Source organism: Crocodylus siamensis, chromosome 5 (assembly GCF_052110815.1).
Source record: "Crocodylus siamensis isolate JL-2025a chromosome 5, ASM5211081v1, whole genome shotgun sequence".
Taxonomy (NCBI): domain Eukaryota; kingdom Metazoa; phylum Chordata; order Crocodylia; family Crocodylidae; genus Crocodylus; species Crocodylus siamensis.
In genome coordinates, this window is record NC_143399.1 from 78,522,451 (window position 1) to 79,099,166 (window position 576,716).

General features: G+C 45.6%; 5 protein-coding genes and 1 pseudogene across 5 annotated transcripts; 2 read left to right on the forward strand and 4 right to left on the reverse strand.

The window, feature by feature from the left end:
- Positions 1 to 450: 450 nt before the first annotated feature.
- On the forward strand, positions 451 to 119,381 carry RECK (reversion inducing cysteine rich protein with kazal motifs). The gene is made up of 21 exons (XM_090049344.1): positions 451 to 751; positions 14,182 to 14,240; positions 17,050 to 17,124; positions 23,090 to 23,126; positions 38,683 to 38,768; positions 49,676 to 49,723; positions 67,414 to 67,447; positions 69,464 to 69,661; positions 70,211 to 70,478; positions 71,669 to 71,848; positions 73,601 to 73,813; positions 75,065 to 75,201; positions 81,595 to 81,735; positions 85,347 to 85,535; positions 96,520 to 96,642; positions 97,399 to 97,570; positions 103,732 to 103,924; positions 108,363 to 108,573; positions 109,474 to 109,547; positions 114,161 to 114,316; positions 118,965 to 119,381. Exons 1-21 carry the CDS (start codon positions 457 to 459, stop codon positions 119,178 to 119,180), a joined length of 3,105 nt encoding a protein of 1,034 aa, XP_089905470.1. The 5' UTR covers positions 451 to 456; the 3' UTR covers positions 119,181 to 119,381.
- LOC149864326 (uncharacterized) lies at positions 7,861 to 8,929 on the reverse strand (annotated as a pseudogene).
- A 4,507-nt stretch (positions 119,382 to 123,888) lies between the features above and the next one.
- On the reverse strand, positions 123,889 to 217,559 carry LOC149864327 (uncharacterized). Its single transcript, XM_090049431.1, has 10 exons — positions 217,002 to 217,559; positions 187,729 to 187,908; positions 187,240 to 187,365; positions 182,958 to 182,995; positions 178,592 to 178,735; positions 163,089 to 163,307; positions 156,895 to 156,968; positions 147,847 to 148,012; positions 139,526 to 139,598; positions 123,889 to 125,059 (listed from the first exon to the last, which is right to left on the reverse strand). The coding sequence occupies exons 1-5, from the start codon at positions 217,075 to 217,077 to the stop codon at positions 178,715 to 178,717; spliced, it is 441 nt and encodes a 146-aa protein (XP_089905557.1). The 5' UTR covers positions 217,078 to 217,559; the 3' UTR covers positions 123,889 to 125,059; positions 139,526 to 139,598; positions 147,847 to 148,012; positions 156,895 to 156,968; positions 163,089 to 163,307; positions 178,592 to 178,714.
- Positions 217,560 to 226,506: 8,947 nt separating this feature from the next.
- GLIPR2 (GLI pathogenesis related 2) lies at positions 226,507 to 260,808 on the forward strand. The gene is made up of 5 exons (XM_090049350.1): positions 226,507 to 226,663; positions 236,111 to 236,219; positions 243,170 to 243,273; positions 258,340 to 258,417; positions 259,002 to 260,808. Exons 1-5 carry the CDS (start codon positions 226,651 to 226,653, stop codon positions 259,160 to 259,162), a joined length of 465 nt encoding a protein of 154 aa, XP_089905476.1. The 5' UTR covers positions 226,507 to 226,650; the 3' UTR covers positions 259,163 to 260,808.
- Positions 260,809 to 327,543: 66,735 nt separating this feature from the next.
- Positions 327,544 to 337,638, reverse strand: LOC149864329 (uncharacterized). The gene is made up of 3 exons (XM_090048848.1): positions 337,414 to 337,638; positions 333,910 to 334,056; positions 327,544 to 327,744 (listed from the first exon to the last, which is right to left on the reverse strand). Exons 1-3 carry the CDS (start codon positions 337,559 to 337,561, stop codon positions 327,716 to 327,718), a joined length of 324 nt encoding a protein of 107 aa, XP_089904974.1. The 5' UTR covers positions 337,562 to 337,638; the 3' UTR covers positions 327,544 to 327,715.
- Positions 337,639 to 428,842: 91,204 nt separating this feature from the next.
- On the reverse strand, positions 428,843 to 431,589 carry ALG2 (ALG2 alpha-1,3/1,6-mannosyltransferase). The gene is made up of 2 exons (XM_090049352.1): positions 431,084 to 431,589; positions 428,843 to 430,675 (listed from the first exon to the last, which is right to left on the reverse strand). Exons 1-2 carry the CDS (start codon positions 431,444 to 431,446, stop codon positions 429,773 to 429,775), a joined length of 1,266 nt encoding a protein of 421 aa, XP_089905478.1. The 5' UTR covers positions 431,447 to 431,589; the 3' UTR covers positions 428,843 to 429,772.
- Positions 431,590 to 576,716: the final 145,127 nt, after the last annotated feature.

The window sequence follows — 576,716 nt, forward strand, 5'->3', positions numbered from 1 at the left end:
TGACCCATGGCATAGGTGTGCCTCCCCTGGGTGTTTCCCCTAGTAGGTAAGTATCTGGATCTTTTTTTAAATTTGTATCTGAGGCCAAATTAGCCAAAACTAATTCCAAATCCAAGAGTCCAGAACCACAAGTGGCCCTACTACCGGCAAACATCCTTCACCCTCACCAGGGGCTTCAGATGTTTCCAAATCCTTTGGTGGGCATCCTCCATGCGGGGCCAACCCTGGAGGCTTGGGGTTCAGATGCTCCCGAGTTTTGCTTGCCCTCAGCCATAATAACCTCAAACCAACAGGTGGGCCGCGGAGGTTTGGCAGCATGCTGGAGGGCAGCAGCAGGGGGGCCCCAGGAAGAAAAGGGCTGGAAGCCCCTGGTCTGGAGGAGACGCCCCTAGCTTCAGCAGGGGGAGCCAGGCCCTTCACAGCATCTGAGGCAGTGGCTGCTGCTCCAGACAGCGGATGCAGAGAAGGAGCAAAACCTGCTGCGACCACGAACCGGGACCAGGCCCTCCCCCTGGCCTCCCTCGGACTGGGCCGGGCCGGGAGGAAGCGGGGCGGAGCCTGCACAGAGACCCGGAGGAGCTGCGCGCGGGGCCCCGCCCGCCGCGGGGGAGTGCGACCCTACCCCGGCCGCACTGCCCCACTCCGACGCCGGGCTCTTGCGCAGCGATGGCGAGCGCGGGCCCCGGGCGGCCCCGGGCCCGGCTGTGGCTGACGGCGGCCACGCTGCTGCTGCTGCTCCCGGGGGCGGCGGGTGAGTGCCGGGGCCGGAGCGGGGGGCGGCGCTGCGAATCCGGCGGGTCTTTTCACCAACATGGCGCGGGGGCCGGGCCGGGAGCTCCGTGCGCGGGGTCCGCGCGCCGGGCTCGGGGAGAGCGGCCCCCGCGCTGTGCGGGCTGCAGAGGTGCCGCTCCGCTGCTCTCTGTGCTGGGGCTGCAGCCGCTTCTCCCCAGCTCGGGGCCCAGCGGGGTCGGCAGCCCCGAGGGAGGTGCTGGGGGCAGCGGCAGCAAAGCTCCGTTTCCCGCACAGCCCCCCCTGGGAGCTCTGCTTTGGCCCCCCCGGGGAGCCGGGGTGCGGGTAGGTGCCTCCCTGTGGGTGCCTCACGGTTCCTCACTGCCATGCACATGGGCAGGCGCAAAGGCTACCGGGTCCGTGGCCTAGATGCTTGAAGTCAATCTAGGTACTGTTCACCTATATCCGAAGTGGATTCAGTTTTGGGGACCCCAACCCCATAGCACGGGTTTGTGAATCCTGAGCTGCTTGTTGAGAGTCTACAGGCCTGTCTTTCACTCCTGTTTTTATCTATCTCTGTCCCTGTCCCCATGGCCTGGTTTGGTTCAGCCTCTGGGGAGTGTGAATGACCCCTGGGAACTTTCCTACCCAGCTTCAAAAACAGCAGCTGAATGTGCCTCATCATATAACACCAGCCTCTATTTCTGAATGTTTCTGGGCACTTCGAGTCAAATTGCCATGTTCTGCATGTGAAAAAACATGAGTTCCTGAGCAAAGTTCAAATTGTCTGAAGCGAAATTTTCCCCCGGTACCTTTGTGCTTTTCTTCCCTGTAGGACTTAAGTTGTTTTTAGTTATATATTGATCTGCCTTGAATGATGATTTCCAAAACAAAATAATTCATGGTGTGAGTGGTAGAAACTGCTTGTGTTTCCTGATTTGAAAAAAAAGCTACTTGGACATTATTGAGGTGATATAACTATTTTCTAGGATCCCATATGTGATGTTAGTTAAAAGGGACCCACTTAAGAAACTATGCTTGTGTAGCCTGGGTATAATTGAGTGTGTACTTTCCTCTCCAATAGTAGGGAAGTGTCAGCAAAGCACAGGTGCTGGAGATGGACATTGGCTACTGCTTTCCACCTCTGCCCCTATGGAGTCATGCCAGGACAATGGTAACTTAACTGTATACAAATTTATTAATACATACAAGTTAGTAACGGGTAAATATAGTGTGTGTGTGTGTGTGTGTGTAATATGCATGCAGGTATATAGTTTTGATGAGCTGTCATGGGCTGGGTCACCAGCCCCTACCCCATCCACCACAACAACTCACTAAAACTCCCTATAGGTCTGCAGGCAGGTGAGGAGCAGTGTTCAGGGGTGGGAGGGGTGAGTGAGGCTGAGATCACTGGTCTGGGATGTGGGGTGGTGATAGCTCTTGCCCCAGACTAGCTCCCTACATGGCGTTGCTGTTTGGGGGTGAGCAGGTGGGTGTAGGGGTGTGTGTGCATGGAGGGTGCTGTCTGGGCACTAGGTCCTGGGAGTCTGCTGTGGTTGAGGGGAGAGGAGGTGGCAGGGGGTGCTTGCAGCAGAGCTTGGCTAGGTAGTGCAGCCTGTGTTATCTCTGTGGTGGTCCACATGGGTCTGAGCCTTGCTCACTTGTGCCAGGACAGATGGTGCCTGTAGCGTGCCCTGGCTGGGTGCTGTTCTGCTCCTCCTGCCTATTGTGGTGGCTCCTGCTCCTGATCTTGCCCCTGTCATGCCATGCTGGGTGGGCAGGTAGTTTAAGCTGGCCAGAAGCTGCTCCTGTGTGCGGGGCTCTGCTTCAGCTCCTGGGAAGATGACTGGGAGCTGAAGCCAGAGCCCTGCATGCTGGGACAGGAGCGGCCCAGCTGAAGTTGCCTGTGCACCTGCCCAGAACAGAGCTTCTAGTGGGCTGTTCCCAGTGTGGCTGCAGCTGGCCAGGTACTGCTCTATGTCCCTTGCCTCCAGCAGCAGTTCCTCCTTCTACTTCTGCCCCTGCTGCACTGCTCCCGGCAGGTGGGTGGGTGGGCAGCTTCAGCTGGGCGGCTCCTACCCCAGTGCACAGGGCTCTTGCTCTAGCTCCAGCTCCCAGGAAGGTGCCCTGGAGCTGAAGCTGGGTCCCCATGCATTGGGGCAAGAACTGCCTGGCTGAAGCTGCTTCCCTTGAGTGGCATGTTGCAGTGCAGCAGCAGCAAGATCAAGAGCAGGAGCTGCTTCAGGAGGCAGGGGGAGGAGAGCAGCACCTGGCTACAGCTGCACCTGCACTGGGAACAGCTTGTGGGAAGCTGTGTACACTGGCTGGGGCTGGGTTGTGGGCGCTGGTGGGAGCCTGGTGCTGGCTGCCCTGGTGTGAGTTGGTGGGGCTTGGCTCTATGTCTAGCACCACAGGGGCAGCTGTGGGCTGGGTCCAGTCACCGCGCAGGCTGGATTCAGCCCACAGGCTGTATCTTGCCCACCCCTGTGGTAGGGAGTCTGGCAAGCCTGAACAGTATGTGGCACCTGTGGTACTGATGAGATATGTGGCCTCCTGCCCCTTTGAAGTTGTGGATCCCTGTTTTAAACTATTGCTAAATTTCAGGTTGCCCTTAGAATTAATCTTTTGCCAAAAGGTCTAGGTGCCAGAGCATACTAACTACAGGCAATCCCCGCTTATTGCTCTTAATTGGTTCTGGAAAAAATGAGTGTTAGGCGAAACCATGTTAAGCAAAACCCGTATCCCCATAGGAATTAATGGAAATAAATATATTTGGTTACCAGGGTGCCGTTGCTGCCCGCCCAGGCCTGGGCTGCAGAGGCAGTGCTGTTGGTCCCCTCCGTGTTGGCTGGCGGGGCGGTCACGGCAACAGTCACGGTCACTCCAGGCTGGCTCTGCCTTCTCCATGCTGGTGCACCCAGCCTGGCTCCATAAAGCCCCTGCCAGCCCAGGCTCCATGCTCCTGCCCCCCTGCCAGGGCACTGCCCTCAGCCCCGCACTCATTCCTGTCCACCCACTTGCTGCCACTCGCCTCTCTGCCTGTTACCGCCATTTCCCTGATTTCACACTGGCCGCTGCCTCTTCTCCTCACCCCTTCGTTCGCCCACTCAGTGTTATAACAAAACTTTCTGAGCTCTAAGTGGAATAAGGTATGTATATAAAATAAGCGCTGTAGCAAAATAGCACCAAGCAAAACCGCCTTAAGTGGGGGATGCCTATATTCACAGAGATGACACTCCTAGTATGGAGAAACTTTCTTCTAGATGCTCAAAAGGAGGGTGGGAGCCTGTTGTTCAGGAGTGCAGTAGCTGTTTTACTTTGTTACATCTGCATGACCCCGTGTTGACATGAGTAAGTTAAATTACTCCAGCTTTGACCCTGGAAAAATGCTTGGTAAAGTTGGAGTGATTTTGCTGTATATGCTACAGGTATTTATTTGTCCATGCCCAGAGTGTCTTCAGGGTTAAGGAATTTCATGAAAAACCTAATTCACATATTGGAAATGTAAAATATAAAGTGACACCCATCTAACAAAAAAACAGAACCAAAAAGGTCACACTGAAGCATTGTTTTCCTATAGCCACTTTCAGGATTTTCTTTCTGTTTTTTTCTTATTTTTGTCCCCAAAAGGAGGCCTCAATAGAACCCAGAGCTTGAAGAATGCGTTGTGATTTGAGGCTCAGGGCCGTAGCTTTGATGCTACTATTATGTTTTGGTTTTTATTTGTAAAATATCATACAAGTTGGTGAAAGACATTTCATTTTTATTGTCTTCACCTCACACTGTTTTTAAATAATTTCTGTGAAAAAAGTTCTCTTCTATGGTTCAGAAAACTTTTCAAGCTTGAAGTCAGATGGCTTTGTAACTTGAAAGAAGGCGTCAGCTTGCTTCTTTCAAAATCTCATTCTGAACTGAATAATTATACTCAAATTGTGTCTGTTTTTTTTAAACTGCTACATGTAGTCTTTAATAGTACATTAAACTGAGCCTTGAAAAATTGAGAGAACTTTTAGATAACACACTTAGAATAGTAGGACTGGAATGGACCTGTAAGATCAAGTCCAGTCCCCTGCCATGGACAGGAGGTAGTTGGGCCCAACCAGGCTCAGCAAGGTGCTTGTCCAGCCTCCTCTTGAACACCTCCAGGGATGGTGACTGCACCACCTCTGCTGGGAGTGTGTTTCAAATTCTAGATATGTATACAGAAAATAAGTTTTTCCTTATGTCCAGCCTAATATTTTCCTCAACTAGCTTGTGCCCACTGGACCTTGTCCTTCCAAGGGGTACCTTCCTGAAGAGTTTCTCCCCTAGTTCTTGATGCTCCCCCTTGATGTACTCGTAGGAGGCGATCAAGTCACCTCTCAGTCTTCTCTTACTTAGACTGAACAAACTGATAGGGCCTATCCTCCAGGCCCCTGATCATATGGGTAGCCCTTCTCTTTACCCTTTCACACTTATCCACATCCTTCTTGAAGTGCGGTGCCCAGAGCTGGATATAGTACTCCAGCTGTGGCCTCACCAACACCAAATAGAGAGGAAGGAGCAGCTCTTGGCAACACGTTGGCTGATGCACACCAGAGCTATGGTTGCCCTGCTGGTGACTTCATCGTGCTGATGGCTTATATTCATTCTGTTTGTCTTCAGCACTTCTAGACACATGAGTTAATACTAAAATAAGGAGGGGGGGGCTATATTGATTTAAATTCCCATCCCTGAAAAAAATCGATTTAAAATCCAATTAGAAGTTTAATTAAAAAACAATTAAAAGTTTCCTAAAGAAAAGTTTACAAGTGAATTATTTAAAAATCGATTTAAATTCCCATCCCTGAAAAAATTGAGGCTGTGTTGATTTAAATTGCATAACAAGCAGGGAACCTTGATTTTAATAATTCAGTTGTAAACTTTTCTTTAAGAAACTTTTAATTGGTTAGTAACATTAACACATTCATAAATTATTTTAATTCAAAATTTGCTGCTACTTTTTGCTGATGTATACACACTTTTTATGTAAGCACTTAGGTATCTTAACACATTTCATCTTAATAGTTACATTTCTATTATGTTAGAAAATTATGAAAAAAGTATTTTACAAGGGTTTTTTTTTTTTTACTCAAGATTTGTGTTAAGATCTGCATGGAAATTAAAACTCCGTTGATAAATTGTTTTTATTAAAATTGCCTTAATGTTCCACATGCATAAAAAGGTGAGGTTGTTTACAGCACAAAATACATTAAGGTAGATTTATTAAACAAAGGAAGTATTATCCATAGCAAAGGAATTGTAGAGATTCATTTTTCTTGTCATATACTTGTATTGTTTAGATGAGCAGGGCCGCATGAAGGCTGAATCCAAACCTTACCTTAAAGCAGGGGTAGGCAATTATTTGGGCCTGCAGGCCACATGGGCAGTTCTGGGGAGCTGTTGTGGGCCATTCGGCAACCTGTGCATGCTCTGGACCACCTGCCCATGCTGAGCAGCAGCAGTGCCTGGGCAGAAGCTAGGTATGGGGGGGGGAAAAGCAGCTGCCTCCCCCTTGCTGTTGCTGGGCCCTTCTTGCTGTAGCCGCCTGTAGCCTATGTCCAGGCTGCCCTGCGACTCTTCTCTACTGCTGCCACCACTCCTCTGCGCAGAGCAGAGGCAGCAGTGACAGTGGCAGAGAGAAGCCGCAAGGAAACCTGGGCATGGGCTGTTGACAGCTGTAGCAAGAAAGGCCTGGCAGTGGCAAGGGGGAGGTGGTCACTTTTCCACTACTTGGCAGTAGCTTCTGCCTGGGCACTGCCACTGCTTAGCATTGGCGGGTGGCCCAGAGCAGGATCAGGGTTATGTGCTCGGGTTCCAGCTGGTGGGGAGCTGGTCCGCTCCAGCTGGGGCAAATCTGGAGCAGGGTGAGCTAGGGTCTGGTCCCTGCCAGTACCATAGGGCTGGAGCCAGGGGTGGTGGCAGCTGGAAGGAGTTGCTACCACCTGGGCTGCCTAAAAATGCAGCCCAGCTGCAGACAAGTTTCTTTATGTGAATCTGATATCTTTTATTAGATCAACTTAAATAAGTTGGAAAACAATTATTAAGCAAGCTTTTGGGTTCAAACACCCTTAGTCAGGCTAAGGAAGTTTCAGCAGTTGGTGTGTGCTCTTCCTGGATGGAATGAAAGTAAACATGCCAGAGGCTGGTCTGGTATGCATACAAGTCAAGTAGTCAGTGGAAATGTAGACTGAGGAGTCAATGGGTGAGAGACAGGTGGGGGGGCGGCAGGGAAGAGAGAAGTGGGATGAATAGTGGAGCGATACCTAGGGAGTCAGATGTCAGGCAGGTTATATAATGTGTCATAAATCCAATATCTATATTTAGTCCATGATTTTTAGTGTCCAGGAGGCTGATAAAGTGGAGTTCATAGGCTCGTCTCTGGGAAGTGTTTTGTAAGTTTCCTTTGAGGATCGGGACTGAGAGATTGGAGAGAGTGGTTTTTTTGTGAGAAATGTGCCCCCACAGGTAATTGGGTATTCCTGTCTTTGATAGATTTCTGGTGTGCATTCATTCTGGCGCGCAGTTTTTGTTTGGTCTCTCCTACATATTTTCCATCAGGGCATTTGGTGCAGTGAATGAGATGTATTACATTTCTGGAGGTGCAGCTGTAAGATCCAGGAATGCTGATGGCTCTGTTGTGGGGTGTAGTAATTGTGGGGTGGTGGAGATGTGTTGGCAGGTTTTGTATTTGTTGTCATGGCATGCATGGTCTGGATCCTTTTGGTGTGTTCTGGGTTTGAGGAAGTTTGCTTCTGGTGATGAGGTCCGCAAGGTTTGGTGCTTGTTTGAAGGCTAGGATGGGTGGCTCTAAGAAGATAGTTTTAAGAGTAGGGTCTCTTTCTAGTGTAGGTTGCAATTGTTTGAGGATTTTCCATACAGGTTCGAGGGAGGGGTGATATGTCATAACCAACGGTGTGTGATTTGTGGAGGGTTTTCTTCTGTACTGCAGCAGTTCTTCACGCAGTATCCGGGTGGCTCTTTCAAACGTGCAATCTCTCTCTCTGGAGGTGTGTCCTTGTTGGGTGAAAGCCTTTTTAAGATTGGTGAGGTGGCAATCTCGGGTGTTGTCTTCAGTGCAAATTCGATGGTATCTGGGGGCTCGGCTGTATATCACAGCCTTTTTGGTGTGTTTAGGGTGATTGGTGGTTTTGTGTGCAGATATGTATGTTGGTCTGTGGGTTTCTTGTATAAAGTGGTCTGTATTTCATCATTCTGGATGCTGATCATTGTATCTAAAAAGGAGATGTTGGTGCTGGAGTATTCTAGAGAGAGTTGGATGGAGGGATTATGATTGTTGAATTTCTGATGGAACTCAATCAGAGATTGCAGGTTTTCAGTCCAAATGATGAAGGTGTCATCGATATATCTTAAGTACAACAAGGGTTTGATGGTGCAGTTCTTGAGGAAGTCTTCTTCCAGGTGGTTCATAAAAAGGTTGGCATACTGTGGGGCCATTTTGGTGCCCATAGCTGTTCCCATCATCTGGAGGAAGTGTTGATTATTAAAAGTGAAATTGTTGTGTGTGGGGATGAAGTGTATAAGGTCAGTAACATCTTTGGGTCTGTATTCGGAGTTGAAATCTTGTTCCTGTGGATAAGTAAGGCAGGCTTGGATGCTGTCCTGGTGTGGCATGTTGGTATATAGACTGGTAATGTTCATGGTAGCTAGGAGGGTGTTGCTGGGAAGGTGGTTTATGTTTTTAAGTTTCCGTAAAAAGTCTGTAGTGTCTTGTACAAAACTTGCTCTGCGAGTTACGAGCGGTTTTAGGATTGATTCAACACAACCTGATAGTTCCTCAGTTAGGGTCCTGTGGTTGGATAAGATAGGTCTGCCAGGGTTCCCTTGTTTGTGGATTTTAGGGAGCATGTAAAAAGTCCCTGGGTTAGGTAGTGGAGGGATCAAGGTCTGCAGTTTTTCTTGTAGTCTTGCTGGAAATGATTTGATGGTATTGTTGAGTTTCTTGGTGAGTTTCTTGTAGTTCTTTGTAGTAAGTGGTGTCAGAGAGCTGTCCGTTGGCTTCCTTTATGTAGTCTTCATGGTTTAGGATGCCTATGGCTCCTCCTTTATCTGCTGGTTTAATTACTATTTGGTAGTTAGACCTTAGAGATTCTATGGCCTTTTTCTTTGGTAGAGAGAGGTTATTATGATGGCGTGTGTTGCTGATTATTTCATTGTTCATTCTTTCCCTGAAGGAGTCAATGTAGTGGAGGAGTCAAATATTCTGCCTAAAGGAATATTTCCACGACCAAACTGAACCCACTCCCAACAACAACTCATTCTCTGACAACATTCAGGAAAAGATCAATGCCAAAATACCCCAAAAAACATCAGATTGGACACCTCACAGTGGATGAAACCCTAACCTTGACCACTACATTGACTCTGACTCCCTAGGTATCGCTCCACTATTCATCCCCCTTCTCTCTTTCCCCCCAGCCCCAGTCTCTCACCCATTGACTCCTCAATCTATATTTTCACTGACTACCTGTCTTGTATGTGTACCGGACCAACCTCTGACTACTTTACTTTTCATTCCATCCAGGAAGAGCACCCGCCAACTGCTGAAACTTCCTTAGCTTGGCAAAGGGTTTTTGAACCTGAAAGCTTGCTTAATAATTGTTTTCCAACTTTTTAAGTTGGTCCAATAAAAGATGTCAGATTCATGCAAAGAACCTTGTTTGCCTATGTCCTTAGACCAACACGGCTACAACCTACACCCCCATCCAGCTGCAGAACCTTCACCAGCCCTTCTGTGTTCCTGTAGGTGGTAGGACAGGGCCAGCTAGGACCGAGGGTCCCTCCATGGGCTGTATTTTGCCCACCCCGCCCTAAAGATTCCATTTGATTCAAATTGTGGTTAGTGGGTACCTAGTCATTGTGGAGCTTCTCACTTACGCTTGTCCGGAGAAGAGATTTCAGTAGGGTTTGTTTTTTTTCCTTTCAGGTTTCTGAATCCTAGAGTTTCTTGGTTGCTGCAAAGTAGCATCTTCAGTATTCTGCCTAACTTCCAGATTTTTTTACCCAGGTCCAGAAGTATTTTGGTACATACCACTGCTCCTTTCTCAGGAAGCAACCGTGTCAAATTTATGTCATTCTGATAACCTTTGTTGCCCAGGACTTGGAATAGCCGGTGTGAAGCTGAACAGAATCTTGTTCATTTCAAGGTGGTACTATGTGGGGAACCTAAGGAAGGGTGTGTGTGTGTGGGGGGGGGGGGGGGGGGGGGGGGGGCCGGTTATTAGGTCTGAAAGCTCAAGACAACATTCCAGTGACTTACATTTTTGAGATAATTTATGATATAGTTTGGGAATTAATCATTGCCAGAAATTGATAAAATCTTATAGGATAGTTCTGGACAAGCTCAGCAAATGGGCAGACGAGAACCTGATGGTGTTTAACACCGAAAAATGCAAGGTTCTCCACCTTGGGAGGAAAAACCTGCAGCATCCTTATAGGCTTGGCAGTGCTACGTTGGATAGCACTACAGAAGAAAGAGAGTTGGGGGTCATCATTGACCACAAGATGAACATGAGCCTGCAATGCGATGCTGTGGCTAGTAAAGCGACCAAAACGCTGGCTTGCATCCATAGATGCTTCTCGAGCAAATCCCGGGACGTCGTTCTCCCCTTGTACTCGGCCTCGGTGAGGCCGCAGCTGGAGTACTGCGTCCAGTTTTGGGCTCCACAATTCAAAAAGGATGTGGAGAAGCTTGAGAGAGTCCAGAGGAGAGCCATGCGCATGATCAGAGGTCAGGGAAACAGATCTTACGATGACAGGCTGAGAGCCATGGGACTCTTTAGCCTGGAAAAGCGCAGGCTCAGGGGTGATCTGATGGCCACCTATAAGTTTTTCAGGGGTGACCACCAGGATCTGGGGGAACGTTTGTTCACCAGAGCGCTCCAAGGGATGACGAGGTTGAACAGTCACAAACTCCTGCAAGACCATTTCAGGTTGGACATAAGGAAGAATTTCTTTACTGTCCGAGCCCCCAAGGTCTGGAACAGTCTGCCAGCAGAGGTGGTTCAAGCACCTACATTGAACACCTGCAAGAGTAAATTGGATGCTTATCTTGCTGGGATCCTATGACCCCAGCTGACTTCCTGCCCTTTGGGCAGGGGGCTGGACTCAATGATCTCCCGAGGTCCCTTCCAGCCCTGATGTCTATGAAAGTATGACAATGATCTGTTGGTCAACTTGTATGAATTCAGGAGCCAAAATGCCATCTTATGTCAGGAATCCATGTTGCTAAAGTGGAAAAAGAGATTGAAAGACACAAGTCTGAAGAAGTCCCTTTCCTTACAGAGGAAAAAATAGAATAAAAATAATAGACTACTATCGTTTACATGAAATCCTCATGACTGCACTCAAAAAATCTTTTATAAATTCAGGGTCCTGGCTTTCTCTGTTCAAAAATTGCAGATTCTCTGATAAATAAAATCCAAAATATATAGATATCAATTGAACACAATATTTTATTGGTTATATTTACAATTTGCCTGCCTCAATCATTATAATAAATTCTAAATACCTATATATTTTGGCATTACATTTTTTTCTGTTGTAGAAAATCAGAGCTCCCCCTGTACCCTTTGTTCACCAGGATTTGGATCCAGCCATGGAAGTTCCCTCTGGCTGCTTTGTGGTGCTCAACAGCCCTGATATGCCGCAGCACTGCCATTGCCCATGCTGTTGCCCCTCACTCCCAAGCCACAGCCCCCTGGCCCTGCCAGTTCCCCTCACTTTCCACCCACAGCTTCCCATCCCCCAGGCCTGCTGGTGCCTGTCACTCCCAACTTGCAGCCCTTGCCCTCCCCTCCCCAATCCTGCCAGAGCCTGCAGCCCCCTGCCTACCTGCTCCCTTCCCCCTGCAGCAGTGCTTGGGCCCTGGCTGCTGCATGCAGGTGGCAGCAGGTGCTGTGACTGAAGCAGGGTGTGGAACTCGAGTCCTGCCGTCCTGTTTCTTCCCCCGAGGTGCGGGCTGCATGACCAGAGCGAAGTCCATGGGGGAGTAGGGGGAGGATGCTGGCTGTGGGCTTCGGGCTCTCCCCATTCCATTGCCCTTTCCTTGGGGGGCCTCTGCAACCCAGTGAGCGGGACTTGGCATGGGCAGGTGGGAAGGCTGGGCCATGCTGCTGTCACTGGCAGCCCTGTGCCAGCTAAGCTGCCATGGCGAGGTGCCCCCTGCCCACCCAGCAGCAGCAGTGGAGCAGAGTTGTGCCCCTTGCTGCTGCCAGGTGGGTGGGGGGGGTGCCTCGCCATGGATATGCAACTGGCAGAGGGCTCCTGGCAGCAGCACCAAGTGTTCCCACCCCACTCTGCTGTGCCTGGTCTCACCTGTTGGGTTGTGGAGGCCCCAAGGGGAAGGCAGCAGGCAGCACCTCAGGTTGCTTGTGGCGTGTGCAGGCTCAGGTGCCTTGTGTTGAACAGTTGTAGCTAGTTCCAGGAGCTGCACATGGCAGCAAGGAGTGGAGCCAGGCCAGGCTGCTTGTATTGCATGGGGCTCGTGCCACACAGTGGAGCCATGCCTTTCCTGTTCCCTGCTGCCACATGCAGCTTCTGGATTCCACTGCACGTGGCTGCAGAGAACAGGAAGGGCTGCTAGTTCCATTGCGTGGGGCTTGCCCACTGTGGTGCTCAAGTCCTAGGAGCTGCATGTGAACCCCACATGATTGAAGTGGCCCAGCTTGGCTCTGCTCCTTACTGCCACATGCAGCTCCTGCTCCTGGCTATTGCTGCATGCTACTAGGCAGCTGCACCTGCGCAGGCCACGAGCATCCTGAGGGCTCTCCACCTGCTTCTGCTGCTACTGGCAGCATGGGCTCTGTGCCATGGGAAGGGCATGTGGGGGGGGCGTCCTCAACCCTCCCCCCCTTCACAAACCCACACCTTGCCCACATCTCCCCAACAACCCTCCCATCTATACACCCCCCACAGCCCTCCAGCATACCCTGCACCCCAGCCCATACATGTAGCCACATGCCCTCACAAACCCCATACCCCCACACAATATACGAGTGTAAGACTATTTTTGAGCTATTATGCAATCACCTCTCTGCACATTACACAAATTCACACAAATTGGGACAAAAATATTTTTTTGAAATAAAATACGTTATAGTAGATGTTTGATTTACACTGTATGATTTTTTTCCCAGTTCCAGGATGGCAAATGCCCAAAGGATTACCTCTGGGTGCAAGGGGAGGGACATCCAGTGGCAAAATGCTGGGGTGGAGGGGAGTGGGAAAGTGGGGGACAGTGGTCCCAAGATGGCAACCAGGGGTGGGGGACATGTTAAGGGGTGGAGCTACCATTGTGGGCCTTGACAGCTCACCAAAACTCACTAAGCGGCCATCCAGCTAAATAATTGCTGTTACCCGGATGTGTATACGTATGCACATTAAATATCTTGAATCTGGTTTAATGGATGATGGTGTATATTTTTATCTTAGTTTAGTAAACTAAACTCTAATGATCTTCTTAGTAAGTGTATTGGGTTATATTAGGATCATTACTTGAAAGTCGAGGGTTGCGATTATTTCATGTTGTTCAGCACTGGTGAGGTGTCACCTGATGTAGTGTCCAAATCTGGGCACAGTACACTTCAAAAAAGATATGGACAAATTGGAAGGGACCAATGGCAAGCAGGAGAAATGAATAGAAGTCTAGGAAATTTGACTTATGAGAAAAGCGTGGAAGAACTGGACTTGGTCTGGTGAGGGGGAATTTGATAACTTGAATACCTGAAGAATGGTTATAAAGAATGGTAATCAACTATTGTCTGTGGCCACAGAGAATAGGACAAGGAGTAACAGTCTTTAATTGCAACTATGGAAATTTAGGTTGGATATTAGGAAGGACTATGTAAGTATGAAGGTGGTTAAGCATTGGAATAGCTTAGTTGGAAAGGCTGTGGAATATTTATCCTTGGTAGTTTTTAAGAGCGGGTTAGACAAACACCTCCCTGAAACAGGGATGATCTTGCCTTGAGCAAGGGGCTGGATTAGATAACCTACCGAGTTTCCATGAGTTTCCATTTGTGATCTAAGCCAAATAGATTTGAGCCACTTAATTATCTACTCTTTACAGTTTTGCATACTTTTTATTGTAAATGAATACACTAGTTAATTTTTAGTACTGGTGAAAGCTGTTGGGTTATAAACCGTGGTTTATGAAGTCTTTTGTACATAATACAAGCAGTTGCAGCACCAACTTAAATACAGACCTATATAGACTGGCTTAGGGTTAGTTAGTCTCAATGCTTCTGCAAGATACACCACCACTCTTTACCTGCAAGGAACCTGGGTAAGTTGTAGAATGAATCAACATAAATAACAAAACATCCAAACTTTGGTGGAGAATACACAAAGTTGTAGTTAAACACTTAGATGCTTACATTTTTAAATGAAAAAGAATTCTATTTTTTCCTGTAGGTATGTCATGTTGTTACCATGCGAAGGATAATTTAATGTGCCGTGATGTTTGTGAGCAGGTAAGCTTGCTTGAAACTGGTAAGAAGCAAGAAATTTGATTTATTTCTGAATTTGTGTATTCGAGATTTCACTAATGAGAACAATCAAGTTTGGGTCCATAGAGACATGATTGTTTTGCAGCACACACAAATGCGGGTGTTATAAAGTTCCTTCATAGTTTCTAATGTTTTAGTTGTTTAAATGAACACATTTTAATGTTTAAGATGCTACTCTTCTACCTGCACAGACTCTTTTCATCGGGGCTGTGGAGCACATACAGATACTCTCTTGGTATCAGGTCCCTGGATGTTAGAGGAGATGAACTTCTGTATCAGTGTATAGCTACTAAAGATTGTAGAGAGAGCTTTCAAGGCCTTTCTTTGCGTCATTTGAGATTGGCACATCTACATCATAATAGATAATACCACTGCTTTACATCAGTGGATAAAAGTGGTGTCTTGTCTCCCTATCTGTGTGAGGAATCTGCTTGTTTATGCCACTGGTATATAAGCAGAGATCCTGGTTTTCTCTGACTTAAAAAAAATAATAAATTCTCTGATAAACTTGCAAAATTTTGATAACACCTGCCCTCCCTCCCCCCGCCCCAGCCACCCAAATCTGTGATTAAAATGAAAGACCTCTCGCTACTGCCCCACAGCCCCCCAGCCCTGCTCATGCCCCTCATTTCCTCCCTCACAGCCCTGCTGGTGCCCCCTACCCACAGTCCCCTGCCCCCCACCCCAACACTACTGGAGGGGGTGCCCCCAGGTGCCAGGGCTGCAGTGGAGCGGAGCCTGGCTCCCAGATCCTTATCCCCTCCCCTTTCACTGCTTGCCTGTTGTGGGCTCAGGTGAGAGGGAGGCTGGCTACTTGGGGTTGCATGCACTCCCAGGGGAGGTAAGGGGGAACCTATGCTCCTAGATCTGTGCATGGGGCAGGGATGGGTACAGGCTGTCTGCTGTGGGTTAAGGCTCCCGCCCTATTGCCCTCCCCTGGGGCTGCCTCAGCACAGTGGGTGCAACCTGGCACTGCAGGGCACAGAGGGGCCATGCGGGGAAGCTGCTAGAAGCTCTGAGCTCCATGGTGCCCTGGTGAGGTGTCCCCTGCCTGCACAGCAGCAGCAAGGGGCACAACCCCAAGCTGCCACCCTGCTGTTGTTGCGCATGCAGGGGATGTATTGCTAAGGCAACATCAAGCTTGCAGCAGCAAGCAGCTTCCCTGCTGTGCCCTGCAGTGCTAGGTTGTACCTAGCACTGGGCTGTGGAGGCCCTAGGGAGGGCAACAGGGTGGAAGCCCCAGCCCATGCCTGCCCCTGCCCTGCACACAGATCTGGGGGACATGGGTCCCCCCTGCTTCCTGGGAATGCACACAGCAGCAGGGAGCCAATCCTTCTCGTCCCACAATGAGTTGCCTGCAGCTCCATCCCACTCCTTGCCGGGGTCCTGCGGCTGTGCATTGCGGCCCCAGGCTCCAAGCCTCACATACTGCCCCAGCCCTGCCCAACTCCCCCCTTCCCTTCCTCCCCATAGGGGCCTCAATCCACCCCCCCCCCCCACTTACCTACAGGAACTGCTCTTCAGGCTGTGTGGTGGCCATATGCATATACAAGCACATGGCAAACTTGCCTGACCAGCCTCCTGCTTCTTCCCACCCCACTATATGCCAAAACTGCCAGCCTGCAGAGGTCTTTGCAAAACTGCAAGTTTCATGGGTTTCTCTGCTAAAATGAGAAATCCATGTTTTCCTCAGATAAAGGGGAAAACTGTGTTTTTTCTCTGTTTTTCTGTGGGAAACGGATCCCTGTTCATAAGCTAGCAGATACACTATCTGCTATGTGATTCCTTGGTCTCCAAAACACTACAGCCAGCTATCATTGCAAGGTCATTTTTCTACATCTTGGGTGGAAAATCAGATACAGGTTATATTTGCAGATTGTGGACAACTAGTCATAAACCTCTTTGTGAAACATGTTAACTGAAAGTGCTAGTCCTTTTTCTATGGGTGGGGCCACATTAGTGGCTCTTTCAGATGCAGGGTTGGGTAGTGGGGCTAGAACCCACATTTTCTGGCTTCCTGGGTAAGTGTCATAACCACTTGGGTAATGAGGGCAGAAACAGGAGGGCCCTTTTATATTTTGTTGCTGGTGTGTATGTCTTCTCAGCATGTGTGTGTAGGCATCTATGCATATACACTTAGACATCCAGGAGTAAATTCTGAGCATTCAGTCTGCTTTGTTTAACTTGGGATATCCTTAATAGACACTCAATCTGTTGGTCCTTACCTAAGAGGATGTAGGTGAGAAGGGCCTGCTTTTGATTTCCTTCCCCCCTCTCAACTTTTATCTTCCGGATAACTTTTTATCAGATCTAAACAGGCTTTTCAGTTACTGTTTCACTGGCTCTGGTTCAACTCTTGAGATCCGGGCTCATTTTCCAGAGACCTGGACCTTTTTATACTGATACTGACTCCGGAGTTAAGTCCTTCAAAGGGTTGTTTGAAAAGATTAGGAAAAACACCGTTTCTAATGTGAGCACAGGCTTAAGTCATCCTCCCTTGGATTTACAAAGGGAAGAAAGAGAGACAAAATCTACCTCCACATCTCAGAAAAGTATGGCATTTTTGAGAGATTGTCCCAATACCTCAAGTTTCAAATAAACTTTCACATGTTATATAAGAAGGCATTATGTGCACACAAAACTAAATCCAGAAAGTTAGGAGACAGTAAAATTAAAAAATATACAGAGTCTTGAAGTTTAAAGAACTTAGAAGTGTATGTATTTTTATGATATATTAAAAATATATTTCTGTCTTCTGATCTTTCCGTAACAGATATTGTCTTCTAAGAGTGATTCCCGTTTGAAGCACTTACTGCAGCGGGCACCTGAATATTGCCCAGAATCAATGGTAAACTTTAACATTTTTTAAGTAAAACTTGTGAAATCACTGTTGACTTAGCAAGTTCTCCAAATCTGTAAGGTCTCAAAATCATGAAACTTTGCTTAAAATTACAAAATTTCAAGATAAATTTTGAGTTAATTGTGTTTACTTTCTGGGTCTTTATCTTAGGCCACTGACAGATGTGGAAAAAACCCCAAGCAAACAACAAACCAGCGCTTTACTGGAAGACAAAGCACGTTAGTTTGATGTGGTGCCCTAACATCTGTATAGATCGGGCACTTCAGCTGGGCTTTTTGGTGCTTTTTCTAATAGCTGATTGAATTCTATTAGAGAAAAATGCCAAAAAGCTCTGCTGAAGTGCCAGATTTATACAGATATTGGGCAAGGTGGGTCAGGCTAATGCAGTGCCTCTTCTGGGTATCATGAAAGAATGTTTTCAGGAGGTACTGTAGAGCTAAGATAAGGAGTAGCGTGGATATATAGGGGACAAGAAAAGGAAATTATCTACTAGTTCTCCTTTGTCTAGTGGTGAATGAAATATACTTTAAAATCAGTGATGAAGAATGTGTGTGCACTGCTTAACCATGTATTTTTATATCCGGAAATGATGATTTGTTAATGATAAAAAGGATGTCTTGTTAAAGCTTACATGTTCTGTTATCTCTTACTGAGCCATCTGTATAGTTGGGAGAAATGGTGGGCAAGCTTTTGGGGACAAAATGCCCTTCTGGTCACCTTTAGTTAGATCACCTGAAGAAGGGCACTTTGTGCCCAGAAGTTTGTCCAATACCTTGCTCAACTATACAGTTGGTTGAATAAAAGATATTGCAAAAATCCATCTTGCCTTCTGCATGCTATCTGGACTATCATGTTTGCAACACTCAGCATTTGAAATTATGTGGTAGAAAAGGCATTCTTGCCACAGATTGGAGCAGGCAAAGTACAGATATTATCAGAGTGGGAGGCCATGGAGAATAACTTGGAATTATATTTAGTACAGTAATCAAAAGCAGAGTGAACTGTCCTGTGGGAAAGAAGGAAAGTGCTTTTCAGCAGTAGAATGGGACCAGTAGCATCTTCTTCATGACGGCATTCTCACCTTCTTCTGGCTTCTGGGCTGGTCTAGTCTGGCATGGCAAGTTGATGGACGGTTGGAAGAGATGCATAAAATGAAAATAAATTTGAATTCCTGTTTGAAGAGAAATACAGCCAGCGTTCCTTCACTTCTTGCCATTTAATACTTTTGTCTCTGGCCTGTGAACCTCTTCACTTCTACTTCAGCTATGGAATTTTCTTTTGATTCTGTCATGTTGAACTGATATGATGCTTCAGGGGTGTCAAACTCGTCTCGCCCTGTGGTCTGGACTGGCTAGACCAGGTGCCATTCAGGTCCTGAATCAGCCAGGAGCAGATGCTGTGTACAACGTGTGGCTTACCTTTGTCAGACAGTGTTGTATGTGGCATCCATTCTGGGATCTGCACCACACAGTGTACCCCCCCCCCACCCGACTAGTCCAAGGCTGTGCCTGTGCATGTAATATGTGTCCTGGACTTGTTGGAACTGGTGCTATGTGCAGCATGGATCCCAGGCCAGCCAGGATGGGCACCATGTGTGGTGCAAATCCTGTGCCTTGCCCACAGGGCAAGGCTGGGGTGCACTGTGGGGGGTACCCAAGGACAGCACTGGGCAATGGGACCCCACAGGTCATATCTTTGACGCTCTTGTGATACAACATGGAATAGTTAATATTCTCCCAGTACTTGCTCAAAAGCAATAGATAGGGATGTACTGTAATTGTGATTTTTTGCAGAAAATGCAAAATCCAGCATTGCCTGTGAAATATACAAAGAAAAAACAAAACTTACCGAAAATAAAATGCTGGCTTCCCAGAGGGAGCCAGCAGTTCTCACAGTGATGCAACTGGGCGGTGCGGCCCACTGAGGGAGAAGAGAGGAGGTGGGGCTGCTGGCGCATAGGAACCCACGTTGGCTGTTGTCCCTGCCCCTCGCTGCTGGCTGACTGAAAGGGCTGCCTGTCATTGGGCCCTACCCCTCTTCAACAATTGGCAGTGAGGGACAGGGCTCTATGATGGGGTGCCTTTGCAGCCAATTGGTGGTGGTGGTGGACGGTGGGCAGCCACAATAAACCCTTGAAAATGGCAGCTGGCCCTGTGATCAGCCCACAAAATTAGGTGGCCGCCTGCTTGAGTTGCGTAGACCCCTACTAATAGATGCAGTGACTTTGCATTAAACTGCAAATTAAGTCCTTTAAGAGGAGTTTTTATGTACGGAGTTGTTGTATCCATACTGTGATATTTTTTTTTAAAGATACCAGATTCATAGGACTTAAACCAGGGGCAGGCAATTATTTAGGGTGGGGGGCTGCTTACTGAGTTCTGGCAAGCTGTTGATGGTCGCATGGGTAGCCCTGCCCCTTGACAGGTGCCTTGCTCCCTGGTCGCCATCTTGTGACCATAAGTCCCTCCCCTTGACCCCAGAAGTACTCCTTTCATTAGGGGGTTTTGCCATCTCAGAACCAGAAAAATACCAAATTATATTCTAAAAAGCGAACATCTACAACATTCAGTAATATTTTTGTCCTGATTTATGAGTTTGTGTAGTATACATAGACATGATTTCACACTAGCCTAAAATGTAGTCTTACTCTTGTATATTGTTGGGGGGGGGGTGAGGGCTTGGGGGTTGGGTATAAGTTTGTGGGGGGCTGTAGTTGTGTGGGTATGTGGAGTGTGAGGGAGGATGTGGGTGTTTGTGTGGGGGTTTTATGGGGTATGGCGGTTGTGGGGGTGTGTGTGGATATGTGGGGTGTGGGTTTGTGGGAGGGAGGGTGTAGGGGTCTGCATGTATGGCAGTGCAAGGGTGGGTGTGGGTGCATGTGTATGGTGGGGTGTGCGATTCGCATTATGAACGCACACACACACTCTGTCTCTATTCCTCCGTCCCAGACCCTGTGGTCCGGTGATGCAGCTAGGAGCCATGTGGTGCTGGAGTGGCTGGCAGCAGGCAGGAAAGCAGGGAAATATCAGCTACAGTCAGGGGCAAGTGGCAGTGAGTGGGCACAGCAACAGCTGAACAGGAGTGCGGGGCCTGCACCCAGTGGTAATGTGTAGGGAGTGCACATGCACCCCCCCGAAGAGCACTGATACACCCCCTGAAAGGCAGCATTCCTCGCTTAGACGACGGGTGGTGGGGACAGGTAGGAGTGCTGGTGCCCCCTCTGAGAGTGCTGGCCAGGGAGCGGGGTGCCAGGAGAAGCACCGCTGGCACTTTGGGGCACGTCCCTGGCACTTCTGGGTTGGTGTGATTGGCTGTGGGGGCCCTCCCCCCCAGCTACTGACTGGCTGCTGCGGGGGGCAAGTGCCCATCTAACTCTGGAGGCACCAGTTGCCCATGTCTGCACCAGTGTCCTGGAGCCAGTGCCAGTGGGTCCTACAGTGGGGTGGCAGGAGTGCAGGATCCCTGTGCTGTCTCCAGCACAGCTGGTGCCAGACCCCACACTCCTGCCTCCTTGCTCTGGGCCGCACTGGTGCTGGCCCTGGGACACCAGCGTGGGCCCTGCGTTCCTGCCCAGCTGTCTTTGCATTCCTGCGTGCCCGCTGTCTGCCACTCCTGTGCCTATACCTGCCATTTCCCCACTTTCTTGCCCACCGTCAGTCACTACAGCACCAGGTGGCTCCTGGCTGCATTGCTGGACCATGGGACTCAGCAGGAGCTGGCCCAGCCTGGCCCCAATGACTGAGGAGATTGCCCATGGTCCTCTCCTGCCTCCCCCCCACTCTGTGCCTCATATCTGAATTCCTCTCTCCGTCAGAGGGAGGCACGAACAGCCCCAAGGTCCCACGCCAAAAGCCTCTGCTAGGTAGAGGCTTCCAGTTCAGTGGGGCAGGGCTGGGCAGGCTTTGCTGCTGGGCTGCTTGGGTCCTGCTGCTGGCTTCCCCTGGGTCCTACTGCACCAGTCTCTTTTCATCTTTGACAGGAAACCAGGAACGGATTAATATTAATTTTCTAAATTTTTTAGGGGCCCTGCAGCCTGGGTAGAATGGCCTGGTGGGCCAGATGTGGCCCGCGGGCCGTATTTTGCCCACCCCTTACTTAAACTCTGTGGGCTTGAGTGCATAGTATGGAGAAACTGATAGTTTTACATTTTGACCTTCTAAAGTAGTGGTTGGTGCACTGCATATAATTTTAGTTTGAATGGTTAATTTCTTTAATGTAGCTATGTATCAGAGACTCATAACCTTTACTGAGTCATTCTCTGTGGCCTCAGTTGGTCCTTTCTTCAGCACATCTGTACCTTTCGTTGTACTTTATATTTCAAAACATAATAGTTCAAGTACTGCAGATATTTGTAGCATATATCATTGTTCAATCTGAGCACTCTTTAGCACCATCATTCTCAGTTTAAACAATCCCTTCAAGTCTTCTGGATTTTTATAACCAAAATGGAACTACGTAGTGTGCAGTATTGGGGTGCATCCTTTTATCGTGCTTAACAAGCTAAAAGTTTTCTTACGACATCTTTCCATCCACTTGCTGAGACTTGTAATTCTCCTTCATTGGTTGATTCAGGGTGGCATTCTGTTTCCTGTTGCTTGTCTAAGTGGGAGTTATGGAAGTGGCAGTTCTGTCACTTATGCACAAGTAGGAATTCTATTCCTGGATGCATAATCTTAGGCAGGTAAAGGCTATGTTGGTGCATACCTGGGTGCAACTCCTGGAAACAACAAAATGGTGGAGGATGCTTTCATTTTTTAACCCCCGTAGTTGAGGGATTAGGTTAGTCAACTGACAAATGAGACTCAGGTTCTAGGGCAGCCTTGCCCAGAGCGGGTTTGAACTTGAGTTTTTCTGACTTCTTAGTTCAGTGCTCTAACTTCTATGGTACAAGATAGGTATCATCCAAAATCTTGGGCAGCATTCCTTTTGAAACTGAGCCATAGCACCTTGCATTTTAAGTCATTGGGGAAAAATTGGTGGATGCCAGTGCAGACATTTTTACCTTAATAGAAGCAAGGCTCCAGGCTAGAAGACAACACACCCTAAAGGCAGTAGCTGTCTTGCTGAGCCACCCACCTGGCTTCCTTACTTCCTTCTTGTCTCATGACTCTCCCCTTCTTGGCAGCCCAGGGGCAAGTTTCACAGGGAGCACCAGTAAGCAGCCTGGTTAGTGCCTATCCTGTGTCATGGTGGTTAGAACACTGTCCTGAGAGATTCATGTTCAGACCCCATATGGGGATGGAAGGGGGCTTAGATGTGAGGTGCGCAAAACTGAGCACAGCACTCTAGATGAGGTCTCACCAGTGCTGAACAGAACAGAAGAATCACTTCTCATGATTTGCAGGTGATCAGCATGTTAATGCAAACCAGTGTGCTAATTAGTTTTTTTTGCAACAGGAGCACACTGTTAGACCATAAGCTAAATATGAGACACTATAACCCCCAGCTCCTTTTCTGCAGTACTGCAGCCTAGTCCTTTTTCCCAGTCTGTATGTGTGCATACAGTTGTTCTGTCCCAAGGATTTCACGTTTGTCCTTACTGAATTTCTTTGATTAATTTCAGACAGTTTCTCCAATTTATTAAGGTCATTTTGAATCCTGTCCCTACCCTCTAGAGTCTCTGCACCTTCACCCAACTTGGTTTTTAGAGAAAACAAGTGTAGAGGTCTTATATTTAAACCTTCTTGATGAATTTATCTTTTAGGATCTTTCTTCCATCTGTCTTTTTATACAGTTACCCATCTTCATGCTACCTGAGCAAAATTCTGTGTCTTTGTGGTTGGAAGCTCCTTCCCAGCTCCTTAGAAGTTTGTCTAAATGCCTTGAAATTTGCACCATTGGTACATTAGTCATTCTGCTGTTCTATTCTGAACTTGAGTATGAATGTAGTAAAATGTCATGGTCTGTCACCGATTAAAAATTTACTTTTGTTTAATTGCATTTTACTTTTCAGGGAGAAGTTTGGGGTTGTATAAATTCTTCTTTGCCAGGTAAGAGACATCAAAATATTATGATTTATATTTTGCCTGATTTTAAAAAAAAGGTTTGCTTCAATAACAAATGCCTCTAATTTCCAGATTGCACGAATAGAAAATAGTTAAACTTTGATATGTTTCTGCATAAGATGTAGTTTTTTGTTTGCCTGTTTTGCACTGTGGTGCTTTAACCCATAGCAAAAATGGAAGGCAAATGTGGTCTTTTCCTCATTTAGAAAATATTCTGTATGGGAAGTATATTATATTCACATTTGCTTAAATAACTTAGCCATTTCTTTGGGTATGGCATAGAAAAGGATGGTCATATTTGTCCTTCAAAAGTAGGTAAAAGCCTTGATTGAGTGCACCTTTGCCTTTTTAAAAGATAATTGAGCATGGCATCCTTGTCCTAGGCCCAGCACTAGATGCCCTATTATTGTCCAATATTTTCAAGAACTGTTGTCCCTTCTGACCTGCATCTTTTGTTTTCTTAATAAATGAAACTAAGTAAAACTCTTATTTGGATTGCAGCGTCATGTAGATTTAAAACATTAGTGAAACAGAATAGCAGTAATTAGGTATGGTGCTTTATTTATAAGTTCCATTTTATTTCTCCTGGACGATCAGATCTTATTCTGCCTTGTTACCAAATAGTCCCAGTAACCTTTTCTTGTTCATTTTGGCTGCTTACAAACATTAAAAAAACAAATCAACCAAAAATGCTTTACAAGAAGCAGCAGCGTATTAGTTGGACCCAGCTCTGCAGCATCTGTGAAGATTGGGCACTTCAGCAGGGGTTTATTGGCACTTTTAGCTGAAGCTGATTTGATCAACTATTAGATAAAAGCGCCCAAAAAGGCCCCACTAAAGTGCCTGATCTTTACGGATGTCAAACGAGCAGAGTCCAGCTGAGATGCTGCCTCTTCTAGGCATGCATGGGGTTCCTTGTGTGAACAGGGCAAGTTTAAAGTCAAGTGCCATTTATTTATTTATTTATTTTTAATGTTTACAATCAGCCTTTGTGTCCAAGAAACTTGGACTAAAATTAGCATATGCTAGCTGAAAAATGGAAGGATGTTTTACAGGCTGTCTGGTCACTAGTGATTGATTTTTGTAATGAGGTTTTCTTGTTCTTGGGTGTCAGTTTGAGTAGACTTGGATGCACCCTTTTTTTCACTTGGTCTATCCACTGATTTAGTGGTTGGTATACAAAACCTGAGGTCTAAGAAATCTTGTAAATCCTACTCCCTTGCCTGCTGCTGATTTACTGTGTAGCCTTGCTTTATACTACTAATTTTTGGTGTCAACTTTCCACACCAGAGAGACCCAGAAAATGGGATCCGCTGAGGTTTTCCTGCCTTAGTTTTCCCTCCTAAGATTCCTCAATTTCATTATGTCTAACAAAACTGCTTTGTTGCTGAAGCACCCCCTTTTGGCATGTACAATACTGCAGAACGCCCATATTTCTTTTCCCTTCCTCAGCCCCAAAATCCGTGTTTTTTTTTCCCCCACAATTAAAATGAAGTGCCACTATATATCTATATCTGTGTGTGCACGCACTCACACACAGAGGCAATGTTTATTGATATATTTACAATTTCAAAACAATTTGGAAGCCTGCCAGTGCCTCAATCACTATAATAAAATAAATGCTAAATACCTATAAATGTTGGTGTTTGATTTTGGGGTTTTTCTCATGTAAATCCAGAGCTCTCCCTGCCCCCTTCCTTTGCTTACCAGGACATGGATCCAGCTGTGGCTGTCCCCTTCCACTGCTTTGTGGTGCTGAGCAGCCCTGATTATACCAGTGTCCTGCTGGTGCCCCTCACTTCTCGCCCCCTCCAGCCGCCACAGCTATGGGGCCAGGGGCCTGGGTCCACAGCTCCCTGCCCTCCACTACAGCAGTGCCTGAGCCCTGGCTGCTGCACATGGGAGGCAGTGGCTGCCGTGGCAAAGCTCGGCTTCCCCTCCCCCATGGGCAGCACAGATGGAGCAAATTCTGGGGGAGGTGTGGACTGTCCTCTGTGGGCTCAGGCTGCCTACCCTGCTGTCCTCTCCCCAGGCCCTCCACAGCCCAGCAGGCGGGACCTGGCACAGCAGACTGAGGTGGGGAGGCTCGTTGCTGCTGCTGGGAGCTCTGTGCAGCCATGGTGAGGTGCTCCCTGCCCACCTGGCAGCAGCAGGGGGCACAACTCTGCACCACCACCCCTAGTGCTGCCGGTGGGCAGGGGGTGCTTTGACGTGGCAGCATGGGGCTCCAGGCAGTAGCATCCAGCTTCCCTGTCTGGTCCCACCCACTGGTTTGTGGAGGCCCTGCGGGGAGGGCAGCAGGGTGGGGAATCTGAACATACAGAAGGCAGCCCATCTCCACCCCGTGCACAGATATGGGGGCATGTGCCCCACATGGCCCCCCAGCAGTGCGCAGGGAGCCAGCCCCCTGCCCCCCAGATGAGCTCCCGCAGCTCCATTCCGCTCCCTGCCCAGGCTCTGTGGCCACACCACTCTGGGTGGGCAGCATCCCCAGCTTCTGCCCTACCCAACTCCATCCTTCACTATGGGGACCTCAATCCCCTGCCCTCTGCCCCGACTTACCTGCAGGAAGCTGTGGGACCAGCTCTCCAGGCTGCCTGGGGGCCATGTGCATGTGTACGTATGCATGTGCACATGGCATCTCTTGCCTGACTGCCCTCCTTCTGCTCCCCCCAGCCCCTTGTGAGCTGGAACTCTGCCAGCCTGCAAGGGGAAACCTGCCTTTTTCTGCATGTTTCTCTTTAAAATGAGAAAACCTGGGTTTTACTGCATTTTTCCATGCCAAATAGAAAATCCGGATCCCTGATCATTACACAGTGGAAGTGCTTACAATTGCAACACATTTTTCCATTTATTCCACTTAATGTACACACTCCTTAAAAGTCCTGCACAAGGTATATTGACACGCATACCCCAGTTCTGGTGTCTCCCACCTCTCCCAGGGCTGCCCTTCCATCCTCTTTGTGAAACCGCTGCACCAGCTCAGGCTCAGAATTCCTTCTTCAGCAGAGGCAGGGGCATCCTTTTTTGTTGGGCCGGTCAGTCAGTCGGCCAGACTCTCTGCCCTCTTGCCTCTCAGCCATCTCCAGTTTGGAAAATTCATTGCGTTTCCGCCATCCCACATTATTTCCCTGGCCCTCAAATCCTTTCTGGAACAGGGGAAGTCAGCAAGTGAATCCTTCTGCTGTTCTCTTGCTTTTCCAGCTGTTCGGGTTTGGTTTGGTGACATGGGGAATGCAAGTCCCTCTGCTGCCTTGTTGGCTTTAAGCCTTTTGGCTCAGTAAGGTCTGTAGGCAGTTCTTTCAGCTGCATCCTTAGCTTTCTCCAAGGAACACATACAGCTCTGGGAATTTCCCATTGATCACACCTATCTCCCTTTTTCTCTAGTTGTCCTGGATGCTTTCTTTGTCTCTTAAGTCTATCTGGGAAGCCCCAGGCCTGCCACAGAGGAACAGAACCTACTGTATTCAAAGGTGTTAATCTTCTGGGGCCATGAGGATTTTTTTTTTGTAGTTTAATGTTTGAGTGTAATGCATGGGTAGAACATGATTAAATCAGGAAGCACAACACTGCCATTGGTACACTATAACCCTGAGCTGCTAAATTCCTGGTTTAATGCTTTGTCTATGATATTGACATTCACCTTTGCAGAGTACCTTAAGTTATTTGAATGAAATAAAACTATTTCATACCCAGTCCAGAAGCCATGGTCAACTTTTAAATTTAACTTTCTTGAAACTCGAGTAGTACGTGGTCGGTGGCAGATGTTACTCTCAATTTTAGCTACAGAATGATTGCAGAACACTTACATTCTTACATTCAAGAAAAGAATGCATGCTGCATTAGAAGTTGTATTAATATAGTAAAGTGCCATAGTTTGAAGTCTCTTAATGTGGAAACCCGGGCTAAACAAATGCTGCTAAATTGTCTGACTTCACATGTGAAACCTTGGGAAGTCTCCGTTGTATTCAAGCCTCCTCTTTTTTGAAGGCTTGGAAAAATCTCATTGCATCTGTATATTGTGGATAGCCTGGGCTGCAAAACATCTTTTCAGAGGAGTGAAGTGTTTTGTTTTTTTTCTCTAGTATCCCAAACTTGGTGTCTAGACAGAAAATTTCTCTACAACAGAAATTTGAATTGTTTTCCTGTAACATATGGCACTGTTTTGTGGGATTTGGGGCAGCTGCTTTAAGAATATCTAAGTGACTCAGTTGCCTTGGATATTTCACGGAAGTTATAGCTGACCTTTTCTCCTCGGTTCCCTTACCTTCACAAGCTGATTGGTAAAATCCAGATAGAATCAATGCTGTAGTGTTTTCTTTGCTTTGTTTTAGAGGGTCTCTCTCTCTCTTAGAAGTGTAAAACAGTCTGTAGATATTTGTGTTTTTCCTAAATATTGCTATCCAAGAAGGATAGTTGAAGGGTATCCTTCTTCCTTAATGTACTGGCACTGACAACCTAATACATTAACTAATTTGAGATGTATAGCATAAACTTTCATAAACAGAAGGCTTCTGCTTATGAAAACTTATGTGTACAAAGTGCAAATCTACCCATTTTTCTGCCTGGCTTGAAGCTAATACAGCTATATCTACCTCTTTCTAACCTAAAACATGACAGGTTAACTCGGGGGTCTAAAGTAACTGATACTATTCTCCAGTCTGATGTTCACTTGGTAGTCTTGTCATGTCTTATAACAGATTGGAGGTGGGGGAGAGTAATTCTTAAATGTATGAACTCTTAATATTTATAATTTCAGTGTTCTTTAATTTAGACTTGACAAGTAAATCTTTATCTTTTAACATTAAATTATTTATTATTTGGTCTGGTTAGGTATAATACTTCCCATGGGAACTTTGAAAACCTCCCTTTCAACCTGTGACCTCTAAGGCCACTGAAAGACATTTATTTAAAGGCATGGTGGGATCTGATCCATGATCCCAACAGTTGCACCACTTTCCATGCTGCACTTGTGCCGCAGGACATGCGATTTTGGGATTGGGTATTAGATCTCATCCACGCCTTACTTTGTGACTTAATAATCATGATCCTAAGCTTGCCCTGCAAGAGCAAGTTGAGTGTCAGATGCCCACTATCAGCTGATTGTCACTTGGGCTAGGGACCAAACTGGGGTCTCAAACCAGCCCCAGCGTAGTCCCTGACTCAAGTTGACAATCAGTTAATTGTGAAAATCCCAGCTGAGCAGCACATACAGTTTTTATTCATCTGAGTGCTGCAGCCTAAGCCTGGGATCCTCACGTGCTACGATGAGAGTGTAGCCCAACTGGGTGGCACAGGTAGGATTTACAGGCCCTGGCACACAAGGACCCTGAGATTTGGGAGCCTCTCTGTGATTGTGGGGCCCAGTTATGTTGGGGTCTTTACAAAATGTGCGTGGAGCTGGGCTGCATCCATATTTGCTTCTCAAGCAAATCCCAGGATGTCATTCTTCCGTTGTACTTGGTGAGGCCACAGCTGGAGTACTGCGTCTGGTTTTGGGCTCCACAATTCAAAAAGGAGGTGGAAAAGCTTGAGAGAGTCCAGAGAAGAGCCACGAGTGTGATCGGAGGTCAGGAAAACAGACCTTACGATGACAGGCTGAGATCTATGGGGCTCTTTAGCCTGGAAAAGTGCAGGCTCAGAGGTGATCTGATGACCACCTATAAGTTTATCAGGGGTGACCACCAAGATCTGGGGGAACGATTGTTCACTGGAGTGCCCCAGGGGATGACAAGGTCGAATGGTTATAAATTCCTCCTTGACAGTTTCAGGCTGGACATAAAGAAGAATTTCTTCATTGTCTGAGCCTCTGAGGTCTGGAATAGCCTGCCACCGGAAGTGGTTCAAGCACCTACATTGATTGCCTTCAAAAGAAATTTGGATGCTTATCTTGCTGCCTCTCGGGCAGGGGGCTGGACTCAATGATCTTCTAAGGTTCCTTCCAGCCCTAATATCTATGAAATCTATGAAAGCTCCCAGACTACTGCACCAGGCAGCACAGTTTGTGGGGGAGGTGAGCAGCTAACAGTGGCAAAAGAACAGGTTGGGGACTATTTGGAAAATCTGGATGTATACATGTCCATGGGGCTGGATGTGATACACCTGAGAGTGCTGAGGGAGTTGGCTTACGTGATTGCAGAGCTGCTGCCCATTATCTTTGAAAACTCATGGTGTTTGGGAGAGGTCCTGGATGATTGGAAAAGGGCAAATATAGTGCCCATCTTTAAGAAAGGGAAGAAGGAGGATCTGGGGAACTAGAAACCAGTCATCCTCACCTCTGTCCCTGGAAAAATCAGGGAGCCAGGTCCTCAAGGAATCCATTTCTAAGCACCTGGAGGAGAAGGTGATTAGGAATAGTCATCATGCATTCACTAAGGGCATGTTGTGTCTGACCAACCTGATCTGATGAGATGACTGGCTCTGTGGATGTGATATGCCTTGAATTCAGCAAGGCCTTTGATACAGTCTCCCACAACATTCTCACAGGCAAGCTAAGGAAGTATGGGCTGGATGAATGGACTATAAAGTGGATATAAAACTGGCTGGATCGTTGGGCTTTGAGGATAGTAATAAATGGCTCAATATTTAGTTGGCCTCAAGTGGATTGCCCTAGGGGTCTGTCCTGAGGCTGGTTTTGTTCTGTATTTCTATCAGTGAGTTGGAAGATGGGATGGAGTGCACCTTCAGGAAGCTTGCAAATGGCACCAGGCTGGGGGAAGTAGTAGGTACACTGGAGGGTAGAGCTAGGATTCAGAGAGACCTAGAGAAATTGGAGGATTGGACCAAAAGAAATATCATGAGGTTCAATAAGGACAAGTACAAAGCTCTGCACTTAGGATGGAACAATCCGATGCACTGGTACAGTCAGAGGACCAACTGGCTGGGCAGCAGCCGTACAGAAAAGGACCTGAGGGCTACAGTGGACAAGAAGCTGAATATAAGCCAACAGTGTGTCCCTGTTAGGAAGAAGACTAACAGCATACTGGACTGCATTAGTGCATGGTTGCCAGCAGGCCAAGAGAAATGATTATTCCCCTCTGTTCAGCACTCTGTTCGGTAAGGCCAATATCTGGAGTACTCTACCCAGTTTTGGGTCCTGCACTATAGAAAGGATGTGGACAAATTGAAGAAGGTTTAGTGGAAGGCAACAGAAATGGTTAGGGGGCTAGGGCAGATGACTTATAAGGAGAGATCCTAGTTTTCTCTGCTTTTAAAAATCGCAATTTCTCTGATGGGGGGGGAAAAAACCACCCACCCCTCTTTAAATCCCCCAAATCTGTGTTTTCCTGCAATTAAAATGAACACACCCACCCACCCAGCTCCCTACCCTGCTGCCCTCCCCCTGGGGGCTTCTGCAGCCCAGCAGGCGAGACCTGGCACAGGGGAGTGGAGACCTGGCACAGGGGAGTGGAGCGGGTCATTGTTGCTGCTGGAAGCCCCATGCCACCTGTGCTGCCATGGAGAGGTGCTCCCTTACCCTTTCAGCAGCAGTACGGCTGTGGCGTGGAGTTGTGCCCTCTGCTGCTTCCAGGCAGATGGGAATGCCTTGCTGTGGTGGCATGACTGGTGTGGGGCTTCCAGTGGTGAAGCCGCTCCACACTCTCCCACTGGCTCCCACCTACTGTGCCATCGAGGCCCCTTGGGGAGGGCAGTAGGGCATGGAGCCCCAATCCTTCCCTACCCTGCACACAAATCTGGGGGTGCATGTGTTCCCTCATTTCCCCCCTCCCCAAGAGTGTGTGCAGCAGCGAGGAGCTAGCCCCTTCCCTCCCCCCCCCCCGGGTGAGCTGCCTGTGGCTCCCTCTTGCTCCTTCAGCTTGGCCATGCATTCCTACCCAGGTCCCGTGCACCTCTCTGGCTGGGCAGTAGCCCCTGCCCTACTCCCTCACCATGGGGGCCTCTATCAGGTCCCCCCCACCCCCCCCCCCACAGTTTTACCTGCAGGCAGCTGGGGGAGCTGCTCTATACCGCTGCCTAGTTTTATTGCCTGCCATGTGCATGTGTGCATACACACACATGTACCTGGAACCTCCTGTGTCCCTCTCTGCCCAGCCCTAAGTGGCCCTTGCAGGCTGGAACTCTGCCAGCTTGCAAGGAGAAACTCGTGGTTTCCCACACGTTTCTCCTTTCAAGGAGAAAATTGACGTTTTTCCCATGGCAAATAGAAAATCTGGATCTCTGCTTATGAGGGGAGGCTGGAGGAACTGGGTTCATTTACTAGGGAGAATAGAAGACTGAGGGGGGATTTAATAGCAGCCTTCAACTACCTGAAAGGGGGTTCCAAAGAGTATGGAACTAGACTGTTCTTACTGGTGGCAGATGACAGAACAAGCAATAATGGTTTCCAAGTTGCAGCAGGGGAAATTTAGGTTAGATATAAGGAAAAAACTTGTTTAGTAGGAGGGTAGTAAAGTGCTGGAACAGGTTACCCAGAGAGGTTGTGGACTTCTCTATCTTTGGAAGTTTTTGAGAGCTGGATAGACAATGCCTTGTTTGGGATGATCTAGGTGGGGATGGTCCTGCTATGAGCAGGAGGTTGGACTAAATAACCTCCTGAGGTCCCTTCCAACCCTAATTTTCTATGATTCTGGGGCCTCTGGGCACTGGGGATGTGAAAAAACTACGCAGGCAGCCCAGCTGAACATACGGTTTCTAAAAGTCTGGGATGTAATGAGCTGAAGACTAGGGACATGCTCCTTGATGTTGGCCTTACTTGCCCCTTCCCATCTGCCTTGGAATCAGGTGGAGGCCCAGGGTACAGGAACCCTTTCTGCCCCAGCCCAATTGACTTATGTCCCTGGGGCTCCCATGCTGGATCCTGACACTCAGCTGAGCCTTGGGATCTGTTGTGGACCAGTCCCAACCTGCTACACATTCTGTTGAAGGAAAATGAGCCACAAAGTTGTTATACATGACATGTGGAATAACTTAGTAGGTCATTTACTGTATCATTGTGCCACAAATTGACTTCAATGTGTGACCAGGTTACTAGTTAAGGTATGAGTAACCGTTTAATTGCCTCTATAATATAATGTGTCAGGGCCCCTCTATATGTGCTGGTAAAAGCATGATGGGATCTAGTGCATAATCCACACAATCACACCCGCCATACCGAATGTGGGATTGCATATTAGATCCCATGGTGCTTTATTGTCTTGCAGGGGGAGTCCGATTCTGCTCTCCTCCTGTATCAGCAAGAAGCAGGTTTTGGCATTCTCAGCAGTGCCCCATGGCTGCTGGGATGAGAGGAGTACCTGAGTCTTCCTGGGAGCGGGATATAAATCTAAATAATAATAGCAATAATAAGATTGCATAGTATCCTGGAAGAATGTTTAGTGAGTTGACTGTATTAAGGTACCCTTTTCTCCTCCTTTTTTTTTTCTTTTATTGTTCCATTTATTTCTTCAGCCTACTTTCGATTCCACCTTAACGAAGAATTAATTTGATTTAACTTTTATCCTGCCTCTTCAAAAAAGAGCAAATGCCTCTGATTTGTGTCTGACATTAACTTCTCTGTCAAATACATATTAGAGGTGCTTGCTGTTATTTCTAGAAGCCAAAACTGGAAAGACAAACAATTCTTGTTTTTTACCTCTGAATGCTAGAAACTGCAATGAGAGAGGAGCAGAGGGGAAGACTCTGGAAATGCCCTGTTTCCCCTCATCTCTTCAGCAGCCACACCCTGCCACTGTGTGTGAGAGAGGATGCTGGGCTAGATGGACCAAATAAATGACATTTCTTATGTTCTCTCTTGGGGAGATTAACTAGCCAGCCCTTCTCTTGCCTCTGTAGAGGGCTAGTTAGGGGGATTTGAGCCCCATTGTCTTTTTAGTTACACAGCTTGGTCAGTTGACCTATAGAAACGTGGTGCCTGACTGATCTCTGCAAGTGTCCACCTCAGTGTTTACATGCAAGAGATTTTCAAACAGTATAATTAGCACCATAGCTCCGATTATGTAATTCTTTAATGTATCCTAAATTTTCACATTTGTGCAGAACACTTTTATTTCTATCCCGGTCCAGTAAAATCTCCATAGCAATTACAGTAATTGCTTCTAATAGAAAATGAATAATATGACAATATTTGTGGTTTTTAGCTGTCTTTTAAATGTAACATACATTAGAACTTGGATAGTTTTTATTTGGGTGGTTGGTTCATAACTTGCTTAGTTTGCAACAGGTTGCCAAATTAAAGATGAGCCACTCAGCTGTTTGCTGTGGCTTTTGCTTCAAAGGGTGCTGCTTCTCCACACAGCTGGAGCTAGTCAGCACTCCTGCATAACTCACCAGAAAAGCAGTGGCTTTTGAAATATAAGCTGCAATAAATAGCCAGAGCACCCATGATTGCCTACACAGCTGTTTGCTCTGGCTGTATACCCCTGGCTAGTTTGCAAACCCTTTTTTTCACAGGAGGATAGGGACCCTAATCCATAAACTATCAAGGTTCTACTGTAGCAGCTGCAAACAAGAAAGAACCAGCCAGCAGCTGTAACCAGCTAATCCCCTGTAGATGACTGATTCAGAAACCATGGTTTAGGTGCATATTTCAGCACGTTTCATATAATTTACCCTAGTAAAAGGCTTAGAAATTGTCTGACTGATGTGTCTGGAAATACCAAATCAATTTGTGTGCCGTTGTAACCATAACACCACAATGCTGTATGGAGACGGGCAGGAGATTTTCTTTAGAAAATCACCTGCCAGTTTGCTGCAACACAATTTTTAGCCCTCAGAATTTTTTCCTGATTGATCAACAGCTATTTCCCTGTTTTGCTGCTTAAATTGAACTCATTTCCTTCTCTGCCTTACTAAAATTGTTTATATTTTTAAATACATACTTCTGATGATCTTCTCAAACATCTAGTGAAACTGATCATTTGCTGCTGCAAGCATTCTGCATAAGCAATTGTCCTATGAAATTTATGATGAATATAGCATGTAGCTAATCCTGTGAATAACTGTAGATGGATGTTTAGCTCATTTGAGCATTCATTTATACAAGCAAGTAGTGGAGAAACATCTGCTATATTTACTCTTTCAACATAAATGTTATACTTTATTGATAAAATATTTTGTGTATATGAGTATAATACATCTTTTATTATATTTAGACATTCATTACAAGTTGTTAGTATATAGTTGACACCATTTTATAGCCATTTATTGATGGCTCTTAATCATCAAAGAACAAACAAAATCCCTGCTCCCATTGTGTGAAATAGAGTGAGGGAAGTAACTGAGGGTGGAAAATGAAGTGGCATGCAGAGGTGATGGAGAAGAAAGAAGAGTGTGTTTAAACTACTCTTTTCCCAAATGCTAACCTATCTTTTCTGCAGCACTTTCTGCAGCACTTTGTGGCCCTTGAAACATCTCTTAATTAACTGCTAAGAATTGACTATGTCAACCAAGATTGAACAGGAGGAGCAATCCAAAGGGCCTTCGAAAAGATGCATTAATTTACAAGGGTTTTTATAAATACTATATCTTCTCTTATTTCTGGTAATTGGTAATTTAGTTCCTACAGGGAAGCTATAGTTTGTAAAAATCTTACTGGTTTAATTCTTTTCTTAAGAAAAAGAATATAACAATATGTCGCAGGGCACTTTCGCGCCCTGCTCCTAAGGAGGCTCAACCCTGGGAGGGGGAGATGTGTAGCAGGGCACTAGGGTGCCTACTACTGGCATTGATAATAGGGCTTGGCTGCCAATCAGCAGGGCAGCACAGCTGAAGGTTCCTTAGGCAACAGATTAGGTCAGCTGACTGAAAGGGGGCAGGGCCTGGCCGTTATAAGCAGCCAGGCTGAGGCCAGAAGGCAGTTCCCCTCTGACAGGATGAGAGGCAGGAGCTCTGCTGCGGAGCAGCGCAAGGCAGAGCTGCCTGAGCACTTGAGCACCCGCGTGCTGATGAGATGGAGAGGCCTCTGACAGGGAGGCTCGATGGAGAGCCAGGGTGGCACGGAACATTATAGCTGGTAGGCTGATTTTGGGTTACCGCCGGTTGGCATGGCTTTGAGTTTGGTTTTGATGGTGATTGTGTAACATCGGAGGATCGGGTGAGGCTGTAGGGGAAGGAGGAGGCCTCAGGGGAGCACCCCAGCAGAATGGGGGCAGTTCCTGGTGGTGCAGAGGGTGCTGTGTTTCAGGGTGTGCCCAGGGAAGGCACAGCGATTGGTGCCAGAGCTGGCACTGTGGATGAGGCACGGCGTTTTGGGGTGTCCTGACCCCAGCCCCAGTGGGGTGACCGCAGGAGGAATTAGAGGGGTGTCCTGACCCCAGCCCAGTGGGGGGGGCACTATCGGAAGTAAAGCCCAGTGGGGTATACGACCCAGAAGAAGGGTCAGAGGGCCAGGCATGGCTACGGGCCACCTGAGGCCCAAGCGTGGGAAGCTTGTGAGTGGGGTCCGGGGGGCGGGGGTGAGAGCGCGAAGGCCCGGTGGGGGGGGGCAAGAGCGCGAAGGCCCAGAGCGGCTGTGAATACGGGAATAGGGAGCCCAGGTAGGGCAGAGGTTCAAAGGCCCCGGAGAAGGGCGGGCGCACGATTAGAAGCCCAGAGGGGGCACGTATATTGGGAAGGCCCCAGAGGGGGGGCACGCACATCAGAGAGGCCCCAGAGAGGGCACCGGAGAGGCCCTGGAAAGGGCAAGCATAAGATTAGAGCGTCTGGTGAAGACGAGGATACGGGAGAGGCCCCAGACAAGGGTGAATCGAGTGGGAATCCCCTGGAAGGGGCGAGGGCGAGGGCAAGGGTAAAGAGCCTAGAAGGGCAGGGCGCGCGAGCAAGAACCTGGAGAGGGCAGGGCGCACGGGTAAAGGCCTGGAGAGGGCACGTATATCAGAGAGGCCCCGGAGAGGGTATGTATACCGGAGAGGCCCTGGGGAGTACACTTACATAGAGACACACGAACATCCGGAACACCGGCGAGGCATGGTATTGGGGGCGGAAGAAGCCATGCGACGCCCTAGGGTGGGTGCACCAAGAGATATCCGTATAGGGCAAGAGCACCGGGTCCGAGAAGCCCAGGAAAGGCAGCCTCCCATTAATATTACATAAACAGCAAAGACGTGGCGGGCGAGACAAGGGTGCTGGAAGGGCAACGTGGCATGGTAGGGACGCAGGAGAGGTCACAGCCATTCCTGAGCCTGGCCCCGTGGCACAATATAATACATTTTAGACTTCGTAAAGGTGCATGGCTGTTCAACCAATGTGTCTGTAGACCTTTACAGTTTCTGAAGTAGCTACAGCTAAGTTATTCTTTTGTAATGATGTCTTCTTTGCAAATCTTCATGAATGAAAATCTTCATAAATCTTCAGATTGAGGGAAGTAATTATTTCCCTCTGTTCTGCACTGGTGAGGCCACATCTGGAGTACTGTGTCAGTTTTGGGCCCCCACACTATAGAAAGAATATGGATAAATTGGAGGGAGTCCAGCGGAGGGCAACAAAGATGGGTAGGGGGCTGGGTCACATGACTTCTGCAGAGAGGTGGAGTGAACTGGGCTTATTTAGTCTGCAGAAGAAAAGACTGAGGCAGGATTTGATAGCTGTCTTTAACTACCTGCAGGCTGGTTGCATAGAGGGATGGAGGTAATCTGTTCTCAGTGGTGACAGAAGACAGAACAAGGAGCAATAGTGTCAAGTTGCAGCAAGAGAGGTTTAGGTTGGATGTTAGGAAAAACTTTCTCACTATGAAGGTGGTGAAGCACTGGACCAGGTTACCTGGAGAGATGGTAGAATCTTCATCCTTGGAGGTTTTTAAGGCCTGGCTTGACAGAACCCTGACTGGAATGATTTAATTGGGGATGGTCCTGCTTTGAACAGGGGGTTGGATGAGATGACCTCCTGAGGTTCCTCCCAACCCATATTTTCTACGATTTTAGAGAGGCTGATTGCAGGAGAGAGGAGAAGAGATTGTGGAATAAATTAGAAAAGAGAATTGTTTTGTTAAGATATTCCATTTCTTTTTCTCATTTCTTTCTATAAAATAAGTGAGGCATAGAAGCCAATATTGGCAGGGGTGTGGGAAGGAGGGGTTGGAGCAACGAAAGGAAAAGATCAGACTTTCTGAAATCAATTCAGAGAAAGATGCATTAACCTTATAGGGAGGAAGGAGGAGTGGAATGAAGAGCAAGAGAGTTATTATTGATAGAGGTGCACTGATACATTGGTCCCATATCACATCGGCACTGATATTAGGAAAATTGATAGTATTGGCAATTGTTTTTTTTTTTTTGGTTGATGGTAGCCGATAATGTCGCCAATAAATGCCTTGTGTATGTGTGTAGCTGCAGCACAGCACACAGGCTGCCAGGAGTGCACCTTGGCAGTGTGGAGAGCAGCTGGTAAGTCTGTTGTGAGGGAAGGGGTGTGGGGAGTGGGGGGTGAGTGAGACCCCAGCAGTGAGGGAGGGAGTGGGGCTGGGACAGGGGCAGCCACTGCACAGCCAAGGTGGGACATGGAATGGAGTTGCAAGTGGCTCATCCAGGGGGTGTGGGGAGCGGGTGGTGGCTCCTGTTGCTGCACACACCCTGGGAGGGCAGGGGGGCACATACCCCCATATCTCATGGCAGGCTGCTGCTGCGGACTGGGGCGGTGCTGAGTTCTTCCCAACATGGGGCTGGCCCGGATTGCACTCGGGGTGGGCAGCAGTGGTGCTGAGAGGGGGGGTAAGTTTTGGGGTGGTTGCAGCTGCTCCCCCCACCATAGGACCCTTCCCAATACTGCTGCTGCCCACCCTGAGTGCAGCCCAGCCCCCCCGCCGGGAATAGCTCAGCCCCGGCCCGCAGCAGCAGCCTGTCCTCACCTCACATACAGATCCGAAGGCACATGCCCTTCCGGGGTGCACGTTGCCCCTCCCATGGTCCTCAGATGAGCTGCAGCTCCATCCCATGCTCTGCCCTGTCTATACAGCCTCTGCCCCAGCCCCACTGGTTCCCCGCAACAGACTTACCAGCCCGATACTGCTCTCCAAGCTGCTCACCTGCATATCAGCAAGCAGATCGGTTTTGGACGATGTGGCTCATTAAAAATCAGCCATTGGTATTGGCTCAAAAAATCTCTATTGGTGTACCCCTCATAATTGACAGAATTCTTTTAAACTTTATTAACTGAAATATGACCCTATTAATGCCCCAAATAATGTCCATCTTAAAAGAAGACAAGATCTTTGAAAAGATAGGTGTATTTATTTTTAATTACCTTCCTTCCCGGCTATTAAGGCTCAGTCCTTCTGTCAGCTGAATAACTTTTTGAGTCCTGATAATACTTTTCACAAGGGTATTGCTTGGCTTAATTCACTGTAAATATTGTATAGGTGTTTGAAGAGCAATGTAATTGTAAATTAGCATGCTTATTAAGCCTTTGTCCTCTTGTGGTCCTTCACGTTCCAAAAAGTTTGACTTGTAATTTAGAAAGATATCATTGGCACATAGCTGTGGGTATTTGCTTTATCATGTCTGAGAAGCAACTTAATTGTGGGTGTGTGGGGGGGTTATAGTATGGATACTTTTATTACCATAATACATGGTGTAATTTTATTTTAAAGGTGTTTTGAAAAAGTCTGATGGTTGGGTTGGCTTAGGTTGCTGTGAACTAGCCATTGCTGTGGAATGTCGACAGGCATGTAAACAGGTAAGGCTTTCTAATTTTCTTCCATCTTTAATATGTATGTTATTGAACAATATAGCATGTAAAAAGCAAAAGTAAAAATAAATTAACTTAATTATTTTAAGACTTATTTAATTTTGAGGAAATATTGCAAAAATCCTTTTTAAAAATGCTAACTAGATCAAGAATTAATCTGCGTACCCAACTGTCATGTTTTGGTCATTGAAGCTTTTCTTTTTAAAAAGTGAGATCTTGCACTGTACCACATGAAGAAATATGCAACAGCTTTTAGTTCTGTTTTTGGAAATGTAAGTAACAGGTTAGAGGTTAGAGAGATGTAGCTTGAATCACTTATTAATTGGAATTGCCGATTTGAAATAACTGAAAAAGCATCCTGTAGCTAGGTGCTAGTGATGCTGACCCCACGGTTAAGGAGTCTGTTGACAAATAGGAGGTTAAATAGCTCAGGCAGTAGAGATGGAGTGGTAGTGATGCAAAAAAATGCACAAAACAACAAGAAGCAATTGGAGTTTTGCATGCTCTCTTCAAGCCTACCCTTCTTGCTCTGGGTCTGATTACTGACACTGAGGAGAAAGGCAGGCTAGAGGTTTGACCCGCTTTGGACCCTGAAGGTCATAACTGCTCCTGACTACTGTTTTGGACTCAAAATTCATGCTTCCTACCTAAGTTTCATAGATTTCATGGACATTAGGGCTGGAAGGGACCTCGGGAGATCATCGAGTCCAGCCCCCTGCCCAAAGGGCAGGAAGTCAGCTGGGGTCGTAGGATCCCAGCAAGATAAGCATCCAATTTACTCTTGAAGGTGTTCAATGTAGGCACTTGAACCACCTCCGCTGGCAGACTGTTCCAGACCTTGGGGGCTCGGACAGTAAAGAAATTCTTCCTTATGTCCAACCTGAAACGGTCTTGCAGGAGTTTGTGACCGTTCGACCTCGTCATCCCTTGGGGCGCTCTGGTGAACAGATGTTCCCCCAGATCCTGGTGTTCACCCCTGATAAACTTATAGGTTGCCATCAGATCCCCCCTGAGCCTGCGCTTTTCCAGGCTAAAGAGTCCCATGGCTCTCAGCCTGTCATCGTAAGATCTGTTTTCCTGACCTCTGATCATGCGCATGGCTCTCCTCTGGACTCTCTCAAGCTTCTCCACATCCTTTTTGAATTGTGGAGCCCAAAACTGGACGCAGTACTCCAGCTGCGGCCTCACCGAGGCCGAGTACAAGGGGGAGAACGACGTCCCGGGATTTGCTCGAGAAGCATCTATGGATGCACGCCGGCGTTTTGGTCGCTTTACTAGCCGTAGCATCGCATTGCAGGCTCATGTTCATCTTGTGGTCAATGATGACCCCCAAGTCTTTTTCTTCTGTAGTGCTAACCAACGTAGCACTGCCGAGCCTATAAGGGTGCTGCAGGTTTTTCCTCCCAAGGTGGAGAACCTTGCATTTATCGGTGTTAAACACCATCAGGTTCTCGTCTGCCCATTTGCTGAGCTTGTCCAGGTCAGCCAGGATCACCCGCCTATCTTTGGCGTGGATGCTTTGCCCCAAAGTTTGGTGTCATCTGCGAACTTGGCCAGTCCACTTCTGACTCCAGTGTCCATATCGTTAATGAAGATGTTGAACAGTATGGGTCCAAGGACAGAGCCTTGAGGGACCCCACTGGTCACAGGGCACCACGATGAGTGACTGCCATCAATTACAACCCTCTGGGTCCGACCACAAAGCCAATTTCCCAGCCAGCGGATCGTGGTGGAGCCAAGGCCACAACTGGGCAGTTTGGCCAAGAGGTGATCATGGGATACCAGATCAAAAGCTTTTTTGAAGTCAAGATATATGACATCAATCTCTTCTCCCTTGTCCAGGTGATAGGTCACCTGGTCATAGAAGGAAATGAGATTGGTCAAACAAGACCTACCCGCAACAAACCCATGCTGGGTGTCCCTTAGGATGTTAGCCTGGGCCAGTCCCTCAAGGATGGCCTCCTTAATAAACTTTTCCAAGATCTTCCCCAGGATAGAAGTCAGGCTAATGGGCCTGTAGTTAGCCGGATCCACTCTCCTCCCTTTCTTGAAGATCAGCACCACATTGGCCTTCTTCCAGTCTTCAGGCACTACACCAGAGCGCCAGGAGTTTTCAAAGATCTGTGCCAGGGGCTGGGCTATGACGCTCGCCAGCTCCTTGAGTACCCTGGGGTGCAGATAGTCAGGGCCAGTTGACTTGAAGGTATCCAGCTTCTCAAGGTGTTCCTTCACAAGGTCAGCATTGATGGAGGGTAGGGGATCCCCCTCACCCAGATTTCCAGTTATGTTGGCAGTGTTGTGGTCACTTGTGAAAAGTATGCCTGTTCACACATTTTTAATTAAGGTAGAAGCCTGAGCTGCTGGTTTAAAAAAGAAATTGGGGAGAAAAATGTAATGAATATCCAGAAAGCAACATTAGTGTCCTTTTGCTTCCATGGTATTTAATTTTGCTTAGTATCATTTCTTGCATTACTATAATTATATTTTCAGAATTGAAGGAAATATTTCCCTATTTAAAGAAAATAAAATCAAACTTGAGGGATTCTGCCTTTAGGCTTCTGTCATAGCCATTCCTCCCCCCCCCCACCACCACCAGTGCTTATAGATTCATAGATTCATAGATGCTAGGGTCGGAAGGGACCTCAATAGATCATCGAGTCCGACCCCCTGCATAAGCAGGAAAGAGTGCTGGGCCTACATTACCCCAGCTAGATACACATCCAACCTTCTCTTGAATACCCCCAGGGTAGGGGAGAGCACCACCTCCCTTGGGAGCCCGTTCCAGAGCTTGGCCACTCGAACTGTGAAGAAGTTCCTCCTAATATCTAATCTAAATCTGCTCTCCTCCAGCTTGTGGCCATTATTTCTTGTAACCCCCGGGGGCGCCTTGGTGAATAAATACTCACCAATTCCCTTCTGTGCCCCCCTGACAAACTTATAGGCAGCCACCAGGTCGCCTCTCAACCTTCTCTTGCGGAGGCTGAAAAGGTCCAGTTTCTCTAATCTCTCCTCATAGGGCTTGGCCTGCAGGCCCTTAACCATACGAGTGGCCCTTCTCTGGACCCTCTCCAGGTTATCCGCATCTTTCTTGAAGTGCGGCGCCCAGAATTGCACGCAGTACTCCAGCTGCGGTCTGACCAGCGCCCGATAGAGGGGAAGTATCACCTCCTTGGACTTATTTGTCATGCATCTGCTGATGCACGATAAAGTGCCATTGGCTTTTCTGATGGTTTCATCACACTGCCGACTCATGTTCATCTTGGAGTCTACTAGGACTCCAAGATCCCTTTCCACTTCCGTGCCACCCAGCAGGTCATTTCCTAGGCTGTAGGTGTGCTGGACATTTTTCCTCCCTAGATGCAGCACTTTGCATTTCTCCTTGTTGAACTGCATTCTGTTGTTTTCTGCCCACTTGTCTAACCTGTCCAGGTCTGCTTGCAGCTGTTCCCTGCCCTCCGGCGTGTCCACTTCGCCCCATAGCTTAGTGTCATCTGCAAACTTGGACAGAGTACATTTCACCCCCTCGTCCAAGTCGCTGATGAAGACATTCAAGAGTATCGGTCCAAGCACCGAGCCCTGCGGGACCCCACTGCCCACACTCTTCCAGGTCGAAACCGACCCATCCACCACAACTCTCTGGGTGCGACCCTCCAGCCAATTCTCCACCCACCGGACTGTGCAGTCATCCAAGTCACAGCCCCTTAACTTGTTCACCAGTATGGGGTGGGATACCGTGTCAAAGGCCTTCCTGAAGTCCAAGTATACGACATCCACCCCTCCTCCTGCGTCGAGGCGTTTTGTGACCTGGTCATAAAAAGAGACTAGATTGGTCAGGCACGATCTACCTGCCACGAACCCGTGCTGGTTTCCCCTCAGCATAATTTGTCCTGCCAGGCTCTCACAAATGTGAGCCTTGATGATTGTTTGAAGATTTCCTTTTTCTCTGCGTAGTAAATAATAGTGCTTTCTGTGTGTACAGTTATAGCATCATATTGCCTATCCTTTTTGTTTTGATTAATTTGTTTGATACATTTTTCAGAGTTTGCATTGAACTGGAATGCTAACAGGTTTGACAGGCTTTACTGAAGGGGTGGGCAATTATTTCTGTTGGTTGGCCACTTAAGAAGTTTTGAACTGTCACGGGTCACATACACAGTCTTTTGGAAGCTACTATTTTAAAAAATTATAGATAAAAACCAAATCATATGCTAAAAATCAAACATCTACTATAACATGTTTTACTTCTTTTTTAAAAAAATAGGTTTTTTTGTCTGGATTTATGTTTTTTGAGCAGTATATATAGAGGTGATTTGCATAATATCTCAAAATACTCTTACTCTTGTATACCATGTGTGGGGAGAGGTGGGGAGTGTGTGGGAAAGTGCTGGCTGGGGGGAGGAAGGGGAGTCAGGGGGGCACATACAGTAGAGCTCACCTGGGCAGTGCGGGTGTGGGTTCAGGTGCATGCTGCACCCCCTTCCACCCAATTGAATTGAAAGGATTTGCAATCTTTCAAACAAAAGAGACACAGCACAGAGACCACCTAATAGGGGAGAAGAAGGACATCCTTGATTATCACGTCCCTCTTTAATTTTGTTTTTACTGAACTGAAACATACCTAATTTTTTCAGTCTTTCTTTGTATATGTGACAGGGGGCCGTCCTGGGTCTGGTCATAATATTGGCCTGCCCACCTCTCTAGGACAGTCTGTCCTCCTGCCATGCCTTCGTTGTAATTAAATTGTTTATAGGCAGGAGGCTGCCCATTTTGTACCCTGATGTCAAGGGCATAATACACAGCTCTGACCTCCCTTTTACTGTGTACTCCCATGTCTCTCAGATGGCATCCAAAATCATTTCCACTGTTACTCCCTTGGCCCCATTGCTGGGCTGCACTCGGCCTTAGGCCTAAACTTGGCCTCAGGTGCCCGTAGTCCTGCTTTGGCCACATGCCCCCTCACTGGGGCCTGTACCATAGGTGGCAGAAGGGAGGGGGCTAATGGGGCTTAGCCCTCCCCAAAATGTGGGGCAGTGGTAGGGCTACAAGGCAGCCTGGCTGCAGGCTTCTGGCATCTGCAGCAGGGGTGAGGAAGGGTGTGGGGCTGGGGCAGGCACTGCAGAGCCGGCAGGGCATGGGACGGAGCTGCAAGCAGCTTGTCTGGGGGACGTGACTCTTGCCACTGTGCTCACCTTGGAAAGGCACAGGGTGGAATGAGTGCCCCTGGCTCTGCGTGGGGTGGGCTGTGGCCAGGGTTACTCTGGGCTCTTCCGGGGGGGGAAGGGGGGCACTGGGCTGGGCTGCTCTCAGGGCAGGCAGCACTTGGGGGGGCGGGGGGGAGGTGTGCTGCAGCCAACCCAAAATTCACTGTAACCTCCACCAGCCCCTCTTGGCGCTGCTGCCGCCACCCACCCAGAATGCAGCATGGCCCAACCCCTTCCTTCCCCCCCCCCCGGAACAGCACAGCCCCAGCCCACAGCTGCATCCTGCCCTGTCCTGCACACAGATCTGCCACAAGCAGCCCCACAACACCATCCTCCCCAGGATGGGTGTAGTTTTAAGTCATTCCCCAGGACCACTGCAAGCCTACCTGCCCTTGTCTTTCGCTCCCTCACTGGGCTCCCAGATGTTCTCCCTGGGCTACTCAATCCTGGGCATTCTGTTGCAGCCTTCATCTCATCACAGACCCTCAGTCACTAGAGTGCTGGCCGGCTGACCGCCTATCCTCTCTTTGGCAGTGATGTGTCCCCCCATCAAAGGGACCTTCAGCCTCTTTTAGGCTCTGGCCCTGCCTCCAGGCTAGTCAGGGTGCCAGTAGCTCTTCGCAGCTTTGGCTTGCCTTTTGCGGTGGGCTTACTCGCCCTTCAGCCCTCCAGTCGAGATTCCCTGGCCTCAGTCTCGCAGCAGCTGACCGTCATACTCAGCAGGAGTACCCCCTGGGCCCCACCATTAAGTCATCAACTCTCCAGGCTTGCCTAGAGCCCCAGAGATCTTATGCCTGGCAGCCCTTTACGCCATCTGAGCCCTTATGCCATCTGAGCCCCTGGCCTCAGTCCCAGCCAGTTCTAATCAGGGGCTTGCCTAGCCCCTCAGTAGGCCCACAGTCTAAGCTCCTTTCCTAGGCTGGCCTCACTCTTCCCTAGGTTCATAGCCATTTCCTTAGGGCTTGGGACCGCTCCACTGGGTCCATAGGAACCTTCTCCTTCCCCATAGTTTCTAGCCTTGACCTCCAGAGTGTTTCTGGGAGCAGCAGTACTCCCGCTGGGAGATGTTAGTCCTTCAGCTCCCCAATTGCAACTGCTGGCTCTGCTCCTCAGAGCCTGTTCTTATTCGGAGACTACTTCACCCTGCTCCAATCAGGTGGCCTCCTGGCTATCATGTGACAACCTGATTGGCTTTGTAGTCACATGCTGGCTGCCTCACAGCCTGCTCAGGCCTTTAAAGTGGCAAGCACCCAAAGGTGCACCACCATGGTATAGTTTGCGTTTCCTTCCATTCTGACCAGTTTCTTCATATCCCCAGTTGTGGGGCCCAGAACTAACTTTAGTTGAGTATGGTTAAAATGGTGCTGTGGTGGTCATAGTTCAGGAAATGTATGTTAAAAAAAAATTATTTATTGACCAACAGCATAGTTGTGAGAGATATCGAACAAGCTTTTGGGCACAAACTGCCATTCTCTGTTCCATATCTATCCCAATTATACAGGTGGTCCAATAGAAGATATCAAAAAACAAACAAACCCTTGACTCTAGCTGAAGCCTTACTGATACTTAGCAGAATGGTATTGTCACTTCCCGTGTCTTACTATACATACCATATGTCTTTTGATACAGCTTAAAATTGCTTTGTTTTTTCTTAGCAGCTGCATCACAACACTGACTCATGTTGAGTCTGGGATTCACCAAAACTTCCAGATCCTTCTCAGCAATACCCAGCTGTATTTGTGCATTTGCTTATTCTTCCCTAAGGTGTAGCACCTTGTGTCTGTGTGTGTGAAATTCCATTCTGTCGTTTAGCTTGGACAACTCGGCACCATCATGGCCATTTTGAATCTAATCCTACCAAGTGTTCAGAAGCCCACCCTGTTTCATGTCATCTGCAGACTTGATCAGGAAGTTCTGTCTTCCTGTGTCCAAGTTTTATTACTAAAAGTGTTAAACAGCACCAGACCCAAAACAGGTGTCTGTGGGACCCTCCTGCCATTCTGCTATTGAGCCATTTACGATTACTCTTTTTTTCTAGTTAGTCCACCAGTTGTGTATCCACGTAACAGTAATTCTGTCTAGGCCGCATATCTCTCATTTACTTGCAAGAGTGTCTGTATTAAAAGCCATGCTAAGGTTTGAGTATATTATGTCCACTGCTTCCTCTCATCCATCAAATTACCCTGTCAAATTCCTGTCAAAGACTGAAATCAAATTGCTTTGTTATGATTTTTTTTTAACAAATGTATGTTATTGTATTTATCCACATCCAAGATGACCCTGAACTTAAAATGATCCCCCCAGTCCCATACACAAAATTACAGTCTATGTATGGAAAATTTCTAAATTTGTTATAATTTTCTATGTATAAACCCTAATTATTGGAGGGCCATCTTAAATTTGTCTCTCCCCTCCCCCCCTGCAGTGAGGCAAACAGTTGTAGGGGGAGACAGTAGTGGAGCTGTTACCAGATTTGTCCATCACTTTGGGGTGTGCTCATTTATTAGGGATACGTTTCTCTGGTCTTGGTAATTCTATCAATGTGTTGCTTGTGTGTACTGGTGTTTCTGTACGGAGCTGTATAACTCCCTTCTGCAAATCCTCACTCCCAATGGAGCTATCTTGCAGGACTCAGTTTCAATGGGGCTGGGTTCCTCCAGTCACCAAATCAGTCATACACACATTAATGTGACATGCCTGACCCAGCCGGGTTGATCAGTATGGACAGGTTGACACCCTCATATGCCAAGAATCAGTTCATCAGAGCAACAATAAACTGCAGTCAGACACAAGCACACAGTTAAACAGAATACCTCTGAATCTGGCTGGGTGTCCAGATGATACCCTCATGGGCCAGCATTCAGTTCGTTAGGGCATGTCTGAGCCAAACTGGGTCAGTCAGCCTGTACAAGCTTTATGTGTTTCAAACTCGGCACGTCCCAATCTTTTAGCCTCTTGATGAGCAGACCCCACAGTATTTTTGGGCTTCACGGGGATCTTTAGCTTAGGTAAAAGAAGCGTTGCTGCAGAGCAAGTGGGGAAGGAGAAGTAGTGAAGGAAAAATACACTCAGTTACCACCAGTTTGACTACAAGAGTTATTTATTGCTAAGTATATGAAATATGTAATAGCACTAGTAGTAATAGACATACACAGGAAAAACAAACGCAACAATCACAGTATTATCCTGGTTTCACTAAGTATTTGGGGAAACTTTGCTCAAGCTTAACTAATACAGTTCAAGTTCAGAAATTTAGGCCTAGAGAGAAAAGAGAGAGAGCTGGGATTTCACCAGTCCAAGGCACTCAGGTAGCAAAGCTGACAGGTTAAAGTTCTCAGCACAGCCCTTGAAGGGAGATGATCTGCCTCCTTCAGCCTCTCAAGAAGAAGGTGGGTGGTGTCAGAGACTTCTCTTGAAGTACACACACACATACTTTTGCTGCTTCTTTTACAGATTTTTATACCCTCAGTTCAGCTTCTTTCAAGCATTCTCAATAGTGTAACTCAAATTGTCTCTTCTATTGACAAGGGGTTATCTGGTTTGGAACATCTCAGGAAACTGATTGATAATCAAGAAACATAAGGTTAGGGAGTAACCAGATACTTAGGAGCCAGCTTGGAATTCCTATGGATAGCAGATATACTGATGAGAAATCTCCTGGCTTCTTCAGAAACAGTAGATAGCTTGCAGCATCAAGGTTTTGGATTTTTACTTGTGAACAAGCCTCAGCTTAGCCTGACTTTTCCAGATCTTACTATAGTCTTTTAACAGACTTGAGGCAATTATTGGAGTGTTCATAACCTTTGGGAGAGGAGGACTTCCACCAGTCATCGTGGGAAAAGTATGACAGCACTTGTGGTCAGGGCTCCAACGGGCTGGATGCTGTGGTGAACACTTTACCATTGTTCAAATGTTGCCCATACCCCCTCTGACTCGGTGTCTTTGCCTCAGCTTTCCCTAACCCAGCAAACGAGTTTTAGCCAATTAAGATTAAATAGGCCTCCCGTAGTGGGACCGGGGAATGTATGGCCCAAGATGCCTATTAAACTTACTTCTGCTTAGAGGGGGGTGTGTGTGTGTGTGAGGGGGAAGTCCTTTGTAAATCCAAATTAGAACTGGTCTGATAAATGCTGAGCTGGGTGTGAGTTGATTAGCATTTGGAGCACAGCTTCCCCATCATGCAGTGCTCCTCTGATTCCAGAATTCACTGCAGTCTCTGCCTCAGGCTTTCTGGTCTCCATCTCTCAAGTAAATGAATGGTCATCTGGTTCCATCTCAGATGCAAATGAGACCTAGGGCAGTTGTTTCACTCTTATCACCCCTATCTGGAGGGTTTTAGGTGCGTCTCCCACAGCATTTTAATCAGTTTCTGTTTAGGTAGAGGAGGGGAGGGGGGGATTTTTTGCGAGTCAGACAGTCTGCGTCCTGTGTCGGGGTTCCCCAAGAATTTGAGCTGAGAGGTAACAGAGCAGATGTTATGGGGGGCATTTGGGGGGGAAGTGGGGGAGACCTGTGGGGTGTAAGCAGCTTGACTCCCTGCCCCTTGCTCCCCAACACCTTGCCCCCTTGCCACCTATCCCCCCACTGCTTGCACCCCTGTGCCTGTCCCCTCCCCTGCAGCCTTGGGTCTCCCTTCCGTCATCTTCCCCCACCCCCGTAGCCTCTCTCCCCTCCCTTCTCTTATGCTTGCTCCAGCTTCAGCAGGATTCACCCCTGCTCCAGTATGGAGCATGTTTGTTCCAGCCCTGTAGCAGCAGCAGCAGTATAGTAGCTTCATCCCCTGAACCAGAGCATGGCCTGAGCTGCCATCTTGCATGTGGTGGTGCTACGCTACTACTGCTTGATTGGGCTAGGGCTGGGCCAAGCATATGATTTGTGCCCTAGGTTGGAGCGGGGCCAGGGCCTGTCAGAGCTTGAGAAAAGGTAAGCAGCAGAAGGGTCGGGGGAAGCAACTGGGGGAGTAAAGGCTGCAGGTTGGGGGAAGAAATAGAATTATTTTTGCCAGAGCCCCCGCAAAGATTAACATGGCAAATCGTCCAGTGTGGTATCAAGTGAACTTTAATAGTATCCCCTAGGCAATATTACAGGTTTTCTTCCCATAGTACGACCTGACAGGTGGTTCCTTGGACATTAAACCAGTGACCTTTGCGGATACCAGGCCTCGGGTCCTGCATTGGGTGTGTGGGATTTTAGTTTGTGGCTCCCCACTGTTCGAGCAGGGACCCAGCAGCTGCATCTCTCCTCCCAGGGTCACATCATGCTAACACACATGTTCCTTTGTTTGTCCATCACTTTTATAACTTTTCTCATCCCAAATTGTCCGGTTCCCTGGTACTGTGCCAAGTGTTTCATATATGGTGCACCAGTCTGCTGGCACTGTGCCAGGCACATTCTTTATAAGGATACTGTTGTGCCTTGCTCACTTAGCGCCTAATCACAGCACTCGCGTCTCCTGGTGCCACGGAAGGCGCTCTGTTCAATTTTGTTGCTTGGTTCTGGGAAGGCCTGGACTATGGCTAAAAAGTCTTAGCATAACTCAGTTTGCCTGCTACAAGACTGTGGGGGAGTAGAGGTGGGGGTGTTTGAGGCTGTGGGAAGGGGAAGGTGAGGGACAGATGTCAAATCTTTGCTACGTGATTTTCTTGTTAATTAGCTTATGCTGTACATTAACATAAGCAATTTAACTGATTTCAGGCTTCTTCGAAGAATGACATCCTGAAAATTTGCAGAAAAGAATATGAGGTAAACATACTTTAAATTACAACATTCATGTGTTCTATATAATCATGCTTATTACCATAAGAATCTGTTGTCTTTATGTATTTTTATATGTACTGTTATTGTTCAGTGGTACAAGGGTGTTTCAGAAACAAACAGCAAAACAGCTGCCCATGCTGCATATCTGCAAGAAAGTGGGAAACTACACAGCAGTGGGGAGCATTGGTGGGTGCATTTGACAATGCTGCCATCCCTTTAGGCTGAACCTGCATGTGATGCTAGTGAGCACATTGACAGCTGCATGGCCACATTGTCTGTGTGTACAAAAGAAGAACAGTGTTCTGACATTTGATTTCTGTGTGCCAAAGATCTGCTGTCTGGTGAAATTCACCATTGGATTGTGGCACAATATAGTGAGAACTGTATGGCTCAATGGAAGGTGTATAAGTGGGTGGAGAAGTTCAGAAACAGCTGCATGTCCATACTGGATGAACCCCAGGTGGCATGCCACAGCATAGCCACAGGGGAGGAAAACGTTGCCGAGGTTGACAGCGCAATGCATGTAAGCAGACAAGTAGTATTCCTGAGCTAGTGGGGGCAACAGGTAAATGCTTTCAGGATCCATGCCATTTTGTATGGTCACTTGAATTACCTGGAAGTATGTGCCCATTGGGTGCCAAAGCAACTGTTGCATGTGCATCAAAAAAGACAGTGTGTGGAAATGTATCCCCAGCCTCTGCAAGATGTATGGGATGAAGGTGAGGGGTTCCTCTTGTGCATCATTACCAGGAACGATGCCTGGGTCTACCATTACAATCCTGAGCAAAAAGCAGAGCACACAGTGAAAATGCACATCATTGCCACCACCCATTGGACAGTGGTAACCAACCTTTTTATGGTGAAGATTACTTTTCGGCACTCCAGGATCTACCACCCCCCCCGCCCCTCCGCCTCCCGGACAAGCTGCCCAGGTTTTGACCCCACTCGCTGAGTGCAGCCTGGGTGGCTGGGGGCATAGGTCAGCCCAGCCATGTGCGTCCTGCTGCTCCCAATTGTGGAGCCTCTGACAGGCTGAGATCGACTGTCAGAGGCTTCGCAATTGACCAGTTGATCAAGTGACCACTGACATAGGACCACTCCTTGTCCACTTCATGGAGGTCACAGTCAATAGCAACACCCACTGCCACAACTGCCCTACAGTCCCGACCTTGCACTAAGTGATTATCACTTGCTTGGGCTATGAAGGAGGCTCTTTGTGGGTGCATATTTGCCAGTGGTGCAACTTCTGATGCCAGAGTCACAGCAACCAAAAAGCTTATTTGAGGACAGTATCAAGAAATTTCTAACTCGCTGGAATAGTTGTATTACAAAGCAAAACAACTACGTAAAGGAGTGATGTGGTTCAGAAAACTATTTTTGCACACAAAATGGTTTTATTTAGAAATTGCTGCTAGTTTCTGAAACATCCTCTTAAATTACCTTTTCTGTGTAATTATTCCATTCTTAGAAACTGGACCATGGCTATTCTCTTTGGCTCAAAAAACCCTTCTTTAATGGAGATGAAAGTTTAATGGCATATCTGTTCTGCTGAGAGTAAACAAATACTCATTTTCCTAAAAGTATTTTAACACACGTTGTTAGATGCTCCACTTTAATATAGGGTTTGCCTGGGGGAAAAAAAAAAGTTGTTTTGCACTAATCACTTAAGTGGTTTTTCTAGAATTTGTTTCTGAATGACTTGGGTAACTGCAATGTTGCTGTAGACATCAGGAGTAATTTTAAATTCTTTTTAATGTGTACAGTTATGTTTAGAAGGTAAAATGTGATGGTAGTTTTATAATTCTGCCTCCAGAATTTGTTCATTTCCATACATGAAAATTAAAAGGCTATTCTTTATATCTATATATGTTCTACTTTTGAAAGAAAAGGGATTATCTGAGACTGTCTTTCTTTTCTTTTCTTTTCTTTTCCAAATTGAAGCCCAAGATGTTTTTTCTTCCAGAATTTAGCAGGCCTACATAAATTACCTTCTTATCATTATTTTGGCAATCAACAATACAAAATCTTATTCTTTTGAATAGGGAGCAAATAGGACATTTATTTTACATAGTCTCCAGAAAACATTGTTTCGACTAAATACAACACTGCTCTTTTTTTTTTTTTTTTTTTTATTTGAGGAAAAAAAAACTTTGCAAATCATCAGTGCTGGAATTATCATAGTTTGAGTTCTCTTATGAATTAACCTTTAAGTAGCTCTTTCTCTTTCACTGCTATTTTATACTATGCTGTCCACATCTGTAACCTTTTCCTCTGTTACGCTGGTATGTTTCCTTCTCTTTTTCTGGGTTTCTGCATTGCTGTAGGAAGTTGACCAATTTGTGTTGAAGGAGAGCAGGAGAGGAAAGGTAAGACATTTAAAAATGACAACAAAGTGGTGAAATAACCCCTCCCCTCATTACTAAGAATAGTTTATTTATTTCTTATTTTCCCATGTTTGGCTTGAATTACATAACACGGTTTCCTCACCGATATCTTTGTAGTTGGACAGAAAATATTCTATTTGTTCAAGTTCACAACATTTTTATAGAGGAAAAAGTGGGGAGTTCTGGAAGGGAAGGAATCAGCAAAGGTCAGACAAGATGGAAAAAAAAGCAAGTAAGCCTATATTAACAATGAACTGTGCATTTAAATGAAGAATCTGGTATGACAGTTCTGCAGTAATTACAAATTTTGTCACCAATCTATATCTGAATTCAGCCCTACCAGAATCGGTGGTAAGATTTATTTTTTGATGCTGGAGAGGTAAAATGTTTTGCTTTTTTTGTTTTTGTGGTACCTTTTATTGGAGAAATGTTATAGTTGGGGGAGAGGTTTGGTAAGCTTTTAGGCACATACTACTCTTGTCCCTAGGTTATACAAGACACAAGCATGCTTCACAAAAGTGGGACTGAGATGTTCTATAAACTGCTTGTTCTCCTCAGGTAGTACGTGCTATCTCCTATCTTTGAGGCATTGTCTGTTTTCTTTTTAAAATTTTCCTTGATGCTCTGCTAACGTACTATTCCTATTTAGCTTTCTAAGGGGCTGTTGGACTTGTTCCTACTTTAACATTGATTTTTATACCAGAAATCAGTTGCAGGAGGAACAGAACACTTGAGAAAATAGTGCCTAAATAAAATCCAAATCTCTGATTAATTTTATAAACATGAGATTTGTAACAGTTCATGCTACACAAGACAAATACTTCATGTGCTATATGCATCGCTGCATCTGTTTTTACATGTGATGTATTGATAACGTTTCTTGTACTGCAAAGAAAGTTCAGAATTAAATTGTAACATATTTCAGTGCTGATTCTCTTTTCATCAGATCTGCTCTCAGATTTTATTGTGGTTTCATGTATGTGAGGTTTGTAGACTTAAGTAAATTAATTAAATAAAGCTGAGGAACTTAAGTACAGGAGGATAAAATTATAATTAATACCCTCTCTTCAGATTTCCATCAATTATTACATGATATCAGTATATAATGTAATCACCAGCTACCTTTTAGGTACAATTAGATACTTTATGTACCAAAGGTACTAACCACTAGTGTTTTCAGCAACCAGCAGAAGTTTGGGGTTAAGGAGCTAGAGTTTCCTGTCATTTTCCCACTCAGACAAGTAGTTGTGAAGAATGAGGTTAGACTGCAAGGATAGAACACAGTATTTGGGGGAGAAAACAGCAGAGGGGTCACGTAAGATGAAGATGCCTTAAATCATTTTTTGTGAGTTGGTGTCAAAGCAGATTCACTTAGCCCCAGTGACACGTTTTTATGCGACTTACTGGAGATACTCCATAAATGCCCCAGATCAGCTTACCCTGAAAAATATATGAAGCATATGTAGATCTTGTTTTGGATTTGGACATCCTTTTTGTGAATTTGTTGTGTGGATTCATAAAGTTTTTTTCCCATTGCTTTCAAAATTAAAGTACTACTGTAACGATCAAATATTTTTCTGTTTAAAAAGTCTTGCATAGTATTTTGTAAAGTTTAAAATTGCTATCTGAATATTTATAAAAAAAAAAAATGTGAATGAGGTACACATTTACCAACTTTTTTCCATTAGTGTTTTCTTTCTTTTCCGTTATCTTCCTTTTTAACTCCTTTTTATGAATTTTTATCATCCTCTTTCTTGCTGTTGTGTGTCTGAGCTCTTTTTCTCCTCCATAGTTTCATAGTTGGTAGGGTCAGAAGGGACATGAGCAGATCATCAAGTCCGACCCCCTGCCATGGGCAGGAAAGAATGCTGGGGTCAAATGAGCCTGGCTAAGTGTCTATCTAGCTTCCTTTTGAAGACCCCCAGGGTAGGAGCGAGCACCACTTCCCTTGGAAGTTGGTTCCAGATCCTTGCTGCCCTGACTCTAAAGTAGTGCCTCCTGATGTCTAGCCTGAATCTACTCTCAGTCAACTTATGGTCGTTATGCCTTGTTACTCCTGGTAGTGCTCGGGGGAACAGGGACTCTCCCATTGCCTACTGGTCCCCCTTGGCCAGTTTGCAGATGGCCACCAGATCCCCTCTCGGCCTTCTGTTGTGGAGGCTGAACAGGTTCAGGTCCCATAGCCTCTGCTGGTAGGGCCTGCCCTGCTGCCTCCTGATCATGTGAGTGGCCCTTCTCTGGAGCCTCTCCATGTTGTCCACATCCCACCTGAAGCGCGGTGCCAAGAACTGGATGCAGAACTCCAACTGCGGCCTGACCAGCGTCACATAGAGGGGGAGGATCCCTCCTTGGATCTGCTTGTGATGCATCTGTGGATGCATGACAAGCTGCGGTTAGCCTTCCTGACTGCACCCCCACATTGGCAGCCCATGTTCATTTTGGAATCAATGATGACTCTAAGATCCTTTTCTGTCTCTGTGCTGACAAGAAGGGAGTTCCCCAGCCTGTAGGTATGCTGCTGGTTCTTCCTCCCCAGGTGCATCATCTTGCACTTGTCAGTATTGAAACCCATCCTGTTTTCATCTGCCCACCCCTGTAACCTGTCCAGATCTAGTTGCAGCCTGTTCCTGTCCTCCAGCATGCCCACTTCTCCCCACATCTTAGCGTCATCCGTGAATTTGAACAGGGTGCTTTTCACCCCCTCATTTCCCCCCCACCATTGTCCCCTCGTTCCCCCTCATCCAAGTGGCTGCTGAAGATGTTGAACAGTGCGGGCCTGAGGACGGAGCCCTGGGGGACCCCACTGCCCACATCCCTTCAAGTTGAAAAAGACCCATCCACCACCACTCTCTGGGTGCGGCCCTCCAGCCAATTTGCAACCCATCTCACTGTGTAGGCATCAACGGCACAGTCACCTAATTTTTTAATGAGAATGGGGTGAGAGACAGCGTCAAAGGCCTTCCTAAAGTCCAGAAGGACTACATCCACCATGACACTTGCATCCAAGGTTTTTGTGACTTGGTCATAGGAGTTCACCAGGTTGGTCTGACTGGACCTGCCTCGAATGAACCCATGTTGGTTGCCCTAAGCATGATCTCCCCTGCTGGTCGCTCGCAGATGTGGTTCAAGTAGGAACCTTCAGTGTGCCACTTCTTAAGAGGAGTCTTATGGATCTAAATCTGTTTTCCCATTACTCCATTTCATTCTTTCTCTGAAGGAGGCTTTTACTTTCAAATGTAAGAACCCAGATTCACACACATGTAGACCACTGTAACTGACCTTTACAGTAAGTAGCTTCTCTGACATTTTTGCTGAAGGTGGTTATTGGATCCCGCTAAGGCCAGTTGATTTTCCTTTTGGTTTCCTGTGGCATTACAGCACATTAAGGGAAGCTGAAGTAACTAATTTTAGAGGGTAAGAGGAATTTAGGTGTTATTTTTATGTAAAGAACCCCTTTATTTTCTGACATTGTTCATAGTTGTTCAGAATACGCAAAAAATGAATTGTTTTGTATTGGGGCTGGCAAGCTATGTAATTTATTGGTCAATTGACCACCTGTTATTTGGCTGCAAAAAAGTCAAATATTCCATGAAGGTGAGAGTGCCATTGTACTGTTTTTATTGCCGACCCTTTTTATTGCATTATATTGTCATCTGTTAAGGAAGGGCAGGAATGAAGGCTTCTTGCCCCCTTAATACTATAGGAGTCAGCCCCTTCTCTTCCTCCCCACACAGGCCTGCCCTGCTTTTCTCCAGCCTCCTACCCCTTTCCATTGTGTGTGGATGCGGAAACTCCTCTCTGCTGAGGAAAGAACTAAACCCAGCAGCATAGAAAAGCTTCTCCAAGTTGCCATCTGCTGTGACTGCAGACATCTCCAAATGGAAATGCAAACACCAGTATTCTTGAAGAGTTGGCCTGCTACCTACATAGCATAACCACATTTTTTTTAAATGGGCTCTTGTCTTTTGTAGTTGTTACTTGAGTTTTATTTCTGTGGGGTTTGGTGGGGGTTTTTAAAAAAATTTTATAGCTGTTTGGCCTGACCTTGGGTTTTGGGGGTAAAAGCCATGGAAAAGAAGAACTGTTGAGTCTTGAATATCATTTATGATTACATTTACCTAATATTGGTAGGTATAAAAATTTCTTGCAATCTTTTAGAATTTAATTTTATTATTTCACAATAAGTTATTTGTTTAATTGGCAAAAACAGCTAACCTACTGAAGATTAGAGCCTTTCTCTTCATTTGTTTTAATAAGAGAGTGCTCAAAATATATGATCATTATTTGACAATATTTTATTATATTTTTTTGATCAGTCAAATACCCAAACCTATTCTTAATTGGTTAGGTTCTACATACAAAATTTTTGCAATCTGGCTGAAGGCCCCATGTCAGAAATGCAGAAAGCTTGTATTTTACAAGCTAAAAGACAGCTTTTCTATGGCTTGCTTATGTAAGTAACTATACCAACTTAAAGTAAATGTAACATAGATACAAGAGATGCACCAATATATTGGTTGCATATTGAATTAGCACCGATAAAAGGAACATTAACATTATTGGCAATCTGCTGTTTCTTGGGCGGTGTAGCCAGTAATGTCACTGATAAGTGTTGCACGTATGTGCACAGATGCTGCGTACATGTGGCCAGGAATGCAGCCCAGCAGTTTAGAGAACAGTGTCTGGTCAGTAAGTCTGTGGGAGGGAAGGGATGTCGGGGGGGACAGATTGAGGCCCTCATGGTGAGTGAGGTGAGGTAGGGCTCTGCCCATCCAGGGCAGTGAATGCGACCCCAGGGCTGGAAGCAAGATGGACCTGTAGGCGGCTTGTCCAGGGGGTGTGGGAGGGTGGAGAAGGGGCACGGCAAGGGCTGGGTGGCTCCTTGTCACTGTGTGCACCCCCAGGGGAGGCATGGGGGGGGCATGTGTCCCCCCAGATTTGTGCACAGTGTGAAGACAGGCTGCCTGATGTGGGCTTGGGGCCAGGGTCTGTGCCAACCTCTTCCTGGTGGGGGGGACTGGGCTGGGGCTGCGCTCGAGGCAGGTGGGGGTGGGCAGTAGTGGCACTGGGAGGGGTGGCTATGGGGAATTTTGGGGTGGCCGTAGCCTACCTTGTAGCCACCCTTCCCAGTGCTGCCGCTGGCTGCCCCACTCAAAACCCATTCCTCCCGTTGGGAAGAGGTTGGTGCAACCATAGCCTGCAGCGGGCAGATCACCCTTGCCACATGCACAAATCCATGGGGCACATGCCCCCCAGGCTTCCCCTGGGGGTATGTGCAGCAGTGGGCGGCTGTCCGCCTTCACTCCCCCCCTCACCCCCCATACCTTCAGGCGAGCCATCCGCAGGTCTGTCCTGATTCTGGCCCCTGGTCATGTTCACTGCTGTGAATTGGCAGTGCCTGCTCTAGCCCTGGTCCTTGCCTCCCTCTATCACTGTGAAGGGCCTTGATCTGCCCCTCCATGCCACTTCACCCACACAGACTTACCGGTCAGATGCCGCTCTTCAAGTTGCAAGGCTGCATTGGATGATATGGCTTGTTAATGATAAACACCCATTGGTATTGGCCAAGGAAATCTTTATTGGTGCACCTGTAGTAGACACCATGATAGTGATCAGTAGGGATACAGGTTTTCTCTGATTTAAAAAAATCCTCAGTTTTCAGAAAAACAAAAACAAAAAAACACCCAAATCCACATTTTCCCATGATTTAAATGAAATGCCACTTGTGTGTATGTGTGTAGTAGTGTTTCATTTTAATCATGGACAAATGTGGATTTGAGGTTACTTTTTTTTAACTGTAACTTGGGGATTTTTTTTAAATCAGAGAAAACCAGGATCTTACCTGTGAGTTTCAATACTAGAGTACAGAAGTGATTCTGTTAAAAAGGTAACTGTAGCAGGCTACATGCCTCAGGGGTTGTAGCCCAGCCACAGGTGTTAAGAAGATTATTGCAGAGGTTTAGGGTAGCTGATGAGAATAATTGACTGCTGCAGAGGAAGTTAAAATCTCCCAGGGAAGAGAGCTAGGGGGGGAGAGAAAAGACTGCGTGGCTAGAGGCTGCAGTGTCAAGCCAGGATACTCTTTCAGGGCTCGGAAAAAAATGCAGGGTGCCAGTTAACCCTTAATTGTTTATGTATTTATTTGGTTGCTGATTGATGGTTTATGTTGTATCGTCTGGGGCAAGTATGCCTACTGTAATAAAGATTGTTATATGAACTGACAACCTGCTACAGAAACTCTTTTACCTACTGTTTTGAATTTAAGACACATATGACAACAGTCTTGAAGGGAAAACGTGTTCATTATGTAAAAGTCTTCTAATACAAATGAATCCTTTCTTTTTTTTTGTTTTTTTTGTTTTTTTAAATGTTGACCATGACAACTTTACTAAGCCGTTACCTGCAGCTGATGAGCTCCAAAAAGAGCGAAACCAGTTAGGTCCTGCAGTACTGGCCAAAAAAAAGATTTAAAGAGTTTCTGATAGTACATGGAGAGATTTGGTAGGGCACGATAGGGGAAATAAGGCACTTTCTCTGCAGAATAAAACTTACTTATATTTGTAATTGTTTAGCTCAGCTGTTTTTATCAATAGAGACCTTTTTATGAAACAAAAGGAGTATCTTTGGCTGCTTACAGACATAGATTCAGAGAAGTTTAAGGCTGGAAGGGACCACATGAGATCAGTGGGTCCAGGCTTCCTGCTGTGGGCAGGAAAGACTGCTGGGGCCAAATAACCCCAGTAAGTTGTGCGTCCAGTCTTCTTTAAAAGATCTCCAGGGTGGGTGCCTGCATCCCCCTCCACCCCCGGGAGTCTATCCCAGAGTCTGGTCACATGAACTGTGAAGAAGTTTTTCCTTATATCCAGTCTGAAACCTTCTTCTAGGAGTTTAACTGTTGCTCCTGGTTTTCCCCTGGGGTGCTTTGGTGAATAGTTATTTGCCTAGCCCCTGATGCTCACCCCTGATATATTTATAAACTGCCACCAAATCCCCCCAAAGTCTTCTCTTTTCTAGGCTAAACAGTCCCTTACCTGTCAGCCTTTCCTTGTACAGCTTGCCTTTTTAGGCGTCTAATCATACAAGTGGCTTTTATCTGGACTCGCATCCTTTTTGGAGTGTGGCACCCAGAACTGGACACAGTACTCCAGTTGTGGCCTCACCAATGCCGAGTAGAGCGGGAGAATAATTTTCTTAGTTTTGCTTGACATGCACCAGTTGATACATACCAGCATATTGTTTGTTCTGCTAACTGTAGCATCAAACTGGTGGCTCCTATTCATTTTATGACCCCCAGGTTTCTTTTGGATGTGGTGCTAGCTAGCATAGCCCCAGTGAGCCTGTAAGTTTGTTGCAGATTTTTCCTCACCAGATGGAGCACATTTTTCCTTGCCAGATGGAGCACTTCTCAGTGTTGAACATAAAGCCTAAGTATAGACAGTCGGAAAGCCCGAGGCTGAATTCATTCAGTCTTTGCAGGTTAGTCTAAATTGCGGAGATTAAATTAAGAAACAACTGGACATGCATTCAATTTTGATTTAGGAAATGCTGCCACATGCCTGCAGTTGCTCTGGCCAGAAGCTGGGGGGGTGGTGCCAGAACACAGCACTCTGGCACATAGCCAGCATGGGCTGTGTGTTCGCTTTTTCTTCCTGCTGCCCCTGAGCTCTCCAGGGTTTGCAGTCCAGAATCACAGCAGCAGAACTCTGCAGGGTTGCTCATCACTTCCTCTTCCTGTTTCCAGATGCCTCTGGGATTTGTAGTCCACAGTCACAGCCAGCAGTAACTTTCAGTAAGTTTAGCAGGGCAAGGCAGCTCTAAACTTGGGGGGAAGGGAGGTTAACCCCCCTCCCTGGCCCCAGACCCCAGTTGAGGTTTGCAGGGGGGGGGGCAGTCCCTGCTTCCTTCCCCCCTCAACCCTTCTCTGCTGGAAAGCATGCTGGGGGACTCTGCTTTAACTTGAAACCAGGAAGGGGTGGGACAGAAGTTTCATAAATTAGTTTGATCCAAATCTGTTAAGTCTGATACTACATTCGACCAAGTTTATCTTAAACCAGTTTCAGCCATTTTGTAACTGGTTAATTTGCACTGAACTTTTGTTCTGTTACAGGTTTAAACCAGTTGCTAATGACTTAACCAGTTTACACGCAACTTCTATCCCTATCCAAAAACAAAATGGCACTTGACTTCAAACTCCATGTGCCTCTACACTGAGCCCCAGTGCATGCTAAGAAGATGCATTGCATTATTTGGACCTGGCTCGCCCAACACCTCTATATATTGGGCACTTCAATGGGGCTTTTTGGGCCCTTTTCATAGATTTCATAGATGTTAGGTCTGGAAGGGACCTTAAAGATCAAGTCCAGCCCCCTGCTTGGCCAGAAAGTCGGCTATGGTCAAAGGATCCCAGCAAGATGAGCATCCAAATGGTTCTTGAATAAGTCCAGAGTAGGTGCCTGCGCCATTTCTGGAGGGAGTCTATTCCAGGCCTTGGGGGCTCAGACAGTAAAGAAATTTTTCCTTATGTCCAGTCTAAAACGGTCTTGGAGGAGTTTAGGACCATTAGTCCTTGTTATCTGTTGGGGTACTCTGGTGAACAGACATTCCTCCAGATCCTGATGCACCCCACTTATGTACTTTTATCTAATAGCTGATTGAATCAGCTATTAGATAAAGTTCCAAAAAGCCCCACTAAAATGCTCGAACTATACAGATGCATCAGAGCTAGGTCAAACTAATGCACTGCTGCTTCCGGTAAAATGCTTTTTTGGTTTTTTTCCCCGCCCTCCCGACACCTGTCAGCAGCCATTGTTACTGATCTTGTATGCTTTTGGTGAATCTTAGTCCTCCCATCGGATGTTGTTATGCTATGTTGATGGAAAGTATTGCAGTTTCATTTTTATGCCCTTAAAGGAAAAATGTAGAAAAACTGAAATGGAAGCATAATTTTTTTTTTCAAACTGAATATATATTTTTCATTTTTTCAAATTGAGGTTTTCCAGTCTAGGCATTTATACATATGCTGGCTGGTGGGGGGGGGTGGGGTATGCTTTAATTAGAGTGGCTCTGAGAGCCACTTTAATTAAAGTGCCCAGAGCATCACATGCATCAGAATCCCCGTGCTGAAAAATGGCAGTGGGGGCACTTTAACTAAAGCTATCAAATGAGCTCCGGCTGCCATTTTTCAGTGTGGGAATGCTGAAGTTGATTAATTAACTCTGACTATTAATTTCAGTATAGATTAATCGAGTCTGTTCCCTGACACTGTAATTACAGCACATCGGAGTATCTTCGCTACACATGGATGGGGCGCCCTCTGTAACTATTTCATATGTTCTCCGTAAATTGAAAATGGAGACTCAATTTTCTTTGTATACTTTCTCATTTTCCTGATCAGATCAGGGGATTTAGTTCATCCTAAATGAGGTACTTCCTATTAGGTTTTTATGCTCCTTCTTCTTGTGTCATCTTTTTTTCTTTTCTTTTTCCATCTACAGTAAAAGTTCTGTTAACCAGCATCTTACAAGACAGGATGCTCAATTAACTGGCATGCTGGCTTGTAAGATAAAGTGAAACCATAAGTGCTCACCGTGGCACTTCCGGTTTGTCAAGCCCCTGTGGCCCGGGGCAAAGCAGCCTGCACTGCTGAGCCCCCATGACCTGGGGACATAACAGACTGTGCAGGGCTGTGTGGGGCCTGCCTCCCTGCGGGCCGCGCAGAAGGGGTGGCGATGCCGCAGGAGGAACGGTGGGATGCCCCAGACGCAGCGGGAGAAGTGGTGGCTCGGGTCACTCAGTTAACCAGCATATTTTGTTATCCAGCATCCCCCATTCCAGGGGGGTGCTGGATAACAGAGCTTTTACTGTATGTCTGTATGCTATGCTTTCCTTTGCCTTCAAACATTTCCCTCTAAGACTTTGCTGTTATCATCAAACTTTAATAGTGTTTATATGATACATGGGGATTAGGAAGGATGGCTGTGATGTCAGAAAAGTTGTCTGATTGCAACTGAAGTATTATTTGCGATTGCTGATGGTGAGCTTGTTTCTAATCAGTTACTACAAAATCCATGCTTAATAGCTCTTCTAAACCAAGTGACAATGGTTGGAACATGGTCAGCTTAATTTAAAAATAATGCAGTTCAGCTTGTAACCATGTGGCAACTTCTATGACATCATAAATGTATTTCTACATCTGTTCCTTCCATGTGGATTAATTGCTTGTATAAGTGCTTTTCTGGGAAACTGGATGTTCAACTCCCAGCTGCAGACAGAGCAATTCCATTGCTTCATGGGGCAATATACTTTGTGACGCTCTTGTTTCCCAGAATGTGGGAAGGAAGGAGAATTATCCCACCTGGTTACATGGACAAGGTGTTTTGTGTGTCTTGTGAGGGGAAAAAAAAGGGTGCTTACCTAGTTATATGAAGTCAACCATACACTAGTATAGGTCTTTTGCAGGGAAAAAATATGAGCAGCTGCCATGGTTATCAAAAAGAATTCTGCTATCTTGTGTATGAGCCAACCGTGAGTCTAAATTATTACAAATAATGAAAATTTATTGTGTGGATGGAATCTAAAAGTTCTAAAGGACCTATTCTCCTGACAATTTTATTACCTTATTGTAACCTATTTGTAAGAGTGTTGGTTTGTGTGAATGACGTTCCCTAGCCAAGGCTACCTGATTAGTTTGCAGTGCCCACTTAAGGGTAGTTCCAGAGTGCTGCACCTCGGTGCCCTGGGTATGGAGCAACGTATGAGATCCATTGGTCTTTCTGCACTCACAATAAGCGTAAAGAAGTTTCAAATACACAATGACAGTCTTGACACTTCAGTAGCAACCACTGCTCTGCTTTCACTTTGTATCTATAGGATGATGATTCAACCTACATGCACCCCCTTACAAGTTCTGTGCTTCGTTAGCTCCCTTGCTTGGTTTTGTGAAGGACATAAAGATGCAGGATTTGAACTGAAACGGATGTAAAATTTGCCATTCACAAGGCTGAAATGAAGAGTGATGGTACAGCATTAGTTTGTAGGGAATTTTGTATCAGCAGTGATGAAAAGGAAACCTATGGAGGCAGTAGGAGCTGCTCCAGTGTACTTGGGACTGAATATTAAAACTAACAATAGTTAAACTTTTGGGCTAGGGACATAAATTACATACAAACCAGTATAAGGGATCAGAAACTGGTTCAGATCTGTAACACAACAGAAGTTCAGTGCACATAAACCACTTTCAAAGTGGCCAAAACCTGTTTAAGATCAACTTGGATGGATGTAGTATCAGACTTAATTGATTTAGGTTAAATCGGTTTATTGAACTGCAAAGATTGAATTGATTCAGCCTCAGGCTTTTTTGACTCTCTGTACTTAGTTTAGGAATGGAGAGTGAAATTAAAACTTGGATGGTATCAGTCATTTTTATGTTGCTATAATATTCAGTAAAACTGACAGGCTTTTGAATTTTTATATAGTTTACATATATTGCTTTGAATAGATCTCTTTGGTAACTTATGGGGCTTGTTTGGATTGTTGATAAATTTCTTATCTAGTAGTTATCAAGAATTCATGAAGTTAATTTATGATGACCATTTTGAGGTAAGAATTGTGCTTCTCTTGGTGATACTGTAAAATAACTGCATCATCTAGTTTTATTTACACAATAAATGTATTTCTGACCATGGGGAGAAGAAACAGACTTTTGCCACTATAAAGTAAAATATAAGAACTGTCTTCCAAGTCAAAGTCCAGCCTCTGACTGTTAATTTCAACATTGAGGAATAAATGTCAGAATTGAACTGTTCTGCTAGGTTGTAGAAAATACAATGGGAAAAAATGTTTGGACTTGCAGCTCAGGCCTCAGCATGAAATAACATTGTTAAGGAAGATTTATATAGAAACCATAATGCTTGATCTTGGAAATCATAGTAAGTAAATATCAGGTTTCTGGACCTCTCAGTTCAGTTTGTAACTTGTTTTGTTCATGATCCTAGTGGAACAATCCAGATATACGTACTTCCTGCTGGTAGTTAGCAGGGATCTCTGATTCCCCCTCCCCCCCCCATATGCCCCCTCCCCTGCACAGACTTACCTGAAGGGCTCTGCTTTCTATGCTGCTAGGCTGTGCTCTTGTAAATCAGTTAATGTATTCAATCAGCCGATACACCTGGTGAATAATTGGCTATTGGTATCGGCCAAGAAAATCTTTATTGATGCACCCCTACTGTATTCCATTTTTCTAAATTTGAGAAATAAGCTCTTGTTCAGCCAGTTTGAAAAGAGAATCCTGCATCTTCCCAGGACGTTGCATGTCAGCTTAACAAGGTAAGGATCTAGAGACTAGATGGCTGTACTGTAATGTGGATACATAAGTGATTGGATCATCATGCTTAATGAGTAGTCATCAATGGCTAAATGTCTAGCTGGGAGGAGGCATCGAGTGGGGTTCCACAGGGGTCTGTTCTGGGTCTGCTACTGTTTAATATCTTCATTAGTGATTTGGATGGTGGGATTGATTTGTGCATGACACCATCTTTGGTGGAGTCGCAGACACTCTGGAGGTTAGGGCTAGGTTCCAGAATGACCTGGATAGACTGGAAGAATGGTCCCTGATCAACCAGATGAGATTCAGCAAGGACAAATGCAAAGACTTGCACTTACGACTGAATACTTGCATGTACAAATACAGACTGGGGGATGATTGGCTGGGCTCCACTGCTGCAGGGAAAGACCTGGGGTTAGAGTGGACCAGAATATGAGCCAACATGGACCAGAATATGAGCCAACAGTGTACTCTCGCGCAAAAAAAAAAAAAAAAAAAAAGCCAAGTGCATACTGCGTTGCATTAACAGGAGTGTCACTTTCAAATCAAGAGAAGTGATTCTTCTGCTCTGTTCAGCACTGATGAGATTTCACCTGGAGCACTGTGTCCTGTTTTGGGCCCCATGCTTCAAGAAGGATATGGACAGATTGGAGAGAATCAGCACAGAGTGATAAGAGTGATTAGGGGCCTGGGAAGCAAGACTTATAAGGAAAGGCTGAACGACCAAGGACAATTTAGTTTGGAGAAGAGAAGACTGAGGGGGGATTTGATAATCACCTTTCAGGTATTTGAAAACTGTTAGGGTGAAGATGGTCTTTTCTCTGTGGCCGTAGGGAACAGGACTAGGAACAATGGCCTTGAGCCACAGCAGAGGCAACTAGGTTGGTATATTAGGAGGAACTTTCTAATTATGAGGGCAGTCAAGCATTGGAACAAATTACCTAGGGAAACTGTGGAATATCTATTCTTGAAAATTTTCAAGGAGCAGGTTGGACAGATCCTTGGCTGGAAAATCCTGCCTTGAGCGGAAGACTGGATTAAATGACTCTCTGAGGTCTCTCCTAGCCCTACTTTTCTATGATCCTGTGATGAATGGTGTTAGTATGATGGTCAGGGAGGAGATAATAGACGCGCATTCTTATATTAAGTCCATAATTTTTTCAGAATCAGTGTAGTTTACAAATTTCATAAAATGAGCAGCAGCAAACCACCACAGAAAGCCATTGGTTCAGAAAGGATGCCTCCTTTTGCAGGTCCAACTTTCAGAAAAGCTGTAAATTCCTTCTTATGCCATTTTCTCTTTGCTTAGATAGAGTATGTTCAGTGAGCCTTCTTTGTGTTGTAAAAGATTCATACTTTAATTAGAACAGTTTTACCAGAGACTGAATTCCAAGCGGTCTGAATTGTGCAATTTGCGGGATCCTTCATTTTTATCTTGTAAGGTTGCAACAATTCTTGTTGTTGGGATATACTGTGCAGGGATTTTAATCATATGGTTTAACGCTTGCAGAGCAGAAATTCTGCAAAAAGGGATTGGAGAAATTTTTAGATGAAAGGGGCACCAATAAATATTGAGCCACAGGAATTAGGGGTACAGTCATTGAACCAGAACTTATTGGATCTTAAATGCTGGAAGCTGCAGGTGAGAGAGGAACAGTGTGGGGAAAACCTCTGGTCATACCTAGTTCACTTTCCCTTTCAGCATCCACTCTGCCACTGTGTGATACAGGATACTGGGCAAGATGGACCTATGGTCTGATTCAATAAATGGCAATTCTTATGTTTCTCTACTTTTTTGTCTAAATCATTTTATGTATAACCATGCAGAACTTCATTTTACAATGTTCTTCAGGAAAAAAAGTGAACTTTGTAATAAATTGACGTCATAGTGAATGATATTGGGACCCAGTGAGGGAGTGGGCCCTTTCCTATGCTTGTGTTTTAATATGTTCATATTTGAATGAACAATGCAGAGTGAAGAAATCAGTGTCTTGACAAGTTATTTCTTTTGCTGGCTTCATTTGCATCCCTTCAGTTCCAAGTACTTGATATTTGTCATCAACATCAAGGTTTTTTTTTGCCTGATAACTTTATTTTGTAATTAGTAAAATTAATACATCATGTGGTTTTCATTAAGGAGTTCTGGTGTTCAGTCAGTTTAAGAATTCAAGGTCTGTAGAAGCAGCAGATGAATAGATGGATAGAATTAAGCATCTTCTGTGTTTTTTCTAATTTTTCCACTGTGGTGGAATTGATTTTTGCTGGGCTTCCAATATTCTTGGACCCCTTTATCCTCCAATCTATCTACCCATGTCTGTTTCTCAGAGTTGGTTAAAATCTGCCCTTCTTGAGGTCTTTTATTCTTGTTTTGCTAGACTCATCCCTTCCCTTTCTTAGAATCTTGATCATAGCATGTTATGATCACTTCTTCCCAAGTTTCTTATCACATTCACATTTACAACCAATTCTTTCTTATTGGTCATATATACCTGTGTCTTTTTTTCATTTGGTGAAAATCTCCAGCTTTTTGTACTTCCTTTTGCCTTCCAGGGTTATGATTTGCTAAGGGCCATATACAAGTTGAACTCCCACTGATTTCTAATGGAATCTCAACTGTAACCATTAACGCTTTATGTTTGTACATCTTCATTTTATCTTTGCAGTAGTTCATAAAGATCTCTCTAGCTACTTGATTAAGTTCATGAGAAATATATATATATATATATATATATATATATATAAAAATAAATAAATAAATAAATAAATAAAAGAATTTGTGGTGATAAATGGTCTTTTACACATCCTCTTTCATTTATGGAAAATGAAAACTTGTTTTCATTTGTTTATTAGATAGAATTTAAGAGTATTTTTTTTACTATTTTTAACAAAGTGGTATTCATAAAATGTTAATAAATTGCCAAATTTAAATTTGTTTTCACTAATTATTTTATATTTTGTTTTGTTTTCAGAATGCACTTTTTAGTTGTATTAATAGAAATGAAAGTAAGTATATTTTTTACGGTTGTATTTATTAATATTTATATTTTTCTCCATTTTTATTTTCTTTGTCTGTGTGTCTTCCTCTCCTCTTCTCCCACATGAGAAGTTAGCATAAGCATGTATTTATAATCCATGAGTAGTTCCTCAGAAATTATATGGACTATTCATGTAACTAAAATAAAATCTTAAGGGTTTGCAGGATTATGTTATCCTCCGGCCCCATTCGTGTGTGTCGCCCCCCCACCCCCCCATGTTCCTCTCCACCCCCTGCGGCTGGCCTCATGGGTCCCTTCCCCCACTGCTCCCAGTGCGGCCCCGTACATCCCCCCCCGCCCCGTCAATCCACCCCATTTTGCCAGCAGCTTCCAGGAAGAGGGGGAAGGGGAGCTTGCACGCAGTAGCAGCCACCAACACCTGGCAGCACATAACTTGCATTCCTCCCTCCCTCCCTGCCTGCTGCCTTCCCCTCTCTGCTGGCTGTTGCAGGGGGGAGATGCGGCAGCAGTAGGGGGGCACTGTCATAAGAAACCCCTCCTTCCCATTCCCTCTCCCCTCCTTCCCTCCCTTCCTCCCCTCTTCTCTGCCACTGCTGCCTCCCCCTCCCTGCCAGCTGCTGTTGGGGGTGGTGGTGGCTCCCTCGCCCCCTCTCTCTGCAGTGCTCTGGGCCCTCGCAGCCAATTGGTGCACACCCTCTCAGCGGTGCATGCACATTTGGTCCAGAGCATTATGGATAGAGACACAGATGGACACACTAAGGCTTTTATTATGTTAAAATTTAGATACATATGTGTATATCTCTTTTATTGTCTCTGATTTATTTTGAGGTACCTATGAATGCTTGCTTAGAAGTTAATTGTTTACTTTATTTCTTCCTGTTTTATTTAAAGTAAAAAAAAAAAACAATTAAACAACAAGCAGTGGTGAAACTGATCAACCAAAATATTTTCATGTTGCAGATGTCTTGATAGAAAAATTTATGCAGCAGGAAAAGGATTTCATAGATTTCATAGACATTAGGGCTGGAAGGGACCTCGGGAGATCGAGTCCAGCCCCCTGCCCAAAGGGCAGGAAGTCAGCTGGGGTCATAGGATCCCAGCAAGATAAGCATCCAATTTACTCTTGAAGGTGTTCAATGTAGGTGCTTGAACCACCTCCGCTGGCAGACTGTTCCAGACCTTGGGGGCTCGGACAGTAAAGAAATTCTTCCTTATGTCCAGCCTGAAACGGTCTTGCAGGAGTTTGTGACCGTTCGACCTCGTCATCCCTTGGGGCGCTCTGGTGAACAAACGTTCCCCCAGATCCTGGTGTTCACCCCTGATAAACTTATAGGTGGCCATCAGATCACCCCTGAGCCTGCGCTTTTCCAGGCTAAAGAGTCCCATGGCTCTCAGCCTGTCATCGTAAGATCTGTTTTCCTGACCTCTGATCATGCGCATGGCTCTCCTCTGGACTCTCTCAAGCTTCTCCACATCCTTTTTGAATTGTGGAGGGGAAGAATAAATGTCACATAAAAATTACACAATAATTTTCAGGAAGTGTCTGTATTTAATTATGTGAATTTTATTCCTTTGCTTTTGAATTAGAGGTCAGGTGCTATTTTGAGTATTTTTATTTTATAAACATAAAATTTATAAATTATAACTTTCATTTATGTTGTATTTAAGTTATACCATGGGGCACATATGACTGTATTCAAGATTTTATATATATATATATACATACACACATACATTTCATGAAAGCACTTTTGCATTCAGGTCTGGCTGCAGAGGTTGCTAAGCAAAACAGAAAATATTGGCCTCATTTGCCTGCTGTAAGGACACGCATTCTTACAGTTGCAATGTTTTTAGTGTTGCTGATAAGAAGTTGTTTTTTTCTTTCTAATACTGGCTTTCCAATATTAGCTTGGCTATCGGTCAAGTCTATAAGTGAATTGTGCTATAAAATATATATGGTCTGTGTTTCTATGTTCAGGATACATAATTCTGTTTTTCCTTTTTCTTTTTTTCTGTTTTTTAGTGGGATCAGTTTGCTGCAGTTATGCAGGTCATCATACAAACTGCCGAGAATATTGTCAAGCAATTTTCCGGACAGATTCCTCCCCTGGTCCTTCACAAATTAAAGCAGTTGAAAATTACTGTGCTGCTATTAGCCCTCAGTTAATACACTGTGTGAATAACTACACACAATCATATCCAATGAGAAATCCTACAGATAGTAAGTAAAGAAGCTTAAGTTTTCCATAAACTTCATAATCAGAGAAGTAATGCATCGAAAATGTTTTGTATAGAATCTAATATACAATGATAATTTTTGGGAGGTTTTTATTGATAGTTATGATATATTTATTAATACCCTAACCCAGGGACAGGCAATTATTTCAGGAGGAGGGCCACTTACTGAGTTTTGGCAAGCCATCGGGGCCGCATGACAGGCAGCCGGGGCAGATAAATATAAATTTTCTAAATTTTTTAGGGGCCTCACAGGCCAGACAGGATGGTCTGGTGGGCCGCATCTAGCCCGTGAGCCGCATTTTGCCTGCCCCTGCCATAACCACTTCTTTTTTTCCTTTGACAGTTCTATCAGTTAGCATTTAAAATGAAAAAAATGTTTGTCATTGCTCTTGATTTTATTATAGAAGTTGAAGTATATTATTATTTTTTATAGAAGTGTTATTATATTTTAATGGAAAGCAAAACTGTGGTGTATTTTGTTGCCATTATGCCGGTCAATAGTAGATCATTTTTACTTTTGTTTGGATATTAGGTTTGTACTGCTGTGACAGAGCAGAAGATTATGTCTGCCAGACTGCTTGTAAAAGGATTCTAATGTCAATGAAAACAGAACTTGAAATTGTTGATGGACTTATAGAAGGCTGCAAAACGATGCCTCTGCCTCAGGATCCCCTCTGGCAATGTTTTCTTGAGAGTTCAAGGTCTGTTCACCCTGGAGTCACTGTGCATCCTCCTCCTTCAACAGGCCTTGATGGGGCTAAATTGCATTGCTGTTCTAAAGCAAATACTTCCACTTGTAGGTCAGTATCTTTATGGTTTTCATCAGTGAAATACAGCTGTTCAGTGGTTTATGACAGGGATGCAGAACCCCTGGCCTGTGGGCCACATCCAGCCTGTGAAGCCATGGCATCTGGCCTGTAGGGCTCCCCTTAAGTTGGGAAATTTGCCAGAGGAGGGGCAGTGGCAATTAATAGCTCCACTCCTCCTCTGCTGCCAAATTCCTAAAACCTGCATGGCTGAATCAGGGCCACATTGCACCTCCACCCCCAAGACTGCACTCCTCCCTCCCTCCCCCACCCCAATCCCCCAAGCTCTTCTGCACCATGTGGCTGGATCCAGTCCAGTGGCTGGATCCAGTCCAGTGGCTGGACCAGACACTGCCCATCCAGCTAATGGGGTGAAAAGGTTGGGCACCATTGTTTTATGGTATATAAATCACTAAAAATGCATAATCAGTTGTAATGTTTCAAGTGTGTACTGTGCTTGATAGCTAAATCATCGAATGAGAGAAAATATACTTTGTAACCTTAAAATCTATCAAATACTGAGCAGGCTGTGAATTCCATCTTCAAATTTACAGTTGGCAATTATCCAAGCTAAAAACTGTTTTGTAAATATTTGTCATAATCAAGGCAGTTAAGTATATAGAAAGTAACATGATTACAAGCAGTCGAGCTAAAATTCATTTTGGAAGTCTGGAAGGGTCTTCCTGGGCCATCAGGTCCAGTCCCCTGCATTCACAGGTGCTTGTTAACCAAAGGAATCCCCAAAAGCAGCTGTTCAAACCCTCACCTACAAGTACAAGGAACAAAATCTGAAACAGTACATCTTGGGTAAAATCAGAGGTGACAAGGAACCTACCATCCATCCATAAAAGTGGGTAGGGGAATGCTAGCCTTAAATTTAATGTTTAGCTTCTTGCAAAGTTTGGCAGAATTATTTTGCATTGGATGTACCTGTTTCAAATTTTTAATTTTCCTTCATGACCATCTAGAGATTTACTCATTTCTTTGTGACTGATGGCTGAGGTTCTAGAGAACAGCTTGGGGGTCTGTCTTCATTCTCATATTGGTTCCAGGCCTTCAGCGGGTCCAAAATGCAAAACTTCCATTAATTTATACTTTTATGATTAAAGCCAGCTGTTTTTTGGTGTAAAACTTCTGAATGATTGCTTTTCTTTTCATTTGATTGACTTTGTTTGTTTGTTCAGGGAACTATGCACTAAATTGTATAGCACAAGCTGGGGCAATTCACAGAGTTGGCAAGAATTTGATCGCTTTTGTGAGTATAACCCAGTTGAAGTTTCCATGTTGACCTGTTTAGCAGATGTACGAGAACCTTGTCAGCTGGGCTGTAGAAATCTAACTTACTGCACTAATTTTAATAACAGGTAGGAGAGATGCACTAAATATTTTATAAAGGAATTCCTGTACTTTGAGTAAAAATGTTTTTTCCAGACTTATAATCTACATATAGTCTTTTTCCCATAAGTAGTTTTGTAATACAAGGGTGATTTTTTTAACATACTTTTCTTATGAACTTTTTTTAAAAACACGTTAAATTTTAATAACTTAAAAAAATACAAAAGCATATTTCCAAGAGACATGTTAAATATTATTATAATGAGACTGACTGAAATAAAAATTCACATTTATTGGAAAAGCTTGCCATTCGGTAGAGTATTTTTGTTTCTTTATCATGCAGGATGATAAAAAAATAATTGCTGCCTCAACAAACTTGTAATTGATTTAGTTATATATCTACTTCTGGGAATACAGTTGCCAAAACTGTCTTTAAAATTAATTGCAGCTCCACTTGTGCTAAAGGAAAACCTAGAATTTTACAGTTCTGGTTTTGATTTTTTTTTTTAAGTTGGTATGGGATGTTGTGTATTTTGAAATACTATTTAAACCAGTTTGACGCTTATAGATGGTTGTTGGAATGTTGTGTTGTGAAATCAGGGGGACAGGTTCCACACCCCTTCTTAATAATATGAGCCTGAAATGCATATTTGCTGCTTCCTGGGCAAGTCAGGTATTAGATGTATAAAAAGGAGATTGTTCAGCTCTGGTTGCTAATACCTCCTGGTAATGGATATTTGTCCAGCTGCAGTGTTTTTTAAATTGGGTATATATGTAACCACATACCTGCCCAATCGGTGCATAGTGTACTACACATGCTCAGTATACATGCATGCTTCTGCATAGATCTAGGTTGTAGGGCTGTGCAAAGCTTCAGTCCCAAATTTGATTTGGTGGAGATTTGGCCTGATTTGGTGGCTGAATCTCCGAATCAAAATTGAATCAGGGGACCCTTTAGTCTCTCTGAATCGAATTGTAGCTATCCGAATCGGTTGAGATATTCGGAAAGATTTGGCGATTTGGACATAGACACAGCTTTAAATGTTTTTTGTACACATTACTAGGTAGCAGGTGGCTCATGAATGCTGGGGTGCATGGAGTACCTTACAGAAGTGCAGGGCCCCCCCCAGCGCACTCCCCGGCAGACCCAGAAGCGGACCAGAAGTACTTCCAGTCCACTTCCGAGTTTGCTGCCAAGCACGTGAAGGGCCCCCCCACACTCCTGTGGGACGCTCCATGTGCCCCAGCATCGCAGCTTTCACAAGCTGGGCTGGTACCTTGAGGTATGTAGAAAAAACATTTAAAGCCGTGTCTGTTTCCAAATCGCTGATTCTTTGAATAAGCATCCAATGTTCAGATTCTGATTCGGCTGAAATGAATCGGGGACAGTGATCCGAATCAACTAATCGAATCGCTGTCCCTGATTCGGGCTGAATCTGAATCAAATAGGGCCCGCTTTTGCACACCTCTACTACACTGCCTTAGTAATAGTAAGTAATAGAAATGCCAGCTATATGCAAATACCAAGAAGCCCACTTCAGTGGCTGGAAAACCACCATTCAGATGTACAAAGGGTAATAAAATTCTACTCTTAATGCTCTTATTTTATTAGATTTTTCAAATCATTTAAAACTTTTCCTGTGGAAGGCTTGTGTGTGATTTGTCTTTGTTATGTATCTTTAGTAATATAAATCAAAATTGTAGAGCATATATTGCATACAGTAAATCTTAACTTCTTGGTATATAAATTAACATGCTACATATCCATTGATTTCTTTAAGACCAACAGAACTTTTTAGAAGCTGCAATACTCAGTCAGACCAAGGAGCTATGAATGACATGAAGCTTTGGGAGAAAGGAAGTATTAAGATGCCATTTATAAATATTCCTGTTCTTGATATTAAAAAATGCCAGCCGGAAATGTGGAAGGCAATTGCTTGCTCACTGCAGATTAAACCTTGTCATAGCAAATCTAGAGGAAGTATTATCTGCAAGTAAGTACATTTAAAAGTCATTTTCATAGATGCTGTTTATGGTTTACTTGTGAACTAAAAAGTACTTTGTAAGATTTTGGTAAGACAAATACAGACACACAAAAAATATGATCTTGCACATTTGATATTCCTTACAATGAAGTTAGTACAAGTTCCCCATAAATGGAGAAATCTTATTGTAAAGTCTTTTTTCAGGGTGTGTACCCTGCTTTACATATGTAAATAGACAAGACAGGAAAAAAGCTGGAAAGTGAGTAGAGGAATTTGTTCAAGGTCCTTCCTACAGCTGGAATAATATCTAGATCTGACTCAAGTTTCCTGTAAACTAAAATATTCTGGCCCTCTTTTCTTGACCTATTTTTTTGCATTATTCCTGAAGAGCTAACAATTTTATTGATGTCCGTGGTGCTTGAAAAGGGTAAAAAAATTGTTCCTCATACCTAAATTTAATTTATCAAATATGTATTCTATTTTTCATTTTCACTCTTGCAGCAGGAATTGCAATCAGATACAGAAAAAGTAATTAACCTTTTCTTTTTTTTTTCTCTTTCCGTTTGTTCATGTGATTTTTAGATGCTCATCTTTTTTCTCTGAAATATATGGTACTCTTTTTTTTTTCCTCTTCTTTTCCTCTTTATTTTCTTTCCTGCTTCTAGTTTTCCTCTCGTCAGCATTGGCTGTCCCCATCCATTTTCTCCTTCACAATAAATTCCTTTACATTTAGATTTCTCACTCCTTTTTCCTGGTTTTTCTCATATTACATGTATTAATTGCTCTTTAGTTTTGCTCATTTTCTTTGAGAGAGCACAGTTTATACCTGCTGTACAAAGAATATGGTGGTATCATTTAGTACCATGCCCAGTCAAAATGCTGTTATCTTGAGTCTTCCTATTTTCATCCTTTTATGCGACACCTCTAGACTATAGGAATGGAGTTGAGGGTGGACCTCACTAACAGTGAAGAGGAAAGCCTCTTTTTTCTGATATGACGGCTCAGAGTCCCACATCCTTGGTTTTATTTTTTGGGTTTTTTTAATGGTACATTTGTGAAACAACCATGTTCAGAATTGATGTTTCAGCACTAAGTTCCTGTAAAACCTAGATTTGTACTGTAAACATGGTTGCCTGTGCACTTGTATGTGGTTACCTGTTTAAAGAATTGAGGGGAAATATGTGTTTCTTTTAAAATAAATAACTTTCTTATGTTTGCCTCAAGTAGTATGCATGTGATATGTATTTATTATTTCTGAAGATCAGATTGTGTGGAAATTCTCAAGAAATGTGGAGATCAAAGTAAATTTCCTGAAGGCCACACGGCTGAAAGCATTTGTGAACTCTTATCTCCAATGGATGACTTGGAGAGCTGTATTCCTTTAGACACATACCTGAGTAAGTACTGAAATATCTGAGTATTACAGAACCTAGACACTTTGCAGGCTTAGGTTTACCTTCCTACGAAGATGAGGTTTTGTGAATTTTAACCTCTTTGGGCACTTACACATGTGGGGAGCCTGCTCCAATGCACTGGAAATCCAGTGTGTTGGAGCAGACTCGATTAATCAAGTTTGCTGGAGCGTGCAAGTATGTGTGCTCTGGCAGCCTCGCGCATGGTGTGCATCAGCAGCGCAATGTGCCTCTGCCCTGAGAAAATGGCGGCGGTGCTCTTTGAAATGAAACAAATTTGATGTGCTTTAGTTCAAAGTGCACGACCACAGTTTCCCAGCACGGAGGTGTGCTGCACCACTCATGCATGTGGCACACGGGTGCTTTTAATTAGCACGGAACGCTAATTAAAAGTGCCTGGCGCTGCATTGGGAATGCATATACAAATGTCCTAAGATGCTCCTGTTGTTTGCTGCAGCTTTTATTTCAGAGGCCATGAAGAGAACTACTGATGAGCTTTAACTGATTAGAGAAGCAGCACCTTGCAAAGTGAAAGCCTTGGCAAACAGTTAGTGACAAGTTTTTAATTTGGTAACCTGCTTCAAACTAAGCAGATTGCTGAATTAAGTGAACTGTCTGCATGTAAATGATCAGGGTTCTACTGTAATAGATTAGAAAGTAGAATGCCTTTGAACTGAAAGCTGGAATTTCATTAAAGAAAAAATTGCTATCAGATGGAATTGTCGTGCTGAAAATATTTATCTAATATTTTTCAACCAAAATCTCCATGTGGTGTGAATTTTCATGACTCCACTGGGTTCCTGCTTCTCCTTGTATTATACTGTTGTATAAGTGGAACCACTTTGATTTATCCCAGCTGAGTTCTGGGCCATCAAATATTAATGTTTATGTTTTAAAAGTAATAATTTTGTTTTGTTTGAAGAAGGTGATTTATGTATCAGAATAGCTTGCCTCCCAACCAAAAATACCAAGAAACAAGAAAACATCGTATGTAACCTCAATTTTTTCCTTGCAGAGTAAAAGATTGATAGAACTTTCCTTGGAAGAATAGATCACAAATAAGTGTCTGATTTTTGTATAAAACTGTAAAATAGAGCACAGCTTTTTAACTTGCAAAATCACTCTTGTCTAATATATAAAGTAATCTTGTGTTTTAATGTACATAGTTATAGTAACAAAAAAATTAAAGCTACCTATTTAATGTTGACTAAGATCTTTATTGGATTTTAAAATAATGGCACAATTGGCATCTGTGGAATTTTATGATCCATGCCAGACATGCATGGCAGGACATACACTGTGTAGGATGGGTCATAAAATTCCTCAGATCCCAGTTGTGTGACTGTTGCAACCCAGGGCTGCCCCAGCCAGATCCCCAGAGATTATATAAGGGGTGGCTGTGTCCCAGACCTGCCCTGTTTCCAATCCCATTGCTTAGCTGAGCATCAGGGTCAGGCACAGGGCAGTTCTGTGTTCCCTTTTGGGACCCAGAAATCTCTTTAGCCTGATCCCTGGGGATCCATTTGGGGGTAGCCCTGTCCCAAGCCAATGGCAACTTTCAGCTGATTGGAGCAGCCCCAGGTCTGGGATATACAATGCGAAGATCTTTTGAATTATGGATCTTCTGAATTATGGATGTGTCTACGTGTCGCCCTGTGGTGATGTAGTGATCACATTGGTCTACTCATGATAGGCAGCTTCATTACTGTAGCAGCACACTCCCCTGTTTTAGCATGCCGCTATGGTGATGTAGCGGCAAAATCTACCTTCTAACTTTCTGGAAGTACTAAACCATGGCACCGTACTAACATTGCTGTATGACAAGGTATAGACACGCCCTATATGTGGAACGCTCTTGTGGTGCTCTATGTCAAGGAGCAATACATATCCTCTGCCAGCAGAATGGGGTCAGAGGAGGGGCAAGCTGAAGTGCTCTGGGTCAAGATACAAGGGGGGCTCTGGGTCAAGATACAAGAGGGATTTAACGGTGGGGTCTATTACAGACCCCCCAACCAAGGGGAGGAGCTGGATTGGGAAGTTTTGGGCCAGCTTGCAGAGGCACTTAAGGCAAGGAATGTAGTTGTCGTGGGTGACTTCAGTTACCCAGACATCTGCTGGGAGGAACAGTCAGCCAGGTCGGACCGTTCCAGGAGGTTCCTGGCCGAGATACAGGACCTCCACTTAATTCAGGAGGTGCACAGCCCCACCAGAGGAAATGCCCTGTTGGACCTGGTCCTGGCCACAGGCAACGACCTAGTAAGGGGCCTCCAGGTCCTTGACCACCTGGGTGACAATGATCATCGCTTGTTGGAATTCACCATCCAGCGCAGGGTGTCAAGGGCCAGCAGCAAGGCAGTAGCCCTAGACTTCAAGAGGGCCAGCTTCAATGAGTTGATGAGATTAGTGGGAGAGGCACTGGGGTTCTCGAGGGATGGGGAACTCAGTGCCCAAGATGAGTGGTCATTCCTTAAGGAGATGATACTCAGGGCCCAAGGGGTGACCATCCCAACAAGAAGCAAGGGGAGCAGGAGTGCCCGAAAGCCCCCCTGGCTCACCAAGGGTGTCCAGGAATGCCTGATTGCCAGAAAAGCGGCGTACACCTGGTGGAAGGGGGGTGCTATCTCCAAAGAGGAGTATACCTCCTCTGCTCAGGCCTGTAGGGGGGCTGTCAGGAAAGCTAAGGCGGACATAGAGCTAGGACTTGCATCCAAAATCAAAGATAATAAAAAGTCATTTTTCAAATATATAGGGAGGATGAAGAAAGCACCGGGAAATGCGGGGCCCCTGCAAGATCCTCTGAGCAATCTGGTGGTTACACCAGAGGAGAAAGCAGACCTCTTTAACAGATTCTTCACCTGTGTGTTCTTGAGCAGGGACCGGGACTTCCCCACTGTGAAGCAAGATGGACTCGAGGGGAACACGTCCAGACCTCAGGTTGGGGAGGACTGGGTTAGAGAGCTTCTGGAGGGGCTGGACGTGTTCAAGTCAGCGAGTCCAGATGCTCTCCACCCCAGGGTGTTGAGGGAGCTAGCAGGGGTTATTCCAGGGCCCTTGGCATGGCTTTACGAGTGCTTGTGGTGCTTGGGCCAGGTGTCAGATGATTGGAAGGTAGCCAATACGGTCCCCATCTTTAAAAAAGGGAGGAGGGAGGACCCGGGCAACTATAGGCCCATCAGTCTTACCTCAATCCTAGGGAACCTCTTTGAGAAGATCATCATGGAGCACATCTGCAATGGGCCATCTTCAGGGATGATGCTCAAGGGCAACCAGCACGGTTTCATTAGGGTCACGTCATGTCAGACCAACCTGATTGCCTTTTATGATCAGGTCACAAAAGCCTTGGATGCAGGTGTTGCCGTAGATGTAGTCTTTCTGGACTTCAGCAAGGCCTTTGACACTGTCTCCCACCCCATCCTCATTAAAAAAATTGGGTGACTGTGGCATTGATGTCTACACAGTCAGATGGATTGCAGATTGGCTGAAGGGTTGCACTCGCTGGGTGGTGGTGGATAGGTTATATTCAACCTGGGGAGAAGTGGGCAGCGGAGTCCCCCAGGGCTCAGTCCTCGGGCCTGCACTGTTTAATCTCTTTATCAGCGATTTGGACGAAGGGGTGAAAAGCACCCTGTTTAAATTTGCTGATGATACCAAAATCTGGGGGGAGCTGAGCATGCTAGTAGGGAGGGAAAGACAGCAGCAAGACCTGGATAGGTTACAGGGGTGGGCTAACAAAAACAGGATGCGTTTCAATACTGACAAGTGCAGGGTGCTGCACTTGGGCAGTAGTAACCAGCAGCACACTTATAAGATTGGAAACTCCCTTCTTGAGAGCACGGAGGCAGAAAGGGATCTTGAAGTTATTATTGACTCCAAGATGAACATGGGCCGACAATGCGAGGTCACGGTTGGAAGGGCTAACTGGATCTTGTCGTGCATCCACAGGTGCACCTCAAGTAGAGCCAAGGAAGTGATCCTCCCCCTCTATGCAACACTGCTCAGGCCACAGCTGGAGTACTGTGTCCAGTTCTGTGCGCCCCACTTCAGGAGGGATGTGGACAACATGGAGAGGGTCCAGAGGAGGGCCACCCGCATGATCCGGGGACTACAGGGCAGACTCTACAATGAGAGACTGTGGGACTTAAACCTGTTCAGCCTTCACAAGAGAAGGCTGAGGGGGGACCTGGTGACAGTCTATAAACTCACTAGGGGTGACCAGAAGGGTTTGGGAGAGACCTTGTTTCCCGTAGTGCCCCCTGGGATAACAAGGAATAACGGCCATAAGTTATTGGAGAGTTTAGATTAGACGTCCATAAGAACTACGTCACAGTCAGGGCGGCTGGGATCTGGAACCAGCTTCCAAGGGAAGTGGTGCTGGCTCCTACCCTGGGGGTCTTTAAGAGGAGGCTTGTTGCCTACCTAGCTGGGATCATTTGAGCCCAGTCTTTTTCTCCTGCCCTGGCAGAGGGTCGGACTTGAAGATCTATAAGGTCCCTTCCAACCCTACTTCTATGATTCTATGGTTTGCCATTTTATGGCACTGTAAATTACCTGAATAAGAAGTACCCTACTGAAGTACCATTTAGCTGAGTATCCTGTCCCTGACAGTGGCAGAAGTGGATGCTGTACAGAGAGACCATTGAAACAGATATTTCTAATATGATCTATCCCTTATTCAGTACGTTCCCTGGCACCCACTATTTATTGGGTTAGAAATGACAGAAGAAACATCTTTAACCATTCTGTTCAATAGTCATTAATAGATCGATGATCAATGAATTTATCCAGTCTCTTTTTAAACCTGGATATGCTGTCTGCCTCCACCACCTTCTGTAGTAATGAATTCAACAAATGTATTATGTTGTGTAAAAAAACCAAAACAAACAAAAAACCCTTTCTCTGGTTAATTTTAAACTTGCTACCTACTGATTTCAGTAAGTTTTTCCTTGTTCTAGTTTTCTGGGATGTGATGAACACTACTTTTCTGTTCACTTGGGCCCCACCCTTCATGACTTTATAGATCTCTAACACATTCTTCCTTCAGCCTTGTCCTTTCCACACTGAAGAGTCCTATCTTTTTTAATCTTTTCTGGTATGGTAGCTATTCCAGGCCCCTGATCATTTTGATTGCCCTTCTCTGTACCTTTTCTAATTCTACTGCAACATTTTTGAGATGTGGGAACCAGAACTGCACCCAGTATTCAAGATGTGGGCCCAAATTTATGGCACAATTAATCAATATATTATTTGCACCATAAATGTAATCCAGAGCCCTACTGGTTACACTTAATAGATTTGTAATGTCTGCAGGAATCATCTACACTTGTGTGGCCACACAGTGGGTTCTGGCTGGGCTCTGGAGCCCCAGCTTGGCTTAGTGACTATGGTGGCAGCTGCAAATGCTCCTTGGGGCAAATGGTGGGGGAGGGGCCAGGGTTGCGCTGCCCTGGACCCTTCTTGGCTGTATGCTCTGATGCATGTGTGCAGCTGCCAACACCATGGAGCCCAGCTGTGTCTCTGGAGCCCAGTGCAGCTTTTTGTAGCCTCCCAGCAGGTGGTGGGCAGCCTGCAGACAGCTGCACTGGGGTCTGGAGCAGTAGCACTGGCTCCACCCCACTCTTGGCAGGGTCACATTCACTGCCCTGACTGGGCAGTTCCTGTCCCTGCCCTACTCCCTTCCTCGCTATGGAGGCTTTCAGTCTGCTGCCTCCCCCCCCCCCCGGCTTAATGGCTGGATGCTGCTCTTTAGGCTGCATTCCTGTAAATCAGCTGTCAGATCATCATTGGCCAATATGACTGATTTTTGGCCACTGGTATCAGCCAAAAAAAATCTTTATCGGTGCACCCCTAGTCAAGATGGGTAATGCTGCTAATGGACCTTGTTATTACTGTATTTTCTAACATAGAATACACCCTTCTCCCAAAACTTGGAGTGCTTATATTAATCAGGAAAGCTGATTTTCTTCCCCAGGTAAAAGCACCCTGCTTCGATTCCTGCTCTACAGGGCAGCAGCTGTGGCATAGTACTATTTTGCTAGCTGTTTCTGCTCGCGCGTGCTCGCTCTGTCTCTCTCTCTTCCCTCCCCCCCCCCAACCTATTGCAGTCCTGGGGACTTTAGTTCTCAGAATTATACATCCACCCCATGAAGACCAGTCTTTAGAAGCAGATGGGGTTTTAGCTTTAGTAAAGCAGGAAAGAGTGGGTGAGTCAACTGAAGATTAGGCTCTGTCCCTGCTTTATGCAATCATAAATCTGGAACAGCTTTTTTTCCTTCATTTTGCTTTTCAAAAACAAGGTGTATGTTATATTCTGGAGTATATTGTGTATGAGAAAATAAGAGTATTCAAATCACTGTACCTAATCTGTAATTACATTTTCAGGCCCAAGTTCTTTGGGTAACATTGTAGAAGATGTGACTCATCCATGTAACCCAAATCCTTGTGCTGCCAATCAACTTTGTGAAGTAAATAGAAAAGGATGTCAGTCTGGAGAACCTTGTCTTCCCTATTTGTGTGTTCCAGGTAAGGGGTTTGGATATCTATTTATATGTTTGTTGCTGTTAAATTTGAATTGTAGAGAATTTTTCAAATGTGCTGGTAATATTTCAGAAGAAAAAACATTTTAGGATTGTCTCTGTTGCAGGGTTTTCCTAAAGATGAGGGTTGTCTTCTGTAATGTTTTCATTACATTATGAAATTGTCTTCTGAAATGTGTCCAAGAGTCTCCCATTTTTCTTTCTCTTTCTCTTCACTTTTATGATGCATGTATTTAGTAGGCCTGTGCAAATAGGGAAGTATTCGATTCAGATTCAGCTGATTTGAGGGACAGTGATTCAATTTGGATCACTGTCCTGAATTAATACTGTTGAATCAGCTTAGTACTGATTTAGAGAGATTCAGTGATTCGGATAGACTGGGAAGAAGCAGGCACAGCTGGGCAGCTGCAGGTTCTCCCACGGCTCCTACAACTGTGCATGCCTCTCTTTGGGTTGGGGGAGCCATGGGAGAAGCCCCCATGGCTGCCCTACCTCGTCCCATTACCTGCCCAGTCCCAGCCTAGTCCTGGCACTCACCAAAAGCAGCAGTAGTGATTGGGGCCTTTGGGTGCTCATGGCAGAGCCCTCCCATGAAGTGGGGGGCAGCGGGGATCGCATCCTCCCCCGCTTGGCACCTATGCTGCAGCTGCCCCAAGGCGCAGATGCAGCATGGCTTGGCAGGGTGCAGCACGCTACCTGAGAGCTGAGGCTGAGTGCTGCTGGGCTCTGGGTGACTGCTGGAGCCCCCCAGCTCCCAGGCAGTGCATAGCACCCTGCCAAGCCATGCTGCATCTGCACAATGCGACAGCTGCCACGTGGGTGTCAAGCAGGGGGGCAATCCTTGCTGCCCCCTGCTGCACAGGGGGGCTCTGCCATGAGTGGCCAGAGACCCCAATCACTGCTCTGGCAGCTAGTGAGTGGGGGGCTTTTTTTTCCTTTTTTTTTTTAGTGCTGGGAGGCTGGGCTGGGTGGGGGATGGGTACAGGCAGGGTAGCCATGGGGGCTTCTCCTGTGGCTATGCTTGCCTCTGCCCCAGCTGAGGGAGCCACAGGGGCTCTGCCTGCTGCCGCTTACCCAGCCGGCACGCGGGGGGGCACGTGATGCAGGTGTGGCTTGCTCTGGGTGGCAGCAGGGCATACATAGCCCCTGCTCCCAGTGCTGCCATGCCTGTATCAGCCCTGGGAGCAGGGGCCCTGCCCTGCCACCACTTGCCAGGCAGTGGGGAGGGCATGAGATAGTGGTGTGGCAGCACTGGGAGTGGGGGTTATGCCCTGCTGCTACTTCCCCTTACTGCCTGGAATGAGCTGTGTCCGCATCCTGCCCCTCCCCGCCCCAGCTAGGTAAGTGGCAGCAGGGCAGAGCCCCTGCTCCGAGTGCTGCTGCACCTACATTCCCTCCCCCCAGCCCTGGCTGGGCAGCGTGTCCCAGCCCCAATCCCTCCCCCAACCCTATGAAACTTACCAGCTGGAGGCAGCTATCAGCTGCCTATTTAGTTTATGGCCAAATTGCCAAATCTTTTCCAAATTGATTTGGATGCCTCAAATCAATTCGGAGCTTTTCGGCCCAAATCGGGCCTAATCTCTGAATTGAATCGGCTACCAAAGGTTCGCACAGCCCTAGTATTTAGCTATTCTGTATGTGTTTAGGAAACCAGAAGCCTGGCTTTACTTTGGTTTAGAGTAAATAAAAGTATTCTTTTACAGGTTCTCTGAATTCTGTCAATTATTTAGAATGGGAAAGACAGCATACTATAAATGTTTCTTAATCAAACATCAGGATGTAACCAAATATAAGCATCTCTATACACTCATCTGTACCACCTTCTTACACCTGAAACGGATAGACCTGGGAAAATACCCTAGGTGTCCCAAATAAAGGCTTTTTCAGGCCTGGAGTGAAAGGACACCGTGACAGCCCAAGGAGTATATTCTCAACAACTGCTTGACCAGTTGTCTCATCTGTCATATTGTGGGCATTCTAGCATTCTTGTTTTCATTGACTGTGCAAGAAAGTTTGTCCGAGCATGCATGGGGCTCTGTGTGTGAAAACCAACATTATCAAATCTGATTAGAGTTGCACATGTCACCAGTACAGGTCCTCGAGCTTAGGACTCCCATGCTATCTATAAAAATATCCAATTCATCCTGCAGATTTGTCTTCTGCATCATTTCCAAATTCTGAATTGATTTGACATGCACCCTTAATATCGGCAAAGAAATGGATGAATGATAGTGAGAGTTTAATTTGAAAGATAAGGCTGCACTCATAGGTGATAAAATACCTAATTACACAGTAGGATGATTCTCAGCTAGACTCTTTAATTTAAAGTTGCAGGAGCCAGTGACCATTGAACCTTTTCAATCCTAAGACCATATATAATCATTGCTATTTCTTTATAATCATCTCTGTTCCTTTACTGCTGCAGCTATTCTGCAGCTCCCCCAAATACCATCTGTTCCATCATAAAGGAGAAGAGAGGTAATAGATGGTAGCTTTCTGGCTCTTTCCTGCATCTGTGCTGGAAAGAACATGTGTTGGTTCTCAATTGGTTCTTCCTGAGCCTATGGAAATAGTACAAATTTTGTGAATCTGTGCTTGTTTTGAAATAATGTTTGTTCTACAGGCTAAAAAGTTACATATCACTACATTTAAGATGGCGTCACCCTGAGTTTTCTTGTAAGAGGTGGATTCAAAATATCTGATCCAGAAACATACTCATAGCAAATGAAGACAGAAATTGTGTTTCAGAGAATTCTCTAAAGTTTGAAATGTGACTTAATACCGGTCTTTGACACTTATTTTTATTTTTAAAATACTTATTAATAATCATAATCGCTTTAAATATATTTAGAGGCGGAAATGCACAACTTTAATTTCCTGTTCTTTTCACTCTGTCTTCCTCCTACTTATTAATCCTTCCTCTGTTTTTTTATCACTTCTTTTTTTTCCTCCATGTAAGTACTGATTTTCCTTCTCTTCCTCTTCCCCTTAACTTCTGTTTCTTTTTTTTATTTTTTACAATATTCACATAATGAATTCCTCAGTCTCCCCAATATGCATACAAATAAGGAAGTGCGGGCAAGGGAAAAGAAAGACTTGAACATTGCTGCCAGTCTTGAATAAAATATAGGTGCTTGCCCAACTGAAATGTCATGATTATGTATTCTGCCAGAGGATCATGGGAAATTAGAAGAGCGGATTTGAGAGGTATGGAGTTATCAATTTTCTTTTTGGTGTTTTCATACAAAAATAGTATTTATGCATAGACATCAGAATTTTTATTGGGCAAATTCTTGACATTTCTGCTATGTATGATTGATTTTGGAAATAAAAATGGCTAATTCTAACCTAAAGGTAAGATTATGGATTTGACCCATGTTTTTACTGACAGAGAACCACTTTGTGATGGTAAAATGATACTCCACTGCTTCCAAAATCTACCTTTCATTTTTGTAAAAATGTAGAGGTACATATTGTTTGCATAAATTTAGAGGTAATTTTTTTCTTCAACATCAACAATTACTTATGCATCTTTATTATGCCTAAACATGTATGAAACTCCCTTTTATTGAGTCAGATTCCCTTTTGTGTGTATAGGTTGCAAGTTGGGAGAAGCTTCAGATTTTATTGTACGTCAGGGTACACTTATTCAGGTTCCATCATCAGCGGTAGATGTTGGCTGCTACAAAATTTGTATGTGTGGACATAGTGGACTCCTAGAAAACTGTATGGAAATGCATTGTGTTGATCTCCAAAAATCATGCATTGTTGGAGGAGAAAGGAAAAGTAAGTACTGGACTATAAATGACTGTATACCCATTGTTACATATTGTGGGGATTTATGGTGACCGAGGTCGTCTGGAAGGAGACATGGTGCCCTCAGCACTGCACTGTTTTATATTTTAGCCATTTCAAGTTCTTGGGCAGCATGGATTTGAAGGAATGATACTGCCCAGGACTCCATTCAGTCAATGCACTTGGAATGCATCCAAGTGAGTGCATGTATAGTGCAATGCACAAGAGCATAAATGACTGCCTCAGTTAATCCTGACTTAGATCTAAGTTTTCCCTACAGAATTGGTGGAGTTGCACTGTGCACAATGAAATTATATCCCTGGTACCATCTCTGTAATACAGTGTTGTGTTTGAACAATATATTCTTCATTAAGTGTTTTCATAGGATTTCTGTAAAGAAAATGCCCTCTGCACATTTAGCTAGGATACTCTAATATGTAATAAATGGCATTTTTAATTTCAGTGCTGTATCTATATGCACTGCATTTCAATAGATTTCATTATTTCATTGATGCTTACAAATGGGTGAACTTAATTCAGCAGTGTACCTCTATATGTTTTGTTGGTTTGATAGAATCAAAAAGATGGTAAATCAAATTAGTGGTAAAATATACTTGTACAGCATTTGCCATGCTTTTACATAATATGACAATTTAAGTTTTCTTTCTTAAAAGGGCAGAAAACCTTATTCTTCATGTTTAATTTGTTTTTTATCATGCATTTTTATATGGAACTCACAAGAGGTTACTCATGATAGTAAAGATTATGCTCTGTAGTAAGTATTTGCTGGATGAGGGCCAGTAAAAGGATGCAGCTTGAGATGCATTTAATATTGTAAAACTATAAGTTATTGAAAGGTTGCAAACAAGTAAACAAATTGGGAAAGGCAGAAATTAAGGCTCATTCGTCTCTCTCTCTCTCTCAGAGCTTTCGTTCAAGCGCCCCCACTGCCATTTTTAAGGGCCAGGACACTGATCCCCTGGACGAGCTGCCTGTGGCTTCATCTTGCTCACCACCCTGGCCCCAGGGTCCCACTTGCCACCCTGCCCCAGCCCCTGCACCACTCCCTCCCTTATTGTGGAAGCCTCAATCTGGCCTCTCCCCAACACCCTTCCCCTCCACAGACTTGCCTGTAGGGCGTTGCTCTCCATGCTGCCTTGCTGCACTCCTGGCCACATGCGTGCTGCGGCTCGCACTTGCACATGGCGTCTAAGGGTCCTGGCCAGAAGGCATATTATACTTATCACTACGTTATTGGCTACACTGGCCAAAAAAAAGCTGATAGCTGCTAATGTTAATTTTCCTTATATCAGTGCTGATTGGATATGGCACCAATATAGTGGTGCACCTCTAGTATGTGTGTGTCTAGGGGGTCTCATCTACAAAGAACTTTAATTAGTATTTAAACTGATTTTGAATAGGTATAAACACCCATGTAGATGCTCTTTCTGTTAGTAGCTTATTTCGGTCACTTGGTCACACGTTATATCCTGTATATTAGTGTAGTCATTTTTTAACATGTACTCTGGTTTGGATTCTCTGTTTGAGTGGTAAAAATTGTAGAAGTAAGCTCTGGGGAGTAAAAGAAAAAACAGAACGCTAGCGCTGGTTATGGCTCAGGAAAGCCTTACTTGAAGAGAGCCCTAAATTATACAAACTAATACATTTTTGAAGAAACCAGACTTGAGAGCTGTGCACACACATGGCAATCTCCCTTCTGTTATGCATGGTCATTATAAAGTGCCATGCACTATTAGATCAGGTGTCCTGACTGATAGGGATCCAATTCAAGATGGTTCAATATAGTGTCATTTCTGTAGCATAATGATGTCTTTTGAGTCTTTCCTCCAAGAAACAGAATGTTTATACCATGTTTTATATTTGAAACTTAGTTTTATAAAAACATTTGTCATGTTACCTGAATTAGCGGTGAATAAACACGTAATTGATATGTTTTCTTGTATCCACTGAAAACTTCAAAGACTTGTTTCTAAAAACTATGTTTGTACACCTAGCTCTTGCAACCTCTTTATGGTATTACATGGTTTTTCATGTAGGCTACTAAACGAACAGGGTTCAAGATCATTTAGTAGGTAGGGGCAAATTAAGGACCTAGAGGGAAGTAGGGCAAGGCTAGGGACAGATCAAGGAGAAGGCCAGGTAGAAAGAAGAGGTATGTCTAGGTAGACAGGAGCTAGAAATTGAGAGGGAACTTTGAGGGTGGTTGGGCCCTAAGGTCCTAAGAGACGTAGTTGAGGCAGCAAGTATGGACATCACAACATCCCTATGTTCACATTAAAAAGTGAAAGAAATATGGACTAGATGGAAGTACTGTAAGGCGTGTGCATAACTAATTGAATCATCACACTGAATGAGTGGACATCAATGGCTCAATGTATAGTTGGGTAGAGGTATCAAGTCGTGTTCCCCGGGGGCCTGTCCTGGGTCCAGTATTATTCTGCATGTTCGTTAATGATTTGGATAATGAGATTGAGAGCATGCTTAGTAAATTTACAGATGCCACCAAGATGAGTGCAGTTGCAGACACCGTGGAGGGTAGGGCTAGGATCTAGAATCGCCTGGATAAACTGGAGAAATGGTTTGCAGTTAACCAGATGAAATTGAACATGGACAAGTGCAAAGTCCCGCACTTGAGACAGAATAATTGCATGCATAAATTCAGACTGGGGAATACTCGACTAGGCTGCAGTACTGCAGAGAAGGACCTGAGGATTATAGTGGACCATAATTTGTTAAGAACCAATACATGCTGGGCAGGGGTGGGGGAGGGCTTACTTGGTTGTCTAACAGAAGTGTGTCTTGCAAATCGAAGGAAATTCTTCTTCTTCTCTCTCTTCAGCATTGGTGAGACCTCATTAAGAGTACTGTGTCAAGTTTTGATCTCTACACTTCAAGAAAGATGTAGACAGATTGGAAAGTCCAGTGGAGGAGAACAAAATTATTAGAGGCAGAATTTGAGGCAGGGCTGAAAGAACTAGGATTATTTTGTCTGAAGAAGACAAGTCTGAGGGGAATTTGATTAGAGTCTTTAAATACCTGAAGGGAATTATAATGAGGATGGTGATCGACTTCTTCCTGTGGCTTTAAGGACTGTGACTACTGGGAACAATGATCTCAGACTGTAGCAGAGGAAATTTAGGTTTGGGATTAGGAAGAACTTTCTGGCCAGGGGGGTGGTCAAACTTCACAACAGGTTACTTGGAGAAGTTGTGGACTCTACAGCCTTGGAAATTTTCAAGAGCAAGTTAGGTGGACTTTTGTCTCTGACTAAACCATTGTCCCAGACAATTGTGCCTTGAGCAGGGGGCTGGAGTAGGTGACCTTGTGATGTCCCTTTCAGTGTTAGTTTCCTATGATCCTTTGGAATGGTTCAAGTTAGGTCAGGTTTGCCTGCTTCCATTATTTATAGTAGATGGTACTACTATATTTACTTGAATCTAAGACTAAGGAGATCCCCCCACTAATTAGATTCTATACTGTACATGGAAAGTTTATTAGGGGTACACTGATAGAGATTTTTGGGGCCAATACCAATAGCTGATATTTAAGGAGGCATATCGGCCAATACTGATCTAATTTCCAATACAGCTGCCTCCAGCTGGTAAGTCTGGTGTGGTAGGAGGGGAGTGGGAAGGGAGGGGGCATTTGGGGGGGCGCAGATCAATGACCCCCACAGTGAGGGCAGGGGTAGGTGCTCCCCAGGCAGGATGGGGGGGAGTGGCTTCTGCCACTGCTTGCACCCCAGGGGGGCACAGGGGACACTGGGAGGATGCTGCTTCCACCCCAAATTTTGCTGCCGCTCTGCTCCCAGCACCGCTGCCACCAGCCGGCCAGTGCAGCCCCCGTTCTTCGTGGCGCCTGGGTGGAGGTGGAGTGTTAAGCCAGGAATACAGCCAGTTTTTTTATATTGGTACTGATTCTATATTGGACCGCTATATTGGTGCACCTCTAAAATTTATACATTTGTTATAATTTTCCATGTCTAGAATCTAATTGGAGGGTCATCCTTAATTCGTGTCTCCCACCACTGCAGGGAGGCAGCTGGTGGGGGAGGGGAGGTCAAAAAGATTGCCTCCTGCTTATGCCTGCCACCTCTGCCTTCTGCCTGCCCCCCACAGTCTCAGGAGGCCTGGCCTCTTTCCCCCAGCCTATGCTCTTCACTACCCTTCCACCACTCCCCCATCTGCTCCCCCTTTCCTTTGCTCCATGCCAGCAGGCTCCCTCCCCATAGCAGCTGTGCAGGATGCACATTGCTGCCACGGGGCTGGGCTGGGGGTGTGCTCAGTGCTCCAGGCTAAGGTGTGCATGGAGTCTGTCAGCTTGGAGCAAGGGTAAGGGGAGGAGGGAGAGGGGCAGGTAGAAGAGTAGAGGCTATATGAGGAGGGGAGATGGTGGGGAAGAAGCTTCAGGTGGGAGGTGGCAGGGTACATGGGCTCTGGGGTGAGGGGTGGGGGGAAGCAGGCTACAGCCTACAGCCAGACCCCAGGCAAGGGCTCGGGTCTGAACCATGCCAACTGTCTACCCTCCCATCACCCTCAGAAATGATTCTAAGACAAGGGCCTTTCTCCCCCATGTTAAGTGAGGGGGAATCTCATCTTAGAATTGAGTAAATATGGTACTTGCAACTGTTAATGCTGAGTGCTAGGTGGTAGTTAAATAACCTGGCAACCTCTAGGGTGCCAATAGCTTTGGGAAGAGGACTGCCTTAGAGGGAGGTATTACTCTTACCCTTGGTGGAGGAAATGTTGCCAAAAGGTTGTGGTACTTAAGTCCATTCCACGACTGGGTAGTCTGGCCTCTTTAACTGTGGTTGGTAGCTGGTGTAGGAGTAGAGCCCTGATAGACAGACAAATGGATGAACTTTGCTCTGGCAGCTCCTGCAGCCAAGCTAGTTCCAAGCATATTGTGGTCTGCCTTTCCTTTGAATTAAACCAGCAAGGCCAAGAGGGGGATACTGACTTATGGGCAACCCGCTGTCTCCACATAGATTGTCCAGGCCTTTGAGCCCTGGAGTGGTCAGTCCAGCTTCACTTTACTTTTCAAGCAGGGATTCAACACAGGAGGAAGCAGTTATGAGTTTTAAGTCCAGCTTGTTTAGTGAAGAGAAGAACACTACAGGTTGCTTGTGCCTGTGGGAGAGAGTACTGTATCTCATGGATCAGCTATTGCCTGCCTAAAGGTTGGCAACCTCCAACTAGCTAGGTGCTGATCCATCATGGTTTGCCTACTTCAGTATATGCTTGGAGCTAAGAGCAAACTCAAAAAACAGATTGCATCATTGCACCAAACAAAAAGAAAAAGAGCAAATCAATACTTCACATTTTAAGATGGAATGTTAGGACCATGCGTGCTAGACTGACTGACAATCTTGTAAATATCTGTGATGCTTGTAAGACAGCAGAGATGCATATAGTTGAACACTGATGTTGCAATACTGCAAGAGACACACCTGGCCTTGGATGGCTCCTTAAGAGAAACATACTACACATGTTTCTGGCAAAGGAAAGCTCCTGAAGATGCATGTAAACATGGTGTAGGCTTTGCTGTTAGAAATCTCAAAATGATCAAGAATCCATATAATGGTTCTGAAAGGAGTCTTACACTTTGTCTTTATACTTCAGAAGGCAAAGTCACTTCAGTGGGTAACTATGCTCCAACACTTTACTCTTAAAGATCATGAATACCTGGCCAATTTGCCTGAGCTCACATAACACAGAATGTATGGATGTTAAGGGGCAAAAGCTGTTGGAATTCTGCTCTTACCATAACTATCATGGTGACAGGACTGGCCCTGAAGATGGCTCCATTACCCCTAGTAGCGAATAGGGCTGTGTGAAGCTTCGGTCCCTGATTCGATTCGGCCTGATTTGGTGGCTGAATCCAAATCCAGTCAGAGGATTCTTTAATCTCTACGAATCAAATCGGAACCCTCCGAATCAATTTGGAAAGATTCAGAGATTCGGACCTAGACACAGCTTTAAATGTTTTTCTACATACCTCTGGGTAGCAGGTGGCTCATGAATGCTACGATGCTGGGGTGCATGGAGCACCCCACAGAAGCATGGGGGGTTCCCCAGCGTGCTTGGCAGCAGACCCAGAAGTGGACCAGAAGTGCTTCTGGTCCAGTTCCGGATCTGCCAGGAAGCGCACTGCCTGCCCCCTCCGGATCTCCCCAGTTTGGCGACTGGTGCCTTCTGAGTCTGGGGGAGGGGGCATCCAGGGTACCCCCATGGCCAGTCGCCGGGGTGAGGGGGGCCCCCTGAGCATGCTCTCCAGCAGACCTGGAAGTGGACCAGAAGTACTTCCACTCTACTTCTGGGTTTGCTGCTGAGCATGTGGGCTGCCCCCCCTCCCCCCCAACTCCTGTGGGACACTCCATCCGCCCCAGCATCACAGCGTTCACAAGCTGCACTGGTACCTTGAGGTATGTAGAAAAAACTTTTAAAGCTGTTATGTCTGAATCGCTGATCCTCCAAATCAGCATCGAATCTTCAGATTTGGATTAGGCCAAATCGAATTGGGGACAGTGATCTGAATCAACTAGTCAAATCACTGTCCCCTATTTGGGCTAAATCCAAATTTGGATTGAATAGGGTCCACTTTGCACACCCCTAGTAGCAAATTAATCCTGCCCCTAACTCCAGTTCTTCAGTTTTTGTTGCATCTCCTGCCACTCCTTGATACAAGTGTTATAGCACATAGGAAGGCTGTGTCCAGAGTCTTAGAGTGGTCCTCATGGTGCTGTCCATAGTCTCACTTCACTTACTCAGTTTGGCCTCCAGTTACGATCACCAACTCATTCTTTCAAACAAAGCTGTGCCATAAGGTATCCCAGAGGCCCCCAAGATCTGACCACTGGCATCAATTGAACCTCTTCATCACTAGGCAGTCCAATCTCAGTAATATCCTCTTCACTTGTAGCTACCATAATGCTGATTGTGACACTGATCACTCATTTGTGATCACCTAAAATCAAACTGAAACCAAAGAAAAGCTTCTGCTCTAAGTATCAGTGTTTGCTGTGTATTAACATCACCAATTTATCTGATCATAAGAAAACCTTGCAGTTTATGGATGCTCTGGAGGATGCTGTCAGAGCTGCCTTTGTGTGAAACTACAGAAGAGAAATGGGGAAGCCTTGAAAAAAATGATTTATGTCACTGCTGACTGTATTTGGCAAACAGGTCAGAAGAAACTGGGATTGGTTTGAACTGCATTCACATGAATTGATTCCATTTATCAAGGTCAAACAAACTACTATGTTAACTCACAAGAAGAATGCCTCAGATGGAACTTCAAGGGAACTGAGGAACGCAAAGAATGTCCAGCATGTCTCAAGATGCTGCACCAATGATAATTGGCTGTAATTGAAAAAAATCAATCTGTACTTGACACTGGAAGCGTGAGGCAATCAGGAAGGGGATAGGTCCAACTGCAAAGGAGTCAGTTCTGTTAAAGACGGCATCAGGAGACGTTATAACAGACTGAAAACAACAGATGGGCAGACGGGTAGAACATTAGCTTGAATTTTATTCAAGGGAAAGTGTCAGTAATGCATCCTGTAATTCTGTTGAGGATCTATCTGTCTTTGAAGAACTCGATGATATTTCTTCTGTTGAAGATTTGAGTCGGGCCATGGACAATCTGGCCAGTGGTAAGACCCTAGGAAAAGATAGCATTCCCGTGGAAGTGATCAGGTGTGGAAAACCTATGCTGCTTTCCCATCTATATGATCTTCTTGCTCACTGCTGGACAATGGGGATAGTGCCATTTAAATATATGAGATGCCAGTATAGTCACTTTGTGCAAGAATAAAGGCAACCACAACAACTCTAGTAACTATCCCTGTATTTCAGTATTAAGTACTGTTGGAAAGATCATCACTTAGTAATGGTCAGAAGACTTCAGATCCTTGCTGACCTGTATTTATCTGGAGTCACAGTGCAGCTTCAGATCTAGTACATCCACCATCTTATGATCTTCTCATTCTGACAAATACAAGAAAAATGTAGGGAACAAAGGAGATTTCTCTATGCCTCCATCATTGACCTGACCAAGACCTATGACCCTCTCAGCAGAAAAGCTCTCCATGTTATTGGAAAAGATTGGCTGTCCACCAGAACTCCTCAATATAATCTGCTCTTTCCATGATGGAATGCAGGGCGTGGTCAGTTATGATGGATCAGTGTCTGAGGCTTTTGAAATTTGAAGCAGAGTCAAGCAGTGCAATTGTCCTTGCCCCAACCCTGTTTGGGATTTTCTTCTGGTTTCTTCTGGCATACACTTCTGGGTCTGCTGCTGAAGAAATCAATTTCTCATCTGGGCATGCATGTAAATAATTCAACCTCACATGCTTTAAAGCAAAGGCTAAAGGTAGAAAGTTTTGTTTCTTGAGCTGTTGTTTGCCTATGATGTTGCACTGATATCCCACGAAGAGTGACTTTCAAAGTCTCATCAGTTGCGTTGCTCATACCTACCAAGAGTGTGATCTTACAGTCAGCATCAAAAAGGCCAGGGTTATGGGCCAGAACATTGATTCACTGCCAGTGATTACAATAGGTTAACATGCACTGGATGCAAGTAAATGCCTTGTTATCAAGAATGTGTCACTTGAGGTTGAACTTGAATACCTATATTGGCACACCGTCAGGTATCATGAGCATGCTAGGCAAGCAAGTGTGGAACAACAACAAACTGACTGTTAAGACCAAGGTCACAGTATATCATGCTTGTGTCGATGCTCTTTTATACAGCAGTGAATGCCTACCAAGACATACTGTATTCAAGAGAAACTCTTCAACAGCTTTCATGTACATTCTTTACTGTATTTTAGGAATTTCCTGGTGGGACAAAGTTGCCTACGCTGAGGTCTTGGAATGTGCCAACATTCTGAGCATCCACTCTCTTCTTAGTCACTGTTGATTTCAGTGGCTTGGTCATATGCGGGGGATGGACAATAGCCATACACCCAAGGATCTTTTATGTGGAAAATCCAGCAGGCACTGTGTGCTGCATGGTCCTGGCGTGGCCAGAGCAGGCATCTGTTCTGGGCACTCTGAGGCACATGCTGGATCCAGCATGGAGCAGATGCATGCCGGGGTAGGCACCGTGTGCAGTACTGTAGGAAGGAAATGCTTGTGCCTGGGGCAAGCCTGCGGCAGCAGCCCATCCTTGCCCCACACAGATCTGGGGGTCACATGCCGCTCCATGCTTGCCTGAGAGTGCACACAGCAGTGGGAGCTACTCTTCTCCCCACCTCCACCCCCTATAAATGATCCACTTGCAGCTCTGTCCTGCGCCCTGCCTTGGCTGGGCAGCACCTGTTGGTGCTTCTTTGGCGCCTGGGGCAGTCGCCCTGCTCGGCATCCCCTTGCTATGGTGCTGGCTGTGTGCACTGCATTCCTCAGTGGCTGGTCTGGGATATGTGCTGCATGTGGCTCCCCCTCCAGCCACTCCAGGGCACATGCTGGATCTGGCATGCGGAGGCTGGTTTGAGTCCAATCTAGCCTGTGGACTGGCTAGATGAATTTGACACTCCTGTATTCCAAGTTACAAAGAAAAGAAACAGCAGGGCAAGTGAAGTGTACATGATAATGGTTTTAAGAAGCAGCATTCGAAGTTTACCATAGCCATAAAAACTTACAGTATTTTCTGGTTTTATTCATTGCTAATTCAGTTAATATGGCAAACATTTGGTTTAAAAAAAACCAAACAAACTAGCCCTAGTTTTAAATGATTGACCCTTATCTGTAAATTCAATTTAAATTCATATCTGAGATCATCATATTGTAGCAATATGGTCATGCCTGTATCATTTTGAACCGACTCCAAATCTTAAATAATTCAGAACATGAAGGTCCCTTGTCATGCCATGTTTTGTACTTTTAACGAGGCCCACAATTCTGTTCCCTATATCCTGCTGTATTTGGCTAGCAGCTCATTTCTTTGGGAATCCCAAGTGGAAGTGAACATTCATGCTAATTTTTGCAAAGAGATCTAAAACCATCACTCATTATTTTAATAGGGTTTTCCAAAAAGCTGAGTATTCCCTCTCTTGCACACAGCTTTTTCTCCAAATCATGGATGCTCACTGCCCTCTTCACCCAGCTTCCTTCTTCCTTGTCTACAGTTAAAAAGGGACCTATCTACTAGGAGAGCATGTATGTTTGTTTCTCTTTCCTATCTAAGTTTAATTTTTCTCTTTGGAGTTGCACCTGAGGCTTTTAGATGTTACTTACACCATGAGGCTACAATCTACCGTAGTTATATGGCAGAAGAGTTCTTTCTGTTGACTTGGCTATGCCACTGTCCTAATGATGGATGATGTTGAATCATCAGTTGGGATCTTGTTCAGGATGCACTGGGTCTGTTTCTTCACACTTTTTGAAAAAAACCTTTTAATGGCATTTGTAAAGCAACATAAATATAAATTAAAAAAACGGGTATGTTTCAAAGATGCTTAGTAAGTACAATTCAAGTGAAAAATATATAATTATACACATTGTTAATGCATTAAAAAATTGGGATGGTCCGCTAAACTTCTATAGAAATATTTTTGTGTGAGCCTTGTGACCGTTTAACATTTTTATTTCCCAAGTAATTCTTATTGTAACCTTAATGCTGTTTTAGAATGTGGTTCATTTATAAAGATTTTAATGAAGCAGAGACAACAAAGACACTGTCTTTTCAGTATTTTCCCTTCTTGTGTATTACTAAAAAAGATAGCAAGTGGCCTTTCCTGAAAATTAAAAAAACAAATAAAACAAGCATTTGAAAAAAATAGGCATTTCTGTTCCACAGAAAAATACTTCAGAACGTTTTATGAATATGAGAGAAAACGGAAACAATTTGTCATTTGAATTCTACAATGTTAACCATTGAAAGCATCTAGTCTTAAGCAATGTTTTTTGGCATGTGTGCACATATGTACTTACTTAACTTCTTTTATTTTAAGGTCATGGAACATCCTTTAATATAGATTGTAATGTCTGTTCTTGTTTTGCTGGGAGCTTGATATGTTCCACTCGTCAGTGTCTAAACGAACATAGTTCAGACGACGAACGTCGCATATTTACAGGTAACTCTCTCCAAAATACAGAAGGGTTAATTTCATTATTCATTTGTGCTTTAAGGGCACATCACAAACAAGCACACACATGCAGACATTCACCATACTACTAATTTGCATCACAGTGGGTTATTTTGCCATCAGAGATCCTGGTGTCAAAAAAACCTGTGCTAGAAAAGAGTGGGGTTGTGCACGTGGTGGTAGCATGCACCACCAGAAACTGGAGCCTGGCTGTCCAGAGCCATGCTCTGGCTGCTGGCTAGGCTCCATGCACCCAGATTGCCAGCCCCAGAAGGCCCCCAGGATCTGAGGTAAGGCTGCTGGGGCCAGCCCAGGTGCTGGCCTCTGTCTTCCCTGTCCCAGCTGGGGCAATTTGTCACATGCCAGGGTGCATGTGGAGGGGGTGTTCCCCGGGGATGAGTAGCTGTGGCACAACTGTGTGCTGCTGCTGTTTGTCCCTGGGGAAATGCAGGTGTGCACTCATCTGGATGTGCCCTAAAAGTAACATAAAAAGACTAGTTTCTCTTCTTTTTGCAGCTTGCTCAGAAACACACTTTTGCCCTGTTTTTACTATATTTTTGTACTCAGTTGATGACAAAGATCATTAACTGACTTGCTTACAATCAGATGATATACAGTTTGCCCTGGACCACTAAATCCCAATTACTGCTCCAACTCCTCAACACAGGGGCCTTCATAATTTGAACATTTTCTGCCAGTTAAAGTAAGCAAGCTATATTCCTAATCTGTATATTATATTTACAGGTCTGCCATGTAACTGTGCTGATCAGTTTGTTCCTGTATGTGGCCAAAATGGACGTACATACCCAAGTGCATGCATAGCTCGATGTGTTGGGCTTCAGGATTATCAATTTGAGTTTGGAACATGCATTTCCAAGGATCCTTGTAACCCTAACCCTTGTACCAAAAATCAGAGGTAAAACATTTAATTTACAAGCTCCTTTTTGGAATTTTCAATTAATAAATGAGGTTATGCTTGCTTCTGTGGTAACTATCTCATATAATGATAACAGCGTTTCATTCTTGGCTAGATTATAAGTAACAGTGTGGGAATATATGAGACATTAAATCTACAAAAGGAATACATAGTTGAAATCAGAATGGCACTTGATGGCTTATGGGATTCAAAATAAATGTTGGACATTCACCTCTTTGTTCAAAACACAATGTGATATCTGTACCTTTTAGTTTTTAGAGAAAGTGAGAGAGTCAGGACATTTGTATGCAGTTACAGTTCTACCACTTCTTCCTTGAATAATTTCTGTGTTTCTTTATTTGTAAAGTAAGACCACTGACAGATGTTCATTTAAAGCAGGGACAGGCGAAGTCCAGCCTGCATACCAGATCAGGCCTGCGGCGGACTCTGTTTCTCAGCAGCCCCTCCCCACATCACTGTGACTGGTTTCCATGGAGACCCTAAGAGCTACAGGGCTGTGACAGCCCGGGGCCAGGATTTCCATGGAGGCTGGCCCGAGCAGCACTGGCAAGGGGGTATGGCTGGGTGGGGAGCTGCTCCAGGGTTGATGCCATAGAGTTGCGTGCAGGGGTGCCTGTGGAAATAGGAAAGGATGAGTTAATCAATATTCAATAGAGAAGCCAGGGCAGGCAGCACTCTGATGTGTGCTAAATGGACAGTCTGATGGAAAATGGTCTCATGCTCCAAGTAATTGCTGGTCTAAGGAATACTGTTGCTAAAATTGTAATAGAAAAGGACATATCCACAGAGTACGCCATGCTAAGAGCAATAAAGAAGAGCGTTCAGTAAGGGATACGAAAGGGAATAACAAGGTATATTTAATAGATAGGGACAGTAGTGATACAGGTAGTAACAATGGAATCTGGGACTATCTCGTATAAACAGGAGTGAAAAATCAGCCATCTGGCTGATGCCCTGGGTTGTTTGGAAAAGCCCTTAAAATGGATAGATAGAGGCCGTACAGTGTCTGGTATCTCGCATTCTGAAAATAAAAAAACATTAAGTGTGGAATTAAAGGAGACCCCAGTGTTGTTAAAAATGCATGGGAGAGAAAATTGTGCCAAAGGGAGTGATATTAGTCCCTGTCGAATATAATGATAAGTAATGCCTCTTAGACACATACATAGGAACCTACCAAAATCACGGTGGAAGTACATTGCACGATGGCTCCCTTAGTTTCTCCTGTGTGCTCCCTGCTGCTGGTTGGTGGAGGGGCCCTGCTGCTCGCCACTTCTGATCTGCGGGGAGGCAAAAACCACCATTTAAAATAAGCTGTAGTTTTTGCCTCCTGGCTGATCAGCAACAAGCAGCAGGGCTACGGGGACCCTTTGGTCAATCAGCAGCAGGAGGCAAAAACTGCACCATATTTAAAACTGGTTTTCACCTCCCCACGAATCAGGGGTGAACGGCAGGGGAAAGTGGGGAATGCGTTGGGAAAACTACAAGATTAAAGGAGCCACTGTGCAGTGTACTTCTGCCACAATTTTGGTAGGTCCGTATGTATATGACATTGCAAAAGGGGGACCTGCTGTCTGGGGTTGGGAATGGTTAAAAGAGTTTCCTCTCAAATTGTGTTAAGATGCTGTAGACCTTTTCAAAGGATCCTGCAGAAACTAACACGAATTAGACGGGATATTGAACCTGGTTTCTGAAGTGTTCAGAAAAGGCATAGGAACCTTACAACACATTAAAACTAAGATAATGATAGATAAAAATGCCTAGGCCAAGTTTAAAAAAAAAATGGCCAGTTCCTTATAGCCTGTGGGCCAAGGTAGGTACAGAATTGGGCCCTTTTAAAGAGAAGGCATACTTTCAAAAGTAGCCTGGACTGAGTGTTTCAAGCCTGTAGTGGTCAAGTGGGTGGGGGGAGTGGTGCGGTAAGGGTATTTGGAAACTATAACTATAAGGTTACTATAAACCCTGCTCTGAAGGTCGATAAATATCCTCAAATTGAAGGTTTGGGTATTTTTGCCATATTAGTAGGGGGGCAGAGATTTAACAAAACCAATTTAGCACAAGTTTACTGACAGATAGAAGTAGAAGAAGATTCAAAGGGGTGTCATACCATAAATAAAAATCATGGTGGTGATATCCATAATATACAAAAAGGGTTAATCATAGACTCTTCTGCTGTGGGGGAAAGGAGTGTCATGGGTGCTGCTTGGCTCAGCTTCTCTTGGGTATGTTTGTAATGACATACGTAAGGAGCCTCCTGATGTGCATCTCCACTCTTTCCATTTTATGCCTACCTATCAGGCTTATCCCACCAGACATCAGGACAACAGCAACAAACAAAATAGAATGAGCTTCACAGACCAAAAATAAGAGGCACCCACTGCATTGCTACATTGTGGCTCCTAATAGTCTAAAATTATGGGAATGTGTCTTTTTTACAACACAACTACTGGATGAAATACCAACAGCCAGATGAACAAAGATGTGGCAGTCACAACTAGAGATGACTTAGGCAGGAGTTAGGAAAAATAACAAAACTGCCAAACATCTTCCTGTAGGCACAGAGATTGATTGGCTAACATGGAGAAGCTTGCACTGCCTCTGGAAAAGGGTTGGCAAGACTAAAGTTAACTTGGAACTGTGGGGATACTCTTAACATTGCAATCACCATGTGTGACAGTGGAGGAAACTTTCAGACTGTGGAACATGTACTGGTCTGCCCATGGAAGGGGGAACCATTTGCTACCAAGGACTTCACTAAGGCTACAGATCAAGCAATAGTTTCTGCCCATTTTTGGACTCAAATTTGAGCATGGGGACAAGATACGAGAAGAAGATCTCACTGCCTGGGTGCTGGATGGCTCTTGCAAAAGTGAGAGTGTTCAACCCAGGTCAGATTCTCATTCAAAGCAAAAAATGCTCTACCAGTGGTACTTGGCAAAATGGACATATTTTTTTCATCCTTATGCAGGGAGAGGAATATTGACCTCGTTAAGTCTCCCATTCCAGAGATCTTAGGTTATAATGATTTGTCCCCCAGCTCAGGTATGGTCCATTTGGCAGTAGTCTCAGCTTCCAACCCACCAATCAAGGGATGACATGCATTGTCTCACCCAACACTCCTTGTGACTTGAGTCTAGTCTTCACAGTCCTGATAAGAGCGCCACTTGAATCCATGTTAATGAACTCTTTCCTGCACCTTTCCTTAAAAATAGTGTTCTTGCTAGCAATCACATTGGCAAGTTGAGTGGGTGAGATCCAGGTAGTCAGGACAAATCTCACCCATGTTGTCTTCTGTCAAGGAAAAAATAATTCTGAGTCCTCAGGCCTAGTTCTTAATGGACCTTCACTGCATTTTTTGGATGTGAAGGGGACACTGGCCCATTACCAGAACAAAACTATTAAAAATATATATATTCGCTTTAGCTGTCTGTATTCATACCTGAGAGATCCCAAGCACAGCAACGTCAGACAAGAGATTATCCAAATGGATCTCAGCCTGTACGAAATTTGTTATGAGATTGCTAAAGTGAACCCTTTATTGGTAATAAGGGCACATTTATATCTGAGACCATGCTACTCCCATAGCATGTCTGGGTGGTGTTGCCATATCTGATATCTGCAGGACTGCTGCTACCTAGAGCTCTGTTCGTACCTTTACAAAGTGTTACGCTATTGGAAGCTTCTGTGGCAGGTGCCATACTTGGTAGATGGTCATTCAGTTGCTGTTCGCCTTAGGGAGTGTGGTGCCCACTTCAGTTTGTTGGGTCTGTTTTGCCATCACCCACCAGTGAGAATGACTAACTGTCCACACACAGACAAAAGAGAAAGCAAAAATTCCTTATCAGCAACTGGAGATCTCTGAGATGTGTTGTTCTCACACAGTTTGAATTCTGCTATCCATCTGTTCTTCCTTGGAATGATAAATAATAGAAGACTCTGTTGTTGAGAGAAAACTGAGGAGGAGGAAGTGTACCTCTCCCTTTATCCCAAAGGTGGGCAAAATACAGCCAGCAGGCCGGATCGAGCCCACAGCAGATCTTTATCCAGACTGCGGTGGGTTTCTCGGTCCCACTTGGCCCAAGCACTGTCCAGCTGTGGTCTGTCCTGCCACCTCCGGGGCACATGGTAGGGTTGGGGCGGCTTCATAGCTGGACTGCCTTTTTCTGGCTGCCACTGCTGCTGGCCCCAGCCCCACGGTACTGGCAGGGACCCACACTGTACAGCTCTGACCCTGCACGCCCCATGCCTGCTTCAGGCTCGCCCACCCAGACTCAGCAGCAGCAACGCGGGACAGAAGCTGCTGCTCAGTGTTGGGTAAAAGCAACCCGTTCCCCTTACCATTCCAGCACTTCTTTGTCTAGCCATCTAGAGCCCATGCCAGGCTGGGCTGCCCTGCATCTGCTCTGTGCTGTTACCACTGCCCCACCGGGCATCCCAGAGGCAGTGGTGATGGCAGCAGAGACACAGGGCAACCTGGCACAGGCTCCAGGTGGCTGTACAAGGAAGCACTGGGTGGGCGAGAGGCCACTTTTACCCAGCGCTGAGCAGTAGCTTCGGTCCTGTACTGCCACTGCTGAGCCTGGGTGGGTAAGCCCAGAGCAGGCTCAGGGTGCGTGGGGTTGGGCCTGTGAAATGCAGGTCCCTGCCAGTACCGTGGAGCTGGGGCCGGCAGCGGCAGCAACTGGAAAAAGCTGCCACCTCCTAAGCTGCCTAGAAAGGCAGTTCCATTGCAGAGCTGCCCCAGCCCCTCTGCATGCCCAGGGAGTGGCAGGATGCGCCACGGGCAGGCAGTGCATAGTGGACCAGGTCCAGGCTGTGCCCGGGTTCTAGTTGATCCACTCCGATGGGGGTGAGTCTGGAGCAGGCATGGGGCACATTGAGGCTGCATGCTTTTGGTAGTGGTGGGGAGGTGCTCCAGTGCACACAGGCTCTGGGCTGTTGCAGGGTGGGAGTGGGGCTGAACAGGTCAGGGGGACATGTGAGGGAAACTCCCATGCACACCCCATCATACCTGCAAACTCCACAATCACACCCTCCCCTACATGAGATCATACCCCCCACAAACCCTGTACCCACCCATACCTTCACCCATACACGCAACCACATATCTCCGGGGGGAGCACTGTGCACTGGTACACTTGCACACTGCACCACACACGCATGCACCCATGCCCCCCCACACATACTTCCTGTGGACACCCCCAGCCCCCCTTGACACACCCCACAGCCCCCACAAATGCAGTCCCCCACAAGCCCTCCATACCCATTCATCCACATCCACACACCCCCACCCTCTCCCATGCTTCACATCTACACACACCTACAACCCCCCACCATATACAAGAGTAAGACTTCATTTTGAGCTATTTTGCAATCACCTTTATATACACAACAAAACACACGCAAATTAGGACAAATATATATATTTAAAATAAAATTAAAATATGCTATTGTCAATGTTTGATTTTTAGTATATAGTTTGGTGTTTTTTCTGGTTCCAAGATGGCAAACCCCTTCCCCAGTACTTCTGGGGGCAAGGGGAGGGACTTCCAATGGTAGTGGTCAGGGGTTAGGGGATGGGACTTCTGGTTCCAAGATGGCAGCTGGTGGGGGGAGGGGGCACCTGTCAGGTGGTAGGGCTACCCTTGCTCGCCAAAACTCATTAAGTGGCCTTCCAGCCAAAATAAATTGTGCACTCTGCTTTATCCCCTCAGTACAAGGGTATGAGCAAGGTGGGGCTAGCCCCCACTCTGCAGATACTGGTAAGGCAAAAAACAAGTTTGTGGTCAAAGCCCTGAGTATGAAACACCCACAAATGACAACATATATAGGGGCGATAGGTTCAGTTGCTGGTAAGTAATTTCATTTTTTAGCAAAGTTTTGTCAGAAACCCACCTCGGAACGTTTGGAGGGAAGTCAATTTTTGTCTGAAGCTCAACTCAGGATCATACAATGTAACAAAATTTTATGCATTCCTGTACTGATTCCAAGTTTCCAATGAAACCTCAAACTAGGCCACCTAAAACATTTGTAGCTCTGTGTCTAGCTCTAAAGCATAAGAAAGATTGCCAAAAGATTATATTTCTGATATTGTTTTAAGTTAATAGATATGTGTAATGTGAAAAACTTGTTGATTTGTACAGATGCATACCAAAGAAGCAGGTTTGTTTGACTAGTTTTGAGAAGTTTGGATGTAGCCAGTATGAATGTGTGCCAAGGCAATTCAACTGTGACCAGCTGCGAGATCCTGTTTGTGATACAGACAATGTGGAATATAATAATCTGTGTACATTGTACCAAAAAGGAAAGAATATATCATATAAGGGTCCATGCCAGGTATGAAATAATTACTGCAATATTTATCAAATGTTCACCATTTTCTAATGTTTTATTTTTAGTTGTTGTATTTGACCACAGTTTGTTTTCCAGTTTGCCAAGATGCCGCATGAAAATTGAAGCTTTCTGAGACCTGGGTCTAAATCCTGTTTTACTTTATGTACCTACATGATACATACACTGCTGCATACCATCAGGTTTCAGCACTTACAGGCTGGGAGACCTGAGTTCTAAACCCTCCTAGCCCAGAGGGGATTTGAACTTGCACCTCCTGCTTCTCAGCAAAGTGCTATAACCACCAGCCCTAGGCTTAAAGAGCGAATGTAGAGAATGTGCATTCTTGTCCTCCTTCTCCTCTGTCCCATTCCTCCTCTGTGTTTTTTTTCTGAAATTAATATTCTGGGATTTATCTGGCCTTACATGTATGTGCCTAGGCAATTCTATTTTGCCCCACAGTTGCCAGGATGGAGCACAGCCCTACATGCACTGCGCAGAGTTGTCCGTGCAGAGCTGAGTAACAAACTCTGCATAAATCAGAGGCAGGCAAAATACGGCCTGTGGGCGACATCTGGCCTGCTGGGCCATTCTATCCGGCCCGCAAGGCCCCTAAAAAATTTACTAAATGAATATTTATTCACTCCCAGCTGCCTGTCAAAGCTGATGGGATCGGGGGCAGTAGGACCCAGAGGGAGCCCACAGCAGGCTTGAGCAACACAACCCTGCCCCACCCCCAGCCAGTTCCCTGCTTTCTGCCCCTGCCCTGCTCTAGCACCTGTGGCTCCCAGCTGCATCACCGGACTGGAGCATGGAACTGCACTGGTACGGGGTGGGGGGGGCAGGGGTGGGTGTGTGCAGACTTGGAGGCAGAGCGTGTGTGTATAGGCTCAGGGGTAGTGGGTGTGTGTGGGTCGGTGTTCATAGGGCGAGTCCCACAAGCGTTTCCCACCGTATACATGCACCCCCCCCTTGCACTGCCATATACAAACCCCAACTACCCTCACCCCACACACGGCCCCCCCACAGACCCCATACGCACCCATACCCCACATATCCACACACACCCACATGCTGCCTCACTCCATGTACCCACACACCCACAGCCCCCCCACAAACGTATACCCCCCACAATATACAAGAGTAAGACTTCATGTTAAGCTATTGTACAGTCACCTCTATGTACATTACACAAGCGCATGTAAATCAAGACACAAATATTTTTAAAATAAAATTAATGTTGTAGATGTTCACTTTTTAGAATATAACTTAGTATTTTTCTGGTTCTGAGATGGCAAAACTTCTTGCTGAAAGGAGTACTTCTGGGGGCAAAGGTCAGGGGCTAGGGGGCAGGACTTCTGGTCACAAGATGGTGACAACGGAGCAAGGCACCTGTCAAGGGGTGGAGCTACCGAGGCAGCCCTCAATAGCTTGTGAAAACTTGGTGAGCGGCCCTCTGCCTGAAATAATTGCCCACCCCTGTTCTATAGCATCAGATCTTGCAGTACTTTTTCGTTTACTAAAAGTTACATAAAGTAAGACTGCAGCAATTAGTTACAGTACCTTGGATAGTTGAATGTAATTTCAGTAGTTTAAGAAAGTATCATATATCAAACAGAGATTGAGGTCTGATCAGTTATTCCTTTGCTTTGACATAATTTTTCCAGCTATGTTTGAAAGTTATCATTAATGAATGTAGCAGAACAATTTTTAACTGACATAAGTCTGACAGATGCCGTTATCTATGTAATGCAGGACACAAAACTGGACACTGGAATTCATATAAAATGTTAAGACTTCACTCAGTATAAGTCTTGAATATTGTAGGTCAGAAATGTTACCCAGTTAAATAACTTGATGTTCTCTGTTTTTTTGCATTTTGCTGCATATTAGCAGCAGTAGCACCAGCATTAATAGTCATAAAGCATCAGTAGCAGAGTTTCAGACACTCAGCAACTGCTGTGAAAGGTCTGCAATTAATTTTATTTCACCTTTTTCCTCTTAGCAGCAAGGCACATCACAAACAAATTACTTCGAACTGCTCTAGCGTTCAAAAAGATAATAACTTTTGAGTCCTTAGCTGAGCAGTAGAACTTCCTGGCTCTAAGACAGGGGCGGGCAATTATTTTGGGCACAGGGCCACTTACTGAGTTTTGGCAAGCCATCAAGGGCCGCATGACAGGCAGCCAGGGACAGATAAATATTAATTTTCTAAAATTTTTAGGGGCCCTGCAGGCTGGTTAGAATGGCCTGGGCCACGGGCTGCATTTTGCCCATCCCTGCTCTAAGAGTTGTGAATTCCTCACCTGGTGAGAAGCGCCACATTCTCTCTTCATTCTTATTCTGAACAGAAAATAGCAAAAGGCCCCTTTTGCTTATATTGGAATAATATTGGAAATATTGGAATCACTTCTGAAGAGCACAGGGTAGTCCTACCTGTCTTCATACTCTAAAATACCTAGCCCTGCATGCAGATCCCACAGTCTACCGCCATGGGGTTAAGTTTTCTCAGGCTTACTCTTCCCTTAGCATGGTGCTAGTGGATGTCAGACACCCTTACTATAACATGTACTTCTGACATTGGACATATATCTTCACCTGCAGTTCAGTTCTTGGCTTCCTAAGGAAAGGAGTAGTTTTGCCACTCCCCATACCCAATGCACCATGAAGTAAAACTACTGCCTGTGACATTCATTCCTGCTGAATGACACCCAGTAAAGAAAATGATACTTAATGTGGTACAAACAGCTTCCTTATGTGTGGGTTCAAAGGTGAACAACCTCAGCCTCCTGTTGATCAGCTGGAGATCAGTAGTCAAAACTATATTGTTTGTTTGTTTGTTTGTTTATTTGATCTATATTTGTCTGTTTGATTTATATTGTGCCCTTCCCAAAACAGGCTCAGGGCAGCTTACAATAAAAGTTAATTTTTTATTCAGTTTTTATAATTACTTTAAGATAATATAACAAAACAGCCCCCCCAAATACTCCAAAATTCAAAATAAAATACCCCACCCACTCTTGCTCCCCTGCTTCTCACTGAGTATCCTCATTTGCCATCCCACATTCACTGCCTACATAAAAGATACACATTTTCTTCCCATGTTTCCTCCCACTGCCCTTCCAGCTCCCCGAGGGGGTGGTCCTTTCCAGCCCCATATCTGCCTCTTTCAGAGAGAGGCCATAGCTGTCCCACCCCCATGCCTCTCAGGGGGGGTCCCCTCCCCACTCCTTTAATGTTCCACCAATCCCATACTGCCCTCTCTCACAAGGAGGGCCATGGCTACCCTGAAAGCCCATTCACTCCCCCATTCCCCCAGCTAGTTACTTGACCTGATCGCAGAAACTTGACTGATTGACACCATAGAGTTGATTCTTAACCTGATCCCTTTGGGATACTTTTCACCATACACTGAGAACCAAGGTGTTCAGTATGAAAGAGCAGTCCACGCTATTCTTTTTCATGTTCAAATGCAGGAAAAGACCACTCAAACTTTTCATGTGTGACCACCTAGTTTGAGAAGCCAGAGATACAAAATTTGTTTGATATCTTACTAATTTGTGGTTCCAGACACCAAAGCTGTCCAAGGGGAGCAGTGAAAATGGTACTGGGAGGCTTCAGCTGCCACATAAAATGCCCAGAAGACATTATTCACATTATTCCATCCATTCTGTCTACCTTAGCTGTATAAAATACTCACTGATATGTATGTTCATTAACTTCAGTTTCTGGAGTTGTTACTCTTTTGAAAATTGTGTTTCTTACCCCTTTTTTGCTATAGAAAATATTGTTCTAAATGGCTGATTCATGAATCGGCTAGTTTTATCAACTAGTTACCTATCTGTTGGTTTTGAACAATTTCAATAGAAACACCAACCATAGAAAAAACCTTCAAAAGAAAAGATGAAAAGTAGACTGTTGTGAATCCTTGTCTCCTAGCATTGCATGAAAACTACCACACTGGGTCAGACCAGTGGTCCATCCAGACCTGTGTCTTATCTCTGATAGTGGCAGGAGTGTTTGCTTCAGAGCAGTGTTCTCAACCTTTTTGGATTCAAGTCACCCTCCAAAACTTTTCAAAATTTAGTGCCACCCTATTAAAAAAAAAAGTAATTCAGATGGCATATTCATATGATAACCATTATAATTCTGTCATTATGTTAGAAACTGAACTCTATAATTTTATTCTGTTCACTTCACTGCCACCATAGTCAAGTGGAACTGACGCGTGTACTTCCTGTGGAACCAGATAGGGAAGCAGCTGTTGCAGGCATATGTGCTTTTGCCACAGCCCTTCTTAGTCTTACTTTGCACAGTAGGTCCCGGAAATGGGTGCATGGGGCAGATGAAACTGTCTCATGTGCCTCTTTTCAGGTTCCACATTGGAGCCAAACTGAGAAGCAGCTGCAACGTCTTATTTTTTCATTTTCTTCCCTTTCTTTAGCCCTTCTGCAAATCAACAGAGCCAGTGTGCGGACATAATGGTGAAACCTATGGAAGTGTATGTGCAGCCTATTCTGACCGTGTGGCTATAGACTACTATGGACAGTGTCAGGCTGTTGGAGTGCTCTTAGAGTATGGCTTTCATACAGAATGTGCTTCTGTTAACTGTCCTTCCCTTTCTTCTACTGGATGCAAACCAGTTATTGCACCAGGTAACTGTATTGATTGTTGTTGAGGTTTATTTAGAGTTTGAGAGTATCTGAAGGCTAGCCATACAAACACATTTATCCTTGGACTGAAAGTGACTTCTTTTAAATGTATTCTATTTTTTGTGTGTTTCTGAGATTAAGGTGGAAAATTAAATTCACAACTTTTTGAAGGCTGAATTGGGGCAACAGAGACAGGATGAGGAAAGCTAGTTGAAAGAACTGGAGGAGTGGCATTTAGTGCAGGGATTGAAGATATGGTAAATTTAAAAAAACATGGGAATATCTTCATGTGAAATCTTAAAATTCTGCCTCATGAGCAGTCTCACCTCTAGATAACAAGATCTTAAATCCTAACATGTCATAAACAAGTTAAAAAAAAATTGTTATCCCTGGTTACCTAACAACCTTTTGATTACACGTGTGCCATTTGTAATAAAGAACTTCTTTATCTGAGTCCGCAGCAGTCTGAGCAAGCTGGTCTCTCTCTCTCTCTCTCTCTCTCTCTCTCATCTAACTCCCCATCCTCTAGAATTCAGCTAATGATAGATTTAAGGGTATACCCTTCCTCAAGCTGTACATATATCTTGCCTTATAACTTAGCTTGTAATAGCAAAACTTTTTAGCTTCACAGGAATTTGTTATCATATATAAGTGGCTAAAAATGATCCCATAACTCTACATTAGAATGGATCATTTTTGAGTTTCAAATATGGCAAACCTAAATGCTCAGAAACCATTTAATTCAACTGTTGAATGGGCAGGTCTATTCTCATAAGTGGAATCTTGGCTTTCTTTTAGGACTTTTGTTACTATATTTTCCATATACTGGAATTTTTATCTTCCACTTTAAATGATCATATTAAATCTAGGAAGTAAAACTTGTATTTTGTGCATGTCTTGCAGGAGCCTGCTGCCCCCTGTGTGCTGGAATGCTCAGAGTCTTATATGATAAAGACAAGCTGGATACTTTTGCCCAGGTAAAGAAATGTAGTCATTTCCCATGTAGAATGGTGCAAATATTTAGAAGGCTAGCATGCATTTAAAATAGTCTGCTCTTCATAACATAATGTGTTCCCTGGATTATGCCCTGCACACCCAGATCCTGCCTTATGCTACCCAGATCGGGCCCCACACACCTGGATATTGTCTTGTTCATGCCCTGGACAAATCCTGCAGGAGAGATGGAGGACATGGAGGGGAAGATAGGTGCTATTAAGCATTGGAGAGGCAAGAGTTCTGAGTGAAGGGTTGGCGGGGGCAGGAGTTTTATATTGGAGATTCAAAACACTCCTCTGTCACTGCCAATGTTGCCACAGCATGGTCTTAACTGCCCCTGCTGTTGCTCTTATATCAGCAACATAATGTCTGTGCACCTGGCTGTTGCTGCAAGGGCAGTGCCATGGGGTTGTTCTTGCTGCTGGGACACATACTCTCCCTATTCCATATACCCTCTTAAGTTGGTGCCCAGGTCTAGTGCCCTTCTCCCTCACACCAAGGTATGCCACTGCCTGCAGTGTGTGGGGAAACCTCCAATAGTGAATGTCTAGAACTGGATATGATATTTGGATTCTGCCTCCCCAGTGTATTTCGCAGAAGAGCAACATTTACTTCACCAACCCACAGTGTGATGCTTCAACTATAGAGCTTGTCACATGCATGTCTGCTGGAGCACCCAAATTTCTCCCCACTGTGTTGCTACTTACCCCAAAGAATAGAAAAGTTGCCCCAGGAGAGTTGCCTATCCCAGCATCTCAGACCTTTTGCTTGCTTCTGCAAATATAGGGAGGGGTCTATGCTGGTGTTAAGTGGCCCACATTTTTGGATTATGAAGGAAGAAATTATAGGTCCCCCTCTCTGGGGAGAGGGTCAGCCTAGAATATCGTTTGCCCAGAAGTCGCTACTTCTAAAGGCAGCCAGTAAGGAGAGAAACAACAAAATTTGTTATAAAAATAAAACAAGCGTAAGAAACCAGTTACCAAATGTTGAGATACAGACAGAGATTTAAGAATAGACACACAAGATAAAATACCAGAACACTGACCTGTTTTTACCCTGCACCTTAAATCCAAAGATGCAGTCCTTAGCTAATTTCAAGGGCCTAAATGCAGTCGTAGCCCTGACCCTGCCCATCAGAGCATCCTGCATTCCCCTGTCAGCTTTGTTTTCTCAGCCTCCTTTCCTGGGATCCAGCCCCTCCCTTGTACCTGGTAAGACTGAAGACAAAGCCATGCTCTCTAGCCAGGCTTAAGTACTTTTGCCAGTTCAGCTATTGACATATTTCATCCTTTTGTTTCTAAGGAGAGGGAAGCGGGGGGAGTTACTCTGTGTCAGTAACCTTCTAGCCCAGGGGCAGGTACAATATGGCCCACAGCCCAGATCTGTCCCACCAGGCCATTCTATCCAGCCCACAGGGCCCCTAAAAAATTTAGAAAATTAATATTTGCTCCTGTCTGCCTGTCAAAGATGACAGGAGCAAGGGGCAGTATGACCCAGAGGGAGCCCACAACAGGACTGAGCAGACCAACCCCACCTCACCCCACCCACAGTTATTTCCCTGCCTTCCTGCTCCTACACTTCTCTGGCACCATGTGGCTCCTGGCTGCATCACCAGACTAGGAGCATGGGACTGCACAGGTACCCTGGGCCAGGACTGGGAGGAAGGGCGTGTGTGTGTTCATAGGATGAGTCCCACAGGTACACCCAATCATACACATGCACCCACACCCACCCACCCTGCCACCCTCCCTGACACACACAGCACCCACAAACCCCATACCCACACACACCCTGCATATCCACACACACTTCCACATGCTTCCTCACCCTACACCCATACCTAACCACCCCAAGACATTCATACACACACACTCGTAGCCCCACACAAACGTATACCCACCCACATACCTCTAGCCCCCCACAATATACAAGAGTAAGACTTCATTTTAAGCTATTGTGCAGTCACCTTTGTGTATACTACATAAATGCATGTAAATCTGGACAAAAATAGTTTTTGAAATTACATTAATATGTTCTTTTTAGAATATAATTTGGTATTTTTCTGGTTCCCAGATGGCAAAACCCCTTGCTGAAAGGAGTACTTCTGGGGGCAAGGGGAGGGACTTCTGGTGGTAAAGGTCAGGGGTTAGGGACATGAGATCCGGTTCCAAGATGGCAGCCGGGGGCAGGGCACCTGACAAGGGGTGTGGCTTCCCATGCAGCCTTCAACAACTTGCCAAAACTTGATAAGCATCCCTCCAGCCAAAATAATTGCCTGCCCCTGTCCTAGCCCCCAAGGTGCACCTTTACCAGACTACAGTCTTATATGTTTTTTAGATGTGTAGATTCATTACTCTGATATGCTGTTGTTTCTGTATGATAGTTTGACTGGCTAGATATCAGGCTCTTTTCAAATGTAAACATATCGTTGTCTGACCAGGCTTCCCCTTGTCTCTTGGCACATCTGTATGGAGGAGCAATACACTAACCAAGTCAAATGGTCATTCTCAATCAGTGACTCTTCTGATTGTGAACAGTTGTGGGCTGTTCAAATTAATCGCTACCTTACTAACACAGCCTTAGCTGACATAAAAAGATACATCAATATTACACTGGATCAAATATATAACGTATACAAACACAAGAACAATAAAACCGAACACGGCTTTGCACTAGCTATAGAGACCAAACACCTCAATAATAAACATAGCTTGGGGGACTATCCATGCATGATACATGGTGAACCCCCAAAATAACTTTGTCTTGTAGTACTTTTGTGATGAACCTCATTGGGTTTTTTGGTGCAGTGTCTTTTTTATGATGATATCTGGTCATAACATTTTTGTTTTTGCCAACCCTATGATTTTAGCTCCTAAAAAATGGGGCTGGAGTGTTTGCAGCTGTGACAGTCAAGGAAATGTGTGAGAAGCAAGGGTTTTTTTGTTTGGTTGGTTTCTTTTCAGGGGGTAATATCTTTTATTCTAGGGTTGCCATATTTCCAGGATCAAAAAAGAGGACAACTGGGGTGGGGGGGAGGAGAAGTATATGATTGTGGGAGGGGTTATTGATATGCCTGTGCCCTGCCTCTGGCCCTTACTCCTAAGTCCCTGCCCCCCAGCCTTGCCAGTGCCCCTCACTCCTGGCCTGCAGCCCCCTGCTCCCCCCAGCACTGCCAGTTCCCCTCACTCCTGGCCTGCAGCCCCCTGCTCCCCCCAGCACTGCCAGTTCCCCATACTCCCAACCTGCAGCCCCCTGCCCACCGCAGCACTGCCGGTGCCCCTTGCTCCCAACCTGCACCCCTCTGCCCTCCCCCCCCAGGTCTGCTGGTGCCCCTCACTCCCAACCTGCAGCCCCCTGCCCCCCAGTGCTCCTGCCGATGCAGCTCCTTCATGTACCCTGAAGCAGCTTGCTGGGGCCTGGGTGCAGAGCACGTGACCCCTGGCAGCCAATCACCTTGCCCGCTACTCGCAGTGCCAAGCCTCCAAGCTGCTAGTGTCTGGGAAAAGTGGAGGCCCAGCAAAAACCCAGACATACACTTGCATTGTAAAAATCCGCCCAGTCACAAGGACAAGGGACCAAAAAAGAGGATGTGTCCAGGAAAACCCAGATGTATGGTAACACTAATTGGGACTCCTGTATAGTTGGGAGAGATGTTAGACAAAGTTTTGGGCACAATGTGCACAGTTCCAATAAAATGTATCCTCCCCCCTCCCTCAAGAATCCTTCCTTCTTGCATTATTTCCAGAAATACAGTTAGTTAGAAACTGCTAATTATTGCCAAGTATGCAGTTTTGTATGAGTGTTCACATACAGGGTACAGTTGCACTGTGCTGTCAAGCGCATTTCTGTGAACACTGTGCTTTTTTCTGAAGGCCAGAGATGCCTGCCTAAAATTATTTTCTTCTGAGGTATTTTGTGAAAGCTTCCAATGACACTGAGAAAAGTCTTATAGCCAGGGCTCAGTCCTATCTGCATTTCCTTTAAACCCTAATGTATTGTGATTTTTACCCTGATCTCCAGGATTGAAACATACTATAGACCTCACCAATCAATTGTGGTCTGGATGTCAACTACTCCAAAAGCAGAAAGGAGCCAAGATTTATATCTTTTCTTTGAAGTTCCTCAGAGTCTCTGGGCATATCTACACATGCAGTTAATACTATTTGGATTTACTGTGCAGGCATTTACTACCTGTACATGTACAGGGTTTACTACGCATATGCAGGTAGTAAATTTACTGCACAGTAGACTAATTTACTGTGCAGTAAGCACCTGCACATGTAGATGGTGACACTTTACTGTGCAGTAGATTGCAAACCTTGCTGGCTAAAAGATTCTGATTTGAAGCATGTGAGACACAGTTTACATCAAGTGAGGAAGGTATCTCAAAGAACAACAGTTATTTTAAAATAAATAATCATTCTTTTTACTTAGCTTTAGAAAATTGTTCATTGCTTTTGTAGATCAAATTTGAACATTTTCCATCTTAAATGAATTATCAAACAAGTTTCCTAACATGATACCACATCCGTAGAGGAGAAGTGTAATTTCATGTAATATCACATGAACAGTAAAATTCTCATTTTTCTTCCAGGTTACAAATAAAAAACCAATAACTGTTCTTGAAATACTTCAAAAAATCCGTCTACATGTTTCAGTGCCGCAATGTGATGTGTTTGGATACTTAAGTATAGAATCTGAAATTGTGATACTTATCATCCCAGTTGACCAAAACCCCAAACCATTGCAGGTAGAATATATTATTAAATTTCTATTTATAGCAGTATGTGTTATAGAATCGTAGATGTTATGTTTCAACTCTATACTATGAACATTTCTTTGTTAATTTAACCTTTTAAAACTAGTGTAATGAAATGTGGTAAGAACAAAACAGCTGGGTGGTATTGTTGTGCACTACATGATGGATGTGCTGGGACTACTTTGGTGGTTGGTAGGGCTGTGAGAAGCCTCGGGTGCAGATTCAATTCGGAGGAGATTTGGCCTGATTCGGCAGCCGAATCTCTGAATCAAATCAGGAGACCAATAAAAAGGTCTGAATCAATTTGAAGCTCTCTGAATTGGTTTGAAAAGATTTGGGGAGATTTGGGCAGTCCCCACTTGCCACCACTGGGAGCTGGACCTGGACTCCATGCCAGTAAGTAGAGGGGGGATGGGGACCACAGGGGGACCCCAACCAGGCCTCGTCCCCTGCCTGCTCCCCCAGCCCTCCTGAGTGCCCTCTGGCCTGTGCCTACTCTCCCATCCCTGTCAATAGCTCCCCTACCCGACACCAGCATCCTGACTTTAAAAAAAAAAAAGAAAAAAAGAAAAAACGACTGCACTCACCAGCTCCTGCCAGGTGGGGGGGCAGTCCCCACTGCCCCCCACTGCCCTGAGCTGCATGAGAGGCTCTGCCACAAGCCCTCAGCCCCATCAATGGCTGCCCCACCAGGCCTCCGTGTCCTGGCTCTTTTTTTAAAAGAGCCCCACACTCACTAGCTGCTACAGAGGCCATGGGGACTTCTGGGGGCTCACGACAGAGCCCCCCACACAGCATGGGGCAGTGGGGGGGGAGCAAGGATTGCCCCCCCCCCGCCTGGCAGGAGCTGGTGAATGTGGGGCATTTATTTATTTATTTATTTATTTATTTTTAAGAGCTGGTACACTGGGGCCAGGAGGGGCAGTCATTGACAGGGCTGAGGGCTTGTGAGGCAGCCATGGTGGGGAGGGGCTGGGAGGTAGATGGGACCTATTTAATTCAGCCGATTCGGTTGTGGCTGAATCTCTGAATCAGATTCTGCCAAATTGATTTGGGACAGTGATTAGAATCGCGGAATCGAATTGCTGTCCCCTGAATTGGCCGAATCTGAATCCAATGCAAATACTAGCCGCTTTGCACAGTGGTTGTATCTAACAGTTTCAGCTCAAACAGAAGAGAAAGTGGATGCATTTGACATGCCTACTGTTTTTGTAAGAGGCTTTGAATGAAAGGTGGCTGTCAGTGCAGGACCAGGATGCAAAAGAAAAGAAAATGCTACAAATTAGGTACCTTTTCATTAAAGTCAGATATTTTTAAATTTAAAAATACAATAAAATAATTCCAAATGTTATGAACTACCTACTGTGAACTGTTTCTCACAACAGGAAAATAAAATGAATAAAGAAAAGATCTTTATTAACTTTTGAATGAAAAAGGTTCCAGAAGGTTACCAGCTATATTCATTTCCCTAGCCCCCACACCTGCCTCTCACCCATTGACCACCTCAATTTACATTCTAACCGACCGGCTTTCTTGCATACATACTGGCCTCTGGCTGCTTTACTACTCCATCCAGGAAGAGCACAGACCATCTGCAGGCACTTCCTCTGCCTGATGACGGGTAATTTCAAGCCTTTGGGTACAAAGAAGAATTTTTCCAACTATTTGAGTTGGTCTAATAAAGATATCGGGTTTACTCCCCCCAGAAATATTCCAGAAGATGCTTCACAGTGATTGTCACGCACTTAATAAATGAGGTTTTAAATCTGAATTTATAGTATTGGGCCATTAGTCAGATGCTGAAATATTTGCTAATGGGTAAAATTTTATTTGGCTTTGGTCATCTAAGTGGCAGTTTTCACATCTGCGTGTGGGTAGCAACTCTGCATCCTGGCAGTGTAGATATGTGAATAGTGTGTGCACCCACTGTGTCATGGGTGTCAAGCATACGGCCTGTAGGCTGGTTGTGGCTTGTAGAGCCCTATGATCCAGTCCATGAGTCTCAAACCAACTCTGCATACAGTGTGCTATACAGAGCTGGTCTGGCACAGGGGCCTGGACCCAGTGGTGCGAATGTGGCACAGGAGGTTGGTCTGGGGAATGTGTTACATGCAGCACCTGTGCTGGATTGGCCCTGTGCTTTGGCTCTGGGGCAGGCCTGGTCTGGGTAAAATTGCACCAGAGCCAGAGTGCAGAGCCAGTCCAGCCAGATGCTGTGTGCAGTATTAGGGATGCTAATACACGAGGTGCCGGACTCCAGCAGACTCGATTAATTGAGTCTGCTCTAATTACAGTGTGTTGGAGCAGCCTCGCTGCTCATGTATACACATCCATAGTGTTTTGAATGCTGTTAGGAAAGCAGTGAAATACTGATTCAAACCCTTTCTGGATAGGAGGCTGTAGGACCTGGGTCTCTGGAATCATAAGCAAGTGCCCTAAGCACTCAGCTTTTGTAGTTAAAACATGGGAGAACCTTATCCCCCCTTCTTTCTGGGACTTGTACTCAGGTATGCAGATATGTAGTTGTCTATGTGTGCAGATTTACCCTTCCAGGGAGCAGAATCGCAATTCAAATAATTGGCACTTAAACTGGCAAAGGGAAACAGGATTTCACCCTAAATACACAGAGTGCATTGCACATCTTGATGCTAAATATAGATGTGGATTTGGTTGACAACCAGCCAGTTTTCAGATGTTTGTACATTACCATAATCTACTGATTCACAGAGCTATGACAGCTCTCACCTGCTGAGAACCACTTCTGTACTTCTCTCTCTTTCTTACTGCCCTCATTATCAGGGTGCTCCGAGGTTCCCAAAGACCTTTTGGGATCTGTAGGTCCATACGGCACAAGGCGCTGCCTAGCATGTGGTGGTATTGCTCGTTTGTGCTAGTGAACAAACACTCAGGGTTGACAATACTAAGCGCTGTATGCAGATCACTAAACCAAGACCAAAGCCTTTACACTGTTTTTGCCGGGAGCAGCTTGGACCAGCCGCAATAACAAGCTTCAAATAAGTAGTGCACGTCTTTCCTTGGAGCAGTTGTTTCATTCTCACATTTTGCTGATTAGAGCCCTGCAGGTCCAGAGCAAAATATCAGGTTTTGTTTTTTAAAAATGTCCTTAGCTTTTTGCTAGTACTTCTGATAGATTTTGCACGCTCTGGTAAGAGCACATAATTATGATGAGGTTGTGTTGACATGCATTTCTTAAGAAAATAAAGGCTTAGCTTAAAAAGGAGGTGAAAAGTGGACTGTAATTTGTTTCCTGCTCCTTCTGCAATACAGATATTACCCAGGCAATTCCTTTTCCCCAGACTGCAGTATATTTAAAAATTTCTGTTTCCTTTTTTTCTTCATAAATGAATTTTGTATGTTCATTTCCTGGATGGGCAAGTAAAGTCTAGTGGCAGTGCCTGGAATTCAGTTGACTTGACTGGGATTGCATTGGCTTACATTGTAGCAGAAATTAGCTTTATGGCAAAACCATGTTGTTTTTAGTTTGCCTTGAATGTTGTATGCCTGGAAGCCTCTAGTTAATACTGTGGGGTTGTTGAATTTATTTGGTTGTAGTCAAGACTGCAGCTGAATATCCAATATAAGCCTAATTTTGCCTCCCATCTCCATTAATATAAACTCTAGAAAAAAAATAAAATTGTCTTCAAGAAGGTTTGGCTGAGGACTGAAACAGACATTAAATCATTCTATAATATTTTAAATGAATCAGACAAAGAGTTCCTAAAATTATGACGCTGAACACGGGTGTGTATACCAGTGGCCAGAAATCTAGCCTGTTTTGCTACTTTGTAGAAAATAGAATGTAGTTGATTGTTCTAACTAAGGCCTGGTGAACTGCACTAAAATCTACTTGATTTAATCCCAGAAACAAGTAATTTATAAGATACCACCTATGCTTGAGAGATCGTATCTCCTCTGACTGTGCAGAATGGTTGCTATCCTTTGGGACTGGGTAGATCAAAAAGCACTAGACGTACACAAGAGAGGCCAAGGAGAGGTATTCATGGCCAAAGGGAGCCAGTGGGAGAACAGGTTACTAGGCCCAGACTCTGTTACACCTATTAGGTGTGTAAGCAGATTTAGGCGCCAAGGTGCAATCCTCTTCCACCCCATTTGACTCCAAGAAAAATTGTTAATACAAAAGATGGGTGGGCACTCTTCCTCCTCTCTCTTTGTGATTGAATTTTAAGGGTCAGATGATGGAACATTAGACAAATAGATGCATTAAGGGTGGTGTTTTAATCTTTTTTGGTCATTGGGTTATTCAGATTTGGTCATCTGCGTAGCATTTCTGGTCACTTAAATCCCTAAAAAATCACTTACAGCTTGGCTTTTTGTTCCTGGGTGTGTGGATGTATGATTATATTTCTTGTCCCCATAGGATTTCAGTGGTGGTATTTATGAATTTAAGGTGCTTGGCAGTGGGAGGACAGAGTGTAGTCTCAGGATGGTTTTTTAAAAACTTTCTAACAGTGATCATGGGAACATGAATTGGACTAACTTTGAATAATTCAGTTAGAGCTTTCTCATCCTATACTTTGTTTGCTGATCAGACATTTTATATCAGGCTTCTGTAAGTTCAGAAGAGAATTACTAACTTTTTAATTTATTTTTTTCCTAGATTGAAGCCTGCAATAAAGAAGCAGAAAAGATAGAATCGCTGATAAATTCTGACAGCCCAACTTTAGCATCCCATGTGCCATTATCAGCACTTATTGCATCCCAAGTGCAAGTTTCATTAAGTATATCTTCTCCCTGTATAAAAGCCATGCCTGTGCTTTACACCCTATTCTTGAGCATCATACTCACCTTGGTGGCAGTTGTATACAATACATAACTGCTTAGAAAATGTGCAAAATAAGCATTGTATTTTTTTTCTATACTGCGAAGGACATTCAGAATTGCTATCTTGTTGGTGAACAAGAAATTTTAATCAGAAGGAAAGAATCAGTTCAGTCCAACAAAATACAAGAAAAAATGTTAACATATATACCTTTTTGTTAAAAATTAAGAATATTTGAAATAATCCAAAGGACAACTCACCTTTTAACCACTAGTCATAATTTTCCAAGCATAATTGTTTTCTTTAAAATACTTGGTTCCCATAAAAATGCTGTACCAGATTCTAACTTTTGTGGTTATGGGGTTGTTATACAGTTACTTTCAGCTGCAAGCAAATACCGTATTAAGATTGTTCAAAAGTGTTATTTTTATATGATCCAATTGTGTATCACTGAGAATAAGCATGTGCCTATTTTAACCATCAATTTTTGAAAGAAATGAATTGCTGCTACTTAATTTACCAAAAACTGTTGAGTCATTTTCCATGTAAATACATATATTTTCATATTTTATTATGAAGGAAATGAAGTAGCCATGGGCCTATTCCAGGAAACTTACACGTGTAAGTAAATATTCTTATGTGTGTCTAAGTATTTGGAGGATATTGGGCCCCATTTTTGTAAAATGACAATCATGTGCTAAGCCAGTACCTTACTTAAATGAAGAAATGTGTTCATTTTTACAACTTTGTACATAACAGATTTTCTTATTGGATGCAAAATTATAAATAATTTCAATCTATATTTATAAGTCCCATTTGAAATATTGCAGTATTTGCATGTTATCTAATTAAATTTATACTTTAAATATGTTTAAATGTTTTATAGAGAACTTACATTTTATTACTTATTGCGTTTTATGCACCTGAACCTAGTCTACATGAAGTTTTGTGTATCAGTATTATAGTACCCAACTTTTGAAGCATATACAGGAAAAACTAATTTTTGCCAAAATTTTGAACTTTATAAGAAGGCACTGAAAACTTTTGGAACATCTGTATGTAACTGTAGCACGTTTGTAGAAATTATTTTCTGTTAAATCTTTGCAATGCAAATGTATCAAAGCCTTTTTTATTTTAATAAAAAAGAACTTTTATTTTCTCATGTGTACTTAGGAACACATACTTAACTTTATAAAATTCTCCATGCATTTTAGAGAGTGTTTTAAGTCCAGGTATGCATCAAAGTACATTCAAAGTTACTGTTTTTGCAGTAGCTTTGTATCACTTCACATGTATACTGGAAGCAGCACATTTGTTTTGTGGAGAAAACTGAGCTATTGTATATCTTTTCATAATTTGCCAGGTGAGCAAAATTATGGTCAAACATAATCTTTAATCCACAGAAGAATCCCCTCTGTCAGTAGGAGTGCACACAGAGCAGTGGTAGAATTATGATCCCAGTTGTAACCAAACATTTAGGGCCAAAACAAATTAACTCGGTCAATCAATATTATTGCATAATGCCATTTTCACATACTAGCACTTGTATTCATCTGCCTCAAAGTTTCCGTCAAATGTCACTGGGAAGATTAAGGCATATCAGGGGCTGGTGGAGGAGAAAGGGGCATTTTTTTATGCAAATACTTGTTGAAGCCATTCTTTCAGAATATGTTAATCCACCTGTTTCTGGGAATCTTCCACTGTGTTTATGTCTTTAAGTATATAAAGTTTTTAAACTGAACGGTCTTGGCCCTTTGGACCTGCTGAAAAGTTGCAAGCATATGAGATTTATTCAGTGCTTTAGTTCTTAACAAATAATAATCATCCTTTTAAGATCTAACATGTTCAATCTTGCTTCAGCTGGTAGATCATGATATCTATAGGAAGAAAATGATAATTAAATAACTTTGTCATAAGCCACTTTATAAAAAGAATTTGAATGAAATGTTAAACCACCTTTTCCTTGTTGAATACACTGTATATTAATAATTGTATTATTTTGTGCCAATGGCAATATCATCTTCAGTAAGAAAGAGTACAGAAAATATACTAACCTCTTATTCAAGTGAATCATAAATTTTATAAGAGCACAATCCAAATCTTTGGACATTTGTGAATTCACAAACAAATGGAAAATAGGTGTATGCTCGGTAAGAAAATAATGAGGAAGGTCCAAGATGTATTGATCAGTCTATGTTAAGTATAGATGATTCCCAATTCTTGAGGAACATCCAAGAAACTGCAAAAGTTTTAGGCTCTTCTTCTAACTTACTGGACCAACAAGCAAATATTTTTTTTAAAAGTGCATTATTACTTTGGGGAAGGAAATGGTAAAACCATTCTGATTCTTTTGACTCCCACAAAAAGCTTATTGCATAGAAACTCTGAATGAGAGAAACACTAGGACAAGAGATTCAAGAACCAAAGAGGGAATCAAGTTGTACTTCCAAGCTATGAAATCTGGGCCTAATAAGAGAAAACGGATAAAGGTTTCAGATGAGTTTTACAAATTTGTTTAGGGGCAGAAGTTGCATAGAAAGTGGTATAAGTGATCGGAAGCTGGTTTAAACCTGTAATGGAACAGGAGTTCAGCACGTGTAAATTGGTTACAAAGTGATCGAACCTGGTTTAAGATAAACCTGGGTGGATGTAGTAGCAGATCTAACTGGTTTATATTAAACTGGTCTATGAAACTTCTGTCCGAGATCACCTCCTGACTCAAGTTTTATGTCCCAGTCCCCCAGCATCCCATAAAGCTAATTTCTGCTATAACGTGTGCTGGGTGGCAGGGCCTGATCCCACTCTCCCACCCTTGCCACCTGGCACAAGTCCTCCCCCCACCCCTCCCTCCAGGCTGCCTGGTGCATCCTGCTGGAGCTGAGCACAAGCAGCAGCCAGCAAGGTATGCCGGGTGGCCTGGGAAGCTTGCACCAGGCAGCAGGAATGGGAGGTCTGCATAGAAAGTAGGACTGGACCCTGCTGCCCAGCACAAACTCCCTGGGCTGCCTGGTGTGTCTTGCTGGCTGCGACTGGTGCCAGGCTGTGATGCGACATGCTGGGCAACATGACAGGGAAGAACCCATCTCACAGGCTTGAGACCAGGGTGGAGGGCTTCATCCCCTCCCAGCCCTCCCCTTCCATAGGCAATGGAAGGCTGGGGCTAAAGGGGCTCAGCCCTCTCAAACATGGGCTCTGGGAAGCTGCAATAGGGGGGAGGGTGAGCACACAGCTAGGATCGCAGCCCAGCATGAAGGGGAAGGGGCTGGGCGGGGGACGACACAGATCAAGGCCCCCACATTGAGGAAAGGAGTGGAGCACAGGTAGCGGCAGTGGCTCCAGTGAATGCGGCCCTGGCTGGGCTGGGTGGTGGGACTATCGGAGCCTTGTCCAGGGGCGCAGGGGGCTCCTGCCACTGCAGGCACCCTGACGGAGGCCCGGGGAGCACATGCCCCCCACCCCCCCAATCTACATGTGGGGTGGAGGCAGCTACTGCTGCAGGCTGTGCTTTGTGCGCTGCTGCAGTTACCCTGGGAGTGGCATGACGCCACGTGCCTGCTGCCACTGGGCTGTGCCAAGGGCTTTGCCTGTGCAACTCCAGAGGGCAGCAGCACACCAAGCGCAGTGCACAGCAACAGCCATCTCTGCCCTGCATGCAGATCAGGGGGGACATGCCCCCCTGGGCCTCTGCCAGGGTGCGTGCAGCTCCCAGCGCTCCTGGACAAGCTGTCCGGCCTCCAGTTGTCCCACCAGTCAGCCCAGCTGGGGCCTCACTCACCCCTGCCTGTGCCCCACTCCCTCCCTCACTGGGGGCCATGATCTGCCCCCACGTGGCCCTTTCCTCTCCCCCCTGCCCCTTCCATCACAGACTTACCTGCTCGGGGGGGGGAGGGGCGGGGAAGGAAGGCGTGGCGGAGCATGCATGCATACAGCCTCCCCAAATATTTTTTTTTTCTGCCTATGCCCCTTTCTGTTGTGCATTAGTGACTCATACTTACCCAGCCATGCAGGGTGAATCACACCCCTGCCTTCTGGCCTGGGTCAGTGCAGGTCTGCCTGCCTTCCCCAGTTAAACTGAACTGGCATTCAGGTTTTTATCGGTTCAATCTACACAGCTCAGAAAAACCTGCAAAGATTGAATCGATTCTGCCTTGGGCTTTTTGACTGTCTATTTTACCTTAGAGTCTACTGTTACAGACTGAGCAGACATCTATCTAGATCCAAGAAAAAATTGGAAAATGCTCAGAAAAACAATGGAGCCTTTCCATTGCTTAGTCAACATGACTCAGTTGACACATTCATAAATTGTTTTTGTTTTGTTTTGGAGTTGGAGATACTGGACATGGAGGCATGCCCAAAGTTGTCCTCTGGCATTATGAGGTTGTCAGTTACATCCTACATTGTACGGATAGTTCCTGAAGGAAAAAAAAACAAAGGTTGTTTAGAGGTTAATGGGGTTTCCCAGATGTATTGTCTATATTGGGCAGTAACACTTATGATTTAGTTCTTGCAATTATCTTAGAGTTCATGGTTTTATTAATCCTCACAAACTGCTCTTCTAGGATTCTTGGAAAGGACTGGGGCTGTTTATATGAACAACGATACTTGTATTGCTAGACACTTTGCAGAATTGGGGCCTATGTATTCAAAACTTGATTTCAGTTGCATAGCAGATGTTGTGCAATATATTGAGCTACTAGAGTAATTTTTAAAGAATATTAAATGAGTGGATGTTAATAAGTATATACTCATAGGATTTCTGTCACTAATTTTATTTTCAAAACCTTTTCTTTTCTTACACAAATTGACAGATGGAAACAGAGATTTCTTATCATTTTTATGTATTTTAGACATTAGTGCCACCTGAAGTTGCAATGATTTTTCATTCAGATGATCAGTTTTGAACAGGAATAATAATTCACGGTTCTAAATTTCTCTAAATTTACTCTGAGCCTAAGACGCATTGCAAAGCATTTAAAGCAACATTCAAATGCTAGATACTCAATTTTATGTGATTTTTATTAACTTACAAACGTACAACATCTTGTCAAATTATCAGGTTGTGTATAACCGGAATTTAACTTTTACTTTGGTTCTATAATGTTGTTAGACAGTAAGAAATTACATCTGTTAGTCCATTATCTTTAAATTCCTGGACATTTACAAACATGTAAATATATTTTAAACCAGAAAACTTGTGGAAAGTTACATATGCTGAAAAGTCCCTTTCCTTCATAAATATCTTTCAGTAGGAATGTACTCAAAGTAGTCCTCAAAAATTGGTTAGCCACTTTTTCAGAAGAAGTTTTTCAAGCACTAACATGCTTAACAGATGATGGTGATCATTACAAGAAACTTTTCTTTCTGAAATTTTTTTGCAGGAAATCCCACTATAAGACATTGCAGATTATAAAAAAGTGAGGATCCCTAAGATCATGAACCTAAGGACACTGCTTCAACACCTTTTACAGAAAAGGTCCCTAATGCTGTATTTTACAACATATGATCACAACTGTTCTTACATTTCACTGTGTAGTACATGGAAAAATTAAGATGCTTTGTGGCTCAGTATCTTAGCCAACATCTGCCGATTAGGAGGCAGTCCTTTTGGAACACGGTGCCTTTCTTCAAAGCTTGTTTCTACTTCACTTGGCCATGTGCGGTCAGGAGAAGGATTTGAAGCAGCAGGTGTTGATGTCTCTGTCATTCCATCATTACTTAACAATCCTGTAGACTCTTCATGTAAAAACCCAGCTTTATATTTGGGTAGATTCTTTTTTACATGCTTGCCTGAATTTCTCAGTTTACTTCTTTGCTTCTCAATTTCTGCATCATTTGCAATATTTGCAAAGGTTTTCAGTCTGTGTTTAAGTTCAGGTTCTGTTTCCTTTATAAACTGAGCTGCTAATGTTCTTCTACAGCACTTCTGTATGATTCTGGGAAGGGAGTTAAACATTTTTAGTCAGGGCATAACACTCCAGGGCAGAACAGATTCCTGTTGCACAATATGTCTCTACATTTATGACAAGTAGGTAAGGCCTCTCACCTGTGCAATTCAGATGTAGCCTAATCTTGCTGGTGGTTCTAGAACTAAGGCTTGACCTTAAGGTCAGTCTGCCAAATTTCTGTCTTGGATAGTGAAAAAAGTTGTTGCTCCAGGGTAGAGTTCTGCTGCCCTTTGTGCACCTACCTACATGACAGTTTTCCAGCTACATAAATGGTCTTTTGGCATTCACACACAGGATGTAATTCTAGTACCTGGGTAGTGTATATACTGAGTATGTTTAGTAGACTATGCCAGTGATTCTCATCCAGGGTGCCATGGCACCCTGGGTTGTCCCTAGATCCTTTGAAGGATGCCACAAGGTATGAGGAGATAAACAAGAAAGTGTGGGCTCAGGCTTGTCTCTGCCTGGATGATCCTCTACCCCCACTGTTTTGCCACTCTGCAAGGAGCACTGTAAAACTTTTGAAATAGGGTGTTGTTCAATTCACAAGCGTTCTGGTGGGGAACCTCAAATCCAGTGAGGGGTGTCTTGAGTCCCGGTTGAGAATCACTGGGCATGCACTGGCTGGGCACCTCTTCGGCTTTGTACACATACATAATGCAAATGCATAAAGGCTGTCCAATGGGTGGCCCACAGGCTGCATGTGGCCTGTGAAGAGTCAGTTTGCAGCCTTCAGTCTCCTGCCCAGCTACCACTCCCACCGCAGCAGCCAGAATCTCCAGGCTCAGATTCCCTTCTTGTTTTTACATTCTGCCCTGCTACCTGAGTGATGTGGAGCTGTGCAGCCTACAATCTGGGGAGCTTGGGAGGGAGCTGAAGGACATACATGTGGCACTGTGCAGGGAGTGGGGTGGGGGGAGGTGCAGTGCAGCGAGGGAGGTGGAGGAAGCCTCTGCATATGGTGTGATATATTACAGTGGGGGGATAGGAGACGAAATGTCTATAATGGCAGGGGAGGGGTACTGTGTATGTACAACATGATGGAGCATAAGGGAGGGGAAGAGGGAGTGGGAGCGGGAGCATCTGTGTGCTGCATGGATTGAGTTAGCAGAAGGGGGAACAGTGCCTGTGTATATAGCTTCAACTGCCACAGCCCCTAGCTGCTTAAATGTTAGACATCCCTGGCCTAAGTCATGAAGATTCAGCCAGACAAAAACCTGGGATTGGTGGGGGTGGGGCAGTTTGAGCAGCCAGAGTGAGAAATGGGGGGGGGGGGGACAATGAAACCAAGTGTGTGTGGCTCAATAAAATGGCCACGGCCTGGGAAGAATGCTGCCTGGGTTCTAGCTCACACCTTTATCCCCAGTAGGTCAGAAACTTCCCTAGTCTACTGCCCTCCATCCTCTTTCAAATGACTATTAGATGCAAGGAGCAGTAGTCTCCTTGTCTATCTCACTGCAAGACTGAGCCACATCCCTTTCCTGGCAGGCAGGCAGGATGGAGCTGGGTCATGCCCCTGTCTGCCCCACATGGCCAGGCCATGCTCCCTCCCTCTGAGGGGCTAAACTGGGGCCAAGTAATGTTCCCTTCCCCACCCCTACTTCCTGCAGGTCTGGGCCAAGCCCCCTTACCCTGCATGGCTGGATTGGGGCTGGGCTGCCTCCCCACCCACTCGGTGCTGCCAGATGGGACCTGTAGTGTCCACCCTGGATTGGGATACTGGATTGGATCCACTGGCTGGATCCAGTTCACAGAGGGACCTGGGCACTGCCCATCCAGCTTGCTGGCAAGAAAGGTTGAGCACCACTGACCTAGAGTACAAATATTCCTAGGGGGAACAGACTGCCTTCACAGCCTACCAGAGAAAGGGACTTCAGAGTGGTAAGGAGTTTCTCTCACTACTTTGTTCTTGCTCAGCAGGCTGGCCCCACATATTGGTGTAAAAAGTATTTCATGTATTCAGTGAGTTTGTCAAAGGCGCCAGAGGGTTCCATGTCCCACCCCACTACACCATTGTGGGATTATAGAGAGAAATAATAAAAAATGTCCCATGTTTAAAATGGTGCCTGACTTTGTGAGTAAAGCTACAGAATGGTAGTGCTAGGTCCCTCCTCCAGTACTTACCTGAGTAGTGACCAGTATGGAGAATTAGTCAGCATCCTTTTAAACCTCAGGGCTATCTTAGGAGCTACTCCTCAGTCGTGGTCTATGTTCCATTACTCCTTTCAGGTGGACGGTCCCCAAGTTGGAATGAAAAGCAGGCATGTCTGCCTCTGCCTCTTGTAAATAGTCATAGGTAGTACACCCACATGCACACGCACTCAGCAGTGGCAGATTTACTGTGAAACAAACCGTGTGGTGGCACAGGGCCCCCGATGACAGGGGGCCCTACCGCTGCTACTGCCACTGCATGGGGGTGGGGGCTGGCTCCCAGTCAGAGAGGTCGGGGCATCTCCCACATTTTGCATGTGCCCTCCCTCCTGCCCAGCAGGTTGTGGGCTTCTTCAGCCGTTCCATCTGGAAATTCCAGCCACCGCCTCTCCCCTGCGGCTGGTGTGTCGTGCTAATTCACATAGGGCCACACTATCCATAAATCCGCTACTGGCACTCACGAAAAAACTCACATGACTCCTAGAAGAAGAAGTCAGCATCTTGCAAGCAGCTAAGTTTTGTTAGTAAACATCTTTTTTTTAAGCACTAGGAGACATACACACACACATTGTTTTCTGCTCGCTTGAGGACATCATAATTTCCAAATGCTAAACTAAACTACTGCATAGCTCAGTGCATGTCGGCTTGCACGTGGAGCAGACTTAATTAATCTAGTCTGCTCCAACCTGCTAGATCCCAGCTCATTGCAGGACAAAAAGGTACATGTATAAATGCCTCTAGGTCCTGAAGCCTGAGCATGGCTGAAGTTCTTATTACCCTGTGGTGTTCAGCATTAGGTAAGATAAGAGCAGGCATGAGAGGTGCATTTGTACGACGGTCCCCAGGGAAAGATATAATGCTCCTCCTTGGGCCTCTGATATACATTACATTTAAGACACAATCAACAAGCTAATCACACCTTACTTAGTAACCTGGCCTCATGTGTAAATCAATTTAAGGCATAATAATACAGTAAATGAGCCACAAAGTAATTCTGCACATTATATGTAATAGATTTGTGGCTCATTTTTTATCATGCCTTAAAGTGAATAAATGGCCAGTTGGTGCTGGCCCATGGCAGATACCAACATTGGGATGGGTTTCAACACAGACAAGTGCAAGATGATGCACCTCGGGAGGAACAACCGGCACCATACCTACAGGTTGGGGAACTCCCCTCTTGTCAGCACGGAGGCGGAAAAGGATCTGGGGGTCATCATTGACTCCAAGATGAACATGGGCTGGCAGTGTGGGGAGGCAGCCAGGAAGGCCAACCGCACCTTGTCATGCATCCACAGATGCATCTCGAGTAGGTCCAAAGAGGTGATCCTTCCCCTCGATGCGGCACTGGTCAGGCCACAGCTGGAGTACTGCATCCAGTTCTGGGCACCACACTTCAAGAGGGATGTCGACAGCATGGAGAGGGTCCAGAGGCGGGCCACTCATATAATCAGGGGGTAGCAGGGCAGACCCTACGAGGAGAGGCTAGGGGACCTGAACCTGTTCAGCCTCCAAAAGAGAAGGCTGAGGGGGGATCTTGTGGCCTGTTATAAACTAGTCAGGGGGGATCAGCAGGCATTGAGGGAGTCCCTATTCCCCCGAGCACCGCCAGGAGTGACCAGGAATAACAGTCACAAGCTGGCAGAGGTAAGTTTAGGTTAGATATCAGGAGGCGCTACTTCACAGTCAGGGCGGCTAGGGTCTGGAACCAACTTCCAAGAGAAGTGGTGCAGGCTTCTACCCTGGGGGTGTGTAAGAGGAGGTTAGATGCACATCTTGCTGGGGTCATTTGACTCCAGTAGTCTTTCCTGCCATGGCAGGGGTCAGACTAGATGATCTACTCAGGTCCCTTCCGACCTGAGAAACTATAAACACAAAAGGAAACCTCATACGTTGGGGGAACCTAAGGTTGGTACAGAAGCAGTTATATCACTCAAATTCCATTCCCTGAAAGAATGAGGCCACTCTATCCAGACAGTTAAAATTCTTCTATAATCCTTCAGGCCAAAAGTATTTCCATTCTTTGGTAAAGAAAACACCAATGGAAGTAGTGCATCATCTAGGAATATGGTTATTTTAAGTGCAGTTCACAGAGAACAGCCCATAATATGCTCTTGAGATGCCAATCTCTGCTGTCTGTCCCCTACTTGCACATGCTGAAACAAGAAGCACAGTACTGAGGCCTGGGCATGCTGTATATATAGTGTATCTGGACTTCAGTAAGGCAGTCCAGCATGACTTTCTCTTAAACAAATTAGAAAAGTGTGGGCTAGATAAAGTGGCTATAAGGTAGAGAGGTGACTGGTTCAATAGCCACAAGCAAAGGGTGATTGTTAATGGGTCCATGTCAGAATGGCAGGAGGTTTTGAGTGGAATCTAACAGGAGTCTCCCTGGCCCAGTTCTGTTCAACGTGTTTATTAATGATTTGGATGCTGGCATAGAAAGCTTCTTGAGCAAGTCTGTGGATGACATGAAACTGGGAAGGATTGTGAACATATTGGAGGATGCAAGCACAATTCAGAAAGATCTTGAGATTGAACTTCATCCTGTTAACTCTAGTCCAACTTTCCAATGTGGACCAATGCAAAGTCGAATTGGTCTGGAGGAATAATCAAAAATACAAATATAAAGTGGGTGACACCTGGCTGAATAGCAGCTGTATGGAAGAGGATTGGGGAGTTTTGGTAGATCACAGACTCAATCTGAGTCTTCAGTGTGGTGCTGCCACACAAAAGATTTTGGGATGCAGCCATAGAAACATTAGGAGGGGAGGTGTTAGTGCCTCTCTACTCGGCACTGGTTAGGCTTCATCTGGAGTACTGCATGCAGTTCTGGACTACACATTTTTAAAAGGACGTGGAGAAGGTAGAGGGTCCAGAGTCGGGCAACAAAGATGATCAAGCACTTAGAAGGCAAGTCATATGAGGAGAGGGTGAAGGTGCTAGGCATGTTCAGCTTTAGAGAAGGTGTTTAACAGAGGACATGATAGCAGTCTTCAAAAACTTAAAGGACTACCATAAAAAAGAGGGAAAACATTTTGTCTCTTGCTATAGATAGGAGAACACAGATTTATAGCTTGGAGCTGCATAGTACCATATTTACTCAAATATGACAAGATTTTTTTCCCCAGTCAAACTAGGGGGAAATCCCCTCATCATACTTTGAAATATGAGGAAACCTCATTAAATACATTTCCTATTACTAAACTACTGCCAAAAGCAGGATACGTTCAGTAATGGAAACCAACTATGATGTTGATTAAATGCAGCCAATACTGAGCGTGACTATGAAACATGTGGCCCATATGGAGCAAACACTACAAATAGAAGCATGGAGCCACTGCTTAACCACTCAGGACAGTTGGTTACCAACACTCAGGAGAAAACTGAATTCCTGAGTGACTACTTTGCTTTGGTATTTCAGCAGACTAAGAGGAAAATCATACCAGATGAGGTTCAGAATGAGCATGGTGGGAATGACCGCCTTCCTACTGTTGATGTTGTGTTGGTACATGATCAGTTAGAAAAGTTAAGACATAAGTCAGCAGGACTGGATGAACTTCATCCGAGACTGCTGAAGGAGCCGGCCGAAGTCATCGCGGGACCTCTGGCGAAACTCTTCCAAAACTTGTGGCATTCAGGGGAGGTTCCTGAAGACTGAAAGATGGCCAATGTTGTGCCCATCTTCAAGAAGGGGAGGAAGAGAGGACCTGGGCAATTATAGGCCAATTAACCTAACATCTATCCTAAGGAAAATCCTGGAAAAAATCATCAAGGAGTCTATGTGTGATATGCATGCAGAAGGTAGGATTCTGAATGATGGCCAGCATGGCTACATTGTGGGCAGGTCTTTCTTAACTATCTCATCTCCTTCTTCAACCAGGTAACTCGCCACCTGGATAAGAGAGAGGAGGTCAACACTGTATATCTAGACTTCCAAAAGGCCTTTGATCTATTATCCCATGATGTTCTCCAGGGAAATTGCAGGATTGCAGACTTAACTGCTCAACTGTTAGGTGGGTAGGACCCACTGGTTGTGGGGTAGGACCCAGAGAGTTATAACGAACAGAACTGTGTTATCCTGGTGAGAAGTGCCAGTGATGTCCCTTGGAGGTCTGCGCTTGGTCCAGTGCTTTTCAACATCTTTTCAGTGATTTGGGGGGCGGGGAGTGAAAAGTTCACTGGCCAATTTGATGGACAACACCCAAGTTATGGGGTAGCATGGTCACGCTTGAAAATAGGCTGCAGATATAGGCAGAACTAGACAGGCTAGCAAGTTGAGCAGATTGGAACCAGAGGAAGTTTAACCTTGAGAAATGTAAAGTGCTCCATCTGGGGATGAATAATCCCCAACATACTCACAGGCTTGGTGGCACCAAACTGACTAGCCCCACGACTGAAAGGGACCTAGGGGTAATAATAGACCATAGTATGAATATGAGCCAACAGTGCGATGCTGTAGCCAGCAGGGCAAATAGTACTCTGTCATGCATGAACTGATGCATCTCAAACAAAACCAAGGAAGTGATTCTTCCATTTTACTCAGCATTGGTGAGACTGCAGCTGGAGTACTGTATCCAGTTCTGGGCACCACACTTCAACAAGGACGTGGAAAAGCTTGAGAGAGTCCAGAGAAGAGCCACCCGTATGATCAGAGACTTGTGTGGTAAACCATACAAGGAAAGGCTGAGGGACTTGGGCCTCTTCAGCCTCAAAAAGAGAAGACTGAGAGGGGACTTGGTAGGAGCTTACCACTATATCAGGGGAATACATCAAGGGCTCAGTGAACAACTGTTCATCAGGGCACCCTTGGAGAAAACCAGGAGTAATGGCCACAAACTCCTGGAAGACCATTTCAGGCTTAACACTAGGAAAAACTTCTTCAAAGTTATGGTGTCCAGACTGTGCAATACACTCCCTCCGGAAATGGTGCAATCACCTACCCTGAAAATCTTCAAGAGGAGACTGGATGGTCACGTCACTGGGGTCACCTGACCCCAGTTGTCTTTCCTGCCTAGTACAAGGGGACTGGACCCGATGATCTTGCAAGGTCCCTTCCAGTCCCTTACAATTTATGAATATATAGTGGGCCAGTGGCTGCCGCACCCATGGCTTTTTCTGTTCTCCCCCATACATGTCCCATCTTCTTAATGGTCTTTCTGCCAGGTAACAGCAGAAACATGCAGTTTTCCCTGCTCCATTGTCTTTTACAGAACATACTTGGAAAGTAAATATACACAAAGCTTTCCAAAGCTGGCATCCCCTAACTTCCTATGTCCCTAGCTTTGTACAGCTCTGTTTTGGCTACCTTTTTTCTTTTTCTTTCCCCACAAAAAAAACACATATCTTCCTCTGTACCCTCTTTATCTGTTGCCATAATGGTGGATACACCACTCCCATGTAAAGGATGATTGGCAAGAGCACCGTTTTCACTTTAGCCACTTTAGCCCTGAAAGATAATGTTTTACCACTCCATGATCCCAAGATGTGTCTCACTTTTATCTCTAACTTCTCCCAAGCCTTTATTCCTTTCTCTTCAGCATCCATGGGATTTCCCAAGATTGTGATTACACCCTCTACCACACACAGCCTGAACTTCCGTAAATTCTCCCAATTCCCTACACCTATCAACATACTTTTCATCTTATTTAATTTTGCCCCTGACACTTTTAAATTTTACTTTTTAATTTTGCCCCAGGGTGGATGCTATAAGGCCTAGTTCCTCTCCAGCCTGGCATCTTCCCAGTGAATGACAACAAGATGAGGAAGGGTTGATGCTATCCTCCAGCCACTTTCTGGTGTTGTTTTCTTGCCCATCGCAATTTGGATCTTTCATTTTAGATAGGGATCTGGTTCTGCTGAGTGATGGGTCTTGGCCTGTTGGAGGAATCTCTTTGTGGGGCTCTACTTTCCCTACACTTGACCCTTACCATTTCCTAGATGTTAACTCCATTCAGATATTCACTTGATTTTCTTCTTCTGGGGACCCAACTATAGGCCTTTCCTGGGTGGCTGGGGTCTGGGTCAGACCCTCCAAACTGATCCTTTGGGAGGCAGTGGGTCAATCAGTGGGCCAGGTCTTTCCCACACCACCATTCACATACAACTTGTGTATTTTCTTTAATGGACTAGTAGTCTCTGGGTAAGGAGACCCAAGTCAGTCTACCTAATTTGTCCATTGTATCACCAAGATTCCCTGGCCACTGTCCATTTTCCCATTCAGAGTTTGCTACCCCATATCAATTCCTTAGCCAATTCAAGTTCATTCCACTCTGCCTTTTTATCCAGGGGATGACACCTCCCCACCTCTTCCCCTCCCCCCACCCCCCACACTGCAGCGGCACTTTGACGGTCCAAAAACTGAACCAGAAAAGGAAAAAAAAAAAAAAGAACTTAACTTCATTCAGGTGGGGTTAATCCTTTTCCCCTTTTTATTAATTCCTTCTTGGGAAGCAACTGAGGCAAAAAATCAATTCAAGCCTCTTCCTGTCTTCTAGTCAGGGATGATTCCTCCTCATCAGTTTACACTATCAGTCCCTTCCCTGGCTGAATCAATAGCTGTGGGAAGAAGCTGGCTTGGGTTGTCACATTCCTGGGAGGCTGGGATACCAAGCCACACACCTCCCCGAGTCCTCAGGTCTTGTCCGTGGTCTTTCCTTCTGTACCCGGCAAGCTAGCCTCACAGCCTGTTGAGGATTTCAGTGTTTCTGGATGGTCCACAGACCACCCATGCCTATTGGCATGTGCCCTTCTCCTACAGTTAGCTGCCAGCAGCCACTGACCAGAGAGTCCTCCCCCATCTTTGCTTTGCAGATGCTTTTGTCTCTCTCCAGCTGCCCTTCTCCGGCACAGGAAGTCTTGTCCTGCTGTCCCCAGCCACCAATCCGGTAGAGCATTCACTCCAGAAGTGTGGTGTGGTGCTCTGGGCTCCAGCTGTGCTCCTTCTACCTCTTGGGGTAAGTGAAGGGTTATTATTATCCTTGGGGTTCTCTTTGCCCCTCAGCCTTTCCTTACACTCAGTATTCTTCAATACCCTCTCAACTGATACATTGTCCTGAGCCAGTATGTTCACATCATCCATGTATAATGTACATTTAACTTCTCCTTCTGGTATTTTCATACCACTTATCAACTTATCATAATTAATTCTCTGTCCAACTATTCCCTTTTTCACAAACAGCCTCTTTTCTACCTTGCATTTTATCACTGTTGTCTCCCTCTGAACTTTGTTTTTTTTCCCTCTTTCCCCCTGCTCTCTTCCCCCTTCCCTCCCCTGTTTTTCCTTTTGTCTTCCTTATCTCTACCCATTTACATTCTCACTGACATCCTACCACACTTTTAGTTTCTCTCATTCCTTGGAGTCTCAGACCAGCAGAGACTCCCTAAGCCTGACAAAGGGTGACTGTGCCCAAAAGCTTGCTAAGAACTTTTTTCCAGCTACTCAGTTGATCTAATAAAAGATATCACATCTATCCAAAAAACCTTGCCTGCCTGTGTCCTTAGACCAACAAAGGCTACAACCAAAATCTCTCAAACTAGACTTTCATTCATGCATAGGGACACCCTTTGTAAGAATATGCCACAGGATTGGTTCCATTAATTATTTACACTTCAGATCTTTTGCTTTATGTAGGGCTACTTCTATTTCCTATTTTTCTTTTGTAATAACAAAATCTGCTTTATCCTTCCTTCCATTTTGGTGAATCACTTCACCACTTCTGTTTGCTAATGAATGCGGAAAGATGCTGTGCAGTAGAATTAAAAACAGATGTGGGGTGGAAAATTTTTCTGCAGAAACTTGTCTGCCCCTCATCTCTGCCTTTATCGAAAGAGAATGTGGTTCAAGTAGTCCTGAATCAGGTTTGCCTCAGTCTGACTCTGAAATGGAACTAATGAGTTCCATTAGTAATGAGTGCAAGTGATCCTACGGATAGTGACAGTGAAACTGGAGGTACTGCAATGATCTCAGTGGAAGAGAGTTACACTCTGTTGAAGTAGATGACTGGACAACCATGGCATATCACGTGCAGTTCTTTGGGTGTGCTAAAATGAGTGTGCCAACAGTTTTCAGTACCTTCATTTTTTTTCTTAAATTTAAACAAACAATGTCAGGGAAGTACGTGCTATTGTATATTGTCTTTACATTTTTACAAGTATTCCAGTAAAAATAATTTCATTCCAAATAAAGCTTTGAATTTCTTTGAATATAACATTTAGACCACCATTAAGTAAGCTGTATTTAATTTTTCCCTAATATTTCAGTTCAAATACTTGTGGCTAGTGGGACATAAAATTAACATGGTAGTACTTTTTGAGCTTTATTTGACTTATATTTAGTAAACAAACATGCTAAATCAGATCACGCTCTATTTAGGGCATTGGAACTTTTTCCAGAAAATTTTCCAATTCAGAATTTTCTGGAAAACCCACATCTTTGATTAAAAATTCACACAATGGTTTTCTTTCTTTTAGCAGCTACTCTCTTCAGTCAGCCCACTGATGCAGCCAGCTAAATGGCTGAAATATGGTTTGGAAAACATTGAGATTTTTTTTCTCTAATGAGATTTAAACAGAGATTTGCCCCAATGTTTGTTAATATAATTTCTAAAAATAGCTTGTCAAATTTCTGTTGCCTTGGAAGAACTCTGCTGCTGGCCTGAGCTTAAAGGGCAGAGCTGAGTCTTCTAGCAACAACCCTGGACTGTCTCCAAATTAATCAGAGAAGTGGACCCCATTTGTGATGAATGAAGAAAGAAGCAAATAATAAAAGATTATCAGGTGAGAAATTCTCATTCAGAGCAAAGCAAGTTATCCCACTGCAGCATGGAAATCTCAATAAAAATGAAATAAGTAGTAATTTTTTGTTTAAATTTTTTTTTAAATCATCAAATCAGGGATATGAATTCCAGTGCAGCTGGAAGACTGAACAGCCTGCAGCCACTTTCATTCCAATCAAGATTTCTGGTGAACTTTAATCAGTACAGCTTTAATCTCAACTCCTGCCAAAAGTAATAACTAGCACATAGTAATCTACTGAAAAAGGTAGGTAAAAATTAAACATGGTTCTCTGAATGTAATTTTAAATGGTTCTCATCCCTCTGCATTACCTGTGGCAGGTTAGGCCATTTTTGGGCAACAGACCCTACAGCTGTGCAACAGGGTTGTTTGTGTAATTCGGGAATAGCTTAGACAAGCGCTTATATGAGATGGTTTGAATAGGCATGATCCTGTCTTGACCGGGGGTTGGACTAGATCAGTGTTTTTCAACCAAGGTGCTCTGTTTCACAAGATAAACTCAGAGATTTCAAATAGGAATCCATAGTGTCAAAAAGCTTTCTGACCTGTTGTGGTTTTTCTGACTACTTTGCAACAAGGAAGTGCCCTATCATTTTTCTGTAGTCAAAAAACAAGTGAAAACTAAGAGCTGGCATTTTCTAAGGGGTGCCTTGAGTCTAATAAGGGGTGCCTTGAATCTAAAAAGGTTAAGAACCACTGGATTAGATTATGCCCTGAGGTCCCTTCTACCCCTACTTTTCTTTGATTCTATGTAAATTGTATTAAGGAGACATGAACCCCTGACTCCTAGCAAGCTGAAAAGTGTCAGTTTTTCCTGCCATATTTTGAGTACCCTGAGGCTGCAGACAGATGTTCATTTAAAGGTGCAATGGGCTCTGATCCCAACAATTGTGCCTCCTACCATATGTGCATGAGAAGACGTGATTTTGGGATCAGGGATCAGATCTCAATCATGCCCTACTTGAGCGTGCAGGTGGAGCTCAGGATCACAATCATGGGCTCCCCTGCAACAGCAAATTGAAAGCTGGACACCTAGACAATCAGCTGATTGTCAAGTGGCTCTGGCACGACATTAGGGTTTCAGTTGGCCCCAGTGCAAACCCTGGAGCTAGCCAGTGATCAGCTGATGATCAGCTGGCTCTGGCGACTGCACTGGGTCCAGTTTGAGCCCCAGTGTGGTCCCAGAGAGAGCCAACTATCAGCTGATTGTTGGCTGGGGCCAGTTGGAGACCCCAGTGCAGTCTTAACCTTGCCAAATATTCAACTTAAGGCACAATGGAAAGGAACAATAAAAATATTACATGTTTTTGTGTACAATTTTTGTGCCTGGTTTCTTTTTTTCTGGCACCACTAATTCCCTGAATGTCTGGCCACGTTACTATCTAAAATGTGATTAACAGATTAATCACATTTTAAGTATAAGTTTCCACAGCATTCTTCCATTTGCCACACAAAAGAACTGCAGTTCCAATCAGTTGGCTGACTGCAACCTCCTCAGTATCAGGAGCATTTTCTCAAAAGTTCCTGGCCTTTGTGGGCAGTTGTCCAATTATGTTTGATTACTGTAGTCTACGGACATGGGTAGACAGTTATTTGCAGGCCACATAGGGAGTTTTGCTGAGCAGTTGCAGGGCAGGTTAGCACCTCTGCCCCTGCACAACAACTCACCAGAACTCCTTATGCGGGATGGGGCCATGGGTGGGTAGGGAATGGCATTCCAGAGCAGGATGGGTGGGTGAGAGCAGAATCAGGGGGCAAGGTTCAGTGACAGCACTGGGCTGGGGCTGGGCTGAGCCAGAGTTATGATCTGTTGCCTGCACACCCCTGAGATGGGCATTGGTTTCGTGGGCATGACCATGCAGGGAGCAGATTGCAGCTGTGCCCTGGGCCCCAGCCCTGCAATGTCATCACCTCAAGATCCTGGCCCCGGCTCTGGACACAGCTCCCCACCCGCCCAGGGCCTCATCCCATCTGCCTTGTCATGTGTCCTGCCTGCATGGCTCCTGGCTGGTCTTCATGGAGACCCTGGGATCACAGGGTGGTGACAGCTCAGGGCTGGGGCCAAGCAGTGATCCACCGCTTGTGCTCACGCACACTTGTTCGCAGAACTGGTGCCGGTTGCAGGGGTGGGCAGGCAGTGGATCATGGCTGTGCCCTGGTCCTACCCTGTGCTGTCACCACTCTAAGATCCCTGCCTTGGATGCAGCTCCCTGCCTATCTGTGGCCCCATGCACCCTGCCTGTGTGGTTCCTGGCTGGTTTCTGTGGAGACCCTGGCATCACGGAGAGGTGACAGCACAGGACTGGGGCAAAGCTGCAATCTGTTGCTCACATGCCACTGCCTGCAGAACCGGCACCCCAGCCCTACCACCGCTCCAAGATCTGGGGGTCTCCATGGAGACTGGCCAGGAACTGCATGGGCAGGGCACTTGGCCAAACAGCATGGGGCTGCAGGTGGGCAGGGAGCTGCATCCAGGGTCAGGGCTGGGATCTTGGGGAGATGACAGCAGAGGTCTGGGGCCCAGGGCACAACTGCAATCCATTCCCTGCATGGCCCTGCCCATGAAACAAGAGCCCATCTCTGGGGCATTCAGACAGAAGCTCATAGCTTTGTCTCAGCCCAGCACAGGGCTAGGCCAGAGCCGTGATCCATTCCTCATGTGCTTCTGCAAATGGAACCCATACCCATCACAGGTGTGTGTGGGCAGTGGGTTGCAGCTGCCCTGGCCCCACACTGTCACTGCCCCAAGATCCCAGGGTCTCCCTGACTCCACCAGCCCATCTTGCTCCCAGACATTGTTTCCCACTTGCCCATGGCCCCATCCCAGCTGCCCAGCCAAGTGCCTCTGCGGGTCCTGCCCCTGGTGGTGGGTGCAGGACAAACAGGCCAGAGTACTTGGGCAGCAGGGCTAGGGCTGGTGGCAGTGGCTGCCGGGATGCTGGGAAGTAGAGTATGGCTTCCATGCTGCCCCAACCCCATAGTACACCTGGGGATAGCAGAACTTGCTGCATATGCCACAGGCTGGGTTGACACGCTGGTGCCTGGGCTGGGTGTGACTAAGGGATTGCTGTGGGCTGGACAAAATCCCTTAGTGGGCTGGATATGGCCTATGGGCTGCATTTTTCCCACCCCTGCTCCAGCAGCATTTCATTTCCAAGCTGTTCTGGAAATGCCCTTCAAGAGGAGACAGGAGATGATAATTCCTTAATATGGAAGAGAAAAATGAATGTGAACTGCCTGCTGCAACTTGTACTTGTTGACATGTGCTGCTTTGGGTGGGGAGGGTCTAGGGAAGGTTGGCCAAGGCCCTTACCAAATCCAGCTCCAATGTTTACAGTCAGGGGGACTGAAGAGAAAGCTTGTCACTTCTGCGCTCCAAGTTAAAATCTATCTTCATGGTTTACATCTAGTTTTTCTAAGTGAAGAGACACTTTAAAAGTATAAGTGAGGGGTCCTATCATGTAGCATGAAAGCATCATAGAAATTAAATTTCATAAAAGTTCTTACATCCAGGATATCACTAAGATAAGGGTGGTTCCTATGCAGGAAATTAGGAAAACAATCCAGATTTGCAGAATTCCTGAAAAAATGAAAAAAACAAACAAACCCATTAATAATAGAAAAGAGCACGTAAATATGCTTCTTATTCCCTCTTGTCTAAGTGTGCAGACAGATACGATGTTTGAAAGGTTTCAAAGTCTATCAGGTTTTAAGTGTTTAAAAAAATGAAGCCACTGGACAGTCACGCAGCTCCCCTCAGACCCCCACAGCTCCAGCACTTTAAAATCAATGCAGTTGCATTCAGTGATGTGCTCTACAAGGGAGCAGGAGAGTGGAGCCAATGTCAGTAAATCTCTCATGTTTGCTCTGCCTCTGCTCTCCCAGAATATCCATCAGCTGGAACTGGAAGACTGGAGACCCTGTGTTTCCTCAGCTGGAACTTGGAGACCCTAAGCCCCTCTGCCAGAACTGGGAGACCAGATGGGGAAAGGTACATGGAGACAGGGGGCTGGAGACAAGGAATCCCAGTTACAGTGGGGGTAATGCAGGGTGTCCAGTCTGGTTTTCATGTTGGGGTGGACACAGGGCCTTCCAGTTCCAGAAGGGGGATACAAGGGGCTCCTGGATCCAGTGGTGCTCTGAGTACCCAGAGTGCTGGGAGTACACAGTGCTCTGAGTGCCAAGAAAGCCATGAACCTGTGGAACACCTGCAGACGACAGAGTGCCAGGAGCAGTAGCACCCTGAGTTTCCAGAGTGCTTGAACTGGTGGTACCTGCAGTAACCAAAGTGCTGGGATGCCCACAGTGACCAAAATGTCACAAGCCACAACACCCTGAGTGTCCAGAGCACCCTGAGCTCTGTAGCAGTGGCACCTTAAGTGACCAGAGAGCTAGGATCCCACAAAATGAAATGCCCACAGCAGCCAGAGTGCCGGGAGCCTCTGGGATGTCAGCAGCAGTCAAGGTACAGGGAGGAAGGAGAGGAGGAGCACTGCATTGTGGGCTGTCTAAAGGACTAACCTAACATACAACGTGTTCCCCAAGGAAAGAGTGAAAAATAACACCCACTCCTTCCAGAAATGTTTTTGTCCTGCTTTGGAGCTTTTTATCCCACAAGCTATTCCACATGTACTTTGTACTCTAGCCACCTGAAATGTTTCAAATGTTGTATGTCTGTCCCTAGCATATGGACCTAGATGCTGTACTGGCACAACCAAAAGAATAACTTCTAAGGATTCATCCAGAATGGGGAGTGGTAGAAGGCTACACTACAACATTCACCCAATGTTTGTTAGTTCATAAAAATAAACAAAACTATCAATGTTTCATTTGAACGCATTTCAACAAGCCATAAGGATTCGCTCTTATGTTGTGCTTTCTTCCCATCAGTGCTACAGCATAGACCAGGTAATTGCAAGACAAGTCTCTTTTGCCTCTGCTCTTTACAATCATCTCCACTAGTCCAAAGTGAGTACAAATCATTTCCTTTCTCATGGACCTCATCTACACAAGATGTTTACTGTGCAATAGGCTAATTAGCTGTGCAGTAAATGACTTGGCGTCTAGATGTGTGCCCCTATTAGGCTAAAGTAAACTAATTTAGCCTGCAGCAGCACATGTATAGACACTGCACTGACTGGCTGGGGCAACAGGGTGTTTCAGTGTGGGGGCTGCCTGCTGGCTAGCCCCACACTGAAGTATCCTCAGCACACTGAGCCAGGGGCAGTAGCCCTGGGCTGGCAGGCTGACCCCCTGGGCCCCTGCCTGCCAGGGCTGCTCTGACTTGGCTCAGTATGCTGCGGTCCTGCGTGCACATGCAAACAGTATGCCTGGGAGCAATACATTCCAGAGTTTATTTGCTTTGCATTAATAGCACATGTAGATGTACCCATGCAATTTCATTTTACACCCTCTTTGCACTTGGTTGGGAGCAAGTATCCTGTTATGCCCCCATATCCCTTACATGAACCTGTAGGCAGTGATATTGGGTGACACCACTTAAGTCTGGTGAGGAGGAGAGATTTCTGAGGTCTCATTCTCATGATAAAAAACATACAAAAATTAAGAGACCAGCAGTTCCATTCTGCTTTTAACCATTTATGTCAGTGACAATCTAGCTAATGATTTCTTTTATAGACATGAACTTACTGTGACACTCTCTTTCAGTTTTGGCTCCTCTTCTATCACTGGTCTGTTTTCTTGGACAGTTTTTGCATGCAGTCTGCCCATATTGTTTATTATAGGAGCCAGATGCACAGAGTATACATATGGTATCATAATTTGCACTAAATCTACCAGGAGGGCATGTTACTGTTAAAAGGGGGGAAAAAATGGGAGATGGGGGGAAAGAAAGGTAAAATAAAATGCATGCAGTAGTTTGGTTTTTTTTAAATAGTTATTATTATTGGCCTGATTTAAATGTTACTTTTACTGACGTAGCTCTGTTTACTTCTGTGTAATACCCCTGATATAAGATGAAGAAAATGAGGGCAGAATCAATCCCTTTACATTACATGAAAACAATAACATTTGCTTGTTTGTGCATTTGGAGCCAAGTCAGGAGGTTTTCATTCCTATTTTACTCAGTTTTCACTTAGACAAAAAATCATGCAGTAGAAATGCAGCCTGCAGGAGTAAGAATGGAGTGAGAACCTTCCACAGTCTGACTCTTAGGCTGTAAACAGACATTGCATTTGAGGCACATCTGAGGATGGTCAGGCATTAGCACACACCATAGGCGGTGAAAGGCAAGGGCTAAGGGGGATTAGCCCCCTCAAATGCAAGCAGTCCAGGCACGGGCTCCAGGCAGCTGCAGCAGGGGGAGGCAGGGAGGGACGCACACAGACAAAGACAAGCAGCTGGAGCTTGCAGGTGGCCAGGAGCTCAGCTTGTCTCAGCTATGGGTGGAGCAGTGCCCAGCTGAGTGGGGAAATGTGTGGACAGAAAGGGGTGCAGGGGATAGGAGTGTGGGGGGGGCAGATCAAGGCCCCTATGGTGGGGGGAGGTGAATGGGGCCCTGAGGAGGGTTGTGGGACACTCGCTGCCCGGGAGGCTCATCCGGGGGCAGGTCCTGTCACTGCCTGCCCCACTGGGGCAGGCACAGAAAATACGTTCCCCCTCCCACAATCTGTGCTGTGTGTGGGGCAGAGATGGCTGCTGCTGAGAGCTGAGCTCAGTGCCTTGGGAGCTGCGCAATACCATGTACCTCCCATTGCTGGCCAGATGGCACAGCCAGCATGCAGGAGGCACGTGGCGTTGCGTGGCTGCTGGGGCACCGTTAGCGGGGTGCAGAGTTCAGCCTTCAGTGGCAGCTGCTTCCACCCCACACACAGATTGGAGGGGCACCTGTCCACCTGTGCCTGCCTTGGGGGTGCACACAGTGGCAGGAATCCCCGCCCCCCACAGCTTTCAATGAGCCACCCAAGCAGCGAGCGTCCCACAACCTGTCCCAGCCCTGGGGCCCATTCACCCCAGCCCCTGCCCCTGTCTCTGCCCCACTCCCTCCCACTCCCTCCCTCACTGAAGGGGCCTCAATCTGCACCCCACACCTTTTCCCCACAACAGACTTACTTGCTGGGGGGGGAGGGTGGAGCCAGCACTCAAGCCCCCCAAATCAGTTTTTTTCCTTTGCCTATAGCATACACTGTCTAGAGAAGCTGTGGGATCTCTGTCCCTGGAAATTTTCAAGAGCACTTTAGACAGACACCTGGCTAGGATGGTTTAGTCATGGATTATCTTGTCTTGAGCAGGAGGCTAGACTCAATGAACTCATGAGGTCCCTTTCAGCTTTACTTTTCTATGTTCCAATGATTATCCCAGGGTTTGACCTAGATTAAAACAGGTGTGGCTTAGTCATTTAGGGCCCTGGCACATATTACATATATGGCACAAATACAATGTTAATTGCACCATAAATGGCAATGGTGTTACACATTCACACAACTGAAGTCACCATAAAATGACAAACCAGCCATAAACATGTTCCACGTGTAATGGAGTTGGTCAACAGCTACTTTGCTTTGGTCTTCACAAAAAAATTAGATGCAAGCAGATGGCTAAAAAGGATTATGTGGACAAGGAAGGGGTGAGGATGATGGACATGGGCCGGCAATGCGGACAGGCAGTAAGGAAGGCCAACCTCACCATGGCATGCATCCACAGATGCATCTCGAGCAGGTCCAAGGAGGTGATCCTTCCCCTCGATGCGGCACTGGTCAGGCCGCAGCTGGAGTATTGTGTCCAATTCTGGGCACCGCACTTCAAGAGGGATGTCGACAGCATGGAGAGGGTCCAGAGGAGGGCCACTCGTATGATCAGGGGACAACAGGGCAGGCCCTATGAGGAGAGGCTGCAGGACCTGAACCTGTTCAGCCTCCAAAAGAGAAGGCTGAGGGGGGATTTTGTGGCCTGTTATAAACTAGTCAGGGGGGATCAGCAGGCATTGGGGGAGTCCCTGTTCCCCCGAGCACCGCCAGGAGTGACCAGGAATAACGGTCACAAGCTGGCAGAGGGTAGGTTTAGGTTAGATATCAGGAGCCGCTACTTCACAGTCAGGGCGGCTAGGGTCTGGAACCAGCTTCCAAGAGAAATGGTGCAGGCTCCTACCCTGGGGTTGTGTAAGAGGAGGTTAGATGAACATCTTGCTGGGGTCATTTGACCCCAGTATTCTTTCCTGCCATGGCAGGGGGTCGGACTAGATGATCTGCTCAGGTCCCTTCCGACCCTACAAACTATGAAACTATGACATGATAATGAAAGAAACATCCAGAGAGCTTTTGATCAATTTGAATGAATTAAAGTCAGCAGAGTTGATTAACTTCATCCCAGGGTACTGAAGTATCTGACAGAATGCCCTAGGTCAGGGGTGGGCAAAATGATAGATCCAACTGGTGACTAGACTCCATTTCCCAGCAGCCCCAGCTTGTGTCACTGTGGCTGTTTTTCACGAAGACCCCAGTCGCAGTGGCGCGGTGACAAGATGGGGTCAGGGTTTCCATGGATACCAAGCCCAGCAGTGTTAGCAGGGCACGTGTCTGGGAAGAGAACTGCTCCTGGCTGGGGCTTAGATCTTGCAGTAGTGACAGCGTGGTCTGGAGCCAGGGCAGAGCTGTGATCTGCTGCCTGCACACCCCCAGCACCCCTTTTCCCCCTCCCAGATCTCAGGGGTGTGGGCAATGGATCGCAGCTCTGCCCTCACTCCAGACCATGCTGTCATTGCTGCAAGATCCCACCCTGGAGCAGGTCCCCATCCAGCCACACGTCCTGCCAGTGCTGCTGGAGCTGGTCTCCAGGGAAACCCTGGTCCTGTGTTGTCACAGCACCACTGTTACTTGGGTCTTGATGGAAAGCAGCTGTAGTGATGTGGGCAGGGGCTGCTGGGAAATGGAGTCCACCGTGGGCCTAATCTGGTCTGTGGGCTGGACTTTGCCTGCCCCTGCCCTAAGCTATTATATTTACTATGTGGTGGGGAAAGAGTGAGGTATCAGAGGACTGGAAAAGGAGGAATATATAGTTTCTTTAAAAAGGCAAAAAGAGGGACCTGGAGAATTATAGATTGGGTAGCCTGTCTTCAATACTTGGGAAGTTCCTGGAGCAAATTATAAACAAGTTCATTTGTAAGCATCTGTAGAAGGAAAAGCTGATCATAAACAGCCAGCATGATTTTGCTAAGAATCAATCATGTCAAACAAATGTGATTTCTTTCTTTGACAAACTAAATAGTTAAGTGGTTGAAGGAAATGCGGTGGATATAGTGTACTTGGATTTCAGTACAGCTCTTGACAAAGTCCCATATGGTCTTCTCAAAAAAACTGGAGAAATGGGACTTGAGAAAACTACAAGGTAAATAGACAATTATCTTAATAGCAAAGTGTTATTATAAATGGATCCATGTCAGAATGGCAGGAGGTTTCAAGTGGAGTCCCACAGGGCTCTATCTTGGGTCTGGTGCTATCCAATGTTTTTATTATTTTTTTGAATGTGAGAATAGAAAGCCCCCTGTGCAAATCTGCAGAAATGAAACTGGGAAAGACTGCTGTGAAAGACCAGAATAGGATTCAAAAGGATCTTGATAGCTAGCGACAACAGGATGAAGTTCAATTCTGACAATGCAAAGTGCTACACCTAGGGAAGAATAATTAAAAGCACAAGTACAGAACAGGTAATAAGTTATAACTGATCAGATAGCAGTACTTGGGGTCTTGGTGGATCATAGACTCAACATGAGATAACTATGTGATGCAGCTGTGAAAAAAGTAAATGAGATTTCAGGCTGCATCCACAGGAGTGATTAGGTTCAAGTCACAAGAGGTGATAGTGCCACTCTGCGCTGGGTAGGCATTCTAAAGGATTGTGTCCAGTTCTGTGCTCCATGTTTTAAAAAGGGCAGGTGATGTTAGAGGAGGTTCAAAAGCAGGCATCAAAATGGTAAAGGACTTGGAAAGGAAGCCACAAAAGGACAGGTTGAGAGAAATAAACGTATTCTAGAAAAGACACTTAAGAGGGAACTTGATCGCAATCTTCAAATATTTAAAGAGCTGCCATAAAGATGATGGAAACCAGCTGTTCTCTCATGCTGCTGACAGGTCAAGCAGGAAACACTTGAAATTGCAGCGAAGTAACTCTAGCTTCAATATCAGGAAAAAAGTCTTCACTGTTAGATCAGTGAGGCAATGGAACCGACTGCTTAGGGAAATTGTGGTATCTACTCCCTTGGAGGTTTTTAAAAAAAGTAGCAGATGTCTGGAACAGGTTATGAAGAGCTTAGAGATCATGAGAAGAATTATGCAGTCCAAAGCAAGTGGCAATTGGAAGACTGTGATCACTCAGCAACAGGAGAATAAGGAAGAGCTCCACAACCAGCTTGGTTATGAAACAGAATTTAAGAGTTGGGGCCCATTTACAGAGAGAACAATGTCAGAAACGGGTGTTCTGGCTCTCAGGGGGTGTGGTATGCAGAGCTGTGTTTCTGGTTCCCAGGTTGCAATGTAGAGTGGAGGCGTTTGTGTTTCCTGTGCTTCTGGGCTTTGTTGTTTGGCCCATGGGACTGGGAATCCCCACCCCACTCTCCTGTTCTTGAGGGGTTGGGTTGTAGCCTTCCGCAGAAGCATTAGGTGTTCTCTGCAGCCAAGCCAGGGGATTTTGACTGGGGTGTACTGATACTTCTGCTGGGACTTAGAAAGCTGGTGGTTCCTGGCTAGAGGATCTTGGTCCCCTGCATAGTCGCACCAATTGCCACATTTGGGATCAGGAAGGAATTTTACCCTGTGGTCAAACTGGCATGGATTGTGCAGGTTTTTGCATTCCTTGTTGTGGAACAGTCCTCTTCTTTGGATCTCTCAAGCGTGTTTTAACAAACTACTCCTGTCCTTGCAGTGGCAGGATATTGGCAGTGCTTTCATTCTCCTCCTCCACCTGTGGTAAGTTATAGGGTGTTTCTGACATTTTGGGTATTATGTAGTTATATGTGAGTGCAGTTTCTGAAAAGAAATAATGGTTTAGGTAGGAATTATCCTGGCTTGAGCAGGGAGTTAGACTAGATGACATCTTGAGGTTCCTTCCAGCCTTACTTTTCTCTGTTTCTAAAACTCAGGTGAGTGCTGTACTAAGAACCATGAGATATATCCTCAGATATCCAGTCACCTCTCACAACTGAGCTCAGCATCAATATGGATTCTAGACTGGACTGTAGGGTGATTGCTCCCACAAAAGTGCTGATGTACTCTTGAAGTAGCTTTTCAAAACAGCTTATTCAAGGGTCCCTATACAAAGTTTCCAACATACATAATCTGCTCTGTTTCATGTTCTGTCTATTTAAAAACAAAACAAATCCATTCCTTTCTTTAACAAGTTTAATGACTGTAGAAAAATTCAGATTTGTAATCTCCACCTTTTTTCCACACAAGGCTAAAAATGTATTTTTAATGTGCATTTGTCAATGCATTTTAAAATCCTAGTAGAAACAGGGCAATTTCTATTTTAATGTGTTCTTTTTGATTATGTAGAGGATGAGTTTCTCTGCAGGATTCACCTTGACAAGCTAACATGGGTCAAAGTACAAATTGTCCTATTATGTAAAAACATGATAGATAAAATATGCTGTGTAATGCAATTAAAAAGATTTTTTTCCTCCAGTGGCAGACAAGCCTCAGAGACTGAAGATCTCTGTTCACATCACTGTCTTGCAGTCTGGTATACAGAAACATAATGCCAGTTATCAAGATATTTACATTTGTAGATGATGGGAGAGAGGGTAAGAACAAAACTATTACAGTTTTTTTGAGACAAGTACTTACGTATTTGTTTACAAACAAATCCTGCACACTTACCACAGCATCCTGGACACATTGTACTATTGTTTATATTTTTACCAAATCCTGGTTTGCAGTGGTCCATCTTTATACCACTAAGGGAGCCAGAAATATAATGTATCTGTTGACTGTGGTGTTGTACAATATTTTGGGATTCAAAGAACTGTTTAATCCTGGCATATGCCTAAAAATAAAGAACCAGCAAGAAGAATTCAGTTTCCAAATTTCAAACAATGGACCATAGAATGAGAAAGCATAGGTGGCAGCACTATTTCAAGCTTGTTTCTGAGGACCCAGTTCTAGGCTGGGAATATACTGTATTTACTTGGATATAAGATAACCCTGACTATATGATGACCCCCAATAATTAGATTCTATGTATGGAAAATGTATAAATTTGATATAATTTTCCAGGTATAGAATCTAATTGTTGGAAGTTTATCTTGAATTTGTCCCCCTCCCATTGCTACAACAGGGAAAATAAATCTGGGAGGGTCAGATAGCCCCTTTGCCCTCAGCCCGCCTCAACTTCTTCCTCCTGTAGCTCCCCCACCATTGCTGTCAGACCTTGCTTTCCCTGAACACATGGAAGTGACAAATAAATTTGGAAAACCTGACCTTGAAATAAACATTGCTGCAGCTATTTGCATATAGTACCCATAGACTTAGTTCACCCAGAAATGATGCATTTTACTTTGTTTGAAACTGCTTCAAGTTTTACCACAGGTACTCCATAAACACACTTTTAAACAGCACTTTAACACCTGCTTAGGGAGGGTATAAACTTTTTTTTTTAAAAACAAAAATACCCAAATCCCATTTAGCTCTTTCTTCCTTTGCCCTCCCCTTGTCCTTTAAAAACATAGTTAAGTATGTATCCTGTTCCTGGAAACAAGCTCTTCTCTGACTTCCCCTCTCATTTTTTAGGTATTTCATTTTACATCTTTTCGGGACATGAACCCTTCCCCCCTTGAGTATTTTTTCTACAAATGTCGGGATCCATTTACATTTTCACCTGGCGTAGGTCTAGCTTTAAGTGTTGTTTGACAGACCACTCTTTATATAGACCAGCAAGTTTCTTACTGTCCACAATAAATTTTTTAAACTTATTACCAGTGGCAACGCATAGAGGGTGCACGGGGGTGTATGTGCACTCCCTGAGAGCACTGGTACACCCCTGACAGGCTGCGCTCCCTGCTTAAGTGATAGGCGGGGGGGCAGGCAGGAGTGCTGGTGCCCCTTCTGCCAACCAGGGAGTGGGAGCACCTGATGTAGTGCCGTGGCTGCTTCCGGGAGCGCCGCAACTGCCTCCTGGTCAGTGAGTTTTGCCGCAGGGGGAATCCCTCCCCCACGGTCAGCGGGATTGGCTGTGGGGACCCCCCCGCCCATCATTGCTGACTGGTCACTGCAGGACATGTTCCCCCCCCAACTAAGGTGGCACCAGTTGCTCATGATTATTATCACCTTCTGTCCTCTGCATGTTCCATTTTATTCCACTTCTGATGTCTGCACCACAGCATTTCAGCTGTCACCTGTTATTAGCTGGTATAGTTGCTTTATCCTTCCCCGTACCCTTTGTGCAAAGGCACATTCCCAAACCAAGTGTTTTTGCATTTCTTCCCTGGTACACATATCGTTTGAACACTTCACAGTCCAGGAGAGCTGCCAGTGATGTTGCATCTCACAAACTGGCAGTATTCAGTGTGCCAGCATCCAGCTTAGCTCTTGGTGCTCTTTTAGAAAGTCTTTTTCACACATCTCCTTCCAGATAGTGTCTGCTTTCTCTGCAGAGAGTTCCCAATCAAAGCTGTTCTATTTTGTGCACGCATCTTTTGTTGGATCTTGCAATGGTCTTTCATTTCCTCTGGCAATATCTGCTGTAAATTAAATTGGCTCTGGAAAGCTTCTACTGCCAGATACCATTTAGGTAGCTGCCGTACCCATGGCTGTGTGAATGGGCAGTCTTGTATTCCCCATTTCCTCCATAGTCATCCTCCAAAGTATCTGACAAAGCATGCTGCTTTGGGCTCCCCTCCCACCACTAAATTACAATACAGGCTTAAGTACTTGGCCATTATGAACAAAAACACATCTGGGAAGTCTCCCCCTCCATATTTATTCTGTCTGTATAATATGTCCCATGCCAGTCTCTCCTGTTGTGACCCCCAGAAGTACACACACACATGCTCCTCTGCATTGCATAAGCTGTACTCCATGTTGGGGGGAACAGCAATCCTGTATGTAAAATCATGGGCAAGATCATGGCTTTTAGCAGCCTCACCTTTCCCTCTAGGTTTATCTTCTGCTCACTCCAGAATCCCAGCTTTTGCTTTACCCTCACAGTAGTTTTCTGTCACACCTCCCTCCCTCTAAGCTCTGAACTGAAATATACTCCCGGTACCTGTATCCCTTTTTTTACCATCTTGACCCCATTCCTGACAGATGCCCCATCTCCTGCATACCATACTCTTTGCAATGTTGAGTTTTACCCTTGCCACTTCCTTGTAAAGCTGAGAATGCTTTGTCACTTTCCTGGTGGACCTTTGGTCCCTACATAGCATGTTTATATCATAGAATCATTGAAAATTAAGGTTGGAAAGGACCTCAGGAGGCATCTAGTCCACCCCCCTGCTCAAAGCAGGACCAGCCCCAACTAGATCATCCCAACCAAAGCTCTGTCTAGTGGGGTCTTAGACATTTCCCAGAATAGAGTTTCCACAATCTCTCTGGGTAACCTGTTCCAATGTTTTACTACTCCTAGTGAGAAAACTCTTCTTTATATCTAACCTAAACTTCCCTTGCTGCAACTTGAGACTGTTGCTCCTTGTTCTATCATCTGCCACCATTGTGAACAGTTTAGGTCCATCCTCTTTTGAACCCCGCTTCAGGTAGTTGAAGGTTGCTATTAAATCTCCCGTCAGTCTTCTGTTCTCTAGACTAAATAAGCCCAGTTCCCTCAGCCTGTCCTCACAAGTCATGTGCCCCAGCCCCCTCACTATTTTTGTTGCCCTTTGCTGGACTCTCTAATTTGCCCACATCCTTGCTGTAGTTGGGGGCCCAAAACTGAACACAGTATTCCAGGTGTGGCCTCACCAGTGCTGAATAGAGGGGAATAATCACTTCCCTTGACCTAATGGCAATGCACCTACCAATGCAGCCCAGTATGTCATTAGCATTCTTAGCAAGAAGGGCACACTGCTGGCTCATACTGAGCTTATTGTCCATTACAACCCCCAGGTCCTTTTCTGCAGAGCTGCTACCCAGCCAGTCAGCCTCCAGCCTGTACTGGTGCATGGGGTTGTTCTGTTCTAAGTGAAGGACTTCACACTTGTCCTTGTTGAACTTCATGACGTTCCTTTTGGCCCAATCCTCCAATTTGTCTAGATCACTCTGAATGCTAGCCCTACCCTCCAGTATACCTACTACTCCCCCCAGTTTGATGTCATCTTGGTGTCAAGTGCATTGTGTATATGTCATCCATGTACAGGATGTGCTTCCTTTTCTTCCTGATATTTGGACTCCTACCACACTGGAATAATTCTGTGTTCATTCTGCTAGTGGTTCTATTACACAGATGAAGAGTAGTGGAGACAGGGGGCACCGCTGCCTCACTCCTGATGTCACTTCTTCAGCCAGTCAAGAAATCCTTCAGGGATCCTCAGTTTTCCCAGCATCAGCATAGGAATTAATGGTTGACACTATCAAAGACTTTCACCAGGTCTGTGTTTAATACTGCCAGGTTTAGGATCCTTTTTTGGCAGTTTCTCCAATTACTTTTTTTAGTCTGTTCACTATCACTTTGGCTAGGAGTTTGTAGTCAAAGTTTAACAAAGTTATTACAAAGTTATTGGTTTCCAGTTCTTTATCTGGGTTTTGTCCCTGTCACGGATGGCCCCGCGAGCGGCCGTGAGCTCGCGAGCGCCCCTTTGCCGTGCCAATTAGGGTGATCTGACACCCTCTACTCGCCCGCCACGTCTTAGATCTTATTGGTTCAGTATGGGAGGCTGCCTACTCGCACCTAACGGCGCCGCAATGGTATCACTACCGCTCCAAAGTGGGGTCCTCTCCCCCAGCCTTATGGGCAAATGCGTGCCTCCAAAACCTCCCCTTTAGCACGCCCCAAGCCTCGCAGCTGTCCCGGGGGACGTTGTCTGGTCCCCTTCCTGTTCTGCGCCCTCTCCGGGGCCTCGCCCTCTCCGGGGCCTGTACCGCGCTCACCGCGCCGCGCCCTCTGCGGGCCTCGCCCTCTCTGGGGCCTGTGTACCGCGCTCTCCGCGCCGCGCCCTCTGCGGGCCTCGCCCTCTCTGGGGCCTGTGTACCGCGCTCTCCGCGCCGCGCCCTCTGCGGGCCTCGCCCTCTCTGGGGCCGGTGTACCGCGCTCCCCGCGCCGCGCCCTCTGCGGGCCTCGCCCTCTCTGGGGCCTGTACCGCGCTCTCCGCACTTGGGGCTCAGGTGGCCGTAGCCGTGCCTGGCCCCCTTGACCCTTTCTTGGGTCTTTTGCCCCACTGGGCAAAGTGCACCGTGCTCACCGCACTGCGCCCTCTCCGGGCCTCGCCCTCTCTGGGGCCTGTACCGCGCTCTCCGCGCTGCGCGCCTCCCGCGCTTGGGGCTCAGGTGGCCGTAGCCGTGCCTGGCCCCCTTGACCCTTTCCTTGGGTCCTTTCTCGTCACCCTTCCGGGCCGGGGTCCAACCCCGTGCTCTGTGCCACTCCGGCACCACCGTTGTGCCCCCCTGGCACCGTGCCCCTACTGGGCACCCGGAGCCCCCAAACTGCTGGGGAGCCCCGCTGAGGCCTCCTCACTCCCCTACAGCCTCACCCGGTCCTCCCGGTGTAAACTGTAACTCAAAGTTAAGCCCTCTGGCTCCAACCTAAACCGAGGCTCCACACGCCTAACGATACCTCCAAGCCCTGCCAGGGCTCTCAGTCCTACCTGCAGTCAGGGTGATCTTGTTCCCTGCATCATCGCAGCCTGTTAGTGGGGTAAGGCTGCCCCCCTAGCCTCAGGCTGCTCAGCTCAGCCGCAGAGCTCCTGCTCCTGCGGCAGCCAGAAGGGAACTGCTCCCTAGGCTTTGGCCTAGCTGTTTATAAGGGCCTGGCCCTGCCCCTCTCTGGGCCACATGACCTGCCTGGTTGCCCTAGCAACCCCCATCTGTGTTGCTTCAGGCCTCTCCTCTTCCTGGTCTCTCCTTAGGAGCGGGGCGCGGGAGTGCCCCGCGACAGTCCCCTTTCTTGAATATCAGGGTTACTATTCCTTCTTTCATGCTTTTCAGGAGTGTTCATTCTCTTCTCTCATTGCAGTCTTCAGTCAGGTCTGTTCCCAGTCGACCCCAGAAAGTTGCATAGAATTCTTTCGGCAGTCCATCTTTTCTTAGTGTTTTCCCATTTTTAAAACTTTTCAGGGTGTCCCAGACTTCCTGCACCTTCAATCTTCTTCCTTCTGCCTCCTTCCTGTTGTCGGCCTTCTGTTAGCTTCTTTTGCAGTTATTCCAGGCAGATCTGTCTGGCCTCTTGCTCTACCTCTCTCTCTCTCTCTCTCTCTCTCTGTATAGTTCCTGGTAAAAATCTTTCACTATTCACAGTATGGTTTTGTTAAAAGAAGACCCCAGCCAGAGGTATGACCTAGTGGCAGCCTTCAGAAGCTTTACCAGGCCAACTGCCCCAAGGCAACATGAGAGATTCTGGAGGGACCTTCAGCATTCTGCCAAATACCCCAGGGGACACCTACCTTAAAGGCATTTCCTACCTTAGACATTGCCTATTTTAAAGGCATTTCCAACCCCCAGGTGGAAGTCATCACCTTGTCAGACCCCTGACACCTGCCAATAACACAGTGGGGCTCAAAGCGAACTTCATATGGAAGGAACTAGAGGCCTGCCTGAGTAGGACAAGGGACACTGCACCCAGCAAAGATGGCATCAGACACAGCCTACTGAAGAAACAAGACCCTGGCTTTCACCTCCTGAGGCTGATCTTCAACTAGTGCAGAAAGTTCTGCTGCATACCCAGATCCTGGAAGAAAGTGATGAGGGTCCTGATTCACAGAAAGGGTGAGCCAGATGACCCCAGCAACTGGAGGTCCATCACCCTGTGCTCCACTATCTACAAGCCATACACCAGTTGCATAGCAGTCCAGATCACTGACTGGATGGTGAGCAGAAAGGCCATCAGCCTAAGCCAGAAGAGCTATCTCTGCGATGAAGGGTGGTATGAGCACAACTTTGTGCATCAGATAGCACTGGATGACACCTGGAGGGTGAGAAAACAGTGCACAGTGACATAGCTGGACATCTCCAATACCTTGTTGGAAGGCAAGACACATGACATCCCTATCTGAACTGGACACAAGAAAGGATGCCTGCTCAGACCTATCACCTTCGATGTGGCCATGGAACCACTCCTTTAAAGCAGTGGTGGAGGACCCTGGAGGGCTCAGCCTCTACAGACAGAAGCTGAGCATCTTGGCCTATACTGACAACCTCATCCTCCTCACAAGCAAGCCCAATTACTGCAAAAGATGCTGGACATCAGCTCTGAGTCAGCCAAGTAGATTGGATTCCACTTCATCGCCAAGTGCATCTCCCTACATGTTGACTGCAGGAAGAAAAGCACCATCTTGAACTCCACTGTTACAATTTAGGGCAAGCAGATGAGGCACCTGAAGGACAACAAAAACTACCTCCACCTGGGAATGCCCACCAGTCGCTGGACAAAGCAGATGCCAGAGAAAGCCATCTGTGGGATTGTGCAGGATGCCCACAAGCTGGACTCATCTGTGCTGGTCCCCTGGCAGATCACTGTGGTAAACATATTCCTCATCCCGCACTTCTTGTTCATTCTGAGAAGTTCAGTAGTCCCCAAGACTCCTCTCAAAAAAAGGTGGATGATGAGCTGATGTGGCTGCTACAGAAGTACCTGCTCCTCCCACTCAGGGCCAGCAACAAGATTTTGCATATCCCCTGCTGATAGGGAGGTTCCCCACACGGGCAACCTCTGCAACATCACAATTGTCACCCACACTTTCTGCCTCCTGATCTGTCTAGATGAGATAGTGAGCAGTGTTTTTCCCAGCACCCTGAGACAGACAGCCTGCAAGAGGATTTCCAAACAACCCACTGGCAAAGACCTGGCCACTTTCTTGAAAGGCTCACTAGAGGGTGAATTCAGCTGAAATGGTGGGATCTTTGCCTTTCTGTGGAGCTGAGCCCGCAATGCCATATGCTGCCTTGGGAAGCACATTGGCTTCACCTGGACATGTCCGAGAACTGGCAGGAGTTGGGAGCCTCACTGCTCACAGCCCCCATGCCAGATGCATTACTGTGACCCCCTGCCTGATGACCTCCCTGGAGAGGTTCCTAAAATACGCTGTCCAAGCCAAATATGGCAGAAAACTAAGGGGAAAACCTGACCAGGGTAAGGCCTTTGAGCTCAGCTCGAAGTGGTATGCAAGCAATGAATTCATGCCCAGTGGGAGCTTCATACATTTTGCAGACTGACACTTCATCCATCATGCCCAGGAAGTACCAAAGATGCAACTATGAATCAGAGACTCTCCCCTACATGCTATGTGCCTGCAAGTCCCATGCCAGAGTGCAGCAGCTCCACCACAACACCATCCAGAATTGGCTGGTGAAGGCCATCCTGGCCTCAGTTGGGACCATGTCTGTCAGCTATGCCACCCCAGGCTGAGAGCCAGTTGTGCCTGGAAATCATCATGGTGGATGAGGAGAACAAACGCATCATGATGGTCAATGTCACCATCCAGCTAGAGAACCAGTGGCAAGCCTTCATGGAAGCCATGAATAGAAGCTGGAGAAGTACCAGTCACTGGCAGACACCTTGAGAAGCTGGGGGATACAAGGTGACAGTTGAGGTGCTGATCATCAGGGTGTTCAGACCATGGGACCCTAGAAACGAGTGTCCTGTGCACCTGCCAAATATTCTGCCACTACACCAAGCTGATGATGTCTCTCAGCCTTTCCTCATATGGCCTGTTCTCTTGACCTCTGATCATGCGTGTGGCTTTCCTTTGGACTCTCTTGAGGTTCTCCATGTCCTTTTTAAAGTGTGGAGCCCAGAATTGGTTTCAGTACTCAAGCTGCAGCCTTACCAAAGCCAAATAAAATGGGAGAATGACATCTTGGGTCTTGTTTGAGATGCATCAGTAGATGCATGCCAGGATTTTATTTGCTTTGCTGGCTGTGGCATCGCATTGGTGGCTCATATTCATTTTGCGGTCAATCATGAGCCTGGCCCCAAGTCTCGGATGTACATAGTGCTAGTGAGTGAAGCACTGCCAAGACTGATGGGGGGTTTTCCTCCCGAGGTGGAGCACCTTGCATTTCTCTTTGTTGAAGGTCATCAGGTTTGTATCTGTACACCTTGTGAGCCTATCCAGGTCGGCCTGAATCCCCAGCCTATCCTCAAGTGTGTCTGGGCCTCCTCACAGTTTGGTGTCATCTGAGAACTTAACCAGTTCATTTCTGACACCCAAATCCAGGTCATTAATGAATATATTAAAGAGTACTGGTCTGAGTATTGATCCCTGAGGAATGCCACTGGTCACCATACACCATGCTGACTCAGCATCAACAGTCACTTAAGGAAGTAGATGAAGAGTTAAAAACGTATTTAGGGGTTTAACATATGTAGTTGCTTTTGATATGTAGTTGTTTTGGTTATGAAGTCTTGGTAAAACAAGGATGCTCAATATATGAAGCTTTGTAAGTATAGGGTGCTAAGTGTTTTTTAATAAAATTTGTGTAAAAAAAATAAATAGTCCCAATCAGTATAGTTGCCACATATGGGCCATGTACTTTATAATTGTGCTCAATGTTGGGTGTATTTAATCAACTTCATAGTTGGTTTTCATTACTGAGCACATGCTGCTTTTAGCAACAGTTCAGAGATAGGCAATGTATTTATGTGATCTCCTTGTATGCAAATGTAAGATAAGAGGCTTTTCCCCCCATGTTGATTGAGGGGAAAAACCCTTCTCTTATATTTAAGTAAATATGGCAGTTCAAAATTGTAATTTCATAAGTATTTTCTTAATGAAGCAATTGTACCTTTTTTATGGAGTTGAAGTTTTCACATTCGGAACTTCTACAAGGATCTGCAAATGCCAGTGTTAAAGGAAAAACTGCAGATTAAGACAAAGAGAAAAAGCATTCTGCTTAGTATTTTAATATTCATAGTTTAAGTTAATATGGTTTTTAAATAAATAGAAAATTTTGTTTCTTCCTGAACATTTTCCAAAGCTGACTGTAGTAATAATGCAGACCATGCATGAGAAGGCGTACCATCAGCATATATGAAAACAATTATATTTGTAAAAAAAATAGTTCTGTCCTACTTTATGTGTTTGGAAGCATATAAATTATGTAAATAATACATTTTACATTATAAATTCTGTACTTAGTTTAAAAATGTAATGGATCTAAGAACAACATAGGTATAGATGAAAAAGTGTAATACAGGCAGATATATTAAGTTCTTAGTTTCCATTTAAAAATAATTGAGGGTGAAAAGAAATCAATCCTCAAGAGAAACCATTGCAGTTTTCATCTTAATAGAGTACAGAACTAAGAAAATAATTCCTTGCTCCACAATCTGCAGAATGGAGCTTTACCTAAATGACTAAGCTCAAGTACTAATGATTTGATTTTATTCTGAAGCACCATCTCCTGGCCATTTCCAGACAAGTTTACTAGACTGGACAGCACTGTGTCCTCTGGTATGGCATAATGTGTAAACCAGCTCTTATTTGGGAATTCCTTGTCTAATTTACATTATGTGAATACATTGTGAGAGCAGCCCTGAGTCCCTTCCCTCTATATTTGTTATTATCTGTTCCCCAAATAAGTGTCAGTAATATAAACAGCTCAGGTCTATACGCAGATACACAATCATTTAGCACAGGGGTGCAAACTCATGTGACCCTGCAGGGCAAATCCAGACCACAGAGCCTCCCATGGGCCAGATGACTCTCAAGCAGCAGCAGCAGAGTTAATCTCTGTGGCTGCCAGAACTGCTGTTTCGAGCATGGCTCCAGAAACCAGGGAGTTAATGCCACTGTCTTTTGTCCGTTCCCCGCCCCCCATAGCCAATCTTAATTGCAGTGGGCAACTAACTAAAAACCAGGATTTGGGCAGCAGGAAAGGGGAGACGGGAAGCAAGCAGCATTAACTGTGGAGTTATGCTGGAACAACAGCTGTGGATGTTAACACCTGCACTGCAGGGGCTCTTACAGCCGCAGTGATGAGCTCTGTGAGCTGGATTCGGCTTGTGGAGCTGAGTGGTCCAACCTGCAAGAAGCCCTGCAGGAGAATGATCCATCTCCATGGGGCTGGAACCAGTGAACAGGTTGAATATTTGACCCCCCTGATTTAATATATTTGAAATAGCAGACAGTCTTTGGTCACTGTGTGCTTTGTTAAATATAAACTTGCTCTCATTGAGCATTTATACACATGGAAGTGCAGCAGCACAGAGTGCTTTGAAAAGCGCTCAGCACTCTGTCGCTTGCAGTTGCATAAGTGACAAAATGCATGTCAGCTCTGGCCAGGTGTCTACATGTGCAGTCATTTGGGAGCAGATTTGCTGCTTATAGCGCTAGCCTGTTCTAGACCTCCTTCAACCCTGCTCGGGCCACCCTCCACTCTCCCCATCTCGCGGTATTCAGGGGAGCTGGAGGCTCCAGACACAGCTGCCTAGAGCTAGGACCACTCTTTAAAAGGCAGTCCCGTGCAGTGCTCCTACATTTCTGGCCCAGAGCAGTGTGCAGCATAGCCAGTGTGCTGGCATAGCCTTCTGCAACTCTGTTGCCAGAGCCTGTGCCCACTGTGCGATGGCTGCTCCCCAGGCCCCAGGACCAATGACTCACGACCCGGGCTCCTGCTTGCCACACTGCTCACCTCACTTCACAGTTGCAGCGAACACTGCCAGGCCCTGGACAGTCTCAGCCCTGTCTGCTCTGCCTTGCTGCATGGCCATGTGGCCAGGCTGACAGCTACATTTGAGGCCCCCTACCCCATTCTGACATCAACCACCCTCTGTCCTGTCACCCGGACCCCAACAACACACACATGGATGCAGCCACCAGTGCCTGAGCAGATGCCTACAGCATAGGGGCATGGCACATGACAGGCAGGCAGGTGGTGAGGCTGGCCCAGGGGCAGTCCTGGGGTCTGTGTAGGCTGCAAGTGGCACAGGATCCCATGTCAGCAGAGTTTTAAAGGCCAGGCTGGGGCAGGCAAAGAGCCATCCCAGCCCCAGGACTGGAGAAGCTCCCAGCCACATGGCTCTGGGGCTAGGTCAAGGGTAGCCCCATGGTGGTGAAGCTGACTGAAAGAAAATTTGCTCCAGGTCGGTGTTTACACATGCCCTACTGCACAATAACTATGATGCGGTTAATTTGTCACCTGCATTTGCAAGTAGCAAATTAATTGTGCAGTCGACTAACTTACTGCTCAGCAAGCACCTCTATGTGTAGATGGCGATGCTTTACCACACAGTAAATTAGTCTACTGTATGGCAATGCCTCTTGTGTAGATGTGCCCAGCATGTCTAACATTACACAATTCTTAAATACATTAAACGTCATTTCAAACATATCCAATTATTTTTTTCAGTAAAAACAATGGACAAAATATTATACACACATGCATACACAATGAACCAACTTAAGTGTTTATAAATATTTTATACAAACACACACACACACACACACACAGATCCTAGATTCAATATATATTCAGTTTGTGATGCTTGGTAATAATGAAAAGCACTAATATTTCAATTGCAATTAATATTAAAATACTACCGGTGAGTATTCAAATAAGAAAATGCAATATTGTTTTATATTGTTATTACAGGAACTATATTTCTGGAGTGAAATCTTTTCCATAAGAATGTAATTTCAACCTGTAGCACGTGCAAAGAACTCCCCACCCCCTTTCCTGTGGTTCAGCGTTGATTTACTTAGTTCTCTTTTGGGCTAATGCTATCAGAAATATCAAAAAACTTGAGTGAAAAACAGTCTGGATCTTAAGTGGGGTTGTCTGAATCTTTTTAAACTGTTATTTAATATAGTTGCGTGAATTGTACTGATTTGCATATCCATTCTTTTTTTTTATACCAAGTAATTTGTTAGAAAGAATGAACAAAATTCAGGATAGATCTTTATTATGCTCTTAGCACATGGAGTAAAAATTGAGTAAACAGAAATAAATTTCTTTTTTAAATAATAAAAACTTATAAGTTAAAACAAATTGTCTAAACCTCTGTAGGGTGAAATATTTCTGAAGAATTAATTACCTGTTAAAATATACAATAAATTTCAAACCAAAGACCAGAGTTACAGGATTAATAGCTTGATCACATTCTTTCATATTCCTTTGAAGTCACAGGAGTATTGCCGTTGATTATAGGGGGAATAGACCCAAAGGAAATAAAAAAGATGTGACTATCTTGCAACCCAGATAGTTTGCACATACCTAAGGCTACACTGGAAAAAACTGGCTTACTTGGGTTAGAACAGCAGAGAAGCAAGATATTAATGTTTGCCAGTGTCACATTCAGCAAAATTCAAACCAAGAAATACCCAGTTAGGGAATATTATAGTGATATAATCTCAACTCGGCTTCCCAGAAGCTGGAAGTACCAATGACAACTAATTGCACACTCTCCACCTGCATGTGTTGACTAGTGGAGAGATTATTTGGATCAGCATGGGCATGGCTGTGATTGTGATGAGGCAGTTTAGGGCTAAAAGCCAGAGACATAGCAAACTCCTTCAAGGCCTGGGGCAGGGAGTATGCTGAGCACTGCAGGGGGGGAGGAGGGAAGGGAAGAAAAGGGGGGGCAAAGTCTTACCAGCTGCTGCTCTCCAGACTGAAGGCTGCTGCTACAGTGTTGGCTCAGGCAGCAGTAGCTCCTAGCTCCGTAAGAGCTGTCCCTTGGGCCCTGCTCATTCCCCTCGGGGTAGGGATGCATCTGCTGTGGCAAAGACTCCCTTGGGGGTAAGGGGAAGCACCATTCTGTTTGCCCCCTGCCCCCAGACATACATCTGGGTATGGGCTCCAGTTGTGGGCAAGTGCAAGCTATTGCAAAAAGTCCCATGGTTGGTAACACCCACCTTATAGTCAATAGTGTTCCTCTTGCCCTGTCCTGGCTACACTACTGCTAAAAACAAACATTGGAGTTCTCCAGGAACAAGACCCTTATTAAGACTTTGCCTTGGGATAACAGCATAACAAATTGTAACAAACTGTAACATGATGGGTAATCATGGAAAGCTTATGGACTATAGAGAATATTGATGTCCCTCTCCCCTTCCAGGTCTCAGTATCCTCCATAACATATAGATCATTGCCACCAATTCCAGCTCACCCTCCTTTCCTGTCCCAACAGCACTTAAAAGCTAGAGCTCCGCTTCCTTGGTTGCGTAACTCAAACTGAACAGCAAACCAGGATCTGTGGCCAGTAGCATAACCAGGGGAGGGCAAGTGGGGTATCAGCCCCAGACACTGATTTAGAGGTGCCAGAATGGTAGTCCCTGACATAAACATAGTGAAGAAAGGAGGTTCATATGTTTCCTCTATCTTGGCACACACATGGCAAAAGAAAATATCAATCTGACATATTCTGCTGATTCTAATATTCTCCTACTCACCCTGCCACCTGCACTCAGTCATCTTCTTGTTTTCCATCCCTTGCCTCCCACTTCTCTAGCCTGAGCCCCTAACATATTTCCTCTTCTCTACTGCCTATACCTATGATTTTTCTCCCATGTCATAGTCCCAAACCCCTCACTCTTCTACCACAGCAAGCACTCTCATGTATAATTTATTTTTCTTTCTCAATGCTGTGCGAGTCCCTTTTGAATTTGCCACTGTACTCAAATTACAGTTCCATAAAATAAAATAAAATAAATTAAAATAAAAACTTTTAAAATAAAAAATCTGAGAGAGGTAGATTATATCAAAATATCTATATTTTCTTTTGGTTTCTGTCAAGGATCAGCACAATAGTTGGGTATACATATATATGGTTACTGTTTTCCCCTTTTCCCACCCGCCTTATGTAAAAACTGGCCAGCTAGTCTGTATGGCTGCAGATGGAAGTGACAGTTTTCAACCAATCTGGCCCCTGAAACCACCCTACAGCCATGACCAAATAGTAGTGCACAGCTGCAGAATGCTTTAAAGGGTCCCAATCCCATGAAAATCAGGTTCAGATGAAGAAGCTCCAAAATAGAGCAGCTTCAGTAACTTCTGTCTGTGCCACTGCTCAGCCATCATGCTGCTTTCAAAATGGGAAGGGGGAAAAGGGAATGGAAGAGTTTGGCTGGTGTTTTTTCAGCCAGTGCTGGAGGGTGGGGCAGGTGTATTGGAGCCTCCCACCAGTGTTGGAGGGTGGGAGGGTTCTAATTCACACACCACACCCTCCAATGCCGGCTGGGAAATCCCTCAGAAGGAGCTCCCTCCACTCCCTTTTCCCCTTCCTGTTCTAAAAACCTTGCCAAGGCTGGGAAGGAGGAGGGGAATTAATTACTAGGGGAAACCAGCTGCAGGCAAGAAGCCAGCAGCTGGGTTCCCCAATCCCCCAGACTCAACAGCGTACTTCGGTTGGGTCTGGTGGATTGCTGTAACTCATGATGCTTCTTGTGAAATGCGATGAGTTACAAGCGGGAGCTGCACTTCTGTCTGCGCCCTATGTGTAGCATAATGTGTTTGGGTTGTGAGTACTAAGCTTGAGCCAATCAGGAGAACTTTTGAATTCTGTTTTCAATTTTGCTTCTCTGAAGGGGAAATGTGGCTAGAGTAATTGTCAAATGATTGAGAGACCCTTTGATGTCCAGTCAGAGTCACAATTGAATTTCTGAAGGAGAACTTTAAAGATCAACTTTTCTTAAGGTTGATAGGTTTTACAAAAAACAGGAATAAGTTCACAACCTTAACTATAGCTGAGCTCTGCTTTAATACCCAATTAAACTTCCTTTCATTGCTCCTTTAATCTCACTTAGCAAACCTAGGTTAGTCAACCTGAGTTAAAAACGTTCTTTTATGCAATGCAGACATACCCAAAGTACATGGGTCTATAGTTTTTAATTTGAGTACATAGATACAAATCAGTTTATTTTATCATATATCACACATTTTTTACTTGCAGGAATAAAAAAAAAGAAAACCAATACTGCCTAATGTGAGTCACTTGAAAGTAATGGACTATTCAATTGATAAACAAATATTTATCTTACCTACAAACTGAAATATAAGTTTGTGTGTTAGCATTGCCACTGTATCTGTGGCTGCATGGCACTGTGTATTCCACTGCTGAATTTCACATTGCAGATTACGCATTAGTTTCTCCAAATGTTCTAAGAGTTGCTTTTCAAATGGAACTACTGCACTGGTTTCACAGGTTTCTGTTTTAAATTCAGATGACAGATGTATACTTTTCCCTGGCTTGTGATATACTGTAAAAAAGAAAAAAAAAGTAAACTCTTTCCTATCTACTATTTACTTCCATCTAATTAACTATGCAAATTTAGGTAAGTTTTAGTGTAGAGTTTCTTGTAGCATAACAGACGTAATGGATGTAATCATTTAAAACCAAACCATAACAGGAACAGCTTCAGCTACCTCACATATCTCACACAGGTGCCAGTGATACCAAACCAGCAAACAGGGGAGTTGAAGTGAGACTCCTGCTTAGGAGATGAGCAGGAAGCCATGGTTGCCTGAGGTGCAGGTACATAATGCTAGGGAGTGGGAAGGCCTGCCTGTTTTGGGCTTGGTGATGTAGCTTCAGTTTGAGAGCCATTTTGCAGGGCTGCTTACAGGAGTGAGCAGAGAGGAGGCTTGAACATGAGGATGTTATCAATTTGATGCACAAGACAAACTCAGGCATCATGGAAGAGGAACAGCCAGTGAGGTCACTGAAAGACCTGAAGACAGGTTCTCTGGGAGGTGGAAGCTAGCAGCCTGTCACCTCTGGCAACATACAGCACCTTTTTTCCAGGCCTACAGCTCTCCAGCTGGAGAGCAGGTATGAAGCCCTGGCATCAGATGTAAAAGTCTACCACTGTGGCAGGAGAGGTCAAGCCATGCACCCCCTGATGCCAAGAGAAAGCAACAGGTGGTGGTGATGAACAACTCCCTCCTGTAGGGCATGGAGGCATCTGTTTGTCAGTCTGACCTTTTGGTTTGGGAAGTCTGCTGTCTATTAGCAAAGGTTGCCAGGACTCATCTGGGTCTCTGACTACTACCCCATGCTACTCATCTAAGTGGACACTAATGATATTGCCAGGGCCAACTTTGAGTGGATTAAGAGTGACTACATAGCTTTGGGTTCAAAGATGAAGAGAATGAAGGACCAGGTATTGTTTTCATAGATCCTTCCAGTCAAAGATAAAATCCCAGCTAGGAAGAGACACATCTTGGAGATCAGTGTTTGGCTGTGTAGATGGTGTTCTCATCATGGCTTTGGTTGTTTCAACCATGGGGCGGTGTTCCAAGAAGAATGACTGCTGGGAAGAGACAGGGTCCATCTGATGAAGACAGGGAAGACTGTCTTTACATACAGCCTTTTCAACCTAGTGAGGAGAGCTTTAAACCAAGTTCATCAGGGGATGGAGACAAAAGACCACAAGTAAATGAAGAGGCAGGAGACCTGGATAAAAACTTAGTAAGAGGAAACAACAGCAGAAGTCCTAGCAATGTTCTCAGGGAGAAGATAGGAAAATCAGTTAGATACCTGAAATGTTTATATACTAATGCAAGAAGCACAGAGAATAAACATGAAAAATTGGTGGTCCTAGTACAACTGAGGAATTACAATGTAATTAGGATTGTAGAGACATGGTGGGATGGCTGCTATGGACCACTGGAATATGGTCATGCATGGTGTGACAGGCTTGGCCAACCTGCTGTAGTCCAAGGTCCCCTAGTGGCTGAACCAGCCCGCTCACAACACCTAGTCCCTATCCTGCCTCCAATTTCTCTCCTGTCATGACTGATCTTTTAAAGAGTTTTCTTATCGAGGGAGGCTGTTGGCAGGGCTCAGATACGCTCTTTGCAGGTGTCTGCACTTGATGTGCTATCCTGCAAGCTTCTCAGCCCTTGGCTCCATGGGGTGGGTCTCCCCTTTCCTGGCAATCCCCCAATTAAGCCTTAAAGAAAATAATTATGACTTCCAGCCACTCCCATAGACATACCCATACCTCTCAGATTTTATCAGCTCTTGCTTTCAGTTCTGTGTATTGAGGCTGGACACTGCCTCAATATACAAGTCTTGCCTATTCCAGCCTCTAAATGCCCATCAGCTTAGACCTACTGCATCCAGGCTTGGTTTATAAGCTCCAGGTCACTCATATTCTGGGTCCCTGACCCTGATTTCACCCCTTGGGCCAGGACCCCTGGCCCTCTTGGTCTGTGGCCCTGCCCTGGTGGGATACTAAGCCCCACCAGCATGTGTGGACTCTGCACATGCACCTACAGCCATACTCAGTCCACTGGAATAACTTCAACATAAAAGTAAGATTTTGCTTTTAATGAAAAACGTCTTCCCTCTGTTAAAAAGTGCTACTGCTTTAACAACAGTCTTCTTACTCTGAGTAAATGATCTTCACAGGAGGGGGTAAGCCATCCTGGCATGTGGCTCTTCGCCAACTCTCCACATCTAAGCTATAGGGTGTTCTGGTGCCTGTAACACAGGAGCTGCCATGTCTCTGTCCTTTTCTGGAGGGCACCTTCTTTCCCCACTGGCAAGGCTTCCCACTCTCTCCTTCCCCCTCGCCCCCCAATGGTTCATTCCAGATTCCAGTAGTGCTTATGTGTCCACGAGCCCTTCCCACACCCCATGCCGCTTCTGCTCTTTGCTAATTGCTTGTCTCCTCTTATACCTGGTCAGGAATTCATGCTCTTTTAATTAAAGGGATGCCTCTGTTCCTGCTGCTCTGTTCTCTTAAACAGGTAAGATCTTGGTTCCCTAACATGAGCCCTTTCCTACATGACTGACTGCCCCAAACCCTGTTTCTATCTTGCTATTTCCCACTCAACTGAGTAACAGGGTTAGGGGCCCCTGTTACAGATGGGTATAACTTTGTCAGGAAAGACAGGCAGGTGAACAAAGGAGGAAGTGTTGCTCTATATGTAAAAGAAGATGTATATGTGTTCTTGAGGTACAGTACAACATGGAAGATAGGCCTGTTGAAACCTTCTGAGTCAAAGTCAGAGGAAAGAGCAGCAGGGATAATGTAATGGTGGGCATATACTATGGGTTGCCAAACTAGGAGAAAGAAATGAATGAGGCCATCTTTAAACAAGTGACTGAAGTTTCCAGATTGCAGGACCTGGTTCTCATGGGGAATTTTAATGATCAGGATAGCTGCTGAGAGAGAAACACAGCAGTGCATAAGCAGTCCAACAAATTCTTGGGGTGTGTCAAGGATAACTTTTTGATACCGATGGTAGAGAGGCCAAGTAGGGGAAGCTCTTCTTGACATATTGCTTGTGAACAAGCAGGTATTTGTTGAGAATATGAGGAAGGAAGGTAACTTAGGTGACTGGCCGCACCTACACAAGATGCTGACTGAACAGTTGTTACTGCGCAGTGATTTAGTACTTGCATACACAAGTACTAAATGACTGTGCAGTAACTGGAATTACTGCGCAGTAGCATTCCCCAATTGTACAGCAGTGTCACATTACACTTCATGCCAAGCAATGCAACTGTGCAGTAGTAATAAGCTACTGCACATTCAGCATCTCGTGTAGACATGGCGAGTGACCACAAAACACTAAGAGTTCAAAATCATAAAGGGAAGAAGGAAAGAAAACAGCAGAATAAAGACATGGGACTTCAGAAAAGCAGACTTAGCAAACTCAGGGAACTGTTGGGTAGGATCCCCTGAAAGGCAAATCTGAAGAGAAAAGGATTCCGGGAGAACTGGCTATACTTTAAGGAGGCCCCTTAAGGGCTTAAGAGCAAGCTATTCTGATTTGATGAAGAACAGGAAGTGCAATAGAAGAGCAGCCTATTTAGAAGCAATCTCTTCCATGAGTTGAAACTTGAAAAGGAATCATATAAAAAGTAGAAGCTTGGTCATAGTACTATGGAAGAGAGTCTCTTGGGTGCACAGGTAGAACACTAGGGAGGTAAAGGCACAGATTTGGGATGCAACTGGATAGGGACATAAAAGGCAATAAGGGATTCTACATTTATACTGAAAGTAAGAGGAAGACCAAAGAAACCATAAGTCCCTTACAGAGTGCAGAAGGTAATCTAATTATGGATGATAGAGAAGGATGAAGTATTCAATGCCTTTTATAGTTCAATCTTCATAAATAGTAAGCTATCAGATGATGAAAACATGGTTGGCAGCAAGGATAGGGAAGGAATTAAACTGCCTAGAGTAGTAGAAGAACAGGTTAGAAATTAATCAGAGAAGCTAAATGCTTCCAGGTCAGCAGGCCAGGATGTGATGCACCCTGGAGTACTGAAGGAATTGGCTGAGATAAATTTCAGAGCCATTACATATCCTCTTTGAGAACTCATGGATATCAGGTGAAGTCTTGGATGGCTGGGAAAGGGCAAATATAGTGCCTGTCTTTCAGAAAGCAAAGAAGGAGGATCTAGGAAATTATAGACCAGTCAGCCTGACCTCAATATCTGGAAAGATCATGAGTTATATTCTCAAGGAATCTACTGCAAAACACCAAGAGGAGGACAGTGGTGATCAAGGATTCTGCCTAGCCAACCAGATTTCCTTCTATAAGGTGCCAGGCTCTGTGGATGGGGGAGAGCAATGGATGTGATATACTTTAGCAAGACCTGTGATACTGTCTCCCATGACATTCTCATTAACAAACTAGGGAAATATAAATTAGAGGAAAGTACAGTAAGGTGGATGCATAATGCATTGGATCATTTTTCTGACTGAGTCCTCAATGGCTCAGTGTCTAGTTGGGAGGAGGTATCAAGTGTGGTTCCCCAGGGTGTCTGGCCTGGGTCCAGTATTGTTTAATATCTCCAGTAATGATGTGGGTAATAAAACTGAGTGGTGCTTAGCAAATTTGTGGATAACACTGATGGCCAGAAAATAATATTTAGAGGCTGCTTATAAGAATTGGCTTGAAGGTAAAGTAGATTACATTAGAACAATGGTCTATGGGAATGGCAAGGGTTAATTGGTTTTAAAAAGCCTGTTTGTGACAAAGTTTCATGTTCTCAGGTTTCAAGGCCCACTGTGTCTGAAGCCAGCAGACAAACAGGCTGGGAAATTGAAAAATGTTGCAGGCACTCTGGAGGGTAGGACTAGGTTCCAGAATTATCTGGGGAGACTGGAAAAATGGCCCACAATCAACCAGATTAAATTCAACAAGGACAAATGCTAAGTCCTGCACTGTTCTCTAAAAATCTATAACAAAAGATAGGATTGCTGTGTTGGTGCCAGGTCACAGTGCCAAGCTGCAAAACCCCTGGGATTTCCAGGTTCAGTGGACAGATCCAAAATAAGACACCAGTAAATGACCAAACTGAGATATATGCATGTGATGTGATGTGTTTGTTAGAACAAAGGAATATGTTGATAGAATAGAATGTGGTCAGTATAACGATCACAGGAAAACCAATTAATGGTACCCAGAAATGAAAAGTCATCACAGGAAAAGGAATACAAAAGGAGGAATTTCAGAGCAGAAAAAGGTCCCTGAGGGGGAAACCAAAGGCCTCCACACACAAAGGGCACGTGGCCAGCCCGTCTCACCCACTCTATTGGGGTTGGGGGTGGGCCTCAGCTCTCAATCTCCAAGACTGCTGATATTCAAGAAAGAATCACAGGGTAAAGCTCGTATACCATCCACATGTACCTTCCCTCTGTGAACCCTGAAACTGGTAGATATAGAATTGGGGGGGAGGGGGGTATTATGTTTGCCTTGCCTGCATTACTTTTATCTGCTATCACTGTGTGTGGCAGGACACCTTTGGTGCCTGCCACTTTAAGGGGTAGAATAAACAACAGAGCAGCCTGCAGGTGGCTGCACACCCAATCAGGAGTCACGTGGTCAGCAGGAGGCCACCTGACTGGGAAGTTGGACCAGTTGCTATATATAAGAGCAGGCTTTGAGCAGTAGGGCCAGCAGTTTACTGCAAGCAGCTGGAGCAGAACATCACCTGGCTGGAGCTGCTGCTCACCTAGCATCTTGGAGATATGGGGATGGCAGGAGGTTCCTGGTCCTGAGGAATAACCTAAAACTACACCCTGCTAGGGTAGGATGGTGCGGGGCTGCCTGTGGTGGGGTGTTGCCCAGGAAATGACACACCAGTTGCCTCCCTAGTGAAATGCAAGTATGGGGCACCTTACAGCCTCAGCCCCCACAACCTGGTAGGTAACCTGGCAAGGAAGTTGGCAGAACCAAAGGTATCCAGAGTGGGGTAAGGAGCTCAGAATAAATGAGGGTCAAGGAGCCCAGAGTCTGGAAGGGGCATGGAGCCTAGTGAGTGGCAAGGAGCCCAGTGGCTAGGATCCCGAGTGTATGTGAGGGGCAAGTATGAGTGAAGGGCATGGGGCCCAATAAGTTAGGCTGAAGTTAGGGGCCAGGATGGTAATCTGGATGCCATCTGCGAGGCATGGGACATAGTGTAGGGAAAGTCGGAGCTGTGTATAATGCCCTTGGCATCTGGGCATAAAATGGGCAGCCTCCTGCATTATTACATCTTCTTTTATACATTAAGTCATGGCAGGAAAGACATGGCAGACTGCCTTAGGCAGGTGGGCAGGCCAGCTTTGTGCTCGTCCTTGGGACTTCCCCCTGTCACACTGTGTATCAATAACGTTTATCAAATGGAAGTCTGAGGGTTTGGGTCTGCCTGCAATAAGGCATCTGGGTCATTAATCCAGTGCCAACTGGCAACTCCATCAGAATCAGACCCAGTACCAACAGTTGGTGACTCCACTGGGACCAGGACCCTGTGACACTGGGACTAGGTCCAGTGCCAACTGACACCAAGCTGAGTAGAATTGCAGGCACTCTGGAGGGTAGGACTAGGCTCCAGAATTACCTGGGGAGACTGGAAAAATGGTCCGCAATCAACCCGATTAAATTCAACAAGGACAAATGCTAAGTCCTGCACTTGAATTGGAATAATTGTATGCACAAATAGGGAAATAACTGGCTAGGCTGCAGTACTGCAGAGAAGGACCTTGGTGTACTATAAGATGAATGTAAGCCAACAGTGTGCTCTTGTTGCAAAGAAAGGCTAACTGTGTACTGCACTGTATTTATGGGAGTGTCTCTTGCAAATCAAGTAAAGTGATTTTTTGACTATTCAGCACTTGGAGTACTGTGTCCAGTTGCAGGCCTCATTCTTCCAGAAGGATGTGGACAGATTGGAAAGAATCTAATGGAGAACAACAAAAATGGGTTAGCAATCCAGGATACGCAACTTGTAAGGAAAGGCTGAAAGAGCTAGGGTTATTTAGTCTCAAGAAGAGAAGATGACTATTATTAAATCCCCCCTCAGTCAGTAAAATACTTGAAGGGTGATTATGGGAATGGGTTGGCCTTTTTCTGTGGCCATAAGGGACAGGACTAGAAGCAGTGGCTTCAAGCTGTAGCAGAGGAAATTTAGGTTGGAGGTTAGGAGGAACTTTGTAATTATGAGGGTGGTCAAGCATTGGAATGGGCTACCTAGAGAAGTTGTGGAATCTCCATCTCTGGAAGTCTTCAAGAGCAGATTAAGCTGACACTTGACTGGGATGGTTAAGTCTGGGATAATCCTGCTTTGAGCAGGGGACTGGACAAGATGACCTTGTGAGATCCCTTCTCACCCTATTTTCCTATGATATTTGTAGCCACTGTTCATCTTTAAAGATGTTATTAATGTCCCTTTCCCAACTCAATAGGGACCATTTCTGGTCTAATGATAATAAACAGTATTTATTAATCCTACAGATCCACTTTTTCCATCCTGTGTTCTCCAAGGATACATCAATAAACTTTGTTAGTTAATAAAGTGTAGTATAATACATAAGTAGCAACAACATTATACTATAGTTCCTGATAATTTCGCTAGCTCCTCTCTTATTTTGTTTGCAATAAATACAAACAAACAAATAAATAAAACCGTAATCTCCAGCACAGAAAGCTTTTGTTCATTCAACACTTTTGCTTTGCCATCCTGCAAACTTACTCCCCAGACAATGTTTTGCCTAGTTCAAGCTTGTCCACTAACTTCATTTCTTTGTGTGTCAGACCAAGAAGTGCATTGTAAGGTTCTGTGTCACATACTGTATTTTAAATAACATCAGAGGAATTTTTCACTTGGTCCTTTGGGCACACAAAGCCTGTTCAGCAGCTAGATGCCAGATCTAGCATGAACTCATTGATATACTGCAAAAGATTCAAGCTGATTATCTCAGTAGCAATATTTAAGTTGACAGTGTAGCTAATTATCTTTCACCAGAGCTAGTGCTCAGCATTTAGCAGCTCCTATTGACTAAGTGGAAACAGCTAAGTGTGCAGCACTTCTGAAAAATCAAAACATTTGTTTGGTAATAATAATACCTCAAACAAACACCCACAGGAATGTTTGGAAAGGTTTAGTCTGATATGTTAATGGGCACTGAATTCTCTGTAGTTTTGAAGTAGAACTGCAATATAAAAGTGCAAATACAGTAGTGTGCATGGTTGTGATCCTTTCATAAATCCACTAGATGGTGCTGTAGTATAATTTTAATTATTATTTGACCTGGTTTGAATTTTGAAGGAATAGGATCATTTTCATTGTAGTAAAAAACTACTTTTCCTTTTCAACCAGGTGATCCATATCTTCTTTTATTTTATTGCCAGATACAGTTATCATGGAGACTTTTCCAGCCTTAAATCAAGTGTCTCTCTATGGGGTATTTGTTGCACTGTATAGCAGAAGCATAACTAGGGTGGGATAAGAAGGGCACCATCTCCAGATTTTGACTTAAAGGGATCATTGGTCTGCCCTTCTTCCCCTCAGGAGTCTTTTCATGATATGCAGAGCACTATTATAGCACAGCCATAGGGAGCCAGGTAGGTGTAGATGGGCAGAGGCAATACCATGCTCAGCACTGTATCTAGCAATGGGAGAGGGGTGAAATGACATCCTTTTCTCCTCTCTCAGAGTTTTGCCATGGGATGATCAGCCTGCCCCCAGGGGTGGGGGCATGAACAGGGAACTGCACTCAGCGGTACCAACCCAGTCCATGCTGTTAAAGCAGCAGCAGTAGCAACTGCCCTTCAAATGAGGAGGTCCCGGGCAAGTAAGACTTCTCTCCCTGCTCTCCAGTAGTTGATATTATTCCTCATGCCCCCTCCCCCACCCCAGGTGCTTAAAAAGTTTGCGATGCCTCTCCTGTGTAGACATACTCTACAACTGACTTTGTTTCCTTCCTGATCGTCCAAGTCAGTGGAAGCCAACCCTTTTGGCAGGCATGGCACAAATTAGCCCCACACCTTCCAAGTACCACATTGATCCTTTTCCCCATACTTAATCTACTGCTCTGCTTTCTGTTTCCTTCCCTGTGCTCCCTGCCTCATCTGATGCTTTGCGTTCTGCTCCCTGCTGTATCTGCACAATGCTGCCTGTCCCTTCCCCAATCTGCCACATGCCATACACAGAGGCTATCCATGCCATTTGTGCCACAGGTTGGCCATTACTGATCTGATTTTTACTTTACAGGCTCTGGAATGGGCTCCCAAGTGAGGTGGTGCTCTCTCCTACCTTGGGGGTCTTCAGGAGGAGGCTGGACAGATATTTGGCTGGGGTGATATGACCCCAGCACCCGTTCCTGCCCGGGGCAGGGGGTCGGACCTGATGATGTTTAGGTCCCTTCCAACTCTAAGTACTATGATACTAAATGTCCAGATCTGGTCATCTACACCAGTGGTTCTCAACCTTTTGTGCCCTACGTCCCACCAATCATTGGTCTCCAAAACCCTGGTTCCTACCATGATAAATGACGAGCGAGCGGAGTGGGGGTGGGGGGTCCCCTGGCAGCCAATCGATGAGGTCCTGCTTCCCTCCCCTGGGGTTCCTGCCACCCGATGGGCACAACTTGGCATGGCTGGCAGCAGTGGGGATCTTGCCCCACTGCCCTGGCGACACGGGGCAGTGCAGGGTGAGCGGTGCTGAGACGGTCCCGAGAAGATCCCCGCGTGACTCCTCCACTCCCTGCACCACCTCAGAGAACAGCACCGCAGACAACTCCCTTGTAGGGAACAGCTGCTTCCCAGCCTCCCTCCCCTGTGACCTGGTGCTGCAGGGAGCGGAGGAACCTCGAGGGAACTTCTCACTGCCGCTCGCCCCGTGCTGCCCTGGTGAAGTGCCTCCTGTGCCCAGGGCTGCATGGCTGTGAGTGGGGCTGTGCCCCTCAGAGAGCGGCAGGGCAAGCACCCACTGTTCCCTGATACTCTGCTTCCCTCCCTTGGGTGCCTCTGCAGCCCAGCAGCCGCGACTGGGCACAGCTGGGAAGAGCAGGGCTGCAACAGATCTGAACCTATCTTTCTAGTTTCTTTGCACAGAACTCTAACCACCAAATCTTAGATCGAGTACTAGTCAAGACCTTTTGCAGCATTTCTTTTGAAATGGAGTCACTGCTCCTTGCATTTAATATAGTCATTAGAAAAAAAAAAGGGTCGGAGGACAGTGCAGGGGGAAGCTTCTACCTTGCTGGGAGCACAGGCCCTAACTAGAACTCAAGGGCCCCTCTTTTCCAGGCCTGCAGTCACTTCATTGAAACACATACCTTTTGTTACTCTTGGCCTCATATATTTTCTACATACCTTTCTATCATTGTTGTCCAGGATGACAACTCCAACAGGAGAGCCATATAATGGCCTAAAAGAAGGCTGTTCAACTGGTGGCCCATGGGCTGCATGTAACCCACAAGGGTTTGCCCAGCTCCTGCCCAGCTGGGTCTCCTCCTATCGCTCTGGCTGTAACAGAAGACAGAGTCTCCAGGTTCGCCCTGTGGTGGGGCAGTGCAGTGTGGTATGGCTGGGGGAGCTGAGCATGCGCCTGAGCACACAGTACAGTAACAGACAGGGAGTAAATTGGGGACCACATGGTGTAGTGGTGGGATGAGGGGGAGAAGGGGTATCGCTTTCCATATGCAGTGCAGCTCAAGAGCTTGCCTGAGGGTATGCATCCCCTGCTGGTGTGGCCCATAGGGCATTAAGGCCCAACCCACTTAAAAGTTGGGCGGCCCTAGCCTAGAAAATGGGTGGTTAGAGGAGTGTGTTAGGAAGTCAGAAGAACTCAGGTTCAAGCTCCCTCTGGGTGAAGAGAGTTTAGAATACAGGTGTTCTACCTTCTAAGAATGCTCTAGTCCTTTGGTGCTCAACCCTTTTGCCCGGTGGACCAGATGGGCAGTGCCCAGTCTGTCAGTAGCCTGGATTGGGCCTGATCCAGCATCCACAGCAGGTGGAACAGGCCCCTTCTGGCTGCACGGAGGAGGGGGGTGGCTACGTGGTCCCAACCTGACCCTGCATAGGTGGGGGGAGGCAGTGTGGCCTGGATCTGATAAAGCTGTGGGGATGGGGAGGAGAAGGGGACATGGCCTGGCCCTGATCCAGCTGTGGGGAGGGGACATGGCCTGGTCCTGATCCAGCTGCAGGAAGTAGGTGGGAGGGTCAGCAGCGGGGCTCCAACTCACCATGTGGGACTTGGAGTTTTGGAATTTGGCAGGGGGAAGGGTGGTCAACTAGTGGGGTAATCCTTTAGGCCAGATACGATGGCTCTGTAGGCTGGAAGTTGAGCACCACTCTTCTAGTTACTCAGCTATTGGAGGAAAAGCTAGGAAGTCTCTCTCTTGGCCACTCTCCTTTCCTGATTTTAACTTTGGTTGTCATGGGTTTTAGTCAACTACATTTTTAGGTGTCTAAGGCCACTGCATGTCCAGAAAGGACATGCCTATGTGTCACATGTAGGCTGGTCATGTGCAGATGACTATGCATACAGATTATGCAGCCAGGAACAGAAATTAGATGTAGGTGTAAGTGACATCTTTGGCAATGACATGGCCAGAACTACCACACAGGCTGCATACAACCCTCCATAAAATTTTTGTGGAGGCAGAAAATGTGAGCAAACAGACATCTCTTCTCCTTTTTGTGCCCCAAGTGCTCCCAAATGGTGACACAATGATTCCCAGTAACAGTCTCTGCCACCTTTTCATGGTGGAGATCTATTTATTTATGGTGTGATAATACAGGCAGCCCAGGGCTGACCATGCTCTCCAGGTACTCTGGGAAGAAGCACGGTCAGCCCTGGGCTGCCTGTATTATCACACCATAAATAAATAGATCTCCACCATGAAAAGGTGGCAGAGACTGTTACTGGGAATCATTGTATCACCATTTGGGAGCACTTGGGGCACAAAAAGGAGAAGAGATGTCTGTTTGCTCACATTTTCTGCCTCCACAAAAATTTTATGGAGGGCTGTATGCAGCCTGTGTGGTAGTTCTGGCCATGTCATTGCCAAAGATGTCACTTACACCTACATCTGATTTCTGTTCCTGGCTGCATAATCTGTATGCATAGTCATCTGCACATGACCAGCCTACATGTGGCACAATCTTGCAAAACAAGGCCCCACGTGCCTGGTACCAACCTGGGGGTGTCCTGGAGAATGCCATGTTTCCCACTTGACACTTGGAGACTCACACCACACAAATTTTCTTGTAGGTTATGCATTTCATGCTGCAGAGCAGACGAACGCCATGGGGCTTGGCACAGCTGATAGGACTGATTGACAGAGGCAGATGCTGCCCAGCGCCGATGTCCTGGGAGTAGAGGGGCATGATCCTGAAGGACAATGGCCCCAGACAATGTCTGTCTCCAGCAATTAAGTGGATCAGCTGTGCTGGGACACATGCAGTGCTAGCACAGCTGATCGTGCCACAAAAAGCTATGTCTATTTGTAGCCATAGATGACCCAATTTGGATACTGGATGGCCAGGAAGAGAACAGAATGCCACCCTAAGTAACCAACAGATGACAGCCCCCACCATGGCAGCTTGTATAAATTTTCTTAGTTTATTTTTTTTCTATTGATCCTTACCAGGAAACATTCAATATCATTAATGATGACATAATGAATTAGTAAACATTCCTGGCCTAAGACAATATAATGAACATTTCTTGCAGGTCTGTCATCACTTCATGGTACGAAACTTTTCAGAGTTCAATGGAATAATCAATCTTAAAGGAAATAGGAGAATATTTCTTTTTCCTGGAAACTTATCTGAGACTTTAGAATGCCCTTCTCAAGAAAGTAGGAGGAACTTCTGAGGTCATTGCTAAAGTCAGTCTTTAGCTTTGTTTGCTAAAACACTTAGGAAAAAAAAGAAAGAAAGCTCACATGCACACCCAAATGGAAAAAAAAAACACCCAGTAAAAAACCTAAATTCTAGGAACCTTTTGTGAAGATGGGGAAATCTAGGTTACTTGTTGGACTCGTATTGGTCTGTCTACACTTTTTCTCACCAGTTCAATTTAAATTTAATGAGTTCAGAGATTTATTTCAGTCCAGCAGATTCTGAATGCATATAAAATGGGCAACACTTTTACTTCGTATGCCTAAATGGCAGTTTTCCAGCCAAATAATAGCTGTTTTTGGCACTTACAGGTTATGATTAGGTTTGGCAGAATTCAATTTTATTTTTTTTTATAATTTCCACAGCTAAAGTCAATGCTTCTATTTAACCCTTTCTTTAGACTTTTATCTATTTAAATTTCAGGACTGCATGAAATTAGGGGTGTAGGGGGCAGATAGTTTAATAATAACAGTATACTGTTAAAAACTTTATAAAATCACATTAAAATATATAAAAATAAATATTCAGAAATCAGTACAGCATAACCATTTTAAATCATTCTGTTCATTCACCAGGAAGGAGCTGGGCAGGTAGGGACCAGAAGAAGAGGGCAATGGCACTCTGGAGCTCTGGGAATACAGGGAGAGGCAGCAGTTTCCCAGCCTAGGATGGGAAGTAGCTCCCTGCTCCTGCTTACGGGATAAGAGCCCCCAGGTGGGCACCAGCAAGGGGTGGCCCAGCCCCTTAATGGCCATGGCCTCCTGTCCCTCCATGCAGCACAGGGGTATTGACTGGGTCCCAGGGGCACCGCTATGCGCCCTGCCCTGAGCACACAGAGGCTAGGCTAGGCAGGAGCTCTGGGAACACAGGGAGAGGCAGCATAATCAGAGCAGGGTGTGCAGGGGTGCCCCGGGACCCAGCTGCTGCCCCCATGCTGCAAGGAGGGGTGGAAGTCCACAGCCATCAAGGAAACAGGTCACCCCTGTGCTGGTGCCCGCCAGGCAGGGCTTGCCCTCTAAGGGGTTGTAGGGAGTGGGGATCTGTTTCCCACCCCAGGCTGGGAGGCCACTGCCTCTCTTCGTGTTCCCAGCGCTGCTCCCCAGCCTGGTTCCTGTGTGATCAGGGCAGGGGCAAAACTCCCAGCAAGACCCAATCACACAGGGGGCTGTCCTGGACTCACTGGGAGTCTGGTGTCCAATCCCCGGCTGGGATCTGGGCAGGGTGAGCAGCCAGCAGCACCAGGCTCCCACCTGCCAACAGCCCTGCCCCTCCAGTCCTCCATCCCAGCACAGCCCCCAGCTCCTTCAGTGGCTGCTTGAGCTGCTGCTGAAGGAGCAGTGTGCAAATTACACAGCTGGGGCTCCCCCCACCACACTTCAAGTAGCTGCTATGCACATGCAGATGTATGTGTGCGTGCAACAGAAATATTTTTTTGTCTGTCTGTGAGTGACAGGTGAAGTGGATGTTTAGCGATAGAAATTGATTCATGTCAAGCCTAGTTATAATTCTACTACACTGTGGATCCTAAACATGTGCATACACAAACTTAATGTGCTCAACACATTACACCTTGGCTGGGCAGATATATAGATTTGTATGCATGCCCACTGGGGAGTTATAAGTGCATGTAGGTCACAGATATGGAATTGGACAAAAGCCCATTGCTAACAGGTATTAGTTGTCAGAAGAACATGGTCCTTCCATGTTATAGCTAAAATAGTTGGAGCATTCACCCAGGGGGAAGGAGCTCTAGCTTCCAGGTCCCACTTACCTACATGTGGTTTGAACTTTTGTCACTCTATCTTCCCATCTCAGTGCTCTAAGCACCACACCACAGATTAGACACTATTCATAGCCCTCTCCAGCAGTTCTCCTGAAGCTAAGCCACTGCACCCTGCACTTAATCATCAGTTAAAATGGACAGAAAGCAGGGTCTGTGCTGGGGAAGTTTCTGCCTGACTGGGGACAAGGGTCCAGGCTAGAGCCCAGTGTTGGCTCCCAAGAACCATCTCACTGAGCTAGACACCCTCCAGTATGTTCTCTTCCTCCTGACCCCTCTCTTGGTTGCTCAGGGCAGAAAGACAACTTCAAAAGGAGCATTTATGGGTGCTGACAGAAGTGGAACCTGCCCCTGCCCCCCCACCAATCAGCACTTTACTGGCCAGCTTCTTTTATAATCATTCTTTTTTCTTAAACGATGATAGCAAGAATCAAACACATATACGCAATTTTACAATGTTTTATCTGAGCACTTTCTTTAAAGTGTATTTCCGTGAAGTCTTATATTGAGAATTTCTTATAGCTTTGAGACACCAGGTTATTATAATGCCAAACCTCAAATGAATACTATGGAAACATAGCCTGTAACTAAAAATTTTAGAAACAAAATCAATTAAACTTCACTTACCATAGACCATAAAACTGAATTCTGTTATCACATGTCTATCATTATGCATATAGATAACGCTGCAGGTGTAACTCCCAGAGTCACTTGCATGAATGTTATAGACCTCCAAGTTGCCTTCATCAGTTAAAAGAAATCTTTGCGATTCTGGAAATAAGTGTTAAACACATCATTTTAAACTATTATTTTTATCCAATTATAAATGTATTAACAATCCTAGAAGTAGGGATCAGAACCTTGGGCACGACCATTCCCAAATGAAAACTCTACCCTCAAGGCTACCAAGTCAAGTGACACCTTGCTTCAGAGGTGGAGAAAATACAGCGCATGAGTCATATCTGGCCCACCAATTGATCCTATCCAGCCCACTAGGTGCTGTCTTCAGAGGGCTGTGCTTCATGCCACTCTGCCACAGCTGGGTCTGAGCCAGGCAGCACCCCCCCCCCCTCCATGTGACCCATCCATCCCCACATCCATCCCTCTGCTCAGCTTCCTGTTGGCACTGTGACTGCATAGTCCTGGCACCACAGCCACCAGCAGCCAGGACCACATGGGACAGGGTGCAATGCAGTGCAGTTAGTAGCTGTCCCACTCACCCATTCACCTTCCACGAGAAGACACTACCACTGCAGGGCCACTAGGAGGTGAATCTGAGCTGATTGCAGTTGGGGGTTTGCCTGGGGCAGCCACTGCTGACTTGCCTGGTGCAGCGCGGCGACAGTGGCTCATCACAATGGGCAGGACAGCTACTCAGGCACCCCAGGTGGCACCCCATCCTAATGCAGGCCCAGGTGCTGGTAGCTATGGTGCCAAGATTGTGCAGCACCAACAGGAAGCCAGGCAGGGAGGAAAGGGGGGATGGATGTAGGGGAATGGGGGAATCTGCACTCTGCTCAGCCTGGCCCTCATTGCAGCACAGTGGAGTGGCATGGGGTGTAGTCCTCCCTCCTCAGGCTCCCAGCTGGCAGGCCAGATAGGATCAGCTGGCATCTCCCCACCCCCTTCAGCCCTGAACAGCTCACCAAAACTCACTAAGTGGCCCTCCAGCCCAAATAACTGATAAAAAGGAAAATTAACATTATCAGCTATTGGCTTTTTTGGCTGGTGTAGCCAATAATATATCAATAAATATAATACACCTTCTGGCTGGGGCCCCTGGATGCTGCATGCATGTACTCAGTCACATGCATGCTCTGATCACGAATGCAGTCAGGCAGCGTGGAGAGCAGCACCCTGCAGATAAGTCTGTGGAGTGAAAGAGGCGTGGAGGAGGAAAGGGGCATGGGGAGCAGGCGTAGGTCAAGGCCCCTAGGATGAGGGAGGGAGTGGGGCAGGGGTTGGGGCTGGGGCAGGGCGGTGAATGGGACCCAGAGGCCAGGGCAGGGAACGGGACCGAGCTGTGGGCAGTTTGTCCAAGGAATCAGTGTCCCAGAGCTTAAAAATGATGGTGGGGCCACTCAAACTAAAGCTCATTGAATGAACTTTCACTGAAGTGCCACTGACACCATTTTTAAGCACCAGGACACTTGTAACTGGAGCAGAGCTGAGAAGAGTGAGGGTGGAGGCAGGCTGCCCACTGTGGGTTCAGAGCTCTTTGCCCTGCTGCCTTTGCCCTGGGAGCTGTGGGATGGCTGTGCTACTTCCACTCCCCATCCAGCAGTGGAAGACACAACTCACCGCTGCCACTGCTGCTAGATGGCCAGGGGAAGCAGCACAGCCATGGCTCCCAGGGCAAAGGCAGCAGGATGAAGAGTCCCAAGCCCAGCGGCCAGCCTGTCTCTGCCCTCGCCCTGCTCAGCTCCACTCCAGTTAATAGTGTCCCAGCACTTAAAAATGGTGGCAGCAGCACTTTCATAGATTCATAGGTTGTAAGGCCGGAATGGACCTTGGAAGATCATCAAGTCCAGCCCCCTGCCCCAAGCAGAAAGATAACCGGGGGGTCAGGTGACCCCAGCAAGGTGACTGTCTAGTCTCCTTTTGAAGACTTCCAGGGTAGGTGATTCCACCACCTCTGGAGGGAGCTTACTCCACAGTCTGGACACCCTGACTGTGAAGTTGTTTTTTCCTAATGTTGAGCCTGAATTGATTTTCCAGGAGTTTGTGGCCATTACTCCTGTTTTTCCCCTCCGGTGCCCTAGTGAACGGTTGCTCACCAAGCCCTTGATGTACTCCCCTAGTGTGGCAGTAAGCTGCTACCAGGTCCCCTATCAGCCTTTTTTTCCTCAGGCTGAAGAGTCTCAGATCCTTCAGCCTTTCCTCGTATGGCTTGTTTTAAGACTCTGATCTTACGAGTGGCTCTTCTTTGGACTCTCAAGCTTGTCCATGTCATTGTTAAAGTGCGGTGCCCAGAACTGGATGCAGTACTCCAGCTGTGGTCTCACCAGCGCTGAGTAGAGCGGAAGAATCACCTCCTTGGTTTTGCTGGAGATGCATCGATTGTTGCATGCCAGAGTATTATTTGCCCTACTGGCTACAGCATCACACTGTCAGCTCATATTCATACTGTGGTCTATTATTACCCCCAGGTCCCTTTCATTCGTGGTGCTAGTCAGTTTGGTGCCGCCAAGCCTGTAGGTGTGTTGGGGGTTGCTTGTCCTGAGGTGGAGCACACTACATTTTTCGACGTTGAACTACATTAGATTCCAATCCACCCAACTTGTTAGCCTGTCTAGGTCTGCCTGTATCTGTTGCTTATCTTCAAGTGTGACCATGCTCCCCCATAACTTGGTGTCATCCATGAACTTGGCCAGTGAGCTCTTCACCCCCACCTCCAAATTGTTAATAAAGATGTTGAAAAGTACTGGTCCAAGCACAGAGTCCCTGCAGGACACCACTGCCCACTTGTCAGGATGAGAGAGATCAATTCACTATGACTCTCTGGGTCCTATCCTGCAGCCAGTTTCTCAGCCACTTGAGTGTCTTGGAGTTAAGCCCACAATCCTCCAATTTTCTCACAAGGTCATTGTGGGATACTAGATCAAAGGCCTTTTGGAAGTCTAGGTATACAATATCAACCTGCTCTCTTGTGTCCAGGTGGCAAGTTATCTGGTCATAGAAGGAGATGAGGTTGGTAAGGCAAGACCTGTCTGCAACAAAGCCATGCTGGCTGTCATTCAGAATCTTACCTTCTTCAAGCTTATCGCAGATAGACTCCTGGATGAACTTTTCTACAATTTTCCCTAAGATAGAAGTTAGGCTGATTGGCCTATAACTACCTGGGTCCTCCCTCCTGCCCTTGTGGATGGACAAACATTGGCCCTCTTCCAGTCCTCAGGGACTTCTCCAGAGCACCATGAGTTGTGGAAGAGGTTTGCTAGGGGTTCCGCAATGACTTCAGCCAGCTCCTTCAGCTCTCTCAGATGATGATCATCCAGTCCCGCTGATTTGTATACATCCAATTTTATTAATTGTTCATACAACAATTCTATGGCAATAGTAGGAAGGTGATTATTCCTACCATGTTTATCCCCTATTCTACCTGGCATGGTTTTCCCCTTGGTCTGGTGAAAGACTGAGGCGAAGTAGTCATTCAGGAGTTCAGCTTTTTCTTGGGTACTGGTAACCTGCTCTCCTGAGTTGTTGAGTAATGGCCCCAGACTCCCATTTGTTTTCTGTCTGTTCCCTATGAACCTAAAGAAGGACTTCTTGTTGTTCTTGATTCCCATTGCTAATCTAAGTTTAGTCGCTGCCTAAACCTGTCTTATCTGTTCCCTGCAAATGCAGGCCATCATGGAATAGTCCCCCTTGGGACCTGCCCTAAGCTTCCATTGTTTGTAAGCCTCTTTCTTCTTTCTTAAGAGAACCGTGATTTCTCTGTTTAGCCAAGAGGGCTTCCCAGCCCTTCTGTTACCTTTTCTCCACTTGGGAATGGACATGCTTCATGCTTCAAGGATCACGTCCTTAAGGAACAACAATTCTTTGTGCACACTGTTTGCCTTTGGTCCCTGGTCCCACAGCACTTGTGCTACTAGTGACCTAAGGTTATTGAAATTTGCATTTTTGAAATCCAAGACTTCAATCCTGCTATCTGATTTGTCTGCCTTATGTCAGACAGTGAACATGATGGTTTCATGATCACTGTTGTCCAGACTTTCCTCTATATTTAAGTTGGTCACAAGGTCACCTTCTTTGGCAAAGACCAAGTCTAGCAGAGCATCACCTCTGGCTGGCCCACGTACCTCCTGTGTCAGGAAAAGCTCCTTGACACAGATCATTTTAATGAGCACTCCTGCTGCCATTTTTAAGCACCAGAATGCTGATCCCTGAACGAGTCACCTGTGACTCCATCCCGCTACCCTGCCCCTCTCCTTCCCTTGCCCTAGGGGCCTCGATCTACCCCCCACATGCCCCTTCCCCTACACAGACTTACCTTCAGGGTGCTGCTCTCCGTGTTGCTCAGCTGCATTCCTGTAAATTGGTTATCAGATTGGTATTAGTCATTTACTCACCTGGCATATTGGCTAGTGGTATCGGCCAAGAAAATCTTTATCTGTGCACCCCTAGCTATGACCAAAGGTAGTCACAGTTTGTGATGCCTTTAAAGGGGAGGATACCTCTTTGCATGCCTTGGGAATTCCTCTGCAGGGGATTACTGAAGTGTGCATATCTCACTATCACACCCCATCTCATGCAAACCCCCATGGGAAGATGCCCTGCTTCAGATGTGTACCCCCCTGGGGCCATTGTCCTGCAGGACTGGGCCCCTGAAGCCCCAGAAGTGGCAGGGGCTTGACCCTGCAGGACAACAGCCCTATGTGACACCTGTAAACACAAGTGAAGCAGATCAGCTGTGCCAGGACACAAGGAAGACTTTTAGCTTTGAGAGGTCCCTAAAGCCCTTCCTCATGTTTTATCCCAGGACTACAAATATTGTAGCTTAAATCCTTTACCATCCCTCTATAATGGAGAAGATTCTTAGCCTTTGGCAGGCCCAAAGCCTACCTATCCTAGATTTAGGGTTAGAATAGAAGGTCCTCTCACACCTGTGGGCTGACTAGCTATCGTACACAGTTCTGTTATGGTCCATGTCACACAGGAAGAAGGCAATCTTTTCAGTTGTTTTTGTTTTCTTGTCATTCTCTTGTTTTTAAGTTTGTTGTTTGTTTGTTTTTAATTGTAAGCAGCCCCGAATCTTTTCTAGGATGTGTGGCACATAAATCAAATTGGATAAATAATCTACCCAATGCTTTACAAGCTTCTAGCTATGATTGTTCATTGCCTTCTTGTCTTGTCTCCCAGTTCCTGAATGTCTGTCTTGTCTCTAGTTCCTGACTTTGGAGATTCTGTCTCCAACTTGTGAACTAGGCAGTATCCATATCACATTTTCCTTGCACACTGCCTTCTGATAAGCTAGCTCAGAAGTTATCCATGTGTTCTCACCATCATTAAGCAGATCAATCCATTCACTTTAAAACTGGGTTCACCACAGCATATGAAAATACACTCAGTGTTCTGTATGTCCCTTTCAAAGCCCTATGACACCAACTAATGTCTTGGCCATTTGATGCTACTGCCATCCTGCCTGTTATCCATGACCATGAGGAATTCCAGGTGCAAGAAGTCCTGGACACTAAGGGCTTACCTATAACATGGCAGCAGCATATCTTAGAATGGGGAGAAACTGGGGTGTAACAGGAAGCCAGAAGGCTCCTGTTTCTTTAGGAGGAAAGAGAACCAGGCTGAGCTGAATTAGGCAGGACTGGCAGCTAAGAAACAAGGTTTCTACTAACGAAATGTCTGCTGGCAGCTATCCCAGAGTGCAAGGCACAGGGACAAGACAACTATGGGAAGGTAACTGACCCTGGGCAGAGCAATTTAAGGCAACAAGGGCAGGAAGGGAGTCAGTCTAGAAACAAGGGGCTCCAGACCTCAGCTCTAGCAGGGAAAGCAAGCATGTAATCAGGCACAGAAAGGGAAACTTCTGTGAGTACCTAGAGAATCACATGACTGTATGGGGTGGGGCTTGCAAGACTCTTAAAGCCTGTGCCTGAGAGCAAGCAGGCAGTCTGACTCAGTAAGCCCCAGAGTTAAGAGCTCCTGCCCTGGAAAGCTGAAGGGGGAGACTTTGCTGATCCCTGGAATACCTGACAATGTCAGTAAGATACTAAACGTTTGCTGCAGTGGGGGAAGGACCCAAGGCAAGGGAAAGCTGAGCAAACAGAGGGTTGGCTGGGAGTTTTGATTGAGCTAGCTGGCTTATGTGCTTATGTTTGAGTTGAACCAGTGGTTTGAGTGGGATTGTGAGGGGTGGTTTTGGAAGTCCCACTAGAGCCTAAGAGGAGTCAGGCTCAAGACACAGCTAGAGGCCTGGGATCAAGGTCAGAGCCCAGAGAAGGGCAGAGCTTGGGGCCTGGGGCCCAGCACTTGAGAAGGCAGAGCTTGGGGTTAGGGGGCCCAGAGCTCATAGCAGGGTAGAGATAGGGTCAGGGGGCTCAGAATCAAGGTAATCAAGAGCTGGGCTAGAAAGCCCAGATAGAGAAAAGGGATGGAGTCTGAGAAGACCAAGGGCCCAACAAGGGAATGGTGGTACAGTAACATCTGTGAGGCATTGGCGTGGTGTAAAGGGTGATTGGAGCCATGTAACTAGCCCTTCAGGCTACAGGTGCCCTGGAGCATGGACAGGCCAAGGAGGCCCATCTTGCTTGAGGATGGTATTTGGAGGCTAGCAGGTTTCAGAAAGGGGATCTGCTAGCAGACTGTAGGGTCTTACTTTAGGACTGTTAGGCAGCTACCCTTTTAAAAAAACCAATCAACTACATCAAGGCATGGCAGAAAATGTTCAAGGGAGGGTACCTTAGAGCCAGAGCTGGGCAGTTGCCATTTGGCCACCAAGAGATGTCAGGGTGCCCTATGGTCCAATCCTGTTACATAGGGGCATGGGAAAACAAGGGGTACTAAACTATTCTTGCTCTGATTCCACGATAGGGATAGATATAGGGCCTAGTCCAAGGTAACAGAGCAAGTCCACATAAAAGTTTGAACTATCATTCAGGCGTCTAGATTTTCAATCCATTATACTATCCATTGGACCTCTGATCTGGAAGAATGTGCCTAGTAAGTTAACAGAGCAAGAATTTCTAATGCTTTTAAATCTACTACAGTTTTGAGTATTGCAACATTTATTCAAAGTTTAAGAAAATTAGACCTAAGTTAAAGCAAGAGGTTAAAACAAAAAGTGAAAAAAAATGTTGAGTTTTTTGGATCTCCCCAAAATTTTTCTTCTGTCAGTCCTAGTTATCTTGGTATTTGATCAAGTAACTGAATCTTCAAATACAAGCAGAATACATTAATAATCTTTCTCAACAAAGCTTGCAAATAGCTTGTACAGTGCAAATCTTTGAATTTTCAGGAGTAAAATTTGATGTAATTTCTAAATTTTATTAGTTTGTTTATAGCATTGATTTTCACATATAACACACATATATATTTTTTAAAGCCTGGGGAAGATTATTATTTAATCTGAGTGAAGGGAAGAACAACATTTTTAGTTTTTTGTCCAAAAGCTTATATAACATCTTTCCCAGCTATACAGTTGGTCCAGTAAAAGGTATCGCCAAACAAAACTTGCTTTCTGCAAAGCTGATAAATGACATTGCCTTCTATCCACAGCAGACCTTTCACTTCACTCAGAGTTCTGAAGGGAGAACAGTTCCAGATACTCCTTATCCCTTCCCCTGCTGGGAAAAACACTTCTCAAGGTTCCCTTCACAGATATTTTCACAAATTTATTGGTGGATTAAAAGAGTTGGGCATTTTATTGCCCAAACCTTTCTTTCTTCTTGAATTCAACAATAATCCTCATGGCTCTCTCTAAAAGGTAGATTTCCCAGTAGAAAGTGGCTTTGTGCAAAAAGCTACAGTCTTGAGTTACTTGAAGGTTTAGGTCAAACTTATTGTCACATAAGGACAAGAGATCATCCATTTTCCCTGGCTTAATTCACAAACAAAACAGGGACTCTCTGAAAAGGGCTAAAATAATACAAGAGGCATTGCATAAATGGGGAGATGCATAGTGTATACTCAGTTCTGAATGAGATGACTATCTCTAATATTTTAGGGGTATGTTTTCTGCTACTCTGGATTTACCCTGGCATAAGAGATCTAAATCTGATCTGCAGTAAATTTATCTGTTGAATTTATCACTCCCTGAGAGAGAATGGTACACAGCATTTAGGATCTGTATAATTTCCTTCTATACATCCTCTTCCTCTTCTCTGCTTATCTTTCCTTTCATCTCTCTCTTTCCTTATTCCTCTCCTTTCTTTCCCTTTACCCACATCAATTTTTCATTATTTCATTTTGTTTTCTCTTTCACTTGTTCTTTTATGTCCTTCTTTTTCCTACCTTTGAATATAAGACAACTTACCAGTAATTCGATTCTATATGGGGAAAATTTATAAATTTGTCTTATCAAATAATTCAACCTTAGAACCGTAGCAGATATGCAGCTCAAACTGCTTATATTGCTCAGTACTTAAATTATTATTCTTCTGAATGTATTATATTCATTATAATCCATTTATGCTTCCCTGCAAATGCAGTGAACTTATTCACACTACCCTTTCCCTTCTGCCTACTTTATTATCGTTTAACTCAATGCAAAAGTCAAGCTACAATGTGTAATTAGCTGCCCATAATAAAAATATCATTACCTTTGGTTATCAATCCCATGGGACCAATCCACTGATACTTTGGATCAATGATTCTCTGCATTAACAACTTTTTTGTCAAACATTTGAGAATCAAGTCTTTGGAATTAATAAGAACATAGACTGAAACTGAACCAGAAAAAAATATATAATTAGATACAAGAATATATACATTGTCATCAAAATGAATATAGAGACAAGGACTGGCCCTACTGTCTAGTGGTGAAGAAATCAGTACTTTGGCAGGTGCCTAGATGCCAGCCCTATTACATTTTGGATATGAACAAAGAGGACTTTGATTTATAATGCCATTCTGGCACACAATAGAGGCAAATTTCATTATTAAGAAAATAAGTAGCATAATCATCTTGTGCTAATAAATAAGAATTTTGGGGGATGAGAAAGAAACAAGTCTAATTAATTAATAATAATTACGAAGTGTTAGAACAGTTACGAATGTTAGGAAAGTTTGTCAAGGTATAGTTAGCTTACCAGTTGACCCTTCTAGTCCAAGTACTTCAACGGATGTTTTTGGAGTATCTGGAATAGATGCAACATCCCCAGTTTCAGAGAAGGCCTGATCGTCATGCATTCGTTGTGAATTTTCTTGCAGCAAATGTGCAACTCCTTCCTCCCCATGTGGAGTCTTATCAAAAAAGTGAGGCCTTTTTGCTAGATCAGTATAAAAGAAATGCATGTGTTTCAATACAGGAAATAAATTATTTAAATGACAGTTTAATCAATTAAAAATAATTAAAAGCAGTTCTACTCTAAAATACTGAATGGTCTGTTACAGGGGTTTTCATCCTTTTTTAACAAGTGTACCCCTTTTCTCTCAAAGTTCCAGGTCATGTACACCACCTTTATTTTTATTTTTTTGTTTTTAAGGGGGCAAATCGAGACCCCCGCAGTGAGGGAGGGAGTGGGGTTGGAGCTGTACAGCCGGGGCAGAGCATGGCATGGAGCTGCAAGTGGCTCATCTGGGGGGTGCGGGGAGGAGGGGTGGCAGCTTCTGCCGGTGCACACACCCCAGGAGAGCTGTGTGCCCATGGATCTGCGCATAGGGCGAGGGTGGGCTGGCCCAGTGGTGGGGCAGGGAGTAGGGCACGGGCAGGGCACAGAACTGAGCCATGCGGGGGAGCAACTCCTGCAGCTACGGGCACCCCTGGGAGGGCAAGGGGATATGTGCCCCCAGATCTGCACAGGGGAAGGCGGACTGCAGCTGCGGGCTGGGGCCAGTGGCAGGCTGTTCCTTGCAGGGCCTGGGCCAGGTTGCGCTGGGGGTAGGTGGTGGCAGCACTGAGAAGAGACTATCGGGGGGGCTATAACAAATTTTTGGGTGGCTACAGCCTCTCCTGTAGCCCCTCCCAGCGCTGCCACTGCCTGCTGAGAGCACAGCATAGTCTCAGTCCCAATCCCAGCCCGCAGTGGCATCCCACCCTGCCCCACGCAGATCTGGGGGCACACACCCCCTATGCCCTCTTGGGGTGCTCACAGAGGCGGAAGCTGCCCCCACACAGCTCAGTCCTGCACCTGCCCTGGCTGGGCAGCCCCTGCCCCAGTCTCAGCACCAAGCCTCAATCCGCCCCTACCTCAGCCCCTTCCCTCACAACACACTTACCAGCTGGACCTGGCTACTCTCCTGGCCTTCTGTGTGCTGCATTGCATCTGTGTGCACGTATGCAGTGTGTATCAGCCACATTAGTTCTGCGTACCCCCTAGGACCTTGTTAAGTACCCCTAGGGGTATGCATACCCCCAGTTGATAACCTCTGGTCTATTACATTGAAATAGTATAATTTTATTTTTATACTGTATCTTATATTCAATTTTTTCCTTTACTATAAAACTAAAACTCAATTCAGTCTAAAGCTGGAAGCCAGAAGGAAGGATGGCAGCATAGTAAGATGGATCAGTCAGGGGTGTATTTTGCAAAACGAACGTAAGTAGTAACAAATTACAGAAAGAAGTGTGTGGCGGTGCGTGTTTGGGTGTGTGCCACTTTAAGGGCCTGAGCAGGCTATATGGCAGCCTGCAGATGACTGCAGAGCCAATCAGGTGGTCACATGACAACCAGGAGGCCACCTGATTGGAGCAGGGCTGAGCAACTGCAGTATAAGAGCAGGCACTGAGAAACAGAGCCAGAAATTGCTGCAGGGATGCTGCTGATTTAACACCACCCAACTCAAGATCTGCTGCTCCCAGAACATCTGAAAGTCAGGGTAGAACTATGGGGATGGAGGAGGTTCCTTAGGACCCAGGGGGCCTCAAGACCTGACGAAAAGGCTATGGGCCTAGGGAGAGGAAGGCCAGCCTAGGAAGGGGCTTACAGTGTGTGGGCCTACTGAGGGGCTAGGCAAGCCCCTGATTAGAACTGGTGGAACTGAGGCCAGGGGCTCAGATGAGCCCAGTAGAGTAAAGGGCTGCTGGGCATAAGATTTCTGGGGCTCTGGGCAAGCTAGATGGGAGTTGATGGCTTTATGGTGGAGCCCAAGGGGGGACTCCTGCTGAGTAAGGAGATCAGCTGCTCCTCAGACTCTTGACTGGTCAATGCAAGGGGGCCAGGGCCAATAGGGCAAGGGGCAGACCAGGGCTTTGGTGAGCTACTGGCACCCTGACTGACCTAGAGGTGGGGCCAGAGCCTAGAAGAGGCTGAAGGTCCCCTCAATAGGGGAGACATCACTACTGGAAGAGGTTAGGGGTCAGCCACCATGCAGACTGTTGATGAAGGAGACTGCAGCTCAGCCTCTTAATGGGAGGCATCCTATAAGGGGGTCTGAGAGAGAGAGGCCAGTAACTGGGTGCAGGTTATCAGACGGAGGCTGCAATAGAGTGCCGAGGAAGGACATCCAGGAGCCTGGAGGGGTGAAGTAAGACCAGGGCAGGTAGGCCTGCAGTTGATCCTGGGGAATGACTTAAAACTACACCCTGCTGGGGAGGATGGAGTGCTGGGGCTGCTGGTGGCATGGCAGTCCTCAGGAAATGCCACACCAGTGCTTCCCTAGCAAAAGGTGAGTATGGGGCTCTGTAAAGCCTCAGCCCCTGCTGCCTTATGGGTGACCATGTGGAGGGGAAAGGCCAGGGGAGCACACCCTAAGAGAAAAGCAACAGGCTTGGGCAACAACATGGAGGCCAGGAGGGCCCAAGGCCTAAAGCCTGACAGTGAAGCTTGGGAAACAATGTGGGGCCAGAAGAAGTGATAGTGGATAGTTTGGGCTACTGGCCTACTGTGGCCCAGCCATGGGGCTGGGGGAGTAATAGTGTTAGAAATGGAATATTGCTAGAAATGGAGTATTGTTAGAAATGCACAGCTTGCATCTTGCGCCTGATGAGAAAGAAACACTGCCAAGGACTTTTTTCCTTGCCCAGCCTTGCCACAGCTCTTCTTATACTAAATCGTAGACTCTCCCCCAGCTTCTCCCTAGCCTTTCTCATGCAGATTACAGAAGCTGGAATTCAACTGACTGTGTCCTTGAAAGGGGGGGGTTTAAACTCTTGGTGACCTATAGTACCCTCTGAGCATGCTTAATTAGCTGATGCATATTTACCTCTCTGCCCTGCATACTTAAGTAGTTAATTATAATATACATGCGATGGATTTAGTGATGTAACCACATGTATGCTTGTATGAAACGGAAATGAGCTGTAAGAGTTCCTGTTTCTGCACACGTGCCCAGGAGGAAAACGATAAATACAGCCTGCAAAATTCCTTGGTGGGTTCAGAGTAATCTGAGTTTTTGACTCTGCTCTGACCCTATTTGCAAATACACCTTTTGTGCCATCTAATGTATGTGTGTCTGTGATACTTTGCGAGCCTCCAAGAAACAGACCGCTTGCATCAAATCTGGTGAGCCAGCCAGGAGTTTTCTTGGACTACCCCGGAATTCAGTGACAATATCGTCTCTGCCACCACGGGGAGTGCACACCGAGCCGCCTTTTCGGGCTCGCCCAGGGGGCTTAAGACGTGAGTCGGGATATCTGGGAAGTTAAAGGCTCCTGTGCAAAATTCTTGGTTTCTGAGGATGCCAGACACACATTCCGGCATTCTGATTGAGATCTCTGGGGTATCTGAGTGAGTATATGAATTCCCTTGCCAAATTTGGTCTGGATCCGGGAACAAAGACGCGTTCGATTTGGTTTAATACTGGGAAATTTTCAGCCTGGTATATGCGAACCGTCTGTAACTAGGATCTTTTGGTATTTGGTGTGCGTTGGATGCACTTTTGTGGGCATATGGGTGCGGGTCGCTCCCGTGTAGACAACCCGGATACGCCTTTAAGTTATATATTACAAAACTTCAGTAAATTTGGAAAGCAGGCAGATTATGGAGTGCAGATGAAAAAGGGTGATTTAATTACGTTTTGTCAACTCGAGTGGCCAACATTTGGGGTCCACTAGACCCCGAAAGGATCCTTTGTAGTAAAAGAAGTGATAGCTATCCATGAAATAGTTATGCAGAACGGATATTGGAATCAATTTCCTTATATCGATTGTTGGTTGTGGGTGGTTCAAAATCAGCCACCTTGGATTAAGAAATGCTTAGTAAAGTCTCATGTGATGGTTGTTAAAGGAAAGACTCGAGGAGGACCGCCTGTACTCCCTGAGTCTAATGAGGGGGGGAATTCTGAATTGGCTGAGTATCAGACCCGCTCTCCGGTCACCCTGTCAGGTAGCGAGGATGAATCAGACACCTCCTCGGGATCCAGTCCCTCTGCACCACCGCTCCCTCCCTTAGGGAAACCACCACCGGCGTATCAAAGCATACCTAATGATTCAGAGCGTGAGCCTCAGCCAAGTGCCCCATCTGAATCAGGGAATAAGGGCTATTATTTGCGCAAGACTGTAGAATCACAGCCAGTGCTGAATTGCCTGATGTGAGAGGTTAACGGAGAGGGGGGCAATGCAACTTTTGTCTACACCCCATTTAGTACTTCAGATTTATTTAACTGGAAGAATCAGAGCCCCTCTTTTCGTGAAGACCCTGAAAAGATGAGAGACCTGTTTCGATCTATTGGGCAAACACATCGACCCACTTGGGCTGATGTCCAGATGATGCTTCAAACCCTCCTGACCCCGGAGGAGAGGAGATTAGTGTTGGGGACGGCAGAGCGCATTGCAGCAGCCAGGGTAGAAGCGGAGGGAGCTGCTGGTTGTACCTTCCGTGATACCTGCCCTGTTGAGGAACCGAGATGGGATAATCATACTGCAGAAGGAAGAGAGCTGAGTGCAAGGTATCTGGGGATTATAGTGGAAGCAATGGGGAAAGCAGTGCCTCGGGTTACTAATCTGTCTAAATTGTATGAAGTGAGACAGGGAAGAGAAGAGGATCCCTCAGCTTTCCTCGGGAGTCTGTATGAGGCGTTCCGCAGGTTTTTGGACCTAGATCCAGAAGCCCCAGATAATCAACGCATGGTAAATCTTATGTTTATTGGTCAATCCGCTGCTGATATTCGTAAGAAGTTACAGAAAACTGAGGGAAGTGCTGGGAAACCGATTTCAGAGCTGGTGGAAATTGCATATAAGGTATATGGGAATCGTGAGCATATGCAGGAGCGCAAGGAGGATAAAAAGGCTCAGCGACAGATGGCAGCGCTGGCAGCTGCTATAACTGGAGGTAACCCTGGAAAGGCTGGGATGCAGAAAGGGAAAGGAGAAAGAGTGGGAGCAGACGTTTGTGCTTACTGCAGGGAGAAAGGACACTGGAAGAGGGAATGCCCAAAGTTAAAGGAGAAGAGAGAGGGTGAACCAAGAGGTCACCTCATGCAGGCAGAGGAAAAGGGTGAGGACACAGAATGAAGGGGACGGGGATCTAAGACCACTACCCTTCGGGTTGGAGCCCGAGAAGATCCCATGGTAACCATTAGGGTTGGTGGCAAAAACTTTGAAGCCTTGGTGGATACTGGGGCTACATTTTCAATGATTCCGGAAACCCCCCCTGTGCAGGAACTAGTGAACAGCATGTACTTGTGGAAGGGATTGAGGGAACGCAATCCCGACTCCCCGTTTGTAAGCCACTCCTCACCAAAGTGGGGGACCATTTGCTTGAGCACTCCTTTGTATATTCTCCAAGTTGCCCGGTTGCCCTACTTGGGCGGGACCTACTCACAAAATTGCAAGCTGAGATATTTTTCAGAGATGACCAGATGGTGGTCCAGCTACCTGTCAAGCAGAGCTCGAACTATCAGATAGCTCTCCTGGAGGACCGACACCCTGTAGTAAGTTCTGAAGATCACATAACAGGAGTAGAACCTTCGGTATGGGCTGATGGAACCCCTGCACGAGCTAAGTCGGTCTCCCCGGTAAGGATCATACTCAAGGATGGGCAGGGGCCTGTTCGGGTAAAGCAGTATCCACTCAGCCGAGCGGCCAGAGCTGGACTCAAGCCGTTAATAGAGAAATACAAGAGGTGCGGATGGCTAGTGGAAGGGTCCTCACCATATAATACCCCCATTCTTGGAGTGCCAAAGGCAGATGGGGTCTCATACAGACTGGTCCAAGACCTGCGAGCAGTAAATAAGAAGGTCCTTTCAGACCATCCTGTAGTCCCGAACCCACACACGATTTTGACACAAGTACCGGGGGAAGCTGAAATATTTTCAGTGCTAGATTTGAAAGATGCTTTCTTCTCCATTCCCCTTCACCGAGAGAGTCAAAAATTATTTGCTTTTGAATGGGAGGATCCAGATACTTTCCATAAAGCCCAACTCATGTGGACAGTTCTTCCACAAGGATTCATAGCAGCCCCCCATATTGTTGGACTTGCCCTTCAGAAGGACTTGGAGGAGTGGAAGGGATCACACCCCGCAGTGACTCTCCTCCAGTATGTGGATGACCTGCTAGTTGCAAGCCCAAATTTGCAGCTCTGCGAGGAAGCCACCAGGTCACCGTTAAACACTCTAGGGGAAAAAAGATATAAAGTCTCTAGAGAGAAAGCCCAAATATGTCAGCCTCAAGTTACATTTTTGGGATATAAGCTCTCAAAAGGAGTCAGAGCCCTGAGTGCAGATCGCATACAGGCAATCCAAGGTCTAACCTCACCTAAATCACCCAAGGAGCTGCGGGCATTCCTAGGGCTAACTGGGTTCTGTCGACTATGGATACCAGATTATGGTGGAAAGGCTAGACCACTGTATGACTCACAGACTAAGGAGAGTCTCACTAAATGGAAATGGACTAAAGAAATGCAGCATGCCTTTGATCTGCTTAAGGCAGCATTAACCCAGCCCCCTGCCCTGGCCATCCCAAATAGTAAAAAGCCATATCGACTGTATGTTCATGAGAATCGAGGGGTCGCATCAGGGGTGCTGACACAGCCATCAGGCCCGACCTGGAGACCCGTGGGATATTACTCAAAGGTTCTAGATCCATTTGCACTCGGGTGGCCATCCTGTCTTCGGGCTGTGGCAGCCACAGCAGTGGTTGTTGAAGAAGCCCAGAAGATAGTCATGGGTGCGGATATGGAAATACACACCCCACATGGAGTTCCCCAGATTCTAGGGACTGAGGGAGGAAAGTTTCTTAACCCCTCCAGACAATCACGGTATGAAATATTTTTGCTCTCTAATCCAGGACTTACTTTCAAACATACTACAGCCTTGAACCCTGCAACCTTCCTGCCGGAGCCAGGGAAACAGACGCATGACTGCCTTGAGGTCCTGAATCAAACCACACAGGTGCGGCCTGATCTTGCTGAGGACCCAATTGAAGACCCAGATGCTGAATACTTCGTAGATGGCTCCAGCTCTGTCTTCGATGGAAAGAGACGAACAGGATGTGCAGTGGTAACCTTGGATAAGGTAATATGGAGGGAGTCATTGCTGAGCTCATGGTCGGCACAGGCCACGGAACTCACTGCGCTCACCCGAGCATTACAGCTGGGGACAGACCAGCGGGTTAATGTATACACTGATTCTCGCTATGCTTTTTCTACGGTCCATGCGCACGGACTATTGTGAAAAGAAAGGGGTTTCATTACGGCTTCTGAGAATAAAATTGCTAACGGCCCTCAGATTATCAAGCTACTAAAGGCACTCCACCAGCCTAAAGAGGTAGCAGTCATTCATGTGCGGGCCCATGGGAAGGCTGCTGAGGAAAAGCATTAGCTTGGAAACACAAAGGCTGATGCGGCAGCAAAGGAAGCCGCATTTATTGGTGGAGAAGCGGAGGAAGTATCCAGGCAGGCCTTGTCCCATGCCATATGGCCATACGTCCGGGATTTAGTCCCGCAGTATTCCCCTGAAGAACGTAAATTTGCACAAAGAGCTTGTGCAAAAAAGAACTCCCAGGGGTGGTGGATAGTACCGGGAGGAAAGGTCATGATACCCAGGCCATTGCTTCGGGAGGTGCTGCAACAGCTCCATGCAAGAACCCATATGGGAGGCTTGGCTATGGGTGATCTAGTGATCCGCCAAGCAGTAGCCCCAGGGCTATATGTAGAAGCTCAGCGTATTGCTACCAGGTGCATCACATGCCAGAAAATAAACCCTCAAAGGAAACCCCCTGTGCCAATGGGAGGTAGACCCTGGGCAGCGTACCCTGGACAAGCATGGCAGATTGATTTTGCCGAGCTCCCACGGTCCGGACATCATGGGTTTTTACTTGTCATGGTAGACCAGCTCTCTGGTTGGGTCGAGGCATGGCCCACCAGGACTGCCACTGCGGCTACAGTAGTGAAGTATTTGTTGCAGGAGATCATTCCCCGGTATTCTCTGCCTGAATCCATCGAGTCGGATCAAGGACAACACTTTGTGGGAAAGGTAGTTCAAGAAGTCGCACAAGCTCTCAAGATCACTTGGAAACTACACACACCATGGAGACCACAGAGTTCAGGACAAGTGGAATGCATGAATAGGACCTTAAAGACTCTACTCACCAAAATCTGTATTGAAGCACGCCTTAAGTGGCCTCAAGCATTGCTGCTAGCTCTTACTTGCATTCGAAACACTCCCCGATGGGGCATTAAATTAACCCCATATGAAATTATGTTTGGCAAACCCCCTCGAGTCTTACCCCCTGGGATGAGAGAAAATGTAACTTTTGAATTAGGTAATAGCGAGCTTCATATGTACGTTATTGCTTTGCAGTCTGTCTTGTCTTCTCTTTACAGGTATGCAGCCTCCTTTCAGCGTCTGCCTTTAGACGTACTGGTACATGACTTCTGCCCAGGAGACTGGGTCTTGGTGCAGTGGTGGAAAAAGGAAACTTTGACTGAGAGGTGGAGTGGCCCTTTCCAGGTACTTCTAACAACCCACACCGCTGTAAAGATTGCTGGCCATGACCGTTGGATACACCATACCCGTGTGAAACGACATCCACGAGCGTCAGAGGACACCAACTCCCAGGACGAACTCACTCCGGAAGCTGAGTCGTCCTTGGAACAAGAAGCCAGCAAGTGGACCTGTGAACCCACTGGTGATCTCCAAGTGCGCCTGAGACGGCTTAATCAAAGTTCAGAAAATTAGACAAGAAAGTAAAAAGAAAAAGTTTAGGCTGTATTTGATCTCAAGAAAGGGAGAATATGGTGGGAATCTTAATATGCTTTGTTGTTATCTATGTAGTAAGAGAAGCAGGATTGAGCAGCCCTAGCCGCCAACCTATATCCCCGCTTCCCCCAATTGCTCCCCCAGGGACAAATTTGTATGTTGACATGATGGAAAGAATTGCAGGTACCTTCAATCTTACCAACTGCTGGGCCTGTGGGGGACTCTGAGAGGCCGGAGAACAGTGGCCTTGGAGGGCTTTTCCTTTGGCCCCAAAATGGTTGGTAAGTGATAAGGCAGATGTTAAGAGTACTGGTCAAGAATGGGATGAGAACCGCAGCTGGGATCTTTCCCAAGTGGCATTAGGAGAGTACTGTATTAGCAACAATGGTACAGGGAGGAGTTTGGGACATAGCCAGTGTACATGGACATTGAAATGGGTCCGAACATGCACTACCTGTTATGCCCTTAATTGCAGCAAGTATGCAGGTCAATGGAATTCTACTGCTGTTAAGCTCCCAAACTCCACGTGGATGAAATGTAACCCATCCACTCCACAATCATCCCCATATGATGAAGACACCTGCTTCAAAAAGATTGATAACCACCACAGTTGAAGGGATGCAAGTTGCAGCAGTCCCCCTCAAAGCGCAGACTGTAGCAAACGTCATGGTACTCAGAAAAATTCCTCGTAATTATCTTGATCTGCCTAAATGAAAATGGGGAGCAGAAAGCATCTTGAGGGGGGAATATTGTTAGAAATGGAATATTGCTAGAAATGGAGTATTGTTAGAAATGCACAGCTTGCATCTTGCACCTGATGAGAAAGAAACACTGCCAAGGACTTTTTTCCTTGCCCAGCCTTGCCACAGCTCTTTTTATACTAAATCGTAGACTCTCCCCCAGCTTCTCCCTAGCCTTTCTCATGCAGATTACAGAAGCTGGAATTCAACTGACTGTGTCCTTGAAAGGGGGGCGGTTTAAACTCTTGGTGACCTATAGTACCCTCTGAGCATGCTTAATTAGCTGATGCATATTTACCTCTCTGCCCTGCATACTTAAGTAGTTAATTATAATATACATGCGATGGATGTAGTGATGTAACCACATGTATGCTTGTATGAAATGGAAATGAGCTGTAAGAGTTCCTGTTTCTGCACATGTGCCCAGGAGGAAAAAGATAAATACAGCCTGCAAAATTCCTTGGTGGGTTCAGAGTAATCTGAGTTTTTGACTCTGCTCTGACCCTATTTGCAAATACACCTTTTGTGCCATCTAATGTATGTGTGTCTGTGATACTTTGCTAGCCTCCAAGAAACAGACCGCAATTTTTTGCATCAATAGTGTAAGTGATCTTTGGATGCCATCTGTGAGGCATGGGGCATGGTAAAGGGAAGGTTGGAACCATGTATAATGCCCTTAACATCAAGGCATTAAGTGGGCAGCCTCCTGCATTTTTACATCCAGTTCAGATACATTAAGATGTAGCAAGCGAATCAGGGCAGACTGCCCCAGACAGGTGGGCAGGCTGATAGTGTTACTGGCCCTGGGGATGGCCCCCGTCACAAAGTGCTACATACAAATATTTGGAAAGCTGTTTGTTACAAGTACGTGACTGAAGTTTGGCATTTATGATGTGCATTATTTTACAACTATAGGTGTTAAACCCTGACTCCATGCAGTGCCCAACAACTAGGGAGACGATGGTCCAATTGCTCATGAGTCCTGTTACTCATTGGCCAGAGCAGGCAGGGAGCAAACAACAGCACACATTGCTCGCAACAGCTTTATTCAAAATGGAGACAGCTTCGGGAGAGCTCTCTCACAGACACCAAATCTATGAACATGGGGAGCAGCCCTGAACATTAGTTCTTTTCCACATTTATACATTTTGGTTCAGGTTCATTACCATTCATTCCACCTTCATCCCTCCCCCTGTTCCACCCATTTCTACTCTTGTCTTAAGCTCCGCCTCAGGTTTCTATTTGCCTCATTAGCATAGAATTTTCTATGCATTTCCTTCATTTACGTTCCTCTTTGCTCAGAGTGCGTGTGTAAGACCATGAACCCGGTCTTACTCTCAGTCAACTATTGGTTCCTTCTAGTTTTCTGCTGACTTCAGCAACCTCTCCAAGGTCTGGCTTCTGCCTTATCTCCTAACGATAGGTGGTTTGCATCCTGTTTCCTTTTGCCCAGTGATTTATTTTATCCTGCATACTGTTCCCTTTGTTAAAGAAACTACTTGCCTAAGCATCTGCAAGGTTATTTTAATGTACCATTTTGCCTTGTGGTCAGCAGCTTTTCTCTGAGACACAGGTTAAAGCCTTGTTCCAGCTGCAGATCCAATGCTCCCTGGTTAATCTGAATTATTGTCACCCTAACAATAGGAAACTGAATAAAAATATGTCTTGGGGCCTAATTTTAAAAAGGGGCATTTTAAAAGGTTTACTCTGCCAAAGCTGCTAATTCTTTTAGGAAAAAAAGACCTAAACAAAATTTGACTGCCTTAAAAATGTGGGTATTTAAAGTATGAAGACTAAATAAATCCCTTTGCATGTGAAATACAGGGATTTATTTATTAGACAACAATATCTCAATATAACTTCAACTGCAGAACTGCTGTCAGTTGGAATAATTTGTATATCTCTAAGCACTATAAACTTTTCTAGTGACACTAAAACTCACCTCTGCTAGTGAACAATACTGCTTTATTTAGCAGGACAGTTAATAAAAGCTTCTTAAACAGGACAGTTAATAAAAGCTCTTGATTCAAAAGAATTCAGATTTCCTTTTTATTTGTAATAAAATTAAGTGTATGGCACTGAAAATGAGGGAAAGATATCTATTTATACGATGTGATAGTTCTTCAAGTACATAATGAGAGGATTCTTTACACTTTGCCAGTTGTCTTTAAGTAACAAAAATATGTCCCTTATTCAAGACAGATCCTGAAATAGATATTGGAACATATAAAAGTGCACTGCAGATGCTGAGTAACCATTTATCTGGTTTAAGCTCATGCCTCTGCAAAGACAGACTCACTCAGGGAAGGAAGAAGAAGAGGGCAGGCTCCTAGAAATACTATGGTTGTGCCTATCAGAATCAGTTCATCCCTTGATGATGTCAAACTCATTGCTGTAGCTGTCTATGACTTGAGGATGCAAAATGGCTCTAAGGCACTTTTTCACCTCTCTTAATCCTCTTAGTTTGTAATGCCTTACCATTTAGTACTTTCTATGAATTTCAAGAACATATAATTTAGGAAATTTATCACTAATTTCATAGGGAGGGGAATCAGTCACTTAACAAACCTAAGAGACTCCCTAATTCACTACATGCTGCAGTTTATTATTAACAATGCTACTGAATGTTTCTAAAATTTCTGAAATTTACAAACACTATTTTTTATTCATCAAGCCTCTGTGGGTTAGTAGAATTTTATTTTCTTTTTTGCTATGCTTTTCCTATCCCTGTACATTTTTACCTGACTGAAACATGAATATACATTAGTGTATCTTCCTTTAAATTAAAAAACTCCACCATGGATAAGCAATTCTACCCATTCAATGCTGGTTCCAAGCCTGGACAAAGGAGGAGGGGTTAGTGTTAGGAAGGGTATGCAGCTGCAAAAACCTCTGCAAATCATCATGATGTGGATCCAAGAAACAAACTTAGGTAGGACATACCCCATAGACGATGCACAGGGTGGGACATCAATTTGACTCCCCAGTGGTTACCACAAACCTGGAAATCATCTTTCTTCTTGAATATTGGCACCAACACACTACCTCTCCATTCATTTGGCATTTTCTCTGTTACAAATATAACTTTAAACACCTTCCATAGTAAATTGATTCCTTCTTCCCCCAAGATTTTCCAAACTTCCCCTGCTCAATTATCAGGTTCTGCTGCATTCCCATTCTTCATTTTGTTCATTTCTCTTTTCACCTCCATATTGATGATGTCAGTCACCATGCCTTGGTTTTTTGTGGCACTTGCTCACAAAATTCTTGGGTTCTCTTTGCTCATCACATCTTGAAAATAGTTCTTCCAGCTGTCCTTAATCTATTCTTTGTTAGTCAGCAGTCTCTCAGAAATGTCTTTGATCATTCTCACATGCATCACCCTTGTCAATCTTTCTCTTCTTGTAGCTATCCTGTACACTTCCTTCTGTTCCTCTTTTGTTTTTAGCCTTTGGTACAAATTATCCATTGCAGTATTTTTGGCCTTAGCAATAGTTCTCTGTGCACTCTTTCTCTCCACTTTGTATGTTTTAAAGTCCAGAGGGTCCCCTGTATCTTTCCATTTCTCTTTCTCCCTTACTGCTTCCTGGACCTCCTCATTTCACCACCATGTTTCCTTCTAGATGGGCATCTTTCCACATGAAGCTCCACACATTTCTTTTCCCACTTTCCTGACCTTATCAACTGCCTCTTGCCAGCAACTTTCAAGGTCTTCTATTTCTTCAACCTGCACTTCTTTCAACGCATGCTCTGAGGGCCTCTCTTGCTTCATTGTCCTGTCACAACCTCTACCACTTAATTTTCTAAACTCCTTGATATTTAGTATGCCTCATTCCTTTCACCCTCATGTCCATGACTACCATTCTATGTTACATGGTAACTTCCTCCACTGGGATCACCATGCAGTCTTTCACCTCTTTCCAATCCCATTTCCTCACTAGCAAATAATCTATTTGAGTTTCTCTACCTCCATTCTTGTACATGATTAGAACATAGAATCGAAGGACTGGAAGGGACCTGCAAGATCATCAAGTTTGGTCCCCTGCCATGGGCAGGAAGTTGTTGGGCTCAGATGAGTTCAACAAAGTGCCTGTTGAGCCTCATGTTGAACACTTTCACCATCCAGTGCAAGGTGGCAAAGGGCTGCAACAAGGCAGAAGCCCTAGATTTCAGAAGGGCAGATATCAATGAGATAAGAAGAATAGTCAGGGAGACGCTGACGTCCTGGAGGGGAGGGGAGTCAGGTGTCCAAGGAGAAGGTCGCTCCTTAAGGAGACAGTCCTCCAAGCACAAAGGGAGGTAATCCCAACATGGATCAAAGGGGACAGGAGGGCGCAAAAGCCCCCATGGCTCACCAAAAGCATCCAGGAATATCTCCTAACAGGGAGGCGTACACCCAATGGAAGGGAGGGGTTATCACCAGGGAGAACTATACTGCGGTTGCTTGAGGCTGCAGGGGGGTGGTCAGGAAGGTCAAGGCAGAGATGGAACTGGGACTAGCTACCTGGATCAAGGACAACAAGAAGTCCTTTTTTAAAAACGTAGGGGGTAAAAAGAAGGTACCGAGTAACGTGGGGCCCCTGCAAGACAAGCTAGGAAATCTGGTCATCACACCAGACAACAAAGCTAACCTATTTAACAACTTCTTTGCCTCCATTTTCCTGAGCACGGACCAAATAAGCCCCAGCACTAGGACCACCTCAGGCCCCAGGGAAGGTGCACCTAGGCCAAGGGTCAGTGAGGATCTAGTCAGGGAACTTCTGGAGGGACTGGACGTATTTAAATCAGCTGGTCCTGATGATCTCCACCCTAGAGTAAAAAAAAAACTGGGGGACCGTGGTGTCGGGACCTACACAGCCAAATGGGTCGCCAACTGGTTGGAGGGCCGCACCCAGAGAGTGGTGGTGGATGGGTCATTTTAGACATGGAGGGATGTGGGCAGTGGGGTTCCGCAGGGCTCAGTCCTCAGGCCCGCACTGTTCAACATCTTCATCAGCGACTTGGACGAGGGGGTAAAAAGCATCCTATTCAAATTTGCTGATGACACCAAGATGTGGGGGGATGTGGGCACACTAGAAGGGAGGAATAGGCTGCAATCAGACTTAGACAGGTTACAGGGTGGGCAGATGAGAACAGGATGGGTTTCAACACTGACAAGTGCAAGGTGCTGCACCTGGGGAAGAAGAACCAGCAGCATACCTACAGGCTGGGGAACTCCCTTCTCATCAGTGCAGAGGCAGAAAAGGATCTTGGAATCATCATTGATGCCAAGATGAACATGGGCCGGCAGTGTGGGGATGCAGTCAGGAAGGCCAACCATACCTTGTTATGCATCCACAGATGCATCTCAAGCAGGTCCAAGGAGTTGATACTCTCCCTCTATGCAACACTGGTCAGGCCGCAGTTGGAGTACTGCATCCAGTTCTGGGTGCCGCACTTCAAGAGGGATGTGGACAACTTGGAAAGGGTCCAGAGGAGGGCCACGCGCTTGATCGGGGCAGCAGGGCAGGCCCTACGAGGAGAGGCTCAAGAACCTGAACCTGTTCAGCCTCTACAAGAGAAGGCTGAGGGGGGATCTAGTGGCCTGTTACAAACTAGTCAGAGGGGACCAGCAGGCTTTGGGGGAATCCCTGTTCCCCCAAGCACTACCAGGAGTGACTAGAAATAACGGTCACAAGCTGACAGAGGGTAGATTCAGACTAGACATCAGGAGGCACTACTTCACAGTCAGGGCGGCTAGGATCTGGAATCAACTTCCAAGCGAAGTGGTGCTGGCTTCTACCCTGGGGGTCTTTAAGAGGAGGCTACACAATCACCTTGCTGAGGTCGTTTGACCCCAGTACTTTTTCCTGTCAAGGCAGGGGGTCGGACTTGATGATCTGCTCAGGTCCCTTCCAACCCTACAAACTATGAAACTACGAAACTTCCAAGAATGGCGACTCCACCACCTCAGCTGGGAGTGTGTTTCCTTACAGCGAATTTTTTTTCTCATGTCTAGCCTGAATTTACCCTCTACTATCTTGTACCCATTGGTCCTCGTCCACCCCGAGGTTCCTTCCTGAAGAGTTGCTTCCCTAGATCTTGATGCTCACCCCGATCTACTTGTAGGTAGCTATCAAATCACCTGTCGGCCTTCTCTTACTGAGACTGAACAGGCCCAGTTCCCAAAGTCTCTCCTCATAGGCCCTATCCTCCATGCCCCCAATCATACGGGTGCCCCATCTTCGTACCCCCTGAAGCTTACCCACATCCGTCTTGAAGTGCAGTGCCCAGAACTGGACATAGTACTCCAGCTGTGGCCTCACCAATGCCAAATAGAAAGGGACGAGGACCTCCCTGGATCTATTGATGACACATTGGCTGATGCATGCCAGAGTTCTATTTGGTCTTCTGGCAACTTCATCGCATTGTTGACTCATGTTCATCTTCCAGTTGACTGTGATCCCCAGGTCCCATTCAGATGCAGTGCCAGCGAGTGGATCACCACCCATTGTGTAGTTATGGTGAAGGTTCTTCCTACCCAGAAGAACCCTGCACATTTCTCCCTGTTAAACCTTTTGACAGCTGAAAAATATGTCTGTGTGATAAAGATGCTTGCTGAAGGCTGTATGAAAATTAGACCAAGTGTTTTTCTGTTAATTTGTTCAGATATTAAGCTATATGTTGTTGCTAAGAGCCTAATTAAAGTCTAAGGTGTAGTAAGGCCTTGTGTGAAATAAGGCCTAGTAAATTTAGCAAAGCCTTATAGAAGTGATGGTAGGCTCTGTGGCATAGTAAAAATTAACCTTATCAGAAGAATGCAAGCCTTGTACTGCTATTGGTCAGTCTAAGGACAGTTGAAGTAAAAATAATCTGAATGGCTGTAAGTTATCAGCATAGCTCAGTAGTTATAAATTGGCTGGCACATCCAGAAATCATTTAGAAGGAGGATACAACTCTGTGAAAGGAACTAAAGATTAGCTGTTGGCCTGGATTCAGTGGGCCCGTGGATCTCAAGGAGCCCAAGGACTGAATACCAGGGTCCTTCCCGGTACCCCTCGGACAGCGCTGATCAGGGACACCTGACTTTGCTGAGCTTTGTGGAAAAAGGAACTTGTCATACATCAGGCATTAGAGGGGACTGCTGATAAGTTGCCAACATTAATTATTATCATCTGTCCTTGTTTGTCTTGTTACTACACATAGTCATGTTTTTGTTAAGTCAATAAACCTTTCTTACCTTTCTACCCCCAACCACACTCTCAATCCTGAACCCTCCACAGGCAGCTGGGACAAACCTCATCTGATTCAGTTCTATCCATAAACCAGTTTGTCAAAGTCATCCTGGATCTTTACCCTATCCTATGATGTGCTCACATTTCCCTACAGTTTAGTATCATCTGTGAACTTAATCATTGAGCTTTCTACTCCCTCATCCAAGTCAATCTGTTAAAGAGCATGGGTCCAAGCACAGATCCCTAGGGGACACCACTGGAGACAGCCCTCCAGGATGAGCCCATCCTATTGATTATCCTCCCAGTCTCGGGCTATGGGCTGAGGAGGGAGAGGAGGATCCACGCAGTGAACCAAAGACTGCGGAGCTGGTGTCATTGGGAAGGCTTTGGCTTCCATGACCACAGCCTGCTCTTTGGTGAGAGAGGCAGCGAGCTGCTGGGAAGAGATGGCCTCCACCTCTCTCCTCTGGGGAGGAGGCTCTTCTCAGCCAGGCTGGCTGACCTGCTCCACCGGGCTTTAAACTAAGCCTGCTGGGGGATGGGGGGACTACTCCCACTGCTGGCCCACTGAGCGACCCTTGCAAAGCCAGCAGACCAAGGCACTTAAGGGAGCCCACCCCTGCCCCAGCCCTGGCTCAATCTGTGGGCAAGGCAGGAGCCCCCAAGGGGACACTTACCTGCCTGTACACTAATGCCAGGAGCCTGGGTAACAAGCAGGAGGAGCTCGTCCTCCTGCTCAGTGCAAAGAATTATGACGTCATTGCGATAACGGAGACCTGGTGGGACTCCACCCATGACTGGACCACGGGTATAGAGGGCTATACCGTGTACAGGGGGGATTGTGTTGACAAAAGGGGAGGGGGTGTAGCTCTCTATGTGAAGGAAAGATACATGTCCCTGCAAGCTGATGTTGGCAACCAGCATGGACAGCTAGAGACCCTCTGGGTAAAAATTCGTGGGGAATATGGCACAAGGGGCACAATGGTGGGAGTCTACTACAGACCTCCCACTCAAAGTCCTGAGCTTGACCAGGAGTTCACCCGGGAACTGACTGAGGCCGCTTGCTCCAGGACCTTGGTTGTCATGGGTGACTTCAATTACCCGGACATCTCCTGGGAATATCACTCAGCAAAATCCGAGCGGTCGCAAAGCTTTCTCTCATGTGTGGATGACTTCTACCTGACTCAAGAAGTCTCTGGGCCAACGAGAGGCAAAGCGCTGCTCGACCTGGTACTGGCTACAGGGGATGACCTAATCGGCGACCTAGTGATCGATGGGAAGCTGGGTGACAGCGACCACGAGCTGATCACCTTCACCATCTGCAGTAAAGCTGGCAAGTCAGTCAGCAACACAGAAGACTCTGACTTCAGAAAAGCCAACTTTGATAAGCTCAAGAGGCTAGTCGGTCAGGCCCTCAGGGACCGTGACGCCAGGGAGATGGGAGTTCAAGAAGGTGGTTGCTTCTCAAGGAAGCGATCCTCAATGCACAAGCTAAATCTATTCCAACACGGAGGAAAGGCAGCAAGAAGGCACAGCTGCCCTCCTGGCTCTCCAGGGACCTAGCGGACCTCCTGCGGCTAAAAAGGAAAGGCTACAAAGGATGGAGGACGGGATTCACCTCCAAGGAGGATTATTCTCCCCTGGTCCGGTCCTGCAGGGACCAAACCAGGAAAGCCAAGGCTGCAACTGAACTCCAACTAGCTTCAAGCATCAAGGACAACAAAAAGTTCTTTTTCAGATATGTGGGGAGCCAGAGGAAAAGCAAGGGCAATGTTGGACCCCTGCTAAACCAGATGGGGCAACTGACAACTGACGCCCAGGAAAAAGCCAACCTATTAAATAGGTACTTTGCGACAGTCTTTCATCAGTCCCATGGGACGCCCATGCCTGCTATGGGACAGGGAGATCCGGGTGATGGGGATCCCCTACCCTCCATAAATGCTGACCTCATGAAGGAACACCTTGAGAAGCTGGATACCTTCAAGTCAACCGGCCCTGACAATCTGCACCCCAGGTACTCAAGGAGCTGGCGAGCGTCATAGCCCAGCCCCTGGCATGGATCTTTGAAAACTCCTGGCGCTCTGGTGTAGTGCCGGAAGACTGGAAGAAGGCCAATGTGGTATCGATCTTCAAGAAAGGGAGGAGAGTGGATCCGGCTAACTACAGGCCCATTAGCCTGACTTCTATCCTGGGGAAGATCTTAGAAAAGTTTATTAAGGAGGCCATCCTTGATGGACTGGCCCAGGCTAACATTCTAAGGGATAGCCAGCACGGGTTTGTTGCGGGTAGGTCTTGTTTGACCAATCTCATTTCCTTCTATGACCAGGTGACCTATTACCTGGACAAGGGAGAAGAGGTTGATGTCATATATCTTGACTTCAAAAAAGCTTTTGATCTGGTATCCCATGATCACCTCTTGGCCAAACTGCCCAGTTGTGGCCTTGGCTCCACCACGATCCGCTGGCTGGGAAACTGGCTCCATGGTCGGACCCAGAGGGTTGTAATTGATGGCAGTCACTCATCGTGGTGCCCTGTGACCAGTGGGGTCCCTCAAGGCTCTGTCCTTGGACCCATACTGTTCAACATCTTCATTAATGATGTGGAAATTGGAGTCAGGAGTGGACTGGCCAAGTTCGCCGATGACACCAAACTTTGGGGCAAAGCATCCACGCCAGAAGATAGGTGGGTGATCCAGGCTGACCTGGACAAGCTCAGCAAATGGGCAGACGAGAACCTGATGGTGTTTAACACCGAAAAATGCAAGGTTCTCCACCTTGGGAGGAAAAACCTGCAGCTTCCTTATAGGTTCGGCAGTGCTACGCTGACTAGCACTACAGAAGAAAGAGATTTGGGGGTCATCATTGACCACAAGATGAACATGAGCCTGCAATGCGATGCTGTGGCTAGTAAAGCGACCAAAACGCCGGCGTGCATCCATAGATGCTTCTCGAGCAAATCCCGGGACGTCATTCTCCATTTGTACTCAGCCTCGGTGAGGCCGCAGCTGGAGTACTGCATCCAGTTTTGGGCTCCACAATTCAAAAAGGATGTGGAGAAGCTTGAGAGAGTCCAGAGGAGAGCCATGCGAATGATCAGAGGTCAGGAAAACAGATCTTACGACGACAGGCTGAGAGCCATGGGACTCTTTAGCCTGGAAAAGCGTAGGCTCAGGGGGGATCTGATGGCCACCTATAAGTTTATCAGGGGTGACCACCAGGATCTGGGGGAACGTTTGTTCACCAGAGCGCCCCAAGGGATGACGAGGTCGAACGGTCACAAACTCCTGCAAGACTATTTCAGGCTGGACATAAGGAAGAATTTCTTTACTGTCCAAGCCCCCAAGGTCTGGAACAGTCTGCCAGCGGAGGTGGTTCAAGCACCTACATTGAACACCTTGAAGAGTAAATTGGATGCTTATCTTGCTGGGATCCTATGACCCCAGCTGACTTCCTGCCCTTTGGGCAGGGGGCTGGACTCGATGATCTTCCGAGGTCCCTTCCAGCCCTAATGTCTATGAAATCTATGAAACTCTCTGGGATCAGCCTCTAAGCCAACTGTTCACCCACCTCACTGTAGACTGGTCCAGCCCAGTACCCTCCAGTTTGGTTGTGAAACAGACTTCAGTAAAGCCTTTGATTATAAGTAAATGATATTAACCTCATGTCCCTGGTCCAGTTGGTTAGTTATCTGGTTACAGAAGGACACCAGGTTTTTCAGGCATGACCTACCCTCAACAAAGCTATGTTGGTTGCTTCTTAATACCCCCTCAGTTACCAGCTTGTAATTGATGACCTCCATAACAAGTTTTTTGAAATTTTACACCCAGGAATGAAGTCAGACTGACTGGTCTGTAGTTTGCAGGGTCATCCCTCTTCCCTTTCTTAAAGATAGGGACCATGTTGGCCCTCTTCCTGTCATCTGGGACCACCCCTGAGTTCCACAACCGTTCAAACAATTTTGCCAGTGGTGTTGCCATAATCCCAGCCAGTTCTTTCAGGGCTTTCAGATGCAAGTTATCTGGCCCAGAAGACTTGAAAACTTCTGGGTGTTCTAGGAGATCCCTCACCTGTTCAGCACTGATTTCATATAGTCTAGATGTTCTCATTTCTGGAAGAATGTATTTGAAATTGTGAGATTGTAAGATATCACAAAGTCTACTACCCTTCCCCTCTCTGGATTAAGATTTCCAAATCCATGTCCCCCACGGATTCTTTCGTAGTCATCTCTACTTTACCCAATGTGTCCATTGAGGTCTCCCTCCATAATGACTACTTCATTGTCCAGCACCCATTATGTCATCACCTCATTCACCTTTTCCCAGAAGTTCTTCTCCTCTTCTGGACTCCCTACTTGTGGAGCATAAATGCATTGCTCATCGTGCTCATCAATTGGCCTTCATTGTCTAGTTTCAGTCTTGTGACCCTGTCATTCTTCCTTTCAACTTCCAAAACTCTGTCCTTCAATTGTTTGCACAGCCTGATCCTGACTCTGTTTCATTTTCTGTCTTCACCAGTGTAGAAGAGTTGAAATCCTCCTGCAATCTCTCTCACCTAGTTTCCTTTTCACTTTGTTTCCTGTACACACACAATATGTACTTTCCTCCTTTCCAAAATTTCTCCAGATTGAGTGTTGCTTTGAGTCATACTCCCCACATTGAGTGTTGCAACTCTCATATCCTTTGTCTGGACTCGCTTCTTTGGCTGTACCTGTCCTTGGTGTGGTATCCCTTGCCCATTTCCCATGGAAGTTGGATTGACCAATCTTCATTCCTCTTCTCTCTAGCATGTCTTGCCATTGGTTCAATCCAGCTAGCACTTTCTCTAGACTCTCCTTGCAAGTGACCCTATCACCCTCATATTTCTAAAGCATGGGAAAGAGTGCTGGAGAACTGGTTAAAGACTGAAGTGGTCATTGAAGAAGACCAGTATGGATTTATGCCAGGGAAAGGTACCATGGATCTGCTTTTCCCAATAAAACAGATGATGGGGAAATATAGGGAAGGCTGTATATCCATGTTATTTTTATTGACCTGGAGAAAGCCTACAATTGTGTACTCAGGGAGGAAATATAGGAGTGCCTGAGATCTAAGGAGGTGCTGGAGAGATATGTCAGTACCATCAAGGACATGTATTGGAAATGTACAATGAAAGTGAGGAGCAATTCAGGAGAGACAGTTTTGAGGTAAAGGTGGGCATACATCAGGTTCAACTTTGAGTCTGTACCTGTTGCAGTCATGATGGATGGGTTTACTGAACAAGAGAGACCACCCTGGAATATTATGTTTGCAGATGATGGGGTCACTTGCAAGGAGAGTCTAGAGGAAGTGCTAGCTGGATTGAACCAATGGCTAGACATGCTAGAGAGAAGAGGAATCAAGTTTAGTCAGTCCAAAACAGAATATATGTACTATGACTTCTCTGAGGTACCTGATGTTGGAAATGTGTTAATCAATGAAAAACATGTTCGTAAAGTTGACAAGTTCAACCGTTCAGCAGAATGTAGAGTTAGATGAAGAGCTGAACCAATGAATAACAGCAGGGTGGACAAACTGGGAACTGGTGACAGGAGTATTATATGACAGGAAAGTATTAGTGAAGCTGAAGGGGAAAATCTACTAAACGTGTACGTCCAGCACTATTGTATGGAGTGAAGGCATGGCCCTGAAGAATGAATGTGATAGAGATGAGAACACTCTGATGGATGTGTGGAGTGATGAAGATGGATCAAGCAAGGAATACTTACATCAGAGGATCAGTGAAGGTAGTGGAGGCAACTAAGAAATTACAAGAGAGAAGACTGGCATGGTATGGGCATGTTCAAAAGAGTCCAGAAGAATAAATGGGAAAAGAAGTTACCAGAATGGCATTTTGCCAGGGAGAAGGGGAAGAGAAAGAACGAAGATGAGCTGGAGAGATATAGTGGAGAGGGACATGAGAGAGGAGTTGGAAGAAGAAGATACATCTCACCAAAGCCAGTGGAGAACCAGGATCCACAACAGTGACCCCATTTAGATGGGACAAGCAAGCAAATAAGACCCACCTTTAAACCAAAGCAGAAGTTTGTTTTTAAGCCTGGAATCTCTGTGCACCTTGCACCTTCATAAACAACCAGTGTGACTTGATTTGTTGCATAATTTTTACATAGGAATTGGTAATTATTTTGCCTAATACTAGCATAACTTGCTCAGTGTTCTTTCTCTTCTAGTGGATTTTCATACTCTCTAGCATCACTGCTTAAAGAGGTCCAAATCATCCTCACTGGTCCAAGTTATTGCCTGCGCTCTCACTGTACTTGGTGCTCATAATTTTTCCCTTTTTTTGCTGGCTTTGCTGCCTTTTAGCCGACTGTATTTTACCACTACTATTTTCATAGTTAAGCTGTAGCTGACCATTACTGTAAACAAGCCTTAGATATCCAACTCAAATTTTGGAACAAATCCAGGAAGTACCATATTTTTTCAGTATTGTTTCATTCTTTCCTCTAGGATTTACATCCCATTACATCTCTTTAAATAGAGCTGTAACTAAATCAGAACATTCTACTATTCCTGAGTCTGGTCTTGCTCACACTGGTATAAACCAAGAGTAACTCTACTGAAATTGAGTTCTTCAGTACAAGAAAGGTTGGGACAAGTTCACTAATATTAGACTGATGATCCGACTGCTTTTACAAAAATTCTGACTGAAAAACTCTTGTAACAGAACACACAAACATTTAACCAGCTCTATTATCAAGTCAGATTGCCAGGCCCGGGAAATGGAATAATGTAAACTATGAATGAGCTAATAGATAGTTCTTGTCATCTTTTTATAATAGATGAGACATTAAGTTTTTAAAACTCTTACTTTTATAGTTAATTGCATAAATTTGTGTATAGACTATAACAAATACAATTTAGATCAGATTCTGATATAAAGTAGCGCAACTAATTCTACACAGGGAGACTTCTGTTTATTGTGAGAAGGTTTCATTACAAAACAACTCCACTCGCAAGAGAATCAAGGTTAAGTGCACGACATATAAAACTTCCTGTTTTACAAAGCGCTTGAACAAAAACTTAAGGTATTGGGGGAGCTAAAGTGTCTTTATACCAATGCTAGGAGCATGGGAAACAAGCAGGAGGAACTCACACTCCTGCTTGCACACACAGGCTTCGAACTGGTTGGATTAACTGAAACCTGGTAGCACCCTACCCATGATTGGTCAGTGGGCATTGAGGGCTACAGGCTGTATAGACAAGATGGAGGTGGGGGGGGCATTGCTCTCTGTTAAGGAGCAATACACATCTTCTTTGATCAAGATGGCAGTCCTCAGACTTGAGGTAGACAAATTGAGGTACAGGCAGTCCTCAGACTTACGACACACAATTGGTTCCTGAAAACCGTGCCTTAAGTTGAAATGTCATAACTCTGAACCAATTTCCCCACCCCCCAGGAACAACATTATAAACCTGAACCAAGGCCCAATACCCTATTTTCACCAAAAATAACCCAGAATTTTGTACTCAGTCAATTATAGATGAGTAATATAGATACATTAATGTATTTATATTGTAAATAGCAATCATACTGATTTGGAAGGACTTCCCTGAGGTGACTTTGCTGGACTTTTTGAAGGGCTCTTGGCTGGAGTCTGCTCAGGAGTCTTGGCTGCAGGTTTTTGTGGAGTTTTGTCTGCTTTCTTAAAGAAAGTGTCGAGGAAGTTTGACAGATGTTCTCCAGGGAGATGGGTGACACAGCAAACTTGTTTGCTGGCGTGGAGTGGTGTCGGATCAACCGTTGTAAAGTCGAAACTGATGTCAAAGTCAAAACAGGGTGTCAATTTATAAATGTCATGTCATTCGTTGCAACTCGAAATGTCTTAAATACTACCTGTACTGTGGATCAGAATACAAGGGAGTCAGGCGAAAAGAGACTTGGTAGTGGGGGTCTATTATAGACCGCCACACCAGAAGGAAGAGAGACCTGAAATTCTCAAGGCAACTCTGAGCAAGTACGCTCAAGGGACATGGTTGTTATGAGTGACTTAAACTACACTGACAACTGTTGGCAGGGGCAATCAGCTGACCTTTCACATAGGTTCTTAACCTGCATACAGGACCTTCACCTAACGCAGGAGGTATATGGTCCCACTAGGGGAGATGCCTTACTGAACTTGGTATTTGCTACAGGGAATGATCTGGTGGGAGATCTGCAGATAGAGGAGAACCTAGGGCAGAGGTTCTCAAACTGTGGTCCATGGACCACCACTGATCCGTGAACTCCGTTCAGGTGGTCCGCAGAAAGGTTGCGGAACAATCAAGAATGTCTGTACTTGTAAGCTAAGACTACTAATATTAAAATATGAGATGTGTGCTTTAATTTGTAGAACAAAAGAAAGTTCATTAAGTGGTCCACTGAGACCCTCAGCAATTTTCAAGTGGTCTGCAAAAATAAAAGAAGTCTAAGAACCACTGACCTAGGGGATAGTGACCACCAATTGTTAGAATTCACTATCCAGTGAAGGGTGGGAAAGATAACCAGTAGGGCAGAAGTGCTAGATTTCAGAAAGGCCAATTTCAATGAGCTCAGGAGGTTAGTAAGCAAGGTACTGAGGAACAGGAGTATTGGTGACATAGGAGTACAGGAAGGGTGATTGTTTCTCAAGGAAACAATCCTTAGAGCACAGAAGAGGACTATCCCATTGCACATCAAGGTGGGGTAAAGGGACCAAGAAACCCTCTTGGCTGAACAGGGAAATCTGAGAAAGCCTAAGGGTGAAAAAAGAGGCATGCAAACTGTGGAAGCAGGGGGTAGTCACCAAAGAGGAATATACCTACTTGGCTCATACTTGCAGGTAGTCAGTTAGAAAGGCCAAAGCAACAATGGAACTCAGGCTGACAACAAAAATTAAGGACAACAAAAAGTCCTTCTTTTGGTATATAGGAAGCAAACAGAAGGTGCATGGCAACATAGGACAGACTATGGCAATTGGTGACAGATAAGACGAACAAAGCAGAGGTATTCAATGAGTTTTTTGTAGCTGTATTCCTGAACACAGATAAGGACATATCTCCTATTTGGACTATAGATGGGCACAAGAGGGACATCAGCCCATCAACAGTTAGCGCTGACCTAGTGAAGGGGCATTTGAAAGGGCTGGATGTGTTCAGATCAGCAGGCCCAGATAATTTTCATCCAAGGGTGCCAAAGGAATTGGCCAGTATCACAGCTGAACCACTGGCACAACTGTTTGAGCATTCATGGCACTCAGGACAGATCCCAGAGGACTGGAAAAGGACCAATGTGGTTCCTATTTTCAAAAAGGGGAGAAAAGAGGATCTGGGTAACTATATACCAGTTAGTCTCACCTCTATCTTTGAGAAAACCTTTGAAAAAATTATTAAGGACCTGGGAGTCCAGTAGGAAAAATAATGCTGAAGGGCAACCAGCACGGGTTCATAGCAGGTAGATACTGCCTGACTAACCTTGTTTCTTTTTATGATCAGGTCACCAAATCTTAGATGAAGGAATCAAAGTAGATGTTGTTTACTTGGATTTCAAAAAGGCCTTTGATAGTGTCTCATCCCATTCTTATAAATAAACTAAGCAGCTGCGTTGTAGATGATTACACAGTCAAGTGTATGGCAAACTGGCTTATGGGACGCACCCAGAGAGTGGTGGCAGATGGGTTGGTATTGACTTGGAAAGATGTGGGCAATGGAGTCCCCCATGGTTCAGTCGTTGGACCAGTGCTGGTCAATATCTTCATTAGTGATTTGGAGGGCGTGGAGAGCACTCTATCAAAATTCGTAGATAACACCAAATTATGGGGCAAAGTAAACACACTAGGGAGCTGGGAACAGATTCAGGAGGATTTGGACAGGCTGGGAAAGTGGACAGAAAAGAATAGGATACAGTTTAACAAGGATAAGTGCAAAGTGCTGCACCAAGTGAGAAGAATCAACAACACACTTAGAAACTGGGGGATGACTTTCTAAGCAGCACAGCAGCGGAAAGGGATCTTGGAGTCATTGTTGACTCCAAGATGATGAACATGAGTTGTCAATGTGACGAAGTGATAGGTAACGCTAACTGCACTCTGTCAGATTTAGATTAGACATCAGGAAGAACTTTACAGTAAGGGTGACCAGAATCTGGAATGGGCTTCCAAGGTAGGTGGTGCTCTCCCCTACCTTGGAGGGCTTTTGAGAGGAGAAAGGACAAGCACCTGGCTGGGGTCATCTGACCCCAGTGCTCTTTCCTGCCCAGGTCAGGGTGTCAGACTCGATGACCTACTGAGTCCCTTCTGACCCTAAAAAATCTATGAAATCTCAGGTCTTTTTTAAACTATTCATTTATAGCCATTTGTCTATAAATAGACAAATAGATAAATAGACACTATAGAATTTGACTATATGATAATACCTGTTTTGAAGAGGCAAATTAAGACAGAAGCTAACAATTAGATTATCTTGACCTATAGGTTTGTTTGTTTTTAAGAGTGGGCTCTGCTGCTGTTGATGTTATGACTAATCAGTATGTCTAAAGACAGAAAAACAGACATTCTGTCTCAAGTTCCTGTTTTATGACAGGATCTAAAGGAAAGATGCACACTGCCAAAATAAACAGAAATAAAAGGGCCTTTGTGTATTATCCTTTCAGATAAAATCATCTGTGATTACAGGATGAATTAGAAATATACCAGAACCCCAGTTCATTATTTTTGTAGACTATACCCATAGTAGTTTTACTAGCAATGCTAATCTAAGATCCTGTAATAAATCTTAAACCTCTGCCATGAAAGATTATTTTCTGTTACTAAGATCAATGCTAGTGAAGTTACGTTATCCTCATGATACTGGAGCACCTTTCAGAGTAAAAAAAAATGTAGGAGATGACCTCAGTCCACATCTGTGGGAGGTGCTTTACTTATCATAGCCATATACAATTTTAAAAAATGTTAGGGATTCCTTTATGGAAAAGAAAAATAGCAGAATATTTGGTCACACATGATTTTATTGTACTAAGAAATCCCAGTTGCCTAGATGCACAAACCTCACTGTGAGAGACAGTAGTTCCAGCTATCGGGGCTAGATCCAGAGCAATCAAGGGCATTCAGGGTCTTGGAGGATGATGTGGACATAGAAGATTTTGAAAAAAAGAACAAAGATAAAAACCTGGCCCTGCTGAAGTTAATGAGAGTCTTGTTATCAACTTCATTTTAATGTCCTTCAGGGTTTCCAAATTTCCTTGCTTGAAAATGCACACCCACAAACTCTTTCATGGTAATCTTTTTCTGTGATTTTTTTAAGTGTGTTGTTAGCATTTTGAAAGTATTTCAAATTGTACTTTAACCAAAGCAATGTTAAAGAATAAAAGGAAGCAATTGAAAATGTTGGATAGCACTGGCCTGGGATAGTGAGTCATGCTAACAACATATTTATTGCCCTCCTAACTACAGGCCTGTTGTAAAGTTATTTAAGTTCTTAGTAAGGTGGTGATGTATTTTAACATGTTCAATACCATCAGCCACATAGCATAACTAATAATAACATGCCAGTAACATAACAAGACATGGTAGTGAAAGCTTTCAATGAGTCCCATAGTTAAGATCGTTAAGCAAAGATATAAAGGGGGGAAAAAAGGTATAGTATCAAACCTAAAGACTGTGTTTCACTAGCTGAACTTCACAGGGTACTGTTCACCTTACTATTGATTTCAACTATTTATTCGATTTATGTACCATCCTTCCCAGTTAAAGGTGCTGGGTAACTTACAACAAGATAACAGAATAAGATATAAAGCAGGAGACCAAAAATACATGGTAAAGGTGACTGTGACAGCAGCATGAAGCAGAATCAAACAACAAATGTCTACACCACAGAGGAGTAGCACCAAAAACTGGCGGGGGGGGCCCTCCACCACCAGCGTTAAGCCCTGCACTGGACGAAGTACATGAAAGCCCGAGGACCAGGGCAGAGAGCTGCAGACCTGTCACGACTTTTTTGTCCCCCCGGCTACAGAAGACCCGCTAGGCTCCCCCGCTTCCCGCACAGGTCCCCGGGGCCCCCGTGGGTGTGCGGGGCAGGAGCGCGCCTCTCGGGGGGGACGGTCTCCGCCCGTGGCGGTTGGGCCGGAAGGCTGAGAGCGGGGGCTGGGGCCGGCGGCAGGGCCCGGACTGCGTGGCTGCACCCGGGGCCGCCCCGGGAGGGCGCCGTTTCAGCGAGCCCCTTTGCGCCCGGCCGTTATGTCCGTTGGCACGCCGACTGAGGGGAGGCGGGGCCGAGCTGGTGCAGGGGCGGAGCCGAGCCCTCCCTCTCCCCACCCCTCCCCTTCCCCAGTTACTTACCCGCCGCCCCCGGGAGCAGCAGCAGCGCAGCCGCCGCCAGCCACAGCCGGGGCCGCTGGGGGGCCGCGCGTGCCATCGTGCCGCCAAGCCCGGCCGCGGCCCCTCTGCCCTGTCTCGCGCGGTGGTGGCACGCGCTGACACGAGCGTTTCTTCTTGACCGGAGAGACCTGCTCCCCAACACCTCCCGGCGCCGGCGTAGCCCCCCGGGCCAGGGCTGCCACTCGCAGCGGCTTCCAGCTGGCAGCGGACGCAGCTGCCTGGAGCAGAGCGGGGGGGGCGGCGCGGCCCGCGCTGCGAGACGCTCGGAAGCCCCTTGCTGGGAGTGGGAGTGGGATTGGGAGTGGGGGAAGCCCAGTGCGGGGCTCAGCTTCCCCCGCCGCACTCGAGGAGAGATCGAAAAATCACGGCGTAAAAGGAAAAGTGCTCTTCAGCCACGTGTTGGGCAGCAGCCAGCGCAGGCTTTGGACAGCTAGATGCTCCTCACCATGAACCCCATGGGGCCTGGCGGGGCACGGCGAGCTCCCGCAGGCGGCCACGGCGCTGTTGGCGAGCGCTGACCAGCGGTTGGTGACCACCCACAGACGCCACCAGCAGCGGCGGCGGCAGCCAGCGGTGATCGTGGACCGCCCGCAGACGCTGCCAGCAGTCGGCAGCGCGGGGGGGGGGGGATGGCGGCGCCTTTTCACATGGGGTGCAGCGCCACAGGGTGCACCCGCTATGCCTCGCCAGTGCTCCTCACATTGAGGACCAGGCACTCTGCTGCAGCAGGGTACAGTGGTACCCACAAGCTTGTCTTTGCTCCTCTTAGCTATGCAGCTGGTTCACTTTTTTTCCTGCACTGTTAAGGGCTACAACATCCCCTCCCCCCAGTTCGACCACATCTTTTTTATATTACTGGTATATTAGTTACACTACTGGGCCTATAGTACCAAGCATATTCACATGCTTCATCTTAACAAGGACTTAACCAATTACAGAAGGGCTCTAGCTAGTGCCCTTTTGCACCAGAATCTTAAAACAATGTTTTCACAATGTCCATAACTCTTCTGCTGTCAAACCCTTGAAACTCATTACATTTGGTCCCCACACTTATTTTGCTAAGTGGTATGTTCACCCTTATCACCTACAAGCAAAGGCCCAGCCTACAGATCTGCCTGTACTCCAGACTAGTGTAGCATAAAGATACCTAAGTCAGCTCTACATGAGATAGCATGGGCATTGGAGGAGCCCAAGCATGAGAGTACAGAACAGCAGGGGCCCAGAAACCTGCTCAGAGCAGCATTGTGATATAATAAAAGACTTCATCTGTCTGTCTGTCTGCAATGCTCTGGGCCAACTGCACATGTGGAAAGGGCGGGCGGTGATTGGCTAGCCTGGATAGCTGCGGGCACAACTTTGCATCAGGGCTTAGGGAAGGAGGCAGAGGATGTTGGGGGCGAGGGAGCTGTGACACCATGCTGTCCCCCACCATACAACAGCTGTCAGGGATGGGAGGAGAATGGGGATCAGCAGCCCGCTACCCCACTGCCACTGCTGGGGGAAGAGCCGTGGAGGGGTGATAGTAGGGCTGGGGCTCGGGGTGGGGCTACACCAGGCTGCGCTCAGGCTGGCCTGGGTCATGGGGCAATCGGAGCCTGGTGGCTCCACCAGGGGCATGGGCGGGCAGCTCCCACCGCTCCGCGCACCATGGAGGACCTGGGGGAGGGCAGGCATGTTCACCCCACTTGGCTCCCCAGCACTGCACCCTGGATGACCAGCTGGGCTCTGATTGCCCCATGCCCTGGCTCGGCCTGGCCGGGGCGTGAATGGGGCCCCAGCCGGGCTGGGCTGTGGGAGAAAGGGTGGACTGTAGTCTCTGCTTTCTGCCTTGCTGCTGTTGGTTTGATAGCCATGTACCCTACTGCCCAGCAGCAGGACTCACATGTGCTGTGTTGCCCACCCCCAGCTTCTAGAAAGTTTTCTTTTTTGCTCCCCACCACCTCCTACAAAGAGCCAGAGTTCTCAGGAAAGATCCATTAAAGCCTCATCCAGAGGGTAGAGTACAGGGAGCCAAATGACATCCAGCCCCTCTGCAATCCAGCCATGAACCCTTTCCCCACCAAACCAAAACCCATCCAAGAAAACACTTTCAGCAGGGAACAACAAAACAAACCATGCAACAACATAATCATCATATACTGCAATAAAGAGAGATACTAACTGAAATTGATAGGAAATTACAGAAATAGACTAAAATTGGAAAAAATGCAAATAATGCATCCAGGAGGAACATCTGAAACAAAGCTAGTCAATGGCAAAAAGATTACAAGAAGAGTAGTAATATAAAGGACATCTGGGATGAGTTATAGAAAATGGAAAATTATGAGTTTGCATTCTTTGCATTCAGTATGGCAGGAAACACGAACACAAAGGCCCAAGAGGCCTCTTCCAGTTTGTGTATTACTAAGTGTCTAGTAAAATTATGAACTCCTTGCATAAACTAAAGGTCATAGTCCTGAACTTGGGCAGACTGTATCTGGAGCTTAGTTCTGAGCATCTAATATATCTATATTATAAAAAAAATAACATGTTCTTTATAACATAGATCAGAATTTGGAAAAGAAAAAAATAAGTTAAATTATAGAGGGGCTGATCTGGGAGGAAGTTTGGTCTGGAAGTTTGATTAATAGATTTAATAGATTTCTAGGGTTGGAAAGCACCTATTAGATCATCGAGTCTGACCCCCTGCTCTGGGCAGGAAAAAGCGCTGGGGTCAAGTAACCCCAGCCAGGTGCTTGTCTAATCTCCTTTCAAACACCTCCAAGGCAGGGGGAAAGCACCACCTCCCTTGGAAGCCCATTCCATATTTTGGCAACCCTCACTGTAAAGAATTTCTTCCTTATGTCTAATCTAAATCTGTTCTCCTTCAGTGTGTGGCTATTATTTTTGGTAAACCCGAGAGGTGCCCTGGTAAACAGAGTTTCCTATTGCCTGCTGGGCCCCCAGTGAGTTTGTAGACAACCACAAGATTGCCTGCCAGTATTCTCATGAGGAGGCTGAAGAGATTCAGGTCCCTCAGTCTGTCTTAGTTTCATAGTTTGTAGGGTCAGAAGGGACCTGAGCAGATCATCAAGTCCGACCCCCTGCCATGGCAGAAAAGAGTATTGGGGTCAAACGACCCCAGCAAGGTGTACATCTAGCCTCCTCTTAAAGACCCCCCAGGGTAGGAGCCAGCACCACTTTGCTTGGAAGTTGGTTCCAGATCCTAGCCGTCCTGGCAGTGAAGTAGCCCCTCCAGATATCTAGCCTGAATCTACTCTCTGCCAGCTTGTGTCCATTATTTCTAGTCACTCCTGGTAGTGCTTGGGGGAACAGGGACTACCCCAGTGCCTGCTGGTCCCCCCTGACTAGTTTGTAACAGGCCACTAGATCCCCCCTCAGCCTTCTCTTGTGGAGGCTGAACAGGTTCAGGTCCCGTAGCCTGTCCTTGTAGGGCCTGCCCTGCTGCCCCCGACCATGTGAGTGGCCCTCCTCTGGACCCCCTCCATGTTTTCCACAGCCCTCTTGAAGTGCGGCGCCCAGAGCTGGACGCAGTACTCCCACTGTGGACCAGTGCTGCATAGAGAGGGAGGATCACCTCCTTGGACCTACGTGAGATGCATCTGTGGATGCATGACAAGGTGTGGTTGGCCTTCCTGACTGCGTCCCCACACTGCTGGCCCATGCTCATCTTGGTATCAATGATGACTCCATGATCCTTTTCTGCCTCTGTACTGACAAGACGGGAGTTCCCCAGCCTGTAGGTATGGTGCTGGTTCTTCTTCCCCAGGTGCAGCACCTTGCACTTGTTAGTGTTGAATCCCATCCTATTCTCATCCGCCCACCCCTGTAACCTGTCTAGGTCTAATTGTAGCCTATTCCTTCCTTTTAGCGTGCCCACGTCCCCCCACATCTTAGTGTCATCAGCAAATTTGAACAGTCAGTCTTTGCATCCATGTTTTGGGGGTCCCAGAGGATAGGTGACCTGTGGATGGGGGCATTTTCACTTTTCTGCTTTTCTTTCTCTCCTAAATATGAATTCAGTAAACTTCAGTACCCTGCACTTGACCAATATATGCAGTGTGTTTGCCTGATTTAGGGTGATATGCGGTGGTGGGGGGTACTTTTGGGTTTGCAAGGGTTGCAGGGGGCATGATAAGGGGACACAGTTGAACAGGGAATGAGGAAACAGCTGGTTGTTAGATAGCTTTTACTGAACAAGCAGTGAAAGGGAGCTTACTGTACTGATAAAAGTGTCAACAAAAGGGAAAAAAGGTGGGGACAGTAGACCTCTGGCTGTGTACTAGAGCAGCTAGTTGCAGTAGTGGAGAAGTAGGGAGGGCAGAAAAGAATGATGTAGTGCGGGATGTCTGGAGGACTGACCAGACCCAGGCCATGGAACATTTGGTTATATGTGAACCAGTTTAACATAACAGTTTAACGTAACAGTGAACCAATTTAAAATAATACTTAATTTCCCAGGTATACTTTTGAACTGTTCCAAGCAGCTTTGACCCACCATACATGTACAGGTTTCCCTTGCTTCATGCTGTACATGTGTTTCTGAAAAATGGTGCATAACTCGAATTCGCATGAAAGGATCCCACTTTACAAAGGTAACAAATAGGGATTTTTTCCAAGACCTTGACTGTAGTGATCCCCAGGCCCATTTCTACCATTTTTACAAAATATTTTGGTACTCACCAAGAGCAGACAGTACACACATGCACAGGGTGGTGGTGAATGGGGATGGTAACTACAGAAACATGTGTCGCAGACAACGAGCGAGTAGCATAGATCCACGCGGGATACTATATTTTAGTATGCATCACTCCCACAATCCACCACAGAAAGCAGCTGACTGCAGGCTTCCACCACACCTATTGAATAAAAATGAATTTACCTCACATGTAATGAATTTTTGGTATGAAAAGGGTCATCGCATAAAAGTGAATTGGCAAATACAGAACTCACATAAAGCAAGGGAAACCTGTAGGTCTGTCTGCTTCAGGTTTAAACCTCATTTAAACCAAATGTTATGTGTTGTCCATGCCCTCCGCAAAACACCTATCACCATGGGTTCTTAGGTGTAATTGTTTGTTTTATAAAAATGCATTGGATCCTTAATGAGGCCAACGTGGTCCCTATTTTCAAGAAGGGGAGGAAGGAGGACCCAGGTAATTATAGTCCAGTTAGCCTCACCTCTGTTCTCCTCAAGACTTTAGAAAAAGTCATAAAGGTTCACATTTGCAGGGGGCCAGTGAGTCACACTATGGTAAGGGGCAACCAGCATGGGTTTATAGCAGGCAGATCTTGCCTGACTAACCTGGTCTCTTTTATGACCAGGTCACAAAGTGCTTAGACGCAGGAGTGGAAGTAGATATTATTTACCTGGATTTTTAAAAAAGCTTTTGACACGGTACACAGCCAGAGGTCTACTGTCCCCACCTTTTTTCCCTTTTGTTGACACTTTTATCAGTACAGTAAGCTCCCTTTCACTGCTTGTTCAGTAAAAGCTATCTAACAACCAGCTGTTTCCTCATTCCCTGTTCAACTGTGTCCCCTTATCATGCCCCTTGCAACCCTTGCAAACCCAAAAGTACCCCCCACCACCGCATATCACCCTAAATCAGGCAAACACACTGCAGATATTGGTCAAGTGCAGGGTACTGAAGTTTACTGAACTCATATTTAGGAGAGAAAGAAAAGCAGAAAAGTGAAAATGCCCCCATCCACAGGTCACCCATCCTTTGGGACCCCCAAAACATGAGTGCAAAGACTGCTTCCCGTTTATCCACTGAGGCATTCTGGTCTAGATGCTCATATCCATCCCTGGTGTCAGAGTCATACTTCACACAATTATGAATCTGATCCCAACCAGTGACATTTAGGAATGGTTATATTGTTATGTGTGTCTGCATCCTGTGTACCCACAACGATTTTGAACCTGTTCCTAATCAATGACATCATAAAATAGTTGTTATGTGTTTCTGCACCCTTAAAAGTTAATTTTACACAGAAGTATTTCTGGGCATAGACACACACAGTATTTAAAATGATTTAAATGACATTTAAACCTGAAGCAGGTAGGTGTATGTCTGTTAAACTGGTTTAAATTTGCCTGGGACAGGTCAAAAGTGAACCTGGAAAATCAGTTTATTTTGAACTGGTTCACTGTGAATGGGTTCAGTGTTATGTGTATATACCAGACATTGTGATATAGGTCTAGTCAGTCCTCCAGGCATCACACTACACATCATTTCTGATCAGCATACTAATGGCACCTCACTCTAAGTCTCTCCCAGATCTCACCCAGCACCTTCAGATACACACTTGGGCGTACCTACATGAGCACCCCATTGCAAAGTATCTGCCAGTACTGTGCAGTTCTGGCAGTGTACAGGTTGTAATGACCTTACTGTGCAGTAGCAACGAACTACTGCACAGTAGTTCATTGCTACTGTGCAGTAGTGGTGGGATCACGGTTAGTGTCCACTGATGTTGCTGTAGCTCGTTACTTTGGTGATATAGCATCCCGTGTAGACGTGCCCACTGAAGAGGAGGGAGACAAAATGGAACCTTGAGACCCCACAGGAAAGTTCTTGAGGGGACAACTAGCATTCACGCATCAAAACCCTCTGGGACCTTCCCTGCTACGAAAGAGTGTAACTAATTGAGAGTGGCCCTGTGAATAAATGCCAGGTCATTTAAATGGCCAAAGTATCAAAGGCCACTGAAATATATAATAGGGTCAACAGGGTACAGCTTACCTGATAGCAGTTTTCAAAGGGTGCATCTACATGTGTAATTAATGCGCCTGAATTTTCTCTTCAGGATTATTAAAGCGCTCCCACGCACACATCTACATGTGCGCCTGCATTGGGAGCAAATTGCGCCTGACAAAAGCAACCCGGTCCAGGGCTTCTCCTGCCCTGCTCTGTCTCCTCCCCACCACCTGCAGCAGCCAGCAGCTCCAGGCTCCCCTGGGTTCTAGCCCCTAGGGGCAGCCCTGTTTTGTGCAGGGCAGGAGGGCGGGGCGGGGGGGACCTATCCCAGCTCAGCAGGCATTTCCTTGCCAGTTGCAGGGAGATGAGGGTGGGCCCTGAACTATCAGGGGCTGGGGCCCGGAGCTGTGCCAACCCTGTGCAGATCAGGACCCATCCTGATCTTCATGGGGCAAGGACAGCTGTCCTGGCTGCATGTGGTTGGGAGACAGCATCCTGCTGAGCTGGGATAGCTCTCCCTTCCCCCTGTGGCCCCCCTGCTACCTAGGCTGACAGGAAACAATTTGCAATTTTGTTATGTGAAGCGTATACACATGCACTTCAGCACCTTCATATAATGCCCTGATTTCTAGTACCTTGTAACAGGGAACCCTAGCTCTGTTACCAAGAGAGAGGGTGTCCCTTTAAATCTAGAACCTTCTAGTCATGCCGGTCAAGTAGGGGTTAAGGCTCAAGCCCTGCCAGCCGGTCAGGTGACCGGAAGGGGAAGGCCAGAACCCTATAAATGGGGAGTGGAGAGGGTCAGAGAAGCAGCAGAGAGGGGGACTCCTAATTATCATGGTGCTGTGGCTGCAACCTCTTTCAGAAGACTATGCCATGCTGTGAGCCAGAAGCATGATCATCTAAAGTAAGCAGGCCTGTTGCCTCTCTTACTTCTTTATTATTATTTTCCCATTATATGGCCATAGAAGCCTATGGTTTGTGTTGGATGTTAATAACCGGAGGATCAGGCTGAGGCTATTTAGGGAAGGAGGAGGCCTCATTGGGGGCCCACTGCAGTGTAGGGATCCCAGCGCCAGAGAGGGCACAGTAGTTTGGGGCGGGGGGCGGAGCAGGGTTCATGGTAGGCTTGTGTAGAGTTTAGATTACAGTTTGTTTAGGTGGTTTTGATATGGATGATCCTGCCTCCAGCAGGGAGCTGGACTAGATGACCTCTGGACATCCCTTTCTGCCTTATTTCTCTATGACTCTAAGACTTCTGAAGTTAAAAATTTGGCAAAATATTATGTTCAGATCAAGGCAGGCAAGGGTCTTTGGGTAAATCCGATATCTTTTATTAGATGTTTAGATTAAGTTACTCAAGTATTGTATATTGCTCAGATGACTTTGAGGAATAAACTCCCTCCAGAGGTAGTGCAGTCACCTACCCTGGAAATCTTTAAGAGGAGACTGGACGGTCACCTCAAGGGTACTGCACCTAAGGTGGAAGAACCAGCACCATACCTACAGGTTGGGGAACTCCCTTCTCATCAGCACAGAGGCAGAAAAGGATCTTGAAGTTGTTATAGACTCCAAGATGAACATGGGCTGCCAATGTGGGGATGCAGTCAGGAAGGCTAATCACACCTTGTCATGCATCCACAGATGCATCATGAGCAGGTCCAGGAGATGATCCTCCCCCTCTGTGCAACACTGGTCAGACCGCAGCTGGAGTACCGCGTCCAGTTCTGGGCATCACACTTCAGAAGGGATATGGACAACACTGAGAGGGTCCAGAGGAGGGCCACTTGCATGATCAGGGGTCAGCAGAGCAGGCTCTACGAGGAGAGGCTACGGGACCTGAACCTGTTCAGCCTCCACAAGAGAAGGCTGAGGGAAGATTTCGTGGCCGTCTATAAACTGGCTAAGGGAGACCAGCAGGTAATGGGAGAGTCCCTATTCCCCCAAGCACTACCAGGAGTAACAAGGCATAACGACCATAAGTTGACTGAGAGTAGATTCAAGCTAGACATCAGGAGGCACTACTTCACAGTCAGGATGGCTAGGATCTGGAACCATCTTCTAAGGGAAGTGGTGCTCACTCTTACCCTGGGGTCTTCAAAAGGAGGCTAGATAATCACCTAGCCAGGCTCATTTGACCCCAGTACTCTTTTCTGCCATGGCAGGGGGTCAGACTTGATCTGCTCAGGTCTCTTCTGACCCTACTAACTATGAAACCTCGCTGGGGTTGCCTGACCCCAGTTGTCTTTCCTGCCTGGTGCAGGGGGCTGGTCCCACATTTTTCTTGACTAATCCTATCCATTTGTGTAGCTCCCTACTATCATATAGCTGTATAGATTTGTTGTGCCAGTCCACGTGTTTTCTAGTATTTTATCCACACTAAATGTTATTTTTATGCATGTGTAAAATCTGTATTTTTACTTAAAATACAAATAAGCATTCAAGAGAATGTTTTCAACTCGATCAACAACACAATTTTGCATCTTAACTAACTTCCCTGTTGTGCCAGGACATATGCTGTGTAGCATTTTGTTTGTCACTTGGTGATACTTTCCCAGCTCGCTGCATCAGAAGTCTTCCCCATTACTAAGCTGAACTGGTATGTGAAACCATATGGTGTTTTTCAGCTGCTTGGTTGCTGCGCAGGATAAATAATCCTGACCTGAAAACAGAAACTTTTTAAGTGGTGGGGGAGGAAAAAAAGTTGCTTTATTCCTTATAAGGCACGGGCAGGCTATTTGAATGATAGGAAGGGGCGGTTGCATTTTCATGCTGCTCTGAGCGAGCACCGGGCTGGCAGACAGCCGGGCAGGCTCGAATGCAGCAAGGAAAGGGGCTGGCAGCTGGATTTTTAGGAGTGAAACAGGGCGCAGGGGCAATTTAGAGCCAGCATCAAGAACGTGGTCATGGGAAAGTCAGGTTGGTGAATGCTTTTTTTTTTTTGGTTGGGGGTGGGGGGACTTGTTAGCCATGCTGGGGATGCACGGGGGCTGTGCTAAGCCGGCGATTGAGAGGGCTGGCAGGCGCATTTCTCCTCTCTGCCGGCCCAGGACATGCTCTTGCCCCCTGCCTCTGCAGCCGCAGCGCAGCCCGGCTGGAGCTCGTCTCGTTCCCGGGGCAGGAGCAGGGAGTGGGAGGGAAGGAGGGTAGCGCTCCCCTTCCCTGAGGCTTAGACGGGGCTCCCTGCCCTGGTAGGGGGCAGCGCAGCCCTCCCCTGCACCCGCACCCCTTTACCAAACCCTGGATCCACCCCTGGCTGCCACGGGCCACGCTTGTGGAAGGCTTAGTGGCAACATGAGCAACGTCATCCTGTGTGACCTGCTTGCTTTTATGCAGGCTAGTCTCTAGGAGGAGCTTTCTTATAGTACCGTGAAACGGGCCAGTTATTTCTGTTTGATTTATTTTACAGTGCACACTTATTTGCAAGGAAAGAAATTTGCATATTTTATGTTGTGCCTGGTTTTCATGCTGCGCTTTGATCAATGCAGTTGAAGAATGGGTCTAAGTGCTGTAGCTTTTGAAACTGGTGGTGGGGAAGGAGAATGGCCATGAAAGCGCTTGTGTAATGGAGTTATTTGTCTTGTCCAGATAACCTTAGGTAGCAAGTTATACACTGATATATGTAGACAAGGTTCTTTGGGTGAATCTGATATCTAGGTTTCAGAGAGATGAAGGCTGCCCTCACTTCATCCCAAGGCTCTTGGGTGATCTTTGCAGGGCACTGGGGGGGAGGAAGGTGGTTTTCAGCTCGTCTCAGATCCCTTGATTTCTTTGGGTGTTTAGTTTAGTTACCTGACATCTCCCTCTCCCTTCTGGTGGAGCAAGGTGCATCTGCCATCCCTTAAATCCAAGGGCTGAATCTGTCCAGGGGTGGGTGATGTGCCTGCCCAACCACATCCAGGAGGGCTGTACAGTGATAGAGCTGGGAAATGCTCCTCCAGTCCCATTGCTAGCACTTCCCAGGTTTACTTCTTTCTGGGGATAGAAGGCTTGTTGGCTATGGGAACTGCATGGACTACATGTGCAACAGCAGACATATCAAGGACAAAAAACTGGATTACTGCAACTGGATGGTGGATGTACAGTATCTGGCTGACAGTGACAGCAGATCTGTCTGACAGCAGATTTTTGCCCCCAAGCTCTCGTCTATCAGTATGCCATTTCTGAGTAAGCGTACGTATAGGTCTGAATGAATCTATGAATGAATGAATTTACCACCAGCAACAACCCCCTCCCACTTTTCTCTTACCCTGCTGCTGCTACAATAGCATATGTCGAGTAGTAACTATGTTCAACTCAGTCTGAAGAAATGCAGAAACTAGCAGTTGTGTTGGCAGAAAGCAATTTACTTGTCTTAACATTTTTCATCTAACCTTTCTTTCCGCTTTATCAGCTTGTTGCAAGTAAGTGATTTACAGAGAAACACAATGTATTTATTTTCCAGGGTGCTTTTTTTCCCCACAAGAACCTGGATCAGTAAATTGAATACTGCAGATTAGCAGTCTCTTTAGACTCTTTTGGAGTTCTCTGATGTATTTGATCATAGTATTTTAATAGCTTTGAACACGCATGGTCTGCAGTTATCCTTCAGTTGGAAAGCAGAATTAGAGTTAACAGTCTAATACCAAAAATGACAGACCAGTGTTGCAAAAGGTAAAGTTCTGTGAAAGTTAGGACCAAATTCTGCACTCCATGTGCAGTTTCTTTGATTTTCAATTATGATACGCATGTCCGAATTTGACCAAAATTACTGTTTACCAGATAAAAATTACAATGCAAAATTTCTCATATAGCATCCTTTGTCTGATTAATTAAAGGCCTGTCTATCCAATGACTAAATGGGTGTGTTTTTAATTGAGTGAATTAACTTGATTTTAAAAAGCACCTTTTTCCTTATTCAGTTCTTTTTTCAGACAGACAGTAGACAGGAAGATATGTTAACACCAAGGCAGTTGCAGATCTTACTGTTACTGAATGCGAACATTCTGTTGCTAACAATAAAGACTAATTCATCATCCTCTTTCTATCCCCTCAGGTCCTGTAAAACAGGCAAACACAGAAAGCATGTTGTCATTTTCATAGCCTGCATGTGTCAGGTTTCTCTGAGAATGAACAGATGGTGTCTCTAGTGAACTTGTGATACTTTTTGTTAAGGCAGTTGTACAAGGCAGTCATAACAAGTTTCCAAAGAGTAAAAGCTCCATAGAATATTGCCTTGAATTTCCTTTCACTTTAAGATTTAGTTAACTGTATGCACAGCTATTAAACTTTTAAAATAAGTATATTCAGAAGTTGTGTTTTTCACAAATCTCCAAATGATAAAAATGGCATTGGCTTTTTTAGGTTGTAACTGCAAAAATAACCTATATTAGATTTGATTTTTTTTTTCCCTCCTCTAATCATTGCAATTTGGTTGGAGTGTTGTAGTTGTGATGGATATGCAAGAAACAAGGATTTTTGGGTAATATCTTTTTATTGGACCGACTGTATTGTTGGAAGACATGTTACACAAGCTTTCAGGCACAAAATATGCTTCCTCGGGTCTGAAGAGAAGCAGATGTGGATTTTTTTAATCCACATTTCATTATGTTAATGGATAAGTTCATTTAAAAAAAGTGGAAGAGGGATGTAAAACTACAGATCAAAGATAAGTTATAAGAAATGAATATGAAGACAATAAAGGGAAGTAGAAATAGATAAATCTAATTATATAAAAGACCATTCAAAAAGGAAGATAGTTTCTTTTGTACTGGTTCCTTTGATACAAGCTAGAATAGCTCTGTCACTTCTAACACTTCATTTGACTTCTGACTCATTTACAGGAAAGCATCTTAAATGCTATGTACTCATGACTCATTCCTTATTATCTACTATTTTTCTTACCAACAAGATAACTAGATAATTTCAAAAGACAATGAGTGACAAATCCTCTGGTAATTATCTTTGTTTAGAGCTGACCTATTGCAGCATGGACACTGGGACAGGAGAGGGGAAGATGTTTTTATTGCATTCTTTCACTCCTTCCCCACTGACCTTCCAAGCCTGTTTGTGGAAAGGATTACACTCCTTAGAGTTTAGGAGTGGAGCTGGCAACTGGCTGTTGTCTGAAACATTTTGATTAGCTGGCTTTAGGAGTTAATGCAATCTGTAGGAGTTAATGCAATCATGGGATGAACAGCAGCAGGGCTGCACAGAGTATCCAGATCTCTATGTGGTCATTCCCAGCCAACAAGTATTTTAAAAATTCATTTTGCTTGGCTCTGGCATGCATCATGCTGGGAGGCCCCACCATGACCTCCTCCAGTGGACAGAATGACTTTTTGGAAACCCTGAAGTAGAATCAGTCCTTCTGTGGGGTATTTCCATGGAAGAAGATGTTCTAAACCTGATGGGGGAGTATCAATCTCATGTTTAATACAATGTTCTAAAATCACAGTGCAAAAAGGCAGCCAGGCATTAACTTTGCAGAAGCTCAACTTTCACAGGTATGAAACTAAACAAACAAATAGAAAACAAATACAACCACCAAGCAAGCAAATTTAAAAAAAGAACCACTGTAGGTTTTATAGGGTTGAACCAACTGCAAACATTGTGACATGAACATGTTCTCTGCCTGAGCCCATTGAATATTAAGTATGCCCTTGTTGCCAAGAAGGCTAACAGCAAACTGGGCTGTCTTGGTAAGTGTGTTCCCAGTAGGTCAAGGGAAGTAATTATTCCCCTGTATTCAGCACTGGTGAGGCCACATCTGGAGCCCTGTGTTCAATTTTGGGCCTCCCACTACAGAAAGGATGCGGACAAATTGGAGAGAGTCCAGAAAGGGGCAACAAAAATGGTGAGGGGCCTGAGGCACATGACTTATGAGGAAAGACTGGGGAAACTGGGCTTCTTTAGTTTAGAGAAGAAGAGACGGGAGTTAATAGCAGCCTTCAACTACCCGAAGGGGTGTTCGAGAGAGGATGGAACTAGACTGTTCTCAGTGGTGGCAGATGATAGAACAAGGAGCAACGGTCTCAAGTTGCAACAAGGGAAGTTTAATGTCAGATATTAGGAAGAATTTTCTCACTAGGAGGGTAGTAAAACACTGGAACAGGTTAAGAGAGGTGGTGGAATCACCATCCTTGGAAGTGTCTAACACCCCACTAGACAAAGCTTTGCCTGGGATGATCTCATTGGGGCTGGTCCTGCTTTGAGCAGGGGGTTGAACTAGACGACCTCCTGAGGTCCCTTCCAACCTTAAGTTTCTATGATTCTCTGATAAGCTCTTCCAGATTATCACTGTTAAAATACAACCCATATGCATAGCATACACACAGCCCATATACACAGCAAAATAAAAAAATTGTTAAGCAGATTATAATTAACTAGCTGAAACTTGCAAAACATTTGTGATTAAATGTTTATTGCACAAGTATTTATTTAAATACAGGATTTTTAGTTATCCTTTGACCGAATATTTTAACTAGGGTTACCATATTTCCAGGTCCAAAAAAGAGGACATCTGTCACAGGAGGGGAGAGGAAGGGGCCAGGGGGAATATGGGGGGGGGGCACTGGTGCCTGCCCCTGCCCATTCTGTTGCCCCTCACTGACAAGCCACATGCCCCCCCACTCCCCGCCCTGCTTCTGCTCTTCACTCTGGACCCACGGAGCCCAGCCCTGCCTATGCCCTTCACTCCCAACCAGCAGTACCCTGCCCACCCCTCTTGCTGGTGCCCCTCACTCCCGACCTGCAGCCACCTGGCACTGCCAGTGCCTGCACACCCAACCCACAGTTACCCATCTCATCCCCCATGCCCCACTCCTGATCCACATTCCCCAGCCCTGCCGGTGCCCCTCACTCCTGACCTGCAGCCCCCTCCTCTGCCCCTCAGCCCTGCTTGTGCCCCACACTCCTGAACCACAGCCCCTGCTGGTGCCCCTTACTCCTGACCTGCAGATCCCTGCTCTCCCCAGCCCTGCTGCTTACTCTCTCTCTCACTGGCTTGCCTGAGCCAGTGCAGGGAGCACATGACCCTTGCCAACCAAGCATCTGGCCCACTGCTCCAAGCCTGAAGCAGCTGTCTGGGACAGCAGAAAACCTGGACATTCGCTTTTTTTCAGAAACCTGCCCAGACGCAGGACAGGGGGCCAAAAAAAGAGAGGGTGTTACATTTCTTCTAGGCCAATAGTGCCCCAAGTGGAATTCAGCCTAAGGAAATTCCTAAACTATGATTGTTGCAGTGGTCCCCCTGTATTAGTCATGATGCAGGTAGAGCACCATGTGCTGTCTTGTGGGATGCCACATCACTGTCCCTTTCATAGATTTCATAAACATTAGGGCTGGAAGGGACCTCGGAAGATCATCGAGTCTAGCCGGCTTGTCCCAGGGGCAGGAAGTCAGCTAGGGTCAAAGGATCCCAGCAAGATAAGTGTCCAAATGTTTCTTAAAAGAGCCCAGAGCACCACTTTGTGGGGAGGGGGGGAAGAGGGGAGTCTGTTTCAGTCCTTCGGGGCTCAGACAGTAAAGAAGTTTTTCCTTATGTCCAGCCTAAAACAGTCTTGGAGGAGTTTGTGACCCTTGGCCCTTGTCATCCCTTGGGGCACTTTGGTGAACAGACATTTCCCCCAGATCCTGATGTACACCCCTTATATACTTATAGGCTGCCACCAGGTCACCCCTGAGCCTGCGCATTTGCAGACTGAGTAGTCCCATGGCTCTCAGCCTCTCTTCGTAAGGCCTATTCTCTTGCCCTCTGAGCATGTGTGTGGCTCTCCTCTAGACCCTCTCAAGCTTCTCCACATCCTTTTTGAATTGCGGAGCCCAGAATTGGATGCAGTACTCCAGCTGTGGCCTCACCAAGGCCAAGTACAGCAGCCGAATACTTCTTCTCCATGGCCGAGTACTAAGGCTGAATACACCAAGGCTGAGTGGTTCTTCTCTCCCTTTCCCCCAACACACTCACACAGTAGTTCTATACAACTTGAGTTTAAGGACAATTTTATGTCTGTGGAAGTAGTACAAAGAGACTGGAGCTAAGGTAGTGAAGAATCTGGAGGTCTGTACTGAGTCCTCATCACCTTTCTCTCCTTATCTGAGTCAGAATGGAGCAGAAATAGGAGGGGAGTATGGAGATGAATGCGGGCGATCCTAGACAGAGATAGATTTCACATGAGAAGAGGCTGAACAGATTGATACTATTTAGTTCAGAGAAGAGTGGAGAAAACAGAAGTATTCCAAACAATATTTATTACGAAGGTCAATTACATGCCTCTGTTTACTTTTTTCCATAGATATGAACAAGAAGCCAGACAATGAAATTGAAAGGCAGCAAACAAAAAGAGCAAATACTATCTTTCAAAGCACGTGAACCTGTGGAACAAGTGTTCAGTAAGGTTCAAAAAAAGGATTATAAGTATGAGTAATGAGAACATTAATTGTTGCATTTCATAAAACTACTTTTTTTTTTTGATTGGAATGTGTAAAGTTTCATAATGTAAAGCTTCCTGTGAGTAGAGAGTAAATTTTTCTGTCATCCTATGCCACTTAAACACACACAAGAGCCAGTATCAAAAGCCTTTTGGGAAGTCATATCCAGTTGGTTAAGAGCACGGAAATTTCTACTAATGCTCCCACTAATACTCACTTTCAGTGCCCGGCACAGTGCGTGGCATATCATTGATATGGAAAACACAAACTTCCTGCCCAAGAAACTGAAAAAGAAGTTTGGCAGCTTGAAGTCCCTGCCTACACATCAAAACACTCAAAAGAACGTGGTGGGGGGAAGGAACAAGAGCATATTACATAGTCTGGATATAATGGTAGATACTTGCTAATTTACACAGTCATCTTATAGCAGCTACTTTTGTTGGTGCAGTGGAAACAGAGAGAAGAGATATCATTGGTAGTCAGGATGGATAAAAATCAACAATTTAAAAATAAAAATGGATTTAAAAAAAAATTTAAATCCATTTTTTAAAATCATATTTTACATTTTTTTTGTTAAGATGCTTTTACAAAAATTAAGTTTTAATTTAAGGAATGTTAACACTCAAAGATATAATCATGGAATAGGGATTGTAACTTCTAATTATATGCTGTTTGAGAGTATATTTATGTAACTTTTTAAGAAAAGTTTTATAAATAGGTCACAACAGGCCATAGACTGTATTAGGGGCCCAATCTTACGGGGTTCCCAGAGGCTCCTCTACAGACTAGTAAAGATTAAAGAAAATAGGACTCTGCCCAATGGGACTTGGTATTCAGTCTAGAAGATCCCATTAAGCATCTCTCTGATGCTTAGTTTCAGTTCTCAAAGTGTGGATTGGTGTCTCCAGAGATAACATCCTTGTTAACAGCAGTGTATGGAGATGAGAGAGAACCATGGATTTGAATTTTCCATTTCCCACGGAAAAAGGGAGTAAACCACAGATTTTACCTTTTACTGGAGGCAAATGCTGATTTCTCATTTTACCAGAGAAACCCATGGATTTTGCAGTTTTGCAATGAGCCCTCTGCAGGCTGGCAGAGTTCCAGCCTACAGGGGGCTGCGAGGGAGTGGAAGGAGGGTGGTCAGGCAGGGTGCACCATATGTGGATATGCACTTGGCCTCAGCCAGCCTGGAGAGCAGCTCCTGCAGGTTAGTGTGGTGGGGGGATTGAGGCGTCTGTAGGGACAGAGGGCAGGAGTTGAGTAGGGCTGGGGCTGGGGCTGCTGTCCAGCTGGGCAGTGGGCTTGGGGCCGCAATGTGTGGCCGCAGAGCCCCAGAGGGGAGTGGAACGGGGCTGCGGGTCCTTGCCTGGGGCATGGGGGGCAGCTTCCCACCACTGCACGCAGTCTTAGGGGGACAGGGGACCCACGTCCCCCAGATCTGTACACAGGGTGGGAGTGGGTGGGCTGCTTGCTGTGGGCTTGGGCAGGGTAGGGGCTGCTCCCTGCTGCTGCATGCACTCTGGAGGGGTAGGGGGGACCTGCGCCCCCCCCAGATCTCATGCTTGGCTCCTGAGGGTCACATACCTTTGCACTTTCACCGTTTGTCTTAAATATTTTTATAATAAATATTTATTATATATTATTTAATATAATAAATATTTAAAAAATTAAAGGTTCTTTCTCTCTCTCTCTCTTCTGGCGGCAGAATGTTGCGGTGTAGCCTTGCCCCTTCTGCGCTACCTGAAAACCCCAAGCTCACCAGGATTCAAACAATAATTTTTCTGAAGCACTTAAGAAATAAAATCAAATTTATATTCAGAGCAAAACAAACAAAATATCTCCAGTAAATTCCCATCTTGCCTCTCACTTTGTGGTTTCTTTTTCAGTCTTTAATATTGTTCAGCTTCCTTTTCAGGTCCACAAATTTTCCTAGTATTGGTTAATAGAGTTGAGGCAAGTGACCTTTTACATTTAATATTTTGCAATATTAACGTATGTTGGCATCAAGCCATTTGACTGTTATGTGGAAATGGGTTCTTGAAGTAGATTAAATGTTACTGAATAAAAAGATTAACTTCATTTTCTTTGAGCATCATATTACAATACAATACAGAGTATTTCAAATAACCTGATTATTTTTGTTTATATTGAGGCCCCCTCATAGTGTGTACAGTGTTAAATGGAGTATAATGGGAGTAAAGTATACTTTAAAAAGGAGCCCCACAAAAGAGTGGGGGCAAAAAGCAAAGCTGTGTGTAAAAGTAAAAAGTTTTTCTCCCTCCCACCCTGAGCAGGGGTCAGGCTGGCTGCTGCCCCTGCTGCTGGGTGCTGATTGGGTGAGAAGGCTGCCCACATGCAGCCTCTCATCCCTGCAAGGTCCAGCCCTGTTATTTTTCCCCCCAACCCCTGACAGCTTACAGCTGTCCAGCCGGCCTGGGCCCATCCCATGGCAAGTGGGTGCTGCAGAAAGTGGGAGATGGAGCAGAGCTGGGCCAGGGTTTGGAGGAGGCAGTGGGGCCTGGCCAGGGAAGTGTGGGGCAGCAGTAACCAGTCCCCACATCTACTTGGTGTTGGGCAGGAGATGAGGGTATGCTTATTTTGCCCTCCATGCAGGTCAGGGCAGGGAGCAGGGCTAGGCCAAGGCAGTGGGGAAGTGGCAGCCCACGTGTCTGCTGGCTGCCTTCACCATTCAGAGGCTCTGGGGGAGCGGCTGTGATCTGCCCATGAAACTGAAGCCCAGGGCTGTGCTGAATCCTTGAAATTTGGCCCCAGGCTCTGTGATTTGAGTACATCCCTACTGATAGGTATTTAAAATAATATAGGATGCCTTATAGAATTGTTAGATCTAAAGCCCTTGATATAGTTATGACTGTATGTTATTAATAATATATGTGACTATAGTTATTAAATCTGTATTTGATAGAATGCTTGAATATTTATTTTATATTATTTCAGCTTCCAAACAATTTGCTGAAGAGGTCTTAAAAACCCACAATGACTACAGAAAAAAGCATGGAGTTCCCCCACTAAAGATTTGTAAGGCGTTAAATGGTGGAGCACAACAGTGAGTTTAGTCCTTTCTTTCTTAAAGTGAGATTTTAAATCACATTTGTGGTTTGGTGTACAATATTCTATCAGCTAACATTTGGCTCTGATTATTCATATTGCAACAATTGTGCATGTTTGTATGATAACACCCACTAGTGGAAGTGTTGCCTTTCTTCTACAATACATCTATAAATGATGATTCTGTATAGATGAGTCTCTCTCATGGTGGTGTGGAGAGAGACAATAATTTCAAAGTTATCAACATAAGTTTATGATAGATAAATATCTCGTGGTAATGTTATTTTGTGCTCTGGAGTAAAAAAAAAAAATCATAGTTTAGGAACATGGAAAGTTACCATACTGAATCAGATACCGTACACTCCTCATAGTTTAGGACTTGGTACTTAATATCAAATGCCATAAATAAAGATACATGAAATTCCAGAATATAAATTCCATAGATTTCATAGACATTAGGGCTGGAAGGGACCTTGCAAGATCATTGGGTCCAGCTCCCTGACCAAGGGGCAGGAAGTCAGCTGGGGGTAGATGACCCCAGCAAGGTAAGCATCCAAACGCAACTTGAATGTGTCCAGAGTAGGTGCTTACACCACTTCTGTGGGGAGTCTATTTCAGACTCTGGAGATTCAGACAGTAAAGATGTTTTTCCTCATGTCCAGTCTAAAATGGTCTTCCAAGTAGTTTGTGATCATTGGAGCTAGTCTTCCCTAGGAGAGCCCTGGTGAACAAATGTTCTCCTAGGTCCTGATGTATACCCCTGATGTATTTGTAGGCTCCCACCAAGTCCCCTCTGAGCCTACACTTCACCAAGCTGAGGAGTCCTGTGTCTCTCAGCCTCTCCTCATGAGGCCTGCTTTCTTGACCTCTGATCATGTGTGTGTCTCTCTCCTGTCTCCTCTGGACTCTTCCAGCCTATGGCTTCCAATGGCTGGCTTAGCTGCCTGTACATTAACGCCAAGAGCATGAGGAACAAACAGGAGGAACTGGCCCTCCTGTTAAGCAATAACAAACATGATCACATAGCGATAATGGAGACCTGGTGGGACTCCACCTATGACTGGACTACAGGTATAGATGGCTATATCTTGTACAGGAGGGACTGAGCTGAGAGGAAGGGTCAGGGTATAGCTCTCTCTGTCAAGATGCAGTACACCTCTCTACTAGCTGACATTTGCACCCAAGAAGGGCAACTCAAAACTCTCTGGGGTCAACGTGGAGAACATAGTGAAGGGGATATAACCATAGGAGTCAATCGCAAACCTCCTAACCAGGAGGAAGAGCTTGACCACCCATTCTCTAGAAAACTAGCTGAGGCTGCATGCTTTCGGTGCATGGTTGTCATGGGTGATTTCAACCACCTTGACATCTCATGGGAGGAACATTCAGCCAGATCTGATTGGTTACATAGCTTCCTTGCATTGATGAGCTCTATTTGACTCAAGAAGTCCATGGGTCAACAAGAGGCGAGGCTCTGCTAGATCCAATTCTGGCCGAAGGGGATGATCTAGTGAGCAACCTGAGGATCGAAGGGAACAGTGATCACAAGTCGATCCTTATCCATCGCAAAGCTGGCAAATCAGTCAGCAATGCAGAAATCCTTGACTTCAGGCAAGCTGACTTCCAAAAGCTCAGAAGGTTGGCTGTTGAGATCCTGAAAGATCATGATCCGACAGGGAAGGGAGTCCAAGATGAGTGGTCGCTCCTTAAGGATACAATCCTAATAGCTCAAGGAAAGACCATTCTGGCCTGCAAGAAAGGGAGTAAAAAAAAGGGCTGGGAAACCTCCTTGGCTAAATGGGGATCTCATGGACCTGCTTAATCTTAAAAGAGAATCCTATAAGTGTTGGAAGCCAGGTAGTACCTCTAAAGGAGGATTATGTATCACTGGCCCGCACGTGTACAGAACAGACCAGAAAAAAGCCAAGGCTGAAACTGAACTCAGGTTGGCTATGGGAATCAAGGGCAATAAAAAGTCCCTTTTCAGATGCATAGGAAGTCATAAGAAAAATAAGGACAACATTGGACCCCTGCTGAGTCAAATGGGGCAGCTGACAACCGCCTCCCAGGAAAAAGCTAATCTCCTTAATGATTACTATGCGTAAGTTTTTCACCAGCCCAAGGGGATCACCCTGCCTGACAGGACACAGGACTATGAGGCTACAGGTGACCATACGCCTACATTTGGTGAAGACACTGTGAAGGAGCACCTTGAGAGGCTGGACATCTGTAAGTCAGCAGGCCCTGATGAAATGCACCCAAGAGTGCCAAAAGACGTGGCTGACATCTTAGCTTGGCCATTGGTGTGGATATTCGAAAATTCTTGGCACTTGGGTGAGGTTTCTGAAGACTTGAAGAGGGCCAATGTGGTGCCTATCTTCAAGAATGGAAAGAAGGAAGATCCAGGGAACTACAGGCTAATCAGTTTGATCTCAACCCTTGTAAAGATCTTTAAGAAAATTATCAAAGAATCCATCAATAACAGGCTGACAGAAGGTGCCATCCTTTTTTTACTTGGATTTAAAAAGCCTTTGACTTGGTCTTCCACAATGTCTTTATGGCAAACTGGGGAAAAAGTGACATAACTGGTCCATAAAATTCACAATCTTAAATTCATTGTTTTAAATTGAACTCCTAGATAAAATGTAGAAAAGATTGATAGACAAAAGAAACCAGAATTGCAAACTTGAAAGAAAAGCAAAAAAAACCCAACCCAAATAAACCCTTATATTAAAAAAACCCACACACACAACAAACAAACACAAAAAATCAGAAAGGCAGAACCAGGTCCCCTTCTTCCCCTCCCTTCCCCAAAAGCTAAAATGTAGATAGAAGAACACTACTGCTGGATTTTTATCAACAGGAGTCCTTCTCGTTCTATATTCTGGGCCAAAATGACAGGCAGAATTGCATAGTATGTAGGTGTAGGTAGGAGGGGCTTAGTTTATGAGAAACCTTTTTGGGATGGGCATGTCTGTGTAAGAAGGATGAGCTCCATCTGAACCAAAATTAAATCAGACTGCTGGTGCTTAAAGAGGTTAGAGAAGAGTTTTAAACTATGAGCTAAGGCGGGGAGTGAGCAGTTATTTTTGCTGGTGGGCTACTTAATGAATTTTGGTCTGTTCTCAAGGGCCACACTTTCTCTTTTTCTCCCCTCTCTGCCCCTGGGAGCTGTAGCATCCCCACCCTGACCCGAATGCCCCCTGACATGGTAGAAGCAGCCCTGGGTGGGTCCTGGCAGCGTTTAAGGACCGTGCTGCTGACATCAGCTGTAGAATCTAGCAGCAGGTTCCAGCCAGGGATTGGGGCATCCACCCCATTCCACAGCTGACTGCACTGTGTCAGCGCTGGGTGAAAGCAGTCCTGCCTGCCTGGCATGGCAGAAACAACCCCACCTGCCTGCCTGGCACCCAGCAGTGCCAGGAACCATGGGCTGTATTTTGCCCATCCTTGCATTGGTGGGGAAAGCCAGCAGGGGTGGAAGAGCATGCAATTGGATTATAATATCCCTAAGGGGAGATGTCTACCCTCGTTAATAGGAAATAGTTTTCATGACAAGTGAAAAATGCATATATAGAAGATAGCAAAGAAAAGTCAGAACAAATGGAACTTATTAGTACGGTGCTTTAAGCACTACACCACTGGTCAGGTGTCACCTTACTTTGACCAGGGTCATGATTGGGGTGTTTTAGCTTACTCTACAAGGTCACACAAACCTGACAGAAGAAACCTCTGTTGTCTACATCCAAGCAGTAGTTCCCTCTCCCCTTTTAAAGTGGCTACAATTGTATATTTGTCCATTCTTTGTGTTTTGATTTGTAAGTCATAACAGGGATCCTGCTTTTCTCTATTTAAAAAATCCCCAATTCTCTTTAAAAAAAAAATCACAACTTCTCTTATTAAACCCCCCAAAATCCACGTTTTTCTGCAAACAAATGAAATGCCGCTAGTGTGTGTGTAATATCTATCTATTGGACACAATATTTTATTGATATATTTACAATTTTAGAGCAGTTTGGAAGCCTACCAGTGCCTCAATCATTATAATAAAATAAATTCTAAATACCTATATATTTTGGTGTTTGATTTTGGTTTTATCACGGCGGAAAAAAAGAAATCAGAGCTCCCCTTGCCTACTTTGTTTATCAGAGCTGCAGCTGTCCCCTCTCCTGTTTTGCAGTGCTGAGGAGCCCTGATATGCCAGTGCCCTGCCCCTGCCCATGCTGTTGCCCCTCACTCGCAACCTGCAGTACCCCCCACCCTCAAATCCTGTCTGTGCTCCTCACTCCCAACACACAGCCCCCTGGCTCTTCCAGTGCACCTCATCCGTGAACACCAGCCCTCCCCACCCCCCCAGCCCTGCTGGTGCCTCTACCTCCTGACCTGATGCCCCCTGCCCCCCAGTGTATGAGGAAGAAGGTGGGGAATTGGGCTGTGGGGGCACAGGCAACACATCAGGGTGTGGGCACAGATGATGTGGCAGGGGGTGGGGAGGGTACAGGCCATGTAGGGAGGGGCATGTGCCCCCCGCTCCAGATTTCTGTGCCCACTGTGTGGTGAGGGGCTGTAGCCAGGATGGACCAGCTCTGGACGGGAGCTGCCTCTGCAGCTCCATGTTAGAACATGGTGCATTAGAGAGTACTGTGCTGCACTGCCATGGCTGCCAAGGTGAGTTGCCCCCTGCCCGCTTGGCAGCAGTGGGAGACAACTCTGTGCTGCTGCACCTCATCTCGGTGGCCATGGTAGTGTGACACTCCCTCCTGTGCTGGGTTCCATCTTCTGGGCTGCAGAGGTGGCTCCTGCCCAGAGCTAGTCCAGCCTGGCTACAGCCCCATGCCCCACTGTGGGCACAGAGATCTGGGGGGGCATGTACCCCCCCTGCATTGTCTGTGCCCTCCCTGCTCCCACACTGTGTGGCTTGTGCACCCCCACCCCCAATGCATTGCCTTGCCCCCCCCCCCCCCGAAGTAAAATTACCTGCAGGGAGCTGTGGGAGCTGTTCTTCACTGCTGCCTGGCTGCCACATGCAGTGTGGCACCCCAGGCATCCCACTTCCCCCAGCTCCAAACAGCCCCATGTAGGCTGGAACTCTGCTAGCCTGCAAGGGGAAATCTGCAGTTTCTTGGGTTTTCCTCCTTTAAAAGGAGAAAGTCTGAGTTTTTCCATGGCAGATGGAAAACCCAGATCCCATGTCATAATGCCCCTATGCACCTGGTTTCTGTGGGGAAAGTTAGCCCTCCAGGGTGTGTTATTTAATGGCATTTCCTGTATGTTCTTCCTTTTCTTTCCTTATAGAAGTAGCAGACAGTCTGGGCCCCTACATTCCTCCAAATCTCCACAGATTTCAAGGACTTGAGGCTGGTGCTTTCTTGTTATCTCCAGACCATATGCCGTAGTGAGTCATGTTCCCATGGAAGACTTCTTCACAAAAACTTCTTCAGGGCCTCCCTTCCTCATGCCCTCTCAACCTGGGTATATTTCAGTGCATCTATTACCGTAGGCAGAGGGAGAAAAAATTATTTGACAGGGCTGAACGTGCGTGTGCACCTCCCCAGCAGGTAAGCCTGTGGGGGAAGGGGCAGGAGGAGGGTAAAGAGCTGTGGGTGGAGGGGAGGGAGTGGGGCTGGAGCAGGCCCTGCGCAACTGGAGTGGGTGCTGGAATAAAGCCATGAGTGGCGGGGGGGGCATGTGCCCCTGGATCTGCTGTGGGCTGTGGCTGGGGTTGTGCTGGGCTCTTTCTGGCAGGGGATTTGAGCCGCATTGTGCTTAGGGTGAGCAGCAGCAGTGCTGGGAGTGAGGTTTGGGGGGCAACAGTGAATTTTGGGGTGGCTGAAGCCCCCCTAGCCTCTTCCTAGCATCACTGCCACATGCCCTAAGCACAGCCTGGCTCAGCCCCCTGCCAGGAAGAGTCCAGTGTAGCCCCAGCCTGCAACAGCAACCTGCCCTGCATAGATCCGGGGACATACGCCCCCCCCCCCATGTCCTCCTGGGGTATGCATAGGAGCTGTGTCCCCTGGACAAGCTGCTTGCGACTCAGTCCCATTCACTGCCCCAGTTGTGCAGCACCTGCCCAGCCCCCAGCCCCACTCCCTCCTTCACCACTGCACATGTGCCCCTCTACACCTCTACTGTAGAAGCCCAGGGCCAGTCTGCCTTGTGGCCCTACTGCTGCCCTGTGTTTTGGGGAGTGGGGGAAAAGTGTAACGGGGCCTTCTCGGGGCCAGTCTACCAACGGCTCACCCACCTGTTTCTGGGCCAATTGCCCGCCTTCTCATCTGCCATGCCTTATTATCTAATTAAGAGGTTAGTTAGGCAGGAGATTGCCCATTTCTTACCCTGATGCCAGGTGGCACTATTTGCAGCTCTGTTCCTCCCCTACACTGCAGCCCAAGCCTCGCAGATGGCACCCACTGCTGTCAACATCATTGGCTCGTCTGGGCCCCAGAATCCTCTAGTCTGAACCCCACCTGGATCTCTCCAGGTGGCTTACTCTGCCTTCATTCTAGGCTACGTAGCTCCCTGAGCTGTTCCCCCTTACAGGTGTGGCCCCCCCAGGACCTTTGGCTATGCTGGCCCTGGCCTCACCTCCCAGCCAGTCAGAACCCCAGGCCCTCAGCTCTGGGCACCGCTAGCAGTGAACTGTTCTGTTTATATAGGCAGCCAGGGATCTAAAATGGCTGCCACAATCAAGCGCCTGCTGGCTGCTTGGCTGGGCTCTTAAAGTGGCAGGCACAAGCAGTGCCCTGCCATAAGGGGCTAAGCCATGTTAGCCCGCACCCCCTTGCTGCCCTTCTGCTGCCTATGTTCACTACCATATAGGTATGTGGAAATTCAGAAACAGGTTTGTAACATCCCCACCTTCTACTCTGATTTTTTCCTCTGCATGCCATACAAGCTGGTGCTTCTCTCTCGCTGGTATGTGATATAATTTGTGGATTTCTTTGTTAGGTATGCAGAAGCATTGGCTAGCACAAGAGTCCTCAAACACAGCCCTGAATCTGCTAATGGAAAATGTGGAGAAAACCTAGCATGGGCTTCCTATGATCAGCCAGGTAAATTTAGTTTTTCCTCCTCTGTCAACAGTATTTAGTATACACGTCTTGTTACTTTGAGTTAGAAATAAAAATAGTAAAACAGGCCATATTCTGTGCTGGCCAGCAGCAGGGGGAAGAGCAGTGAAAGGTATTTCCTCTGTTCCAGGAACCCTCCCAGCCTGGTTCCCTGGTTCTGGTATAGGGATGTGCATTTGAACATTATTTAACCTCTGTTCTGAAAAGGAGAAGCATATGCAGCAGCTAACATGACCTGGTGATATCAGGATAAGGAGCTAGTAAGCTGGTGGGCTCTGAGTAGAGGCTTTGATGCTGCAGTATATGTACTCATTTAACAGCCAAGTCCTTGCTGAAGAGCAGTCTTGAGTGCTAGAAACAAATTCCGCCCTACTGCTTTCATGGGGGTGGGGATGGAGAAGGAACCTTTTACATCCTCTTTGTTGTCTCTCTTTTTATTTTGCATCATCCTAACACACCATAAGCCCTGGCCCAAGATTGCCAATAAGCTTGAGAAATCTAGTTGTTTATGAAATATAGAAATTGCTCCATTAAAATACTTAAGGACATTGTGCCCACCTCTTTTTGTTCAGTTCTGAATCCCCTGTTTAAATACTCTGTAATCCAAAAATGATATGAATTTGGCAGCCTTTAGTTTATTTGTTAAAAGAACTGAGCTCTCATTAAAACTCTCTCACATAGGCAACATATGATGAGCTCTCAATCAGAATAATTTTCAGTGTGCTCTTGCTCATCCCTATCTCCTCTCCGGTGTACTGGGTTAACACTGGGTTAATCTCTCTGTTCATTAAAAGTGAACATTTGCATTATCACCCTTTGCTAGCGTTTTCAAAAAAGCCGGAGGAAGGTAGGCATTGAAATTATATTGAAGTTGGCCTGGCCCATAACTCTTTTAGCTCTGTCAGTTTATGGATATTTGTTAATATTGAAAAGTCACTACACATTTTGGTTCACTTCATGACTACTAGCATTTTGTCCCTCAGGTAGTACGGGAAAGCACAGCTATGTGATAAGGTTAACACAGTGGCTATGCTTTGTTAGCTGATCTTAATTCTTCCTTTTTAGTAGGATCAGTGCTCCACAAAAACTTCTGAAAAGTAAAATTATATAACTTTGTTACTTATAAAATTCTAGTTGAGAGCCAGAAAAAGATGAAATAAAGCTTACACCTCCATGGAACCTTCACGCTGTTTCCTTACCTCTTTTATCTTTGTTGAGTACTTCTTGTATAGCTTTACCTAATTTTTTATTTACAATATTGTATGCCCTGCTGAGAAATCTGACACCCGTCTTATTTGTTCCCTACAGTTATCACTTTTATGCTGCGATCGTCTTGACTCTATTAAATTTTGTGTAGAGTAGGACCTTTGTAAGTACCTGAGGATGAAAGCTAGTTGTATATAGAAAATTGTTCTCAGTTGTTGGCTTAGGCTTTGTCCCTGTGGAGTTGGTTCTTTTTTTTTTCATTTTCTTCTTGTGCAGTTCCATCCAGATAATTAATTTGTATCCTGCTGAATGAGGCTGGAAACTGGCTTGTATTTCAGTGTCTATTCAGGCAGCTGACAAAGAGACACAGTGTCTTCCAATTTACTTTCTAGATGAAGGAAAACTCAATAAACTTCCAACGTGGTACACATTCTGTCAAAAAAGTGGTTATTATATGTTTGGATTCTTAGACTTTTTCCACAAGAATGCTGGCACGTTTAATGTTTCAGAAATAATTAGGGTTTGACAATGTAGTGGTCTAATGATGAGTTTTTAGACTTCCTTTAAATGATATTATAAGTTTTCTGGAATAACACAGGCTATGGTTTGAAAAGTATTTCCATTTTCTAACACATGCAAGGCAATTGTGTTCTCCCTCCAATCCTAAGGAAGTTGAGTTGCAGACTTTTTTTTTCTATGCCTAAATGCATAACATCACAATTGCCAATAACCCAGCACATTATGCAACAACTCCCTCCTTTGGGCTTCTGTGGTATATGGAGTGCTCCACTGGATCCTGATGGCATCCCACATGTGTCACTGCACCTGAAAGCAAGTATTAGAGATACTTGGGACCACATTTTGCATGTAACTTGTATTGTGGGTAGCAAGAAAACAGTCCATATGGCACATGAACAAGCCCTATAGGAAGCCAACCTGGAGAGGAGAGGGACATTACTGCCTGTACTCCCTAGGGAGTACATAGGGTTTATATACACCATGTCCTTGGTGGTCCCTGTTTGCCTTATGACCTGGGTGACTCCTTGCCACTTACAAATGCAAGCACAATGTAGATGAAGCAGAAGAGGCTGTAAGGAAGCTGTGGGAATAATTGATTATCCGGTTTTCCCATCAAAATAAAAAAATCAAACAAGAAATTATTTAATCAATGGAAATATTTAAGTGAGCTTTTGGGGAATTTTTTAAAATCAGATTTAGAAAATGTAGTAAAAAACAGGCATAACCTACTTGGCAAACTTTCTGCATGTCTGCTAGGAAATATATGAGGGATGGCAGAAAGGAGAGATTCAATACTATACATAAAATTAGGTCCAGTAAATATGTACTTACTTGACTGGTTTTTTTAAGGAAACTTACATTTTAGTTTCCTACCTTTCTGTGTCATTGAGGACTGGGGAATAAATGCCATACATTTTCACATACTATATGACCCCAATAAGACACACACTTTGTTTTTGGAAGGCAGAATGTAGGAGGAAAATTTCTTCTGCAGTCGTGACTGGCTGCATGCACCAACTCAGTTGCCCCAGCCAGTTCAGTAGCTGCTTTAGGCACAAGCTACGGTGTTAACTTTCTCACAGCTACTAAGGAATTAACAGTAGTTTTGTCTGAACAGCTGGGACACTGAACTCCAAACCTGCTATTTACTGGCAATGAGAGAAGTGGCAGTCATTTTGGCAGCTATTCGAGCATAGTGTCTCCATACTTCTATTTCAGTGAAGGAAAATCAGCTTCCCTGCTTAAGACATGCACCCCAATTTCAGAGGACTGATTTTTGAGGAAAAGGTATGTGTAGTATGCAAGTAAACACTGTATATTTTTAGATTTTTTACAAAAAGTAAGATTAGAAAAATGCAAGAAGAAAAGTAGTCATGTTTTGTTTTCTGTTTAAAATGAGTGCCAATCTGCTGTATTTTCTTATGTGGAAATGTACTATCCTGCATGATTTATTCTGTGATTTTTAATAGCTTATTCAATAGGATTACTTACAAGTTAGGATACATAGTGGATGTAAAGTAAGACAACAAAAATGGACCCAGAGAAATTAAGGGAACACAGTGAGAAATGAGGGGTTATGGACAAAGGTACACCAGTACATTGGTCCATATCGTATCAGCACTGATAAAAAGAAGATTGACATTATTGGCAATCAACTTTTTTTGGCTGGTGTGGCTGGTACTGTTGCTGATAAATGCCACGTGCGTGCGTGTAGTTGCAGCATGCACGCAGCCAGCCTGGTAGCTTGGGGAGCACAATCCAGCTGGTAAGTCTGTGGGGGAAGGGGTGGAGGGGAGTGAAGGGGTGGTGGGGAAGATTGAGGCTCCCATGGAGAGGGAGGGAGGGAGTGGGTCTGGGACAAGCACTGCCCAGCTGGGGTGGGGCATGGGACAGAGCTGTGAACAGCTCATCTGGGGGGCATGGGAGGGGGGGCACAGGAGGAGGGGACAGCTCCTGCTGCTGTGCACATCCCCAGGGAAGGCAGAGGGGGCACTTGCCCCCCAGATCTGTGTGCAGGCCAAGGGTGGGCTGCTGCTTCAGGCTGGAGCGGTGGGTGGTGCTGGGCTCTTCCCAGTGGGAGGCTGGGCCAGGGCTGCACTCAGGGCAGGTGGCAGTGGTGCTAGGAGTGGGGACTACAGGAGACTATGGCATATTCTGGGCTGGCTGTAGCCCTGATCCCCCCCATAGTCCCCCTCCCAGCACCATTTCCACCTGCCCTGAGTGCAGCTCAGCCTCCCCATGGTTAAGACCCTTGCACCACCCCTGGCCCCAGCCCACAGTGGAAGCCCACCGTCACTCTGCAAACAGATGCAGGGGCACATGCCCCCCATGACTCCCCTGGTGGTGTGCACAACAGCAGGAGCCACACACCCCAGTGCCCACTGGATGAGCCACTCGCAGCTCCTCCCTGTGCCCTGCCTTTTCCCCAGCTGGGCAGTGCCTGCCCCTGCCCCACTCCCTCCCTCACCACAGAGGCCTCAATTTGCTCCCCCCATGCCCTTTCTCTTTCTCCCACCCACCTATGCCCCTTCCCCACAGCAGACTTACAAGCTGCTCTACAAGCTAGATGCTGCTCTACAAGCTGCCAGGCTACTTATTGGCAGTCGGATCAGTATCAGCTAACTAACAGATGTAGTTTAGTTTGCAATGATGCAGAATCATTTAATACCCTGAGAAGTCTTGCATGTGTACACTGTGATGCCATTAAGTCACACAAAGTTACATTTTTCATCATTCATCTGTTTTAGTCAGGTTGTTCCAGGGCATTGTTAGTCTGCTCTAGGGAGATAAAGCCCTCTATTTTTATTCCTTCAGCATCACAAAATACACCATTCCCACTCCTTTGCTCCATGGGCAAACTTTCAAACCTCCTAAACCCTACTGCCCTGGGCGGGGGTGGGAGGGTGCTGATCCCAAGTCAGCACCCCCTTCTATTCTCTGGGATGCAACCACAGCACACTGACCACTCTGAGTACCCAGATGCAGCTCACCAATTCGCTGCTTGCTCTAGCACTACCACGTACTTGGCTGGCTGGCCATTGGTGCAAGGGGAGTGGCTAAAAAGCCAATTAACCCTATGTAAGATGCGAGTGTGAATGTCACATCCAGACAGATGAGGATATAAACTTACAGGGCTTATGAGCCATAGTTGGGGTGATATATGGAGACTTTCTTATGAAATAGCAAACCATGAGTCATTGGTGTTCTGCTGCCAGATAGTCAACTAGAGACAAACATAGTACGTGTTTGTCAGCTTAGCAGCTTTGGAAGTGTGCTGTAAAATCAACTGATCTCTTGTTATAGTGTTTGGAATGTCAGCTCTGGCTTCACTACTAATGTATGTTGGGGGAAGAATCTATACCTCCTGCTGCTTGCAATGACCAGTCCTTGCAAGAGACGAAAACAGAAAATTTGGTTTTAGGATGCATTGCTTCTGAAACCTTCAGCCTTGCCTGTTCAGCCATACAAATAATCAGCTAGGAAACTAAGTTGAAAGCGTTGGAATGTACTAGATAAACACAACTCAAGGAAGGGTTATGTATTTGACAGACTGTGCCTTTTGAACAGAACGATGCATGTGCATGGTGTGACATAAATGTTGATGTCACAGTTTTTCTATAGCAAATTTACTTGGCTTTTCAGGCTGGATCCAGACCATGGGCCTCCCTGTGGGCTGGATCTGGACCCAGCAGCAGCAGGGCAAACAGTACTATCAGCCAAAGGAGCTGTAGAGATTAACTTAGCCATTGTTGGCCCCTTTACTGTCAAAATGTATCTTGAACAGGGCTCTGTACCCTGAAACCTGTGGTGGGCTCCACCAGGGAATTCTTGGTTCCTCCAGAATCCCCATGGATGGATGACACGGCTCTGTGGTCCATATTCAGCCAGCTTGTCATTATCTTTTATATCCTTGCCCTATAATTAGGGTGACCATATTATTTTGAAGGAAATATGGGACGGGGTAAGGAAGTCCAGGATGCGGGGGGTGCGTGTGCATACACCCACACACACACCAACACTGTGGCTCCCAGGAACCCTGATGGTAAAACAAGGTGGGGCAGGCCAGCACAGAGGCCTGTGGCCAAGCTTCATCCCCCACGTGCAGAAAACCCTACCTGTATTATTTACATTTTAAATTGTCAAGAGATAAAGTGCAGGGGAGACATCTAAATTCCATCTCAGTCTCACTTTAGCTCTTTTACTGGATCTCTCCCCTTAGATCAGGGATGGACAAAATATGGCCCATGGACCAGATTCAGTCTGCCAGGCCATTCTTTCCAGCTCATGGGACCGCTCCAAAAGGCAATAATTACCATTCTGTGGCTACCCCTCTGAAAGCCAGTGGGAGTTTTAGCCTTTCAGAGATTGCACACTGCCAGGATGGGCCAGCCCGGTTCTGTGCCTCCATCTCCCATGGGGCGCCTGGCATTCCAGCCAGGAGTCCCACGTGCAAGCACAAAGCTGGCCTGGCTGTGGTTCCCCTTGTTTCCTGGCACTCCAGCCAGGAGCTGTGGGTGGCCATGTGTAGTCATGCTGGGTGGGGTCTGTGCTGCCATGTGTAGCTCCTGGCACTCCATCCAGGAACATGCAACACTGGGCAGGCTGGGCTGGCTTTGTGCCAGCATGTGGGGTTCCTGGTGCTGCAACCAGGAGCCATGTGCCTTCTGCCTGGGCCGGGCTGGGCTGGCTCCATGCCAACGTGTGGGGCTCCTGGCACTGCAGGCAGGAGCTGCATGGTGTCGTATCAGGGCAGGCTGGCTCTGTGCCTCCACCTATGGTTTCCTGCTGGAGTGCTGCAAACCCCATGTGGAGGCACAGAGGCAGCCTGGCCTGATGATACATGACTCCCTGTAGCTCCTGGCACTCCAGTAGGGAGCTGCACACCATTGAGCTGGGCCAGGCTGGCTCCGTGCTACCACATGAAGCTCCCAGAACTTAGCTGGAGATGCATGCAGCTCTGCCTTTTGTGGAGCATGAGCGCCCCCAGGGTCTTCCATCTGCTGGTGCTGCTGGCAACGGCAGGGGTTGTGTACCATAGATGGTGGAGGCTTATGGCAGGGTGCCCACATGTCAATCACACCATACCACACTCCCCTCCAGAAACCCCCCCCACACACCCATCCCCCCACAAACTCCACACCCCCCTAAGAACTCCACACACAATGCGCACACACACCCACACCCCTCTACAGACCCACACCAACCCCATATCCTACCCACTCTTTCACACACAATATGCTAAAGTAAGACCTTATTTTGAGCTATTATGCAATCACCTCTATACACTACACAAAAATGCATAAATCAGGAGAAAAATATTTTTGGAAATAAAATTAAAATATGTTCTAGCAGAAGTTTGATTTTTAATATATGATTTTTTTTTTCTGGTTCTGAGATGGCAAAACCCCCTCCCCAAAAGAGTACTTCTGGAGGTAAGGGAAGGGACTTCCAGTGGCAAAGGTCGGGGTTAAGGGTGGGATTTCCAGTCCCAAGATGGCAACCAGGGGGTGGGACTCCTGTCAAGGGGCAGAGCTACCTTCGTGGCCCTTGACAACACACTAAAAATTAAGCGGCCCTCCAGCCAAAATAATTGTGCACCCCTACCTTAGATCTTTACCAATTGTAGCTTTAGTACTCTGTTTTGGATGACTTGCAATATTTTGTTTTTAACTTGGTAGCTATAGAAGCCATTGAAAACCCAGTGGTAGTGTCCGTGGTCTGACCTCTTACTGACCCTGAAAGTTGTGAGTACTTCCTGAGAGATGCTATGTGTCTTCTGTTCTCACTTGGAGTTCCAGCAGAATCAGAAACACATAGTAACTCTCAAGCAGGAACTGCAGGTTGTTGGGTTGGCCCCAAATGGAAAAGGAGCATAACGTTTTTGAATACAGAGAACCAAGTAAACCTTCCAGCCTCAACCGTCTCTCTCCCCTTTCTCCCATGAATAAAAATAAATAAGGAGAAGTTAGTTTGTCTCATGAACTCCGGGTACAGTCGTGGAGTTCACTTTAAGTATTTGGACTTCAAATCAATAATTAACTTGCCCTAATAATGTGCAGCCTCCGTTGTATCAGGTCCCTGAGCAATAGCACATTAAGAGAGTCACTGTTCAATGATGAAAGAGCTAACTCAAGGTGCCACTCCCTCTCCCTCTAATTTACCATTATGCCCTGGCAGTGTTTACACAGTTGAGTGAAAATTCCACAGCTTCTTTACAAGGCAAAAAAAGTAGACAATGAGAAGTAGATGATGAGAAACAGAAAAAATAGCAGAGTGAAATGCAGTTTCAGTGAGTAAAGCCCTGTGTATCTGTGAGTGCAGAGGTCACCTTTGCACCCACCTTATCTTGTTTTTCGTGTGGTGTCCTGTGATCTGAAGATGGTTCCCTTAGGCTACTAATGTTACTTTGGAGTTTTAGCCATAGCTGTCACAAAGGCACGCTGACCATGTCCACTTGTTCCAATCTACCCTGTATCTCCCCAAGGATTGCCCTCTCACAGAGGAGATTTTGTATGTTGGTTGAGAGCCTGACTGTGTTGAACATGTAATCTTGGGCATTTGCACTGGACTGGAGAATCTGAACATGTCTTTTACAACACATTAAAAAAGATAAGAAGAACAGCTATAGGGACTGACTTTATGGCTAAGTACAGACAGTCAAAAAGCTGGAGACTGAATCAGTTCAATCCTCACAGGTTGGTCTAAACTGTGTACATTAAATTGATAAGCAAGTGAACTGACATTTGCTTTTGATTCCAGAAATGTAACCACATGCTTGAAGTGGCCCAGACAAGAAGCTGAGGGATGCTAGAGCACACCTCTCTGCTCACCTGCAGGAGACAGCTTGGGTCAAGGCTAACCCACTCACTCTGCAACAGGCAGTTTACAGGGGAGATGCAAAGCATCCTGGGATGCTGGGGGACTGTGAGTTAACTTGAATTTGGAGGGTATCTGGGACATAAGTTCAATAAACTGATTTAGCCTAAATCAGTTAAGTTCATCTTAAACCAATGTTGGCCATTTTCAAAGTGTTTTTTGTGCACTGAATTTCTGGGCTAGGAACAGACATTAAAAAATACTGAGCTGAATTGGTTCAATCTTTGCACAGCTTGAACCTATTTGGAGGTGGATAGACATTCATGTTTAAATTAAGAGATGCAGGTACATGCCTGCATTGGCTCAGGCTAGAAGCCAGGGGGTTCTACACCAGCCCTCCCTATACTTCCACAATGCTGAGCTGAGGGGCTGTGGTGAGGCCCTGGCATGGTGCTTTGATATGGGGAGGGTTTAAACCTCCACCCTGGCCTACACAGTTGCCATCTGGGGTGTGCCTGGAGTGGCAGGGAGAAGCAGCCTTCATCAGGCTTTTCCCAGTTTGCTGCTCAAAGGGCGGCAGTGTTGCCAGACCTCGGCCCTGGCTAGCACTCTGAGGCACTCTCTGCTTCTTCATACTGTCTGCAGCAAACCTGACAGGCGAGGGAGCCAGCGGGGTGCTGATAACACAAGGTTTATTAGCTCATTAAGAAAACAAAAGCCTCTCTTTAGTTCAAGCTCTTAAACAGCTTTTCCAAGGAAGGAACAAGGGACATTACTAATCAACCTGTTGATTAGCTCCACAAAGCCCTAAGCAGACACTGTTCTGTCTGCCTGCCCCAGTGAAAATGGAGACACACATACACTCACAGACACCTCTCAGTATTAGTTAGCATGGGAGTGGCATGACCCTGACCAGATGCAAGCTGGGCTCCATGCTGTCGGAGAGGAGAGGGAGGGAGGGGGGGATCCCTGCTTGAACAGCAAGCAGTGTTGGGGGGAGGGGGGCTGTGAGAAGCCAGGTGGACATTGCTGTGGCTTCAGTCTCCATCTATTTCTCAGCCAGTCCTCACTGCTTCAGCTAGGTAGGAGAGGGGCAGGGCCAGCCCTGCTGTCTGGAGCAGACAGCCCAGCCCAACCTCACTCAGTCCAGGGTTGACAAGCATCTGGGATGCTGAGGGACTCTGATTTAACTGAAACCAGGAAGGAGTCTGGGACAGAAGTTCCATAAACCGGTTTGACCCAAATCAGTTAAGTCTGATACTGCTTTCAGCTACGTTTATCTTAAGTTTCAGCCATTTTGAAACTGGTTTATGTGGACTGTACTTATGTTCTGTTACAGCTTTAAGCCAGTTTTTGATCAGTTAAAACTGTTTATGTGTAACTTCTGTCTCTAGTCCTGTTGTGTTACAGATTCGAACCAATTTCCAATCGCTTATACCAGTTTATGTGTAATTACTACCCTAGCCTACCAGATAGTTAATGAGAATGTCACGGAGCGGGGTCATAGGGGTGGCTGTGATTTCCCCTAGCGCCCTTACCACGCCAAGTTCGTCTCAACTTCTATCATTGATGTATTCGATAATATATCAACTACCGCAGCCTTGGAGCTCAGGTGGCCGTAGCAGTGCCTGGCCCCAACTCTCCTCCTCAGGGTCTAGACCCCCCTGCTGGGCTCAGGCAGCCTCAGCCTTACCTGGCCTCCAATTCTCCGCTCCCCTTCTCAGGGCTGGGGTTGGTGCACCCCTGAATGCTGCCGCCTCTCTGGCACTGGGGTCCCCACGCTACCGTGGAGCCCCTATAAGGCCTCCTCCAGCCCCTAATAGCCTCACCCAAACCATGGTTGTAAACAGTAAACTGTCAACACAAACTCAGGTCAGGCCCTGCCCCCTTCCAGTCAGCTGACCCACAGTGGTTGCCCTAGCAACCAGCACCTGTGCCTCTTTATTACTACTCTGGCTGCCCTGGTAACTAGCAGCTGAGCTCCTCACTCACTGCTAGGGTTCTCTCCCTAGCTGTTTCTGCTCTAAGGAGCAGGGCATCTGCATGCTCTGTGACAGGGAAATTGGGCTACAGGTGTTCTTCAGGTGGGGTGTGGTTAGCATTTTAGTAAGGGTTGAGGGAATGCAATCAACTTTGGGTGACACGAACGCTACTGGTACAACATTCAACACCATCCATGCTTGCAGTGGGGCAAGGGACTGCTACAAATACCTTGGTCACAAAAGTTGCTGGATTGGACAGCAGAGTCCTGCTTCTAGTTTTTGTTGTAGACGGTTTCTTTGCTTCTTCAGAGAATCAGAGTTGACTCCCTCTTCTGACTTCCCTTTTCCTTAAGGACTGTTGGTGGATGAAAGAACCCTTTGTTAAATTGATTCCTTCTTCTGACTTGCCTTTTTTTAAGGATTGTTGATGAATGAAAGAACCCTTTGTTATTTTGTCTAATTCAGTTTCACGTATAAATCTGCCCTCCAGCAGAAACATGGTAACTAGAGACAAAGACTAGAGTCTTTACTGTGTTCTCCAGTTGAAACTCAGTGAGCCAGAGAAAAATGTTTCAAGACAGTAGTCGCCTACCACATGCTCACAGGCAGTGTTCCCATGGGACTTTCCAACATTGCTTATGGCCAATGGCAGTTAAAAAGTTAAAGCAGAGATGTACACTATTGCCTTGCAGTGTGTTACTTGTTTGCCATTGCTGCTTGTGGGCTAAGCAGGGGTGGGAGACCACACTGCTGGGATTACAGGGAAATCCTGGCAAATGTTTGACCTTAAATCTATTAACAACTGCTTTATATTATCACCAGATAATACCCTTATTTTTATGTATTGCTCTTTTATTTTTTTTCAAATGTTTGGCAGTATTTTATTAATCTATCAGAATGGCTTTATCATAGGTAAGACAGGGGAGGAGTATCTTTGAAATGTTTACTTCATAAATTTGTCCAGGCTTATAATAATTGTACATACTTCAGCTCTATGAACCAGAAGGAGCCAAAACAGGGCTGGAAACCATCAATACCTGTGGAAGCAGGAAGGAGAAACTTTGCAGTGGCATCTGTCCATAAATCCTGGGCAGAAACCCCTTTGTACAGACCATCACTTCACCCTTAACTTTCCCAATTGTGCATAGGTAAAGGGAAACTTGGACTGGAAGGGGTGTATTGCTTCTCAAGTCCAGATCCCCTCCGATCACATAAAACATCTGTCCAGAAGGCTTCACAAGTACATCCATGCTGGACCCTCCCCTAAAGTCATGCAGCATCCAACAGTAAAAATCCCCATGGTGTGCCATAAGAGCCAGAGAGACAAGGGTGCTTTGATACTGCAATGGCGGGGAGTATGTTGGGGAAAATACAGACTGTGGATAAAATTGTCATATGTCAGCTATCATCAGGGGGAATTAATCACTCTTGAAACCTTAGTTCATTCTTAACATTTTTGGGGGGTTCAATGTGGTTTTAAAAAAAAAAAGTGTATTGATTTTTAATTGCAACAAAAATCAGAATTACATATATATATCAATTGCACATATCAACCTGAAATACATACATATGTGTCATAATCAGTAATCAATAAAGGGGAAAAGAAAGACAAAAATTAAGTAAAAGAAAAGGAATGAAAAGAGGGAGGGAAGAAGGCAGGAGTAACAGCAGATGAAAAGAGAAATGTGCAGGGAGTAATGATTTAATTACCAAAGCATTCTAAGAAGTCTTTCCAAATCATACCAAACTTGTCGAAGTAGTTATACCTGCTGAACAGGACTCTTTCTATATGTCAGGTGTGTCGTCTCACTATAACAGGTTTTGACTTTGGGAGAGGCCCTATATCTTTCAAAAGCAATATTATAATCCTGCATGTCACTAATAAGGCCTGCTGTAAGAGCACAATCTGGGAAGGTTTCAGTTTGAACTCTTTAGGTATATACCCAAGAGTGCACATACTTGCCAAAGGCAGCAGTGCTGTATTCGAAACTGTATTAACTCTGGTTATAGTTTCTTGCCAAAAGGAATTGATAATAGCACACAGTCAAAACATGTGACCAAGCACTGCCTGTGCCTCCAACATGTATCTGCTGGCAGTATATTTAATTTTTTTTTAAGTTGAGAGGGAGCTGAGTGAAGACGAAAAATGATCTTTTGCTTTATAAGATGCAGGCTGAGATCAGCTGTAGATGTTTGAATATTCTAAATTGCTGATTTGCTTTGGGGGTCTGTTATCTGAACCCTACATCTTCATTCCACTTGAGTCTTAAATATACTGCATCAGGCTTGTTGTGTGACATTATATATTCATAGATTGATGGCACATAATGAGGAACAGAAGCAGATTTCAAGGCAAAAATTAATGTGTCTGGAACATTTGCTGCACCTAAAGCCTTGGGTCCAAACTGATTTTCCAATACTGTGGCTGTGGTTTTTTATTTTAATTCTCTCTGGCATGTGTACACATGCAATAATGCACTTTTCCTAATGATCATTACATTTAGTACTTCCAATATGAGGTACTAAACAAATGTGGATTGGGCAGCACTAAATGCACAGTAACGCAAGTACATGCTTTTTAGGTGACGCTTAATGCGCAGTAGCCTATTCTACCGTGCATGAGCACAGCACAGTTTTTTACATGCCACTTTAATGCACAGTAGAATAGGCTACTACACATTAAAGCACATGTCTGAACACGCCCTCTGAAAGATCAGCACCTGTTTGCCTGCTGATGTTCCTTAGACCTTGGTTACACCTTACATTTAGAGTGCTACAAAGTCTGGGGAATTTTGTAGTGTTAGAAATATGTCCATATGTTCAAGTGTCTGAACAGCCTGTTGGCTGGAGCATGCCAAAACAACCTCAAAGGCCTACTCTCCAGGTAGGGGCCAGCAGAGGGCTGCTTTTTTGCTGCCTTCTGCCAACATAGTAGAGAAGGGGAGCAGAAAAACAGCACAGCTACTGCAGCTAACAGGGCTGTACGTCTGCTTCCTATTGCAGTTAGGAACTTAAGTCGTTTATACACCTACCTTTTCATCCCACAATATGCTGGAGATCTGCCACTTTGGAGCAGACTCGAATACTCAGGTGTACAAATATCTTTAGACACTCTTCCTCCCTTCTCCTTGGAGCGGTGGAAGGGAGAATAGAGCACTCTAGGATGAAGGGCGGTCTAAGAAACCTTCTCCATGTAGTGCCACAAAGGAGTTCTTTTTGAAATAGAGATCTTTTCATAGTGAGTCGTGCATCTCTGAAGCACTACAAACAGTCAGAATGTGTGGCCACAAGCTCTTTGTAGCACCACAAGGGCATATATAACATTACAAAAGTAGTGTGTGTCCAAGGTCTCGGAAGAGACCAAGGATTTATGTCTCTGTCACATCTTTTTCCTGCTGTAGTTTCTTTTTTAATAATGCTGAATTGAAGAGTATGTTAGCAATAATGGGAAGGCCATCTGTAGCTAAGAGCTCACCCTGATTAACAAAGGAACTTAAAATTGTTGCCTAGTTCATATTTATACAACTTCATTTAGTTTCCAGCAGTTTTTGGTAACTATTAGGCCCCTGGCAGATGGTACACTTAAGATGTCATTAACCAGTTAATCACAGGCACTTGTTAATGCAATTAATAGTGCAATAAAACAAGGAATAAGTTACACAGTTATTACACAAAAAATCTGTAATAACTCTGGGGCTGGTTCCCATCATGCCTTAAATCACACATGTGGTCAGGCACCTGCTGACTGGGGCTCCCAGCCACAGGAGCACATGGGAACCCTTGACTCCTGTTCGCTCCCGAGGCTGGGAGTGCAGATCAGTTGACTAGCGTTCCCAGCCTTGGGACTGCATTGGAGTCAGGGCTCCAGTGTGCCCCTTGAGGCTGGGAGTCCTGACTACCTGCAGCTCCCAGCCATGGAGGCCATCAGAGCCCTTGATTCTGTTGCACCCTGCATGCTGGGAGCACAGATCAGCCAACCTATGCTCCTAGCCTCTGGTACACAGTGGAATCAAGGGGTCTGATGGGAGTGACAGCTGGTCAGGCTCCCAGCCCCTGGGGTGACTGGAGCCCTCGGCTGTGATGTACCCCATAGACTGGGAGCAGCAGCTTATTGGGGCTCCCAACCTTGGGGATATGAGTCAAGGGTTCCAGTGCACCCCAGAGTCTGGGAGCAGTAGGTAGGGCGGGCATTGGAGCCCTTGACTCCAGTATGTTTCCAAGGCTACAACCAGGAATCGGCTGACTGGTGTTCTATTTGCTGGTGTAGGGGGAGCCTGGGATCATGACAATATGGTACGATGGGGATCTGATCCCCAATCCCACAATCTTGCCACCTGCCATTCATATGTAGCCAGGGCAGGAAGTGTGATTTTTGGGGTTATGCACCAGATCCCATGGCATCTTTAACTGAACACCTGCCAAGAGTCTTGGGAGAATGATGTAGGCAAGAAGCTAGATCAGTTACATTTTGCTGAGTTCATCCTGTCTGTTGCAATTCTAAAGAATCACTTCTTTTTTCTTCCAGGAAAGGAAGTAGCTGACAGATGGTACAGTGAAATAAAAAATTACAACTTTCAAAATCCAGGGTTTTCTTCAGGAACAGGTGAGTTAAGGCTAGGCCTTTCTCTTTCAGAGATGCAGAAATTACTTTAAAGGTGGTTCATTTACTTTTCTCATTGTTCTTTTTCAAAAAATAGTGAAAATCAGGTAGTAGAAACAGCAAATCTTACAGTTGCTCACAGTAACCTGATGATAACAGGAAAGAGGAAGGAAACTATGACTCCTGGAGGAATGAGGAAGTAAACAACATTTCTGTGTTAAAAATGATTTTTAAGAAAAAGTCTTGGTCTCTCTTTAACCTTCAGTTTTAAAATGTAGTAATTTTGAAGGCAAATGTACTTTTAACCTTAAAAAAAAATATTAAGCATTGAAGAACTCTCACAGATTTTTTTTCCTGAATATGGTTTACTGATACCTGCCTTGATGTATCTTTCCTATCAAGTAACCCCTGCTGAAGTTAATGGAACTGTTTTGGGGCTTGGGGGGATTGGTTAGCCAAAGCTGGAAGTCAGAGGCAGCACTGCGACGTTATTAGCCATTAGTTTATGACATTTTTTGATCAATCACTTGAAAGAATTTTGCTGCTCCATTGCCCCAAGTTAATGTATTGATCTCCTTTTCTCCCAGGTCACTTTACAGCTATGATCTGGAAGAACACAAAGAAGATGGGAGTTGGAAAAGCCACAGCAAGTGATGGCTCCACGTTTGTGGTGGCCAGGTACGACCCACCTGGAAACGTAGTAAACCCTGGTTACTATGAACAAAATGTTCTTCCTCCAAAGAAATAATGATAAAATTTATAGTCTTACTGATTAATGGAAAATGAAGTTGTGGACTGGGATCTTTAAATTTGAATACAATCAAATGATAGTCCATATTTGATACTAACTTTTACCTGTAACTATGGAAACGGCAATACATATATGGTATTTGAGTTAGTGTGTACAGTAGACCTACACAGGTTATGAAGTGTGTTCCTGTTCTGAATCAACTCATTTGAGAAATATAAAGGCATGGGTAAGTACAAATTCCAAGGTTTTAATTGTGCAAAGCAGGAAAAAGGTATTGGATTATATGGATTATTAATGAGTTTGAGTGAATTCTGTGTGAGGCTTATTATATCAAACACATTTGTATTTTTTAACATTTGTTTAAAACTGAAAGCAAAACTTTTTTTGTACTTTAAAGGAATTCTGATTTTCCACTATTTCTTAATGGGAAAGTCAGTCATTTGTTTCCACCTGTACAGTATGTTGTTTGGGTCCACTCCTGCAGTTGTGACATGTGTTTTTGACTTCAGGATGTTATGTGTGTTAGGATGGTGCAAATCAGAGCCATACATTTCTACCAACAGAAAAAAAATCTTGCTGAACGTTATCGAAAATCCAGTAGAGCAAACCTGTAATTGATGTGTCATACAACAGCTGTAAAAAATGTTTCCATTCAATTGGGAGACTAAAATTTAATAGTTAAATGCATTTTCAGATGGAATGTATCTCCCATTCTAAAATTATTTGTTAAATTTTACAGTATATAGATTGCCTTAGCACAGTTTGCATTGGGGATGGATATTCAGCAAAGATGTATTATTTCCACTACAGAACAAAGCAAACACTCCCCTTTCTTTAGTTTTCTGTGGTCCTCCTTTCTAATTTTACTGAATGATCCCAAAGAGATGCCTTTTCAAACCATGACAGGATGAACTGAAGAGGTATTAGCTTAGTTATAATTGGTTTGGGCTACTCATGAGTTCAGATAGCTTGGGGTTGTTCAAGAGCTTGACTGAAGGCCATATTTTCCCCCATGCAGAGGGAACAAGACTTCCTAGCTTACTGATGGCAACTGGAAGAAAAATTTCAGCTTGTACTTTTATTCTGTGAATTCATTTTTACTTCCAGCTGAATTTCTGCTGCAGGTATCTTATTTTACGGGCAAAAACAGTCCAGTATCTTACTCCATCTCCTTGGAAACTCAACTGCGGTTGCCAGTTGAGTATCTGTGAACTAAGATTTTGGTCCATAGAGCTTACTTTGAGTTTGCAACTTTCAGTAGTAACACAATATCTATATGGATATATAGAAACAACCCAGGTTTAATTTACTTTTTTAAAACTTGCATTTTCCCTATCTGTATAAAGTAGGGACTGGTGTTTGTTACCCCAGAAGTATAAAACCAAGTCTTGGTAGTTTTCCTCGTACTGAGTCTAGCTCTGCCTTGTAGATATTCCCTTCAGTGGGATTTGATAGGTCAGAATTTGGTCCATGGAAAGTACTGAGATGGAAAGGTTTTTGTTTACACAATTTTGGTATATTAGATTTTTACAGCTTGATTATATGTCACTGTGGTACTGTATGTCAGGTGTTTTTTGCTGTAACACAAGAATGTAATGCACATAATGAAAATTTGAAGATTAAAATAAATATTTTCATATGAATTATTTCTAGGTAATTTGCCTGATTTCCAAGTCTTTTAAATCAGTCTATGCTAAATTAATCCAGAAACTGTACTTTCAGAATATACACTTTTGTTATCATAACTTTTATAATGCAAAACGCAAAACCAGTTGTGCCAACCCTGCAGCCTCAGAAACTGGCACAAGAAGCAAGGGGGAGTTCCTCCCAGTTTTATATAGAAAATCATAGAGTTAGGGTCACAAGCCAATGAGCCAAAGGGAGGGAACAGGTAAAAGGTAAAGAAACATCAACACTGTTGTAACATACTCTCAGCATCTTAATTTCCCCCACACATCTCTGGAGTTGTCCCCAGGTGTCTTTAGTACCTAGAGCACTAAAACAGCAGCCTGCAAGTCTGAGTCCAGCTCCTTTGGTCCACAGTCCTGGGTGACGGAGCCAGCGAGGTCTCCAACTCCACTGTGCATTCCTCTGTGTACGGCTGACCAGGTTCCAGGTGTGCACTGCTGTCTCTTCTGCTTCCTTACTTTCAAGCTTCCTCTTCCTTTTTCCCTTGCCCTAGTCCCTGGGGTTTCTTGGGACTTGTAGTCCAAATTAACAGGCATCACAGCTCTGCATGCTGCCCCCTAGTTCCTTCTGCTGCTGTATAAATTACATTCACATTACACACTGATTTCATTGGTACAGGGAGAATGGAGGGGCTAACCCTGTAAATCTGTAAATGCTACAACAGATCATAAACATCCCATGTCTCTCTATATGAGATTTTCTCTGTGATTGATGCAGGTTTCTTACTGAGCTGAGAGGACTATGTCTTTTGAAATTCTGTTTCTCCATTATTTCTCTGTAATTTTCTCTCTTACTCTCTTTCACATCTTCCTGTCTCCCACCCTGCCCTTTTTCAATTTTACACATTTTCAGTAGAGGTTATTCACTTTGGTTCTGATTCTGTAAACTCTTACACATGTACTGTTTTCAGTCCAGGCCCTGGTATCTCAGAAATCACAAATGCTGGAATTAAGACATTCCAAACAGGTGGATATTATATATACAATATACTGTCCTCTCCAGGGGTAAAAACAGAACAACTTTCTAACAAGACAAAACGCAGCTGACAAAACTGATTTTGAGGATTATTGACCTTACTTGAAGAAATACATGCATTATACTTCCTAATATCACTCTTACTGACCACATGGTCTCTTGATCAGGGGCCTATATTTAAAAAACTGGATCAATATTTAGATATGTTACCATGAATTATGTCTGCATCTGATTACAATTTTTATATGTCATGGAGAAATGAGGGAATGGGAGCAAGAAGAATGGATGAAAGAAAACCAGCAGGTATCTTTAACTGAAAAACAATATAGTTGCAAGTCCTATTTCCCAAAAGATGCATAAACTATTTCCCAAAAGACAGGGCTTTAAACTAGGATCACTGGGGAACAGGTGGACAATCACTAGTGCAAGCCCTGGAAGTGACAACCACAGAATCAGCAGGTCAGATAATACCAGGGAACTCACTCCTACCCCAGCCCAAGGACAGGACTTCTAACAAGACAGGGAAGCCCTGGGCTTTTGATGGCAGGCTTAGCTGTTTGTACATAAATGCCAGGAGCATGGGGAAAAAAGAGGAGGAACTGGCCCTTCTGCTAAGCAAAAATTAATACGATCTTATAAGGATAATGGAGACCTGGTGGGACTCCACCTTTGACTGGACCATAGGATTGATGGCTGTACCTTGTACAGGAGGGATCATGTTGCAAGGAAGGGTGGGGGTGTAGCTCTCTATGCGCAGCAGCAGTACACTTACCTACATGCAGAGATTGGCACCCAAGGAGAGCAACTTGAGCCCCCTGTAGGTTAGAATACGAGGAGAACGTGGTGAAGGGGATATAACTGTAGGAGTCTATTACAGACCTTCTTCCAGGAGGAAGAGTGTGACCATGAGTCTGGGAACTGGCAGAGGCTGCACGCTCTTGGTGCATGGTCATCATGAGAGACTTCAACCACCCTGGCATCTCATGGGAAGAGCATTCAGCCAAATCTGATTGGTCACACAGCTTTCTCACTTGCATTGGCAAGCTCTATTTGACTCAAGAAGTCTACAAGCCAACAAGAGGTAAGGCAGTGCTGGATCTGGTACTGGCCAAGGGGAATGATCTAGTCAGTAACCTGAAGATCAAAGAGAAACTTGGTGACAGTGATCATGAGTTCATCACTTTCTCTATCCAACGCAAAGCTGGCAAATCAGTCAGCAATGCAGAAATCCTTCACTTTAGGAAACCTGACTTTCACAAGCTCATGAGTTTGGTTGTTGAGGCCCTGAGAGACCATGATCTGATAGGGAGGGGAGTCCATGATGAATGGTTGCTCCTTAAGGATGTGGTCTTAAAAGCACAAAGGAAGTCCAGTCTAGCCCATAGGAACAGTAGCAAAAGGGTTGGGGGACCCCCTTGGCTCAATAGGGAACTCCTGGACTCCTGAATCTGAAAAGAGAAACTTATAAGGGATGGAAATCAGGAACTACCACTAAGGAGGATTATGCAACATGGCCTGCACCTGTAGGGAGTGGACAAGAAAAGCTGAGGCTGAAACCCAACTCAAACTGGCTATGGGAATCAAGAGCAATAAAAAGTCCTACTTCAAATATGTGGGAAGTCAGAAAAAAAACCTAAGGGCAACATCAGTCCCTTGCTGAACCAAATGGGGCAGCTGACAATTGACACCTAGGAAAAAGATAATCGCTTCAATGATTACTTTGTGTCGATTTTCCACTAGCCCAAGGGGATCACCCTGCCTGACCGGATGCAGGACTACCAGGGTAAGGGCAATCATGTGCCTTTAATTGGCGAAGATTGTGTGACAGAACAACTTGAGAGGCTGGACATCCAAAAGTCAGGTGACCTAGATGGAATGCACTCAAGAGTGCTAAAAGAGTTGGCTGACATCATAGCATGACAAATGGCGAGGATATCTGAGAACTTGTGGTATTCGGGAGAGGTTCCTGAAGATCAGGAGAGGGCCAATGTGGTGCCTATCTTCAAGAAAGAAACAAGGATGATCCCGGAAACTACAGGTCAATCAGTTTGACCTCAATCCCTGGAAAGATCTTGGAAAAAATCAACAAAGAAACCATCAACAACAGACTAACGGAAGGCAACATTCTGAGAGATGGCCAACGTGGCTTCATTGTGGGTAGGTCATGTCTGACCAACCTCATTTCCTCCTATGACAAGGTGATGCATCACCTGGACAAAGGAGAAGAGGTTGATGTCATGTATTTAGATTTCAGAAAAGTCTTTGACTTGGTCTCCCATGATGTCCTCGTGGTAAAATTAGGGAACTGTGGCCTCAACAACTTTATGGTCCGATGGCTGAGGAACTAGCTCTGTGGTCAGACCCAGAAAGTGATAATCAATGGAACCAAGTCAACATGGCGCATAGTGACCAGTGGCATCCCCCAGGACTCAATACTTGGACCAGTACTCTTTAATATATTTGTAAATGATCTGGATTCAGGTGTCAGAAGTGGACTGGCTAAATTTCCAAATGACACCAAATTATGGGGAAATGTGGTCAGGCTAGAGAATAGGCTATTAATTCAGGCCAACCTGGACAAGCTCGCAAGTGGGGGTGGATCAAAACCTGATGACGTTCAACACAGAGAAATGCATGGTACTCCACCTCGATAGAAAACCCCCACATCATACTTATAGGCTCAGCAGTGCTACACTCACTGGCACCACAATTGAAAGAGACTTGGGGGTCATGATTGACCACAAGATGACCATGGGCTAGCAATGCATGCCACAGCCAGCAAAGCAAATAAAAATCTGTCTTGCATCTACTAGTGCATCTCGAGCAAGACCCAGGAAGTCATCTTCCCACTGTAGTCAGCCTTGGTGAGGCCGCGGCTAAAGTACTGCATCCAATTTTGGGTTCCACACTTTAGAAAGGATGTGGAAAAGCTTGATAGAGTCCAGAGGAGAGCCACATGCATGATTAGAGGTCAAAAGAACAGGCCTCTCCTTATTAGGAGAGGCTGGGGGGGCATGGGACTCTTCAGCCTGGAGAAGCAAAGGTTCAGGGGTGACTGTGTGGCAGCCTGTAAGTATATAAAGGGTGTGCATCAGGAACTGGGAGAATGTCTATTCACCAGTGCACACTAAGGGAAGACAAGGTCTAACAGTTACAAACTGCTGGAAGATCATTTTAGACTGGACATAAGGAAAAACTTCTTTACCGTCTGAGTCTCCAGAGTCTGGAACAGACTCACCTCAGAAGTGGTGCAAGCACCTAGTCTGGATATCTTTAAGATACTCTTGGATGCTTATCTTGCTGGGGTGATTTGATTCCAGCTGACTTCCTGCCCCTTGGCCAGGGGGCTGGACCCGATGATCTTGCGAGGTCCTTTCAGCCCTAATGTCTATGAAATCTATTAACTCTTTAGGTGTGTGTTTGATGTGCAATTAAAGTAGGGCAATAAATTGGCACAGTTTGTCTTGGAATTAACTGTTTCTGGGTGCAGCATCTACACGTGTGCCCAGGACTGCAGCACTTTGAGCCAAGGCAGAGCAGCCCAGGGTGATGGCAGTGTTGGGTGGTGGAGGCACTGACTGGGGCACGAGGGTGCTAAAGTGTGGAGTTAGGTAGCACTATCTTATGGTGGAGTTAATTAATTTATTGTGACCTAATACCAGTGCTTGTATAGGCAGTGACACTTTGCTATGGAGCTAATTAGTCTAATCCACATTAAAGCTCATGTGTAGATGCACCCAGTGAGCAAGGAATAACTTGCAAGATGGTTACCGGGGTGGGGCACCTGTCAAGGGTTGGGTGTGAAGAGGCTTGGCCCTGGCTGGCCCTTTGTCACTAAGGTGGAGAGTGGTATCCAGGAGTGGAATGGGCTGGTGATGGGCCTGGGGCTAGGGCCAGGATCCCAGGGCAGTGATAGCACAGGGCCAGAGCCTGGCTGTGATCTCCCTGCATGTCCCTGCCCCTGGAACTGGTGCCCATTGCTCAGATGTGCAGGGAGCAAATCATGGCTCTGGCCTAGGTGGCCGTACACTGTCACTGCCCCATGATCCTGACCCTGGCCCCATCCACCCATCCCACTCCCAGGCACCATTTCCTACCCACCTGCGGCCCACTCTCATTTGCCTGGCTGAGTGTACCTTGCCAACAGCGTCAGCTGTCAGGGGGGAACCAGCCCCATTGTGGGGGGCATGTGAACCCCCTACCAGTCACCTATGAACTATACTGCTGCTGTCACCTCCGGACATGGGGTTTAGCCACCTCTGCCAGGTCCTGTCTGGTATGTCCTCATGGCCACTTTGTATGTGCAGCCTGGGACGATGACTCCTTGTGCCACATTGGTAATTTTTAGAGGTACTCTGGGAGGTGCTGGGAGATGCTTTAATTAGCAAGTCACACTAATTTAAAGCACCTGAGTGTCACGTGTATCAGTATCCCCCATGCTGAAAAAGGTTCGAAGCACCCTGCCACCATTTTTTCAGCACAGGAACACTAGTACGCGTGACACCAGAGTCTGCTGGAGTGTGTTTATTTCTGTGCTCCAACAGACTTGATTAATCACTGCACTGTCTGCACTGACACACCAGATTTCCAGTGTATCATAGCCAGCTTTCTGCAAGTCTAGAGGAGCCCATTCTGTCCGTGGTAAAAATCCTTCCTCTCCCATCTGCCCCAGCAGAGTAGGACTAGGGGGATTGGAAACTGCCCCCCCAGCCCCACTCTATGGCCCTAGCTGTTCAAAGAGAGGAGTACAAGGCCCAGAAGGCAGCAAGGAGAGAAAGGAGCTTGGGAGACCAGCGGATGCCATGGCTCAGAGGCATGGGTTCTCATTTTGTGGGAAGTCTCCCCTCTTCTACTGGCCTTAATGCCAGCTCCCACTACTCTACCCTGGTACTGATCCCATCCTGCTCCTGCCAGGAGACCTGCAGCCCATGTTACTGAACCTGCCTCCTGAGAATCTATCTTCTAATGGCCTCAAGGCTGTGATCTTCACCCTGGGGGTGTGAAGCACCAGAGGGTCAACAATATAATGCTGCTACAAAACAAGCAAGTGGGAATTGGAAAGTATGAACAGGATTGATGGATGCAGATCATAGGAAGTAATTCTTCCACTCTGTCTAGCATTGAGGAGTCCTGCATCCAGGTTTGGAATTGCACTTCATGTAACAACTGGAAAAAAAAGTCACAGGAGAGCAATGGCTGGAGGTCTGGAAAACATGACCTATGAGGACAGGCAGGAAGAACTGGGATTATTTAGTCTAGAAAAGAGAGGATGGAGAGAAGGGTATTTGGTAACAGCCTTCATCTATGAAAAGGCTGGTATGAAAATGAGAATGATCAATTCTGCTCAGTGGCCACAGGGGAAGAAGGAATGTGCTTCAGTTATAACACAGGGAATGTTAGTGAGAATTTGCTGACTCAGATGGTAGTTAAACCCTGGGTGAAAATACCTAGGAAGAAGGTGATACCAGATGTTTTTAAGTGCAGATTTGGGATGGTGCAGACAGAGATGTTCCTACCTTAAGCATGTGGGTGAACTATGGGTAGACTAGGTAATCTCGTGAGGTCTTTCCAGATCTCTTTTCCTACCTTTAGCTGATGTGGTGCTTATGACAGTAAGGGATCGGATTTAATGACTCATTCTGATACTTGAGGATATTATTGAATATGAAATCTTTGTTTTATTTCCATTATTTGATATGTCAATTTCATAAGAGAGCCAAAAAAGTGAGGTCCTCGATCAGCCTCTGTTTCTAATGGAATCCCCCCCTCTAGGAATAACCTGATTTACCAACACTTTGGCAGTAGCTATTGCAGTATTGTTTTTAGTAGGAAAAGCCTCCAACCATTTGGTAAAGGAATCCACAATGGCTAAAAGAGATTTGTAACCCTTTCATGTTATTGGCAAAGGTCTGTATAATTAAGTTGGGTTCATGACTGGGGTCCCACAATGCATTGTCTCATGACTGATATTTTTAGCATTCACAGCAGCACACTTTAAACATCCTTGTATGTATCTCTGAATATTAGCCTGACAATCAGGCCACCAAACTGTGTGGATTTATCTGTTACAGGTGGCTTGAGTACCCAAACGTTCTCCATTGTCATGTATTAAATAGAGGATTTCATGTCTGATTGTGGTGGGAACTATCCAGACCCAGCGTGCCCCTGATTTGGCAAAAATTGTATCATCAATTATTTTGAGACAAGTGCACTAGTAATTATTATAATCTTTTCATTCGGATATTTCCTTTTTTCAATATCACTGCTTTTAAGATCCTTCAAATACAACCACCCCTTTCCGGTAGTAGATTGAGATTTTTCTTTAACAGACATAACTGAGTCAGTGTAGCAGGATACCAGGGTACCTGCTACTAGCAGTAGGAATAGGGCTGCTGAAGCTCCCTGAAGCAGCACAGATGGGTTGCTGGGGCAACCAGGCTGGTCCCATGACCAAAAGGGGCAGGGCCAGGCCCTTATAAACAGCTAGGCCAAAGCCTAGCTAGCAGTTCCCCTTTGGTAGCCACAGGAGTGGGAGGGCAGGCTGGGTGGAGGGTTGCTGCCTGACCATGCAGACTGGCTGCAGTGGTGCAGGGGAGAGAATGCTAGAAGGGGCCATGACTAAAGAGCCTAGTGAGTGCAAGCTTTGGGTTATAAGCCAGTAGGCTTCTTGTTTATGTTGCAGCTGCTTGGTTCATGGTTTTTGTTATGGTTAAACCGGAGGACTGGGTGAGGCTGTAGGGGTGTGAGGAGGCCTCATGGGAGCTCCCCAGTAATTTGGGGGTTCCTGGTGCCCAGCAGGGCACAGCTAGCGGTGCTGGGCAGGCACAGCTGTTTGCGCCAGTGGTGCGCGTATCGAAGGGTGTGGACCTCATCCTGTGGGGTGAGACTAGAGAGAAGCCCTATCAGGGCAAAGGACCGATACGGTGTCCTGGGGGCCAGGCACGGCTGCAGCTACCTGAGCCCCAACCGGGGTAGGACCAGGAGAGAGTCCTGGAGGGCTCTACAGTGCTGGGGACTCTAGTACCACAGTGGGCACGGCGAGCGAGCGCTGTAGAGGCGCTTGGCGTATAGGGGTTGAGACCCCAGCCTGTGAGGGTGGTATTTTGCCCAGTGGGGCAAGCGACCCAGGAAAGGGTCAAGGGGCCAGGCATGGCTGTGGCCACCTGAGCCCCAAGCGCGGGAAATGTGCAGCGTAGGCCCCAGAGAGGGGGAAGCGTGCGTGAGAGGTGCGGCGTAGGCCCCAGAGAGGGGGAAGCGTGCGTGAGAGGCGCGGCGTAGGCCCCAGAGGGTGCCGGGTAAGGCTCAGGCCACCTGAGCCTGAGTGGAAGAGTATTGCTAGTGGGCCCTGGAGGGCCAGCAAGTGCAGGGGTGCCAGACAAGGGGTGTCAGGTGTGAGACAAGCCCAGGGGCGCCGAAGGGCAAGGACCCAAGAACGTCCAGAAACAGCTGCGAGGCTTGGGGCATGCTGAAGAGGAGGCACGCATTGCCCATAAGGCTGGGGGTGTTGGAGCACCCCACTTGGAATGGAGGTAATACCAGCACTGTGTCAGGGTGGAAGTAGGCAGCCTCCCTTACTGAACTTTATAAGATCAAAGACATGGCGGGCGAGAAGAGGGTGCTGGATCACCATAATTGACACAGCAGGCGGCGCTAGCGGACTCACGGCCGCTTGCAGGCCCCGCTCCGTGACAAATGGGTGCCTTGGCCGGGAAGCTGGCCGTGCGCGGGCAAGAAACCCGTGTCCCCTTAGAGGGAAAGTGAACCCAGGGCTAAACTAGTGGACGGATGTTTATAGCGAAGGGAGAGTGTCACAGTTTAGTGGCGGTGCAGAGGGAAGATACCCATTGCTAGGGATTGGGCAGGAAAGACTGAGGCCCTGAGCCAAAAGGGACAGGTCGAGTAGATATGGCCCAGGAAGGAGTTAGAGAAGGCCAGGGACCGGATGAGTTAGCATGGAGTCTGAGAATGGGGGAGATGGAAGAACAGGTGGCCCGGCTAGAACAAGAGTTGGAACTGGCTAAAGTACAGAGGGAAAGTGCGGAGGTGAGATCAGCCGCCCTCGAGCGATACTTGTTGTCGGGTAAAAAGAGGGTGCGGTAAAGGAAATTGGATGCCTGATAGCTATGGAGACAGAGAGAAAGCCCTCAAAGTGAAGAGGAGCCGGGACAGGGAGGACAGGCTGTGCAACATGCAGGCAGAGCTGGAGGCCTGGAGGACACAGTCTCCCAAGGCCTGCATAACCCCGATAGGGGAACCGCTTGAGTCGCAATGGAAATTGGGGGTAGCGAAAAGTTTAATAGAGACCCTTCAACAAGAAATACGTAGCCGAGAGGAACAGATAGAGGAGCTACAGGTTGACAGAGAGAAGTGGCAGGAAGGCTGTCTGGAGGCTGAGCAGGAGGTTAGACAGCTACAGGAAAAGCTAGATGATAACCGGGCCCAAGTAGAAAATGATAACAAGATATTAAAGCAGGAGATGGAGAGCATAAAAGCTTTTATGAAAGATCACAAGGCGCTACAGGAGCAATATCAATCCCTGGAGAAAGATCGTGGAAACCAGAGGAAAGAGAACGTAGAATTAAGATCTCGGGTACAAGACCTGGAAGTAGAAAGACAGCAGGTCAGTAAACAGATCCAGGCATTTAAGACTCTCATAAAGGATGGTCAGGATAGAGAGGCCGGCTTGGCTGTAGAAAAGGAACGACTCCAGTTAGAGAAACAGTATCTGGAGGAAAAGATATGGGGGCTACTGGTGATTAATACTCTGCAGGCCCTGGAAGCCCGAGAGATTAGGGAAGCTGAGGAGCTAAAGGAGGTAACCTTGGCGGAGCGGGAAGTACAGGCCTTGAAGGTCAGGGACTCACTGAGGCAGAGATGGGAGAACCTTGAACAGCAGTTAGCTGAGGAGGCAAAGGCCGCCGAGGCTGAGTGTAAGGAGAGAGAACTGCTCATAAAAGCACTGCAGCAGGTAGAGGCACTCGTTAAGGAACCCAGCCTAAACTGGCACAGGCCCTATTGAGAGAACGCCTTCCCATTTTTAAAGATCCTGGGGGCTCAAGAAAAGAAACTGAGCCAGGACAGCTAGAAAGTGGCCCTAGAGGACAGAACCTCATAAGAGGAGAGCTAGAGGCTCTGAAGAAGGAGAGCCTGTCAGATGCAGGAGGGCTGGAACCTTAGGTGGGAACAATGTCACGCCCTACGGGAAGAACTAGGGGATTGAAGAAGCAAGAATGCAGATTTAAGATTGCAGGTACAGGACCTGGGAGCAGAATTGGCGGACGGCAAGAAAGAGAATGAGGGGCTAGGAATTAAAATACAAGGTCTGGAGAGTTCTCTTAAGAGAGAGCCAAAGTAGAGAGACAGACCTAGCCTCAGACAAGGAACACCTACAGGGGGAAAAACAGACCCTAGAGGAAGAAATACAGGGGCTGCGAAAGGTCAATGACCAACTAACCTTAGAGATCCGCGAGGTCAGGGAAACTGAGGGGGTAAGGGCCACGATTTCAGTGGAAAAGGAAGTACAGACCTCGGAGAATATGAGCCACCTAAGATAACAGTTAAAAGAGCTTGAAGGACAATTAGTCCAAGAAAGGAAGGCTGTCGAGGTAGACAGGCGAGAGGGAGAGAAGCTTATGAAAGCTCTCAAGTCTGCGGAAGCCAGTGTGGGGAATGTTACATTTAAACTAACGCACGGTCGAGAGAAACCTGGGTGTCCCATGAAGGAGAGCCAGGGAGACCATAGGGAAGGAGCCGACCCAGAGCAGCTAGGGAGGAGTGCGGAGGTGAAAGGCTTCATAGATGAGAAGCTGGAGGCCTTAAAGAAAGAGGTTTTGCTGACGGCTCAAGAATACTGGGACCTCAAATGGGGTCAGTGGCGGGAATGCCAAGCCCAGGAGATGAGCCAAGTAAGAGAACAACTGACAGGCCTAACCTTGCTGTGGAGTAAGGGAGAAAGAGCCATGAGGGGCCCCAAGTTGCTTAAAACAACCAACTTGGCAGAGGGGGCTGGAAAGGTGTCAGACAAAAGCCTTCCACCCCAGAGGGAACCCTCAGGCCTGATATGTAAGGGAAAGGCAGTGGGAGTCCCTAGTCTGCAACAGCAGAACATGGAAAGTGGCTCAGCAAATAAGAGCGCAGTCCAAGCCAGGAGGGCAAATAGAGTTGAAGGGATGAGGAGTGGGGGAAAAGCAGCCGCTTTCTAAGGGTAGAATGGAGATGGAGCAAAGGCATGGCCTACCCAAGGAAGCTTCTTGGAAGGCTCTGAGGAGGGTCATAGAGGCCAAAATAGGTAGAGTAGCCTTTGTTAAAGTCTACAAAGGGTACAGAGGGCGATCTACAGGCCAAGGGAGAATTGAATTCTACACGGGAGAAGAGGCACAGAAGGTGCTGACCCATCAGTGGGAAATTTGGGGCAAGCTCCAGGACCTTAACGATGGGGAAATGTGAGCTAGACCCCACCCAACTGTTAGAAATATTATTAGGAATGCATAATGAATAGAGTGTTGTTAGAACTGCACAGTTTGTATCTCATACCTGATAAAAAGAAACACTACCAAGGACCCTTTGTGCTAAAGAATCACTCCCTTTGCCAATTTGTCAGCCATTCTTACACTAAATCGCTCTCAACCCTCATGCTCCCCCAGTCTCTCTCTGCTTTTTATCATGTAGATTACAGAAGTTGTAATTCAATTCACTGTGTCCTTGAAGGGGAGGGGTATTTCAACTTTTGGTGACCTAAGGGCTTTTCTGAGCATGCGTAATTAGCTAATGCATATATGCCTATCCACCCCGCATACTTAAGTAGTTAATTATAATGGACATGCGACGTTTGAAGTGACGTATTTACATATATGTTTGTATGAACCGGAAATGAGTTGTAAGAGCTCTTGTTTCTGCACACATGCCCAGGAGAAGGGGATAAAAGCCAGCTAAGAGTTTTCCTCGGGGGCAGAGTGGTTTTTTGTCTTCACTCTGACCCTATTTGTAAATACATCCTTTGTGTTGCTAACAACGTGTGCCTGAGGAATTATTATTCATGAGCCTCCAAAGAAACGAACCGCGATTTTCATATCACAACCACGAAGGAGAGAGAACCCTGGAGGTTGGACGGAAAAGGAGTCTTCAGGGATAGGCAGAGACTCAGCTAGCGCAGTAGGGAATTTACTGAGGGTAGCTAATGTGGGGGGGCTACCTGTGGCAGGTATACCCCAACAAATCCCACATGATGCATCTCGGGTAAAAGGCGAATAGGGGGCGCCTTAAAACCTCTGCCTCCAATATATGCGCAGCAGAATGCCTGCAGAAAGACCATACAAAAGATCCCTGAGGGATAGGACATCTCACGGAGCAGCAGAACGGCCTCGGTGAGTGTTGAACTTTAAGGGGGGGAGGGGGAAATGTGTCGCGGGGCACTCCTGTGCCCCGCTCCTAAGGAGGCTCAACCCTGGGAGGGGGAGGGGTGTAGCAGGGCACCAGGGTGCCCGCTACTAGCAGTAGGAATAGGGCTGCTGAAGGTCCCTGAAGCAGCACAGATGTGGGTTGCTAGGGCAACCAGGCTGGTCCCATGACCAAAAGGGGCAGGGCCAGGTCCTTATAAACATCTAGGCCAAAGCCTAGCTAGCAGTTCCCCTCTGGCAGCTGCAGGAGCAGGAGATCTGTGGGAGAGCTGAGCAGGCCCGACTTGGGCCAAATCCGAATCAAATAGGGCCCGCTTCACACATCCATATTAGATAGGGAGCAGTAGGTTTGGACAGTTGTAACTTTGCTGTTTTTCCCTCTTCTGATACTGTTTTTTGCCTGAGTTCCCCAGTTCCAGGATTTTTTCCTAATTGAATATGCTCATGTTTTACTAACTAAGTATATTTTCTATTATGGGCAGTTGTCACAACCCTCTCAGTACTATATTAATCTTTTAAAAACTTTTTTCTCCAATTTCCCTGATCTCTTATCTTTTACTGCAGTTGCTTTTCTTGACTTCAAGTATTTGTTACTTTGATACTCTAATTTTCATGCATTATTCTTTGCCCTAATAATTTTGCTGTAGATGTTTGTAGAATCACCCACTATTAGGACTTTTGTCTTAATGGCTGTGTGCATCCTGCTAAAGAGCATTTGTTTATACAATCCCACAATATTAGATTTACGTTTCTGTCCGTCATTTTAGTGAGTGAGCCTAGTTGCTGCTCCTAAGCCACACCACATTCTGTCTGCATAAGTCTGTGGGTGCATCTACATGAGACTTTTACTGAGCAGTTGACTAATCAGCAGTACAGTAAACATGTTGCAGTACATGTACATCCCTATTAGGTTGGAATAGATGAATTTACTCTGCAGTAAAAAAACTCCACAGCAGTGCACACATAGAAGCTGGACTGGCTGGTTGGGGCAAAAAGATGCTTCACTGCAGGGGTTACATCCTGGCTAGCTCCATGCTAAATCTCCCTCATGCCCCAGCCAGCCCCTCCTCTGCAAGTTGGGATGGGGAGATCAGTCCTGGGCTGGCAGCATGGGTGACTGGTGCCTCTGGAGTCTGGGGGGCACCAGTGGCTGATCGATGACCGGGGCGGGAAGGGGTGCCCCAGCAGCCGATCACAGCACCTGCAGCAAAACAGAAGTGCCGGTGGCAAAACCGGAAGTGCCATCAGCACTTCTCTCAGTGCCGCCACTATGTCTTAGTGCTGGCTGGGGCCAATCTCAGGGACGGCACCAGAGAGTGCTTTGCACAGCACCCCTGCTCCATGGCCAGCGAGGGCCAATCTTGGGGGGGGGGGCACATGCCCCCTGTTCTCCCCAACTCTCCTGGGTTCCCTGCCAGCCAGGGCTGCTCTGACCTATAGCAAATATGGCAGGATACCAGCTTGGCTTAGCAGAGAACTCTTTGGTGAGCTTAAACACAAAAAGAAAGCTTGCAAGAAGTGGAAGCTTGGACAAACAACTTGGGAGGAATATAAAAATATTGCTTGGGCGTGCAGGGTTGAAATCGAGAAGGCCAAAGTGCAACTGGAGTTGCAGCTAGGAAGAGATGTGAAGAATAACAAGAAGGGAAGCAGCGAACAGAGGCTGCATCTAAATGAGATGCTGACTGCACACTTGTTTATACACATACCAAATGACTGCTCAGTAACAAGTACTAAATGACTGCACTGTAACTGGAGTTCAGTAGCATTGCCGAATGGCTTTTAGATGATGCTGACTGCACAGTAGCTCATTACTACTGCACAGTAGCATTGCATCATGCTTCCTGCTATGTGATGCTACTGCACAGTAGTAATGAGTTACTATGCAGTCAGCATCTCATAGATACAGCCAGGGGGTGCGTCTATCTGTGACACTACGTTGCCATAGCAACACACTATGTCCACAGACAAAAATTATGACGCCCCCGCTTTCAAAGGGAAGTACTAAATGATGGCACAGTAATAATGGTGCCATAGGAGCACTTGTAGATGCACATGGGAGTAGCAAACAGGGCAGTTTGCAAACAGTTTGCTGGGAGCCAAAGGAAGAAAGGGAATAGGAACCTGGCACTGGGCACCCTGCTCTGGAAAGGCAACTGAGCCAGGCTTGCCTCTGTGTTTGGCTTGTTGGGGGCTGTTTGGTGGGTTTATGTGCTTGGGTGTGTGCTCTGAGCAACTGAATGGACTGATGGCTCTCTGTCACACTAGTCCAGCCATTGATCAAGGCAGGATCATCCCTGACTAAACCATCCCAGTCAAGTGTCTGTTCAACCTGCTCTTGAAAAAATACAGGGGTGGAGATTCCCCAACTTTTCTTGGTAGCCTGTTCCAATGCTTGACTGCCATCATAGTCAGGAAGTTTCTCCTAATTTCCAACCTAAATTTCCTCTGCTGCAGCTTGAGGCCATTGCTCCTAGTCCAGTCCTCTGCAGCCATGGAGAATTCTCTCCATGCTCTCTATAATTGCCTTTCAGGTATTTGAACACTGTTATGAAATCAGTCCATGTGGGCACCAATGCCATGGGGTAGTAATGACATGGCTAGTACCCTCCTGTATTTTCTGCTTTTCGTATGACTATCTTTTTGCAGACAGCAGCTTTGTAAACTTCTTAAAGGTCTTACTCTCCCATCAGTTATTTATAGAGAATTGCGTATAGATTGTTCTATTGTCTACTAGAGATGCAACCTCTACACAGCTTTTTAAGAATAAAAGGGCCCCAAACACACAAACAGTTATACTATACAAACATAAGTGTATTCTTAAGTGTCTGCAGTATTGGAGTCCCCCAAGAAAGCAGCCTTATTCAGTCTCCATCTTCTGAGAGGAGCCCCCCCTACAGCCATGGTTAAGCCTCTATCTTTGAGAAGCTGGCTCTTTTCAGTCCCTGGCTTCCCTGTGATCCATAGCACCCCCACCTCTGAGAGCTCCTTCTTTTCAGTAAGCTCTGGGAAGGAGGAAGAGGGTGTTTTCTTCTTTAAAATAAGAGGGGCATGAGAGTGCTGATGTCCCAAACAGCACAGCAGACAGCTTTTAAAAAAAATCTTTAGCGTGCCATTCCCATTCCCTCTGTCCTCATCTGGGCTTTGTCCTCCCTGGGACCATTCCCACTATCCCTGTCTGCTCCTGGGCCTTCTCCCTTCCCAGCTCTCCCAGAGCCTCATTCATTTTTATGAAGCCCGATCAGCTGCACTTGCAACAAAACAGTTACAAAACTATAGCCTTAACCTGGGAACAGTACTCATCCAATACAATGAAACATTGTATCATGGGGAATAAATCAAAAAGTAGTTTTTGTGGCCTGATGTCAGGAGTAGACTGTCATTTGTCCCTGGGGTGAAAAGGGTATATAGATGACCTGCTTAGGTAGGGCATTTGCAGCTTGTGGAGGAGGAGTGTTGAAAAACACTATGCCCCTCACAATTTCTTGGCTGCTCTTGACAGTTATTCTTGGCAGTCTAAATCTTACTTGGCAAGTTCCTTGTTATAGGCCATCACAACCAGCCTGTCAGCTGACAGGCTGAATAGCACCCCTCTGCTCCCAGCCTGAAGTATCCAGGGTCCCCTCACACCAGGTCTCGATTTAGAGGCTAAATGTAACAAGTGTGGGTAGCATCGAGGGCCTGCTTCCATTATCAGCTGCTTCCACAGGCATAGGGGCTTATCTGCCTTCTTAGGGCTTTGTCACACACGACACATTAAGCTTCTCATATGTTGACTGGCATTAGTGTTAGCTCGAGTTTAGAGCTGTCCAGGCACACATCCAGGCTAAAAACCTTCCTGCTCTCCCCAGGCTGCACAGCTGTGACTTGCCACTAGAGGGCTGGTGAGCAGGGGCCTGATGCAAAGCTACATCTGTGAGTTGCCACTGCAGGGCTGGTGAGCCAGGACAGGTTTGGGTGGGGTGGGGTGGGGTGGGTTGGGGAGATGGGGTGCTGGTGTCAGGAGCATGAAGTGGAAAGGGGGAGGGCTTAATGCTGGGCACTGGGATGTCAAATGGAAGCTGGAGAGGCAATGGTTGGAATGGCGGCTGGGGGCCTGGATGGTGGAATGAAGGAAGTCAGCCACAGAAGCCACTAAAGGATAACATAAAAAGAAATTAAGAGTAAATAAATTAAAGAAAGTCTCTGTTTTAATAAACTGGGATTGGATGGCCCCATCATGGGAATCTTGCCTCTGCCTGTCTGGAAGGGAAGCCCTGGCTCCCTAACTTGCTTCCCCCTCCATCCCCCCCACACAGGACTCCCCGCCAGAATAGAAATCAAAAGGGCCAGAGCACAATTGGAGTTGCAGCTAGCAAGGGACATGAAGGTAGGGTTACCATACATCTTGGTTTTCCTGGGCATGTCCTCTTTTTGGATCCTCCCATCTCTATTCAGGCAGGGTTTTTTTTTTTACATATCATCAAATGTCCAGGATTTTGATCAGCTCAGCTGTGTGAGGGGGTGGGTGCCTGCCAGTGCTGGGAGAAGTTGTCCAGGCACCGGGCCTGCAGCAGAGCAGGGGAAGAGGCCAGAGGAAGAAGGTGGGGGACCCTTCAGGGGCAGCGGGGAGTTGTCTGGCTGTCTGGTGGCAGAGGAGATGTCCCCAGGGTCCAAGCATCTATCAAGTTCAGTTTAATTTCTCTGCCGCAGCAGAGGAGGCACCTGCAGGGTCCTAGCACCTGCTTTTTCCTATCTATTCCTCTTGCTGCAGTATCTGATCACCATGGGGTATAGGACCTCAACTTGTGGAGGGGGCTGGGTTGTAGGCAGCAGCCCACTGTGGGAAAATATTTGCAGGGGCAGGGCAGCTGGGAAGTGGAGGGACCAGGGGGCTGTGGCTTGGAAGTGAGGGGGAGCAGGGGATTATGCATTGGAAGTCTGGGGCAGGGGGCTGTGGGTCCGGAGTGAGGGGCACCAGCATGGCACAGTGGTCAGGGTAGTGCAGATTGGGAGTGCGGGGCCTTGGCAATGCCAGGGGTCTGCGGGTCAGGAGTGAGGGGCAGCAGGGCTTGGGGGGCGGTGTCTTGGAAGCAAGGGGCAATGGAATGGGCAGGGGCAGGGCAAAGGCATATCACTGCCCATCACAATCATATTACCCCTCCTTCCCCACACATGTGAATGACCGGTATCCTCTTTTTTGGAACTGGAAATACAGTAACTGTACATGAAAGATAACAAGAAGGGTTTCTACAAATTCATCAGCAACATGAGGAAGATCAGGGAAAGTGTGGGTCCCTTACTGAATGGGGGAGGCAACTTAATGATAGGGGATACAGGAAAGGCTGAAGTACTTAATGCCTTCTTTACCTCAGTCTTTGCAAGCAAGGTCAGCTCTCAGACTACTGCACATGGTAGCACAGTTAGTGGAGAAGGTGAGCAGCCAACAGTGGGGAAAAAAACAGGTTAGGGACTATTTAGAAAAGCTGGACATACACAAATCCATGAGGTTGGACCCTCCCTCCCAAGGGTGGTGAGGGAGTTGGCTGATGTGGTTGCAGAGCTGCTGGCTATTATCTTTGAAAACCCATGGTGATTGTGGGAGGTCCTGGATGATTGGAAAAGGACAAATATAGTGCCTGTCTTTAAGAAAAGGAAGAAGGAGAATCTGGGGAACTACAGTCACCTTCACTTTTGTCCTTGGAAAAATTGTGGAGCAAGTCCTCAAAGAATCCATTTCTAAGCACTTGGAAGAAAAGAAGGTGATTAGGAATAATCATGCCTGACCAACCCGGTTGCCTTTTATGATGATATGAGTGGCTATGTGGATATGGGGAGGGAAGTGTATATGATATACTTTGACTTTAGAAAGGCTTTTGATACTGTCCCTTACAACAGTCTTGCAAGTAAGCTAAGAAGTACAGGTTGGATGAATGGACTGTCAGGTGGATAGAAAACTGTCTGGATTGTTGGGCTCAAAGTGTAGTAATCAATAGTTTGATGTCTAGTTTGTCACTGATATCAATCGGAGTGCCTCAGGAGCTGGTCCTGAGCCTGCTTTTGTTCAATATCTTCATCAACAACTTGGAAGATGGGATGGACTGCACCCACAGGGAATTTGCAGATGACACCAAGGTGGGAGAAGTAGTAGATATACTGGAGGGTAGGACTAGGATTCAGAGAGATCTTGACAAATTGTGGGATTGAACTAGGAGAAATCTCATGAGGTTCAATAAGAACAAGTGCAAAATCTTAGGCTGGAACAATCCCATGTACTGGTACTGGCTGGGGACCAAATGGCTGAGTAGCAGTTCTGCAGAAAAGGAGCTGGGGATTACAGTAGACAATAAGGTGAAGCCATATCTGAAGTACTGTGTTCAGTTTTGGGCCCCCCACTAAAGAAGTGATGTGGACAAATTGAAGGCAGTACAGCAGAGGACAATGACGATAGTGAGGCACATGACTGATGCGGAGAGGCTGAGTGAGCTGGGCTTATTTAGTCTAGAGTAGAGAAGAGAAGACAGAGGGGGCAGGGGGGATTTGATAGAAACCTTCACCTACCTAAAGGGTGGTTCCAAAGAGGATTGATCTAGACTGTTTTCAGTGGTGGCAGATGACAGAACAAGAAGAAATGGTCTCAAGTTGCAGCAAGCAAACTTTAGGTTACATATCAGGAAGAATTTTCTCACTAGGAGGGTAGTAAAACACTGGAACAGGTTACCTAGAGAGGTGGTGGAATAGCCATCCTTGGAGGCTTTTAGGACCTGGCTAGACAAAACTTTGGCTGGAATGATCTAGTTGGGGATGGTCTGCTTTGAACAGGGGGTTGGACTAAATGACCTCCTGAGGGCCCTTCCAACACTAATTTTCTATGATTCTATGTGCTCCTGTGAGCTGCCTGGTTTGGTTACGCCCATGGGGGTGGGAGGGGGAGTTGGCTTGGTGCCAGTAAAATCTCCTGGGCAGTTGGGGTTGTGGGGGGGGGGCGGAGTTTGTCCACACAGAACAGGACAGTGGGAGGAGGGGACACTGCATCCTGAGATGCTAAAGGGTCACATGCTGGCACTGCAGAAGGTTAAATTGGGGTCAGGACATGTCCTTGTTTCTCATTGGCTTGCCAGCTGGCAGTCCTGTGATGTATGTCCTGATGTTGAGTCTTTCCACTAGTATCCATTGGGGTGCTCTACAAGAATAATTATCCCCACTCTGCTCCCCAGGCACATATATCCCTAAAGGGAACTTGGGATGACAATTACAGTGGAAAGCCACATACCCTTCATCACTGTGAGTGCATCTATATGTGCACTTTAATGTGCAGTAGCTTATTTTACTGTGCGTTAGTGTCATGGCAAAAACTGTATTAATACACTAATACAGAGTAAAATTAGGTTACTGCGCATTAAACGTCACTAAAAAAAGCATGTGCTTTTGCTACTGTGCATTGGGGCTGTGCGAAGCTCTGGGTGCTGATTTCAATTCAGAGATTTGGCCCAATTTGGTGGCCGAATCTCTAAATCCAAATCGAAGCAGGGGACCAATAAAAAGGTCCGAAACAATTTGAAACTCTCCAAATCTTTGGAAAAGATTTGGAGAGCTTCAATAATTTGGCCAGCCCCTGCCTGCTGCAGCAGGGAGCTGGAGCTGGACTTAGAGCTGGAAAGGAGGGGCGGGAGCTGGAGGAGGGGGAAGGGGACCATGGAGGGGTACCTGCCAGGCCCCATCCCATGCTTGCTTCCCCAGCCCCCCTGACCCCCGCCTGCTTCCCGAGCACCTCACCCCATGGCTGCCCTGCCCACCCAAGCTCCTGGTGCTTTAAAAAAAAAAAAAAAAAAAAAAAAAAAAGCCCCCACTCACTGGGTGCTGCCAGGTGGGGGGGGCAATCCCTGCTGTGTGAGGGGCTCTGCGTGAGCCCCCCCCAACCCCATGGCTGCCCCACCTGCCCCAGCTTCGGCCCTTTAAGAAAAAATACCTGAAAAAAAACCCTGGGACTCACCAGGTCCTGCAACAGCCTGGGGGGTTGGGGAGCCCCCCTCATGGCATGGGGCAGTGGGGAGCATCAGGGATTGCCCCTCACAGGGCAGGAACTGGTGAGTTTGGGGTTTTTTGGTGTTTTTTTTTCCCTTGAAGGGCCAGAGGTGGGGCAGCCATGGGGTGGGGAGGCTGGGACAGCAGGGAGGGGGGGTCGGAGGGCTTGTGCAAAGCCCCCCCATACAGCATGGGCCAGTGGGGGGCAGCAAAGATTGCCCCCACTGCCTGGCAGCACCCAGTGAGACTAGGCGCTTTTTTTTTTTTTCAAAGTGCAGGGAGTTGAGGCAGGCAGGGCAGCCATTGCTGGGCGGGGGATGGATCTGTGTGATTTGGAAATTTGGAGATGGGGATGGGCCTATGTTCTTCGGCTGCTGCCAAATGTCTGAATCAGATTTGGCGGAATCAGTTCGGGACAATGATTCGAACCACCAAATCAAAACAGTGTCCCCCAAATCGGCCAAAGCCAAATCCAAAGTGAATGCTAGCCGCTTCGCACAGGCCTACTGCACATTAGGAATCTTAATACGCATTTAGTTAGTACCTTATATTAGAGGTACTAAATTTAAAGCTCAGTAGCAAAAGCACGCTACTGAATGTGTAGATGCACCCTGTGAGGTGGTGTTGGCAGGAGCAAGCTTCCTCACTACCCTCCTCTTATTCGTCCCTGCAGTGAGGGACAGAGGAGACAACCAAAATAACATTACCAGGTTGGTCTTTCACTTCAGCTACCCTGGGATGGCCAGTTGTGGACTAGTGTCACTGGCAGTCTTGGTACCCAGCCAGATTCTCCTACCATTGCACATCTCTGCCCTTTCCAAAGCAATAGTAGCTGAAGAACAAGGAAAGGGGTAAATAGTGGGCTACCCTCCCCACCCTGTAGCTACTCTGTGAGAAAAGACATTGGCCCCAATCATAACTCTTTCCCTTTCTAAGCAGCTTACGGGATCTGGACCAAGGAAGTACTGCATCAAATAGCAACAAACCACACATCCTTAAAACTGACCATGACACTGGACTTATGAGCCTGGAACTAGGCTTCTGTGGAGTGAATTTACATGGTAGTGCTCTGGCAGCATGAAAATACAGAGAAAATATTTTACTGCCAGCAGCGCTCAACAGCAACCATGAACTTGAGCACCCTGGCTGGGACCACCCCCTGTTTACACTACAGGCTTCCACAGTGGATACAAGAGCTGGGGTTGGGGGAAGGGGAAGGAAGGAAGGAAGGAAGGGAAGAGAATGGGGTATAGGGCTTTGGCAGTGGTAGAAATGTGCAGTCCTGTCCCACTCCTACTTGTGGGTGGCTCCAGCAAGGAGTCTGCAGCATCCTAACCCCTAAAGGCCTTCCACATTACAGGAAAGCACAATGGAATCAGTGACTATGGGGGCAAGAGGGAAAAATAAGAGAAGGCAGCAAGAGGCATGTATCTTCCCCACATTTTGGTAGTGGGTGGCACTAAGCCCAGTGTAGCCTATGCTAGTATCACCCATGCATTACTGTAAGTATGGCAAAAAAGGCAGCTTTCAGGGAGGAACCAGATCAGCATTACAGTTATGCCAGTCTTTGAACCCTGGGGGCCATCTTCCCATGATGCAAAACCCTGATGTTTGCAGTGAAGCAAGAAATGGTTAGAGACCTAGGACATTAGGAAACCATGGGCAATCTCTCACTAGTCCATGCTTGTCCCCTCCAAGCTAGAACTGGCACTAGCTGGTCCCACATGAAATGTTCCATGAAATTCCTAATTTCTTTGTCTTCTGGCATGTTGCCAGGGGTCATCTTTCCAATAGCAGGGTCATCTAGTCCTGAGCTGCTACCCTTCAGCAGATCAGCTGACATGGCAGGCATGGCTAGGGAGGTGGCCTTGATGCCGCAAACAGCACTCGTGCTTGATGGCCTTATTACTCAATGCCTGCAAGCCAAGGTGATGGAAGGTGTTCAGTTTCCACACTTCTGGAATGTAATGGCAATAGAAACTGACTCGTCTTTCTAATGAACTGGGAATGGTTGGAAGTAAAGGCAGAAATTTCTGGAAACCTTGGGTAAGACTTTCCATTGAGCTTAATGGTTTCAATCCCAGAAGGCTCAGGGGATAGGAGCTGAAAGGAAGGCCAGAATCCCAGCCTCCCTGCAGCCTACCAGTGAAGCAGTGCAATAGCCTCAACCTCTGGTTCATGGTAGGATAGACAGAGAAAGAGAAACTGGGCTTTTGTTGCTTTTGTGTTTAAATCCTTGAGAGAGACTCAGCTGGGGTAGACCGGTAGAGAATCATGGGCAATTCCAAGGTTGTATAACAAACTCATAGAACTACACAAATATAAGCCTCTTCTCCTTCCATTGCTCATTGCCCTTTTCCCTTAAGTCATCACGATGTTGTTCTCTTCGGGACCTTTTTTTTATTTCTGTTTCTCTCTGTATTCCTTCCCCCCTCCCCGCCCCCTCTATTTTTTCCTTTAATATTTGGATTAACACCAACCAAACTGGTAAAGGGTGGAAGGATGAAAGGATCCTTAAAAGGGATAAAATATCAATTTTTAGTTTGCTTTTGCTTTTCTTGAAATAATTATTTATTAGAATTAGAGTTCTAGGAAGGCAGGTCATCATTTTGAAACACTGTTGGATAAAATGCTGCTGACTCGCATGTCTTACTCTAATATATATTTATTTTCCTGAAGCCCTACTTCATGGAACCAGGTGATTACATGAAGATTTCAGCTTTCATTTTTTTTTTTTAAGTTGGTTTTTGGCTATTAGGTGACAGTGAAAAGTTTGAAAGTGCTCCTGAAATGAACTTTTCTTGGGAAGGGGAGTATATAAATCAAATAAATGAATAAGTAGAAAAAAATACATAAAAAGGAAAAGCAAATGAAAAGAGTGTCACTTTTATTATTTTAAGCTAATTTCTATTTTTGGGGTCATGATTTTGGGAGGCATGGGGCTGACAAAACCAATAATGATAATAAATAAACAAAGTGCCTTGACCTAACGAAGGACTTTTTGTGCTCAAAATTTTGTCTAGCATCTCTCCTAACTCACATATTTCCTGGACCACTTCAGCTACAACACTCCAATACTACTCTAATACCAAAGGCATTTTAACTGCAAGCCTATAACTGAAGTTGTTTACAGTGTGTACGATAGATGGCAGCATGGCTCTTCCATTTTTATTTATGCCCAAAGAATAAAAAGCAGAAATGTATTAGCTGGCAGACTACTTAGCATCTTTTTTTATTTGGGCTACAACATAATGTAACTTGTGCAAAATGGGAGCAGTTTGCTCTAATAAAGCATAATTTTTAAATAGTCTTAATCCTACTATACAATTACTAAATATTCAGAAAGTGGTAACAATATTAAGTGAAATAAAGAAATAGGAATGGAGAACAGGAAGGAGCTTCCAGGGGGTTTGAGTCCAGTTCCCTGGGCAGTGTGCCACACTAAAGAGGGAGACAGTGGCATCAATAATGCCTTGCCACTGGAGTGGTAGGAAATGAATTGGGTTAAAATATGCTCGAATTTTAACATGAAGAAAAACAAACTACAAAGAAGGGCTGAAAACAAAAACCTCACAACAGGCATGGCCAACCTGACGTAGGGAAATATTTCTTCTTGAGCCCAAATATGGTGACTGGTTTGACACTATGCATGAGCCAAACCTAACTTGAAAAATTTCCAAATACCATTAGTAGCACCAAGGCAGCTCAGCCAAATTCCAACTCCTAGATGTTACCAATGTCCAACAATGTCTAATGCTTAAAAGGAAGGCAGAGTCCCCCTCCATCCCCCCTACCAGAAGCCAACAAAGCATTCATGATTCACAGGGGGGGAATTTTTACCGCATCCCAACGCATAACTTGCAGAGGCCCTTAATCAATTAATTTTCAGACATCTCCACACAAATAGCATTTTTTTCATGGGATATGAAATATCTGAATGCTTCTATGACAAGCTCAAATTACCACACAAAGGGCACCCCTACCCCACCACACAGTCCCTGCCATTAACCTACTGAGTCACACTGCAATGCAGTTCAAGTTCCCTGCTCCCAGCACTTTCCTCAGAAAACCATTGTGGGAGAAGAGAAGGGTGAACATCAGCAGCATTCATCCTCTGGCTGCAGAGCTGCTTGAATGCAGGGACTCCAGGCAGACCCTGCACTGACCAGAATAGCATAGGCAGAGGGAGAAAAAAATTATTTGGGGGGCTGAGCATATGTGTGCACCCTCCCCCCCAGCAGGTAAGTTTGTGGGGGAAGGGCTGTGGGTAGGGGTCTGATTGAGGCCCCCTTGGTGAGGGAGGATGTGGGGCAGAGGCGGGGTGAATGGGGCCCCAGCTGGTCTGGGTGGTGGGACATTTGGAGCCTGGGCAGCTTGTCAAGGGGTGCGGGGTAGCGGGGGGGCTCCTGACACTGTGTGCACCCTGGAGAAGGCCTGGGGGCACATGCCTACCCTGTGACCTGTGCATGGGGTGGAGGCAGCTGCAAGCTGGGCTCTGCGTGCTGCTGCCGGTGCAGCTGCCTTGAGAGCCACGCAACACCATGTTTGTCCCACCTCTGGGCAGTCAAGACGCAGAGCGCAGCCCAGAGGTCGCAAGATGCACATGGCATTGTGCCACTCCTGGGGCACCTGCACTGGCAGCAGTGCACAGAGCCCATTGTGCAGTAGCAGCTATCTCTGCCCCATGCACAGATGGGGGGGAGGAATGTGCCCTCTGGGCTTCCACTGGGGTGTGCACAGCAGTGGGAGGCCCCTCCCCCCCATACCCCTGGACAAACTGCCTGGGCTCTGATTGTCTCACCGCCGGGCCAGGGCCCCATTCATCCCAGCCCCTGCCTCTGTTATACTTCCTCCCTCAATCTGAGGACCTTGATCTGCCACCCCTTCTGCCCCTCCAAGCCCCTTCCCCTTCACAGAATAGACAGACTGATAGTTGCCTGCCCTGCTGGGCAGCCAGTCATCCACACCCTGGGCTGCAGTCCTGCCTTCATGCGTGCCCCTCCCCACTCCTGCTGCAGCCACCTGGAGCCCACGGCTGGGCTGCCTTGCAGACCTACCCACTGCCCCACATTTGCGGGGACTGAACCCCATTAGCCCCGGCCTTCCACTGCCTAAGCTGACCAGTCAGTGAGATGATAGAGCAGACAGCGCATGAGGAGCTCTGGGCTCAATGGCATCCAGTTTCCTAGCAAGGGAAGGGTGGGGGGCGGGGTTTACACCCTCTTCTGTGTGGCATGTGCACAATGAGCTCTATTCACTGCACATACATCACACCAGTGAAGGGGATGTGGCTATACCCCCATCACCATGAACCTGGATCTGCCCATGTCTCCAGTCTTTGAGCCCCCTTTTTATAGCCACAGAGCAGAATTCTATTTTATGTTGCAGAAAACTCACGTAAACCTTGCATATCACTTGGCTAAAGAGTAGGAGTGATTTTATTACCCTTTCTCTGGGCATGTCAGACTCTGCATTATAGGAACAGGGAACACCTGGATTAGGTAACAGAAGGTGAGCCACTGACCCTTGCATTTAATAGTCATTGAAAAAAAATTGAGGGGGAACAGTAAAGTAAGAAATTTTCTGACCCATTAGGAGCAAGGGTCCAGGCTATGAACCCAGACCCTGCTTTTTTTTTAGGTTAGTCTCCACCTCATTTTGAGTCATGCACCTAGTAGGTTTCATTCCTGTTCCTGATATTAGATTCCTTCCTTTCTTGGCTGCCCAAGGAACCAGCTTCAAAAGAAACACAAGGGAGGGGTCTGGACATGTTCCCCCTCCCTCTTTCCCAACTGCCACTTTTCCAACTGAACAACAGCAGTTTCGGGAGCTGAAAGCAGGGACTCTGAGAAGACCCTGTACCAGTGAACTCATCTAGCTCTGAGCTCACCAGATGACATGCTGGTGATCTCTGAGGGCTTCTTGGCATCCAGAATCACAGCAAAGGACTGCAACCCCACACTTGTCATCTGTACGGCACATATGCAAAGAGCTAAAGGGCATGTGGCTGCACTCTCATTGCTGCAGCCTGGTGGGGGGGTAAGCCCCCTCGTGCACCCATGTGGGAGGGGTATCCTGCTCTGGTATCTAATATGCATTAGTCATGGGTTTCTGGTCTCCTACCTTTAGGGACTGAGGTTCAAGTAAATGTCCACAATGGGCATACATATGTAGCCGCATATGTTTTTGTGAGGCAATAGCCTACTGTGCATGCTCAGTGTAGATGAGCTTATTTACATATCCAAGCACAGTGTAATAAAATCACTACCTATGTGCAAGTGCCAAAAATACCACTTCTGTGGCTAAAAAACTGCCATTTAGATGCACAAAGGGAAGCAGAATTTCACCCCAAATGGCTGACTTTGTATTTGTACTAATGTATCTGATGCTAGTTCTATTGCTACACTCCATAAAGTAATCTAAATCTTCCTTCAAAATAATCTGATCCTCTGCTATTTGGTCAGTACTTCCCAGCTTTTTGTCTGCAGGAAAAAGCACTTTTCATAAGCACACATTTCATTTTTGCACGAAGCTCACTAATAACAATGTTAGAAAGGATGTGTCCCAAGACTGATCCTTGTGAGACATCCCTAAGAACCATTCCCCAGCCTGTCAACATAACCTGTTGTAATCTCCTTTGTTAACCAACTTCTTATGTGCCTCATAATTATGCTATTAATCCTCATCTAGTACAGTTTAGCTAATAATTTCCCAAGAGACATGGTATTGAGTACTTTGCTTACTTCTAAATAGGCGAAGTGAACTGCACTGCCAGTATCTAAATAGTTATTCTAGCACAGAAGAATAATTAGGTTCATGTGATATAATCTTCTCTGGATAAAGTCATTTTGGGCCAGATCCTATTCTACTTACGAGGCATCTAAGCAGACTTAGGTGCATGCCTAAATGCAATTCTATTCTACCCTGCTCAACTTCCTGAAAATTCTGTAAATGCATGTACTTCTTTAATGAACCATTATTCTGCTCCTAAGATTGAGTCACAAAAAAACCAAACAGTGACTAGTAGGACCCATTCACCTTTTTCATTAACTGTGTTTCAGGGACTCATGTAAGGTAGGATAGGATCACTCTTAGGCAACTTAACTTTGCTTATGTGCATAACAGGTGGAGTGGCATCTCATCTATTGTTTTGTCCCATTTTCTTTTACGTATGTAACTTTGCTTTTTTCCCCCTTCCATGTCTGTTCTAAGACCTTGCATAATGCTGAACTCAAACTAAAAGTCCTGTAGTTACTTAGGATGCCTTGTCCCCATTTTTGAATATCAATCCTGTGCTTGCCATTTTCCAGCTGTAGGCTACTATCCTTAAATCAACAGATTCATTGAAGATCCATGCTATAACAGTACTATTTCACATGACATTTCTTTCAATATTTTGGGCTATAGATTTTCTTTGTCTCTTAATCTTGTCATAGGAAACAACCTGTGCTTTGCTTTCATCTTAGATGTAGACATTTAATGTGTTGTTGTTCCCATTTGGTAGTCTACCAGCATCCTCATTTAAATCATCATCTTTACTGAAGATTGAGGCAAAATATTCATTCAGTTCTTAGGCCATATCTAGATTATCCTTGATCCTCCACTCCAACTTCAGTGAATAAATTCTTTTCTCCTGGTTTTCTTTGTTTAGGTCAATGGTAGGCATGCTGCAAATTAGCCCCACATCCTCCCCAAGCCACTCCAATCCCTTTTCCTTACCTGAACCTTTGGCTTCCTGCCCTGTACTCCCTGCTTGATCTGATGCTCTGTTTTCTGCTCCCTGCCCTATCTGCCACTGTGCTGCCTGTCCTCTCCCCAATCTGCTGCATGCCACATAAATCTGCCTGTGCCACTTGTCAGTCATATTGCAGATTGGCCACCCCGGTTTAGATGACTGAAGAACCTTTTGTTGTTATTGCTTCCAAGGGCTGATTAGGTCCTACCACAACATGGTTCAAATAAGCATGCAGCTATTCAGGAATGCTGATTAAATATTCATACTACCAGTCAGGTGATCAGACTGGCTGACAGCAGGGATAGTGCAAGGTTAAACACAAACCCAAAGAATGTTTCTGTTCTATACTTTTGTACATTAGAAGTGATTACATCAAGCACACATCATTGCCCACACACAATCAGCCATGTCTGGTGCCATGCACCTTACTGTTTGCTGATTAATTAACTTATTTAATTACTACATCCCTACATACCTGTCACGTCTAGTGTACCAGGTTTAGTTGTACCATCTTAAATACTTTCCTTATCTATTATACAAGTTCATAATGATTCTGTCCATCTATGGATGTTCTTGAATAAATTCCAGATGTTTTGGTGCCAAATTTTTGACCTCTAGGCTATCGACTCTCCCCACCAGCCCAGATCCCCGCTCACTCCCCCCCACACCTCTTCACTTACTTGTGGCTGCCTGTGCTGTCTGTCCTTGGGGGGGGAGGTGGGGCAGACAGGGAAGGGTTAACCTGCCTGCCCTGTTGCAGCTGTTCAACCCAGAGGAGATAGGGTGGCCATATGTCCTGGTTTGGCTGGAACACTCCAGGACTCTGTAGCCAGGTCCCAGCTGGTTAGTCAAAAGTCCTGGGCTAGAGTCCAGCAGGGAGGTGGAGAGGTCTGGTGCATCAGGAAGGTGGCCAGACAGGTGCTGCTGCTTCTAGGTGGGAGCAAGGTGGGTGGACTGGAGTAGGTGCCAACCCACACACATGTGGCACATCCTTGCACAGGACCTACCTGGCGCACCATGCTGCTCTGCTTCCCCACAGGACTCCAGCCCAGGACTTTTGACCAACCTACAAGGATCGGGCTACCAAATCCTAGAGTGTCCCAGCCAAACCAGGACACAAGGCCACCCTAAGAGAAGAGAAGCTCTGTAGTGGCTGGGGTCGGGCAGGCAGATTAACCATTCCCTGCTTGCTCCCCTGGGACAAATAGTGTGGGCAGTTACAAGTAAGTGAGGGTAGGGGGGATCCCCAAGGGGCAAGGAGGGAGCCCCAGAGAGCAGGGACCAAGGGGAAACCCAGAATGGGAGAGGGGTGGAATTCTTACCTTTCAATCCTCCAGGCCCCCACTGGCCTGAACATGTGACTACTCCAAACTTGAGCTAGCATTAACACCCTTCAACATTTGTATGGCTTACAGTGTAATGTGCAACAAGGCCTTGAATCTAGTTGGTTTCTGTAATTATTTCCTTTATTTTCTTATAATTTACCATTCTAGACTATCCTACAGTTCAGAGTGAACTGAATTTGCTTATGTTGATTTGATGCAACCGCATTTTCTATAAACAATTCTTCTATAAGAACTTAATATTTAGCAAACCCAAATCTAAAGTGGCATTGTCTCTTGTTGATTCAGCAACAGTTTAATAGAGAAATCTATTGGCAATCTCACCCAAGAATACATGTGCCCTATGGTTATTGGTAGCATTTGTTATCCAATCTATAACCAGGAAATTAAAGTCTCCCATAATTACACAATTTCCACAATTACTAAATTCTGCCATGACCTTACAGAGATTTCTGTTCATATCCAAGTAAGAGCCTGAGGATACACAATAAGCCCCCATAAAATTCCTATGGGACCCTTTTCACTTTTTCTTCCTTATGTGATCCTTACCCAAAACAGATTCTGTTTTGTCTATGCCATAGTTTTCATCACTGTTTACAACTTCCTTGATATATGCTGTCATCCCATGTCCTTTGTTATTATTTCTATGTTTTCTAACAGGTTAAATTCTTCAGTTCCCATGTTCCAGTCATGAAAGGCTATATTCAGAGCTTTTTGAGTATAGGCATCAGCCAAGGGTTTAGAACATTTAGTTTATATTTTATACAGTATTTTTTAAATTACAGTATACATGCACCAGAATATTTGGTGCACCAGTTGCCGCTTCATTTGCATCCTTTTAAAATAAGTTATTGTCAGATGTTTAGACACAACATAGTCAAGGAAAATATAACAAAGAAGCTTATTTTGTGAAGTGTTCTCCTTACTGTAACATTCTAGTTTTAAATAAGTATTAGTCTTTATTTAGTAGTGCTGTATCTCTGCTCAAATGTCATCAGTGCCATTAGCACAGACTGTACTGGGAAACACGCTCCTCAGTATACACTGCATCTATATTGAGGGGTCATTTTTACTATGTCAGTGGTGGGGGGCTGGAGAGAACAGGGCCAGCCATGTCCCCTCCTGACCATCTGTCCTTGAGTCCACTAGTGTCTTCTGTAGAAGTAAGTTCCTCTTTCAGGTGGTTCTGGGCTCATCCCCAGCACCCTTGGTTATTGGGCAGGCCTGAGATCAAGCATTGGAAATGAGGCTGGAAAAGCCTCATGGGCATATTTCTATCTCTAGAATGTGTCACCAAGCTCAGGTGGGTAGGGTGTGTTCAGTCCCATCCTCCCTGGGACCTGCCACTGACATGGCACAGAAAGGGTTGAGTTAGTACAGCTATTAACACAAAGCTTTTAAGTAGAGATAAGGCCTTAATAAAAGGCATCCCTCCAGTGGAATGAATGTGGATAAAGAATCTAGATAAAAAACAGGATCATAGAAAATTAGGGTTGAAAGGGACTTCAGAAGGTCATCTAGTCCAACCTCCTGCTCAAAGCAGGACCATCCCTAACTAGATTATACCAGACAGGGCTTTGTTGAGCCAGATCTTAAAAACCTCCAATGACAGAGATTCCACAACCTACCAAGGTAGCCTGTTTTAGTGTTTTATTACTCTCCTAGTGGGGAAGTTTTCCCTAATATATAACCTAGACTTTCCTTGCTGTAACTTGGCACCATTGCTCCTTGTCCTGCCATCTGTCACCACTGAGAACAGTCTAGCTCCATCCTCTTTGGAACCACCTTTCAGGTAGTTAAAAGATGCTATCAAATCCCTCCTTAGTCTTCTCTTCTGCAGAGTAAATAAGCCCATTTCCCTCAGCCTCATGTGCCTCAGCCCCCCAACCATTTTTGTTGCCCTGCTCCTAGAGGGGTGGAGGCTGCCTGGGAAGCAGCCATAGAGAGAGAGACAGAAACCCAGGTGTAGGTTATCAAGCCAGAGGGTAAATTAGCCTGCACCTGCACATGGTCAGCTGACCGGAAGGGGCAGGGCTCTGGGCCCATATAAACCCCAGGCCCAGGCCCGGGGAGGTCAGTTCCCAGCCAGCAGTCAAGGGGGAAGGAGCTGTCCCAGAGCAAGCAAAGGGGAGAGGCCTGACTGCAGGAGCAGCTTCTGACACTGTTGAGGGAGAGTATTCCCCGGTATGGATCGAATGATTTTTGTAGCCAGATGGCTTGAATTTATGTTGCAGCCCAGGGGCTTGTGTTTTGTTTACTACTGTATAAGACCAGTGGTTTGGGTGAGGCTATTAGGGGAAGGAGGAGGCTTCATTGGGCAGGGTCCACAGCAGTGTGGGGACCCCAGCACCAGAGAGTGTGCAGCATATGGGGTGCATGGACCCAAGCGCCAGAGTGTGTGCAGCATTTGCGGTGCACAGACCCCAGCACCAGTAAGGCGCATAGTGAGACAGGGCTGTGGAGAGCCCAGGTAGGACAAAGGGGCCAAATTACAACAAGGCCCAGACTAAAACAACATCGGTACCATCAGCGAGGCTTGAGGCATGGTAAAGGGGCAGTTGGAGCCATGCATACAACCCATAAGGCTAGGGTGCCCCAAAACACCCACTGTGAAACAGGACCCACAAAGGGTCCAGGAACCCACAGGGTCAAAGAATACAGCAAACCGTGTCCAAGAGGATGTAAAGGCAGCTTCCCTACTATATATTTTCCATCAAAGACGTGGCGGGCAAGAATCGAGGGTGCCCATTGGGTCAACTTGGCATGGTAAGGGGCCTTGGAAGATCACGGCCGTCTTTTAAGGACCATGTCCTGTGACACCCTCCACTGGACTCTCTCCGACTTGTCAACCTCCTTTCTATAGTGGGGGGTCTGAAACTGGACACTTATTCCAGATGTGGCCTCATCAGTGCAAAATAGAGGGGAATAACTACTTCCCTTGATCTGCTGGTAACACTCCTAATAATGCAGCCATATTGTTAACCTTCCTGGCATACTCATACCCAGCTTATTATACACTGTAACCATCAGGTCCTTTTCTACAGATCTGCTTCTTAGCCAGTTGGTCCCAAGCCTGTAGTAATGCATGGGATTGTCCCATCCTAAGCACAGGACTTTGCACTTGTCCTTGTGGAACCTCATGAGATTTCTTTTGGCCAAATTCTCCAATTTGTTAAGGTCACTCTGAATCCTATCCCTACCCTTTAGTATACTGACTATACCCGCCCCCCTCCCCCCACCCCGGCTTTGTGTCATCCATGAACTTGCTAAGGGTGCACTTCATCCCATCTTCCAAATCGTTAATGAAACTATTGAACAAAACTGGCCCCAGGACTGACTCCTGGGGTGCTCCACTTGATACTAGCTGTCACCTAGACCTCAAGCATTAATCACTACTCATTAAGCCTGACAATCCAGCCAGCTTTCTATCCACCTTACAGTCCATTCATCTGACCCATGCTTCCTCAGCTTGCTTGCAAGAATGCTGCAGGAGACCATATCAAAAGCCTTGCTGAAGTTAAGGTATATCACATCCACTGCTTTCTCTGCATCTGCACAGCCAGTTGTCTCCTCATAGAACGTAATTGGGTTGGTAAGGCATGATTGTTCATGATCACTTTCTTTTCCTCCAAGTGCTTAGAAATGGATTCCTTGAGGACTTGCTCTGTGATTTTTTCCAGGGACTGGGGTGAGGCTGACTGGTCTGTAGTTCCCTGGATCCTCCTCCTTCCCTTTCTTAAAGGTGGACACCATATCTGCCCTGTTCCAATTGCCCTGGACCTCCCACGATTGCCAGGAGTGTTAAAAAATAATGGTCCAGCACTGCAATCACATCAGCACTGTTGGATGAATTGCATCCTACTTCATGGACTTGTACATGTCTAGTTTTTCTAAATAGTCCCTAACCTGTTCTTTCATCACCGAGGGCTGCTCACCTTCTCCCCAAACTGTACTGCCCAGTGCAGTAGTCTGGGAACTGATCTTGCCTGTGATGACCAAGGTTAAAAAGGCACTGAGTACTTCAGCCTTTTCCTCAAGCTCTCTCACTAGGCTTCCTCCCCCATTTGGTAAAGTACCCGTACTTTTCCTAACCTTCCTCCTGTTGCTAATATACCTAAAAAAACCCCCAAAAACAAAAAAACAAAAACCCTTTCATCTTACCCTTCACATCCCTTGCTAGGTGCAACTCCAATTACACTTAGGGAGTTGACTTCATTCCTGTATGCCCAAGCAACTCCTCCCTAGTCATTTGTCCAAGCTTCCACTTGTACGCTTTCTTTTTGTGTTTAAGCTCAGTGAAGAATTCTCTGCTAAGCCAAGCTGGTCATCTGCCATATTTGCTATTCTTTCTGCACATCGGGTTGGTTTGTTCACGTGCCCTCAGTAAGATTTTTTTTTTTAAATATAGCCAGGACACAACATACCCTATAGTTGGTGACCATTTCTGGATCGTGCTCCTTTGTTGCTTGCCTACTTTCAGAAATGAGTGCACAATTTCTGGGTGAGTTCTGGGTGATCGGTTAAATCTGTCCTCTGTTTAACTTCCCTGGCTTGGAATTGCCAGAGAGCAAACTGCCTGCAGGCAGCAATTTCCTGTTGTACACTTTCTGTCACCGTGTAAGGGATCATTCATGATGACCTTCCCCCACACCTACTGCAATTCAGCTGGCTTAATTAGCAGTCAGACATGCCCTGCAGCTTTCATGTCTTTTTCTCTTGCAGGTTTTGTTTTTGGTACTTGAATGCTAATAGGTGTGATCAAGATCATGAACCTGTGGCTTAAATGGCACAGTTCATGCTGGCATAGAGGACAGGAAGAAATGTGCCACTTGGAGTGTAGGACAGAATGCCTCGGCTGAAGATTTTGCATGACACTAAGGGCACTGAAAGAACTGATGGTTTGTCCTGTGATCGGGCCCCTGAAGCGCTCTACAGCTGTCTCCTGACAGAAGAGCACAGCGGCAGAGTACTTTAACTGTGCCCGATCATGAGACAATCTGAACCCTCAACTTACCAAATGCGAAACCTTGGGGCAGTAGCAGAAATGCCACACATGAAACTGCTGCCCCTTGGTTTAATTATATGTTGCATCTGCCAAACCTTTTGTATGCATAATAAAAGAAAAATGTGAATGTTGCCCACTCTGGAACTTGGACCCAAGCCCAAGGGGCTGCCTATCTTCATAGAGGCTGTGCTACTCCTCAGCAGTGGGACCTGGGCCTGGAACTGCCAGGCCCAGTGGGCTGTTGGGCAATCTTCCCCATACCCACCCCTTGTTTTGAGTACTCCCATGCCCTTCTGGGAGTGGTCTGAAACCTCTTTGGGGCGCTGCACCTACACCGGCAACCATCAGCGGCCAGAGGTACCAAGTTGGGCCTGGAAGGTGGGCTGAGTCAATGCTGGCCCTGGCATTGAGTATTAGGAAGCCTGGTCTCTCTCCCCTCCCACAATGCTGCCTTGCCAGATGCCTCCCTGGCTCCTTGGACCCCAGGTCAGTGGATCCAAAGGGCCAGATCTCCTCTTCTGGAGCTCCCCTACCCCCCAGCATCTCCCAATCAATGTGCAGTGTGGAGCATTTTCCCATGGTCACCATCCCCCATGGGACTCTCAGGCATGTTACCCCAGGGAGGAGTCCCTGGAGCCAGGCTCTCCATTCTGGGCTGGGGCAGAGGGGGGACATGTTGGCAGCCTGCCCCACCATTCCTGCCCAGGAGGGCAATGGTCTCCCCATGGAAAGTGGTGCTGATGCCACTTGGGTGTCATAGCTGGATCTCAAGTGGTCTTTGACCTGATGCATAAACTGCTTATCCTAGCACTGCAGCTCTCTCAGCTCCTCAGACAGCGGATGGGCCTCTGTAGTCCTCATTCTTGGAACTTTGCAGTATGTTCCTGGGCCTGGATGGCTTATTCAAATGCCAAGGCAGTGCAGGTGCAAGCAGCTGCCAACCTGCCCATTCCAACCCCCCACAGTGAGGGTCCCAGGGCTGGCCCATCTTATCTTGCAGAATCTGCGGCTGCAGGGGCCCTGCAGAGCTGGGTGAAGAGGCTGCAGCCCCTCCCACATTTGGTGGTGGCTGCTGTGTTTGCGGTGTAGGCTGCCCGCCCGCCCAGTGGTTGGATGTTTGTTTAAATGTTCTGGCTGGAAATTCTGGCCATCCGTCCCCCACCCTGCTTCTGGTATGCTGAGATTTACTGGTATAAGTGTGTTGTGGGATGGGAAAGGGGGCCCCACACAGACTGATTTTCCCGGGTCCCACACCCTGCTATGGTCATCTCTGCTGATGGATCAGGGGACCCCAAAACTATATCTTACAAGGGGCCCCAAAAAATTGTGGACCCCTGGAGGGTCCTCTTTGGTCCTCATTTCACCAACACTGTCTATGCACATGTCTCCGGTGCTCTGTAGGTGTCTGGCCATCCATCCTAGGTCCAGCTTCTTGGGCTGCACAACTGGGCCTCCTGTGCACACATGCAGAGTCTGCAGACAAGGGAGAAACCAAGGGATCTATGGTGAGTTCCCTGTCTGGACCCTTTCCCCCTAGCTGGGGCCATAAGCCATGCAGTTACTCACAACCTAGCATTGACCATGCTGTAGAATACCTGCATTCTGCCTTCCAGCTGGGAAAACCTGGATACCATCTCCCTGCTGTGGGAGCCTGGAGGGCTAGGAACCCAAGTGTCCAGGTCTGGAGGGATAAGCCTTCTCTGGTTCTCTGGAAATAGAGAGAGGGAAGGAGTTGATCTCAGGAAAGCAATGTGACCTTGGGGATGGGGCGGCCAGTTAACCAGATGTATGGTCCCACTCAATGTAATGGGAGACTCCTCGCTAGCTTGCTCCTGTGGCCATATGGCGGAGGGCAAGCAAAACTTGGGGGCATCTGAACCCCAAGCCTCTGGACTTGGGCCTGCATTTAGGATTTGGAAACATCTGAAGCCCCAGGTGGTGGGGACCACCAGGAGTAGGACCGCATATGTTTCTTGAATGACTCATGGATTTAGATATAGTTTCATAGTTTGAAACTATATCTAAATCCATGAGTCATTCAAGAAACAAATGATCTGGTGGATTTGACTTGGGACACAAAACATTTTCAAAAACAAAAAAAAAGCAAGAGGAGGGTTACAGAATAGGGCAGGCAACCTAGTGACAGAGGATGCAGAAAAGGCTAAAGTACAGGCAGTCCGTGACTTACAACGATTCGAGTTACAACATTTCACACTTACAACGTTTATAAATTGACACCCTGTTTCAGATTTCTGACATCAGTTTCGACTTTACAGTGCTTGATCTGATGCAATGCCACACCAGCAAACAAGTTCACTGCGTCGCTCATCTCCCTGGAGAACATCTGTCCAAACTTCTTTGGACACTTTGTTTAAGAAAGCAGCCAAGACTCCTGAGAAGACTCCAGCGAAGAACCCTTCAAAAAATCCAGCCAAGAGCCCTTCAAAAAGTCCAGCAAAGTCACCTGAAAGAAGTTCTTCCAAATGGATATGGTTGCTATTTACAATATAAATACATTAATGTAGGTATATTACTCATCTATAATTGATTAAGTACAAAATTCTGGGGTATTTTTGGTGAAAATAGGGTATCAGGCCTTGGTTCAGGAACCAATCCCCCATTTATAACATTGTTTCTTATGAGAAAATTGGTTCCAAGTTACAATGTTTCGATTTAAGACACAGTTTTCAGGAACCAATTGTGTCATAAGTCTGAGGACTGCCTGTACTCAATGCCTTTTTCACTTCAGTCTTCACAGGCAAGGTCAGGTCCCAGACTACTGCACCTAGCAGCACAGTTTGGGGAGGAAGTGAGCAGCCAACTATGGCAAAAGAACAGGTTATGAACTATTTAGGACAGCTGGACATATACAAGTCCATGGGGCTGGATGGGGGCTGACCTCAGGCCCTGGAAAAATCATGGACCAGATTTAAGCACTTGAAGGAGAAGAAGGTGAGTAGGAACAGCCAGCATGAATTCACAAAGGGTAAGTCATGCCTGATCAACCTGATTGCCTGCTTTGATGAGATGACTGGCTCTGTGCATGCAGAGAGACCAGCGGATGTGTATACCTTGATTTTGATATTGTCTCCCACAACATTCTTTTAGGCAAGCTAAGGGTTGGATGAATGCATTGTAAGGTGGATAGAAAACTGACGGGATCTTCAGCTTAGGGGGCTTCATGGCTTGAAGTCAATGGTTTGATGTCTAGTTGGCAGGTGGTATCAAGTGGAGCACCCCAGGGATCGGTCCTAGGGCCGATTTTGTTCAATATCTTCATCAATGACCTGGAAGATGGCATAGAGTGCACCCTCAGCAAGTTTAAAGATGACACAAAGCTAGGGGGAGTAGTAGATGTGCTGGAGGGTAGGGTTAGGATTCAGAGAGACTATGACAAATTAGAGCATAGGTTGTCAACTGGGGGTATGTGTATCCCTGGAGGTACTTGGACCACTCCTAGGGCGGGTGGGCATGGAGCACTGCCACCTCCCAGGAGAAGAGCAGGGGTGGGGCAAGGGCAGCAGTGCCCCTCTGTGGAGTGGGGAAGCTCACATGAGGCGGCTGCTACCCTAGCCTGGTGAGCTATGAGGCACACCCTAGCCTGGTGAGCTTTTCCGCCCCACAGATGGGTGCCGTTGCCATCACCCCAGCCCCATGAGCTTCCCCATCCACCTCACCCCTCCCCTCCCCACCCTGGCCCATCAGCATTTTTTGCACCAGGGGAGGGTGTTGGAGCTTTTTCTGGTTTCTCAGGAGTGCCGGCCTGGTATCACAGTACTTCCAGGCCCAGTGTTCATTCCCTTCTGGAGAATCAACTGCCTGTTTTTTAAGGACCACATGCACACACACACAAAGGAAAAAAAAAAGGTTCCCATCAGTATGTTTGCCCAATATGGGGCATATGTTTTATAGCCATGCTTAGTGTTGGGTACATTTAATCACCTTCATGTTAGTTTCCATTACTGAGCACAGGCTGCTTTTGACAGCAGTTTAATGATAGACAGTGTTTTTGATGAGAATTCCTTGTATGTACATATGACAAGAGGAGCTTTTTCCCTATACTGATTGGGACAAAACAACCTCATCTTCTATACAAGTAAATACTTTTTTGATACTCACTGAGGGAAAGATTCTTGCCCATGTTCCAGTCTCTTTTTTCCTGCAAAATAAGGGCCATAGCAGTGTAAAGAGGACCCGAAAGACCTGTTTTTGGCTGTGGAAAGTTTCCCCAGGCACATGCCTACAAAAGATAGCCAGAGTATTGCTCCTTGAGGATTTGTTGCATCCCCAGTGTTGGGGGCATTATGGGGTAGAAGTGGGTTGTCAAGATTGGGCTGCCACATTATGGGGACTATAGGGACCCCGAATAGCAGTAGGATGTGCGTATGGTGATATTAACAATTGATCCAGGAGGTCATCCTCAACCAGCTCTAGCCATGTGAGCTGCCCTTTTCCTTCTATATCTTAACTTGTGGCCTGCACCACAGGCCACCACAAGCAGAGCCCTTCTAGAAACCAGTCCAGAGCTTATTCATTGCCCCTCTTTTGCTCATACGTATTGACAGGCAGCTGAAACAGGAAATGGGATTTAGAAGGGCTGGGAATTAGGAACAGGCTAATTGTGGGATTGGTAGCAGCCAATTTCCAGGCCCTTACCCTGTTACTAGGGAGATGACAAGTATTCAGAGCCTTCCTTTTCTTCTGCCCTGCTCCCCATCTCATGGTGATGTGGGCATGCCCTCCCGTTTGTTCCTGCATCAGCACCTTTCTGTCTCTCACCTCACTCTGTGCTCACTCCCTAGCGCTCCAGGCATATACACAAACACGTTCACAGTACATGGTCAAAGCTAAGGGGCTTCTGGGTGTTGCCATGGTGCGGACTCAAGCTGAAGCAGTGGAAGCCCAGGAACTGCTGTGTGCAGGCAGAGATGGTGCTAATTACTCAGGGTGGAAGTGAAAGAGTTAGGTGACCCACTGCCACAAGATGTGAGGCTGGGGCTAGCTGGGATGTGGCGGGGGGAGAAGGTTGAGAGAGCAGCAGAGGGAGTCCAAAGGGAACAACCTTCCAGGAGCCGCAACAGGTGGCCAGTGTTGGTACCAAGGAACAAACTGGAAGCAGTGGCTGAGTAAGGATGATGGAAGATGTCATATGACAGAACCAGCTAAGTCTCCAGACTTATGTCTTTGTTTTCCTTTGCTTTTGGTGGGGATTCTGATGTCGCCGCCTCGGGTGGAGAGGACCGCAGCAGAGCCCTTGCACCTGGAATCAGACTGCAACTCATGACTGCAGTTGAGTCGTGATGCTGGGAAGTGTGCAAGAGTGCAGAGAAGAGGGACTGAAACCACAGAGACTGAGAGGGAGAGAGACATGGAGAGTAGCCAGGAGATGCCGGCACAGGCCAGGTCAGAGGGAAAGAACTGGCTCTGAGCTCAGCTGAGACGATTAAACAGCAACACTGCCCTGCTTGGCAGCTGTGAGCCTGGGACAGACTATGCTGCACTGGAAGCCTGTAGCCCTGAGTAGCAGGCCCAGAGACACTAGATGCAGTAGTGGACAGGGGTGGGCAGCGTGGACCCCTATCCAGACAAGGGCCAAATACCCAAGAGCCTGTTCTGCTGGGAAGACTGTCTCTAGTCAGCATCTCCCAACAAGTCATGGTGGGCAAGACCACTGACAATGACAAGTCTGTGGTTGGAGTGAGGTGAGTGAGGCAACTGGTGTAGGAAGGCCCAGGGGGTTAGTACATGAGCCTCTGTGCTTAAGTAAGGATACAGGGTTTTACCTAGGGGTTTTCAGTGTAGTTGGTCTGCAGGTATGGGGTTGTAGGTGGCCTTAAGAGCAACCCTAAGGAGTGGTGTAGAAATAGCTTTAGACGGTCCCCCAGGTAGGGTAAGCTATATCAGTGTACCAGCCTCTGGTATAGCCCAGGATTAAGAAGATACTACAGTAACCTAAAGCCTCCTTAGCATCCCCCAGACTGCTATGTTGTGTTGACTCTCAGAGCCACAGCACAGAATCTCACCTAAGCCTGTAAGAGCTAAACTAAGATTTGTTCAGCTGACAAGTAACTTTTCTTAAATCATCTTCCTCTCCCTTTTCTTTTAAATAGTAGGACTAATGAACAGAATTGGGTTTCTTTACTTATGTATAAAAAAAATCTCTTACGTATACAACGAAGATGTGCCCGAAGTCTTTTAAGACTAAACAATTTAATTTCTTACTTTTTTTTGTACAGGTCTATAAATCTTAGCAAACCAAAATAGCACTCTGGTCGCTTCTACTTTGCTCAAGATGCAAAGTAACACCGGCAAAATGCATTAGAAATTTTGTTATTTGTTTCCCTCCACCTGTCATGATAGCTGAAAGTTAAAGCTGTTACTGATCTTTCTAACAGCTGTAGCAAATTTTCAGCTATTCACTGAGGCTATTAATCAACCAAACCAAGACTCCATGAGCAACATTTACTAGCAATTAACCTGCAGTTCTAGGAACTCTTTTTTTCTCTTATTATTCTAGTCTGAGCCCCAATTACCTTAAATGAAAGGCATATCCAGATACAGCTTCTGTTAACTGGAAAGGTTATAAAATGAAAATTCTCAGACCTAGATGGTCTAACTTGATACCCAATAGAATACTATTAATTAATATGAAAATGTTTTATTTTTAAATTCTTCCCCAAACTGTTATGTGTTAACTTCCTCTCTGCTGTTTTTGAAGGTATTTAGGTAGTAGTTGAAACATGGTTTTTGTTATTAATTTAAAGTATCCATGGGAAATGTATGAGCTTTTCAAACTGATGCAACATCTCTTTCCCCCTATATTAGCATTTTTAGAACACAAAATGGATGGATTCGATCATTTGCACTAGACAACATGCTGAATCATATCAATTCCTAGTGTTGCTGCACTGATGTCAATGGAATTGTAACAGGTCAAGTTTTTCTGACTTTCTGCAATGAGAATTAATGTAACATATGAATGTAAGTGTACCACCCAAGGGAACTTTCTTATACCAAATGTGCTGCCATGTATCAAGAGGCAAATGTGAAAAAGAAACAAGCTATTGGTTTGAGCTTTAAAAAAGAAATCACAAGATTTTTCTGATTCAAGGACATTGCTTCAGGACTAGAAGAAATGGTAGTAAGAATATACAATTGGTACAACCAGTGCCATTTCCAGGTTGAAAAATAGCAATAAACATAGGTAGGCTACATCTACACTTAGGATTTTAGCAACATCTCCTCCACTGCTAGAGTAATGACAGGAGATTCCCCAAAAGCACTAGGGAATATTATGACCGATTTCAGCTCACACTGGTTGAATCCCAGTGGCACAAGGAGGTATAATGCAATTCTTTAATACAAATATAAGCAATGCAGTGGCTGTATCTCAGAAGCAGAAGAATGGATTGTAAAAGAAATTGATTATCTGTCACCATGTGGAATTACTGATGTGAGCAGGCCCTAGCTCCTGTTCTATATCAGAGACAGAATGGCAGTAAACATATTACTGAAGTGTTTACAATAAAACTTACAATAAAACGTTTCCATTGTCTCCAAAGTTTGAGGTCCATATTCTGGCATATTTTGGCATCAGAATTCTGCAGTATGTTTGTGTTTGCTTTTTATCTGGTTAGATTGCCATCTAATGTTAATTCTTGCAATTATAACAGGGGCCTGACAATAGTTATATAAAATTCTGTGATTATATGAAAATCTTGACTTTAAAAAAAATGTTTCTTGTCCATATATGTGGGGGGAAAAGCTTGAAATCATGACCCATGTGACCAAAGGGTTCAAAACCCAAGAGTAAATAAAGAAAAAAACTTCAGATTATTACGAAATAAATAATAAATAAGCAAATCTCACAATTTTAAAGACAGCCATGCTTTTTGGAGCTCGCATCCTGGTTTATGATGAGTTGGGGTTAGGAATACTGTATCCTTCTCTCAAGATACAAGCAACATATTCCTGTTGTCTGTCAAGGGAGAGATGAGTCTGATTGTGCTCTTGTTTACACCTGGGTAACTTCGGTGATATTGATATACTTTCCATTAATGTATATCAGGCAAAATGGAGGTGGAGCAGCCTCTGTAGATTCAAGGGGACCTTTCACAGTGCCCCTGTTTAAATTACATGTGCCCAGTAAGAGAAACAAATTTGACAACATTGGTTCCCAAAAACTGGTTCCAGCTTGGTTCCAAATTTCAGATTGAGAAGCTGGTCCGTTTAGATATAACAATGCAAGTTAAGTTGCAAAAACAGAATTTGTCGTAGGTTTTGAGCTTAATCCCACACAATTAACATTAAGAACTGCTGAAAATGTGCCTGGATAATTTCTGCAGGCAACAAAAGGCCATTTACAGAAAAATGTTATCTTGGTGATTTGCTTCATTTATATTGTTGTCCTTTCATTTATTAGTTGCCTAAACCTTATAAAGCAGAGCTTTCTCCAATCCTCATGTGGCAGGTATGTATACAAATGGCAGGTACTGATGAAATGTTTACTGAAAAGATTAGCTTGTCAATGAGGCAAAGGATGGATATTGATCCCTCTTCTATGTTTGTCAACCTGTAACCTGTTTAAGAAATGGCCTACGGCAATGAAATCCAATCAAGCACTCTTGCAGCTCCACTTTTCCTGGAATACAGGGAGGGGATTCAATCACAATAAAGGAAATGAACCACTTATCATATAAATGAGGATAAGGCAATTAACAGGTTACAGATTCCAATTGGTGAGGATTCTTATTAAAATAGAGGATTAAAAGAGGGATATTCTGCACACCTGAACCTTTCAATTGCCTTTCTACAGGGAGCAGTTGCTATGTGACAAAACGTAACACATTGAGTCCAGTATGCTCTACATGTAACTAGACTGCTGATGATAACTTTATAAAAGGAAATGTTTCCAGAGAAGATGCAGCATGAGTTTTCAGATGAATGTTTAATACCCCTCATCTTTTACTAAATCTTGTTGGAAAATGAACCTTTTTATCACTTTCATAAATAGAGAGAGAGCAAGCCAGCAACCCCACTGGATCACCTATCCTCCTGCGAAAGCAGAAGCAGGTGCCCAGGCAGCAACAACCCACCCACTCACCCACCTATCTGGCCACCCCCAATCAGAATAGTACCACACAGAACACAAAAAAGTACAAGAATGGTCTTTACTGAAGTCAAGCGTAGGAGAGAAGGGGAAGCAGAAAATTGCAACCGTGGGCAACTGGTATCTTCCTTTTATTTTTCCTTGGCATTCAGCCAGTTGGGGTCCTTCTTCCTTGCCTGTGGAAATTCTGGGGACTTGCCACTGAAAGGCATGTTGGGCTGCATGCTCACTCCCACACCTGGTAGCTGACCCACAGCACTGCAAAATCTGAAAAGTTACCATTCTACTTGGAACCCTTGGCAGTGTTAGGCATGAACATCTCTGACTCGCATTGATTTGTGAGCCATTTTCCAATCAATGACATTCTGGGAGAAGTTAAATTGTTATGTGTGTCCATGCCCACAGAAAAGCAGCCACGAATATAACTAGAGTAGTAGCTTCAACAATCTCTTGGTCATAGGGCACATACATGGTGAAGCTGGCTTTGTAATGTCCTGTGCTGCATCCACTTTGTGAAGGGAAGCATTCAATATCTGTACCAAATAATCTTATTTTGTGTGTTACATAGCACTAATAGTGTGAGACTGACAGAAAATCTAAGAAAATAAATAAAACAGTGTGTATAATTTCTCAGTTCCAGGAGCACCTATAACTTGACACTTGCCTAGTCTAAACAAGTACTAAATGACTGCCCAGTAACCTGAGTTACCATGTAGTAGGGCTGTGCAAAGCTTCAGTAGCTGATTCGATTTGGAGGAGATTTGGCCCAATTCGGGGACCGAATCTCTGAATCTGAATGGAATAGGGAGACCAAGTAAAAGCTCCGAATCAATTCAAAGCATCTGAATCAATTTGGAAAATCTTTGGAAAAGACTCGGCTGATTCAGAGATTTGGCCATAGACTAAACAGGCAGCTGACGGCTGTCTCCAGCTGGTAAGTCTGTTGGGGTTGTTGGGGTGGGGGGGGAAGAGAAAAGAAGGGGCACGGGGGAGGGAGAGATTGGGGCTGGGGCTGGGATGAGCTGCCCAGCTGCGGGGGGAGGGGAGGCGGACAGGGGCTGCGGGATTGGGCACAGCAGCCGGGGCAGTGGGGGTGGGGGGCGGGATGTGGGCATGGCTCACTCCAGACAGAAGGGGCCAAGTGGCAGCAAGGTATAGCCCCTGCTCCCAGCACTGCTGTGACTGCATCCTGTGCCCCCCAACCCCAGCTGGCAAGCAGCGGCAGGGCAGAGCCCCCACAGCTCCCCCTGCCATAGCAAAGGAAGGCACAGCCAGAGGAGCCACAGGAGAAGCAACTATGGCTGCCCTGCCTGGCCCCATCCCCCACCGGCCCAGCCTCCAGCACTTAAAAAAAAAAAAAGCCCCATACTCACTGGCTGTAGGAGAGGTGATTGGGGCCTCTGGGGGCTTGTGGCAGAGCACCCACGTACAGCACAGGGCAGCGAGGACCACCCCCCTGCCTAGCACCTGCACAGCAGCTGCCCAATGGCGCAGGTGCAGCATGGCTCAGCAGGGTGCCATGCGGTGTCTGGGACCTGGCGTGGCTCCACCTGTCAGCCAGAGCTCCTGTTTCAATTCCCCAGCTTCCTGATCATTCCCCCAGCTCCTCCCGGGGGCGTGGCCCCTGGATCTGCACACAGGGTTTCAGTAAACTGCTGCTGCCAGCTGGGGATATAGCCCAGAGCTGTTGCCATCACCAGCTGGCAGCAGTAGCCTGCTGTCAACCCATATCATCCTGGGACCCGTGCCCCCTGGAAGAGCTGGGGGAAAGATCAGGGAGCTGGTGAATCAAACCAGGGACCTGAATATTCCCCCAGCTCCTGGCTTGATTCCCATGCCCCTGGTTTGATTCCCTAGCTCCCCGTTTGAGTGCCCAGCCCCTGGTTCAATTTGCCTGGGAGCTGGGGTGGCTCTAGCAGTCAGTTGGAGCCCAGCACCGTTCAGCCCTAGCGGCCCCAGCTCTGGGACAGTGTGCAGTGCCCTGCTGAGCCACGCTGCATCTGTGCCATGGGGCAGCTGTTGTGTAGGTGCCAGGCAGGGGGGCAATCCCCACTGTCCCACGTTGTGCGAGGAGGCTGTGCCACAAGTGCCCAGAGGCCCCAATCGCTGCTTCTGCAGCTGGTGAGTATGGGGCTTTCTTTCTTTTTTTTTTTTTAAGTGCTGGAACTAGACTGGGGGATGGGGCTGGGCTGGGCAGGGCAGCCATGGGGGCTTCTCCTGTGGCTCTCCCCAGCTGATCCGAATCACTGAATCTCTCTGAATCAGTGTCAAATCTTCTGAAGCTGATTTGGCTGAATCAGTTTAGGACAATGATCTGAATCTCTGAATCAAATCACTGTCCTCCAAATCCTATCCAAATCCGAATTGAATACTTCCCTATTTGCACAGCCCTACTGTGTAGTAGTGCTGATGAATGTTTTTTTTGTGATGCTACTATGTAGACAGCATCTCATGTAGTCTCAGACACTGTTCCTCTCATGCCTGTTATAAAAAATCATAGCATCTGATTTTGGAGTTATAAAATAGTCTTCTAATAAAGGAAATGAATGTCTTGAAATGTGGTTCATGGCTTGGACTTTTTAAGGCAAAATAATGATTTCATATGCCAGACAAATCAATAATCCTTGTTGTCATTAATGAACTGATAATACAGCTTTGTGATTCAGAGATAATGGCAGAAGCAACATTTTTCATTCAGACCTAGAAGTAGTGGTACTGTCTACAGGATGGGAGGGGGGAAGTGGGGAAGGGAGCTCGAGGCTGTGGTTTGCCCAGCCTGTGCTGGAGGAGGGTAGGGGGTGAGTGGATTGGAGCCTCCCCACACACCCCAGTTTGGGGGCTCCAATCCACCTGCCTCCACTTCAGTGCAGGCTGGGCAAACCCTAGCTTGAAGCCCCTTCCTCCCCGCTCCCATCCTGCAGGACTGGAGCTGGGAGGGGGGGGTGGGGAGAGAGAGAGAGGATGCAGCTTTCCTGGATCAGCTCCACAGTGGAGCTTGATTCTCTCATCTCCCCAACTCCTAACTGGCTGAGGGGGCAGGTTTATCTTAATGGGATTTCTATGGCTGCAGCATTCAAACTCTCTGGAGTTCATAGGGTTTGGACTGAGAAAAACTAGCTGCATTAGAAAGTGATGCTGACACAAATAAAGATTTCCACATATCTGGAATTCAAGTAAAGGTAAATTTGGGTGCCAGGAGAATGGTGGCACTTCTAAGTGAAAAGACAAGAATTTAAGAGAAGAAAAATGCAGACCAAAAATATTTTCAGGCAAGAGTAGTTTAGAGATATCTGACCCTGGAGAAAAAGTAAAATTTGACTTAAGAGGAAGGATTGCAGAGGCATTGGACAGAAGGGAAGGATTGCAGAGGCATTGGACAAAAAGAAGTTTCCCCCTTTGTTATGATAAGAGTTCACCTGGATTCCTGATTAATTCCTTATATACATACTTTTCTGAGCAAAAAGAAGAGGAAATTTCTGGTAAGAGTCATTAAGGTAGCAGAAATCTGCCCTGCAATAAGAGCCATGCATTTCCGTTTAGAATCTATTGCTGCTTTACGCGGGAGTTTAGACTTACTGCTGTGGTTCACCAGGATAAAAGGATTTATGAAATAAATCCGTCAGCTCTAACACCGTGGTTCATTTTCCAGAGACTCTAAACACAGTAACTAGATGAAAAAAAAAAGAATGGAAACATTGAGCCACTCAGTACCGAGCTTGAAGAGTTTCCCAGCATTGCCCCTCTGTCTGGGTTCTAATAGGTGAGTATTGCTCTGTCTTCAATGAGTAAGGCCTGGTTTAAATTGTGGGCCCAGCTCACTAATATCATGGCCCAATTGTGGCAGGGACCACCATTTCCATGCCCAGAGCATGCTGTCTCCCTATGCCCTCAGATTGGCTGAAGGGGCAGGTTTAGGGCCAGGTTTAACTACAGCAGCAGAGGCCTTGCTCCTAAGGCCTCTGATCACTGCTGAAAAGCCCATGGCCCCTATGCCCCTCCCTGCCCCACCTCCCTGGACTGAGATGTTCTTGACTTGCCTTTATTTCTTCTTATTCAAGCATGATTGGAGTAGGGAAACAGGCAGGCAATAATGCTCCTGGCTTGGAAGCTGTTGGCTGCCTTAGGCAGAAAGCCCTGGTGCTGGGTAGAGGAGGGGCTGTTTGCTCCTCTGCACTTTTGTTCTCCCTCCCTGCCTCCAAGCCCCAGCACCCCAGTTTTACTGCCCAGAGAAGCAAACAGACCCACTCTCCCACTCATCCCCAAGCTCTCTCCTCCCCCCATCCCTTTTGTGAGCCCTTCCTCCCTCCCCTGGGCTGCTAGGCTTTTGCTCCTGGCTGATGAATGCTTTACTGAGCCTGCAGCAGCCATCGTGCTGCAACAAAATGCCATGCTGTGGCCACTTGCTGAGGAACATCGCAGGAAGTGTCCATATCATAGCATTTCCTTGCAAATCACATTTTTTTGTGGAAATCTTTTTAATTTTGCGATTTTCATGAAACATGCAAAATCATGATTTAAACCAGGCTCTACCAGTGAGGCATCTACTTCAGTATAGACAACTGAAATATTGTATTATTGGCGTTGTTTCATCTCTTCATGCTGTAGCCCCCCAAAACTAAATGCTTGCTTTGTTAATGATTAAGTACTGGCCACAGAAGTGTAAATATTAAGTATGGGTCTATTATATTGTGCAAGGAATGGGGTGGAACTCAGACAGGAGTCCCCTGTGCCTTTCTCTAATATTAATCTTCTCAGCACATGAAATATTTTTGCCAACATATAACCTCTTTCATTACTTCCTGCCGTTTAGTGCAGCAAATACTCAAACACTCTTCTGGAACATTTCCAAATGAAATCTCAGAGTCATTATATTAACCTTTTCCTTTATAAAGCAGAAGGAAATTAGTCATTGGCATACTCAGAAATATACAGAAAATGATATAAAAATACAATTATATCAAGTCTTGTAATTTTCAACAAGACAAAGAGTTAAATAAAAATGTTAAACCTCATACATGCCTCATGCCTCATTAAAAACTCCCATTTTCTGTATTTTCTAGCAAAATAAGCCATCAGTGTTAGATTCTATAATTGACACCATTGCTTAGGGAACAAACCTATGAATCTTATTAGAGGCAAATTCATTACTTTAAGTCCACCCTTAGGATGCAGAGCTCATAAAAGAAACCTCTAGAGGATTCAGCTTAGGGGATGAGATGATTTCAGGCAGCAAATCTACAGATTTGCTGTAATTAACCTGAACTAATTATTGTCAGGCAATGGGTCAGGCATCCTGGATAAAAGTCCCTGACTAGTTTTGTGGTCTACTGGGTTTTCACTAAGAGAGCTTTTCACTAAACAAAGAAAAGGAACTGAAAGCATAATTCCATGTATTGTTAAAGCAAAACAAATCTTTCTACCAGGAGGATACAACAGACTCTTTAAAAGGCATGATCAATAACAAATTGAAACATTCAGAAGTTTAACATTTTACTAGCAATCTTACTATAAAACAAAATTATTTGTTTGGGTACAGGCCACTGTGTGTAACAATACTATTAGGGTGTTCTGAGTGGGATTTTCCAAAGTTAATGACCTCAGTGTAACAAAAATGAGGTAACACTGAATAGTTCCAAAAATGACACACAAAGGGTCTGTCTGCAGGCAAAATTGTAGTACTTTGACTTTTCTAGTAAACAGAGGTAGTCAGCTGTGTTAGTCTTAGGTTAGCCAGAAGACAGGACAGTGGGTGTTAGCTACATGAGATGCTAGCAGTGCAGTAACTTAATAACACTACTCAGTAGTGTGCCAGGCAAAAACTGTACTAATACACTACTACTGCACAGTAGAATTAGGCTACTGCACAGTTAGCATCTGTAAAAACCCAAGCGCTGGCACTAATGCACAGTAGTGCCAGTTACTGCCCATTGATTTAATATTTGGTTATGCAAGCACTAAACTTAGTGTGCAGTAATTATGGCACATTAATGAATTTATAGATGCACCCAGTGTGGCACCTTAAACACTAAGCCAGAGGAGGGCAATTCAATTATTTCAGGTGGAGGGCTGCTTACTGGGTTTTGGCAAGCCATTGAGAGCTGTATGACAGGTAGCCAGGGATGAACAAATATAATTTTCTAAATTTTTAAGGACTCCGTGGGCCAGATAAAATGGCCTGGTAGGCTGTATCCGACCTGCGGGCTGCATTTTGCCCACCCCTGCACTAAGTTGTTCAGAGAAGCATGAGTTTTTATAAGCTACAATTCATGACTTTATGAATGAACTAGTCTACAAGATACCACCCTGCCCAGCCTTTTACCCTTGTAAAATTAGAGTGATAGGACCACCCTAATTTTCATGCAGTCCTCTTGGTATTAATGTACTTCTACCAGTACAGTTTATTCCTGTGGGAAAGATGTAATGAATTAAATAATAATCCCTCCTCTCTTCCCTGGAGTATTCCAAGCATAAGAGATCTTTCTTTGAGACCACAGTTCACTCCTTCAATCCTTTTCCTCTTTAGAAACATGTTATTTTCCTTCCTTTTCTTTTCTCTTGTTTTTTTCCTCTTTTTTTATTCATTAGCAGATGGATGCAAATTTTTACGGTTAGTTATTGTGCACTTTGCTGGCACTTTGCTGGCCACTGCTTCTAATAGATTGTCTTTTCCATGTTGGCTTCCTTGCTGTGCTTGTCAACCTGTTGACGTCCAGATGTAAGATTCAGTGTTTTCAACAAATACCCAGGAAGGGTAAATATATATTTATGCAGGGAACCTGGAATCAGGTGATTTATCAATTTAGTGTAAATAACTTTGTAAATTGTCTCATGGTTTTCTTTTAAATTCCTGCGTAAGTAAGTTTCAACAGTAGGAGTGAGGAGAAACACTTGTGTGGGGTGGGGAGGTAACTTTGTAACTAAGATAATGAATGTTATGGAGAAAAAGGATGGCTTAAACAGCAGCCTGTGAACCAGGGGATCTGCATATACTGTAGTTCTTTCCTGTGCCTCAGATCTCCTGTATGATCTTAGGCAAGCCAGAGTCTCTCTGCAGCTCAGTTCTCCACCTGTAAAATGGAGCTAATGACATTTCTGTATCTGACAAAGATGTTGTTAATGATAAATGAGGTTCTCAGGGTCCACAGAAATAGACTGATCTCCCAAAGTGTCCATATAGGTTCCCATCCTTATTAGGATGCCATGCGGCGCCCAACGACTAGGTAGATGACAATCCAATTGCTCATGGATCCAGTTGCTCAGGGAGCAAAAACCAGAACACATTGCTCAACAACAGCTTTATTCAGAATGGAGACAGCTTCAAGCGAGTTCCCAAAAAAGCAATAAACTGGGGAGCAGCATTAAACATCAAGTATTTTCCACATTTATACACCTTGGTTCATATTCATTAGCATTGACTCCACCTTGGTCCCTCCTTTGTTCCATGCATATTCCCTCCTTTCTCAAGCTCCACCCTTGTTTACTGTTTACTTCATTAGCGTGTAATTGCCTATGCATTTTGTTCATTTACATGGCATTTTGCTATAAGTGCATGTCTAAGACCTTGACTCCACTTCTTTGGTCACTGGGTGGACTTTGACCAAAACCTGAGAGCTTCTGGAGGCCTCTTCACCAATCACCATTCACTTTTTTGCATATGTTTCTCTTGGATTCTGTTACCAGTTACATGTTCTTTCATGTTCCAGTCTGTTTTTCATTCCCACGTTGTACCATCTTCCACATTCCTAAGACTACCTCATTCGCAGCACACAAACTTACACAGACTCACTTGAAAATGGTTGACAGAGTTAAGATGGTTACTTAGCATAAGCAAATGGCTGGCTTAGCATAAGCACTCGTAAGCAAAATCTGCTTTATCTTCTAATGATACATAATGATATATATACACACACACACACATATTACAATACTAATATATTATTAGAAAATGCTTGCCTAAGCGTCTTGCAATGTTACTTCTAATATCTCATTCTGCCTTGTGGTCAGCAGCTTTGCTGAGGTACAGAGTAAAGCCTTTATTCAGCTGCCAATCCAGTGCTCCCCAAGATCCAAATATTGTCACCCTAACACTTGTCTTGAAGGTTGTTCATCCCAGACAAGTGAAGTAACCTATTTCTTACTTAAGAGCATCTGTCCATCCTTTAGAATAACTAGCATGCTATAAATTCACACATGCTTCTTTCATAGTAATTTCCCCAGGTAGAAAAGATTTAGCTGTACTAATGCTTTAACAACTGTAAATATTTTACTTTCAGGACGGTTTCTTTTGTGCTGTTGCTGCTGCCGAAACTTTCTTGTGCAAACTGCAGTATGAACAAAAGAACCACTCCTGTTGATTTCCTGCTGTTGCACTTGTGTGGCAGTGTTATTCCAAGTCCTATGCATATTCTTCTGGAAATGTGCATTCTTCACAGTAAATATTAGAGATGTTTTTTTAGTTTTGCATTTTTGGGAGGCTGAAAGTGGATGAAGCTTTTTTTGCCCATGGACTTTTTTGTGAATGTGGAGGTTGGCTTATTGATATTGTTATTATGGCTGTGCAAAGCTTTGGTCACTGGGTTTATTTGGAGGAGATTCAGCCCAATTCAGCAGCTGAATCTCCGAATCTGAATCAAATCAGGAGACTCATTAATCTCTCCAAGTTGAATTGGAAGCCTCCTATTCGATTTGGAGAGATTCAGAGAGATTTGACAATTTGGGCATAGACACAGCTTTATGTTTTTTCTACATACCTCAAGGTACTAGGAGACTCACGAATGCTGAGATGGTGGGGCAGATGGAGCATCTCATAGAAGCGTGAGGGGAGGGAGGGATCTCCAGTGTACTTGGCAGTGGTCCCGTAAGTGGTCCACTTCCAGGTCCACTGTGGAGTGAGCGGGGGATCCCCTCCACCTTCCAGCTCAGTGGCTGGTGACTCCTGGGTCTGGGGGAGGGGAGGGCACCTAGGCTCCCCCTGCAGCAAATTGCTGAGCTGGGAGAGCTTTGGGGAGTCCCCCACATGCTCAGCAGTGGACCTGGAAGTGGACCGGAAGTAGTTCCAGTCCACTTCCGGGTCCACCACCGAGCACACAGGGGGCCCTGCCACACTCCTTGGTATGCTCCATTCGCCCCACCATCTCAGCATTCATGAGCTGCACCTGGTACCTAAAGGTATGTAGAAAAAACATATAAAGCTGTGTCTATGCCTGAATCACTGGTTCTCTGAATCAGAATCAAATATTCAGATTTGGCCAAATCAAGTTGGGACAGTGATCCAAATCAGTGAATCAAATCACTGTTCCCTGAATTGGGCCAAATCTGAATCCGAACAGAATACAGCCCACTTTGCACACCCTTAATTGTTATCCAGATACTGTCTGCTGTCTGAAGCATTCACAGTTACCAGTGTTTTTCTTTCACATGTAGGGCACTTTGTTTCCAGGAGAAGGCAAAGAGACTTTAAGCTCCTCTACCTGTGTAGTTCCAATCTCTATCCTTGGACCTGAACATTCACTGAATAGCCATAGCTCTACTTCTGTCCTCTACTGCTCTTCATGGCAAAGTGTGTTGGAAAGAAAGACTGTCACCAAACTCTCACAACTGTTCTAGGTTCTTGCAGTGTAATGCAACAATACACTACAAGATGTATTGAAGAAACTAAATTTAGAAACAGCATTCACCAGGACTGGGAATTCCTCTTCCACCTAGGGGCAAGAGTCATTGGCAATTCCTTTGTGCATTGCTCAAAAAGATTATAGAAACTGGCCACTGTTGTAATTAAGAATTTGATTGTGTATCAAAATCCCTGTCTTTCCAAAAGGAGAGCGCTGTATGGATTGGGCTTCTCCAGCAAGTTTTCCAGTTAAGGGAAAAGGCAAGTCCCTTAGTCATGGTAAATAATTTTGTTGTCCTTTCATGCTGCCACTAACCATTGACTCTCATTCTGAACAACACTAATCTTCACTGAATGGGATTTCTCCGCATACCTACAAAAGCCTGTGAAACAGATCCCATTTGTGGTGCCAGGGTGATAGGCTGGGGAGGTGGGTACTCCTTCCTGCCCAGCCCAGGGACACTTACATTCAGTCTTTCACTGGGCTTAGAGGACATAACTGAAATCCCTTCCTTACTCAACCTTTTTATATTAGTCAACAGCCATGGAAGAAGGCAGGCTTTATGGTCTTTAAGGACTGTTTACCAGGGTCATGCTAGGAATGGGGTTCCCTAATCCATTACAATCCCCAGCTTTAATGAATATATCATTATACTGCAGCAAGCAAGCAAGTACTCATTATTGTGGGATCTTCCATGCACTGCTTGGCTTCAGTTGGAATATTACCATTCTTAGCTTTCTCATTACTGCTTCAAATCAACTGCACTTCAGACTTGGCTTGGTCAAAAACAGGGATAATGTGCTGCCATGTCCATCAGGCCTGCTATAATCAGCTGAAATAATATGTTAAAATTGTATTAAATCACCATATCTAATCCAAGACAGGATCTGAGAACAGGGACTAGGAAGAAGCAAATCTTTTAAAATATTAATATAATCAATCAACAGAAATATCAAGAAAAATTAGGGGAAAAATAAAAGTAAATGGGTAAAAAAAAATCTTCAATTCTAGTATGTTTAATGCTTTTCCACAGCACACAAGTCCTTTCTTCTCTATGGCATCTTGTCTTCATATATGGTTATAGACGGTAGAGATACACAGTCATAAAATCACCAGCTCACCTGCCTTGCTGTTCATTATATAATTTTTGATGGGCCAGATGTGTGACCACTGGCCAAAGCAGGAGCTGCCCAGGGAGCTGACAGAGGCATAGCAATTTGGGGAATTGCAGCACATCCCTGAACAACCTGATGTAGAGAGGTATGGCCCAGAGTTTGCCCTGCTTGGTTTACATCAGGCATTAAAAAATAAATATCAGTTATCTCAGAACTGGAAGCCCTACTTATAGCAAGATAAATCTGCAGTTAGCATGCTCTGCCACTGTATGCCACTACAGACTAATTAGTCCAGGATACCCAGAGATGAGACATCACTGCAGCAAACCCCCAAGAAACCCTTCTTTAATATTACATTGTAATCCTATTACCTCTGCATGTTTTCAGTGCTATTAATCTCACAAACAGTTTCCAAGTCAGCAATTTTAAAACAGATTATCTGAAAATCATAATACCATTAGCTTCTTTGTGTGTTTAAACCCTTTACATGCACAGTAGGTAATATTAGCTTAATTAATACTATATTAATATTTTCAGTCTCAGTTCTAAATGTATTACATACATACTGTAAAATTCACCAGTAAATCCCAGCAACTCAATAGCATATTAGCATAAAATGTGCTATTAATACAAATATGAAAAGAAAAGCGAGTAAACTTATTATTAATATAAATTAATTATTCCATACTATTCTCTTTCACAAACCTCCTAGTACAGTGGCATACATTTACTTTTGGATTTATGTATATCACTTGGTTAATAAAAACAAAAGCAATAACTGTGCTGTCATATATTTATCTCCTGAAATTGATTTCCAGCCTACATTTACCTATGAATTATGTCATTTTTCTGGAGAGTCCATCATGATACTTTACCAAATCTACATCCTGCTACCAAGAGGTCTGACTGTCTAGGTTTAGGAAAAGAACATAAATATGTTTCACTTGATCTCAGTAGGACTTAGGGATGCACTAAAAGTTAAGCAACTGCTTAAGCGCTTTCTGAATCGGAAACTTCCCCATGCTCAAGTCTGAAACAACATCTTTATTATTTTCTGTGTTTTTATTCTTCTAATCATTCTCACCAATTTGATTTCAAATTTGGTTATTGTAGCTATCAGCATTTACAACTTCCCATTCTTGTATTTTCTTTTTTTCTTGCCATGCATCTGTTTCATTGTTCAGTGCTCACCTTTGGTCTTGTACTCCTTGGACACGCCTACACGAGATGCCCACTGCACAGTTATTACTGCACAGTCATTTAATACTTACATAACCAAGTACTAAATGACTGTGCAGTAGGACTGTGTAAAGTTTTGGTTGCTGACTTGATTCAGTGGAGATTTAGTCCGATTCAGTGGCTGAATCTCTGAATCCAAATAGAATCAGGAGACCTATTAATCTCTCTGAATCGAATTGGAAGACTCTGATTCCATTTGGAGAGATTTGGAGAGATTCTATTATTTGGACTTAGGCACAGCTTTATATATTTTTTCTACATACCTCAAGGTACCAGAGGGCTTGTGAACACTGAGATGGTGGGGCGGATGGAGTGTCCCATGGGAGCATGGGGGGGGTCCCCAGTGTGCTTGGCAGTGGACCCCCCCCACGACTGGTACCTCCTGGGGGAGTACCCGGGGTCCCCTTTGGCCAGTTGCTGAGCTGGTAGGGTGCAGGGGTCAGCTGCTGAGCACGTGGGGATCCCCCTCCTGTGGGATGTTCCATCTGCCCCACCATCTCAGCATTCACAAGCTGTGCCTGGTACCTTGAGGTATGTAGACAAAACATATAAAGCTGTGTCTGTGGCTGAATCATTTATTCTCCAAATCAGAACTGAATGTTCAGATTTGGCCAAATCGAATTGGGACCGTGATCTGAATCAACAAATCAAATCACTGTCCCCCAAGTCCAGCTGAATCTGAATCTGAATTGAATATGGCCTGCTTCGCACACCCCTACTGCACAGTAACCAATGTTACTGCACAGTAGCATCCCAGTACAGTTGACAAGCGCCGCTTACTGCACAGGAACTTGTTACTACTGCACAGTAGCGTCACATCATGGTTCATGCCTGGCGATGTTACTGTGCTTGTGTAGATGGCCCTTGTTCAGAAAAAACAAACACCAGCGAAGTTGCTAGGAAACTTGCCTCAGTCCAAAATACTGGGTCACATACTGGAGGGCAACTCATCCAAAATTATTCCCCTTACCAAATACCTAATTGCTAGAAATTTGTTAAGATATTTTGCAGAAATCAGCAGGAGCAAGTTAATCCATGCCTGAGAGCAATTGGTAACTGAGGTGGAGTAATAACCAAACAAGTTATTATTTAATAGACTAAACAATGTTCCATTTAAAACTTCACAAGAATTGTTACCCTAAGAGGACAGTATAGCTTACAGGAATGAGAGAGAGTTTCAGGCTATACCTAATTAATTTACTAAACAACAAAGTTTTGTTGTCTAGTCTAGGGTGTGTTTCTTGTTACTGTCCTCCCTTCCTGTGGTCTCAGAATAACTGGTACACAGAAACTATTCTATCTCTCATGCCTGGTACAGATAGGAATGCTGGACAACATACGTGCCTCTAAATTAACATAAATATATTTTTTAAAGCTGATATGATCTAACAATTTTAAAATTTTTGTTGTGAGATTTTTGAAGCTCTTCCTCTTTAAAAGTCTCTCCGAGGTTGGGGGACTACTTTTATTTCATAATTTTCTTTTCATTACATGGACACGTACCAGGTAGATTCATTTCCTTTCAACTGATTTCAAAGAGCTACTGGCGGATCTCACTGGAACTACCTAAGGGAGTGTATTGTTCTGGTTGAGTATGGATACTAGAATTTTATCTAGGATGTCTTAAGATTTTTTGCTAGCTGCCTTGGGTTTTCCATGTAACAGGATAATGCCACACAAAAGCTGTGTTCAGATATTTTGATTAGAACATAACTTCACTTATCCAAGGAATCATATTTGTTTAACATTTAATAACTGTTTTAATGATGAGATTCACATTACATTTTACTATTCAGGAAGTAACTACTATTTCCTCCTGCATTCTGATAAGCTTTCGTAGAAGGCTACACTGCAAACTTTTCCTTAAAGAGTTATTTATTCCTGACACATAACAGAGTGAATTTCCTCCATAAGATTTAAAGCGGTGAAACTGCACTCATAATTATTGGTCCAGTGGTAACAAAGCTAGGAAGGACTAAAAGTCAGTAATATCAGAGCTTTGAGATATCATGGCAGACAGACTAGATATTTTAGTTCCCTGAAAAACCTATTCCCGTTATGAAACTAAAGCACTGCAGCAGCAACTCTGATAGGGATATAGTTATAAGACTTGAAATATCCCTGCATTCTTTTGTGACATTACCATTTATAGCCATGGAATACATTATGTTTTATTGTGCACTTCCTTCTTTGGAGCGGTATAAATCTAGAAACAGTGACCATGCCTGGAAAAGTAAATAGTCTCTTGGGACACACAATGTTTAAGACAACCTACAAAGTATCAGAAGTTGATAGCAATTAAAATCAGAGCTCTGTTTATGTATAAACATAAATCTCAGAACTAGCCTAAAACTGGCCTGTAAAAATCTCTGTTAGGTGAAAATTCCAGTTGCAAAAAGACTGATACAGCCAACATTTCTGAATTTTAAGAACTAATTTTCTGTGGTAGATATTTTCCCCCATGGACAATACAATATTTTCCATGGAGATTTATGGCATCTACACAGTTTTTTTTTTAATCTATTCAAACATGTTTTGCTTGCTTTACAAAGAAAATAGACATACTTTTTTTGATTAAGCATCATTTTAATGCATGCATGCTAAACTAGGAGACTACATTTTAATATTTTTTCCAAAGTCTAGAAAGAGATAGTGAAATATTTTTTTTTTAATAAAATAAAACTTTAACACTTATTAAAGTTTTTAAATGTATTTAAAACATAGTGGCTGCATAGTTTACATTTCATTTTTGTTTGTACTTTTTTGTTTCCTCTGATTAAAGAAATGGATGAAGAAATGTAAGGGTAGATGGGCAGCCTGTTCTATTTTCCATTAATTTACTGTGTTCTGGGATGAATTTTTCAAACATAAAAAGGACCACAGCAGACCTTATGACACAGGAAACTATCAATAGGGTGCAGGACCATTCCCTTCAAGCTGTGAGGTTCAGTTATCTTTGTGAAAGGGATTTAATTTCAGTCTAGTTAAACTGTAAGTTCTTTGAGGCCAGGGTGTTTACATAGCACCTAACAGACTGGGGTTCAGGTCCATGATAGGTGCTCCTGGGTGCCCCAGTCCAAATATTAGTAACAGCAAGTTCCAGTGGCTATGTTACAATAAGGATCACTGCAATGAGCAACAAAGGATCAGCCCTCCAGCTTACCCTGTGTATGTGGAAGGTCCTGTATGAAGCAAAACTCATGCTGTCTTGCTCTGTATAGGTTGTAGAGAGTTACGAGGCGGTGTGGAAGGTGGTGGTGGTCATTTCTGCAGGGGCCATCTGCACTGGTCCGTTAACAACCCATTGTTCTTTACTTCACAGGTATTAACAATCACCCCTGAAGTAACAATTAGTGATAATAGCACTTCCTATTTCCTGCTGGTCTGTCTCTGCATTCCATCCCCTGTGTTGGGGACACTCCTTTTAATTTTCACTGGCCAGCCTCTGAACTTTGGGACTGTGAACAGTGGCATCATGGGGCATTAGGTGGTGACACTCCATCCCTGGCACATTAGGTGGTGGCACTCCATTCTGTTTCAGCTGGAGCACGTCCCTCAGTTGCAGCAGGGCCCCATGAATCTGGCATCTTGGTATCACACATGACTGGTCTTCATGGATGATAGAACCTAGGACAGATTTAAATCACTTGGCCAAGACTTTGGCCAGCAGCTTATAGTTGAAGTTCAGGAGGGTGATGGGGCTCCAGTTCCTCAGCTCTTCCCTTGGACCCTTCTTGTGCGAGAGGGTCACAAGGCCCTGGTTCATTGCAGCCCCCAGATGGGCATCCTGCAGTCACTCTTGAAAGAGCTCCAGCAGGTCAGGGCCCATGAAGTGCCAAAAGTTCACATAAAACCCCTTGGGCAGCCTGTCCAATCCAGGAGTCTTACCATTTTTGAAACTCCAGAGGGTCTTCTCGACCTCCTCCAGTGTCTACTCCTTCAGCTGCTGCTGCCTGGCTTCTCCCAGTGCCTGGGTGAGTCCTTGCAGACACTGCTCCATGGCCTACGGGTCCTCCAGTCGTGCGGTGTAGAGTTCTTGGTAGAAAGCAGTCACCATTTCCAGCATGCCTTCCTTCAACCGGTGCTCTGCTCCTGCACCATCTCTCAGGCATGTCATGGGCTTTTCTTTGGTCTTCCTTAGCTTGGTGAAGTAAGCAGACCACTATTCCCCCTCTGCCATGCAGTGGGCCCTGGCCTGGAAGATCTTTTTCCTGGCCTTCTCCTGGTACCAGGCACCAACCTGGGCCTTTGCCTTCTGCATGTCCTCCCTCACATCCCAGCCCACCACTGCCTATCTATGCAAGGCCAACACTAGCGAGTTATGGTGAGCAATATAAAGTAAATAAGAAGAGGACTTATTTGTATACTTATTTGCATATTTTCCAGTGTACAATATACAAATAAGTCTTCTTTTTATTTGCTCTATATTGCTCACTGTACCTGGCAGTGAGTGAATGAGCACTGGGTCAAACTTGAAGACCAATCACATACTTGCCAACATTGAGCCCAGGCATGGGGGTGGGAGGGGGACCTAGGCATCTGGGGGCCTTTGTTTGGCATGGGGCCCAGCTGTCCCATCTGTTAATCTGCCTGTGTTGCCTTGAGTCAGGAGGGGTTACTACATTTTGGGATACTGGAGGACTTCAACTTGGGCAGATTAGCTGTGGGAAGTGGCCACACGGTAATGAAAGAGGAACAAAATTAGATGGATTGGAGATAATCCTGCCCTGGAGTGGCATAACTTTAAGACAAATAATGAGTGCTTTAAGCCACTTAAAGATATTAACATGCAGCCAGTTCAAGGGTAAAGAGCTCCAGAAGTCACTTAAACGTCTCGTGTAACAAGGCTCTAAGAGAGTAACTGTGTCTTTAACAGGAAAGAAGCATTTGGCCTTCCTCCCTTACATTCAAAATATAAGAGGAAAAAAAAACTTTTCAGGCCTCAGTCTCCCTTTAGCCCTCCCTAGTGGAGTGTGTGAATATGAAAGGATAGTTAGGAGATCAAGGGCTGTTCCTCCTACATAGCTACACACACACATATACACATGCCCTGTTGCATGTCTGGCTATGAACATGCTGGGGGATTTGGACTCCTTTCAGATATATTTATTTTCTCATATGTCTTCTGTAATCTATGATGTGTCCCAATTCACAAGACTGTGCATTATCAATTTGCCACATGGTGTCAGAGCCCATGGTAGCATACAGCTGCACCAGAACTGTACCAGAACTCCCCTGAAATGTTTGGCAGTGTTAGCCACTGCCTCTAGAAATAGCATTTTACATTTATTGAATTATATAGTGAATTTATGATACATCTCATCACTTGACTTAGAATGCAAGAGATAGGAAATACTGTTCCCACTTTCCAGAGTTGTGCTTAAGTTCCCAGGGGAAGGAGCAGCTTCTATTCTCTGCCATGAAACAGTTCGGAAGCCAGGACAGGTTCCCTTAGGTAAACCTCAAGAAGGGATTTTTGTGGAAAATGGCAACAGTAAACTAGTGTTTTCGAATTTAGGCTTTGGACCTCTCCCTGCAATAAGAATTTGTGGGAATTTCACAGAATAGGAGATTAACAAATCAATGAAAGAATAACATTTGAACCACAATGCAGGCATTTGTTGCCTCCCTGTGCATTAAATTATCCAATTAGAGCTTCCTGTTGCCTCAGTCTGTTCTAATAAGGCTTGACTGTTGCTTATCAGCCCCCTAATCTTCTAAATGACAAGGGAGAACTAACTGCAGCTGGATTGCAAGAGCCTTTGGGGCACAACACCGAACTCCGACAGCTATGGAGATCTGTCTTTGAAATTATGCTTATTAGGTTTTCTTGTTCACAGTGATTTACTTCACACAAAAATTAACTAATGAGATCATCTTAGCTTTATTATATAAGTTTTGTTAAACCAGATACCCCAGACAACCGATCTATGTAAATTATACATTCCTTGAGAAGTGGGCTTTATTTTGGCATAAGTATGTCATCAAGATATAAACACTCCCTTAAACTTCTCGATTCTGTCTCTTTGTTGTTTTTCTTTTTCCTTCACAAGAGGTGACCTATAGCTCAGAATGTATCTGGGTAAAGAAAGTCTCTCCACTATAACTGGAAGTGGGCCTTCATATACATGACATGCATGAGTTAGAATAAAAATGTTGGGAAAGAATTACTGCTCTAGTTAAGAGTAATACTGATGAGTGATTTTCCAACAGCAGTGTCTTCAGAATGATAAATTTTTACCAAGTGTATGAAAAACCCCACCATTTTATGAAGAGATCCAGCTCATGAACTGTGAGGGCAGTTGGGGTGAGGCAGAGATACATTTAGATAAAATGCTATTAAATTGCCTGTATACTGTCTTGTCAGACAAATATCGACCCCATCCCGTGGGGGAAATTGATTTCCTTGCAGAGAGCCAGTGCTTCCTGTAACATATTGCTTAGAGCATTGCTCTGGCAGTGACATGCCACATTCCCCTTCCTTTTCTTTGTCATTTTTTGTTTTGAAGGATTAAATGAGAAACAGGAGATATTTAGATTGCTGTAGGTGTTACTGTACTACCTTTTGTAGTTAGCATTATTTTAAAGTGTAAATGCTTTGTTTTAAATGAACATGTTCAATGTCTTTAAGCAGGCATTGAGTAAGGTCTTCAGAAGGAAATAGTTTGTTCTCTTCAGATACAATATGTCCATTCAGGATGATTCAGCAATGGGTAACCATGTATGGCTGAAGATTTCTACCTGAAGTCAAGCTGCTCAGAATCCTTCTGGCCACATTTAAATAGGGAACGAATACCCCACACTGCAGGTACAAGAATAACAAGTGCTGGAAAACTGAAAAATACACTGTCAAGAATTTATTTGCACAAATAACACTTTCTAACCCTCACCTATTGGTTATAACTATTTTTAAATGACTTACACAGAACCATAAGTGGGAAAGCACAGTGCCTTGGGCAGCAGCTTTGCACAGTGCAGTACTGGCTGCTGCACTGCCACTGACGGTGGTAGAACTTATTGCTGTTGCTGCCCCTTAGCTATGCTACTGCATTCACACATAAATGAGATTGCAATATTATGCCATCAAAAGTCAAGAAATACCAAATATCAAGATTTCAAATTTTTTGTTTCATACTGCACCCGGCAGGCTTCAAACATCCAGTCCCAGCTGTTTGGCTTTGGGTGTGGGAGCTTGCCTGTTGCCTCGTCCCTGGTGATGTATAGCCCGGATATATGGCCTTGAGGTAGTCCCCACCCCAATCTTGCCTGCCATGACTTTGCTTATAATTTCAGTGGAGGGGTTGACTACTCGGGCCTATCCGGAGTCAGGGCCTCTTGGGGCGATGGTCTTTTGTGAGGCTCCGACCTCCCCTACATGTCGCCCTAATACCCAGCCTCACCAAGGTTTTGTTGTTTCCTGGGCCCGACCCTCATCTTGTGATGTAAGGGGTCCTCTGTTACAGATCCGCAGGTCTATCCTGACCCTGTACCAAGCTGGTAAGGAGACCCTTCTCAGGCTTCCTCCCTACCCCTCCAAAAGTGGGCAACTGAACCATAAAACTAAAAGAAGACACTAGAAGTAAAACTCCCTGGTTGCAAACAAAATTGCGCTCCCTGGCCCGGAGAAATCCTCTCCCTGTTAACCCTATCTGCGGCCCCTCTCTATCCGGCTGATGTACTGCCGGAGTGCTGCAAGGGGCTACTCCTGGTCCCTCCAATTCCTTCCTACTTTGTCCCTCGCCGAGTGACTCCACCCAGCAGGCTCTTGCTCCCTGCAGCCTCTCTCACTGCTCACGCCCTCTGCTCCCTGCCGGGGTGGACTCTAGGAGTCTCCCCAAACCTGTCCCGGTCCCACCTGGATTGTTGGGTTTTCTCTCGTCCCACTCTCTTTGGGGTTGCTTCCCCCGTTGTTCTTTGTTCCTGGGTCCTCGCACCCTGCTCCGCTGCCTTGAGAACGGGCATCTGTCGCCTCTCCACTGTTGTTCTCCCTTCGGCAGCCATGGGGTACCTTCCTGCCTCGTGGCAGTTTGTTGGCTCCTTCTTTGCCTCCGAGCAGGGCTCCAAGGGCACCTTCGCTGGTGGCTCCGTTCCTACTCTCCTCCCCACCGTCCTCCTCTTTCTGGATGTTCTTTAACTTCCCGCACCGACTCCAATCCTCGTTAATCGCAGCTGGCCTCAGTTTCAAAAAGACCCGGCTAATCAGCTGTGCGGGTCCCGCCACCTCTTCCGGTCGCTCCGCAGCTGCAGGTAAGCGGTACTCCAGCTGCAGCCTCACCAAGGCCAAGTACAAGGGGAGAATGACGTCCCGGGATTTGCTCGAGAAGCATCTATGGATGCAAGCCAGCATTTTGGTCGCTTTATTAGCCGCAGCATCGCATTGCAGGCTCATGTTCATCTTGTGGTCTATGATGAACCCCAAGTCTCTTTCTTCTGTAATGCTATCCAATGTAGCACTGCCGAGCCTATAAGGATGCTGCAGGTTTTTCCTCCCAAGGTGGAGAACCTTGCATTTATCGGTGTTAAACACCATCAGGTTCTCATCTGCCCAATTGCTGAGAGTGTCCAGGTCAGCCTGGATCACCCGCCTATCTTCTGGCGTGGATGCTTTGCCCCAAAGTTTGGTGTCATTGGTGAACTTGGCCAGTCCACTCCTGACTCCAATGTCCACATCATTAATGAAGATGTTGAACAGTATGGGTCCCAGGACAGAGCCTTGAGGGACCCCACTGGTCACAAGGCACCACGATGAGTGACTACCATCAATTACAACCCTCTGGGTCCGACCATGGAGCCAGTTTCCCAGCCAGCGGATCGTGGTGGAGCCAAAGCCACAACTGGGCAGTTTGGCCAAGAGGTGATCATGGGATACCAGATCAAAAGCTTTTTTGAAGTCAAGATATATGACATCAATCTCTTCTCCCTTGTCCAGGTGATAGGTCGCCTGGTCATAGAAGGAAATGAGATTGGTCAAACAAGACCTGCCCGCAACAAACCTGTGCTGGCTATCCTTTAGGATGTTAGCCTGGGCCAGTCCATCAAGGATGGCCTCCTTAATAAACTTTTCTAAGATCTTCCCCAGGATAGACGTCAGGCTAATGGGCCTGTAGTTAGCCGGATCCACTCTCCTCCCTTTCTTGAAGATCGGCACCACATTGGCCTTCTTCCAGTCTTCGGGCACTACACCAGAGCGCCAGGAGTTTTCAAAGATCCATGCCAGGGGCTGGGCTATGACACTCGCCAGCTCCTTGAGTACCCTGGGGTGCAGATTGTCAGGGCCGGTTGAATTGAAGGTATCCAGCTTCTCAAGGTGTTCCTTCACGAGGTCAGCATTTATGAAGGGTAGGGGATCCCTATCACCCGGATCTCCCTGTCCCATAGCAGGCATGGGCGTCCCATGGGACTGATGAAAGACTGACGCAAAGTACCTATTTAATAGGTTGGCTTTTTCCTGGGTGTCAGTTGTCAGTTGCCCCATCTGGTTTAGCAGGGGTCCAATGTTGCCCTTGCTTTTCCTCCGGCTCCCCACATATCTGAAAAAGGACTTTTTGTTGTCCTTGGTGCTTGAAGCTAGTTGGAGTTCAGTTGCAGCCTTGGCTTTCCTGGTTTGCTCCCTGCAGGACCGGACCAGCGCAGAATAATCCTCCTTGGGGGTGAATCCCGTCCTCCATCCCCTTTGATTCCTGCTCCACCCAAACTGTAGTTGAAAACCTTAACTCATGTGTGGTAATAGTAACTCAGGTGTAGAAATGACTGACTGGAGGCACTGGCAAGCTGTTCAAGAAGGCTAGTTTTTGTTTATGAACCTGAAAAAAGTACATTTATTGGTGATGACTGCAGGACTAATAGCAAGCATTTTTTTACTATGTTGCCTAGTTTGTTACTTTTTTTAAACTTTATATATAATCTAAAGAGAGTCCAAAGAAGAGCCACCTGTCTGATCAGAGTCTAACATGGCAAGCCATACTAGGAGTGGCTGAGGGGTCTGGGACTCTTCAGCCTAAGAAAAGAAGGCTGAGAGGGGACCTGGTAGCAGCTTACTACTACACAAGAGGAGTACATGAAGGGCTTGGTGAGCAACTGTTCACCAGGGCACCCAAGGGGAAAACTAGGAGTAATGGCCACAAACTCCTGGAAGGCTGATTCAGGCTCAGCATTAGGGAAAACTTCTTCACAGTCAGGGTTTCCAGACTGTGGAATAAGCTCCCTCCAGAGGTGGTGGAATAACCTACCTTGGAAATCTTCAAGAGGAGACTAAACAGTCACCTTGCTGGGGTCACCTGACCCCCAGTTATCTTTCCTGCTTGGTGCAGGGGGCTGGAAGTGATGATTTTCCAAGGTCACTTCTGGCCTTACAATCTATTAATCTAGCAAATTAGTGCACATTCTAATAGTTATATTTGTTTTTGCTTTCATCTTAAATTAAATAATATATTGTTATCCACCTAGCATATTACTAAAGCATCTAGTTTCTCTTTAACTGATGAAAAATACGTTTTGTTATACATGATGATGTCTCATACCTTCTGCACCCTCCCTTTCCAAATCCTAGATCCACCCATGCATGCACACACACACATATTACTTCTGTATATTATCATTATTATGATGTTAGAAAATATTATGTGAGCAATAGAGTTTCAGGATGTGAGTGAAGTTAATATTTGTGTGTAAGTGATGTCCTTAATAGAGAACAGAGTTTCTTTCTTGGATGGGGGGCTTATCTTTTAATCCTTATGCAGTAAATGACAATCCCCTTCATGCCCTTCAGTCAGCCTCCCTTCACCCAAACTGCCTTACTTTCTCTAATTGCTTCACTTTAGAGATGCTGTAGCAGGGCCAACACTAATGTATCAGCATCAGCTCAAGCAGCAACCTCAAAAGGAGGAAGCAGGTGCACACAGTTACCCATAAGTGCCTCAAGCATGGAAAATGAGTTCTCTTGGCAGTAAGAAACCTACAGGCAGAAAGAAACTCACAATTCTTTGAGTTATGTGTTCTTGAATTAGCTTGACTGTAAAGTAGTATTTCTGAGAGTATTTCAAACAGTAAAAACTCACTGACCAAGGCCGGAGACACAAATTCTAGTTAAAAGAGAAATGTTAACTTTAATGAATTCATAATAACCAGCACATAACTAGAAAGGAAAAACAAGCCAAACACTGTTTTCTTGCACAAGATAAGGATCTCAGTAGAGCTATTATTTAATTGTATTAAAACGTGACCACTTCTATAAGGAAGTAGAAGCAAAAGTTATGAAATTTGAGTAGCGGGTGTGTCATCCAACGATAAGCTGCTTGTAGGACTGGAGTGTTGAACCATACTTCTCTATTTATTTTCTTCCTCCTTTACCGCCCATTGCTAAGAGACAAAGACAGACAAAAAAAATGTATGTACACAATAGCAACCTTAAATTATATGCCAGTGAGAAAAAAACTTTATGGAACATAGAGACATTCATATCCAATCAACTGTTCAAAACCTACCCAAAGTGGTAGTGACCAAAAGCCTTGCTCTCTGAAAATGGATCAGTGACTTGATTAAAATGAGTTCAAACTCTTAATCAGTGGCCAGTGAAGCATGAAAGCTACTATCAAAATTACGACCCTTATTAACAACCAAGAGGCCAATTAATGAATGGGTTTTCTTGTGCCTTGATCTCTTTTCTCCAGGTGTGTGCTGAGGCTCACTGCAGGGCAATGAGCGAAAAATTTAGCCCACGCCCTCTCTTCCTTAAATCAGTAGGGAATTCCCCTAACAGATTTTTCAGCTAGGAAGCCAGTGCTCATGCAGTCTTTGCCCTTTGCCCTCAGCTCTGTGAGCCTGGGGAAGAGAAAAAACTTCAGGCATTGACAATCCTTAACAGCAAAGGAATTCCTTTCCCACAGTAGGCGCTAGCAGTGGAAATAGCTCCTTCAGAACTTTTGGACAGAAATGGTGTCATCAGATTTTTATCTTCTGATGTAATTGTTTCAATAAGTTTTACCACTTGCTGATCAATTACTTGTTTAAAGCTCCTCCTATCACTGCAAAGTGCATCCTTGTGCCTTCTACTCGCATTTTTGTCTTTTCCTTCTTCCTATTCCTTCTTTCCATCATTAGTATTGCTCTTCCCTCCTTTCCTTTTACCAAGTGGTTATAGTGTTTTCCATCTACTTTTCCTTCACCACTTTCCTCATCTAGAAAAATATTCTTTTAGAAAAGGGAAGCAAAACAAATAAATTTAGAAAAACAGTAAAAGCAGAACAAATGCACATCTTAACAATCATTCTCATTATTCTGTTTATGTTTCATTCCTTACTCTTGACCCCTTATCCACCTTCTATATTTAAGCTTGGAGGTCTTTGGTGGGCCTGGTTGGGCCTTTATGGCACGTTTGGGCCTTGATCTGGGCCTTTAGTTGTCACCAGTATCTCACTAATTTAAAGCTAACCTTATTATCTTATTTTTGTTTGTGAATATTGTACTAATTGCCACATTAGTATAATACACATTTTCTCCAGTCTAATTTTTAAGTTGCCCAAACATGGGCTTCTACTATTTCCTGAAGCTTATTCACAGTCTTACTGGTCTCGTTGTCAGAAAGATTTTCTTGATAGTCAGCTTCAGGTTTTTGGTTTTGTTACTCCATTTCATCCCATTGTTCCTAGTTACACCATGCTGCATAACTCCTTTCCTGGGATGTCACTATTCTTCAAATACTTGTAGAGTGTTTTCCTTTTATCTTTTACTTAGGTACAATAAACACCTGAGGATCCAAATCAGAACAGAAGTCCTAATATACTTGTAACAGGCAGTTTAAGGGGCACTTGCCTTCCTAGTGTTCTGTGTTGAGCTCTGCCTGAATGCTTGAGGGAGATTTTCGCAGTAGGGACACATACTTGTAATTTAGTATGTGTCCCAGGAAGTGGATGCAAGATTGTCCCAACAGGGACACCATATTTACAGTTCAGATTATCCCCAGCAAGTGGATGCAAGATTCAAAAAGCAGTTAGGAAGTATGGGAAAATTTCATCCTAGGTTTTGGCTGGGCAGCTCCCCTTAAAACTGCAGTGCTGTGTGAAAAGGGCTGGTGTGACAGAGTACTTTTTGGGTGCCTGTCACTTTAAGGGCTGGGACAGGCAGCTGGCAGGTGCTTGAATAGGGTGACCATTTTAGAGTCCTGCTCTCAGGACTGATGCCAGCTGTTGAGGGAGTAACACCTCCCAGCTGAGCTGCTTCTCCTGGAACATCTTGGAGGTAAGGGCAAGAGCTGTGGGGATGGCAGGAGGCTCCTGGTCCTGGGTATGACTTGAAACTGCACCCTGCTGGGGAAGGGTGGCTTGGTGGGACTCCTTGTGGTGAGGGAGTCCCCAAGAAATGCCAGACCAGTTACCTCCCTGGTGAAAGGTGGGTAGGGGCACCTTAACTCCAGCCTCCCCCCATCCAGTGGGTTATTGGTGGGAGCAGTGGAGCCAGGCATGCGTACTATGAGGCACCTGAGCCAGGAGTTGCAGCCAGGCACACCTATTGACAGGCACCTGAGCCTGCAGGGGTGTAAGATCCCAGGCCCCAGCATAGGGGTGGACTGTAGGCCCAGGAAAGGGGCAAGGTGTCCCAGTTAGGGACTAGGGGCAAAGTCATCCCAGAGTTTGGCTAATTGCCCAGCCACCATTCAGATGAGGGTCACAGGAGAGGCCCAAAAGGCTGTGCCAGGGCTGGCTGAGGAGTGAAGAAATAAGCCTGATGGCCCATGTGTTTGGTCAAAGGGAGCTGGGTGGGGTATATGTGGCCCAGGACAGGGCAGTGAGAGAGAGGCCTGGTGAAAGCAGGCAGAGTGTTAGAGGCCCTGGTGAGAGGGGGATGGAATGTATGAGGCCCCTAATAGGAGTGTATGCTAGATGCCTAACTCTGTACTGAGTTTAGTCCATCCTCAGGCCAGAGATATAATAAACTGTATGTCCTCAGAGAAGCATGAAACATGATAGGGGAAGGTAGGAGTCATGCAGGAACTGCCCTTTGTCATTAGGGTACTCAAAGGGCAGCCTCCCACCTAATACCATCTTTTTACTTATCTAACAAAAAAGGCGTGGCAGGAAAGTGAGGCAGGTGGTTTGCCTGTAGACAGGTGGTAGGTTGGTACTGGGATCAGGCCTGGGAGTTTGCCCCTGTTACAGCTGGGAAGACCTTGCAGTGTGGTCCCACCCTGTGCTTGCTGGAACCTTCATGGGTGGGCCAGAAACGAGCAGAGCACCTGAAGGTTCAAGCAGGAGAAAGTAGACCCTTAGAATGAGCATGAAGAGCTTGTGAGCTAAACAAATTCCTTAGGGTGGGGACACAGCCCCAGGAAGCCACTAGAGAGTGGGAAGGTGATTTCCCACTTGGCTTGGAGACTGGAGGGGGTTGGTAAAAGTGTGATAAACCCCCTGTGTGAGTGGTTGAGGAAAGGACTGTGGTGGGACTGGGACAGCTTGGCAGAAAGAGACGCCAGCTAGGGAAAGTCCCCAGGATGTGTGTGTGGGCTAAGAGCCAGGGAAGCCTCAGTGTGCTTCAGTGCCTTAAGGGAAAATGATCCCAGAGGTGCTGCCTGGTCTGCCGGCAGCAGCTTGCTCTCCCTCTGTGTGTTTAACTATGTAAACAGCTCTCTGGGCTTGGAGAAGCCATGCCCAGACAGGTGTCGGGAGAAGAATTTGTGTTCTGCAGGGGTCCTAGTGGAAACAGCCTCTGTCAACTGCAAGATGCCTGGGCCTGAGGCAGCTGGAGGCCACAAGCGTGTGATGAGAGGAGTGAGGGACTGCCCCTCCCTCCATTCGTTCGGTATAAATCGGGGTGACTGGCTATTAGTTGTAAATAATTAATTAGGGATTTAATACACTGAGTATTTAACATAGTGTCTAAGTTATTAGTGTTGTATTAATTCATTTGAGCATCCTTTAGGTGTAAATAATTATCAACCATTATCCTTGTATAGACTTATCCTTTTGCATTGGAAATAGTTTCAAACTTTTGATATGATTTACTGTTTGCATGCATGTAGCGAGTCTCTCCTGTATATAATTAAATTCTGTAAATAGTTAATTATGAGTCCGCTAAGTCTTTCCATTGTAAAGGGAGCCTCTCCTCTCAGGGAGCCTCTCGTCACTTCTAGGTGAGCTGAGCAGGCGGTAGAGCTACCTGGCACCTGAGGTCCTGAAAAATTGGACACAGCAGTGGTCAGCACCAGGCACCAGGGATTACATACTGAACTCTGTACAAGCACAAGAGCAGATATCTTGCATGCCTCAATGAGTTTACAGCTATTTTTCAGTCTCTTATGTTTACAGCCACCTTCATCTCTCAATCATGTCTCTGTAATACCCTATCAATATTTTTCCAGAGTTCCAACTGTAGCCTAGCTCAACTTGTAAAGCCATTCCTTACATTAAGACATCTTTTTGGCATGGCCTATTATTTCTATACCTTGTTTATCTCCAGTGGTGCTAGCAATGTTGGAAGCTCAATGTAGATTGACCAACAGTTGCCATCAATACTTTTAACGTAGTATTAAATGTAAGTGTTCTGGAAACATTGAGTCATGGACTTAATGCTGGTTTTGCTTGGCAGCCCTGCTTTCTTGGGGATTATAGGTTTGCTACAATCAAGGAAGCTGAAGCAGTGTTAGCAAAAATGCAACATTTTGAAGTTTTTCTCTTGTGGGGCTAATGGGCTCATAGAAGGACAGTTAACTCACTTTCCTAGTGTGATGCTAATGCAGATGGAGTCTGCACTAGCAGACTAACACTCTATTGGTCACTGTATTGCATGATACTGGAGGACGTGGGCAGTGGGGTTCCGCAGGGCTCGGTCCTCGGGCCCGCACTGTTCAACATCTTCATCAGCGATTTGGATGAGGGGGTAAAAAACACCCTGTTCAAATTTGCTGATGACACTAAGATGTGGGGGGACATGGGTACATTGGAAGGATGCAACAGGCTACAATCAGACCTCAACAGGTTACAAGGGTGGGCGGACGAGAATAGGATGGGTTTCAACACAGACAAGTGCAAGGTGATGCACCTCGGGAGGAACAACCGGCACCATACCTACAGGTTGGGGAACTCCCCTCTTATCAGCACGGAGGCGGAAAGGGATCTGGGGGTCATCATTGACTCCAAGATGAACATGGGCCGGCAGTGTGGGGAGGCAGTCAGGAAGGCCAACCGCACCTTGGCATGCATCCACAGATGCATCTCGAGCAGGTCCAAGGAGGTGATCCTCCCCCTCTATGCGGCACTGGTCAGGCCGCAGCTGGAGTACTGCGTCCAATTCTTGGCGCCGCACTTCAAGAGGGATGTCGACAGCATGAAGAGGGTCCAGAGGAGGGCCACTCGTATGATCAGGGGACAACAGGGCAGGCCCTACGAGGACAGGCTGTGGGACCTGAACCTGTTCAGCCTCCAAAAGAGAAGGCTGAGGGGGGATCTTGTGGCCTGTTATAAACTAGTCAGGGGGGATCAGCAGGCATTGGGGAAGTCACTGTTTCCCCGAGCACCGCCAGGAGTGACCAGGAATAACGGTCACAAGCTGGCAGAGGGTAGGTTTAGGTTAGATATCAGGAGGCGCTACTTCACAGTCAGGGCGGCTAGGGTCTGGAACCAGCTTCCAAGAGAAGTGGTGCAGGCTCCTACCCTGGGGGTGTTTAAGAGGAGGTTAGATGAACATCTTGCTGGGGTCATTTGACCCCAGTATTCTTTCCTGCCATGGCAGGGGGTCGGACTAGATGATCTGCTCAGGTCCCTTCCGACCCTACAAACTATGAAACTATGAAACTATAATGCATTAGTGCATTCTATTTTTGCTGCCTTTTGCTACTGCTGTGTCTATCTGTGTATTGTTGACTTCCCATTTCTGTGTCCCACTATATATTTTAGTACAGTAGTTCTGAACAATTTTAGACTCAAGGCATCCCTTGGAAAATGCCAGCTCTTAGATTTCACTTAATTTTTGACAGAAAAATAATAGAACTATTCTTCTGTTGCAAAGAACTCAGGAAAACCACAGCAGGTCAGAATGTTTTTGACACTATGGATTACTGCTTGAAATCCCTGAGTTTATCTTGAGAATCATGTAAAGGTGTTTACATACCTATCAATGTTAATATTGGGCAGAACCCCAGAGTGCTAAGGCACCCTGATTGAGAATCAGAGATCTCGTAGCAAACAGGAGAAACGTTGTAGTATAATGCAGTGTCTTTCCATAGTCATACCTGCTCATATAGCAAATACATATTTAAGTAATGGGTACCAACGTTTGTATATTCTTAGACATGCCCCTGTTGTGCTATAAATCAAGGATTGGTGGCATTTTTGGCAGATTGCTAGAATGGCCTGGCTTAGGTCCAAGGTAGCCTGGCACTAGAACCCAGCCACCTTACTTTGCTCCTTCTCCTTTCTACCCAGCTGCAGCACAGTATGAGCAGAACCCCCTGCCACTCTGTGCTGCCAATGCCATGGCTCCATGAGCTGGTGGTCAACCCTGATTATAAAGAACAAAATGACTCCAACTTACAGATGGACTGGACAGAAGCTGTAGTCCCACCCCGTGGTGTTGTTCCTTGGTGGGTCTTAGCTTCGTTGGACATCATGGTAGAGGCCTTAGATCTACTGGAGATCCCAAGACTGGTAAAACCTGATGAATGGGTTGAGCCTTTGGCCCCTAGAATGGTTACAAAGACTGTGTTAAAACAAAGATCTTCATGTTGGAAGGAACTTCACTGAACAATAGGGAATTTCAGTGTCGTATAATAGTTTATTTTTACAAAATGTTTTAAATATCATTATCAAAATAAAAGGAGACTGCTAATAACTCATTCCATTCCAATAATGTGTATTAATCAAAGTACTGTGTAGCTTGCTGGCTGCTGCTGGTTTCAGGGCAAAACAGCAACATTTTATTCAGATGCTGGTTTTGTAATATTTCCGTGAGTTCCTAGGTGTAAGTATTTGGAGTGACCTGTGTAATGCATCTCCACTGATAAGAGAATCTTAATAAAAAAGATTAACTAAAGCTGTGGAATGAAGACTGTAGGATGTAACAATGGCACTTTCTCTAACAAGGGTAAAGTTTGCCTGCAGGAGATGGAATTGTTCCAGGGACATTTCCACTTAGGAAACTCCCATAGGTGTTCCCTCACATATCTTATCACCTTCTTTCCAGTGTCTTTGCTCTGACTGCATTCTCAGGGACAGTCATGTAGTTACGTGTGTGTGTATGTGTCAGAAAGAGAGAATTATATCTCAAAGTACTCCACTGAACATAGCTCTCCCTTTGAGAAGATGAGAGAACAACTGTATGATGAACATTTCTTAAGTCTCTACTTAAGAGCATTTTGATACTATGCTGATGAATACAGTATAAAAATCTACAGAATAATATTCAGATACTGAGGCAGAATCAGACACATTTCTAAGCATGCTCGTGATGGGAAAAATGTAGAGGAAAATATGTTTGAGCACCATAATTAGAGGAAGGAGGCTTGGAAGCAGCATAATTAAACAAAAGATTCAAATCAGAATAGATCCTCTATTCTCACCCTGAGGTAAGGTGCCTGTTCTATTCAATGCATGGGGACAGTTAGGTGTCTGTTTGTTCACCAAAAAGTGAATTGGCTTCAACAGGGCAGAAGCTATAGGATAAGCTATAGTCAGGGCATGGGGGTATTTGTGTAATTGAGAAGCTGAGGGTTCAAGACCCTACTAGGTAGAGAGTATTTATGAATGTTGATGTTCTACATCCTGAGTGCACATTAGCTGTTGGCCTAAATTGGGATTCCTACACCCCTGGTTTGTGTGTTGTATGTGGTTACCCTGGGGAAGGCCTTAGAAAATATTATCAAATAGGCCATTCTTAATGGACTGGCCGATGGCAACATCCTGAGGGATAGTCAGCATGGGTTTGTTGCTGGTAGGTCTTGCTTGACCAATCTTATTTCCTTTTATGACCAGGTGACCTATCACCTGCACAAGGGAGAGGAGATTGATGTTGTATATCTTGACTTTCAAAAAGCCTTCGATCTGGTATTCCATGATTACCTCTTGGCAAAACTGGCCAACTGTGGTCTCAGGTCCACCTGATCCACTGGCTGGGGAATTGGTTCCATGGTCGGACCCAGAGGGTGGTAGTTGACAGAAGTCAATTGTCATGGTGCCCTGTGACCAGTGGGGTCCCTCAAGGCTCTGTCCTTGGACCCAAATTGTTCAACATCTTCATTAATGATGTGGACATTGAAGTCAGAAGCAGACTGGCGAAGTTCACTGATGACACCAAACTTTGGGGTAAAGCATCAACATCTAAGGACAGGAGGGTGATCCAGGCTTACCTTGACAGGTTCAGGAAATGGGCAGATGAGAACCTGATGGTATATAACACCGAAAAATGCAAGGTTCTCTACCTTGGGAAGAAAAACCTGCGGCGTCCTTATAGGCTCAGCGGTGCTATGCTGGCTAGCACTACGGGTGAAAGGGACTTGGGAGTCATGATTGACCAAAAGATGAACATGAGCCTCCAATGTGATTCTGCAGCTAGTAAAGCAAGCAAAATACTGGCTTGCATCCATAGATACTTCTCAAGCAAATCCCAGGATGTCATTCTCCTATTGTACTCGGCCTTGGTGAGGCTGCAGCTGGAGTACTGTGTCCAGTTTTGAGCTCCATAATTCAAAAAGGATGTGGAGAAGGAAGACCTTCTTTACTGTCTGAGCCCCCAAGGGCTGCAATACCCTGCCGTCGGAGGTGGTTCAAGCACCTACTTTGAACGCCTTCAAGAGAAATTTGGATGTTTATCTTGCTGGATCCTATGAACCCTGCTGATTTCCTGCCCCTGGGGCAGGGGGCTGGACTCAGTGATCCTCCGGGGTCCCTTCCAGCCCAAATTTCTATGAAATCTATGAAAGGGTAGGGCCACTGGGCAGGAGAGAGACAGACAGGACTGCCAGCCTTTCCTGACAGAACAGGGAGATCAGCTCTGAAGCAAAAGATTTCCTAGAGACCTTGGTGATAAGATGCATACAAAACAGGTAATAATGTAAGTAGCTAAATAGAGAGCTAGAGCTGTGGGGTCACCACTAGCCAAAACTTTCCCTGTCTTCTCTTTCAGGATAGAGGTGATGAGTCTCTATAGAGATACCGCTTCCCCTTCTTTTGGGCTAATGTGTCTTCTCCCATCCCTCTGGGTAGATCCCTGGGTTTTTCTTCATTCTAGTCATGATATACTACATAAATTAGAACTTGAGATATTTCTATGGGTGCCATGCTATACTGGACTCGATGATCTTCCGAGGTCCCTTCCAGCCCTAATGTCTATGAAATCTATGCTCAGAGGATGTCTCTTTTTTAAATAAAATTAAAATATGTTACAGTAGATGTTTGATTTTGAATCTAAGATTTGATTTTCTATCTATAATTTGTTAAAATGATATCTTTTAAAAATCTGTGGGTGTGCAGCCCTTGACAGCTCAACAAAATTCATTAAGTGGCCCGCCAGCCAAAATAATTTCCCATTCCTGATGTAATGTAATATATGCTAGTTTTTAACAGTTCCCCTGAATGTGTGTGTGTGTGAGAGAGATTTATACACACATGATGTATAAAATATCTGATAGCTTATAGTGAAATATATGCACAGTTAGCACCCTCAATTATATTCTTTATCACTTCCACAATTACTTTCAATATTATTGATAGTCTGTACACAGACAATGGAATCACAATAATAATTATTCCAAAACTCAGAAATAATGTGTAAATGATTGCATTAACAAGTAGAAAGTTTTTAAAGAATGCTCACTGCATATATGTATGCACATTTACAGTAGGGATTTATACACACTCAAATAATGAGCACAATTTTTATTATTTTAATTCTCAGTGTAACTGAGAAGGTTCCCTCCCTGCTCCCAAAAGACAGAACTGTATATTCAGTATTAAGTTCTTTTTTACCTTTTCTCTCTCTGGTGGAGTACCTGTCATGCCTTTGATTTATTTTCAGTGAGAAAGAGTAAATTTCTGCACATACCCATTGCTTGAAGAGTAGACGTAGGTCCCCCAGAATGCACACCTCCACTACAGTGCTTTGCCTCAGAGGACATCATCGTGGAAGCAAGTGATCCTCTTTTTATCCCATCTGAGGTGAAACCAGCCTTCTGGACGTTTTGATCAGACATCTTGCTGCTGCTGCTGCTTTGGAAGGCAGTGAGCTCTAAAGCTCAGCTTGTGTCTTTTTGTACTCTCTCAGGTCATGGTCCCAGTACAGTAGGAAGGAAATGAAACTGAAACTATAGTGCAAGAAAACATGATAACTAGCATTCTTTAGTTAAGAAATGAAACCTAACACACAGTTTCTATTTACTGAAAAATGAAATATTTCAGTAAATAGAACTCACCCTCCTGCTGGCTGACACCAACCCAGACATAGTGGGGATCACTGAAATGTGGTGGGACTCAATGCATAACTGGGCGGTGAACGTCAAGGGCTATAGGTTGTACAGGAGGGACAGGATAGGAAGGAAAGGTGGGAGCGTGGCACTCTACCTTAAGGAGGAATACCCATCCTCATCAATTAATAAAGAATCAGAGGAAGGGCACTCTGAAGTGCTTTGGGTTAGATTACAGGGCAGTCGAGGGGAAAGAGACTTAACAGTGGGGGTCTACTACAGACTTCCCAACCAAGGAGAAGAGCTCGACCAGGAATTCTTGGGTCAGCTCACAGAGGTAGTGAACTCTAAGGATGTGGTAGTCATGGGGGACCTGAACTTCCCGGACATCTGCTGGGAAGAGCAGTCAGCCAGGTCTGACCGCTCACGTAGGTTTTTAGCCAGAATGCAGGACCTCCATCTAACCCAGGAGGTGCACAGCCCCACCGGGGGAGACGCCTTGTTGGACCTGGTGCTGGCCACGGGAGATGACCTGGTGAGGGGGCTGCGGGTGCTTGACCACCTGGGCGACAGTGATCATCGCCTGCTGGAATTCACCATCCAGCGCAAGGTGGCGAAGGCCTGCAGCAAGTAGCATCCCTAGATTTCAGGAGGGCAAACTTCAATGAACTAAGGAGAATAGTCAGGGAAGCACTGAGGTCCCAGAGGGGAGGGGAGTCAGGTGTCCAAGGAGAGTGGTCGCTCCTCAAGGAGACGATCCTCCAAGCCCAAAGGGAGGTAATCCCAATGAGGATCAAAGGGAGCAGGAGGGCACACAAGCCCCCATGGCTCACCAAAAGCATCTGGGAATGTCTCCTAGCTAAAAGGGAGGCGTACACCTAATGGAAAGGAGAGGACATCACCAGGGATGACTACTGCAGTTGCTTGGGGATGTAGGGGGGCAGTCAGGAATGCCAAGGCAGAGATGGAACTGGGACTAGCTTCCCGGATTAAGGACAATAAGAAGTTCTTCTTTAAATACATAGGGGGTAAAAAGAAGGTTCTGGATAATGTGGGGCCCTTGCAGGACACGTTAGGAAATTTGGTCGTCACACCAGATGACAAAGCCAACATATTTAACAATTTCTTTGCCTCCATCTTCCTAAGCAGGGACCGGAACAGCCAGCCCCCCACTGGACCCCCCTCAGGCCCCAGGGGAGGCACATCTAGGCCAAGGGTTAGTGAGAAAATAGTTAGGGAGCTTTTGGAGGGACTGGATGTATTCAAGTCAGCCAGTCCAGATGATCTCCACCCTAGAGTACTAAAGGAATTAGCTGAGGTCATTGCAGGACCCCTGGCATGGCTTTACGAGCACTCATGGTGCTCTGGTGTGGTGCCAGAGGACTGGAAGAGGGCCAGCATGGTTCCCATCTTCAAAAAGGGGAAGAAGGAAGACCCAGGAAACTATAGGCCAGTTAGTCTTACTTCGATCCTAGGCAAGCTGTTCGAGAAAATTATGCTGGCACACATCCATGAGGGGTCAGCAGGGGATTTCATGCTTAGGGGCAACCAACACGGGTTCCTCAGTGGCAGGTCCTGTCAGACCAACCTGGTGGACTTCTATGATCAGGCCACCAAATCATTAGAGGCAGGGGTAGCAGGGGACATAGCCTTCCTGGACTTTCGGAAGGCTTTCAACACTGTCTCTCACCCTGTTCTCATTAAGAAACTGGGGGACTGTGGTGCCGACACTAACACAGTCAATTGGGTCTCCAACTGGCTGGAGGGCCGCACCCAGAGGGTGGTAGTGGATGAGTCGTTTTCAGCCTGGAAGGACGTGGGCAGTGGGGTTCCGCAGGGCTCGGTCCTCAGGCCCGCACTGTTCAACATCTTCATCAGTGACTTGGATGAGGGGGTGAAAAGCACCCTGTTCAAATTTGCTGATGACACTAAGATGTGGGGGGATGTGGGCACACTAGAAGGGAGCAATAGGCTACAATCAGACCTAGACAGGTTACAAGGGTGGGCGGATGAGAATAGGATGGGATGCAAAGTGCAAAGTGATGCACCTGGGGAGGAACAACCAGCATCATACCTACAGGTTGGGGAACTCCCTTCTTGTCAGTACAGAGGCAGAGAAGGATCTTGGACTCATCATTGACTCCAAGATGAACATGGGCCGGCAGTGTGGAGAGGCAGTCAGGAAGGCCAACTGCACCTTGTCATGCATCCACAGATGCATCTCGAGCAGGTCCAAGGAGGTGACACTCCCCCTCTATGTGGCACTGGTCAGGCCGCAGCTGGAGTACTGCATCCAGTTCTGGGCACCGCATTTCAAGAGGGATGTGGACAACATGGAGAGGGTCCAGAGGAGGGTCACTCGTATGATCAGGGGACAGCAGGGCAGGCCTTATGAGGAGAGGCTACGGGACCTGAACCTGTTCAGCTTCCAGAAGAGAAGGCTGAGAGGGGATCTAGTGGCCTGTCATAAACTAGTTAGAGGGATCAGCAGGCACTGGGGGAGTCCCTGTTCCCCTGAGCACCGCCAGGAGTGACCAGGAATAATGGTCACAAGCTGGCAGAGGGAAGATTTAGGCTAGATATCAGGAGGCGCTACTTCACGGTCAGGGCGGTTAGGATCTGGAACCAACTTCCAAGAGAAGTGGTGCTGGCATCTACCCTGGGGGTGTTTAAGAGGAGGTTAGATGAACACCTTGCTGGGGTACCCCAGTAATCTTTTCTGCCATGGCAGAGGATTGGACTAGATGATCTACTCAGGTTCCTTCTGACCCTAAAAACTATGAAACTATGAAACAGGTCTCTGTCCTGTAAATTATTAGTTGGCACGACTGAGGATTTTGCTCCTTTGTTCACCCTGATATAATTAATAACATACGGTGATAAGGATGAGGCTGAAGTTGGTTCCTTATTCCCAGTTCCCTGCTCCTTATTCCCAGTTCCCTATTCCCTTTTCCCAGTTCCCTATTCCCAGTTCCTTATTCCCGGTTCCTTTTTCAAAGCTAATCTAGACCAAATTAAAACAAATAAAAATTAACTGGATGGTTTCATTTTAGAGAAGCATTAAGAGAGCAATGTGGAAATATACACTGGAAAGTATGGATGTACAATTATGTAAATACATAATTATTCTAGGAACAAGGTAATTTGGCAGAAAGATTCCTTCAAAAACAGTCAGATGACTTCAGACATTTTAGATGCTGACTCTGGCTTGACTTAATATTGCTGCTATTTATTATTTGTATTGCAGTCCTGCTCAGGCCCCAATGAAGAACAAGGACTCATTATTCCACCCTGTCAAAATGGCTCTAAGGCAAGAGTCCTTATAGTCCCAGTCCAACTTTGATAAATATAGACACTCCATAACACAGTCTGGCTAAAATCAGTGTGGATACACCAGCAGACGCTAGGAGTGCCAGTTCAGTTCTTTTAAGCACCACATATTTTTGACAGATTTTCATGCCCCTTTGCTGTCTTCCTGTCTGACAAGATGGCTGTATGGCTCATAACTTAGAGAGCTTAGGTATCATGTTTGGACTTGAGTGCACATTTGGAGTTGTTGGTCAGTTTGTAAAATAAATGGAATATTTTAAAAAATACCTTGAAGCATTAAAATACATACATAATGAAAAATAGGACAGGAAGGTGCTCAAGAAGTCATCTAATCAACCCCCCTGGTTAGGATGCATCCAACCATTCCAGACAAGTCATCATCTAACCTTCTCTTGAAAATGTACAGGGATGGGGGGAGGAGGGGGACAGGGGCTGCTGGTTGGGAGGAGCATAGGGACTGTGGGTCATGCACTGGCAGGGCCAGGGGGATGTGGGTCAGGACAGGCCATGAACCTTTGCAAATGAGTCCCTATAGGAAAAGGGTTGAGAATCACTGTTTTAGAGCATTCTTCCTTCCTATTTACCTGCTATGCCTTGATGCTAATATTTAATTAGAAATGGGAGGCTGACCCAGGGATCCCCGAGCTAGATCTCATCTGCTATAGCCACTGCCTTCCCACTTGCCACCTTAAGAGCAATTTTGTGGCCTCTTCACCTCCCCTTTTAATCATGCCTGTGCCTCACAGATGTCACCAATCAATCACTTATCATCAGTCAGGGCCCTCAATCACTTATCATCAGTCATGGCCTCCGCTGGGCTGTCTATCCCTTTCCCTGCCCCTTGGGGTGCTGAGCTTTCTCGCCCCTTCTCTGCCCTGTCCATGGGCTCTAGACTTGCTCCCAGGTCTCTGGCCCTATTTCCAGGCCTATTGGGACCTCCATCTCCCCATAGTGCCCCCTAACCACCAATGCTGGGACCTCTCCCACCCCTTAGTCTCTCCCTACAGCTCCAATCTTGCTTACCCAAGTTTAGATGTTAGCTAAGAGCCTGGCTTCAGCTCTGCTACTCAGAACCTCTTCTCCCTTCAGCTTCTAGAGTTAGACTACCTGCCTTACATATATCTCAAGGCCAGCCCCCTTCCAGTCATTGTCTCCCCTGCTTGCTGATTTAGCCTTCTCTGCAGCCTTTTCTCTTAACAAATGCTCTAAATGCCCTGTTACAACTTCAAACAGCTTTTTTTTAAAGACTTTTCCCCTCCTACCCATGGCTCTAGATGGCTTCTGCTGGCTCTGGAGAGAGGGAAACCACATGTTGGTTTCTACTTCTGAGTGACATGCCACTCTTACCCGTCCTCTCCCACTCCAGAGGAGGGATAGAGTCCTGGCTTCTGTCTACACCCCTGCTTCCCAGGCTCTCTGGGTGCCTATACATAAGCAGGAAGGTAATTACCATGCTCCAGCAGACTCCAGCATCTTGTGTCCCTGCACTTAAAAATGGCAGCGGATGCATTTTAACTGAAGCTCATTGAATGAGCTTTAAAGTGACCCTACTGCCATTTTTAAGAGTAGGGATACCGATACACAAGACACATTCCAAGTGTACTCGGTGTACTGGTGCCCCCCCCTCCAAGCACATGCATAAACACTCTCTAAAAACCGAGTCACAGTTGTGCAGGTCAGAGATGACACTGGGCAATGTACACACCACAATTTTTCCTGTTTACCCAACCGCAACTGCGTTTATGTTTGCACAAGCAGGATTTCCTGCTGCTTTGAAAGTCTTTTCAGCATGTTAAACTAACACTGCTGGACATGTTTTATTTTATGTTGCTGCCACTAACACCAGCCTATCTATGGATTCATGTCGTGCAAACAGCAAGCAACTCAAAGACTTGTACTTACTCTCCTTTGCCACCAGGTGGCGGTATACTATTTCTGTAGTTCAGGGCTTGCCAGTAGGTGGCACCATGATTTTATTTTATGTGGGTTTTTTTCTTCCCCTCCCTCCCTTCCTTTCTCTCTCCCTCCCTCCTCCTACTCCACAGCTGGCTCCACAGCTGGCCCCAGGCAGCCAGGGCATGGCATGGTGCAGGGGCTCAGAATAATTCATTGTTAATTATTAATAGTTGGGAATAAAGAGAAATGGAGGAGCAACCCAGTGGTGTGCCTGTAATATACTACCCCATGGTAATTTTGCCCCTACCTCCGTTGCCACCTGTAGTGTAGGTGGTTCTCCCCACACCCGTGTACCCCCCATCTGTGCTTGTGTATCCCCACCTGCACCACCTGCCTGCTGCACCCACTGTGGTGTTCATAACTGCCGAGCACAGCAGCATCACCAGAATGGTAAGTTTGCAGCTGTTATGTTTGGAGTGTGCTACCTTGAAGACTACCTAAGACTTCCTTGAGTATTTCAAATCTTCCTGTTTTCTTATAATTGACATTCCCATTCCAGAAACACAATGATGAATAGTCCAGGCAGATGCTGCCTGCCAGACCTGACCACAGGATATGCAACATCCCAGGTGATATATAGGTAATATCAGAAATGTCCCACCAACCTTGTGCAGGACAGGGGAGGGGAGGGGGGCAAGAGGATGGTTTTTGGACTGTGGTCCAAAACCCCATCCTCTTCTTCTGTCTTTCCCCTCCCTGCAGAAAACTTCTGTGGTCGCAAATCACAAAGGACCAAGAGCAATACGGAGAAAAAGCATGAATAAGAAGCAAGTTATTTAGAGTTTACTGTGTAATCTCCTATAGAAAATAGTATAGACTTTAGTTAAATAATGTTTAGATTTATAGATAGTGTATAGATAGAAGGATAGATAGATAGATCAAGAGATACTGTATAAAATTATATAGGAAATAGTTTATAGTTAGTGGATAGTGTAATACAATGATGTATAGGTGCTGGGGAGGAAAATCCTGCCTTTTGAATACTATTTTTCTATTTTCCTATTTATTTTAAATTTTCTTTAATTTATTTATTATTTAAATACTTTTTTTTACTTAAGCTTTTTTGATTAAAAAAACAGGTAAATGCTCTGCCTTTTTAAAATAAAATTTTGAATTTTTTGGTCTATATATGTGTGGCATGTTTTCTTTCATAGGCAGATTAGCATGCATGGCATTGTGTGATTTGGGGGTGGGTTGGGAGAAGTGATGTCCATGTTTATGGAATCATAGCATTACTGGAAAGAGTTGCAGGGTGGGCTGTTATGGGAGGTCGAATGCTTGTCTAATGCTTGTATTGTCCCCCCAATCCCAATTTACAGTGATCCTGGCAAGCCTGAGGGTGCAGCCAGCACCATTTTTGCAAGAGAGACTCCCCACCCCCCACCCCACCCACAGCAGCAAGCAGATGAGAAAAAAAGCAGCAAGCTGCAATACTTTGGCAGGCATAGGAGAGCCTTGGTTAACATTTGAAAGAGGGCAATTAGCAACTCTTTGGTGTGTTATGAGGCTAATACTTGGGCATGGTGGGGACAGTCCATGGTCAGGGGTGGGAGGGTCCTCGCAGTCCTCATCAACAGCTGGTGCTTAGCAACAGCTTAAAAACAGCTTTGCAAATTGTTGCTCATAGAGCTGTGTAAATAGTTTCATAAAAGACAGGAGTCACAGGAATTGTTCTCTTTTAACAATCCATTAATGTATTTATTTACCCTTTTCTTTTTATTTTCAATAGTAAAACCATGAGTGAGTTGTCTCAGTGAATACAAATGTAACACTGAAGCCCACCCAGCCACCCAAGCAAGTCAGGCCAGAGACAAAAAATAAGGCAGGGTGGGTGGGTGCAGCCTCCCAGCCTGGGCAGGGGGTCCCACCCAAGCAATGCTAATCCATCTCTGCATGACAACAATACCATAAACCTACCCACCCAACCCACTTTCTTCTATATTCACGATGTCATAACTTAATATTAATAACTAGCATTAACTACTTATAATATTTCAACTATGAGCATCAGAGATTATTGTTCTTTGTGTTCTTTGGTTTGTTTGCCTTTTTTTGAGTGAGTGTAATTTTTTTTGAGGGAGTGTAATAGTGTACAGTGCTTCTATAGTGTATGTAGTAGAGTAAAGTGTAGACGAGAGTTACCAGCATTTGGGAAAATAGGGGGAAAGGGAATGCAAACAAGTCAAACCAAATCTGGATATTGAAACTGACTCTAGTTCACTGCTGTTGCCTGCGTGTGTTTGTGTGTGTGTGGGGGGGGCGGAGTTGGAAGGCCCACCGTGCAGTGCAGAAGCTAGGATGCCGTTGGTAGTTAAGTGGTGAAGCATTAGGCTTTGTGGCCAGTTTCAATATCCTGTTTAACATGCCCATGGATGTATATATGTATATATGTGTGTGTGTGAATTGAAACAGGCAGGCCCTTACTTCCTTCCCCAACCCCACCCCAGGCAGCAGACTTTCATGGTTGGAAATCCCACAGGATCAATAAGGGAAAAGCATCAATATGAAAGAAGCAAGTTATTTAGTAATACTGTTGTGACGGGCTGGCTGGCAGTGACCTGGCCCAGGGGTTTTGAAAAGGCAAAAGATGATTGGAGGACTTGGGATTCCCTTTCCGCACCAGTCAGGCCCCAGAGACTCATCCCCACCCCCCCCAGTGTCCCGATTGGCCCCTTGGGTCACCTGGAGGGGGATAAAAGGGACAGTGTGGGCTGACTCTGGGGAGAGACAACAAGGAAGGAGCTGAGCCAGTGGGGCAGGAGCAGTACCCTAGAAGAGCCTGAAAGAGCAGGACCTGTGGGCAGTAGTGGGGCCCTCAGCAGTGCAGCATGCAGCTGGGGGAGAGGCTCCCCACTGGGCTCCAGGATCCCCTACAAGAGGCTGCAGCTAGCAGGAGAGGCTCCCTCCGCTCCAGGAAGGATCTGAGAAGCAACCTGAGGGGTTCCCAGCTCTGCTTCCAGCTCCTCCAATCAGAGGCCAGGCAGCTTGACATGAGGCCGGGGCTCCAGGAAGGTCAAGACCCCTAGCAGGCTAGAGCACTGCCATGAGTAGTGGCTGTGTGGTAGTGTTCCTGATAAGAAAAAGCAAATCTTCTAGCAGTGGAAAGGGGCCATTGTGTTTTTCCCCCTCCAGGTACCAAGGCCCTATGTTTCCTTGTCATTTGACATTTTGTATTTTGTGCCTTTTTATATTTCACCAACCCGTATTGGTTGTTCTGCTGTTTGTGTTTTATATTTTGTTAACCCTGTATCTTGTCAATGACTGTAAGTGTCTAACCTTTGTTGAATCCTGCCCCCTGGGGGCATTGTAGTGTCCACTATACCCTCTGACTTTTATGCCTGTTATGTTCCCAGTATTAAAAGGTATATGGTTAAGTCCCCATTGGTGGTCTGGTGCTGCTTTATAGGGGGAGAAGAGTCCCTACATCTCCCATAGCACTTGTGCACCTGCTTTGATCCCTTCAATTGGAAAGTGGGGTACCCCTTGGAGTACTGCCCGGGTTACACTGTAATTGTTAAATAGTGTGTAGTGTATACAGTCTAGTGTCTTATAGAAAATAGTGTTTAGTATAGATAATGTACAGAGTATATATTTTTAGTGTATAGACAATGTTTTAATAAACAATGCCATTGGTAGTCAAGTGGTAAATAATAATAACAACATGCATGCAAAACAAGTACCGTGAAATAAAAAGCAGGACAGCTCTTTTTTCCTCTCAAACAGGGCAAAGTTGAAGATATTAGCAGCATAGGAAAGAAAGTGGATGCTAAACCTGATGAAGGAATGAGATGTGTAGTGCCATTGATAGTGAAGAGGTGAAGCATTGGTCTTTGTGGCCTGCACCAATTCTAAAATTAAAATGTCGCTTGAGTAGCGTGAGTGTGTATGCATGCATATGTCTATGCACACACGTAAATGTGTGCATAGGGGTCTGAAGGTTGCAGCAGCATCTGGATCTGCAGCAAATCTTCCATCATGGAGGGCTTGTTCATTAGCTGGGAAATGGCCAGTAACCAGGAAGAAGGAGGGCAATCAACTAAGACCCACCAGCCATGGGGCAGGAGGTAGCTAGGGAGGGAGGGAATTTTTCCCTAGCATGAAGCAGGATGCTAAGACACCCTGCCTGGCCTCAAGGAGAAAGGACACTGTGGCAGAGCACCAGTGGGGTGCTTGCTCCTTTGGGAGATTGGAAGCTCTGTGGGAGCTTGTGGGCTGAGCAGCAGGGGAAAACCCTCCCCCGGAAACATTTTAAAGGGGAAGGTGTTTGTCAGAGCATTCATGGTGCTCTGCCACTTTAAGAACTGGGCCAGGCAGCAGGCAGGTGCAGCCCAGTCCTGATGAGCGGCCATCTTATGCCTCAGGCCAGCAGGGCCGGAGGTAGCAGTTGCTGCCTGGTGCTGAGGAAGGAGCATCTCCTGGCAGAGCTGGTGCTCTGGAGACAACACGGAGGTAAGAGCAGGAGCTATGGGGTGGTTTGGAGGCTTTTGGTCCTGGGCATGACCTAAAACTGCACCCTGCTGCGATAGAGAGGCCCGGTGGTCCTGCCAGTGGCGGGACAGGGCCAGCAAATGCCAGGTTCAAGGACCATCCTGGTGAAAGGCAAGTCGGGGCAACTTAATAACCTCTGCCCCCACCATCTGGTGGGTTACTAGTAACATCAGAAGGAGTTAGGGCCAGGTATGTCTAGGTGGGACACCTGAGCCTGATGGGGCACAAGGCCCAAAGTGGGTAGTGGGGCCAAGCATGCCCATGTGGGACACCTGAGCCCATTTGGGTTGCAAGACCCTGGTAAGAGGGAGATGGGGCCAGGCACACTCATGGGTGGCACCTGAGCCTTTTAGGGTATAAGACCCTAGGGAGAGAAGGAGAGCTATGGGCCACGCATGCCCATGAAAAGCACCTGAGCCTGCAGGGGTATTCAGCCCCGGGCCCCAGAGAAAATATGGCCTTTGCAGTGGCCGTCTGCATGCTCCACAACATTTGTGAGACCCGCAGAGAGGTTTTCAGCAAGTTGTGGGCTGAAGAAGAGTGATGGGCAGAGGCCAGACAGAGATGTGGCCTGGCAGCAGTGCACAGACAGAGGAGATACCCAGAAGGAGAAGCTGGCTGGTCAGGCCTTGTGTGGAACTGCCTGGCAGCACACATTATTATGGATATGAGTGGATGCTACAACTAGCAGTGCTTATTCTTTTGATTACAATAAATTCTACATTAAAAACATCTGTGTCTGTCTGCAGGGTTGTGTGGAGAAAGGCAGTGGACAGGGGTGGTGGAGGAGAGGACAAGCAGGGTGTGGGGGGATGTGGACTGGGTTAAGGGGTTGCTGCTTCGAGGCTGGCAGTGATTGTGGGGTGGGGGCATTACACACTGGCACCTAGCCAGCCTGAATCATGTCTCAAGGGTGGAAGGGTTGATGCTTCCCCGTGGAAATTGTTCCAAGTGCTGGCAGCTTGGGAATGCTGGAAAATGTAGTTCTAAAAAGCCAGAAAAGTAAAAGCTACTGAATGTGCCACCACCCACCCACTACTCTCACCCCCGTACATTCCTGATAACGTATCAGTTATATAGTTTTTAAAAAATCCATATATATAAACTCTCATCACTATGTGGGGAGAAGGGAAAGGGATGGGATGGGATGATTCACATGGCTTGTTGTTGGGATCACTATGGAGTCGCCTACTGGGAGACCAGCACGAGCCTAGGCAGCTGCAAGTGGCAGGGTTTTGGGGTAGCTGTGCCCAGATGAGGGGGGTGGGGTGGACTTAGTGTGAGACTCCTGGTGGGGGGCAGGGGGAAGGGACTGTGGAGGCTGGTTTACATGCTCCTCCTGCTGTAATTCATTAGGAAAGACATTACTGGGGTTAGATGGGTATTTTCCTCCCCTTGCTGGAATCTGTGAGGAATTACACAAGACTTAAGTCATCTGAAAGCACATGGCATGCAAACAGAAACAATGCATCAAAATAACCCCAGTTAAAATTTATAAGGCATGATAATTAATGAGGATCAAATGCTGTGGTGTGTATAAATGCCCATAAAGCCTTAATCTGTGAAATGGTTCTAACTTTATGATGGCATAAGAGTCCACAGACTTTAAAATGTTTTAAAAGTAACCTGTAACAGCATCTTTATACTCTTTCCAATATGTCCAAGTTTCTACTTTTTGTAGGATTCTTTTCTGAGTTTCAGCTTATTGAAGAGTTTATGGTTTTCCCGGTCAGTCTCTTGCTATACTTTCTATTCTTTCTTCACATTAGGATAGCCTACTTTTGTGCCTTTAAAATGGCCTTTTTAAGGTACAACACATTGCTTTATCAAATTGAGAGTAATGTTTGCTGTTAATACAATTCTAAATAAAGTCTACTAAATAACTTTTCTGGCCTGGACAGCATAGCCTGGGGGCAAGAACAGGTCCTACTGTGGAGCCCGATCATCTTCATGGAGGCAACATCCATAAGAAGGTAGATTACTTAATGGTGGCTTGTTTTACTGAGTCCCCAGGGGCCCCCAAATGTCCCTGTGGCACAAAGGTACATCCTGATTTCAACCTGCTTTAGACTAGTCCTGAATGACAGATTTACTGGGATTTGGTTTGGGACATTGTTTTCTACAAATCTCCCGTGTCCACCTCTGATATATGGATCATGGCACACAATGCTGTCATAGCGACAGGCATCTTTAGGTGATGTCTGTGTCAAGAGTGAAACAGCAAGGAAGCCCAGGCACCACGTCAAAGAAACTCCCAGAGCTGGACAGCAAATCACAAGAAACAGTCTTCTTACAGACACAAGGCATCTTTATTGCTTTCCAGTTACAGCTGGGGCAGCAAGCAATCATAAACTGCTTGGTTGGTTACTATTAAAAGAAGCAAGAGACAGGTCTATAGCCCAACCTTTTATTGTTTATAAAGCACAAGATACACACTTATCCCAGCATGTAAGGCTACCTGCAGAAGCTCAATATAGATTCTCACCTGTACCACTTAGGGAGACTCAGGAGGGGGGAGGAGGATGGGCATGCAGACCAGCAGCAGGTCTTCTTGGATCTGTGGAGTTCTCCGACTTTCCCTTGATTAAACATCCTGTTGACATGGTACTTGTACTGCTTACATGAGTCACATTGTTCTTACTTTCATGTTGGCTTTAGGCCTCATCTTTTGGCCTGACCAAACCTGTAGAGGTACAGCTCTTAAAAAATGGCCCAAGCTAGCAACACCACTTCATGCTTCTCTTCACAGAACTTCTTTCAAGTCCCTGACTGGATTCTTTGCCGCATCTAGTCCCCTTTGCTGCCCCTATTTGTTGTCTTCCTATGCCTTAAGTTTCCAGCCTGGGTTTGCCCCACCTTACAGCCAGCTGTACTGTGTTGGTTTGGCCTACCTTGCCCGGTCCCCAGGCCTTTGGCTAGTGTGCTTCTGATAAACTCTAGCCCTCTGTCCAACCTTGTCCCTCACAAGTCCTTGGGTCTTCCATTCGCCCAAGTCAGCATTGCTCCACCCTGTCTCTAAGCCTCTGGCAGCTTGGCTTCAACCATGATATTTTCCAGCACAAAAACTTGTAGATAAAGTGCTGAATCATTACCAGGCCATAGATAATATTAAGACTATGGCAATTTAAACAGTCTGGTCAAACTAGCAGTGGATAAAAAACAGAAAATATCTCTCCCTCTCCCCCCCAATATGAAATATTACTGCAAGTAATGAAGACACAGTTTGATACATTTAAAATGCAAATTTGTCTGAAACTAACACAATTTCTCAGGATTAAGGATACAAACCCTAACTCCTAAAATCTATGGGTATGTTTGTACAGCAATGTTATTTAACTTAGTGACAGTTCTTAAGTATTTGAAAAACTATTGTTTTAGAGCCATTCTCAGAGAGATTTTGTGAGCTCTGAACATCCATATACCCATCCACAGACAAATACTTAAAGCTACCTGATAGAATTAGGCAAGAATACCAAGGTGGTCCAAATCTCATCATTATGGATTAACTAAAGCACGATGCATTTACCCAAGATATTTTCTTACTGACTTTACCAGGGTTAGATAGTATATTAGAACGGCCTGGCTGCTGTTTCAGTACAGCCTCCACCATTAACACCAATATGGCTGGTAAATGACAGATCCCAATTTTCCCAGTATAGGGAAAAACCTGAGTTTGTCATCCAGAAGTTCTTTATCATACTTGCTACTATAAAGCTGTAAAAATAGACATGAGTAGGGAATTAGTAACAGAATTATAAAGGTCTTTAATGGTAAATGGGAAGGATTTTTTAAGATGATATCTTTCATTGGATCAACTGTTACACAAGCTTTTGAATGCAATACGTTCTTCATCAGGTCTGAGCACTGAGAACCAATGCAGCATAGTAAAAAAAACCACAGAAAACCCCGGAGTTGTAAGCGGGTGGGGATGGAGAAATTCCCAGGAGTAGCAGACAAACAATTAGCAGAAGAAAAGAAGCTGATTACTGGGAGTCAAAGCCTATCAAAAGGAGGAGGGTTTTTCTCACCTTTCATGTGTGGAGAGAATTCAGGGATCAGGTAGGTTATAATGTTCCATAAAAACAATATTAGTGTTAAGGAGCTTGATGAGATAGAGGAGGGGAAGCCAGGGCAACAATTTATAGTAGGCAGTTGTTTCCATGTACCCAGTGGAGCTACTCACTGAACAAAGGGCTGTAAAATCTAACCACTTGTAACAACAGGACTATGGGAACAGGCATAGAGGACATGATGCTAAAAAAATCTTGAGCTATACCTACCTGTATGCTTCCATTCTTGTTGCCCTAGTGGAGCTGCATACATTATCAGTAGGGGTGTGTGAAACAGGCTGTATTCAATTCGTATTCAGCCTGAATTGGGGACAATGATTCGATTTGTTGATTCGCATCACTGTCCTGATTTGATTCGGCTGAATCTGAAGGTCTGATGCTGATTCAGAGAATAAACAATTCAGCCATAGACACAGCTTTAAATGTTTTTTCTGTGTACCTCGAGGTACCAGGTGGAGCTTGTGAATGTTGAGATGGTGAGGCAGATAGAACATCCCACAAGAGTGCAGGCGGTGGAGGGGGCCCACATGCTCAATGAATCTAAAAGTGGACTGAAAGTACTTCTGGTCCACTTCTGGGTCCACCACCAAGTGCATGAGGGACCCCAGGTGCTTAGCAATTGGCTGTGGGGGGGACCCCAGGTGCTTAGCAATCGGATGTGGGGGGGACCCCAGGTGCTCCCCCTGGACCCAGGAGGCACCAGTTGCCGAGCTGGGGGGGGGGGGTCCCCTGCACACTCCCTGGCAGACCTGTGGGTCCTGGTGCTGAGTGCACTGGGGACCCCCCTGCACTCCTGTAGGACACTCCATCCACCCCAGCATTCATGAGCCGCCTCGTACCTTGAGGTAAGTAGAAAAAACATTTAAAGCTGTGCCTATGTCCAAATCATCAAATCTTTCCAAATCTCTCTGCATCGTTTCAGAGGGTTCTGATTTGATTTGGTGAGATTAAAGTGTATCCTGATTTAATCTGGATTAGGAGATTCAGATGTAGGGTCAGATGGGACCTTGTAGATCTTCTAGTCCGACCCCCTGTCCTGGGCAGGAAAGAAAACTGGGCTCGAATGACCCCAGCCAGGTAAACATCGAGCCTTCTTTTAAAGACCCCCCCAGGGTAGAAGCCAGCACCACTTACCTTGGAACTTGGTTCAAGATCCTAGCCACCCTGACTGTGAAGTAGTGCCTTCTAATGTCTAGTCTAAACCTACTCTCTAGCAACTTATGGCCATTATTCCTTGTTACTCCGGGAGGCACTTGGGGGAACAAGTCTCTCCCAAACCCTGCTGGTCCACCCTAGTAAATTTATATACAGCCACCAGGTCCCCCCTCAGCCTTCTTTTGTGAAGGCTGAACAGGCTAAGGTCCTGTTGTCTCTCCTCGTAGGGCCTGCCTTGCTGTCCCTTGATCATGCAAGTGGCCCTCCTTCGGACCCTCTCAGTGCTGTCCACGTCCCTCCTGAAGTGTGACGCCCAGAACTGGATGCAGTACTCCAGCTGCAGCCTGACCAGTGTCACATAGAGGGGGAGAATTGCCTCCTTGGTCCTGCTTGTGATGCATCTGTGGATGCAGGACAAGGTATGGTTAGCCCTACTGACCGTGTTTTCACATTGTCGGCCCATGTTCATCTTTGAGTCAATAATGATTCCAAGATCTCATTCTGCCACTGTGCTTTCAAGAAGGGAGTTCCCCAGCTTATAGGTATGCTTCTGATTCCTACTGCCCAAGTGCAGCACCCTCTTTGGTGATAGCCCCTTCCTTCCACCGGGCATACGCCTCCTTTTTGGCAATCAGGCATTCATGAATGCCCTTGGTGAGTCGGGGGGCTTTTGGGCATTCTTGTTCCCTTTGCTTCTTGTTGGGATTGTCACCCCTTGGGCTCTGAGTATCATCTCCTTAAGGAACAACCACTCATCTTGGGCACCCAGTTCCCCTACTCTCCAGGACCCTAGTGCCTCTCTCACTAATCTCTTCGCCTCATTGAAGTTGGCCCTCTTAAAGTCTAAGGCTACTGCCTTGCCGCAGGCCCTTGACACCCTGCACTAGATGGTGAATTCCAGCAAGTGATGATTGCTATTGCCCAGGTGGTTGAGGACGTGGAGTCCCCTCACCAGGTCATTGCCTGTGGCCAGGACCAGGTCCAGCAGGGCATTCCCCCTGGTAGGACTGTGTATCTCTTGGGTTAAATGGTCCTGTATCTCGGCCAGGAACCTCCGTGAGTGGTCAGACCATGTGGGCAGCAGATGTCCGGGTAATTTAGATCACCCATGACAAGTACATCCCTTGCCTTAAGTGCCTCCACAAGCTGACCCAAAAATTTGCGGTCCAGCTTTTCCCCTTGCATTGGGACCGTTGTCCCAATGTCTTCGGTTCCAAGACATTGGGACATTGGTCCCATGTCCCAGGGCCAGCACCGGTGGGGCCCAAAGTAGGGCACAGGCTGGCAGGGGTCTGTGGAGCTGGGTTGGGCTGCACCAGCAGGGATAGGGGGAGCTGGCCTGGCTTCATAGAACCCCTGCTGGCTAGGACCCCGTGCTCCTGCCACCCTGCTCTGGGCTTTGCTGGTACTGGCCCTGGGACACTGGTGCAGGCCCTGTGCTCCCACTGGCTCCCTGCCCACTCACTCCCAGTGCCCCCTAGCCCTGCAGTACAGGTGGGGGGAAGTGCACAGCCCTCACCCCCTGCTTGCTGGCAGGGAAGAAGCTGGTGCTGAGCGCGGGGGGGGGGGGGTGGAAAAGTGGCTCCTTGCCCATCCCATGGCCGGCGCTCCCTGCTGCAGCTGCTCGCAGCCCATGCAGGGCTGTCCTGAGCAGGCACAGGTAGCCCTAGGTTGGCTGCAAGTGGCTACAGTGCAGGATGCCGGGCATGGGGTGAGCGAGGGGCTGCTTTTCCCCGAGCTCAGCACCAGCTTGTAACCTGCCCCTGCAGCTTGTAACCTGCCCCTGCTGCCAGCTTGGGCTCCGTGCCGGCTCCGTGCTCACCTGTTGGAGCTGCGCACTGTGGCAGCAGCTGCGCGCCCCCGCCTGCGTGCTGCGCTGGGCAGTGTTGGCTGTTGCTGCCTGTCTGGAGCTTGCTCATGTGCCAGGGAGCCCAGAGACAGTGGTGGCAAACACTTCCCAGCAAGCTGGGAGGCCGCAGCTGCTGCTGCCACACGCAGCCCCACCGGGTGAGCCTGGAGCTGCGTGAGGCCTAGGCTGGTAGTGGGGCTGGGTTACAAGGTGGTGTTGAGCATGGTGGGGGGGAAGTGGCCCCTCCCTGCCCTGTGGCTGGTGCCCTGGACTGCAGCCGCTCACAGCCCACCTGAGGCTGCCTGTGCCTGCTCTGGACAGCCCCGCATGGGCTGTGAGTGGCTGCAGCAGGGGCCTGCGGGGCTGGGCAGGCCCTGTTGTTGTGAGAGCCTGCTGGGCCTTCCCCTGGGTCCTACTGCCCTTGGTTCCTATCATTTTTGATTGACCAAGGGCAGAAAGATATTAATTTTTGAAATTTTTTTAGTGGCCCTGTGGGCCAAATTGAATGGCCTCATGGGCTGCGTGCAGCCTGTGGGCCGTATTTTGCCCAACCCTGTATTAAGGAGTGTAGGAATGGCTATACTGCATCATATCAGTACTCTGTTTAGTCCAGGACCTTGTCACTGACAGCAGCTTGTGCAATTGGTTTTGAGGGAAATGCCAACAGCTTTGCAGTAGTCAGTTACTGGATAGCTGACCCCAGGAAAAGTGTCTTCCCTAGATCCCTAAGGGTAGAGTTGGCTAACGTTCTGAATCATGAGGATTCACAGCCCTTCTGAAATCCTTGCTTGCTTTTAAGCTATTGTAACAGTGGAGATTTTTGAAGTACAAGAAATGAAATCAGAATCCTTTTTTGAGTCTTGCCTAGCTCTTGGCCTCACTGACATATAAAGATGTAAATGATGACACAAGGGCCAAGCTAAATTGACCTTTTGCTATTTCTTCTCATAGTTTTGACTAGTTAATCAGAGCTTTTGAATATTATAAAAGAAGCTGACAATCAAAGCTAGTTGAGTTGCTTGTTTCACTCACATGCCTCTGTCAGGGTACAAACTGGGCCAGCTTGTGGCAATTTGTAAAGCCAGTACATTTTCTGAGGTCATTATCTTGGGCTTCAGTCTCTCTCTCATTGGAAAGAAATGTTTAAACTGTTTGTCAGCTGTAACCAATGCACTGATGTTTGCCTGAGTTTGCAGTGAACTCGAAAGAAAAAGCTCTAAGGAAAGTTATTGATTGAATAAAGCACTAACTCTAATGCCAAAGGATAAAAAAGGAAATATCAACATGCATTTTTCAGTAATTAAAGCATATAAAAAGAAGTTGAGTGATGAATAATGGGTATGTGCACCATTTACTGTAACAGGCATCTGGTGTTGAGATCAATCACTTCTTGGGCTTTAGAGAGCCTCTGAATCTATTGTTTCAAATCTTACTCACTGAGAGGTAAGTTAGAAAAGAGACTGAGGCTCAGTTTAAGCTTCACAAAACAGAGCCTAGCCTCCAATACCAAAGGAGTATGACTGTATTTTCAACTTGTGTATAATTTACTGCGAATTATTTGTCGAAAGGACTTTGAAGAGTTCAGCCTTACTTTTTTTTTCAAACTGACTCCTGGTTTCAATCCGGGTGATGTTCCAGTGCACAGCAAGAACTTGCCTTGTTAAGTCACATTACTCCATCCAGGCACCAGAATCTGTGAAAAATAAAGTGCTCAACAAAGAGATATCGTTGAATAATTCCATGGCCGAGGCAGTGTGTTTCCAGAGTAGATTTCTAGAAAAGTTTAGTTGGTTTCACAGATTAAAGCAAATGTTTTCTTCTGCTTTAAATAGTATCACCAAATGTTCATTCTTAACCTCTTAATTTAAGCACCCCAAATTGTACTTGTGCACATAGGCCTTGTGCACATAGGCAATGTGTGTGTGGGGGGCACGGGGATGTACGTGTCCCCCCTGAGAGTGCCTTGTGCCCCCCCATGACAGAATACTCTGGTCTGCTGGTGGGACATTGGTGGTGTGGAAATGCCGGCTGCTGCTGTGTTGGTGCCATGCTTGGTGATCAGCTGCTGGGGGACCCCCTCTGCCGGTCACCGGCTGGCCTCTGGGAGATTCCCCCCAGTTGGTGGCTGGCTGCCTGGGAACCCCCACCCCTGGTTGTGCCCTGCTGGTGCCCCCCCAGATTTGGGAGGTACCAGTTGCCTATGCTGGTGCATTTGCAGGCACCAAAACATTTACACATACAGACTGTAAATGTTTAACTGTTTAATTTTCTTGTGCTTGGCTGAAATCTCATTTTCTTAAAACTGAACAGTCTTTTGCAGGACTGTAAATTTAGGGTGCAACCATTGCTTAGAATTTGGCCCTGTGACATCTTTGCCATCTTCAGTCTTTTAAAAAGAGCTGTAGTTGCAAATAGAACAGATACACATGTGAATCTATAGTTCCCTGATGAATTTCCTGATTCACTTGTGTGGTGAATTTAGGTCTTTTTCAGTACATTTTCAGTACATTTTCCTTGAAGTTCTGATTGATGTGCCACTTAGGTATAGTTTCCTCATAATGAAGCTGGGCAGCTGATCACAGGTATTAATCAGTGCATACTATGCTTTTGATGGTCACCTTTTTCATTCTAATAACACTTTCATTGAAGTCACTTTTTCATAAACATTTTTCCCATAAACCTCTGTTTAAAAAGAGATTATTCAAGCAGCTTTTAAACAATTAGTCTTTTGAAAGGTTTAATTGAAGAAAATAAACCTGTAGAGAATCTAGCTGAACCAAAGATCTCCAGAATCCAAGATTATCTATCTGTCACCCTGTGACCTATTTCCTTCACACTACTTTTTAATTTTTGTAGCAATTATGGTGTATATGGATAATACCTATTAGCATATTTATGGTCATTGCTTCATATTTATTGTCTGCACAACTCATTAATCTTCATCTAGTGTGTGGGGCTGACAGCTCAATCTATTTTGCAATCTCTGGGCAGCAGCCATATCCAAAAAGCCTTTGTTTCTCTGTAAATAAACTGTGTTCAGGACCAGAGGACAATGGTGCATCATACAGTGATTGACACAAGCCATGGCTGCTAATCAAAAGTAGATTTTATTACCAGCTGAGTCAAGTGCATTATGGGGCTATTGTTCTATTGCTGTCAGGGCAAGAGCATACGTAGTCAGTCACCTTCTCAAGATGGGTTGATTGTTCTCCAAGATTAGACAGAGTTGCCTTATTATCCATCCCAGACAACAAGGCATCTCACCCAAACAGACGCCTTTGCTGAAACTGCCTGTACATTGAATTGATTTGAATTGCTAATGCATAATCTGTCCAGCACAGATGTGCAATGAATATTTGGATGTTGTTTTGCATGTCAGTTGAGAAGGCTGAATGATGAGGTGATGATTATTCAATGATGGGTACTGGACATTCGCCAACAGTTGAGTTTGAGCACTTTCACTGACAGTAATCAGATCAGCTTCCAAAACCCCTTTTCTTCAATTCAGTGACAATTTATGTTAGAAGATAATACGATTTTCTCATCGTTAACACAGTTGGCAGTAATTTGCATTTTTTTCATATAATTAAATTTTTCACTTCACCTAAGATAAGATGCATATAAACCACATAGGACCCGGGCACATATTCCTATACATTAATACATTAATCATTTTGATATGGTTATAGAAATGATGATTGGAAAAATACCCCCCTCTGTCCCATATATTCATCCACTTTTCACAAACATAGATGGTGCATATTTTAAAGGTGCAGATGTATTTGGAGAAGGTAGGAAGATTGTTATCAAAACATACTAGAACAGTCATCCAAAATGGCAATTATAATAAGAGGTGTTAAATATATTAATACAAAACTGCAGTGAAAGATGTTAATATGCAAACAAAACCATGCCTAAAATACAGGTTAAATTTGTACTGTCAGATCTAGCTTGACACAATCAAGATTTTCTGTTTTTTGTTTCTGTTCTTATTATGTGATGTCACCAAAACTAATGTTGTATATGAATGTGAAAGAAATTGCTTTATACTGATTCAGACTAGAAAAGCAGGAAAAAAGATTTAGAATGCAGTAGCTTGAGATCTACTTCTAGAATATGGCCAGCAGATCTGGGGCTGTTAAGAGACACCTGCTAGCATTTCAAAAGTTTTACCCTCAGATTTGAATTAAGTCCTTTGCTCAGTATATCTCTTATCACATCATCAAACATTTTATTTTATAAGTAATCATGACATTAAAAATAATACTTTACTTTTCTAGAGGACATATGTGGGATCCCAAAGTGTTTGTTAAGTAATTTAGCTGCCCTGGATCCTTGTGAGGGTATGTGTTACTCTGTGGGTACATCTACATATGCAAATAAGGCAAAGAAATAAACTCTGGCACTGGTGGCAACTGCTCTGAGCACAGCATCTATATGCACAACTGGGACTGCAGCATGCTTTGCTGGGATGGGGCAGCCCGGGGCTGGCAGGGGGTCTGGGGAGTCAGCCCTGGCTCTGGGTGGCAGGCTGCCCCTTCACTTTAGTATACTTGTGCCTCAGCCAGCTTCTGTCCCCATCTGCAACTGAGTTTCAGTGCACATAAGTACTCCACCATATGACAGTACTGTCCTCAACAGTACTAACTTATGGTGGAGTTAATTTACTGCACCCAATACTGGTGCATGTGTAGATGGTGACGCTTTACTGTGGAGCTAATTAGTCTACTCCACAATGAGCATGTCTACATGAGATGCTACCATGCCATGGTTACTATGCATTTATTTAATACTTGTATAATCAAGTACTTAATATATATGCAGTAAGCTGAGTAACTGTGCAGTAGCACTGGCAAATGCCTTTTAAGTGACACTACTGCTCAATAGCCATTTATATTGCACAGTAGTGTATTAGCACTGCTGGTGCTGTGATGCACTACCATGCAGTATTATGTGGCTACTGCACAGTCAGTATCTTGTGTAGACACACCCAGTATAGCACATGTGGGTGGTCTGAGCAAAGCTTTTTCCAGAAGCTTTACACTGACAAAGTGCTATTAGGGAATCATTCTGATTACTTTCTTTTATTACAAAAGTAGGCATGTTAATATTTTGTTAGGAGTTCAAGAAGGGTGGAATAGGATCATCTTCAGGTGCCCAAGTCCGCGTAGCCACCAGATTGATGGGATAGGATCTGGCCCTACTTGCCAGATACTCTGCTGATGTAAATTACCAACTCTCTACTGAAGTATATGATGCCACATACAATATTGGTATAGAGACACTGCATGCTTCTAACACTAACTGAAGTTAAATGAACTCAGGTCACATATCTGAAACCAGGGCCCCAAAAATGAAGCAATTTTTTAAAGTTTGCACAAGGAATTCATTAGAACCACAAAGTGTCAGGTATCCAGGTTGTAGCTATATTGGTCTAGAGGAAAAGGCAATCAGGACTCATAGTAGAGATGATATCTTTTATTAGACCAACAAGATTTTTTCAAAATAAATTTTTTGCAAAGATTTTGTTGGTCTAATTAAAGATATCACCTCTACTATGAGTCCTGATTGCCTTCAGAACCACAGAAGGATTTGAATGCCAATGGCCTGCATAACTTCCTGTTTAGGCATCTAAATCCAAAACTGTAACCCTCAAAACTTTGCCTAAAATAGAGGTTTAGCTAAAAGTTGCCTAAACATGGAGGTGCCTGAAATCTGCGGATGCTTCAGTTTTCTACATTAAATTTCCCCAGGTGCTTGAAGATTGGATTCTGAACGTGTCCAGCAGTGCCTCAGCTGCAACAGTATGAAGCATTTTGGATGTATGCCCTGCAGGGATCCATATACCAGGCTTTCCTCCACGTGGACAGTCCCAGGGGCCGATTTATTTGGCGTGCACAGAGACTGAATGCTCAGGCTCTGCACAAAATACAGTTGGCAAAGGAGGGAGCAGTTCTTCCTTTTTATATACACTAGTTCAGGAGTAAGATCACTTGCCCAGGATGGAAGAGAGGTGATTAGGTGTGTTAGTTTGAACTCAGGAAGAAAGTAGGGCAAGGTGGTACCTTAGAGTCTCTTATTCAGAAAGGCATAAGCTTTCATAGGTAAAGTCTACTTCATTAGATGCTATGAATGCTCTTGCAGAAAGCATGGGTACTAAATAGATTTGAAATCAAGTCCAGAAGGGCAGAAAAGCCAGAAGGGCACAATGCTTAAATCTTCTCAGATATTTCCATCATTGAGCTTAGAGTGGCTGTTATTAGAACAACAGAACTTTAAAAACCAACTTGAACGCAGGATTGCAGAACATGAAATCATTCCCAGACTTAAATATGGTCTCAACAGAGACTCTGGGTTCTCATCCCATTACTTGGACTAGATTTTGTAGCCCTTATGACCCTCAATGAGTTAACCGCTTTGTTTACCCCCCTGTAGGAGTACATTTTGTTGGGCTTCTGGCCTACTTGACTAGAAAAACAGAGACCAGAAATGCTGATACTGCTTATTTCAGTTACGTGTTTTGAGATAAGAAATCCTTCATGTCTTATTACCCCGTGCACAGATGTCCAATTAAGTAAACTTGTTTTAGTTTCTCCAAGGTCGTATTTTTTCTCTCTTTATCTGTCTTAAGTATAAATATGCTTGAAAACTTAAAGAGGAGGAGGAGGATTTCTTTGAAACAGACAAGTGGGTGATTCTCCTTGCTGTATTAAATCCTCTCTGTGATCACAGTATAGCCCTAAATAAAGAAAAGCTGGCTCTGTCAGTTCTGATTCAACCACAACGTGAAGTTTGATTTCTTCCATACCCTTTTGATCTCTTTAACCTACCTTTGCCTCTCAGCATTGCCCCCTCCCCCATGCTTTCCTCCCCCTTTCCCTTGTATTTAAACTTTTTTCTTCTCTGTTTGGTACTCTTGCTTTCTGTGGGTACATCCAGACAAGTGCGCATGCACGGCTCCCTGGGGACAAATAGCAGTGGCGCAATATTTGCGGCTGCTACTTATTCTGGGGAATGCCCATACACACATGTTCTGGCACATGGTAAATTGTCCCTGGTAGGGTAGAGGAGGCTAGGGCCAGCACCTAGGCTGGGGCCCTGGGGTCATCCTGAGGCTCCAGTAATGGCAATCTGGCAACAGGGAGCCTGGCCGCTGCCAGAGTGTGGCTTCAGCCGGCCAGGCTCCCATTTCTGGCAGCAGATGCTGCTGCCATGTGAGCTGCCCCACTTTTTTCCACTGCAGGTTTTTTTAACACAGGAATCTCCCTGTGTCAACCCCCACCCCTTGAGCTGCAAATTAGCAGCATGAGGAATGCCTGCATGTGTGGTATTTGTGGTGTGCGGTGCCATAGATAGCCCGCATACCGCACATGCACATTCATCTGGACATGACCTGCCAGTGCATTCATCTGATGAAATAGGCTTTTGCCTACAAAAGCTTATGTCTCTTTGAAAGAGTTAGTGTCTAAGGTGCCACCCTGCCTGGCTTGTTGCCCAGAATATGAGAGACTTGTGATGCGAGAGTCCATTGTCTGCCTCACACTTCCCTGGAGAGTAGTCTGGGGATAGGGTAGGTTATTTATTAAGCAGTCTTTGGAGCACAGCTGGAACTCAGGTCTTCCACCACCCACCATATGAGCTCCAGCCATCACATGAGATGATCATGCTCCCTCTTTTTCTTCTTCTGGCTAACTGAATCTTCTCATATAAGGCAGGTCAGGAGAGAGATTCAACAGGGAGGGAATCAGAGTACCTCTGCCTGCTCCCACATGCTTGCTACACTTGAATCCTTTTGTGGATCTAGTACCAGAAGTTATAGGTTGCAAGCAATTGTCTTAAACACAAGGCCACTGCTCCTCTGTTAAAAGGCTTCTTCCTTATAACTGAAACTTAGGGTACTGATGGACGTGGAAAAAACCAAACCAAACCAAACCAAACCAAACCAAACCAGTGCTTTACTAGAAGAGGAAGCACACCAGTTTGACCCAGTTCCCTAGCATCTTTATAGATCTGGCACTTCACTAGGGCTTTTTGGCACTTTTATTCAATAGCTGGCTAAATCAGTTATTAGATAAAAGTGCCAAAATACCCCACTGAAACTCTTCTGTGCATGCACTGCGCTCAGCGCAGGGGTGCACCAAGCTGAAAGTAAAGTGTTCTTTTGTTTTCCTTTTTTCTATATCTGCAAGCATTAATTTCCAACTAACTACACCTTTCCCCAAGTTGCTTTCAAGTAAATGCCAGCAGCCATGTCTTTTGTTTTTGAGGTTTGACTATAAAAGATACGGAAAACAGTTTGCATGCCGATATGCATTTGAATAGAAAATATTTTCTGCTAGCCTTATTCTGTTGAAGGAACATCTAGATAACAGTCTGAAAACTGATAACAGTCTGAAAATTATGTCACACATTTAAATGTTCCATGAGTTCACTAAATTAAGATCTTCGTGCACATAAAAGTCTTATGTGATATGCACACTTAAAGCCAGAATATTTAAAAGAAAAAATGTATTTTTAATTTGTCCACAAAATCTGCAGGAAAAGAGGCACAGACAAATGGGACTCAGTGATATTATGATAATAAATCCTTCAGGAACCAGGAGGGCCAGCTCCTGAAGGCAGAAGATTAAGTATATAAGCAGCTAATTGGTTTTAGTTCTCCCCTAAGACATTATAAAGCTTTTTGTGTAAGATCTATGATGGCAAGAGAAATAACAGGTGAAGAAACTGAATTAATAAGTAAAGAATTACTTACTTCATGGCAGTTCTGAGTTCCTGCTGCTATTCAAGTACAATCCAAATTCCATATTTAATATAGCCGTCTGCAAGATATGCTAGTTGTACATGTTACGTAATCCTTTGCGAATATAGCATCTTTAGAACAGAACATTGTTAGTTCGCAGTTACTGTATGCATAACACAAGGTTATGGTAAAGTGTAACAATACTTGAAAACTGAAATGTAAGTCTTGAATCTTCCTAAGTAATTTGGATCACTTTGCGTGGAATAATTAGGCATGGAGAACCACAGACTGCATCTGTTTTGTATTGGCTTCTGAGGAACAGTGCAGATGTGTCAGGCTAACAAAAATATTAGTACCACTGTACACCATGCTTAGATATTTTCAATGCTAGTTCCAGTGTAAATTAGACACTTGAAAAATTACACTGGGGGCAGAGTGAGGGAGAGGGGGAAGTGCCAGATTCACAGCAGGACTTAAGGTTAAATTTTGTTTTACCCTTAGGGACCAAAGTGGCACTTTGCTAGCTACATAGTGACAATCTTAGACACTTGCATACCATTTGCTTTCCACATCTGTAGGAGGCACTTTGGCTGCAGAGGTGCCCCAGGGAGAGAATCATCCAGATGTACATGTAATGTTGTGAATGTTCTGAAACTTCAGATACAGAAGAGCTAGGATTAGTAGATGCCCTAAGGCTTACTCCTGGAGTTGGCAACTTAATGGGGATCTATTATGTCATCCACTGCCAGAATCTGTGACAGCTCCTCCTAGTAGGGGCAAGTCACCCTCCAAGCACCGAAGACTGAATTGACATCTTAGGTCCTTGGAAGATACCAGAAGAGAAAACTTTCACATGATTTAGGCAATAGCCTAGGGAACTTGACCACAGAGTCTCCTCAACCAGAGTGGGCTTGAGTCTGTGTGTTTGCCCTGCTCACCATGAAACAGTCTAGGTATTGCCCAGAGCACTCTCTGGCACTCTTCTTGAAGCTGTCCCACTGCTTAGAATAATAGAAACATAGAAAATTAAGGTTGGAAGGGACCTCAGGAGGTCATCCAGTCCAACCCCCTGCTCAAAGCAGGACTACCTCTAAATAGGGTATTATAATCCCAGACAAGGCTTTGTCTAGTTGACTCTTAAAAACCTTCAGGGGTGGAGATTCCACAGTCTCTTTAGGTAACCTGTTCCAGTGCTCTACTACCCTCCTTGTGAGAGAGTTTTTTCTAATATCTAACCTAAACTTCCTTTGCTGTAAGTTAACACTCTTGGGTTCCTGTGGACATGCTGGGAGGCTGTTCTGATGTGCTGTAATTACAGTGCTTAGGAGCAGACTCAATTAATGGAGCAGCCTCCCCTGTCTTGTGTATCAGTGTCCCCACCCTTCAAAATGGCAGTGGTCCTTGCTTGAAAGAAAGCTCACTGAATGAGTTTTAGTTCAAGCATCCCCACCACCATTTTGAAGAGCAGGGATGCCGATACATGAGACTCGGTGGCACTTGAATTACAGCGGCTCTTGGAACCGCTCTAATTCAAGTGCCTCCCCCTCTCCCCCATCTCTGGAGCATGTGTAAAAGTGCCCATTGCTGCTTGTTTGTGTCATTTTCCACCCCTGAGAACAGTCGAGCTCCATCCTCTTTGGAATCACCCTTCAGGTAGTTGTGTTGCACTTAGAAACTGAATTTTTAACATAGTGCTTTAAGAATTAACACAGCACTTGGTTGATGAATAGCAGAAAGGCTTGCTTTAATAATTACCAACATGCTACAAAACTAAATGACAGAAGAAAGACTCTTTCCAAATATAAAATGAGCTATTAGTCCTTGCGTTATCTTAGCTGCAGAGAGAACTTTACCCAATGTAGGCAGAAAGTAGTTCTTGTACAGCCTCACAGTGTGGATCCTTCACTTGTGGCTGAATGGTGCAGGATGGCTTCTTGATCTTTCCTGGACTGCACAAACCTTGTTGGCAGTTCTGTCTTGCTATTTATACTATTTTAATTGTATAGCTTCAAAGCATTCCTTCTTGATAGTTGGTTAATCAAAGTCCAAACAAAGCAGGCAAGGACAGAATTAACATATTACAATTGTATCCTGTTTGTGTGTTTATGAAGTTTGCATGCTTTTGATCAGTTTGGAATCAAATAGGATGGGTATTGGTTGAATGAGATACCTTTAGGAAGTCGATCAAGAAATACTCTAAGTAGTGAGGTTCTGGAACAGGCTTCCCCCAGAAGTGGTACAGGCATCTACCTGGCGATCTTCAAAAAAACAGCTTGATGCCAGCAGTCTTTCCTGCCCAAGTGCAGGGGGGGGCTGGACCTGATGATCTTGTAAGGTCCCTTCCAGCCCCTATCATCTGAATCTATGAATCTATTTTCCAGTAGTGATTTTAACAATGGAGCCTAATAAACAGCTGCATCAAATGGCTTATGGAGATAGTGAAGATCAGATAGGTGTGGGTTTCAGGAAAATATTCTGGTTTAGTATAATAACCATTTAGAAATTGACTGTCTAGTTTGAGAAATACACCTTAATTAATAAATGCAAATGTGAGGCAGTGAGGATCAGACAATAAGTGTGAAGTAGGTTAGATGTGGTCACATAGACTGATTTAGTATAACACTTTAGACAGCTATTGGATATTTGCTTTATGAAATAGGTCTCAAAGAAGGCATGTCTTAACCAAGATACATTTACAGTCATGTTTTCACTGCATCTTGGCTTTTTTTTTGTGTCTCTTACAGGCTTTACTTTGAAGTGGATATTTTAGTTCTTTTGTTTTCTGTAGTGACGCTTAGCTCAGTTGATCTGTAGATGTAGTTTGTAGGTGTTTCCCAGGCCACTTGGCTTTCTGGCTTACTCTTTGAATCTTGTTACATACATGTAATGAGCGTGTCAGGTTTCTTCCAATAGTTTTAACCATCATTTATATTTTAGACTCAGGTGTGGTATAAGGTTAAGGACTGTTATCATGACTGTTATTATCTTAAGTCATGCGTTTGGTGTTGGGTACAACAAGTCTGTTATGCCTAGTGGGTTGCAAGTCATTAGCAGAATTTGATCTTCTTTGTGGCAGTCTTGTTACCACAACCCACTCTTGCCCCAGTCACTGTCTTGCATTTTTGTGCAATAAGCACTGGTTCAAGCTTTCATAGCTTTCATAGTCAGCAGTTGAAGGCTGTTATTAAATCCCTTCTCAGCCTTCTCTTCTCCAGACTAAATAAGTCCAGTTCCCCCAGCCTCTTCCCATAAATCCTGTTCCCCAGCCCCCTAAATATTTTCATTGCCCTCCACTGGACTCTCTCCAATTTGCCCACATCCTTTCTGTAGTGGGGGGCCCAGAATTGGACATACTACTCCAGATGTGGCCTCACCAGTGCCAAATAGAGGAGATTTGCTGGCAAAACTTCTTCTAATACAGCCCTGTATGCTATTAGTTTCTTGGCAACAAGGGCACACTGTTGGTTCATATTCAACTTACTTTCCACTGTATCCCTCAGATCCTTTTCTGCTTCAAGGAGCTGCCTCTGTGACTCACTCCAGACTCTGCTGCTTCAGTGACAGGCCCTGCCTGGCATGTGAGCTCAAACATGCAGAGCAGGTTGTGAGGGTATGCATTATTCTCTTTGCTGGACACCCCACCCTGAGGACTTGGGTCTTCTGTAAATTAGCATGATTGAGGGTACTTTGGAGTGTGTCAGCAGTACCTGCACCTGGAATTTCAGTGCCTCCGTCATCTGCCATGTCTGTGAGGCACTCTGGCATATGAAGACAGCTAGAGGTAATAGACCCCCATCTGGGGTGATAAGGACACTTAGTGCTCATGTGAGAAGAACCACCACAGCCAGGCTTTCCTTGCATGCATCACCTCCAAAATGGTCTCTCAGGAGCACAACTGTAATTCACACCAATGCCACAAGGTGAAAGTGTGATGCATGTACTTAGTAGCATATAGATGTGTTATGCAACTACACCAGCGGGTGATGGGGTGGTGTGGGCACTAACACACGTGGTTGACAGCCTAAAGGTTGCAAGTTTGAGTCCATAGCAGAAGTATTCATGGTACAGTCTGTCTGATTCCAGTGAATCTGAGAATTCTGCTAAATACCTTGTCACAAAGACATGAAAAAGGGAAGAATTTGTGCCAATAGATAGTGCTATTCTATACTGTGTTTATGTACTGATGTTCCCTGCTCTTTTGCTTCAAAGGTATTCAGTAAAGCCGTTCTGCTTGTATAATAAAGATGGTTGCCCCTTTGCTCCCTACATGATCTCATTGGGACAAACAAATCCCTGTAATACACAAAAGGCATGGCATAAGAAAATCTAAAATGCCTCTCGAGTTCCCTTCCAACCCTAATTTTCTATGATTATGATTTAGGTCTTAGGTGCTTGAAGGGTGACTTCCCCTATTATGTAGAGTTGTCATGGATTCTGATGGGGGGTGGGGGGTGTCTTGATAAAATCCCATTGCGTTGCTTGAGGCCACTGAGGATTACAAGGGCTCTGTCTAGGAAGAGAGAGGCTCCCATCTGGTTCCCATCTCTGCCGCAGCCAAGGAGCAGGCGCAGGAGGGTCATGATGACTGAGGAATCCCTCTTTTTGTTTGGAAGCCCTGATCAAGAAGCTTACCAGCCATCCACACAAGAGCTCTAAAACCACTGACATAGGCCAGTTTGGCCCATCCCCATTCACTGTTCCCTTGAGTCCACTCCAGACCAGCCCTTCAGCTTCACATTTCACTGTCCTCTTGACTTCACATTCAACCATACCCTCCATATTCCTGCCAGTTGCCCACCCCTCCATTCCTGACCCCCTCCATTTCCACCACTGTTGATAATCATCCTCCCACAGTCATGCATGACAAACCAGCCGTCTTCCTTCCAGCACCTGGGATACAACTCCTAGGAGACGTAGACAGCACTGACACCCAACCACTCGGTAAGTTTCAGTGTTTCAGAACAGTTGTAACACCAGTGGTTCCCTGCACCCCCATACACACACAGACAGTCAGCATCAGGCTGCCCATGGGTCACTCACATTTTCACTTCATGTGAACATGGACAACCCTGAATATGCTGCCCCAAAGGGACATGGTTATGGGATACAAAGCTGAATGGGGAACAGGTCTTTTTGCTAAGGTCAAATGCAACAGTCAAGCATGGGTGTCTGGCCAGAAACTGCTGGTGGGGGAGTGAGTTCCAGTCCTGGGTGGCTTCTAAATGGTAGGACTTGGGTGAGTTTGGGAAATGGGGTGCCAACATATTGTTTTGTGGCTTGAAGTCGCTGCATTGGTTGTCTCCCTTCAGATCAACCAATTGTGCTGAAAGGGGAACAATCAAGCCATTTTTTGGAGAGGGAAAGACAATAGGGATCTGTCTGGATAGTTCTGTTGCCCATATCGGAGCGGTGCTCATGTTTGTGGATTTAAATAATAGGAATGGAGTACTGTTGTGGATCCAGTAGTCCAAGATATATGTAAGAAGCAAGCAGCTTTTTTGTCATAATATTTACTGGACCTACTATATAAGGGGGAGAGGTTAAGACAAACTGTTGTGGCAGAACCTGATCTGGAAGGAAAGGACGTGGATGACTGAAGTATTGTGTTCAGTTTTAGGCCTCCGAAGGATGTGGGCAAGTTGGAGAGAGTCCACCGGACAGCAGTGAAAATGGTTTAGGGGCTGGGGCATATGATTTGTGATGACAGCTTGAGGGAACAGGGTTTACTTAGTCTGAAGAAAAAGCTACTGAGGGGGGATTTAATAGCAGACTTTAACTATCTGAAGAGTGGTTCCAAAGAGGATGGAGCTAGACTGTCCTCAGTGGCTGCATCTACACATGCCTCCCATGGTGCAGTTGTTACTGAGCCATCATTTAGTACTTGCTTTAGGGAATACTAAGTGATGGCTCACAGTTATTTTTAGCAGCTACAGCGCTGTAGTGATGCACTATAGTGAGGTGGGTTGTTGCTATGGCAACACAGCATTGGTGTCAGTTTGTGCCCACCGATACTACATTGCTGTAACAATGAGCTACGGTGACATAGCTCGTCGCTATGGCGACGTAGCTTCTCACATAGACATGGACTATGCTATGCAAATGAGTAAGAGGAGCAGGGCTCATGACCTAGCTGTGCTGTTGTCTACCCCCTGCTTGACCAGCCATTGCCCAAGCCGGACAGGATAGGCAACATGTTCAGATCCCCTCAGCTGTCACCTCTCCACTTCCTCCCCCTTCTTCCTCCCCTCAGTGCCCCACCCTCCACAGAGATATCCTTCTACAAAGCCCTGCCCCCACCTGGACATCATCTCCCAAACACTTTTCCCCTGAACCTCCCCCAGCTTTTCACTGCCTAGGACTTCCTCTGGAAAAAAATGTTCTCTGGATTCTCTTCATTGGCTCCTGCTATACTGCCTGGAAGGGAAATTTTAAGAACCTGGCTCCAGCTCTCAGGCAAACTGCTCCCAGGCAAGCTGAGATGGCTTCTCCTGCCTCTCAGCAGGAAGAAGTCACTATTTTCCTGATGCCACCGCAGGGAAACTAGGATGTAATGGCCATTGGCTTGTCCTGTTCACATCGTTGTTTCCCAGGCAGGGTCCTACAGCCAAGAGCCCAGCTGGAGACAGGTGCATGAACATCCTCTAAGTGATTATGCAGTGAAACCCACTTCCAACCCTGCCCAAGGGATGTGAGTCTGTCATAGCCCCAGAAGCAGAGCTTGGCCCAGTTGCTTGGACTTTGGGGACTCGTATACAGACCCTTGAAATGCCTCCTAGGGGCTGAGCAGGAAACATATGTGAATGATAAGCCCACTTCCCCCAATATCCTTCATGAGTTTACACATTTAGGACTAGCTGTTCATCTTCCATCTTGCAGAGTACCCCCTCAGTGGCCCAGCCTGATACAAACTGGTCCTCATTTTATTGCAGGGTGAAGTGTCCAAACTCAAATGTGACATGTGCCTGGACCAAGAAGTGGAAGAGGTGTAGGGCATCACTGGATCCAGCCCTTTCAATCCAGTTTCTGGAGTCATTCTAATTAAAATGCCCACAGTGTTTCATGGATTCAGTGTCCTGCACTTCAAAACAGTGGTGGGGATGCTTTAACTAAAGTTGTGCTCCAGCAGACTTGCGGCAGGATTGATTAATTGAGTCTGCTCTGATGTCTGCTAATTAGCATGCATCAAAGCAGAGGTTCGTTGTGCATTAGGGCTGTGCTAAACTGCACCATTTGGTTTTGACTTATGTTTTGCCATTTCAATGGGACAGTGTTTTGTTTCAAGTTTTGTTTCATTTCAAAAGCACTGTTCCATTTTTTGTCGAAACTGTTTCGCTGTTTCGACGCTGCTTCAACGTTTCGCCTATAGGCTATCATGGGGAAGCATGAAACTGCCTATAAATTTGTCACTTTTTGGCAGATTTGGATAAGAAGAGCAGGATGGTATCCCCTTCTGAGGCCATGAATCCTGCCAAGTTTCAAGGATATAGGTACTGCACCTCAAGCTGCTGACAAGCAAAACTCATGACGTGTGTGTGTGTGTGTGTGTGTGTGTGTGTGTGTGTGTTAAGGTGTACACTTACTGGCTCTGGGGCCTCTATATGACATGGTAGCATGCCCCAATGAGGGCTCCTCGTCCCCTACAGCCTCAGTCCAGTCCACCACTTTCAATGACAACAGGTAATATAATAACTTAGTGAACACCAGCACAGTAGCACCAGCAGCATCTCAGGCAGCCAAACTGTGACAGAGCCTTTCTTTCATCTCCTGTAGGAGCTTCTTCTCCAGTATGTGTGTTAAGATGCATCCTCACTGTGTCCTTCCCCCCTCTTCCCTCTCCTCCTTCTTACTTTCTGTTTTTCTGTAGGTAAGCCCAGCTTCAGCTTTGAAACTTGAAACGTTTTGAAACTTTTGAAACATTTTGACTGCCCCTGTTTCATTTTTAAGCTGTTTCAAAGCCCTTCATTTCATTTCAATTTTGCTGTTCTGAGCTTGAAACAAGTTGAAACAGCATCAAAATGAAACAGCTGGGGAAAATGCACGCAGCCCTAATGTGTATAAATGCCCTTAGTTTCTAAGGGGCCATACTGCACTGATTTCTGCCCTTGTTGAGATGTAGGGGAAAAAACTTTCAGCAATGTAGATATCTGTTTTTGATTAAAGCAACCATTGGGTGCCTGTACACGTGCAGGATGCCTACTCTGACACATTCTAATTAGTATGTTTAGATTAATCGAGTCTGCTGGAATGTTTTAATTAGAAAGCTCCACTAGCCTTGCTGTCACATGTATTTAGTCCCCCCGTGTGTCAAAATGCTAGTGGGGGCACTTTAACTAAAGCTTGTTGAATCAGCTTTAGATGAAGTGCCCCCACTGCCATTTTGAAGTGTGGGATGCTGAATACCTGAAATGTATGGGGCATTTTAATTAGAATGGCTCCCTAGAGCTGCTCTAATTAAAACATTTCCTTCCCCACTCCTCCCAATCCTGGAGCATGTATATAGATGCCCATTAAATATAATTGCTCTCTGTTGTCCTTAGTTGGTGGGTGCATGCCAGATACTGAGGTATTTCATGATGCAGGCATTTTCCTAGTAATAACTACATAATGACTCTAATATCTCCCAGAATTCTAAAGTCATACAAAGCTTCATCAATTGTTAGAAGTTGCCCATTTGAATAATTTTCCCTTCTATTTTAATCATTTACATCACTGTTATCTTAATGAATTCAGCTGGAATTGACTCAAATGAAACTTTTAAGATCCTGAGAGACTTAAAGTGGCAATGCTAAATGGGAAAAACTCTCAACTAATGTTTATTAAAGAACTTTTAATGCTAAGCTAAAATTTGCATTTGTTTATAATAAAATCAGAGAATAGCAAACCATAGAGTAATATGTCACCTTAATCATAAAATCATAGAAAATTAGGGTTGGAAGGGACCTCAGGAGGTCATCTAGTCCAACCCCCTCCTCAAAGCAGGACCATCCCCAACTAGATCATCCCAGCCAAGACCTGCCGTTTTTAGGCAGATAGGCTAGAAAGTCCAAGCAATGGTTTGATAAGCATGAGATCTTACAGAGAGCCAAGAGGCACTCCAACTAAACACCCTAATTCATAGTTTCATAGTTGGTAGGGTCAGAAGGGACCTGAGCAGATCATCAAGTCCGACCCCCTGCCATGAACAATAAAGAATGCTGGGGTCAAATGACCCATGGCTAGGTGATTGTCTAGCCTCCTTTTGAAGACCCCCAGGATAGGAGTGAGCACCACTTCCTTTGCAAGTTGGTTCCAGATCCTAGCTGCCCTGACTGTGAAGTAGTGCCTCCTGATATCTAGCCAAATTGTACTCTCAGTCAACTTGTGGCCGTTATTCCTTGTTACTCCCAGTAGTGCTCAGGGGAACTGGGACTCTCCCATTGCCTGCTAGTCCCCCTTGGCCAGTTTATAGACGGCCACCAGATCCCCCCTCAGCCTTCTCTTGTGAAAGCTGAACAGGTTTAGTTCCTGTAGACTCCCCTCGTAGGGCCAGCCCTGCTGCCCACTGATCATGTAAGTGGCCCTCCTTTAGACCCTCTCAATGCTGTCCACATCCCTCCTGAAGTGCAGTGCCCAGAACTGGACACAGTACTCCAACTGCGGCCTAACCAATGTCTTATAGAGGGGGAGGATCACCTTCTTGGACATGCTTGTGATGCATCTGTGGATGCATGACAAGGTGCGGTCGGCTTTCCTGACATTCCTCACATTGGCAGCCCATGTTCACCCTGGAATCAATAATGACTCCAAGATCCTTTTCTGCCTCTGTGCTGATGAGAAGAGAGTTCCCCAGCCCGTAGGTATGCTGCTGGTTCCTCCTCCCCAGGTGCAATACCTTGCACAGGATTGAAACCCATCCTGTTCTCATCTGCCCACACCTGTAACCTGTCCAGATCCAATTGCAGCCTGTCCTTCCCTTCTAGCGTGCCCACTTCTCCCCATATCTTAGCGTCATCTGTGAATTTGAACAAGGTGCTTTTCACCCCCTTGTCCAAGTCAATGATGAACATGTTGAACAGTGTGGGCCCAAGGACTGAGCCCTGGGGAACGCCATTGCCCACATCCTTCCAGGGTGAAAACGAGCTGTCCACCACCACTCTCTGGGTGCAGCCCTCCAGCCAATTTGCAACCCATTTGACCATGTAGGCATCGACACCACAGTCACCTGATTTTTTTAATGAGAATGGGGTGAGAGACAGTGTCGAAGGCCTTCCTAAAGTCCAGGAAGATAACATTCATTGTGACACCTGCATCCAAGGATTTTGTGACCTGGTCACAGAAGGCAACCAGGTTGGTCTGACAGGACGTGTCCCTAATGAACCCATGTTGGTTGCCCCTAAGCATAATCTCTCCTGCTGGTTCCTCGATGTGCTCCTGGATAATTTTCTCAAAGACCTTCCCCAGGACCGAGATAAGACTAATGGGCCTGTAGTTTCCTGGGTCCTCCTTCCTCCCTTATTTGAAAATGGGGACCACACTGGCCCTTTTCCAGTTCTCTGTCACCTCACCAGAGCACCACGAGTGCTCGTAAAGCTGTGCCAGGGGTCCTGCAATGACCTCTGCTAATTTCCTCAGTGCTCTGGGGTAGAGATCATCAGGACCTGCTGATTTGAACACGTTTAGTCCCACCAGAATTTCCCTAACCAGGTCCTCACTGACCCTGGGCCTGGCTGTGCCTCCCCTGGGTCTGTCAGGGATCCTGGTGTAGGGGGATGACTCGGTCCCTGCTTAGAAAAATTGAGGCAAAGAAATTATTAAAGAGGTTAGCTTTGTTGTCTGGTGTGACCATGAGATTTCCTAGCATGTCCTGCAGAGGTCCCACATTACCTGGTACCTTCTTTTTACCCCCTATGTATTTAAAAAGGGACTTGTTATTTTTGATCCGGGTTGCTAGTCCCAGTTCCGTCTCCACCTTAGCTTTCCTAACAGTCCCCTTACAATCTCGAGTAATGGAGTTATAATCCTCCTTGGTGATGGACCCTCCCTTCCATTGGCTTTTCGCTGCCTTTTTAGCTTTGAGACATTCTTGGATGCTTTTGGTGAGCCACAGGGGCTTTTGAGCATTCTTGCCTCCTTTGATCTGTGTTGGGATTGTCACCCTTTGGGCTTGGAGGATCGTCTCCTTAAGGAATAAACACTCTTCTTGGACTCCCAACTCCCCTCGCCTCTGGGACCTTAGTGTCTCCCTGATTAGTCTCCTTACCTCATTGAAATCCACCCTCCTGAAGTCCAGGACTGCTGTCTTGCTGCAGGCCTTTGACACCCAGTGCTGGATGGTACATTCCAGTAGGTAATGATTGCTATTGCCCAGGTGGTCGAGAACCTGCAGTCCCCTTACCAGGTCATCGCCTGTGGCCAGGACCAGGTCCAACAAGGCATTTTTCCTGGTGGGACTGTGCACCTCCTGGGTTAGATGGAGGTCCTGCAACTTGGCTAGAAACCTACGTAAGCGGTCAGACCTGGCTGACTGCTCTTCCCAGCAGATGTCTGGATAGTTTAGGTCACCCATGATGACCACATCCCTTGACTTAACTGCCTCCACAAGCTGACATGAGAATTCCCGGTCCAGCTCTTCCCCCTGTTTGGGTGGTCTTTAGTAGACCACACTGTTAAGTTCCTTTCCCCTCTGATCCCCTTTTATTCTGACCCAGAGCATTTCAGTCTGTCCCTCCTCTGACCCCATCCTATTTGTTGAGGATGTGTATTGCTCTTTGACGTAGAGCGCCATACCCCTACTTTTCCTCCCCGTCCTATTCCTCCTGTACAGCCTAGAGCCCTTGATGTTTGCCCCCCAGTTGTGCGTTGTATCCCACCAAGTTTCAGTGAGCCCCACTATGTCTGGGTTTGTGTTAGCTAGCAGGAGGGCAAGTTCCTCCTGCTTGTTCCCCATACTATGAGAATTAGTGTAGAGGCAATTAAAGCCTCCTGAAGGTGTATGTACCACCCCCTTAATCCCAGGACTATCTGGGCCCCTGTCTCCTACCTGGGTATTACATGTGCTCATCGCCTGTCCTGGCTGAGCTGTTCTTGTGGGTGTCACTTGGTTCAGTGTACCATGGCTCCCTCTGTCCTTAGCCTCCCCTTCCTCTGATGAGGCTATTTTAAAGCCCACTGAAGGAGATCAGCTAACCTGAAAAAGAATACACACTTACCTTTTGGGGAGAGGTGAAGCTCATCCCACCTGAGCATGTTTCTTGTTCTGAAGTATGGGTCATAGTCCAAAAAACTGAAGCCCACCTCAAGACACCAATTCCAAAGCCTCAAGTTGACCTCTCTGATGCAGGTCTCATGGCATCGTCCATGTCCGCTCACTAGAAGGACAGATGAGAAGACCACCTGTGCCCCTGTCTCCTTCAGCTTGCCCCCCAGAGCTTGGTAGTCCTTTTTCTGGTGATCTGGGCTGCTCCTGGCCACATCATTAGTGCTGACATGGATTAGGACCATGGGATAGTAATCAGCGGGCCAGATAATGGCCAGGTTCATCTCTGTCACATCCTGAATCCTCACTCCAGGCAGACAGGAGAACTCATGTGTCATGGGATCCTGGTGACAGATGGGACCCTCTGTTCCTGTCAGGATGGATTTGCCTATGATGAGCACCCAGCATTGCTTCTTCCAGGTCAACTTCCTCCTTCAGCCTGTTCTGTGCATGGAGTGACCACCTCTCCAGAGGTTTCCTCCTCTCCTTCTTCTTCCTCCAGTGTCACCAGGGCCTCATACCTGGCCCCCAGCTGGACTGGGGGAACTGGTACTACACTGCCATGAGCAGCCCTAGCTCTGGAGGGAACCTTCTGCTGTTCCGCTGTGGAGGGCAACTCCTGGGGTTCTTCTTCCTTTGGTGCATGGCCCTGCAAGGGAAAGAAAATACCTGTCAATTTCATCCTCTGCTTCTCTGATCCCCCTCAGCATGCTGACCTCCTTCTGGAGCTCTCTCACCTGCCCCTCCAAGACCCTAAGACAGGCACCTGCAGGACAGCTGTGGGGGCCCCCATTCCTTGCCCCCCCTGGCCCCGCCAGGCATCCCCCACATGCCAGAAGGCAGGGTGACATGAGCTGCTCTGTGGGCTCCATCTGGGTGGAGGCCTCAGAGAAGCCCCAGGTAGGCAGTGCCCCCCAGGCAGGGGCCCTAGCAGCACTCTGTGTTGATACCATTTTTATTTTTTTGGTGTGGTACCTTCACCTTTCCCTTGCTGAAGATTTCCTTCTCGCCCCTCCTGCTTGCCTGCCTGTGTGAATGCCAGCGCAAACACTGGCGCGTCCTCAGAGCGCACCTGCTTGTGTGCTCTGTTAGTGCGCAGCTCAGGAGCGTGGCTCCCTGCCGACTCGACTAAAAGGGATCTGCGGGGATTCCCCTCCGGATCCGCCCCAGCTGCACCGGCTCTTCTCCCCACTTACCTTAGGGAGATCAGCTGCTGCTGCCCCCATTGCTGCCTCTGCTGCTGCTGCCATTGCCTCCGTTCAGGCAAGGGGGGCACACGTGTGACTGGAGCCCCACGTGTGTACAGTAAGCTCCTCTCCTTGCTGCCTTCAGCCCCAACTACCTATAATTGCAAAATAACACCCCTTTTTATACCCTTCTATACTCGTTACATAAGCTACCTGGCCTATAGTATTCAGTTTCCTAACAGGTATTAATATATATCAGTGGAAAAATAGAAAGAAAAGCCCATTTTTTACCTTGAGCCAAAAAGGAAATGGAAAAATCCATGTTTTGCTTAACTAAAACTTAACGTGTCTTAAAATTTTCTAAGGCGACTAAGGGGGTGGTGTGTTACTGAGGGGTTTGGATAACCCACAGGATTAATATAAAAGAAAAAGAATTAGTTTGTTGTATGGAATAAGTGTTCAATAGTAGGACATACGGTTTAGATCAGGGGTTAGCAACCTATAGCCTGTTGCCTGATTTAGCCTATGAAGAGCTTTTATCTGGCCCATTAAGATGGGTCAGTGGCAACACTTGTTGGTGGGGAAAACTGGCAGCATGCAATAGCAGTGGGTAGGTTGGAAGTAATGGCCTGTGTAATGGTTGACTAGGGTATAAATCAGGGGTGGGCAATTATTTGGGCTGGAGGGCCACTTAGGGAGTTTTGGTGAGCTGTCACAGGTCACGTCAGTGCCTGTTCCTCCCCAACAGTTCACCAAAACTCCTTAAATTGCTCTGCTCCAGTTAGGCTGGGCGGCTGGGATAGAGCTGCAGAAGGCAGGGAGAGGGGAGCGGCAGGATAGTGACCTTTAATGATTAAAAAGTTACACAGAAGCAGCCAACCAGGCAACAATAAAAAAGTATATGTGCTTTTATACTAATGCTGGAAGTCTAAGATCAAAGGTTCGGGAACTTGAATGCTTAGCAGTAAATAATGATACTGACATAATAGGTATCTCTGAAACATGGTGGAATGAGAAAAATCAATGGGATGCTGTAATGCCAGGAATGATAGAAAAGGTTGTACTGCTGGGGGAGCAACTCTATATCAAAGTTTCCATTGAATCAAATAGGGTAGATTTTTCAACTGATAAGAAATGTATCATAGAATCTCTGTGGATAGAAATTCCAGGTTTCAACAGAAAATAAATACATCTGGGATATACTTTTAACACCTCATTCCCCCTGCCAGATGAAGCCAGCAGCATTGAACTAAAAATGCTAAGGAGGAGGAGAGAGGCTGTAGCTGCAGAAAACACAGTAATAATGGGTGACTTTAACTATCTACAAATAGACTGGGTCAATCTAACATCCTGCTGGGATGCAGTGACCAAATGTCTTGAAGTTATAAAAGACTGCTTCCTGGAGCAGTTGGTCCTGGAACCTATAGGGCGCTTGTACATGTGATGAGGTTTAATCCTCATTAAATAGGTTTATTAAATTTAAAATTATTTGTTTTAAATCAATGCGTCAATGTTTGCAACTGACAGCCTTTAAATTGAATTAAGATCGGTGCACAATTCCCAGTAAATTCCAGCCGGGGGTAGGGGGTGCATAACAAGCCACCAAACTGATCTCCTTTGTACTCAATTACAGTGGGGGCACTGGCAAACCAATAATCTCCGCCTCTCCTGAAACGTATCCCTCTGAAGCCATAGCTGGCCACAGGGATTCCTATGCCAAGCCATGTTCATCCCTTCCCACACTCCCAAACCACATAGACTCCCATGCTAATCTGCCTATTAAAAAAAAACATGTCACATCCAGAAAGAGTTGCATAAATTGAAACTTTATTTAATTTTTTCCCCCATAACATGATTATAAGCCTTTTCCTTAAAAACAAAAAAAAGTCAGTATAAAACACAGTTACAAAATAAATAGCTTTTAAAAAAACCCAAATATGTTTTAACAAATAAAAACCTTTTACCTCAAAAAGAAAAAAAATCCAGTATAAAACATTAAAAATACAGTATGAAAATGTAAAATTGTATAAAAATATAAAATTCTCTATTTCTTCCTTATATAAATTTTAAATAAAAAAGAACTACAAATAATGATAATTTTTTTATGCTTTATAATCTAGTCTATATACTATTTTAACTATATTTAGTTTATCTATATTCTACCTATCTTTATACTTTATTCTATATACTATTTTATCTAGATCTATATACTATTTATCTCTGTTCTAATCTATTTTTATTATTTTATTATATTTCTATTCTATAATCTATTCTGTAATCTTCTAACTTCTATAATCTGCCTATCTTCTAATGCCTTTATTATTCATTTTGTCCTTCTGTGTCTGATCTTCTAAGAATCCTGCAAGGGAAGAAAGAAGATGGGGTTTGGCCAGAACTTCCAAAACCACCTTTTTGGCTTCCCCACTATAGGCTATAAAATCTCCTATGAGAGATTTCTGTCATTTCCTAAATATTACACGAGATGCTGCGTAGCCTGGGGGACGAGTGGCAGGCAGCATTGGCTGTGCCAGGGGTTTATGGAAGGCAATAATACATTGAAAGTTACCCCAAAATATTAAAGTATCAAGAAGTGCCACACCCCCTCAATTGAAAATACCATTTGCTGCTGCTGCTGCACCACCATATTTGGCGGATGCTGTTCCTGTGTGAGGGATGCAAGGTGGGTGGGGGGACCATGTAACTAATAGTCGGCGGTGTATGGACTGCCAGCACCATGGGATAGGTCCATAAAACTTGTATTGGGGTGAGGGGGAGAGATCGGGCTTGGGCTTTGTCAATCCATGTTTTTTCTTTTGTTAATGGACTACATTTCCAAGCAGACCCTGCCCATGCTGCTTGGGCCGGTTTCCATGGAGACCCCAGCAGCAGCTGTACTGTACCGTGATATCGTGGTCCTGGGGATTCCATGGATACTGAACCAGATGTGCTTGGCAATTTTGGGTGCAGTTTTGGGGTGGCTATGGCCTCTCCACCTTAATGCCAGCCCTGCTAGCAGGGTGTGCAGCATGGTGCAGAGCTGTACCGCAGCCTGCCTGTCATCTTGTGATGGTGACAGCATGGTCTATTGCTGGGGCAAAAGCAGAACCACAATTTGCAGCCTGCCTTGGCCTGGGCCACTCTGTCACCACTGTGTTATGCCAGGCTTTCTGTGCTTGCTGGGAAACCAGTAATATGCCCAGATGTGCATAGCTATGTGCAATTTTGGGGTAGCCCCACCCCCATAGCATGGGGTACCCCCACCCCCATAGCACCAGACCTGCTGGCAGGGCATGTGGCATGGTATGGAACTGCACAGCAGACTGCCTGGCATCTTGTGATGGTGACAGTGTGGTCTGTTGCTGGGGCAGAAGCAGAGCTGCGATAGGCAGCCTGCCATGGCCCAGGCCATGCTGTCACTGTACCCTTTAATCTGCCTATTTGTGGGTGGGGGGCTTAAATTGCAGGATGTACATGAGGTACACAGCATTTATGGGCTGTTGTGTGGTGCATGCATGGCCCAGTTCAGCCTTCACGCCAAACCTCTTATAAAAGAAAAACACACCACTAACAAATTTTATACATTTAAATCTTTATTTACATTTTTAAACTGTGCTCTACACATTATACAATGAAAGCATAAATTGCTGTATAAAACAATATTAAACATTAATACCAGTCCAAAACCCACTGTATAAAAATAAAAAACACAGTGTAAGAAGAAAAAAACCCGCTCTTCTGGCTTATATAAAAAACAAACGAATAAATACATCCAAATAAATAAGTTACTTCCAATAAATAGGTAAGTAAATGAAAGAATAAAAAGCAGCCAAATGGCTTGGGTCTGTTTCCATGGAGACCCTATCAGCCATCCTGTTGTCTTTGGTTCTCATTAATCAGTCTTGCCATGGCGTACACTTTTTATGTACTAGCTCTCAGTGCAGTCATAGCCATGGAAGCTCCTGTGGGAGTTTTAGCAGGCAGCCACCCCGCCAAGCTGCATACTCTTGCAGCTTCTTACGAAACTCCCTGCCCCTCCCTGCTGGGCCAAGAATCAGTTTCATTAACACTTCACAGGACATGGTCTATCCAGGGAAGCGAGACTACGGGTGTAGACCCATGCAGGGTGTTGGGCATTGAGTCATGTGTGGGTCCTCTGCGCCCCTCCCCCCCACCGCGCACACACTGGGCTTTGGCAGCCTGCAAAAGATAACCCCCTTCCCCAGCCCCAGGGCAGCTACTCCCTCTCCTCCCTCCATGCCCTGCCACAGTCTCCAGTGGTGGCCAGCTATTCATCATTCAAGTAATCGTGGGAAGCCACATCTGCTGTCAGGAAGACCACCCCCCCACTCCATCCCCTCCACCACCTGCTGTCACTGCTTATGAAAAAAACACACCACATCCAGAAGGAACTGTATGAATTACAACCTCTTATATATAAATGCAAAAAAAGCAAACAAAAAACTTAAATAAGTAAAAAACAACAGAATAAATTAACAGAACCAAAAAAACCAGACTGCAGTGCACAATGGTGGCATCATATCATCTCCAATGTCTAATTCTTCTGCAGGGGAAGAAAGAAGATGGGTTTGCCCCACACTTCCAAAACCACCTTCTTGGCCTCCCCCTACAGGCTACAAAATCCCCTGTTGGAGATGTTAATACCTATTTATCAACCTGGCAGCAGCATATCCCAGGGGACAGGCCTGGGACCATGTGCATGGGTTTTCTGGAAGACAATTATAAGACAGGTGCAAATTACCACTAACATGGTAACTTGTGCCAAGGCATACCCACTCAATGGCAAACTTACTCCCTGTGGCACCAGCTGCCCCTCCTGCTGCATTGGTGTGTTTTGGGTGGATGCGATTAAGGAGTATGGGGGTGGGGGGAGAAACAGGAACTACACGACTGGTGGTGGGGGTTGTAGGAAAACCACCACCACTGACTGATACCAGCCTCATAGATTGGGGGGTCAAAGCAAGGGTTTGTCCTTCAGATAGGAGTGTGTGTTATAAGCAAACCTGCTGCTACCCAAGGAACTTTTCTGTCAGGGGTATAACTTCCCACAGGGGTGGATTATCCATGTCTTGGCCAGACAGTCCTGTTACAACCGAGCCCACTGCTAGCCCATTGAACTTTGGGGGCCATAATTTTTCACATGGGTGGATTAAGATTCATTTGGGCCCTGGTCCCAGGCCCCCTCCCCTCCAAGGCCCAGGCACCCATCACTCTTGCCCTGTCCTGCAGCTGGGAGCCAGTGGTAAACTCCAGAGGTGGCTCCTTGCCCTGTCATGGTGTAGTCTGGCTTCAGCAGCACCCTGATAACATGCACAATTGCAGCCGGGCTCGGCAGGGACCTAGCAGCACTGGGGCCACCCTGCCACCACCAGGTCCCAACCATGCAGCTGGCCAGGCATCTTGTGTCAGTGACAGCATGAACCATTGCTGGATCAGAGTTGCAATCTGCAGCCTGCATGTCCCAGACCACGTAGCCTCTCCACTCCCTGCCACCACTGGCTCCTCTGGCTGGTTTTACAGCTTTGGCTCAGTTGCATCACCCCCGCTGATAGCCAGCAGCTGGCCCAAGCATTATTCTGCTTGTGTGGGGGGGGGAGGTGATCTTTTCCTACATGAAAGTAAATTTTGGCACCCATTAACCAGTCTTTCTATGGCATGCATTTATTATATACTACCTCTTAGTACAGTCATAGCCATGGGTGGGTGCTCCTGGAGTTTTAGCAGGCAGCCCTCCCTGTCAAGCTGCAAGCAGGCTTATACCAACCCCACACCTAAAAGCCTATTTTGTCCATTCTATTTCTTTCTACCTCTATCTCAGTTTTCATCTCTATTCAGTTATTAGTTATATCATTTTACTTTTGAAGAGTCTCTATTCTAGCCTTGAAAATTGTCCTCATACCAACCCCAGCACACAAAAGCCATAGACTCCTGCAGGCTCATACCAATCCCCACACCCTTCCTGGCTGTGCCAAGGAGAGCCTTCATTAACCCTTCACAGGACATGGCCATCCAGGGAGGCTAGGCTAGCTAGGGGTGTGGACCCATGCCAGCTGTCAGGCAGTGAGTCGTGTGTAGGTTCCCCCCTGAACTGGTCTTTGGCGCCAGTGTTGTGGCTGGCAGACTGCATACAACAACCCCCTTCTCCCACCAGAGCAGCTACTCCCACTCCTCCCCCATGCCCTGCTGCAGTCCCCAGTGATTGACAGGTATTCATCATTCAAGTAATCACGGGAAGCTGCAGTTGCCTGCAGGGAGACCCCTACCCAACCCTTCACCCCCTCCACCACCTGCCATGACTGCAGCCTCCTTCCCACCACTACAGACATTGTACTTAAGAGCCAGACATTTTGTGTTGCAATGAAAATGTTATTGTTATTGGAAGAGCCACCCAGTGGTAGCTATTGGGAACATATCCATCAGCCTAGAAAGAACCGAGTCTGTCGTCAGTGTCCGTAATATGTGCAGCCAGGCAATCTCACACAGTGGCCGCCCAACCAGCATTTCCATGCTGATGTTGTGGGGTGCTGTGCACTGCCAGTCCACATCTCTGTCTGCCCACTGCCTCTCTCACTTCGTCAGCCCATGACTCACTAAGAACCTTCCCACTTATTGCACAAATATTGTGAAGCATACAGGCTGCCACAATAAAAGCTGTTATGTTTCCTGCCACTATAACAGTCATTATGTTTTATAGCTCCAGCTCGAACAAGAGTTCAGTGACCTCCATTGTGCTTTGAGGTGGCCAGAGGTGCGTTCAACATCCATCTTGCATTTGCTCAGATGGTAGTTGAAAAGCATCTTTTGTGAGTCAGTTACGTGTCTTCTGTGTGTTTTCATGAGTCTGGGCTTCATGGGGTAATCCCTGTCTGCTATGATAAGCAGGGGGACAGCAACACCATAGATAACTCTGTTGGGCAATCTTGACAGATAGTGTTCTTTCTACATCAAACCAGGTAATGACAAGTTTCTAAACACATGCATATCATGTGCACTGCCTGCCCAGCCTGTATAAATGTTAGTGAACCAGCCCCAGTGATCCACCACAGCTTTTAGGATCACTGAGGAAAATCCCTTCCAGTTCGTGAATGACCAGCTCACCTGTGAGGGAGATAGTATAGGGATGTGTGTGGTCTCTAAAGTCCCCATGCAGTTAGGGAACCACATGGCATTGAAGCCATCGATAATTCTTGGGGGTTATTGAGGCAAATAAAGTTGTTCACCATGATGTCCTGTAGCAACTGGCATCCATGATAGGACCCAGAGGGTGGTGGTTGATGGAAGTCAATCATCGTGGTGTGCTGTGACCAGTGGGGTTCTTCAAGGCTCTGTCCTAGGGCCTATACTATTCAACATCTTCATTAATGATGTAGACATTGGTATCAGAAGTGGACTAGCCAAGTTCGCCGATGACACCAAACTCTGGGGTAAAGCATCCACACCTGAGGACAGAAGGGTGATCCAGGCAGACCTTGACAGGCTCAGAAAATGGGTGGATGAGAACCTGATGGTGTTTAACACCAAAAAATGCAATGTTCTCCACTTTGAGAGGAAAAACCTGCAGCATCCTTATAGGCTCAGCAGTGCTACGCTGGCTAGCGCTACGGACGAAAGGGACTTGGGGGTCATGATTGACCACAAGATGAACATAAGCCTTCAATGTGATGCTGCGGCTAGTAAAGCGACCAAAATACTGGCTTGCATCCATAGATGCTTTCAAGCAAATCCTAGGGTGTCATTCTCCCATTGTAGTCAGCCTTGGTGAGGCCGCAATGGGAGTATTGTGTTCAGTTTTGGGCTCCAGAATTCAAAAAGGATGTGGAGAAACTTGTGAGAGTGCAGAGGAGAGCCACATGCATGATCAGAGGTCAGGAAAATAGACCTTATGATGAGACACTGAGAGCCATGAGACTCTTTAGCCTGGAAAAACGCAGGCTCGGGGGTGATCTGGTGGCTGCCTATAAGTTTATCGGGGTGCTCACCAGGATCTGGGGGAATGTCTGTTCACCAGAGCACCCCAGGAGATGACAAGGTTGAATGGTCACAAACTCCTCCATGACCATTTCAGGCTGGACATAAGGAAGAGCTTCTTTACTGTCTGAGCCCCCAAGGTTTGGAATAGACTGCCGCTGGAGGTGGTTCAAGCACCCACTTTGAACTCCTTCAAGGGACATTTGGATGTTTATCTTGCTGGGATCCTATGGCCTCTGCTGACTTCCTGCCCCTGGGGCAGGAGGCTGGACTTAATGATCTTCTGAGGTCCTTCCAGAACTAGTGTCTATGAATCTGTACCTCACAAGTCGCCAGCCTGCCTGTGCAGGAAGCCATCCCAAACTGGTTTGCAATGTAGTAGAGACCAGTGGGGGTGGCCAGTTTTATGATGGCCATGGTCACGCTCTTTTCTGGAGTGATGGGTTGATGCATGACAGTCTCCTGTTTGCAGCCCCAGCATTGAGACTCTTGTGATTAAATGTCTCCCTGGTCATTCAGAATGCCTCAAGCCACTGTTGATCATTCCAAGTTGATAGTATGATTCACTCCCACCAGTCAGAGCTACTCGCATGGGCCCAGACCCTGTGGTCGCTGCTCCTTAGGTTGATCCACAGAGCCCTGTCAGCCACCAGTTTTGTGCCTGTCTCTTGGTTCTCCCAATCCACAGCACATTTTACTGCCTTTTTTTGCAAGCCATGTTTACATGCTGGCAGGTCATTGCAACTTTGTACAAAGATCATCATAACATACATTGCAATCTGTAGCCACACTTCTCTGCTATCCAGTAAATCCAAAACCATCCAAGACCATCAGCAGGAGACTCAACTCCATTTTGTCCTCCTTGCACATTTTGTCTGGATTTTCCATTTTGTCCTCCTCATGCATTTCACCAGGATTCTCCATGTCTTCCTCCTCACACGTTTCATCTGGAATCTCCATTTGGTCTTCCTCATTCATTTAGTCTGGATTCCATGAAGCCATATTTGGCAGCATGCAGCAGGGTCACTGTTTAGCACACAGTGCCACCAAGGTTCACTAGGGGGGAGGTCATCCAAATAGATATGGTTGCTGAATACAATATTCAGCATTAAAACTGACCTGCTATTTGCATTTCAATAATTACTCAGCTCAGGAGGCCATGTGCTGGGCATTGGCACAGCAAAGCCTTTTCCCTGTAGTGTGGAGGGTGGTTGGGGGGCAGGTGATGTACTGCCCAACCACTTGTGGGGTTTAGGATGACCCCAGGAATCCATTCATATACCCTAGGGTTAAGATACTTCCATTTACTGGATAAATGAATAGGCACACCCTGCCCTGCAATAACCCAGGTTTGAAACATGGGTGTGTGAACATTATGTCTCAGTAGCTCCCATTAACACCTCAAGACCTATGCCAGGCATTGAGGGGCTGGAACCATCAAGTCCTTTCCCACTCACTATGGTGCATAATTGACCCCCACCCTGTTTTGGAATACGGATTCATTTACACCCATGCTACATTTGTACTGCTGATCATTGTAGTCTCCTGTGCCCCAGCTACTTCCTGTAACTTAGTACTTTGAGTTTTGGGGTCCCCCTAATCTCCAAGAAATAATTCAATTATGCATTGCTAAAAAAGTTGGGGCTCTGGTAGTCAAAGACTCAGAGTACTATGAACCCTTCAGATGAGATAAAACCCTAGCACAGTTAAGTGCTTGATAAGTATCACAGTGAGGGTAGGGGAATTTTTGCCTGAAGGAAGAGGGATGCTCTTTTTTTTGCCACAGATGCTTGGGTGTGATCAGCAGTAGGACATTACTGATCTATCCTTATAGAGAATGGTGGTCAATTTGGGCCAGGTTATGCCTATTACCATTGCTTTGTTCAGAAATGTTATTTGATCAGATTGTCCTGACAGTCAATACTGAGACACAGTTCACATCTTCATAGGGATGTGTACGTAGAATTTTCAAAAAGTTTCGTTCAACACATGTCTATATGACAGCCCCCAAATTTGCCAGAAGCCATTCTGTGACTCTTGTCAAGGTAACTTGGTCTTGACTACTTTTGGGGCACAAAAAGCTCCTTGATGTCTCTGAAGAACAAATCCAATATGCAGGCAGTGGAGCAGGCGATGGAGCAGGAGCCTGATACATCTATAAACTGTGGCCCCAACTGGACCCAGGAAGAACTTAAGGACTGGATCAATATTTGGTTGCAGGAAAAGATCATTGAGCAACTGGAGAGTAGAAGGAATAAGCCAGTATATACCACAATTGCCAAGGAAATGAAGTCACGCGGGCACAACCGGGACTGGACACAGTGCCAGATCAAGATCAGGGCCCTGAAATGTGTCAAGGATGAGAACTCTCATTCTGGGGCACTACACACAATTGGTCCATTCTATGACCAGCTGTCCATCATTCTCTCTATGCCTGTGGGCAAGGCTTCTTGTCTCCAGTTATTAGGGAGTGGTGTTGTCGTGGACAGCACACCTAATGAAGGAACCACAGAGTGTCCTGAGAATGAAACAGTAAGTATGTTGGAGCCATGCTGCTTGCTGATGCTGGATAAAGGGATGGCCAAGAAGAGGTCAGCCTGATCCTGAACCCAGTCTCCCTGACACCTTCACCGATTAATGCATTAGACCACCTTCTTGGTGCATCAGACCATCAGTTAACACACTGGTTAATGCATCAGAAGTTCCTGAGACCCAAAGATTGGTTTTGGTTCTTGAGATGCAAGAAAATACACAGCCAGGGACTTGTAAGTATTAGGGAATGGGAATTTGTGCCACTATGCCAGACACTGTTTTGGTGCCATTGAATTGGATGTACTGGGGCATTTCTGCATGGAGATAGTTAATGTTCCTTTTAACATTTTGGGAAGACATATTTGACCATGAACACTTTGTTTTCCTATCTGTGTTACCAGCTACCATATCCAGTGGAAGCCAGGGATGTGTGTCCAAACCTCGGACCCCCAGCTCGGGAACAGAGCAAATGTAGGAATACCACCACAGGCAGTGACACTTCAGAGAGAGCATGGTAGAGGCTTTGGTGGAGGCCACACAATTCACAGAGTGACTGCCATTCTGACCGGTGGGATGAAGTCTGGGGTGTGCTTAGGGCAGATGATGAGTGGGAGATGCAAAGCATGGCCAACGCTATTGAATTCAGGATGCAGCTCCTAGACTGCACAAACCAGTTTCTTGAGCTGGTCACGTAGTACCATGTGGATGTCCAGGAGACATGTGCATTGATTAAGGATAATGTCCTTAAGCACATGAACAAGCAGGTCCCCCTCTGGAAAATGCAAATGAACTCCACTTGGCTTGCCTCTATCCAGGAGGTAGCCAGAAGTATTACTGCTAAGCCTGTTCCCCCACCTGCACTGATGTCAGCCAAGAGCACCCCAATACCACCAGGGCCAGGAGAGCAAGATTATGGTTCAGGGAGCAAGGGTAAGGTCAGACAAGGGGTGTATGGAAGGGGAAGAAAACCAATTGACAGGAGAGGGGCTCCTATTTGTTAGGTGCTACTACTTTGTAAACAAGATACCTGGGCAGTGGGTATCCTGCAGTTTTTTTTTTGTCATTTTAGTAAGTTCTTGGGTGCAATAAAAATGTATTTCCCATCCATGTCTGCCTTCTTTATTGGGAAGGGTTGATAATGCCTGGCTCTGAGTACTGGATGATGTAAGCAAAGCCAAACATTTCCTGGCTTGCCTCAGACAGAGTGGTAATGAGAGAAATGAGACTTAATTCCACACAAGTGTGTGGTGTGTGGGGATGGTGGGGGTAGGGGGAGGGCAAAGAATGGTGGTAAATTTTTAACAAACCCCTCTGTCAACTGCTTCCATTGCTGCAGCGGGCAAACAAAGCCAGAGAACTTGGCCTGAATATGTGATAATTACCCTCTTTGAAATGTGAAGTGGCTGGGTAATATCCCTCGTTGCCTGCCCATAAAGTCTTGGCAAGTGGTACCCTTTGGGCAGAACATTCATGGAAGCTGAAGTCAGGCATATAGAGACATAGATTTTCATATTTAAACAATTTATATATTTAGCATGTGATCTTGAGGTATTCTATACCCAGAGCTGGACTCTCCTCTGTACACAGATGTTGGCTTTGGAGAGCCAAGAGACAGAAACCCTTTGTGAAACTTTGCAACATTTCACATATAAGATTCTTAGCAACAATTGCAGTCCTCTGCCTTTCCTCAGATGACTGCTTGGCTGTGCACGGTGGTGCATAGTGAGAACGGTAAGTCAACTGGTCAGACACAACAGCCAGGAGGCCTCCAGGCTCTCCCTCCCCCCCACTATATGTCCACTGTGGCCACTGTGTTGTGCTGTTATGTGGTGGTGGGAACAAGGGGCCAAGGCGGTACTGTCGTGTCACCCTACCCTAATATTCATCCTAATAGTAATCCTTACACTCCTTGGATCCTTAGTGTGCACTAGCATGCATGTTGGGGAAAGAAATGACCTAATATTCATAAAGCGGGCGGCCACTCATTGATTCTGCAGGAGCACGGAACACATTGGTTGGGTTTTCTGTAAGACCACCAAGTGAATAAGTGGTTTTGGGGAGTGGGGCTTGGAAATTCATACACACCACGAGTAAAAGATATCTTTCAGTGGGGGTATAGGGGTAGCAGTGGTTCCTCAAGGCCACTGCTTTCATGCAAAGTCTTAGGAGCACTGCTCTGCTAACATATTTTCTGCAATGCAACAGTAACAGTTTTCATTGGCTCCTGTTAATGTCCTGCTCAGAATTGGTTGTCACCACTGATGGTGGGGTTCTGGGGAGTTGGTCTGAGGATAAGAACCTTTACCAACCTCATTGCCACAGACCCTGGTCCTCAGTCCTCCTGGTTGTGGGTCAAGGAGGGATAGATGCATAGAAGAAGTAAATATAAGACTCCAGTGATGGTGCAACTGTGAGGACTTCAGGGTTATTTGACAGTGGCACATACCTCAGGGGCTGTGATCTTTTGGGAAGAGATGGCATCCACCTCATGCCAAAGGGGAAGAAGATTTTCTTGGCTAGAATGGCAGACCTCCTGAGTAGGACTTTAATCTGAGATTGCTTTGGGATGGACCATCAACTACTAATAGAAGCCTGAGAAACAGAAACCTTGAAACCAGCATCTCAGGGTACAGGAGGAAGCTTTCTCTGACACCAGCCAACAGACAGGTTATTCCACAGATCATCAGAAAGCCTAGGACCTCCACTGACAGGCTTAGTTGCCTGTACACTAACACCAGAAGCATGGGAAACAAGCAGGAGGAACTAGCCCTCCTATTAACCAACAAGCAATACAATCTTATAGGAATCACAGAGACCTGGTGGGACTCCACCTATGACTGGACCACCCTGTATACAAGGGATTGTGTTGGGAAGAAGGACGGAGGAGTTGCTGTCTATGTGAAAGAACATAACACTTCCCTTGAAGTGAAGATTGGAAACAAAGAAGGGTGACTTGAGACCCTCTGGGTCAAGGTACATGGAGAGCATAGGGAAGGGGATTTGACCATAGGATGTTATTACAGCTCTCTGAACCAAGAGGAATTTTCTAGAGAACTGGCAGAGGCTGCATGCTTTCTAAGCATGGTCATCATGGGTGATTTCAACTACCCAGACATCTCATACCCAGACATCTCATGGGATGAGCACTCAGCCAGATCCAACTGCTCACAAAGCTTCCTCACTTGCATTGAGGAGCAGTAACTCAGGAAGTCTATGGGCTGACCAGGGACAAGGCACTCCTAGACTTGGTTCTTGCCAAAGGGGACGATCTAGTAAGCAACCTGAAGATTGAAGGGAAACTGGATGACAGTGACCATGAGATGATCACTTTCTCCATCCACTGTAAGTTAGGGAAATCGACCGTTAGGGTAGAAATCCTTGATTTTTAAGCTGATTTCCACAAGCTCAGGAGGTTGGTTGGTGAGGCCCTGTGGGACCATGGTCTGATGAGGAAGGGAGTACAAGAAGAGCAGTCATTCATCAAGGAAGTGATCCAAAAAGCTCAAAGGAAGTCCATTCTCTTCCATAAGAAAAGCAGCAAAGGGGCTGGGAGACCCCCTTGGCTCAACAGGGAAGTCATGGACCTCCTGAAATTAAAATGAGAAGGCTACAAGGGATGGAAGTCAGGAGTAACTACCAAAGAGGAGTATTCAGCAACAGTCTGCACCTGTAGGGAGCAGATCAGAACAGCAAAAGCACAAAGAATACAAATTGGCAACCAGAATCAAGGACAACCAAAAGTCCTTCTATAGATATGTAGGAAGTCGGAAAAAAAAACAAGGGAAGAATAGGGGCCCTATTAATGTAATGGGATGGCTGATAACTGACATTCAGGACAAAACTGAACTCCTGAATGAATACTTCACAATGGTATTCCACCAGTCCAAGGGCATTAGTCTGCTTGGCAGGATACAGGATGATTATGGTATGGGTGACCACCCTCCCATAATTGTAGATCTTGTGGGGGATCACCTACTAAGGCTAAATATCTATAAATCAGCAGGACCATCTGAACTACACCTGAGAGTGCTAAAAGAACTGGCCAACATCATAGCACGACCTACGGCAGAGTTATTTTAAGACTTATGGAGTCCAGGAGAGTTGCCAGAAGACTGGAAGAAAGTCAATGTGGTGCCTAACTTTAAGAAAGGGAGAAAGGAGGAGCTGGAAAATTACAAACCTATCAGTTTGACCTCAATCCCTGGTAAAATCCTGGAGAAAATTATCAAAAAATCCATCACAGACAGGCTAACTGAAGGCAGTATTCTAAAGGATAGCCAACCTGGCTCTGTTACAGGCAGGTCATGCCAGACCAACATCATTTCCTTCTACAAGCTGGTAACTTGCCACCTGGATAGGGGAAGTGAGGTTGATGTCATACACTTGGATTTCAAAAAGGCCTTTGATTTGGTCTCCCATGATGTCTTCATGGTTAAATTGGGAAAATGTGGCCTTGACTACTCTATGGTCTGGTGGCTAGGTAACTGGCTCTGTGTTAGGACCCAAAGGGTATTGATTGACAGAACTGAGTCATCATGGTGCAAGGTTACCAGTGGCATCCCTCAGGGTTCAGTACTTGGACCAGTGCTCTTCAACATGTTCATCAATGATTTGGATTTGGCTATTAAAAGTGAACTGGCAAAGTTCGCTGATGACACCAAACTATGGGGGAGCATGGTCACGTTTGAAGACAGGATGGCAATACAGGCCAACATGTACAGGCTTGTGAGGTGGGCAGACCTCAGCCTGATGTCATTTAATACAGAGAAATGTAAGATGCTCCATCTGGGGAGAAATAATCCACAACATACTTACAGGCTTGGCAGTGCTACGCTTGCCAGCACCACAACTGAATGAGACCTCGGTGTCATGATTAACAACAAAATGAACGTGAGCCATCAATGCAATGCCTTAGTTGGCAGAGCTAATCAAACACTGGAATGCATCTACTGAGGCAACTCGAGGAAGGCTAAGGATGTCATAGTTTCATAGTGCTTAGGGTCAGAAGGGACCTAAACAGATCATCAGGTCCAACCTCCTGCCCCAGGCAGGAACGAGTGCTGGGGTCATAACACCCCAGCCAAATATCTATCCAGCCTCCTCTTGAAGACACCCAAAGTAGGAGAGAGTGCCACCTCCTTTGGGAGTCCATTCCAGGGCCTGGTAGCCCTAACCATAAAGTAATGCCTCCTGATGTCCAGCCTGAACCTTCTGTCTAAGAATTTGTGGCAGTTATTTCTAGTAACCCCTGGTGGCACCCGAGGGAACAGAGCCTCACCCAATTTCTGCTGGTCCCCCCAGTGAGTTTTTAAATGGCCACCAGGTCCCCTCTCAGCCTTCTCTTGTGGAGGCTGAATAGATTCAGGCCCTTTAGCCTCTCTTTGTAGGGCCTGACCTGCTGCCTCTCGATCATGCAAGTGGCCCTCCTCTCTACCCTCTTAATGCTAGCCACATTCCTGTTGAAGTGCAGCACCCAGAACTGGATGCAGTACTCCAACTGTGGCTTGAGCAGTGCCACGTATAGGGGAAGGATCACCTCCCTGGACCTGCTTGTGATGCATCTGTAGATGCACGACAAGGTGTGGTTAGCCTTACTGACCACTTCCTTGCATTGGTGGCTCATGTTCATCCTGGAGTCAACAATGACTCCAAGGTTCCTTTCTGCAACTGCGTTGATCAGAAGGATGTTCTCCAGCCTATAGGTGTGTTGCTGGTTCCTCTTCCCTAGATGCAGTACCCTGTACTTGTCTGCATTGAATTCCATCCTATTGTCATCTGACCACCTCTGTAACCTGTCTAGATCTAGCTGGATTCTATTTCTGCCCTCTAGTGTGCCCACCTCACCCCACACCTTGGTATCATCAGTGAATTTGGACAGTGTGCTTTCCACACTCACATCCAGATCTCTGATAAAGGTGTTGAACAGTACAGGTCCCAGGACCGACCCCTGGGGGACTCCACGGCCCACATCCTTCCAGGTTGAAAATGATTCATACACCAGCACTTTCTGGGTGCAACCATCTAGCCAATTTACCACCCACCTGACTGTGTAGGCATCAATACCGCAGTCGTCTAATTTTTTTGAGAGAATGTGGTGAAAAACAGTGTCAAAGGCCTTATTAAAGTCCAGGAAGATAACATCCACCTCAATGCCCTCATCCAGGGACTTTGTGACCTGATCATAAAAGGAAAGCAGGTTAGTCAGACAGGATCTGTCCTCAATGAACCCATGTTGGAGCCTTACCTCCCCTGCTGGGCCCTTTCAGATGTGTTCCTTGATAATTTTCTCAAAGGTCTTCCCAAGGTCATCCTCCTACTCTACTCAGCTTTGGTGAGCCCTGATTGCTTTTTCCTCTAGACCAATACAAGCTGGATACCTGCTTACAGAGATGCACTGCAGAGATTCCTTGGGGCTTGTCTCTGGAAGTGGAGAAAGCTTGGTGGATGCTCCCAGGCCTTAGAGGACCCAATTCTGCATGCAAATTCCTGGGGTATGTAGGATGTGGCTGCTTAAGCCATGGGAGAACCTCCCTAGGCATCTGGAGAACAGTCAGCTCCTGGCTGCCTGTGTTCTCACACATTAAAGCAACCAGATATCTGCCACTAAATGGGAGAAATTGTTTCCACCTATACCGTGATCACAAATTTTGGGCATTTGTGGCATGACAGGGGGTCTTAATGCTGTCTGCTTGCCCTTTGCTCCACCATAAACATTTTTGTGGTAGAACAAAGGCCATATGTGTTTCCACCCACTGACTTTATACAGCTCACTAAAGCAAGTGTTAACATGATGCACTCCTTTATTTTGAATGCAGCTGTTAACCACCAATATTTTAACTAGAGTTCAAAGATGAATGGATATTGGGGTGGGTAGGCAACTAATTAAAATACGGAGGTGAAAGGAGTGGTCAAGAGTCATAAGATTTGGCCAGGTAACCTAAGAGTTAAAGCTAAAGCTGGATATCTGCCAGGCTTTATGTGTGTAGCCTGGGTACACACAAGGGAGTGGTGAGAGGTGAGGTTGTTTCATAGATTTCATAAATTATAGAGTTGGAAGGGACCTAATGGATCGTCATGTCTGACCCCCTGCCCCTGGCAGGAAAGAGGACCAAGGTCAGACGATCCCAGTCAGGTGATTGTCAAGCCTCCTCTTGAAGACCTCCAAGTTAGGTGATAGCACCACCTCTCTTGGAAGCCTATTCCAGACTCTGGCTACCTTTATTGTAAAAAATTTCTTCCTAATGTCTAACCTAAATCTACTCTCCACTAATTTGCACCCATTATTCCTATTTACTCCCTGGGGCGCTCTGGTAAACAGCACATCCCCAATTCCCTGTTGTCCTCCTCTGATAAATTTATAGGTGGCTACAAGGTCACCTCTCAGCTGTCTTTTGTATAGGCTGAAGAGATCCAGATCTCTCAACCTCTCCTCGTAGGGTCTTTCACAGAGACCACTAATCATGTGAGTGGCCCAGCTCTAAACCCTCTCCAGATTCTCCGTGACCCTCTTGAAGTGCAGCACTCAGAACTGGACACAGTACTCCAACTGTGGCCTGACTAATGCCACATAGAGGGGGAGCATCACCTCCCTCAATCTGTTGGTCATGCATCTGCTAATACACGACAAAGTGCGATTGGCTTTGTTGATGGCCTCGCTACACTGCTGACTCATGTTCATCTTGGAGTCAGCTATGATTCTAAGATCTCTCTCAGCCTCTGAGCTGCTGAGGAGGACATCACCCAACCTGCAGGTGTGCTGGGTTTTCCTCCCTCCCAGGTGGAGCACCTTACATTTATCTTTGTCGAATTGCGTCCTATTACGTTCCGCTCATTGATCTGACCTGCCCAGGCAGTCTGCTCCCTGCCCTCTGGTGTATTAATTTTGCCCCATAATTTGATATCATCCGTGAACTTGGAGAGGGTGCTCACCACACCCTCATCCAAATCGCTGATGAAGATATTAAAAAACACTGGCCCAAGGACCAAACCCTGCGGGACCCCACTACCTACCTCCTTCCAGGCCAACATAGATCTCTTCTCCCTTGTCCAGGTGATAGGTCACCTGGTTGTAAAAGGAAATAAGTTTGGTCAAGCAAGACCTACCCGCAACAAACTTGTGCTGGCTATCCCTCAGGCAGGGGAGTTTGTCCAGTGGACTCATCACAGCTTAGAAATGAATTGCCAGATCCTTTGTGTGCTGTTATAAACCACCCATTTCTGTGGTAACTCAGAGCCTTGAAGTCACCCTTGTCTGGACAAAGCAATTGCCTTTACGTTCACTCTGGGTGTCCAGTGACATAGCAATAAGTGAACCCTCCACTGGGTTTAAATCATGATTTTCATGCTCTTAAAATTTTACAACTTAGTGAAACAGAAACTCTCCTTATCAATTCTACATGACTAATAAACAACCTTACCCTTTGTGTGAGGAAGGTGCTCTGATACGAGATAGGCATAGGGCATTCTAGGAGGAAACAATGTGAAAGAAAAACCTGAAGGTAAGAAGGGAAAAAAACTGAAGGTAAAAAAAACTGAATGAGCACTAAGATAAGGTGCTGGCTGCCATCTACTCTATTTATCATCTACTTACCTAGAGTGAGTTCCATTTAAAAGGCAGCATTTACACACAATTACTATACTTCTGTATCTGAGCACCATGGTTTTTTCCTACTAGCATAGGAAATAAGAGAAGTATTGCAGGGACTATGAAGTTTCTATCTGAGAATAAATGCTTATTTATAAATGGCAACTATTGTATGTCTGTCTTGTGCTCTTAATAGAATGCAAGTTTGATATGCACCTTTAGGGTACCTATACACATGATGGACCTAAGTCTGCTGTGAGTATGCTGGAGCATGCTAATTAGTGTGCTCCAGCAGTCCCTCCCTCCCCTCCCCTCCCCTCCCCCCCGCATTTAAAAAGCTTATTGAATGAGCTTTAGTTAAAGTGATTTTACTGCCATTTTGAAGCATGAGGTGCTGAATACACATGACGCTGTGGGTGCTCTAATTAAAGCACCCCTCCCTCCACCTGGGAGCATGTATACAGATGTCCTTGTAGACTAACTAAGACATAAAGAGAGAGCTCTAGCACCATAACATCTAGGTAGCAAATGCAACAATTAATTGAAATGTTATTGCTGTCTAAAACTATCTTCTTGTTCCTTTCTTAGTTAAATTATTCAGCTTATTCTAGGAAGAAAACAGCTAGGAGAGAAATAAGAATCTCATCTGCCATTTTGTAGCCACTTCATAATATGCTTTTTAGCAAAATGTATTTCATACCATGCAAAAAGGAAAACAGAGATAGTTTTTGTATAAAAGCCAGATGTAGAAAGGAAAGTGGAGGATGTGGAGAGACAGAGACAGAGACACAGGCAGAGACAGATAGGCAGGGGTGGATAGAAAATAAGATTTTCAGATGCAAATGTAACTATTTTATACCACAATGTGATTTAGGCTTAAGGGATGGCAAAATTACATTTACAAGGGCTACCAATTTGCAAAACCATACTGTGTGTTATTTTAGAGTGAATTTTTAATTTTCTATCTTGCAGAATCTATTTCACTTCAAATGGTCACAAAAGTACATAAATTTTACTCAACATGAAAAGCATCTTTCTCTGGACACAGGTGTCTAAGAGCCAACAAACCAGTACAGGAAATGAAGAATGATTCTGAATTCACAGAATAAGCTTGGATAAAAGCAGACATCATATAATTACCCACTTGGAGTTTAGGTAGGTAGCTAATGATAACCATCCAATTTATTAGAATAAGTCAAAAATAAATGTTGGTGGATAAATTCTGGTTGCAGTTACATTGGGTATAGTGTCATTGCTGTCTTAGCCTGCTCTCCACAGGACCTTTATTAGCACCTGGAAAAGTCAGTTCTTGCTTATGAAAGCTCATGCATCTCTGATTCAGTTAGTTCATAAAGTGCATCTCTACCCTGCCTTTGGCCATTACTTCAGTTTTACAGTAATGCATTTGGGACTAGAATCTGGTTCATGATCTTTGGTGAATTCATGTGCTAGGTTCCACCTGGTTTCTGTTTCATTTGAAAAACAATGCTTGGGGTTTTGGTCCAAAGGAAAATGGAACTACCTATTGAATTACCCATATCTCTTTCTGCAACTCTTATGTCCCCTCTCCACTCTGCCCTCCCCTTTCCTCTGCTTCCACCCCTTCCTCTTTAAAATCTTGGATAGCTTTGCAACTTTTAATTTGCTCTAGGTCAGTAAGCTCCAATAATTCCAACCTTGCCTGGAATTATTGCAGGCTGATGCATATCTTTCCAAATATACCAGGCTTTCCCCATAGCTATTGATTTAAAAACTACCTACTTTACTGTATTCATTAGACATCTTTCCTTTTGAAAATCCAATTCCTTAAAATCTCCCATAAGCCTACGTGTTGCAGGGGTTCTGTGACTTTTCACTTTCTTCTTATTTTTATAGAACCAATAAATTGCTGTTGTGACACAAAGTTTTGATATGCGTGAGACAGTTGAGTCTCTCATTCAGCCCCAGATTTTTTTTAAATGGCTTTAGGGGATAGTATTCATATTCAGATCCAAATATCAAACTATATTAGCTCAAAGAATCATAAATGAATGTGGATATTGCCCTCTTTGCTGTCAACCCTCATGCATAAAAAGAAAAAGACAGAAAAGGCAACCTGTGACTATTTCCCTCAGATTTGCACATGCTGTCTAAATCTTCTGGATTGCTACCTACTGATCTTTTAAAAAGTGTGCCTCCAGCAATACTTGTTGTGTTCCCTCTCTTTGAAATGAGCTTGATAGTATTTGTTCAAATTTATCAGGGCAGCCTAACAGCATGGATCAGAAATAATTTGCCTATTTTTTGTTAAACTTACATGTGATCAAAACCTTTAACCGTTCAGATATGGGATCTGGATGGCCCATTGACTTGTTGTATTAGCTGAAATGTGCCTTAACTCTTCACAGATCAAGAAAAGCTGTTAAACAGAGACTAGTGAAAATTTTATTTCAGTATCTAGAAATTTCAGCCTTACTAACAATCTTACTAACAACTCCATTTGACCCTGAGACTGACTAGACATAATTGGCTGAATAACCACAGCAGAAAGTAACTATAAAAGGATCAATGTCAGAATGGCACAAGGTTTCAAGTAGGGTTCCAGTGAGGTCTGCTTTGGGTCCATTTTTATTAATGATTTGGATGCAGGAGGAGAGAGCTTCTCAATCGAGTCTGGAGATGACCCAAGATGAGGAGGGACTGGCCTCCCACTTTGGAGGATGGGATTAAAGTTCAAAAGAATCATGACAGATTGGATAACTGGACACTGGACCACAGAATAGGACTCAAGAAAGACCAATGTGAGGTGCAACACCTAGGGAAGACAAGACAAATGCACAGATAAAGAATGGGAGATAACTAGCCAGGCAGAAGTACTCATAAGAAGGACTCGAGGGCTTTGCTGGATCACAAACTCAAAATGAGTCAGAAACATGACGCAACTGCAAAAAAAAGTAAGCAAATACAGTTTCTTTTTGCATTAGCACCATTAGCATGAGTAGTATGTCTGAGACAGGAGTTGAAAGCACATAGAGCCACTCAGTGCTGGTTAGGTCTTAGCTGGAGTACTATATGCCACTCTGGGCCTTATATTTTAGGAAAGAAGGATTCAAAGCTGAGTGACAAAAATGATAAAGGGGCTGAAATGAAAACCATACAAGAAAGGTTAAAGGAACTAGGTATGCTTAGTTTGGTGAAAAGGAGATGGGAGAGGGGAGAATCATGATAGCACTTGTCAAATATTTGAAAGTCTGCCATAAAGAAGAGAAATAATAACTATTTTCTCTATCACAGACAGCAGAAAACAAAGCAATGAGCTTGAATTGCAGCAAAGCAGATTTAGATGACATGTCAGAAAAAAAAAATCCTTACTGGCAAAATAGTATGACAATGATAGAAGCTGCTCAGGAAAATGATGAAATCTTTTTCATTGGAGGTTTTTCAAGAAAAAACCAGATTGGCATATGTCTGGAATGGTTTAAGGATACTGCATCTTTATCTCTTTAGGGGTTGGACTAGAACACTGTTTAGGTCCTTTCCAACCCTATGATTCATAAGAACATAAGAAAACTGATCCTCCAAGAACCCCAAAGGTGGAATAGGTTGTTGCTCAGTACATACAGAGAGTTCCCACAAGTTCCCACAACTTGCTTTTCAAGCCGATTTATTTATATCAGCCTCTTTGGTTCTTGATGTCCAGCCTGACAAGACTGGCACGCTCAGGTTGAAGAGCAGAATTTTGTACAAGTGTACTCAAATAGTACCTTATTATTTTATAGTCAGTTAATATGATCTGGTTGTTGATCAGAACCTCTTGGTATAGCTTAGTGACAAAATAATTCACAGACTACATGATGGCATTTGGCAGTGCTGTTTGGCTTGTTCACAGTCATGTATATTTAGGAGATCAACATAAGAATGTCAGTCACTTGTGTTGATTTGACACTGAAGTACTGGAAACGGAAAAAAAGGTTTGTTTGTTTTTTTCCCTAACCGGTGATGAAGTATTTTATCCTTTAAATAAGACTTAAAGGCAGACACTTAACATTTGGTGACTGAAACACCCACTCACAATACAATAAACCCCAGCTCTCTATTGGAAGTGTGTTGTATGAGGTTTATTATTATATACAGAATCATAGAAGCATGGAAATGTAGGGGTGGAAGGGACCTCCAGAGGTTAACTAGTCCATCGATCCTGAGGCAGGATCATCCCTATTCAAACCATCCTACACAAATCCATTTTCTAACCTATTAGCAAAACTACAGAGTCAACCCTGACATAACCACAATGTATAACATCCGAACATGCCATAGGTAGAGCAGGATGGTGTATAGGTTTCCCTATGGGGGGAACTTCTCTGGAGAGTTTTCTTTAAGAGCTATATGAAGGTCCTTCCCTAACCATTGGATGAGGAATTGAAAATTTAAGGAATGAGGCTTTATAACTTTGGTTTAATGCTAGTTTTAAAACATTGTAAGTTTTAATTGTAAATTCTTTGGGTAGGAACCAGCATTCTGTTCTGACCATGTTCAGTGCCTAGCACAGTGTGATACTGGTCTGTGACTGGGACTCCCAGGCATTACCTGAATACAAATCATAGACATCTTTAAAGATGCACCATCAGCTTACTTAAGGAACAAATATAGGAACATCAGGTTTCTTCTCTGAGTCCTTGTGTTGTACTTAGGAAAGTCTTTTTGAAAAAAAGTTGCCTTTGTTTCCTATTATATATTAACAAACTATAATTTCACTAGGGAATATTTTGTTGTGTGCTATTAAATATTTACTGGAACACCCACCTGGGAGCATGCAGACTCATGAAAGCAGCCCAGAGACATTATAATCCAATCAGACTTCTCTTGCAGAAGTCAAGGGAGCCGGCCCTCCCTGTGGTGATCAGGAGAGCTACTGCTGCCACCTGCAGGGAGACTCCTCCAGTTTCAAGCCTGTCCCCAGTGCACAGGGCAGCTGTTCACAGCATCTGTTGGTTTCCTGTCAAAGACTGGAAACTAGGAACCAGAACTTAAAACTAGCCACTTCAAGAGCCAGTTGTTAATGGGTAGCTCCATGCTCTGTGCAGAGCCATTTGTGCAAAGTTACGTAAATTGTTTAATGATCTGGTTTGTATTTTTTCAAATATCTGTATAACTGTAACATTCAGTTTTTCAAACAATGTGTGGATTCATTGCTGCTGAAAAGCAGACCTGGTGAAGTTGCCTGTTTTCTAATGTGGAAGTGGGAGGTCAAGCTAGCCACACGTTCACTGCCCTGCCAGGGTGCCTCAGGTTTGACATAAGCCAGGTGGGGCTTCTTCTAGCAATAGCTAGCTGCTTAGTGGCTGATGCAAGTTATGAGCATCTCTACCACCTGAGGAAGGCAGTGGAGAGGAAGTTGTTTTTGTGAGTTGGTAGCTCAAAAAAAATGGGCTTCCTCTCCCTCCTGCCCCTGCCCCTAATTCTCCTGCCCCATCCCCACTTCCCTCTCCCCACACATTCAACCATTGATCATATTTTATGTTCCCATCATGTTCCTTTACTTGGCTCTCCTTCCCTGAGATTCAGATATAAGTGTAAGCTGTTCTGGGTACAATAGAAGAGTTGTATTGTTGTTGTTGTTTTTGTGATATCCTATTAATTTGACAGTACATATTTTGGAAGGATTTAAAAATACCAATTATTTTATTTCATACTTTACTTCTCTATTTCATTTGAACTTTAGCATTTTGTTTCAAGTTTTTCATTCTGTTTTGACACCAGAATTTAGTTCTGAGCCTTCCATTTGGTTCGGTTTTCTGTTTCACTTGGACTTAATGGGAAATTCCCTTTCTGCAGCCCATTACTCTATGCCTCTGTCACTGGATGAATGAATGCAATGACTTATTCTTTCAATGTAGTCATTTAAAGTTGCATCCTTGAAACCAGTCTCTCCTCATGCTTATGGGTTAGTTGGACTCAGTGCCTGTAGCAGTTAAAACAGGTTCTCAGCCATCCTTGTGCTGGCAGATATTTTTTTGTAACAAATCAAGCAATTGAGAGGCGCTTTAATTAAACAGCCACTCTAATTAAAACTCCCAGAGTGTCTCGTGTATCAGTATCCCTGCGCTTCAAAGTGGTGGTAAGAGCACTTTATCTAAAATTTGTTGAATTTAAGATAAAGTATCTGGCACCATTTTGAAGTGCAGGGATGCTGATACACGACACACTCTGGGAGTTTTAATTAGAGTGGCTCTTGAAGCAGCTCTTGGAGGCTTCAATGTTCTGGCCTAAAGCCTTACTCCAAATGGGGCAGAAACTTCCATCCATCCATTTTATCCAATTACTCTTAAACACAACTTCAAAAGGAGGGTTGGAGAGAAAATTGGATGATTCCTAGCCTGTGCCTGGTAGTTTTTAAGTGCTATGCTAGAAAGTCAAATCAATGTACTCTCCAAACCCCTTTGGGATGAGGGGCAAGGAAAAGAGAATCCATGTTTTCTATTTCTTGGTCAAGTGGCCTAAGCACTGAGCTATTGAGCTACAATATAAGCATGCATTCCTTCAGGACCATAACTTTTGGACTTATGCTTAGGTGCATGTATATGGAGCTCCTGCCTGCCCCCCAGAGCACAGCCTGCTGGGCATGTTTAGTAACTGTGAAGATGTTTATGCATCCACATTAAGTACTGCATTAGTGTAAAAAATGGCAGATACATGGCTAAGTGCCATTTGGGCACATAAAGTGAAATAGAATTGTGCTCTGAGATTATCTGTGGAAGAGAGGAAAAGCAAGTAACGCAGAAAGACAAACCACAAAGAAAACAGCACCAGATATTAATAAGCAATTTTGCCACAGAAGGCAATAGCAGTCTTGTGAGGAAATCAATGGCAGAATTTTCTGATCCATCATGAAGTTTTAAATTCACTTCCCACACCTTTGATAAGGGATAGTGGGGGAGATGTAACAAGACAGCAACATGATTACACAGATAAATTCTCTTAATTTATACACCTGCTTGCCTCCTGCCTTCAGCTGGCATTCACATGTAGGAGGGAATAAGGTGAAATATATGGAAAGGAGGGGGTGATTTCTTCATTGGGTGTGGGAAGGTGAAATTCAACAGAGGAAAGTAAGAAGAGCATGAGGGCTCAGTGCAGTTTCTCTGCTTTCTAACATCATGGTCTGCAAAAAGGAAACCAGTATCTTTCCTTAATTTGCTTCTAATACCCATGGTAGGCAAGATGAACTATGACCAAACTATTCAATATACATCATTTTTAAACACCATTTTTCAGCCCACAAAATGAAATTGCAATATGGAATAAGCACAACATCAGATTAACCCAACCTCCCAGCATAACCTTCAATTCCCCCCTCCCATGTTATTATTTTATGCAATTTTTTGCAATATAAAAAATTTATAGATTTTAACATTTACATAGAGGCTATAAAAACCTCATGCTACATTATCATATTGCTAAACTGTATTCCTTTTTATTATGACTTTATTATTCTCTCTCATGGATGAAACTGCTGAAATTTTATTTTTAAATGTAATTTATTATACCATTAATATCACAGAGGGATCTTTAACAAAACTATAACATAGAATACAGTGAAAATATTGTATTGTGAAACTAATATACTCAATAACACACATATTTGCACATATAGTACAGAAGTAAATAGGCATTTTAATTATAGCTACCTTTTTACACTTTTATGGTTGAAACAGAACATGTGACCCGAAAAGAAATAAACCAGAGGTTAGCTTATATTGATTTATGAAAGTCCAATTCTATACTGTTGCTTAACACAGCCTCATCTGATTCCAGAATTAGCACTTTTGTCATGAGCAAAAATCCAAACATTCAATCTGATTAACTCTGAGATGAGCTAATAGAATTATTAATATTTAATAGTTTCACAGAACTGATCACTGTAAACAGGAACACAGAAATCAAATTAAAAATAAATGTGGAATTCAATTAGAACTGTTTTGCACAGAGAAAATGAACTCAAATTACTTCACATAACTTAACACAAGACATTCAGTTGATAATGGGAAATAAGCATGCACGCACTTGTTCAAACAAACAATCTGTCATACAACTACATATACATACCTTTTAGCAATCAAAATTTACTGGCATAGTTTTATATATACATATATATATATATATATATATATTTGTATGGTGCAACAAAAACCATAGGCATGGAAAACTGTGAGACTATCTTTTGTCTTTTTCAGGCAAAGATAAGCACATGAAGAATTAAGTATTATTCTTGTCATTATACAGGTATATAAAGTAAGTCATAATATTGTCATTACTTTTTATTTCAATTCAATACCTTGTTCCTGGCTTAGCACCAGATCCTGTAAACTCATTATTGCTGCACACAGTACAATTTCTAAGAGTAAATTCAACACTAAGTATTTGCAGGAGCAAGCCCTGAAATCTTGTCATCTACATTGGAAACATTTTGCACAACATAGGAGGATCATGTTATGAAGAACTATGCAATTAAATCCCATGTTGATGCCACAAGTGTGTGGCATTTGGGAGAAAGATTACCTACTAATTTATCATTTATTTGCAACAAAACAAAGGCCAAGAGGACTAGCAAAATCCAGCAGGAAATCTGAGTCCCAACGGGAGGAGGGGTCACACGTCAGAATCTGCAGGCCATTAAAGTTCCAGCAAAGAAAGCCATTCTCAAAGAGCTCAAGAGTAGAACTGTGCGAAGAACTAGATTTTGATTCACTGGCTAAACTGAAAAAAAATATTGCTTTGGGTCAAACCTAGAGAGATCTTTCTGCAAAGCAAACCCTTTCAAAACTTTCACTTTGGGTTGATTCAGAAAGTATCACACTTTTCTAAATGGAATACTTTGAATAATATTTTAAAAAATGCATTGACATATTTTATATAAAAAAACTACTAGACTTTTCATCCCAGTATATCAGTGAGTGGAGTGAAGAGAGGGGAAGGCTATCTACCTCATTCTCAGACCTTTTTTCCCAAATAACACACACACACACACACACACACACACACACACCCACACACCCACACCCACCCCCTCCCATGAGATCTTTTGATCTTTATATATGAGCTAACCACCTCATCATCATCACTGTCATGTAGTGAGTATCATGTATAAATGATATGCACTCCTGCTAAACTATATTGTGTTTATCTGCTGTTATGCTTGAAAAGCATACAGTTAAGCCTTTTTGTTCATATAATAAAGATAGGTAGCCCTGTTGCTCCCTGTAACAGAGAGCAAGATGCTCCTGTTACATAAGGAATCCACCCCTCACAGAAATCACAGCAGCTTGAACAAAAGGGCTCATAACCAGTAGGGGTGTGCAAAGCAGGCCCTATTCGATTTGGATTTGGATTCAGATTTGGCCCGAATCAGGGACAATGATTTAATTCGTAGATTTGGATCACTGTCCCTGATTCAATTCTGCTGAATCTGAATCCGAAGATTCGATACTGATTTGGAGAATCAGTGATTCGGACATAGACACAGCTTTAAAAGTTTTTTCTACATACCTCGAGGTACCAGCACAGCTTGTGAATGCTGTGATGCTGGGGCACATTGTCCCACAGGAGTGCAGGGGGCTCCACATACTTGGTGGTAAACCCAGAAGTGGACCAGAAGTACTTCTGGGTCTGCTGGGGAGTGTACTGGGATCAGGGATTGGCTGTGGGGGGACCCTGGGTGCCCCCTGCCAGACCCAGGAGGCACCAGTCACCGAGCTGAGAGGGTATGGAGGGGGCCCCCCTGCATGCTTCCCGGTGGACCCAGAAGCGAACTGGAAGTGCATATGGTCCACTTCTGGGTCTGCCGCCGAGTGCACTGGGGAGCCCCGCATGCTCCTGTTGGATGCTCCATCCACCCCAGCATCACAGCATTTGGGAGCCACCTGCTACCTTGTGGTATGTAGAAAAAACATTTAAAGCTGTGTCTATGTCTGAATCTCTGAATCTTTCTTAATCTCTCTGAATCAATTTGGAGGGTTGTGATCCAATTTAGAGAGATTAAAGGGTCCTCTGATTTGAATAGGATTCAGAGATTTGGCCACCGAAATCTGGCTTGACAAGAGCCTGGCAAGGGCAGTGATCTGACAAAAAGGAGAGTAGTCAATTAATTAGCTGCAGGAGGGCAGGTTGGGCCTTGATTGACACGAAAAACCATGTGCAAAGCTGGGGAACGCACATGACCAAGAGGACGCATAGATTCCAGGTATATAAACCCAGGGCCTGAGCTAAAGCGGGCAGTCTGGCCCTGCATGCTGAAAGGCGAGGAGCTCCTGAGGGAGATACCTGCAGTGGATGGTCTAGCAGGCATCTGAGTTACAGGGCTGTGTGAACAAGCACCCTTTTGTTTCGACTTCCATTTCTCCATTTCAAAGGGATAGTATTTTGTATCATCATTTCATTTCATTTCATTTTGTTTTGAAGCATTGTTCCACTTTGTTTCATTGAAACTGTTTCCCTGTTTCAATGTGTTTTGACCTTTCACCAATAGCCTATAATGGGGAATCATGAAAATACCTATAACTTGTCATTTCTTGTCTAATTTGAATACAGACATCCTGGAGCATAGCCCCTGCTGAAGCCACAAAGCCTGCCAAGTTTCAAGGAGATAGGTGTTGGGATTTCTGGGAAACAGCACCTCAAACTCTTCAGAGCAAAACTCACGTCACTTGTAAGTGTGAAGGCACAGGGGGCGGGGGGAGGAGGGGAAGAGGGTGGTGAAAACAGCAGGCATGGTATCTTCTGCTGAGGCCTTGAAGTCTGCAAAGTTTCAAGGAGATAGATGCAGGAGTTTCTGGGAAACTGCACCTCAAGCTGCTGACAAGCAAAACTCATGTCACTTTTGTGTGTGTGTGTGTTAAGGTGCAGCAGGGTGAAAGCAGCAGTCATGGTAGCCCCTGCTGAGGCCATGAAGCTTGCCAGTTTTCAAGGAGATAGGTAAAAGGTGGTTTGTAAATTCAAACAAGCACTGAACCTCACTAACTTCATCTCCAGAAGCCAACTTCCTACAGCCCAAAACACACTGAATGGATCCAGGCCATAATATGACAAGACATGCAAAAACTGCCAACAATATCTCCAGTTTGGAGATATCTTCACAATACAGATCTCTGATGGAAAATATATAGGAGACACTAAGAAACAACTGCGCACCAGAATAAGTGCACACCAATAAATCTATCAAAGACAAGAACACCCATCTGCCTGTCTCCAATCTCTCAGGCCTCAAAGGGAATTTACAAACCACTTTTTACAGATGAGCCTATGAACTACACTTAAACCTCTGATGAACTGCACATCAACCTCCTAGGTACAGAAACTCATGGACTAAATATAGACATCAGAATTCTGACACACTACAACCTGCTGGACATCTGACTCCCCAGGTACCTCCCACTTTTACCTGTTACATCCTCCTTTCCCCCCAACTCCAGCCTGTCCCTCAACCCCTGATGCCTCCATTTCGATTTTCACTGACTGACTTTCTTGCCTGCAATGCATGCCAACCTCTGGCTTCTTTACTATTCCATCCATCCAGGAACAGCACACAGACAAAGTGCAGGTGCTTCTTCAGCCTGTCGAAGGGTTTTTCAACTTGAAATCTGGCATCTCAAGCAGCTAAGCTGAGCACACCTGGAGCCTCGCAACTCCACTGCAACCAGCAAACCTTAGGCCTGTCAAAGATGTAATGGGTCAGGGCTTTCTCCAGCCAGGACTCTGCATGCGTGTGGTGGCTGGAGGTTATGGCACATCCTACCCGCCTTTCACCAGGGAGGTCCTCAGTCCTGGCATTTCCTGGGCACCACCAGCAGTCCCACCAGGCCTCCTGACCCTGGCAGGGTGCAGTTTTAGTGGTCATGCCCAGAACCTGGGACCTCCTCCTTCCCCATAGTCCCTGCCCATACCTCCAAGATTGTCCTGGCATGGGAGCTCAGCAGGGACATCTGGGACCCCTGGGGGTGGAGGGACCCCTGCTGGCTGGTGATACAGTGAGTGCCCCCTCAACTCTGACAGTGGGGCACTAAATTGTTGTGAAACCCAAGGGTAAAAAACAAAAAGGAAGTGTGGACTGAGTGAGGAGGGTGCCACTCACTCTGTCTGCATGCAGAGCTTAGGAAACCTCAGGAGGAGGAGGTTCACCTTGAGGAACACCAGCTGTTCCACCAAACCAGGATCCAAGGAGCAATATTCCCTCTAAGGTGTAGTGCATGAGCATGCTGCTTCAATCCGTGAGTGCGCTGCTTCGGTCCCACCTCTTAGAGGGAACCTTGATCGCTACACCTTAAAGGGAACATTACTGGTAAGCATCTGAAAGCCACCAGTCCTCCCTCCCTCCTGTTTCTGCACCAAAGCTGAGAACCTTCCCCTTGCCCTGAACTGAGCCTTTTATGCTCAGTGGTTCCAGTTCTTCCCTTGAGGGTGAGATTCCTTTTCTTAACCTTAAAGCTCAATTTCTCCTTTAAATCCTGAGCCTCCACCCTGCCCTGAAAGCCCATGCTCTCTTGACCTGCACAGTTCTTCTCAGCTGTTTGTTAATGGGAAGAACAGCCAAATCCCTTTTGCCTTAGAGTGAAGCTGGTGGGGCTTGGGGCGAAGCTCGCCCGAAGGGGCTGGGGAGCGGAGCAGTTCCCCAGAGCCAGCTGTGCCCAGCTGTGCCCCAGCCCCTATCTCCACCCTCATCTTCACCTTGGGTGCTGCTCTGGAAAGTTTCTGGGAAGCCACAGCCCTGCTCCTCTCCGGGAAGGTCCTCGGCACCAGGGGCTGCTGTTCCCCAGCCACAGCTGGCAGCAGAGCTCCTCTGAAACCCTGGGGGAGGCCCGATTCCTCCAGCTGTGGGAACAGTCCCCACAGTGCAGTTACTGCGCGGCAACTTTTTTATTGTGTGCGACTGTGCACACATGCAGCTTAGAGGGAACTATGCCAAGGAGGTGTGGTGAGGTGTCACAACATCATCAGCAATGCTGAACACCCTCATGCTTGAAACCCTGGTTGGTGGACAGGACAGGTGTTCCTGAGGAACAGTGGCCAGATCTGGCCACATATGGCTGTGGCTTGCCTGGTAGGCAGAGGAGTCACACAGCAGTCGCTCCACATCCTCAGCAAGATAGGCAGTGGTTTTGCTGCCATATATGCTGATAATCCCCTTCGCCCTTGAATCACACATGGCGGCCAGCACATGGGCCATACTGGAACACAAGGGATCAAACTGTTTCTTGATGCCTTTCTTCAGCCACCTCACCAGAGCCTGCATGTCTGGTGTCAGCACCTTGCCCTAGCAAGGAACATTGATCCCCTGGAAGCTCTCCATTTGGCTCTGAGGTTACCTCACCACAGGGATCACCTGGCTAAGGAGAGCATTGCCAGCAAGGTCTCGGTGGCCTTGAGGAAGGGCTTGAGAACCACCAAGATCTGGGAGATGGTATTCCACTCAGATCTGTTAAGGGGGCCGCTAATCCTAATCTCCCTGAGCAAGGCCATCTCATGGATGGCCTTCTGTTGATCCACCAGCCTCTCAAGCATCAGGTATTCATAGATTTCATAGATTTCATAGACATTAGGGCTGGAAGGGACCTCGGGAGATCATCGAGTCCAGCCCCCTGCCCAAAGGGCAGGAAGTCAGCTGGGGTCATAGGATCCCAGCAAGATAAGCATCCAATTTGCTCTTATTCCACCAAGTCTCCACATCCTGCATGATTTTGTGCTGCAGGTTGTTCAGCTCTACTTGTTTGTCCTGCAGCATCTTGCTCCCCGTGATGCTCCGGTGGAAGTAGCCTGCCACCTTCCTGCATTTGGACGTGAACTTGCTGGTGGTGCTGAGCCCTGTCCCCCTCCAATGTGCCCCTGACAATGAGGTGGAACTTGTGTGCCACACAGTGAATGCCAACAAAGTTGGCATCATGGACTGCCTTGACCATATTGGCCCCATTGTCAGTGACCATGAACCTGGGGGTGAGCTTGCCCTGCCCAATGAGCCAACCCTGCACCAAGTTGTTCACAGCCCCCATAATCTCTGTTGCCATGTGGGACTCATCCATCACCTTGGCTTGAAGGAGAGCCCACTGACAGCCTGACTGGTTGCACCAGTGCCTTGTGTGGGAGAGGTAGGCATGATTTCCACCCCAGCTGCTCCAGGTGTCCGAGGTGAAGTGTAAGGCCACCTGTTGACCTGCCTTGTGCAGCTCCTCCCTCAAGTACTCCCTGCATGTCTCATACAGGAAGGGCACCACTGTCCTGCTGAAGGTGGTGCGTCCGGGTACTTAGTGTGATGGAGCCATGAGCACCATGAGCCACCTGAACCCTGGCCACTCAACTAAGGAGAAGGGCTCGCCATCCACAGCAAGCATCTTGCCAATGGTCTGGGTGATCTCACTCACCTTTGCAACATGCCCCGCTTTCTGTCCACCTTTTGCCTACTGTTCCAGGGTGGCCTGCTTCTGCCTCAAGGGGCAGGTGCTTTGGAGCTAGAGGGAGACTTCTTTTCAGGCATGCTCCCACTGGTGCCAGCATCAGCATTCTGAGGAGATGCATCAGCATTCTGCTCATGTGTTTTGTTCCCTTGCCCCAGCTGGTTTTGGCTTGGCAGTATAGGCAGATAGTGTATGTGGAATCATCTGCCAGCTCAAAATGATCCCAAACCACACTACCCACTAATTTCTGGGGTGCGGGTGCATGTGTGGATGCTGCCTTTTCCTCCTCCTCAGCATTCAGAGACACAGAAACAGAAGGAGCAGACCCAGCTGAGCCACTTGCCTCCACAACCTCTACCTCAATCTCCTACAATGTGCCTTCTGGGGAAGGAGACCTGGCTCTAAGGGAAACTTGAGGGGTGTGGAGCACTAACTCAGTTGATTCTCCTGTCTTCCCCAGAATTTCCCTTGCTATGGCACTCAGATCCAGCTCCAGCTCTTCCTTTGGCTGGAAGGCTCAGCATGGGAAGTGAATGGGGGTGGAGAAAGACTGTCATGTTGGTGCTGCTGCTGCTGCTGCTGCTGCTTGTCATGTGGGAAAAAGCACAGATTTATTTTCTGGGGGAAAAGAATCAAAATAGAGTAACAAAAACAAAAAGAGTATTTTGGGGAGGAATAAATTGAAAGAAATGAATGGATATAATAATAAAAGGGTATAGAAAGCAAAAGGTATTGAATCCCGCTTGCTAGTAACAGATTAGCAAGTAGGAAGCGATAGCCTTTCTCTGACGCTGCTGAAAGACACAGCTCAGTAATTGACCCCAAGGCAGAAAGCAGCTCAGTTTAAACAATGCAGCTTTTTATGCTGTTTTTCCATCTCTCCCCCAGAGCACCGGGATTGGAAAGGACCTCAGGGAAGGATCACAGTTGTTAGCCAGTTACACATGTCAGTATCAGAGCAGTCTTTTCCCCTCCCTCTCCTTAGTTTCTGTTTCCCTGCAAGCAAGCTCAGCTTCAAAACTCAAAACATACCAAAAGTTTTAAAATGTTTTGACTGCCCTCCTTTCATTTTGACGCTGTTTCAAAGCCTTTCATTTCATTTCGATTTCACTGTTTCAAGCTTGAAACAAGTTGAAACTGTCAAAATGAAACACCCGGCAAAATTTTGCACAGCCCTAGTGAGTTGTTCCCTGGAGCTGCCCAGAGGAAAGTAAAGGGAGATGAGGGCCCTGTGGTGAGGAAATGAACCAGAGTTGAGTAGATTCTTTTGTTGTTGATGCTTAAAGCGGTTCGTTTCTCTGGAGGCCCGCAAAAAATCACAGACACACATACATTAAACGGCACAAAGGTGATATTTGTTTGCAAACAAAGGTCAGAGCAGAGTCAAGTACTCAGATTACTCTGAACAAGCATTGGTATTCGCAAGCGAAATTTATCTTCTTTCTCCTGGGCACGTGTGCAGAAACAGGAACTCTTACAGCTTACTTCCGTTTCATACAAGCATACATGTAAGTTACATCACTACATACATCGCATGTATAGTATAATTAACTACTTAAGTATGCAGGGCGGAGAAGTAAATATTCATCAGCTAATTAAGCATGCCCAGAAACTTCCACAGGTCACCAAGAGTTTACTTCCCCCCCCCCACCCGCCAAGGCCACAGTCAGCTGAATTCCAGCTTCTGTAATCTGTATGAGAAAGACTAGGGAGAAGCTGGGGGAGAGTCTGCAATTAGTATGAGAAAGGCTGTGGCAGGACTGGGAAACAAAGAAGCCTTTGGCAGTATCTCTTTCTTATCAGGTGCAAGATGCAAGCTGTGCATTTCTAACAATATTCTATTTCTAACAATATTCCCCCCTCAAGATGCTTTCTGCTCCCCATTCTTAGCTAGTACCCTTAACATCTGCCTTACTACTCACTAGCCACTTTGGGGCCAAAGGAAAAGCCCTCCAAGGCTACTGTCCTCCGACCTCTTGGAGTCCCCCACAGGCCCAGCAGTTGGTGAGATTGAAGGTACCTGCAATTTTTTCCATCATGTCAACATACAAATTTGCTTCTAGGGGAGCAACTGGGGGAAATGGGGATATAGGGTGGCGGCTAGGGCGATTCAATCCTGCTTCTTTTACCACATAGATAACAACAAGGCATATTAAGATTCCTACCATATTCTCCCTTTCTTGAGATCAAATACAGCCTAAACTTTTTCTTTGTCACTTTCTTGTCTAATTTTCTGAACTTTGATTAAGCCGTCTCAGGCGCACTTGGAGATCACCAGTAGGCTCATAGCTCCACTTGCTGGCTTCTTGTTCCGAGGACGACTCAGCTTCCGGAGTGAGTTCGTCCTGGGAGCTGATGTCCTCTGACGCTCATGGATGTCATTTCACACGGGTCTGGTGTATCCAACGGTCATGGCCAGCAATCTTTACAGCGGTGTGGGTTGTTAGAAGTACCTGGAAAGGGCCACTCCACCTCTCAGTCAAAGGTTCCTTTTTCCACCGCTGCACCAAGACCCAGTCTCCCAGGCAGAAGTCATGTACCGGAACGTCTAAAGGCAGACGCTGAAAGGAGGCTGCATACCTGTGAAGAGAAGACAAGACAGACTGCAAAGCAATAATGTACATATGAAGCTCGCTATTACCTAATTCAAAAGTTACATTTTCTCTCATCCCAGGGGGTAAGACTCGAGGGGGCTTGCCAAACATAATTTCATATGGGGTTAATTTAATGCCCCGTCGGGGAGTGTTTCGGATGCAAGTAAGAGCTAACGGTAATGCTTGAGGCCACTTAAGGCGTGCTTCAATACAGATCTTGGTGAGTAGAGTTTTTAAGGTCCTATTCATGCGTTCCACTTGTCCTGAACTCTGTAGTCTCCATGGTGTGTGTAGTTTCCAAGTGATCTTGAGGGCTTGTGCGACCTTTTGAACTACCTTTCCCTCAAAGTGTTGTCCTTGATCCGACTCGATGGATTCAGGCAGAGAATACTGGGGAATGATCTCCTGCAACAGATACTTCACTACTGTAGCCACAGTGGCAGTCCTGGTGGGCCATGCTTCGACCCAACCGGAGAGCTGGTCTACCATGACAAGTAAAAATCCATGATGTCCGGACCGTGGGAGCTCGGCAAAATCAATCTGCCATGCTTGTCCAGGGTACGCTGCCCAGGGTCTACCTCCCATTGGCACAGGGGGTTTCCTTTGAGGGTTTACTTTCTGGCATGTGATGCACCTGGTAGCAATACGTTGAGCTTCTACATATAGCCCTGGGGCTACTGCTTGGCGGATCACTAGATCACCCATAGCCAAGCCTCCCATATGGGTACTTGCATGGAGCTGTTGCAGCACCTCCCGAAGCAATGGCCTGGGTATCATGACTTTCCCTCCTGGTACTATCCACCACCCCTGGGAGTTCTTTTCTGCACAAGCCTTCTGTGCAAATTTATCTTCTTCAGGGGAATACTGCGGGACTAAATCCTGGACATATGGCCATATGGCATGGGACATGGCCTGCCTGGATACTTCCTTCGCCTCTCCACCAATAAATGTGGCTTCCTTTGCTGCCGCATCAGCCTTTGCATTTCCAAGCTAATGCTTTTCCTCAGCAGCCTTTCCATGGGCCCGCACATGAATGACTGCTACCTCTTTAGGCTGGTGGAGTGCCTCTAGTAGCTTGATAATCTGAGGGCCATTACCAATTTTATTCCCAGAAGCCATAATGAAACCCCTTTCTTTCCACAATAGTCCGTGTGCATGAACCGTAGAGAAAGCATAGCAAGAATCAGTATATACATTAACCCGCCTGCCTGTCCCCAACTGTAATGCTCGGGTGAGCGCAGTGAGTTCCGCGGCCTGTGCCGACCATGAGCTCGGCAATGACTCCCTCCATACTACCTTATCCAAGGTTATCACTGCACATCCTGTTCGTCTTTTTCCATCGATGACAGAGCTGGAGCCGTCTACGAAGTATTCGGCATCTGGGTCTTCAATTGGGTCCTCAGCAAGATCAGGTCGCACCTGTGTGGTTTGATTCAGGACCTCAAGACAGTCATGTGCTGGTTTCCCTGGTTCCGGCAGCAAGGTTGCAGGGTTCAAGGCTGTAGTATGTTTGAAAGTAAGTCCTGGATTAGAGAGCAAAAATATTTCATACCGTGATTGTTTGGAGGGGTTGAGAAACGTTCCTCCCTCAGTCCCTAGAATCTGGGGAACTCCATGAGGGGTGTGTATTTCCATGTCCGCACCCATGACTATCTTCTGGGCTTCTTCAACAACCACTGCTGTGGTTGCCACAGCTCGAAGACAGGCTGGCCACCCGAGTGCAATTGGATCTAGAACCTTTGAGTAATATCCCACGGGTCTCCAAGTTGGGCCTGATGGCTGTGTCAGCACCCCTGATGCAACCCCTTGATTCTCATGAACATACAGTTGATATGGCTTTTTATTATTTGGGATGGCCAGGGCAGGGGGCTGGGTTAATGCTGCCTTAAGCAGATCAAAGGCATGCTGCATTTCTTTAGTCCATTTCCATTCAGTGAGACTCTCCTTAGCCAGGGAGTCATACAGTGGTCTAGCCTTTCCACCATAATCTGGTATCCATAGTCGACAGAAGCCAGTTAGCCCTAGGAATGCCTGCAGTTCCTTGGGTGACTTAGGTGAGGCTAGACCTTGGATTGCCTGTATGCGATCCGCACTCAGGGCTCTGACTCCTTTTGAGAGCTTATATCCCAAAAATGTAACTTGAGGCTGACATATTTGGGCTTTCTCTCTAGAGACTTTATATCGTTTTTCCCCTAGAGTGTTTAGCAGTGATCTGGTGGCTTCCTCGCAGAGCTGCAAATTTGGGCTTGCAACTAGCAGGTCATCCACATACTGGAGAAGAGTCACTGCAGGGTGTGATCCCTTCCACTCCTCCAAGTCCTTCTGAAGGGCAAGTCCAACAATATGGGGGGCTGCTATGAATCCTTGTGGAAGAACTGTCCACGTGAGTTGGGCTTTATGGAAAGTATCTGGGTCCTCCCATTCAAAAGCAAACAATTTTTGACTCTCTCGGTGAAGGGGAATAGAGAAGAAAGCATCTTTCAAATCTAGCACTGAAAATATTTCAGCTTCCCCCGGTACTTGTGTCAAAATCATGTGTGGGTTCGGAACTACAGGATGGTCTGAAAGGACCTTCTTATTTACTGCTCGCAGGTCTTGGACCAGTCTGTATGAGACCCCATCTGCCTTTGGCACTCCAAGAATGGGGGTATTATATGGTGAGGACCCTTCCACTAGCCATCTGTACTTCTTGTATTTCTCTATTAATGGCTTGAGTCCAGCTCTGGCTGCTCGGCTGAGTGGATACTGCTTTACCCGAACGGGCCCATCCCCATCCTTGAGTATGATCCTTACCGGGGAGACCGACTTAGCTCGTGCAGGGCTAGGCTAAATCTGCCTGCTTTGCAAATTTACTGAAGTTTTGTAATATATAACCTAAAGGCGTACCTGAGTCTTCTACACGGGAGCGACCCGCACCCATATGCCCACAAGTGTGTGCCCAACGCACACCAAATAGCAAAGGATCCTAGTAACAGACTGTTCGCAAAAGTACATCTTATGCACACCAAATACCGGGCCAAAAATCTCCCAGTATGAAACCGAATCCAACACGTCTCTGTCCCTGGATCCAGACCAAATTGGGCAAGGGAATTCGTATACTCACTCAGGTATCAGAATGCCGGAATGTGTGTCTGGCGTCCTCAGAAACCAAAAATTTTGCACAGGAGCCTTTAATCTCTCGGATACCCCGACTCACGCCTCAAGCCCCCTGGGCGAGCCCAAAAAGGCGGCTCAGTGCGCACTCCCCGTGGTGGCAGAGACGATCTTGTCACTGGGTTCTGAGGTGATCCAGAAGACGTCCAGCCGTGGTCGCCAATTGATGCTTAAAGTGGTTTGTTTCTCTGGAGGCCCGCAAAAAATCACAGACACACATACATTAAACGGCACAAAGGTGATATTTGTTTGCAAACAAAGGTCAGAGCAGAGTCAAGTACTCAGATTACTCTGAACAAGCATTGGTATTCGCAAGCGAAATTTATCTTCTTTCTCCTGGGCACGTGTGCAGAAACAGGAACTCTTACAGCTTACTTCCGTTTCATACAAGCATACATGTAAGTTACATCACTACATACATCGCATGTATAGTATAATTAACTACTTAAGTATGCAGGGCGGAGAAGTAAATATTCATCAGCTAATTAAGCATGCCCAGAAACTTCCACAAGGTCACCAAGAGTTTACTTCCCCCCCCCCACCCGCCAAGGCCACAGTCAGCTGAATTCCAGCTTCTGTAATCTGTATGAGAAAGACTAGGGAGAAGCTGGGGGAGAGTCTGCAATTAGTATGAGAAAGGCTGTGGCAGGACTGGGAAACAAAGAAGCCTTTGGCAGTATCTCTTTCTTATCAGGTGCAAGATGCAAGCTGTGCATTTCTAACAATATTCTATTTCTAACATTGTGACGCAGGAGCTTTTGCTTATGCTGTGAATTAAGCTTTAGAGCAGAGGATTGGATTATGGCTGGGGGGGGTGCCTAATAGGGGACTGGGAAATAGGCAGCCTGGCCTGGGTCAAGGAAGCAAGCAGCTCAACTCAGGCTGAGGGTGGAAACAGTAAGGGCAGCCCAGCCTGGGGTCAGGCATCCTGAAGGGTAATGGCTGGCACAGAGCAGGAGACACAGGGGCCAGGGTCCCAGAGATACAGAAAAAAGACGAGGCTGAGGCCAAAAGAGCTAGGCCCAAATTGGTGGGCCAGGGCTGAAGGCTTCCAGCCAGAAAGGAAAGCTAAACCAGGAGGTTTGATGCCATTACATGGAATAGAACAGTGTACAGAGTAACATCTGCAATGCATGGGTGTGTCTGCAAGGGTGAAAGGAAGCCATGAATTAGTCCTTAATGTAATTAGGACATGAGGAACTGGTATGGTAACAGAAGGAGAGAGCACCTTAGATTCACAAGCCTCTGAAGTCAGCTTCCCTTCATCAAGTTTTACACCAAGATATGGCAGGTGAGAAACCAGGGTAGGACCTTGGGAGTTAGGGTCAAGAGCCAGGCAGGATCAAGTTGTCCACTAAGGGGTATTACAACCAACCACTTGTTACACTCCCTGTCTGATCTCACTGGGACAAAGAAAACCCCTGTAGTGCAGAAAAATCATGACCACAAATACCATCACCACCTGCATCCAGAATTGTTGACTTGCTTCAGAAGAGCTGTCTGCCTTTTGCAAAGTCCTGTCTGCTAGCCCCCTTACTTTCACTTTCTGGGGTCCTTACTACAGTATCTCCACAACAGTGTCTGCACTTAGGAAAGTTCCAGAAGATGTAAGTACCTTTTTTTTCTTTTCTCCACTTTGAAGCATGCTATAGAAGATTCTGCTTGTGAGGAGCCTCACACTGTGATCTCCTGGATCCACAAACACAGCTCGTTAACTAATGGGGCAGTACTCCTGGCTTGATATAGATCTCTTTCCCCTTGGGACTAAGGCAATTCCTGCTTTATGCGCACTTTGTTCCTCTTAGAGCACGGTAGTTACCCATGTTGATCTGAAGAAGGTAGGGCAGGGACAACTTAAAGTGCCTATAAATGAGCAGGGACGCTGTTCTGACATGCTGCAATTCCAGTGCAGTGGAGCCATGAACACTGAAGTAATCACAGGTTCAGTGAAAACAGGCATGAATGAGAAGAACTAAACAAGTTTTTATTGTGAAGCAAGAAATAAGCCTTTGCAGTCCTTTAGTTGTGCTAATCAATTAAGTGGATGCCACCTAACTGAGGGACAGCAGCATCCCTCTTACTGAGCCACACACCTAACTTTTTCTCTCCTTCCTGGCCTCACATATTTCTCTTTTGGTGCTCCAAGGGGCAACTTCAAAGGAGTGCTGGACAGAAGAAACAAAGAAATACCTACCTTGTGTCCTGGGGCTAGGGTACTGTTTTGACTCCCATTGCGCTAAGTGCTAAAAATAACTCATTTTAGACCATTGGAGGGTGGGGAGGGGAGAGAGAGAGAGAGATAGCTATTATGAATGTAAAGGGGCAGATAGCAAACCTTAGTCCTAGATTCCATAAGGATATGAATGAAAATAATATTCTATAAATGATATAATCTTGGAAGCTCTGTAGTTGCATGGATCTCAGTTTTGCTATCCTGTGCTGTCACTGGGTTTTAGAGGTGGCAGGACAAATTGTAATTCTGTGACAAAAGTAATTTGTATCTGTTGGTTCTTAAACTCTGCAAACCTGTTGGTTCACAGAGGTCTTTCTTGTGGTTTGATGGTAAAGCAGTTTTGTAAAGCAGTTTTGTCAATGAAGTAGTGATGTTTCCTACTACTTGTGTCTAGTCAAAGCTCTTCTGAGTTTTCCAGAGGGCAGATCAGTTCCATAAACAAAAAAGAAATTGCACAGCCACAACTAATGGGACATGACTAAGCATTTATACTATTCAAGACAGTGAGTTTGTTTTCAACTTTTCTCTAAAATTCTCTCCTAATTCTATTTTTCATGTAGTTAGCTACAGCAGCTGTTAAAAGAAAGCAAGTGGGATCAGGATAAAGAGGCAACCAAGAAACTAACTCTATTTGAAAGGATAGTTTATAACCTGAAAAAGACTTATGAAATCTTGAACCATTCATCTCGCGAGATCTCAAGGCAATTACAAACTTTGCATACTAGAGTCATTCCAAAAATATTGAAACAGAGCTGTTTTTATAGTGCACCCTACAGGAGTTGCTGAATATAAACCATAAAAGCCTTCAAATGAACTTGTGTTGCAAACCTGTATTTATTTCTCAAGCACTCTGGGTCAGATTCAATCCTGTGTCTACTCTAGCTCTTGCTCTGGCTTAGAAAAGAAGTAGCTTGCATCTCCTTCACTTAGCACAGCTTGGGACCAATTAATAAGGAAGTCTTGGTCATGGCATCCCACACACTGTGTCTAGGGTTCATGGGTGGCAAGGCTGCTGTGGAGATAGCACAAAGGCTTCATGATCCAGAGTGGCTGGAGTCCTTACATTTGCATTATTAATGTAGCCGGCACAAAGGGGCTGAAGAGCAATTGTGGTTTGGATTCTCTGCGTTTTAAGTCCAAGAAGTTATATTCATTTGCTGAATGGCTTATCCAGCAAGGACCAGGTGATGTCAATTAGAAAACTCTGTGAACAAACAGAGCTTCCTCAAGCGTATTTTAAGATTATATTTCTAGTGATGGCAGTGCCCTCATCCCCCTACTTTATGTGTAACAGGTTAGGTGTTTCTGATGGTTTATGGCATTGTGCCTGGTAGTTTTGCAAGAGGGTTGTTTTTGCAATTTTAAGAGTAGTTTAGGCAAACATATAGGATGGTTTAGATGGGGATGAGCCTGCCTTAAGCAGGGAGCTGGACTAGATCAGGGATGTCCAACCTATGGCATAGGTGCCACAGTAGTACAGACAGTCTGTGTGTGTGGCACATGGCAGATGAAGGAGGAGGAAGGCAAACAGCAGCAACAATGCAGACACAAAGCAGAACAACAGATTGGGAAGGAAGCACGAGGAAGAAAGCTGAAAGCAAAGCAGCAAATTGGACAAGGGAAAGAGACCCGTAGCACTCGGGAAGGGTGCAGGGTTAATTTGTTTGATCCTCAAAAAGGTTGATCCCCACTGGATTAGATGACGTCCTGAGAACCCTTCCAGCACTACTTATCGATGATTCTATGTCAGATATGGTAACATTTCACTGTAACAGCTACCTTACTGAATAAGCCTTGGGGGTGCTTGTACATGTGACAGGGGTTTATTCCTCATCATATCATTCTATTTCCCCCTAAATTGACATGATGGGCTTTAATTATTTCCATCACTGTATACACGAGACGGAAATCACAAAAATCTAATAAATTACTCCATGCCGTATTGAAAGTTAAATACTGTAGGGGGCACCACATAATTTACTCCACTGACCTCTTCTTACTAAATTACAGCAAGGGGCACCTGTAACTCACGGAATGCTGATATGTGCAGATCAGCAACAGTTTTGCTGTTTCATTAATTTATGTAAACTTTATTTTGTGTTTAAATCTACTTGTATTTTTTTTCACTTCAACACAGTGCTGACATTCAGCCAGAGCCAGTGGGAGCAAGTTTGGGAGTTGGGGGGAGTGTGCAGGTTGAGCTGATGTGTGCGGCGGCTGGTCACACAGCAGCCCCGGGCTGCTCTCAAAAGAGCAGAAAGTTGGGGCGGGGGTATTGCTTTTGTGCGTCTGATGTGGGTCTGTGACAGGGTGCCATCTTTGGCTGCATTTTTTTTTTGTAGGCCAGTGAGTGGGCACCTGTCAAGTCTTGCTGAATTCGTCTCCTGGGGATCAGCTTCCCCCCCCTTTTACTTTCCTGCCATGATTTGATATTACTGGGTTCTTAAAAAAGAGGGAGGCTGACCCAAAGGTTCCCAGACAGGCTCTAAGCTCACCACCTGTAGAATAATAAGCTGTTGCCTTAAGGGCAAAATGCATGCTCCTACCTCCACTTGAGGTGACCCCGTGCCTTGCACATGTTTTTATAATTTTTTCTTTATGTTGGGGTCTCGGCTGCTGTGAGCTTACCCACCTTTCTCTAGATAGGCCTGTCAGTCAAAACCCACTAAGCAGGGCTTGACTACAACACTCTAGCTCTCTAACTTGCTTGGGCTCAAGGTCCTCTGTTCCATACTTTCCATGACACCAGGCCTACTGGCTCTTCTACACTGTACCCCTGTGGCCTCGGCTCCCTCCAGCTTTGCCTTTCTTGTAGCTAGGGCTGTTCGCCTAAGTCCACGCACTAGGACCTGGCTTCAGGGCTCCTATCTTTCTTTCAAGTGACTTCAGGCTCGTAGCATGACTTTTTGAACCCTCTATTCTGGATGCTTCTGGATGCCTGGAACAGTTCAGTCACCCCAATCTTCAACCCCTCAATACACCCTAGCTGTTAGTACAGTGAAACTGAAGACGACTATAACACAAAATGCTTTGTTTGAAATATTTAATGAACTGAGAAAAAGAGGCCAGCAGAAGACTGATCATCCATGTTGGGCTCTGCAGCTACACCCGGTGTGCTAAAACATTCATTACAAACAAATACCTTCAAATTACACTGCAGAGTACCTGCAAATAGTTGCAAATTGTAGCAGCACCTGCTGGGCAAAGGAGTTTACTACACAAAAACTGTAGTGACAGCTGGTGGACAAAGGGGCTCACTACATGTAATTCAATGAATTACCATGTACATAAATTTTGGCTGTGTTGGGGCAATTTGTTACATTTTAAACTAAACTACATTGGGATATGGTTTAGTTTGCTACTATGTAGAATAATTTGATACACCCAAACCTCATGTGCGTGTCAAAAGTGACACTACTAAGCTACACAAAGGAAGATTTTTGTCACATGTACATGGCAACATTGGCATGTGTACAAGAACCCTGGAAAACAAGATTGTTCCCAAATGGCAGGGGTAGCCAACCTGCGTCTCCTGAGCCACATGGGGCTCTTCAGAAGTTAATGTGTATCTCCTTGAATCTTTGCACAGGCACACATTGACCAGCTTCTGAATGGTGTGCTTGTGCCTTTGCAGATTCAAAGAGATGCATATTAACTTCTGAAGAACCACAAGTGGCTCTGGAGCCTCAGGTTGGCCACCCTTGCCTTATGGATTTGACACAGGCTGATTTTTTTAGAAGGAAAAAAGGTGTTGTCTTAATTGGTGTTATCTAGATCAAAAGATCCTAGTGAAAGCAAGGCTGTTTGTATTTTATATTTGAGCAGGCACGTGAAGTTAAGGACAAGGCACTGGAGCCACAAAGAGACTTGGGTGAGACATAAGTGCCAAAGTCAACAATTTAAATCCTCCAGATCCTTGTTCAGTTACTACCTAACTTTGATGACTCCCTTAGTGCAGTGGTTCTCAACCAATTTGTCATAGCGGGCCACACTTGCAGCTCTCAACTTTATGTGGGCTGCACCCACACAACTTACTTCCTGTGTATCCATTTAAAAATGCTTTAACAAGATATCACATGGGCCACAGCAGTGTGCTAACTGGATCACATGCAGTCTGAAAGTGCATGCATGTGGGTAAATATTGATATATATGACAGTATGTATCTATGGTGTGCAGGTGCAAGTGGGGGAAGGTGAATGTGAGGTGAATATGTCTGTGGATTGCGGTGAATCCAGAGGGGGTGCAGAGGTACAGTCACACCTCCTTTGGATTATGCTGCAGGAACAACAGCTTTTAAAAATCCACAAAGCAGGTTAAGAATTTGCTGCCCAGCCCCACTCCCTTTTGTGCTCAGATAGGAGAGGTCCTCTCCCATCACTGCCACTGTCCTCAGCTGAGTCAGGGGCAGGGAGCAGAGCTCCAGAGCTGCTCCTGTCCTGCTCCAGCTGGGCTCAGCTGGGAATAGTAGTGGCAGCAGCAGCAGGTGGGTTTGCCCTCCCTTCCCAGTCTCCTGGATGTTCCTTGCCAGCCCAGGAGCAGGCACGGGGAGGGGAAGCCTGCTTGCCCTTACTACTATCCCCAGTTGAGCCCTGTTCCCCATGCAGCCTGGCTGGAATGAGGAGTGGCTATAGAGTAGGGCTGTGTGAAATTTCACTGGCTGCTTCATTTTGACACTGTTTCGACTCATTTTGAGCTTGAAACAGCAAAATCAAAATAAAACAAAGGGCTTCAAAACAGCCTCGAAACAAAACAAGGGTAGTCAAAACATTTTGAGTTTTGAAGCTGAAGCTGGGCTTGCCTGCAGGGAAACAGAAAGTAAGGAAAGGGAGGGGGAAAAGCGGGAAAGGACACAGTGAGGGTGTGCCTTAACACACATGCTGGAGAAGAAGCTCCTGCAGGAGAGGAAATAAAGATTCTGTCAGTTTGGCTGCCTGAGATGCTGCTAGTGCTACTGTGCTGCTCTTCACTAAGTTATTCTTTTACCTGTTGTCATTTAAAGTGGTGGACTGGGATGAGGCTGTAGGGGAGGAGGAAGCCTCATTGGGGAACACTACCGTGTTGGGAAGAGGCCCCAGCACCAGTGAGGGCATGCCTTAATGCAGTCATACATGTTGTGAGTTTTGCTTGTCAGCAGCTTGAGGTGCAGTTTCCCAGAAACCCCTGCACCTATCTCATTGAAAGCTGGCAGGCTTCATGGCCTCAGCAGGGGCTACCAAGCCTGGTGTTTTCACTCCCTTGTGCCTTAACACACACACGACATGAGTTTTACTTGTCAACAGCTTGAGGTGCAGTTTCCCAGAAACCCCTGCACCTATCTCTTTGAAACTAGGCAGGCTTCATGCCCTCAGAAGGGGCTACTATTCCTGCTCTTTTCATCCAAATCTGCCAAAACATGACAACATTATAGGCAGTTTCATGCTTCCCCATTATAGCCTACAGGCAAAACGTTGAAACAACGTCAAAACAAGAAAACAGTTTTGACGAAACGAAATGGAACAGTGTTTTCGAAACAAAATGAAACTCAAAACAAAACACTGTAGCAGAGCACTGAGATGCCTGCTACTTGTGGAGCAGTAAGTGAGGAGCCCAGCTGTGGGTTGCCAGGGTAACCGGTGGGAGTCAGCTGACTAGTAGGGGCAGGGCCTGGCTCCCATATAACTCCTAGGCTGAAGCCAGGCAAGCAGTTCCCTGCTGGCTGCCAAAGGGGTAGGAACTCTGTCGGAGTAAGAACAGAAAAGAGGCCTGAATGAATGAACTATGTGATACTGGTGAGAGATGGAGAAACCCTGGAGTGGCTCAAGTGTTATTATAGTTAGATGACTTAGGTTTATGTTATAGCCAAGGGGGCTGGAGTTTTGTGTTGACGGTTTACAACTGGAGAACCGGGTGAGGCTATAAGGGGATGGGGGAGGCCTCATAGGGGAGCCACGGCTGCGTGGAAACGCCAGAGAAGCCCCAGAGAGGGGACAGTGAGAAGTCCCAGAAAGGGGGCTGCGGAAAGCCAGAGCACCTGTGGGGCATGATTGCAAGACAAGGCTGTGGAAAGCCAGAGCACCTGTTGGTCGCAGCTGCGAGACAAGGGCTGTGGAGAGCCCAAGCGGCAGAGGGTGCGCTGCGAAACGAGGGCTGCGAAGAGCCCAACCACCAGAGGGCACGCTGAGAGTGAGATAGACCAAACAATGTCTGGTACATCTGCGAAGCTTGGGGCGTGGTACAGGGGTGGTTGGAGCCATGCATAGCCCATAAGGCTGGGTTGTCTGGAACCCCATTATAGAGGCAAGACGCGGGGTAGCTGGAGCACTGTGACCAAGAAGACGAGAGGCAGCCTCCCTTTAATAAATTTGTGATCAAGGTGTGGCGGGCGAGAATGAAGGGTGTTTTATAGGTGAATTAGACACAGTGAGGGGTGCTAGGAGAGAGCATGGTAACCTTAGGGCCCCACACCTGGTACACTCTGTCCTGTTGAAATGGCAAAATGGAAGTTGAACCAAAATGGTGCTGTTTCACACAGCCCTACTACATAGCTTCCCTTCCACTCAGGTCAGCAGGGAGCAGTGGCAGGCAGGAGAAGGGGGAATGGGAGGGGAGGGATGTGCTGGTGAGCACAGAGGGGAAGGGAGGGGGAACTGAGAGTAGGGAGAAGATTCTTACCTTATTTAGGGACTTTAAAAAAAGTCCTTTGCTGCTGCTCCTGTGGTATGGTCCACCTACCCAGTGGGGTGGGAAGGAAAGCTGGGAACAGGTAATGCAGCCACCCTTGCAGCTCTGCTTGCTGCTTTCACACCCCACTTTTACAAAATCCTGATCTGCCTATGCTGTGAATGAAACAGAATGAAGTGAGTAAGCCAAACTGAGCTCCCTTCTCTGCCGGAGGAGCTTCAAACTACGTCTGCCACCTCCCAGGAGACTGTCCAAAGTACTAAACACCAGTTGTTCTGTTACAGGGCACTCCATTACTTGATGCTGCTTTTTTTTTTACATGGGATAATTATATAGTCATTCATCCAACTGGAGGTGGACAAGAGGGGAAGAAGAGAGAAAGAGATTCTGTGTCTTGGTGTGTATGGTATTCAGTGAGGGGCGAGTGTGGCAGAGTGCTTTTCCACAGGTGGACATGGAGCCCTGAAGTCCCTTCAGCCCTCACTTTGTGGGCAATCAGTGCTTCAGTCGCACAGATGCCTTGATGTCATTTATTTTCGTATGAGGGAGGCTGTCCCAGGCCTTCCTCAGGTCTCTTAAATGACCACCAGGTGCAATGTGGCTCATACCTTATGGGCGAATTGCATGGCTGTTCTACCCCTACACGATCCCTCTCAGATGGTATCTGCATTGATGTTCTCTTCCACTTAGCCCCTCCTCTGGGGTTCCTGGATCCCCAGTGGTCCCACACTCAGCTTCTCAATAGGCTTCTAGACCTTTGTTGGTCCTACACTCTCAGCCTCTCAATCCAGGCTCTGGACCCTTCCATGGATCCCTAAGAACCTCCTCCTCCCCTTCATTCCTCCCCAAACCTCCAGACTGCTTTTGGTTTTACTCTCCAAGCTGACCTGGAACTGCAACCCTCCTGCTGAAGTGTTCTCTTAGCAGGGTCCCAGATGTTACTTTTACCTCATCTCAGGCTCTGGGTTTATAATCTCCTCTTGGATCAGATGACTGCGATCAGCCCAGGCCATACTTGCAGTCTGCTTCAGCACCCACCTGCCTACTCTTAATGCGGCAGGAGCACCAAGTCTCCTGCCACAGAGAGAAACCTCTACATCAGTGGTTCCCAAACTTTTTTTTGCCTCGACCTGCTGCTTGGAGCGGAGTGCGGCAGTGGCAGCAGTGGCAGCCCAGGGGCACAGAGCTCCCAGCATGGCTCATCTTTTGTGTGCAGCACCGCTAGCATTGCCCCCACAGCCCTCATTTGGGTCGCGACCTGAAGTTGGGAACCGCTGCTCTACATAATTAGCCCAGCATCACTTCAGTGTTAGTGTAAACCAGTGATGCTCATCGTTTTGACCATGTGGACTGGATGTATGGTGTGGCACTAATCTATGGGGTTGCTGCCCAGGTCCCACTTCATCTGACTCAGAGCACAGGGCCATTCTATGTCTGGCAAGGCTCCCCATGGGTTTGGAAACTTGGGCTGGATCTGTCCTGCAGTCTATGGGTTGAACACCGCTAGTGTAAATGGTAATATTATACCACTATTAGTACATAATCTTTAAGTTTAATCCATTAGTTGACGAGTTTGCACAACACATATTAGCAAGTTCTAGAAGTAGGGCTGTACGAGGCTTCAGACAGAGCTTCGGATCCGGAGAAGCTTTGGATGCTTCAGAGTCTGAAGCAGCATGTCTGGGTCAAAGCACTGGCCTCGTTAGGCTTCCCAAAGCACTTTGGAAATGCCTCAGAGATCCGGCCACAGGGCATAATGGGGAAACAATACACAATCTATAACTTTGGTTTTTGTCCCATTTGGATGAAATTTTCAGGGGTGGTAGACTCTGCAGAGAGTATGAAGCCTGCCAGGTTTCAAGATCAGTGCAGGGGTTTGGGGGGAACTGCACCCCAAATTCTTGAAAGCAAAACTCATGCCACGTCTACATATTACAACACAAGGGCGTCAAAACTGCAGGGGTGGTAGCCTCTACTGAGGTCACAAAGCCTGCCAAGTTTCAAGATCAGTGCAGGGGTTTGGGGGGGGAACTGACCCTCAAGCTGTGGACAAGCAAAACTTGTGCCATGAGTGGCTGTGTTAAGGTGCGGTGGGGTGACAGTTGTAGGGATGGTGGCCCCTGCTGCAGCCATGCCACCTGCCAGCTCTTGAGCTTGGTGCAGGGGGGCTCTGAGGCCCTGCACCCCTAGCAGCTGACAGGCAAAACTCATGCCATGGGTGCCTGTGGGACTCTCAGCAGAGGCTACCACCCCTACAAGTTTCACCCAAATCAGACAAAAAACAAGAGTTATAGATATTTCATTGATTCCCCCATTATACCCTATGGCCGAATATCCGAGAAGACTCCGAAGCTTTGGAGCCACTTCAGCTGGATCGAGGCAGAAACCGTCTGGAGCTCCAGATCAGATCACTGCCACCCGAAGCAGCTGGATCCAAAGCCGGATCAGATCGCTGCCGACTTGCACAAGCCTATCTGTAAGATACCGATGGCTTGAGACATCAACATTCTCATTGGTAGAAATGATCTAATCTAGTATAAATTGTCTTACTCAATATGCTGTGAAATTAAGATTTAAATAAGGTCACTGTGGATTTGTGTGGAAATACCTGCCAACCATCCAATTAATGAACCAACTCCTGAAGGATTCTGCCTATTGAAGAGGTCTCCTTAACTGACCATGAGATAACAGGTTCTTCTTGCTTTTCCACTCACTAGCTTGTGCTTTGTTACTTAAAATTGTATTTTCATCCTTACTAGAAACTTTATATGCTGAACTTGAAGGAAAACTTTATTTGCTTAAAGCAAACTGAAGAGGGAAAAGGCTGAAGCCAAAATTACAAAACAAACCAGCAAGACTGATAGGTGAGAGATGGCATCTTGCTGAAACTTCACAAAACAATGATAGGATTGGAACCCTACTTAGCCTGCTCCAGTGCCTTGTCCTCTGCAGCATGCTGCTACTGTTGGGAGTTCAATCAGCCATTAAATTCTAGAGAACCGAAAATAAGAACTGCCAAAAATTATTTGTCCTGTTGTCCAATTACCTTAAATATGCAAGTACATATAACCCATGTCTCAAAAGAATGAAGAAATTATGCAGGACCTACCTTTGTCAGATTAAATGTAATTTTATTTTATCACATACAACTTTTGTGTTGTAGAACAAAACTCACAAGAACAAGTAAATACAGATCAGTAAAAATTATTTGAGGTATTTAAACAAAATCAGATGTTCTTTGTCCACACATGGAAAGCACAAATTACATAAAAGTGTTAGCTCTTCTTGTGTCCCTACCAGGTTTTCTGGTCAAAATATAAACTTTAGGGTATACAGTATATAATAGAGACAATAAACTAAGAGGAACATTTTAGAAAGCCATATGATGCCATAAAATAACAATACCTTGTAGTCTTTCCAAGTGATGTCTACAACCAGGAAGACATCACCCACTATGAAAACCACTATGTACAAAATATATCTAGGGCCCTGATCCTGAAACTAACTCCCTACTCAAATCTGCTTAGAGTGGATTGCAGGATCAGTACTTAAGGCTGCATTTCACTTCATACCCATATTATGTTCTTGGTCTGTCCAATTTCTGCAGTCCATAGACATGAGTTCTTTAAGCTTCTCTGGCTTTAACCTCATGCACCACCTTTGTTTTAAAGACTTAATTTCATTTGTGCTATAAATGAAGCCGTTTGTTAAAAATAATTTTCAAAGATTCTGATTGTGGGAAATGTTAGTTCAGATGACCATTTTTGCACACTTCAGGACTGTAAAATACAACTTTAAAGGGGTAGGGAAGAAATACGAGAGACCTGTTTTTACCCTTCAAGCTACAGCTGGGGAGGGAGAGTTAATCAGCTAAGGAAAACCATATTGAGAAAGGTCCAGTAGACAAAATGAATTGCATTTTATTTGATCCCATTTATTTATTTATTTTAGCAAGCTGGAAGTCATCACTTTTTCTGTCAGAATATCATTTCATAAAAAAATATATAATTACATTTTTAACAGAAACAATGAAGAAACTGAAAACTTCGGAGTCAGAAGTTAAAAACATCTTTAAATATAGTAAGCAATTCTGTGGCAAAGTAAAATGTTAGTGTAGTAGCCAGTATTCAAAGATCTCTAATGGGCAGGTGATTCCTTATCCCATTTTTGCTCAAGAGATTTTAACATTGAGTTCATTGTTCTGCTAGCTCTGTAAAAACAGTAGGTGCTGGGATCATGTTAGGTATGGCTATTATACCATTAGAGGAAGAACACAGTTTAGGACTACTCATGATGACGATGAAGCTACTGACTGGCATTAAAACAAAAAACAACAAAAAGAAAAATGTACAGCTATCTGGCAGACATATAAAGAGTCATTCAAATGGAAAGCTATAGATAAGTTACAACAGTTAAGAAAAAACAAATGCATGGCAATCCTTATTTACACTTCTCTGCAGTTTTTATGCAAGTAGTTTATATAATTTTAAGTCACTTCTGTCATGAAGTACACAATTTAGGAAATCAGAAAGCCTAGCAATGGCTATTGTTCCTTTTATTATGTCATACATAGGACAAGAGTTTGATCAGGGCCTTCAACTACGAAAACAAATCTGTCACCCTTTTGACAGATTGAATCTTCAATTAAAATTCTCTTTGATTGGGTTTCTTTGGTGGCAAGAACTAGCAAACAGCATAAGCAGCATAATTAAAAGATAAATTCAAGTGTTCTGAATATTTTATCATACCCATGCTATTTTGGACGTTAGCTTTCACAACAGTTTCATATCAACAAATGGTTAAAACGTGCAAGAGAACATAATTGTTATTGTGTTAATCTACATATGTATTGGTACAGCTGTTCCGTGAATGCTTCTGATGAAAATTTTTCCATAACTCTCGCTCTTCCAGCTGCTCCCATTGTATTCTTTAAGAGAGGGTCTTTCACACATTTTTCCATGGCCTCAGCAAATTGTGTTGGAGAAGGGTCACATAAAAATCCTGTGACATTATTTACAATAGATTCCAAAGGGCCACCTGAATTAACTGCTATGACTGGACATCTCATATACATAGCCTCCAAAGGAACGATACCGAAGTGTTCATTACTTGGTGTATAAAGCACACATATACAGTTACTGAGAAGAGAAATTTTTTGTTCATCTGTAAAAGACCTCAGGAAAGTGACGTGCTCACCGAGATTAAGTCTGGTCACAATATCCTTCAGTTCCTTGTAGTGTTCCACGTTTTCCAACACCCTTTCATCATAGCCACCTGCCAAAACTAGATGAATGTCATCCCATTCTTGAGCATCAAGTCTCCCACGGAGATCATGTAAGGCATTTAGAGCCAACGCTAGATTTTTTTTCCTTTCAAATCTATTAATTGAAAGAAACATTTTTTTGGTGTGTTTGGGAATCACATTTGCTATTTCTACAGGAACTATGGATTCAAAGGCACTGACAGTCAACGAAGGGTATAGGACATCAGGCTTTATGTGAGATAAGGACTTAAAGGTATCCGCAAAGACGTTTGCTGTAAATTCACTGTTGACGACAATGCAATCTGCCATGCCAGTGGTGTACTCTTCCAGCCAGTCCAGCGGAGCGCGGTAAATGCGTTTAAGAAAAGATTCTCTTTTGGTCAGAAGCTGATCAGGAAAGTGACAGTAAAACAAAACTTTCTTACGATTCCTGGCCAGTCTAAGAACTGGGATACAAGCAGACACCTAAGCAACAGGGGTGGGACAGAAAAGAAGTAAGAGAGAGGTTTATTTAATCATGCTGTCAAGAATCAGACGACACACAAATGTCACAGCCCCAACACTTTGTAAACACAGAGCCAGTGCGAGTTCAGGACTGATTTGTGGTTTCACCATTGTGTGTATAAGGGTGAAGTCCTATCTCATACTTCGCTCACGCTTTGGGGACTTGAACCGCAAGCGCCTGTGCACTATTGCTCGGTCACCCCTGGGGAGTGCCCTGGAAGCGCTGCTCTGCGCAGGGCTCAGACCAGGGCGTGCTACCTAGCTCATGCCAGGGTCACTTCAGCTAGCTCCACTCGGCGAAGCGCAGCGGTGTGGCGGCCTTCCGGCGTCTCAGAGGGCCCTGCTCTCGCCCCACCCCGCGGGCCGCACCTGGTCGCAGACGAAGACGTCGGGCGGCGGGGCGCAGAGCAGCGCGCACAGCGCCACGTAGAGCATGCGCAGCGCGGCGCAGAGCGCGTGGGCGCGGCCAGCTAGGCTGCGCGGCAACCAGTCCCCGACGGCGCGCACCGCTAAGCGCCGCGTCTCCGCGAAGCAGCGCGCGGGGTCGTAGTGCGCCGTCCAGATCTGCACGCGGCACCCGCGCGCTTGCAGCGCTAGCGCCGCGTCCACCACTAGCCGCTCCGCGCCGCCCAGGCCCAGGTCCGGGTGCAGGAACAGCACGGACGCACCCGGCTCGGGCCCCGCCATGACCGCCCTCTGCCGCCGGGCCGCGTGGCACGGACCATTGCGCATGCGCGGCCACAGCCCCGCCTCGCCGCTGGGCCCGCCAGGGACACCTCAGCCTTAGCGCACGTAGGTGCCCGGGGCGCTGCCTGCACGTTTCGGGCATCCCTCTCGACACCCCGGCTGGCTGCAGAAGCGGCCGGGATACCCCGAGGCCGCCGCCTGGCAAAGAGGCAGCGCTGCCCACTCGGGCGCCGCCCTGTGTTGGGCTGCGAATCAGGCAGTGCCGCGGGCAGGCGCGGAGCCTTAGCGGCTCGAGGGGCGGGGCTTCACGAGAGCCGGGACACGTCGGCACCGGACGCCGTAGGTTCCGCTCCCGCTCCGTCGTCGACATGGTGAGTTCCCGGCCGCGCCGCCCTCGTCCTCGCTGCCAATCCCCCCTCCCCCCCGCGACCCCCTCACCCGCCACTCACCGCTCTCCCGTCTCTTCCCTCGCAGCCGGGCCCCAACCCCAGCGCCACCAACGTCGGCGCCGCCGGCCGCTCCCCCAGCAAGGCCGTGGCGCCACGAGCCGCCGGCTCCACAGTCCGACAGAGGTACGTGCGCGTCCGCGCCCTCCGCGCAGCGCTGCCCGCCCGAGGGTGGGCGGCGGGCCGGGATTGCGGGTGGGGAGCGGGTGTCGGCGGGCTGGACTCTGATGTGACGCAGCGCCCGGGCGCCCTGGTTTCTCGACAGGAAGAACGCGAGCTGTGGCACACGGAGTGCTGGCCGTACCACCTCGGCAGGCACAGGTGGTATGTGGCGTTTCTACACGGAGGACTCGCCCGGCCTCAAAGTGTAAGTGTGTGGGTCAGGCAGGGTGGGGCGGGAGACACTGGTGCTGGCTCAGTTGGGCCTAGCCCCTTTTGCCCTGTCTCGCCAGCCTGGCTGCCTCCACAGGGCCCTTAGGAAGGCAGGTTTGTGGGTACCTTCACCAGTGACAGCCAAGTACAACGGCTAGCGTGATAGAGCTGTCCTGTTGCCCCATTCTCTGCTGTGCCTTATCCAGCAAGGCTGCTTCACCTGGTGTGAGCTGGTGGTGGGTATATGCATGTGTCAGAGACTGTTTTGCCTGTAGTGTAGTTCTGTGGTTCTCAGACTTTTTGTACCAGGATGCATTTGTAACTAGATGGCTGGCCCTGGTCCCCCCGTATGTGTTGGCGGGGGGGGCAAGCAGTCCCTTGCAGGCTTGGGACTCTGCCAGCCTGCAGGGAAGTGCCACAGTTTCCCATGTTTTTTTCTTTTAAAAGAGAATCTATTTTTAAACATGGATCAACAACCTTCAAAGTATGTTCACCGCCCTTTCATATATCCTTGCAACCCATTTCTGGGTTATGACCCACGGGTTCAGAAACACTGATCTAGCCTGCTTCATCTGTAAGGTGCATATCTACCCTGTCTTCTACTTGGCCTCAGACTGATGTGGCTGACTACATCTCCTGTATGCAGCCATACTGATTTCAGGGCTGATGAGTTATGCAGAAAAGAAAAACTGACAGATGTTTGATGTTCTCTGGTCACATGCACTTTCCCAATCAAGAAGAGTGGTGGTCCTATCCCACGGATATGTTCTGTTACCTTATTTTCCCGCTGAAGCTAAGAAAATACAGTCTGTAAGTAGAGAGCGAGTGTTTTGTAAGTAGAGAGAAACTGGGTGTAGTATTTCTGTAGATGCCCACATGGACAGAGAGGACTGCCGTTTTCCAGTACAGGCAGTCCTCAGACTTACAACACAATTGGTTCCTGAAAACTGCATCTTAAGTTAAAATGTTGTAATGCCAGAACCAGTTTTCCCATAGGAACAATGTTATAAACGGGGTATTGTTTCTTTTACCATGATTGACACAGCTGCATCCAGCTGGTAATTTTGTTGTGGTGGGGGCGCAGTTCAATGTCCCCTCAGCGAGAGAGGGATTGGGGGTGGGTGGCTCGCACTGCTTTACGCTGCCGGTCCGGGACCTGCTTGTGTAGCAGCTCATCTGGTGGTGCTTGCAGCTGCTCCTGCTGCTGGTTCTGGAGGGCATAGGGTGGGGAGTGTACTCCAGGATCTGTGCAGGGTGGCCAGGGCCAGGGCTGCATTTCAGGCGGAAGGCCCTGGGAGGGGGAGCTATGCCCCCCCCGCCGCTCGCCCAGTTTGCTGGGGTTGGCACGAGACAGCTGCTGTGCTGCCTCTGGACAAGTGGTAGGAGCCAGCTTGGCATCCCTGTACCTCCTGGATGAGCAGCAGCTTCACCCTGGCTTGGCGAGTGGCATTAGGGCATGGTGGGGGGGGTGTGCGCCACTCCCAGTGCCTTCCTCCTGGTGCAGCCCCAGCCCCACCTGCCCCGTGAAGATCCTGGGGCACACGCCTCCGCCCCATGCATACCTGGACTGGCAGTGGGGGAGCAGCAGCAAGAGCTGCTGGACAAGCTGCCACGCGAGCACTCCCTGGACCAGTGGTACACAGCAGCCCAGCTGCCCCACCCCTCTCTCTGGGCAGCCCTTGTCCCAGCCCCAATCCCTCCCACACTGTGGGGGCATTGATCTGCCCCTCCATTCCCCTCCCCCCCCCCCAACAGACTTACCAGTTGGACGCAGCTGTGTCAACCGTCATAAAGGTGAAACTGGTGTGGGAACCTTGAAACTGTTAGTTTACAAATGTTATAAATGCCATTTGTCATAACTCAAAGTCGTAAGTTGAGGACTACCTGTACATGGCAACTGTCAACTCTCCAAAAAAAAAAGCCCCCCAAAAAACCCCTACTTTTCCTATGTACTCTTGAGACTTCTACGGTACTTTGCACTTTCAGTCACAAACCTTTCAACTTTGCCATAACCATGTTCCGGCTAAGACAGAGTGGTCAGAGCAGCCTTGTGAGGAGCAACAAGGAAGCTTACTGATGAACTTCTGTTTCTCCTTTTTATAGTTAGGGGCTGCTAACCCATAACCCTTCTCTGAAACAGTTTGACTAGGGATGATCCTGCCTCAGGCAGGATGAACCAGATCAGGGGTTCCTGAACTGGTATGTGTACCCCTGGGCATGTGCAAGACATGTCTGAGGGGTACATGGGGGAAATTGCGTAATGGTGGATTTAATTTTCATTATAATAACAGTTGGCATTTAAGGGGCTAAAATATAAAACATATGCTGGGAGGAGTATGTGGGCAGCTGTAAATTTGAAAGTGGGTATGCAATAAGGAAGTTTGGGAACCTCTGGACTACATGGCCTCTAGTGGTCCCTTCCACCTCTACTGCCCTGTGACTCTGACTTACAAGTCAGCACTGCCCCATTCTCACAGTTTTACTCTACATCACTAGAATTTCACCATGACTTCCTTTTTTCCCCTTTCCCCTCTCCCTCCCCACTTTCACTCCCAGTCAGTAGTTTTAGCACACAGTTTTTAGTGCACTGGAACAGGTGTGCCTGGGTGCAGTCCTCCTGTGGCTCAGTTAAGGTTTCTTTTCTAAAGGTCATGTTCCCAGTCAGGATTCATGTGAATCCCAACCTGAGTATGGAATAGCTTCTGGCCAATTTCACTGAAGGTCTGAAACCTTCTTTTATGAGTGCTTGTAGATGCTGTGATTACAGGACATGCTTTCAAAAAATGTCCTCCCCTTCTCTTCTTGAGGAACAAGAATCAGAAATTCTAGTCCCTGACTTTTTAGGAAAAGTTTTAAACAGTTGAAAACTGCTTATAAGAAAAACTTTGTTTTAGTTGGAAACACTGTCATTATTTATTCATTATTAAGAAATGAAGTACCGTCTTGCTGTTTAAACATGCATATGTTTTGCAGTGGTTCTGTTCCTAAAATGGTATATTGAGCTTAGGTGTCTGCACTTAAAAATCAGAAATGGTAAGAATTCCAAGATGGGTAAGCTGTTTTGATGTGTCCCCCCCAAAATAAATGACTGTCTTTCTTTTTTTTTTTTTTTAATGGCAGAAATTTAATTAAATATAAAATCTTTTTAAAAAAGAAATTTTGGAGATAAAGGCCTATGTTCAATTTGAACTAGAAATGTTAAAATGAGAAATGGGGTATTACTGAAAATTGTTCTCCCTACCACCATGCTAAGGTATGTTCTGGTGAATCGCATTGCTGAGATTACAGGGGCACTTAACTTTTGAGCATAATGATTTACTTTTATGTAGCGTTACGATAGAGAATCAAATTGGATTTATACTGGGAAGTGGACTTACTGGATTTGAAATCTATGCTGTTTTTTGGATGCAAAGTCATTTACTGTGGCTGTGTACTGTCAGGTTCCTTAAGGGAGTTTTAACTAGATTGTCAAAACGAAATTGCATGTAATGAGATGAGAAGTACTGTGCTTTGGGAGGGAAATGCTGAAAACCTGGCGATCAACCAAGGATATCTATAGAGTATATAGTAGAAGGGTGAAAATGTGTAGTGACTTACCAGACCACTGTTGAATAGCCTCCCATCTCCTCTCCACCCAATGTGTTCGGAACTGTGAAATCAGCTTCATTTAACAAAGTTCTTTAATTAATGCTTTTATAATGTTCCTGATTTATTCTGGCCAGTCATAATGCAATGTAGTTTATGTAGAACTTTGTTGTTAATAACCAAATACTAGTTTTTCATGAAGGCTAGTGATATACCTGGGAGCCATTGGTTTTACATAATGTTTTGGAAGAAATGGTGCTTAATATAAAGTCTCTATCAGATGCAGCCCCATATAAAAGGGCCCTCTTAACAAAATCACTTGATTTCAAGTGATTCATTTTGCCTGCCTATATTCGTTGATGAACTCTGCATCGGAATAAAATAAAGCTGCCTTTGCATCAAGATGTAGGTAAGATAAGTTATCTTTTTTCGCTGGGGGGAGGGTGTTTAATAATTTTCAGAATCTTTGTGCATTTAACCTGAGTTTGTGAAATCCTTTAAATGAACCTAGATTTGTGTGTGGTTTTCTTGGTGACTTATTTTTCTCTTGTCAGTTGAGTGAACTTGAGAAATTTTAACTTTCTCACTTTTTAAATATTTACCAGTAAGAAGAATTGCTTTGGATCATTTCACTATCTTCCTTAGTATGAACTTGAATTGGACATAATAAATGGGCCTTGACAAATATATCAGGCATTTGGTAAATTATTGATCTGGGTCTGTAAGCACAGACCTATCTTGCAGTGTTTCCTGTTTGTTTTAAAAATGTGACTAAGTAACATTTCTGGGCCAACTTCAACATTCTTTTTTTTTTTTTGTAATGACCATAAGTAATAGTGATATAAGCTTTCTTGAGACTTGTCAGTCCTAACTGGAGCGTAGTTAATAAAAATACAATTGCTTGGATAGTGTATTGCCTGTTACTCATTTAGATGGTGCGACAGCTAAGGATGATCTGAGAATTTTAGTTGTTTTTCCCCTCCCTTTTTTCTCCTCTAACCCCCTACCCCTTTTGCTTTGTTACATTTTTCCGATTTGTAATTCTTCTGGACAAACTTAAAGCTTGCTTTATATTTAAAAAAAACAAAACCGTTTGGGATTCACAAATAGGTTGTGGAACCCGGGGACTGATGGATTGGTTAATATTTGTCTATGGAATCTCATTGTCTTTTCAGACTAAGATATAGGTGCACGCGTGCGCTTATGTGCATATCTTTCTTGTATTTGTTCTTTTAGAACTTGATTGCTAAATGTCTCTGTATCCTTTTGATGGGATTAAAGTTTTCCAACAAAACTCAAAGTGGACAATAGAGAGTAATTATGGTTTTAAATAGGTTAGTTGGAGGAGGCCTGCTAATCAGAATACTGTTCATAGAAAAATCTTAAACGCTTACCACGAGTTGAGATCATCTGTTTCATTTTTACTTTGTACTGTGTTTTAGAGTAAAACTTGATTTGATAAGGTTGTTATGCTTAAGCATATTTTGTGAAACTTGTATTGAATGTTATAGTTTAAAGTTTCGGATATTTAGATAGCTAAGTATTTCCCATTGTAGAGGGTAGCAAATGTTGGATTATATCACAAGGTTACTGATAAGAGGCACTGGATACTCTAGTGAAACACTCATGCTAACTTGCTAGAACTCTTTTTGTCTGCGTACCCTGTGAAACAGCCATGTTATCAGAGTCTGAGATTTGCAGCTTTATGAAGATGCTTTCAAAAATGTGTTGCCTTAATATTCTTTAACTTAGTCGATATGGAACTAGCAAGACTAGAAGATCCTCATACAAAGTTCATATTGGAATTTAAGGTTTAGCTGATGGCAACTTCCACTCTTGAACACTTGAGTCTTTTGCAACAAATTGAATATGCTAAACTAGAATTAGTAACCACTATAAAAAGTCTGCTGTATGCCCTGCACTTTAGTTAAGCAATTGATTGAATTATACTTACATATATAACAGTGTCAGTTCCAATTTGGTCTCCTGTGCTTTACATTTTACAAGATACCAGTTAATTGTGAAGTGTATAAAGTGCTTAAGTGCATAACATCTTTCAGTTCCACTGTCTGCTTTGTAACTTGAATGTACTCCCTCTAAGCATCTCAGAAACAGTAGAGGGGAAATGACTGTCAAAAGGCTGTTATTAGAAGCCTTGGCAGTGTGGGAGCTAGGTGGTTTCAGGACTGTAATACCACAACACTGGCAGTGCTGTAAATAAGACTTCTTAAGTACACACCACTGAAAGTGCTGTGGTATTAGTAGCCCCCAGACTCACCAACTGCTGTCATTCTTAAGACTTCTAATAATCATCATCAAGGCTGCTTTTAGAAGCCTTGAATATGAAGGGAGCTAGTCAGTTCTGTGGTTTCTAATTTAACAGGATTGATGCATTTAAAAATTACCTGAATTTTTACTGTAAACAGTTTTTAAGAGCATACCTAGAGTGCCTATTTCAGTCCCAAACAGAATACAATATATATGAAAAATGATTGAACTGCCTTTTGCTTATACTGTATTTGTTTCTCTTTCTCACTGACAGAAAGAGGATTTAGCTTGGGAAAATGACTTACTACCAAAATAATTTCAAGGCTAAGTTTAACTAGCCACCAGAGGACTCTCTCATTCCTCTTCAGTGTTTAAGTGTACATAGGTGACTCTCAGTAATAGGCTCATGTAAATAAATAAATAAGCAAATAGAGTGGGAAGAGGATTCCTGAACAGAAACATGTAAAGAGAGAGTACAATAGCATGTAAGTCCTAAAATTCTGACTTCAGAAAGTGATCCGCAGCAAGTTGCTAAATACTGTCTGTAAGCATGTTACAGTACATATGAACATCTGCATCCTTTCAGTAGTTCAAAACCATGGGCTGTATTAGAAACTGTTTAAAATGATTCAGTAAACTAACACGCTTACACCAGTTCTAATGAAATGATTCTCTTCTGTGTTTCTGAAAGGATTACATTAAACAATCCTCTTTACTACTTCCAATAATATGTCAGTGTTTCTTTTTGTACTACATCACTACCTTTCTTTTGGTTTAAAATTGAATGCTAGACTATTAGGGAGTTGGAGGGAGCAGTTACTGAATTATTTTGTCTTATTCTGCCTAACTTTCAGAGCAAGCTGACCATGCATGCAAATTTACATGTTGCTGATGTTAACAATCTTCTTTCTTTATTTTCAGTGGTCCTGTTCCAGTTTTGGTTATGAGTCTCCTTTTTATTGCTTCTGTATTTATGTTGCACATCTGGGGCAAGTACACTCGTTCGTAGATTCAGCTGCATCCCTACATCTGCCAACTTAAACATACACCTTGGACCAAAAGTGTGTTGGATCTTGATTGTTCCTGGAGATAAATTAGTTGAAGAACTTCCTGTTTAGCTATGGACAAGTAGCTCATCACTCTTACTTGGCTCTGGTGTTCGGTGAAGTTTCACATTTTCCACTCAGGCAAATTTGAATGCTTTCTATCGTAGATCACTTTGTATTTGTTACCATAGATGTAGACATTTACAGATATTGCAATAAAACCGGTTTCTATAAATGGATGCTATGTATCTTATTTCTATACCTTCCCTTACCTTGTCATCCTCCAGTATAACACAATCCTGAAATACTATTGTGAGGTCTCTGAATTTAACTGTGGCTTTCAATGCAAACAGCCATATAACATAAAACACTTACCCGTACATTGAATTTAATTTTAAAACTTAGGTTGAGAACAGGGAAGGTTTTAAAAAATATTCTCCAATATGTGTGTGAGAACAAGAAAATACATAGAATCATTTTAAAAAAAAAGAGTGGTTGGAAGGAACCTCAGGAGGTCATGTAGCCCAACCCCCTGCTCAAAGTGGGACCATCCCCAACGAGATCAGCCCAGATAAAGCTTTGTTTAGCGGGGTCTTGCAAACCACCAAGGATGGAGGTTCCACCACTACTTTGGGTAACCTGTTCCAGTGTTTTACTGCCCTCCTAATGAGAACATTCTTCCTAATATCTAACCTAAATTTCCTTTGCTGCAACATGAGACTTTTGCTCCTTGTTCTGTTGTCTGCCACTGAGAACAGTTTAGCTCCATCCTCTTTGAAGCCCCCCCTTCAGGTAACTGAAGGCTGCTATTAAGTCCTCTCTTAGTTTCCGAGATTAAATATGCCCAGTTCCTTCAGTCTTTCCTCATAAGTCATGTCCCCTAGCCCTCTCACCTTTTTTGTTGACCTCCACTAGATTCTCTCCAACTTGCCACATCTTTTCTGTAGTGGGTGCCCAAAACTGAACACAGTACTCTAGATCTGGCCTCACTAATGCTGAATAGAGGGGAAGAATTACTTCCCCTGACCACTGGCAACACTCCTACCAATGCAGCCCAGTATGCCGTTAGCCTTCTTAGCAGCAAGGGCACACTGCTGGCTCATATTCAGGTCCTTTTCTGTGGATCTGCTGCCCACTCAGGCCCCCAGCCTGCGTGGGATTGTTCATCCTAAGTGCAGGACTTTGCACTTGTCCTTTGTTGAGCCTCATGTCATGAGATTCCTTTTGGCCCAATCCTCCAATTTGTCTAGGTCATTCTGAATCCTAGTCCTACCCTCCAGCATATCTACTACTTCCGATAGCTTGGTGTCATCTGCAGACTTGCTGAGGGTGCATTCTGGCATCTTCCCGGTTGATAGAGACATTGAACAAAACTCATCCCAGGACCAACTCCTGGGCCACTCCACTTAATGGCAGCTGTCAACTAGACATCAAGCCATTGATTACTACTCCCTGAGCTTGACGGTCCAGCCAGTTTTCTATCTACCTGCAGTCCATTCATTAAGCCCGTAGTTCCTTAGCTTGCCTGGGAGAATGTTGTGGGAGACTGTATCAAAAGCCTTGCTTGAAATCAAGGTACATGACATTCAATGGTCTCCCAGCATCCACAGAGCCAGTCATCTTGTCATAGAAGGTTAACAGGTTGTTCAGGCATGAGATGACCCTGTTGACATCTGTCAACATACTATGATAAGTATACCAGTAGGCTTTACCTCTTTGATATAGCATTCCACAGCAAAGTGTTTAGATTGTTTTTCATTTTATAAGGGATAGAATACATTTCCTCAATGTAAATTAAATATATTGTATTACTTCACCATAAGTGACCTGAGTGTATTTGCTTCCTAAGCTATAATTAGTATGAAAACAGCTGATACTGTTATCAAATTCAAAAATATTAAAAAAAAAAAGAATGCACACACTAATTTTGTGGCTGTCAGGAAATGTAAACAGAAGCGAACTGTGCTACAGGGCTTCATGAGACACTTCATGCCTCCACTACCAAATGAAGTTTCATTTAAAAACAACAAAAAGAGACATATGCAACCAATTCCGTTAAACCAAATTTGACTACAGTTCCGGACAATTTGGGTAATACCAGAGTTCCTTTATCAAGTTTGGACCAAGCATCCTTTTCCTTTTTGCTCCTGAAATTGTTTGCATCTGAGCCTTTATGTTTAAAACCATAAAGGAAGAATTTCTTTACTGTCTGAGCCCCCAAGGTCTGGAACAGCCTGCCATCAGAGGTGGTTCAAGCTCCTATGTTGAACACCTTCAAGAGCAAATTGGATGCTTATCTTTCTGGGATCCTATGACCCCAGCTGACTTTCTGCCCTTTGGGCTGGGGGCTGGACTCAATGATCTTCCGAGGTCCCTTCCAGCCCTAATGTCTGCGAAATCTATGAAAACTGCTCTCTACCATACACTGTAGCTCTCTAAGTGCTATTTTAATTGCCTGTTCCATCACAATTGGGCAGAATGACCTGTAAAGCCTACTGCTCCTGCTTTTGGTGCCTTTGGAATTTCTTTGGTGGTCATCCTTTAAATTGTAGTAGAAAAACCAAACATGCTTCACAGTTTCTTGGACATGTGCCTCTGAGAACAGCTGTTCCTTATTGGGCAGTAGGCTTTAAAAATGCCTATTTTTTCATCCCCCCCCCCCGCAAACAAAACAATACCAGACAAAACAAAACAAAAATACCAGGAAGAATAAAGTCTCTTAAGCTCAAAAATACTTGCAGGTATAATCAGTTTACCTGTATCTTTATTACTGGCTGCTAACAAATGCTACTGAAAACAGACTTAACATTGCAGAGTGTATAGTTTAATGACACAAAGATAGAAGCAAGCAAACCAGGTTCTGTTGATTCATTAAAAACTAGTGCAAAGGTGTTAGATTCAGGAAAACATGTTTTAAAGCGCAATGGAAACAAAACCTAGAAAGATAAAATAAAAGCTAGGAGATCCTGAAACAAACCTAAATTTGAGTTCCTCTGAAAACTTATGTGAGAAATAGCTAACTGTTGCTAAAGACTTGCTCCTTTTAAAATGTAGTGCTAAAGAATGGCCTTTACTTGAAATAGTAGCGTTAGAGTGTTGTTGTAACTGTGACAGTCCAGGAATTATGCGAGAGGCAAGGATTTTTTGGGGGTAATATCTTTATCCCCAAACATGGAGGTGGTCCAAGAAAAGTTAGACAAGCTTTTGAATGCAAGGCATTCTGTAGATCTTGAGAGGGAAGCAAGTACAGTGTTAAGAACTGGGTAGAATTGTGGAATTGGAAAGGGGAGAAATACCCAAGGGTAGGAGGCAAACAGCAGAAGAAAAGACGCTTGACTTCTAAAAGATAAAGACCTATCAGAAGGGAGGAAGGTCATTATTACCTGTAGTGTTGATAGTGAATTTCAGGAATCAAGTAGATTATGGTGTGCCATAACATTAGTATTGGCATTCAGTCTCTGGTTCCTACTTTCCAGGTAGCTTATGATTTTGCCCCCCCCAAGTTCTCTCTTTAAAGGTCTGGTAGGTTTCTCCTGAGCAAAAGGATAGTGAGTCCACAAAGGACTGGTGGTTCTGTGAAAAATGTGCCCCTACATCCTTTATATTTTTTTCTGTGAAGAGTTCATTATGGCATGTAGTGGCCGTTTAGTTTCACTCGTAGTTATCATGAAGGCATTTGTGTAGGAGGTTACTGCAGGTTATTTGAGTAGCTGTTTCAGAGATGTGGTCTATTTGTCTACTTGAGTGTCCTTCTTTTGTAGTTTCATAGCTGGTAGGGTTGGAAGGGACCTGAGCAGATCACCAAGTCCAATCCCTTGCTGTGGGAAGGAAAGAATGCTGTGGTCAAATGACCCTGGTTAGGTGTTTATCTAGCCTTTTTTGGAAGACCCTTAGGGTAGGAGCAAGCAGCACTTACCTTGGAAGTTGGTTCCAGATCCTGGCCACCCTGAATGTGAAGTAGTGCCTCCTGATGTCTAGCTTGAACCTACTCTCAGTCAATTGTGGCTGTTATTCCTAATTACTCCAGGTAGTACTAGGGGGAACAGGGACTCTCCCATTCCCCACTGGTCCCCCCTGGTAAGTTTACAGATGGCCACCAGATCCCCTCTCAGCCTTCTTGTGGAGGCTGAACAGGTTCAGGTCCCATAGCCTCTCCTCATAGGGCCTGCCCTGCTGCCCCCTGACCATGCGAGTGGCCCTCCTCTGGACCCTCTCAATGCTGTCCACATCCCTCCTGAAGTGCGGTGCCCAGAACTGGACTCAGTACTCCAACTGCAGCCTGACCAATGTCACATAGAGGGGGAGGATCACCTCCCTGGTCCTGCTTGTGATGCATCTGTAGATGCATGACAAGGTGCGGTTAGCCTTCCTTGACTGCGTCTTCACATTGGCGACCCATGTTCATCTTGGAATCAATGACTCCAAGATCCCTTTCGGTCTGTGTGCTAATGTGAAGGGGGTTCCCCAGCCTATAGGTATGCTGCTGGTTCTTTCCCTCTAAGTGCAGTACCCTGCAGTTCTCAGTATTGAATCCCATTCTATTCTCATCCACCCACCCACCCCTGTAACCTGTCCAGATCTAGTTGTAGTTTGTCCCTCCCTTCTAGAATGCCCACCTCTCCCCACATCTTAGTGTCATCCATGATTTTGAACAAGGTGCTTATCACCCCATTGTCCAAGTCACTGATGAAGATGTGAACAGTGCGGGCCCGAGGACTGAGCCCTGCGGGACTCCACTGCCCACATCCCTCCGGGTCGAAAAAGACCTGTCCACCACCACTCTCTGGGTGCGGCTCTCTAGCCAATTTGCGACCCATCTGACTGTGTAGGCATCAGTGCCACAGTCACCTAATTTTTTAATGAGAATGGAGTGAGAGACAGTGTCAAAGGCCTTCCTGAAGTCCAGAAAGACTATGTCCACTGCAACACCTGCATCCAGGGATTTTGTGACCTGATCGTAAAAGGCAACCAGGTTGGTCTGACAGGACCTGCCTCTAATGAACCCATGTTGGTTGTCCCTGAGCATAATCTCCCCTGCTGGTCCCTTACAGATGTGCTGCTGGATAATTTTCTCAAAGAGCTTCCCCAGGACCAAGGTAAGACTAACAGGCCTATAGTTACCTGGGTCCTCCTTCCTCCCTTTTTTGGAAAATGGGAACCACACTGGCCCTTTTCCAGTTCTCTGGCACTACACCAGAGCACCATGAGTGCTTATAAAGACATGCCAGGGGTCCCATAGTATCTGAGGGCCGAACAGTAGATTAGGTACCCAGTACAGGTTGTAGCTGTATTGGTTTAGAGGCAAAAGAAATCAAAACTTTTGGAAGAGGTGATATCTTTTATTACACCAACTAGATATTTGCAAACAACTGATTTTATTTGCATGCTTTCTGGCGCACACACCCTTCAACAGGCACAGGAGACAGCAGAAATTGTAAAAGTTCTCCTAGGCAGTGTGGCGAAATGCCGGGCTAGCGGCTCCGGAACCGCTTAGGGGAGCCGCGGGCTTTGCAGAGTTGTGCGAGCGCGCGGCTTGTGGGGCAGAATTGAGGTAGCTCTTAGCCGCCCTCGAGGTTCGCTGAGTTGGCACAAGTAGGCGACTTAAAGTAAGTAGTTAGTGTCTCTTAATCTATAGGGTGTCCGTTGGTTCACGAGGTTCCAGAGCCAGCCCTTGCGTTCCAACAGTGGAGCTAGTCCAAAGCTAGGTGCGGCTGCCGACTCCTTAAGTCCCAGAACTGGTCAACGTCTCATTGAGATGGAATGTTAGTAAAAGTTATTACGGAGTAGATACAGAGTAAAATAAAAGATTTTATTCACTCACCTGGCCTCACCCTCTTACAAGTAAGAGGGGAGGCCGGTTGGAACGAAGTTGCAGTAAATACAAGTATAGCGAGCGTAGGTATGCTGTCTAAGCTACGATGAGAGGCAGTCGAGAAGTGGAGTGTCCGATGTTTCTTCAGTTACAGTATGCTGGATACTAAAGGGGTCTGTTCGTTCACGGGGTTCCAGAGCCAGCAGCTGCCGGCTCTGTAGTCCCAGAACTGGTCAACAGCTCATGAATGGGATATTGTATAGGGTGTCCGTTGGTTCACGAGGTTCCAGAGCCAGCCCTTGCATTCCAACAGTGGAGCTAGTCCAAAGCTAGGTGCGGCTGCCGGCTCCTTAAGTCCCAGAACTGGTCAACGGCTCATGAATGGGAAATACAAAGCAATACTGTAACACGGTGAATCGTTGTCAGTTGTCGGATTTCTGAGGCCTTTGTTTTCGCTGGGATACGCCCAGGCGGGGAGGCTGAGAACCGGTCTGCGGGGTGATTAGGCCCACAGAGTTTTCCAGTTGTCGTCTCTGCTGCTTCTTGCTTTTTTGCCTCTTTTATAGATGTTTGTTGGACTGCCTCTATGACACTAACTATCATATATAGAGATAGGATAATTTTCTTTTACATAATTATTGCTAGGCAGACTTTCTACATAAGTTTCATTTTTGCAGAAATGACACTTCTAGATAAGAAATGAAATTTACAGAATGCACATGTGTAGCTTAATGCCAGTGGAGAAAAGTACAAAGCGTTCACTTTGATTAACAGTCGACTTCAAGGTTACATAAATGTGAGAGTGCCGCACGGCAGTTATACAGAAGAGGAAAAATAATATAAAGTCTTTGCTAAAAACTATAAGATAGTTACAGGCAGATTTACAATCTCCACTCTCTCCTATACCTGATGAAGGGTGTGTGCATCTGAATGCTTGCAAATAAATAAAATAATTTGTTTGCAAATACTAGTTGGTCTAATAAAAGATATCATCTCTTCCATGAGTTTTGATTCCTTTTGACAGTAGATTACAACTTTTTGGTGTTCTGGGCATCATTGCTGGTCTTCTGGTATGAACCTTGGGAGGGCATGCCCCTGGATCTGTGTGCCGGCCGGGCCGGCTGCCACTACAGGCTGGGGCCAAATTGCACCAGGTGGTGCTGGGAGTGGGGCTACACAGTGGGCTGCAGGCACCTGAAAATTTGCTGTAGTCCCCCCTCCCAGCGCTGCTGCCTCCCAGCCTGACCGCAGTGCAGTGCAGCCTAGTTGTTGCTGTGAAGAGTGCAAAGCTGTCTTCCAGCTCCACCCAGTCCCCTGCACAGATCCCGGGGGTGGGCAGGGGTTGGGTGAAGGGGATGGCAGCCACCTTCATGGTGGCAGTCTGGGCTGCACTGTGTTGTGGTCGTGCTGGTCAGCCGTGGCACTGGGAGTGGGGGCTACGGTGAATTTTTGGGTGCCTGCAGCCCCCCGTGGAGCCCCACTCCCAGCACTACCCGGCATACACTGGCCCCAGCCCACAGCAGCAGCTGCCCCGGCTGACCTGGAGATATGGGGGCACATGTCCCCCATGCCTTTTCAGTGTACAGCACCCAGACAAGCCACTCTTGGCTCTGTCCTGTGCCCCAGCTGTGCAAGGCCTGCCCCTACTCCTGCCCCACTCCCTCCCTCCCCCCTGTTGGTGGGGCCCTAGTGGTGAGGGAGGAAGTGGGACTAGGGCTGGGGCTGCCCCACTTTCCCCCATGGCCCTTTCCCCTCCCTCTTCCCCCACAGCCTTACTTGTTGGAGGGATATTCCCCCAAATATTTTTCTCCCTCTGCCTCAATTTCCCTCCCACAGGCTTACCTGTAGGGCTGGGGGTGGGGAGTAGTGGCACATGGTAGATCTTGGGTTGCTTTTAAAGGCCAAAGGTGATATTCTACTTAAAAACATTGGAGACCACTGCTTTAGTGGGCCCTACGCAACCAAACTCATGGGCCCCAGGCTGGTTGAGACCCCCATCCCAACCCCAGTGCTGCTGCTTGTGGGGAGCGAAGCTCGGAGCTGCGACTAGGAAGCAGCCACTGCCGCAGCAAGGCCAAAGTAGAGGGGAAGGGAAGGGAAGGGAAAGAGGTGGATGGGGCCTGTCTCAGGGCACTTCAGTACCCTGCTCCTAGTGAATCTTGAACTTAAGGGGGAAGGCGTGTCACAGCGCACTGAGGTGCCCTGCTCCTATAAAGAGGTACAGGTGCCGGTTGCTGGGGCAACTGCAGTTTGGTCAGCTGACCAGAAGGGGGCAGGGCCTGACCTATATAAATGATCCAGGTTGAGGCCAGGGAGCCAGTTCCCTGTTAGCAGCTGAGGAAGAGGGAGTTGTGCTGGAGTAAGCAGAGTAGAGAAGCCTGATGGCCTGAGCAGCTTCTGCTTGAGGATACTGGGGGGAGGAAGCCCTGGTAGGGATTTTGAATGATGGTTAGCTAGTTGGCTTATAGTTTATGTTGCAGCCCAGGAGCTTGAGTTTTCTGTTTGGAGTTTATAAGACCAGAGGACTGGGTGAGGCTATTAGGGGTTGGAGGAAGCTTCCTTGGCGGCTTCATGGTAGTGTGGGGACCCCGGTGCCAGAGAGGGCATAACATTTAGGGGTGCACTGACCCCAGCCCTTAGAAGGGGTGCAGAGTATTGGGGGCCAGGTAAGGCCTGAGCCACACAGGAACTTTTAGACCCGAGGAGGGGATTTGGGAGCCAGGCATGGCTACGGCCACCTGAGCCCCGATTGTGAGAAGCCCCAGAGGGCACTCGCTTTAAGACCCAAGGAGGGGATTAGGGGCCAGGCATGGCTACGGCTGCAAGGGGAGGCCCCAGTGTGGCCATAGCCATGGGAGGGCGCGGGCAATTGAGATGAGCCCAGGGAACCCGTGAGGGTGCGGGCAATTACAAGAGGAGCCAGAGGGCGCCCATGAGGGCTCAGATGGGATTGAACAAACAATGTCCGATACACCTGCGAGGCTTGGGGCATGGTACAAGAGTGATTGGAGCCATGTGTAGCCCATAAGGCTGTAGTGCAAGGAGTCACCTAAGATGGAGCACAGACTTGGATACATCAGGGGTACTGTGTCAAAGAGGACAAAAAGGTAGCCTCCCTTAACGCTACTAACATCAAAGATGTGGCGGGTCAGATGGTGAGGGTGCATTGACATCAACTTGGCACAGTAGGGGGTGCTAGGAATGATCACGGCTGCTGCTAGGACCCCACCCCGTGACAGGGCCATTTGCAGTGCCACCATGGAAGAAAGGACTGGGCCCCCTTGCAGCTCAAGGCCTTAGTGTAACAAGTGGGTGTCCCAGGGCCGGTTGAAATGTTGTCCTGCCCACTTGTCTCTGGGCTAACTGCTTTCCTGCCATGCCTTTGATAAAACTATTGAGAGTTGATAACAAGGTGGGAGGCTGCCCATTTACTTGCCCTGATGCAAAGGGCATATATACACAGCTCTGACCTTCCCTATACCTTGAAGATGGCATCCATGGCTTAACACCTACCCTCAACTTACATGGCTTAACACCTGGCCTAATCTGCACTAGGACCTGCACTCCAGTGTTGCACGTTGGGACCCTCACTCCCATGCCCTCACATGAGGTCACAACCCCTGTGCCCTCATACTGGGCTCTCAATCTCTCTCCCACTTGGGGCTCTCAGCCCAGTTTGGGATCCTTTTGGCCCCTCACGCTCCATACTGGGGCTTCAATCCCCTGCCTGACACTGAGCCTCAAGCCCCTTAATCCCCTTGCTCCAGGAGCTTTACACTGATTCCACCTCATAGAGCCCCACCCCTCTGGAGACTCGCATCTGGCTCCTTCATACACCTCAGGAATCACTGTGAGCCTGGGCCCTTGCTTTGTCTTCAGTCTGTGCTCCCCTGGCCTTTCCCCTTCACAGGGTAAACTGCAAGGCAGTGGGAGCCAAGGCTTTCTGGTGCCCCATACTCATCCTTCACTAGGGAGGCACAGATATAGCATTTTCTGGAAGCTGCCCTGCCAGAAGCAGCCCTACCACACCATCCAGCCCCAGCAGGGTATAATTTTAGGTCATGCCTCAGGACCAGGAGCTTCCACCTTTCCCATAGCTCCTGTGGTGAGCCAGTAGGTGGTGCTCTTGCACTGAGCTATCTGCCTCACTGCACCCAGCCAAAAACCAAGATTCAAATGCCTCCCTTAGGGTTCCTATGTATGACCAATCCCCTTTCTGGAGCACACCTGCAAGCCTGGGGTAGCGCTGCCACCACCTGGACTCTGGTCTTTGTCTGGGTCCTGTGCTGGCTGGGATACACAAGCCCTGGAGACCTTGGGATCTTGGAGTGCTTCTATTAGCCTGAAGCATAGAAAATAGCCTCACTTAATCAGTTGAGTGAAGGGAGCAAAAAGGCATGCCCAAACTCTCTCAGGGATGTACCACAAGGCTGGCTAATGGATAGCTTTATTGGGCAGGCTTGGGAATAGGTACAAGTCCTAGAAGTATCACAAGAAAATTCCAGAACAAACAGAAATGGCTTAGTAGCTTTTTGGCAAGGAACTAAAATACTAGATTCTAAATTCCCTGCTATATTTCATGTAAGTTACTCACAATTCCATCCAGGGGCTGATTGTGCCTGCTCTACAGGCTGCATGGCTAGCTGGCTGTGTCCCCAAAACATGTCTTCCCTGCCTTCCAGGAAAAAGGGACCTTATACATCCATGTTGTGACCTCATCACTAAGTTCTCAGCAGAAGCAATCCCATTGGTGGCTGACAGGTGACTCCAAATGACGCAAGACTGACCAGGTGAGAGAACTAGTCACATGACCTGGAAGGGCAGGAAACTGAGTCAAAGGGAGCAGGTCTCCTCTCCCTTAGGAATGTCTCCAGCCCAGTGACAGCTCAATGGTACATGAAACAGATGTGGGGAGGGGCTGCCTGCTTACAACAGTGAGGTAGACTGGGGGTGGGGAGGGTGATTTCTTTACAGCTCCTGCCCTGTACCTCTAAGATGTTATGAGCAGCAGCTCCAGCCGGGTGGTGCCCTTCTCCCAGCTGCTTGCAGGAGACTGCTGGCTTCACTTCTCAGAGCCCTGTTCTTATAATAAACAGCTGGGCCCTGTTCTCAATCAGGCAGTTGTGCCTGATTGGGAGTGCAGGCAGCTGCAGGCTGCTTTGCTGCTTGCCCATACCCCTGTGAGTAACAGAGCACAACTTGTGCTCTGTTCCACCTAGACATGTGCCTAGTTTGCCTATGTGTTAATCTGGCCCTGATTGGGGGGAATGGAATGAAGAATAGGGCACAAGTAGATTTATTAAACAAGTGGGACAATTAACAGGTTGCTCAAAGAACTGTTAGAACAAGCTTTTGGGAATTCTGACTTTTCATCCGGGAAAATAAAGGCTATGACGTAGAAATGTAGTAGAGAAGAAAAGGTTACAATCTAACAAAGTAGGCTGCGGTCTATGAAAAGCCTCTCTGAATAAGTTGTTTATAAGGTGCTACTTCTCTTGCCTTCTGCCTAGTAGAAAAGAAGATACTAAAAACAGACTGGCTGTTTCCCAGTAGTAAGCTGGAATGATCCAGCACAGGTCTAAGATGGACTTGCATTAGGACTCCGGCACTTTTCTTTTGTCAGGCTACAGCATAGCACAGTGCAGGCAAAGCTCCCCCTGCTGAAGGTCCTCCTTCCCTGCTGGACTACAGCAGGCAGAGACACACACGCACCAGTGACAGGTGGGTCTTAAGGGAGGAAATACAGCCAAACCCTGGGACACCCTATGATAACCCAGAGTTAAATTGTTTTAAAGTTGCTTAAATTGTTTTACATAACCTGGGGACAGCCTGCAGTTGAAAGGTTTGTCTCAAACATTGTGAGCAAGCACATTGCCGCAGGTGCTGACTCAGTGGTGACAAGTGCTGGGGAAAGTGGAAAGCAATGCAGATCAGTGCACTGTAACAGCCTCCTGAAGCTGCAGCTTGTGTAAAGTTGGTTGTTTGCTGATCTGAGCATGTGCAAAACAAAGGTCACATTGCGGTCAACTCAGCTACCACCAGAAACCCCCAGTGAGCCCACTGACTCAAATGGAGAAGCTTCTAGAACTCTAGATTGTGTAAGTCCGAGTGATTGACAGCCAGAGGCGGAGCCCTCCTGAGGGAAGGAGATAAAAGGCGGGCAGGGAAAACGCGCGCTTGTCGACCCATCACCTGCGGATCAAGAAAGAAGCACCAGCAACAAAAACACGTGCTGACAACGCAGGATCCAGGGGTGATGATATCTCTCTCCCTCTCTCTCTCTCTCTCTTTCTCTTCTTTTCTCTTTTTCTCTCAAGTTCTCCTTTCTTCTCTTTGCCTCATGTGAATGTTTTCCAGGAATAAATCTTGACCAAGGGTTTTATTGTTGTTATTAAGTTAACTAAAATAAAGCAGTACGTTGTTTATTCTAAGAGTGTTGTCTAACCACGCCGCACAGAGGATTGCAAAAGCACCTCTCCCTTCACGCACTGAGTGGGACAGGACACACCCACACAGTGCTGCTTGGTAGATGATTTCAGTAATGTTTGTGGCGGGCATGTCTGCCATGAGGGGAAGAAAAAATAAACCTTGTGGGTGCTGCACAGGGAGTTATGCAATGGGCATGCAGGGCTCCTGTTGTCTACAGCCAGTAGCTAGGAGGTCATGCTCACTGAATTACCACTTGTCTCCTACAAAGAGTTACTTTCCTTTACTTACTTCTGGGCAGAAACTCCTTCTACAGATGTAGTAACTGACTCAGAAGCTGTTGGATCAGCCCCAGTAGCAGCTTGTGGGTATATAAGGGTATGACCTTCCTGGGGTCTTGCCAAAACAGGAGGGAGTGAGGTCCCCCTGTCTGCCCGCCACAACTTGATGATACTCAAAAGAAATTATACAAAAAGGGAGGCTCCTATAATGGGTAATGTCTGTCCCTTCAAAGAAGGGATTTTCCCTTTTGGCGTATTTTCTGAGGCTCCACCTCTCCTACACCTCTTCCACACACCAACTGTAGTGTTATCCAAGTGGTATTCACCCAAACAGTATTAAACATTGTGACCTGACGCCCTCTACAATAGGGTGAGGACAGGGCATGCTAGTTCAGCTAATTAAACAATAGGTATCTACCTTCTTAGTCCAGGGTCAGTACTGACCCAAACAAATGAAATCAAATTATCAGACTTTATCTTCGCCTTGCCCTAGTATAGTGTTTCAACATGTTCGAGAAGAAACAAGAGAATTACACCACAACAATTAATTTCATCATCTCACATTGCCAGTTATTTGGCGTATGGTGAGATTCCAACTCACATGTCCCATCCTTGAGGATCTCTCAACTGTGTGCGGATCTCCAAGTGTCCAGAGTCCTTTCACTGCATACCTGCTGTGTGCTTGGAGGCTTCTTTTGACCAGCCTCTCCTGGCTAAGATCTTGGAGTCTCTATCCCTCAAGAGGCTCAGGATCCTCCCTGCAGCCCCTGTCTGGCTCAGCAGCCCATGCTTGGGGCACAGCCAGTGAGTAGGGAATTTTGGGAGCAGCCTGCGTGCAGTCTTTAGCGGATTCAAAAAGCCCGCCCTGCTCTGTCTCCAGGCATGTCTTTATGATGTTGTATGCCATTCTTGCTTTGTCACCTCTAGACCTGCAGGTGAGTCACCCCAGTCAACAGCCCTTCCCGGGCTACTTTGCTGTACAGCAGGGGCTATTTTGGGGTTCACGCTGCCCCATGCACTTGGGGCACAGTGTACAAATCGCCTTGACTGGTGACAAAGGGTATACAGGTTTCCATTACTTTATACTGTACATGCGTTCCTGGAAAATGGCACATAACTCTAATTCACATGAAGAGAACCCACTTTACAATGTAACAAATAGGAGGAATATGTTCCAAGACCTCGACTGTACTGACCCCCAGACCATTTCTACCACTTTTACAAGACAATTTTGGTACTCACCAACAGCAGACAGTACATAAATGGACAGGGCACTATCATAAGTGGAGGTGGCAATTACAGAAACACATGTCGCAGACAACGAGCAAGGAGCACAGATCCACACAGGACACTATATTTTGGTGTGCGTCACTCCCACAATGCTCCACACAAAGCAGTGGACTGCAGGTTTCCACCATACTGCTCGCATAAGAGTGAATTTACCATGCATATAATGAATTTTTGGTATAAAAAGGGTCATCACATAAGAGTGAATTTGCACATACAGAACCTGCATAAAGTGAGGGAAACCTGTAGTTACATGTTACAATTAGGACATGCAGGTGTTTGGTGGTATTAAAGTTAGATGGTTGTCTGAGCAGTTTCATGTTAAGGGTTAATACCCTCTGTGACTTGTGCTACTTGGACTAGCTACTGGAGGGCTGTCAAGCAAGGGTCTGACTAGGATTTGCCAACTCAGCTCTGGCCCCTGAAGCTGCAAATATGGCTGCACCTGGGTTTGGAGCCCTGGCCTAGCTTGTTGCTTGTGACTTCTGCATGTGTGCCTCAGGGTGCATGGTGGGGAAGGGCCTGGGGCTGCACTGCCCCTCATCCTCTTCCCTTTTCTCTGCCCTGATGCATGCATGCAGCTGCCACTGGCAACAAGCCAGGCCAGGGCTCCAGGCCACACTGCAGCTGCTTGCAGCCTCGGTTCTGGGCAGCCCCCTGCTGCCTGCCATGAAACCTGGGCTGCTTGCAGCAGGGTTAGCAACCTCCCCACTGCCCAGTGCAAGAAGCCTGAACTCTGTGGCCAGCAGCAAGGACCTGCCTGGAGCCAGGGCCTGGCTGTGGCATACCAAGCACACTGGTTCCATGTGCCATGCTCTGGCACATGTGTCAGGGGTTGTCAACCCCTGGTATTTGATAAAAAGAGGGGAAAGGTGTAAGAGGAAAAAACTATCATAAAAAACCCCCAAACAGATGACCCTTGAAAAGCAGATGACCTTTTCCCCTTTGCTGACAGTAAGCGAAATGTTAGCCGCAAAACCTGTCTCAAGCAGCCCAAACTTGTTCTGTGCATCTTGCAATTTTGTAATGCAAGCGGAAAAGCCTGAATGCACACGGAGCAATGTAAAGGTTAATGTATAAATACCAAGCTGCAAACTCAGGTCGGGGGAGCTCTCTGTCTTTGTGACATTGAGCAACCCCTCTGCAGAGCAATAAACTCACGTGCTGACACTCCCTCGTTTTGTGCTGAATTGATCGCAGCTAGGAACGAGCCCAGAGACGGGACGTGGCCAGTGCTCTTTGGTGTATGAGCACACCCTTCACTGTATGGGTGCTACACAGTTAGATGACCTTTTTCCCCAACAAAATTGGCAACCCAGATGGGACTCTAGCTCTCCGGACCGGTGCCACTACCCCACAACAACGTCCAGCTGGCAAAACGAGGGTAAGATTCCCCTTAGAGTCCTTGTCAAGGGAGCGGGTGGCCCCGAGTTGGAGGTAAGGTGATCCCAAAACTTTGAAGGTCAGGAGTGTCAGCCAGACGTCCTGAGTATGGTGCTTCTCAGGCAACATATTGGCTATCTGTGATATTGCTGGCTAGTTGACTGTGTGTGTCTATCTGTCTGTGTGTCAGTCGATTGTTTTAGATCTGTCTTCTCCTGGTTCCTCATGCTGGTGACACAGGCAACCATAGAGCATTGTCCGTCTGACCCTTTTGGGCCGGAAAAGCTGTGTGGTGCAATTTTTGTCTCCATTTGCGCACTGAGGAACCGATCTCTAATCTTATCTTTGCTCTTTGATAAGTCCCCTTTCCTGTTTGGGTCACTGGTCAGGTCTATGGTCTGTGAGTCGACTCTAGTATTCTGGTTTAAAGGCAAAGAGGTACCCTGCCAAGGGAGAAAACATGGGACAGACGAGGTCCGTCCCTGTCCCACCAGAAAGTCCCCTTGGAATTGTCCTTTCCGGTTGGGCTAAAATCCCGGGAACTGGTCAGGTTAAAAAGTCTAAATTAAACCAACTGTCCACAACTGTCTGGCCTGGATACGCTTACGAAGATCAAAGCCAACAGTGGCCTAGTCTTGGTTCTTTTGACCAAGAAACTTTGAGGTACCTCAGAGGATCTCTGGAAGATCCTCACCCCCGTCAAATGGATTACTAGTGTGTCTGGGCCAATGCTGCAAAGAAATAGAAAAGGGTCACATGGGCTTCTCTAAAGATGAGGCCCGACACCTGGCTCCACTCTAGGCTAGTCCTAAAAACCCCTCTGAAACTTTGCCACCTCCATATGTTCCAACTGCTTCTAGGTCAGAGGAAGATAAGTGGCGTCCAGCAGGACCGTCACCACTTCTGGCGCCAGTCACGCCCCCGACCCCCGCATCCGTCACTTCAAGTGAACGTTCCTCTGACGATAAAACAGGAAGTTCCTCCCCTGTGTCAACACACATGCGGAGTCAAACAAAGAATCAATTGCCCGCTTGCCTAGCTCCACTGCGTCAGTACCCTATTGCCACACAGGACAGGATCCAATATCCATATACACACGTCCCGTTCAATCCTCAAGACCTTGTCCTGTGGCAAATTAACACCCCCAAGTTTAGAAACAGCTCAGAGTCAGTGAGACGCAGAATAGAAACCATAATTAACACCCACAACCCTACATGGACAGATATGAATCAGCTTCTAGATGCTCTTCTCAGCAAAGAGGAGAAAGCAGAAATTATGAACCAAGGAAATCAATGGGTGTTAGAAGACCAAAGACAGAATAGAACTAATTGGCCAGTCCAAGATCCTGAGTGGGATCCAAATGAAGAGGGCACTAATAACCTGTTGCACTTGCAACAAGCCCGAAAATCCCTTTTAGAAGGACTGAAAAGAGTGGGGAGAAAAAGAGCAGACTGGACTAAAGTCCAGGCTATCAAACAAAGACCAAATGAACACCTGAGTGATTACTGTCAAAAGCTCCTGAGCACTATGAATAGACACGGTGGTGATTTCGACCCTAGCAGTCTTACTAGGCAAACGATAGTAAATTCCACGTTTGTTGGTCAAGTGACTGATGATATAAAAAAATATATCACTAAACACCATCCTGATTGGACCACCAAGACACTTCCCCAGCTAGTCGACCTGGCTACCTATGTCTTTGACCGACGCCCTGAGGTCCAGAAACAAGAAAAATTAAAGCTGAAACAAAAGGAAGTAAATATGTTAGCAGTTGCCCTCACTCAACACCTTCAAGCACCCCCCTGGCAAGGCTATGGCCGCGGCTGAGGGAGAGAGCGAGAACGAGATGGACCCTGTACTTGGTCTCCCCAACCATTCAACTAACCAACCAGAGGACCTCAACCAGATGATACCTGTAATTATTGCAAGCAAAGGGAGCACTGGAAGCGAGATTGCCCGGTCCGTCCACGGGGGGCCCCCGCACCGTTTAATGCTTCCTGCATGCCTGCCCCGCCTGAAATTGACCACTACCAAGAATTCCTGGAAAATTCGCCTGAACCTGAAGATTGACATAAGGGGGGGCTCTTCCACGAGATGAACCTTGAGGAGTCTAATGAAACATCACATAAACTAGAGTGTCTGTCCTCTGAACCGTATATTAACCTAGAAGTCCAGGGTCAGATATACAAATGCTTAATCGATACTGGCGCAGATCTTTCTTCACTGGGTGTCTCCCCAAGTCAAGCCAAATTACAAGTAGCTAAGACTGAACGGGTAGTAGAAGTATCAGGAAAGCCCTTTAGCATCCCATATAGTGTTCCCACAAAAGTCACCATTGAACCCTTAACAACTGGGCATGCCTTCTTACTCTCAAGTGAATCACCCATTAACTTATTGGGGAGATACCTGCTCTGCAAGCTCAATGCCACCTTGCAGTGTAGCCCAAAGAAAATCCAAATTACTGTCCCCAGTACTAACCTCTTGGCCTTTCAGGTCATACTTAATGAGTCTGAGTGCCCTTCTCTCCCTGAAGATCTCCGAACTTTAGCTGAGTCACTGTGGGGATGGACCCCCACAGCGGTAGGGCTCCTTAAATCCGCCACCCCAGTCAGTATCCAAACAAAGCCAGGCCAACCGCTGTCGGTACCCCAGAATCCCCTGTCCAAAAAAGGCAGATGAAAGACAACCACATCATGATTGCTGCAAATTAGTTGAATATACAGAAAAACCCCGGAGTGACCTTAAAGATCAATCCTTGCATAACGCAGACTACGTTCTCTTTACCGACAAGTCATCATCAGTTATTAAAAGTACTAGACATGCAGGGTATGTAGTAACCACAGTAGTGAGTTTGAGAAGCCAAGCCCCTTGCACTAGGTACCAATGCCCAAGCTGCAGAACTTACTGCCTTACAGAGAGCATGTGAGCTTACCACGAATTGTTCAGTAACCATTTTTACCGATTCTTGATATGTGTTTGGTATTTGTCATGCAATCGGCCAACTATAGAAGCAACAAGGATTCCTCACCTCGAATGGACACTCAATTGCTAATGCCACGGAAGTCAACAATCTTCTGAACGCTATCCTGCTACCCAAAGAAATCGCAGTTGTCCACTGTCCAGGTCATTCCAAGGACAGTACTGAAGTTGGTGCCAGGAACAGTATGGCTGATGCAGCCACAAAGGCGGCAGCCATTCAACCCGTTTCTAACAACCCTAACTACCGCCTTTTATGCATTGCGTTATCCAGCCCAATCTCCCTTTACCAGCACCTCCAACCGACAGAAGTCCAGGACTGGAAGACCAAATATGAAGGCATTAAAGGGGCAGATGGCATCTGGTGGGTACCTGATGGGCATCCTATTGCCCCCAGAGCTATTCTCCGCACGCTTGCCCAAGGAGCCCATCGTCTAAACCACTCTGGTAAAGAAAACGTAGCACGCAGTGTTCTCCGCAACTGGTTCGCGCCCTGCATTTATGTAGCAGCCGCCAGAATTGCCAACTCCTGCCCCACGTGTCAAGCACATAATCACATGACCAAAAAAAAGCCCTCACAAAGGGGGGAGGCCATGGGTCTATCTGCCATTCCAAATGCTCCAGGTTGATTATATAGACCTACCAAAAGCCCTTCATTATAAACACTGTCTAGGAGTAATCGACCAGCTCACCAGATGGCCAGAGGCTTTCCCTGCTTCACGAGCAGATGCCTCAACTGTAGTCAAAGCCCTCCTCAGAGACATTGTACCAAGATTTGGGCTCCCTGAAGTTATTAAATCAGATGGAAGCTCACACTTTACTGAAAAAATATTACAAGAAGTATATAAAATTTTAAGAATTCAAGCACAGTTTCACACCCCTTACCACCCAGAATCCTCAGATCAAGTAGAAAGGTTAAACCTATCCCTGAAAACCTTTTTAGGAAAGATCTGTGCCAAAACCAAATTAAGATGGCCTGAAGCCTAGCCCATTGTGTTATTTTCCCTTAGAAGTAAGCCACACAAACCCCTGAATCTATCATCCCACGAGTTGTTGTTTAGTCATCCCCCACCTTTGTACAAAGACTGGCAAAGTCCACATGTAAGCCTGTCTGAGAGAGATGAAAAATTAACTGATTATGTCTTATCATTACAGCATTCTCTCAGTTCTCTTCACAGGTCTGCAGCATTAATACAACCAGTACCCCTTGACACCAACCTTCACCCATACCAACCCGGCGATTGGGTGTGGATCAAGAAACATTGACAACAGAACTGCCTAGAACCGCGTTGGGACAGACCCTTTCAAGTCCTGCTGACAACTCACACTGCAGTCAAAGTCGCCGAAAAAAGAATCCTGAGTCCACCATACCCACTTGAAGCCCGGTGAAGAGCCAGCATCACCAGCACCACCAGATAAGCAAGATGTAGCCACTAACGTTAACAGAGCAGCCCTAGCCAGCAACAACTGGTTTAGCAGTTTGGCTAGCTCATTTGGATGGACTATTAGTGGATGGCTAAGTTCTCTCCTAACCCCCCTACTTTCTTTGCTTGCTATATTTGTTATAGTGTGTATGTTTGCATCCTGTATTATCGCTTATGTAAGAAAGCTATATTTAAGTGCAATACGGAACAAGTATGTCATGGACGCTCAAGAATGGGAACCCTTGATGTCAGCCATTGAGCTAGAGCTCAAGGCTGAAAGGGGGGAATTGTAAGAGAAAAAAACAATCAAAAAAAAAAAAGATGACCCTTGAAAAGCAGATGGTCTTTTCCCCTTTGCTGACAGTAAGTGAAATGTTAGCTGCAAAACCGGTCTCAAGCAGCCCAAACTTGTTCTGTGCATCTTGCAACTTTGTAACGCAAGTGGAAAAGCCTGAATGCGCGCGCAGCAATGTGACGGTTAATGTATAAATACCAAGCTGCAAATTCAGTTCAGGGGAGCTCTCTGTCTTTGTGACATTGAGCAACCCCTCTGCAGAGCAATAAACTCACATGCTGACACTCCCTCATTCTGTGCCGAATATATCGCAGCTAGGAACAAGCCCAGAGACGGGACGTGGCCAGTGCTCTTCGGTGTATGAGCACACCCTTCGGTGTATGTGTGCTACGCAATAGCTGACCTTTTCCCCAACAAATGGGATATGAGGAAAAAAGATATCGGTGGAAAAGGAAAAAAGTGGCCGGCTGTATATGGATAATATTCTAAGGATGTTACATTTGTTACTTATTTTATTTTTGGTGGCAGAAATTTCCCTAAATTCTCCCCAGGTTCACAACCACAGATACACAGTTATTAATTACATGTATAAATCTGCACTCTGATTATATTAATTAAAGAGGTTGGTCATAAAGACTCCCTATAGCTAAATGAAGAATTAGTTTAAGGAATTTTATCCAGATGTCCAGAAGTGATAAGGTTATTAGGCCTCAATTATTTAATGGCCTTCAAAGGTTATCAGCTAGGTTTGGACTCCTGACACTGAGTGCCATTCCTTATGGTAAATGGTTCCATTTACTTTGCATTATTGTGGTCAAGTGTTTTCCTGATTAACTCAGCAAAAAATGGAATCTGGCCTTGAAAGCTTGCTTTTACACAAGGTTAACACAGAATTTCTGTTATCTTTCTTACACATTTACAGTAGCAGCATACACCTCCTTTCTTTACATAATGGAAGATATATACAGGGTATAAGCTCTTATACCAAGGCCTCTAAATGTGTTTGTTATGATAAAAATCAGCAGATATATTGTCTTTGAATTTTGGGTGTAGCATTAAATAGTGCAATGATTTCTTGTTTGAAGAAATAGATTGACTTTCATAAAGCATAGAAATAGGGTGAGACTTAGCATAAAGAGTGTAAACAAATGATAATGGAAAATGATAATGTATTAAATGGGAAGAGAAGAAGGAGTTGTCTAATGTATGGACATGTGATGCTTGGAGTTCCCAGGTTGCAGTGCAGACTGGAGAGTGTTTGGTTTTCTCATGCTTCTGGGTTTGGGCTTCTGGGCTTGTCTCTCTATGGGCTCAACCAGACAAGCACGCATGTGCCTCTTGCCCTGCCTCAAACCCCTTTGAGGCAGGGAAACAGGCATGTGCGGAAGCAAAAAAATGTTTCCCATGCTGCAAACTTGCAAACTATCCAGGGGTCTAAAAAAATCAAAGTTTAAAAAAGGTGGAGCAGGGCACGGTCCTAGATCATGCCCTGAGGCAACCGAAGGCTGGGTCCTCCAATGAGATGCTCTGGCTGCCAGAGTGTCTCTATGGTTGGCCCCTCGCCCTGGTGCTGAAACATGCAGCCAGCCAGGCCACATGTTTCATAGATTTCATGGATTTCATAGACATTAGGGCTGGAAGGGACCTTGGAAGATCATTGAGTCCAGCCCCCCACCCAAAGGGCAGGAAGTCAGCTGGGGTCATAGGATCCCAGCAAGATAAGCATCCAATTTGCTCTTGAAGATGTTCAACGTAGGTACTTGAACCACCTCTGATGGCAGGCTGTTCCAGACCTTGGGGGCTTGGACAGTAAAGAAATTCTTCCTTATGTCCAGCCTGAAATGGTCTCGCAGTAGTTTATGACCATTTGACCTCATCATCCCTTGGAGCACTCTGGTGAACAAACATTCCCCCAGATCCTGGTGGTCACCCCGATAAACTTACAGGTTGCCATCAGATCACCCCTGAGCCTGCGCTTTTCCAGGCTAAAGAGCCCCATGGCTCTCAGCCTGTTGTCATAAGGTCTGTTTCCTGACCTCTGATCATGCGCATGGCTCTTATCTGGACTCTCTCAAACTTCTCCACATCCTTTTTGAATTGTGGAGCCCAAAACTGGACACAGTACTCCAGCTGCAGCATCACCAAGACCGAGTACAACGGGAGAATGAAGTTCTGGGATTTGCTTGAGAAGCATAAGGTCACCAGCAGAGGTCTGGTGTTGGTGAGTAAGGGGTTGGGGGGCTGGAGGAGGGGGGAGAGGACCATGGGGGGGACTCCTGATGGCCCCGCCCACTCCCCCAGCCCCCCTCACACCTGCTCTGGCTGGTCTTTCCCCCCACCAGCCCCCCCAAGCCCCTGATCCATGCCGCAGCTGGCCCTCCCCCCCACCAGCCCCCTGGGGCCCCCTACTTCTGCTACAGCTGGCCCCTCCCCCTCCTAGCCTCCCAGAGCCCCTTCCCCCTGCCCAGGCTGGTCCCTCCCCCTGCCAGCCCCCCTGAGGCCCCTGAACCCTGCCCTGGCCAGCCCCATCCCCACAAGTCCCCCAATCCCTGCCTCCCCACCCCATAGTTTAAAAAAAACAAACAAAAAACTCCCCGGCACTTACCGGCAGCTCTAACTGCTGTCTGGCTGACTGGGGCCCTGCCTGCACAGCATGGAGTAGAGGGGTAGCCCCAGCGGCCTCAGCCCAGGCCCTCCTGCCACCTGTCCTGTGCTGCCTCAGGGGCTCTGCCAGGAAGCCCTGGTACTCCCCCCCCCCCCACTTCTAAGGTAAGCAGAGGCTTTTTTTCTCCCATTTTTTTCCTGTTCTTTTTATGGTTTTTTTTTTAAAGTGATGGTGCCTGGGGTTGTGGGGGTAGCCATGGGGGCCTGGGGGTGCAAGTTGGGAGGGTGCAGTTGGGTGGGGCAGCCATTGGGGGGTCTGGGGAGTGGGGGGTGGGGCTGGGTGGGGCAGCCGTTTGGGGGTCTGGGGAGCAGGGGGTGGGGCTGGGTCTGGCAGCTGTTGGGGGGCTGAAGCAGCTGGTGGAGGATGGGGCCAGGTGGGGCATGTGGGCCTTGTGGGGAGGTGTTAGCCCCTGCGGGGGCCTCTTGGCCCCCATTGGGGGGCCATACCCCTTGTGTGGGGGCCGAACCCCCTGTTGGGGGGCCAAATCCCTTGTGTGGGGGCCAATTCTCCTGTTGGGGACTGAATCCCTTGAGTGTGGGTCAAATCCCCTGTTGGGGGGCTGAATCCCCTGTTGGGGGCCAAAACCCTTGTGTGGGGGCCATTGCCCTGTGGGAGGGCAGCAAAATATGTATTTATGAATTCATGAAAGATGTATTTAGAGTTCACTTTATTATTATGATAAGACACTTGCTTTAACACTGTAAGATATGTCAATCAAACATTGTCCAACTGATCGCTGTCTCTGTCTCACTCTCTCTTTATAGTGGTCTTTTGTTTTACTTGTGGAGGAACGTGGATTTTGGGGTATTTTACATAGTGACTTTGGGATTTTTTTCATCAGAGATTTTTCAGTTTTCCAATAGGGGATACCAGAACTCCTGCTAGGGAGGCCAGTGGCAAGACCCTGCCTGCTCAGAGCTGGCACCTTGGACCCATTTGGCTGTGGCTGACCTCCTGGCCAAATGGGGCCAGGAGGACATGCTTTAACAGTTCAAACCAGGCCATCACACCTGGAACATCTTCCGGGTGATAGCTGCCTAGATGGCTGGGCAGGGGGCACACATGGCAATAATGCCACACAGAGGCCAACCCTGCAACCACAGACCACTGGCAGCTGGCCCAGAGGGACAGATGCCTCTACTGGCTGTGCAGTCCCCATATGGGTCTGGCAGGTGTGCGACAGGCCACAGCCAGGCATCAGCCCCCACTGCTAGACTGCTGCAGTGGGTAGAGGAGATAGGGAAGTCTCAGGGCTGCTTCAGCAGTCCAGCTGGCACAAGGGGTAGTGTCCCCAGGTACTCATTGGCTGGGCCCCAGAAGCTCCTGTGAGTGAGTAGCCCTGAGCTACTTGCCAGGGCGGCTTTTTATACTGCTGAGGCCAGGACAGGGCAGCTTTTTATACTGCTGGGGACAATACAGGTGCTGGCCCTGGGCTCTAGGAGGAGCCAGGCAGGGTTATTTTGCCCCAAGTGGCACAATTTGCTTCACACCAAAGTGCATGTCTGAGGACGTGAGCTGAAGCAAAAAGCCACAGCTCAAATTTGCACCACTTCTATTTGAGCTGCTGCAAGTGCACGTGCTTGCATGTATGGACATGCCCTCTGGGGCCAGGAAGGAATTTTTTTCTTTTCCTGTTGCTACTGGGGTCAGGGTTTCTTTCTTTTTATTGTCTTCCTCAAAAACATTTTTAGTGTTGGCTGCAGGCAAGGCTGGGGGTCTTGACAGGGACGTGCCAATGTCTTTGCTGGAACTAAAAATCCCAGAGGCTCTTGGCTAGAGGGTCTTGCTTCTCCACTCAGGGTCAGACAAATCACTGTGTTTAGGATCAGAATAGAATTTTACCTCATGGTCATACTGGCATGGACTGTGTGGTTTAGCTTTCCTCTCCACCAGGTAACATAGTTTTCCTCCCTAGATCTCTTGAACATATTTTAATAAGTACTTCCTGTCTTTGAAGTGGCAGTGCCCTCATTCCTCCACTTGGCAAGTTACAGTGTTTTTTTTGTGTTTTGTCTGTTGAGCCTGGTAGTTTTGGGTAAGGGTTGTTGGTAAAGATTTTAGATTGGGGTGGCCAACCTGTGGCACATGTAGCCTGTATGTGTTGTATGTGACAAACTGGGGAAGGGGGAGCAACACAGTGGCAGACAGGGCAGAAAGCAGAGCATCAGTTTAGGCAGGGAGCACAAGGCAGGAAGCAGAAAGCAGAGCAGCAAATCAGGTAGGGGAAAGGGATCAGAGTGGCACTTGGAGGGCACAGTGCTAATTTGTAACATGCCTGCCATAATGGTTGGCCTCTAAGTTAGACTATCATTTTGTCTAGGATGTTTAAAACAGGTATGATCTAGCTGTAAGAAAAATTGAGTTAGGAAAATCTAAGTTGCACAGTGCTCTGTATAAAGTAGGAAATGCTCTATTTAAATCTAACCTACATACATTTTTAAGTATATATTTATTTTAAGTCTTTTGATACAGGTCCTGAGTTCCTTACTCTGACTGGTCCAGTATTGCTAACCATCTTTCATCTGAGTGAGGAGCTGATTTACCATTTTTAAATTTTCTAGAAACTATTTTTTTCAATAGTGCAGCTGTTCATCTTCTTTACTGAAAGAGTGTAATTAGTGTAATGGTAACACGTGGATATTATTTAGTATATATCAGGAAATCCACTGTTATGGTTCCTCACATCATTTTTAATTATTCCTTTCCTAATAGATATTTAAGGCTTCATCCTGCCACATGCTATGTTGGGATCCTCTACTTTCCAAGAAGGTACTTGAAGAGATTGTTGTATAACACAGTAACTGCCTTTCACAGCCATATGGAATGTTTGTTAATATAGTTAGACCATAACATGGAAATGTTGCTAAATGTGATCTGAGTATAGACAGAGTTGTTTTCTGGTCCTGTACTGAGGAAATAAACATCCTTTTTCTCCAACCCACCTTGAGGAACCTTGCTGTGAGTAGTAGGATATGCATCGAGTAAATTTTTTGTTTCAGGGGAAGGACTTAGCCTTTAATTAGGAAAAATATCAATCAGATTATGATTCAGTTTTCTTTTCATTGCCCTTAAGTTATTGAAAATTGCTCTCTTCCACATACATACATGCAAAGACTTTTTACAAAATACTACCTAAATACATATTTCTTTGAAAAACTTTGAGTGAAAGAATAAGAATTTCAATGTGACTGTACTGTTTCTTCATACAGTAAATGGTGATTTAAAATCTCATAGTACATTCCTATAACAACAGTGAGAGAAATTTTAGTGGAAATGTTGCTTTAGTTTTAGCAATAAATATAAACCAGATGAGCTCTGGGTGTGGACTTTCACTTTTTATTATGCAGTAATTTACCTGGAGTGGACATGCATCTATGTGTCAGTCAATTCTTGAAGCTCCCACAGTTTCTAGCTATGATAGCGCCTTGCCAATATGAGTGAGCAGCTGTCCCATAGTTGCGTTATAACACATAGGACAATTCCTGTTGATGCAACAAGCTGCACACTCTTTGAATTAATGTGAATATTTATATGCAGATAAAGAATTGGGGAAATTGGACCAACCAAAATGTATCGTGACAAAGGAGCATAAAGAGTGTTTGGAAGGTAGATTTTTTTATGTCAGTTATTCCCAAACTCTGACAGACTGGGTACCACCAGTTTAAAATGATACAGCCGTAAGTACCAACAGCAAATTTTTCATACACATAGGTAACAGACTATGTATTAAAACAACATCAAAACATTTAGTAATCATAAAACTTTGTTTTATCAGTTACCGTAGTCATATAAAACAATTGTCAATTGGAAAAAAGACAGCGTGAACCAGGGGTAGGCAACATTTTTGTCTGGAATACTGAAAAAAATACAAGGTTACTCTGTAAGGTGCCTGAGTGAAGGCACATGAGAAAAACAAAACTGGGGCAGGGTGTACATGGCAGAACACACTGCATATTAATATAGTTAATAATCATAAATGTTGCTTCTTTTTTTTTTTACAGTAAATACCAAGTTTTCTAAAAATTCTAAACCTGGTGACAATGAATAAAACTTCAAATACTCCTTTTGGTCCTGTGTATTCTTTTTGGTTAAGCATGTTGTGATGAGAGGGTGGAGGAAGAGAGAGGTGAGGGGCAAGAGGAGAGAGAGAAGAGGAAGAGAGACAGAAAGGAGAAAGAGAGGCAGGGAAGACAGAGAGGGAGAGAGGCATGGGGAGAGTAGGCACTGTGGGCAGGCTGGCCTGGCCAGGCCCTTGGGAAGGCAGCAGCCAGAGGACAGTGGGAGCTGGACAAGGAGTAAGGGCTGCTTGGGGGCTCCAGAGACTCAGGCCGCAGCAGGGGTGCTCAGCAGCACTGGAGGTGGGGCCCCACCTGGGTCACACAGCTCCACAAGGGTGGGGTGTACCTGCCCTGCCCACAGGGGAATGCCACCTGGCTGGGGTAGGACTTCGGGCTCAGAGGGCTCCCAGCTCAACGTGTGTGTGCTGGGCACAGAATGAGTGGGGCAGAGCCCCTGAGCCACAGAAGGGACTCCCTGGGCTCTGGGAATAGCTGCCATAGGCAGTGCTCAGAACCAAGCTGGCTGGCAGCCTGCAGTGCAGCGACCCTGTATGGTGCCTGCCCCAGCCCTGGCCCCGGCCCCTTGAGGAGAGCTGCAGGTGGGCAAGGCAGGGGCTCAGGCAGGCTGGGGAGCTGCAGTGGCTGTTCCTGGGAGCTCCCGTGGCCAGGCCCTTGCACCGGGGGTGGTTCTGACCCACTTGGAGCTGTGCGGGTTCAGCCAGGCTGCACTTTGGATGCCGCTGGGCACCCCCAGCCACCCACCCACCACAGCCCTCCCCAGGGTGATCTGGGCCTTTCCAGGGGCATGGGAGACCCCTGCCACTGTGTGCACCCTGGGGTCACATGGGGACCACTTGCCCCACTATGTTGCGGGGGGTGAGGGTGGCTGCTGCTGGACACTGGGCTCTGTGCCTCAGTAGCTGCACGTGATGCCATGTGCCTTTTGCCTTGGGGCAGCCACTGCATGGAAGGCACATGGTGTTGCATGCAGGCACAAGGCAATGGCAGCCGCCTCTGCTCTGCACACAAAACGAGGGGGCAGGTGTCCCCTGTGCCTACCCCATGGTGCGCACAGTGGTAGGAGCCCCCCCCAGTGCCCCTGGACAAGCTGTCTGGGGCTCCCACTATCCCCCTGCCCAGGGCCCCATTCACCCTTGTCTCTGCCCCACTCCTTCCCTCACCATGGGAGCCTCAATCTGCCCCTCCCACCCCTTCCTCCCACCACACCCCATCCCCCAACACATTTAACTGCTGGGCACTGCTGCGCACATGGTTGGACTGTGTTCCTGGTCACCCGCAGCAGACTGGGTTGGGTGTCTGTGTGCGCGCGCACCCTGCTCTTACCCCCGACTTTCTGCATACCACTCACAGGTTGTCTGCATACCACTGGTAGTACACATACCACAGTTTGGTAATCACTGTTTTATGCTTTTATCTTACATTATGCCTGTTACAATGGCTGGGGCCTTAACAGACTAATTGAGCTCATCTGTTTATAAAATATGGGCCACAAGATCTAAAATGAATATGGGTAGAATGTATCATGCCAGTCAACTCAACTTGTTTCAATTTAGATCCCTCCAGAAATACGTGATATTATTTATGCTCTTTTCTGTAGGTACCACTACAGTTAAAGTCTGGAACTTGCATTATATCTAACCATATTAATGTAATAAAAAGCAGTAGGAAGGATGAAGTTGTTTTTCTGTGTAAAGCTGCACTCAAAAGCCAGAAATAAAATTACTAGATACTGAATAGAGTTACCCGAAAATTAATACTTATGATTCCTATCAGAGCACAACTTCAGTAACTGTTTTCTAGGTGTAAAATATATGATTCTGAGCAACTGAAAGGATGAGTATATTTTACTACCAAGAATGAAGTCTTGGAAGTTGCATCTATAAGAATCACTAAATTACACGGTCACTGTCATTTATCGGTACTATAAAGAAGCTACCTGGTTCTGGAGGTTATGTGCCAAACCAAAGCTATTCTGCCTAGTGCAAGATGCCAGTAACTGTCAAAGCAGCTAAAAATTGCCTAGTGAATGTCCTGGACTGGCATCAGGATTACCAGTCAATTTAATCACCACATTCATACCTTGGACGTTACTCAATAGTGTATACCTATCCCTGTTTTAAACTTGTTTTTAACTGATAAAAACCAGCGACATTCTCCCATGGGAAAGCAGATGTATTATTTTTGTATACTCTTGTTTTAATTGATGTAATAGCAGCTTATCAGGAACAAGCACAACTGGCCAAGAAATTGTTCAACAGTCCAGGTTTGAAGCCAGATGGCTACAGAGTTTGGATGAATTTGTTGGTTCTATTACAGGCTTATTTGGGTCAAGAATGTAAATTAGGAAGAGGGCAGATGTGGAAAATATAACAAGGGATATTAGTGATTTTGATCACTGGGCAAACCAAACAGTTACTAACCAATAATATCTGGTACTGAGGGATTTGTTGCAGAAGAAAAATTGACTGTATATAATATGCATGCCATCGCTAGACTGTTCACTCAAATACAAGAAAAGATTAATGAATTAATAACAGTAAACAATAACAAAGCAAGAAAGAATCATGTTAATGGAGAGATCATCTGTATTGCCTCTGAAAATTATGTTTTAGGAGTCATAATTGCCTCACTGCAAGATAACAAAAAGAGAAATGTATCTGATCTTATTAAAGGTGAACAGTTAGCTAAATGGTACTATTCCCATTGTTTGGTGAAAACTTTGGTCAGTTGGCAAAGTGTTAAACTGTGTAAATAGGTTCTCTTCAGTACAATTTGTAATTTGGGATCAATGACAGCTCTACCAAACTGAGATGAATGTTACACTAGCCTGTCGAGTTCAGTATCAGGATTCCTGAATATTTCTTTTTCTGTATATTTAATTCTTAATTGCTCTAAATCCTGATATTGCTATGTTTAACAAATTGGCTGATCTCTGTTTAGTAGATTGTCTGGAAGAGGGCATTTACAAAGAGAACCTGGATTTAGCCCTGCTATTAATACTTACATTCAGCAGCAGGGACCTGCAAAGCAGTGCATATGGTCTGTTGCTCCCTAAGGGGGTATCAGCATGTGTGTAGGTGAGATGTGTTAAGCATAGCAACATCTGTCTTTGTATGGCACAGACCAACAAAACAGACGAGTTATTTGCCCTTGCTGATCATCCTGTGAAGCTCAACAAAGGGTGACCAGCAGTAAAGACAACCTCCAGAAGCAGGTAAGAAAAATGATCAAACTTTAGTCATGCCTGTATCAAACTTTTTAGAATGAGTTTGTTGTTCAAAGTAAACCTGACCATCAAAAAAACATTGAACAATGTAAACCAGCATTTGAGATATACTGCTCTGCTAACACTAAGTTTAACAACCTTGTTACACTTGAAAAAAGCTAATCTTAAACAGATTGATGATGACATGCAAAAAGCTGTGCAGACTCTAAATGATTTTATCTAGAATGGTGTTGTCGAAAAATGTATTTCAAATTTTTGGACAGAAATTTTTTAAAGGCTTTTGGACTAATCCAAATAGTATAAGTGCCATAGAATGTCTGGCTCTTAAATCCAGTTGGCACCCTAGGCCTTTAGGACCTTTGCTTTGTCTGTACAGTCATACCAATTCCAGTTGTGCCTTTGCATCATTATCTTTACGTGATACATTTGCAAACAGCCTAGTTTCATTGCCTCTTTCACTGGGACCACTGAGTGCTCCCATCATCCCACATGAAGAGAAGGTCTAGGATAACAATTCTCAACTGGGGAAAAACATCCCTTACACAAGGAAAAGGGCAAGCTTCCACTGCCCACACTAGCAGAAGGTGCCACTAAATTCAGAAAGATGATGGAGGGGTGTGTAGTGTCTGGAAATGTTAAGAACTACAGGTCTAGGGCCTCTGCTTGCTTCTAGCTTGAGGAGCATTATACAAATGCAGATATTCTGTGGTACTTGTTCATGTGGTGGGTAAGTGGATGCTCAAGATTGTTCATGCTCATGTCATTTTCAAAAAAACAAATGTTATGGGGGATCTCTCAGCCGATAGTGTTTAGGCCTTTGAGAGTTGGCAGTGATCCGATCCACCTTCAGATCTGGGTGCTTCAGATGGCCACAATCTGATCTGGAGCTCCAGACCGGGTTTCCACCTCAATGCGGCTGAAGTGGCTCCGAAGCTTCGGAGCCACCTCAGAGATGTGGCCATAGGGTATAATGGGTAATCAATGAAATATCTATAATTTTGTTGCTTTTTGTCTGATTTGGATGAAACATGCAGGGATGGTAGCTTCTGCTGAGAGCATGAAACCTGTCAAGTTTCAAGAAGATCAGTGGAGGGGTTTGGGGGGGAACTGTACCCCAAATTCTTGAAAGCCAAACTCATGTCATGGCTATGTGTTACAACACAGCGGGGTCAAAACTGCAGGGATGGTAGCTCCTACTGAGACAACAAAGTCTGCCAAGTTTCAAGGAGATAGGTGGAGGAATTTGGGGGCAACTGCACTTCAAGCTGTTAAGAGCCACCACCCCTGCAGTTTTCACCCCGATATGTTGTAACTAACGCCTAGGCGTGACATGAGTTTTGCTTTCAGGAATTTGGGGTGCTGTTTCCCTCAAACCCTTATATCCATCTTCTTGAAACTTGGTTGGATTAATTTGTTCTGCAGAGTCTGCCATCCCTAAAAATTTCATCCAAATTAGACAAAAAACAACAAAGTTATAGATACGTTATTTTTTCCCCATTATACCTTATGGCCAGATCTCCAAGGCAGCTCCGAGGCGGCTCCAAAGCTCTTCGGGAAGCTGAGGGAGGCCAGCATTTCAACTTAGATGTGCTGCTTTGGACCCCAAAGCGTCTGAAGCTTCTCCGGACCCAAAGCTCTATCCGAAGCTTTGCGCAGCCCTAATAGTGGTGGCAGCATGCCTTCACACCTAGCTTTTAAATGTTCAGGCTACAGGCAGAACCTGTATTTCCAGTACAATAGAGTTGGGAGTGGGTCTAAGGTGACCACTTTTCAAAATGGAAAGGCGGGACACATGCCCGCCTCCCTGCCCTCCCCCCCCTTCACTGGTGGTACAGTGAGAGCAGAGCTGAGTGGAGCAGGGGCGAATGCGGGCTGCCCAGTGCAGCTTGGGGCTCCCTGCACTCTTCCTTTCCCCAAGGAGCCCTGCACTGGCTGTGCGCCCTCTGCCCACCTGGCAGCAGAGGGGGGCACAACTCCACACGGTGGCTGCCTCTGCTTTTGCCAGCCAGGCAGCAGGTACCTAGCCATGGCAGCATGGGGCTCCCAGGGGGAGGGCAGTAGGGCGGGGAGCCCTGAGGGAGCAGTGGGCAGCTTGCATCTGTCCCCACCCTGTGCACAAATCTGGGGAGGCACATGCTTGGGAGCTTATGTAACTGTGTGGGGAGCTGCCACCCCGCCGCCCCAATGAGCTGCCTGTAGCTCCTTCCTGCTCCATGCTCCAGCCCTATGCCCCATGCACGGCCCTCGCTGGCAGCACCCCCAGCCCCAGCCCCACTCCCTCCCTCACTGTGGGGGGGCCCAGTTTGCCCCCCTCACCTTCTCTCTGCCCCCTCCCCCTGCATTGACTTACCTGCAGGGAGTTGTTTTTCATGATGCCTGACTTTATTCCTAGCCATGTGCATGTGCGTGGATATGCACGTGCATGCAGCACCCCCTACATCACACTCCCACCAGCCCCTTGCAGGTTGGGTCACTGCCAGCCTGCAAGGGTAAACCAACTGTTTCCCATGGTTTTCTGCGGTGAGTGGAAAACCTGGATCCCCACACAATACTGGAAATCTGTGACAAATGCTGTCCTGGAGTTATGCAGCCTGGGATCAGGACCTGATATTCCCATTCTGGGACTGTCCTGCCCAATTAGGGACAGGTGTTCACCCTAGGTAATTCACAGAATGCCACCTGCAGGATACAGGGGAAAGAAAAGCACTATGGGATACTGCTGGGCTGACCAACTCCCTGTTACACTATGGTGGGTAGAAAAATCATGTCTTGAAGTGCTTCACTGTGTACAGCTTCAGAGTTATCTGTTTCATCCAGGGCTATTTTTGATACAGTTTGAAGCAATTATGTAGTGCTATGAAGCTGCATGTTGTCTGTCTGCTCACTTTTCTTAGTGCTTTTAAGCTACTTGTGTCGTTAACATTACATTTCTCCATACCCTGATTATTTAAATAACACTGCAAAATTATTATATTCTCTTAAAACAGTATAAAATAACAATTTATTCCAGAGTGTTTTGGAAAGGGCTCACATGGAAGACAGTTCCTCAAGTATGTAAATTCATTAGCTAAAGAAATTTGTTTCACACTTAGACAGCCCTTGGTTTGGAAGCAGCTAGGTTTCTTTTGTCTTTTATCTCATCAGACTATGAATTTGCCCTCCAACAAGAAACTGTCAACTCTTTTCAATGCCCCTTGTATCTTCCACTGTATCTGAACATCTTTTAGCCTATCAGACAGTAACATAACATAGTGTATGCATTGCTCCAGACCCTTTACAATATGTTCCTTTACTGTTATGAAATCTTTATCATACTTACAGTCTCTTCATCTGTTTAGAAATAAAAGTAAAAGTATCTGAAAATATGAAATGACTTTCCTCTATTAGATGGAAAAACACGACAAGTTCACTATATGTAAGAAAGTAAACTGAACAGCTTGTGTTTTCCATCAGTCAGGCTGATTTTCTGCTCAGATGATGTGATGAGGGGTACATAATTATCTTATTATGATATACCAATAAATAGTTTTACCTTGTTTTTACAGAAAGTTATATATTCTGTTCTTCAACACAAAAGCCAAAATGCTTATCACTTTGGTACTAAATGAAGGCATTGCTGTTTTGCCTGTTTATCAGTATTTGTTAATTAAATTAATTTACCGTATGAATGTGGAAATTTTCTGTCCCATTTTTCTCGCAGCAAATCTTATCATTGTTAAAGGAACTATAAGAAAGCTACTTCATAATTGTTCAGCAGAATAATTTTCTCTGTCTCTTAGAAATCAGGTAGAAAAAAATTACATAAGTAATAGCACTTCACATCTAAGTGCTCTTACTATATACACTGTGATCCAGCCTAAAGGTATCAGTTAGTTCCCTGTATACTAGATATTATGTCAATCTAGAGGAAACACCTATCTCAAAGTATTTGCAAGTTAATATCTAAAGCTCCTGCCAGATATGCAGGTAAAGGTAGGATAGTATTTGATATGCAGTCTGCACACTCGTGCCTCCTACCATGCCACACATGCATGAAGGCAGAAGGCATGATTGGGGGATGAAGCAAAAGATCCCATCATGCTTTATTGCTGCTGCAGGAGGAGCCCCGAATCATGATCCCAGGCTCCTGCTGCACTGGCAAGTAGCAATCTCCCACAGCTGTGGGTTCCCAGCCTTGGGGGCTTATGGTACTCCCCTGTTGCTGGAAGCCCAGATCAGCTGATGGGACTCCCAGCCACAGAGGTGTGCCTGGTCAGGTGTTCAATTAATGGTATCACAGGAACCATCCACAAAGATCACACATTTTTTGTGGAATAACTTTGTGGCTTATTCCTTGTTTTAGGATGCCATTAATTGCTTAATGTGTGGCTAGGTTACAATTTAAGACACGATGAACTGGTTAAGTGTAGCGATTTCTAAGTGTAACATATGGCAGGAGCCTGATTTGAAATGCTTTTGGACCACATAACACTGGGGCAAATTTATGACCAGCAGTATAGAAGAATGAATGTCAACTTGTTTTCACTGCAAATGTTGGAGGGTATTTTTAAATAATGCAAGAAGATATTTAAATGACATGTTTTACAGATTTCAAAAGAGCACTTATTTTGTTTCTGTAAGAGTACTGTAGTAGCATTTAGTTTCCTTTAGGAATGTAAATTTCGGGTTAGGGATGCCATTACATATTTTCAATTTTTTTTCCCTTCAATGCAGTCTGTCGCAGTGCACTCAGGTGCCCTGCGCCTGAGAGCGGAGACTGCTCTGGGGAGACCCCTAGTGGCAGAAAGGGGGAGGCTCAGCTGTCAGTCATCAGGGCTGCACAGGTGCTGGTTGCCGGGGCAACTGGTAACGCCAGCTGACCAGGAAGGGGCAGGGCTTATTCCTTCTTAAGCCCAGGTAGGAGGCCAGGAGGGCAGTCCCTCTTCAGCAGCCGTGGGAGTAGGGACTCAGCTTGGACAGACAGAGGGGAGGACTCTGGCCATGAGAGTATCCCCTGGTCACTGCTGAGGTTGGTGGAGCCCTTCTTCCCTCGCTCTCTAGTAGGGAGTAGATTTTTGTTCGACTGGATGGTCTAGTTTTTATGTTGTAACCCAGGGGCTTTATGTTTTATGTTTACTGTTTTGACTGGAGGACCGGGTGAGGCTATTAGAGGCGGAGGAGGCCTCATAGGAGCTCCACAGTAGCATGGGGCCTCCTGGCGCTGGAGAGGGTGCAGCATTGGTAGGGGGTGCATTGGCCCCAGCCCAGGAGCCCTGGAGCGAGAGGGGGCAGTAGGGAGAATCCCCGGAGCAAGAGGGGGCAGTAGGGAGCCCCAGAGCTAGGGGGCAGTAAGGAGCCCCAGAGCGAGAGAGAAAAGGGGGCAGTGAGGAGCCCTGGGAGTAAAGAGGAGGGCCAGAAAACAACAAGGCCCAGGTCAAACCACGTCAATTCCATCTGCAAGGCTTGGGCTGTGGTGTAGGGGAGGACAAGGAGCCACAGGTAGCGCCCCCTGTCACCGGGGCGCAGAAAAGTGGGCAGCCTCCCGCTGATTGCAACCATCTTCTAATCAAATAAGATCAAGGTGTGGCAGGAGAGTAAGCAGACGGTTGGCCCATTACAGGAGGGCAGAGCCACTCCCAGAAAGGCTCCAATATTGATACTCCTTTCACACAGTCCCTTTAGACTTGGCACCTTCATTAGACAGAACTTAGGGTGTACAGTCTAGTATGTTACTGCTGGTTGACTTCTTTGCCACTTTTATAGAGAAAATATATTGTATGGGTTTCTGATATTTTTCCTTTGGTTTCTGATTGTTACAAAATGAAAAGGCAGGCAGAGCAAGAGCAAGTGTGAAGCTTCTTTATGCAGCTTATTTCTGATCTGCAGTTCCCTTGTTACTTATTCCAGTCTCCTGCTCCTCCTGAGACTGTCAATTATATTGACTAGTGCAAAGTAGCAAGATCATGTTTGATGTGGAGAGATATCAACTGGTGACTATAGGGAACACAACAAACCTGTTTCACAAAGCAAGAAATCAGTGTGAGCTCTTATCTACAGAGATTTGTGGTGCTGATCCACTGTGCCATGGAACATACATAAATATTCACTTTTACCAATTTCTAACTTGGTTTACTTTCTTTCTGAACACAGTATTTGAGATCCTATTAGACAGAACTGGAATCTGTCAAAATTACATGATCTGCTTATTTTAAGGACCGTTAGAGGTATGCTTTTATACTAGATGTCAGAATTTTACCATGTCAATATTTAATCCTTTAAGTTTGTAGTCTACTACTGAGTTATAGCTGTAAATCATACATTTGTTCTTGTAGTAGCACAGAGGAAAGTAAGCAAGTTTGCAAAAACCACAGAAATAAGCAATTGTTTCAAATAACAGAAAAGCTTCTGGAATAAGTGTGTGGACAGAGGCACTCATAAACCAGTATACCTGAAAGTAGATTGTATACTCATACACAATTATAGCATGTAGAAGCAAGCAGGCAGGTAATTATCATCTTGTCCTTTCCTCTTCCATGGCCTTGTGACAAGGTATTTAGCAGTATTTGCAGATTTGTTGGAATCTGACAGGGCTGTGCAATGGCCTTAAATGGTACTATGGCCTCAAACTTGCAATCTCTGGGCTGTCAACAGTGTGCCTTAGTGCTCACGCCACCCTAGGCCCATCACTGTTATACCAAGTTAGCATTCTTGTCAGAAGTTGAGATTGCACTATGCTGCATCAGGCTGTAGAAAAGATGGATAACCTACCCTTCCTTGTGGCCCTGCTACCCCAATACCTTCTGAGATGGAAACAGCAGTGCTTCATGGGGAGTCAGGCCCAGCATACCTGGAAGTTTTGCACCTTAACTTCGCAAGTTTGGCAGAAACACTTGGGCTGATGGTCAGGACAGTATTTAACATCATGTGCTGATATGACGCTGACATTCCCACACTGACCTGCTCCAGTTGCTGACTAGACAATGGTGCCAGGTCCTTGCAATGTACCTGACTTCCCAGCCCAGAGTCCACAACTATCTCATGGCCCTTGTCTGGTCCTTGTTAGAGTTATGCAAGACTGGTTACTATGCCTGAAGCTCTGACAAGGCACCCAGTAATATGGTAGGGTATGGTCTTGACTGCAGGCTGTTGGGAAAAGAAATTCAGGACATGACTGAAGGCTGTTTGCTTTGGAACCATCTACAACCAGCTTTGACTACTGCAGCTTAATAAGGGTGCATGTGTAGATACTGACACATTTAGCGCACAGCTTATTAGTCAACTGCCTGGTAAACATCTCATGTAGATGTGTCTGGGTTGATCAGAGCTGGTGTGAGAACACTAGGATGGCAAAGGCCACATCTCCCTTTTGAATTGGCAGTGGGGTGATAGAGACACGTCCCTACAGTCCAATCTCTGGCTGTAATATTGACCCTTAATTCACTTGGCTGAAACAATTTGAAGCAGGGAAACTTCTATGAAGTATACCTTTACAGGGTGTATTCATGTAAAACATGAAATACAAAGCAGTCTCTAAAGCAAAAGCAGGAGAAATAAATGACCACAAGGAAGAATATATTGGGAGAAAAGCTCAAAGAGTAATGTTGGAGCTAAGTTTTTCCTGTGTAAATAGCACTGAACCTGCTCTTTTCAACTTGCAATCAGAATTAGATTCTGTTTGATAGCAGCATGGCATTGCTAGGCAGTGTTGCTAAGCAGCAACATGTGCTACATAAGGGTGGTCAGCTACCCTGGATGACAGTGAGGAATTAAACAGATTAATTGTGTGTAAATTTCAAACAATTGTTTAGTTTTAATTCTGCATTCAAAGAGCGAAGTTAGGAAGGAGTTAGGAAAAGACTAAACCCACTCAGAATTGGTGCATGCACTGAAGCCAATGGGAAAGTTCCCAATGACTTCACCGTAGAAGGATTGGGTGGTATTCTATTATGCTCTATTAGATGTGCCCCTTCAAGTATGAAATTTAGCGCTAAGGTTGTTCATTGTCTAGGCTTGCTGTTTTCTGCACACTCATTGGAGGGGAAAAATGAAATTATGATGATGAGTTTGTAATAAATACATAGATGACATTAAAATAGACCCATCTTCCCTGGGTCTTTTAAAGGCAATTGCATTCAATGCTTCTTTTAAAACACTTATCTTTTAATTCTGCCTGAATTTAATTTTTGGAATAACATTGAGAACATTCAGATGTATGAAAATATTTTATAGCAGCCCATTTTTACACTAAATGTGCTTCCAGTTGCAGGTATAATATGTTGCCAGATTATTAGGGAGCAGAATTACAGCACTTCTATTTCTACTTACGAGCAAACAAAGAAAGTGTTACATTTCAACATCAGATTTTTTTCAGCAAGACAAACTCTGCCCTCAGGTATGAACTGGATCCATTTCCAAGTGTATGGGAGCTGCTAGCACAAGAATATAGAGTATCTATATGGATAGAATGAATACTCTCTCTCACACACACACACACACACACACACACACGAGAGAGAGAGAGAAAAAATATATAGCATATGAACCCTTTTTTGAAAATCAAGCATTTTTCATTTGAGCCAAACCTGTGATATATTTTCTGGAGACTTCTTTGGGGTTAGAACTGACAATATATTACCACAAAAATAAATGGTCTGGTGAAATCATGAGAGATACTGTGTGTCCACTGATTTGCCTTCCTTACCTTCACCCCTCCTCCCCCCTGCCTCTTCTTTCAGACCTACCTGTGAGAGCTGCTCTCCACCGCAGCTTGTGGCTGTATTCCTGGCCATGTACATGTGTGCGCATGCACACATGCACGTGGCGCTCTCTGCTTCCCTCTCCCCCCCCCAGCCCCAAGCAGCCCCTTGCAGGCTGGAAATCTGTTGGGGTCCACTGCTTCTTGATTTTTTTTTCCTTTAAAGGAGAAAAACAATATTTTTCTGCAGAAATTGGAAAATCTGGATCCCTGGTGATGATGTGTCACACCATTTACACCCCTTTTTCAAAATCCTAGATGTACTTCTGTGGAAAACCTTCCTATCTAATGCCTTTGTTGATGAGTTGTATCTCGAATGAATCATAAAACTGACACCTCATTATTAAGCTGTTAGCAAGCAATCTTTTTAACACTGTTATAACAGCTTATAAAAAAAAAAGTTTGTCAGCCACTGGGATTCCAGTTAAGAAAGTAAACATAAATGTAACTCATTTTTGCAGATATGGTGACACAAAGAAACATCCCACTATCTTTTGTGGGTCTAACAGAACGTTGCATAGAAAATGAATTCACAAGAACAGTTGTGCTGCACTGTGAAGCTTTCAACCACAAAGATTGCTTTGAAGCAAATTCTGGCCATGTCTGATGAAAGGCAGATTGCCAGAGTTTATGTTCACATGGTACTCTAAGACAATAGCCAGAGTAATAGCCAAAATAAAAGCCTTTAGTGACTGAATTAAGAAGACTTTATTAGAAAAACCATCTGCCCAGCCATGTTCAGCAAGAGGTTGATCAACATACCTGAAGTACTAGTAAACTGTGAGACTGAAGCTTTCAAATTCTAAATAAGTTAATCCTACATTATCTGGCAAGGTTGAGTAGCTGTGGTAGCTTTTATTAGATCAGCTGAGTAGTTGGAAAAAAGGTTCTTAGCAAGCTTTTGGGCACAGTCATCCTGCTTCAGGCATAGGGAGTCTCTGCTGGCCTGAGACTCCAAGAAATAAGAGAAGCTAATAGTGTGACAGGACATCAGTGAGAATGTAAATAGGTAGAAATTAGAAAAATGAGGTAAAGCAGGGAAGGGAGGAGGGAAAAAAGCAAGGGAAAAAAGGCCAAAGGTGACTAAGGGAGACACTACAGTGGTAGTAATTTAAGGTAGAAAAGATGCTGTCGGTAAAAAAGGAAATAGCTGGAAATTAAGGAGACAAAGGGTAGAAAAGTAGGGGAAGGGAGAAAAGGTGGAGGAAAAGAAAATCAGGTTTGGCAGGTACCTGGTGAATCAGATATCAGGCAGGTTGTAATGTGTCATAAATCCAATGTCTATATTGAGTCCATTATTTTTTGTATCCAGTAGATTTATTAAGTAAAGTTCATGGGCTCGTCTATGACATCCTGTGTTTTGTAAGTAAGTTTTTCTAATTTTTACCTATTTACATTTTCACTGACATCACTTTTACCTTCTCTCATTCCTTGGAGTCTCAGAGCAGCAGAGACTTTCTATGTCTGAAGAAGGGTGATTGCACCTGAAAGCTCGCTAAGAACTTTTTTCCAACTACTCAGTTGGTCTAATAAAAGATATCACATCTACTCAAAGAAACTTGCCTGCCTATGTCCTTAGACCGACACTGCTACAACCCAAAGCGCCTACACTATTTGTGTCTGTTTCCATATCTACAGTTTTCATTGAAACTGAAATTTATCGTTAGAAGTCCACACATTTTATAGTACTTTCATATATTTTCTCTGGAGCCTCGCATAAATGTGGTACTTACTTGCTCTCCTTTTCTACTGTCTCTAGTTTGGACAGTAGGCAGAGTTAGATAGCGACAATAGGATGCACCATTCATTATGATGGGATATGAAGAAGCTCACTTTCTTTTTGCTTTCTTGTGGAGTCTCACAATGACTGTAGTTCTATTTTTGAGCAGAAAGAAGAAAAATAATCTTTGACCTTGATACCTGGATAACTGTTGTGACTAATGTAATTCAAACATACTGATATCCTGTATACTTTTGAGACCCAAGAACTTACACAAATAGTTATTTTCACAGGTTGAGACGTTTTCTGAAATATGGCTCATTACATCTAAAATACTAAGAACTATTAACTTTTTTGGTCAAAAGGAGTCTGATCATTTTGACTCATTTGGGACTACTAAAAGAGTTACTGTTGTTATTAAACACATTTTAAAATTAAATTTTAGCACATTTGCAGCGTTCATAGGTGTATGTGCTCCAACTTGTCATCTTGCCATTAGAAGGTATATGTCATCCTCCAAATAACCAGAGTAGAGCAAATATGGCAGACTGTGTGCACTCTGCCTTGATTTCTGCACACTGGGCAAAGATTTACCCCATTAAAGCTCACAGTAACAATCCCTGAAGAGTCCAAGAGGTTTTTGAGCAAAACCAGGTTCAGATCAACATGCCTGAGATTTTTAAGGTAGAAAAACAAACCAGGAAAGAAAAGAAAAAGAAAAATGTTTCTGCCTTTTACAATCATTTTCTGGAACGTCTGCTTGCTCATTTCCTGCTGGCCTCCTTGGAGCTGGAATCTGGTTTAAGATGCTGGTTGGCATTTAACACTTGATGGTGAGTGCATATTTGATTCATCCAGAACTTGGCTCACCTTTGCCAGATTATTTCTAAAATAGATTAATCTAGTGTGCTGCTCCCTGGCCAACAAAGCACAGCAAGGTTCTGGATAACCTTTGACATGACTTCGACAAAGAGCATGGTATTGGATGAGGCACTCAAAGTTTGAACTGGTATGGAAAGGCTTGATGTAGTTTGGGGATCAAGCAGACAATTACCCGTTTTAGGTAGTCTATTAAAATCCTCACAGCAAGGAAGAGAAATGCAGCCTCTGCATCTCTTTGGCTTTGATGCTACTACCTCTCATGTAAAGAACCAGTTTTGATGACAGGGTTCTGGGCAGGGATGGTCTTGATTTTTAGCCTGGAGGCAAAGGGCACAGGAAATCCCCAGCAGTGGAAGGATAGAGGAGCAGAAATAGACCCCAGAGCAAACAATGGTGCTGCAACTGGCTGTGAAGCAGACCACTCAGATGGACAGGCTAGTGACCTTCCTGGCACTTTATTCCAAAGATTTGTTTGGGAATGGAGAGGTAATGGCACTGTAATAGGAGCTGTGTAAATGGCCATTGCAATCTTTGTTATCATTGTAGGGTGAACTGCAGCACAAGTGAGAAGAATTACTGGGTTAAGGGGAATAAAAGTATTGCTATGGAGGATGTGGTATGTGATGGAATGACCTTAACTTCAGATGAGGATGGAAGCTATATCATTTCTTTTCCTCCACCGTTCCATTCCCACCGCACGATCCCAGATGCTTTCCAAGCGGAGGAAAAAATATTTGACTAGTGATTCATTCTCAGTAAATTTGAACTGATTACTTCAAAACAAAATCAAAGCTGTGATTATAAGTTTAGCAAGCATGAATACACATTTCAGGCTTTGTGTCTTTATTTTTATAAATCATAGCTGGAATTTCCTAAGTTGTTGACAAGCTAAGAAGACTTTTGTACAGGCTTCCAAAAGAACAGACAAGTTCTATTACAGTGCAGCACAGAACAATTTTTAAAATGGTCCAGATGAGCAAGGTGCTAAGGACCTTGAGCTTTGCCCTCAGAAATCCTACTGCCAAACTCAGGTACTTGGTGAGCCAGTGTTGACACAACTATGCAGATATGAGTCTTGTACAGCAATGCAGTGTAGGTTCTTGTAATAGGCTTGGGTGTTGCATATCTGAATGCCCAGGCATGGGTAAACCCTGTAGCATAGACAGAGAAGCATAGGACTGGAAGACACCTCCTGATTCACTGAGCCTTGTTTCAGTTTTCATAGGTAGTCGCATCATATATAGCCCCTTTCTAAAAACTGACCCAGCTCCATACAACCAGAGGTAAACATAACATATGCCTTGTCTCCACTTGAATTCTGTATGATCGTAGCTACTTTGAGACAACTACCTTGATGTAAAAACACAACTGTTTTACAGTGAAGTTATGGTTTAAGTCATACTAAGCTTAGTAAAATATATAGCTGATTCACCATGGTGTATAGCAGTCATGCTCAATCTTTTTCCCTGGTGGGCTGGATGGGCAGTGCCTGGTCTGATCATGGGCTGGATGGTGGTTCTGATCCAGCACCTGGGGCCATCATCTGGCCTTGTGTAGGGGGGCAGCCCATCTTGAGCCCAGCCCTGCAGAGGGAAAGGGAGCTTCACCTGGCCCTGTGGGGGGAAGGGAGCATGACCTGACCCCAACCTGGCCCTATGGGGGGAAAAGGGGTGTAGCCTGGCCCCAGCCCAGCCCTGTGGGGAAAAAAGAGGCATGATCTGATCCCATGGGGAGGAAAGGGGGCATGGCTTAGCTTCATGGGGGAAGAGGGTACTGCTTGATTCTGGCCAGGTGTGTTGGGCTTGGGGTTTGAGAATTTGATGGGCGGGAGGGTGGCTGTATACTTGGCCACCGTTCCTCCACTGTCAAATTTCCTGATCCATGGGGAAACCTTGTGGACCAGATGCAATGGCTCCACAGGCAACATTTGGCCTGTGGACTGGAGGTTGAGCACTACTGATATATAGGCATGTATATCTGTAGGAAGCTGACACTGCTTTAACACTGTCTTGGCTAGCCACCACAGTACATGAGCTTCAGGCAATCGGTTGGTATCTACAGACCACTAAATCAGTGATTCTCAATTAGGGTACCAAGGTAAACTGGGGTGCCACCAAATCTTTGGAGCGTGCTGTGAGGTGACAAGTGAAGTACTAGAAGATAAGCAGATAAACTCAGCAGGTAAGAACAGGCTCAGGCTTGTCTGTGCATCAATGATTCCCTACCCCAACTGCCAGGCTCCTCTGCAGGGAAATAGGCATGGTAATATACATATTCATTTTCTAAATTGGGTACTACTCTATTCATGGAAATTACAGAGGGATGCCTCAGGTTCAATGTAGGGTGCCTTGAATCCATTAAGGGGTGCCTCAAGTCCAAAAAGGTTGAGAACAATGGGTCTAGATCCTCGTACTTAATAGAAAAAGCCCAACTATATGACATGCCAAAAGAGTTGTACAGTTATTCCATGAATTACAGGTGGACTTAAGTGTTACACGTAACTCTCTAACAATTGGGCAGATGGAGAATAGAAAGGAAATTACTGTTTGGTTCACTGGTAATTCCTGGAGTGGAGAAATATGTCATGAAAACTGGCATGCATCTAAGTTACAACATGCATGTCACATTCATACACTTTACAAACTACAAGGGCATGAAAAAGATTGAAGGAAAAAATGAAAATAGTTTAACTGAGGAGACTGCAGGCTGTATAATAACCAGTGTGACTTAATGGTTTTATGGTAAATATGTGGAGCCAAGGTTGAGTTTTCACATAGAAAGCAGCATTTTTCACTGATGTACTTGGTAGCCGTGTTGGTCTGAAACAAAAAGAAATGCAAAAATCCAGAACCCTTGGTTCAGAAATGATACCTTTTATGAGACCCATTTGGAAAGGGCAAAAAAATTACCTTTTTCTGCAAGCTTTCAGACTCAAATGCCATTCATCAAGCTCTGGGAAAATGAAAGATGGCTAAATGTCCCCATAGGTAGGAAATAAACTTCATTCTTTCACAGAGGGAGCTGGAGATGGAAATCTGTCCCTCTGGGTCCATGAGAGTGTCTATGTAAGTTGTTCTGAGTTGCTCTTTGTTGTGTAGATCAGGTAGGATTTCTGTCCCTGGAGGTGTTAGATGGCAAGCAGGGAGGTTAGAAATCTTTCTTGTTCTTTGATGAAATCTAAAATCCAAAATTGGCTAAAATTCGGCATCTTCCATGTTTCAGGGATGTACTTAGTAGCTGTGTTGGTCTGAGACCAAAAGATAATTTATGCAAACAAAAGCTTGCAGAAAAAGAGATTTTTTATTTTTTTTTGCAATTTCTTAGTTGGTTTAATAAGAGGTATCATTTCTGAACTGAGTTCTAGATTTTTGCATTTAGTTTTTCATTGTGCAATCAACACCATTAAACCTGATTTTTATAGATTCATATATTTCATAGACGTTAGGGCTAAAAGGGACCTTGGGAAATCATTGAGTCCAGCCCCCCACCCCAAGGGCAGGAAGTCAGCTAGGGTCAAAGGATCCCAGCAAGATAAGCATCCAAACACTTCTTAAAGGAGTCCAGAGTAAGTGCTTGCACCACCTTTGGAGGGAGTCTATTCCAGGCCTTGGGGGCTCAGACAGTAAAAAAGTTTTTCCTTATGACCAGCCTAAAACTGTGTTGGAGGAATTTGTGACTGTTGGATCTTGTCATCCTTTGGGGCGCTCTGGTGAATAGGCATTCCCCCAGATCCTGATGTAAACCCCTGATGTACTTATAAGTGGCCACCAGGTCACCCCTGAGTTCGCGCTTTTCCAGGCTGAAGAGTCCCATGGGTCTCATCCTCTCTTTATAAGGCCTGTTCTTTGTCCTCTGATCATGCATGTGGCTCTCCTCTGGACTCTTGCAAGCTTCTCCACATCCTTCTTGAATTGTGGAGCTCAGAATTGGAGGCAGTACTCCAGCTGTGGCCTCACCAAGGCTGAGTACAGCGGGAGGATGACATCCTGAGATTTACTTGAGAAGCATCTATGGATGCAAGCCAGAGTTTTGTTTGCTTTACCAGCTGTGATATCACATCGGTGGCTCATATTCATCTTGTGGTCAATCATAACCCCTAGATCTCTTTCAGCCATGGTGCTAACGAATGTAGCACTGCCAAGCCTATAAGCATGCTGTGGGGTTTTCCCCGTGGCGGAATGCCGGGCTAGCGGTTCTGGCACCGCTTAGGGGAGCCATGGGCTTTGCGGAGCTGTGCGAGCGCGCGGCTTGTGGGGCGGGATTGGAGGTAGCTTTATAGCCGCCCTCGAGGTTCGCCGAGTTGGCACAAGTAGACGACTTAGAGTAAGTTGTTAATGTTTTTTAATTTATAGGGTGTCCTATAGGGTGTCCGTTGGTTCACGAGGTTCCAGAGCCAGCCCTTGCTCTCCAGCAGTGGAACTAGTTCAAAGCTAGGTGCGGCTGCCAGCTCCGTAGTCCCAGAACTGGTCAACGGCTCATTTAGATGGGATGTTAGTAATAGAAGTTATTACAGAGTAGATATAGGATAAAGCAAAAAGATTTTATTCACTCACCTGGCCTCACCCTCTTACGAATAAGAGGGGAGGCCGGTTGGAACGAAGCTGCAGTAAATACAAGTATAGCGAGCGTAGATATGCTGTCTAAGCTACGATGACAGGCAGTCGAGGAGTGAAGTCTCTGATGTTTCTTCAGTTACAGTATGCTGGATACAAAGGGGATCTGTTGGCTCACGGGGTTCCAGAGCCAGCCCTTGCGTTCCAACAGTGGAGCTAGTCCAAAGCTAGGTGCGGCTGCTGGCTCCGTAGTCCCAGAACTGGTCAACAGCTCATGAATGAGATATACAGTACAAAACTGTAACACGGTGTCAGATTTTCGAGGCCTTTGTCTTTGCTGGGGTATGCCCAGACAGAGAGGATGAGAACTGGTCTATACGGTGATTGGGCCTATAGAGTTTTCTGGTCGTCGTCTCTGCTGTTTTCTGTTTCTTTGCCTCTTTATAGATGTTGGTTGGACTGCCTCTGTGACACTAACTATGATATAAGCTGAGCATACAGGGATAGGATAGTTTCTTTTACATAGTAATTGCTAAGCAGACTTTTTACATAAGTTTCATTTCTGCAAAAATAACACTTCTAGATAAGAAATAAAATCTACAAAATGTGCATGTGTAGCTTAATGCCAACAGAGAAAAATACAAAGCGCTCATTTAGCTTACTAGTTAAGACTTCAAGGTTACATAAATGTGAGAGTGCCGCGCAGCAGTTATACAGAAGAAAAAAAAATAAAACAGTTACACCCCCAAGGTGGAGTACCTTACATTTGTTGGTATTGACTGTCATCAGGTTTGTATCTGCCCACTTTTTGAGCCTATCCAAGTCAGCCTGGATCATCAGCCTATCCTTAAGTTTGGATGCTCTACCGCAAAGTTTGGTGGCATTGCCAAACTTGGTCAGTCCACTTCTGACCCCAGTACCCACATCATTGATAAACACGTTAAAGAGAACAGATCCAAGGACAGAGCCTTGGGGAACACCACTGGTCACGGAGCTCTATGATGATTCACTTCCTTTGACCACCACTCTCTGAGTCCAGCCTTGGAGCCAATTCTCCAGCCATCAGACTGTGATATAGCTGAGGTCACAGTTGACCAATTTTTCCAAGAGGAGATCATGGGACACAAGATCAAAGGTTTTTTTAAAAGTCCAGATACATGATGTCAATCTTTTCTCCCTTGTCCAGGTGATATGTCACCTAGTCATTGAAGGACATGAGGTTGGTCATGGAAGACCTACCCACAACAAACCCATGCTGGCTGTCTCTCAGGATGTTGCCATCAGCCAGCTTGTCAAGAATGGTCTCTTTTATGATTTTATTAGTGTGATACATAATTAGTATTCCTAGTCTAAATGTTTCCAATGCCTGGCATGGAGAACAACTTTCTTGCAAAAGCACACACTTATTTGCACACACTTAGTATCTTGCAAAGGTACTAACAGGTAAAACTGTTACTGAAAAGTCCAACTTCAGTAGGATACATCAGAAGATAACAGTTTACTCTTCAAAACATGCTCTAATTTAAACTTCAAATGCGTTTAAATTTTGCCTTAAAATGAGTGATAAAGGACATAAGTATACTTGAGGATGAGGATGATCTATAGCCTCCATTTGGGTCCCTTCAAAACAGAAATATAGACACAAATAAAAACAAGCCAATAATGATTCCTGATGTGTCCTAATAGAATCAGGGAATCATAGAATCATAAGACAAGTAGGGCAGGAAAGGACCTCCAGAGGTTATCTATCCATCCTTTTCTTGAACACCTCCAGTGACGGAGAAGCCACAACTTCCCTAGGCAATCTATGTCACTGTTTCACTATTGTAACAGCAAAGAAGTTTTTCTGGATATACAATCTAAACTTACTTTGCTGCAAGACATTGGTCCACATCCTCCTCTCTGCAGCAAGAGAGAAAAGGTGCTTTCTCTCTTCTTTATGGTAGCCTCTCAAGTGTTTGAAGACTGCCATCACATACCCTCTTAAGCGTCTTTTCTTCAACCTGAACATGCCTAGCTCCATCAGCCTCTCCTCACATGACTTGCTTCCAAGCTCTTGATCATCTTTGTTGCCTGACTGGACCTTCTCTAACTTCTCCACCTCCTTTTTAAAATGTGCAGCCCAGAACTGCACACAGTAGTCCAGATGAGGTACCCAAGTAGAGAGGCATTATTAACTACCATATCTTGCACCTATCAGTGCTTCTCTTGATGCAGCCCGAAACCACATTTGTCTTCTGTGCGGCTGTATCATATTGTCTGTGGTACACCAAGACTCCCAAGTCCTTTTTGCCTCAGTGCACATGCTTGGACACACACTTTGTTGTAGAGCAAATTGTGTCACTTTGGGCAAAATAACCCTGCCTGACTCCTCCCGTATCTGCAGCCAGGGAGATCTAGAGCCCTGGGCCAGAACCTGTGCTGTCCCTGGCAGTATAAAAAGCTGCCCTGTCCTGGCCTAAGCAGTACAAAAACTGCCCTGGCAAGTAGCTCAGGGCTACTCACTCTCAGGAACTTCTGGGGCCCAGCCAATTGGTACCTGGGGATACAACCCCTTGTGCCAGCTGGACTGCTGAATCAGCCCTGAGAGTTTCCTGTACTCTTTACCCACTGCAGCAGTCTAGCAGTGGGGTGGGGGCTGCTGCCTGGCTGTGACTTGCTGTGCATTCGCCAGATGGGGATTGCACAGCCAGTAGAGGTATCTGCCCCTCTAGGCCAGCTGCCAGTGGGCTGTGGCTGCAGAGTTGGCTTCTGTGTGGCACTATTGCCATGTGTGCCCCCTGCCCGGCCATCTGGGCAGCTATCGCCCAGAAGATGTTCTAGGTATAGTGGCCTGCTTTGAACTGTCAAAACATGTCCTCCTGTCCCCTTTTGGCCAGGAGGTCAGCCACAGCCAAATGGGTCCAAGGTGCCAGCTCTGAGCAAGCAGGGTCCTGCCACTGGCCTCCCTAGCAGGAATTCTGGTGTTGCCTGTTGGAAAACTGAAAAATCCCTGATGAAAAAAATCCCAGTCACTCTATAAAATACCCCCAAATCCATGTTCCTCCACAAATAAAACAAAAGAGAGAGAGAGTGAGACAGAGACAGCAATCAGTTGGGCAATGTTTGATTGATATATCTACAGTGTTAAAGCAATGTGGGAGCCTACCAGTATCTCTATCATAATAATGAACTGAACTCTAAATACATGAATTCATGAAACATGAATATATATTTTTCTGCCCTCCCACAGGGGCTACAGCCCCACACAGGGGTTATGGTCCCACAACAGGGGCTATGATGCCACACAGGGGTCATGGCCCCCCAACAGGGGCCAAATGGACCCTGCAGGGGCTACCACCCCCCCTGCATGGCCCACATGCCCCACACCAGCCCCCAATTGCTGCCCCACTTGGCCCTATCCCCCACCAGCTGAGACAGCCCGCCAATGGCTGCCCTACCCAGCCCCACCCCCCACTTGCACACCCAGGTCCCCATGGCTGCCACCCCAACCCTAGGCACTGTCACTTAAAAAAGAAAAAAACAAAAATAAAGGGGGAAAAAAAGGAAAAAGAGCCTCTACTTACCTTAGAAGCAGGGGCTATGGGGTCTCCAGGGCCTCCTGGCAGAGCCCCCCTCAGGCAGCACTGGGTAGTGGGGGCCAGGAGGGCCTGGGCTGGGGCTGCTGGGGTGTCCCTTTGCTCCATGCTGTGTGGGCGGGGCCTCAGTGACCCTGACAGCAGCTGGATTGCCAGTAAGTGCTGGGGTTTAGTTTAGTTTTGTTTTCAACTGTTGGGATGCTGGGGTGGCGGGGGCAGGGAATGGGGGTTTGGGGGGGATGGGGCCAGGCAGGAAAGGGATCAGGGGAGTCTGGGTGGCAGGCAGGGGATGGAGCCAGGCACACAAGGGATTGGGGACCTCAGGGACGGCAGGTGGGGGATGGGGCTAGTCAGAAAAGGGCTTGGGGGGTAGGTAGGGGATGGAGCCAGGCAGGGAAGGGCTGGAGGTGGCTGGGGGAGTGGGCAGAGCCAGCAGAGGTCCCCTCATAGTCCCCTTCCCCCTCCTCCAGTCCCCCCAGCCCCCTACTTACCAGTACTGGAGCCCTGGTGCTGCAGCACTGCCTGTACTTCAGCACCATGGTGAGGGGCCAACTACAGAGATGCTCTGGCAGCCAGAGCATCTCCGTGGAGGACCCAGCCTCCGGTTGCCTCAGTGGGTTTGAGACAGGGCAAGAGGCATGTGCATCTCATTTGGACGTGCCCACTGAGGGCATAGGAATAAACCATATTGATGTGCAGGAAGACTAGCAAATATAGCAGGTGACCAGCTTGGCTTAGCACAAAACTCTTCAGTGATCTTAAACACAAAAAGGAAGTTTACAAGAAGTGGAAGCTTGGACAGATGACTAGGGAGGAGTGTAAGAATATTGCTCGGATATGCAGGGATGAAATCAGGAAGACAAAGGGCAATTGGAGTTGCAGCTAGCAAGACACATGAAGGATAACAAGAAGGGTTTCTACAAGTATGTTAGTGACAAGAGGAAGATGAGGGAAAGTGTGGGCCCCTTACTAAATTGGGGAGGCAACCTAGAGACAGATAGTGACAGGCACCCAAAGATGATAAGGAAAAGGTGCTGAAGTACTCAATGTCTTTTTTTTACTTCAGTCTTCACAGACAAGGTCAGCTCCCAGACTGCTGCACTAGGCAGCATAGCTTGGGGAGAAGGTGAGCAGCCCTCAGTGGTGAAAGAACAAATTAGGAACTATTTAGAAAAGCTGGATGTGTAGAAGTTTATGGAGCCAGATGTAATGCATCCAAAGGTGTTGAGGAAATTGGCTGATGTGAGTGTAGAGCTATTAGCAATTATCTTTGAAAACTTGTGGATATTGGAGGGTCCTGGAAGATTGAAAAAGGGCAAATATAGTGCCTATCTTTAAGAAGGAGAAGGAGGATCTAGGGAGCTACAGTCTAGTCAGCCTCATCTCTGTCCCTGGAAAAATAATGGAGCAGGTTCTCAAGGAATCCATTTCTAAGCATTTGGAGGAGAAGAAAGTTGATCAGGAGCAGTCAGCATGGATTCAGCAAGGGCAAGTCATGCCTGACCAACCTGATTGCCTTCTATGATGAGATGACTGGCTCTGTGGATGCAGGGGAAGCAATGGACGTGATATAGCTTGACTTTAGCGAGGCTTTTGATATTGTCTTTGACAGTATTCTTGCAAGCAAGTTAAGGAAGTATGAGTTGGTTTAATGAATGGACTGGAAGGTGGCAAGAAAGCTGGCTGGATTGTTGGCTCAATGGATAGTGATCAGTGGCTCAGTGTCTAGTTGGCAGCTGGTATCAAGTGGAGAGTCCCAAGGGTTGGTCCTGGGGCTGGTTTTGTTCAGTATCTTCATTAACAACCTGCGAGATGGGATGGAATGCACCCTCAGTATGTTTGTGGATGACAACAAGCTGGGGAGAGTAGTAGATATGCTGGAGAGTAGAGCTAGGATTCAGAATGACCTAGACAAATTGAAGGATTGGGCCAAAATTTTTTTATGAGGTTTAACAAGGACAAGTGCTTTGTCTTGCACTTAGGACAGAAGCATCCCATATACTACTACAGCTTGGGGACTAACTGGCTAAGTAGCAGCTCTGCAGAAAAACACCGTGGAGTTACAGTAGACAGTAAGCTAGATACGAGTCAACAGTGTTCCCTTGTTGCTAAGAAGGCTAACAATATATTGGGCTGCATTAGTAGGTGTGTTGCCAGCAGATCGAGGGAAGTAATTATTCATAATTATTCCCCTCTATTCAGCACTGGTAAGGCCACACCTGAAGTACTGTGTTCAGGTTTGGGCCCCCCACAGAAAGGATGTTGACAAATTGCAAGAGAGTCAATAAGAGGGCAACAAAAATGGTTATCGGGCTGGGGCACATGACTTCTGAGGAGAGGCTGAGGGAATTGAGTTTATTTAGTCTATAGAAGAGAAAACTGAGGGGGGATTTGATAGCAGCCTTTGTGAAATCTCCATCCTTGGATTTTTTTAAGACCCAGCTAGACAGCCTTGCCTGCGATTATATAGTAGAGGACAGTTCTGCTTTGAGTCCTGCTAGATGAACTCCTGAGGTCCCTTCCAACCCTAATTTTCTATGATTCTATTATTTAAGAGCTTAGAATGAAAAAACAAAAAACAAAATATCCCAGACACTGGAAAGTTAAGGGAAAACATCCCATTTAAACAACAGTTTGGTTCTCTGTTCTAGAAGGTTCTTCTTTCTATACTGGCATGGCAGAATACATATCTGTATACCAAGTTTCACAAAGCTGCTGGATGCTCTTAAAGTATACCAGTCCCAGAATTATAGAAAGGTAGGTCTGGAAGGGAACTTAGGAGGCTATGTAGTTCCACCCTCTGCTCAAGTTAGAATCATCCTGATCTAAACCATCCAGTGTAAGTATTCTCTTACATTGTGTTGGGCAAAATACAGTCTTCAGGCCAGATCCAGCCTGCCAGGCCATTTTATCCAGCCTCCGGGGCCCCTAAATACTTTAGAAAATTAATTATTATCTGTCCATGGCTGCCTAAGCTGATGAGGTGCCAGTGATGGCGGGACCCAGGAGGAGCTGGGAGCAGGACCCAGGGCCAGCAGCAGCAAGGCCTGCCTGACTCTGCCCAACCCCCAACCAGAAGCCTCTGCCTAGCAGAGATTTCTGGCCTGGTGACAATGGGGCTGTTCCCCACCTCCTGCCCGAGAGTGCAAAGTCTGATAAGAACAGGGAGGAAGGGAGGCCTGCTGGCAACCACCCCAGTATGCGGTTTCCAGCTGGCTCCTGCCATGTTTTGTGGTCCCAGTCATGCAGCCAGGAACTGTGCGCTCCCAGAGTAGCAGGTGGATGGGTGCAGGCGGGGGGAGTGGGGTGGGAAGAAGTGGTAGTGCTGGGCAGGAAGGTGGGGAAATGGCAGTAGCAGTAGTGGTAGCAGCTGGGTGTGTGTGCAGTGATGGCTGGGCAGGAGCACGGGGCCCATACTGGTGCCCTGAGGCTAGGACTGGTGGGGGCCTAGGGCAGGGCAGCAGGAGCATGGACCCTGGGCTGGCAGGGGCTCTATGAACCCGGGCTGACTACACCCTCTACCTGTTGGCAGTCCAGGTACGTGCAGTCCTTGGGTTTACCAGAACCATGCACTGCCGGGGTCTCTGCCTGCCATGGGTCAGGTACTTGCTGCTGCCACTGGTGGCAAGGAGCTGTGTGCAATGTGGGGGGGGTGGCACTTCTGCAAGAGGGGGCCCACATGCACACCCGCCCATACCCACAACCGCTTGCACCACCATAAATACTTTCCACAGCCCCCATGCACACCCCATACCCCTTCACACAACCCAGACACCCCACCCTATATGCACACCACAATCCCCCAGCAACCCTTTCCCCAGCACAGTCACAGCCCCCAAGAAACTCCTTATCCACCACACATCCACATAAACACCCACATGCTCCCCCAAATGCACACACACCCACACCCCTGCAAACCCCACACCATCTCTTACATCTCACAGACATATACCCACATACCCCCATACACACACCCAAAGCCCCCCACAAACCCTGTACGTGACCACGCATACCCCCCACACCACTCCCCCTCACAATATACACAACTAAGACTTCATTTTAAGTTATTATGCAATCACCTCTATGTGCACTACGTGAACACATATAAATCAGGACAAAATTTAAAAAAAAATCAATCTAATGTATGCTGTGGTGGATGTTTGATTTTTGGAATATAATTTGTTTTTTTTTCCAAGGTGGCAACCCCCTTACTGAAAGGAGTACTTCTGGGGGCAAGGGGAGGTACTTCTGGTGGCAAAGGTCAGGGGTTAGGGGGTAGGACTTCCAGTTCCAAGATGGCAATGAGGGGGTGGGGCTAACCATGCAGCCCTTGACAGCTTGCCAAAACTCATTAAGCAGCCCTCCTGCCAAAATAATTGCCCACCCCTGGTCTGTTGCAACAGAATATGAGAGCTATAGCTCAAAAAGCCATCCTCATGTGTAATTTGAGCACCACCATTAACTGGCCCGCAAAGCTAGTCTTGTGACTTGCTGTATATTTCCAGTGCAGCAGTTATTAAAGCTGTTAAAGCTGGACCTTCGAATGCTTGTAGCAGGTGCCATATTTGATTATTCCCAGAGGTCTAACCACCCAGGGCATTATATAAGGAGTTGACACAACTTCAGAAGTATATCTAAACTACATTGGATACGTTTAATGCATGTTTATCATACTTATACACACTGATTATAACAACAATATGGTACCACAGGCCAATAAAATGTAGAATCATGCAAAAACAGATCCAACCATCTTCCAACCAAGAAGATAATCTATCCTAACCCCTGCTCAAGACAGAATCATCCCTGTATAAACCACTTTATCCAAATATTTGTCTAACCTGCATTTAAAGACTTCCAGTGATGGGGATGCCACATTCTGTGGAATCTGTTTTACAGTTTAAAATGTTTCAGTTCTTAACTATTCTCATAGTTAGAAAATTCTTCCAAATATCCAACTTAAATCTCTCTTTTATGATTTACTCTCATTACTTCTTGTCCTTTTCCTGGTAAACACAGACAACAATCAATCATAATTTTCTACAGCTGTTTTTGTATTTGAATAGTGTTATCAAATCCATCCTCAGTCTTTTCTTTTCTACACAATGTAATCTCTGTCTGTCCAACCTTTTAGCACATTCTCAAGATTTCTAACATTTTGTTGCTCTCTTTTGGCACTTGTTCAATTTGTCCACATCTTTCTCAAACTGTACCTAGTTCTCCATGTAAGACCTCGGCAGTGCTGAATAGTGTGGAACAATCACTTTCTGTGACTTGCAGGTGATATGTCAGGATAATATAGTAAAATCTGGTTAATTTGTAACTCCAAGGGAATTGCTAATGATAATTATTTATTCACAGGTTACTAATTATCAGTAGTTAATCATTCCCACCATTTTGTGAGACGTATTTGTAGGCCTCTCTGGAGCACAGATTAATACAACCATTGATCAGTGCATATAGACATTACACAAAGGCTCCAGTAATAGCATGAATAATAGGCCCAAGAACAGAATGGATCTTAAGTGGAAGTGTTGGAAAAGTTAAGCCCTGTTAGAAGGCAGACAAATAGAGAAGGGATTGATAAAAGAGCACCAAAAGAAGATCAGAGAAAAACCTTAATAAACAGGTTTCCTTCTCTGGTGAGAACCAGATGTGAATGATGGCACCTAAATATGTTTTAGTGATTGATGAGAACTAGACTGCATATGCTGTAAGATAAAGTTGTTTTAACTGGGGTATAAAAAGGGGCCTGAGAACCTTGAATACTTTATACTGAGCTAGGTATCATGCATGCAAATGACCCAGCTAGCATTGTATACCAAAATGGTCACAGATGCTAGTGGCTAGTCTGGTTGGTAGATATTAAAAGTTGGCTGAGCTTTTGTTACTAAGAACCAAAACCTGCGATCTCTTTATTATAACAACGAGGTCAATAGAAGAAGTAGCTTACCATCACAGATGGTATTCTGACAAAGTGTGCAAAGACCATCCAAAGTGAGGGAACTTAATGTGACATGGAATACTTAGTGCTTGACAGCACCTGACAGAGTCCTATAGTATTTTGGATGCTGCATGAAGACATATTTTTTGACACTTATTATGAAGGAAAAAAAAATTGTATCAAAATTCTGAGTCCAACCTGTATGTACCCTGGCTCTGACATATGAGAGTACTATGATTATAGAGAATATTATGATTATGATTATACAGATTATGCAGATCTTATGGGTGGGCATGGGTCCCCACCTGCACTCCAAGGACTGCATGCAGCACCAGGGAGCCAGCCCCACTCCCTGTCCGAGCCTGCAGAAGGCAGACAGCGGGCAGTAGTGGGAGGAGCCAGACTCCATGCTCTGCTCTGCTGCAACAGCCATCATCTCCTGCAGGCAGCAGCTGGGACTCAGGTACTGCTGCAGGGAGCAGGGAGCTGTGGCATCCTTGGTTATGTAGCTCTGGCAGCTGGGGGCCACCTCTGGCAGGATTGGGGGGCTGGGGAACTGTTGGGGGGAGTGACGGGCATCAGCAGAGCAGGGAGTTGTGGTGGGGGGAGTAAGGAACCAGGAGATTGTGTATGTGTGGAGGGGGGAAGTGAGGGACACCAGCAGAGCCAGGGGGCTGTGGGTGGGGAGTGAGGGGCCTGGCCCTGCATTCTACTGTTACTCAAATTGCCAATTGCTCAAATCACGAGCGAGACTTTATAAAGGTGGATAAGGCAAGGTGCCGCATCTATTGATCACATGAGTTAGACATAGAGGTTCGGGCACACGATTCATACAAACACACATAAATCATCATATACATCATTACACACAGGCATACACATACACAAAACAACCATTTCATCCACAAGATATAGTTACCAGTAATAGTTGCTCAAGATCAGCCCAGGGTGGCCAACCCAGGCTTATTGAGTAGATGATGATGATTTGAAGATAGCATATTTGAAGATAACAGCTGGAGCAGGGGGAACAGATGCATTTGTGCTCCAAAGAAACAACAGTAGAGAAGGAGACTAACCCAATTTGGCATTTTCAAAGTGTTCTTTTATAGGGATTGGCATCCTTTGTTTCAGTGCTTTGGGGTTTTTCCATACCCATCTTCTGTTTTTGCAGTTGTTCATCTTTTGTCTTCAGCTTATCTTAGCCTTGGAGTATTCTTGCTGCCCATCTGGCAGGATGGGTGCATTCCTTCTCCTCGTTATCTTCTTTGTGCCCTAGGCCTAAAAGGGATTCTTCAGCCATTCATTAATTAGTTTACTGACTGGTAACTTACATTTGGTACCTTGTTGCTTACATAAACAGTTTCATAGACATTAGGGCTGGAAGGGACCTCGGAAGATCATCAAGTCCAGCCCCCTGCCCCAGGGGCAGGAAGTTTGCTGGGGTCATAGGATCCCAGCAAGATAAGCATCCAATTTTCTCTTGAAGGCGTTCAAAGTAGATGCTTGAACCACCTCCAATGGCAGCCTATTCCAGACCTTGGGGGCTTGGACAGTAAAGAAATTCTTCCTTATGTCCAGCCTGAACCAGTCTTGGAAGTTAAACCTTCTTCTCTCATCTCTATGCCATTCTCTCAGCATTCACCCTTTTACACACATTCATACATAAAGGCTATGCAGAGTTCATTCACTTATGTCAAGCAGAAGGATACAAAATGGAGTTTTCAAGTTGCTTACAGGAAAAGACTAATGTGGTTATATTTCACTATTATTATACCCTATGTTAACATCAGCTACATTAGTTCAGTTTATGCTACAGTATGAGCTAAGGGGGCAAAGGAGCTCTGATTTTCCATGATAAAAAAAGAAAATCAAACACCATGATATATAGGTATCTAGAATTTATTTTGTTGTAGTGACTGAGGCACTGGTAGGCTTACAAACTGCTTTAACATTGTAAATATATCAAGAAAACATTGTGCATATAGTGGCCTTTCATTTTAATCACATATTTTGGGTTTTTATCAGATAATTCCTGATATTTTATCAGGAAAAACCAGAATCCCTGATCATAAAGAACTGCATACTCTTCAGCTTTTCTTGGGTCAACACAAAATAAATAATCAGCTGGTCTATTTTGCAGAATCATCATTTATTTTTGGGCTGAGTGTCTGTATGGGAGTGTCAACATGTGCAAATTTACTCTAGAGGAGGGCAGCAGGGTGGGAAGCTTGAGCCCACAGCAGGCAGCCTGCGTCCACCCCTGCCCCCACCCTTGCAGGCTGCAACTCTGCCAGCTTGCAGAGAGCTCTCTGCAAAAATGGAAAATCCACAGGTTTCTTCATTAAAATGAAAAATCTGTGTTTTCCTCAGGTAAAGGGGAAATCTACATTTTTCTCTGTTTTTCCATGGGAAACAGAAAACCCAGATCTTTGTTTATGACCAAAAGCTGGCTCAGTGGTCTCCAACCTTTTTAAAGTAGGGGATCACCTTTGGAATTTAAAAGCAACCCAAGATCTACCATGTGCCACCACCTGGCACCCACTCAGCAGGTAAGTCTGTGGGGGAAGGGGCGAGGGGAAGGGAAGGGCCATGGGGGTGGTGGTACAGGGCAGATTGAGGGCCCAGCCCTAACCCTACTCCCTCCCTCACTGTTGGGGCCTCAATCTGCCTCCCCCAATGGCAGTGAGGTAGGGAGTGGGGCTGGGACAGTGGCAAGCCCTGCACAGCCAGGGCATGGTGTAGGACATAGCTTTGAGTGGCTCTTGCAGAGAGCATGGGGGGGTGCCCCTAGATCTGCACGCAGGGCAGGGTAGGCTGCAGCTGTGGGCTGGGGACAGACACTTCCTGGAGGGAGTGTTGGGGCATGGTGTGCTCAGGCTGAGTGCCGGCAGCAGCACTGGGAGTGGGGCTACGGGGGGGGGGCAGCAGCCACTCAAAAATTCACCGTAGACCCCTCAACTCCCCCTCCCGGCACTGATGCCCACCCTGAGCACAGCCCAGCCCCCTACTGGGAAGAATCCAGCACAGCCTCCCAGCCCCAGCCTGCCCTTCCCTGTGTGCAGATCCTGGGCACACAGCTCCCATGCCCTTGCGGGGGAAGTAGTGTTGGGAGGGAAAGGATGTGCTGGGCTCCTCCTGACAATGGGGCTGTGCCACTCTGTGTTCAGGGCAGGCAGCAAAGGTGGTGGGATGGGGAGTTTGTGGGGGCTATGGCAAATTTTTGGGTGGCTGCAGTCCCCCCCATCATAGCTCCACACCTAGTGCTGCTGCCACCCAGCCCAAGCATAGCCTGGTTCAACACCCCTGCTGGGAAGAGCCTGGTGCCACCCTGGCTCCAGCCCGCCCCACCCCGCATACAGATCTGGGGGCACATGCCCTCTATGCCCTCTGGCTGTGTGCCCTTTCTCCATGCCCCTCTGGATGAGCCACTTACAGCTCCATCCTGCACCCTACCCCAGCTGTTCAGGGACTGCTCTTGCCCCTGCCCCAACCCCACTCCCTCCTTCCCTGCTGCTACAGCCTCCTGCGCTGCCCCACATTTGGGGAGAGTATGTTCCCATCTGTGTGTGGTGGAGGTGGCTGCCATTGTGGGCTGGGCTTTGTGCCCTGAGCCCTGCTGCAGCTGGCTTAGGAGTGGCCGGACTCCATGTATGGCGTTCCTGCATGTGGCCATGTGCAGCCAGGCTCGAGGTGCAGCAGGCAGCAGCAGTTGCCCCTGCTCTGCACAGAGATGGTGGGGGCATGTGCCCCCAAGGCCTCCAGTGGGGTATGCCCAGCAGAGGGAGCCCTTTCCCCCTGCATCTGTGGATGAGCTCCCCGGGCTCCAATCCTCTCACCACTCAGCTGGGGCCCCACTCACCTTTCTCTGTTCCTGTGTGCCACACTTGATCTGTCCCTCACTGTGGGGGCCTCAATCTGGCCCCTGCCCCTTCCCTCCCCCATAGACTCAATTGCTGGGCTGAGGGAAGGTGTGCATGTGCATGTGCATGCCCCTAAAACCTAGGATCAACCAAAAGAGGCTCTATGATTGACCAGTTGACCACTGAGCTAAGGGGTGAAGAGCTCACTGGCGAAGTTCACAGATGAGACCAAGTTATGGGGGAGTCTGGTCATGCTTGAAAATAGGCTGCAGATACAGGCAGACCTAGACAGGCTGGCAAGTTGCCTGGATTGTAACCAGATGAAGTTCAACACTGAGGAGTGTAAAGTACTCCATCTGGGGATGAACAATCCCCAACGTACTTACAGGCTCGTGGCACGAAACTGCCTAGCACCATGACTAAAATGGACCTAGGGGTAATAATAGAACATAGTATGAACATGACCTCTCAGTGCGATGCTGTAGCCAGCAGGAAACAATACTCTGGCATGCATTAAGTGATGTATCTCAAGCAAAACCAAGGAAGTGATTCTTTCACTTTACTCAACATTGGTGAGACCACAGCTGGAGTACTGTGTCCAGTTCTGGGTGCCACACTTCAACAAGGATGTGGAAAAGCTTGAGAGAGTCTAGAGCAGAGCCACCTGTATGATCACAGATTTGCAAGGGAAGCCATACAAGGAAAGGCTGAGGGACTTGGGCCTCTTCAGCCTAAAAAAGAGAAGGCTGAGATGGGACTTGGTAGCAGCTTACCACCATCAGGGAAATACAGTACGGGCATGGTGAAAAATTGTTCACCAGGGCACCTTTGGTGGGTACTGGATTCGCCTGTGCCCCACATCTTATGCACGTGTGTATATCATCACAAAGGATCCTGGTTTTCTCTGTTTAAAAATCCCAAATTCTCTGATTAAAAACCCCCATATCTTCACTTTTCCATGATTAAAATGCTATAACTATAACTATATATGTATGTATACACACACACACACACACACACACACACACACACACACACACACATATAATCAGAGGGAGCTCTGATTTTCCATACCCCCCATTCCCCATGGGTGCTGGATAACAAAGCTTTTGTTCTCTGTGTGTATATAGATAGATAGATAGATTAGATTAGATTATGCCAGACAATTATGCTGGACAATCTATCTTTAGATAGATAGAGAGAGATAGGGAGCCTGAGCCCACAGTGAGCAGGTTGCACCTGCCCCCACCCCCACCTTATGCACAGATTTGGGGGGCACGTGCTCCCCTTGTGCCACCTCAGGAGTGTGCACAGCAGTGGGGAGCCAGTCCCCACATCCTCTAGATGAGCCACCTGTGTGGGAGCGGGAGCCGGGCTCCACCTTCCATTCCACTGCAGCAGCTACTGTCCTCCATGGGTGGCAGCTGGGGCTCAGACATTGTTGCAGGGGGCAGGGGGCTGTGGACCTCGGTCACTGGCCTCATAGCCCTAGAAGCTGGTGGCCCCCTTCGGCAGGGCTGAGTGGATGGGGGGCTTTTGGTGAGAAGTGAGGGGCACCAGCGGGGGGGGGGGGGGGCTGTGGGGCGGGAGTGAGAGGCACCAGCATGGCTGGGAGAATGTGGCTTGGGAGTGAGGGGCCTGGACCTGCATCCTGGTGAATGAAAAGGGCAGGGGGAGCTCTGATTTTCCATGATAAAAAACACAAAATCAAATACAAGAATTTATAGCTATTTAGAATTTATTTTATTATCATGATTGAGGCACTGGTAGGCTTTCAAATTGCTTTAAAGTTGTAAATATATGAAGAAAATATTGCATTCAACTGATACTTATATATATCGTGCCATTTCATTTTAATCATGGAAAAATGTGGATTTGGGGTTTTTTAATCAGAAAATGTGTGATTTTTAAACATACAAAACCAGGATCCCTGGGATAAGTAAGAACAGTAGTGTCTGCCATTTGCAATGAGATGTTCCTTTTATCTTAGAAGTCATAGCAAAAGCTGTTATTTTGTGCTTTATGATATTCTGTTTGTTTGAAAACTTTAATTAACTCACAAGCCTCCCCCCAGTGGCAGGGACTGGTATTGTTAGGAACCTTCTTGCTCATTCTTCCTACTACTGGTGCTAGAGGTCTGCAGGCCCCAGAACATCTGATGGTTCCATGGAGAGGTTAGAGGGGAAAAGAAGAAAAGCTGCCAAAACAGAAAGCTGAGTCACACCAAGAATGTGTATGTCGTTATCTTGAAGAGGTCAGGAGAACTTGCTAGGATTAAGGGGGGGGAGGTCGTAGGACAGTTTTAACCAGAATGTTTGGAACATTGGTATTTAAGAGACTGGTGAAGAATTGCAGTTGGTCTTACTATTAACTAAGGATTTAGTACCCGCTCTATGTAAAATCCTTTTAGGAGTTTAACTGCACTTGCTACTCCATCTTGTGGGGAAATCAATAACAAGTTTTAAACTTTAGAAATGCAGACTTTTCGCAGTTCCAGGAAAAGCCTTTTCATCATGTCTATATTTTGGAGCACTAAGCCAATATTTTCATTCCTGTGATATTTTTGTTAATTACACTGGGCATAAATCTATTTTATTTGGGGATTTAAGTAAATGTTGTAGATAGTCATTCTTTCTTTTCTCTCTTCCTTTCACAAGGTAGGCAAGCATGGTAGGCACATATTTTCTTAGTCAGTGTGGTATTGAATAATAGATTTACGCATTGCACAGGAAAGACACAGTCATAAAAAGGATCTCCTTTCTTGATCTCTCCCCCTCCCTCCCTTTCTCCCCTACCTGTCGCAGATCCTCCATAGTACCTAGGATTGGGAAGAGGGCTGTATTTGACTTCAATACACATGTGGAAAGGGTAGATCTTTTAAGTCAAGAATTTGTGAAGTCTCATAGGCAGCGTGGGATTTCATTTTCCTTGTTTGTATGCTGCCTGGCACAATGAGGATCCGGCTGGAGCTTCTCCAAATACCTCTTCTGTCATCTAGAAGGATTCTGTGAGAAAGAGCAGAATAATGGTACTGAAAATTACCACCTGGGACTGAGTATGTATTCAGAATTGTTCTGATTAGAGTTGACAACTTGTGTATTTTTTAATGAAAAAACTGGAAATAAAGCTGTTAGTCTTTTTCATATGGATGGGCAAGTTCAGTAGGCCCCAGCAAGTAAAGTTAATACATATCCTGAGAAGAGAAGAGAATTTGATGACAAGAATTTCTTTAAAATCATTAATATGGAAGGGTTGAATTCAAGGATACAGTGGTATCCCCTCACCCCCAATGTGTAGTCATGAACACCCTATGTTTCAAAATAAGATAACTCCAAACTGGCAAACAATAGGCAGCACAGTGCATGCTGCACAGTGTTTGGGTCACTCAATGCTTTCAAATTTTGACAGAATTTGGAAACAGCTGTTACTTTTCTGGTCCAAATACCCAGCCATGATTAAGATGTTAAGCAGCTACACTTATGATGCTTTCCATTTTTTTCTTCTGACCAACCAGAGGAGGCAGTGCTAGTGCAAGCTGCCCTCACTGCCTGAAGAGGGTGGTCTTACCTGACCTAAATAAATCAACTCAGGGCACTTGGTGCAGCTCCCTGTCTGTACCCATTTAGCATTTCAGTACTCTGCTATACTGCCAATGAGAGCGCCAGTTGGCAAATCTGTAAAGTGGACATTTGAGCAATAAAAGCCTGAGTGAAATCACCAACTCATTTCCCACAGACCACAAAAGAGTCATTAAGTTATAACAAGATTTGGTCATTTGCAATCCACTCAGAATTTGCCACATATAAAGGAAATTTAAGAAGACCTAGAGGAAAGAAATATTAATATTCTTTTTTTACTTAAGAAACTCTGTCCATTTACTGCCAGTTGTATTAGAACTTTTCACACTGACCACTTGATGATGAGCAAACCACAAACACTAGGGCAGGTTTATTCTCCATAGAGGACAGTAGTGACTAATACACAGTAGTGAATATGTTACAGAGTAGCTCAGTAAATGTTTTTCTAGAAATAGTTAAATGAAGGAGAAGAACCTGTGATGTAGGGAAGTCAGAAGTTAGTAAAATATAGACACTTGAAACAGAAAGAGAACAAAGCTTCTTGTGTGTCCTTATTTAATGGGGAAGAAGCAGTCACCATAGTATAAGAAAATATTTAAAGCCAGTCTCAGGGCCTTTCTTGTGCAGCCAAAATGTGATTCCTATGATTCGGATTGCTCTTCCCATGTGTGAAGGACAGATTTAGATCAAACAGAGAAGGGAAAGCTGCGAAGGAGAGGAGGAGGGCTAACAGCTTACTTCTTGGCTGCTAACATGGAATAATTAAATGCTAACAGCCCAAAGTAAAGCTGTTATTTTTCTGGTCCAAATACCCAGCCAGGAATAAAACATTAAGCAGCTACACTTATGATGCTTTCCATTTTTTTTTCATATTACAAAACAAATCAGTTTTTGCTTTAGGCATGCAAAGTTCAACTCTGTTTATGATAACAAAAAATGTAACTTCTCTTGGTTTATACCTGATAAACTATTGACAAATTAGAAATGATATGTTGTTGCTTGTCTCCCCCTAACTTAATTTCTTTTTTGTGGTTATTAGGACTCTTTATTTTGTGCCTTTATTTAGTGAAAACTTCAAAGTGGGAGGAAGGGGTGTATAGATTCCAGCTACCCTTCCTTCATTACCATCTCTTGGAAATTGAAGGGTATTGCAAGAAAATCCCAAGCAACAGCTCGAAATCAGTAATCCTGCAGAAGGATGAGACTGTTTTATTTGATGTTTTGAGCATTGGAAAGCCAAAAGAAAAATAAAAAGTGCATTGAAATAAAAATACAAAGGTGAGAGCCCCATAAAGGAATATTCATAATTTAATGCAGCAACATTTTATACTAGTTCAATCCTTCTATGTTCTAAGAAAACTCATTAAGAGAAAGAGCCAAAGAGGGAAAGATGGCACTCAGAACGTAGCATATCTGACAGAAGAAATATCCCGCAGAGCCAGAAAATTGTCATCATGCAGCAATGATATCAGTTGATAGCTGTTTCCAGCACGGCACCACCAGGCCCATCAGCAAAGCTCCCCGTACACACCATCATTCCATAGTCACCTGTCAATCAAATCATCTGAAAATAAAGCCCACATGTCAACAAATTTATGGAGTCCTTTTCTTCTTGTTTATGTTACTTTTTTCAAGAGCTGTCAGATCATAATCTACCCAGCTCTCTATCTTAGCAGAGGCAGGCAATTTTCAGTGTTATATTACCCAACCTTTTGCAAAAGTCAGATTTCATCATTTTTATATGATGATTCTATGCTGTGTGAGAAACGAGAGCTTTACATGTAACGTAGAAAAACCCCCCAACCCCCCTAGCATATTGCATTTAAAGCACAATGTTACTTGTACCATATTTGAGGAACTGCAATAACGATTTTGCTCAAGAAATATCCCTTTTGTCAATGACTGTCAAAGGATGCTTTTTATCAGTCAGTTTGGTCCCAATAAAACAGCTGCTCTGGAATTGTTAGAATTGTTAAAATCAATCAATCAATCAATCAATATATCAGACTTCTTACTGTGTGAAAGCCCTGGAGAAAAATATATGTACATTTTAAAATATATGGAACCAGGATTCTGACAATGAAATAATACCAGACCCAATGCAAAATGACTGAATGAATTCCTATGTCCATCTAATTTACAAGAAGATTATTTTTAACTTCGCCTAGACTTTGGTCCATAAAACCAAAGGAAGTATAAGATTTCATAGATGTTAGGGCTGGAAGGGACCTCAAAGATCATCAAGTCCAGCCCCCTGCCCTAGGGGCAGGAAGTCAGCTAGGGTCAAAGGACCCCAGCAAGATAAGCATCCAAGCTTTTCTTGAATAAGTCCAGAGTAGGTACCTGCAGCACATCTGGAGGGAGTCTATTCCAGGTGTTGGGGACTCGGACAGTAAAGAATTTTTTTCTTATGTCCAGCCAAAAATGGTCTTGTAGGAGTTTATGACCGTTGGTCCTTGTTTTTCCTTGGGGTGCTCCAAAGAACAACTGTTCTCCCAGAACCTGATGAACACCCCTTGTGTACTTATAAGCAGCCACCAGGTCCCCCCTGAGCCTGCGCTTTTCCAGACTGAAGAGTCCTATGTCTCTCAGCCTCTCTTCATAAGGCCTATTTTCTTGCCCTCTGATCATGTGCATGGCTCTTCTCTGGACTCACTCAAGTTTCTTGACATCCTTCTTGAATTGAGGAGCACTAAGATGAGATGTATTGCTGGATAGCACAGATAATTCCTGGCAAAAGGAGCTCCTTTGGAATTTTGCAAAAGTTTAAGATTGCTTTCCAGGATTGATAAAAAAAAACAAAAACAAAAACACAAGAGTTTTTTTTGTTTGCTGAGTTTTGCTATTTGCATTTCTGACCAGTCTTATACTTTGAAAAACCTTATCATTATGAGGTTTTTGTTACCTAAGTTAAATCATGGAAAACAGCCTTGAATCCCTAGAGAATGCCATCTCTTTCACAATCCTTTTCACCTTTGCATTGACATGGCAGGTTGTCAGTGACCCCAGCTATCCTGGTACCATTAAAGCCCATGACACAATTACCACTGACTTCAGTGGGGCCAGGTTTTCAACCCAAATGCTTCATGTCATCCTTCTCCTTTGCCCACCCAGTACCATTCAGTTACACTTTCCAGGTTACTTTTATTTCTGCCTATTTGACTTAATCTTCCCCAACCTCTTGCCCAAGGTTTTTCTATTGTGGACTCTCAGAACCTGACATTCTCATGAAGTGTTAACTGCATGTTTCCCTAACCCTGGACTCTATTTACTTGTTTGGCTGAATATTCTCTGTTGTTGGTTTTCCTGCATCTCCTTTACTATGAAAACATTCCTTGGAAGATAGATCCATGTAATAGATGTCTCCAAAGCTTTCTTCATACTTTCTTTCTAAATAAACATCTCCTGCTCCTAGAAATGTTTTCTGCTCATGCTACCTACATAAGCAGGCTTCTGAATGTTAATTGTCTTGGTGAGAGGTGATGTCCCATTTTACCTTTCACTTTGAGAAAGATACAAATTCTTGTCATTCTCTCTTAACAGTAATTCTTCTTTATATCCAATCTGAATTATTGGCAGATTAACGGCGATCTGTCACACATGGAAAAGCAGATGGTGCAATCCAACCCCTCCCCTCCTTCCTTGTCATGGCTGAAGGGAAATACTGCAATATTATTACTGTCTCAGTGTTTATTAAGAGACTTAGCCTATCCAGTTTATTGGGCTGCCATATGTTGGCATACATTGCTATATATGTGCATGTGTGTGCGTGCGTGTCAGATTATATATAATCTATATAATACAATATTATATATTGTACATATAAAATTTAGTGTGTATATGTGTACATGTGTATACAGCTACATGCGTATATACACACTTAATATAATGTGCATGCATATACGTTTCAATGTATTTATGTAATGTGTGTGTGTGTTGGGGGGTACACCTACTAAATCTAATATTTACAGATATTGGCCAGTACTCTGTGGAATACTTTGAAGTTTAAGATATTGAGTTGTTTCTATGAACTGGATTGGCAAAGGTGAATTGATTTAAGTATCTTCCAGTTAATAATTGAGCTTGCAAATCTTGATTGTCTAGGAATAGAACTTTACATCCTCCTTTTCCTATGCAATTGCACCCTGTTTGTTTGTATACTTGGCCCACATTTGGCAAATGACTAGTCCCCCAATTTAAAGGTTTCTTTTTGAGAAATCCTTCTTGCTAGCTGCTCACTTCCTTTTCATATTATCACTATAAATATTAATTTTAAGTGGGTATAAGAACCTGTCTGAAGAGGAATAAAAGGTAGCTTGGGATAAGCATCAAAACCACCTTAAGCTCTTCTTCATTAAACTTCCTCCAGAATAACATTAGGTTTTTTAACAGTTCTTGGATCCTTGACAGACCAGGGATGAGGCCCATCTATGACAGCACATTTTGGAAATACCATGAACAAATAACAAGCAATGAACTTGCATATGTGGTTTACAAGGCTTTGGGCCTAAATTCTATAACACATCTTTGTGGCACCTTTTCCTTCTTCTCCTCCATGGTCTACACTCAATGATTTTGATTAAATACTTTTTATTCACCCTCCAAGAAACAGTTCTCAGAATGCAGCAGTTGAAAAATCATTCTTATTTATTAATCTCTTAAAATGTTCCCTGATTTCTTAGGACATACAAAATTGAAAGTATATTCCTTGCTTTATTAGCAATAGGCAGGAATTTGAGTTAAGTCCTCTCTGAATAGCTAGACACCTGCATTTCCAAAGGGGACTGACTAAATAATTCCTTTAGTACTATCTGTGGTTCTTCACTGGTCGCTCATAATAATAATGATGACTCAGTTTCTGACAAGCCTACCACTTAGTTTCCTAGAGCATAGCTTCCCTCATATGCAAGGGCAGCAGCTACCCATTCTTGCATCCCAGCTGTCTTGTAGTCTCCTGTCCCATTTCCTTCAGGGCAGGGGCCTAGTATTGATATTGTGGGACAAATTTGCCTATGTTGGTTTTTCTTTTTAGTAATTTAAATGGGATTGCCAGAATATAGAGGATAACAGGATTTGACCTTCTGCTTATTAGCACAGTGGCTTTGGCAGTAATAATTAGGGAACTGAATATTACTCAATGAAATAAAGGTTGTGAAATTACTGGTGCCAAAACACTGCAGCCATCTCTTGAAAAACAACAACTTCTACTTCTCCCATCCACATTAACTACCTTCCACCAGGATAGTGTGCAGCTTAAAATAAATTGCATTAAGAGAGATCTCATACTTATGCCTATTTGTAAGGATCCCATGATGGAAGCATGATATAAGTGAAAAGTTCTATTATCTTTGGCCCGTAATTTGAGTTCACCATGTTACAAGAGGGTTATTTTCATTCAACATGTGAACAGCCCCTTGCATATAGACAGATATATACTTTGAAGGCCTTTAAGAAGTAACATATGGTGCAAGAACTAGATGCCCCTGCCCACACAGCAACTCCATACATTTGTTTGAATATAATCAGGAAACAGTCACGATCCTCTTCCCACTCCTAAGGGAATCATTAGTTATGCCTCTGCTTAACTCCCAGAGGCTGCCTGACTTCTGTTCCAGCTGGTGCTGCCTTTCCTCATGCTAGTTACACAGTTTAGATCAGTTCCTGCTGTTCCTTGCACTCTCTCAAAGGTTATGTGCTCCTCCTTCCTCTGCAAAGGGCCTCCCATCCCTCATCTCAGTCTGTAGCGCTGTCTGCTAGTTTTGGTTGTTTAGGTGGGGTTATTTGCAGAGGAGCTCCACCAACCATCATGACATTACTGGTACCTAGATGGCCCCTTGCCTTTGCCAGATGAATTACAAAACCATACATCCTTCTTATGGTATGACGTTTTCCCAAGTACTGAACCTGGAGGGAGGAACTGGCACGCCCTCCCAACAATTACATCTTCCTAATAACTTTTAAGAAATGCCTTGAGTTAAAACTTCTGCTTAATCCATATAGAGCACCAGCTTTCAATTCTGCAGTGTTGTCACTTTGACCAGTTTACTTCTGAGGTCTTCTTTAATATACTGCAGTCACTAGTTTGTTTCAAGGCTCTTTTCTCAGATGCCTTAATATTGTGTTTTTTGGCAATAGCCGTCATGACAGAATATGATTCTTGAAATGCCAGCCCAAGATGGTATAGAATGCTAAAATGTGGTTAGGGTTTCATCCTACTCTTGAGCAATGGCTCATGCTCTCCTAGTTGCCTACCTGATGGGGGCAGAACAACTCCACCTTGAAAGGATAAGTGACTGACCTACTCACACAGATACAGTAGCAGGAATGGAAATAAGCTCTTCTATCTACATCTCCAGCATGCCTATAAATACTAAGTATTCTGACTATTCTTTCCATCTTTGGATCCTATTTTGTTAATAATTAGCTCCTAGTAAGATTTTCTTAGGTTTAAACATACACTTTAATTTGTTCTTTAGTAAAAACATTACAATTGAGTTAAATCTGACTGTTTGATTGTCTCATTCAGGGATTGATAAAGGTTTTTTTTAAAATATGCTTTTCCTACCTGCATCTAAGTATATAAACTGGGTGCTTGGTGGTGCATGGGGTGAGCATTGCCCTTGGGAGCAGAAGAAGAGGTATATAAGCTATGAACTGACTAGCATTATGAACTGTATTTTCCTTCAACATGTTTAACTGAAAGTCTGCATTTAATACTGGGCTGGAGCTGGCATTTCTGCCATGACACCAGAACAGTGTCTACTTCATGTACAGAAAGTCAGCTGTGTGTCATGGACTCCACTGTTGAAAGCCAAAGTTCAAGCAACAACATTTTACACTTGTAACCTTTTTTTTTTGAAAAAGGGTTGTATGAAGTAGCCATGGAGTTCTCATAGACTACAGACCATTGCCTTCTGCTTTCATTCAAACTTCAATTAAATCACAATCTAAATGTGCTAAGTATAGTTTTTCCCAAGGTGACATATTTTCCTCTGAATTTCACTGAGTAACGAGTGGAACACGAATTGCTACTTTTACTGTAGCATCAAAGTAAGTTATACTTACAGAGGTTTGGGCCTAAATATGGTCTTGCACAAAAAGTGATGAAATATTTTCCTATGAGTTTATAAACAATTTCTCCTTCTCTTGAAAGCCTAAGTCTTTTTTTGGTTGTTGTTCTTTAGATACGATAATTTAAATTTTAGCTTTCTGTCTGCCCCATTGTGTTTGTCACTCTCTTTGGACCTATAGAAGTGTGTTTCAAATAGAGAGGATCATTGATTTTTATAGTCAAAATTTAATATTTAACTGAACCAGAATCTATAAAGCCTCTTTCCTCACCACTTTCTACTAAATGTTTGGGCCTAATAGTTGCCATGTTCACTGAAGGTGAAGTTCTATTACCCTTTGAATTCCTAAATGGCATTTACTGAAGAAAGTAAGTATAATTTTTGGCACTTACAGGTATTGGTTCTATTCTCCTACACTGTTGATGTGTTGGCATGTGCACATAGACTGAGCCTGCACAGTAGGCTACATACTGTGATCAGACAGATACACAGCTATTTGCATATGCCTGTTTTGACTTGTAAGTGCAAGTAAGTAATGAATGTGTATTTGGACAAAACTCTGTGACTAATGGGTGTTACAGACAGGAAGACGAGGCAGTAGCAGTGGTAGATTTCCTATGTTTTAGGCCTGATTGTTGAGTGCTTGAAGCATTCACTCAAGAAGCAGGAGATCTGCTTGAAGACCTGCTTCCTGTTTCTTGAATCATTTGGATGCTTATCTTGCTGGGATCCTTTGACCCCAGCTGACTTCCTGCCCCTTGGGCAGGGGGCTGGATCTGATGATCTTACGAGGTCCCTTCCAGCCCTAATGTCTATGAAATCTATGAAACCTGCAATCTGGCCCCTCTATTTTCCTCAGAAGGGTTTTAAACCTGAGTCTTTCTGACTTCCCAGTAAAGTGCCCTAACCAGAATGCCACAGGTCAGGCACCATCCATTCCTGTCTCCAACTCTTGTTTTGACTCTTCCCTGTTGGGAGGAGAAAGAAGGAATAGTCTAAGCTGGTGCCAGAAGGAAGAGCATATGTTAGAGACAGAAGGAAGAACCTCATCTGGAGGATACCTGGCTCAGTGAAGTTGATACTGCTCTGGAAAGGAGCTGGAGATGTAGTCTAATCTGAACATTTGTTCCTGTTGGGGCAGAAATTGCTCCTGTGTACCATTCTCCATCTATTCATCCAATGACTACTGAGTGTAAAGGCAGTGGCCTAGTATTTATTCCTTTACTTGGCATGAGCAATAATGTAGAGAGTGGCTCACAGCATGGGAAGTGAGACTGGCATGCTACTTTAGTTACTTGCTGTCCTTCATTAAAAGAGTTTTCCCAGTGAGCATCTCTCCATTTAATCATATTTTCCGCTGGAATTTCCTCTTTCCTTCATTTATCTTTCAGTGTATGAGACTGTTTGAAACTTCATTTGAATAGTTTGCCACAACAGGCACCTCAACTGAAACCACAGGCTGTAACCTCAAAAGGAACGGAAATACTATTTTAAAGATACAGTTTTTATTTGAGGGTAAAATTGGAGCTGTCTCTCTTGTGTTGCTTGTTTGTTCTTCCATATCCTTAACAGAGAATGAGCTTTGTCATTTAACTATAATAAGAATAATAAAGAAATTCACTATCAAGATTTAACATGCACCAAACCATTGATGTGTTATGGCTGTGACAAAATACAGGACATTTCCATTCAATACTAAGCATAAAGGGATAGAACATTATTTAAACATCAGTGAGTGTAGTTGGTCCAAACTGCCTTAGTTGTCTCTTCATAATACTAACATGCCTAATTAGAGTGCAGGACCTAGTCTCTAAAGTTAATGTTCAGACCTGTGTAGTCGCTCCACAAAGGACAGTAACAAAGTGCTGAAATATAAGAGTCAAATTGAAAGTGATTGCTGTTGACATAAAAGTATCAACATTTTACCCCTGGTTAGGCCTGAGGCAGCCCCCTTATCTATGCAATACCTTGGATGGTACTACCCACCTTAGTAAGGGGTGGGAGATGTTAGCCAAAGGGGATCATTTCTTGTCTCCCTCTTCCACTAAACCCAGGATGATGCCTAGCATATGGTGAATATGGCTGTCAAAGTAATTAGGTATGCATGTACATGGATAAAACAATTATATATTGCCAAATATATGAACTGCAGTTTAATTCATGAAGTCAGCTTTTGTGGTGACAGGTTGCATTTGGAGATGAGAATAATTTATGGCATCTTCCATATTAATATCTTAGCATTTTTGTAACTGCATAAAAGTCTCAGCTAGTAGGCCTGTGTCAGTAGGCAGCTATTCAGTCCGGCTTTGGATCCGGCCACTTCAGATGTCAGCGATCCAATTTCTCACTTTGATCTGGCCGAAGCAGCTCCGAAGCTTTGGAGCCACCTGGGAGATCTGGCCATAGGGTATAATGGGGAATCAATGAAATAACTATAACTTCATTGTTTTTTGGTCTGATTTGGATGAAACTTGGAGGGATGGTAGCCTCTGCTGAGAGCATGAAGCCTGCCAAGTTTCAAGAAGATTGGTTCAAGGGTTTTGGGGGGAACTGCACCCCAAATTCTTGAAAGCAAAACTCTTATCATGTGTATGTATTACACTGCAGGGGGGTGAAAACTGCAGGGGTCATAACCCCTGGTGAGGCCACAAAGTCATTAACGAGTTAATTAGCAAGTAATAACACCTACAAAAGCACAGACTAAGGAGAGGAAATAATTAATACAGACAATCAACTGCCCCAAGACAGAGACAGTCAGTTGCACAAGTACCCATGTCATGAGTTTTGCCTGTTAGCAGCTAGAGGTGCAGGGCCCCAGAACCCAGAACCCCTGCACCTATCTCCTTGACAGCTGGCAGGCTTTGTGGCCACAGCAGGGGCTAACAGCCCTGCAGTTTTCACCCTGCTGCGCCTTAACACACACACACATCAGGAGTTTTGCTTCTCTGCAGCTTGATGTGTAGTTCCCCCGAAACCCCTGCCCTGATCCTCTCGAAACTTGGCAGGCTTCATGGCCTCAGCAGGGCCCACCAGTCCTGCAGTTTTCAGCTTGTTATGCCTTAACACACACAGGGTCGTCTATGTCACGAGTTTTGCCTGTCAGCAGCTTGAGGTGCAGTTCCCCCCAAACCCCTGCACCTATCTTCTTGAAACTTGGCAGGCTTTGTGGCCTCACCAGGGGCCATCACCACTGAAATTTTCACCCACCTGTGGTGTAACACGTAGACGTGACATGAGTTTTGCTTTCAAGAATTTGGGGTGCAGGTCCTTCTAAACCCTTGCACTGATCTTCTTGAAACTTGGCAGACTTCATGCTCTCAGCAGGGGCTACCTCCTTTGCAGGTTTCATCCAAATCAGGCAAAAAACAATGAAGTTATAGATTTTTCATTGATTCCACATTATACCTTATGGCTGAATCTCCAAAGTGGCTCCAAAGTTTTTCTAAACCACTTCAGAAAGCTAATGAAGCCAGCACTTTGATCTGGGCATGCTGCTTCTGATGTTGAAGCATCCAAAGCTTCTCTGGATCCAAAGCACAGTCCAAAGCCTTGCACAGCGCTATCAGCTAGGCATAATATTTGTAAGTATGGTTCTGACCATCTCAGAATCCTGTTATTAAGCTATTGTTGAATTGTGAAATATGGCTGCCCTGTACAGGAGTCCATGAGGCCAGGAGAAGTGTTTGTGCTTTCTCCTCCCATTTCTTGCCTGTGAATATACTTACTCTCTCTGCTCTTCAATCTCTAGTAGCCCCTTACAGTTCCTTTCTTTTACTGCTGTACCATCAATCTAGCAGTAGCAGGTTTGTTTCTATCATTAAATATTTGCCACATGTTTAACCACAACTTCTTGGCTTGTATTTTTGCCTCTTGGGATTGCAGTGAGGTCTCCTATCCAAGTACTAGACAAGTTCAGCACCTCTTAGCCTTCAAGAACAGATGAGATCAAGTGCATCAGTCTGGCATGGTTGCTTTTATTCTAATATAGTTAATGACCATGAATTCTAGTAAAGCCTCACTTTAACACAGTCTGGGACAACACTGTAAAACTATATTCTCCCATTTAAAAACAATATATTATAGTTTTATCTGGACTGCATGGATTTACCGAATTACTTGGGATTTGGATTCAGAGATTAGAGAGGGAGTTGCCTATAGGCAAATGTGAAATATTATATTGTTGATTTAATTTATGTTATTTGAGACGATGTCGTATTTCTCATATACCACATGCATCTTTCCCGTAAAAATAAGCTCTCCAAAATTGGGATACATATCGTAAGTGGGGAAGCTAATTTTTCTTTGCTGAAATACAGGCAGGGTAGACTAGAGCAAACACCCACTGAGACCAGTGGCATACCTAGAGTGGGGTGACATGGGCAACTGCCCTGGGAACTGCAAAAAAACAGGCTTCTGCCACAGCTGTATGGTTGTAATAGTGGCAGCAGTGGCAACCAGAAGTCACTATAGTCTCTTTGTGTGGTAGCACCCAAGCACCTGGCTGAGGGTGACTAAGCTTCTGCATGCAATGTGTCATATCTTGCTGAAGCTTACGGTGTAGAAACAACACCTGATTTACAGGAACTTACAAAAATAACTATTTACAGTAAGGAAGTAACAACCTTGTTACTGCCCTTGCAAGGGTATGGGGCTTAGCCTTGTTGCTGTCCTGGTACATCAGAAAGTTCCTGCTGCTTCATCCAGACCCTCTTCTAGGATGCCATACTTCCTGGACACTGTGTTCCCAGGAGGACTTGCTCTATGTCACACAGTTAGCCATGACCCTGGAAAAAATCTCCCAACTCACTTTAAAACTAGCAACTGGTATTTGATGTGTCCTGAAGATGGATCACTTGTGACACACATATAATGCATCTGGCTGTATCTGGTGCACAGGTGATTATTTGTTTGCTAATCAACCAGTAGCTGGGTTAGTTTGACTTGGAAGAGAAGTGGATAGAGTGATTAAAAAGAAAGTCTACTATATGCTTGTGTAGACAAATCTGGGCAATCATATGGAAGGGCCGTAACAGAAAAAAAAAAAATTCTGGCCACATAAAAGTGAATACAAGTAATGCAAATGCAGTTTCTCAAAATTAAAAAAAAAAATCTTCTTTGCTGTGAAAATACTGACAAACTTCCACATTTGCAGTGGAGTGTTGTGATCACCTTCAGAACTAATATTTAAAATGGAATAGTAGCAGTTTGTTACTCCTTTCACCAGACAGTTTTTTTTTTTCCTGGAGCAAACTTGTCCCCACAGAAAACAACATAAAACAAAGAAACAACAAATGGATAAACCAAAACCAGTGGTCTTTCTTTAGATCCTGAGAGGTCAACTTTGGCTCTGTGCTTCTCCCTCAGCCCCACAGCCTTACCTCCCTCGGGGTTTTTAATTTCCTGTAGAGCCAGCCAGTCACCCCTGTGAGCTGGCCCTCTGCTCCTAGGCAGGCAGGCTATTATCATTTAATAGGCCTGTGCAAAGCAGCTAGTATTCACTTTGGATTTGGCTGATTTGAGGGACAGTGATTTGATTTGGTGATTCGAATCACTGTCCCAAATCAAGTTGACCGAATCCAATTCAGAGATTTGGCTGCTGCTGAATTGGCCAAATATCTGAATAAAATAGGCCCCATCCCCCACCCACTCTTTCAGCCCCATCAATGGCTATCCTGCCTGGGCCCAACCTCCTGGGTCTTTTAAAAAAAAAAAAGCCTGGCACTCACTGGCTGCTGCCAGGCAGGGGGGAGGGTGATCCCTGCTGCCTCCCACGCTGCATAGGGGGTGTTCTGCCATGAGCCCCCAGGAGCTCTGATGGTCACTGCAGCATCTGGTGAGTTTGGGGCTTTTTTTTTTCTTTTTTTTTTAAAGAACCGGGAGCTGGGGCTGGACGAGTCAGCCATGGTGGGGGGGCGGGGGAGGGAGCTGGGAGGGAGGCTGGGAGAGTGGGCAGAGGATGGCAAAGGATCACCCCCCTGCCTGGCAGGAGCTGGTGACTGGGGGCTTTTTTTTGTTTGTTTTTTAAAGAACTGGGAGCTGGGGCCAGGCAGGGCAGCTATTGACAGGGCTGGGAGAGTGGGCAGGGGTCTGGGGGTGCTTAGGGGAGCTGAGGGAGCAGGCAGGGGATGGGGCCTGTCAGGGATCCTCCCCACGGTACCCTTCTCCCTCCTCAAACCCCTCCCTGGCCCCTACTTACTGGCACAGAGTCTGGGGCCAGTTCCCTGTGGTGGCGAGCGGGGACTGCCTGAATTGCCGAAGCTCTCTGAATCTTTTCCAAATTGATTCAGACCTTTTTATTGGTCTTCTGACTCAATCTAGATTTGGAGATATGGCCACTGAATTGGGCCTAATCTCCTCCAAATCAAATCAGCACCTGAAGCTTCGCACAGCCCTCTTCAACTGGGCTCCAGCCCTTGAGTTATGCATCTTGTTACATCCTCTAACCCCCTGCAACTGGGCTCCAGTCCTTCAGTCATGTACCTTGTTACACATACACCCCTCCCAAGAGTAGATACAGACTTCCATTTTCTTTAAACCCACCCCCCATCTCAGGAAAAGAAGCCTGTATTTTTGTGTACAGTCCCAGGGTGTTGACATATTGAGAAATTAGAAGGTTGCAGGGATAGGTGCCATATCATTAACTGGGGGTTGGCCTCCTGCATAGCATTAAGCCATGCTAAAGAGGCATGGTCAGTGACTGGAGGTGGATTGAGATTTTTTTTGGGTCCTGGGCAAACAGAAAATTGGAGGCCCCCCTACACCCCATTATAAACATGCATGTATCAAAAACCATTAATAAATAGACTTGTTAAATGTTTACACAGTGCATTAATAAATAAAGCACAACACACAATGTCAAAATTAATTACTTAATTTTTGTCACACACAAAACAGAATAAAACAGCTGCCTTAGGAAAATTACTCAGATGCATGGGATCTCCATAAATGTATAATAACATGAAAAAAATTATGCTTTAGTTTAGCAGTCAAGTAAACTCTTGTTTGACTATTTTTTTTAAATACACATTTTACATTGTGCCTACACTACGGTAAACTACTACAATAAAAATTCAGGCCATACCAATAGCCTTGAGTATGAGTCTAAAATTACCATTAGTGAATCTTGCAGTTAAAACAAGGCAGTAGGCCTACACAATATGTCTCAGTGTTTTTTATTATTCCTGAAGCATGAAACATGTGCTAAATTTCATATACTGTAAATCTCTCTCTTTTATATACCCATAATGCCTCATCTGGAGTGCTGTACTCAGTCTTGGGTAGCAACAATATTTTAGCAGGATGCTGAGGAATTGGAAAAGATGTGAAGCTGGGTGGTGAAGAGGATAAAGGGGTTGGAATGCAAACTGTCTGAAGAAAGGGTTGAGAAAACCCAAAAATTTGAGCTTGGAGGAAACAAGGTTGAGGGGAGCCAGGATACCTGTTTTTCTAACTTTTGAAAGGCCATCATAAAGAAGAAGGGAGGAAGGAAAACTGTTGTCCCTTGTGACAGAGGGTGTGACACAAAGCAATAAGTTTAAAGTACAGCAGAGACTATTTAGATTCAAACTCTGAAAGTTTATTACCTGTAGGAGACCAGTAGGACAGTGGAACAAATTCTTAGGAAGGTTGTGAAATCTCCTTCAGCAGAAGTTTTCCAGAAGCAGCTGGATAAGCATTTTTATGTGATGGCATAGCATCAGCAAATCCTGTATCTGTGCATGGGGTTGGACTAGATGACTCTTGAGGTACCTTACATCTTTACAATTCTGTGAACCTTTTTAAGGACTCATCCATATGAAAACAATGTGCATGTACATTGTTGCCTGGAAGAAGAAATGGCCAAGAATAAAATTATGATGATGTGCTTAGCTTATAATGGCAGACAATGTTCTGTGGGTAAATGTGATATCTTTTATTAGATCAACTAAATAGTTGGAAAATTGTTCTTTGCAAGTTTTTGGGGACAAACATTCTTCTTCAGGCATTGGAGAGAGACTGCGGTTGGTTTGGGTGCTCTCCTGGGTAGATTAGATGCCAATAAGCAAAATGCAGGTCTGTGAAAATGAACAGGCATGGTAGACAATAGGAGGGTGTGGGGGAGGGAAGAGGGGTGTTGACCTGGTGAAAGAATGCAGCTAGTAAACTGTACAGAGGTTACCTAAAGTTCTCGGATGTCCAGCAGGTTAAAATGTGCCATAACTCCAATGTCTGTATTTAGTCTGTGATTTTTTGTAAATAGTAGATTTAAGAAGTGAATGTTGTAGGCATATCTATGAAATATGTTTTGTAAATTGCCCTTGAGGATTAAACCTGAGAGATTGGAGGGAGATTAGTTATCTTGTGAAAAGTGTGCACCCTCAGGTAAATAGATATTTTTGTCTTTGATAGTTTTTTAGTGTGCATTAATTCTGGTACGCAGTTATTGTTTGGTTTCTACTACATACTTTTCATCAGGGCGTTTGGTGCATTGGATGAAATATATTACATTTCTGGAGGTGCAGATGTAAGATCCAGGAATGGTGATGGTTCTGTTGTGGGGTGTAGTTATAACCACTCTCTCCTTCCGAGAAGATAACCACTCTCTCTCTGAGGGACAGGTGGGACTCCAGCAGGGAACCAACAGGGCCAGGGGGTCTCCCCGGCCAGGTTTCCTACGGAGGGATCCCCAAGCTCCCTCCCCCACCACCAGGGACCAGGGGCAAGGGCAGTGCGAAGGGCTCCTGTTCATCCTCCTCCACAGCTGGAGGTGGGAAGGGCAAGGGCCCTGCCCCCAAGCCTACACCATCAGCACTTGAGGGGACCAGGTGTACTATACCAACCAGCATACCCACTCAGCCGGTCCGTGGTCCTAGCCCCAGTCCCACCAACACAGCCCCCCAGTAGGGAAAGCGCAGCTATGCACAGGTGGCTGTGGGATGACACACAGCCATGGGGCCTGGACCCTCCACCGCCAGCCCTTCCAGCTCAGGCAGTGGGGCCCCCTTTCTGGCACCTACTCACAGGCACGGGGTGAAGAGCCTGCTACCCAAGTAGGAGAACTTGCACTTTGAGACCTGGGTGCAGGCCCTGACTTGGGTAGTGGGGGCCCCCAAGATCTTGCCAGCCTCCCACTTTAGCTGCCCCACCCTACCAACCCTCACCTTCTCCTACTGGAGCCTGTTCACCTGAGGACCACCCTATGCTTGAGTGGGTGCAGGTCCCCTCTGCAAGGCCAAGCGGAAGGCCCTGGCTCAGTTGGAGCCCTCTAAGGTGGAAGATTTTCCACCCTCCCATCTCCAAAACCACCACAAAGGGAGGAAGAGCAGCCCAGCTTCCAGGGGCCTCCTCAGCTGCACCTGACAACCCACCCCCAGAAATGCTCAAATGGGTAAAAACATGGTTTTTTGTTCCCAGCGTGCCTCTTGCATCTTCAAGACACTGCAAGAGGCACATGCACACTTGTCTGGCAGTGCTGTGAGGGGGCAATCCCAGCTCTGTTCTTCCGCTCAGCCCCACAGCCTTCCCTCCCTCAGGTTTTTAACTTCTGTAAGGGCCAGTCAGTCACCCCTGATTGTTACACCCTCAAACCCCCTGAAGCTGGGTTCCAGCTCTGGAGCCATGCATCTTGTTACATGAACCACATGTGCAGATTCTTGTGACGTCTTGTAAAGATGTAAAGAACATCAGGCCTTGTACGAGAATAACAAAGTGGTAAAAACCTGATAGAGTTGCAGTGTTCATCCCATTCAGTTCAGCTGATGGTACAAAAAAGTAAGTAACCATTTTGCATGTGGCGAATGGGTATTGTCAAGTTGCAGGCCTTATGTTGCAAAGTATGTTTCTGTGTTTGTGTAATTTGCAGTAAAATGTAACTAAACATAAATAAAAGATACCCTCCTTTCTCATTTACATTTTAAAACCTATTGCTTTGTGGAAACTGAAGCAACTTTTAATGAATTTGAAAATTTAAATTTCTTGTTCACTCAGTGCCCAGAGAAGAGTGGGTTAGTTCATTGCTGTTATATCTCTATATATGTATCTAGCTGTGGGGAGGAGTGGGAACCACCAACTGCAGAAGTAAACTAACATCTGAATTAAAGTAGGAAAGCAAAATACTAGTTCTCTTGGTATTCAGAAGGGGTGGTTGTAGTTGGCGGGCTGGGTGCTGCTATTGAAGTCAATGGCAGTTTTGTTATTGGCCTTAGTGGAGTTGAGATTTCAGATTTCCACTTTGTTTCAGTAATGTTTTCCTTTGTTTTTTTTCGGATTCCTTCTCCATTTTAGTCATTTTTCCCCATTTGAAATAGCTGTTCAGTCACAAGGCAAAGAAAGATACAATTTTCATACCACTCTCTCTGACAAGATAACATGAATCACCAAGGAGAACCTTTAGGGAGAAGCAAAAACCCACCTTGAAAAGTGATCTTGTTGAAAAGGTATTGTTTGTGGGTTTCATTATTTATGAATCTGTTAGTTTACCACCCAAATGACTTTTTTTCTCACTGCCAGTCTGGGAAATTCATATTAGGATTCTAGAGTACACCTTGTTGGTTGGCTGGTTGTATTTTTTTCCCTTTGTGTTCAATACCTCTTGTCTGGCATTTATTCCCTTTGACAGGGATTTTGCATGCTTAGATCATCAACAGATATACCCCACCAAAGACATTTTGCTTAGCATCTCTGGCCTTGTTCTTTATTTTCCATGACAGGGTAATGTACACTACCCTGGACACCTTTTCTGGTACATAAAAATCTCATCCATTGGCTGGACTTTTAGGACTTAGTGGGTGCATGTACATGTGGCAATTTAAGGTGCATTGGCCATTTTTAAGGTGCGCGGCCTTAAGGCACCTTAAGAATGGCAATTTTAGGCTATTCACACCTAAATTTTTGCGCGAATAGCTAAAGCGTCTTAATGCACATGTAGATGCACTAAGGTGCATTAACACTGTGTATGTTGACTGATTTGGGACTAACTTTAGTTCCAAGTCAGTCCGCACATCGCGTTAATGCGCCTTAGTGAATGCATGTGTTGACGTTTACCTAAATTGCCTTAATGTGCATTAGGAAAATGTGCATTAAGTTTAGGTACACTTAAAAGCACATGTAGCTCCACCCAGTTACTATGACAGCATTAACATGTTACACAGGACTTCTCTAACAGAGGGGTTACTGTCCAGTAAAGTAGGACATGAATATACAGAGGGTCATAACTCTGCAGCAACTCCCCATCTGGGTCCCTTTAGAGCCAAATAGTATTTCATCTTGATGTACCAAAATAGTACTAACATAGATGAATAAGTGACATTTAGTGGACTTACATAGCTTATGGATTCTATTTTCACCTGGGGCAGAATATAATCATCCAGGTATGCCTGCAACTGCCAGGTATGCCTGTAACTAAAAGGGCCCTCCTAACTTTTAGATCAAAATTCTGGGGATAAGAACACTTGGGACCTCATTCTCAGTTGGTACTTAGTATCATAAGAGACACAATTTATTAATAATGAATCATAAAATAACCTCTCTTTCATGCCATATGAGAGAACACAGATCTTCACCCCACCCTCTTGCTCCTCCCATAGTGATTCCTACAAGTGGCTGTAAAATGTTGCCATAACTGATTTGGTAGCCTCTTTGCACAGGTTTAAATTGCTAGCCAAGGTGGAAGATAGAGGTCATAAAAACATTTGTTTCTGTGAAAAGTCTATTTTGACTTCAAACCAAAAGATGTTAGACATTGGATGTTCAAATCTCAGCCTGATAAAATCTTTTAAGTCAATACAAATTTTAAAATCCCTCTTTTGGTTTTATATGTATCCTGCTATACTTCTCAAATGATATTATACTAGGTATATGTTAATAGTATCAGTGTCTTTAGCTAGCCAAGCACCAAGAGCAAAGAAGAGAAATATTAAGGAAAAGATACTTGTAACACAACATTACCTAAAATAGCAAAGAGAAATGGTTAGAAAAACCCTACCAGTTTCTGTAATAGTAGCTTCCTCAAATGGAATTACTATGATGTCAGCCACAGGGAAAGAGGAAACAAGATGTGGCACACAAGTATGACTTAACCAAAGATGTATTTTGTTCTAATTGTCTGATAAAATTCCTGACATGTAAGGGGAAAACTTGAACAGAGAACTTGTAAAGGCCCTGAGATATACAGCACTAAAGAAAGAACAACTCCCATCCTCTTCAGGACTAGTCTAGCTCAGGTTGTGAGAACTTGAGCTTCCATTCAATTCTCCATGAATGTTAATAAATGTTCCTCAGATTTGATTTGGAGAGGCTACCAGAAATCAGATTCGGAACATCTGCCTGAAGAATGTACAACAGTGTTTGCTGTAAAGCTAGTTGAAATAAAAGCAGTAAAAAATGTGCTGAGACAAATGTTCAAGGATTTTTTTGTCTGCTACCTATGTACACGTAGGACTATTAAATTGACCTTGACCATTTTGTTAGCCAAGTTAAACATCTTACCATTCCTATTTGTGGATAGATATCAATTTTTAGGCTAAACTTGTTTGAGGAAGCTGGTAGAGGGTAAGTGCAGTGTAACCAGCCTTTCAGGTTAAGATAGCTGTTAATTGTTAACTACTCTGCAATTCTATTGTCATTATGTCACCTTGTCTTATCCAATATCATGACCTCAACACACACACACACACAAATATACATGTGTGCGTGCACACCCACACTCACCCACCCCTTCAGTAGTTTGTTACTGATGCTGGTCAGTGGTAATGTATCTGAATACAGCAAAAAACAACAGGAAGGTTTGAGGTCTACCCAGCAGTCACTGGAAATTTTCTTGTGACCCATGCTCACTTGACATATGATCTCTTGACATGATCACCTGACATATGATCCTCACTCAGTGATGCCAAGAAACCTGAAAAACCTCAGAGTCCCTGCCAAAAAGGGGAACTTCCTGAATGTTAAAACCCTTAAGGGTTTAATAGAAATGTGCCCATCTTCTGGAAATGTTTAGCTTATGTTATAATAATTCTATATTTAACTAACTGCTATAGTTTATAGATTAATTTATATAGAACCTTATTCATCTTATCCTTATTAAATTTAATTGTACTTTTCCCATGAGATAAGCTTTGCTTCACTTTCAGGGCTTGCTAACTTGGGGGAAAAATCCTTTATGGCCTGAAATACTACTAGGACAATATCTGTGCTCAGGACCTGACTTTCCAAGATTGGCAGCTTGGGGCACCCGCTTGTAGGGCATCCTTACAACCTCATGCCTGTGGCTGACACAGAGTGGGGATGGGGAGCTGCAAGGTTATTTCCTTGTCAGTGAAGGGAGTACCTTGTTACTGCAGTGCAGATATGTTCACCATCACCTGGATCCTTCTAATGTTGTGAAATTTGGAATCTACACACTGCACAGTGTGATATCATGTGATATTATAATGACAAAAAATCTCACAGAAAGCCAAGAGAAATGTGCTGAGTGAACTGGGACACTGCCTTAGCACCAGGCGTTTGATGAGATAAATGCTCTTGGCATCAAATACAACTAGTATTATGCTCATGCTGTAGTAGGGATCTCTTTTTCCATAGATCTCCTGATTGTAAAAGGGGATTCCAAAACCCACATGCGGGTAGCAAACGTCTTTAAGTACATTGTGGAACACAGGCGGTAACAGAAACCCTTCTACTGTCCACTGCTGCTGTACGATGATTACAAATTGGATAGCTGTGTGAACGTGGTGCATCACGGCATTCAGAAGTCATGTGAAAGAGACATCAGGAAACAGTAGCTGACAGTCACATCACTGCCACTCTGAACAGAAGCAATACTTAAAAAAAAAAAAAAAAAAAAAAAAGCCCTGGATGCTTCAGCACCCATTGCTAATCTGCATATTTCTGGATTAGGTGAAATCACAATGTCATAAAGGTGCCATCACCCCTATGTCATTCTTAGGATGACAGGTCCTAAATATTCTGTCTCCTACAGAAGTATTCCTGAGACCAAGCAACAAGAGGCTAAGAGGCACAGTGACAGACACATGGGGCCCACAGACTACAAATCATCCCAGCTCTGCTTCAAGTGTCTGTGTCTTCAGTATCATCGATCCTTGGTGCAGTCTGTGCTTCTGCACATTTTGCTTTCTTTTGAAAATGAGAGAGAATCCTTTCATTTGGAGATTGTTTCTAGTTTTAGACTTAAAACATTATTGTGTGGGTTGACTGTATATATCTCCCCTGATGAGATGCAGAATGGCATACCTTACCTTCCTGACAGCATTATAGACTACATACCATTTGATTTAGTCCAATGAAAGGACTGTAAATATGGATCTTCACATAAAGCTTGACTTGCACTGTGGTTTGTATTCCAGCCTGAATGCAAATAAACTCAAAGGGTGGGTGTGGGGAGGGGTTGGTTCTGATTGATTGGGAAAAGAATATCAGCATGGATGCATGTTCATTGCTGAATCTGAATCCAAACATGAATGTGTAACAAAAAAAGCCAAGCTTTTTGGCTACACTGATGTGGACTGTTTTAGCCATTCAGACCAAAAATGATATGACATTGAAACCTGGTAGGCCCTGCTGTGTGTAAATGTGATGAACAAAATAAACTACCACTGCAGTCAGTATTATGCAAGACCTAAATTGTGCGGCTTCATGGTTTAGGTCTTTTACACACCAATGAAGAATTTAGTGGTGAATTATAATTTCTGCAGCAGCTTGAAATAGCTTAAGAAATATACAGAAAGAGGTTCTGTTTATTTTAATGCATGAATTTAAGTAAATGAAAACCTCTTGGAGAAGACTGCCATGCCATACATATGCAAGCAATTACTTCTTGAACAAGAACTTGCTTTACTGAAAGCTGTGTGCCTCACTAGTCATATGGAGTCTGCTATGGCAGATGCCAAAATCCTTGCTTTAGGGCTTTGTTTTCAAAGTGTGTCTCCAGAATGGCATGGAAGAGGCAGACAAAATGGTGGTTAACAACATACAGTTCACATATCCATTTATCATTGTTCATCTCAGTTAGGTCCATTACATCAATATGTAGCTGCTGTTTTTGCTTTATACAATGAACTGCCCAGGTTGCCTTACAGAAAGTGACCAGGGTCACCAGTGTGGAAGGAGGGGCATTTTATTACAATATGTTGCATTTCTCATTCCAGAAGTCAAGTACATGAAATCATTTTCTCTGAGGTAGATGTTTATAATACAGGTAAATGCACTTCATCTCACTTACATTCCAGTTTGTTGTTTTGTTAACATGTAGATACATAGAGGTTGGTCACACTTTGCTGAGCTAATGTTATACCACTTCTGCTTGAATCTGTGTATCTGCTATGATTTTAGGGAGTAAAATATACAGAATCAAAACTATCTTTTAATAACTTCCTTGTTTGAAAAAAATCCTGTGCCTCTATGGACCAGCATCTCACTGTTTCACTAATTTTATAAACTAGGAGGGCCTTTTTTTTTTTTTGCTTTTACTTTATGCTTTATGAAACCACATCTGCACTTAAGGCCAGAAGTTTCAAAGATACTCAGGTTCCTAAACATGCAGACAGACACCTCATGGGATTTTCAAAAGTGCCAAAGCAGGTTAGGTGCCTGACTTTCATTGATTTTGTGAAATCAAAAGATCCCACTGGATGCTTATCTGTATCTTTAGGTATCTGAATAGCTTTGAATATCTATGCTCTAGTGCTTTCTAGAATATGTTGTCATCAATACTAAAATGTGGCTCAATGCTCTGGTGTTATTTGGACACCAGTGTAGCTTGAAGGAAATCCAAATCCTCCACTGCAATGGACAACAGAAACTGGACTGAAACAGAATTTTGCCAAGTGTCTCCTTAGGCAGACACTCTCTCCTCTCCTCTCCTCCTTGGGCTGAGACAAAGCTCTGATTCTAAGAGCAGGCATAAATCCTAATACTTTATTCTACAGGCCAAACCAGCAGATGTGACCACTTTTGTTCCTTCCTGGAATTCAATTTATGGCACGCCATACAAAGTTTAGTATAAATGATACAATGGTTGTAGACCCCTGAAGGCATTACTATATGGTTAGTAGTTTTCCTGGATTCTGCTGCTTAGTCTACTTTGAAATTTTTTAAAAATAGTTGCTATATACCCAGAGCTTACCTTATTTGATCTTACTTTGCCTAATGCACCATTACAACCACAGCAGTTTCTGATGCTGAATCATAGTACTCATTCAACTGCACAGAAACAAATGAAAAACAGCAGCTGTATTTATATCAAGGGTGGTAGTGAGAGTCAACCAAAAATTCTACAATGTTGAAACGGACACGCAGGGCTGAACTGATGTTTTTGATCCTGGGGTTTCATGTTTAATTTATAAACCAATTGCTAGTGCCCCAACAGTGTTACCCAGGAAGGAACTAGGATGAGCTGGAGTGCCTGGTCTGTGATAGTTGCTCTAATTCCTCCCTATAATATAAGATATTAATAGGACATTTGAAAGAAAACAAGGTTCAGATACCTCTAGCAAATATTCCCTTTTAGCTAGTCCTCTGCAGTATGGCAGCATGCTCATCACCCTTCTTTCTGTCAACTCCCTTGCTTGATGCCCAAACTTATTCTTTGGTGTCCCTTAAGAAATTTAACCCGGAAGATGGAAAGGTAAGTCAGAGGTTAAGGAAAGGCCTGGTGGTTAAAGGAAGGGTGACTAAAGAAGTTAGGACAGCCTGAAGGCTGAGAGGAAGGGCCCCTGGGACCCCTGATGAGCCCAGCCTGCCCGCAGGTAAGGAGGGGCCTGTGGAGGGAGGGACCTAGTCACCTTAGCCAGCTGGGAGCTGGCTGAGTCAGAGGCAGGGAAGGACATGGCCCCCCAGCTCCTACTTGTCCCAGCCCCCCAGGGAGCCATGTGACCGGGCTGCCAGCACATGAGCCAGGTTAGGGGGTAGGGAGTACTCACCTGTCCCTTCCCTCAGTGGGGGGAGGGGAGTACTCACCCATTCCTTCCCTCCCCCTTCCCTTAGGCCCCCTTGCCCCCCAAGACCAGTGAGGTACTGGCTGGCCCTTCTGCGTGTGCGTGCAGTTTAAAAAGGGCCCAGTAATGGCACAAGCCTCAATCTGGTCCTGGGTCTGGTGCGAGATGCATGGGTGTAAGCCTGCTGCTCCCCCGTGAGCCCAGGGACCCCCAGAAGAGCCCCCAGAACCCTTACGAGCCTGGCCTGCCTGCAAGTAAGGAGGCGCCCATGGAGGGAGGGACCTAGCCACCTTAGCCAGCTGGGAGCCGGCTGAGTCGGAGGCAGGGAGGGACACGCCCACCCCGGCTCCTACTTTGCCCAGCCCCCCAGGGAGCCATGCCACCGGAGCCTCACAAACAGGCCGTGCAAACAGGTGTGCTCCTGGGCCCAGCATGCAAATTAGTGCCGGAGTTTGTGCAGGAGGGCCTGAGGCCCTACCTGTGAGACCCCCCAGAGTAGACAGGGCCAGCCATAGCCAGCCCATCAGTGGTATGACACAGATGGGCACATGCCACACCCCTTGGGGCCTGCAGCCCCCACCTCTGGAGCCTCAGAGGCCTCCACCCAGATGGAGCCCATGGTTCCAGGCTCCACACAGATGGAGCCCCTGGCTCTCAGCTGCGGGGGCTGCCTGTCACTTTTTCAAGCTCTGGGACCCAGGAGAATGGCCACCTTCCCTTGTGGGGTCTGCTCCCTTCTGGGGTCTCTGGCATCCCAGCTGGAGGAGCTCCAGTCCACAGTCCAGAGACTGCGTGCCATTAGGGACTGTGAGCAGGAGATCGACTCCTACTGCCAAGCCCTTCTCCCCTGGAAGGCAGAGAGTAGACCACGGTCTCCCTGCAGAACAAGGGAGGACTTGAGGACCTCTATCACTGTCCAGCCCAGGGCTTGGACCAAGGTGGTCAAGGGCCCCAAGGTCTGCTGCACCAAGGCCCCTGCCCCACTGGAGCTTTGCAACAAGTACAAACCTCTTGCAGCCCCAGCAGAGCCTGCTGAGTTGCCAGCTCCCACAGGCAACACAGTCACTACTGTAGCTACCGCCCCCGCTCTCCCCAAGACAAACCACAAGATGTTTGTCGTGGGAGACTCCATCCTGAGGGGGAATGAGGGGGTAATCTGCTGCCTCAACCCCTTAGCCCGGGAAGTTTGCTTCTTCCCAGGAGCCCGTATCCAAGACATTGCGGAGAAAATCTCTAAACTCCTCTGGCCCACTGACCACTACCCTATGCTCCTCATCTATGTAGGCACCAATGACTTGGCTTGGAGCACTCCCAGCTGGGTCATGAGGTGCTACAGAGATTTGGGAGCCAGGCTAAAGGGTCTGGGGGCACAGGCTACAGGCTGAGGAGGGAGAGGAGGATCCAGATAGTGAACCAAAGGCTGCGGCGCTGGTGTCATCGGGAAGGCTTTGGCTTCCATGACCACAGTCCACTCTTTGGTGAGAGAGGCAGTGAGCTGCTGGGAAGGGATGGCCTCCACCTCTATCTGCTGGGGAGGAGGCTCTTCTCAGACAGACTGGCTGACCTGCTCCACTGAGCTTTAAACTAAGCCTGCTGGGGGTTGGGGGAACTACTGCCACTGCTGGCCTGAAGAACTAACCTTGTAAAGGCAGCAGACCAAGGCACTTAAGGGAACCCACCCCTGCCCCAGCCCTGGAATGAACTGTAGGCAAGGCCAGGGCCCCCAAGGGGACACTTGCCTGCCTATACACAAATGCCAGGAACTTGGGGAACAAACAGGAGGAACTTGTCCTCCTGCTAAACACAAATAACTATGATGGCATAGAGATAACAGAGACCTTGTGGGACTCCACCCATAACTGGGCCACAGGTATAGATGGCTATACCCTGTATAGATGGCTATACCCTGTATAGGACAGATCGAGTGGACAAAAGGGGCAGGGGTGTAGCTTTCTATATCAAGGAAAGCTATGCATCCCTGCAAGCCAACATTGGCACCTACAGTGGAAGACTTGAGACCCCCTGTGTTAAAATCCACGGGGAACACGGCACAGGGGATACTATGGTGGGAGTCTACTACAGACCCCCTACCCAGGGTCAAGACCTTGACCGGGAGTTTGCCAGGGAATTGGCCAAGGCTGCATGCTCCCAGTGTATGGGCTAATGTGTCTTCTCCCATTCTCCCCTGGCAGAATTGTACCAGTGTACCACTGCATTGCAAAACAAAGGGCACTTGTATGGGCATGTTCAGCTGTGGCAATCTATGGCCTGTGGGCGAGTTTTGGCCCCATGGAGTCCTTTGATCTGGCCTAGGGAAGTGGGGAGTTTCACCAATGTTTTGCTTACAGGTGACTTTACTCATGCTATACCTGGAAGTTAGGTATAAAGCAGTGGCAGTGGTGGTGGCAGTTGAGTCAAAAGTGCTGGCCTTCCTAGGACCTCAGCCAGGTTGTTTTGGCTAATCGCTCAAAACATTGCCAGTTTCTGGTCTAGATGGTTGCTTATGGCACAGAAACTGTAAAAGGCACAGGAAGTCTATTGCCATAGAGTAGAATTCTCTTTCCCTTTGTTCATCTAAAAGGCAGTTTTCTATCTCAGTAAGTGCCAGAAATGCCATTTACATGCAGATAGTGATTCAATTTCCTTTACAATGTGGATGTGTAAGTGGGTGTGCACAGAATGGGTATGCTCAATAGGCTATTATATACATGTGGCCATGTCCACAGGCCTACTATTGACATGTACTAATATCCAAGTCTGGAAAAGGTAAACAGCCAGAAATCCATGACTAGCTGGTGTTAGACAGGAGGAAGAAGGCTGTCCATAGTTTAGCAACAATAGCTCAGTGGTTAGGGAATTTACCCAAAGTTACAAGTGCCAGGCCTCCTTACCCAGAGAGGGTTTAATCCTGCCCTTCTCTGACTTCCCCATGCAGTACTGTAGTCATTGTGCCACAGAACCAGTCTTATCCAGTCTTGCCTTGACTGCTTCTTTTGATGATGGCTCCCTGATCAGTGAGGAAAGGAGGCCAGGAAGAAAAGAGAAAGTGTGAGGGTGTGTAGTGTGAGGGAGGGAATGGGCTTTGAGTTTTTGCCTGGACCCTTGCTTCCAGTGAGGCAGAAACTTCCCCACTGTAATGCCCTGCATTTAGCAAATGAATATTAAATGCAAGGGGCACCAGCACAGCATCAAAAGGAGTACTGGAGAGAGGAGTGAGGCAATGACTGAGCTATGGCATGGTGGTTAGAGCACTGTACCAGGAAGCTGAATGGATGTAGGATCAGATCTTGCCTATATAAGGGGTGGCATGGAACCTAGATCTCTAGCTCCCTGGGTTAGTGCCCCAACAATTCAGCTACTCTGAGCTTAAACATGGAGGAGCTCTCTTTCCCTTATTGTTTTCCAGGGCTTATGGTCAGATATGCCTGCACAATGTGGCTTGGGTATGCATGTAAGTAGTTACATACGTATACATATACATAGACTTTATATACCCAAAGTGTAAAGGAGGGGTCAAAAATGGCCAAGTAGCTAACTAGAATACTGCCATTTAGACATACAAAGGGAAATAGAACTCCAAAGTGATTTCTGCATCAATAGTATAACAAAGGGAGGTGACTAGGGCACCAACCCTGGTCACCAATTCTGGAAGGAAGAGAGTGAGTGCAAAAACAGCAGCTGCTGTGCTGCTGGTTTGATCACTAGGACCTGTGTGAAGCTTTGGGTGCTGATTTGATTTGGAGGAGATTTGACCTGATTTGGTAGCCAAATCTTCAAATCCGAAAGGAATCGGGACCAATAAAAAGGTCTGAATTGATTCAAAATTCTCCAAATCTTCAGAAAAGATTTGGAGAGCTTCGATGATTCAAGCAGTCCCTCCTGGCTGCAGCAGAGAGCTGGAGCCAGACTCCATGCTGGTAAGTTGGGAGTGGGGGAGGGGACCATGGGGGGACCCCTGCCAGGCCCCATCCCCTGCCTGCTCCCCCAACCTCACCTCCCATGGCTGCCCTGCCTGCCTCAGCTCTTGGTGCTGTAAAAAAAAGCCACACTCACTGGGTGCTTCCAGGTGTGTGGGGGGTGATCCCTGCTGCCCTCCACTGCCCCACACTGCATGGGGGGGCTCTGCCATGAGCCCCCTTCCCCTCCCTCTGACTGCTTTGCCTGCCCCATATCTAGCCCTTTAAGAAAAAAACAACTGAGAAAAACCCCAGGACCCACCGCTTCTTCATGGCCTCAGGGCTTGGGGCGGGGGGGAGGAGGGAGCTCGTGGAAGAGCCCGCCCTCCCATGTGGTACAGGGCAGCAGGGATCACCGTTCCTGCTCAGCAGGGGGTAAGTCTGGGGGGGGGGATTATTTTTCTGAAAAGGCCAGAGCCACAGCAGGCAGGGCAGTCATGGGGGTGGGGACTGGGGGGCTCATGCAGAGCCTCCCACACAGTGTGGGGCTGTGGGGGGCAGCGTGGATTGCCTCCCCCACCCAGCAGCACCCACTGAGTTGGGGCTTTTTTTTTCCACAGTGCTTGGAACTGGGGCAGATCGGGCACCCATTGCCGGAGTTGGGACAGCAGGCGGGAGATGGGCCTGTGTGATTCGGAGATTCAGCTGATTTGGTAGCAGCCGAATCAGACTCAGACAGAGCAAGGAGCTCAAGTGTCCACTTATGTCTCTTTACTGCATAGTGATGATTCAGTATCAGACATCATTATTTTGATTCATATCTCTTTCTACAACAGTCAGTGGTGGCAAACAATTTAATACAATAAGTGCAGGCCTCTCTTATTTCTACTAATGCCCTGTCTTCCAAATTTCAGAGAGAAATCAGTGTGTGGTGATGTGAGTTATTTTGTAAGTTAGCTAGATAGAACCAGAATACACACATGCTCTGATCTGCTGCATTAACGTGACAGCTGGCCAACCCAAGGTCAGTAGTAGTTTCCTGAAAACATCAAAATGGGGCTTCCCCAGAGCTCCCCTACTGCTTTGATTCCATGTATTCATCTTGCTTTATTCCTGTCCCTCTGGTTTCTCAGGGAAATTTACTGAGCTGTATACCTCTTAGCATGCCTAGAGAGGTTCTCCTCTTTCTTTTTGCCTGGTGGATTAAGATTTTTCTGAACTGGTACCAGTGTCTGATCTAACAGGATTGTATTTTGACGGGTTCTTCTTCTTCCAGTCCTCAACAGCACCTACATAGAATTACAACCTTTTCTTTAGGATATTTACAGAAGCCCTCACTTGGCCTAAGTGCTCTATATCCACCCCTAGCAGATCTCCCTCCTCCCTTCCCCTGTCATCAGCCACCTTTAATTAACTGCTTAAGTGGATTGTAGTTAAAACAATATGTGCATTTTATCTTAGCATTTTGCATCAAACCTTGCAAGATTTTTCTTTCTTTACTGCTCTCTGCCTTTTGTGTTCCTCCTTTTCTCTTCTGTTACTATTTTCTTTCTTTCTTTCCCTGTGGCATGAATGTTGCTGACCATTTTCCTTCATGTAGTTCCATTTCTGGTTTCCCCCAAGCTATTTTCCAAGCATTTGCTTCAACAATGAATGAATACTTTTTGACTTTTCATTTTAATTAATTCTCCTTTCCTTTGGTCTCCTATTTACTGTAATAGGAATTGAAAGTGTGCAGCTCTCTAAAGAGAGAGCGTAAATCTGCCTGGGTGCCTAATTCACCCCAAATTACTAATCTAATACCCACATATAAGAATGTTGATCTTATGAGGGTTTATAGAGTATTAACTCCATGCAATAACTAGGAGCTGCCTACAGACAACAGTGCTGCACTTTCCCTGCCATCCTTCCCAGATAACTGCCATGCAGGGCAAAGGAGATGTTAGGGTTTAAGTCAGAGTCAGAGAGGAGATTTTAGGAGAGCATGGGGTGTTGAAATAATTTGGATGTGAGAAGATACTGGAGCAAAGGAGTACAAGAAGGGAGGGGGGGGTGCATAATATCTGAGACCATCAAGGAACACTTATTTTTCAAATAAGTTGAGGACCTAAAGCTTGAAGCCCACACAGACATACCATATAGTAGATTTTAATTTTTTTTCCTTACATTTTTCTATCAAAATTGTAAGTAGTCAGTAAATAATCAGTCACCAGCCACCTTCATGGCAACTTAGACCTGGCAGCCTAAAGTCCCTATTTTTCTGGAAGATAGTTGTTAGCAAGCATGGGAAACGTTAGCATTGTATCAGGTATAAGGACAGCCCAGGAGCAGGAAAGCCTTAGCTCAGTCAAAGACTCTGTCCAAGGAATTTGTATCAAAATTCTTGGCAGCTGTATCAATCAATATATGTGAAACTGTTTGACTCATCTGGAAACCCAGATTTAAAAAAAAGCATACCAACTATCACCAGCCTGGTGTTTAACTCACACCAGAGAAAGACAGTGGTTATCTCACAAACAATCTCTTTCTGTGGGGGAGGCTTTTCAGTATTATTCTGATAAAGGCCATAGAAGTAGAAAGATATGTAAATAGACAAGTTCTGCAGTGTTCTTGCTATACTGACAGTAATACGCTGTTCAGCTAAGCTCCTATAAATTGTATTTAAAAAAAGGTTTCTCTATAGTTACCTTCTGGGATACTTTGAATCATAAGCCTGATTTTTATTATGATCCTTTCCCCTGATTTTTATTTATATTTATATATATAAACAAGTCCTTTTTACAGACTTTCTTATACTCAGTCTTTGTACAAGAGAAAGTTCTCCTGGCAGATTCTGAAAGGAGAGTAAGAGTTATCAGGATAAAAATCTCTGACATACTGAAAACTAACAATCAGGAGACAGCATAAAACGGCTACAATTTTCTACTAAAATGAGTAAAAGGGGTTTCTGTTCCGTCTGCATTTTTCATTTTGGTTTTTATTTAATTAAACATCACCTTCATTAAACTTTAAATGAAGCTGAGGTAGAATTTGTATCCCTCTTTGCCATATTGCTATGGAGTCAAGGCACTTTGCCAACAGAATTATATTCAGTTTTTGATGGAGTATATGGTATTTTGACTATCAGCTAAGGTAAACTGGCACGGCTCTATCCAAGTGTTGAAAAGGCATGGGAACCTTCCTTGACATGAATATGCATAGTATAGAATGTAGAACAAGATCTGAACCAGCAATGCCAGTCAAATAAAGACATGCCAGTGGTGAAACATTCAGCTAAAGGACAGGATCAGCATGGACATGGAAGTTTAAGTCACTGTCATCAGAGAAAGCCTCTTAAGTTTGAAGTTTTCCCAAAGCTTGTTAAGCGGAGCTTTTTAGTACAGTACACAGTTTCAACAAATATCACCCGTCACATTCCTCTTCTCTTTCTTTCTGTAGCATATACCAACTATATTGTCTGACACACCAAGTTTTAGTCACTTATAGAACTGCACTATTATTGAGTAAAACTACTAATTCTTATCTTTGGGTGCAGACAGTTTAGTACATTCATACTTTTGTTTTTCTTCTAAATCTTTAAGCATCAACATATTTATAAGCTGTTTCACTAAGAAAGATCTTATACCAGCATATCTGCACTGACTTCAGGATCTCTCTTGATTTATAGAAGGTGAAAGAAAATGAGGCCTTTAAATACAAAATGAAATAAATTCCAAACATTTGCTAGTTTTTGAGATGAGATTATTTATGTGATTCAGAGACTGGATTAAACAAGAAATTAAACTGAATCTTAACAAAATTTACATCTTTTCTTGAATCTTCGTTAAAGAGATAAATGTTGAATTAAGTTAAATGAATGAGCCAACACCCTCTCTCTCACTTAAATGTTTCAAAGGGAAAAAAAATCCCTTGTGGTTCTCTGAAAGGGACAGTCCCTTCTCATGACAGACACTGGAGGCAGCCTTACACCCATACACTATGAGTAAGAAGCAATCATATTTCCTGTCTGAGCAACAAAAAGATAAAGTGAAAAAGCCACAGTGACATTTGACATTTTTTTTTCAGTTTCCCTTTTCTCGGTCAGACAGTGTGATTCACCATGGCTCTTTGCAAAAGGAGGACTGCATAAAGAAAACACACACTTAGAGTTCGCCTGTTGAGAAAGTGGCCCCTGAGCACTGACATCTCAGATTCACCCTCATAGATCTACAGATGAAGTGATAAGGAAGTGAGTTAACACACCTGATGCTGAAACTGAGCATCTGTGTAATAAAGGTTTGTGACATCTTGGACAGAATTCTAATGTAGTTTATATTCCTAAATGACATTTAACCAGCTGCATAAGTGGCATTTTTTAACTTAATCACAGTTTGTAATTCTTTTATCTCTGTAATGTAGATGTACAGGCTACCACATAGACAACTGAGCATGCTTAGTAGACTACACACTGGCCAGGCAGGAACATGCATATACCTGGACACAAGTCTTGGAAAAAAACAGCAGGGGGAGGAATTTCCAAGTTTTAGCCCCAGTCAAGGTTCCCTCTAAGCTACACACGTGGGCAGCCATGCATGCTTTAAAACCATGCCGTGCACCAAGCTCATTAATGCCATGCACCCACCTAGTGAGGAGTCGGGTTGTGGCTTTGAGAGGCAACAAGCTGAGCATGGCAGAGGCACCGAAGCCGGTGTGGGAAAACTTACCAGTAGCCTCCGGCAACCTGCCTGAGCTAAGACAAGGCAGGGACGGGGCTAGGAAACTGCTCTGCTTCCCAGCCCCAGCACTATGTGCCTCCTTGCTCCCAGAGGTGAGGCAAGGCAAAGTGGAGGCTGGGGCCAGGATGGAGACTGGGAAACTGCTCCGGTTCCAGTGACAATGCTGGGGCTGGGACCAGGACCAGCGGCGATGTGCAGGTTGGGGACAAGACTGGGATCAGGACCAGGAAAACTGCTCTGGTCCCAGTGGTGATGCAGGAGCTGGGGCTAGGACCGGGACGGGGAAAAACTGCTCCCCAACTCCAATGCTCTGCTCCCAGAGGTAATGTGGGGATAGGGGCTGAGGTTCCTGGCTTTGAGGGGCCTTCACTAAAGTATTCTTTTGCATGTAACATAAGTGGATTTGTTAATTAAACTGGACTTTCCAAACTGTAAACTAAATAACAAAGCAAGGTGCTGGGAACTGTAGAGGGAAAATTAAATTTATTCTGAAGTGTTTTTTATTTTTTGAATATTTGTAATCATGAAAGGATTGTAATTCTAGTCTTGGAGATAACCTGGACGCTATATATTCTGTTTGGAAAAACAGAAAAAGGTAGGTGGGAGTCACTTTGGTAAATAAAGGTTATAGTATTATCTTTTGTTGTTATACTGTGGGCACGTGCCACGGGGGAAGGCAGAACCAATTCAGGAACAGACCAAAGCAGCGTGCTCATGGACCAAAGTGGCGTGACGCTATACCTTAGAGGGAACATTGGCCCCAGTAGTTCCAAACCCAGGTTAAAGATTTGTGTGTGTGCGTGGTAGCAGGAGTTAGATTAAAATCTGAATTAACTGTACAGCTAAGAAGTACTCAAGTTTATATATCACTCAGAAAAGTGAATTGTACTAAGTTAGTTATGATGTCTGGGGACCAGCATACAAGAGACTCTCTTAAATACTCCAGCACCAACATCTCTTTTTTTAGACACGATGATCAGCATCCAGAATGGTAAAATACAAACCATGTTATACAAGAAATCCATAGACCAACACACATACCTGCACAGAACCAGCAATCTCCCTAATCACACCAAGAAAGCTGTGATATACAGCCAAGCCCTCAGAAACTACTGAACTTGCACTGAGGAGAATACCCATGATCGCCATCTCACAAATCTCAAAGAGACTTTCACTGAACAAGGACATCCTTCCAGAGAGAGAGATTGCACATTTGAAAGAGCCATGCACATACCATGCAAAGTATTGTTGCAGTACAGAAGGAAAACTCCCACAAATCACACCCCATTGGTAATGACATATCACCCCTCCCTCAAACCTATATGGAAAATCCCCAAACAACTACAACCCACACTAGAAAGAGACCTAATTCTTAAAGAGATCTTCCCATTACCACCCATCCTAGATTTCAAACAAGCACCAAACCTTACTAACCTCATCACCAGAAGCAAGCTTTCTACAGCCCAAAACACACCATATGGATCCAGACCTTGGGAAGGGGCCCACTACACTGCACTAGACCCCAGCAATGCACCCCAGGTTCTGTTATGGCCTACTGCCAAGCCACAGTTGGAGGGCAGCCTGGGGAGGGAGCCTGCACTACCTGTGGACCCCTCTGCAACCATCACTACTGGAGCCTAAAGGTACCTTGCTTGCCCCAGCTACCTTGGCAGGCCACATCCACTTGCACCAGAAGCACACCCTGAGTGGCTGAACTGGATGATTGCTACCACCTGTTCTGCTGCTGCCCCCTCTCAGAAGAGAAGGAGATTCCCTGCTGCACCACCTTGCATCACTCAACACCACACCTGCACTAGATTACTCCCTAATTGACTGATTGCACCTGCACTCCCCCACAGCTGCCTCACTGCATCTGATCCTGCTTTGTTTTCCTGCCTACTACCTTGCCACTGAGTGCCTGTCCAGAGGTGAGGGTTCTTGGATTGAGCTTCAATAAACAAAGCCCCTCCATCGCTCTAGCTATCTGTTACATCTTTCCTGTGTGTTTTTTCTTTTGTGTGGTAAGTCCTGTGGTCCACTCCCCCTGCCCTGGTGTTTGTTGTGTGGCTGAGTAAGCCATCTCAAGTCTCCTCACCCCTTGTGTGTGTGTCCCCCACCTTCCCCAGGCATAGCCCATCTGATTTCCTGTGGGGCTGTAGCTCAGTGAGTTTCTGTCCCTTTTCCCCACCCCAACTTCTCCCACAGCCCCAGCCTGTCCCTATTGGTTGCTGTATTTTTTTTTTCTCATTAGTTTCCTCTCCCTTATGTAAACCCATGTCAGGGCAGGAACCTTCTGGAGGGGCAGATACCACCCCCCAAAGAACTTTCTGCAGCCCCCAGTATGGGGGCAGATCCCAACCAAGCCCCTAAGAGGGTGTATGCCTCTGTAGCCCCCACCCTGGAGGTAGAGTCCAACCAACATCCTCTAGGGATACAGAAGCCTGTAACCTCTGCTGTGGGGCAGGTGAGATTCCAGCAGGGAGACAGCAGGGCCAGGCCCCCACGTGCCACCAGCCAGGCCACCCTCAGAGGGGTTACCAAGCCCCTCCTGCACCACCAGGGACTAAGGGCAAGGGCAGTGGGAAGGGCTCTTCTTCAGCCTCCTCAGGGGCCACTGCACAAAAGGCAGTGGAGAGGGGGCTTGTGGTGGAGGGTGAGTACATCCCCCTTGAGCCCCAGAAGAGCTGGGGACCAGGGTGGTCCTCAGCTCCGTCCCTCCCTATATCCTTAATTGGGCTCTGCTCCCCCAGCTGCAAACCCTGGGGAGGGTTATCTCCCCAGTGGTGGCCCACTTGTTGGGGTGCTGAGACCCTGGCCTCTGCCATGTGCGCTCATTCTGTCACCAGGTCATGATCCCGTTAGTGACAGGAGCACAGCTTGAGGCCAATGGGTGCCTTGTGATTCCTTTTCAGGGGGCTCTGATAAAGGTTTTCTATATGCTGGGGGACCTGTGGTGCTTCTGGTGCTGTGCACCGGGGCACTTGCATCACAAGCGTCCCATGGGCCAGGAAGACAGTGCATCCATGGGTGCTCCTGCCAGCAGTGCCCCTCCCCCTTCAGGCCCCCTTGGCAACCCAGCCACATCATCCAGGCCCCCTGTGAGCTCAGGCGACCAAGTTTGGTGGGGTCCCAGGGAGGGAAGCAGCAGCCAGGGGGAGACAGGGAGTGGGGCCCCTTGCCCCTAGTCATGCCCCTGCTGTAGCTGCCCCAACCCTTATCTTCTATTGGAGCCTGTCCACCTGAGGACCACCCTATGGCTGAGTGGGTGCAGGTCCCCTCTGGTGCAGCTGGATCCCTCTGATGTGGAGGACCCCGCCCCCATCCTCCCAAGACCATCACATGGGAAGAAGTAGTGACCCAGCTTCTGGGAGCCTCCCCAGCTTTGCCTGACACCCCACCCCCAGGAAAGATCAAACAAGTAATTTCCAGGAAAGATCAAACAAGTGATGGAGGCAGCTTAAGAGCTTTTGGACAGCCCCAAGCAAGAGCCTATGGAAGAAGCTGGCCACGGCCTACCCCCAAAAAACACTGGTGCCAAGGGTGAGGCCTCAGCTGACCCAATGGAGGGTCGGGCAGTGCAGCCCTCTCCCTCTGATCTGGGGGAGACAGGGGCCTTGGGGCTCATTCTGATGAGTCCTGAGGGGGAAGGTCCCCTCTTCCAAAATGCTGAGACAAGAACTGATGCAACCTAGGTGTATGATGGGCCTCCTCCTCCCCACTTCCAGTCAAACCCTGCTACTAGCCTGCCTAATGGTTCAACACTAAAGGAGGTCAGGGTGGGGTCCCCGGACCAACAGTCCAAACTTGTCGGGAACCCCGCACAGACCTCCTGGGATTCCAGCTCTGTCCTGCCATTTTGTGTGGGAAACCAGCCTCCACCCTTACCCCCAGCCCCATCCTGAGGGGATGCAGAGCTCTCCCAGTCCCAGCCAGAGTCCAGGGTCTTAGCAGATTGCGGGGGGGTTCGACAGGATCTAGGGAGCCTGCTGAACCCCAGGACCAGGATGAGGACACCCAAGTACTGACAGGCTCCATAAAGCCTGTGGACCCCTTGGTCCTGTTGGTCCCCAGGGGTGAGCTACTTGCATTTCTTGACAGACAGTACACCTGCCAGTCTGCCAGCAAGATACAGCTTACTTTGGACAACTGTGAGAGCACAGGTGGGGAAGCAGTTTCACCCTCTATACTTATTGGAGGACGCTCTATATTTATGGGAGCTGGCAAGCCCCACACCAGGCATTGAGATGTGCGAGGCCCCTCCTGAACTGTCTATTCCACACACCCCCATCCATGAAGTTGTTTAAGATTGTTATCCTCAATGTCCATGGCTGCAGGAAGGGTCTCTGGAGATGCCAGGTGCTCTCCTTCCTGCAGGAGTGGTGGTACCCCGTGGTATTCTCGCAGGAGACCCTGACAAGTCTGGCTGATGAGCCTAATTGGCAGCTGGAGTGGGGAGGCAGGGTCTTTTTTAGTCACCTCTCAGCTACCTCTTGCAGGGTGGCCACCCTGTTCTCCCCAGGCCTGCAGTCAGAAGTTCTCCAGGATATTCAGGTGGTGCCAGGCCGCCTGTGGCACCTATGGGTCTAAGTGCATGGACTGGTCCTGAATCTTCTGAACGTGTACACCCCTGTGAAGGACCCAGAGTTGGCAGATTTTTTTCCACCAGGCAGTGACTTACGTTGGCACTTTCAGTGTTCATGAGTGCCTGGTCCTTGGTGGGGACTTTAATGTCACCCTAGATGCGTGAGATTGGTGAGGCAGGGAGTGGAACTAGGCCACCATGGGTGTTCTTAGGGAGATCCTGATGGACTACTCCCTGGTGGATGTCTGGTGTGCCTGTCACTCTACTGGCCCCCCTACTTTCACCTATGTGAGGGTGGGGGAGGAGTAGGCATGCCACTCCTGGTTGTACCAGATTTATATCTTTTTGCTGCACTTTGCTTGGGCCCACTCCTTTGGCATCTGGCTGACCCCTTTCAGTGATCACCACCTTGTCTGGGCCCAGCCCTGGGTGCCCAGGGTCCACCTATTGGCATTTCAGTGCCAGTTTGATGGAGGATGTGGGCTTCAGGGAGGCCTTCTGAGAGTTCTGGCTGGCCTGGCAGGAGCAACAGGCAGCTCTTCCCTCAGCTTGGAAATGGTGGGACATGGGGAGGGTGCGCATCTGGCTTTTTCTCTGCAGCTACACTTGGGGGCACACCCAGTAGAGGGAGGCAGTCCAGGAACAACTTGAGTGGGAAGTATTGGAGCTGAAGAGGCACCTAGCCATGACCCAACCTACCTGTCCCTCTATGGAGAATATCAGGATAGGTGGGAAGAGCTTCATGCTCAGGATGACCACCTCCCACAGTGCATTTGTCTGCTCGTGCATCCAGCTCCTTTGGGAGAGGAACCATGGCTCCTGCTTCTTCTATGCCCTGGAGAGGAGGTGGGAGGCCAAGAAGTATATCACCTGCCTTCTGGTGGGTGATGGCATCCCCCTCATGGATCCAGGTGAGATGTGCTGGCACGCAAGGGCCTTGAACAAAGAGTTCTCCCTGGATCCGACCAACACCGAAGCCTGTCGGACTCTGTGGAAGGGTCTCCTGCAGGTCAGCATGGGCAACCTGAATTGGCTGGATTCTCCTCTCACTCTGGCTGAGTTTTTGGCCACCATCTGCCTGATGCCTGGTAATAAGGTGCCGGGCATCGACAGGCTGACTGTGGAGTTCTACTGGGCCTTCTGGGATGTCCTTGGCCCAGACTTTGTTGCGGTCTGGGCCAAATCTGAGGGAAGTGGGGAACACCCCTTGTCATACCAGAGGGCCATGCTGACCCTCATGCCAAAAAACAGGGATCCTTGCAACCTGAGGAACTGGTATCCCATGTCCCTCCTCTGCACGGACTACAAGCAAAGGCCATCTCATTGTGCCTGCAGTCTGTGATGATGGACATGATCCATCCTGACCAGCTGTACACAGTGCCTGGATGTTCCATCTTCAACAACCTGTACCTGGTGTTCGGGACCTCCTGGAGCTAGCGTTCTGGGAGAGCCTGTCTTTCGCTCTCCTATCCCTGGACCAGGAGAAGGTGTTTGACAGAGTGGATCATGGATACCTCACAGGCACACTGCGTGCCTTTGGCTTCAGGCACCACTTTGTGTGGTCTCTCCAGGTGCTGTACATCTCTGCAAAGTGTTTGGTCAAGCTCAACTGGACCCTGACAGAGCCCATCCCATTCAGGCGAGGGGTGCGTCAAGGCTGACCGCTGTCAGGCCGGCTGTACATTTTGGCCCTAGAGCCCTTCGTCATCCTCCTGGTGAAGCAGGTGGCAGGGTTGATGCTCCGGGATCCGGCGGTGTGGCTGGTTCTGTCAGCATATGCCAATGATGTACTCCTCATGGTCCAGGATTCTGGTGATCTGGCACAGGTGGAGGCCTGTCAGGCATTGTACTCAGCAGCCTCCTATGCCTGGGTCAACTGGGTCAAGAGTTTTGGCCTGGCAGTGGGTGATGAGTGGCAGGTTGGCTCACTTCCACCTGTGCTCCATGGGATTCACTAGAGTGCAGGTTCACTGCTCTACTTGGGAGTCTACCTATCCCCCATGAACACCTCATCGCTGGAGAACTGGCACCAGCTGAAGGCAAGGGTGGTGGAGTGGCTCCGGACATGGGCAGGGCTCCTAAGGTGTCTCTCCCTGCATGGGAGTGCTGGTGCTGGACCAGCTGGTCCTGCCCATGCTCTGTCACTGCTTACATGCCCTGCCTGTGCCCCCTGGGGTCCTGGCAGGGCTCCAGAGATGTCCTGGCCAGAAAAACTCTAGCACACAGCACTGGGTCACTGCAGCCTTTCCTTGTGGGGGGACAGCCAGGGCCTGGTTTGCCTGTGAATCCAGGTCCTGATGTTCTGCCTTCAGGCCCTGCAGTGACTGCTATACAGTGTCAGTAGCCATGTGGCATGGGGCCATCTGGGGCATGCCTTCCTCTGCCACTTCCAGGGGCTCTGATATGACTGGCAGCTCCTCAGTCTGTGAGGTTTCTCCCTGCAGGACCTGTGAGGGCTGCCAGAATTTGACAAGGATCTTCTCTGGGCCTGGAGGCTGGTGTCTGCCTCCAGGTCCCCTGTGACACTGGCCCAGGGTGTCAACCTGCTTGTCGAGCCCCTCCTCTGGAACCCTCAGAGGCATCCCAGTTGTGACAGAGGTTGATCTTGGCTGGTGTCTCCTGTATCGGAGACCTCCTGGACTACGATAGGCAGGAGTGGGTGGACCCTGCTGTGCTGGCCTGGCGCATGTGTCTACCCATGACATGTGCAACCTGCTGTTTGATCCAGGAGGTGAAATATGCCCTACTTCCTGATGTCCTTGCCTTTATTGACCAGGTCCTGTGTAGTGGTGGTCCCCATCCCCCAGTGTCCTCCAGGCCACTGGAGTTTGTTGTGGGACTGGCACCTCACTTGGCCTCACGGCGCTCCCTGCTCCACCACTTGAGCTGGCTGGAGGACACCAGACCAGTCCATCATGCTGCCCTTGCATCCCACCCAGACACCAATTGGCGGGACCTGCTAGGTGAAGGCGTGGCTGGGGCACCCCAGTGGCTGAGTCTGTAATCCACTCACATCCCACGAACCACTGGGGACCTCAACTTCACCCCCCACTTTTTTATTTTTGGGCACCCCATCAGCAGCCCCACCAAATCTTGGGATCTCCTGGTTAACTTCCTCCTGGTCCTGGCCAAGTGGGCCCTGTACATGACAAGGAAAGAAGCTCTGGTCAGGAGTGCCACTGGGCGGCATCCACCAGCTCCCTGGACACCTTTGAGAACTGGTGGGCATGGCCCAGGGGGCTCTGCTTAGTGTCCCCTTCTGGAGCATTCATTTTTTTTGTTTTGACCCTTTGATCCTCACATCAGTCCTGTCCTGTTTTTTGCCTTTGTTTTCCCAAGAATTTTGTTGTTTCTTTTACCCATTGGCCCCACATAGTAGGGGCTATTAGTTAGCTGGGTGGGTCTTAGGGCCCATGATGCTTGAAAGATACAAATAGGCAGGAGCTTCTGGGGCTGCCGCCTAGTCCAGGAGGTGAAATCTGCCCCACATCCTAGGGCCCTTGCCTTTGTTGACTAGGTCCAGGCTGATGGCGTTCCCCGTGCCTGACCCTCCCCCCCCCCCCAAGTCCTGCAGCTCACTGGAGTTTGTTGTTGTCCAGACACCAAGTGGTGGGACCTGCTTGGTGAGGTCATACGTGAAGCACCCCAGTGGTTGAGCCTGTACTCCACCCTCATCCTTTGAGCCACTGGGGACCTCAGCTGGTGGCTTCTCTGCCTGGTCAACCTCCTCCTGACCCAGTGGACCCTGTACATCTTGTCCCAAGAACTTAGTTGTGTCATTCATCCATTGGCTCCATACAGTAGGGGCTACTAGTTAGCAGGTGGGCCTTAGGGCCCATGGTAAATAGATGATACAAATAGGCAGGAGCTTCTGGGGCCTGGCCAATTGGTATCTGGGGACACTAGCCCCTTGTACCAGCTGGACTGCTGAAGCAGCCCTAACTGAGAGTTCCCTGCACCCTCTACCCACTGCAGCAGTCTGCCAGTGGGGTGTGCTGCCTGGCTATGACCTGCTGCCACCTGCAACAGCATGTGGCCCCAAGGCAGCGTGCCTACTGGACCCAGATGGGGACTGCACGGCTGCAGCGGGGGCGTGCTGGCTGCAGGCTGTGGCTGCACAGTTGGCCTTTGTGCAGCACTACTGGGCCATCTGGGCAGCTATTACCTGGAAGATGTTCTCAGTGCGGTGGCCTGCTTTGAACTATTAAAACATGTCCTCATGGCTCCAAGTCACCAGGAGGTCATCCACTTCCAGCTGGGTCCCAGGTGCTAGCCCTGAGCAGGCTCCTCTACTTGGGTCCTGCCACTTGCCTCACTAGCAGGAATCCTGGTGTTTCCTATTTAAAAACTGCAAAATCTCTGATAAAAATTCCAAATTCATTCTCTAAAATTCCCCAAAATCCATATTCTTCCACAATTTAAAAAAAGACCTGTGTGTGTGTGTGTGTGTGTGTGTGTGTATGCAGTAGTCATTTGGTGTTAGTGGTTGGTTGGTCGGTCTGTCTGTCTGTCTCTCTCATATATAATGCTTTGATGTTTGCTTTTGGTTTTCTTATCATAGAACAGTTAAAGTTCCCCCTGACCACTTCACTAACTGGAATGTTGGGACAGCTGCCCCTGCAGCCACTGCTCCTGTCAGCAGGTCTCATCCTGGCAGCTGGGCATGATGGGTATATGATGGGGGGGATGTGGGGTTTGCAGAAGGGTATGGGGGTGTGTGGGTGGGTGTGTGGGTGAGTATGGGGGCACTGCATGGGGGACCCTACACAGCACATGGACTGTCCCCTCTGCAGGGCCCACATGCCCCCCCAGCCCCACTGCATGACTCACAGCCCCCCCGCACAGCCCATAGCTCACACACAGCAGCAATGGCCATTGGGGTGCTTGGGGCCCTCCTGAAACAGCCTCCCCCATGGGGCAGTGTGGCTCAGCCCAAGTCACCTGGCACCCAGCACTGTATGGGCCCTGTGTGCCATTGGGCCAGGCTGGTTCCATGCACACAGGACCTGACCTGGTGCAACAGGTGGTCCCTGTGAGTGGTGTGAGGCCCCAGGTGATACCCTGAGTGTCCCGGAGCTGCCTGAAGGTGCACAGTGCTGCGCTGTGCTGGGCTGGGCCTGTGCAATATGGCACAGGCAGCATTGGATGCCAGGCAGCTGGGGCTGAGCTGTGCTGCCCTGCACCACATGGGGGGGGGCGCTGTACCTGAAGGCTGTAAGTCCCCTGATGGCCACTGCTGCTGCAGGGGTGTTGTGGGCCATGCGGTGGGGGGGGGCATTGTGGGTCCTGCGGGGGGAGATGGGGGACCCATCCTTCCTGTGGTGCTCTTCTCCATGGTACCCCGCACCTTCACAGTCCACCCCGCACCCAGCCCTCTCTACCCCCTACTTACCTGGAATGGAGTCCGGGTCCACTGCAGCCTGTATGCTGTTTGCCCTGCACAGGCAAGTAGCATGCTGCAGCATCAGGGTAAGAGGCAGGCATAGAGATGCTGTGGCTGGCTATCTCTTTTGTGGACCCGAGCCTCCAGGGCCACATTTTTCTAGTTTTTTTTGTTTGTTTGTTTGTTTGTTTTTAATACCTGGATATCCAGGTATCAAATTTTGAGCCCACACTAAATATAAATGTAAATATTCAGCGTGGGGAATTTTTTTTTTCCCTAGTTTGCCTTTTGCCATGTCTGAAACTGCTTTGAGATGCAGCAAGAGGCATGTGTGGACTTGCCTGTACGTGCTCTAGGGTATGAGAGCTAGTTTACAAGTACCAGACTTCCATTTAGTTGGGTCAAAGGTGAAACAATATTGTAGTTTTATCCAGTCTTTAGCAGGCAGTGATAAATATGTAGCCAGGTTAGAATGCAGAGGAACATTGGCATTTCTCTCAGTATTTGTAATAGAATAAGAATACAACCAAATAAAAAACTCTTTCTCACTGAAGAGCCTACTGTGTCCTTGTTTATTGGGATGGTTGTGGAGTGAACAGGCATATTGTATTTACCAACCAAACTTTAATGGAACAGCACTATACTGCTATAATTAGAGTGCTGTATTTATACTAGTATAAACCCCACTGCATGTACATTCTTAAAAAAGAATACGAGTATCCTTACAGAGATTTATACTGGCATAACTCCATCAGTCTGTGATTTTAGTTTTTCTGACAAATTTCCCCATGTAGAGAAACCTGAAAATATATTGTCCTACTTTATGGATAGTAAGAGAGAAGAGAATTCCCCAAATTTTTTATTTGCAAGGGACAGAGAAAAGAAAGTATGTTGTTAAATGTGTTCCTTGTCATGGCAATACCCACAATGCTCTACCAACTCACGGCCATTTCACAAGGTTGTAGGGGGGAGGGGAGTGAAGACACTGAGCTTTAGGAGCACAAAGAAGGTTTGCAGAAGGTTGTTGGTGTGCAGAATCCTGTTTCCTTTTGTTTGCTAGAAAACAATACCTGATTTCCATTCCTGTTTTGTGGGTGAAAGGAACAGGCTACACCTGGCTAATAGGACTGCTATTAGATAGTATTTGAAACAACCTTTGCATTCAAGGCACACATAAAACAAATGAGATATTTATAGAATTAATATACTTCCATGTTAGATTTGGTCTAAAAATTACTAAGTCACTGCAGAAAAAAAGAATTAGTGCCTTGAATCTCTTTCACATTGAGATCTATTGTCAGTTTATTAAATTCAGATTTACTGTCGACTTTCTAGACAAAGGATAGCTGTTAGCACACTGTAAGAGAGCATAAATTTGAGTTCACTGAATCAAAGACATTGTAAAAGAAAAAATGACTTAATGACCTGCCTTATCTAATAAATCTTGCTGTTCACATAAAACAAAATAACAAGAAATTTAAATCTACTAAATGTGCAATAATAATGCATCCATGGTGGCTAGCAGTTGAAGCAGATTTTCTCTAACAATCTAGTACTTAACTACAGGCTCTCATAATTATTTTAAATATGGCTACATAATTATTTTAAATACATATTTATCACTGCCTAATAAAGACCGGCCAAAGAATATAATTAAGTTTATAATTAATTGTATAAAATATTGTAATTATATAAAATATTTTTATGTGAAATTAAAATTAATGTAGTCAGATGGCTTGGGACTTTTCAGATTGTAACTGGGCCACCACAGTTTGCAACTGTGGATAAAATCTCCTGAACTAGGAAGCTGGTTTTAAAGTGCCAACTTGTTATGCAGTGAGGGTATTTACAGACATGCTCCAGGTGTGGAGGAAGGGGAGGCTTTAATTTGAGTGGTTCCAAGAGCCGCTTTAATTCAGGTGCCCTGAGCATCATGTGTATCAGCGTCCCTGTGCTGAAAAATGGTGGCTGCAGGGACACTGATACACATGACATTGGAGTCTGTTGGAGCATGGCAATTACCACTCTCCAGCAGACTTGATTAATTGAGTCTGCTCTGATGTGCTGTAATTACAGTGTGTTGGAGTAGCCTCACCACATGTGTATAGGCACCCTGAGAGACTACTCATTCCCCGCATGATAAAAATCCTTGTTGTAACACCATGACCTAAACTTACAGAATTTTAGCTTAAAGTTCCAATAATCTGTAAAGCCAAATATGATTGATTCCTACAAATATGCCATATCTGTACTCTTTTCAATTTACATTTGGCTAATTTCTAACTGCTAAAATGGCTGTTACATTGTCATGTTGGTAACCAGTTGACTACCTAAATGAAAAAAATACCCTGGCAATCTGTTTTGAAGTTTACCAAACACAGACCCTATGGCTAAATATAGACATAGGTTAGGGGGAGGTTAGATTGAGCTAAATATGGCCACCCAATCTAAGGTAAGTTGCGATTGGGGGGCTATTGTGGGGGGTAAGCAGGCTCAAGGGGAATTGGAGAGATCAGAGAGCAGGCACATGGGGATCAGGAGGATAAATGGGATCTGCAGTGGGGAATTGGAGGGATTGGGGAGGCAGGCAGCATCCAAGGGAGGGATTGGAGGGCAGGCAGGGACTACAGGGGGATTGTGGGGGAAGGAGGCATCCATAGGAGGGTCAGGGAAGCTAGTGGGGTATGCAGGGAGAATCAGGAAGCCAAGCAGGGTTCATGAGGGGGGTTCAGTGGGGCAGACAGTGTCTGTGGTGGGATTGGGGGGCAGGTGGGGTCTATATAGGATTTGGTGGGGCCTGGGAGGGTTTGGTGAGTTCAGGGGCCTTGAGAGGAAAGGGGGGAGGGTCTCTCCCCCCAACCCTGGGACCAGGGGCTATTTTTATCCCCTTGACACCTCCCTGCCCAAACCACTCCCCACCCCTTCTGCTCCTCCCCACACTGGGACTTACTTCCTTGGCTCCTGGCATTGGAGAACTTTGATAAGAGTGGCATTGGGAGTGGCTTGCATTACGGGGGGTTTGGAAGGGCTAGCTGCTCTGTTGGGAGGAGCGGGTTGTTCACAAGGGGGAACAGCATGGGACCAGGTGCTAAAAACAGCTCATTGACAGGAGAGCAGGTAGGAAAAGCACAGCCCTGGGGCTGGGTCAGTGGCAGGGCTTTCCCAGCTTTGGGGCTGCACTTGGAACTGTACAGAAGTCTGGGAAAGATAGACTGGTCTAAAAATGGCCAACCTGACCTAGATTAGACAACCTCAGAGGAGGGGTTTACTTAGATTGGGTGGGTCATTTTTACACCAATGTAACCCTCCTGGAACTTCTGTACAATTCACACTTAGACTGACCTAATTAGGGATCTAAGTGTAAGGTCCACATCTGGGTGAATTAAGTTATACTGGATGGCCATCTGTGTGCACCCTATTAGCTTGCCAGAGGACACAAGTTTCACAAGCTTTACAGTGCCTTGGTGATGAATGCTCTCTAGGATTTCATTTTTCATAGACAAAGTTATCAACCTATTGACTGGAATGGATCAAAGCACGGAATTACGCTCAGAGGAATAACTGGCCAGTTCTCTGTCCTGGGCTGTGGCAGCAGCCAGAGGTTTGATGCTGTAAAGGGTGAAGCCACCTCCTTTATTTACTTCCAACTTCTGTGCTAAGTGGCTTTTGGAGGCATATAAAAAAGAGGAGGTGACCTCTTCCCCCTGCAGCAGTGACTTGCCATCTGTTGCTTCAGCACTGTGTGTCACTGCTCCTGCTCTGCTTTTCCCTTTGCTAGAGCAAGAGTCACTGCAGAGGGGAAATGGGGCAAGAAGGTGAGGTGGCCTCCTAGCAACCTTACGGTGCCCTCCCTTAGGCAACACCTATGACTTACACCCCACTCTTATGCTACTGATTATCCATCTGTACTACATAATTATGGTCTTTTTCTTTCACGCTGTTTCTTTCGTGCGTACAGCAATTCTTTCTAGATTTGTTGACACAATGCTATTGTCATCAAGTGCATATTACAGTCCTACCTGCTTGTGTCAACATCTTATTTTCCATTAGCTTTATGTCAGCATAGCCAACTATTAACCTAAACAGTTGAATCAAAATGGAAAAATTAAGTTCTGAAGGCAAGTTAACCATATGAGCAATATTTGCTGAACTTATAGCTTATGAAGGCTTATGAGTGTTTGTTTCTCACAAAAACAGATTCCATGATCTTTTTGGACATTTTTGTGGAATAAGGGAAGTTTGTGTATACTTAGTTAAGATAAAATATTGTGCAACACAGCTATTTAATGCTACATGGCATTAATGAAAACCCTGAAGCCAGCAACTAAAATTTCAGCAATGCTAGGTAGAGGTGATATCTTTTATTAGATCAGTAGATTTTTGAAAAAAAAATAATTTTTTAATTGCAAGAAATGAAAGTTCATATTTCATAGGAGAGTTAAAGTTGTGGTAAAATCTCTTGTTTGGAACAGTTCATTTTACGCATGTTGGGGTCAGAGAAAAACTGGAATAGTTTGTTTACCTCCAAGTTGTTCAGTGGCAAGCAGGATGTAGTCATATTTCTTTCTGGTTATGGTGTTTCATATTTCACAGAAGAATAAAAAGATGGAGTGCTTTTCTGGGCAGGAATTTCTTATGTGGTAAGGTATCTCTGAGCTATGGAATGATGTAAATTACCTTGAACAAAGGCAGGAGTAGTGTCTCAGGTTTCAGGTGGTAAAACTTGCTTCCTCTTTGTAAAATTATGAAGATTGAATTTCAAAATTTAACTCTTCTATGAAATATGAACTTTCATTTGTACCTATGAGAACTTTCACAATCTTTTCTTCTATGCCTGATGAAGGGTGCTTGTGCCCAAAAGCTTGCAATTAAAGATTTTTTTGCAAAAATCTAGTTGCTCTAATCAAAGATGTCACCTCTACCATGAGTTTTTTTTATTCCTTTTGCTTCTAGACCTATACAGCTACAACCTTGATACCTGACACAGGAAGATATCAAATTTTAGCCATTTTTAAAATGAAATCTTTGTAATTTTACAAGGAGGAAGCAAGTTGTACAATGTGAAACCTGAGACCCTCCTCCTGACTTTGTTCAAAGTAACTTGCATCATCACAGAGCTCAGAGATACCTTACCACATAAGAAATTCCTGCCCAGAAGAGCGTTCCATCTTTTTACTCCAGGGAACAGGACTTATGAGAAAAGTCTGAGGGAACTGGGCTTATCCCACTCAGCTCTGTTAAGGGAGCCACTGATCCCAATCTCCCCAAGCAAGGTCATCTCATAGATGGCCTTCTGTTGCTCCACCAGCCTCTTGAGCATCAGTTCCACTGAGTCTCCACATCCTGAACGATTTTGTTCTGTGGGATGTTCAGCTTTGCTTGTTTGTCCCGCAGCATCTTGTTCCCCTTGATGCTTCAGTGGAAGTAGCCTGCCACCTTCCTGAATTTCGAAATGAACTTGCTGATGGTGTTGGTGCCATCACCAGCAGCCCTGTCCCCCTCCATGGCCTGCCTGACAATGAGGTGGAACTTGTGTGTCACACTGTGGATGCCAACAAAGTAGGCAACATGGACCACCTTGACCATATTGTTGGTAACCATGAACCCATGGGTGAGTTTGCCCTGTCCAATAAGCCACCCCTGCACCAAGCTGTTCATAGCCCCTATGATCTCTGTTGCAGTGGGACTCATCCATCACCTCGGCTTGAAGGAGAGCCCACTGACAGCTTGACTGGTTGCACCAGTGCTCTGTGAGGGAGAGGTAGGTGTGATCTCCACCCCAGCTGCTCCAGATGTCCAAGTTGAAGTGTAAGACCACCTGTGGACCTGCCTTGTGCAGCTCCTCCCTCAAATACTCCCTGCATGGCTCATACAGGGAGGGCACCACTGTCCTGCTGAAGGCGGTGCACGTGGGCACTTGGTACAATGGGGCCATGAGTGCCATGAGCTGCCTGAACCCTGGCCACTCAGCTAAGGAAGTGCTGGCCATCGACAGCAAGCATCTTCCCAATGCTCTGGGCAAGATGGCTTGCCCGTGTAACATGACCCCCTTTCTGTACACCTTTCCCCCCCACTGTTCCTGGGTGGCCTGCCTCTGCTTTGGTGGGATGGGGGCTTTGGAGTGAGAGGGGGACTGCCCTTTGGAGTTGCTCCTGCTGGTGTAAGGCTAAGGAGGAGCAAGGACAAGGGGGTGGTTTCTGTGCAGAGGCATCAGCATCCCCGTGGTGCTTGCGTGTTTTGTTCCCTTGCCCTGGCTGGTTTTGGCTTGGCAGTGCAGGCAGATGGCATACGTGAGATCATATGCCAGCTCCAGTATGATCCCAGACCACACTACTTGCTTTCTTTTGGGGTGTGGGTGCATGTGTGGATGCTGCAATTTCCCTCTCCTCAGCAGGCAGAGGCACAGCAACAGGAGGAGCAGATCTAGTTGAGCTGCTTGCCTTTACAACCTCTACCTTGACCTCCTCTGAAGTGCCTTAAGGGGAAGAAAACCTGGTTCTAGGGGAAATTTGAGGGGTGTGGAGCACAAACTCAGTCGATTTCTCCCTCTTTCCCTAGAATTTCCCTTGCTATGGCACTCGGATCCAGCTCCAGCTCCAGCTCCAGCTCTTCCTCTGGCGCTGGAAGACTTGGCATGGGAAGTGAAATGGGGGTGGAGGAGACTGTCGTGCTGGTGCTGTTGCTTGTTGTCATGGTGGTGGTGGTGTGTGTGTGGGGAGGTTATGGCTGGTGCTCTTGGAGGGGATCAGACTCGGGTACAGGCAGTGGCACTGGCACTGCTTTCCTCTCCTTGCTGCTTCTGGTAGCCTCATCCCTGCTAGTTGTAGGAAAGAGGCTGTGTCTCAGTTTGGAGGGAACTTACAATTCTCCCTCTGCCTCATCTTCCACCCCTCCCTGAGGGCTTGCTAGCTGTGCCTTTCCACCACGCTTCATGGTGTGTGCCATAGTATCTTTTTTTTATACCAATATATATATGTATCTGCATTCCTATATAAATTCTATAATGTATGTAATATACCACAAGGTACAAATGTATGGAAATAAAATATAAATGTCTCCCTTCCTATATACTTTTTATAAGGTATGTATGTATATGCTGCAAGGTATATATGTATAGAGATAAAATATAAATGTGTCACCTTTCCTATATAAATTCTATAGTGTAATATCCAATATAATTATAAAATTGAAAAGAATAAATAAATGAATATAATAATAAAATAAAAGGGTTTAGAAGAAGGCAAAAGGTATTGTGGAATCTCACTTGCTAGGTTAGCAAGTAGGAAATAATTCAAATCACTGTCTATCACTCCTGAGCAGCAGGAAGATAGCTCAGTAATTGTCAGATCCCATGGCAGAAAGCACGGCAGTTCAAACAATGCTGCCTTTTATGCTGTTTTTCCGTCCCTGCCCCAGAGCACTGGGATTGCAAGGAACCTCAGGGAAGGATCACAGTCACTGGCCAGCTACACAGTCATTATGAGAGCAGTCCTTCACCCCTCTCTTCTGTCTCCCTCTCCTTACTTTCTGTTTCCCTGCAGGCAAGCCCAGCTTGAGCTTTGAAACTTGAAACATTTCAAAACTTTTGAAACATTTTGACCACCCTCATGAAGGGCTTTGAACAAGCCTTGAAATTTCATTTAGATTTCACTGTTTCAAGCGCAAAATGAGTTGAGACTAGACAGCCACCTTTCTGGGGTCACTTGACCCCCAGTTATCTTTCCTGCTTGGTGCAGGGGGATGGACCTGATGATCTTCCGAGGCCCCTTCCAGCCTTACAATCCATGAAAATGTAAGACGCAAGGATTTTTATGGAAGATATCTTTCATTGGACCAGCTGTGTGGTTGAGATAAAATGAAAATGTTTACATGCAGACACCCACACAAATCCTTGCCTCTTCCATGTATTAGAGATTGTAGATTTAAGCAGTTAAACAACAAATCATCAGGTGATAACTTACTTTACTTATTGTACTCTATCTTACAAACTACCGTGAGGCCCAATGAGAGTACCAATCAGTCAGGCATTGATTCTTTAGTCAATTGGTTCTGAAGCCTCACAGAATTGTTCTGTACTTGCCTTTTTATGGCTTTTCTTATGTGGCATACATAAGTCTTACTAATTCAGTGAACAAAGGCAGACTTATTTCAACAGGGTTCTAGCTGACTACATGCAATTCAATTTTTTTAACGCAAGTCAAAAACATCAAGGTATAGCACATTTTCTTTCAACTACTGTTAACACTTTCCAAAAATACAAGTATGAATACTTGGCATGTCTTAGTACTAGTGGCCTTGACTAGCATTTTTTTTTTTAATTCTCTAGTTGTAGAAAGTTTTTCTGTAACAAGAACAGAAGTGGCTTGAAAGTGGACTTCAGATGTCTTATGATGGGCATATTTCACTTTACATGCCCAAACTGTACTTACCCAGATGTGTAACTCATTTTGGCACTACTGCACAGTTTGCATTGCTATTCCTTGTGCAGTTTGGACACATGAACATCCAACAGCTACTGAGCATATCTAGTAGGTTATGCTGTGGATAGGAGGGCACGAGATTATATATATGTGTACCTGAGAGAGAGGTTTGAATCATACCGAGGCAAAAACCTATGACTAGTGGGTGTCAGACAGAAAAGGGCAAACTTCTTATGTTTTGTCCCAAATACCACAGTGGTTACAGCACCTGCCCAGGAAGCTGACAATCTGTTCTGGACTACTCCACCCACAGGAGATTTGAACCAGCAGCTTTATGAGCTGCTAAGTATAGTACTCCAAGAATCAGACTACAGGGCAGGCATAAAGCAGCTGCTTCTCCAGCACCTCTTTTGGAGCTGGGCCACTGGAGCTTTCGAATAACTAGTCACTGGCTAAATGTATGGAGGGGATTTTCTGACCCACTGGTAGCAAGGACCCAGGCAAGAAGTCAGAGCATCCCCTTCCACCCAAGAAAGCATCTCACTGGGCGTGTCTATACGAGGCATTTACTGGAGAGTTGACCAATTAGTTCCACAGTAAATGTTTCACATCTACACGTGCCATGCTATTATGCAGGGGTAAACCAATTAACTCCCCAGCAGGAGAGTATTTATAGGTATTATCTTGCTGCAGAGTTTTTTACTCTGCAGCAGCACACCTGTAGACACTGGAGGGGGCACAAGGCTGCTTCAGTATGAGGGGTTACCTGCAGGCTAGCCCCCCGCTGGAGGACTGTCGTGCTCCAGCCAGCCCCTCCATAGCATGCTGATCTGGGTCAGAGTAGGCTTGGGCTGGCATGCTGACCCCCCCGAGGTTCCCTGTTAGTTGGGGCTGTTCTGACCCAGTTCAATGTGCTGTGCTCCTGGGCAAATGTGTAAATGTGGCTCCTGGGAAACAATAAACTCCAGTGTTATAAGCACTGGAGTTTATTGCTTCAGTTAAATTGCACATGTAGACATGCCCACTGATGTGTCTCACTGACATATACCTCATATGGCTTATTCACTTCTTCCTTGCACCAAGTATTTCTTGGCCACTCAATGTCCCAAAATATCATATGTTTACTAAAAAGTTATGAGCTCAGTAGTAAAGAGGATGTGAAATTTTCACCCAGTGGATGAGAAGGCAGGACAGAAAAGGTGACAATGTTTGCCTGAAGCTTTGTGCTAACTGTTGATAATGACTGCCCATAAAAAATCCTTCCCTCTTGCATAATTCCTGGAACATCATAGCTACAACATCACTTTAATACTTTTAATTAATGCTTAAGTCCACCAGGTTCTCTGAACTTTCTTTCTGCTCAGCTCTCCAAACTTCAAGGGCTGATTTGGGGGAGGGGAAATGGAGTGATAACACCAGAACCTTTTGGTTGTTTCTCCCCATTCCTTGGCTAGCAATTGTCAATTGTGAGTGTAGGTTTTGTCCTACTCTTACAAAATAATGTTGTTTCCTCTGCATTACTTATGTTAGCCCATTTCAAATTTTGCTGAGACAAATTTTTCATTAATCAAGCTGTAAAAAGTTACTAGACCTTGCTTCAGGGCCTATTCTTTCATAGACAGTACTGTGGCACATCTTAAGAAAGTAAAACTCTCTATTACTTCTGATGAAATCCTTCACACCAAAATGAACCACAAAAGCTTTGGTCTTCAGAAAACTTATTTTGATCAATGATGTGCTAGGGTTTTCAACAATTGTTTCATCACTCACAATTTGTTGGAAAATTCTGTATCAGTCTCAATTACAAAGGTTCTTTAACTTCTCTTCTCTTCATGTTGTCTGCATAAAAGAATTCATTGGCATTTACAATATGGTTTTCTATTGTGCAGGTAAAAATAATAACTATAATTTCAAAGTTTCACCAGGTTATTGGCTAGATGAAGAAGCAATTATGACTCTTATTTTCTTATATATTGTAAATATAGATTCGCCATCTGTTTGTTTTAGTACAAAACATAATTGTGGCTATGACATATTGAACATCCCTGGGACTTGTCTAAATATTCTCTTTGAACTGTGCATATTTTCCCCAAGGTTTAGTCATCAATCAAATAATCATACAAAATTAGTGTTGTAAGAGACCTCAGGAGGTCATTTAGTCCAACCCCCTGCTCAAGGAAGGACCATCCCCAACTAGATCATCCCAGCCAAAGCTTTGTCTAGCCAGGGCTTAATAACCTCCAAGGATGGAGATTGCACCACCACTCTGTGTAACCTGTTCCAGTGTTCTACTACCCCCCGTGAAGAAAATTATTTCTAATATCTAACCTAAATTTCCCTTGCTGCTCCTTGCTCTATCATCTGCCACCACTGAGAACAGTTTAACTCCATCCTTTTTTGAACCCACCTTCAGGTTGTTGAAGACCGCTATTAAATCCCCTCTCGGTCTCCTCTTGACCAAATAAGCCCAGTTCCCTCAGTCTTTCCTCATCAGTCATGTCCCCCAGCCCCTTCACCATTTTTGTTGCTCTCTGATGGAACCTCTCCAATTTGTCCACATCCTTTCTGTAGTGGGGGACCCAAAACTAAACACAGTACTCCAGGTGTGCCCTCACCAGTGCTGAATAGAGGGGAATAATCACTCCCCTTGGCCTGCTAGCAACACTCCTACCAATGCAGCCCAGTATGCCGTTAGCATTCTTTGCAGCAAGAGCCAACTGTTGGCTCATATTTAGATTCTTGTCCACTGTAACCCCCAGGTCCTTTTCTGGAGATCTACTGCCCAGCCAGTCAGCCCCAAGCCTGTACATAGGATTGTTCCATCCTAAGTGCAGGACTTTGCACTTGTCCTTGTTGAACCCGATGAGATTTCTTTTGGCCCAATCCTCCAATTTGTCTAGGTCACTCTGAATCCTAGCCCTACCTTCCAGTGTATGTACTACTCCCCCAGCTTGATGTCATCTGCAAACTTGCTGATGGTGCACCCTATGCCATCTTCCAGGTCATTGATGAAGACAATGAACAAAATGAGTGCCAGGACCAACCCCTGGGGCACTCCACTTGATACCAGTTGCCAACTAGATGTTGAGCCATTGATTACTACCCTCTAAGCCTGATGCTCCAGCCAGTTTTCTATCCACCTTACAGTCCATTCATCCAGCCCATACTTCCTTAGCTTGCCTCCGAGAATGTTGTGAGAGACCATATCAAAAGTCTTGCTAAAATCAAGGTATATCACATCCACTGGTCTCCCCGCATCCACAGAGTCAGTCACCTCATCACAGAAGGCAATCGGGTTGGTCAGGCATTACTTGCCCTTGGTGAATCCATGCCGAATGTTCCTAATCACCTTTTCCTCCAAGTGCTTATAAAATGAATTCTGTGAAGGATCTGCTCCATGATTTTCCCAAGGACTGAGGTTAGGCTGACTGATCTGTAGTTCTCTGAATCCTCTTTTCTTAAATATGGGCATTACATCTGCCCTTTTCCAATCACCCAGAACCTCTCCTGATGACCATGAGTTTTCTAAGATGACGGCCAATGGCTCTGCAATCTCATCAGCCAAGTCCCTCAGCACCCTCAGGTGCATCCTGTATGGCCTCATGGATCTCACAACATTTGCTACAGAAAGCCAAGTGTTTTCTGTTTTCCTGTCAAACTTACCTGGGGCCCTGGGCCACATCTGGACTGTGGGGCTCCTTGTGGGTCGGTTCCAGCCCAGCAGATGTGGGTGGCTGCTGTGGCCACCATGATGATGATGATGGTGATGGCAGTAGCGACATGTCCAAAGGCAGTTAGGTGTCTGGCAGTGGCAGGTGGAGTCCAATGGCAGTAAGGGTCCAGCAGTGGCAATGGATCCAGGGTAGGGATCCTGTATTTTCCAGCAAGCCATACCCTTAAACTTCTGTTGTCCTGGTAGCCTGGTGGGTTGGGTAGAGAGGCTCTACCAGCCAGAGCTGGCCCACACACTGTATGTTTAACACCCATATCCTATGGCAACAATGTCATAAAGTCATTTTTGGAGGTATTAGTTAGATACCAAGGTTCTTTGGTTTGAATCACAATATGTCAACACAGGTTCATTGATTAAAATGTACATCACTTCCAACTGTTTGTACTTGAGTTCTGTTTTCTCATGGCCAGAACTTGTAACAGTGTCTTGAAAGTCACAGTCTTTTCTGTCATACCTAGGATGAATTTTGCCATGGGCACAAACATTCATAGATACTTTCTTTAGCACAACTTCAAATTGGCCTTCCCATGACACTTTCAAATATCCAAAGTTTTTTTCCTTTCTTTTGCTTTGTTTTCTTTTTCTGATGGTAAAACAAGCTACTTTTCCTCACCTAGTGGGATCCCAACAACTCAGCTGCCCATCCAGCTTCCATAACTCCTTTCATAGAGTTAAAATCCAGACAGTCAACTACAACTTTTCTTCCCTGGCATAGTTTCAGTGCTTCAGAAAAACAGCAAGGAGGGAGAAGGGTTGACCTTGCATTATTGGAGAAGGCTTGACGTTTATTCCTAAGGGACAGCATTTTACGTCATGCTTCAGAAATGAGATCAATATAGATAGGCACATATATTTTAGGGTGCACACAAAATCGTATATTTGTTCTTATTGAGCCACTGTGCATTGATTTGTTAATTTATTCTCCTAAATACTATTTATCCTGTGCAGAGAGCATTTTTATATACAAAGGTGAGTTTTGTTCCTGCACATTTTTGTTGGTTCAAATATGGAGACTATAGCAAATTTGGCACTGAAATTCTGAAGGTATTCAGGAAGTAGTCAATGGTCCTTCTGCCATCCTGACTCTGTTATGGCCTTTCTGATACTTTACATCTCCTGGCTCCATCGCATTTGGTCAAATCTTGTTGTGAGTCCATATCCACAGTTCTGAGACAGGACTGTCACCTGTTCAGCAGGCAGGATTTTCAAAGATTTCATAGACATTAGGGATGGAAGGGACCTCAGAAGATCATTGAGTCCAGCCCCCTGCCCAAAGGGCAGGAAGTCAGCTGGGGTCATAGGATCCCAGCAAGATGAGCATCCAATTTGCTCTTGAAGATGTTCAATGTAGGTGCTTGAACCACCTCCGATGGCAGGCTGTTCCAGACCTTGGGGGCTCGGACAGTAAAGAAATTCTTCTTTATGTCCAGCCTGAAACGGTCTTGCAGTAGTTTATGACTGTTCGACCTCGTCATCCCTTGGGGCGCTCTGATGAACAAACGTTCCCCCAGATCCTGGTGGTCACCCCTGATAAACTTATAGGTGGCCATCAGATCACCCCTGAGCTTTTCCAGGCTAAAGAGCCCCATAGCTCTCAGCCTGTCTTTGTAAGGTCTGTTTTCCTGACCTCTGATTATGCGCTTGGCTCTTCTCTGGACTCTCTCAAGCTTCTCCACATCCTTTTTGAATTGTGAAGCCCAAAACTGGACACAGTACTCCAGCTGCGGCCTCATCAAGGCTGAGTACAGGGGGAGAATGGCGTCCTGGGATTTGCTTGAGAAGCATCTATGGATGCAAGCCAGCATTTTGGTTACTTTAGTAGCCGCAGCATTGCACTGCAGGCTCATGTTCATTTTGTGGTCAATGATGACCCCCAAGTCTCTTTCTTCCATAGTGCTAGCCAGCATAGCACTGCCGAGCCTGTAAGGATGCTGCAGGTTTTTCTTCCCAAGGTGGAGAACCTTGCATTTTTCAGTGTTAAACACCATCAGGGTCTCATTTGCCCAGGAGGAGGAAGGAATCTACAGAGGAGTAGGAGGAAGAGTACTGCACTGTGGGTAGAAGATTGTCAAGCAGTGGGATGGAAGACACAGGATAAAGAGTGGAAGGGACCTGAGCCTTAATGAGAGTTGGTCTGTTTGGGAGGAGGTAAGGAAAAGGAAGGACTGGGTCTGTCAAGAAAAAGGATCAAATCTATGTGGGAAGGAACAAATATGGGTAGGAGTGGATCTATCTGGGAATGGGTTTAGGAGCACGACAGCGAAAAGGGTTCTGTTCAGGAGGAAACTGGGGACTAGGGAAGGGGTACTGCTGTATATGGGGGTTACAGCAAGTGACGATGATATTATAGAGGTGAGAAACAAAAGCAGATGTAGCAAGTCTGTCATGTGACTGAAGATAGTAGTAATATTACTTGGTACTAATAATATAGCAGCTAAATAATAGAAAGGGTGAGTTATTTGCTACTCCTTCAAGTTTTATCAGTGTGTATGTGTGTGCATAACTTCAAAAATATGCATGTCCTTTTGTCAGTGCCCCTCTACATATGCAGGTAAAGGTGTAATAGGATCTAATGCACGATCCACATAATCGCACTTCCTGCCATGCCACACTTGCATAGCAGGAGGTATGATTGTGGGATTGCATATTAGATCCTACCGTGCCTTACTGGCAGCAAGAAGCGAGCTCCTGTAGCTGAGAGCCCCCTCAGTTAAAGTGATGCAGCAGTCCATCCCCAGCCCTGGGGGTTTCATGCACCCCAGGGGCAGCTGCACCCCTTGACTTCTGGGACCCAGCTGGGTCCCAGCACCCAGGGCACTTTTACACATGCTCTGATGCATTTTGATTAGAATGTGTTTGAGCAGACTTGATTAATCGAGTCTGGTGGAGTGTTCTAATTCGAATGCTCCAGCATGCTGCAACATCTCATGTATGCAGCGTCCCTGCATTTCGAATTGGCAGTGGGAGCACTTGAACTAAAGTGTGTTGAACAAGCTTTAGTTAAAGCATCTCCACTGCCATTTTGAAATGTGGGACACTTAATTCATGAGACACTGTGGTGTTTTAATTACAACAGTTCCCAGGAGGTGCTCTAATTCAGAAGTTGGATATCAACCAGGTATAATGTTATAATACATTTCCAAGAGGTAGCTTTATAGCTGGTTGGAGATTTTTTTATGGTGTGATAGATACCGTGCACATGTAACTTGTTTCAAGGTAATTGTGCGATACCTGTGATGTGGAGCGGGGGGCCCAGTAACACAGTGGTGATTTTGGAACTGTACAAGCCCTGCCTATTATAAAAAAATTGAAGTGAAATCTTGTGAAAGAAGACTGAGTCTTTCATGTCTCTGCTCTTTACAGTCCAACAGTGTCCAGTAACAAAACTATGGTGAAAAGCTCTGTAAAGTCACAGAGCTGCACCTTTGCACCCCAACACACTACATTTTCGTACTGCTGAGTGAAATAGTTTAAATCCCAATCTGATTTCCCATTATGGCTTTTAGAAGGAATAACCTGAAGAAGGCAGATTAAATGGGAAAATTTTAGGAGATGCCCACTGGAGAACAGTCAGTTGACAGAAGTCTGTGCCAAGCATCTAACTTGGAAAAGTATAAACTAGTACCTCACACTTTTTGCACTTTAGCCCTTTGTTGGGGAATCTAAAAATTCTTAATAGTACAGCAGTTCCTCCCACTCCCTTACTATTTCAGTGGTTTACAAGAAGAAGGTTCCACAGACACCAGCCCCAAAGCAGCAGTTGAGAAAAACGACATAAGAAAAACGTTGACTAGGACAGCATGATCTGGAAGCTTGTCCCGAGACTCTAGAAAGGAGATGGGTCCCGGGAACCTCAAAGATATGCCTAACCTGAGTATGGAAAACATCAGCAGCTTTTTCTAGATGAACCATAGAACTGACATGCCTGGGTAACCAGTTGCAGGCTCTAGATAGCTTGGAAAAGGCTAGGTCTGCCTAAACCTGCTCACTGAGCTAGACTGAGAACAGTATTAGAGGCCAAGTCATTGGGTGCTAGGAGTCATCATTCAGCCGCAAGTTGTAGCTTCTCTATTGATCTAAAAGGAAGAGCAAAAAGGTAAACAAAGGACCCAAAGCTTGTTGATTCTGAAGTGATCCATAGGCCACCAAAAGAGGAGGAATAATAGACTTTCCCACCCTTGGGACACTCCAGGAAGGGACTCCATTAGTGTTCAGCACCATGTCTTCTTGTACCATCATGCAGAATGATGTTTATAACTGAAACCAGTTGGATTTATGTAATTTTTTAATTGTATCAAGAGACCAGCTCTCAGTAGATTTATCCCACTGACTGGGAAGTCTCACATGCAAGGACTGGTGGGTACTGTGCTGGAGTCAGTTTTAAAACCAATATTGAATGAGCCACATGAATATCTCTAGGGAGAGAGTATTGTCATACCATATGAAATCTGGGCACAATGCCATTACTGAGTAGCACTAGGTGGATGATTTCCCATGTGGTTTTTATATGCAAATATTAAATACTATATTTTCTCACACACAGGATGCCCCCGTATATAATATACACCTTGGGCACTTTTACACATGCTCCCCAGAGGTGATGGTGGTGGTGGGAGGGGGTCAGTGCTTTAATTAGAGTGGCTCTGAGAGTTGCTGTAATTAAAGTGCCATAGTGTCTCATGTATCATAATCTGCACATTTCAAAATGGCAGGGGCTGTTCAACAAGTTTTAGTTTAAGTGTCTACATCACTATTTTGAAATACGGGGACACTGATATACAAGATGCAGGAGGCTGTTAGAGTTCAGAAATTACCATGCTCCAGTAGATTTGATTAATCAAGTCTATTCTGACACGCTGTAATTACAGCGTATCAGAGAAGCCTCTGTGCTCATGTACATGTACAGGCATCCCTTGTTTTTAAGAGGCAGGATGAAGAAAAAATACTCCTTGCAGAAAATGAGTAGCAGCAGCTAGGGAGCCAAGCCTGCCCCCAAGTCTGCTGCCAGTCTCACATGCCAGATCAGGCCCACAGACTGACTTGGCACAATGGGTTCAGGGCAGTGTGTTGGTTCTGACCGAGTGTGCCAAGTCCAACCTTCCTGCACACCAGAAACAGGGCCATGCACCAGGTCTGACTTGACATGCCAAGGCTTGATCCAGGATTATATGCCAGGCCCCACAGCATTGAGTCCAAGTCTGTGTACCAAGTCTGACCCCATAATCTGGGTCTAGAGCCATGTTCTGGGTCCAACCCCAGGTGCTAATCCTGGCTGCAGCCTAACCCTGTGTGCCAGGCCAATCCAGCACAGGGGCCATGATTTCTGGCCCAGAAGGTTCCCACAGAAATTTGACAGTGGGGGAGCAGTGGCAGCATTAATGCCATGTCACTCAGAGCCATAGCAATTAATACAGCCACTGCCCCTCTGCCACCAAATTTATGGACCTGTGGGGATCCAGTTTTCTTGCATATGATATGCATCACAAGTTTCATCAGCTGATTCTGATTAAGAAGGTTTTATGTAAGAAAATATGGTATTTGTATATTTTAGTGCAGAACTGTGCTTTTTGCTCTGAAGTGACCATTCCTCAGCATAACACATAACAAGATATAGAGATCTCTGGGGAAAGCCTCATTTCTCTGTTTCCACCTGCTGGCAAAATTCATCTTGCTTAAGGAAAAGCTAATATGCCTTGCAAGCTGGAAAGATAAATCCTACAGCATGTGGCAAATGAACAGGAGTTTCATCCAGCATTTTTTCTCAAGAAGATTGAAGATAGGAAAAGAAAATGGGGGGAAATGGCAGTAAGTGATGGTAGATATTGAGAAGAAAAACTCCTGCATGGTAGTACTGTTATGCAGAACTATATGAACCAGGGATATCAGTCAACAGTATGAAGTGCATGAGATATCAGTTTTCACTTCTCTAAAAGTGTTCAGTTCATGTTGACAGCAACATCAGAAAAGTGAATAGGTCCTCATGTCCTTGAGACCAAAGCTGAATCACTGGCTAGTTTATTCATTGTACAAGGTAAAAATAGGAAAATGCTACCCTGTACCTAATATGCTGTCACTGAAACTGCTTTTGTTTCTCCCCTAAGTTAATTTTGCAGTGTGATTTCCAAGGCATAGGATCACAGCATTTGCACTCACGCACAATTATGTACTGAAAATGTCTTAGTATGCTGATTTTTTGTAAATGTAGGATCGTCACCATGGGTGGATCTGGGATTTTGAAAAGCGGGATGCAGATGGTGCGTTTCATCATCCCAAACAACACATTTTTCTCCTGGTTAAAAAGAAACTAGAACCTTTACTACTATACTAGGGGCATAGGACTATATGATTCAGTTTAATATTTGTTTTTGCTTCCATCTAACTTTATTGGAATGAGTGAAAACAGTCTGCAGGGCTGTGAAAGAGGAGCTACATTAGCAGGAGCAGCTGACAGACAGCAGGATTGCAGAAGAAAGGCTAGTTTGATTAGTGGAACATCAAGACCATTAAAAAAGAGAGTGGGTCTTTAACACCTGTTACACGCAGAGTTGAGAAGAAATCAGGAAGATTTTAATGTGCCATGAATTCAATTGATGCTTTCACTGCTGCCTAAATAGAAATGCTGCTGCCACTGCCAGGCAGTTAGTTTTAAACTTTGGGTGGAGCAGGAATCAAAGTGCGAGTGTAATTGCACCAGTGTACCCCTTCCACCTCCCAGATCCACTCCTGATCACCATTGCAAAAGGGGAAATAGTCACCCCGAGAAGGCAAATGGGCCTGTAAACCAAACAAAGGAATAAATTATATTTTCTATAAGGCTAAACCAAGCTTCTAACATCTTTCACTTACTAGAACCCAAGTGCTATTGTTTATGTTCTTCCCTTCATAAATGGTAATATTGCACTTTCAAGGAGAAGGACTAAAGATGAAGAAAACCACAAAGTTAGCAGGGATAAAAGTTACCAGTGGGGACTGCATAGTGTGTATTTCTGACGGTATGCATTGCATGCTAGGAACAAAACTTTTGCTAGATACAGGCCACAAAAGCAAAATGGCATCTCATTTTTTTTTAGATATATATACTACTGCTCTCATCTTCTAAAAATAAAAATATTTTTTTTTAGCCCTGTTCTTCTACAAAATATTAGTTGTATTTCTTATCAGTGTCTTTTAAAAAGAAGTCTAGGCAGGTATCAGAAATATCAGCTGATACATGTGATATGTTAGGTGAGGAGCAGAGCTTCTCCAGGCTGTCTAGCTAATATTTTATTCCTGAGGGATATTGAAAGGTGTCCTTAACATCACGTAGCTCATTTGGTCTTACTCCATTTAGACTGTCTCATATCCACAGACAGACAGCTAATCAGGTGTTGCATATGTGATATCCCAAAAGGAATTGCAGACATGCTCTACACCTAGACATGCAGTGAATATTGCATGAAAGGTCAGATGGGGGAGCAGTAGGATCATGGGCAGGGAACAGAACAGCAGGAACTAAACAAAACATTCTTGTTTCAGATTCCTCCTAAACCTCCTGTGTGACTGAAGTTTGATCTGTGAAATTCAGGTCACTTGCCAGGTTTGTGTTGCTACATTAAGCCGCATTACAGCAGAAACAACATTACAATATACAGTGCTTAAAATGAAATAGTTGCAATAGAAAATGAGTACTGGAGCCAAGAAAGGAAGAAAAAGGGAAGTGAAACACACATATACTATTAACGTCTGGATTGAAAATGAAACCAAATGCAGAAAAAGAAACTGAACGGGAAGAGAGTTTGAACTGGGTTTCCCTGATGAAGAAATTTATGATCACTGATTTAAGGCAATATAGAGACTTGGGCTAACTAGAATTAAGCAAGCCCAGGTATATCCAATAGCAATCATGAAAATGGTAACAGAATTTTTAAAACTTTAATAATAAAATGGGGCTATGTCCACTAAGTAGGGTACTCAGAGTGAAAGACTAAAACTAGCAGATTCAAACAACCATGTATGAAAATATACAACACTGAATTTTCAGACCTACATGTTTATTTTTTAAATCAACTGCAACTACAATTTTGTGAGTGCAATTAAATGTAAGCACCAATACTAAAGTATAGGTTCCTAGCTATTTGATTTGTTTGTGAAAAGGCCATTCAAACTGTAATTTAGCCAACAAGATTAGATACTAGTTTGTAACTGGCACAGTATTCTGTCCAAAATCTCTTTGAGACAGAAAATTGCAAATGTAGACAACTGAAACATGCCTCAACAAGGGATTATTAGAAGAATTAAGACATAAAAACATATGCACTAAAATTCATAAATGTATGTAAAAACAGTGCTTCCAAATGGTAGATTTTTTTTAATGTTCTCCTTCATACTGGTTAAATAAGAAACACTTAAAAATACCATAATGTAGTATCTATTAACTTCTCACTTTAGTAGAGAGAAGCTGGTGTCAAGCTGAGAGAGACTGCACAAAAGATCAATTAAGGATATCAATAATTAATCACTTCTGGGGTGTCTGTTATAGGAGCTACGGTAGTTATTAGCTTGTTTTTCTCAGGGATATACTATATTCAGTGAGCTTTTCTTTACCCCTTTGAGAAAGCCTTACTATTCCTTTCTATTTTCTCAGGATCCCTATGAATAGTCACTGATTGGTTTTATTCCATTGTTTTGAACCAAATATATAATTGTTTACTTTTCATTTCCCATTGTATCTTCATATTTCATTAACATGCCTTTTTCACACACAGACTTTTTTTACACTTTTCAATAATTCTGAAAGTGTCGTATTTTTTTCAATTTACTAAAGGAAGTTAGGCTGAAACCAAATGAGAAATGTATCAAAACTCAAAAACAGTTTAGTTCTAAGCATAATGGCAAGTTATCTCAATTAGTTCTGAAAGCCATGCTGTTCATATTACTTAGTTGTTTTGCAGAGTTTCCTGTTCTTAGCACTTGATTTTTTGTCCTTAATTTTGTTTATGGCAGATAAGACAGAAATACCCATGTCCAGTGCTCAGAGCAAACTGGCTCACAGTAGTTTAGTAAACTAGGATTTGTTCCTAATGGAAGCTTTACTGGGTGAAATCTTGGCCCCATAGAAGTCAATGGATCTCATTTTTCTTTATTTTTTGTTAAGTGAGTTTCTGAGTTCAGGCAACCTTCATAATTTGAACAAAATACAAGTAATGTTGTCATGCCCACCTGAATCTGAATCTGCAGACAATTTAATATATTTCCCAAAAAAGCCTGTCTCTGTTTGACTGAATGGAATCCAATTTTGAATCATGCTTATTAGCATGAATTTAAATGTCTAGATTATCTGAGAGAAATACCCCTTTTTATTTTTTCCAATCTGGCTGCCACAGTCAACAAGAATAGGAATCTTGCGAGACATCAGAATCCCATCAGGAGGGAGTCAAACAGAAGGAGCCCAATAAAAGGTGTATGCTTATTTTTGAATATCTGCATCTTCTACTGTGAACTGTAGTGGATTCTATCAATTATAATGTGTGGTGATTGGCAAGTGTGTGTAAGTTGGCAGAGTGCTACTTTGATTCCCAGGTCAAGCCAGCCTATGTCTACAGAAAGTAGGAAATATTAGGTCTGTTATTTCAGCCCATCTCTCTCTGATACATTTGAGGAAGCCACAGTTTAAATAGATACTTCCAAGAAATTGCACCTGAGTGTTTAGATTTTCATCCAGGAACCAAACTAGAAATGTGGTGAAGGGCATGGACAGATTGAAATGGAGCTTATCACAGTTCATCTGAATCTGGTGTAACTGTTGTATCTGTCCACTGCCAGCCTACAGTAAGGGCAATATTGCTGTACAACAGGGGTATAAAACTTACCAGGCTCTGTGCACCAGATCTAACACATAGGGTCAGCCCAGTGCAAGTACTAAATTAATTGTGTGCCCCAGAATGGTCCCTGTGTACCACATGCGGTGTGCACTGACCCTGACACCATGTGCTGCATATAGTATGCATGCTGGACCTGACTCCACGTGTTGCATGCAGTATGCATATCAGATCCCTTGCTCCATGTGCAGTAAATAGGGCCAATCTGACAAGGGCTGCATACAGCATTCAGACCCAGTCCAAGATCCATGGACAGCACTGCAGGCCAGATTATAAGGCTTCTTGGGCCAGATCTAGCCCCCAAACTGTATCTTCAATACGCCTGCTCTACAAGAATGGGGATAACTTCCTTTAATTTCTTTTTTCCCCCAGAGAATGGGCACATTGAAATGAAGTATGTATGCTAATGTTCTACAGAATAATGGTACTAATCATAAAATGCAAAAAAACCCACATGACTTAGAAGACCAATCAGAGCTAATCAGCATATCTTAAATTCCCAATATTAGCATTCAGTCCATGGAATGAAAAAAAATTGAAAAGATTTTTTGCTCCTTTGAAAAAATCAGTGACATAATTGGAAAATGTGGGTTAATGTCTTTATTGAGCACACCCAGAAATCAATGCTGACACTGTTCCAGCTGATGATGTTAAAGCTGTTTTCATTTATTTTTAAACATGTATTTAAATACTTCTTTTAAAAACTCCAAATACATATTTTAACAGATTGCTGCAAATGGACCTTTTAAGCTTCAACAGGTCAGACCATACCCACTTGGATTATTAATAAGACAAGCAGCCAAAGCCTTTAAAAATATATATATATATTTTATCTAACTTTCCTAAGGTGGCACATATAGTCATTACCCAACATAAAAGCCCCAAAGAAGCCCATCTCCTAGATGAACTGTTAGTCAAACAAATCCTACCTATGTAAGAGATTACAGTTACATATCTTTGTTTATATAATTTAATTTAATTTAAATTAACATGTTGAATTGTTTCAGTAGCATTGTACAACTCCTTGAGACCTTTGTCTTTCCCTTTTAAAACTGACTTCATGAAAGTCTTATAACTAGACTTAATCAACATATCAAGAACTGCTCAGAACCTGAACAACTGTAGAACAGACTAGCTTTAGAGAGTTTTAATGGTCACCTACAATGCACAAAAAAATGTGAAAATTACTTTTTCTTTCTAGGAATTTCTTACACAATAATATAATATGCTAAGTGTGGGTGTATGATTGCTACGCTTCCTGAGCTATTCAGAGTTGGAAACAGGCTCAGCTGGTGAACTCAGACTGGTGGAGCGGGTGGAAGGTCACATGGGAGCAGGGACAGGGGCTTGCAGCCGGCTGGGACCAGGTGGGGTGGGGAGTGGTGTTGTAGTGGTGTGGACACTTTGGCCAGGAGCAGGGAGGCTGCAAACCCCCCAACTCCTGGCCAGCTGCAACCACTCCCCCACCCCACTCCCGTGTGCTGCTCTGCCCACCCCACCAGTCTGAGTTCACCAGCTGTGCCTGGTTGGAAAGTCAAACTAGAAGCCATTTCAAAGGTAGAATGGCAAAAAGATCTTAGATTTGATCTTTTGCTTGAAGGATAAAATAAGTTGCCCTTCTATCCATTATAGTAGTGGAACCCAGTTCCACTGTTTACACCATCTTCCAATTTTTTCATAGCATGTGAAGGACGTGTGTTCTGAGTTTGAGTCAATAAGAAACAGCAAAAAAATTTGCTCTCTTCTAGAATCAGTTGTTGGTTTCTGAAACTCAGATATTTGGTATAAAAGTATGATTTCCAGAGTAAAGGGTTGCCTGCATGTTGTTTGTGAGGACCTTTCTTCCAAGATTAATGTGTAGGTTCCATTTAGAATATATGCTTACTCTTGATTTCTTCTCTACTGAGAATCCGGCCTGCATGGCCAAAGTAATATGATATTGATGTTAACAGCAGAACGCTGATGCCAAAAGAGAGGCAATGCATCCAGGCCTTTCTTTGGCATGTTAGGTGCCATATTAACATGGTGATCTTTTTTAAAGAGTTACAACACAGGATTTTGTTTTTAAGTATCATCCCAACTAGGGGCACTTGTACACATGACAGGGGTTTAATCCCTAAGGTTTTATTTTATGCCCCCTAAATGTGGGTTTTTAATTGAAGCCCATTGTTTGAATTTTTCTATCATGTTATGGCGAAGGGCCTGATCCTTTTTTTTTTGTCAGAGCGGGAGCCTGCCTGCAGCCAGACTGCCAGTGGGCTGATTGGCCTGAGCTGCAGAGGCCTCAGTCTTTCTCTCCATGGTGGCAGTGCCCCCTGGGGACATCTGGATAGTCTGCTAGCAGACTGGGTGCTACCCCAGCTTAGAAGAAGCACCTGTCTCAATCCAACTGTTTCCTGAGCCTGCCCAGGGAGCAGTGCCCAGTGGGCTTCCAGTGGGTAGGTTGAGGGGAGAGGCTGGGTGTGGCCATTGAGCTGGGGTAGCACCTGGCCCACTAGCAGCCTGCTGGCCAATCAGTCCTTTCGCTTTGCATAGTAGACCTGTTGGTTGTTTTTTTTAAAAACAATTATATAAGAATTAAATAGTTGTTAAATGATTACGCCACCTGTCGGGGACCACACTGCACAAACTTTATTTATCTGGGTCAGATTCTCTGTAGTTAGGGCTGGCTTATGAAAATTTCATATCCTTGGCAAGGTTTGTACAACAACCAGGCAGAGTGACAGCCCTTGCACTCAAAACCTGGCACTTTGAAATACATGCAAGGAGGGAGATAAGTGGTTTAGAGCAATGCAAGCAGATACGACTATTGCAGTAGGAAAAGTGGCAATAGAGTAAAGGATAATATAGGCTAATGTAAAGAAATATTCCAAACTAAAAGCTATTTAGGTTTGTGAAAGATATATCCCATACAAATTGGCAATGCTTGACCATTTTCAAACTGGATGGAATAATGTACTTGAAAATATGCTGATGAAATCAATGAAAGCGTGAAAGTTGGACAAGGTGATCTGCTAGAAGTTCCCCCTCTCTATTCTGTGTGAGTCTATATTTAAAGGAAAAGGGACTGAATCTTTCCCTGGAATAGTAGCTGCCAGATCCTAAGCTGTTCAAGAATGTAGTAATGCACCATTCTATGGGTAACATGGTTTTCATGAGTTTTAATCTCAGTCTGTTTACTTAGATCCAAAGTAGCTTTCAACTTGTAACTTTACTTCAGATTTTTTTTCCTGCAGCGTCAAACATGGAGTAGATAACATATTGCTATGGGTCGATTTCTGCACACGGAAAATTATCCCCTAAGCTTGTAAGGGTCCTCATTCAGTCAATCCTGCTCTCTAGGGGAGTTTTACCAAGTGACCTGAATAAATTAAGTTGTTAGACATTATAACAGCAGTACTTGCCAAGCTAAGGATCCCATGTATTGTAATTTCTGTTGCCACTTGAAATTAGATGTTGAAACTGAGATTAGAAATTAGATGGCAGTATACTATTCTTTACTTTAAGTAATCCTTTTTATGTGTTTAAAGTAGCCAGATCCTGTAAAATTTATGGTAAAATTCATCATAACTCAAGTCAGACAGTAGAGCAATCAAACAAATCCAAGTTTCTTACATTCTGCAACAGGGGAGCTTCTCTTCAGTTCACACTGGCTATATTTAGTCACCAAAGCAGTTTCTAGCAGTTCCAAATTTCTGGTCCCAAAATATTAGTGATGCTGATATCTGTGGCATCAGTATAAGAACATAAGGTGTGCCACTGTATAAATCCCAAAACCAATGGTGGTTAGTGCTAGGCAGGGTATGACGGGATGGATCACTCTAGAAATGGCCTGTTCATATACCTTCCCTCTGAAGCACCTACTACTTGCCACTATTGGAGGGAGGATATTGGGCTAGACTGACCATTGGTCTGATCCAATATAGCATTTTGTATGTTCTCCATCCATTAAGATTCTCTTGAATTCTAATCCCATGATCCAAAATATTTGCTAGCCTCCCAGATTTTTGTCATCTGCAGATCTGATCAAGAAGCTTTCTCATCATGTGTCTGCATCATTAAAAACAGTGTTAAAATGCATCAGATTCAGAACAGATGTCTGTGGAACCCACTTAAAAGCTTGCCATTATGACATGGATCCACTTGTAGTTTCTCTTTGCTTACAGCTTTTCAGCATTTTATGCCCTCACAGTAGTTCTATCTAGCCTACATTTCTTCAGTTCACTTACATTACTGTCATGTCATACTTGTACTTGTAGGATCCAGGCATGTTATGTCAATGGCATTCTCCCTCATCCATCAAACTAGTTCACCCTTTCAAAGAAGGAAATCAAGATGGTTTGGCATGATTTTTAGACAGACATGATCCTGCCTTAAGCAGGGGGTTGGACTGAGTGACCTGAGGTTTCTTCTATCCCCATTTTTCAATGATTGTATGATTTGACAAGATTTGTTCTCAGCAAAGCAAGCTGACTGCTAGGATCTGCCCTTCTTTATTCATAAGACTACAAACTGATTGTTTTGTAATTTGCTGCATTGATTTCCCAGAGATTGAATACACAGGCTAACCAGCGTATCATTCTCTGGTGCTCCTTTTTTCACCTTTTAAAAATGGGCAGGATGATAGTTTAGCTAGATTATACTCACCACATTCTTACTGCAAAATAGGTGTTCGTCAGCCTAGACCAAAGGAAACTCAGGCTCAAACCCACAGGCTCTGGGTGGCACATCTACCATGCAATTAATTCAAAGCAATAAACTCTGGCATATATTGTGCTGGGACCACAGCACACTGAGCCAGGTTGGAGCAGCCCCAGCTGGCAGGGGGACCAGGCACAGCCTGCCAGCCCTGAGCTGCTCCAACCCAGCTCAACTTGTTGCAGAGGGGCTGGCTGGGGCACAAGGGTGCTTGAGTGTGAGGCCAACTGGCAGGCAGCCCCCCGCACTGATGTACCCTCATGCCTCAGCTAGCCCCATCAGCATCTACACACATGTTGTAGCGCACTAAAAAACTCTGCTGTAGGACAGTACTTGTATTTACAAGTACTAACCTGTGGCAGAGTTTCTTATTTTACTGCAACCTGATAGAGTCACACATATACATGCCGAGATGTTTACTGTGGAACTAATTAGTCAGCTCCACAGTAAATATCTTGTGTAGATGCACCTATAACGGGGTGGGCAATTATTTTGGGCAGCTGGCCGCTTACTGAGTTTTGGCAAGCCATCAAGGGCCACATGACAGGCAGCCCAGGGTAGATAAATATTAATTTTCTACATTTTTTAGGGGCCCTGCAGGCCAGATAGAATGGCCTGGTGCACTGCGTCTGGCCCCTGGGCCGCATTTTTTCCACGCTGACCTACAGATATGCAGGCTAGACTGGGTGTAAAGCACCCACAAACTGGAATTGGAAGCTTTCATGTGTTCTCAGGAGGGAGCTAGCAGTAAGACCCAAGAAAAAGCCTTGCTTAATCCTACAGTGAAGATATATCCCCCTAATCTGTTATCTTTAAAACCCATCAGAATCATTATATTTCTTTTTTCAGTATCCTCAATCAATACAGAGGACAGAGCCAATTTTACACAGTATTGTGGAAGCTAGGTAGGTGTGGATGTCATCTGAGGTAGAATTGCCTCTCATTCTGCCATGCGAGCTCCCTTTACTAGGTAAAACTATATCTTGCTCTATCTGTACTAGAAATCAACAGGATATTAGGCCTGTGCGAGTTGGCAGTGATCCAATCTGGCTTCAGATTCAGCTGCTTCGGATGGCTGCGATCCAATCTGGACCTCTAGACCGGGTTTCCGCCTTGATCCGGCCAAAGCATCTCTGAAGCTTCAGAGCCACCTCAGAGATCTGGGTATAATGGGCAATAAATGAAATATCTATAACTTTGTTGTTTTTTGTCTGATTTGGATGAAACATGCAGGGATGGTAGCCTCTGCTGAGAGCATGAAACCTGCCACATTTCAAGAAGATCAGTGCAGAGGTTTGGGGGGAACTGTACCCCAAATTCTTGAAAGCCAAAATCATGTCACGGCTATGTGTTAAATACAGCAGGGTCAAAACTGCAGGGCTGGTAGCTCTTGCTGAGGCCACAAAGTCTGCCAGGTTTCAAGGAGATAGGTGTAGAGGTTTGGGGGGAACTGCACCTCAAGCTGCAGACAAGCAAAACTTGTGACATGGGTGACCCTGTGTGTGTTAAGGCGCAGCAGGGTGACAGCTGCAGGGATGGTGGCCCCTGCTGCAGCCACGACACCTGCCAGCTGCCAAGGAGATTGGTGCGGGGGGCTCTGGGGCCCTGCACCCTTAGCTGCTGACAGACAAAAGTTGTGACAAGACTGTGTCTGTCTTGGGGCAGTTGACTGTCTGTATTGAGTCTTTCCTCTCCTTAGCCTGGTTTTGTAGGTGCTAATTGCAGCTGGTTAAGTCGTTATGTAGTAGCTAGGTCCTGTGTATTGAGCTGGTCCCTGAGTCCCTGGTCCCTGAGTGAATCATGATTGATTGCTTGGTAACTGGAAACACAGCGGTTTAGCAGCCAGGCCTGCAGCAGCGTCTCCCCTCCCCGCCCCAAGACAGACACAGTCAGTCCCACAAGCACCCATGTCATGAGTTTTGCTTGTCGCAGCTTGAGGGACAGTTCCCCCCAAACCCCTGCACCAATCTTTTTGAAACTTGGCAGGCTTTGTGGTCTCAGTAAGAGCTACCACCCTGCAGTTTTCATCTCGCTATGTTGTAACGCCTAGAGATGACATGAGTTTTGCTTTCAAGAATTTGGGGTACTATTCCCCCCAACTCCCTGCACTGATCTTCTTGAAACTTGGCAGGCTTCATCCGCTCTTCAGAGTCTACCATCCCTGAAGATTTCATCCAAATCGTACAAAACACAACAAAGGTATAGATATTTTATGGTTTCCCCATTATACCCTATAGCTGGATCTCCAAGGTGGCTCTGAGGTGGCTCCAAACCACTTCGGGAAGCCAAACGAGGCCAGCGCTTGGACCTGGATGTGCTGCTTCGGACCCCAAAGTGTCCAAAGCTTCTCCAGACCCAAAGCTCTGTCTGAAGCCTGGCACAGCCCTATAGGATATTAACTACCATGTTAATGATTATATTGTATACCCATATCTTGTTTCTTCAGGGACATTTTCCTTTGATGGACAATCTTCCTAAGGGCCCTACAGTATCCCAGAGTAGCAAGGAAAGATGAAACATTGCTGCACACTTTCACTCAGCCATCAAATGAGTTGACCAGATGCATAGGTGGACATAAGCTGCACTTCTCAAAGGACTGTAGTAATAGTAGCTGTAAATGCAGTGGGTCCTCTTCTCTAGTGCAATGCTACACTGTGCTTTTCTGTGGGTAATTTGCAAACTGCATAATGTAGTTCAGATTTTTATGAGCAAACTGAAAGATCATTTACTACTCTTGGAACCAAAGGAACAAAGAAATTGCTACAACTGATCAGACTACTGGTCTCTCTAGCCCAGTATCCCATCTTTAAGGCAGGCCATTTTCAAAAGCTTCAGAGGAGTATGTAATAGCACCACAGTGGACAACAGTGTGATGGGGCAAGTTTCTTCCTCATCCAAGACCATGACTGGTTGCTGTATGTCCCGAAGCTTGAGGGTTGATATCCTTTTCAAATCTGGATCAAATTAAATGTATTATATTTATTTAAATTTAAATCAGCTTAAGCCTGGTTAACACATGCACAGATTTATGAATGGAAATCAAATATGGATTTTGGAAAGCATCCCATTTTTTTTCTCAAAGAAAACTAACCAAATGGCCAGCAGTAGAATTCACACGAACCACTTCCCAATGAAATAAAATGCTTGAAGAGGACTCTTATTTGCTGAAATATTTCTTAATATAACAAGACTTCCTTTTTTTAAATTGCTCATGTAGAAACAAAATAATGGTCCACAAGATGTCTGCCTCACTATGCTCCCTTCAGCTGTCCTTTCATCATGTGCTCCTGACACTCCACAGTTCCACAGAAAGCATCAGAGTCCTTTTCTGCATGGCATAATAATTAAAAAAAACACCCAACATGTTTTGGCAGTCATTTTTTGATAGCTGCTCTGTATCTACAAGGGAGCATATGCACCATGTGATGTGGCAGCTGCCATGGTAAGTTGGTTTTTAATTGAATAGTTGATGAAATAAACATGTAAAACCCATGTAACTTGATGTAAAATAACTTCCTGCCGTCCTGAAGCTTTCTTAATTTTTTCACTTGTATTTTTGGCAGGAAGGTTACCAATATTATGTGTGTCAGAGTCAGGAATGTTTTTGATCCAGTGCTCTATCCATGAAGAAAAAATACAGTGTCATTATTACTACTCAGACAGAGCCTCAAAATCTTGGCATCACCTAGAGTTGGCACTCAGAAACCAAACTTAACACTGTCCCTATGAAAGTTTAAAACATTTATTCAGTAAAAAGAAAAAGATAGGCAACTGATACACATTCAATGACTACTGCACCAGTGCTAACTAGAAACTTTTTTTTTTACATCACTTCTGTGGTCCTTTTCACAGCTTTAATTTTTCCATTTAAAGTGTATGCACACACAAATCACAGGAACCTTGTGCAGAAAGGAAAGGGAGGTGTGTAGTCACATCTTTGGTTACAAAATCTGAGCTGTGTTTTGTGCCCTGAGGGCAGGAATGGCCAGCTAGATGTGGAGAAGAGTCTAGGCAGTCTAGAAATAGTTTCTCTATGTGAAGCTTTGCTTTATAAGCACAAGATTTACAGTGTAATTTGATGAACGCTGTTGCTCCTGGGATTTTGTCAGCATTACTATCAAGGGGCATTTCTACTCCTGTAGGAAGTGGTTTCAGTGGTTTTACATCTGCACAAGGAAGTTACTTGTTCTGTGGATGTACAACAGGTCTAGTTTCACCCACCCATGTAATAGCAACAAATATAGGGCCAGATCTTGCAAAGTACCTGACTCAAATAGTCTGGCATTAATGGAGCCCTCCTGAAGTGGGGAGGGATGCAAGAATATAGTTTAACTCTTTTCTGTGTCATTAACAAAGATGTTAACTGTGACCGTTCCTGCACCATTTCATAGGATGCCTCTTTTTAACTGGTTACACTGCTTTTTATCATTGCCTCCTCCATGTGACAGATTTTCTAGCCAAGCCAATTTGAATTAATTTAACAAATCAGATTTTGTGAGACCCTGTTATCAGATGTTTTGCCAGCATCCAGGGCCCCAGTCATCCAGGCCTTCAGGTATTTGGAATCTCATTTCTATCTCGCATACAGCTGATTTTCTTCTGGTGCAATTCACCTAGATCAGGTTCTGATGTCACTTAAAACTTGTGTAAATTCTGTGTAACCTCATTGATTTCTTGGGATACACACCAAGTGAGATCAGAACAGGGGTCAAGCTTTTCTACCTGTTTTTTTCTTTCGTCCACTAATTTTGAATATCTGTCAACAAAAGTACTAAAGCTTTTTTGGTATGATTTATCCCCCACACTCCCATGCTGCTTATTGTTCATAGCAGTACCCCCTAGCTGTTTAAAAATTCCTCTGTTAATAAGTACTCCATTATTTTTCTGGATATTAAAATGAGACTTGCCAGACATGCAAGTCAGTCAATAGCTCAGTCTTATGTGAAAACACTGCATCATTACTGACAGACCATGACAAGGACTCATAATAGTAGAAGAAATAGCCTAGATACAGCAAGCTTGGTCTGAATTCTACAGCAACAGTCCTGGAAAGCTGTACCCTGAAGAGGTTGTGACCACTTCTGGTCCATTTAGTAAAATGAAGGCTTTGCTTAATTAAATTTGAAATGTATAGCATAGTCATTAGAATACCTCTGTTATGTATTTTAGTATGGCATTCAGTGTATTTTACCCTAAATTTTTAATTTTCAATGTGCAGCTGAATATTGTAATGAAAATGTCATCAGGACTCCCTCATAGTTGATGATGATTGTCTTCCATGATTGTCTTATCTGTAGGTCTGAAGATGGCTAACGAGGCCTATCCAGGATAGTCAGACTCTGTTGCAGCTCAGGTACATGCTTCCATGCAAGGTGGGTGTCTCTGGGTTCTTGGTTTAGTACACAACGTGCTGTTTCTGCTCTCCTGTTTTTCCATCTTGTGTTGTTGTCATAAGGTTTCAAAGTACTGAGACCCTTGCTGGAGACGTTTTCTCCATTTGGGGTAGTCCTAGGCAATAGCCTCCCACCAGTTGATGTTGATGTTGCATTTTTTCAAGTTGGTCTTGAGGACATTTTTTAAGCATTTTCTCTGCCCTCCTCCTAAGCCCAT

Excerpts from the sequence above, each read along its gene's own strand:
- LOC149864327 (XM_090049431.1), bottom strand. The coding sequence starts at position 217,077 with ATGGCACGCGCGGCCCCCCAGCGGCCCCGGCTGTGGCTGGCGGCGGCT. Across the intron at positions 187,909-217,001 it reads GCTGCTCCCGGGGGCGGCGG|CAAAAAGGCCTCACTTTTTT; the intron begins GTAAGTAACTGG and ends ATACTGATCTAG. Across the intron at positions 182,996-187,239 it reads CATGGGATTGATAACCAAAG|GAATGCAGCTGAGCAACACG; the intron begins GTAATGATATTT and ends ACCAATTTACAG.
- GLIPR2 (XM_090049350.1), top strand. Across the intron at positions 243,274-258,339 it reads GGCTTCCTATGATCAGCCAG|GAAAGGAAGTAGCTGACAGA; the intron begins GTAAATTTAGTT and ends TTTTTCTTCCAG. Across the intron at positions 258,418-259,001 it reads AGGGTTTTCTTCAGGAACAG|GTCACTTTACAGCTATGATC; the intron begins GTGAGTTAAGGC and ends CTTTTCTCCCAG.
- LOC149864329 (XM_090048848.1), bottom strand. The coding sequence starts at position 337,561 with ATGTCTGATCAAAACGTCCAGAAGGCTGGTTTCACCTCAGATGGGATA. Across the intron at positions 334,057-337,413 it reads GTCTACTCTTCAAGCAATGG|GGGCCAAAGGCTCAACCCAT; the intron begins GTATGTGCAGAA and ends TAACCATTCTAG. Across the intron at positions 327,745-333,909 it reads AGCTTCTGTCCAGTCCATCT|CAATGGGCGGTAAAGGAGGA; the intron begins GTAAGTTGGAGT and ends TTTGTCTCTTAG.
- RECK (XM_090049344.1), top strand. The coding sequence starts at position 457 with ATGCAGAGAAGGAGCAAAACCTGCTGCGACCACGAACCGGGACCAGGC. Across the intron at positions 17,125-23,089 it reads AATATTGCCCAGAATCAATG|GGAGAAGTTTGGGGTTGTAT; the intron begins GTAAACTTTAAC and ends TTTACTTTTCAG. Across the intron at positions 108,574-109,473 it reads CAAACCAGTTATTGCACCAG|GAGCCTGCTGCCCCCTGTGT; the intron begins GTAACTGTATTG and ends CATGTCTTGCAG.
- ALG2 (XM_090049352.1), bottom strand. The coding sequence starts at position 431,446 with ATGCGCAATGGTCCGTGCCACGCGGCCCGGCGGCAGAGGGCGGTCATG. Across the intron at positions 430,676-431,083 it reads ACGTCTTCGTCTGCGACCAG|GTGTCTGCTTGTATCCCAGT; the intron begins GTGCGGCCCGCG and ends CCTGTTGCTTAG.